Below are 490,512 nucleotides of genomic sequence, written 5' to 3' on the forward strand. Positions count from 1 at the left end.
TCACCACCCCAACTGGTAAAGGCTTTCTTTGCTATTCGAAAACAGATAGCAAAATTGTATTTTATCCACAAGAGTGCAAAGTAATTACATACAAATTTTAACTTCATGTCTTAGGCGGGCTGGTAGATTTTACTTATAAATGATGATTTTGAATCATAAATATTGAATTATTTGATATACCTAACTAAATAAACTAACGTCAGGCCGTCGTTTTCGCACTATTTGATGTATTTAAGTGCGATAAGGGCGCCCCACAGGTGAAATCCAGAAATGTTTATAGGTCATTTTCTCATTTTACGTACCTAATAGTTTTGAAATGTGATCAGGTATATTCTAAAAAAATATACGATTTTCTTGTTACCTTCACCGTGTAATATATCTATGGTTCTTCTTTAGAACGTATTGGTGCGACAGAGCGTTTGTGCGTTTCGTTCACCACACTTTGCCTAGGCCGACACGCTAAGTTCGGAACCCTAATCGAAAAGATATTAAACGCCTAAGTAAATATTAATGTCTATTTCGTTCTTCTCTGAAACCTTTCACTTCTGAGGGCTCTATAAATAGACGGATTAAGGATTTATTTTGTATGGCCTCGTGTACGAAATGTCAGCTGCTATATTTTTTTGTTGTTTATTATGGAAGTAAAATGAAAATCTACTTCTGAGTTTGGCTGTCCCTTCTAAACGAATAAAATCGTTTGCAAATTTAAACGTATGACTCATAAAGTCCAAGTTCCAATATAACAGTAGAGTGATTAGCAACATCTAAAGTACCTAATCTATTCAAGTTTGAATAACTTTCAATAACTAAATTAATACATTTCCTATCTAGATCATGTTAATTGATAGTAATTTTTAATTTTAGTTTTTATAGATGTAATTTAGTGGTTTGCTTTTGAAATACCTATTTGATAAAATATATACAATTTACTAGTCAAGCGAAATGTTTAATTTTTTCATTTATTGTAATCTAAAAACAACTTTGTTTTAAGTTCTGTGAACTGAATTAAAAAATAAAATTATTTACATAATCTCGAGCAGCACCTACGCTACGGTAGGATATACAAACTATGTCAATAATTCAATTTGGGAACCCAGGTAACCTAATTTGCAACTTCATAAATTCTAAGAACGTCTGGACCTCTGGAAATTTTAAAGGTCAAATATTCTATGCGAATTTTCTATTATAATTTCAGTAGCCTGAACACACTGAATTTTAATGTAAAACTAAAGTCGCCGTCAATAGAACTTGTGAACAATGTAAACAAACCTTGTAGTCAAAATGTATTTAATTTCCATTCTAACTCATCAGATACTGGCTAAATCCATGTGTTATTTAATCAATTAATATCACATTATGATCCTCAACATTTAAAATAATAAAATTGTGCTTAAATATTGATATTTTATATAATGGTTTGTTTACATTGTTGACAATTTCTATTGACAGCGATTTTAATACATTTAGTTTAGTTCCTCTTAGCATTCCTTGTTCGTGTCTTAGCTTCTTAGATTTTTCATTCCTTATTTAAATTAAGTAGAGATTTGCAGTCAGAATGTCTTTATGAATGTTATGATTGAAAGATCTTCATGGAGATATTTTTGCTACAAAATTTGGTACCTACAAAGAACACGAACGATACATAAGCAACTGTAACTGTAACACAAATTGAGCGAAGCGCGCGAACGGCCAAAATTATAACATCATTTCCACTCTGGCTCCCGTAGCCAAGAGTATGTACAATATTCTCCGTATCGTGGTTATCTCTCTCTGTTGCTCTTCCGTATTGGAAAAGACGTATATATCTGTATAGACAGATAAAGTCTAAGCTAAAATCGTACCTTGGAACCATGAAATGAAGAACATTTGGTTGACTCTCGGCTAGCCGGAGACAACATTAATATTTGTCAATTTTTAACACATATTAAGTTAAGAATATGGGCCAAATTGTCAAAACTGAGATTTAAAAGTTGTTACACTATGTCGAAAGATGGCAGTCTTATACACTGTGACTACACATTTTACTTTGACAATAATTCTCTATAATTATACTTCGGTCCTCTTTCGTATTTATGTAACAGAGTCAGTTGCGTATTGTTCCTCACAGAGTGTTAACGATTGTACTCTTGGCTACAGGCCCAGTACATCACCAAATCACGAATGCCTAGATGTTAAATATGTGAATACGAAATCTTCAATAAACATTCGGTCCTCATTGAGAATGGCTGATGTCGTTGACATTAAGTATTGATTTATACTTTGGTTTAGGGTTCATTGGGGTAATTTCGAAAGACGTCTAATCTCAAAAGTCACATAAAGATCACCATTATTTCCATCATATCAAGAGTGCCCTTTCGATATTACACAACCATTTCTGTGATTCTAAATTACCTCACTGTACTTAATTTATTTAGTATAAGTAGAAAAATAACAGTTCCGAAGACACATCTCCATTTCCTTTCCCGGAGAATTATGGACACTTGTTTTTTATTTTTTTATTTAAGTCATATAAAATTTAGTAGCTCTCACGGTCAGATAAATGTTTGTCGATATGTTACAAAAAAAAAATCATGAAATAATTTGATTTGCTCCCTAAGTTTTTTAACCAAATCAAATGTGTTCACAACACGACAATAAACCCTGCAACAAGAGCTTCAAACTATCTCAATTACTCAAAGATAATTTTCCACATCGTTAGACCTGAATGTCTCACTTTAGACCCTTTGGTCTAATACGTACGAAAAGGGTATCCAAAGGTGAGCGTCCACACTCCACATATCTGTATCGTACGACATATACCTATATTGTGATACGGCACAGTATTAATAAAGAGTACCTATCGTACATTATGACCACTTCCGCTCCCCACTGAAAGTGCCACCCACCCGCTCTCGGTTACATCACAGTTACCGCCTGTCAAAAACGCGAACAGTCAACCTGTCATATCTCACTCATACAAGCACGGTGCCCGTTCACCTACACGAGCTAGAATGTGTGTTAGGCTACACGCGCGTCTTTCATATATTTGATCGCCATATGTCCGAGGTGTGGATGCGGTGAAGACGAATCAATGAAGACACTTGTGTGACTAATTACTCGCGTGTGACTATTTCGTAGCTAGCTATCTCTATCGCTCTTCCTTATTGGCGCGACAGAGCACGACTAAGTTTCGATCAGCGTCTGGCGTCAACAATGCTATTCGGCAAGGCCGGCTGAAGAGAAAAAGAAGCTGTGACTTTGAGTTTTCTGTACACCAGCAGCGGCTGGTCCATACAAGCCGATTCCCACCGGCTTGCCTAAAATGCATTACTTACTAGTAAAGTACCTACCTAATGTTAAGGCAGGTTTCTTTTTGCTCAGTGTTGCCTAGCATACATTTTCACAAGCCGCCACTGCTGTACACTCAAGCCTTTCTAGAGAAAATTTAAACAGTTATTTTACAATATATTCGCAATGTATTCCCATATCCAAATAGGTACCTATTATAGTTCACTTCAGTTTAGAATTTGTCATGGGATTTAATATTTTAACATACTTAAGAATTTAAAAAGTAGCCCACCCATAACTAGTCTAGGTACTTATTAAAAACTATTGTAGCACAGCCTTGTAAAATACAAATAAGTTCTTACTTATGAAACAACAGTTCCTTCAACTATAATTAGATGTAGCTAAATACGGAATGCCTTGCCCTTAGTATTGGGCACTGAAAGGGCAAAATACCTATTCCAAGAGTATAAACTTAATTTTAAGGGGCCCTTGAGGAAAGGTCGGCGTAAGTACTTAAATCCATTCCTACTGAGCAAATTAAGGGCACGGTCATAAAATATGACCTTGACTTTACTTAATAATATAGATGTGTGTGTTACTGTGATCAAATTGTTTTACAGATCAACTAATTTGATTGAGCATGTATCAATTAAATAAACACGTATTTAATTTTGTTATAAATATTATATTACATTCTTTGACATGGACAGCATATGGCGTCAATGCCATCGCGCTGTCCCTGTCACACAACATTTATAACAGCCAGTGTGGGAGGACCATTAGGTGTAGGTATGTTGTTCTACCAGCATGCCTGACATACGTAATGGGGGGAGATTGAAGGGTTTTTAATGACGGTCGCGCTGTGATGTAAGTACAGAAGACTTCGCCTTGTTCATGATTCTTTTCAATACGAGCATGATGCATGTAACTTCCGGAGATCGACAAAAATCGAAAAGGTAATCACGGTCTTTATCCCAGTCAATATAAGTCTAATGAATCGTGAATCATTCAAAACTCTTTTTGAAAGCCTGAAATCTCTTGAATATTTTGGAGACCAACTTCCACTTTTTTATGAATTATGTCAATCCGTTTCACATCTCTGCAAAGAAGCTAAGTAAAAATTAAACAATATCAATCTACGCTCGCGTATAAGATTATGAAAGGTCGCTTTAGCTGATTTTAAAAGAGATTTGTCTCCAGCAATCTTGGAGGTGACTTTCAATATAGATTTAAGAAAATTTGATTTAAAATTGTATCGATGAACGTTAAAATATTGAAAGGTTCCTTTAGAGTGAAATGGCAAAGTCCTTGTATATTTATTTTCTGACCTCAACCACCGTCAACCAGAAAACCGGCCAAGAGCGTGTCGGACCACGCTCAGTGTAGGGTTCCGTAGTTTTCCGTATTTTTCTCAAAAATTACGGCACCTATCAAGTTCAGAACAATTTTCCTATTTTTCATTTTTTTTAAACATATGGTTCAAAAGTTAGAGGGGCGGGGGGACGCACTTTTTTTTCCTTTAGGAGCGATTATTGCCGAAAATATTAATATTATCAAAAAACGATTTTAGTAAACCCTTATTCATTTTTAAATACCTATCCAACGATATATCACACGTTGGGGTTGGAATAAAAAAAAATCAGCCCCCACTTTACATGTAGGGGGGGTACCCTAATAAAACATGTTTGTACTGTATGCCTACCATCTCCAATTCTCCCTCAATTGCTCAAAGGTTAACTGGAAGAGATCCCTTAAAGGGATAAGTTCGCCTTTGTACTTATAATAAGCTCTTTTTCCTGTGTGTTGTATTATTTTCTGGTACAATAAAGTGTTTTACTACTACTACTACTACTAAAACATTTTTTTCCATTTTTTATTTTTGCACTTTGTTGGCGTGATTGATATACATATTGGTACCAAATTTCAGCTGTCTAGTGCTAACGGTTACTGAGATTATCCGCGGACGGACGGACAGACAGACATGGCGAAACTATAAGGGTTCCTAGTTGACTACGGAACCCTAAAAATAGAATAACCAACAAATAGGAAAGCCTCAGATCACATGTTTGTTGACCTGGACACGGCCTCGGCCGACAATTACATGTGATCTGAGACATTTTTCACTTTACTATATATGTATATGAAAAACACCTTATTTATCACCTCTATAACTGACATATCCCCTATTCTGGCCTCTATTAGTGATATCCTCTGTAAATAGACAAACATTTTATTATGCCTGTCCAACTGATACCCTGAATAAGTGGAATACCTCTTTAAGTGAGATAAATTTTGTCGTCCCTTGAAGTCTCACTTATCCAGGTTTCACTGTATAATAATGATAATAGATTATACAATATGCCTATAGTAGAAGAATAGTAGATTATCTACTATTAAAAAAACTGTCAACACATGCTATTGTGTAGTGATGCAAACCTAAACTTTTCCTGGTATAGTTAACTAACTAAACTATTGATATTGCTCACATTTCAAATATAGGTAATTCCTCTCCAGTAGGTATCATCCTGGACCTCGTTCAGATTCGTACCCAAACCACCGCCAGCATGTACTTGTAGCGCGGCGATAGAATCGCGGAGTGAGCCGCCCCTGGTATTACAAACAAAAATAAAGAAAACGGTCAATCTACACAATTTATAAGTACCTATGTAAATAAGTGGCTGTAGTGGCTCTTATGACCCTTAACACCATTATCCGATGAAGATGCTACTGAAGGGTAACATAATGCGGTAACCGCGAACCGCAAACCTAACCTACCCACTGCTACCTGTAGTAGCACTAGACACGTGGCCATACATTTTGAGGTCACTACAGGAACACTTAGATCAGGTATAAGTACATACGAAAATATAAATGGAGAGTTTATTCTCGTACCATAATTCAAGGTCATATGTCCTCGTTCCAAATATTTACGTGCAACCTTTAGTATTTTGTGAGGTTTCCTGCTTCAACCTTGTCAAAGGTACGCATGTCATCTAGGACGCACTTTGAGATCAAAGAGCCTCGAACCACCCGGGTGGAATTACGAACGGTCTCAGTGGTTACATGAGCATGGACCAGTCAAAGTTTAGAGCAAAACTGTGTAGTCTGACCTTGATAATCATAACTACAATGAAATGCGCTTCAGATTTTCGAAGATATATGTATACTCGTATTCCTCCTCCTCATCGGTTTCGATGACGGCGACCTCAGCAGATTATGAATTATTTTGCCTGTTATGGGTTCTTATTCTCCGAACTTGGTCTTAAAGTCTCTTTTGCAGGCGTTACAATACCAGCCAGTTGCAGGAGTTAGCCAGACGTATTGTAAGTATAACGTAGGAGTTCTTTGGTATTTCTTTTGAAGATACCATGTCGATGTAAAAAGATTGGGATACTCAGATAGGCAAATACTTCGTTGTGTTCGTAAAGTTCCCATTCAGCACTGACAGTATTGGGTCGTACCTACCCTTAGCCCGACTTAGATAAATAAAAGGCATCTCCTCATAGTTACTCGCCAAAAACAAGATAAGGCGTACAAAACTGTTCACCGGCTACAATTAAGTACACCTACTAAGTAGGTATATAATTTTGCCAAGCCAAACACTTGCATAAGTATGTGTGAAACAAGTTACAAATTAAAATAAAGATTAAATGGCTAAACTATGTCGGAATTTCCGTTGCAGTGGAAAGTAAACGTTAGAACAAAGAAAAACCACACCTGCGAATGTGCTTTGCCAGAAATAAAAGCTGTTTCCATACCGACATAATGTGGTACCAACGAATTCCACTGGTTTAAATACAGAGCGACATTCATGGAATTCTGTTAGGTAAATTCGCACAAGCAGACATTAGACATTGCTTGTGTATATATGTGTGAGTGGCGACCGTCTCAAACGGAAAACGCAGGAAAAGAGGCACGGCAAGATGGTCCAACGATGTGGTTAAGATCGCAGAAAGCCGACGGATGTTAGTGGTGGAGACTGGTCTCTGTGGAGATTCTTTTTCGACGTAGTGGAATGCAGTTTCGCATAAGTAATGTGTGCAACTTGCCGTTGTTATGGAGACCCCTTTGGGCTTATGTCCAGTTTGACGACGACTTTCGGCTTAACAGCCGAAGCCGATGAGGTAAATTCCCTTGCAGTAAAAGTGTTAACGTGCTGGGTGACACTTGGTGACGTGGAACAAAGTGCATCGTTTGGATATCAAAACATGTCTCGAATTGGCCTCCGGTGTGTTGAGAATTAATTTAACTTACGAGTACTTACCCAAAGTTCTTAACTCGCCTGCAGCAGGCATGTTTTTGTAACGTTATCCTGGGAAGGATTGCTTTAAAATATCCTGAAGATATAATATACAATGCAATGCTACACTGCCAATTCTAACTGCTCCCGGAGTATCGAGTAAGCGCCGACTGCGCAAACGGTATACGAATAACGGCTAGTATACCGACTCATAGGTCACGTTACGCTGGACGGTCGGCCCCGCCCGCGCTCGTACTACTTGACTTTATTACAGTTTGGTCACTTATTATCAGCTAATACCGGCGAACGCTGTACCCACATATTTAAATATGATTTTATTGCATGTTTTGTTTATATAAATTTTGTATTCATACACTTTGTAAATAATACTTAAGTAAGACTGTTTTGTATTTCTCTAAGTTAAGTGAATGTTATATTCTTTTTGGAGAAAAAATTCTTAAACCATAATATGTCAGTAATTCACGATAATAGCTTACACTAACTTATTCTGTTCACCTACATTTGTCTTCACTAACCTAACATTGGAGACCTAAAGTGTACCTACAAGATCAAAACTTATTTAAGTGGGTTATAACAAAGTAACTAGACTTACGAACGTAGAATCTAGGGATAATACACGTCGAAGTTTGCTAACTTATTTATCGGATAAACTTTTCGCAAAAGTGAAAAGGCAATGGTTAAGAGTAACGGGGAAGAATTCTTGATATTTTAGTCCACATTTTTACTCAATTTGATAATTAGTACACAGTGTGACCGTAGTAACATAGCTAATACACGTTTGACTTTTTTTACAATTTTTTTTTATTTTATTATGAGTGGAAACTTTCATGCAATTTATTAAATGCTTTAAATGTTTTTGCTTTTTTTTGCTGTCTCTCTAGCTATATCGTAAACCTGTAAAAGTTTCGTGTAGGAGGGGCAAGCACCTACTGCTTGCCCTTAGAGTTGATTAAAGACGCCTAGTCTTACAAAGATGACATATAGAAGAGAAATATTGACGACTTCCGCTGTGACGGGGTGGCCTAGGGGTTCATGGCGTTAGCCCAGATTGCTAAAGACGCCGGTCGAATCCGGCCTTCGCGGGATACCCCCATTTGCCAGAATTTCATTTGCCATAATTTTAATTGCCATCCTATTCAACAATCATAATATTGTTTCTCATAACATCTTATGCCATAATCATTGTTTACTATATTAATCTAGTGCCAGAAACTTTGTTTCCCATAAAGTCAGTTTCCATAATGTCATTTGTCAGAATCATCGAAATCCGTAATTACCACATTCCATACCATCATTTTTCATACAAATTAGCATCCAGAAAAGTCAATTTCCATAATGTGCTTTGGCAGAATCGAAAACTACTATAATAGGTACTAGAAGGACTAGAGAATGAAACTGCTATCAGAAAGTAGGTTAGGTTAGGTTAGAACTGTGACCCCCTGGAAAATGAAACTGCTATCAGAAAGTAGGTTAGGTTAGGTTAGAACTGTGAACCTCTGGAAAAGGAAACTGCTTGAAAAGTAGTTTAGGTTAGGTTAGAACTGTGACCCCCCGGAAAATGAAAATACTATCAGACAGTAGGTTAGGTTAGGTTAGAACTGCGACCCCTGGAAAATGAAACTGCTATCAGAAAGTAGGTTAGGTTAGGTTAGAACTGTGACCCCTGGAGAATGAAACTGCTGGAAAAGTAGGTTAGGTTAGGTTAGAACTGTGACCCCTGGAAAATGAAACTGCTATCAGAAAGTAGGTTAGGTTAAGTAATAATATGGGCAACAATTAATATGGCAATAATTGCTTATGGCGTTTGAATATTCTATGAAACCATATTATTGCACTTAATAATATGGCTAACAAATAGTATGGCATTGTATGATTATGGAAGGTAATATTCGGATAAACAACGAGTATGTCATATGATTTTTATGGTAAACAAATCATTCGGGCAAATGAAATTCAGGCAAGTTAGATTCGGGCAAATGAATATTATGTTAAATGACTGTCGGGCAAACAATAGACAACCGGCCTTCGCCACTGGTGGTGTCCGTCATTATATCTTTAATATATAACATCTGCCCGGTTAATTATTTGCCATAATTATTTTACTGGTGCAGAAAGAGAGGCATTAAAACACGACTCACGAGTGTTGTTTTATGAAACGCGCCGAAAGGGTAGTTTCATAATGAGGTAAGACAAGATAATATAAGATCATTTTTAATCCTAAAACGAGGATTATGCGATTTCGCTAGGATCGTCCTCTTTGGTCTTAACTTCTCGCGCTGAATTTTTCATGATCATCCACTCCGTGGAATTTTCGAGTGTTGCTAAGAGTTCATGTTAATCGAGCAAGTTTTAATTGGACTGGAATCGGTCAATTTTAAGAGCTGGGAAAACTATCGGGCGTTATAATATTCTGGATAAGTTTGAACTAAAACTGTGTTACCCTTGAGGAGAATGTTGCCAAATAAATTATAGCACAGTAACTTGTAACCTGCAAGTACAGTCGGCATCAGATATTCATACATATATAACTACATAATTTTAGAACAAACGGGACTTAATCGCGTAAACACTCACATTTATATTTGGCCCGACGTTTCGAACATCACATTATGTTCGTGGTCACGGGTAGACTCAATTATCAGTGCAAATCGTGTTAGTCTAAATCAATATATATAACTACGACATAAATATTAGGGACTTGACCAAAATATTCTAAAATTAAGGGAACAGGTAATTATAATTTCAGTTTACACAAGAAATAATTCTGATCTTGATTATGCTGATATAGCATGATTACCAACAGAAGATCGACACAAAAAGATTGGGAAGTTCTGATCCAGATGCTTCGTGAGCTTAGTCCTTTCACGCAAAGCTTCAATTCAGACGTACCGGTAATCGATCGTGTTCCTTAGCTCTAGATAAAAGAAACCTCACTCGCCAAAAGAAAAGATAAGGCGTACAAAGTAGGTAGTTTAACGTTCAACCATCGAGGCGTGACTTGAGCTAAGCAATAATCCTCATACAAATCGATCCTGCGCTAATAAATAACCCAGATGTTGATAACGAACCCCAAGACAAATGAATCAGTAATTCAATATGGTAGTCGTAAGATTGATTCGGTATTCGCACAGCGCTGAACAGCGGGGCCGGAAAGACATCCGCGAAAATAATGAATTGAGCTGTTACCTGTTGCGAATAGAAACAATTGTAATCGTTTGTTCAGGTACAGGAATTTTAAACGTCTGCTTATATTTCGACAACTCTGTTTTTTGGTAAAGTGCATTCATGCGGTTCTTGAAGAAGCAGGTATTTAGGGTTCTCTACGGTTGGCAAGAGGCAACGCATAAGTGGCTCGTCCCCTGATGTTGGCTATGTCCATGGGCGGCGATGACTGCTTTCATCAGGTGGTTCTTTAGCTCGTTTGCTGTCTACATAATATATCATTAAAAAAATCATATTACAGTGAACTTGTAAGGGCAACATTCAGATTGACTTGGCGTCTATTGGCCGTTTATAGTTATTAATTTACTCATTATAAAACATTTTCAAAAATTCGATAGACTAATATTTATGAAAAGAGGTTGATTATTGCGACATGTAGAGGAGAACATCCGGACATGCAAAAGAAAATTGCGTGAGTTAAACCGTAGACCTCCGTTATCGCTTCGGTCAACGTACACCTCTGCTGTCACTTTTGCAATCAGTTTGCGTAAATCTTCAGTACTATTATTTATTTTTTGTTTCTATTAAGGATTAAAAGACTGCGCTGTTCTAAGCTTAGTCAAGAGTTTCCTTTTAATGTTATTGATATAAACTTTGCGCTTTAACTGTTGCCAGAAACTGTTTATCTGTTTAATAAACGCGTAATTGACTGCCTCCCCGGAATTGAATGCAGAAATACTTCAGAATTTTATTCCGGGTTATCAATCATTATGATCATCCATCTTATTCCTTGAAATGGGTTTGTAATGTTTCTGTTACTCAAACATTCTATGGTAAGAATAGGTAAATTTTTGAGACATTCCTAAATATGCAATACCACAGTAAAATCATAATAATATATGCAGATTGTAAATTAATATTATTCTGTAGTTTTAAATCACACAGGGGTCAAAAAATTCACAATTTTCCCTCGCGATATTATCCTATCTTGTAAGTTGCACAAACGTGTACTCATAATATGACCAAGATTCCATTCATTCAAGGAGCTACTTAATACTCTGCTCTTAACGATTATAGCTAGGATGTACGGCTGGCTAGACAAAGCATCCCAGTCCGGATATTAGTCCGGGCTAAAAGCACATTAGCCATATTGATTGACTCGTTAACTAAACGTCTAAACTAATGCTAGTGCTGACAGATCAACATAGACGATGACGTCAAAAATATACACTAACAGTTGAGTTTCTAGCTACGCATACTAAAAAATCTGAATTCTGAACTCGCTTTTATGCTCAATATTAGTGTAATGTCCGCTGTTTTGTTTACGTAGTCTGTAAATGTGAACTTTACGTCTTTGCTTAGTTTAAAGAGGCAGCCAAGTTAAGATGGGACTGGACTCGTCTGCCGAATGCCGAATGAGTTGTGAGGTGGGAGCCCGAAAACTCGAATCGGGGATCGGGTAGACTCTGCGGGCGATGGTGGGATGAACTGGACTCCTTCTTGAAGGAATGGCCGGACATAGCACTGGATAGAGATCAGCGGAGAAATTGGGGGAGGCCTTTGTCCAGCAGTGAGACACGACAGGCTCCAAATAATAATAATTTAAATAAAAACTTAGGTAGTTATGAATTAATCCCAGAATGGTGTGGTAAATATTTTTGGCTGGTATTTTTGGCCGAACATATTTGGCGCGTTCTCTTGACATCATAAAATATTAATGCATTAAACCCTGCATATAATAAGTACCTATTCAAATTTAACAAATTTAGTTACAATTTGCAAGTGTATTATTTAGTCGTCGGTATTATGCAAATTGGGGGACTTTAGAATGTCCAACGATGTTAACTACGGATTATTCAGGTATTCAGTTAGATTACCTATTGTTTTTGGATTAGAGTCACTAGAGACATACAAATTAGTCGTCGTATTAGTTTATAATTATTTACCTTTATTTATGGACAGCTTATTTCGTTATTATAATTTAAATGTAGTAAAAATAAAAATAAATGAATTTTTCTTAACGCTGCAATTACAGATTATCAGATGAAATAAAAGTGCCATAATACACCGTCTCTTCATCTAGGATACCTATAGTTCTGCAGGTCAGATAGATCTTAGCCTGGCTTTATAAAAGTTGGAATTCCCGTCTAGTTTTTGTGCAGGTTATGCAAAATATACCACTATAAACTAAATCTAATTATTTTAACTACTAGCTTTTACCCGCGGCTTCGCCCGCGTAATAAAAGTATTCATTAAGATTTTCATTTGGATCCTTAGGTTTCTCTGTAGGTATATTTATCTGCGATTATTTCGATTGCACATAATACTTTTGCTTGCAATGATTGTAGAAATATTACACATCGACCACAGCGTAGGTAATTCTATATACGCTGGGGAAACCTTTATAAACATCCCACATAGCCCGTATTTCGACACTATGATCGGTGGGTAAAAAGTACTTTTTTCTATTATCCCTTACAATTTTTTACATTTTGCTTATACTTATCGCAAACGTAATCTTCAAGCAAGCAAACAACGATCATCTTAGAGCACATTGATTGTAAGAGACCGCCGACCGATTATCCGTATCCCTCTAACGATACCCATATTATCCGTATCCGTATCTGTATCCGTATCCGTATCCGTATCGCTAACGCTAACGCTATCGCTATCGCTATCGCTATCGCTAACGCTATCGCTATCGCTATCGCTATCGCTATCCCTATCGCTATCCCTATCGCTATCCCTATCGCTATCCCTATCGCTATCCCTATCCCTATCCTTATCCCTATCCCTATCCTTATCCCTTATCAAGATGTTTAATGATATAACACTTTAAGTTCTCGCGCTTTGTACACATATTTAAAGTCACATACAGGTCGAACGCGATTAATTAACATTATTTTTACCTTTTTTCCCAACGTTTCGGCCAGGTTGCACTGGCCGTGGTCGCGGAAGACTGACGTCCCAGCAAAATGTCACCGGAGATGTAAACAACACAAAACTACCCGATATTAATTTATATAAATGTTCGGGGTAGACAAATAAATATAATCTACCCGCTTTTAGTTAATGTTTATTTCCCACCATGTTTATTTTAAAGGTAAAAATAATGTTAATTAATCGCGTTCGACCTGTATGTGACTTTAAATATATGTTTAATGATTTCTTATGAAGTGCTAAAATATAAAGTTTCATGGTTTTATCTTTTAAAATTAAAAAATCCCATACAAACTTTCAACCTCTTTTTCAACCCCTTCATCCCTTTTTTTCGAAATAAAAAGTAGCCTATGTTCTGTCTCAGGGTCTAAAGATTGTCTGTTCCAAATTTCATCAAAATCGGCTGCGTGGTTTAAGCGGGAAAGCGTAACAGACAGACAGACAGACAGACAGAGTTACTTTCGCATTTATAATATTAGTATGGAGGATAAAACTCCCGTGAGACTCAAACGCATTTAATTTTTTTTTATTTTGTTTTTAATAAGTCTAATTAATCGTTTTTTAGCCAGGTAAAGATAAATCTAGAGGTATCCTAGGCGAAAAGACCAGGTTTTACGGTATAAATTTCAAAAGGGGTGTCAAAATATCTCCAAGTTGGTGTTGAGACCGGCCTAGCACGCACTCAGTGCCACATACTAAGTCGAACTTCACAAGAGGTAGTAACTGGGATGGATGCTGAAGCCACCAGCAATAGACCGGCGACCAATTATAAGAGGATTCAGACCAGCTCCCACACACTGGCTTAACACGAAGAAACGGACACCCCATTTTGGACTATTAAAAACGGTATATATCGGATGGAGTTTAAAAATGTTGATAGCGCGATGTAGAACATCTACCTGCGTGGTGTTTGTCTAGTTTGGGGATAATAGATCGATGGGTCCCCTATTGTGCCCGGTTTTAGGGTTCCGTATCTGGTGGGCACAATGGGAACTGTGCGTTTCGTCTTCCTTGTACGCCTTCACCGCTGCACCGACCGTCCGTTTCGCCTTTTAAAAAGTTTTTTAGAGTAATATTTAAGTTATAAAATTGAGTAGAAGTTTCATGTGACTGCCTACCCCTTTATGGGAATACAGGCTTGGGTATATGTATGTATGTATACATAAAATTGGTAATATATGTATTTAGTTATGCATCTTTCGAATAAATTGAAAAAAAAAAACTATTAAACCATACACTTAAAACGATTACATTGAAAAATATGACAGGTTAATACTAAATAACTAACAAGAGTTAATATTGTCTTCGGTTACCGCGATAGTTACTCAAATTTAGTTACAAATCCCTGCCTTAGAAATCTATATTATTTGTGGTCATGGTTCGTTAAGGCTGCTTTCAAAAAAAACGTCAAAAGAATTTAGTTACAAATACTACCGTTATCCAATAGATTTATTTAATTCTTAGAAATCTTATATTATTTTTTGTGGTTTTGGTTCTAAATTAATTATGAATTTTTCTCTAATGCACGTTTAGAAAAACGCACGTATAGAGCTGAATCAGTCGATCTTATTTGTAAAATTTGGACAATTTTGAATATTAAAACGGGTAAATTTATAATTTGTATATCCTGTACCACAATCATTTCAGACTAGATTTTTATTTTAAGTTTTAGAAAAAGAGTAAACTAGCCTAAGGCGAATTCAATTTTTTTCAGAAATTACCTAAAATTAAGTGACAATTTCTTTGAAAATCTACATCACATCGAAGTAAGTTTTGTACTAAATTAATCTGCAACGTTTACTTAAATTGCTGTTATGCCTAAGTGATTATAAATTGCTATTATTGATTTTTGCCAATTTTTTGAAAACGAGCCTTCACCGGTACAATTATTACCACTTTTGGACATTTTCTCATATTTTGTTAGTGCGATTTCACTATTTTTAACACGAAAGCCCTCTTAATATTCTTGTATGTGGGTAGCTTTTGCACATCTTAATTTTTCCTCAGTCACCCGTTGACCACGAACGCTGTAAAGAGTTCGAAACGTCGGGATGTATTTTAAATTCATTATACGCGATTTAATCGGACCATCGGACAAGATTCCGACTCCCACTTGACCAAGTTTGTTTTATAATATTGCATCGTTGCAACATTAGCAGCCAGAAATAATGTATTTGCAGAAATGATGACTTTGAGAATGTGCGTCATTTTTGGGACTTATCCCACACAAACATTGGGTCAAGACATGGTCAAGACTAGCACTTGAATCTTCATACTGCGGCCACAGTATAAAAAAAGAGTAGGTACTATCGTTGTGCTGCGGCTATTGTCCCGAGTTAAATAAAATAGGTATAACTTATCCCACTTGACCTATGAAATTGAAATCCGCTTGCTCAACTCTTACGCCGTGGCTTGCGTGGGCGACAGTCGCGCGATGGTCGCGCGACGGCGATGCGACGCATACGAAATCAAACCTTATCGATATGGAAGTATGAGACGCGACGGCGACGGTCGCGCGACCGTCGCCCACGCAAGACACGGCGTTAGTCCACAACTCCACATTCTTTCAAAATATTGAATAAAGTAGTCTAAAACTCAAGTATTATGATGAGGTCGAATATCCTAACCTCTAATCCACAATTATTTGCATTTGACAAAGTAGCTTGGTCCTACATATATGGAACACAAAACAGAAAATAAGCCTGCCGTCATAAATACTGCCGTCCTATCACTAAAACCCATCTAACCCACAAATGATAGTTTTGAGATATGGGCAAAAAACATAAAAACCCATATCTCTAGGAAATGTGTCGATTTAGTCCAGATTTCTTTTATTCTTAAATTAAAACTAAATTCACGCTAACATTATTTAAAATCAATTTAATTAAATATTATAATAATAACCGCAAAGACACTAAACAATTTTATACTATAGTATATGCTCTAAAAAAATGCTGTAACCGTTTTTAAGCTATGCAATGACTACTAAAATCGAAATAATTTGTATGCATTCCTAATCTAAAAGCCCGCTATATGACAAACCAGCGACGATTACTAGGTTTTAGCATTGTCATTCTTTTTAAAAGGAGTTTATCATTTTAGCAATGTCCCGTTTACCTGCAGCCTACACTAAGTTTCAAGAGCAATTCAATTTGTTAAATGAATAAAAGACAACTGTATGATATTGTAACCATTTATTTGCATGCATAAAAAACCTCGTTATAAGTTATGTTACAAATTAACATATTTAAACTTAATATAATATTTTAACATTAGTGAAAACTAACATAACATTAATATGAAACAATAAAATTCGCTTTTTACATTGCAACAAATCAATTTGCTATACCGACACGGCGAAAGGTGTCGCTCTTGGATATCCAAAGTTATTCGTATTATTACTGTAATACACTATTAAAATAATGTTTTTATTACCGAGTTATATAAGGTTAAAAACGGTTGACATTGGCAGTTCTTACAAAAAGAAACACGGATTTCATTTATTATTCGCCAAGCAAGTGAAAATAGCAATCTTTATTTATTTTATACTTCAAAAATTCAAAATACATTTAGGATTGTTTGACATAATAATTTTCTCTCTTTCCGCTTGATTCCGTTCTTCTTAAAATTTATTTTTCTTTTTTTGTGCGTTTGGTTTTCGACAGTTGTATTATTAATATTAATATTACGAGTGTAGTGCTCTATATCGACGGTGGTTCTACATCGATAAATGGTTATATGTACTTATGTGTAGGTCAGTCCTCCTTTTCTGTATGTAAAACTTCTGGATTTGAAGGGTCTGAATGAATTGGTACAGCAGAATACTTATATATCATACATCTTTTTTTTTTTTCTTTAAACTAGAATCAATATAGAGATCTTTGTTAACAATTTCTGGTAAAATCAGGTGCATCATTGCTTAAAATTGTATTAACTAGGTTAAATTTAAGTCTGTTTCTCTGTTGTTTGTATGAATTGGAGCGGATAAATCAAGATAAAGCTTCATTTTGGATGATACATATGTTGTCATTTTACAATTTTTACATGCTAGGTATAGAGTTCTTCTTCTTTCGAGTCATCACTTGTAGTTTCAATGCGTCTGCGACGGAATAGTCAAAAACCTTCTTTCTTTATATCAAGATGAGAAGCATTTTACGAATGATTAAAGAAGTAAACGTTGTTCGATTTTGTTACAACGAAGGATAAACCCAAATTCGATGATCGTCAGCAACGGTTTTAGCTTGGACCAGTAAAAAGGAGTTTTAAAATTGATGTATTTTCGTCAGCATTGAAAATTAAAGCAGAAACGTTCGACGTGGCTAAGTTAGGCAAAGAATTCTGAGGTATCAATCTCAAAAATTCTTGAAACAATACACAACGATAGAATGTTCCTTGGTAAAGATCGAGTTGAGCAATCCCCTTCTGTTCTACATTTATTAAACTTACTGCTGGTGTGATGACTTGTGGTCGGTTTTTCGGTATTCATTTTATTCGCAGATCTCTGTTATCGTTTGTATCCTGAAGTTCGTAACAAGCCTAAAAGAAATAACATTAATTAATTTGATTTTTGACTGCATTATTAAATCAGCTTGACGGTAATATAATGTTGCGCAAGTAATCCATACCTACTAAAACATTGTAAGGTAAATAAATGCTTACAAAATGTATGTGGCTATGGCAATGCCTACATAGCAATAGGATGGTACAATGTAATTTCTTGACTTTTTTGTTTACGCTTTATTTGTACACAATAGTTTTAACTGGGCTCTTGATCGAATAACTTATAATTAGGTATTTACTTGTCGCGGCAAACGTGTGATAATACGTTATCAAAACGCAAGTTGTGCTTGAAAAAAACCTTAAAAAAAAGATATTTAACACTTACCTGGTCTTCGGTTTCTAAACATTTTAAGGAGAAAATGTTCATTCACCGGTCACTACAGCCTTCGCACAACCTTCTGCGCGCGAGCCGCTCGGCCGACTGTCGGACTGGCGCAATAACTTTGGAAGGTATACTTTTACAACTAGCGGGGTTTTAGCGTAGCTTTGCTGGTTTTTCCTGTTTCAGTGTAGCATTATGAATATTTTTTAGTAATAAATTCACCGTAAAGCGCAGTAACTAGGTTTTAGTGATGTATTTGTAACCGAAATTACAATGAAAGTCTTTAAATACACGGTTAAAGGACTTTAGCCGTGTTTAAGCGTAGTATTTTATTTAAAAAAGTGAATGTTATAAAATGTAATAACGCAATTAAACGGCTTTAATTGGAATTTATGAAGCTTATGTCAAGTAACGTTGTTATAGTTATGTATCGTGTGATAAAACTATGAAGATAAACAACTGCTAAGCGCTTTAATATAAGTTATAGAAGACAAATGTGGGTTTGCGGTTTTATACTATTGAAAAGGGTTATAAAATAGTGCACTTAGCGAGGTATGTCGACTCTGTATCTCGGTAACTAAAAATGATAAAAATATGATTCCAAGACCAGTCGATGGGGAATTCTTTCCTATTTAAGAATATTTATCCAAATGAAAACTGGTAATATGCAGCTTAGAGGGGTTCTAGTGATAGGACGGCAGAATACAGGTTGCCCGATTAAATATTTCACGCCACCCTTATCTACCGCTGTTGTTATCACAGCCTTTTGTATTCTATTCTACACAATTTCCTCGGTTACTTAATATACTGGGGAAAGAGATTTTCCCGTGTTTCTTTATGTGCTGAATAAATATTAAAGCTACGTGATTTACGCAACAGGTCACTTTTACAAAGTCTTTATTGTATTATTTTTAACCGAATGTTTATGACTGACTGCCTGACTGGGTTATGATTTCCGCAGGTATTCTGTAGCATAGAAGCTATTAAGTTTGATAAATGATTGTGGCCAGAGTATCTTAGAATACATTTACCAACTGTTGAATAGAAGAGAGTTTTATACGAATACGGAAATCTTAGTCAGTTACATTTTTTTTTATTTTCACACTTTTATTTATTGCTTAAGAAAATCAATCTCATTTCCCTGATGAAGAATGCCTGTTAATAAGGCATTTTCAGCCCCTCGTTTTTTTGCAAACATTTTTTGAAATCTTCCGGATTCTGTCGAATATTTAATTAAGGACAGTTTTTGTAATTCCAAGACAGGAACAAATTCCAAAAAAAAAAAACGATTAAGTAAACGTATCAATTTTCAAACTATACGAAATAGCTCAAATCTTTCATAATTATCAATCCCACGTGCTATATATTTGCATAGGTACTTGTTACCTTAGTGCGTTTTCACATTATCCGATCCGATATCGGATCTCGGGCCGATATCCCATACACTACAGGCACCATCTTGGATTTTTCCATTGAAATCCTTCCGACATCCGATTTCGGATTGGATAATGTGAAAACGGACTTACGACCCATATCACAAAATGTTTGTTTGTAGGGTACCGTGAGATCTATTTCATTGCACAATCTTACTCTATACGTAGGTATAGGTACTCGTATTATAGTAAGTTCAGCCAGTCCTTGATTAAACTTTAAACACAAAGTGTACCTCGTTGTGAAATATTACCCCATAACGGTGTTATTGCAGAGATGAGAAATAAAGGTCGTTTATGGCTCGAGCGTCCAGCAGGATAAGCAATGATGCCAGTATCTCGCCAAGAGATAGACTACCTGTCTCACTCTAAGTAGTACAGTTAGAAAAGAACGGGTAGTATATCCCGGGCGAGATACTGTGGCATCTGTCTTGTGCTTGGCCTGCAGGCCGTGTACTTCTTACAGTAGCCGATTAAGCTGACCTTCGGTAGGTCTTATCTCGCTGCAATATAGTATAGTTATTGTAATTTTACTAAGACGTTACGTTGATATAACCAAGCGAAAGCGAGCAAAGAGTTACTACGAAATTTCGCAGCTTGCCTCTCTGATGTTGTCTCATCGTGGGTATTATATCGAAATAGAAAGTAGGTAGATACTTATTTGATTTTTCGCGGTACCTATATTAATGTTCACCTGCACGGGTAGCATGGTCGCGCGATAGACGATAAAATATCAGGCCGTCCCTATCGCACTATTAGTAACGCTTGCGTGGGCGACGGTCGCGCGACGGCGATGCGACGCATATGAAATCAAACCTTATCGATATGGAAGTATGAGACGCGACGGCGACGGTCGCGCGACCGTCGCCTACGCAAGACACGGCGTAAGTGCGATAGGAACGGCCAGATGTTTTATCATTTATCGCGCGACCATAATTGCCTGCCTGGTTAGTATTTTGCCATTGTAACGTGTTGTAACGTGATTAAGGACTAGGAATAATCAAGTTATCATGTAGTAAGTGGTAGAAATGAAACATTCGAAAGCTATACGGGCTGTTATTGTACATATTCATCACTCGCCCGGCTCGCCTTTTCAAGGAAACAGGATTAATTATGTCCTTTATGCTCCTAACAGTCCTAACAACTAAAGTTTTCTAGGTACGGTAAATCATTTTGAATCCTAGGCTATTCTAGGACCCTGCCTTCTTAACTTCGTGCTTCGCGTATTTGCCATAGAAGTCACTTTATTTTTGGTGGCCTACCTACGATTTAAATGGGTTGACTATACCTACTTATATTTTTTTCACAAATCTCTTTGGTAAATAACCCTTGAAACTTACCCGCTCAAAGAAATAGTGTTAAATATATTACGCTGGCGGTTATATGTTGGCGTAAATGGCTACAAATTACAATGTAGTTAAGGCTGAAAAAGACCGTAATAAAAGTAAAATAATTTCGTGTTGTTTTACGACTGTTATTTAGTTTTCTTAAGCCTGGTCAAATTCAACGGAATACGATTCTCTTCTGTTCAAAAACAGTTTTCGCTCTTTAGCTTTTGTTTTGTTATTCTTCATGTTGAATGTAACTTAAGTACAGTCAGATTCAAAGAAAAGTGACTTTTTATAGAAATTTTCATGCCACTCTCTGTGGTTACCTCTCTCTGCATCTGACATTACAATACATATTTATACTTTGAACTCTGTACTTTAGGTACTTAATAAAAACGTAAACAAATATTTTTTTTAAATTTTCGGGTAGTTACAAGATTTGTCGGTTAACCAACCAAATACAAAACCAGGCTGATTTGTTACTGAACGACCTGTCCTTAACCTACTTATTTGGTCGTGTAATGTTTTCATTTACCCTGGCTAATTGGCTCAAGAAGACTTTTGAGGGTAGATTTTCTTTGTTTACATTTATTTAAATATCTATACCGGGTGCCCGGTAATTAATGGACAACCTTTTAACCACCAAGAGGGCACCTTATACTGGTCCAGAAAATCGACATTAAGGTTTAGTAAAATTCGCCTGGTTTTCGAGATTTTCACACTTTTTAAATTTTAATACTACCTAAAATTTTAAAAAGTGTGAAAATCTCGAAAACCAGGCGCTTTTTACTAAACCTTAATGTCGATTTTCTGGACCAGTATAAGGTGCCCTCTTGGTGGTTAAAAGGTTGTCCATTAATTACCGGGCACCCTGTATATACAGAACTGATAGGTACAGTCAACCAATCTGAATCCTAGGCCACTGTAGAACCCTTTCACAGTAAAAGTCAAACTGACTTCTACAGCAAATAAAAGCACGGTGTCTATACGACAGTGTTCTAAGTCGCCTAGGATTCTAATTGGTTGACTGTATCTACTCGTTATTGTGAAGAACTTTATTTTACTACCCATTATTTCTATTTAAATTCATCATCCAGAGTTACGGACAGGGTAGGAGTGAAAAAAATATGAGTTGAGGCTCCGCAGATAACTCAGTTACCCGAGCGCCGACGGCGGAGGTAAATTGAAAATTTCAACTCTGCCATAATTGGGGTAATTTTGTACAAGGGTCAAAAGTATATTCCGATTCGTTTCCTAACGAATCACGCGTTTGTGTTCTGAATAGACAGTAGACAGCTACGTAAATTGTTAGAATTTTACTTAGCTAAAGGCGAAACTTAACTAAACATTTTATCGAAAAAATTCAAACATTAAAAAAAATATATCGATAATATTCACCGGGCTATGATCCCTATCGTAGCTAAGTTTATTGGGTAAATGGGTTAGGCATTTGACCACAATCTTCCCTGATGATAAGTTCCAATTTCCCATGCAGTCCAGGAGGGACATGTTCATCTAAGGTTATTAAACCGCTTCTAGGCCATTTTTTTTAAAGTTGCCCATGTTTTTGTAACATGGATATTTTTTACGCGGAAATCTTGATAGGATAAAAAAATGTCCCAAGACTTCCATACATTTTTTAAACCTTCCATAATCCATTCCGTTACACCGCCATACAAAATATATAAAAAAAAATAGTAACGGAATGGGAAAAAAATTTGGGACACTTTTTCTCCTATTAGGATTGAAAGAGCTCGCGATTATGAGTGGACAGCGCATAAAAATGTCCAAATCCAAAACCTTAAAAAAAAGGCCCTTCAACGCGATTGTTTGAGTCCAGCTTCACGCGCGCAATTTGTCAGGTAGATTGCACGCTTGGCTCCCATTCGTGCACAGCGGTGTCAGCGTCAGCGGTGATACCACCGTCCTGGCATCATTTTGGTGCTTATCAGCCACGTCCTTACTAACTAATATAAAATTCAACGATATACAGTATGTTTATAACCTCCATTAAACGCCACTATAAGTTATCGAGACTAACTTCGGTGGTCCGTAAAAATGTACTTAAAATGTAGGTCTGGTCAACGCCAAATACATAGTTGCCGGATAAAATGCAGTTTAGTAGCCACGGGCTGTAAATACTCTAAATGGACTTTGCTTGTAGTTTACAACTCCCGCGGTGGCTGTGACATTATCGATACGGGTACAGCACTATAAAATATAGGACACTGTTTTCCTAGTAATAGTACCTAGTAGTGAAGATGTGATACAATAACGAGCTACATTGAGCCGAGGCCTAGACGCCGGATGGTGCTTAATTTTCAGTGAAAAACAAGACGTGATCACTGATCATTCGGTAGCGTGTAGTGTGAGTCATCCTTAAAATTACTCCAATAATACCTACTTTCAATAGGTTTTGGATTGTAATAGCTCTGCTGTCTTCACTTTGCTATGTTAAAAACCTTACATCTATCTAAATCTTATACTTTTAAACGAGCAATTCTTGTATATTTATTTATTATACTTTTAAACGAGCAATTCTTGTATATTTATTTATTTATACCGACGATCTCGGAAACCGCTCTAACGATTTCGCTGAAATTTGTTATGTGGGGGTTTTCGGGGGTGAAAAATCGATCTAGCGTAGCCTTAGATCCCGGAAAACGCGAATTTTCGAGTTTTCATGAGTTTTTCTTTCGCGTTAGTAAACGTAAAATATGGTCGTTAATTTCGCCTTGATTCCGCTTAGCTCAGTCGTACGAGGTCGGTCTAATGTACGCAGATAGATCGTAGGTTTCAGGGTTTCGAATCCCGGCCAGAAATTAAGTTTTTGTTTTTTGTCTTTTTTTTTTTTGTTTTTTTAGGTATTTATAAGAGTTTTTTTTATCTAAAGACATGATATATTAAAATAGAACCGAGCGAAGCTCGGTCGCCCAGATATTATTATATAAAAGAAGAAACTGATTGACTGACTGACATATCCACGAGGACCCGCGCGAGGACGCGCAAGGGACGTCGCTTAGGGCGCGTCGCTTGAGGCGCGCGCCGCGTCGCCTGAGGGCGCGTCTTACGTCCTTCCTATACAAAATGTACTGAGGAGATGTTTTTTAAATTACATTCGGGTGGCGCGGCGCTGACGTCCGTTCCGCGTCTCAGGACATGCGTCGCCTGTGTGTGGATGGTCCCTTAGAGATTTTAAACTTGGCACGTAGGTTCCTTATAAGGTGTAGAGGAGCACTTGATTAGTACGCGAGTGAAGCCGCGGGAAAAAGCTAGTCAGATAAATAAATAAAACATAAATTTGCAAAAGTATTCATCGGGTTTCACCATTAAACCCTCGAAATTTGGTATGAAAATGTTTCTGTAAGATTTGTCTCGACCGCAGGTATTAATTTAGAAAAGAATAGATAAACATACGCGTGAGTGAGTTATAAGATCTGATTCATTGTTTAATTTATTCTCACAAATGCCGATTGGAATGGAATTAATGGGGCTGAATATAACTCACTCAGGCGACGAATGAAAACATTAACTATTGAATGACGTCGCATGTGAATGAACTTATCGATCGATTATTGAAACGGACAGTGGATACGAGTTATCAGACATGAAAATAAAAGTATAACTGGGGAAAACGAAGTTCGTAAATTGCGGGCATCTAATCAAACATAAGGTAGGCCTTACAAGCCGCATTTCAGGGGTACTTACAATAAGTATTGGCGCTTTGTCGCGCTGTCTTTCTTATCATTGCTGCGTATTAGTGCGACAGAAATAGTACCGTTTCATTTGCTACGGATTGGCTCATTGGCTTTGTATCCAGATATACCTGACAAGATCGCTCAGAATATCGTTCTAAACTTTTCCTTTTAGATTAGATCTCTTACCGTTTCATCTAATCGATAAATTGTAATTGAACTACTGCCGGCTCTTTAAAAGGAAATGGAACATAAATATAGTCATTGGATACTGAGCTTACAGGAATATCGAAAGAATCAATAAGATCTCTTGAAACGTAAGTCTAAGTAAAGTGGAATGAACATGCTCTTATGTCATTCAATGCTTTAGCATATTGATAACGAAATGTCCTTTTTTATAACAGTTCTTGTATTTCATAACATGAATATTGTATAGTATTTGATTGAATAAAGATTGGTTGGTTAGATTCTGACCAACAATACGCGACCGCAACTCAATTATAGGTTTACCTCTTATCCCTGGCGATTGAGGAAGAAATTGTGCGGTGATTTTACTAGAAAAAGGTAAGTGGAGTTTTTGAACTAGATGTAATTTATTTCCGAAACATGATATCAATAAATGTATTGTGACAAACGGAAACGATCGTAAAATACCTACTTATGTAAATATAGGGTTGAAAATACACCTAAAGTAGGTAGTTAAATAACATAATCAACGCACATTATACACACGCAAATACTTCCCTTGTTTTCAATAACAATGACAAACTAGAAAACCTAACTGTTTCGCTAATTAGTCTAAAAATATGAACAATACTGATTGATCATGGCTGCGTGTTTCAAATTCACGGTCGGGCGGTATCGATGATTAAAAATGAAAATCGGACGCATCGACGCGAAGCCGGACGGAACGGGTCACCCACACAGTGATACTGATACCAAGTTCATATATGTGTGATATTTTTCATCTTGTATAGGGTGTGTATTGTGAGAATGAGAAGTATAGGGTATTGCAAACTTAGGTTGTTAATTCACGACAGCTCCTGGCTGGACTCGGGTTTACAGTTTTTTTATCCCCAAAATTACCTTCACGTTATGGTTTTCATCACAATAGATAAGAAAAGATCCCGACGAATTGAAAACCTCCTTTTTTTGAAGTCGCTTAAAAAGCGAAACAATTATTTAAATATGTCGATCTAGAAAACAGGTTACAGGCATTAAAGGCCAGTTTGATTTAGCCACACTTATTAATCTTTCAAATATAGGTTTAAGTGCTATTAAACTAAATACGTAAATTGTAAACAAAGAAAAATATTAAATTTAGAATGTAAATATGTACTTTAAAAGTAAGATATTGTTTGTGTGTATGTATTTCGTTCTAATGTCTTTCTTGGGCTGCGAATTGCGATCACGTTAAGTTAACCGCGCGCTGCGTAGATATAACATCGGAAACAAAAAAAATATCTTACCATTCTCAATTTCGTTACTACTTTAACCTGTAAGATTCTAAGTGCTTTCACAAACACCTTCATCGATTCTGCATTTACTCTTATATCAACACATTAGACCTAACGTCACTCATGGGAAAGCACAACACTACGGTCGTCACATAGCTAAGAAGCTAACAGGTATTGACATATCCCATTAATCTTCCCAAGTCTTTTGATCCTGCATTAAGTTTCTTATTTTTTTAAAAACACGTGCCTTTTTTCCTGTAAGTCGCTAATCTCGAATAAAGTATGTTAACGTCGACCTTTGATTCCCGTAAGTAAACGTCAGATGAAAAGTTAATCCAATGCGTTTCAGTATAAGTAATTTGTAATCAAATTACGAAAGGACAGATTTCACAGATATAGTAGGATAAGTCGCTTTTTGGGTAGGGATAAACTTCATTTAGATTTTATAATAAATTTTGATTATGATCATAGTTTATTATAATTATTACGAATTCGTAATCCGAAAAAATTGGAATTGATTTTATTAAGTAGGTAGTAAAGTAGTCTGAGAATGAAATTACACGATATTTTACTACATATTAGTAAAATAACACAAGTACCACTATTTTCTATGATGCAAACAAGCAGACGGGGCCCGGCACACAGGAGTAATAAGTGCGTTGCCGGCCATTAAGTTGAGAGTACGTTCTTGAAGGTATTAAACATCGCAAGCTACAGCTCATTTCACAGTATGGAAGTGCGAGGCAGGATTATAATAATTACCTAGCTAGCTACTAATAAAGCACATAACATACAAAAGAGATTTTGCAAAAATTGCACAATTGGGTAATTCCATGTAACAGAGTAATGTAAGTGACCAATTATTTGCATGTTTTTTTATTCATGGTGCTAATTTAAATATCAATATATCTAAGGATTAAAAGTAGGCTTATCTAGAGATAAATTAAGACTTCAATTTGCATCATAAATAAAAAAACATGCAATAAAGTGGTCACTTACATTACAGTTACGTGGAATTGCCCAATTTCAACATAAAATATAGCATAAAATTATTCAAAGAGAACATTTTCAAGTAAACAAAATGGCGCAAAAATAACTCTTCTATTGTTTCTGTCAATTTTGCGAAGTTTTTTTACCGAAATAAGTAAAATTCTGTTTCAAAACCTTCGCTTTCAATGACTTCTGTGATTACTTAAACGTATTTTTACTTGAAGTGTTATTTTAAGCTCTGTCGTAAAACTCCATTTTACAGAGAATTTTATTATACTTATTTCCAAATCTGTTATAAACTTCAGTTGAAAAGTTTTGTAAAGGTATCCTCTAATATACCTTAATTAAAGAATAGTTTACCTTTTAATTTGAAATCTTACTTTTCTTTTAAGCTAATAAGTTCAGAAGCAGTATTTTTATAGGTTCAGATTTACTTTTTATTTTAAGCTGATCTTAGATGTCGTTAAACTCCATTTCGGCTTTATTATGTAGAGCTTACATAAAATTGCATCCATCTATCAAATAAGTAATTTACGCTAAACGAAAATAGTACATTACGATACAAGTGCGGAAAAAACGAAATTCGAAACGAGTGGCGATATTTTTTTTTTAAATCGACACGAGTTACGAATTTCATTTTCGCACGTGTACCTATCGTACGACGTTTTTCAGTACAAATGGTCATCCGAAGTTTCGACCTGACATATAATGAACCACTTCTCATACTTGTGCGTAAAAAAAACACCATCTGTACTGAAAAAAAAAATGTTTCGGTTGCAAAAAAAAAATTTACTTAACATTTCAAAAATATATTGTAACTGAAAAATGTCATCGTGTAAAGTTGAATCTCAATAGGTTTCCTACAGAGGTCTAATAAAAATGCGATTAAAAGCTATCAATACTATTGAAAAACGATCTGGATCAAAGCAAAGGTGTTACTGGCAGTTCAGTTCAAAAGGAAATCGGTATTTGGTAAATCGCCAAGTTTCTACTAACGATGATTGGTGTCAACGTTCTATTTTAAACCTAAAATGGAAACTTATGCGATCTAGTTTAAAGCATTCTTTGGACCACATTTTTGTATTTGAATAATTTGTTTGTCTTGTATTCGTATTAAGACAGGTATGAATTAATGAACTCTAAATAATTGCACAGAAACATTTAGAAAAACAACACGATGCTTCTTTATCAATCAAAAAACGTAATTCACTGGATCTTTGCCTACCCACCAGAGGCTAAAAATAAAAATGCGTTTGTTATGTTATGATTCAGTCTGTTATTTCTTTACAATATACAGAAAAGAACGGCGTTCTATTTTTATTTGAAAGGAGTTAAGATAAAAAAAAAATATTAATGGTTTTTAGAAGCGATTTTTTAGATGCTTATGGACGTAGCTATGAAATATGTAGGTATATGGGATATACATGGGTCTCTGATGTGGCCTAATAGGACACCATCATCATAATCAAGTAAGCAACTCGTCATTTCGCAAATTTTAACACGTTCACTGTCCCGTGACCGTACAGATCATGGCAAGCCCTATTTTATTACAAAGCCGCAAGGTTGACATTAGACGGTTGGGACCGAGATCGTTTTAATAAACTATAACCGACCTGCATCGCGCTATCAAAGTTTTTAAACACGCCAAAACAGATATAACTTCTCAAAATCGCAGTCGGGTGTCCTGTTCTCCCCGGGAAGTCACAAAAAGTGACATGAGATGTGTAAAATGATTGCTTAACCTTTCCGAAATAATTATAACCTGTGCCTTTCTAGCGCCGTTCCAAATTCATTGAGCTGCTGAAAGGCAGATTTCGTGGGTTTGAGGGAGAGGTAAGCGCCATACTATCTCCCTCACTCCTGTGGTCGATGTTCAGTCTACTGTTCTCGCCCTCACCGAAGGAGAGCCAATTTGACACCTTTTTTGTTGAAATGTTAAAGAGTTATTTTTAGAGAATTTTAACGAGCTATTTTTAGAGAGGTTATAAAATGTTACAGACAATTTGTATTTAATTTGTACAGTTTCGCAGGCTATTGTTAGAATATAAGTACCTCAATTATTAGGAAAACTTGGCTCGACTTAAAAGGAAACGACGGGACGAGTTGAGTTGGACGCATTCTGTCTACCTAAAATGGCGTGAAACGCTGATGACAGGGACGAGTGGAGAAAACGAGGGTAGGCGGTTGCCTACGTAGCAGTGGGAATAAATAGACATAAAAAAGTACATATAGAATATTGATTATTAATTAACTATCAAGAGTAACAGGTACCTTTATAGGTACATATATGAATCTTAAGGCACAATCTACCTACCTATTAATTAATCCACCTACACAATTAAATCAGATTTTACGAACAAAAAAGACTTTAAGTTTGTTGTGTAACTAAGTGTTACATCATTGATTCAGTTTATAAAAATGAAGAAAAAATTCAAAAGCCCCATTATAATGGTAGAACATCGTCATTGCTGTCGGGTAAATCACATTTATTTTTGCGCTAAGGTAACGTCACAGCGCCTACGTCTAGCACGGCACGCTCCAGCTGCTCTGCGTCATTGCTATTAAATTGCATCAGGCGTTAATTAATCATGTCGCGCACACGTTTCGCTGTGCTCTAAACTTTCAACCGAATTGCATGCAAACCTAAGATTTCTATAGCCTTTCATAATTAGGTCCCAAATGTAGTTCTGACATGATTTAGATTGGAACAACTTGTTCGTGCGCGTCGGTTTAGGAGTGTTCATATAACGGCACACGACTAAGGTAACTGTACCATATTACGGGAACTTAAGACGTTTCCTACTTTGAGTGAGGATTGAAAAAAAAATGCGAAGTTTCTAGTCGTGTTAACTATTTTATTTTGAGGATAGGTCTTCTACGATCGATTTGAAACACTATTTTGCATCGTAAATTCTAATTTATAGAAATTACCGTTGTTTTACTAAACCCTTAGTTTGCTCATTATTCCGGGATACGATTTTGGTATGGCTTTAATTCCGGGAGTCGTTGTACGTTAATACGGGATATCTTTAAAGTCCACTTTGTTGAAGCATAATGTAAAAAAACGAATTAAAAATATTGTTTACATAAATATATAATGCACATATCGTTTTAATAAATGCTTATACAGAGTGTATTTTTTATAATTGACAATGTTTTGGTGGGCTGGAATGGGACGGCGAAATATGATGTTTTTCGATATAACGACGCTATAACGATTGTATGATATAACGACAGGGTGTTATAAGTTTCACTGTCTGTCTGTCTAAGGCATCGCTTTTGAATGGATGAACCGATTTTGATTAGTTTTTTTTCGTTTGAAAGAGCTGAATTAATCGAGAGTGTTCTTCTTAGCCATGCTTGATGAAATCGGTTTAAATAGGTACTATTTTATATTTATATATATCTATCCTATTATGTATTGTCCTCATGTAAATTTTAGCTTTCTAGTACTGATGATTGAGCTAAATCGTAGACGGACAGACTGACTGACGGACAGACCAATATGCGGTATAAAGATTTTTAGCTAACTAAGGAAGTTTGAAAACATAATGGCCGGGTCTCTGTAACTTATTTTATGAGTTCATATATTTTAATATACTTTATATAAATATACCGGAATAAGATACACTCATATAAAGTCGTGTACTTAATTACGGCAGTCAAAAAAAAGCCTATATTAAAAGACAAACAAGATTTTTTTTCTAAGTATATTGGAAGATTATATAACAATTATACTCAAAACATTGAAATAAATAAACTTGTGCTTTAATTTTACGAAGTAAAACAAATTTAATGTCGATGCCACAGTCCAATGTTTCGCACGTATTACTCAACGAGTATACATTTCGTATTCAATTATGAGATTAAAATCTAAAAAATATATGTACCGTAATTATGTCACTATAATCTGTAATCTTTACTTAATGCATTTACATCAAATATATAAATATACTTAACCACAAATAGTAATAGAACATAAAAACATTACGGACTGTGTTTCCGTTATTCCGTGATACTCCCGCAATTATGTACACCGCGTCAAAATGGTGTACATTATTCCGGGAGCGGGTATTTTAATTAAAATATGTTTTAAATTAACTTGAAAAGATGATATAAATGTCTTTTAATAACTATAAGACAATTATGATACAAATTTAATATCAATTAACTTACCATCATCACAGCAAACCCTTACGAAGTTCCGCTGCCGCGTTAAGCTTATCGTCAAACACGCCCATAGAAACCACTGCGTGTTTGCTACTGACGCGTTTGGAGGTACCTCATGGCTTCAAAAGATAAGATACATATACGAAAATCGACTTTTTCGGTTCTATTTGATCTATAGTTAATTAAATACTGCATTAAATTAAGATTTTACTGATAGTTTCCTCATTTTGCGACAAAAACCAAAGTATCCCGGAATAATGTACCACATTTTACTATCCCGGAATAGTGTACAGATACCTTAAGCGAAACTTTTCTCATTGATTTGAAAACTTTGCGATACGATAGTAAATTATTCTGGGCAACCCTTGGTTATTTGGGTGGTGAACTCGGGATTTATTTTCCACTATACTGCAGGTATATTTAAACATTTTAAAGCAAGGATCACGTTTAGGTACACATAAATGAACATTTGAACACGTATTTCATATACCTACTTACACTATTGCAACTATGCAATGTATTTACATATAGTGTAGACTATAATAAGTCGCATATCATTTTTAAGACTGATATGCTTTCATGCAAATAACAGGGTAATATTTAAAGCGTGATGTCTGGTCGTGATATACATGGGGCCTGTAACCAAGGCGAAGAATTGAACTGTAGGCTATTCTCCTTATACTGATCAACATTTGTTCAGTGACTTTTAAAAATTATGAAGTCTTTAATTTTTTTATTTTTCATACAAAATAAATATTAGCTTCAATGTACGCCATTATTGTTGTCATTGACGTTGTCTGTCACACTTTAGACTTAACAGAATTCGCAATACATTACCTCTTAGAAAAAACTTTCAAGGGTGATAAAAATAAAAATACAAGTTATTTTTAAAAGTCGCCGAATAAATGTTGATCAGTATAAGGAGAATAGCCTAGAGTTCAATTATTCGCCTTTGTTCCCGGCCCGGCCCCACTCTGTATATCAAGCAAGTTGAGGTTTAGCTTCTTCCATGTTTAAAATCATTAAAAGCAATAAATTGATAGGTAGCTAAATGTTAATACATTGCTAATGCATTAGCTCCAAATGTAGGTATTTCGAACCCAAAAGTATTTACCTATCTGACATAATTATAGTCATACCTTAAAGACAACATACACCACGTGCTATACTAATACACCGTGTTTTTTTGTTTTCCGTTAAATTCGACATGTCGTTAGGTTCGTTATCAGGAACCAACCTGTATATCACTTTAGTTAAATTCGCAAAAAAAAATTCATCGTTTTCATACATAATAAATGAATTAATTAGTGTGAGAGACCCTTTAGAATAATATTCAAGTTAGTGTCAAGTGATTGACGGCACATGTCAAAACAAATAACATTGGTTAGTGGTAAAGGCTGTCAAACACGTGTTCAGTAATTATTTTTATTTTTTTAATAACTCGTTAACCGTAAGAGTTAAGACGCTAGTTTCTCAGGGAAATTAATTGTATTTGATCTAAAGAACCATCCCTTAAAGTTAACGGAATTCAATAAAATCAGGGTGTATATGTACCTACGAATAATTGCGAAGCATGTAATGTAACCGCGCTAACACTAAACAAACAAGCTATGCCCACCTGCGTAACACAAACTTTTTGATTTATCCTGGAAACTCCGACATATTTATATTTTAAATACATCCACATTCGAGCTCATTAAGAATCAAAATTCTACGTTCCCACACAGAGCCTCGTTCGCATAAAACTAGGAGTTGGATGCTGAAACTGTACATAATGACATAAGGTATATAGCTCTAATTAGCCCTATCATTAGTTTATTAACGAAGCTATACAAAACAAACTAAATTTTGGACAATAATTTCAACTCGCTGGATTTTTTAACCACAATAATTTTTGGCTACATAAACTAATCTAACTAATGATTATTGATTACAGTCGTCCTAGATATCTTATCCTATTCTACATGAGTGCAAAGTTGTAAAGCACAGTAGCTCATTTTAAAACGAGAGCTTCATTACGTTAGTATGAAAAACCACACTTGCTGTGAACCCTTAATATCTGGGACTATGGTTCGAGCAAAAAGTTATACCATATCATAGTGTACATAACTAAGTAGACACCTAAATCGTCATGGACTGAGGTCCATGATTGTAAAAATATGTAAGTGGAATGTTTATGTTTTAATTCATAAGTAACTTAAGTCCAGGCAGGCAAGCATGGTCACGTGATAAACGATTTAACGTCAGGCCGTCCTTTTCGCACTATTTGTACCGATAGGCACGCACTGATGCGATAAAGTTTATTGAACTAGTGTGCTACGTACACCTACTGATCTATTGATTTAGACTAACACGATTTGCACTCATAATTTTAGATCCGAGATTTTAGACACCTACTGATCTACCGTTCTGCACCGATAATATGGTCGCGCGATAAACATAAAATAAACATCAGGCTGTCCCTATCGCACTTACAAATAGGCCTGGCCAGCCTGGCCTGCTATAATTATTATAGCCGAATGGGATTTCTGCGACGCCAACGCCAGACGCCGATCGAAAGGCCGCTGGCTCTGTCGCGCTAATACCCAAGAGCGATAGAGATAGATAGCTACGAAAGAGATATTATCGTGAGCGTTGGTGCATTCGGCTACGCACACTGATGTTTTATCATTTATCGCGCGACCATGCTTGCCTGCCTGGTAACTCATTTCAGTCATGTCTGGTCTTTTATGCTAATTCATATTACAAATTTTCACGAGAAGTGCCCATCTGTGTCTGAGTCTGTACAATTAGCTAGAGTAAATTTCAAGGTAAAATTGTTACAAGTTGGCACGCGTAAGTTTAGAATTACACACGCAGATATTAAACTTGCTGTGCATATATCATAATATACGCCTGCTCATTTCAATCTCGCGGTGAGCGTAACCATAACCACAGAATATATAATAGCCACATGTAACTCGCCTGAGCAAAGTATAAATATTAAATATATTTTCGAAACGGATCATTTTAGAACTGTCGCAACACTCTCAACCAAAGTTCGAAATATACCTACTCAAACCAAACATTCAATGAAGCCGGCTATAATTTGTTACATACTACATAATTAAAATGCGTTTTAAGATGCAGACGCACTTATACCAAGAGATAACAAGAGATTAACTTATTTCAATTAAGTACTTATTGAAAATTGTATTTAAAAAAAAACATTACTATTGTACTGTTTGTGGTACCTAATAATTTATAATGTATTGACGTGTACCTGTATGTTACCAATAAACTTTATCTTATCTTATCTTATCATTTATCCCGGTTACTTCGTTTTCTTTATACCTGCCACGTCGGTGGCAAACAGGTATACGGCTCGCCTGATGGAAAGCGACCTGAGCCTGATGAAACCTAAATAAATAGGTTACAATTTGTTCGCTGTATCGCTCAAATACACATTAACATTGCCTACCTAGTACCCACCTAAGTATAAAATATTTAACCCTTTCGCTGACAGTGCTCCGCCTGTCGACGTACTGTCACTGAAAACACATATTAACACACGGTGCTGCTCGCCAGTTCTTTTCTTGACTTGACACGCTGCCGCGTGTCTAGATACGGGTACTTATGTCTTTTCTGCGGCAATGGTTCGGCTGTCGACGTAGTGTCAGTGTCAGCGAATGGGCGAAGACGCGATTATATGACGCACTATCCCGGTCTATTAAGTACTCTTAATAGTACCTAAGTATTATTACTAGCCCGGATGCAAAAGAGTTTAGTAATACAGAAATATTTTGTTTATTCTAATAACGTTTACACATGTAGGTATATCACGTCACGTCACAGTAATGAGAATTGTCCGAAAAAATGAGTACTATAATATGAAAAGTGTCCGGGTTTTTAATTTGATTGGAAAATAGGACAAATCCGGGGAAACCCGGACGGATGGCAGCCCTACGTCACAGTAATGAGAATTGTAAAAGTACTATAATATAGTTTAATTTGATTGTAAAATAAAATTGTGTGTGACTTATATTGTAAAAAAAAATACTTAAAAAAATGTTGTCTTAATCACAATAGGCTTGAAGATTTGTTTTTAGTTTATAAGTAGAACTTAGTAGCTTCCTTTGGGCCCGCTTACATCTGGCATGCAGTGTTTAGCAATACCCATCCATAAAAGATAAAATAAAAACCGTCATTTTTTTCCTTTCAGTATCAATGATATTTCTTGTATTTAGATTTAGTTATTGTACAATACTGCCATAAAAATTAAACTAGATTAGTATAAGCATTAAACATTAATGATTTTTGAACTAAAACATTATTTTTGTACAAACAGGAGAACCTCAAAAAAATATGGTCTGACTAGACGAAAACATAATGCATCGGGGCTAGTAAATATATAGGTAAAGGTAAAGGCTTTCAACACTTGTCGAAATTTTTTAATGAATTAAGAAATTTGAAATTGTGAACATTCCAAATTCTCTGGGTCTGGGACGAATACCGGAAAAGGTATACGTAATTATAAATAAACGTCAAAACCGTATCCGTGGATTTGATTACGCGGGGATACTTTTTGATACCTACAACATTTTTAATTGGCAAAATTTATTCGATCGCATTATATTTATTACATTTGGTTTACTATTAAAAAGGAGTCAAAATTTCTACATCAGTGGTGTTGAGTGCTAAGCACATCCCTTTCTCATCAAATAGCAACATGCCCTCCGATGTACGCTCCATACTTCCAAGTACTTCACGCCCTAGCCAATAAGTTATGCAACTGATAACCACAGTTTGCATTTCCAGCGTAGAAACGGACTCCTTCGACCAAAAATAACCCACCCCGTATATATGGATAGAAGTTTTAAAATTTCGAAAGTGCGATGCAGGAATCATAGAGAAAAAAATACTATTTCTGTGACGTCACGGGACCCAGGTAGTTGGGCAAAAAAAGTGCAGTTTGGGTGAAGAATTGAAAAAGCGTACGCACAAACCTATTCGCGCGCACGCGCTGCCCATCTATACAAACACGGTAGACCTTTTTCTATACAGCGATAGAGTATTTAAAAATCATTCACTTTTGTACTTACCGTGTGGCTTAGCGTAGAAACTGCTTGAAATATCTTCTTTAAAGCAAGAGTAAATAGGTATCTTATAGGTAAGCGTGCTCCACCGTAGACAGCATCATCACTTACCAACAGGTGTGTACCTTATTGGACTTATATTGACCGGGATATAGACCGTGATTACTTTTTTGAAAATAACCGTGAATCATTCAAAACTCTCAATGAAGATGAATTTTATGTTGTTAGAATGAAGCCCAGTTGCCCGACCTCTGGATATAACAAATGAAACGACCAATAATTTAAATGACTAACTCTAAGTTTAATTCTAGGTATACTTCATTGTTATGAATTGACATTTATAAATAATTTCAATAACCCCCAAACTAGCCAAAATGGCATAATGAGAATTGTCTCAAACTGAAACAATGGGAACTATTCTATAGATCCATTTAGAGATGTTGACATCAAAAGGTTTAAAGTTTCTATTCACTTTACAAGTTTACACCAAACTTCTGCAAGTTGATTAATTGTAGGTACATTCATCAGGGTATTTAGAGTTACAAATTATGGTAGGCTTTACTCGAAATAAAGTTAAGAGAGTTATATATGTATGGCATAATTATAGAAACTAAATAGAATTTCCACGTCACTTAAAGTTAACTTGCAATTATTGTAAAAGCTGGAACATACCAATAATAATTTTATGATGATGATGAATGTACTTGCCTATGGCGAAATTGTTTTTGTTTCACTTGGAAGCTTTTTTTCATCCGCGCGCCTTGAAACCTTATAACGCTCAAGATTTAACTTTTCGAACAACTCGCTACGTGAGTCGTAATTTTGCAATCTTTCACTTGCTTGGCTTTCAATTGTCTTGAAAACTCGATGAACAAACCAAACTCGGTACGATACAAAAATACGTCTATGGTTATTTACGTAATTTTTTTTTTTTATGAGGAACAGGTAAACCATTTGACCACAATCTCACCTGATGGAAAGTGCCGGTGCAGTCTAGGATGAAGCATGTTTACCCAAAAAATGTCTATTCACTCTTGATTTAAAAAGATCCAAATTATAGTGTGTAGTTTGTATAAAATTTAAAAAATGCAAGCACGATATTTATACTTTATTAAACAAGTAATTTTATTGTTTCAGGTCAATCGTCAAAGGAACCCTCCAGTTTTATAAGTGTATTTTTTAATCATAATATTGCTCAGTGTTGTGTACTGATAAGTGCAAATGTGCAAGTGCCATAGTGAGTTGTTGTCATGTGACGATCTAAAATGTTGAAGATACAAATGCTAGATTCCATCGTCAGCAATGAGGCGGATGAAAACCAAGAGCCGCAGCAAAATGGGTAAGTTTACTATGTCTGTGTGTCTTTTGATTTTTACCATCCGTAATAGGACCCAGTCGCTGACGATGATGTGATGAACATTAGACCAATCGTCGATCGAAACTCAGTCTGGCACTGTCGCGCCACTATACACCCTGTTTTTATTGAATTCCGTCAACTTTAAGGCATGGTTCTTTAGATCAAATACAAATAATTTATCTAAGAAACTAGCGTCTTAACTCTTACGGTTATCGAGTAATTAAAAAAATAAAAATAATTACTGAACACGTGTGTGACAGCCTTTACCACTTCCCAATGTTATTTGTTTTGACATGTGCCGTCAATCACTTGACACTAACTTGAATATTATTCTTAAGGGTCTCTCACACTAATTGTGCAAGACTGCACAAACTTTTTATATTATTTTACCTTTTTATAGTTTATTGTCTATGTTTTTTATATATTCCTTTTGTCTATTTTTGAGTGATTGACTTCATTACATTTTGTTTTCTCAACGATACCAGTGCCTATTATTTAATTTCCTTAAAATTTGGTCTTTCTACCGTAAAGTGAAGTAAGATAAAACAAGATAAGTTAAGTAAATGATAACACGCTCTAAAAGTGCGAAAATGAGTGTAACTCATAAGGGAGACGGTGAGGCCGCCGTGAGGGATACTGCTCCGCCCTTGCAAGGAGGCGAGGGCGCCGCCGCCGCCCCTCCCGGAGCGACGCCGACACCTTCCCGCGTGGCGAGCGCCGTCTCGTCACGCTCCTCTTCTACAATCGTGGCGCGCCAGCTGGAGGCGAGGGCGCAACATGCGCGCCGTCTGGCTGAGATGGAAAAGGAACGAGAGCGGCAGGCCGCGGAGCGCGAGCGCCAAGCGACCGAACGTGCCGCGGAGCGCGAGCGCCAAGTGGCAGAGCGTGCCGCGGAGCGCGAGCGCCATGTTGCCGAGCTCGAGCTGAAAGCCAGTCTCGCCGCCATAGAGGCGGGCGCTAGCCGACGTGGAAGTCATGGCACGCGTAGTCGTGCAAGTGTACAGGAATGGGTAAATAATACGATTCCTAATACCTTTGAACAACATTTATTAAGTGCCAACCCACCTTTCAGGTCTGTCGATGTTGCGGCCCAGCGCGAGCCACTGGGACCGAGAGAGCCGCACGGCATGAGTGCCGCGGCAAATAAAAACTCTCACGAGCAATATTGCCCTGAAGACGGAGGAGTGACTCGCTTAGTAAATTCGCTCGATAAGCTAATAAATAAAGTAAACCAAACGAAGACGGATTTACCTAACTTTGACGGCAAGTCGTACCTGGATTGGTTAGCTTTAAAACGTATCTACGAAAATAAAGCCGATAGTTTTTCTCCTAGTGAAAATTTAGCTCGATTGTCTCGCGCCCTGAAAGGGACGGCGCGCGAGGCCGTGGCGGGCCTGCTGGCGGCGGCGCGCGACCCCGGCGCCGTGGTGGCCGCGCTCGACGCGCGCTTCGGCCGCCCCGAGCTCGTCGTCATGCATGAAGTGGCAGCGGTGCGTAACCTGCCTAAGGTAAGCTACGACGGTAAGGATTTAGTGATTTTTGCAAGCCGTGTGCGTAATTGCGTAGAAGTTATCCGCATGTTAAATAAGGCCGACCATTTACGCTCGCCTGAGCTGTTTCAAGCACTATGGAGCAAACTGCCAGTGCTGCTGCGTCCACGGTGGTTGGATTATGCTCATTCGTGCAATGGCAGCGCTTCTAAAATAGAAATGTTTGCGGATTTCCTCTCGCGCGAGGTTGACTTGCAGTGCAGATTTGGAGGCACTATTGACCAGGCCTCTGCCTTAATCCCCCGGCCGATAGGCAATAGGGATAAAGTCAACAATATTGCTGAAAATAATCATTCCTCTAATAGCATTGAAACTTCTATAAACTCGAATAATATTTCTGATAATAATTGTTCATTATGTCAACAAAAACATGATTTATCGGATTGTGACAAGTTTGTCAAAATGTCAATAAATGATAGGTGGCAATTCATTAAGAAAAATAAAATATGCCATAGGTGTTTGAAAAAAGGTTTCCATAAGAATAAAACTTCATGTATGAAAAAAGTATGTAGCGTAGTAGGTTGTGAAATGCGTCATCATAATTTGTTACACGGGTCTAAATTTGAACGTGTCGTCACCACGCACGTCGACGCCGAGGACAACGACGACGCCGCCGACGACGACTCCGAGGACGACGACGACGAGCAAGTGCCATCGACGTCCGGCGTGAGCGCGCCCGCCGCCTGCGCCGCTACCGGAGCAGCCGCGACTACTCCGCTGCCTGACGACTCGGAACATGACATTCTAACGCATGCCACCTCTTCATCGCCCAAGAAGCCTTCCGCGCGGCCGTTGTTGAAAATTGTCTCTGTCACCGTGTCCGGACCGTCCGGTAGCGTTGACACATTTGCTTTATTAGACGACGGATCGTCAGGAACATACATAGACTCAGAAATATCTTCTCAAATTGGAGCCAAGACGTCTGAAAGGCTTATCCACGTAGATTGCGTACTCGGTTTAGGCAAGGACGTTAAAGTGCAGTATGTCAATTTTAATATACAGGGTCGTCATTCAACTGAAGTTCACTCCATTAAGAAGGCTAGGTCAGTTAATGGTTTAGGCGCCGCGCGTGAGTTTGCGTATCAAGATAGTGTACGCAAATACCCTCATCTAGTAGATATAGCCGACGAGTTTTGCTACGGAGACGTAAAACCAATGCTGATAATAGGTCTTGACAATTGGCATCTCTCTATTCCCACAGACGTGCGCAAAGGAACCAAAACACAACCTGCAGCTATTTTGACTGCCCTTGGCTGGGTTTTGTTTGGTTTCGGTTGCAGTAAGACTAAGCGGGTTGACGTTGTCAACCATATCTCATTAAGTGAACCTGACGTCGAAAGTGATCGTTTTATGTTAGAACAACTTATCAGGGAACAATTTAAGATCGACGCAATCGGTATATCTAAAAAGGAGGCCCGCAATGCTGACGATGAGCGTGCCATACAAGTTTTAGAGAACACTGCTCACCGTCTGCCGAGCGGCCGGTATGAGGTTGGCTTGTTGTGGAAGGCTGATAATCTGGATATTCCCGATAGCTATAAGTTAGCAATGTCCAGATTCGTAAGCTTAGAAAAGAAAATGATTAAAGACCCCTGCTACGCGGAACGTTATCGTCGCAATATTCATGACATGTTATCTAAAGAATACGCTGAACCATGTTCATCACGTACTGGCCCTGGACGTCCTCTTTGGTATCTACCTCATTTTGGTGTGATTAATCCCAATAAACCTAATAAGTTGCGAACGGTGCACGATGCAGCTGCAAAATCTCACGGCGTGTCATTAAACTCTTTGTTATTGACTGGCCCTGATCTTTTGCAACCTTTGCTAGGCATTCTAATGCGTTTTCGTGAGGGCGCCGTCGCTTTAAACGCTGATATCCGTGAAATGTTTCCGCAAGTCAAAATTATTGAAACTGATAGAGACGCGCAAAGATTTTTGTGGCGAGATACCCCCGGTGAACCGATTAGAACATACCGCATGTCATCCATGATTTTTGGCGCCGCGTCGAGTCCATTCACTGCCATACACATAAAAAATAAAAACGCTTTAGAATGGCAGGAAACTTACCCCGACGCGGCTCGAGTAATCATCGACGACCATTATATGGACGATTGCATTACTAGCTTAGACGACGTCAACAAAGCTGCTAGGCTGGCAGCTGATATTTACTCCGTACATGCGCATGCCGGCTTCAAGATGCGCGGCTGGACGTCGAATAATCCTAGTGCGCTTTCGTTGTTGCCTAAAGAGTCTTTGCTAGAGGTATTCTCCTCGCGCCAATAATGGAGACGTTGAATTGGGCCGCCTGTCTACGCCCGTTCGCACGCTGGGCCTTATATGGCAGCCCTTCAATGACCTGATTGGTTTTAATACAGGTGTATAAAAAAGATACGGTGTTACCTGAAAAGTTAACGAAACGAGAGGTTCTAGTACACGTGATGAAAATTTACGATCCGCTTGGGATCCTTGCTCCAATCGTCGTTCGTGGCCGTATTATGTTTCAAGACGCTTGGCGCAAGGGCTTAGACTGGGATCAAGAGCTCTCTCAATGTGACAGCGCCGCGTGGAAGTTATGGTTTCAAGACCTGATCTCCACTTCCAGTTTGCGAATACCACGCCGCTACAACTTGAGCGAGCTCGAGGTAGAGGGATGCGAGTTACATGTGTTTTCGGATGCGAGTGAGTCTGCCTATGCTGCTGTGGCCTATTGGCGCTTTCTATATGTAAATGGTGACGTGAGACTCTCCCTCATCTGTAGTAAAATGCGCGTGTCCCCAATTAAACCTGTCTCCATTCCTCGTTTAGAACTTCAAGGCGCACTAATAGCTGCGCGCCTTGCTACGACAATATGCGAAGCCCATCGGTTGAAGCCAATGAGACGTGTTTTCTGGTGCGACTCAATGACTGCGCTAGGTTGGCTTCGTAGTGATGCGCGTACCCTTAAACCCTTTGTGTCCCACAGAGTTGGTGAGATACTGGAGCTTACAAATATCAGTGAGTGGCGTTGGGTACCGAGTGACCTAAACGTAGCCGATGACGCTACACGCGTCAAACGTTTTGTGCTCTCTCCAGAATCTCGCTGGATCTCAGGGCCTACCTTTCTCCTGTCCTCGTCCTGGCCCGCTGAACCTCAAATTGATGTTAGTGGATTAGGACGTGAAGAGTTTAAAAATGTCATTCATCTGATCAACGAAATTGAGCTGCCCGCACCAATCTCTGCAGATCCATATCGTTTCAGCTCATGGCTGAGAATGGTGCGAGCAACGGCAAAGGCGCATCAATTCATATCGTTATTGCGATTGCGTAGTATGAGAAGACGAGACGCGAACTTCAACCTCCCTCGTCTTGAAGGACACTTATGTACCTTCCATCCACCTTGCACATCCTCTCCTAGTACCGCGAACCCCCCTAATAACCAACCGAGAATAACTGCGAACGATATCCGTCTAGCCGAAACCCATATTTTACGTCAGAGTCAACTTGATTCCTTCAAAGAGGACATTTTGAGAGTGAAGAACGGAGACCCGTTGCCTCGAAGCAGCCGCCTTTTTAAACTATCCCCATTCATAGATAACAATGACCAACTCAGAATGTTCAGTCGTATAGCAGCTGCAACAGGCGTCACTGATGAAGTTAAACGACCCCTGATCTTGGACGGAAAGCACCCAGCAGTACGCCTACTTATAGCAAGATACCACCAAAAGGCTGGCCACGCAAACAAAGAAAAGGTCCTGAACGAACTCCACCAAAGATTTTGGATATTGGGCCTCAGAAATGCTGTCCGATCAGTAACCCACGCATGTCAGTTTTGCAAACTTCACCGCGCCAGAGCATTCACGCCACCAATGGGAGATCTACCGGAGTCCCGATTAGCTCATCATCAAAGACCATTTTCCTTTGTCGGTCTTGACTACTTTGGGCCTGTGCTCGTTTCAGTTGGTCGAAGAAGAGAGAAACGCTACGTTGCTCTATGTACGAGCCTCGTCATCCGCGCTGTACATCTTGAAGTGGTACATAGTTTATCGACAGACGCGGCCATAATATGTCTACGCCGTTTTATTGCTCGTCGAGGCACACCGCAAGAGATCTGGTCAGACCACGGAACAGCCTTTGTTGGGGCAAGCAGGGAGTTACAAGCTCTTTACGGCAACTCAGTTGAAAATTATGCAGCTAATGAATCAATCAATTGGCGTTTCATTCCTCCGGCAGCACCTTTTATGGGCGGAGCATGGGAGCGTTTAATTCGCAGCGTTAAAGAAGCCCTGAAGACAACCCTAAGAGAACAGGCTCCCTCAGATGAAGTTCTGAGCACACTATTGGCGGAGGCTGAAGCCATTGTTAATACACGACCACTCACGCACGTTTCACTTGATTCTGATGCTGACGAAGCGTTGACCCCGTCGCATTTTATACTCACATCTCCGTCTGGGCCCCCTATTCCCGCTACTTTGACCGAAGCCGACCTCTTGAGCAGAAATAAGTGGCGCAGGGCGGTAAGGCTAGCCGACCACTTCTGGCAGCGCTGGGTCAGGGAATACCTTCCCTCCTTATCACCACGGACAGGAGGAGGATCTCCGCCTAATATCGCGATTGGGGACATCGTAATAATTTGTGATTCAAACCTGCCTCGAGGCTCTTGGCCCAAGGGTCGTGTCACCGCCGTATACCCCGGCAGAGACGGGATAATCAGAGTGGCAGATGTCGCCACTGCTGCTGGGGTGTTTCGCAGACCCCTCAAGAAGCTCGCGAAAATACACGTTGCTCTTTAAAAAAGGGGAGAATGTGCAAGACTGCACAAACTTTTTATATTATTTTACCTTTTTATAGTTTATTGTCTATGTTTTTTATATATTCCTTTTGTCTATTTTTGAGTGATTGACTTCATTACATTTTGTTTTCTCAACGATACCAGTGCCTATTATTTAATTTCCTTAAAACTAATTAATTCATTTATTATGTATAAAAACGATAAAAAACATTTTTTTGCGAATTTAACTAAAAGTGTTATAATACAGGATGGTTCCTGATCATGAACCTAACGACATGTCGGATTTAACGGAAAACAAAAAAATAACACGGTGTAGAAGAGCGATAGGAAGAGCTACAGTTAGCTACGATATGCTACTAGGCGTGACTATGAGTATTGTGACGTTGGCTAGATCATAAATAATCAACGTGTATGAACATTATAAATGCCAGCAGCGGTTAGAGACACGGTGTATAATATTAATTGCATTTGCAATGCACCTAACATAGATACTTATATAGATTTCAACCTAATTAATGGACATTGCCATTTAATAAGTACACCACAAACTGATATCATAATTAAAGCTGATTTTAAGATAATTATCTACGCAGTATAATTATCGCTATCAAGGCAGTTAAGAGTGGAGCGGCTAACGGCCTGATTCGAATTTTAAAACACGTCGGAATTACCTATAGATATGATATGGATCGGACATGCCATTTGAAAAAAAAATAGTTTTTAGAGGATTTCGTAAAAAAGGAACCATTATGGTGCGACTGTTCATATGTCATTTAACTATTTAATACTGCATCGGTGATCAACAAGTATCCAGTCCGCCTGACGATCAGCTGCCTGCAACTCTTCTGTGTGTTATATGCACACGTAGTAACAATAACACTCCGTAGTACTTCGCACCCTTATTGAGTTCTGGCAACCTTACTCTCTGCCTGTCAGGAACATAAAACTCGGTCTTCTGCAAAATATTTATTTGTTTCAAGAAAAATAGACAGTACTGACACATCCGATCCGCATCGCATCATGGATGTTTTATATAGTATTAATTTGTATGTTATGTACGAGTATATCGTTGTCTGAGTACCCACAACACAAGCGTTCTTGAGCTTATCGAGGAACGTGAGACTCACTCAATCTGTGTAAGAATGTTCTATTTATTTATTTTATTATCTTGTCAGCAGGGTTAGTGTAGTGCCGCGATAGTATGTCGCCGCAAGATAGACTCTAGTCTAGATTGGCCTATGACCTAGGATTCAGATTAATTGGTTGATTGTACGTACCTACTCCTATAATATTTCTTCTCTTTGAAATCGAAAAGGTTTTAGCTTTTTACATACCGAATAACTTTATTTCGCTAACCATGTGACTATCTTAAAAGAAATCATCTTTTAAGATAATCACATCAAAGATAAGGAATTGTTTCTACCATTCCTTAGAACATTACAAATTTGCATTTTAGTCAAATCAGTACACTTAATATCTTCACGGAGTCCAAAACATTATGCATCAGAACATCAGAAGTCCGAAACTAGACAAATATAGAGAGCGCTTGAGCGCGAGTAAGTACTTGCGCCGGCGCGGCGGACGCGGGTGTGTGCGTGCGCCACGCATAGATTTAGAATTATTAAACTAGATTGTTTAGTTAGGTCAAAAAGTGTGTCCACATGAGAGGTAATTGTTTGGGCTGGTGTCCCTCTCGCACTTGCTGACAATGTCAACATTATTCAGTGACGTCATCACTGTCATAAATTGGGGATACCAGTCAATTTTCAAAGTTACTACTAAATCTACTAACACCCAATTGAAAGTATTTTTTAATTATACAAATCTTTGATTTACTGGCATCAAAATAATTACATTATAATTATTTTCAAATTTTTTGAAATATATTGAAACCCTAGTTTGAATATAACATTAAAATAAAATAAGAAGTTATAAAGTCAGGTAATATACAGATAAAAATACTACTAATATGGGAACCTCATTAACACTGGCAACACGTGCGAGAGGGACACCAGCCCAAACAATGCCCTCTCATGTGGACCGTTTTCGCTAGTCTGATACGATCGACTTTCTGTTTCAGTAATAAGGTTTAATTTCGTATGGCAAAAAATGTGATTGAGCTGTCCCCTGTAAAGGTCTTTGGCGCCACGCGCACGCACACAGGGCCTCTCTGTGGGTTCCACCCCCGTCAGCGCGACGGCAATAAAGACCTAAAAATCTCAAATTTGAATTCGTGCTTCGGTATCGTATCCTCTTAATGCAGTTAGAAGATGTGTCATCTATCTCGCGGCGACATACTCTCGCGGCCATCATGTGCTAGGCCTACTGGAACAGATTATTGAAGTCTATTAAAATTCGAATCTGGCCATATTACGAGGGAAGTCAGTTTAAGATAGTTGAATGGAGGCAATAAATTTGCGAGCTCTATTCAAATGTTGCTTCATTTCGGGCGGAATGGCTACGCAAATTTCAACTGTTTTAATGTTAGACATTGAAAATTACGCTCAAATGCGTTGTTGGTAGAGACTAACTAGGAATAAAATGTAGGTATTTTTTAAGACACATACGGGCCGTACGCGATAAAATAACATTATTACCTGCCTTTTACTTAACGTTTCGGCCAGATTGCACTAGCCGTGGTCGTGGAAGACTGACGTCCCAGCGAAATGTCAATGGAGATGTAAAACATCATCAAACTAAAATGTAGGTACCGAATGTGGGCTATTTGAAGTCATTTAATGCATTTTCAATCATTATGAATAAAAATCTAAACTGTCCTCTTAACATTTAGACATAGGTACAGTACCTGTAGATAATGCTGCAAATATTACTTCAATTTTGGGGAACATCTTGTGAATTTGGCTTTAACGTATTGCTGACGTCCTTCAATGATAAGCAATCATGATGAAAAGCTGTACAGCACTGCCAAGGAGTGGAATTCCTTGCCGGCGGCTATATTTCCGAGCTCATATAATTGATATAACCCGGCAACCTTCAAATCAAGGGTGAACCTGAACAGGCATCTTCTGGGCGAGCTCACTCCATCGTAGGCCACGTCTTTGCCTTTGGCTAGTCTGTGGCCAAGAGTACGCCCATTTATAATAATAATAAAAAATTAAGGTTACCAGCAATACCAGCGTCATTTATTAACTTTTACAGAATTCATGAGAGATTTTTTTTAATTTTTCTCTGTCTCTTCATTATAAATGCTATCAACTGTGAACATTAGTAATTCATACGTAATTATCAGCACCTGAATCTTCTTCAGTTGACAATTCATCGACAATCTGCTAGCAAGAATTTCATTTTGATATGGAATTATAATATGTGTATGAGCTATATTCTTAGCTTAAGGCAACGCTACTCCTGATTACTAATTCTATTTGCAATAGAAGGCATATGATATTACTGGGTGTATTATGTACATTTATGGATTCACTTGATGACAAAGCTTCTCATATCACTGACGAAGAGAATATTAATTGTGCACGTAAGTAGTATATGTATGGTATATTATTTTGCTCGACGGCGGGGACACTGCTGTGCCCCCAGATGTACGTACTTATGGGGTTAATTATCATCAATTTTCTATCAAACTGATAATTTGACTATAGCGACATGATGAAAATTCATCTACCTACTTAAGATATCATACTAGAACCATAAAAAATATCAGTAGTTCTAACAATTTATCTTGAAGAACGTTTATAACCCACGTGACTTATTTATCCTAGTTGACCTTCATGTACCCGATTTTTGTGAAGAATATTATTCGAAGTATACCTACATTATACAAGTAGGTAACAGTAAACTTTCGCCCACAATAACTAATCCAAAAGTAAGCAAGGGCAAGGCCGAACTGATAAAAACGTTAGCCGTCGACAAAGACATAAGAAACCATTAAAGAAATATATTGGCCATTAAACAAAGGCTCGAGGTCCAAAATAGGTAATTAGGTTCCTTGGGGCGCTTAAATATCACTTAGGGAGACAACACCAGTGGAAGTCAAGACACGGAGCAAGGAAAATCTATGAGCGGAGAAGACTAAAACTAAATGTTCAGGCCCACCATGTTATCTAGACTTATTTGATATAATTTCACCATCATTTTCATAGTTTTTATGAGAGCGACTGTTAGGTACCAATTATTCCTTCAAGGTTTCGGAGAAGAACAAAACTAAATGTTTTAACACAGATCTTTTTTAACCAGACCTATTTGATGTCATTTCAGCATAGTCTTCCTTAATCATCTTCATCGGACGAATTAGTTCGAACACACAAGCTTTTATGAAATCGATAGGAACCTGTCTGATCCTTCTCGGCTTCCTCTATCCTCGCAATTCAAATATATGTCATGGTTGAAATTAAGCAACAAGTATGATTGGGCGTAAGTTACTTAAGACTGTGACTAAGCTATATTCCTAGCTCGAGATACAAGACAGTCTCATTTTGAATACTGACAATGCTACAACAAGCTTCTACTGCAGCAACTTTGACAGACTAACCGTCAAAGTTTCTGCAGGCCATCCTACAGCCCTAATACAGCCAGGAACGTAACATTTCCGCTTACTACCATACTGCATACAAACCTAACCTGAATTCACCTACATTCTATTTCCTATCCTATCGATTGCTCGCAAAATAACAGACGTCGCGTCGCCATCGTCGTACAAATAACTTTTTATGGACTAACATTTGTACTATAGTTTTTATAGAAGTCTAGCTGTGTCAGTCGGGCTGAAATAGTCTTGTTTACCAAAGCCTTGTCCTTTTTCTGGAATGTTTGTTGGCATCGGCCTGTTAATTTTGTTAGACTTGGATTTATTGTAATCTTAATGAGAGACTTGTTTACGCCTGTTTCTAATACCTATCAATTTACCTATTCGTTTGTACTAAAGTCGCCACTCGCCATCAATAGCATTTGCGGATATTGTAAACAAACATATTTAGTATTCAAAATGTTTTTAATTTCCATTTTACCTTTTCAAATACTGGCTTTATCCACTGTGTTTTAAGGCAATTTGGAAATAGTGCTAGAATATGGACATTTCATTGAATAGGTGTCAATGTTTACATTGTCAGCAATTTTTATTTACAGCGATTTTATTTACCAGTGAACTGAGTGAACCTATTTGGTAGGTTGCGAGAAAATTGAGTAGGTACTACACTGTATGAAAGGGCGATTTTGCGAGATTCTCCCGCTTTTATCTTAAGACGATACAGGAGGGGTCAATTCTCCATACAAACGCTCTCGCCTATTTCCTCTCTGGTTTTTGAAGATAGAGCAATGATTTTTTGAACACAGATTATTATTATTTTTATCTGTGTCGGACCGTTTTGATTTTTTTCTTATTTTTTTTAAAGATGCTAGAGCCAACGAAAGATTTCCAAAACGGCCTTTTTCATTATGGCGCAAAAAAGGTGTGATACTCAATATTGGAAACTATTAGCCAAAAAAACTAAACGGTTCGACACAGATTATTTCATTGTTATTCAGATTCATAAATTTCGTTCCGATTGATTAAGTTCTGAAGGAGGAAACAGTCGAGAGCGGAACCTCGATTTTAAAGATTTTTTCTCAATATCTTATAACTGAGTTGTTCTTAATGGACATTTATTATTTTTTTCGATAAATCTAGTTAATAACACTAGTATATTTAACTAAAATTCCCAAATTGAAAGGAGCCCCCCTTTCTATTTTAGCATTTTCGCTCCTGTACGGTCTTAATGTACCAATTTCCCGATAGACCGCTCGGTCTGTCCAACCACACAATCGGTGTTAGCAAATATTGCTTCCTGGCTTCCCACACAACACAAAATACTAGCACGGGAGTACAGAAACCAAATAGGCAAACATCATACACGTATGTTTTTCGAACGGTCGGCACATATGTGACGTTATCTGGATAAAGGGACCTTATTGTCGCTGGCGCTTACGTCCCGCGGCGTCGTATTTGTACACCAACATGGCTCATAATGCCGTAAGCGCCATCGACAATAAGGTCCCTTTACCCAGATAATGTCACATATAGATTTACCTCTGTACTTTTAGTAAGCAGGTATTTAAAAGATTGTAATCAAATAATTCGTACATTTTCGGGTAGTTTGTCGGTTAACCAACCAAAAACCAAATGGATATGTCACTGAGGAACCGATTTTCAACCTTCTTATTTGGTAGTGTAATGTTTTAAATTACCCTCAAGTGGCATAAGCAGCCTTTTGAGGATAGATTTTTTTTATTAATTAACTGATAGCAGGTTCACTATTATCTGGCAAAAACTTTTTACGCATATATTTGATTCGTATAATAGTTTTTGGCAGAAGTCAAGTTTGGCAGAAACACCTCACGCAGAATATGCTTTGGCACAAATCATTTCGCAGATTTTGTAATATCGAATCGTCTACCTACATACATAACACTGTTGTCATAATGTTGATGAGCATCATAATAGTCTTCTAGTCGAATAATACATTTGTAGATAATATTTGTGCATAATATTTAGGCGGCATAAAGTTGTAATTTACTATTTGATAGCGAGTTGGCTCGCTTCGCTCGTCGTCGTACTTAACGGTGACTCTGGGGCAGTTTTTCTTTTCTGATAGCGAGTAATAATTCTGCTAATGTAATATTATGCTTTAAGATTATTATGGTACATACAATTATGCTAAACCAAAGTCGACCAAAGTAATAATGTTCTGTAAAACAATATTCTGCGAAATGTATCTTATGTGTGGTAGTAATAATGCCAACTAAGTTTTCTGCAAAATTACCATTCGACCGAAAGTGTTTCAGCGAAACATGTTATGCGAAGTGTGTTTCGGACTAAAATTATTCTGCCAGATGAGAACCCCTGACAGCATAATAGTACATTACGATACAAGTGCGTAAAAAAAGTAAGTTCGAAACGAGTGGCGATAAATTAAAACACGACCAATGGGAGTGTTTTAAATTGACACAAGTTACAAATTTCCTTTTCGCACGAGTGTCGTACGACATTATTCAGTAAAGATGGCCATCCGAAGTTTTGACCTGGCTTATAAAATCAAAATTTTAATTTTGTGGTTAGGTTAGGTATATATTTTAGTGTACCAGCGCTGAGCAAAGGCTTCCCCTTGCTTTTTCCACTCGACTCTTCAGCGTTTTCCCACCATTTTGGGTATAATGCGTCCAAGTCGCCCGCCATCTACATATTATTTGTGTTAGATTTGCTTTATCTAGAAAACCAGTTTTATTATGAAATCCTTCTTGTAACGTAAACACGGTCAACACGGTATTGCTTGTGATCGTAAAATGAATGAAATGACTTACGAGGGCGACGCTCGGCCGCGACGACGCCGGCGACAAAACAAATGCGAAAAACCGTCCAGGGGACGTTACGCTTGCTTGCCAACTAATTGGCAGCTGAAACCAGCGGGCCTAGCAGACACAGAAAGTACAAAAAAGCACGCTCTGGCGCGACTGGCCATATCACGCATAATCATAATAGTAATACAATACTAATACATAATTTAATACAACAAATGCATTACTGACGAAGACTTTAAAAAAAAAATTAAACAAAGTGTCGATACTTTCGTTCTATTTTCAAAATTCTAGTCCTACATCTGTATTACGAGTAGGTAAATCCAAAATACAAAAGAAACAGGTCTGACTTATTAAGTGTACGGCTTACTAAACCAATGAAAGAGGTATGTAGGTATTTACTTTTAACAATTTAATTTACTCTAGTGTGCACGCGTCCCGGTTAAATTCAATACGGTTCCGGGAATGCATCCGGATTTCCGGACGTCCGGATGCGTTAGTGAAGTTACTGTTTTACAATTTGGTCAGTGTACAAATGGACGATCGATGTCGACGTCACACTCAGTGAATACACATGGATATGTCGAGGAAAATTGGTGGAACAAACAACGTACAAACGTATCGGAGGCCAATTTGAATGTATAGTTACTCCATTCCAAATACGAAGGCCCGATAATGCTTGTGGGTGTTTTCCAAAATAAATCTCGAAAATCGAATTTTACGACATCTGGACGTGTTTGGGCCCATTCCTCTTAGAATCACGAGCTGATTCGATCCCGACGATAAAAAAATGTGTCCCAAATTTTCCATACAAAATTCGAGTTTCCAATACGTCACGCTCGTAGTAAGTTCATACTAAAATCGTGACGTAAAGGAAAAAAATGAGGACACATTTTTTTATCATCAGGATTGAATCAGCTCCTGATTCTGAGAAGAATGAGCCCAAACACGTCCTAATATGGTGAAATTCGATTTTCTAGATTTATTTTGGAAAACGGCCTTGTAGCAAAAAGGGCTTATAATGCATTTGTTATCTAATTAGGAGCACTTCAAATTAGCACCCGTCAGTGCAAACAGCATACAACTAAAGCGAAATATAGCGAAACGTAAAATACCACGCTGAAAAAGGGTCTAGCCAGGTATCTTTTGTTAACGCCTAATCACCGTCTAAATGCTATCGGTGCATCGTATTTGAAATGGAATATGACCTACATCAGAATGTATTTGAATCATTTTATTTTAGTAGGTATCTACAAAACATCTGTAACAAAAATCAAAATTTCGGGATCCAACTCTTGACTATCTTAAAAAAATGCAACAAATTTTCCTAAGTATACTTGTAACAAAATAAAATTAGATCGTTCATGAGATAACAAAGACTTAAATTATCTTGTAATATAATAATTATGAGTCTGTAAAGGATACTCGTTGTTCGTTAACAAGCTGTTAAATAACTTATTTCTCTCTCTTGTCACGACACTTCTAATAATGAATTATGACACTGGGTTATTTTTATATGAGATTAAAATTGTACCTACCGCGGCTATCCTTTTTCTTTGAATTTGTAGTAAGGTACAGCTGGGCTTTACTAGTTTCGACTGGGGGCCATTGTAACTAATCCATTTTTTCCATTATTACACTATGATGTTAAGTTATGTATGTATGTGCACTCTTTTTTCTTTGAATTTGTAGTATACCGAAAGCTTGTGTTCAGTAGCATATATTATATTGAGGATGGATTTTCCATACAATGTCCGAGTTTTAAGTCCCAGGTTAAGAATTTCGACGGCCCTCTTCCTTCCGTAAGTTTCGTAACAGTCGACTATGGAGTATTGATTCAAATTTGTGATATGACCGATTGCAACGGGCAACCTATCACTGCAATGTAATATTTGAAGCATTTTCATGTACAGGACAGTTTCATTTAAATTTTACTTGTAGATAAATACAACCGATTAGAAAACGGCATGACAGGAACATATCTGTGCTCATCACACAAATAAATGTACCGGGATTCGAATTTCAGAGCAGTTTCATACCGAGTTTCGACTGAGCCAGACCGGTCGTCAACTCTTTCTACCAAGTTTAAGTCGTTTAAGAATACAGGCGTGCATGTATGTACTTATACCTCTGTATGTATAACATTTTACGCAGCAAGTAATGTCAACTGGTGACCAAGGATCAAGAAGACGCCTTAAGCCTAAGACGTCCTTAATATCGTGTCTATGACAAGCCCTTCAATATTCTTACGATATTAATGCAAATGTATCGACACCTATAGTTTTCCTCCATCAACCGTGACAAAGGTATAAGCTGTCAAAGGCGTCTCGTTACAGCGTCACTTTACCCCCGAAGGTCGTAAGAAAATATCTTGTAGAAAAGAAAATGTATCTTTAAAACGACTAGAGTAAGAGGAGCTCTGTGGTGACGATGATTCTTCGGGAGCGAGCGAATTTCATTTCAGTGTGACCTTATTTAATCTTTGATAAAAATTGTGATCGCAGTAAGTCAATTCTTCAATAGGATAATAAAATGTCGTGCTTCAGTTTTTTTTTGAAGAGGCATCATCTTATCGTTGTTTTAGTCAAATACATTACAGGGTCGTGTTAGGTTTCGTGTAGCAAGAACCGAACCGGGCGTTTGTCATCATAGCGCAATAAAATTCTTAACTTTTTTTTTGGTCACTATTTAATACACATTATTGGCATACAAGCCACGGATGAAAGGTTAAATACAGGTTTACTATCCGACTGCGGCAGAAGAAGGGTAATGTTTCAAGCCTATGTATTATATTTTTTTAGCTTTGCATAACAAGTAATATTATTCATCCTTTTGTAGCCATTCCACTAGGAAAGAATCTTATAAATTTAAATCATCAATACTTTCACTTGCAAAATCGAACAATTACTTAATTTATCTGAAGCAAGGAATCGTCCTTGTCTGAAGTATCGGGTTCCTTTTTCAGCATTCTCTCTTCCTTCCTCATCCCGGCATTCGCCATGACTTGTGAGGGCCTGGGGTTCGCTTTGACAACTAGTCCCAAGATTTGGCGTAGACACTGGTTTTACGAAAGCGACTGCCATCAAGCCATCATATCCTCAAAGTTACCTATAATCAGTATACTTAAATCTGCTCCCATCACTTGTCATGTAAGCGTTTGGATGAAATCTAAGTGTTGAAGGATACCGTCGTTTTCCGTACCTACGTAGTTTGCTGGTAGCAGGTGCTGAGGTCTTGTCAAAGTGGGTGCGTGTAACGAGTTAACTTTGCGTATTTGAAACCGATATGTGGGTTAGTTATCTGTGGCTTTGTTGTTAGGCTCGTCTGGTTTACCTTTTAAAGATAAACTTGCTGAAACAGACTTTTTTCTTAATTTTAGTCGCAGATATTGGCAATTGGCAAATCAGCTTCTTTTTGACTTCAACCACTAATATGTTGAAATGAATTGGTGACGTCACGGGCTCAGTTACTTTATATATTTCTACCTGACTTAGTATGAAATTGGATTTTAACTTCTGTCCAGGCAATCCTCATTGAAATAATTGAGATTTAAATTCAACCACTTGTTGCTGTGGTGCGGGCTTGTGTCTTGATAATAAGTGCAACATTAAAAATGTTCAAACAGAAAGTTAACTCTATTTTTAAGTACAGTAAGAAATGTAACCTAGCTTAAGTACCTTACCCACTTTACCGTCCTTATTGATTGTTTAACTTTTCGGCAAAAGGCTCACCTTACAGTTATATTTTTGAAGTTTACTTTGTTTATTTATTGTTAAATAGGTATAGTTTATTTTCCATGTTTTCCATCACGACTTTTTGATTTATAAAACTTCTCAACTTTCGGAGTTTTAATTAAAAGTTTATAAAAGGGAGGGTATTTTTGTTACCAATTAAAAGTATAGATTTTGTTCGTTATTAATTTTGTTTTCGAAAGTTTCCTTGAGAAGATGAGAAGAAAATTTCTTGCTTCAAATCTTGGAATCTTATTATATGTAGGTATACCCACGCAACGCAAGGACGTATTTTTCAGTAACTTTGTACTTCCAAGGAAATCATTAAAGCTTACACTAGGTTAACTTTCTCATTTTCTAAGTGGTTCAATAAACCGAGTATTTTTTTCTTCAATTTTCTTTTCATACATACTTAGTATATCGACCGGGTTCAATAACCTACTCAAGACACGATTACGATTAAAGACATACCCCTTATTCATAAACGTTCACTAAAATTATCAAGCTGATAAAGTTCGTTTGTCCCTTTCCGACGTATTGGTGTGATAGAAAGACATCGGATCAGATAATATGAAAACGCACTAAGGGGGTTAACATTTGGATAATACCTATGAGCGGGTAGTGACATGTTTACATAAATAAATACAACTTCACAAGGATAAATAACAGTGTTTTCGATTCTCATGTTTAGTTCTCATTCTCATTTTTAAAATAAATAAAACCAGTCGAAACGTTAGTTGTGTTTACATAGGACCGAACGGCCGGGTCTAAGACGTTGTTTCAAATGCTTCACGAATTGCTTAGGTGCCATTAGAAGAAGGGATGGCGAGATAAGAAAAAGATTTGTATTTAGGTTCGCGACGAGTACGAATAGGTAGACCGGTAGAAGGCAATGTTATTAGGTGATGAGTTGGGACTTGGAAGTCGTGGAGCTAAAAAATCTGTTAAACTACGCTTTGGACGGATTTGTTACTTGAGTTAGAGCCAAGAACTCGCGAGTTTTATAAACGATAGAACCCTTTATTTGGGTCCAAAATTACGTTTGTGTTTTTATAAATTACACCAGCAGAGCATGTGTGAACAGTGTGAAGTTAGCATATCAAGTTATTTGAAAATAACTACTTACCAAATGCTGGTGAATGGTCAGTGTTACGTTTTTTTTGTGTCAAGAACTCCTTGTTATCGTGTGACGGAGCTGTGTAAAAATTTTTAATACATTCGGGAACAAATGATATGCTGGAGTGGGAAGTTAGCATATAATGTTGTCAATATCCATAAAAACTATTTTCAGTATAAAAATGCCAGAACTATTGTTATAAAGTATCAGGAACTATTGTGCATGCTAATAGAACTCCAATAAAAACTTGATCTGCTAGACTTTGATATGCCAACTTCACAGACATGCTTCTTACGCTTAATATATAGGTAATGTAATTCTTAAGGGCTATATTTTAGAGTTTCTAAACAGTAGTGTATATTTCATCCTCATTTCAGCCTTCGTATAGCTTGATCATAATATTCCAGAAGGCCTTTTCCGTTTACAATAGTGGTCAAATAATATATGACATGATACCTTAGGATGCGGATTGAATGCAAGAAGTCAACCTGTCACCAAACAAAGTAGCCACAAAGATTCAGAACATTAAATATAGGTAGGCATTACTTACTAACCGAACTATCTCAACTATAACTACAGCAATTTAGCAGCTTTAGATTATAGAGATGAGACCCCAGCGACACTACATCGAAACCACGAAATTCAACACTGGAAAGTTTGAGCGCGATCAAATCCCCGGTTTAGGATGCTAATTCCTTTTGCTTACTAATATATCGATAAAGTCAAACCACTTTAATTCTGACCTCTGGCTGCATATGGTTTTCAGGTAGGTTGGATTATGTTTATTGTGGTACTTGCTTGCACCCTGTTGAGTATAAGTTTAAGTTTTGCGAATTGAGGGTTCAAAATGAATCTCGTTCTTCAGATTAAGCCCGCTTATAAACCTAAACCGAAGACAGTTACAAAAGTATAGTTTACTATTACATATTATGTAAGTATATAGATATTTAAGTAAATAAGAATTGCAATTTAACTGCCCAGTAAAAATATATTGTATTCTAAATACATAAGTAAGGAAGTACACATTTTCTATCAAAATTGTAAGTTAACTTTAGGAACTGGGCTGGACATGTCTGCCGCATGCACCCTGAACGGTGGGCCAAAACGGTTACCGAGTGGGACCCACGGAACACCGTGGAGGGTGCAGGCCGGGGTTCAGGCAGACCGAAAAAGAGATGGCGGGACGACTTGAACGCATTTTATCCAAACTGGCAAAATTACGCACATGACAGGGTTGAGTGGAAGAAGCGAGGGGAGGCCTTTGCCCAGCAGTGGGACACTACAATAGGCTAATAATAAAAAAAAAAAAAAAAAAAAAAAAAAAAAAAAACTTTAGGAAACTGTCTTCAATCGGAAAATTTTGTCGTGGGTACCCATTTGTTAAAATTTGAAGGACTATTGTATTTTATTTACAGAATTGTATTTATGATAAATAAATAAAAAGATACTGGTAAGTGCACTAAAATAGGGTACATTTATCATAGATTTTAAATGTACCGTTCCATAGGTTTCAAACGCAAAAGTTGTATTTCTGTCGTAGTTCTAAAGAACCACTTTTATTACGAACGGATTGCATTTAATAATAACCTAGTTAGTAACTAGATGGCGTAACAATGAACTTGTCCGATTCTCTCTTAATATAAAATATCGATTTATACCTAGTGCAATATGCATGAGGGTAGTTAATTTTTTTGTTTTATTTAAAATATCAATTAATAATGTCGTGTTATTCTCGTGGTTTTTAAAATAATAGTGAACAAAAGAAAACACTCTTTCTTATAAAATATTGAAGGATATGAACGTCATAACATTGTTAGCGTTCCACATCACAAGAATGCACGGCTCATTAAATTGCAGTAAAATATTTGAACACGTGTCTTATTTTCTAAGAAAGTAATTTCTTTGGAACATTAAACACCAATTTTGTTAGTACCTTACAAGTTACAACCTATTAGTCACATAGACATATGTGTGGCCAAAGTTAAACGAATTATTTTTACCTTAGAAATAAAATAAAAATGTATAAGTAATCACAAGTAATAGTAGGGGAGCCTAAGAGGTGTGAAGGGATTTCCTCTGTGGCTACTCAATCGTGACAGATGAAGTTATGACGTATGACTGATATGTAATACTTATAGGTACCTAAGGTAGGTTTAGTGTAGGTAAGATAGGACTAATATGTATACTGTAGTTGCTATACCTACTGTCGTACAGTTCGGATAAACTACAACACCAAAAACAATAGATTGTTGGTAGCATGGAACCTAACCTAATTAAAAACCGGCCAAGAGCGTGTCGGGCCACGCTCAGTGTAGGGTTCCGTAGTTTTCTCAAAAACTACTAAACCTATCAAGTTCAAAACAATTTTCCTAGAAAGTTTTTATAAAGTTCTACTTTTGTGATTTTTTTCATATTTTTTAAACATATTGTTCAAAAGTTAGAGGGAGCCGCACTTTTTTTTCCTTTAGGAGCGATTATTTCCGAAAATATGAATATTATCAAAAGACGATCTTAGTAAACCCTTATTAATTTTTAAATACCTATCCAAAAATATATCACACGTTGGAATCAATGAAAAAAAATATCAGCCCCCACTTTACATGTAGGGAGGGGGGGGGGTACCCTAATAAAACATTTTTTTCCATTTTTTATTTTTGCACTTTGTTGGCGTGAAATTTCAGCTTTCTAGTGCTTACGGTTACTGAGATTATCCGCGGACGGACGGACGGACGGACGGACGGACGGACAGACGGACAGACAGACATGGCGAAACTATAAAGGTTCCTAGTTGACTACGGAACCCTAAAAATGTTAATGTCCATAACCAGATGTACTTAATAATTTTATAAATAAAGTAGGACTGACACGACAAAGTGAAGCCCTAAATATTACCAAAAAAAGCATCCCATCTGCACGCGAAAGTTGCAAAGTTAAACAAACATTGATATAAAGTAATTTCGCCTTCGCCGCAAAAAAAAAAAAAAAATCCCACATCTGGAACGGCACGTGGCAATCAAAGAGCTTCCTTCCGGTGCGATCCCCTCGCAAAACCCTTCGAGACTGTTCTACACACCTAAAGCCACCTTAAGGCACACACATACGTGCGATTTTGCATAACTAAGTACTGGAGGCTTACCGCGAAGACCGAAGTTAGTAAATTGCGGGCATAGACCACCTCAACTAAAGCTCGACCACAGAATATCGCTCGACTAAAAATATATGACTATTGTCAAGTGGGCACAGATTTCTGATGTATGTCTGTTCATATTCTTTGATGAATACTTTTGCATGTTAAATTGTATCTTGTTATTGAATGCATGTTAATTATAAGATGTAATGTTTTTAAAAGAAGTTGCCCGCCGAGTTTCTTGCCGGTCCCATAGTGGATACCCCCCTCCCAACTGAGGGGGGACTGAAATCTTCTCGAGGCTGAGGCGTAGGGTTAGAGCCGGCGTAGCTTTAGCTTTATTTGACGTTCATATGCGCATTGTAATATGCCTACTTGAAAAATAAATATTTCATTTTCATTTTTTTTTTCATTTATGCCTGTTAGAAAATAGTTCTAATGAAATTCCGCAACATAGCGCGTAGTCATAATTTTATTATCACTATTTCTTTACTAGATGGAGCATTCAAGCCAACTCAAAGTCACAACACATATTATGTTCATCCGTAGTAATTTAGTATACTCGTACCACATCTCGCGGACACTGGCGATCAAATATATGAAGACACATCACATTCTAAGCTCGTGTAGATGAAAGCGTATTACCATGCTTGTGTGAGTGAGATATGGCAGGTCGACTGTTGGCGTTTTTGACAGGTGGTGACTGTGAGGTAACCGAGAGGGGTGGGCGGGCGCTTTCAGTGGGGAGCGGGAGTGGCAATACTGTACGATAGTACTCTTTATTATACTGTGCTCGTACCTACTCAACCGCTTGATCCAATTTCAATAACATTTACGTTACTGAGCACTCGTGTAATTTAAGAACATTTATAAAAAAAATTAGTGGTACGGTTGAACCTGGGCTGCTATACTATGTATTATAATAGTGTAAATTTCTGTCCCTGTACATATTATGGGTGACCACGCGCTCTTTGTAAGCTCTTCATAAGCTCTGTGTTTGTGGGCGACCATTTGAGAACCTTGTGTACGCGGTAGGCCCTGAGATATCGACTACGGTCAGAGACAGTAATGCGGCAGCATTCCTATTTGCCCTTAGGTTCACACTTTTGCCAATCATTTTTCAATCTTCTTCCGAATGTTGTAAAGTTGATTTTTTTCTCTGTGTTGACCGAAAATTTGATCAATGATATTGGGACGGAGGTTATAAATGTTATACAGTCACATAAGTGACGTTTTTATTGGTTTCTTATGGCGATGGAGTGCAGGGGCTTTTACTTGTTAGTGACCCATAAAAGTTGGGATAGTAACATCTGGGCATTCTGGGCTTAGGGCCAGTTGCATCAACCACATTTAACAGACACATCATCGTGACGCAGCAGACGACTATGGAACTTCCCATACCTACAATAAAATTTAACGAACGCTTTAACGGTGACAGACGATTTGATGCAACCGGCCCTTAAACACACTTTTATACTGTGAACACTCTGAACTGATGTATGTCTGTCCGATTTCTGAGATCAAGTTTGACATAAATTTTCGTAATTTATCTTAGAAGAGCGGGGATGCGGGCACATTATGATACAGAATGTTGGATATCTCTTCAACCAAAAAACGTCACTTTCTACGATGACTTTTATCGGAATCGAATCGCTGTGACAACTTAAAAGCATTGTTATTTTTTTGTATTTATTGGCTTCATGAACATTTCCTTAATATTTTACATTGTTGAACAATGTATATTTACACTTTACTTCTAATTTACTCAAGCCTTCGCAGTTTGTAGCAATTTGTTAATTAACTAAGGGCTAACTTAATTAACTAAAATAGGTACTAACTTATTTTATTTCCCAAGAAGTGTTTGCAATACGGGCACGCCTTAATTAAATTATTTTTTTGCCTTACAAGAATACTAAAAGAGAATAACAAAGAATTCTTATTCGTAGATTTAGTAAAGGCGGTGTAGATTAGATTTACGTTATTTTATTTCTCCGTAATAAATAAACTCGAGAGAAATTTTATTCGAACGCCATTAGTCTGGAACAATTTCGATTGGTATATACTTATACCTGTTTGACGACTGTACAATATTTGATACTTTTATTTGAAAATAGGACTAATAAGTAAGGAAATACTAAAATTCTTTTTTCACAACACGGCTAAGTCCGATTTTGCTACGTCACCTGTTGTTATGTAGGATTCCTACAGATAGTACGGAACTGCTCGAATGTACCACACCCTTCATTGAGGTCTAGTCTTGCGATTTCTATCGCCCACATTCTCTTATAGTGTCAGAGATCAAGATCCTCTTAGCGTCGCTCAGCCAGCGAAGTATCGAGTCCATTTTTATAAGAAGTTCCCCAACCAGCACTAATTAATAAGAAATTTTCTGTAGGTTATATATACACTTATTTTTTTTTAATTTTCAATATGTTTACCTACATATCTACAGAGTGGGGCCTGTAACAAAGGCGAAGAATTGAACTCTAGGCTATTCTCCTTATACTGATCAACATTTGTTCGGCGACTTTTAAAAACACAAATAACTTGTATTTTGATTTTTATCACCCTTGAAAGCTTTTTCTAAGAGGAAATGTATTGCGAATTCTGTTAAGTCTAAATGTGACAGACAACGTCAATGACACAGATGTCATATATACCATAGATCAAGCAAACGTATCTACTTAGCGTGTCAAATGAACTCAGTGAAATCCACTGAGTTGTCCGTCTTTACTCGCAGCTTGCAGCTTTCGGGCGTCAATTTTTGTAAGTTGAAGTCAACCAAAACATAAAAAATGCCTCGTTACGTGATATTCAATTGCAACAACACAAAAATTATGAACAATCAAGAGCCTGAGACATATTTAAAATTACAGGCAAGAATCAACTTCAGTACAAAATTTGACACGCTCGGCCCCTATACAAATATATGAATTTGTTTCTTCTATCTAAATTAAGTTCTGTGGTCAATGACAACAATAATGGCGTACATTGAAGCTAATATTTATTTTGTATGAAAAATTAAAAATTTAAAGACTTCATAATTTTTAAAAGTCACTGAACAAATGTTGATCAGTATAAGGAGAATAGCCTACAGTTCAATTCTTCGCCTTTGTTACAAGCCCCACTCTGTATATAAGTACGTATGTAAGCGTTTGTGCATTTGACTACGTACCCTGAACAGAGCCTGTGTGTGGTGTAAAACTAATAGTTACGTCTACTTATTATTTGTCGTTATAGACATCGTGTCTATAATAGTTATAAGTCTGTGAAAATAATAGTAACAGTCCAGCCATAAATAAAAGGGCACTGAAACAAAGCTCTATTTGATTTGCAAGCACACGTACCAACCAATCCTAAAGGCCGTTCATGTGTTCCACTTTGCTCCATCATTATGTGTATTAAAATAATAATAATTGTGTATAGTTTTCATTGATACCATTTTAGACAGCCTTTGCATTACCTTCATCCAATAGCCTAGTTCATTTTAGATACTATCAACTTTCAAATAGTCCTCACACCTTCTGCGTCTTCGTGCGTCCTATGACACGGGCAAGGAAGCAATCGCTCGGTGTACCCCTTATTCATGTCAATGTCAAAAAGGCCTCTGCGTGTTGGCTTCGTCTCTGCGCACGCCTTCTTTGGGAGGTAGTCATTATTAAATAATTAAAGCTAACGACTTTGAACTTTGATAACTATAATAGGGAAATGTGATTAATCATTTTCACTTAAAATTTAAAATTTAAAAGGGTTTTCGCCAGTCAGAAATGTTTATAGCGATGAAAAAAATATTAACTAAAACGAAAAACAAAAAATATTTAAAGAAAATGGTCAATGATGTATAAAATTATCTTCGGTGTCCGCAGTAGACCCGCATTCACTAGTCTGTCATGTCTGAGCTTAAAATGTCTATACCTAATATTATATTTTAGTAATGTTAACTCATCCATTTTATTCGTCGCTAGTTGCGTTTTGTTGTTATTGTATTTCCGGTACAACAAGAAACATACCGAATATAAAGGGGAGTTATTGGTATCACAGCAATAAAAAATATTTGGCGCGTAGGTTTTTGCCACCTCGATAAATCCTCGAACGGGACCCATTGTTATCAGATGAGGAGCGTCTATTCAAAAAAGGCTTATTTATCTATGGAAACCATACGAATATAAGCCCTTTTAAAAATACAATCCCCAGTTGTATGGAGTGGCTGTGTTTCGATATTTTCAACAATTTTTTATTCATTGAAAAACGAGTTTACGCGGTTACGATTCCATACGTTGAATAGTTTTTGATTGGTAGAATTTCTCACCTTTGTAATAAAAATTACGGTATAAAGTTACTTACCTTGGGTAAACATAATATAGGTACGTATTTTAGTGTGCAGGTATTTTTGAGACAAAAAAAGTACCTAGTTAAAAATAACTGTTTGAAAAGACAGCGATAATGTTAACTGTAAAGTTCTAATAGTTTATTGAAATGAAAACTACGAAACTACTACTTATAATGAGATTTTGAAATGAAAATATAAAAAAATTGGCAGACCACAGAGTAGTAATAGAACAGAGAGAGTCTCACTGAAGACCGGCTGTGACCCAACAATGGCGGACGTTTTTTTTTTAATTTTATTTTATGGCTTGGTGGCGACCCTTCAAGCCAGCAATGGCAGACGGATTGCGATGTGCATACACGATTTAAAATCGAAATAATTATAATTCAGGTCAAAAGAAAATCAATTCTTCATATTATTATATTTAATTTATCAATAAATAATTATTTTACTTGAAACTTAGAAATATCTTGTTTTTAACATGCAACAATAACATAATAATGACTCAGTACGCCGTGTGCAAACACTATTGAAAAAAAAATACTAGTCACACTCTTGTTTTGCAGTTTGTTGGTTTACGATTATGAACATTACTTAATATTGTGATGTTATACGCATAATAACGTGATAACGTATTAACTTACGCATGAAAAGTTGCTCCGTATTTTTTTTTCTTTTGATTTTTGTCATTTTTACACAGTTTGACAACGCATGAAGGCATATTTTCTTATTTATCTTCAGATGTTTTTGCCACGGGTGCCTCGATCCGACTGACAGGAGATTAGTGGATGAGCTGTCAATGTGGATGATAGAATCACAATTTTTTAGTATTGAGCGTTACGTCCGTATAATATTAGGTCCATGGACTAGACATGTTTTTTTTCGTGTATCCTTCAAATGCTTCTCGATACTGATAGATAGAGCACCCTTACTTAACACTATTTTTCTTAGCAATTGAAGGAACAATAAGCCACACGCGACTGCGCGGCCTAACGACGCCGACAACCCGCCGCTTCCTGCGCCTTATTAAATTAGAAACCGACCAGCCGTGAATCCGGGTTTGTATGTTAGTGCATTGCGTACTAGACTCTTTACTTACTACCCTTAATCTAGTAACGACAATGACTAATCAAGTCTTGGTGTTGGCACCTGTGCCTGCATCTACCTAAATATTATTTGCATTTCAGCCTGGTCGTGCTGAGCGCATCGGCGGGGTTAGGGATTCCCGGGATTGAACTTTTTGCCGCAGATTTTGGTGTTTCGGCAATTCTGTATGGGAATCTAGTAGGGTTTGAAGGCTTCATGTGGTATTTGTGGTAGTGTATTGCGTACTAGACATAGATTTTGCGGCCACACCCTTCGACTTGAAGTCCGCGCTTGCGCTTCTCTGATGGTCTGCACAAGAGATCGCAGGACGCGAACCAAGAACGACTGAAGTGCACATTAACTTGTACAATATTGATGATCATTACGTCGCGACAAGCTACCATCGCTGACAAGCTGATCTAAAACAGTTATTTAAGTACGTGTAGCTTGGACACGCGCGGCAAATGGTATATAGTTCACAGATTCACAGGGGTTGCCCTGCACGGGAAGCATGGTCGCGCGATAGACGATAAAATATCAGGCCGTCCCTATGGCACTTACAAATAGTACGATAGGGACGGCCTGCTATTTTATCGTCTATCGCGCGACCATGCTTCCCGTGCAGGGCAACCCCTGTGAATCTGTGAACTATATACCATTTGCCGCGCGTGTCCAAGCTACACGTACTTAAATAACTGTTTTAGATCAGCTTGTCAGCGATGGTAGCTTGTCGCGACGTAATGATCATCAATATTGTACAAGTTAATGTGCACTTCAGTCGTTCTTGGTTCGCGTCCTGCGATCTCTTGTGCAGACCATCAGAAGCGCAAGCGCGGACTTCAAGTCGAAGGGTGTGGCCGCAAAATCTATGTCTAGTACGCAATACACTACCACAAATACCACATGAAGCCTTCAAACCCTACTAGATTCCCATACAGAATTGCCGAAACACCAAAATCTGCGGCAAAAAGTTCAATCCCGGGAATCCCTAACCCCGCCGATGCGCTCAGCACGACCAGGCTGAAATGCAAATAATATTTAGGTAGATGCAGGCACAGGTGCCAACACCAAGACTTGATTAGTCATTGTCGTTACTAGATTAAGGGTAGTAAGTAAAGAGTCTAGTACGCAATGCACTAACATACAAACCCGGATTCACGGCTGGTCGGTTTCTAATTTAATAAGGCGCAGGAAGCGGCGGGTTGTCGGCGTCGTTAGGCCGCGCAGTCGCGTGTGGCTTATTGTTCCTTCAATTGCTAAGAAAAATAGTGTTAAGTAAGGGTGCTCTATCTATCAGTATCGAGAAGCATTTGAAGGATACACGAAAAAAAACATGTCTAGTCCATGGACCTAATATTATACGGACGTAACGCTCAATACTAAAAAATTGTGATTCTATCATCCACATTGACAGCTCATCCACTAATCTCCTGTCAGTCGGATCGAGGCCACCCGTGGCAAAAACATCTGAAGATAAATAAGAAAATATGCCTTCATGCGTTGTCAAACTGTGTAAAAATGACAAAAATCAAAAGAAAAAAATACGGAGCAACTTTTCATGCGTAAGTTAATACGTTATCACATTATTATGCGTATAACATCACAATATTAAGTAATGTTCATAATCGTAAACCAACAAACTGCAAAACAAGAGTGTGACTAGTTTTTTTTTCAATAGTGTTTGCACACGGCGTACTGAGTCATTATTATGTTATTGTTGCATGTTAAAAACAAGATATTTCTAAGTTTCAAGTAAAATAATTATTTATTGATAAATTAAATATAATAATATGAAGAATTGATTTTCTTTTGACCTGAATTATAATTATTTCGATTTTAAATCGTGTATGCACATCGCAATCCGTCTGCCATTGCTGGCTTGAAGTCGTCTCTTACAATCGCCTAAGACGATCGTTGTTTGCTTGCTTGAAGATTACGTTTGCGATAAGTATAAGCAAAATAAAATAAATAAAGAAAAAAAAAAACGTCCGCCATTGTTGGGTCACAGCCGGTCTTCAGTGAGACTCTCTCTGTTCTATTACTACTCTGTGGTCTGCCAATTTTTTTATATTTTCATTTCAAAATCTCATTATAAGTAGTAGTTTCGTAGTTTTCATTCTAATAAACTATTAGAACTTTACAGCTACCATTATCGTTGTCTTTTCAGACAGTTATTTTTAACTAGGTACTTTTTTTGTCTTAAAAATAGCTGCACACGAAAATATATAGGTACCTATATTATGTTTACCCAAGGTAAGTAATTTTATACCGTAATTTTTATTACAAAGGTGAGAAATTCTACCAATCAAAAACTATCCAACGTATGGAATCGTAACCGCGTAAACTCGTTTTTCAATGAATAAAAAATTGTTGAAAATATCGAAACAGCCACTCCATACAACTGGGGATTGTATTTTAAAAGGGCTTATATTCGTATGGTTTCCATAGATAAATAAGCCTTTTTTGAATAGACGCTCCTCATCTGATAACAATGGGTCCCGTTCGAGGATTTATCGAGGTGGCAAAAACCTACGCGCCAAATATTTTTTATTGCTGTGATACCAATAACTCCCCTTTATATTCGGTATGTTTCTTGTTGTACCGGAAATACAATAACAACAAAACGCAACTAGCGACGAATAAAATGGATGAGTTAACATTACTAAAATATAATATTAGGTATAGACATTTTAAGCTCAGACATGACAGACTAGTGAATGCGGGTCTACTGCGGACACCGAAGATAATTTTATACATCATTGACCATTTTCTTTAAATATTTTTTGTTTTTCGTTTTAGTTAATATTTTTTTCATCGCTATAAACATTTCTGACTGGCGAAAACCCTTTTAAATTTTAAATTTTAAGTGAAAATGATTAATCACATTTCCCTATTATAGTTATCAAAGTTCAAAGTCGTTAGCTTTAATTATTTAATAATGACTACCTCCCAAAGAAGGCGTGCGCAGAGACGAAGCCAACACGCAGAGGCCTTTTTGACATTGACATGAATAAGGGGTACACCGAGCGATTGCTTCCTTGCCCGTGTCATAGGACGCACGAAGACGCAGAAGGTGTGAGGACTATTTGAAAGTTGATAGTATCTAAAATGAACTAGGCTATTGGATGAAGGTAATGCAAAGGCTGTCTAAAATGGTATCAATGAAAACTATACACAATTATTATTATTTTAATACACATAATGATGGAGCAAAGTGGAACACATGAACGGCCTTTAGGATTGGTTGGTACGTGTGCTTGCAAATCAAATAGAGCTTTGTTTCAGTGCCCTTTTATTTATGGCTGGACTGTTACTATTATTTTCACAGACTTATAACTATTATAGACACGATGTCTATAACGACAAATAATAAGTAGACGTAACTATTAGTTTTACACCACACACAGGCTCTGTTCAGGGTACGTAGTCAAATGCACAAACGCTTACATACGTACTTATATACAGAGTGGGGCTTGTAACAAAGGCGAAGAATTGAACTGTAGGCTATTCTCCTTATACTGATCAACATTTGTTCAGTGACTTTTAAAAATTATGAAGTCTTTAAATTTTTAATTTTTCATACAAAATAAATATTAGCTTCAATGTACGCCATTATTGTTGTCATTGACCACAGAACTTAATTTAGATAGAAGAAACAAATTCATATATTTGTATAGGGGCCGAGCGTGTCAAATTTTGTACTGAAGTTGATTCTTGCCTGTAATTTTAAATATGTCTCAGGCTCTTGATTGTTCATAATTTTTGTGTTGTTGCAATTGAATATCACGTAACGAGGCATTTTTTATGTTTTGGTTGACTTCAACTTACAAAAATTGACGCCCGAAAGCTGCAAGCTGCGAGTAAAGACGGACAACTCAGTGGATTTCACTGAGTTCATTTGACACGCTAAGTAGATACGTTTGCTTGATCTATGGTATATATGACATCTGTGTCATTGACGTTGTCTGTCACATTTAGACTTAACAGAATTCGCAATACATTTCCTCTTAGAAAAAGCTTTCAAGGGTGATAAAAATCAAAATACAAGTTATTTGTGTTTTTAAAAGTCGCCGAACAAATGTTGATCAGTATAAGGAGAATAGCCTAGAGTTCAATTCTTCGCCTTTGTTACAGGCCCCACTCTGTAGATATGTAGGTAAACATATTGAAAATTAAAAAAAAATAAGTGTATATATAACCTACAGAAAATTTCTTATTAATTAGTTAACGAAAAAGACCTAAATGGATTAAAAAGTGATTATTTTGTTAATGTGAAACTAAAGGAAGTTTTGTAAATTTCTAAACCAAGTAATAAATCAAGCGTAGTGGCGGTGTTGAGCTTTGGTTGAAAACAACAAATATTGGTCTACCCAAATCAGAAACTATAATGTTATTATATTTTGCCTTGAAAATTACAAAAACAAAGGGTTCACTCGGTGTAAGTAGATTACAGTTTTAGTAAATTGATTTTGTGATACAAAGTTAGTTATATAAGTAGTATAGTATACTACCTAAAATAAACATGACTAAACTATTCTATGTATAATATTGTGAAATGCACTATTTGTGAATTCTATGTCTACAAAAATGAGTTTTAAAATTCTATTAAAAACCTGCATATTTCTTTTGTAAGATATCAAGTTTTTAACTCAATATTTAAAATTACATTCAGATCTCCCCATTCGTAGCTCTACATTTACGCCCATAAAATGCATATTTGCACAAGTTTGCCTATCCGTGGCCCACTATTTGCACATTTCATCCTGCAGTGTGTTTTGTGGTTCATAATAAACACTAGTTAAATTTACACCCTTTGTTTGCTGACGTTTTTGCAACATCACGATGTGGTAACAAGATGCGCCTTTTATGAACTACTAATTCATTTGTTTTTTTTTACCAAAAAAATAGAACGTATTGTTGATAATACTGCTCCTGCCTTCCTGTTTTTGTTGATCATTGTTTAAAAATAATGTGGTGTGAGTTGTAATTGGAGCGACAAACATAAATGGGCTTGGGTATTATTGACTAACTGAAATTACCAAACAATTTAAAATTTCAACTAGCTACAAGTACTGAAAGAAAAAGTGTAATATTTGGAAACTTTGTCAATGTTGTATGTACTTACTAGCTTTTACCCGCAGCTTCGCTCGCGTTAAATTCGAAATTGTGTAATTCTCCATACAAACTTCCCCCCCCATTTTAGGGAAGTGTGGGGTTAGAAAGAAACAAATGACACTCTCCATCGCTTCCACTATCTCCACTTGAAAAAAATCACATCAATTTGTCGCTCCGCCCTGAAAGACGGTCAAACAAACAGACACACAATTTCCCATTTATAATATTAGTATGGATAAGGGCAAAGGAAGACGATGGCGTCGAAAATACAAAATCGTCTAAATAAATTGTACATAAATAATCGGGTTGTAATATGTTCAGGTACGCAATAGCAATTAGCCTGTGGGATGTTAGGCAAGATTGCACGCTAGACTAATCCGCGCTCAATAAATTAATCCCAAGACTTAAAGTGGACATAAACAGTTACGATGTGGTCTTTACTTTGTAATACTTTGAATGTTTTTATTCCCAATGATCCATCTTTCAGTTTATGTAGATTTGATTTCGTATAATTGTATACTTTTGTCGATAGCTACTTTCGAACCTTCAAGAAAAGAGCGAACCTCTCGTACTCTAGTCAGTCTCGTCCCATCTCAAACTTCTTAAAGGCGGACAAAGACTTGAGTCTATGACCCTGTTCGGACTGTTAGCTATATAAAATAGGACTAACACTTTTTTAAAAATTAATAACTTCATAACTTCTCTTACAACAAAATATGAACTGCAATAATTGCTAGCAGCTAGAACTATTCTAGGCAATAAAATCACAGAGTTCTTCAGTGCAAAGCAACTTGCAAACGTGTCACACGATGAGTGTATAGGCTTTTTCCCCGAAATCGTTAATTCCGCGTAGCAAAATTTGCATTCGCATTTTTCCCCATTTTTTTATTTTTCTATGCGCAAGTGCCACTATTCGATTATATCTTCAACGCATTAATTTCTAATCCTTTTTTTGGCTAGTCGTATTTTTATCCGTGCGTTTTATTTTCTAATGCGCATAGTTTCTATACGTTTATTTAACGTATAGAATAAGTTCTCAATTTTATTTTTTCACATGCTATAATAAGGATTTGGTTTTAGGCTTTTGGCCCCGGGACGCTAAAAAGCCAGCCACGAGCGTGTCGGGTCACGCTCAGTAGGGTTCCGTAGTTCAAACATGAGTAACATAAGGACGCGCCGGTCCCGAGTGGCCGAGTCCGCGATGTAGGATAAGAAAGTTTCATGTACAGCGACAGCTATCGGCAAATAAAGTAAACTATTGCGCATGAGGTTAAAGTATGGAAGACGATTTTTATGAGATTTTATTGTGCACGAAATTACAAGCGTATTGTATTTTAAATGTAATATCATCATCATCCTCCTTGCGTTATCATGTCATGGTCATGGTCATGGGAGCCTCCGCTCCGCGAGGGAGGGTCCGCTTTGACATCTAATCCCAAAATTTGGCGTAGGCACTAGTTTTACGAAAGCGACTGCCATCTGACCTGACAACCCGAAGGGTAACTAGGCCTTGTGGGGATTAACTAGACCGTATTGGAATTAGTCCGGTTTCCTCACGATGCTTTCCTTCACCGAAAAACGGCTGACAAATATCAAATGACATTTCGCACATAAGTTCCGAAAAACTCATTGCTACGAGCCGGGGTTCGAACCCGCGACCGCCAGATCGAAAGTCGCATGCTCTTACCGCTAGGCCACCAGCGCTTTTTTTAGTCATTATTTAACTTAACGTAACTTGTTACTGGACAAATAGTGTACCTAACTACATACCTTTAGTTTTGATAAGGTCAGTGTGGGGAAGACCGTCTACCCGGAAAGACCGTCTATTGACTATAACTTTTGTGTTTATATATCTACGCCTCTCACACGTCCGAAGGTATACCAGTTTTTCATCCTCAAGCCATTGGTCTTCAATACATATCCCTAGGACGAACACTAGTTAAAAATAATCTTGATTTGTGTTTCGAACTCGAACATCGAGTTCAACATGGTTCCGCAAAAAAATAAAATAAAATATAAGCAGTCGGAATATTTGTATATTGTATATGTAACGTAGTCATTTAATAACCGTTCTTTCTGACTAGTACCTACTATTAATTTACTCAAAACGCGCTCAATTTCTAGTTTTATGTTCTGAAATATGTAACTTAGAAATTGTGCCTACTCAGAAAGTCCGGCATAAAAGAGAAAGGCAAGACCGTCATATGATAAACAAGGAGTTGCCAACCTTTTTTAGGCTTTATTGGAAATAAGTCGAGTGTAAACGATATCAATATATAAGTACGTTTTTGGCTTATGGTAGTTGTACCGTTTTTGATTTTAACTTCGAAATACAGTTTTGGTAATGATTCGTATGGTGTTACTAAAATCATTTTAAAGTATTAAGTAAAAATAAAATATATGTGACATGGTTGTGAAGAATGATAAGAGGTGAACAGCTTTTTATTATTTTTGTTTAAGTATATGTAGATTGTGCAAAATGCGGCGACAAATATTTCAAAAGAGTTGGTCATTATTTATAAACAGCATTACCCAACAGGGACCATATGGGTACCCTTAAAAACGGTTTTGACCGACTATTTTACGCCTACCCGACCGTTAATTGACATTGCTGACTGTCACTTTGACATAAAAGTCGTCATGGGTGTCATCAAATATGTTTTCGGGGGTGTTGATTTAAAAATTAAACACCACTTTGGAATCTGACATTGCTGACTGTCACTTTGACACAAAAGTGATCATGGGTGTGGTCAAATAGGTTCTCGGGGGTGATGATTCTAAAATTAATAATCAATCTGGAATTTGACATTGCTGACTGTCACTTGACACAAGACATAGACATAGACATTTTATTAATAATATTATAAATATTACACGTTCATGAATAAAATTATTTAACAGCAATTAAATCAAGATTAATACAATTTCAGTCTAATTATAATTTCGAATATTAATTGAAAGATGCATTCATTGATTATATGACAAAAGTCTGGTAGTGACTATAGCAAAACCCAGACGTTGCTAAGAAATGCTACCAAACTAATTCACGTACCTAATATCGTATTACATTTACTTGATAACAAAGTTTCAAAAACAAATAAGTAGTTAGATTTATATGAGCCTGTAATATCGTGACTAAATTGGACCTGAAAAGAAAAGGTTATGAACCCCATCTACGGAACATAATGCCGGTCTTGCCTTATAAATGGAAAAATGCTTTTATGTTTGAAATTTCAATGTTATTTTATTAATTATCTAGCACATTCTGCCCTGTTATTACGTAAAATAACAATGATCATGGTTTTGGAACCTAGTCTCATATGAAATTACGCGACAACAAGCACTAGACGGTCTTCCCGTACTCACCGCGGGGGGACGGTCAACCCGCCGAGCCTTAAAAAATGTGATTTTTATCACTTAAAATTACCTTATTTCGCCAAAATATTAAACAAGCTTTGTAAAATATAAAATTTGCTATCCCATAGGCCCATGCGCATTATGCTAGACTACATTAATTATAGAGTTTTATCCACTCAAACTTTATTTCAAATAAACTATGCCGGTCTTGCCCGCACTGACCTTAATAAATTGAGCGCAGCCCTAATAAGACGTTTTCTTTTCACTTTTTATTTTATTACATTATGGTAAGTATACCTACCAAATTTCAGATTTCTAATGCTTACGGTTACTGAGATTATACGCGGACGGACGGACGGACGCACTTTAACGGAGAGACATAAGAAGGCGAAACTATGTGGGTTCCTAGATAACCACGGAACCCTAAAAATGAGATTATTATTATTTTAAACTTAATTATTATAATATGAAAACTAAAATAAAAACACCAATCAACCAATTATTATTATTGACATTAACCAATCACAAAATAAAAACACTACCTTTTTGTAGCACATTTATTATCCTAATTTTTAAGGACTCTACAAAAATAAAACTTAAATATACGCACTGTGTCTTAAGAATAACAAAAATATATATACTTCTTCATCAAACTGAGCCTAAAGTACGGCTACCGTGAGTTGACAACGTCCTTTCGCTGGCTGCATAATATTAATGATTCGCATAAAATCTGAATAAAAAAAGCTATGAAAAATATTAAACCATCAGATTTCACCTTAACACTCTTTTTTTATTGTATTTAGGTATCTGAGTTTCATATGCGTCTTATACAGGATGGTTCAAACCTTGACGTCAAGATTTTTTTTAGATTTCTCACATCATGGGCGTATATTTATTAGCCGATTTTTGAACTTTTCGAGTGACGAATTTTAAAATTTTGTTTCCTTCAGGAATTTTTGAGTGAAGAAATTAATTTATTTCATAAAACAGTCGAGTTTTTTTTTCTTATTTCTTTTTGCATAATCATCATTTCAAATGATGTATTTACTGAAAAAAAGGCATTTTCACTTTGATGCAAGTCGCTTGAAATAGGTATACGAAATTGAAAGTTTAACGTTCAGAACGTGTCAAATTTACACTTTGTACAATATAACCTCTAGTTTATAATATATACTATAAAGAAATACAACCTCTCAAAGATGTTCGGTAATTTAAAAACCTGCGCTATACCTTAGGCGTTCATAAAAACATGAGGTACCTATATATTATTATATTCGGATAGCCCATGATGTGAGAGATGTAAAAAAAATTGACGACAAGGTTTGGACCAGCCTGTATTAGACCGCAAGAGGAACAGTGCGAGTGTGTTTTCAGCGTTTCCATCTATGGCTATTGTCAACTCATCGTAGTAGTGAACAACGACATACAATACAACATACAATGACATCAGTATTTTAGGAAAGACAGTTGTTTAATGCACATTTGAATGTTTATCGCCCCAACAAGATAATTGTTGACAATTGCTTGTATCTTAGCGTCCATTTCTATATATTTTTGGCACCGTTTTCGATAAACGTGGGATTGCATTGCATTTTGCAATACAATGAAATCTACGACTAAAGCTTCAGCTTTCAGTTGGGAAATAAAATACAGTAAACTGTAGTTTTTATTCATTCTCCCATTAATCTTTTTATGCCAACTTTCTGTTACGTTATTTGTCCTGTGTCGGTGCGAAAAGCAAGAGAGCAAATTTACTGTTTCAATTTTTATCCACTGTGACACCATGTACTCGTTGAACTTTTTTATGTTTGTCACATTCGGAACCTGAGTTGCAACATCAAGCCATCCTTCGTGTATTTTAGTACCGGGTAAATGTGGAAGAGCTGCACATTTTGCTACATATGCATTGCCTTCACGGGTTTCTGTTATTTTTAATTTATCGGCATAGTTGTAGACAGCCTGATTAAAATGAAAATAACATCCAGTTATGGCTGCAGATGGGTATACAACCCTTAGAGCGTTTATTGCCGCAATCTCAAAATCACTTTTAAAAAAGTCTGGCCGAAAATTAGGGATGTTTTGCTTTATAGCGTTAAACATTGCCTCGTACGTTGCCTGCGTTTTATTGGGCAACAACGCGTATATACATGGGACGACTTTGGTATAAACATCATCAGATCCAATATCACCATGTATGCTGTACAGCTGAACATATGGATCGGGAACCATTTTAAATGTGCCATCTACGAAGAAAGTAGTCACATTTTTTATCCACTCTTGGCACTGCGGAGTAGTGAATATTATTATTTCGCCGGTCTGAACACAGAGATAATCTGCGGCTAAATTTTCTGGGATTTTAACGTCACTGCACCATTCAAAGTTTGCTTTGCCTGAGCCATCATGACGTGCTCTATATAGAGCATCTTTTTTGACATGGAATGACGGTAATTTATCCGCGTATTCTGGCGTCATTAAATTTTTCATCTGTTCCATGTAAAGAAGAGGAATAGGACGGTAATCTGTTACAACCTTTTTTTTCAAATCAATGATTTTTTTCTCTACGTCGATACTTTCGAAATCAGGAACGCAGCAATGCACCATTTCGCGGATAATTTTTTCCTTTTTCTCGTCCAGAACCAACTTACCCTTACATAATCCTTTGGTGGAACAAGTCCAGACCGACGTACCCTTTTTATTATTACGTTTCAGATAATGTCGGTATCCGCCTCTAATTAATATATTTTTTTTATGGGTGCTTTCAATGAACTCAAAAGTTTTCTTTTTATTACCATTTGGGTCAGTATTTTCTGTTTCATGATCTGTTTCCATTTTTGTGGATCACGTTAATTAATTTTATTTAACAACGACAGGACTTGGAATTGTCAGTGATTGACTAGTGTCACATCTATCACTTTATATGACAAAAAAGGTTAATGCATTTTCATGTAAGTTTTTATACGCCGGTGCTGGATGATAATAGTACATTACGATACAAGTGCGTAAAAAGGAAGTTCGAAACGAGTGGCGATAAATTAAAACACGACCGAAGGGAGTGTTTTAAATCGACACGAGTTTCGAATTTCCTTTTCGCACGTGTATCGTACGACGTTTTTCAGTACAGATGAGCCTCTGAAGTTTCAACCTGGCATATAATGAACCACTTCTCGAACTAGTGCGTAAAAAAAACACCATCTGTACTGAAAAAGTTTATTAAGGAAGTACTATTTAATAGTGAAATTAAATACAGACTTCGTCACAAATAACAGTAGGGTTAAGGCACCAGTAGTCAGCCTCAAACCGAAATTTCTATTTTCAAAGCCGTCTAGGTTCAAGAATTTAATTAAGTTCATTTAGTTTTTAATTTATTCTGACAGGCGTCCATAGGTTGCAGTGACCGCTTTACATCAGGCGGACCGTATACCTGTTTGCCACCGACGTGGTATAAAAAAAGCTTAAATGTTAGTTAAGTGAAAAAATCTTCGTCATAAGGCACTGGTCCCACCTCGAGCTAGTAAGCCATGAACTATCGGCTCTAAAAACGAACAAAAGATAAGCACTCCCGTGCAAATAAAAGAGACACGGCTATTTTGACAGCTCACCGCTGGGCCAGTAACTATTTAATCGCCGTGTCTTTTTTATTTACACGGGGGTGATTATCTTTTGTTCGTTTTTATAGCCGATAGCTCATAGCTTACTAAGGTAAACGCAGCTATTAACGCCCCGCTTAAGGCAATTTTTCAATCAACCATTATTTTTAAGTACCGTAAAGTTTCGTATTTCGCCTAGGTTTCAAGTTTGGTGACATTTAGTCCATTCTGGCAAAAAAAAACTCAATTTAGTACTCTGAACCTTCAGTATAGTCCTCAAAAGGTTCGAATTTCAATGGTTAACTTTGTAATAAACGGGCTTATAGGTGATAGGCGAAGATTGGGTACAATTCCCTAATTTCGCCTATGGCATGCTTTACCGCTTAGAATAAACATTTCTGTGACTCAAACACGTTAAGTTGTATGTATATCCTTATAGTAGGATAAAATATTATAAACTTTCCCCATATATTTACTATTATGGAGAAAACGTGAAAATGTATTACGTAATGCAATTACGCCAATTGGTCCTGTTACATTGAAGGACCGTAATAATGTATGAAGACATAACAGTAACATAAGATATAGTAAAATTAGAATACATTTTCACCTTTTTCACATGGGGATTTTTTTTTATTTGTGGCTTTTTAGTACATTACCGTAAGTTGATATTTAGGAAACTATTGATACTGAATAAGAATGGAATCGTTTGGCATTAAAATTTATGTGAAAATAAAAAATAAAATTTTTTCATACAAATTGTATGGGATTTTTTTTTCTCGATTTGTGGATTTACTAGCCGGATTTTTTTTGGTTCCATACAAACTTCTGATCCTTGAGAGGAATGGGATCTTTTGGCGTCAAAAAAAAAAAAAGCTTGTGAAAAATGACTTTTTCTCACACCAATCTTCATCAATTTGAAATTGATGGAATGTCTCCTTAGACCGTTTTCGCGTAGCAGCACGGGATCTGGTAGCTGCCCTCACTGACCCGCTATCAAAATATACCCTGTATATCTTTTTAAATTACATATTGTCGAAAATTTGTTTTATTTTTACATATTCACACAGAATGTGTAAAAAATGGTATAACAATAAAATGTAACAAAATCTAACCAACAGTATTTTTTAATTTAGACACTGTTGCTTTTCGATTTTAACTGTCTGATTTCAACTGAAATGACTGACAGATCATTAAATAAGGCTTTTTTAGAAGTATCATTTAGAGTGGTCGCTCCTTCAGAAACTAAAAAAAAATGTTTTTGAAATGTTGACTTAAGTACTTTTTGCAGAAATATTATAGTTGGATACTCAATTTCCTTCCAGGTTATAATTAAGTACTATTTAGTGAACCAACTGAAAACAAGATTGTATAATAAAGTTAAATAATTTTAGAGAAAAGTCATATTTAATGAATTTGGTTTTTTTTTCTGCCGGCTGAATCACCGGGAATTTTTCAACAAAACTTTGCATAGTCGTACTACTAAGTGTAAGTAACTTTAGAAAAAAAAACCAGCTTCTAATCATTAAAATGTATTTTTTCTTCCCTTATCCTGCTACAGCCTTTAACATTACCTGCACTGTATCACTTTATAAAATCAAAATTAAAACACTGACTTAAAAAAAACCTGTGGTTGGTGTGGGACAAACATCTAAAGACTGATCAATACTTTCTGAAGTTAGCAGCAGTTTGTTCGGAGAATCTTGTCACCTACAAAAAATACTCTGTATTTAGCAGTTTTCTGTAAGGCTAGGACTGTAAATATTGTAATTTATGGCAACTTATGTCTAACTCGGCGATGTTAGGTTGCGCAGGCGAAGATACGAAACTTTACGGTATACAGATTGCCCTAAAATATTGTTTTTTTTTTTTATTTTTTATGCTAATTGAATGTTTAAGAAAGATAAGTATTAAGTGACCTGTGCTTAAATCGTAGATTTATATGTAAAAAACATAAAGTTAGAGCGTCGATTGTTACTATTACCGCCCCATAATGGACGTGACGTTATTAACGATTTTTAAGCAGCTATTTCCGACCGTATGTGAGAGAAGGTATTTGTGCTCAGTGTAAGTCATATAAGTATATACTTATCTGTGTAGCTGTTGTAAATAGGTGGCATGGTAACCCATTTACATGCCTACCTATGGATAAATAGAGGTAAATATTGAGATATTTTACAATTACCATTTAATCAATCTATGGTTTTATCTAATTTTGACTTAAATCTGCCAAAAAAATGTTATAATTACAGCCCGAAATATGCAAAAAAGGCTGACCACTGCTGCATGGATGGGCACTGGTGCATTTACCCTACTAATAAAAGTGATACTTGAATTGATTTTGTTCTAGTATGTGGTAACGATATATGGTGGTTTTGACGGTGACGGTGAGATTATGAAGATGGCATGGTGGCAGCATGTGAAAAAATAAAATTGAGAACTTATTCTATACGTTAAATAAACGTATAGAAACTATGCGCATTAGAAAATAAAACGCACGGATAAAAATACGACTAGCCAAAAAAAGGATTAGAAATTAATGCGTTGAAGATATAATCGAATAGTGGCACTTGCGCATAGAAAAATAAAAAAATGGGGAAAAATGCGAATGCAAATTTTGCTACGCGGAATTAACGATTTCGGGGAAAAAGCCTATACACTCCACACGATTACATAAAAATGCAAATATAACTCACCACAACGTTGCCACTCTCAATACAACATTAGCATTTTGGCTTTTTTCATCAGTGCCCCTTTTAACTCCTTGTTTATTCAAACAAACATGCTCATAATACATGAGAATTAATTAATTAAGAGTAACAAATCTGCAAAAGTCTGATAGCGCGCACTTCGCCTTTAACATTTATTTTACTTGCCTAAAGTACAACATAGCCATACCACCATACGATAGTACTCTTTATTATACTGTGGCCATACATACGAGAAACGAGTACCTATACCATTTCTCCTTACGCTATTGCTAAAAAGTCAAATGGCCTGTGAAAATTCAGCATTATCGTAAATAAACTGATCGCATTGTGTCACACAATGAGATCGCAAGAGTGTACAATGGTGAACATTTTGAAATCACACCCTTTGCTCTGAATTAAATGTAATAAATTTTATAGCAAACAGACGCGTGGCGTTCCGGTGTTTTTGAAATGGACCGTGTCAAAGTTTTTAAATGGATTCCGGGAAGTGAGTGTGGAAAAAGTACCCTTTCCGGGTAGTTTGTTAATATTTAATCATGTTTACATGCGTGATTGATGTGACAGTAAAATACAGAAATATTAATAGTGATTAAACTGAAATTTGAAATTAACTTTATCAACGCCTTTTGACAAATTTGATTTATATTATTATTTAATTTGATTAAATTCTTTGAAATTTTTACAATATGTTGTGAGTTAGTGGTATTTCTAAGCAATAAAAGAGCTTTTTGTTCAGCAGTCATGCACAATAGGTCAGAAGTTATTGCGCAATATTAGAATAGTTAACAATTATCTATGAAATACTTAACACTATTACCTAATAACAATTAAACACCACTAAATACAGTTCATAAAATAAAACGAATTGTGTAATAATACTCGTACAGTTACCGGCATATATATGTGATGATTTCTATACCTTGTCACATTAACGTCTTGTTTGAAATGTCATGCGAAATTGTCAAACTATTTAAAGCGACAAGGTACAGAAATCATCACTTACTTATGCCGGTGACTGTAGGTATAACATGCTCCGCTGTATTGTCGTACAGAGTAACTAATTAAAAAATAACAATTTTAAGAAGGTTCACAAAGTTCCCACTGTTTTTGAGCGTCCGTTATATTACAAACATTATCTTTTTAATTTTCACTGCAGTTTTTGCAACGCATTTAAAAGTAAAGAGCCAAAGGGTGAAAAACTTCGTTTTGTTAGTTTTAAATTGTTAAAATAAAGCTGCTGGCAAATTAACAATAACAAACTCCTTCATAATTTAGGGTTATTTTTTCTCACAATCTAAACAAAAGTTAACTGGCTCTTTGTTTAAGACTTCATTTATTTTTCTTTTGACTATGCCGTTAGTGGTTTTCATACAATTAGTAAAGTCGATTGTTAAGTGCTCATAATTAACAGGTCAGTAATTGGTGAAGCCGAAGAGATGTGATTCTTATGCAAATAGGTGGTTTAAGGTGAAGGTGAGAACTTTTGCAATTTAGTTAAGGTGTTTTGTTTGTATAATATTAACATTAGAGAAATTGTAACAATATCATTGTTCTAATAACTATTGTTCGAGTTATTCTAAATTAGGACTACGAGTACATATTATTAAATTGTCACCTCTCTAACTTTTTTTAATCAAGCGGGAAGGTCTTCGAGTTTCATACGTCTCGTCTTGTTTAATTACAGGAAAAAAATGTCGCAGAAAATGTGGGATGGACAAATGGATGCAATGATAAATATCTCGCTCCAGGTTCGATTCCTGTCGGAGAAGTAGGTACTTAAACTTTTTTTATTTTATCTTATACTAGCGACCCGCCCCGGCCTCGCACGGGTACTATACCTGCATGTAAACCTTCCTCTAGAATCACTATCTATTTAAAAAAACCGCATCAAAATCCGTTGCGTAGTTTTATAGATTTAAGCATACAGGGACATAGGGACAGAGAAAGCGACTTTGTTTTATACTATGTAGTGATAGTGATGATGATACATATTTGCAGAGTTATTTTGTTGTTATATATGACGAAATAAAGCAATACAATACAATACAATACAAATCCACTTTATTGCACAACCTCAGAAATGTACATAGGAACACACACATTACAATAAATTTTATTACAGAGGTAAACAACAGGCGGCCTTAAGCAAATGTATTAAATCAAATTATTGTTTATGCTAAGGCAAATGCTTGCTTAAAAATTAATAAAAGTTACCTTACCTACAGCACTTCGCAATTTATTAGCACATTAAACATCACCATTTATTGCTGTAAACAGCCGGCAAAACGAGATGTATTTTTTGTATGGAAATGTAAATTTACAAACACTTTTTAATAAGAAGATGCGCAGGCACATTGTTATGCCAAATGACAAAAATCGGAATGACAATACGTCAAACCCCCCGATTCCGTTTGTTAATGATGTAACGCCAAAATGATGATGAAAATAAATAATAAATCGCTCATATATTCTGTATTAGCATATGAATTCTTTTTGATGAGGGGACAAGGAAATTTTAGGATACAAATACTTTTGACGATAAACAAAATGCCAATCAAATACTTCAGAAACCGATGTTGTGCAATTCAGAGGAAACAAATACTAAAAAGTTTTAAATAAATCTGGTGATACTTTCCCACTATTATGCCACCTACAAAGTTACTTTTGGGAAGTAGGTAAACTTTGCATTAACGAAAATTTTCAAGATTTCTGAAATTGAAGTGGCTAGTTTTCCAAACATGACCCACGGACGGATTTTTGTAATTTCACACTTGTAAAATAAGGGATTAAATAATTGACTGAATAATTTACTATCAGGCTAAATAAATCACATGTTCACTATTGACGAATTTTGTGAAGGCAAGATACTCCCTGGCACTAAGTGTCAGCATTGCGATACAGCGAGAAAATGCCGCCGGGATTCTTGGTAAAAAATGCCTCAAGAGCTTATTTTAGATTTGAACTAATTATTAACTCATATACTTACTTAGTCTTAGTTTCAATGTGTATGTAGGTAAATTACCTAGGTATATACCTACATACATTGTTAAACTGAAATAGCAAAACCGTATAGGTATAGTAAAAAAATGTCGTACCTTAACTGAGATTTATTTAATTAGGTAAGTACATCAAATCAATTAGACGTTGATTTAATTTTTACTATCAAAAGTGTGTGGCTCAGTAGATTTTTACAGTTAAGTTGAAAAGTTCTGAAATATCAAGTGCATAATACAATAAAGCTTCCGCTAAATAATGAAACGCCTCCGCGGCCATGGAAATAATTATATCATACATACATACATACAATCACGCTTGTATCCCATAAAGGGGTAGGCAGAGCACATGAAACTACTAAAGCTTCAGTGCCACTCTTGGCAAAAAGGGGTTATCTGGTTGCAGTGACAGGTTGCCAGCCTCTCTGTAAATTAATACACCTATCAATAAATAATTATATCAGTTATCTGTAAATTAATAACCTCATTTACGTCATCGCGGTCAACGCGATTGCTCATTATTGCACCTGATTGATGATATTCCAATAATTTATCCAACAAATGCAGATATGAGTATGTTAATTTAATATACGTATAAGTTACTCGCCAAATGCAAGTTTGGGGCTTCAATTAAATGATTTTTTTGGTATTTGTCCGCTCTTTGTAATTTATATTTTAAATGCAGGTTTATTCATTAAATTAATGTGATTTTGCGGTACAAAGTAAATGCTGCTTTTGTAGCAAGATGTCGCAGAGAACATACTTATGTGAATATTTAGTTTTTATACGAAACGAAACTTGTGTGTTAATCCCTGAATCTGACCAAAACAAAACAATAGTAAAGAATTCCATGCCCATAAGGGACCGAGAGAAAAGTAATTTTGAGTTTTACTTAGTATTTGTGTTTTTTTTTCGTCGCATTGTTGTACATATTCTGTGGTATTGTCGTAGTGCATCAGTTAAGTATCATCCTTATTTTTTTAAGTAGGTACTAAAATGCCAAATATTTAATTAATAGCGTATATTATTCTGATTATTAGCAATGTGACAGACGGATGGGACGAACGGACATTGACACCAGGGTTCCTTTTGCACCTTTTAGGTACGGAGCCCTAAAAAGATACTCGTACCTTTCGCTATGAGGGGGCACGCGCGTATTGTCATCGCATGATAGATTGCTGTCACATTCAAAGTATTGCCTATAGTTATGTTAATTTTTCTACGTTTGTGATGAATGTCTGGGCGACTCGTCATGTGTTAATGTCAACAAAAAAAAAACGAAATTCCGAGGGGCCGCGGCGCTTGAATTGTCAGTTTGTGTTTTGTTCGTTTAATACTGAAAGTTTTTTTTATAAAATAATGTTTTTGACAAAATCTCAATAATAAAATATATTTGTTAACTTATAATTATCGATAGTTTACAATGACATATTGATTATTTTGACCGTTGAAATACGTATAGCGTTAAATTATAGCTAAGATATTGGCAATTTAATACAATGTTCTATTCTTTTGAGATAAAAAATCATAGATATAACTCTTCTTTATGAAGATTCGTTTCCTGCAATTTTAATTTCAGTGTTATTTTTTAATCCAAGATAGATTAAAAACCTTCGCCTTTACGGTCCGCAGCCATGAAAAGGAAATACGGTTCCAAGTTTACTATTTAACTTTATGACCTAGCAGCCCTCATAATGAAAGGCCCTATTCAATATTGTAATAAACGTAAAAATGGAATCGGTAAATTTTTATCTTTTTTTTAACACCGTCAATTAATTTGCGTATCCACAACAACGTTGAACTCCAAAAAGTCACATTTTAATTAAGGTCGTAAGTGTTATTAATAATTACTCCACATGTGCCCTTTTAATATTAATTTAAAAAATGAACCAGTAAATCTTCACTTATCACATCGCAGAGTATTCAAAATATTGTCGCCATATTTCTCCGCCCAAACGTTACACGCCCGAGCGCAAGCGACGCAGTAGACGGTCGTATTCAAATCCATTTCGACGTGAAACCGAACGAGTCTTCTCTTTCCATCGTGCATAATTCCTAGGAGTGCGAGCGAGAGCAATGATGGAAAGGAAACGACTTGGCTGGAGTTTGGATAGGTCGATGCATTTTGACGCTTTATCAACTTTTTAATAAAGGAAGGGTTGGTGCACAATACACGAATCACGTTACATTTATTTTTTGACAGCATTGTCTGGTATTTGGTCTTTTTCAAACGCAGTGGGCCGGCGTTCGAACTGACACCATTCATGTCATGATTGATGTGACTAATTAATTTTGTCGTACGCGTGTCCCGAACTACTTGAATTTGAAATTAAAAAACTATGTTTTTGTAAAGGATTGCGTCGACAATGGATTGCTTTTTTAAATTTCGATGCGCACACGCTTCGATTTTGATGCAAAATGTTCTGGATAACGTTCATTGTTGTTTACGTCGATTGAGCATCTGCCTTTTAAGTTGTTCAAGAAGATCAACGTTGGATTTACTAGTCTATTAGGGACTTTGTTGAATTTTTTAGTCAGGCAATGATAAAGAAATATAAAAAGTGTTAAAATGCCTTTTGCATATAAGCACAGAATATATAATAGTACAAGTACAGTAGGCTCACTCCTTTGATGTTCACAAAAATTCTAAATTCTTACCTACATTAACAAACGGACCGCACGCGTGCAGACGACATTGAATTCTATTGCGCCGCGCGAAGGTCGTCGCCACTGAATGGGCCGCGAACTCGCGGCCGCCGGCATGTACTTGTAGCGCGGCGAAAGGATCGCGGAGTGAGCCGCCCCTGATATAAGTTTAATAGAATTTTATTTTCATATCATACGTACATATAATCACGCCCTGTATCCCATAAAGGGGTAAGCAGAGCACATGAAACTATTAAAGCTTCACTGCCACTCTTGGCAAATAACGAGTTGAAAGAAAACGAAACCGTGACATTGCAGTCACAGGTTGCCAGCCTCTCGCCTACTACTTTTATTTTCATATCATTACATAAAATCACGCCCTGATATCCCATAAAGGTGCTAAAGCAGAGCACATGAAACTATTAAAGGTACACTGGCCACTCTTGGCAAATAACGAGTTGACGCCAAAGAAAGCGAACGCCGTGACATTGCAGTCTGTCGTTGCCAGCCTCTCGCCTACTACTTTTATATCAAATTACCTAAAATCCAAGCTAGATAAACCAAGGTGCTAAAACTACACATTAGTAGGTACCTGACCTTCCTCGGCGCTAAGGTCAAGGCAGAAGGGCGTCCGAATGAGGGTCGTCTTTTTAGTGCGTTAAGACGACACAATATGTCACCATTTGTGCTACTTCATTTTTGCTTCATTTGTAAAAGAACTGTGACCACACAGCCTCAAAAGAAATATAATTGCTCAAATGGTTTATTTAAGTTTTTTTTACAACTTTACACATCTACATATTTGTATGTGTTCATCAAATTTTCATTTTTCATTCGATTGAGACAATATTTATAAAATTACATGCATCCTAGGTAGATAACTTGATTTGTGGAATTACGAATGAACATACGATCAACACAGAAGGTTGCCATAGGAACTCTGTAATGCATGATAACAACGTTTGAAAGAAAAGTATTAATCAACTATCGTTGACAATTTGTTCGACAATTTCTACCACATATAAATTTTTCAACAAAAGATCGTTTATTATTAAGTTAAACGGTTGATACAAATAAACCAAAATGTTTTACAGTTATTCATTACATTGAATTAATCGTCTTTGCAGCATCCTCTATATCACTGATTAAAAATCATAATCTGTTAAAATTTTAATTGCAAAGTAAATTAAATTAATTTCTCCATCAACAAATAATCATTATCGTGATGAAAAAACTTCGCGACACTCCGCTAAAGCGGCCGAGGTGAAGTTGGAATGAATGATTGCAAAAGTTCGGATGCACTTGGTTCAGGTCCTCAGGTCCGCTGTCGCGAGAGAAAACTCGCGTTTGTAATAAATGTGATAGAACACGGGGCAGAAAGGAGGGTTGTAATTAAAAATTTTAAACATTGGCAAAAGCCAAGAAACCTTAAAAAAACCAGCCAAGAACAAGCTTGTGACTGTATTAGAACTAATAAAAGCTCATTATTTACTTCAGAAATATGCTTTTTTATTACACGCTGAATACCAATGTAAGCTGAATATATGTTCAGTTTTTTAAGGACTACTAAGTTAAAGCTTAGGAAAAGAAATCAACAATGCGTTTTCAAAGTTGCGTATTGTACCTAATATGTACATTCACTCATGCTTTGAATACTAATATATTCTTAATTTCTATATCTTAATTTTCTTCAATGAAATCATCCTTATAATTCAATAAATCCCGGCTGAGTATCCCATAAATATTTAATCGGAAAACATCATTCTCTACGCTCCTACTGCAATTTCAATCCACCTCTCTGTTAAAAGTGATCGTGCGTTTTCATTCATATAAAGTGACTTATTAGCATTTTCGCTCTGATCGTGATTACCATCGTGTCGGCGAATATGAAAGTAGCAATTTTTATACAAAACCGATGTAACATGACATCAAAAGACTATGCATTAACGTGTTCCAAAAATCAACAATATAGGCGTTATTCATAAAAGTATATAATATTTCTTTATGTGTAGGGTGAATCCACGTAAAAGTAACGTGAGTTAAGACTTCATTGCGTGTTTATTTGAACTACAGTAGCAAATTGAAGGATTTATGCATATATCTGGAAAGTAACACTTATTTTAGAGATAAATTATCACTCGAACTTCTCGAACTTGCGTCGTGAATAAATGGAACATGCCATAAAATCCCCTGACAGTGGACACCAAGCAAAATTTCATTCCAGAACTGACTGACAGACCAACGGTGTGTCTACCCGGCAGAAATTAATTCACTAATTTGGAACTACATAGAAATGACAATCTAAAGACCTAGCTGCCTAGCTGTATCTCTGATCGTGATCAGTTTTGTGCCAGCATACTCCGGGTCTTTGATATAAAACTTTCTTTAATAAATCATTTGACCCCACTTGACAAGAAATCTTTGGACCACAATTGGTCCGTCCGGGAATTGAAGCTTCGTGACTTCGGTAAGGCATAGGAATGATATTACATTTACATAAAAGCACTTGCGCGACCGTAATATATGTAATGTACCTAATTTTATGGTGGCATAATGAGCTGTTTTGTGACAATCCTTCCTCGTGTTCATGTGTTAATGAGGATTTCTGTTTATGAATATTTTAAACTGAAAACATGAATAACTAGGTTGAATAACTAAGAGAGAGAAGGTACAGTAAATACATTGAATGTCACTCCAAACCATCAGCAGATCCCAAAGTATCCTAACTGTGGCAGTTCCTCCAGACCTAACGCAGTACAAGAAACTGCAGCCAAATAACACTAGACCCTACTTAAGAATAGGGTCTAGAGTCACTATGGTGCTGTGTTCCTGCCAGTTAACTTCACCTTTATTATACATAAGTATTTGAGTAGAAAATAGAAATAAAGGTCAAAGGACAAAGAACAACAAGATCATTATACTAATGATATCAAATAAATGAGATAATATTTCCAAGTATTGTACACCCCGACGTCGTCATCAGACATATCGGAGCTGCCGAAGTGCTCATAAATATCTGAACACGCCTGTATTGCTAAGGGTTAGATATTTTCGAGCAGCTTGGGCGTTCAGATATATGTGATGGCGATTGTGGGGGCGACCGACGCGTGACTTACATGGTTAGTTACGCTCTGCCTCTGATTTAATTAATGCCAACGACTTTTTCAATATTCTTAATTATTTCCGACGGAAGGAGAAGACATGCGTTAATTACCTCTTGAGAATTTCGTACAATATCTTATGCAATATAATTGTCGTTTTTGTTATAATTAGGAAGAAACGTGCCGTACTGCCGTATCCATGTGGGAGTACGAGTATAAATAAATAAAAATAGTTATAAATCTGATTTCATAAATATCATTCATATCGATTAATACCAGGGGCGGCTCACTTCGCCATTCTATCGCCGCGCTACAAGTACATAAATCACGGAATGAACGTTCGCACTTTCTATATATTGTTACTTTATAAATCATATGATGTCCGCGTTCGAATGGCTAATAATACTTAGTTAAATATCATGAATAAAATAAATACCATAGGACATTCTTACACAGATCTACTACTAATTAAGTCCCACGAAAAAGTTCAATAAGGCTTGCAATGCTGGAACTTCAACAAAAATATATAAATACAGTATATATACCTAGAAAGTACCCAAGACTTGAATATAATAGTATAACATTTTATGTGAGTATTAATTCGTTTTAATCCATAGGTAACCCTATCGCCGGACGCCGCGCACGTGCGGCTCGTTTCTTTGTAAGAATTTTGTAGGTATTTAAAAAGGCGGCATTTCGTAAACATCAAAGCAGTGAGCCTTCTGTACTTGTACTATTATATATTCTGTGTTAATACATCAAACAAATAAAAACATGATAAAACTACTTAAAATCAAAGTAACGACGAACATCGTCGTTTTTTTCGTAGTTTTAAAAGAGTAGTAAAGTGCAAAAAAAAAACTTTATCATGCTCTTTCTTTATTGGACAGCATTTGTGACGTTATCTGGGTAAAGGGACCTTATTGTCGATGGCGCTTACGTTCCGCGGCGTTGTATTTGTACACGAACATCGCTCATAACGCCGTAAGTGCCATCGGCAATAAGGTGCCTTTACCAGATAACGTCACATTTGTTTTAATTATGTTCCATAATACAAGACACAAACGGTGAGGCAGAATCAACTGTAAAACCTATACTGATGAAGTTACTTTATGGAACCACTAAAATCTCTAACTTATGACTAACTAGCTTTTACCCGCGGCTTCGCCCGCGTAATAAAAGTATTCTTATTGAAACGTTTACAAAAAATAAGATTTTCATTTGGATCCGTAGGTTTCTTTGTAGGTACATCTGTCCGCGATTATTTCGATTAAGGTAAAGCGGGGCAATTCTCGACTGGAGGGCCATTGTAACTAATCTATTTGCTGTACGGTCCGGTTTTGGCTGACTGTACCTTACACATATTACTATTGCTTTAAAATAAATTCTTGCAATGATTGTAGAATTGTTACAAAGCGACCACAGCGTAGGTAGTAGGTACGAATATGTATGTATTTTACCTATTTAAATATTTATACTGGGAAACTTCATACAACCCACATAGCCAGTATCTCGACGCTATGGTCGGTAGGGTAGAAAGTACTTCCTTGCATTATCGCTTACAATTTTTTCCATTTTGCTTATACTTATTGCAAACGTAAACATATAAAAGGCAAGCAAACAACGATCTTCTTACAGCACATTGAATGTAATAGTTATTACGGATGCAGGATACTCGCCGATGCCTACTTACTAATACCTTCCCACTGAGCCACCTGCATTTTATCCCCGTCCCCGTCCCCTATTTCTATCCCTATCCCTATCCCTAACCCTATCCCGTTCCGTCCCTGTCCCTGTCCCTGTCCCCTGTCCCTGTCCCTGTCCCTGTCCCTGTCCCTGTCCCTGTCCCTGTCCCTGTCCCTGTCCCTGTCCCTGTCCCTGTCCCTGTCCCTGTCCCTGTCCCTGTCCCTGTCCCTGTCCCTGTCCCTGTCCCTGTCCCTGTCCCTGTCCCTGTCCCTGTCCCTGTCCCTGTCCCTGTCCCTGTCCCTGTCCCTGTCCCTGTCCCTATCCCTATCCCTAACCCTATCCCGTTCCTGTCCCTGTCCTTGCCCCTGTCAAATTATCATGCTAGGAGGTGAACTATAAAAAATCCTTTCTTAGTGCTCCTCTAAGGAACTTCCGTGTTAATTTGAAATCTCTTGAACCAGAAGTAAAGATAAAAACTAAAGCTATACTTATGGCTATTTTGGATATTTTAACCTCATTGCACAACAACAGGGGAGAATATGTTTTTTCCACCTCATTAAATTTTAAAATCGTTGTATTTATCGTGATCAGCGACCCGATAAACCATAAAAACGATACCCATATTGTGCTTTTGACTTTACCCCCTTTGCACCCCTTTAGGGGTCAAATTTCTTTAGAAATCCTCCTGTGAAGTTTCGAATAAAATAGTCAAACTAATCTTGTTTCCCCATACAAACTTTGAACCCCATTTCACCCTTTTAAGAGGAGAATTTAGAAAAATCCTTTCTTAGTGCTCCTCTACGCCATATAAGGAACCTTTGTGCCAAATTTGAAATCTCTAGGACCAACAGTTTCGGCTGTGTGTTGATATGTCAATCAGTCAGTCAATATCTTCTTTTATATATTTAAACCCCATTGCACCACAACAGGGGAGAAGGTATTTCACTTCCGCCTCGTTAGATTTTAAAAACGTTGTGTTTATCGTGATCAGCGACCCGATAAACCATAAAAACGATACCCATATTGATTTTTTGACTTTATCACCCCCTTTTCACCCTTTTAGGGGTTAAATTTTCAAAAAACCTGAAGCACGTAGTCAGCCATATGTCTTAAGGAATCTTCCTGTGAAGTTTCGAATAAAATAGTCAAACTAATCTTGTTTCCCCATACAAACTTTGAACCCCCATTTGACCCCCTTAGGAAGTTAATTTTGGAAAATTCTTTCTTAGTGCTCCTCTACACTATATAAGGAACCTACTTGACAAATTTGACGTCTCTAGGACCAGCGGTTTCGGCTGTGCGTTGATATGTCGGTCAGTCAGTCAATATCCTCTTTTATATATTTTTTTGATATTTAAACCCCATTGCACCACTACAGGGGAGAAGGTATTTCACTTCCGCCTCGTTAGATTTTAAAAACGTTATATTTATCGTGATCAGCGACCCGATAAACCATAAAAACGATACCCATATTGATTTTTTTACTTTATCACCCCCTTTTCACCCTTTTAGGGGTTAAATTTTCAAAAAACCTGAAACACGTATTCAGTCGTATGTCTTAAGGAATCTTCCTGTGAAGTTTCGAATAAATTAGTCAAACTAATCTTGTTTCCCCATACAAACTTTGAACCCCCATTTGACCCCCTTAGGAGGTGAATTTTGGAAAATCCTTTCTTAGTGCTCCTCTACACTATATAGGGAACCTACGTGCCAAATTTGAAATCTCTAGGACCAGCGGTTTCGGCTGTGCGTTGATATGTCAGTCAGTCAGTCAGTCAGTCAGTCAGTCAGTCAGTCAGCTTCTTCTTTTATATATTTAGATGAGTAACCATAGCAATTAGTTTCAAGACCCTAGAATTTTTATTTGATAATAACTTAAAACTATTTTTCTATCCTTTACAATGTGCATACTTTGTTTTGTTCCTGTCAAAATCGATTTATAAGTAAGTATTAGTACCCTGAGCTCCAGGACTAATAGGCACCTACTAACACATTAAGGAGGATTCTTAAGACACCCCATTATTACGTTCTTATTGAAGAAACGTTTCTTTTCGCCTCATTTATCTTAAGAAACAAGGGAACCTTGACTTTATTAGTAGTAGTTATTTATGGCTTTTACTTAATTTAGTTTATTGGTTGGGCGTTATGGTATTCTGCGTTTGAGTGGAACACATGTCGGAAATTGCTTCCTTGAGTCGAAGAAATTAGTTTCTTTTAGCGGAACTAAGTTACTTATGGTGTGATATATTACAAATTTACTATTATTTTTTATATTCCGGGTCGTAGTAAAATGTTACAGATATCTATGTTGCTGAGTCATGGATGTTTTCATAGTATAGTATTTATATATTATACAATATATAGTGTTTTACCCACAACACAAGCGTACTACTTAGTAACCTACTTCTTAAAAGTTTTAAATAATAGTTTTTAGTGCGCATGATGCACTTATTTCTCGAGTTGCTAAAAATATTGCTATAAAACGACTTTTCGCTTATATGTTCATAAAATAAGAATTAATTAATAATTAATGTAAGGTAAAATACCCCATAATGGACGGTGATTCCATTATGGATAAAAAAACACAAATCCTTAAAAATAAGTATCTAAAATTAGTTTCTAAAAACTGACGGCTATGTACCATACCTAAACTAGAGTTGTAGAGCTGTTTCATTTTGAAGTTACAATTAATTCGGTTATTTCTGAAGAATTTGGCGACAAGATAAAATTCACCAGTTTACTGAAAAAAATATCAAGACGAATTCTTAGTAATGTTGCTAAAAGAGTTGAGTTCATGTATAAAATAATAAAAAAATAATACTCTGTGTAAACTTGCGATGCGTTTTACTTACTGCATTAAGCATGAGATAAGGTATAAAACATACTAGTTTGTTGCTCCAAAGATATAAAAAAATGGCGTTATTTTGCGAGTGTCCATTACTGGAACCGAAAAACTGCGTAACTTCTATGATGGACAAGGAAAAATTTACAAAACAAAAATTTACAAGGCATATAAAATTGACTCATTGAGTATCAGTTGGCTTTAAAAGTAAAATTTTAAACTTATTTCACTGTCCATAATGGGGGATCCATTACTGGAGAACTGCCGTCCATAATTGGAGAAAAAACACCTAGTTTTAATTTGCTAACTATGAAGAAACCAATAGGAGTATATATTCTGAAATACGCTTGAAATGTAAAAGAAGGATAGGACATTCAAGATTTAACACGCTTAGCGCTAGAATTTTTACATTTATCAGTGAAATATCAAAAACAGGCGAAAATTTTTCTTAAACTGTCCATGATTGGGTCCGTTACCTTAACAATCCTTTTTTTGTAAAATAAAAATCATTTACTTTGTATTTATTAATTTATTAAGAAATATGAGTAGGTACCAAATCAATTGTGTAAACTAATAATTTAATATTAATTCAACTCATTTGTAGTAAATTAATCCATTTAAACTTACTACTAATCTTGACAAGCATCTAGGCATTCGTTTTTCAAGTTTGACAAGAAATTGTATAATTACAACTCCATGATACCATTCATCCGGTCATTCCGGTCATTCGTTCATTCAGAGTGAACAAGTTTGCGGCAACTTAGATTACGCTTGATATTTATTTGCATTCACTGCAAGGAAGCAGCTGGTATTTAAACGCCAAACTTTTATAAAACGACGTAAGTCGATACGAATTATTTATCAATTTATGATGTTGTTTATTATGCCTGTTCTATAAATAATTGTGAAGGCGTTATTGAACTTAATATAGATGAAGCGATAATGATTACAATGAATAGTGAAATAAATAGAATTTCAAACACTCACTTTTACCAAATGTGGTGAAACATGGCTAAAGAATCTTATATGGAAAACTTACTATAGGTACTCATTTTTAATCATTTACTTTACACCCCATGTGAATCCGGAGCGAGTCGCCAGTCTCCTATAAGGACGAATTTACGACACAATATTTATTGCATTTGAAACATAAGTACCATTTTTCCATGGAAAACCACATACTCGTAATGTAATGTAATCCACTCTGGATGCTAGGACGCAACCTTGCTTCACCCCGCATGAGAAGCACAAATTAATGAACCAAGTGTTGTATAGTGGTGTCAAACCTATAACACTTCAACTAGTTTAAAACAGGCCGCTTAAGCTTTAATTTAATGGGACATTATTATCTCTATTTTAAAATTATGAATGAAAAGATCAAATCAATTAACACCATTAACGTCAGTAACCTTTTAAATATATTGATTAGTAAAAATAATCCATTAAACCATTTCTTATCTGCTCCGTTAAAAGAACTGGACATTTATGTCGATATCAATTAGAACAGAAACCCATTTATTGATAAAGGACCCGTTAATAGTGATTAGATAAACTATCCTGCTGGGAACCATCTGTTCTCAAGGGGTGTCGATTTTGTGAGTTTTGTTATAGATATGGCCCATTACTAAAAAAATAAAAATAAACTTACAAAAATTCCTTTGTAAGCTTTATATTTGCGGAATACGGATCATAATGTAGAAATGTGTTTTTGCAATACCGGTTTACAGCTGGTTGCAAACGCATAAACTACATAAAGTTTGTTTTTATAAGCGCAAAAAAAGGTCAAACACAATAGAGGCTGCTATTGAAGTGGGGCACTCCAGTTACAAATCCATATTTTGTGGGCTCGTGACTTATTTCCCTTTGTCCCTTGTAATAAAAAACATTATAGGATAATATAGATGAGTTGGTTTAATTCTTACGTTTTGTATTTTTTTTCCTTCCGTATCACATTTTTTTAAACAGGTACTTCTATATTCTTTCGTAAACTAAAATTACCCCCTGTAAGTCTACTACTACTGGCCTTAGCGTCTATTTCAGACGATTTATGGTGCAATGTCCGAGAGACATCGCTTTTACGCCCCCCCCCCCCTCCCCCCCTACGTTCTATATCTCGAATATAAATACATATGTATGTAGCTATATATCATTATATTGATGCAGTATATTTCCAAGTAACACCAATAAAAAAGTTGCGTGACAAATAAAACATATGGTACTGTAAGAGGTTTCGCATTCAGAATGAAACCTTTTACAGCAGTCATGGTCGCTGACTGGCAGTCCCTGATTTAAAATTTGGAACAGTATAAGAACGTCAAGGAAAACAGACACTTCAAAGGGGCATTCATATAGAAGCAGCGATTGAGAGTGAACGGTTGTACTTAGCTCCTAAAATATAAAAAAATATTGATTCAAAGCGTTGTTTAAATGTTTGGATGCTCTCCACTGATAGGCCGACTCTCTTACATGGTGGAGGCGCTAGCGTCTGAAAGTTTCCCCTAGTTTCGGTTTCAGAGTTTTCAGACAACGAACCCCGACCTCATAGCGCGAGGAAACACATGCCAAGCGATAAGCCAAACGCGCTTTAAGAAGAAGGAAAACAAAGTGACCATCGTCGCCAATACGAAGAGCTATTCCGGGTGATATATTTCTTATTATCTAATATTCAGTGTCACCCATTCCGTAGTTAAAATATAGCTTTGCAGAATTGACGTAAAAATGGAATGCGAGACATTCAACAGAGCAACGGGCGCTCAAGATTGTGTTATTCAAGAAACTCTACGACTCCTCTTCGGTGACCATGGGCGTCGACGCAAATTGCGTGAACATCAGCTCCATCATACCTATATACTTAATCATACACATATGCAGTAAATCTTCCTAGATATGTAGGTTACATTAGATAGGCAATGTAAATTTAGTTTCAATCTTTTAATTATACATTGTATTGTAGAACTTAGGGAATAATTGTGATTAGTGAACTAAAATGTACATTATTTCAAAGGAAAAACGACTTGTGACAGAAAATGTCATTTGCCTATCCCTAATGTTAAAAAGGATAATTATTTGTAAATAACCACATAGAACTAATTATTTTGGCGCAATATATAACATGTAGAATACTATACATATTATTTATGCAATGTTTATATTATTTATGCATTGTTTATTCTAATGAATAAAAACTATTTGATAGGCTTATTTATTCCATAATGATTTCCTATAGCTACCAATAAGGTTAAGTTATATGAAAATATGTAAACTGTGGAATAAAACACACCCCAAACTGTAAATATTTAATAAATAGATACAATCGTTTAAAGTTATAGAGTAATGTCACAACACCCTTATAATTTCCTGACTACAAAGAACAACGTTCATACACATTTCTTTTACATGTATCAAGACAAGGCCGACTAGATGACCAGTTGATCCAGCTGTTCACGGTGTGGCGAGATGGCTGGCGGTCATATGCAACCCCCACTTCGTCGTCATCACCAACGTGCAGCACACTACAGCTGTAGCAATCTTCATGAGCCGTTCGGGCTCCACTTCACTTCGCAACCGGCGCGGCGGGAAGATTGGCGGCCATGAGAAGCCCCACTTCAACGCCACCGCCAACAAGAATCGGCATCTTCAAAATTTATTATGTTTTTTCATGTGAAATAAACGTTTTGCCTTGTTTTTTTACTTGAAGTTAGGTGAATTTGCTAACAGCTGTCATGTCAATGTCATCTAGTCATGGCCACAGACAATTAGCTGTCAGAAAGTTCAAAATAAAAGGGTTTAGTCGATGGGCAGGGGTTAGGTTTTTGCCATTGGTTTTCCTAACCATAGTCCATATCTGACTAATTTGCGAGGACCTTGGCTATAGTCCAACTATCCAAATTATGGCGGTCTCAACCGTGGACTAGGCAACCACGCAAAGAGCGTTAGATGTTGGCTACCTTGAATGAGGCTGTCACTATTGGGTGTTAGGAGATTTATTTTTTTTTTTTTTTGTGTGTAGGGGGGCCTGGCTTAGGTAGGGCCAACCGGTAGTTAGGGTAGAATAGGATAGGATAGGGTGTAGTATTGTGAACAATGGCTGCTTCTAACATAAGGGGGAGGGATATGTAAGAGGTTTCGCATTCAGAATGAAACCTTTTACAGCAGTCATGGTCGCTGACTGGCAGTCCCTGATTTAAAATTTGGAACAGTATAAGAACGTCAAGGAAAACAGACACTTCAAAGGGGCATTCATATAGAAGCAGCGATTGAGAGTGAACGGTTGTACTTAGCTCCTAAAATATAAAAAAATATTGATTCAAAGCGTTGTTTAAATGTTTGGATGCTCTCCACTGATAGGCCGACTCTCTTACAGTACATGTTGAAACTCGCGTTCAGCAATTAATTGAATTAATTTATTTATTCGTATGGCATGTTTACGAAATAATTTATTACGTCGATATGAATTAACTGTTTTTTTTTAAAGCATTTTTAAACTGAGAGTTTATATTTTTGTGGGTTCTTAAAAGTATTGTTTACTCATAAACTAATCAATACCGTAAGCAAACTTCACAAAGCTCTCATTTTGATACATACATACATACAATCACGCCTGTATCCCATAAAAGAGTAGGCAGAGCACATGAAACTACTAAAGCTTCAGGGCCACTCTTGGCAAATAAGGGGTTAAAAGAAAACGAAACTCATTTTGATAACTTTTCAGAAATTAATTGTTCAGGAAGCCAAGGGATTCTTATCAACAAACGTAATTATTTTCCTCTAAGGCTTAAATCAAATAAGAGAATCATTTTCATGATCTCGTCTTTATTATGAGAATTCTTTGAAATAGCTCCTTGATCAATTATCATTCGCGGTAGAAATTTAAATGGCTTTTGGGTTCCGTTTTGTCAACAAATTATTTCATTAGGTATTTATAAAATCAAGCAAGAGATGAAGTCTAGTCCTCTTTACTAAACTTTATTTTCTAATATAAGACTTCTTTAATACAGTTGCTCAAAAAGTGCCCGTTTTTTGGCTGTTTAGCGTGCGAGAAGTTGTATTTTACGAACTAGTGCGTAAAAAGAAGTATACGTTCCATTTTACGACTACTTACCGAGCTGTTTTCATATTAGTCTAGTCTACTAAGACAGAATAAAACTATAAACATACTATTAAGTTCCTAATATTTAAAACGTTCATTTTCATATGTAATTGTTTACTTTTAGTCATGCTAAACATAATTTATAAAATGGTTTATACTTTGAAAAATCGGTTATAATAAGTCGTGTAAACAGAACATGATTGGAATGAAACGCGATTTCTACTGTCAAAGTAGAGGCGTCTACCATGTTTTAACTTAATGCACGTTCAAAAACCTCAATATGTTACGCGATTTGTCATAATTATTTTACGTTATTTGCAATACGTCGGGGCATAAATGGATCGATTAAATTAAAATGTAGTTGTACATTAAAGAATTGTCCCAAATCGTAAATGTTTATGTTTTTATGGCACCCAATGAAATAAATTATGTTAGATGAATAGCAAACTCGAAAATATGCACGCAAGTTTAAAAGCTTCAAAAATACGCCTTTGAATTGTCAAATAATCCGTCAATGTCCATGGGAAAATTGATAGTTCGGATTGTTTTATTTCGTTGTAGTAGTGTTTTTTCGCAACTATATTAAAAAACGTCGTTCGTCACACGTGCGAGAATGTCATTCTTCTCGCACTTATAACGAAATGTACTATTATTTGATATTCATCATCCTCCTTGCGTTATCCCGACATATGCCACTGCTCGTGAGAGCCTGGGGTCCGCTCTGAGAACTAATCCCAAGATTTGGAGTAGATACTAGTTTTACGAAAGCAAATGCCAGCTGAAATTCCAACCCGCAGGATAACTAGGCCTTTAATTGGGATTACTAGTCCGGTCCTCACGATAGTGACTATACCTATGCTTTCCTTTAACGGAAAGTGACTGGCTAATTTTATGTAATGTTTCATGTAATAACCCTACGATAGAAATATCCCAATTGTTTATAATTAGTCTTAATTTATATTAATTTAATTTTGGCGCGTATCAATAAGCCTCAAACTCGTAATTTTATGCATTTTGATAATTCGCTCCGTTCACCAAAGAGCGAAATGGTGAATGATAATAATATTTATTACACTTACGAGTACGTCACATTCGTTCAGGAATTTAAAATCACATAAGGCATTGTAATTGCCGAGCCCTTGCGGAGAATTGCGTTCCGTCCGTCACCCATATTTTATCGCCAATAAAAATGTCGTTCATTCAATTTGGGCAGCCTATGAAATGAGCTGACAACGCTATAGTTGTAGGTATGTTAAGTATGACGTCACATGTGCAAAATAAAAAAAAATACGATAAATAAATGTAGTTTTAGATTGTTTCGTAATTCTAATGTTATTTTCGGTTTTTGTATTTTATTACATATTTCAATATACCTTCGCAAAACGACACAAAAAGTCAAAAAGAGATTCGCTAAAGTCAAAAAATATACATACCTATAGCTATACTGATTATAAAACGCTTGCTTGTGAAACATCATAGTTCATACAAAGCTTTTTCATATCAAAAGCTTTTTTTGTTATCGTGTTGCGATAGTTCCACGAATTTATTCAAACATTTTTTAAACAATTCACTCAGTGACTAAGTGGGATTTTAGGCACGTGAAATCTACACATTTCCAAATAAAAACATTAAAAACGAACGCTCAAAGGAACCATCATTACGACATCCATGCGAATAGGCCAAAAAAACTTGCCTACTGTATTCCTACTTCCATTGTATCTGGAGTGTCGTTTTATTGCCAAAATTATTGCTCATTTTACGACCTGCACTCGCAATTTTAGGACATAATTTTTATTGCTCGACTATGGCTTAACGATTTTTTTTTGACGTCCATCAATAACTTTTAGCTTTAGACAGTTAATCTGGAGAACGATAAAAAATTATAAAGACGGTTTATTTGATGTTTTGTAATAAGTATGAACTTTTTTGTGCGCATAAAATGTTCATAAAATTTCATACAGAATAAAGAAATTGCAGTAAGATTATTAAATTATGCATTATAATAAAATTTACATGTTTTGATGTATTAACGTTACTTAATATGTTTCTTTTAAACTCGAAAGAATATTTGAATATTTAGGTACCTACGCTTTTATATTCATATTCTGGGATTACAAGTACTTTATATTATGTAAGTAATAAGGTAAGTCCTTGAGTTCTTTTTCACTCTACTCGTCAATTTCGATTAAGGTTAGGGGAAGGGAATGATCGATTCTCGACACAAACGTAATCCTCATTTTCCACCCTGGATATTGTGAAACCTTTTTGTGATTTGTAATTAGAACACTCTGTGATGTTTTTGTAAAGTTTGTATATTCTTATGTTTTATAGTGTCATATATTTTCTTCTCAAATAGAACTGATTGTGATAAATATTATTTCAAGTGACTCCTATTTCACTCTTTTTAAAATGACTTCGGAATATTTTTAGACACACGTTTTATTCAGTTTCAGTGTGATAGTAAAGATTTTAGTGTGATATATAAAAAAAATCACCTAATATTCACAATTATTAAAAAAAACGGAAAAAGTTTAAATAGACGCGATGATACGCGATGAACTATAAATTGCTCGCTTTTTTATTTACACGGGAGCGACTATCTTTTGTTTGTTTCTATCGCTGACAGTTCATCGCTTACTCGCTTTAGTTGAGACCTAGGGGGTTACCATGACGTACTAAAGACGTTCAGTTTAGGTTGAGAGAAAGGGACACAGCTATAGCAGTTACATAGCTCCGTCCACTAATTCTTAACCTAAACTGAACGGCTTTAGCACGTCATGGTAACCCCCCAGTATATTAAAGTCAATATCGTGAAAGGAAAACAGGGACGTTTTTACGAAGAAGCGGCCATCCCCTTCCCTCTTAATATATATCTCATTTGAAATTTCCCAAGTCAATACAAATTTGCATATTTATTAGACCGTCAATTATACGTGCCGGCGTGCTCCTTACGAGAATTAGGTCTACGTTCTAAGTGACAGTTACGTTGTTATCGCCAACGTGATTATTAACGTAGAACGTAAACAAAGTTGTTCGTGACCTGATTGATATTGGAGAAAGGAGGGTTTAAGGGATAGGTTTTTAAGGTATGTAGTTTTTTTTTAATTAGTTGAAACGCATTTTTGTTACAAATCTAGCATTAAGTGCCACTCCTTGAGTCGCAGGCGTTCATAGGTTACGGTGACCGCTTTCCATCAGGCGGACCGTATGCTTATTTGCCACCTATGTATAAAGAAAATTAAGTACCTACGCGGTGTTTAAATTTTGAAATAGATTTAAAAATACAACACAAGATGATTTATAAAATAATTAAGTTAGGTAAGGTAATTTAATGTAGGTACTTAATAACTTACACGATATTTAAGATTAAGTAAATATGATTCGCCACTTAACTTCTTCTTCAACCTAGAGTTTTCACTAAACTATTTAAAAAAAACCTACACAAATACAATCGACTTTAAAACTTGACTTTGATCAAACTTCCTGATAAAAATCATCCCATGAGGTACATTTAATTTAATCGCGATACGGGGGCATTGACCTTACGAACATACATCTTTCTGACAAATTAACTTTAACCTACTCAGCGCAAAATCTACTTTGGTGACTATAAATATAGGGGTCAATTTCAAAATCGTTCTTTTTTTGGTTGAATGGGCAGTTACCCCATTTAATTGCACCCCACGATGTCCTTCACAATGTTTTCACGGTTGGTTGCTTCGATTATGGTAATTTTTATACACATCTTAAATTAACACATACCACGATTAACTATTATATTCACATACTTTATCCCCGTTACATAAGAATCAAATTCAGTTGAGATTCAAATCGATCATGTTCGACTAAGCTGAAATGCGTTGAATTGCTACAAAGAATCTGTAACCATTAGTGAATTTAGATGTTTTAATGAAAGGAAAAGATTTTTGCGTTAGAACTGACCCATTGTTGGATAAAGTAAACATTCGTCGCAGAAAGGATATCCGATTTCGAAAATGGGACAAAAAAGAAGATAAATTAACCCATGTAATGCTAATGTACTTACCCATCGTGTATTTGAAAAGGCGTCTAATGAATTATTACCGGGAAAAGGAGTATAAGGAAATGAATTTAAATGTTTTGTAGGCTGTAATGTACCTAGAAATTAAGTGCGTTTTCGAAGAAGTAAAAAATATTAAGAACATAAAAAATCGGAAAATATACATAGTATAATTTAACCTAAAAAATAATATCAGAATAGAGCAATAAGTATCATTAGTATAATAATAATAACAAAAATCTGATTATATTTATGATATTTAACTAATTCAAAAAAAAGTAAAGGTACTGTTTTACAATATTATGCAACAATATCGTTATTATACTTATCTACAGAGTATAGGTATTTACATTAACATTATTTTGCTATAAATCTCACCTTATCGTATATCCTTTTCGAAAATTGGATTTACATTTATTAGTAACACTATAACTAATTGTTATTCAAACCAAAAGCTCTCGAACTTAAGGATTAATATTTTTTTTTATCAATCTTTACAAAAACGTCTTATGACAAATCCGAAAGCAGGTCTAACATAGTCCTAAAGCAGTAGTAATAAGAATGAAAACAGAATACCTTTACGAAGTAATAAAACGTTTTTAGTTCTAACATTTTATTCAAATGAGTTGCAGTTGCAAATCAACATTGCATTTATTGTACTGTTTCTAGTTATTCCTTTAAATTTATTGTCAAAAATCTTGTAATCCCCTTTCGGTGCATTGTAATGCAACACTACAAAGCTACAACACAATGAATGAGGTGAATTTGAATTTTAATTCCAAATTTGAATGGACCCTCAAAATTAGAAGTAACGGCATGGTCAGCGTAATTTGACACTTCGTTGGTCTATGAAACTAAACTTTACTCTGTGATTTAGAAACGTGTTCTATTTCTATACAATAACTTTAGTCTGTAAATAGCCACGGGTTTTACACACGAGTGGACAATGTAGGTATTTTGAGCGCAGACCCCCGGAAATGCGAAGTTTATCATGACGTGATATTATGCGTATTATCATTGTAAGAAAATCATTCAACCTAACCTAAATCTAACTTGAGAACAAGTTAAATTGTTTTATGAAATAAGGTTTTTTGATTTATTTGTTAAATTGGAATTGAACCAGGGCCTTCAGCTCACGCGGCTGTCGCAGTTATAGCACTAGATCGTCAGGCCACTATCTAGAATGGGTGGTCTAATGACAATGGTAAGTACCTATGTTAGTCGCGAACCTCGGCCCGACTGGGTCTAAGTTCTGATTTCCGGCTCCGCTTTGTGACACAGGTAAATCATTTGACCACAATCTGATCTGATGGAAAGTGCTGATGCAGTCTTGGATGAAGCATGTTTACCCAAAAATGTATATTCACTCTTGACTTAAAAAGATCCAAATGGAAATAGACATGCAGGAACTGAGTTCCACTCCTTAAGCGTTCGCATAATGAAGCTAGATGCAAACCGTTTAGTGTAAGTACAATTTACTTAGATTAGTAGGTATTTACTTATTTCAGTGCGTCAAAATCAGTTAAACTCGAGCATCCTCGTTCGATAGTCACTGTACTTATAAATGTTAAGTAATGATACCGTTTAGCAAGCGATACGCAATGTACTCTCCTGATACTTCCGCAAAACTCCGCTCTCTAATGCACGCTAAAACATTTTTAAATTTAGCTCCAACGCCAACAAAATCTGGAAAGCTTCCGCATTTACCCGGAGTGCATTCAACAATCAACAAGTGACCTTGAAACACTCCCCCTGACATTCAATTCTTCTGACCCAGATTAAAACTCGCAGGAAAACCCATTTAGGAGTCGACTGTTAAGCTTAATGCAAATACTGGGGCAAGGTGAGCGAAATACGGAATTGAAGGAAAGCGTTTTGTACGATTTGAAAATATTTTATTCCTCTCTCGTACCCCACTTCAGCGTCTGGAGATTATTTTTTGTCAGGTACTTATAAAAGCTTTTATTTTCCTTGTTCTTGAATAAAGATGCATACATAGATAACATATATGTACTAATCAATCATTCTGGTTCGGCTGGTTCCCCTCAAGTGGAGATCACTACTATTTCCATATCTTATTTTTCGTTTATTCACTCAGAAATTGACATCTGTTTGATATTATATTTATTTACACGTCCAAAATATTTCATCAAGCGTTACTTTGATACCGACTTATTCGATCTATATTGTAATATTGAGTTAATTTAAGACATAACAATATTAATTAAAATTAGGTTCAGGCCGTAACTGTATTTTTCATCAACAAGGTCTTAAAAAATATATAAGGAATATATGAAGGGGGACCTTCCCATATCGCTGAAACGAAAACTCATGGATATGTGCATTCTTCCGATCCTGACCTACGGCGCCCAGACCTGGTCTTTGACTAATGCTCAAAAGCTCTCCCTCAAGGTTTGCCAGAGCGCGATGGAGCGCAGCATCCTTGGTGTCAAACTGACTGACAGGATTAGAAATTCCATCTTGCGCTCCAAAGCCAAAGTAGCCGACGTAGCCCTGACAACCGCTAAGCTTAAATGGGACTGGGCCGGACACATCTGCCGCATGCCAAACGACCTGTGGGCCAAGAAAAGTACCGAATGGACACCAAACATAGTGCGGCGTATGGCAGACCCCGAAGGAGATGGCGGCACGATCTTGACGTCTTTCGAAAAGATTGGCCGAACATTGCCTTAAACCGAGAAGCGTGGAAGAAAGAGAGGGAGGCCTTTGCCCAGCAGTGGGACATAAGAGGCTAATAAATAAATAATAAATAATAAGGTCTTAAAATATATTTTTTATTGAAGGTAAAAAGGAGAATGTTATAAATTTTATTTCTAAAAAACATATAATTTATTAAACCTTGTTGTCGCAGTAATTAAATTACTACCCAAATTATCATCATTCGAAAGGCTTATATTCTCTCAAAAAGACAACGAGCTCAATGACACCTTTTTATGACCATTTTAAAGAAGTAACATTGTTAACAGGTCATTTAAAAGGAATGTGTCACATTAAAGCAGCGGACAAAGAGCTAAAAGAGCCATTGTAAAAGGCCCTGAATGCTCTTTTCACCTTCTTTTGTGGCTAAGATTGTCAGGAATCTAAAGGTTCAATTAGGACTCAAGGTTTTGTAGCTTTCCTATAGGTTAGAAAATATTAGTTAATGTAGGCATTTTTGAAATTTGAATCAGACAAGAAATGAGTTATTTTTTATACATTTTGGCTGTTAACAATTTTAAGTGTAAATATTTATATTGCGTGCATATATTATGAAGATAATTTTTTTGCCATTATAGGTTAGTAACGTAGTTAGCTTACAATGACAATGGTGATTCCTTCCGGTGGCTACGTCTTCGAGTCTATTGATGAAAATATTAAAACTGATTTTATTTATTATTTTAGGCAAATCACCAAAATCTTAATCAAGAAGAGTAAGACGTGGAATGAAATCTGAATAATATCTCAATATTCACACCACATAATGGTGACAATAGACTTTCTCAGGGGATGAATAAAGGTCGTTGCCCTCTGAAGAATAAGGGTGCACGGCCCGTTGTTTTGGTATTGTTCTCTTTGTTGTTATTGTTAAACACTTGTCTTCGCCTCACCTTGCATTGTGAGACGTTAGAAGCTACAGGGTGTTGGTGTGTTGTAAAACTGGAGCATTGTGCGTATCTCGATTGACTCGAAGTAGAAGTCTCCAGGTTCAGACTTCAATGTCGCGAAGGTCGTTGGTATGTTATAAATAATAATATAATAGTAGGTAGATCGAGAGAGGAGGACCGATATGTGGGATGAAGACAAAGATTAATTCATAAATCTGATAAGAGCCGGAAGACTACAATACTTTTTAGTTAAGTATGTAATTGTTTTGAGTTCGGTGCTACGATGACATAGAATAAAACTATTAAAGTGGATTATATCCTTTCAATAATTATTGATATCTAATACATATACCGATGTTTTAAACTCTTTACTACTTTTTATGACAATGTTTTGACCTTACCAGATGCTAAACTAAAATTATTTAGCTCATTATTAATACTTTGGTGGCAAAGAAGTCTACAATCTGTTTATTAATAAACGGTTATCGTAGCCTATGCTGTAATTGCTGTAACATTTACTCTCGTGGGCATATTTTTCTTTGACAAGTTTATTTTATTGATCTATTAAACGACAATTTTTTTTATCATAAATGACACATCAACGTTTGGTGACGGTGACACCCTGTATATCATTTAACACTGCCTGTGCCTACCCAAACCTGCATCCAAACTAACTAGAGTAATATAATAAAGAGTTAACTGTGTGAATAACAGCATCCCTTTATGCCCCATTGTGGCCTGGGAACTAAGACTGGGTCACTATGTGAGATAAAAACCCATTGTCCATATTGTCCGAGATTCACCCCGCTATGAGAAGCGTGTAAATAAAAAAATGTGTTTATGGTATTTTGTGTAAGAATTTCTTAAGTACTTTGTTTAAATATTCATGGCTTAGTGAGCAGTGACTGGTCTAATAGAACCACAGCTTAATTTTGTAGTTAAACCGTTTTTACATACTGATACTTACGAATCACTCGAATCATATGCAAGTAACTGACGTCATTAAACGTATCTTCTCCTTTTTCCTAATCAGAGCCCGATTTCGAATACAAATTTAAATGGTTCGCCATTATTTTATCTGTGTAAAAATATACATAATTACTTTGAAGTCCTGTCATTACCTACATGTGCATTAAGGTCGTTTATACGTATTTCTTGCACTTAGGTTGTAGGTATTACATCTTTGCTGACTATACCTACTAATTAGATTAGGATATTAATAAGTACAAAGACATTAGAGCAACATTTTTTCTACTGTCTAACTATTACTGACTTGGCAGCGGATTTTTAGTGACTGATTCATGTGATTAATAAATATGAGTAACATTTTAAAAATCCTACGAAATTCGATACTTATTATTTTTTACCCTGTTTTACCATTGGTGATTTCTATCGAAGACCGAAACTTATGAAAATGAAAAATGAAAATGAAAAATTTCTTTTTCAAGTAGGCATATTACAATGCGCATATGAACGTCAAATAAAGCTACGCCGGCTCTAACCCTACGCCTCAGCCTCGAGAAGATTTCAGTCCCCCCTCAGTTGGGTATGTCCTTTGTAGTCAAATCTTTGTGAGGCTTTGTTTTCAAGGCACGTGTAACAAAAAAGTACGTCGACTAGAGAAATTTTACCTTTCATAGGAACCAAGACCGAGAATCCTAAGAATTTATGATTTAAATAGATACTAAAATTGCCCATTCATTCGTAATTGTATGGGGTTTTGCTGAAAAGATAAGAAAAGAAAGGCTTTTCCTTGGAAAAGCTGTAAGTTATAACAGGATGCAAAATTCGTTCAGTAGTTTTTGAGTTTAGCGAACATACAAATTAACAGTCACACATATACTAGACGCGGCGGGGGACTATTAGTAGAGGAGATATAGCCTTGGGGGTCATAATAATTACCACAGAACCGAAGTTTGGTTTTTTTAGTTCTTTGTGTGTGTCTTTTTGACATACTAAAAATATAGTAAAATATATTTATGCAAAATGCGTTTTTTCGACCGCCAAAAGTTGTATGAAAAATTACTATGGAAATAAAATCCTAAAATTTAAAAATCGTCTCTGGTATCAACTTATGGGGAATTAGGCGGCAAATTTTTTTATAGCGTTGATGTTTAGCAAAAATATAAATATTTTTCACTATTTTGGAATTTCAGCAATGTAATTTTTTCATATGTCCCACACCATGGTAAATACGGGTACGATCCGCCTGGTGATTAGCAGTTACGGTAGCCTATGACGCCTGCCAATCTAGAGCCTCCACATGCGCGTTGCTGGCCCTTTAGGGTACCTTTCCACTAGAGATGCGCAACGTGATAGTGTTTGATATCCACCAATCATGTTCACTGTTCACAAAGCGTAGCGCTAGTAGGAACGGGTTCGACTAAGCTGATTGTGGATATCAGAAGCATCCATAACACATCTCTGGTGGAAAGGCACCCTTAACAGTCCTCAGCTAGCTCGCAGGATAACGCGCGTCCGCGGGAGAAAAATCCTCCTATTGGGTAACCGTACGTATTTACCATGAACTTGTATTTTGGTGGGGTTCAATATAAGTATATAAATTGTCGCATCCCATAAAAAAACTGTCGATAAAGCATTATATCGAACACGAGAGAAAACCAAAACCTAATAATCATCGGTTTTTCTAGTCATAAATCTGCGCATCCACACACCCTGGACCCGTATATGGTCGCAAACTGCGGCTTCTTCTTCTTCAACCTAGCGTTTTCCCGGCCTAGCGCCAGGGTCCGCTTTCCTACTCAGTCTTCTCCACTTTGCCCGGTCTTCAGCATACTTAGACGTGAGATTGTTCTCTTGACCGCTCCCACGACGTCCAGCCAGCGCTTCTTTGGGCTACCGGGGCCGCGTGACTTAGAGCCTTGGACAGCGAGATTAAGGCATCTGTTTTCGATGTAGGCTTAGGAGGATTTTTCTCCCGCGGACGCGCGTTATCCTGCGAGCTAGCTGAGGACTGTTAAGGGTGCCTTTCCACCAGAGATGTGTTATGGATGCTTCTGATATCCACAATCAGCTTAGTCGAACCCGTTCCTACTAGCGCTACGCTTTGTGAACAGTGAACATGATTGGTGGATATCAAACACTATCACGTTGCGCTTCTCTAGTGGAAAGGTACCCTAAAGGGCCAGCAACGCGCATGTGGAGGCTCTAGATTGGCAGGCGTCATAGGCTACCGTAACTGCTAATCACCAGGCGGATCGTACCCGTATTTACCATGGTGTGGGACATATGAAAAAAATTACATTGCTGAAATTTATGTTTTAATTACTTCCTTTCATCAAATTTATGATTTTTATCATTTTTTATTTTACCAAAATAGTGAAAAATATTTATATTTTTTCTAAACATCAACGCTATAAAAAAATTTGCCGCCTAATTCCCCATAAGTTAATACCAGAGACGATTTTTAAATTTTAGGATTTTTTTTCCATAGTAATTTTTCATACAACTTTTGGCGGTCGAAAAAACGCATTTTGCATAAATATATTTTACTATATTTTTAGTATGTCAAAAAAACACACACAAAGAACTAAAAAAAACAAACTTGGGTTCTGTGGGAATTATTATGACCCCCCCCATACAAATTCTCATTCCACTCCTCTACTATATGTTTTTTTAATAATAATAAATCAAACTGTAAAAAAACATAAATGTGTACAACAACCTGCACTTCTTACTCTCGCGTGATACAACTTGTTCGAACACTTTTTACACAAACGTTTGCTCATAAACATAAAATCCTAGATTGTATAGGAAAGCCTGTAGCTATTATCAATAGGTTTACCTTACAGCTCAGCCATAACTTCAAATTAAGGCGACACAGGAATGGTGCTGTCACGGCAATCATAAGCATACGTTACCTTTCCCAGAGGGGAGTCAAATGAGCCCATTCTGGCCATTGGTACTAAATTAAATATCGGAACATTTGTGGAATGTAGTTATTAGAACTAATATTCGAAAGAAACTTCAAATGAAATCTGAATAATGATATATTTCGATTTACTGCAACCGTGTAAAAGTGCAACCATATGCGAATGGTGAAATAAATGTACTTAAATGCTTTAGAACCTCAAAAGACCTAAGTACCTCAGAATAACATTAAAACAGCTCATCACGTTGAAAACATCAAAGTGCTCTCTGATAACTCAATAGATGATCACATCGATCACCCTGATTGCCTACCAGAATTTTACATTTGTAAAATTTATATCTGAAAACATTTTTCCAAATCTATTCAACCAATAAAACTCGAGCTGAGAGAGATTGAAGCGATTACAGATCTAATCCGCAATAAAGTCAAGTATGAACTTGACTGTATAAATTTATTCAATTTAAAATACAATTTCGTATTCAAAAACTTCCACTGCAAATTAAATTTCCGAAATGACAAATGGCCGATGCAAATATTTGTTAAAGCGGGTCAGACTTGATGACGCTCTCATCGGAAAGGTTAATCGTAAACAGGATTAAAAAAAACTTGTTACAGAGATAACAATTGAATTGGTGAGATGACCGCGAATCGCGAAAACCGGTCAGAGAATTTCTAATGGCAGCTGGAGAACAATGTTTAATGTTACAACTTGAACTTAAGTAATAACTTGAAAATCGTGTTTTTCGTCTTTTAAATATTCCTTTTTCATTACAGGTAAGATCCCAGTGAATTCCCAGACGATTTCGAGGCGCAGACCTATCATTAAACGGGCAAGTACGGTGTAATCATTAGAGAGATTTCCCAACTGAAAACCCTCTCAACGGTCACTTGAACAATAATTTCTTTGTACGGTTCAAAACGTTAGAAGTTCCATGTGTAGTTAATTATAGGTCAAACTGGACTGTGACCCTTTTTATCACTCAAAATTATAAGGGTCCAAGTACATTTAAGCTTCATACACGGTTACTACTCTACTCCTTTGGGATTTAATTCTGTGGATAAGTAAGGCCTTTTGTAAAGAAATAGCCCAAGTTGTTTAAGTAATATAATACAGAGGACTTCGCCCTTTCTCCAAAGGGAAAGAAACTACGTGTTTTGAAAGTATTTTGCGTTATTACGTGCGTAGAATAATTTTCGGCTTTGATAAAATATTTTTGCTGCTGACATTTATTTGACTTTTATGGATGTTTTTACCAGGCTGATCAGGTGTTAGGTACTTCTTTCCTGTTCCATGTGATCCTGTATATTACCGTCACTTGTGTTCAAGGTACTTGTTTCAGAATGAAAACACTACCAATACTGACCAAACGTAGTTTTCTAAAGGTAGACTGATAGACTCATTGATCGTTGCTAAGTATTCTGTGCGCTATAATGTTCCTTTCCTTACAAGTGAAAGGTCATATCAATCAGCAATATCACCTCATCCACTTGGGTGATAGGTATGACCAAGCCATAGGGTATCATTGATGAAGGCAACGTGTAGTGGACACCCTTGAGGGAAGAATGAGAAATCTTTGAATCGTATTTCAGGTCATATGATGTTGGTGGCTTTAATTAATTTTCATTTATCCAATATTACATTAGCAGAGGGGCAGAATTTAGTATTCGTCCCGAACTGATTTCAGAAGACGTTGTTTTATTGACATCTGACTTTGGAACTGTCAATAAATATAAATTGGATTTATTGCCCATTATAATAAGGTAAGTATTCTAACAGGTCTTTTTGAAGTGTTAGAGTCTCAGGAGCTAATGCTTAATTCAAAACGGTTTTTGAAGACAAGAAGGCGTCCAGTATAGTAAGATCTAAAATTACCTACATTTAGTATGACAATATAGGTTTACTAAAAATCAAAGGGACTCAAGATGTCTAAGAAGGTCTGTGCAAGGTTTGAATCCGGAATCGGCACGTAGCTGCATGTCTGATAACGTGTGAGTCAGAGATGCGTACACGCATAGCAATGTGTAGACTACTGTGCAATGTTGCGACTATTATATTCTGTGTTGTGCACATGTGCAGCTACATATATCGATTATTAATGCCAATTCTGCGCTGGGAGCAGTAGGCCAAACCGGGGCAGAATATTATATATAAGTACTATCAATTTTTTCACTATAGGTATAATGTTTGCCGTATCTCAATCTACCTAAAATTTCGCAGTTCGTAGGCTTTCCCCATTTCTTTCCACAGTTGCTTTCCTCTTGCCTTTTGCATTCAGCCTGGTCCCTATTGGATTGTGTAGTTCTAGTATTTCTTTATTTTTTATATTTTCTAGTTATATGTGTATTTTATTATATTATCAAAAGCTTACTCGTACATATTTTATGGCATGAAAATTATGTTTAATATTACTGAAGCGTTGATGTAACTCCAGGTGGAAGATTGAATTTTTCATACACTAATATAATATTTTAACATATCTGAAATGCATACGGAATAAATTTATGCAGGTCCCACATGTCTTTACAAATGTACTTAATAAAATATTAAAAAAGAGACATTTGAAACAAAATGTACCTACGCAATAGCTAATATGTACTTAATTTATTCTTATAGACTGGAATCCTCCAAAATAAAGGAAAACTACATACAATGTATCAAACATTATTTACAATATTTACATTCAAGTAATTAACCTGCTAAATGTTCGTTCTTAGCATTAGAAACTCATTTGGTTAATAAATTGACTCAATCGACTCCTTCGACGGAATAAAATGTCGTCGACTAAGACCATTATACATTTTTGTGACATTTTTCTTCCAAGCAAGGTAAATGTTAAAGAGGTGTCAAAGCAAGATCGCAGGTCCAATAGGTCCTAGGTAATCCTATTGCCTACGAAGATTGGAATCGCAGGAAAACCAGAATATTAGAAACCTATAAATGTATAAGTGGTTTTATGAGATAGGAGGCAAACAAGCGGACGGATAACCTGGTGGGTGCCTGGTGGTAAGCCGATTCCCGTGCACATTTTACAGACGTGATAGATTAATTTAGACAGCTTGACTATTTGACCAAACCACATTGATATAGGTAGTTTTCCAAATAAACAAATTGTCTTTCAATTCAACCTACACATTTACTATTTAGCCTTTTTTTACGCTTTTCCCTTTGAGTTTCGACTAGACTCTTTGAGAAGTGTAAAATCAAACGTAATATGTACACTAGGTCACTAAAACTTTTACCTATTTGCGGTACATTGAGAATATTGCCAGCAGCCACTCCTAAAACACAGGTGTCTGTACTAGCACAGTGACCCCGTTGTATCACCGCGGGACGTCGCCACCCCTAGCGATTGCCGATAATCACGCCATCTCGGTCCCAATTAGGAGGCTGGCTGATCTTGATAACGCTAGGGCTGCCATCGATGTAATAAATACGATGTTGCGTTAGCTTTTGTTCGGTGAGGTGTAAGTAATAAGGTGTGATGGCGTAATAACGGTTGTTTTAGATTTAAAGGGGCACGGTATTGGGTTATGTATTGTACTCAGTTTAAAGTCTCACCGTTACGTATAAATTGGAGTGACTGATATTTGGGCCATACATAATACTCATAATCTTATTAAAGTGCTAATTTGGCTTTTCATACTTATGAACATGGGAGCATTTACAAAATTTTGGCCGCGCTTTTGTTACGCTGATTGTAATACTGTCATTATTTAAAAGCACAGTTGGTACAACACCAACTCGTTAAATGAAGACATTAAGATGTATCCCTAAAATTCCTATAAATAAATGATGATAATTAAACACAACGTCAAGCGTACACGCTGCGCCATTTAACCTAAAACACATTTTATGGACGAACGATGACGATTCTTCAGCATTAGGCCAAGAATACTGTAATTTATGCTTCTACGTTCAGAGGCGAAATTATCTTTGGAACTTCAGGGCAATAGCAACATTACGCTCCTTGGGATAAAGGTAGAAAATGGTATGGTAGACAGTAGTAAAAACAGCAGAAGAGATTGCGGTCGGTACACGGTGATGCATTTGTTTCGTTCGGAGTCGGAGTGATAAGGGGGCATTAGTATGCGTCGCGAAACGAAGTGAGGAGGCGTGTAGTGCTCAGGTAAGTTGGTCGTGTGTTGTGATTGCGAGGGCGAGTTCATATGGAAGAGCTTCACGGATTCGGCGAGACCATTAGAGAAGACAAGTGTAACATGAACTACAAATCCGTAACAACTGTTTGGTTACAAAAAAGCTGGCTTGCGCGTGAACAGTTTGGAATAGTACCTATCCGTACTTGAGGCGCTTCAAGAATAAGGATATATAAGGTTAAACAAACTTTGCCCCCGAGTGAAACACAAAATTTTTCACCACACCAACACAAAAAAAATACTGACTATAAAACATCAAACTAAATCAAATCCATCAATTTATTCAATATTTAGGATTCAAAATAATTCTACCAGCCAGCTTAAGACATCAAGTTAAAATTTGTATAAAATTACTTTGCACTCTTGTGGATAAAATGCAATTTTGCTATCTGTTTTCGAATAGCAAAGAGAGCCTTTACCAGTTGGTGAAAATATATTTTCCCCTCACTAGCTCAGAAACACGTGTTTTGTCCTTTAATACCAGCGGGTAAAAACGCATTTTATCCACTAGTGGATAAAGTAATTTGACCTTGAATATAGTAATGTTTTCTGCTTTATAATTGATAAAAGTGAGTGAATCTAGTGATGACGATGATTTATCACCTGTGGAACTACTGGACGCGTTTTTTGCGTTGTACTTTCCTCGCTATAGTTTTGGTCAAATAACTATTTAGGCCTTGTTCGAGAAATACAGACAAAATTAAACTTTTTAAGCACAGAACAGTATACGGTAAAAAAACAGCATGACCGAGGGAGCACAGATGTACAAAAACTTACCTAGAGAGAGACTGAGTTTATTTAAGAATACTATTATATTATGGGAATGATAGGTAGTTAAGATTTTTCTTTAGGTAGGACAAGTGCTCAGACGTAAATAATTATAAGAGACAAGTAACAGGACAGAAGTTGGAAAACAGTATTTTTCGTCTATTTTTGTTTTATCTGATATCTGAGGTGCAGTCGAACATATTAGATTAGAAACATTTTTGGCGATTGAAATTGTAGAGAATCTTCGCTACCATTTAGAATGGTATTTAACATTTTAATGGGTACCTTTGCCATTTGGCTATTTGGCGCCATTGCAACGCTATCAATTAAGTGCCCATTGAAACACACGAAACATACTTCATCAGTGAAGCGTCTCATTTGTCTGTCGGTTTGCGGTCTACGTTGATGCTCGAAGCACATTGTTTTGACATGTTGGCAAACACATCTAAACAAAGCAGACGCGTTTTGACAGCTGACAAAAGTTTGCGTAATTTTATGATATTGTTCTTGTTTAATTGTGAGACTTTGTAGAGACAAATTACGCAAGTGCCCGATAGGCTAGTTTCCTATACTTAAATTAAAATATTTTATGCAGTGCACGAAATAAAGCACCACATAATTGGAAGAAAAATATGGACAGTAGTTATTTTTAAACATAATTTCTATTTAATAAGTCAAAAAGAAAGATTTAAAGTAAATGAATTGACCGTGACGTCACTCCTCAGTATTTTATACTAATTCCATACTAGCAAATCGTTTTGACAAGTCATAAAAAGAAGCTGATTTGACTAGTAGGAAACTAGCCTATTATAAGGATTTTATGACATAAACTTTGACTTCATCCATATCCAATGGCGTAATACACGCTGTATATTTTTTACTGTATATACCGTGTTTTTTTTTTGTTTTCCGTTAAATTTCACGTCGTTAGATTCATTATCAGAAACCACCATGTACATCACTTTTAGTTTAATTCGCAAAAATTTTTCATCATTTTCATACATGATAAATGGATTTATTGTGAGAGACCCTTAAGAATAACATTCAACGTAGTGTCAAGTGATTGACGGCACATGTCAAAACAATATCAGCATTAGGAATTGGCAAAGGCTGTCACACACGTGTTCAGTAATTATCTTTAAAGTTCAGTAATTAACTAATTATTTTTTTTAATAACTCGATAGACGTAAGAGTTAAGACGCTAGTTTCTTAGAGAAATTAATTGTATTTGATCTAAAAAAAACCTTCCCTTAAAGTTAACGGAATTCAATACAAACATGGTGCAGAGACTGTAGATATTTTGGTACTAAAAGACACAGTGACAAGATTTTAATTAGCTATAGTAGAACACTGGGAACAAATAGGTGCTCCGCTGAAGTGGACTAGCGGGCAAGGAAGCGAAGACAGAATTCCAGAAATTTCGCAAATCTGTTATGCGATGGTAGTTAGATAGCTTTTGAATCTATGTTTAACTTCAAAAGCATAATCACAATTATTTTTGTTGTCAAAATAACAATGTCTTGCCAAGATATTTCTGGACAACTATAAATACCTACTTGACTGTATCAATAAATTACATGGCTTGAAAAATACATAAAACTTTTTAGCAATACCACAAAAATATTGATACGATTTGAATATCTTATAGATACGTACATATATTTCCTTCAATCAAGTTCAAGCATTCAGCCATTGTGGCTGAGATCGATCAGGAAAACATCCAAGTTCTTAACAATACAAATGTAAAGTAAAACTCATTTGTTTTATAAATAAGAGACCGTACGTTATTCAAATGCGATCTCGCATGGATTGACTCGTATTTCATCGCATGACGGACCTGCGAATACTTTCGATGCTATTGCTCTCGACTCGACGCACGAATGCAACACATGATGCCAAAAGCTATTGGGGTTCCTTGAAGCAATGTTTTAATTAGTGCAGAAATCGTGTATTATAGTGTGTGCTACTGCCATGTGCCTGTGTAAAATTTGAAAGAAATGTGAGAAACTCTTAAAAATATCATAGGCACCCTTGTAGTAAAATTGTAAACGGGACTTAATCACGTATTAATATAGTTTCAAAACTAGGTGTCTATGGGTGGTCTCCTAAATCATTCATCATCCCTACCTAAAAGAAGATTTTAGGAGAGAAGTGTGGGAGGCCGGGACAGTAACCTGCAACTCCTGCAACTCCAAGGAATTGGGCTGAAAGAACGCATGAGCGATCGACAGCCCGCCTGTATCCGGCCAGGCATCCCTACACTACATCTACATCTTACCTACCTACCTAATTTCTTTATATTATAACCTACCCAACTCCTGTATTTGCTATTGGTAGTTTTGGTAAACCATTATTTGGTAGATTTGAACTTGCGAAGAAGACAACGTCATCTAATGTTTCGGTACATGTTTTTTTGGAGTTGAATATTTTTTATGATTATCTATATTTGTTTATAATAGGGTCATATTTACAATACCTATACATTTTACACATAGGTAATATAACTCATATGAGAATTTCGTGTCCGATATTCCAAAATCGTCCAAACCAATCGAACGATTTTAAGACATTCGAACTAAGATAATGAGCTTACTCGTATCGTACCTACAGAATTCTTAGAATCGAACGTTCGATTTACACTTATCAGATTTTTTTCATATTTGAGTCGCGTGAGCATTAAGCAAACAATGAATTTAATTTACAATTCAGACAGGAATCATCATTCTGAAATATCAGGTAAATTAATTTACATACGCTGTTTATACGTTATGAAACGTGAATGTTTTATTAAATTAAATTGACAAAGTTTCATGACAAAGGTTTAATCAAATTTCAGGACTAAATACAAATAATGTTCAGGATTATTTGAGCTTATCTATCATTTGGGAGTGTCTTCTGGTAATTTGAAGCTACCTAATACCTGGTTACTAATACAATACTGATGTTCCAAAAGATTAAAATAGAAAGAAGAGAATCTCACACGGAGAAAAAAGTCTCGTCCATGATACCTGAATAGTGTAATCTGAACGAGAAAATCTAGTAAATTCTGGGACAATTGTTCACATAGTATAAATAACTAAACTAGTCTGTTTAAATGCGTTGAGCTTAGTGAACTAGTTATCTTGTAATTGCTACACATTAAAATAGCGTGTATTACTAGAATATTTAGTAATCATAACACGTGGACCGCACAAATAAATATTTTCTTGCATAGCTTAATAAATGAAATGTGACCTTGACAATATATTCTTGTAAAGGTAATATATACATTACGTATCATAAAATAAAAATATTGTAAGGGTCACACAGTCGAATTGTGTGTATTACTAGATTATTCAGTATTTATAACAAATGGAGTGTCTAAATAAACAAAATAATGTAAACTCCACAAGAAATTCTTGTAAAGGTTATAAAACTTTAGTTAGGCCAATAATAGGTATCGTTAAGAATACAAGTCATCTGATATATATTACATTCTCTTCATTTATGTAAACTTCATTAAATGATTGATAGAACAAGAAAGTTAGTTACAGCAACTGCATTTATGGTACTCTCTAATAAATATACAATTGCGTTAACGTGTTATATTTTTATCGGTACCTATGAATTTGTCTGTGCACTGTATAGACAACTAACATTTCTTGTAAATGTAAAAAAAGGTTTGTTGTCTATACAAGGTGGTTCAGTAGGATTAAAGACCGAGCCACGCCAGATACGTGTACGTAGACGTGTGCGTGGCGTGCGCGCTGTAAAGTACGAATCTTCAAAAGAGATGATACACCGCTAGACACACACGGGAAACACGTCACACAAGCGGTGTAATCTCTAATGAGGATTCGTCATTTACACCGCGTACGCTACGCGCACGTCTACGTACACGTATCTGGCGTGGCTCAGCCTTTAATCCTACTGTACCACCTTGTATAGACAACAAACCTTTTCTTACATTTACAAGAAATGTTAGTTGTCTATACAGTGCACAGACAAATTCATAGGTACCTACCGATAAAAATGCAGGTTGCTAGGACCAGTTCCAAGAGACAGAAGCCTAGAGTTGAAACTGGGATCCGGAAACCTGGGTCACCCAGCATATGGAATGGATGCTATGAGCGGTGAAAATTGGTGAATCTGAAAGTAAATAAAATAATTATATAATTTGTTAAAAAATATATTTCAACGATCCTTAGTGCAAGACTTTGTTCATATATTCGTCAGTGTTAATAGAACCGTCCTTCATTTCGTCCAAAATTTATATTTTGCAGATTTTTTCCACTTTTGTTCCACAGTATGGCATGGGTCACAGGAAACTTGCAACCATTGTAAATCATCTGAAAAAGACATTAAAATTTCTATGAATAAATTTTACAATAAGTAATATTCTACGTCCACTTCAGATATATATAAAGACTGTCCACGATAAAAAGTTTTCATATATAACATGGTAAATCTTTTGATACAATGAGAATTTATAAGCAGCATGTTTGTCAAATAATTTGTAGATATCAAACTACATTATAAAAATACAAACAAATTATAAACTTTAGGTGGCCTATGAATTTTAGCAGTATGTAACTCATGATAACAATATTTTTTTGTACAGTGTCTTCTTGCAGTCTTTAAGTACAACAGTTTTAATGACAAAAATATTTTTTTAATGTTTAATTATAATAGCCAAAATATACCCTATTACATACTGATTTTACGATAGTAATCATTTTTCTGATTGTAATCAGATTAAGAAAGTACTGAGATTTTCTAACTTTGCTGAATTCGACTTTTTGACACTTTTTGGCTCTCCATACAAAAACAACTGTCAGTGCTTGGAGTAGAAAGTCTTCCTGACTCCCAAAAGTCGAAATGAGTTTCAAAAAGTATTTTTTTGTCTGCTAAGATGTCATTCTAATGTGTGTAAAACAGCTTATAAAAATATAAGTATAAAATTGTGCCAGGAAGCGTGTGAAGTTTGTTAAAAAACACTGTACAAGAAATGAAATGCTTGATGGTATACATTCGGCGAAACCTCAGACACACTAAAGCATTATAAGGAATAGCTTTAATTATTATATAGTTTTATGTATACAGATTTATCAAAATATAATATTGCTTCAAAATGTGCATTCAGGAAGAAAGATTTATCATGTTATGTATGACCACTTTTTATCATGGACAGTCCTTATTAGTTCAGTATTTAGATTTTGCCCACGTAATGTCGTATGAATTTGTATGCAATGTAAAATGAATACAACATTAAATGCCTTTTTACTCACCATTCTAATTATCTACTAAGTTCTACATGTACGGTACACATGACTCACCTGCTTTTGCCAACTCTGCCATCTCCCATCCTTGCAAGAGTTTTTGCACCTCTTCATCCATTTCCTAAAATGGAAACTACCAAACGAATGGATAATACGTAGTGAGTACGTTTAACGATAAATAATATAACCTATTGCGATCCGCGTCCACGCGTGATCTCTCATGACACGTAAATGGCCGCCGACCACGCCGCGAGTGCTTTGACATTGCGTTTCGTTACACAAGCAAAACATTTATTTATGCGGACAATATTTTTGTTATAACAATTATTTTTCGGTGTATATTACGAGAATATCATTGTTATTTTTTTACAAGAGGCGCAAAGTAAAATCAACTATACTGCTATAGCATTCACTAAGATATACAATGGTACTTAAACATGGCGTTTCGTTACAAAAACGAAACACATATTTATACTAACTAAATACTTTTTCAACAGAACTATTTGTTCACCAGTATACATTACGAGAATACTATTGTCATTATTTACAAGAGCTGCAAAGTAATACCAACTTGTAAAACAGTCATATCAACTTGTAAGGAGGTTGGTTGATGGAAACAACTTGTCTCTTTGAAGTATGATTTAATACTGGAATATGAGCCTTAACCTACGGAATATATAGAGAGTTACATGAATCATAATATACTTAAGCATCTATACACTACATCTCCCACGGAGGAAAAGAGAAAAAAAAAATTGTACAAGTATTTTTTTTTTCGATCTTATTAGTAATTAATTCACAATCATGTATATATTTTTAATCTATAACTAAGTGCATAGGAATGCATATGTTTAGTTAGAGTTGTATGTTTACAATAATGCAGACATCATAGCTCTGATTACTGATATCTAATTACTAATACATTTACGAGTATGTTCTGTATGAACCACAGTAAACAAATTAACAGACAGTAAGTAAGTACATATTATAATATATTAACAATGTATCATGGGTTTCATGGTTTAAAAAGTTTCGTCCTGTTTTTGTGAATTACATCAATTTTACCATTTTTCATTATTTTTACATTGGGTGAGATATCTTTTAATACAACATATGGTCCTGAATATAAGCTTTGGAGTTTATTACCAGTTTCATTTTTTATTAAAATTTGATCGTTAGGTTTATAAATTATTGGGTTTATATAGGAGTCGTACCTGAGTTTACGCTGTAATTTACTTGATAGTAAATTGTCACGTGTCTCCTGCTGTGTAACTTGTAATCGATACTTTAATTCTTTCGGATAATCGTCGTAGTTATACAGTGGGTCTATGGATGTAACTAAGTTAGATGGTAGATTACACTGTTTACCGTAGACCAATTCGAAAGGGGTGAACTTTGTTTCAGAATGTACTGATGTGTTGTAAGCGAAACTCCAAAATGGAAGCCATTCGCTCCAAGCTTCGGGGTGATTATCGGTCTGTATGCGTAAAAACGCACCTAAGTGTTTGTGGGAATTTTCTAAAGATCCAATTGATTGGTGATGATAAGCTGTAGAGTTAATTTGATTAATCTTTAATATTTTACATACCTCTTTCATCGTTGCGGAAATAAATTCGGTGCCTCTGTCGGTTGCTATGGTGTTCGGTATGCCATGTTGTAGAATGAAATTGTTTACAAAACATTTGGCAACTGCTGTGGAAGTTTTAGAGACAAGAGGATACGCACAAACATATTTAGATAATTCGCATTGTATCGTAAGAATATATGAATTATTATAACTATCCTTATCTAGAGGGCCCACTATATCTAGAAAATTTTTTTCAAACGCGGTATGCGCCGTTGTAGTCACTACCATAGGTTCTTTTATGTGAACCGTATATTTTTGGCGCTGGCATTTTTCACACTTACTTATGAACTGCTTTATATCGCTTTGAAGTCCAGGCCAGTAATAGTACTTTTTGATGTTATTATACATTCTCCTAGTACCCGCGTGGCCACTCGTGGGTAAAAGGTGAAAATCATTGAGTATGACTCTTTTATCGTCCTTGTCGTTTATTCGTTTCACTTTATTCAATATAGTTAGTCGTGGTCCGGACCAGTTTACCATATTTTTTATTTCACTTACTAACTTTTTGACAAATATGTCATTGTTTTCATTTTTAATAAAATAAATCTCATCTACATTAATTTCCTTACAAAAGTCACAAAGTTCTCTCACAAAAGCGGCTCGCGTCAGTTGTGATGGAGATACTTGTTTTATATAAATAGTCTTGTTTTCTTTACTGTAACTTGTTTTACTCTCGCGATTTATTAGTTTCTCTCTTTTTAACTTGTCTATACTTTTTATATCTAAAAATCTCAATTCAACGGAATCTTTCGGTTTGTTATGTGTTGCTACAACTCTTGGTTGATCAGACCTGTCGTCAGTAGAAACCATATCAACCGGAGATACCGCATCCATCCTCCTTCTCTGAGCTCTAGTTATCACGTTGATTACCTGTTCATTCATCTCTTTCAACTCTTCTGACGTAATACGTATCCTGGACAACGCGTCTGCAGCCACATTGTCCTTCCCTTTCACATATTCAACCACGTAATCGTACTCCTCCATTGCTAGTCTGAACTTCAATAACCTACTAGAGGGATCCTTCATATTAAATAAGTACACAAGAGGTTTATGATCCGTACAAATTTTAAATTTACGACCATACAAGTACGGTCTAAAATGCTTAACTGCCCAAACCACAGCGAGTAATTCCTTCTCCACTGTGGGGTATTGTATTTCCGCTTTATTTAAACTTCTACTGGCGTAAGCTACCGGTAATCCATTTGAATTTGATAAAATTGCACCTATTGAAAATTTGGAAGCATCTGTTTGTACGTGAAATTCATTTTTCTCCGAAAAATCAGGATACTGTAAAACTGGAGGTGACGTCATGCAATCTTTAAGACTATCGAATGTTTTTTGACAATTATTATCCCATTGAAACTTTACATTTTTGCGACATAACAAGTTTAAGTAATAAGCTTTTTCAGCAAAATTCGGGATGAATTTTCGGTAATAATTTGCGAAAGCCACGAATCGTTTCACCTCGTCTGTGCTTTTTGGAACTGGATAATTTTTCATAATTTCTATTTTAGATGGATCTGGCAACACTCCGTCACCTGATACGACATGTCCTAAATATAGTAAATCTTTACGCAAAAAGTCGCATTTTTCCGGATTTAATTTTAAATTTACGCTTCTAAGTCTTTCAAAAACATCCTGTAAATTTTTGTTGTGTTCATTTAAATTACGGCCAATCATCTAAGTAAACAAAGCATTTTTGATAAGTTAATCCAGCCATGGCCATTGTCATCATCCGAGAGAATGAATTTGGACTGGTTTTACAACCTTGGGGCATTCTGGTCATTTGCCACCTACCTCCACCGAATGCTGTATATTTTCTACTGTCTGGTTCTAATTCAACGTTGTAATATCCCTGATTTAAGCCCAAATGAGTGAAATAAATACTACCGGATAACGAATCTAATATCTCTGTGATGTTGGGAAGGGGAAATTTGTCGTCTGTAATACAATTATTAAGTTTACGGTAATCTACTACTAATCGCCATTTTTTGTTTCCATTGTTATCCGATTTTTTAGGAACTAATAATATTGGGCTTGACCACTCGCTTCTGCACGGCTCTATAATACCCTGTTCTAACATGTTATCTAATTGTTTTTGTATTTCTCCTTGTTGCGAGTGCGGTAGCCTATATGGTTTGACATACACAGGTTGTACATCCTTTTTCAAAGTAATTTTATGCTTGTATATATTGGTCGTAGTTAACTTGTCCCCTGGTAAATAAAAAATATCACAGTATTTGGCACACAATTTTTCAATAGAAATTTGTTCCTCTTTATTTAAGTGACTAATTTTCAAATGAGAAAACATATTTTTAACCCGTTCTGCATTTTTGTGCGTTTCGCCAAACATACACACATCGTAGTCACTTGCCCTGTGAATAGTTGGATTTAAATGGTTAATAGTCAAATCATTATCAGTGGTATTAAGCAAACGAATAGGTATCTTGCCATTGTTAGGTTTCACTAACGCACTAGCCATAAACAATCCGGGTTGAATCTCGTTCGCACACACCACACATTCCTCTGCCATATTCGTCCGTATATAACGTATAGTTTCCGACCTAGCCGGTACCGTCAAACGGTTGTCATCCTCTATAAATAGCGGTAGTATTATTTTATAATCTAAGCGGTTCCTTAAAGTCAAAGTGTAATTATAGTAGTCTATAGTAGACGTGTACTTTCTAAAAAAGTCATGTCCTAAGATACCGCCAGCCGTACATGGCAAGGAATTAAAAACATAACACTTTTGATTAAGGCTATGCTCTCCATAATTAAGGTTTAAGTAAACATATCCGATAGGTTGGACTTTGCCACCTAGTCCGCTGACTACTACATTATCGTTATGGATTGGAATATTCTGGTTACGTATATACTTATATTTTATAGCGCATATAGTAGAGCCCGTGTCTATTAAAAATTGCGTAGAGATATCGTTATTGTTACCTATAGATAATTCTACATAACTATGTTTCTTGTTACTATTTATTAAAATGTATTCTTTAGTCACGAAAAAATGTATTCTCGCTATTACTCCTGTTATTGTCCGTCATGACATGTACTTGCTGTTGGTTAGGTATCCCATTGTTTCTAATATTTTTGTTATAATAAAATTGGGACCTACCTCTGTTCTGGTGGTAGGGCCTCGTTGGTCCTCTAGTAGCCGCAGGGTGGAAGCCTTGTCCCGTGCCTCGCTGGCGACTACTGGTCCCGTACTGGCCCGATGGTTGGCCGCGGGTCGATGCAGAGTGTGACCTACCACGGTGTCCTCTAGCGTGTGAGGATAATGGGCCTCTGAAATACCTTGGATTATAATTATGGTGACGGGCAATGGTCAACAGTCCTTCACCTGACGTACTCGCACTTGGTGTGGAGCGATCGTAATCAATAGCAGCTTGAACCGCATCTTTTAGTGTAGTGAAATTTCTGGCAGCGATGATAGTACTAAGCCTGCGATTGCGCAGCCCATCCGCAAAGCTCTGAATAGCCTGGCGTTCATTTAAGGGTCGTAGCACCTTATAGTTATCGACATTGTCGCCTGCCTGACACAAAGTAAGATCGACAAACATTTCCGCTAATTGTTTACCATAATCGTCAATAGAAAGTTCATTTTGTTTCAAATTCAAAAGTTGTTTTTGCAAACTTGGCACAGATTTTTTCGGTAAAAGTTCATTTTTCATGTCCGAGAGTAACGCTTCAACACTACTATACTGTGGTAGCAACTTAAGTTTAGCTGAAGGCGATAGTCTACTTTTCAAGACGAAGGTTACCAATTTTGTTTTCGACTCACTATCCAAAAGCGATTGATAATATTCAATACCGTCAATTAAATTTTGTATCTCATTAATATCATCTTTCATAACTGGTAATAGACTCAAAGCCGTTTTTAAGTTAAACTTCTCCATTTCGATTGAATTATTGGACCCGTTATTTTCGTTACACAATTCTATAATCTCCGCATACAATTTGTCAAATTGACTACACAATTCTTTTATAGTTATAAGATCATCTTGCGTTATGCTATCTTTTATTTCTTCTAAGCTATCCAAAAAACTAGTATAATCAGAAAGTACAGTTTGTGCCTCAATTAATTTATTTTTAACAACTGGTCCTTCCCTTCTCTTAGGACCGATTTTAATCAAATATTTTCTTATAGCAGTTAATTGTTCAATTAAAGCTAATAACTCTTCTAACTCATACTAAAACATTATTAAAATTAGAATATCATTCGCCTTAACAATACCTAAACAACACTAATTATAAATCAATTAAGTCTCATGTTACTCACAGTCCGGTGCGGTATGTACATACGAGTACATTCGGTACAGACGATCATATCGCGCACAACACAACACTTTTCACTGCACTATATTCTGGCTGTATTGTTTTATGAAAATAATGTTTGTTTCTAAATGTTGAAATCTGAATTAAACTTCGTTTTCTGATTTGGGCGCTCGGCGAAAAATTGACCTTCTCAATGCGTGTCCACGTATCTCCTCGCGGATCCACCGTTTGTGGCATTTCCGGTACATGTAGTATGCAGCACCCAAGCAAATGATACCAAAAATGCATACCACCACGACGAGCAGACAATTTGTGGTATTTATACTCTTGACCACCTCAGCGTTGTTGCTGGAGCCCCCGGCAGCATTCTGGGCTATAACGACCTCTTCTTTTGTTTGCGAAGATCCCATCTCGCCGTTATGTGTAAAATGATGTAGTACGTCCTTGCAACTACGATAATATTCTATTTAACGTTAACACTTTCGCGCGCGATAGTCATGGCGGCGCGCAACGGACTGCGTCGGCAGGATCGCCATGTAAGGAGGTTGGTTGATGGAAACAACTTGTCTCTTTGAAGTATGATTTAATACTGGAATATGAGCCTTAACCTACGGAATATATAGAGAGTTACATGAATCATAATATACTTAAGCATCTATACACTACAAACTATACTGCGTACTGTGATAGTAACCGCTAAGATTAAGATTGTAAAGATAATTTTTATTTTTTTGGCATTACAAGAAGCTTCTTGTTAATAGAATTATCGTAACCTTTATTCTATTAGTTGTAAATAAAACTAGAGTTCTCGTATATGTAATTCAAACAGAACTGTTTAGTGCATATTAATGTTTGCTTAGTTCTATTGAATTCAAGATATAGTAAACGTAACAATACAGTTGTTTTTATTACGAGATTGTAGTATCAGTTACGATAAATCTATTTTACTAAACGTTCTGGTAGTATTGTTAAAATATTTTTTTTCCGTGCAGAGCAAAAAAATCTCAAATCTGTGAAGAGTATACTTTCAAATGAGTAAATGACACACCTCAGCCTCAATAGAAATAGTAACAGACAACAGGCGGTCTCGCTAGTCGCTATACTCGCTATAAAACGATCTCTTCCAAAGCCAAACCTTGTAAAGATCTCTTGTATCACTAAAGTGACGAAACCCTCAAGTCCCGCCTTCGAAGCCAAAATCGAACCGTCGCCTATGCTCTTTTTTTTATTTTTTTTTATTATAAATCTTCTGACCACAGACTAAACTTCACAAGCTGTGTAGTGTGACTTGACAATCTTGCCATATATATTTGGTAGGTAAGTAGATAGAAAAAAGCGCTGGAGGTGGCAGGTTCGAACCCCGGCTCGTAGTCGTAGGTACCAATGAGTTTTTCGAATATTATCATTTGATATTCGCCAGTCGCTCCGATAAACCGATCGACTACTAGCAATTAATGAAGGTTCGGTGAATGACAACAAGTGTAACACTGTGTACTAGCGTTGAAAATGACATGAAAACACATGAACACACACACACAAACACAGTGTTGTGTTCCTGTCGGTGAGTATGAAACATGATGACTGTCATGTCATTTCATGAAGCGCTGGTAGCCTAGCGGTAAGTACGTGCGACTTTCGTTCCGGAGGTCGCGGGTTCGAAATGTCATTTGATATTTGCCAGTCGCTTTTCGGTGAAGGAAAACACCGTGAGGAAATCGTTCTAATCCCAATAAGGTCTAGTTACCCTTAGGGTTGGAAGGTCAGATGGCAGTCGCTTTCGTAAAACTGGTGCCTACGCCAAATCTTGGGATTAGTTGTCAAAGCGGAACCCAGGCTCCCATGAACCGTGGCAAATGCCGGGATAATGCAAGGAGGAAAATGACTTAAAACACAAATCAAAACAATATTCAAATCATAATTTTGTTCCTAGTTGTACATACATACATACATACATACGATCACGCCTGCATCCCATAAAGGGGTAGGCAGAGCACACGAAACTACCAAAGCTAATATTATATGCCAAGAGTGGCACTGAAGCTTTGGTTCCTAGTTGTATTATTTAAATACACAGGCATGTGCGTTTGTGCGTAATCAGTGAACCGATTATATTATGGGCTCGGGCCCGGACGCTCCATACGTGCCAGGACCTATAGGAAGTATAGGAACGGAAAAGGGATGGGGCAAATTAGTACCCAGGGTGCCTAGGGCACTGCTTATTGCTAAGTTTGTCGCGTCCGGGTTGCGGTTTTAGAACTGTTGACGGTTCGGACCTACCTATCGAAGTATCAGGTACTTGCTTGAAGTACTTACTGCTCATTGGGTCACAGATGTATTGCGAAAAGATTTGCCTTCGTATTGTTACGGAAACGTACGAACGTGTCTTGCTATTTCAGTCAGTCTCAGTCCAAGATATAGGTACGCAACTACGCACATTGACTGAACTATAGCATCACAATTATCACAAATACGAACGTTTCCGGAAAAACGAAGGAAACCCTTTTCGCACTTCATCTGTACTCTGTACCTACTTATTTAGTGCATTTCGGTGTTCGGGTAGGGTAGGGAACTAGGGAAACGAGAGAGAGCGCCTGCCCAATTACTAATGATGACAATTATTATGTGTCTGATACACATCTGATAAGTAAGGGTAAATTACATCTGATTTGAAATGTTGTGAAGCTTATTATTTTCTGTAAGGGTAGGTTGCAGTTGCATATTCAACATAATTTAACAATAACAATCGCTCGTCTATCTGTGAATCGACATACCAAGGTAAACGTCTATTTTTAATAAAGATAAGTTCATTGACCCCGCCCTGTCAATACAATTATTTACAAAGCCTACAGCTACAATCAATTCAATTATCATTATCGCATTCAAATGAATTCATTATGCGTTCCCTTGTCAGTTTTTGATTTGGACGCGCGTTGCATCTTTTGGGACGCGAGCGCAACCGGCGGGGCGCGGATCGACCAATCAGAGCCTCAGTAACGTTTCAACCGCCGTCGAGTGTGCGTGTGTCGGTCGCGGCCCGCGATGTTCGAGCATCGTACGCGCGGACATTCCGAATTTGAATTTCGAATCGATTAGTGACAATGTGAATGTTTGTGGATTGTTTTTTGTCTCTGTATGGTGATAACGGATTTTGATGAATGACGTTTGTTGTGTTTCATCTGTTAATTCGTATTATTTGGATTTCACGACCATGGTGATTGTTGGCGTTTTCAACAGGTATGTTTGTTTTTATTTTGTGTATTTATTTATGCATGTTTTATGTTATGTGTTATTCGTAGTCTTACCTTTGTCTTGCTAAAATTATATAATACTCTATTGAAATAGGGTAGACCTGATTGTTTATGTTAGTTATAAATAAGAAATCAGTAAATACAACAAACATAAACTATCGTGTTTTGTGTTTTTAAAATTAACGTTTTTTGCGTTCTACCTAATTTATCAAACAAGATGTACTTACGACCTAGGCACACCTAGGTTAGCGTAGGAATACGAATTTAGAATAGGTACCTACCTGAATTCATTAAGTTGCACTTGTTCAAAACATAGGGTAAAACACCCAATAATTGGCACATGTAACACTCTTCTCCAGCTGTGAATAAGGTTGAACGTTTATTTACATCGGGGAGGTTTATTTGCATCAGAGGCTTATGTTAATCATATAATTAAAGTCCACATCCCAGTTCCATCCCATCCCATACATATCTGGTTTTGGATAAAAAGATGAAATCGCCTCACTTAGTCATGTTGCTGTAGTTTGACATTTCAGTAATCCTAATCACCGTGCTTTTTCTGGGGTACCGGGGAAATTAGAGGCCAAACTTCATTTTACAATAAACTGAGTATTCTGACCTACGAGTCCTACGACAAGTCGACAACCCTAAAGTGTACCAGAGACAATCAGAAATCTTATGTTAAGTTGTATAGATCCCGCTTAAAAGATTACTTAAATAACATACCTAACTCGCTTTTGGTGGTGGTGGTTGTTGTCAAATAATCAAAAACCCTGACCTGTTGGCAACCCTCAGTGCACCAGATCAGGCAATCACAAATCAGAATTCTTGTGTTAAGTGTAGAGCTCGCTTAAGATTATCTAACAAGATATAACGCATTCTGTACAGCCCATCGGTAATCGTTCCGTCTGATCAGTCCCTGTGGATAACCATGTAATGTGTTACGATTCTGCCCACATAATATACTCGTAGCTAATAAGAAATTGCCTCGTCATATTTTATAAAAACTTTCCTGTCCAAGAAATTAGGTCAGGTTGGATTGTAAACGTACAATTGGATTCGATGTGGGTAGGTAATATTAGGTATATCTATTAATCGAGAGGGATTGCCAGTGCCAGTGATTGACAGTTTCAGTCGCTTAAAACTATTTTAACCCGTTATTCATTACCTAACTTAAAACTGAAACCCTAAAATTACATACCTACCACAGACCTAGATTTAGATAGAAGAAACAAGTTGATCTATTTGTATAGAGGCCGATCGTGTAGATTTTGTATAGTCACTGAAGTTGTTTGCATGCCTCTGATTTTAAATATGTCTCAGGCCTTTGAATGTTCATAATTTTTTATATGGTTGCAATTAAATATCACGTAACGAGGCATTTTCTTTTTTTTTTTTTGTTGACTTTAACTTATAAAAACAGTCCCGAAAGCTGTAACCTGCGAATAAAGACGGACAACTCAGTGGATCTTACTGAGTTCGTTTTGACACGCTAATTAGGTACGTTTACTTGATCTATGGTATACATATATGACATCCGTGATACCTACTTACCGAATTCGTAACAGAACGAAGAATCTGACGGACTAGTCATTGAATATATGGATTTAGTTTTAAAAATTAATACAATCCGTACAATACTTCAGGCAAAGGATGTTTCAATCAGCCAAGGATTTTTGTTGCACAACCAAAATTACCTATGTCAAGAGTCTCGAAACTCGACACTTATAACAAGTGACCCCATTTTTAACCCCCGACGCAATAACGACGGGGTGTTATAAGCTTGACGTGTCTGTCTGTGTGTGTGTCTGTCTATGGCATCGTAGCTCCCGAACGGATGAACCGATTTCTATTCAGTTTGTTTGAAAGCTGAGTTAGTCGGGAGTGTTCTTAGCCATGTTTTATGAAAATCGGTCCACTATGTCGCGGTCGGGGTTTTCAAGATTCAAAAGCCTACTTAAAAATAAATTGATTTATTTTCTAAGTAAATAGACCATAAAATAATCTGGACTCCACCTGCTGTTTTTTGCAGAAAAAAATTGTGAACGTCCTAATAAATTAATTTGGATGCGCCTAATTAGACACTTTTCTTAATTGCTTTGCATGTGACAGTTTAACGGCGAAGTGAATAAATTAATTTGTTTGGAGATACTCTGAAACAGCTTTCTCTTGGCGTAAAGAGCGTAGCCGTGTTTGCATAGAAAATCGGCCCTTTCGCCAAATGTTCACTGTAATTTTTTTTTAAAGAGCTCCTTTGACAAATATTATTTACTGTAAGTTTGAGGTTTCTATCTTTTTTATTTTCTGAGATATGATTTTTTTATTAATTTACATAATATCCATTTTTTTCAACATTGGCTAATGCGATTTACTTGAACTTTTGGGACAATAATATACATGTAATGACTCACATGTTCTAGCAATAATATTTAATAGTGCCGAAAAAATCTTGGCTTAAAGTAGGAAACAAATCTTCAGTATTTTTTTCTCGCTTTTTAGAAAAGCGACACCTATAGTTCTTTGTCAAGTAATTGCTTATATAAAGGCCCGCAAATATATTTTTTTCAAAATAATCCAGGAGGTACTTCATACTAGAAAATGGAATAATAAAGGATACTACCCATACCGCAAACGAGCTACACAGTAAATAGGTGAATTTTAGTCGCAAACCTCTTTATTATTAACAATATTGGTACTGGAAGATTGCATTCATAAAGGTATTACGACTAAAATTCACCTATTTACTGTGTAGCTCGTTTGCGGTATGGGTAGTATCCTTTATTATTCCATTTTCTAGTATGAAGTACCTACTGGATTATTTTGAAAAAAAAATATATGTTGCAGGCCTTTATATAAGCAATTACTTGACAAAGAACTGTAGGTGTCGCTTTTCTAAAAAGCGAGAAAAAAATACTGAAGTTTTGTTTCCTACTTTAAGCCAAGATTTTTTTCGGCACTATTAAATATTATTGCTAGAACATGTGAGTCATTACATGTATATTATTGTCCCAAAAGTTCAAGTGAATCGCATTAGCCAATGTTGAAAAAAATGGATATTATGTAAATTAATAAAAAAATCATATCTCAGAAAATAAAAAAGATAGAAACCTCAAACTTACAGTAAATAATATTTGTCATGAGAGCTCTTTAAAAAAAAATTACAGTGAACATTTGGCGAAAGGGCCGATTTTCTATGCAAACACGGCTACGCTCTTTCTATTGTTTTAAATGTAGGCACCTAACACCAAACCATTCTTTAACTGTTAATGGCAATAATATACCTATTCCTTAGCATTTTCTATTGTTTACCTAACAGACTATACTCACCAAATACCTAGCACAAAAAAAAAATGCAAGTTTATTTGATTTTATGGAAAATTTCTGACACTAATTTAAGTAGGTTACAAACATCTATCACTTAAACGCATCGTGACTATGCAACAAGAGAAAATTAATGACACACCAAGCTGCATTTGCAAGTTCCATCAGTTTCAAATTAAGCACATACGTATACAAGTAATCGATACTTAAATTCCTTACCCCTTTCTTCCCGGTTCCCATGACTAATCGTAATCAACGACTTCCTACCCAAGTACCCACCAATTTGACACGGTAGCTCAGTAACCAACATTTCGTACCACCTGTCAATACGTTCGTGACGAGCACCCATCACTTTCTTCCGTTAAGCAATCGGCATATCGCCGTCACACTTTGCCGCGTACGATAGATACTGTTTTGTTTTTTCTTTCACTTTTTTCATCCGCAAACTCTTCCTCTTTCGAGTAATTTAGAAATGAATAAATCATTATCAATGTAATTAAATGGTAATTACGTATTTACACTTGTATAGGGTTGTTAGTTGGTCAGCAACGTTTTGTTTCCGATTACGCGCGAAATGGAAACTGATCTTTGAATATGCATGTGCACGCATGACGCTGTGCAGCTGCGAACTTCCACAAAGAAGCACACGGTCCGAAAACAGGAACCGACTCGCAAAAACACCAAGCAAATGTAGGCAAAAACATTAACTATGGGTTTTGTCTTCTGAAAAACCATTTTGCACGGGCACGTACCAAAACTTTTTTCTGGTACGTTTTTTGTTAACATGAAATGTGTACTTACATTTTTAACAATGCATGTCAACCACAAAGGCGAATATAAATTTCAGCCATTTACATCATTTTAAATTTGAAACAAAAACATTGGATGTACGCAGAAAGTTAAAGAGTTGGCGGAAGGCCGGGCGAGTTCGATATAGACATTACCACAAATGTTGGAATAAAACGCACAATTCAATGCCATTCCTAGGTTTTCGATTTTGTATAAAACCTTGTCATCTTCAGTATTTGCCATAAGCTTCACTGCCAAAACGTTGCTTGCATGCTTCTTGCATCAAACACCGTCCTAATCTAACTCGCCCCGCTTCACTAGGCTAACACTGCCCTCTGGCTGCCCGTCGAACTAATACCTCAAGACGCATACTTAGAGCATAGTACACCTATATACGCAAACATGAACTCATTCGGCCGACACAAACTGTTTTAGATACTCCGGCACCGTTCCCAACCTTATCAAAATTTCAAGTTAAATGATAAATAAACAATCAGCATGATTGATAGCTCGTTCTGGCACAGAATGTATAAATTTCTGGGTCAATTTCAACTACCTATTTATTTCATATTGCGCTATCTAGTTCCGTTCCTATTTAGTGTAACTATATCTGAGGAAATTTAGAAATTGCGGTTAATAGATAGAGGGATATCCTGGCAAATGGAACGAAATTGCTCCTAATTCAGGCTTATTCATTAGACTACGGATTTGACGCCCGCGGTGCGTTAAGCGGGGCGGCAAGCGGCCACCGCTGTCGTCTAAAACAGCTCCATTCAAGTCTATACATTTTGTTCGTGCCGCTTGGAACTTAGCGGCGCGCGGCCTGGCGACCGGTGCGTCGCTCGGCACTATAGTATGTATAGAATTCTATGGACGCTCACTTATCGCTCCGTTTGCCGTATATCGCGTGCGTTAATTCCACGCCCTTAGGTTACCGTTTTAGCTAGACTTTGAATGGCGTTACTTAATCGCTGTTTAAATTCAATTCGCGTAGCCGATAATCTCTATTGGGTAATTTGCAATTGCTAAATTGATTGTGCTCGAACTAATGTATGGCAATTTATGAGACAGCGGGCATACGGGTTAATTTTACACCTTGTCTAGCATAATACCATTACCATTGCTTATATGTAATTAACCTACCACCTACCGTACCTGTTATTACATATAAGCAATGGGATTCTGTTGGTACTTTCCCATTATGGCATTATTTTAGTAAAAAAATATTTATATATAGATATTTGGCGTCAATTATTGGAACTTTTACCTTATTTTCTTTATTTGCCGATATACCGACACAAAATATTTTTATAAACTACATTTTCTTAAATTATGTAGCTTTTAAATTAATATACTAGGTATCAGAATTAATATACTCTACTGGTGTGGTTAATTACTTAATTAAATACTTACGTGTTTCAAGTTTCTCTGTAATACCGTAGAACGCTGCACTTATTAATCGCGAGTGTAACATCAAAGAATCCTTTAATTAGCGATTTTATTTTAAGGCAGGTTTACACAGGTTCAAATTGAAGTATGTATATGTTTAAATAGTTGGTGGATTGGTGATTGATTTAAGTGACGTAACATATATTTTTTCTATTCTAATAAGAAAATAGCATTTTTGACGTAAATCTAATAGGTAGGTAACTATTAACGGAACCCTAGGAACTAGGTAACTATTAAAAACAGCTGTTTGTGCTATATCAATGAGTTACGAAAATAATTATAAGTTCGGCTGGTGTTTGTTTGCGCTGCGGCAATCGCTTACCATCCTTACTATCATACGATTTATTTGCCTTCTCACGATATTTCTGATTTGCACATACTGGGGCTTCAAATGTTAAATACGCATACTTATAATGTACACACATCTTAACACAAAAGGAGTGCCGCCTCGTTTACATGTTTCCTCTCGAATCTTAAGAGGAAACCAATGTTCCTAAACGTAATTTAGCGTGAAGCAAAAAATGCTTAGCAATGCATTAAAATACCAGCGATTAACATGAAACGGTTCTCAATCGTTAAATATTCTGAATAATTATACAAATTTCGCAATACCTTTAAGTATTGTAAATTTATTGGATGACTCGTTACTAGGGTAAATGTAGCTGTTAAACGTCTACTAATTTCTTCTTAATTTTTAAATATGAGCATCTCGTACCGAGTGCCAATTAATGGGTGTATTACCCTAGTATTTCATAGATAAACTCGACATGACAGGTTCAAAAACAGATAATGTTATTTTTTAAATGTACCTCAATTAAAACAAAAGCACTGACAGAAGTTTCCCATAGTTAAAGCTTAAACTAACTGTATTTTGAATCTAGGCATTCTAAAATGTTTAATCTAATTCTATTAAGATTTAGTTATTAGAACAAGAACAAAAAGGGTATCAAATAACAGATATGTTTTGTTAGAAGGATTTGGGAAACAAGAAATGCTAATGTAATTATGTTGTATAGCAATTATTCACTTGTAACAATTGGTGGTATCATGTGAATATTTTCTTGGTTTGAATGGATAGTTGGATAACAATGACAGTGCTGATCATACTACATACAGTACCTATACCTACATATAGTATAAACGTTGTATCAGAAGAGAACATTGAAAATTTCATATTCGCTGATAATTACATATGCGTAATAAAATAATCATAATAGGCAGGTACGGTAGATGCCTAATATTTTGGCGAGGCGTATTTTGAATGTTTTTTCATGATGATATAAGTATTCTCATCACGTAGCCACAGATGCACAACGGCAGCATGTATAACGGGGAGTGCACCGAGGAATTTTCGGATAAAAATGAATTTTCGTATTCCAGATTACTACGCACTTTTTTGTTTTGTATGAATAGGTACACGTTTGACCACGAAACCACGATCAAGAAAAGAGCGTACACCCATCTGATGGTAAGTGTTTGATGTCCGGCGGAGGTGATCGCTTACCATCAGCGACCCGTCTGCTCGTTTGCTTTAAAAAAAAAAAAAAAAAGAGTCTGGATTGACACCTTTATAAAAATGAATTTTCGTATTCCAGATTATTACCCAACTTCCAACGTTCCAACCCTTCTAGTGTTTCGGGTGTCAACGGGCGGTAGTAATCGCTTACCATGAGGCGACCTGTTTGCTCGTTTAGCTCCAATCTCATTGAAAAGACACAAATTTTGTTAGTTGATTTGATTTTCAAATTAGATTTTCTATAACCTCCCTTTTATATTAATGGTATCTTACTTCAATATCTCAAAGTTACCTGCTGAGAGAAATCAATACCTTACTTTTTTAACCAGTCGGGGTCAGTATGAACAAAAACGTCGAAGAAGCCGACCTACCTACCTGGAAAGGGGGCAGCGAAAGTGAACTCACCCTGCAACTCTCTAGGCTACGGTAAACGTTATTCAAATAGGCTATTGAACGAGTTACTGCAACGTACTATTCTATGCAAAATGATGACCAGATTGAGGAATTGTGATCCGTTTCGTGACAAAAAATATTTCATTCAAGTCCCACTTATACTACCTATAGAATAGCCACTTGATATAATAATTAAAAAAAAAATTGTTATGTATCTTATAAGATACATTGCCAAAAACGTGTTGAAATACTTACTCAATACCATGAAAATGCTAATTAACTAGTCGATAAAATCTTATCCTCCTTATTCATAAACGTTCACACAAGTTATCAAGCCGATAAAGTTCGTTTGTCCCTTTCCGACATATTGGTGTGATAGAAAGGGGGTTAATGTTTAACGACGAAAAAGGTAATAACGGACTATTAGTAGTAGTTCTGATCCAATCTACAGTCTGACCAAAAAAAGTAGAAATTAAACAGTGGTAACATCGTAGTGCCGTCCCGTTTTCTCACACATATTGATATGAAAGATATGACACTACAATGTTGCCACTTTTTAATTTCTACTGTTTTCGGTCAGACTGTATGGGTCTGATCTTTATAATCGATCAATAAAAGTACTCAATTTTAAATTGCGCGCTGATAGGCGAAGGACACGGCTCCATTACTGAGCCAGGTTTCGCCCTATTCGTTTGTCCAATTACGCTGCACCTAACGAGGTAATGGGTTTAGAACTTCATAAATCCAAAAGCGTTCCGTCCATCCGCAATGAATCACCACGTCTTCGCCCACAGGCGCATTTACCTCTCAAACTGCTCTTGATTCACAAGGCTATGCCATTCGACTGCTAACCTTTTTGCCTTAGTTCTAAGGTGCTTACACACGCACAGGTAATCTGCAGGATCGTATTTACTCCGAGGTCGTTCACTGCACCCACTTAAAAGACTTTGATTCATGATCTCTTGATACAGAGACAATATTTGTCGTTTAGAGTTTATTCTTATCGCGAATCGACTATTCAAATTTATTATTAACAATGAGCAAAGAATTTGGCGAACAAAGCACTTTCTTACGCCATTTCATTTTTATTGTTCCATTTCTTCAGATTGAATAAACATCGGATGATTCAATAAGCGCTGCACGTACAATTAAACTCTTGAAAGTATACTTTCTGCATGATCGATCTATACTGCACAATTTTCCGCCGCACATTCTAGGTATGCTTTTGTTAATCATTCACATAGAAATCGGGGACAAGTAGGTCACATTAATGAGTGAAGTCTTATTCATAATGTATCCACTGGGACTCGAACAAGAAAGTCACCTCTGTTCCACTTCGCGAATTGTCACCAATTGGAATTAGCGTAGCCTAGAATCGATGGCACAATAAGAACGCCAGTCGTAGTCACCTTTCCTTATCATCATCATTCGCTTCCTTATTCCAATTATTTGGGGTCGGCGCAGCATGTCTTCGTCCTCCCCACAACTGTATCGCCAATCATCTCATAACTCTTTGCTCTCGGTTCGTATCATCTCTCACAGATTCCATGGAAATCCCTGGAGCAATTCCGCTAATAGTGTACCCCAATTTTATTAAAACGTGTTCTCAGAAATGCGATCATTATAGGCGCCTTATAATGCCGCTACCGAGTTAAAGATGGATAACTAATTCGAAATTAATGGATCCTCCAAATTTCTCCTCTTCGTTTTATTTTGAGCAGTGCAAGAGAAATGGACGATTAACCTTTGAAAATTGCTCGCTTTTATTAGAATTTCACTTTCGACAATTGACACACCACAAAGCGGGTAACTTAGTAGTATATTGACCGCAGAATATTATGGCGACGGAGTTTGACTGTTCGCTTATCCACTTTCATCGGCATACGTAATGAGGGATATTTATTATTTACCGCCAGGTAGCCGAGAGTCGCAACGCAATTGCTACGATACAGCTGCAATGCAGTTGCCAATTTTACCCAGTGCAGTACATTCTTTACGCTCGGTTGATACTTTTGGCATGACGGGCATTGTCCTAAGCCTGAAGCAGCGACGCAACAGATATGAAAAGACAGCTGACGTTGGTGATGTATGGCGGTCAGTCATAGTAGTGGCAATTTCAGGGGTTTAGGGTCGGTAATGTCAGTATTTATTATAATTATGACCATACATGTGTGTCTGTTTGATGTTTGTCCGTCTTTCACGGCAAAACGGAGCGACGAATCGACGTGATTTCTTAGGTGGAGATAGTTGAAGGGATGGAGAGTGACATAGGCTACCATTTGTCTTTCTAACGCGAGCGAAGCCGCGGGCTAAAGCTAGTCAAGCTATATGGCTATATTGTTGCTCGACGGAACATTGGCTCAATATCACAGCAACGCCATTTATATACTAGTGTGGGGTGGAAATTAATGTTGAATTTAATATTTACGCTAGACATATCTAACTAACCTAACCACAAAATTAAAATTTTGAAAGAACCCCCGACATAGTGGATCGATTTTCATGAATCATGGCTAAGAACACTCCCGAAATCAAAATCGGTGGGGTGAAAAAATAGACAGGAATCAATACGTGGCGAAAGCAGCACACCTTTAATGAAGTAAAAAGTCAGATTCTCTAATTGGTCATTAGTTAAACACTAATTGGATTTAATCTATTGCGTGATACGTAAGATAATGGCCGAGACGTCAAGATCATTAACGAATTTTAATGTCTCGTAATGAGTACTAAAATCAGACTGGTGCTAATAATGTTCCAGTCAATGACCTCAGATCTCAATTAGTGTGTTCAGTCGCGATCGGGCAAAAGAAAGCGGACAAGGTCTCTCAAAAATATCATAATTATGCATATATTGTCAAGGAGCATGAGGATATTTTTGAGCACCTCAGCTGCTCCGATATTTCTGGTGGGGACTGTAATATACCGAGTTCCTACGTTTCGGAAATGTTGTCATGTGTGATCATCGATGTAATGTTTTATAGAGGAAATAAGCTGGCAATATTGATAAATTGTGCAAATTACTTCAGAGCAGAGCATAATAAAACACATATGTATCAGTATCACCTAATATACCTTTTAGTGTATAAAAAAATAACTTATTAAAATTTTCTCCTTCACTAGACTACAACACCAATAAAAAAATTGAACGATTAAGACGAATTCACATAAGTTTATCCCGGTTTTCATCTGCAAAGAATAGCACGCGACTGTGTTCAAACTTGACAGGTTCAATGTGCACGTTTACTCAGTTTCACCTTAAGAACAGGTAGTACACTTTCCACGCCATTTAACACATACATCGATGCGCTAACTACAAGATTTATTTTATTGGATAGGCTATATTTACGTATGATTATATAATTATATTTTATATGATTCGTTTACCTCGCGAAGTGATAGATATAAATTTCTAAAGAAACGTATTAAAAAGAATAGTTACGCATTGTTGTGTTTGCTCCTTGTTAAGAAACAAATTGTTACAAGCCAAATTTTTAACATCTATCCATTAACTAATAGTCCCAAGTAACATTTTAGTGCTATAATTTTGGTTTTCGACGCCAAAAGCTACTATAGATGTCGTATAAAGGTTTTCGGCGTGACCGCCTGTCGTATAAAAGCCTCCAGTAACACCTTTTAGCTATATAAGCTTATACCGCTAAAAGGTGTTATTAGGAAGTGATGTAAACGTTTATATCACCATTTTATAGAGCCGCTATAGGCCTGGTCTATAACAGGATCAAATATGACTACTATAGATCTATATTATTGTATAATAGTGTTAGGAATCACTGCTATGCAATCAATTTGCGCTATTAAGGTTCCCGACAAGCCGCTATAGTTGTTGCGTTATACAGCTAAAAGGTGTTATTAGGAAGTGATGTAAACGTTTATATCACCATTTTATAGAGCCGCTATAGGCCTGGTGTATAACAGGATCAAATATGACTACTATAGAACAATATTATTATATAATGGTGTTAGAAATCACTGTTATGCAATCAATTTGCGCTATTAAGGTTCCCGACAAGCCGCTATAGTTGTTGCGTTATACAGCTAAAAGGTGTTATTAGGAAGTGATGTAAACGTTTATATCACCATTTTATAGAGCCGCTATAGGCCTGGTCTATAACAGGATCAAATATGACTACTATATAACAATATTATTATATAATGGTGTTAGAAATCACTGTTATGCAATCAATTTGCGCTATTAAGGTTCCCGACAAGCCGCTATAGTTGTTGCGTTATACAGCTAAAAGGTGTTATTAGGAAGTGATGTAAACGTTTATATCACCATTTTATAGAGCCGCTATAGGCCTGGTGTATAACAGGATCAAATATGACTACTATAGAACAATATTATTATATAATGGTGTTAGAAATCACTGTTATGCAATCAATTTGCGCTATTAAGGTTCCCGACAAGCCGCTATAGTTGTTGTGTTATACAGCTAAAAGGTGTTATTAGGAAGTGATGTAAACGTTTATATCACCATTTTATAGAGCCGCTATAGGCCTGGTGTATAACAGGATCAAATATGACTACTATAGAACAATATTATTATATAATGGTGTTAGAAATCACTGTTATGCAATCAATTTGCGCTATTAAGGTTCCCGACAAGCCGCTATAGTTGTTGCGTTATACAGCTAAAAGGTGTTATTAGGAAGTGATGTAAACGTTTATATCACCATTTTATAGAGCCGCTATAGGCCTGGTGTATAACAGGATCAAATATGACTACTATAGAACAATATTATTATATAATGGTGTTAGAAATCACTGTTATGCAATCAATTTGCGCTATTAAGGTTCCCGACAAGCCGCTATAGTTGTTGTGTTATACAGCTAAAAGGTGTTATTAGGAAGAGATGTAAACGTTTATATCACCATTTTATAGAGCCGCTATAGGCCTGGTCTATAACAGGATCAAATAACCTACTAAAGAACAATATTATTGTATAATAGTGTTAGGAATCACTGTTATGCTATCAATTTGCGCTATTAAGGTTCCCAACAAGCCGCTTATAGTATTTTTAGTAGTCGTATTTTAACAGAAATTAAAACCTAACTATACCACTATTTTGGGATATAGTGGCTTTGGAAAACACTGCTACAGTATTTAACACTGTAGTAGTGATATGAATACCATTATAGAGCTATTTTGCTGTATAATGAAGTTTTCAGGATACGTTTATATAGCTTTGAAAAGCGTTAATAGTCGTTTTCTAATGCCTTTTATATCTCATCGCCGTATACGTCACAATGACTCTTTTATATCACAGAACTGTGGAATAATGGTTTCGGTATCTCTTTTAAAACACAATAGCGTTATAGCTGAGTTTACTATATGTTTTATAAAAAAAAAACTGTTTAGAAGATCTTTCTATAGTAAAACATTGAAAACAAGTATTGTTTTCTATATAAAGAACTTATAAGTTAAACTGGATCATAGTTAAAGTCTCATGCAACCCTAATTGAATCCACAATGGCGGGCTTATGGCAGTGAATGCGTATGATAAGTGACATAGTCGAACTATAAAAGCGTATGTTTTACTTCTTGGATCCATAGTAGAAACTATGGTGCCAATAATTTTATTGTATTAAATTATATTTATTTATTTTATTCAAAACAGGTATAAATCGAGGGCGCACTTAAAATACTCCATTAAACTAATATTCTTTTAACGGTAAAATTTCCATCGCATACCTTTTTGCAGTAATGATGGAATTATACGAAATCCAAATTATTTTGATTGACACTAAACTTCACAAGTTCACACGCCACTTTTCATAAAGTTCCTCGTTTAGAACAGTTTTTGTTAAATATTACACATTAAATTATTTTAGAAATTTCATTCATTCGCATTAAAAGGACGGCAACTGCTATTACAGAACAAAAAACCTGTATAACGGAATCTCAAATGCTACTATAGCATAAATTGATACTATAATAGCGTTACTGTGTCCTCTATGTCAACAAATTAGCACAATAGTCATCATCACATCACCATTATAGACCTTAAACGTCACGGATGATACTGCTATAGCCCTATTATATCACTAAATGGCTGCATAATTGCGCCAAATCGGCTCTACAGTACCAATATAGACTATTTATAGGACCATTTAATGTCATTTAATTTGGTGCTCTCGACCACTATAGGACCAGAAATTGTCACGGATGATACTGCTATAGCCCTATTATATCACTAAATGGCTGCATAATTGCGCCAAATCGGCTCTACAGTACCAATATAGACTATTTATAGGACCATTCAATGTGATTTAATTTGGTGCTCTCGACCACTATAGGACCAGGAATTGTTACTTGGGCATCCGTTCGAGAGCTACTGCCACAGACAGACACACACACACAGACAGACAAACAGACAGACAGACAGACATACACACAGACAGACACGTCAAACTTATAACACTCCTTCGTTTTTGCGTCGGGGGTTAATAATACTGCTCAGCTTAATACTGCTTTGGATGGTTTTAGTTTATTTATGAACACATGGTATACTATCCAACGTTTTAATTTTGCCGGCCAGAGCACACTTGCGATACCTACACGCAAATAGTGAGAGTGAGCCATCTCTTGTAACAATCCGTATATTAGGTACAACGCACACTTGTGCTTTTGACGCAGACTACCCAAGTACTCACTACTCAGGCCTCACAAATTTATATTCTTCTTGACTATATTTTTTCAGATAGCAGAATAAATTCAGAAATTAGATTCCCTTTTTATATTATTCCTATAATACATATTATTTATTAGTCAAGTAATAAAATCATTGTTGGGGTCCGCATTGTGTTCAAGTTTATTTTGTCAGAGATCTGTTGTCAGTCGACGTCTTTGTTGGATGCTTGTTAACTTGGTTTTGCGATAGATAAGATATGCAAGTACATACAAATTTTGGTATTATCTTAAGACAAAGACATAGCTAACTAACTGCTTGTTCAATATGTATTTTGTTTTTATTCTAGACTTTAAAAAAAGGATTGGGTTGGTGCATTAGAACTGCATGTCATCCTTTCTTATAAAAAAATTGTATTGTTAATTAAGTACTAGTAATGATTTTTAAAGCCGTTTCAAAATAGATGATCTTTTTAAAAGCTGCATTTTTGTCCAACCACTTTTTTGTAATCCAAACCCGTAGTTTTCATCTAAATTACAGTGTTAGCTGATACCATTGCCCACACAAATATGAATAATACCAGTTATCCCAGCATTCGAGGGTTATACTTTTGACAATACTTAACGCATTATTTTTATGCATGGGGTATTGATTCGTGTGATTTCATTGTTATGAATTATGAATATTGAATGGCTTAGCCGCTATAATAAATGTGCATTGTTAGATTAGGGTAGGCTGGGTGTGTCCGGTCATCTGGACTCGATAGCTTGTTAGTCGAATGATTTCCTATAGAGAATAAATTGGCCATCATATTCTTGACCGCTTTTGCTCGGAATTGCGTATTCAATGTTATATGAACAATCTAAACATATGTTAATTTGAGTGTAACGCTTATTTTTTTTTTGGACGTGAATAATAGTTGGGTTCGAGTTGATATTTTTTGTGATCTCTTCCATTCTACCTATACAAATTCATTAGCGATGGAAGCATTTTGTTCATTTAGAAATGTTAGATGAGATACAACACAGAATGAAATCTGATGCCGGTAGTCCAGTTCTACTACCGGGAAATCGATATCGTACAATTTATCGATTTCTCATAATAAATGAACCGTAAATTGTAAAATGTCGTGACTACCAATAAATCGAACAAAACGAGTTCTTAAGACTTTATGCTGCGGTCATTTAAGAAGACATTCGTTAACAATCAACAAGACATAATGGGCCCTATAAAAAGTCTTTATTGATAAGATGAATCCGTAACTGTACTTGACGCTGATTTAGAAATCGGATAAATCGAAATTCCTTCGTCTTACGGTATATTCTCGATAATCGGATTGCGATAAATCGTTGTAAAAAATCGGGAGCCGCAGTGAGTCGACTCGATTCGACTCGGGTTGTACTTATGGAAAAAATAGGGGAATGCCCCCGCTAGACGTTCGATTAAACGTCAATCCTTCGATAAGTAGGCACGCGTGGCAACTGGATAATACCATATCTCATCGTGCTCTGCGAATCTCTTGAGTTATGATTTAGAATTCCTATTTTATGACTATCATCAAATCACAGAGATTATAAAACTCTTTCAAGACTAATCTGATTGCTGCTAATACCGCCTTGGATTTATTAAAGGTCGGTGAGGTGACTCTGGTGAAGTACCTATCTAAAAGGAATATACCTATAATTATAGTCTATTAACTTTATTTTTCCCAGTACAAAAATGCTCTAGGAACACCCTTATTTTTAAACAGGTATAAGTGTAATTTATTGTTTATTCAATGCTACAAGTGCTACAACTTTCGAATCACAAATTATCACCGGTACTGGTGCAGTCTCCACTCTCCATATACATATCGACTTCTCGAGTAGGTACGTGATTATAAAGTCCGCCATAATACGCTTTAATTAGTCAAAATGGCCGACAGTAGGTAAATTAAACTAGAATTTACATACCTATCGTGACACTTGGTCGCGCATTGTGAATTGGTGGAACGCGATTGATTGGGATTTAATTATTTAATTGAATTGATAATGATAACTCAATCAATTGAAATCCGTCTTATTTACATTTATAGGGGAAATTAGTCGGTGCTAATTTAATAATGCCGTAATGAATCCTAACAAGGTAGATTTTATGGGTTCAAATTAAGTCGACTTATTACCTATTGTTTGCTGAAGTATGTCTATTCTATAATTAGGTATCAATAGTGCAGGTGATAAATGTATTGGAAATAAAAATTTACAATTAAAAAAAGATATTTATTTACCAACACAGCACGAAATGGAAATGTATAAAAACTTAGTAAGTAAAATTACAGATGTGTGTGCAGTAAAATGGATGAGACTCAGCGAGACAGCTGATTTTCAGTCCCCAACCATCATCATCCTCCTTGCGTTATCCCGGCATTTGCCACTGCTCATGGGAGCCTGGGGTCCGCTTTGACAAATAATCCCAAGATTTGGCGCAGGCACTAGTTTTACGAAAGCGACTGCCGTCTGACCTTCCAACCCGAAGGGTAACTAGGCTTTATTGGAATTAGTCCGGTTTCCTCACGATGTTTTCCTTTACCGAAAAGCGACTGGCAAATATCATATGACATTTCGCACATATAGGTGACAAATTTATTGGAAATAAAAATTTACAATGTAAAGGTGAGGCACATAATGATTAATTATGATTTGGAACAAAATAAGAAGTTTTGTACATCTCTTTTGTAAGTGATAGTGATAAGAAAATGGTCAGAATTCCTTTTGTACGAATACTTTTCTACCCTATGAAAATGTACTCGCAGAATCCAGATGGACAACAATATATATTGAATTACTAATGGGTCCATTCGAAACGTCAACTCTAGCGTGACGAGTTCCGCGTCTAAATATTTTACCGCTTAATTCGAGCACCTTTTCATGTGGAACCCTAAATCTGTCTAACAATTGTTTGTAAAAATCGGAAGCGTATTTGCGGTCATTGAATTAGTATTCGAACAAACATTTTCAAGTAGATTTGTATTGTGGTTTATGAACGCTTCATCGGATTGTTTTGTGGAGTAATCGAATAAAAAACCGTTTTTTATGCGGTTTGCTTAAATAATAGATGTACTTTTAAAAATATACCATAATCATAAATATCTTTGCGAGGGGCTGATATTATTTAAACGGTCGCAAAAAATAGATCGGGTAATATTTGTAAAGGGATTCCATAATAATAGGTATGTTAGTACTTATGTACATCTTCTATCATATCAGTGGTGTAAAAACGTTTTAAACAAATTTAATGTAACATCGAGATAAGAATAATTGTGTAATTCTGTTATCTTATCAAAACGGAAAGGTCAGCACGATTCGCGGTGTCAGGCTTCCGAGTAATAAATAATATCCAAACCAAAATAACTTGATCCCTATGTTTGTATGTATGTGGCGTTCCAAGTTTAAAGGGTCCTATTCTTCTCAAAGGAGGAGCAAAATCCATCAAAAATGCGTCCTTTTTTATTGGGCTTCCTCATGGTCACGGACTAGCCTAGGCGAAGATGTGGATGACGATGGAGCGAGGTCACCCAGAAGGTACCTACCTGTTCACCCTTGATTTGAAGGTTGCTGGGTTATTTGAGCTGGGAAATATAGGCGCCGGCAAGGAATGCCATCACTTCTTGGCAGTGCGCATTATATTGTAGATAGAGAGCAAGGACCATTCTGACCCTGTTTGTGCTGGCTGCTTTAAGATACTTGAGGACTCAAATTTTTCAAAGGATCCTTAACGTTATTAAGATTTATTAAGTTTTAAGATCTGGGGGTTAGATCTTAAAATCCTCATTTTAGAGATGTGGCCGTATAGCAGAGAACCTACATGGTATGGTATGAGGTAGAGATGGGCCGAATATTCGGTAAATATTCGGTATTCGGCATATTCGGCCAGTTTTTCAATGTTCGTATTCGGCCGAATAGTTCGGTTATATTGCCGAATATTTACCGAATAAACAAAGTAAATAATAGCGTAAGCTGTTTCGTAATTCATTGGATAATGACATCCTACGTACGTATTTCAGCATTCTAAGGAACCACCAAAAGGAGTTAAAAATGCGTTGAAATATAAGTACTTACAATAATTAATTATCTATGTAAAAAAGTAAAAATAATGCACAAATTTATATGAGCATTAAGAGCCTTAGTACCCATTACTTACCAATCACTGAAAAGTTTTTAACTCTAAGCCAGGATTTAAAATATGGCGGAACCGAATATTCGGCCGAATGTTCGGTTCGGTAACAGCTGAACCGAAAGTTCGGCCGAATATTCGTATTCGGCAAAGTCCGTATTCGGCCCACCTTTAGTATGAGGGTTAGGTCTACATAAAATGGGAAAATTGAGCTATTTATCTACAATGTTGTGGTACATGAATGATTCCTTGTTTGCAGATTATAGTTTTTAATGTACCTATGTAATTTCAATGTCGTTATGTTAAATAATTCTATATTATTATGTAAAATGTGCTATTATTGAATATGATTGTAGAATTTGTAGATAATAGTTACTATGCTATGCTAACATGAGTTGCTACTATTTTTTCGACCGACAAACATGAAAAAGGGTTTCTGTGTCGTCTTTTATATTGGCTTTAAACCAACGTAAGTACAATCAGCTTCTAAAGTAACGGATCAGAGTACGCATAAAAATGTTTTATATATATTAAGGTACAGCTGCAGCAAAAAGGTGACCCTGGCTGGACCCATCTGCACGCATAGGTGCTAAGTGTAGGTATATTAGGTTAGGTTATCGCTGATTGTACATAATTATGCAAAATAAGTTACAGTTTCAAATTTTTTAACTTCCAAATTTTCATAGTTTTTTTTATATTGAATTGAAATTGAATTGAAATTGAAATTTCTTTCTTTCTTTCTTTGTTTCATCATCTGCTATTGATGTTGACTGTACATGACGATAATTAAAATTCTTGACATTCGCTCAGATCAGTTGATAACAGTAACAGTTTAATTAACAGTTGCAATGTGCATTCCAGTTATATTTATGTTTCAATTTCAGATAACACAGGTTAAAAAATTAAACACACAATTTTATATACAGTTACCGAAACGATATTGTACATGGAATTTAGGTTTAATATTGATCAAATAAAAAAGTATCAGTTTCTTTGGAACTTTTTAAACGGCTATATCGGAGTCTTTAGTAAAGCAGGTTAATGTTTTTATTTGTCTCCAATACTTTGATATTCACGAAGATGGCGTGAAATTTTTTTCATTTCATTTTCTCTTACTTAAGACCTTTGACATTTGGGTTCGCGATATAAGTTAAATATATATTTGCATGAACATAAGGTGATATCTTTAGTCACGAGTTTTAAGACTTTATTTTATTGCACTTGATAACTTAAGGACGTTTAAAAGACATCTTTTAATTATCTCATCTTCTCATCTTCTTCATCTTTGAATTAGTGCATTTCGGGCGTCTAACGACTAAAACGTGGATGTAGCAAGATTGAATTCTGAAAATTTTGTTGCCAAGTTTGTAATGAATGAATATTCAAATTCATAATTAATTTAAACAAGTATATCAATTGCAAAATAGCAATACAGGTAACACGCGCTGATACAAACGCCGACTTTTCGACTTCACCTCTCCCCTCTTTCACTATAGTATCTAATAATATTTTTGCATCTACATACAACTACTAGGTTAATTCAAAAACTTAGGTTTAAAAACAGTAATTAATAAATGCGAGATAGCTATAGAAAGTGAAATAACAGTTATTTTGCACTTACCTACTTAGGAAAATGAGAATCTATGTTAGTATACAATACAAGACACAAAGCACGGCCGGTCTCCATCCTTACTTGGTGGATATTCCACGAATCCGCACGAAGCGCTTTGCTTCTTCTTTTCTTATGCGCACTGCCAAGGAGTGGAATTCCTTGCCGGCGGCTATATTTCCGAGCTCATATAACCCGGCAACCTTCAAATCAAGAGTGAACAGGCATCTTCTGGGCGAGCTCACTCCATCATAGGCCACGTCTTTGCCTTTGGCTAGTCTGTGGTCAAGAGTAAGCCCATTTATAATTTAAAAAAAAAATTATGATAAACAAAAAAAAATCTTAGTCCTTATTTCAGTTATGTTTAGACAAATATCTCGTCACCGTATAACTTACTGATTTCGATTCACAATTTACCAAGTCACCGGTGAACTGAAGGTTTTGGTGTATTTTATCTATTAAGCATAGTTGCATAACGCGATCCTGCATTGAAAGGTACCAGGCTACCATGATTAGTGAGGAGATAGAACTTGATTCAGCAGCATAATGCGTAGTTGGCAATGTATCCGTCAAGAATCGCCAGCCCACCTGACCATTTGACCCGGCTAATCGCAGAGCCGAGTCTGGAGACGATGGGAACGGGAATGTTAGTATATGTTATACAGTTGGAGGTGCATAGGAGTGATAGGAGTTTTAAAAATACCATGGTCTGAACATTTCATATTTTTGAGTAGGTACTACTTTTTATTTTTGGTTTGAAAGAACTCAATATTAAAAGATACACGTATTTTTTTATTTTTATATTTTATGACTACTTCGAGCAGAAAGAGCGTAAGTTACAAACGTCAAGATTGTCAAGAATCAACTAAATGACGTCACATGTGTTGTTTCAATACACCTAAGAAAACGACAAAATCAATCCTGAAAAAAAGTTAACTGTCAGCTTAAACAGTCTGAGATGTCCTCCGAGTGTCAAGTGTCACTGTCAATAAATATTGAATAACTATACGAGTCATAGACTAAGCCATGAAATTCTATTAACTTTGCTACGAACGGTGATAACTGATAAGTGTCACTGTCAAAGTCAAGTGACATCCCAACCGGTAGATTTTTTGGTTATAGTGGCAGCTCTGAATCAGCTATGTGACGTCACTTCCTCTTTAAACTATATTTAAGATTTTTTACTAAAAATACGGGAAAAAAATATTTTTGTGATTTATAGGCGTATATCTCGAAATGGTTTTCGATTTAGTGACATTGAAAATTTTGAAACGTTGTGTTGTCATTGTCAATTAAGTTATTTCGAAAACTCTGTCTGATAGGTAATGTGTAAATAAAAAAATACATTTATTGTTTTCTCCTAGTGTACAAGTTGTACAACTATTTTTTTTTATATAGTCCTTCACAGCCAAAAGCTTAAAGCGTATTACTACACAAGGATTTATTATTACCACAACTAATTTCCTTTCAAATAAATTATTCTGGAATATAAATTTCAACTGAGTCGGAAGAAATAATTCAAGGTGTACTTGGACAAGAAGCGTTATTGTTCATTGAATGTAACAATTAAAATCTTCAATAGCTTTTTTAATTGGTAATATTTATAACTTAGTTTAATACCCTGTAAAACTTGTTAACAGCTGACAGATAATGGAGAATACAAATGAAGGAAATAATCATTGTAAATATGAACTTCACTTTTAAGGTCTCTTTAAATAAGTATTTATTATTGTCTCGCATCACAAGCGGTTTTGCGTTTGTTATACGTTACGGTTCATATAAAATTAAACGGTTTCACGGTTTTTGTTTGAATATCACTTACTTTCATCATCGTATTCATATCACCTATAGACATTGTACCAGACAAGTGGAAAGCCTCCGCCAGACATAAAGCGTTTTGATAGCGTAGCGTTAGCGGAGTGCAATGATAGCGGTGCGCCTGACGCCGCAATCCGCTCGTAATCCGCGCTTGTTCGTTCCCGCCGGACCGCTGGGCGCAACGCCAGCGTTTGTCCGGCGCACCGCTATCATTGCGATCCGCTAAGTGACCGGCCACACCAGAGCGTCGCGTGTCTCGGGGCGCGCAACGGGCGTCCGCGCCACGCCGCTTCAGTGTAATTCAAAAAACGCCTCCTCAGTACATTTTGTATAGGAAAGACGTAAGACGCGCCCCAGGTGGCGTGGCGGCGGGGCGCGCGCCGCGCGCTTGGCGGCGCGCCTTACGTCCTTCCTATACAAAATGTACTGAGGAGACGCTTTTTGAATTACACTCAGGTGGCGTGGCGCGGACGCCCTTTGCGCGCCCCGAGACACGCGACGCATAAGTGGGAACGCTGCCTAACGCTCCGCCGTTCTCAAAACGCGCATGTGTGGCCGAGCTTTAATGTTCAGAGCTCAGCATATGAAGATAACACTTCGTCAATCACATACACATTTCACACCAAAATAATTTAAAGTGAAATTTCTAATGCGACTTCCAACTGAGAGTGGATTTTTGAAAAACACATTACGAAGTTTTATATCTTCCGATATTTTTTCTATGAAACTAATCTAACTCATCAAAATTTTACTTGATATATGCGTTTGAAAATTTTTATTCCATCTTCATATCTTTGACTTTGAACCTTGTAATTTTTTTTAAATATTACTAATTACAATGTAATTAGATACCTATTCGAAATTACAATTTTTCGTTATATTATCACTATCCAATCATGTATCTTACCCGACTGTTTTACGACCTAACATATATTTTTACGACCTTTATGAGTTGATCTTGTGGCTTTACATAGTACGAGATAAGGGCACAATGCGGCAGCGTGGGTGCCAGACGGAACTGGGGGAACCTTGACTGTATGTAATACATAGTCGTATAATGGTTGTATTAGGGGGAGTAGATTGGTTTGTGTGTTCACTAATTTACGGGATAATTTTATGATGCGCTTTATTAGAATAGATTTAGCTAGCTTGAAATACTTAAAATTAGTTTTTGTATAAGTATTTTTTTATTCGTATATCTAATAATAGCTTTCTGCTACGGCACTTTGTCAATGTATAAGTGTTACCCAGTCAATGAGAAATATGAGAATTAATAAGTAATGCCTTGGCCTAGCGGTAAAACCGTGCAACTTTCATTTCAATCCCCAAGAGTTCGATCCCCGGCTCGTACAAATGAGTTTTTCGCTTTTCAGTGAAGGAAAACATCGTGATGGAAACTGACTGATCCCAATAAGGCCTAGTTACCTTGCAGGTTGGAAGGTCAGATGGCAGTCGCTATCGTAAAACTAGTGCCTACGACAAATCTTGGGATTAGTTGTCAAAAGCGGACCTCAAGCTCCCATGCAGCCGTAAAAAATGCCGGGATAACGCAAGGAGGATGGTGAATCACATCATCATTAATGTTTCTAAAAGCCTACGAAAATCTAAATTTAGAAGGATTTTTTTTCAAATGGCTAAAAGGAATCATGCTACAATTGATTCTAATTCCGAATTCAGAAAGGTTCGGAGAACGGCGTATTATTTCATTAAAATTTTACATTGTATTTTCCTGGAGGAATGTGAATTTCGAATACGCTTTGATTCCTTCCGTATTGTGAGGATGAGCGTTTCACATTCCAATACTTAAAGAACGATTGTCACTGAAAGCAGCCAGGTTTTGGCACGTCGAGTATTCCTTCTCCAAAACAAGCACAATAGCAAAGCTATAACTCCTATAACCGTGGCAAACTCGCATCTTACTTTCTCTTCGTTCAAAACTAAACTCTTAAACTAAAGCTTAGGGATCGAATGAGTAACAACGTTAAGCAAGTACGAGTTCGCTAAGGTTACCGCTAAGAACGATTCGTGCAACTTTGTATGCAATGCATTTCCTGTGTCAAAGGGGTCAATTCGAGGCGCGAAAATCAAAACTATAGCCGAATCGTTCCTTCTTCTTCTACCGATCTTGTTACATTGTAGAGCGAAAAGGACGAAAATGATAGACCTATGGATGTTATCTTTTTGACAGTTAGTTAGCAAGACATGCGCGATTTATTGTTATGTTATGGGCAAGACACGCCCTGCGCCATCGTGTTTCGTTTTATGTGACAACTTGACAAGTCACATTCTTGTGCCACGGACAGAACTCATAATTATAACTTACTAATAATCATTTTAATTGAGAATATCTACAATTCAAAGAGATTTAGACATTTCTAAGAAAGATATTCGTAAATTTAAAAGAGTTTCCTATACCGTGATGTTATTATTCATATTAAAGGCGCATAATAAGTATGTGCTCAAATATCATACTAATTTTGGTACTTGGTGTTTGAACTAAGGCCGTTTTCACATTATCCGATCCGATATCGGATGTCAGAAGGATTTCAATAGAAAATATCCAAGATGGCGCCTGTAATGTATGGGATATCGGTCCGACATCCGATATCGGATCGGATAATGTGAAAACGCACTAATGGTATGTAATAAATAATAGGTGTCGCCACTGAATTCATTACAGCTTAATTTAGAGTCGATTTGAATATTCTGGATTCAGGGACCTTACTAAAAGCTTTCAGTTTAATGGGAATGCTGTTAGTAATTTAAATACTTCATGGAATGCACACCTGTGTCTGTTCTGATCTTCATTATAGGTACTCTAGTCTCGATGCTCTTTTGAAAAAACCGGCCAAGTGCGAGTCGGGCTCGCGCACAAAGGGTTCCGTAGCAGCAAATATAATAACCTATCTCAAAAACTATAAGAGATACTTTGATCAAACCAAAAATCGTTGAAAGAGTTAATTAGCATGCATCACCTCTATTTTTTTTAGAATTTTATACCCCGTAGTTATAAAAATAGAGGGGGGGGGACATACTTTTTACGACTTTGAGAGCTGATATCTCAAAAACCGTTCACTTTAAGAAAAATGTTTTTTAGAAAACTTTATATCATTTTAAAAGACCTTTCCATTGATACCCCACACGGGTATGTACATCGAAAAAAAAATTTTCATCCCTCAGTTACATGTATGGGGGGCCCCACCCCCAATTCTTTTTTTTACTATTTAGTGTCATAATTTTGTAGCGGTTCATACAACACATATTCCCATCAAATTTCATCACTGTAGTACTTATAGTTTCCGAGTAAATCGGCTGTGACAGACGGACAGACGGACAGACGGACAGACGGACAGACGGACATGACGAAACTATAAGGGTTCCGTTTTTGCCATTTTGGCTACGGAACCCTAAAAATAGGTACTAAGTCATACTTAATTTGACTATGAGACCAATCTCGATAGCGAAAAAGCTAAACATTTCTCCGACAGAAAATTTCTAGTTCCGCTAACCAAAATGTAAGAACAGCAAATTTAACGATTTTGGGGTTGGTCCCAAAGTAAAAGTTGCTTAGTATGAGTATATAGGTGACTGTGAGTAACATTATAGTAGTTATTAGTCTAAATATTGTTAATGAGTTTCATTGTTTAGATTCTATTAATATGTTTATCTTACTTTTAGTAGCAAGTGTAACTGGTATACTGTAACCGTTCTTGTGAATAAATAATAATAAATAAATAAATTATGAACGAACGGTAGAAGCCGGCATGATGATGCACGATAATCAAAATATGACATAATGTTACATGAAAATCAGAGATACCAACGTATCTATGTTTTTGCCACATAGTGCCAATCGCTTATATTTTCCCACACTCTTGGCACATGCCTCATAGAACATGTCCAGCAAATCCAAGTGCAACCCCATAATCAGATGCATCTATTTAGTAGGTACTTATTACCGTAATGCCATAAGAAGTTATGGTCGATTAGATCCGGAAGAAGTTAAGCAGTTTTGCAATTTCACAGTGAGCCTACGCACCTAATCGATGTGATGTGAATAATCGATCGTTTATAATCGCTTTATGAATCGATTTTATTTCATTGCCCGGTGAGTCGATGTTTACAAATATGGTTCGGCGTGTTTGGGTGGAAGGAAATGGGAATTAACCGGGAACCAAATCTTGGCAATTTTACTACTTCACATTTATACATAGGTAATTGAATAGATACATAAATGACACCCAGTGAATTCCTGTCACATAAAAATGCTTAAGAACCAAGGTCTTTAGGGCCCTATGTCACATCATAATAATATCGAAACTTTAACGGATTGTTTAATCAAAATCTCCCTCTTCACATTCAAAATTTAAAATACCTACTTATGAGCTATGTAGGTATGTAGACCGCGATGCTGCCGTCCTATCACTAGAACCCCTCTAAGCTGCATATTACCAGTTTTCATTTGGATAAATATTCTTAAATAGGAAAGAATTCCCCATCGACTGGTCTTGGAATCATATTTTTATCATTTTTAGTTACCGAGATACAGAGTCGACATACCTCGCTAAGTGCACTATTTTATAACCCTTTTCAATAGTATAAAACCGCAAACCCACATTTGTCTTCTATAACTTATATTAAAGCGCTTAGCAGTTGTTTATCTTCATAGTTTTATCACACGATACATAACTATAACAACGTTACTTGACATAAGCTTCATAAATTCCCATTAAAGCCGTTTAATTGCGTTATTACATTTTATAACATTCACTTTTTTAAATAAAATACTACGCTTAAACACGGCTAAAGTCCTTTAACCGTATATTTAAAGACTTTCATTGTAATTTCGGTTACAAATACATCACTAAAACCTAGTTACTGCGCTTTACGGTGAATTTATTACTAAAAAATATTCATAATGCCACACTGAAACAGGACAAACCAGCAAAGCTACGCTAAAACCCCGCTAGTTGTAAAAGTATACCTTCCAAAGTTATTGCGCCAGTCCGACAGTCGGCCAAGCGGCTCGCGCGCAGAAGGTTGTGCGAAGGCTGTAGTGACCGGTGAATGAACATTTTCTCCTTAAAATGTTAAGAAACCGAAGACCAGGTAAGTGTTAAATATCTTTTTTTTAAGGTTTTTTCAAGCACAACTTGCGTTTTGCTAACGTATTATCACACGTTTGCCGCGACAAGTAAATACCTAACTCATAAGTTATTCGATCAAGAGCCCAGTTAAAACTATTGTGTACAAATAAAGCGTAAACAAAAAAGTCAAGAAATTACATTGTACCATCCTATTGCTATGTAGGCATTGCCATAGCCACATACATTTTGTAAGCATTTATTTACCTTACAATGTTTTAGTACCTATGTAGGTATGGATTACTTGCGCAACATTATATTACCGTCAAGCTGATTTAATAATGCAGTCTAAAATCAGATTAATTAATGTTATTTCTTTTAGGCTTGTTACGAACTTCATGATACAAACGATAACAGAGATCTGCGAATAAAATGAATACCGAAAAACCGACCACAAGTCATCACACCAGCAGTAAGTTTGATAAATGTAGAACAGAAGGGGATTGCTCAACTCGATCTTTACCAAGGAACATTCTATCGTTGTGTATTGTTTAAAGAATTTTTGAGATTGGTACCTCAGAATTCTTTGCCTAACTTAGCCACGTCGAACATTTCTGCTTTAATTTTCAATGCTGACGAAAATACATCAATTTTAAAACTCCCTTTTACTGGTCCAAGCTAAAACCGTTGCTGACGATCATCGAATTTGGGTTTATCCTTCGTTGTTACAAAATCGAACAACGTTTACTTCTTTAATCATTCGTAAAATGCTTCTCATCTTGATATAAGGAAAGAAGATTTTTGACTATTCCGTCGCAGACGCATTGAAACTACAAGTGATGACTCGAAAGAAGAAGAACTCTATACCTAGCATGTAAAAATTGTAAAATGACAACATATGTATCATCCAAAATGAAGCTTTATCTTGATTTATCCGCTCCAATTCATACAAACAACAGAGAAACAGACTTAAATTTAACCTAGTTAATACAATTTTAAGCAATGATGCATCTGATTTTACCAGAAATTGTTAACAAAGATCTCTATATTGATTCTAGTTTAAAGAAAAAAAAAAGATGTATGATATATATAAGTATTCTGCTGTACCAATTCATTCAGACCCTTCAAATCCAGAAGTTTTACATACAGAAAAGGAGGACTGACCTACACATAAGTACATATAACCATTTATCGATGTAGAACCACCGTCGATATAGAGCACTACACTCGTAATATTAATATTAATAATACAACTGTCGAAAACCAAACGCACAAAAAAAGAAAAATAAATTTTAAGAAGAACGGAATTAAGCGGAAAGAGAAAATTATTATGTCAAACAATCCTAAATGTATTTTGAATTTTTGAAGTATAAAATAAATAAAGATTGCTATTTTCACTTGCTTGGCGAATAATAAATGAAATCCGTGTTTCTTTTTGTAAGAACTGCCAATGTCAACCGTTTTTAACCTTATATAACTCGGTAATAAAAACATTATTTGAATAGTGTATTATAGTAATAATACGAATAACTTTGGATATCCAAGAGCGACACCTTTCGCCGTGTCGGTATAGCAAATTGATTTGTTGCAATGTAAAAAGCGAATTTTATTGTTTCATATTAATGTTATGTTAGTTTTCACTAATGTTAGAATATTATATTAAGTTTAAATTAGGGATGTACCGACTAGTGATTTAGCCGACTAGGCCGACTACCGACTAGTCGGCGCTTGGGTGGCCGATTAGTCGGCCGACTAGTCGGCTAGTCGGCCAGAACATAATTATCGACTAATTTCACCAGAATTTTTGAAATGTCATTTTTTGGGTTCTATCGCGCTTTTCATATTCTGTTCAGGTTCAAATTTCTATGATAATAGTTATACACGTTTTCCAATTTTTAGTTTAAAATAGATAGTGGTCCTGCCTATGAAACCGATAGTCTTAGGTAGGTTATTAATTACTGTGATGATTACAGATATTTGTTCTTTTGACTAACAAGGGCATAACGAATACGTACATAATGCGACCATAAATCATCCTATAATTTATTTTTGTACTATTTTCCTATCATTTATCAAGTGCCGACTAATCGGCCTTTTTTGCCGACTAGTCGCCGACTAATCGCCGACTACAAATGTGGCCGGATAGTCGGCTTTCCCGACTAGTCGGCGACTAGTCGGTACATCCCTAGTTTAAATATGTTAATTTGTAACATAACTTATAACGAGGTTTTTTATGCATGCAAATAAATGGTTACAATATCATACAGTTGTCTTTTATTCATTTAACAAATTGAATTGCTCTTGAAACTTAGTGCAGGTACTGCAGGTAAACGGGACATTGCTAAAATGATAAACTCCTTTTAAAAAGAATGACAATGCTAAAACCTAGTAATCGTCGCTGGTTTGTCATATAGCGGGCTTTTAGATTAGGAATGCATACAAATTATTTCGATGTTAGTAGTCATTGCATAGCTTAAAAACGGTTACAGCATTTTTTTAGAGCATATACGATAGTATAAAATTGTTTAGTGTCTTTGCGGTTATTAAGCTATGTTTTTAGATTATTATGCAATGCTCAGTTACGATTACTATAAACACGTAAATTTACTTTGCCGTTATTAAGCCATGTTTTATGTATTATTCAATCCTAAAAAACGGCTAAAGTATACTTAACCGTGTTTTAACAGTAAAATCATACATATTTTAGGAATTATTTGCATAACTTAAACACAAAATGGCGAATTTCTAATAAATTAAACAATATTTAATTAAATTGATTTTAAATAATGTTAGCGTGAATTTAGTTTTAATTTAAGAATAAAAGAAATCTGGACTAAATCGACACATTTCCTAGAGATATGGGTTTTTATGTTTTTTGCCCATATCTCAAAACTATCATTTGTGGGTTAGATGGGTTTTAGTGATAGGACGGCAGGATGCACGACTGATGAACAAAATCCAAATAAGATTAATTACAGAGTTCAAATTATACAAGTCGAATTTGACAACGGTGAACCATTATGGACGTTTTTTGCGATGTTTATTTACGGATCGGAGAAAGACATAGGTATCCGAGATCATCGCGCTACGATCGACGCGTGGGGTAACCTTTCCAAGTAACATTCTTATCGCTTTTCCCATTTAATACTTGTAAAAACAACATTACCAATAAGGAGAGAATTAGAGAATAGAGTGTTTCCATGTCGTAACTCACTAGGATTATCGTCAAATGACAAACATGCATACAAAGGCCCGTTTTGTCATATGTCAGAGTTCTCCGTTATTTCGTGACCTGGGACTGTAGTTGACGTGCCGGAGGTGAGGCTACAATGTATTACATTATTATATTTCTAGTGCATTTCTCGCTTGGGTTTACAAACTGGGTCGCATGTAGTATTTCTGAGATTTTCTTGACACTACGCAAACAGATTTTTCTTCATTTATTTATTTATTTATACAAGGAATTCCAACAGCTATGAATGATACAATATTTACCTACATTTAGACACATATATTTTATATGTTGGTCTTAGATCATTCTCTATTATCCTATCTTCGGTCATAGTAATTTATTTGACGTGGGCAGTTCAAAAAAGTAGTTGCAGGTAAATTTACAAACTTACATACATACATACAATCACGCCTGTATCCCATGAAGGGGTAGGCAAAGCACATGAAACTACTCAAGTTTCAATGCCACTCTTGGCAAATAACCACAATTTAACCCATATCCCACAGTCGCCTTCTACGACACCCACGGGAAGAAAGGGGGTGGTGAAATTCTTAACCCGTCACCACACGGGCAAATACGGGTAGGTAAATTTACAGTGTCGTAATAAAATAATGAGTTGAGTAGCGTCTCTTCAAAAGGGCTTATTTGTGTATTATTTTCATAGAAAAATAACCCTTTTTGATAAGACACTCCTTAGTTTCCACTTTCGCTCAAGTCAGAATCAATGTGTTTAAGATATCCCAACACTGCTAAGAATTTTTGATCTTTTGTGGACATATTGAAACAGTTATTATTAAATCAAAAGCGTTTTTTTTTAATGAAATTCGTTGAAACGTTTGTGAACATATTGAGGTTCTAGCTTGAGTGATTTGTTTACATACAATAAACAAATAATGGCAAGCTTATTTTTTCCGGTTGACCTGTTTCCTCGATCCCTTTTGTCCGATCGTGATTGGAACATGGTAAACAAAATCTTTCCAATTATTTTGACTTCGGACTGTTTACGAATAGTTATATAAAGCTTGAGGTCGCCAGAGTAAGGGTCAGCCAGGGTCATTCTAATAAATACAATGTCTTAGAATTGTAACCTTTTAAGTGCCAATTGGAGTAGCTAAGAACAAAGTTATATAAGTTAAAATTTGTTTATAAAGTTGCATAGTAAGGTCCCGTCCCATCGTCGTGTTAATAATATATCAGCGAAAATTAGTGATGAAGCGAGATATTAGAAGATTTAGAAGTAATGATGGTCGATAATATAGCGGTCTACACTTACCTGTCACCTGTTGATTTTGATTTTTGAACGCTACTGAACGAGCCGACTCAAGCGACGGACTGAAATGACAGAAAAACCAGTCAGTCGACCGAAACTCGAACAAATTGAACATAAAATTGAACTGAATCTTCTTAGTTTTCAAATTCCCAGCAATTTGAAAGAAATCTAATAGATCTTTTATAGATCCACATGAGATGACGCTTCTGGTTAAACAAATGTCATCCTGACTGATCATATCTGTAACAAATCCAGATCGATTTCCTAATCTGATATTACCATCTACGCCTACTTGTCTCACGACTATTATAATAGGGTTAGTTTACTCTAAGAGTACTTTATATGGGAAACTGGAATAAAATAATAGATGACACTTAAAAATTCAAATTGTTCTGAAGTGAACACGGTTCGGAGCATTGTAAAGAGTTAATACGATGGGAAAACTCGAAAGGAATCCACTTTATAGACGGTGCCCTGGCTTTGGTTTCTAAGCAGAGAATTTCTTTAAACAATTGGTTATTCTCATTATTCAGATTCGGGGCTAGCATAAGTAAGTAGACTTAGGACTATACCTTAGTTTATTCTAAAACATGTATCCTGATAAAAACTTTTCTTAGCATTCGTTTCTTTCTTTTATTTGTAAAATTTTATGGAAAAAAAGAAGAACACTTTATAAAAGCTTTTCCGATACCGTGCGTCAAACTTATTTTACCTGAAATTTGGATGAAAATAGTTCGAATTATGGCTGATAGCTACTTCTCCCTCGAAGCGTGATATAACCCAATTTCGACCTAAGCCGTTGGCAAAATGTGTTGTGTTTGTAATACGTGTAGATATACCATCGTCCCACACCTGAGGTTGAGCGATGACGGCCGTGTAAGGAAACTTGCAATGTTAGTAGCTCCATTTGTACTCCATTAGATAATACTAATAAGCAATATTTTTTGTGCCACGACGCCGTAAAAGGCTATGATTGTGTTTTATTGCTAAGTGCTCAATTATATGACTATAGTTCATTAAGAGAATGCTACCTGGCTTCGCTTCCATACAAAGCGATATCTAGATTTTTGTAAAAACAAGTGTAAAAACAACAGCTTTGCTTGTGATGGTTGTTATGCAAAAATCCATTTGTTTCTAATTATAATATTCATAAAATATAATTTGCTCTTATAAACAAGGAAGTCTGTAAAACATACATGTAAGTCCATAAGCAATTAGTATAGATAATTCGCCGTTTATCCATATTTGGCACCTATAGTTTTAGAACCGGTCCCTTGGTTGGCGCCGTTCCGCATCGTGTTATGATCTAAATCAAAATTTACATATAATTGTCTTTGTATGCGCTAAACGATTAGCCCACGCGGTTCGCCGAGGACTTATAAATCTTGTAATGGCATTGATGTCGAGCAACTTGTGAAATTATAAATTGTAGCTAAATTTATATAGATATCGTGTCATTCATGCTGAAGACGCGCGTCTTGACTCGCGATGTCATGTTACCAAGGTTGGATTCTACTGATCTTTGATGGGTTGAACCATATATAGGATTTAGGTCTCTAATGCCTGAAAATTTTCTAACATTGTGCAATTAATTTCACGCCAATCGGATACATACCTGGCCTATACGGCCAAATTGGAACTTTAAGATAGGTATGTCATTAGCTCTTGATTCGAAATTAGTCGAATATAATGTGTTAAAATTGGCGAATTTGTTTGAAGTAATGTCATTTTCGACACTACTGTCCCATCCATACCTACCGTAATTATAATTAAGACGATACAGGAGGGGTCCATTCTCCACAAAAACGCTCTCGACTATTTCCTCCCTGGTTTTTGAAGATAGAGATAGAGCAATGATTATTTCAACACAGATTATTATTATTTTTATCTATGTCGGACCGTTTTTTTTTTGTTATTCTTATTTTTAAAGACGCTAGAACCCATCAAAAATTTCCAAAGATGGCCTTATTGATTATGGCGCAAAAAAAGGTGTGGTATTCAAAATTGGTAACAATTAGCCAAAAAAACTAAACGGCCCGACACAGATTATTTTATTGTTATTCAGATTCTCAAATTGGGTTGTTACGATTGATTAAGTTTTGTGAAGGAGGAAACAGTCGAGAACTTCGATTTTAAAGATTTTTTTCGCAATATCTTTTAACTGAGTTGTTCTGAATGGACAATTTTTTTTTCAATAAATCTAGTTAATAACACTAGTATATTTAACTAAAATTCCCAAATTGAAAGGGGTGCTCCTTTCCATTTTAGCATTTTCGCTCCTGTAGCGTCTTAAAGGAAATATTTTACATAAGTATTTTAAAGTTCCGATCGAGCCGTATATCGTCACTAAACATAATAAAAGTAGGGAATAGCTCTTATAACTTGCACTAGTTATAGGTAGGTCTTTTTAAAATAAATTTTCTTCGAAACCGTAACGAGCTCTTGGTTTTTTATTATGCTTCCAAATTTTATAATAACGTTGCGGTCTCTTTTATAACATCAAAGTTTTCGCTTAAATAAATTTTCCTCGGCCGTTTATTATTTAGCCTGAGTTTTTGCAAAAGTTATTTAAAACACGAATTTAAACTTTCAAAGCCATAATTGTTGACTCATTAATGAGATGATTTGCTTTAGTTGTCATTTTTTGTGCAGTGTCACCACGACATATGCACACCACGTGTCAAACGATACAAAATAACATTAGCATTTTATGTGTGTGTTCAAACTATTCATATGCAAGGCTTATATTGTAAGCTACAGTACTTCTTACAAGTAGTTAAATTTCTTAGATTAAAACATTATATATGTTGGTGCATGATGTTGATTTTACTGTTCTTGGCGGCCATTTGTATCAGGTGTGGAATTGGAGTAAATAAAAGATCATAATTGAATCAAATACTTACTATTTATTATCACTGTGTTTTATAAACACTTAACTCACTAATTACAAATATTACAGTTATGGTTTTCGGCAATTTATATAATTCGAAGTTTACTTGAATATCTCGTGAACTCCTTTGCAAAGCAAGTCTATCAAAGAGCTGTCAAAAGCCGTCAGCAGTGCCGCTCGGCCAATCAGTGTGTCGCGCAATGCGACCGGATTAGTCGACGTAGCATCTGCTTGATTTGCCAGGTTCGGTCCAAACAGAACATTTAATATTTTAAAACTATTATCGATAATGTAGAAATTAATGCCAATATTACGTTGTAAATTATATAAAGCTAACATATATGTCTGGCAACCTGTCACATTTTGGTCTTCTTTCAACCCCTTAATTGTCAAGAGTGCCACTGAAGCTTGAGCTGTTTTATGCGTTCTGCTCCTGCCTACTACCCCGTTTCGGAATACAGGCGTGAGTTTATGTGTATGTGTGTCTTCAAAACAGTTGCCAAGCCTATCTAGAAACCTAAGACAAAAAAAACTGAAAGACTAATGTTTATCCAGGCAGTACTAATCGTTGCAAAACAAATTGTACCTGCAATCAAAAGTAGATTAACGGGAAGGTAATAGCTCCTACATAACGCCCGGAGCCTGGTTCGATCCAGGTGGACTGCATTTGTTAGGTTACCTAGTGTTGTTCGTAGCATCTAGGACACTTGGTAGCAATAACTATTTTCACCTTGTAATATGATATGATTCTGTAAAAGAAAAACAAATCATCTCATGATGTTTGTGTAACTTGGCGGGTGTTATCGGTAAATTGTTGATCTGATTTGCGTCGTTTTACTTACAGTTTTTTTATTTTTCCTTCAAGCTACAACTGCCACAACACTGGGCTTGAGAAATATGTAATTATATTAACTGTAGTGCAATGACCTTTTTACTTGGTATTCAGCTTAACTTTAAAAGATTCAAGTCATTCAACTAACAAATAAACGTTTGTATAAAGTTTTTCTCTTTGCATAATAAAGACAGCATATAATAACATTATAAGTAATAATGTAATTAGTACACACATTTAATCAGAGACCATATTCTCAAATCCGCAACGCAGGCTTCGTCAACTGAATACAAAATCCGTTATTAGCTACAAGCTTCGTCAAAAAGTAAGACAATGGAAAATCCGCAACATGCATCGTCAATAAACTAAACCTAAAAGTACATACTTAAAAAAAAAACACACACACACACACACACACACACCTACAACTCAAAAACACCCTGCAAGTCGCCACCAACAGGCAGCGTGCCCAAAAGGCTGGCCGCATTGCCTCGCTGAATGGCGATGCTTATGCTTATTATAAGTAATTAAAAAAGCGCTGGTGGCCTACCGGTAAGAGCGTGCGACTTTCAATCCGGAGGTACCAATGAGTTTTTCGGAACTTATGTGCGAAATGTCATTTGATATTTGCCAGTCGCTTTTCGGTGAAGGAAAACATCGTGAGGAAACCGGACTAATTCCAATAAGGCCTAGTTACCCTTCGGGTTGGAAGGTCAGATGGCAGTCGCTTTCGTAAAACTAGTGCCTACGCCAAATCTTGGGATTAGTTGTCAAAGCGGACCCCAGGCTCCCATGAGCCGTGGCAAATGCCGGGATAACACAAGGACAACATTATTCAACGTGCGTGTACGTCACAACATTTCAACATCCTTGTGGGTAGACAGCTGAAAAACCTGCTTCACATGTGTAAAAGTTACGTGTCGGACTTCAAAGGAACACGCTGAGCATTTTCGAGCAGCCACTGAGCAAGATAAGACGGGGGATTTTGTTGCACGCTGTCACATATTTCTGCTCTGACCTTTCTTGACTTTAGAACATTGTGTTTCTTTAGAGTATTGTCACATTGTCCGATCGGATGTCGGGTCAGACGCGCCGCGGAGTTTACAAAAGTGTAGCAAAAGTAACCTGCGGAGTATTCTCGATCTATGATCTTGCTCTCTCATTTATTTATTTATTTATAACACTTAAATGCTCTTGCTCTCTTATGCTGTAAAATGACATTGTGTTTCTTGAAGCGGCTTGAAACCAAAACAAAATTGTCGGAGCAACAGCTGACATGTCCTCCGATTCTGCTGAAATTATTGAATTGACTGTGCGATCAGATCTTATGTCCACAGGACAGGCAAGACAGATAGAGTACCCTGTATCGTATATGTGAGTCCCTCATTTTTAGGTTAGGATTCTGATTTTTTAAATGAATTTATGTACGTAAAAAAAATGTTAAAGTGTTTTGGCGTTTTCCTTCCGCGGCTTTTCTTCAGCAAAGTACGCTCACTTTTATATCACGTTATTAGGAAGACTGTTAGGTATTATGTTAAAAGCCTGATTAAGTCTGAATGAAAGTTACTAGAATAGCCAGGAATTATAAAAGGTTTCTTTAGAATTATTAAATGAAGTATAACAGAGTTAGGTATTGGAGGTTTTATTTTCTTTACCTACTTATTTAGATTTACATTGTTTTATCATCAGCCATAAGAAACTCATTGCGTATATGTTTCAGTATGGATAGCTATAGGTATTTGCTCAGAAAAACTTTAAGAAATAAATGGGTACTTTATTTACATTTCTTTTTTTCCATTTTTGAAAAAAAAAAAAGCTATTCGAATTACTTTAGCCTTTTCAAACCTAGTAGTTAAAAAATTGTCCAATGGGGTAACAAAAGAGGAAAGTAAAAAAATGTTTTTGGACTTTTTGTCTCCCAGTGAGATTGAAAGTACTCGTGATTCTGAGTACAATTGACCTAAAATTCCCTAAAACAATAAAAAAAAATTATTGGCAAAAAAAAAGAAATGCTCATTTAGCATTCGATTTCCAACCGGTCCAATCAGAATTTTTGAATACGAAATTTTAGTTTTTTTTTTATGGGCTTTTTTATAGGCCACAGACTAGTCGAAGGCAAAGACGTGGCCTACGATGTGTGCTCGCCCAGAAGATGCCTGTTCACCCTAGATTTAAAGGTTGCCGAGTTATATGAGCTCGAAAATACAGCGAAATGCAAAGTTTAGTATTTTTACTTTTTTTATTTAGCTATTAAGGACCAACAATTACACCGTGACTACCGTGAGTTTAGTGTTCCTACCGTTACATCCCTAGACCAGGTAATAGATTAGATGTCCGGGCTTAGTTGGATTTATCGACACAGAAATCCTATGGCAACAGTAAGTTTCTGTTAAGTGCGATCCTCGCTAGAAGACGTATGTTTCTTTGTTATTGCGCTAGTAGGATTACCGGCTTATGTATGTGTGTTTTCAGAAAAATGCTAGGTTTAACATATTTCAGGTGGTAACGTTAATTGTAGCCTTTAAAGTGTGGCTTTTTAAATGATACTTCTAGCAAGCTAGAGCTGAACCCTCACATGTCGTGAATAATAGTTTTCCGTCGTATTTTCTCGGAAACATTCGTGGTGCTAGTCGGTCAACGTTAGTAACTTCTTGTACCTACTAACTATGGGACCATCCACACTTATAAGACGCATGTCTTGCGGCGCGCAACGGACGTCTCCGCCACGCCGCCTGAATGTAATTCAAAAAACGTCTCCTCAGTACGCCGCCTGGGGCGCGTCTTACGTCCTTCCGATACAAAATGTACTGAGGAGACGTTTTTTGAATTACATTCAGGCGGCGTGGCCGAGACGTCCGTTGCGCGCCGCGAGACGCGCGACGCCTAAGTGGGGACGCTGCCTAAAATATGTGCATTACACGTTCATGAATTTCCGTGAAAATACGAAAGAAAAACATTGCTCCCCGTATTTGTAGTGTTGTACACCTACTTAGGTTTTCAGAGCCCAAGGAGTGTGCGATGTGTTCAAGTGGGCAACGCGCATTTAACGCGTCTGCAGTTGCAGGTTTTTTGAGTCTACAGTGACTGCTTACCAGCATGCGAGCGTCGTTTTCTCTTCTAAATTCAAGATTATTGTTTATTTACTAATATTGGTCGGTTAACATGCTATAAGAACTAAACGAAAGTCCAAAAAACACAAATAAACAAACATGGTTCACAGTGGGCTATAAAATTAACATAACAGGCTTATAATTCTCTCTCTACGTCCCTTTTGTATATAAAAAAGCCTCACAGTGTAATTTAAGAGGTCTGATTAATAGTAATTAAGAATTATGGACGTCATTTAAAAAACCAGATTTGCTATGGTTATTAATTGCTTACATCTGTAACATTCTAACTTATGCCAGTTGTGAATTTATTATATCTAAAAATAGGCATGAACTACTTAATGCATGTATATATCGGTGGTCCGACAGGTCGTGATATACCGATGTCGTGAAACGTGAAAATAATTTTATTATTCGTTAAGCCGATGGAGCCCCGCGCGCGGGGCTTCCTGGGCAGTTTGATTTTGGGGTATAGTTTTGAAGCAACCTTACGGACCTGTCCTCCTCAGTCCTAGTGCACAGATAATATTAGTATTTTTCGTACTATTACGTATGTTTAAAAAATATGAAAAAAATGTATATATAGGAAAATTGTTTTGAACTTGATAAGTTTATTAACGGAACCCTAAAGGTTCAAAATTTATTATAAACTTTTATTAACAAAAGGTTCCACATTTAAAAATGCTTATTACGGGTTAGGTAGTGTTTATGTATTGGTGTTGCTACCTATCCTAAATTATTACACTATGGCATTTACAACCTGCCTGATATTAGACTGGGCGCCTGATATACGAAGAGATGTCATACCGGATTGTGGTTTACTAAATATGGTAGTCAACTAGTCACCTTATCTGTCATCACAGATTAAGCTCACTAAAAAACTTGAGCAAAAACTTGTATTTGACTTTGGGCTTGTCAACAGATTTGCGAATTAATATGACATGAGTTGCTTTGAAACATAAGTGTTCAGGTTTCAAATAATATTATGTAGATATGATTTGCGTAATTTGCGCAGAGGGGATCGTGTGTCTTAGTAACATAAAAGAATTAGTGACGCTTTGTTGTTCATCGATTTTAGCTTTAAATGTATAATTATGTAAATTGATATTTTCTTGCCAAAAACAAAACAATAGATAATTATCTACTGTCTAGTCTCCACATACTTTTTAATGCCTGTTTTTGTCGATTTTTGCAATTCCAATGTATTATACGTACCTAGTAAACGATCGAAAATGTAGATCGTGATTTTTAAGAATCCTTGATTACTTTGAGTTTGTCGATAGACGTCAGCACGCGGAAAAATAGACTTCGCAAAAGGAAGAAAAAAACATTGTTACATTAGCCAAATAAAATAATTATTTTTTTAATACAGTTGCTCAAAAAGTGCCCGTTTTTTGGCTGTTTAGCGTGCGAGAAGTTGTATTTTACGAACTAGTGCGTAAAAAGTACAAGTACGTTCCATTTAACGACTACTTAATGAGCTATTTTCATATTAGTCTAGTTTACTAAGACAGAATAAAACTAAAAACATACTATTAAGTGATTAATATTTAAAACGTTAATATTTCATATGTAATTGTTTACTTTTAGTCATGCTAAACATAGTTTTTAAAATGGTTTAAACTTTGAAAAATCAGTCATAATGAGTCGTGTAAACAGAACATGATTGGAACGAAACGCGCCTTCTACTGTCAAAGTAGAGGCGTCTACCATGTTTTAACTTAATGCACGTGCAAAAATCTCAATATGTTACGAGATTTGTCATAATTATTTTACATTATTTGCAATACATCGGGGCATAAATGGATCGATTAAAGTAAAATGTAGTTGTACATTAACGAATCGTCCCAAATTGTAAATGTTTATGTTTTTATGGCACCCAATGAAATAAATTATGTTAGATGAATAGCAAACTCGAAAATATGCTCGCAAGTTTAAAAGCTTCAAAAATACGCCTTTGAGTTGTCAAATAATCCGTCAATGTCCATGGGAAAATTGATAGTTCGGATTGTTTTATTTCGTTGTAGTGGTTGTAGTAGTGTTTTTTCGCAACTGTATTAAAAAACGTCGTTCGTCACACGTGCGAGAATGTCATTCTTCACTCGTCCCGAGATTTGCCACTCGCGTGCCGCTCGTGGCAAAATATCTCGGGACTCGTGAAATAATGACATACTTCTCGCACTTATAACGAAATGTACTATTTTAGTATGAGTTCTCTGAATTTGGGCATATTGAATTACTGGTATTTCATTTTCCTAGAAATCTGTAAGTCTGCTAGTAACCTTTAGAACTTGGGTACTTTTCAGTAAAACGCTTAGATTTTACAATCATCAACGGGAATGAAAATGAAAAATGAAATGAAAATGAAAATGAAAATGAAATATTTATTTTTCAAGTAGGCATATTACAATGCGCATATGAACGTCAAATAAAGCTACGCCGGCTCTAACCCTACGCCTCAGCCTCGAGAAGATTTCAGTCCCCCCTCAGTTGGGAGGGGGGTATCCACTATGGGACCGGCAAGAAACTCGGCGGGCAACTTCTTTTCAAAACATTACATCTTATAATTAACATGCATTAAATAACAACATACAATTTAACATGCAAAAGTATTCATCAAAGAATATGAACAGACTAGGTACTCTATGGAAATCAATTTCAATAAATTATATTATTGCTTAATAATACGTCGTTCCTCTTCAGAGAAAACATATCAAATTGTCATAGAAGAAAAAGATAATATGAATCTCAATATCATTAAATATGTAATTTACCTACACAACATAAAATATAAAATATTTGATGTGCTTTCTTATCTGAACTGTGTCCTCTATACATAATACAATTATTTTAATTGCTATTCGTTTTTTGTAGTTTCTGGTTCGGGCCATGCATGTTTGTCTGTCAAATAGTCCTCGACTCTGTAATAAGCCTTTAACATCAATGATTTTTTTAAGTAGTTCTTAAGAGCTGGGAGGGGTAATCTCAAAGCAGTGTCAGGTAACTTATTATAAAAATGAATGCATTGCCCAACAAATGACTTCTGTACTTTACGGACACGAAACTTCTTTATGGCAAGCTTATTTTTGTTTCTAGTGTTATAATTATGGATATCAGAATTCTTAGTGAAACAGTCTAAATTCTTAACAACATAAATTATACTATCATAAATGTATTGGGAAGCTACAGTTAAGATATTAATTTCTTTGAAGAGTTCTCTTACTGATTCACGTGTTCCTAAGTTGTAAATAGAACGAATGGCTCTCTTTTGTAATACAAAGATAGTCTGTATGTCAGCTGCTTTGCCCCAAACCAGAATACCGTATGACATTACACTGTGAAAATAACTATGATACACTAGGCGAGCTGTCTCAACATTAGTCAGTTGCCTGATTCTCCTAACGGCGTATGCGGCTGAACTTAATTTGCTTGCTAGTTTCTTTATATGAGGACTCCATTGTAGATTTTTGTCCAATGTTAAACCAAGAAACAGTGTTGTATCTACCATCTCTAAGCATTCATCATTCAAAAGTATTTTTGTATCGATTGGTTTAACATTCGGCAGAGAAAATCGAATACATTTGGTTTTCTTAGAATTAAGTAGTAAATTGTTGACAGTAAACCACTGCAGTACATCAGCTAACGTGCTATTAATTACATTGTAATCCGTAGATTTTCGGTCAACATTAAAAAGCAGTGATGTATCATCAGCAAAAAGTACTATTTCACAAAAGTTTTTCACTATACATGGCAAATCATTTATATAAACCAAAAACAGGAATGGACCTAAAATTGAGCCTTGTGGCACTCCTAATTGGACTACAGTCCCGCTAGAGCGAGTTTTGTTAACAACTACTGTTTGTGTTCTATTGCAACAAAACGTTGTACAGTAGCAATATTGTCCATTTAATTCACAAAAATCATATACAAACTTAAAGATAAAAGACCCAGCGTTTATAATAAGTATCATTAAAGCATATTAAGCCAACCAAAAATAAATAAAAAATAAAAACGTCCGGAAGAGGTCGCGTGTTTCTTGACTTGTTTTTTTTACCAAATTTTCAGATGTTACAAGGAACCACGCGAAACTGCGTCAGCAAAGTACTTTAAGTAATATTGCAATTTATTCAGTATGAAACGAGCTTTCAAACCATGCATATGCATAGTAAGAAATATCTGTCAATAAAGTTTTTATCACTTAAAACCTTTGTGACAGAACTTTAGAACTGACTAAGTATATTTGATGACTACCGAAAACTTAGTACATTTGCGGACAGTAACATCAATTTTGTAGGAATTCGTTGACAATCAATTAATCGCAGAATAGCGTGGAAATTCGTAATGATATCCATCGCGCTGTTTACCACGTGTAATGCTCTCAACAATGAAATGAGCCCATTACTGCCTGTTGGCAGTGTTGGCGCTTTAAGTGGCGTTCTAGCTTCGTAATTAATTTCCACTTGAAATATTCATAACCATGAAATTCCATGTCAAACTGAATATTAATCGAGCAATTACTCCCAAGCAGTATAACTATATTTCACACTTCTCTTAATGAGCAAAGCCATCGAAACGTCAGAATTCTAATTTTATCGGTCGTAAAATGGCGGTGGAGTGTTAGAAATTTTACAGCTGTTTAAGGAAATGTTGGTGTGGTGTTAATTCTATTTTCCTTCTATTGCACGGACTTGTATTGTTTATGGGGGGTTATTCTGGTAATTGGATTTATTATTTTGTAACTTGGGGCACTTGAAACCTTCGCGTTTCCCGTCCTTGACCATTTTCCTTAAGTTCGCGTCCACTTTCATCAGGCGCCCTAGATTTAGGTTGAGTTAAGTATATTAGTGTCTGTTTTAGTCCTTGACTGTTACGCAAAATAGTGTATGCAGGAACGCATAGATAGACATCGTGCATCGCATGTATTTGTTCTAGCATCATAGTTAGCAATTTTCTTCCCTAATTTCAGGGCATTATATTTTTAATTGGATAAAGTTTTAATAGCATTTTGTTTTCATAGTTTCTATATACCTTCGCCAGCAGGGCTAGAATATGATTATTGATTATATCGCCGCGACATAGATCACATGACTTTTTCTAATTATATTAATGACACATTATATCTCGCGGTGCGATAGTCTCGCCTATCATATATGTAGCTGTACCGTGCAAGCGCTACCAAGTATATCAGTGTAAGTTTTTTTATAGGTTAATGGTTTTTTGTCTCACGGTTAAGATCGGGGCTCGTGCTTTACTCTCTATTCATATTTAGAACCGGCGGGTCGACTTTCACAGGAAGCTTGGATGACATAAAACAGTGATCTTGTTTTCTTGATACTTTGTGACATACATATTGTGCCGTACCTTTTTATTTCGATTAATTATCAGTATCAAGGTTAAGTATCCGATGCAGTTAGTTACGGTGAACTTACAATTTATGGAATTATCATGGTCGCGTTTTTTTATAGTATTTGTCGGCTTGATTTTACCAAATTGGGATAATGACTCAATCGGAATTCGAGTTGAATATACTCTGTTCTGTTAGAGTAATTATTTATTAATGCCTTATTTTGATTTATCTTACTGTCATTTATGATGAAAGTATTAAAGAATATCAATTGACTAATAGTAGTCACTGGGTTTCCGCCATGTTGGAATGTTATAAAAATGGCGGACAAGCAGTGACGGGGGCCAGTTCGAGTACAGACGAGTAGTAGTGAAGAAGTCTTGAATTATTTATTGTAAATTGGTTGTTAATATGTTTGTTATAAGTGAATAAAGTAAATGTGATGGTACAAGTAATAGTTTTCATCATCAACCTGGTAATATCCCCAACAGTTCAGAAGTTGGACGAAACAAAAATCGATAAGATTTTTGCCACGCCGCACAAGTGTAAGGTTTTTTTTTTTAGTCAAAATAATGTAACGGATTTATTTAACGAAACGTGCATTTAAATTGCTTTGGTAAGTGAGACATGTATTATATTTATTTCTTAAAATTAAACTTCATGTTCTGAAACTGGTTTGATAATCTACCCTCATGGCAGTATAAATTGATGAACTCTCATTATTGTTTTATTTAAAAGATGACTTACTTTTGTACCTAAAAATCTTTTTACAAAAGGTGTGTAACATTACATTGCCCATTAGTTATTGAAACACATAAATCTGATAACTATATGACTAGTATATTCTGGATACACAATAAGCGCCGTCATATGATACGTCATTCAGTTTGTGACAGTAAAATTTCATAAATTAATTGGCATAAGGAAATCGTGGAATTATGAGTAAAGTAAATTTGTATCTTATCAATAGAAATAAAGTTCTGATTAAACGACTGCTTTATTTAACGATGCCTCGAGTTGTTAAACACAAGCCATTTTATGTTGTTTCCGAAAAGTGGTGTAATTTATTCCAACGAGGCAATTGTCCTGCTGTTGTATTCTGTTATTATAATATAATTATACATATTCGAGCTTATCAAGTTATACAGATCAGATAAACAATTAAACATTCATGCTGAATGAAATACGCTGTGTAAAATATGTTCTCATAAAGTACTTCAATAATTTAATCCCTCGTGTCCGGTAACACAAGATTGGTAAAAATTATGTATACTTATGAAAAGTTGATCTCAATTCAAACTGAGAATTATAATGCAGTTCTTAATTTTGATATTTAATGCTTTAAGTACGATTTTGAACAAAAACGATTCCTGTTCATTTGCAAATACATATTTAATAGTGAATTTAACATATTATATTAACCGTTAAAATTGAAGTTGTGCAATTGTGGGTAGTTTAATTCTGTTAAGTACTGAATTTAAATAAACAACTTTGATAATAAGGTTGCCAATCCCTGGTATGAATAATGGAGAGTAAGTTGTATCTCTAATCATCTTCAGATATTTTATGATAACTCGTTATAAAAATGTTTAGCGTTTTAAAGTTTTAAAACTCAACGAATTGTAATGTGTTGTTTTTCAACGTTTTATTTCACGAATTGGACTGATTGATCTCATTTTGATTGTTGACGGTATGCTACCACATTTATGAATACTATTTTATAATGGCCAGTGATGGCAGAATTATTTAATCAAAGTAACGTATAAAACAAAATTCTTCGCATTTTACCATGGTGATCATGAGTGATAATTCGATGGGAAATCGAAAAATTACATCTATGGTGTGAATAAATATCATTAAGACATGTTTCAGACTATTAGTAAATAAAGTAATATCTGTTTGCTTCTTAAGAATAACGATTCAATCTTGATATGCTTATATATTATGGTGCATGTGACATGACATGGGTGATGGTCACATGTAGTCATATGTAGAGTCATATGTAGAGTCATATGTAGAGTCATATGTAGAGTCATATGTAGAGTCATATGTAGAGTCATATGTAGAGTCATATGTAGAGTCATATGTAGTCATATGTAGAGTCATATGTAGAGTCAGTCATATGTAGAGTCAGTCATATGTAGAGTCAGTCATATGTAGAGTCAGTCATATGTAGAGTCAGTCATATGTAGAGTCAGTCATATGTAGAGTCAGTCATATGTAGAGTCAGTCATATGTAGAGTCAGTCATATGTAGAGTCAGTCATATGTAGAGTCAGTCATATGTAGAGTCAGTCATATGTAGAGTCAGTCATATGTAGAGTCAGTCATATGTAGAGTCAGTCATATGTAGAGCCAGTCATATGTAGAGTCAGTCATATGTAGAGTCAGTCATATGTAGAGTCAGTCATATGTAGCAGGGATGTAACGGATGTGGTTTTAACGGAACCGGAAGCGGAAGCGGAAGTTTTGAATTTAATTTAACGGAAGCAGAAGCGGAACCGGAACCAGAAGCGGAAGTTATAGATGTTAAAAACGAAATGAAAAAATACCACATAGGTATAACATAAACCAAAACTAATTAAATTACCTAGAACTTTTAGGTGTTTACTGTTCAGCCTGTAATCAGCAGTTTGTAATCAGCCTTTAGGCCCACTTAGGTTTTAAAAACGAAAAGAAAAGTTACCTGATATTTTATCTTAAGTATATCATTCATTACAATCCAAAAATTTAAATCACCTTGAACTTTAAGATTGTTTGTTGTTTAGGTAATCACTAAAAATCACATAAGAATCCTTTTAAACCTTTATTATGCCGTAAAAGGTTTTAGAAACGAAAAGAAAACTTACTCGTAGGTAGTATAATACAATCCAAAACTAACCAGTAAAAATTATATGTGTAATTGTTAGGACACAATTAAATTTTTAAATTAAATGGAGTGATTGTAAAAGAAGTAAACTGTATTTAATAAACAAATCTAAGGGGAGCTTCTAAGGGGATCGTAGATAAGCCCTGCACCACTGAATAGTTGTTCACTCGCTACTAACTAGGTGGACAGGACAAATATTGGCGCGCAATGGAATGAAGCGATTAATGTTTAGTATCGCAGCACGTGGCAAGCGGAGAGATGAGCGAATGATAGGTATAGAGTCTATACCTATCATTCTATACTATAGACCTGTTGGTCTTTGATGTACGCCACTCATGTCCCACCGTCGCGCTAGGTTCCGACATCCGTTATAACTTCCGTTTGAAAAATAACAGAACCGGAACAGAAGCGGATGTGTAAAACAAAACGGAAGTTCCGCAGTAACGGAAGCAGAAGCAGAACTCCGTTACATCCCTGATATGTAGGTCATAGAGTCATATGTACGCGTAAACTCGAGTATTTTGGCCCCAGTATAAAATAATGACTTGAGCCAGGGTATTGCACAATGAATCGTATCTTGTGGAATAAATGGTTGACGCACGCGGATGGACGTGCGGGATTTAGAGCGCGTGGATGAACGTGCGAGATTTAAAGCGCGTGGATGAACGTGCGAGATTCAAAGCGCGTGGATATACGTGCATAACATTTAAGCACGTTGATGAACGTGAAAGACTTTCATTTCAACCTTTATAAATACATGAAACATGAATATAAAAGTACAACATAAATGACTGTGCCTTAATATCAGAATGTATATTATTTGCGACTTTTGATTGGATAAAGCAGTACAGCAATAATTACATATTTATCTTTTGGCTACGTGTAATACGTGTATCCAGTTCTTTACATGTTTTATAGTCTTAGGTGATCAAGAATAAAGTAACAAAAAAAGAGACTTTATTGATAACATATAAAACTTATTACCTAGCAGGTTTAGCTCGTAAAATATTAAAAGTGAAGTACTTAAACTTTGTATCGGTTATGAAGAGACCTATTAGATTTAAAATAAAATCGTTACTAACGACTAGTTTCCCTTTCATAGATAAAAGAAATAAATTGAAAATGTGCAATTTGAAATCTAGAGAGCAAACATTAATAATCTTTTGTCTTTAAATTCGCGATAGCTCTTCATGAAAAGAAAATATATACTTGCTTTATGTGTGAATAGATCTTTTGATAATTAAATGAATTGCTTACCACTTGCGGCTTGTAATCAGCGCGAATAAAGATACGTCGGATATCGTATTTGGTTTTTCATACGACACGGTATTTATAAAAAAAAGAGATTATGTATATAATGTCTGACGGGTGTCGCTATTGTTGACCTGTAACCTAAATAGTATATGTACAAAGAGTTTTTCTATTTCGGCATACTATTGCATCAATCTTAGCTAGTACCTAAAATAATAATAATAATAACAGGATAAAAAAAAATAATAATAAGGACCTACACCGTAGTCGTGTACTTGCGATTAGTCTTAAATGGTTGCGTAATATAATATGTTTACGTTACAAATGGTAAATATTAACTAGGCGCGATATTTTATTGACAGGTCATTTGAGTATTTAAAGATTCTGTAAATGTGTATGATATATACATCTGAAAAATCTTGAATATAATTACTCAGTATATATAAACAGTAGATATATTAATAGGCGATGACAATAATTTAATTAATCATAACGACTATCGATACATTATGACTTATTGAATTGATTACCGAACCATAATCGTTTTACCATAATTTCGAAGACAGTCGAAATTATGTTCCTAAAGAAAGTGTTGCAAGTTTCAGATCAAGGACCGAGGAGCGTCCAGGTGAAAGGGCCAGGGTCTGGTATTCGTTTACCACCCAGGAGTGCCCAGGTGAGAGGGTCGGGGTGTAGATTCACTTCCGACCCAGGAGTGCCCAGGTGAGAGGGTCAGGGTAAAGATACCTCTGTTTCGATCGTCCACCGTGGGTCCTCATACGCTGGCATGGTATGCGAGCTTGCGTCTGGCGGCGCAATGTCCGGCGTCCGTGATGAGCAGCATCGGCAGCACTATCCAGGCTGACAGAGCTTGGGTGGCCCATGATGCTGTTGCAGCGGACGGGTACATCATGTTGCCAAAGCCCGTGGCGGCACGGGAATTTCATTCAATCGTGTGATGAGGTGGTGATGTCATAAAACCGTGTAAATGTGTTCTTTTTGCTTGTTTCGCGAGTGAAGTGTGAAGTGAAGTGTTGCATTGTTTACTTAAATATGTTTATAACTTGTGAAATTAATTTAATTATCATAATTTAATTAGATGTAATGAATTCAATTGGATGTAATGAATTTAATTAGATGTAATTAATTTAATTGTATCGAAGTTAATGTTATTCATATATTTATTTTTCACGGGCCTATATTTCTTGATAAGATTTATGGAAATATTTAAAAATCCATTTTATAGGATATCGTAATTATGGGGTAAAGGTATCGGTATGAAGTGAAGTGATGTTTTGTGTTTCTATTGTTTAAGAATTATTTCAAATGCATATTATACTACACTTTTATAATCTTTTTCTTGTATAAACTGATATTGTCTTTCTTTTGAATTATTTCACATTAAGTTTTGGCGAAGGGTCTCGCCTCGAACAGGATGGCCGAGCTGTTAGAGTAATTATTTATTAATGCCTTATTTTGATTTATCTTACTGTCATTTATGATGAAAGTATTAAAGAATATCAATTGACTAATAGTAGTCACTGGGTTTCCGCCATGTTGGAATGTTATAAAAATGGCGGACAAGCAGTGACGGGGGCCAGTTCGAGTACAGACGAGTAGTAGTGAAGAAGTCTTGAATTATTTATTGTAAATTGGTTGTTAATATGTTTGTTATAAGTGAATAAAGTAAATGTGATGGTACAAGTAATAGTTTTCATCATCAACCTGGTAATATCCCCAACAGTTCTTGTTCGGCGAAAAACCTTATATAAATGTCAATCACTGCAACTAACATTGATTTCAAAATACTCTTTCTATGCTTGAAAAACATTGCTCTCTTGTTTTATTTCTGCTCGACGATTTCGAAAACATCCTTCCGTCAAAACTTTAAATGTATGCAGAATAGTTTCAACAGAGGATTTTACTACAGAAATGCGCAATAGAAAATTTCCAGCGTGGAGTTGCAGTGGTGTGGCGAAAGGATTAAAACGTCTGTTCATATATTTGTGCCTCTACTTACCCTTCTTGCTCGTCTTTTAGATTCTTGAGGTTTTCTTTAACTTTGTACTTTTGCGTTGTCCGTGGCATTTGTTCTACTTTCCACTTAATAAATGGTTCGGTGCGCCAGTTTTAAATTAGAACGGTTGATTTAATATGTCTTTTCTGCGTGCACTTTTTAATTATTTCAATGGGACGATGTGTAGGCCCTATCCATTTATACTTTTTAACGGATGCTAGTTGATACGCTGTTACTTTTGCCCAATTATTTTTGAAAAATATTTTGAACGACGAAAGAGTGTTGATACCATTTTTAATACATTAATCGATAGCGTCATCGTTACGGAAAAAGACATTCATTGTATGGAGAAAGTGAAGAGCGCCTCCAAAAAGTTATATATGTAGGTATGTACTAAAATTTGCATACACGGTGAAATAAAAAAGGACCGTTTAAACTGCAAAGTGACTTGTGGGGAGTGATGAACAAGATTTACTATGGGACTAATGCTGAGATCGCAAAAAATGTTGGTTGTTTCATACTTCGTTTGTCACGATGCCGCTCATTACTATGGAACAACCAATTTTTTCTTTCGCGATTTCAACATTGGTCCCATAATAAAAGTTGTTCATTATGACCTCAAAAGTCACAATGTAAAGTTTGTACAGTCCTTTTTATTTCATCCTGTATATTTTCCGTGACATTTATGCTATCAAGTAACATATTCTAAAACACCAAAAAAAAAAACCGGCCAAGAACGTCTCGGGCCACGCTCAGTGTAGGGTTCCATAGTTTTCCGTATTTTTCTCAAAAACTGCTGAACCTATCAAGTTCAAAACAATTTTCCTAGAAAAGTCTTTATAAAGTTCTACTTTTGTGATTTTTTTCATATTTTTAAACATATTGTTCAAAAGTTAGAGGGGGGGACACTTTTTTTCCTTTAGGAGCGATTATTTCCGAAAATATTAATTTTATCAAAAAACGGTTATAGTAAACCCTTATTCCTTTTTAACCGACTTCAAAAAAGGAGGAGGTTTTCAATTCGACTGAATGTTTTTTTTTTTTTGTATGTATGTTCCTCGATATCTCCGAGAATTGTGGACCGATTTTCAAAATTTTTTTTAAATACCTATCCAACAATATATCACACGTTGGGGTTGGAATGACAAAAATAATCACCCCCCACTTTACGTGTAGGGGGGGTACCCTAATAAAACATTTTTTCTCACTTTTTATTTCACCACTTTGTCGGCTTGATTGATATACATATTGGTACCAAATTTCAGCTTTTTAGTGCTAACGGTCACTGAGATTATCCGCGGACGGACGGACAGACAGACATGGCGAAACTATAAGGGTTCCTAGCAGGGATGTAACGGATGTGGTTTTAACGGAACCGGAAGCGGAAGCGGAAGTTTTGAATTTAATTTAACGGAAGCAGAAGCGGAACCGGAACCAGAAGCGGAAGTTATAGATGTTAAAAACGAAATGAAAAAATACCACATAGGTATAACATAAACCAAAACTAATTAAATTACCTAGAACTTTTAGGTGTTTACTGTTCAGCCTGTAATCAGCAGTTTGTAATCAGCCTTTAGGCCCACTTAGGTTTTAAAAACGAAAAGAAAAGTTACCTGATATTTTATCTTAAGTATATCATTCATTACAATCCAAAAATTTAAATCACCTTGAACTTTAAGATTGTTTGTTGTTTAGGTAATCACTAAAAATCACATAAGAATCCTTTTAAACCTTTATTATGCCGTAAAAGGTTTTAGAAACGAAAAGAAAACTTACTCGTAGGTAGTATAATACAATCCAAAACTAACCAGTAAAAATTATATGTGTAATTGTTAGGACACAATTAAATTTTTAAATTAAATGGAGTGATTGTAAAAGAAGTAAACTGTATTTAATAAACAAATCTAAGGGGAGCTTCTAAGGGGATCGTAGATAAGCCCTGCACCACTGAATAGTTGTTCACTCGCTACTAACTAGGTGGACAGGACAAATATTGGCGCGCAATGGAATGAAGCGATTAATGTTTAGTATCGCAGCACGTGGCAAGCGGAGAGATGAGCGAATGATAGGTATAGAGTCTATACCTATCATTCTATACTATAGACCTGTTGGTCTTTGATGTACGCCACTCATGTCCCACCGTCGCGCTAGGTTCCGACATCCGTTATAACTTCCGTTTGAAAAATAACAGAACCGGAACAGAAGCGGATGTGTAAAACAAAACGGAAGTTCCGCAGTAACGGAAGCAGAAGCAGAACTCCGTTACATCCCTGGTTCCTAGTTGACTACGGAACCCTAAAAACTTGTGGTTTAGATCTCTTTCCTTAGACTCTCTTTTTATGGCCATAGGGTGGCAGTTTAGAAGAGCATTCCTACGCGTTAGTCTTGAGTGTCTTGACACGCGACATTAAAAAAAAAAAACAATTACCGCAGTCAGCGATGTCAGCATAATTGCTTGTCTAATCACACGTTTTTAGTTGATGATTGATCGGTATTTTCGGTACTCTTTGTAAGGCAAAACCGGTTTTAATTTGGCAATTGGAACACAGATAATTTCGTCTAGACCAAGACTAGGCTACTCAGACTACTAGATTTACAATATTCAGGACACGTGGGTGTCGTTTGCCTTTACCTGACAGTGATAATAGAGACAATTGAGTAATAAAGACTTAGAAAGTCATTGATGGTATTGTTTTAGGTATGGCGATATATTATATTGGTACGGCTATAGCACGCGGTATACATATTTTGCAAAGCGCCATAAGATCATAATTATTTTTAAAATCGGGACTTAATCGCGTATAACTACATATTAAACTGACCTCCAACGTTTCAAGGACGGCGTTGTCCCCGTGGTCTCGTGGTCTTCTCCGAGACCACGGGGACAACGCCGTCCTTGAAACGTTGGAGGTCAGTTTAATATGTAGTTATACGCGATTAAGTCCCGATTTTAAAAATAATTATGTGTAATAATCGTGAAAATTTAAATCAGTGTTTTGCCATAAGATCAGTTTAACCGATCAGCTTTTGATCAAGTTAGAAACTTAGATAATTTTACCCCTCCTCCAAAAGCATTGTATTCTTTCTTATCTCTTTATTATCTTTGATTATCATACCTTCTCATCCCCATCATAGGCCATAATATACTTATTTTACCGGCAGGTTAGGAACCGCTGATTTAGATGAGATACGTATAATTTTGAGAGCAGATATTTTTAGAATATTTGAATGCGTAAATGTCATCTGTATGACAAAGGTGTCTAAATAAATAGTCTATAGGTACATTGTTCGATACTAGTCTCTGTATAAAGCTAATACACTTCCCACTTAAATTCTAAATTAGCCTATAAAAGCTACAAGTAACGTTTTTGACAAATGATCTCCATTGTCCAAGTAATCAAAGTTTAACGTATTGGAAAATTACCTATTAGTCAAAATTACCTGTCTAAATACCAATAATATTATGACTTGTTGAGTTGAATAAATCACCAACAATTTATGTATATTTAATGATACCTTATCGTTTCTTGAGAATAAGTATAGAGTTTAAGTGGCTACAATTTTGCGGCAAATACTAAACTGTAAATAAATTTACATATTACCTAAACCGCGTCTAACCTAGAAACCTATTACTTAAATCTATTGTCATTGATTTCTGCGGGTGGCATATCTGGGTGTCGTAAAATTGAACCAACATGGTTGCCTAGAATATTCAAATATCAGATATTTCTCAAGGAGAGTTTTGATTTTGTATTGAAATGTAGGAGCAATTTCTGCGTATTGATAAAAAGAATCAATCATAGCTGTTTTTACCAAGAAAACAAGTCAAATAAAAACACTTCATAAACACTCATAATTCTCATTTAGTTCGTATAACAAATATTTCGTCGCAAATCTGATTCACCTTTCCAGAATCTAGGCTTTTCAAATGATAGAACGATCTTCTTTTGATATCTCGATTTCTCCTGATATTACAATTACCGGATAAAAAAATGCCTCAGCTGATCAGAAGATCACTTAGAAAAAAATAGTGTATGAAGCATAAGGAACCTTCTGTGCTGGAAAACACAAACCCGGAGGCGTATAAAACCAAGTAGACCGATCTGAATTACTTATCGCCAAAGGCCGATTATCAGTGAAACCTGCGTGCGCGTCGGTCGGTGAGTAATTGCACCAATGAAACCTAATAAATACATACTACTCTCACATACAAAGCTCACGCCTGTATTACCAAAAGGGGTAAGTAGAGCACATGAAACTGCTCAAGTCTCAGTGTCACTCTTATGTACCAATTATTTAACCGGTTGAAAGAAACTGAAATTGTCATATTGCAGTGATCGATTGTCAGCTCATCACACACACCACGGCTGAACCCAAATCCAAAGTCGAATTCTACGATGCCCACAGGAGAAAAGGTGGTAGAATTCCCAGCCTGTCACTATACTGGCAGTAAATACATCTAATGTGCTCTCTACTGACATAAGCGCTGTTAACCCAGCGGTAGTATCACAGTTATAATTAATTTATTAGCAGAAAACAGGTTAAATTAACTTGCGATGCTTACATTTTATGAGGTTAAACATGCGAGATTAATTTATTGATCAAATCACGTCGTAAAATTTACCACTCAAACTGTTATGTTTGTTTAGTCTTCAATTTCATTACAGTTTTTATTATGACTTTGATCTTGATCTTTGATCATTTTTCTCTATAATTATGTATGTTAAAGCTCGTGATGACAGCATCGCGATCATCCAACCTTGCATCAAAAACTTGTTTTTAAATAAAATACTCGTAGAGTACCTACTTAAAACTTTTCTACATTCTAAAGTTTATTCGTTACTGTGTTTATTTATACCCACGTCTTCACACATTCTGATCGCCACGTCATTATCAATATCAGGCCTTTATTACTCTGAGCTAGCCCTGATTAGGTCTGTCCAGCGTGCTCGCTTGCCTGCTTTGTCTTCTTCGTGATGCGACAGACAGTCAATAAAAGTCGCTACCTTTTCAGTCAGATTGAAATCATCGCCACAAGAAGAAGAAACATACTTAGACCTCTCTATTATTAGGACTTCCACCACATGTCCCGGTCCTGAGCTAATCTCATCCAAAAGTCTTCCAAATGTTGTCTACCCACGACCTAATATGTTTAGAATTAGCAAAGTATTTTCAATTACGTTCTTTAAAACATCTTATAAAATAAACGAGAGCAGAAGCGGCCATTAACTGAGTACATAATTTAACGCTTGAAAGTGTAGTAGTGTATTTAGCTAGGGTTGTCCTCAAAGGACATTTTATACTTAAACTGCATGGTAAATTAACCAGTGCTCATTCTACTGAATGTGTGCGCTTAGTACATTGCAACTGAAAAATGTTTTACGCCCTAAAAGGTCCATTTTTTACATATCGATTTGCCACAACTGCCACAACCACAAGAGTTTGTCTAAAAATAGTAACGTAAAAAATACACAAAATAAAATAGTTGCTGTATTTATTTTGGAACCAGAACCGTGGTTCGACGCGAAACTAAATTTTAAGCCGATGTTTGTCCAACATTTGCATCAGCAATGTTTGTTGTGCAAAGTTTGCGAGTGCTTGTTGGGGAGCTTGCACAAAATGCGCTTTATGAAATATGCAACGTGCTCTGAGAAGCTTTTAATGAGTCTTCGATATAGGTGTAGTAATTAGAAAAGCTTTTGCGGAGAGTCCTCTTACCGAGTTTGCCTTTCGTAATAAATTGGGGAAACTTTGTTAGGTTTATTTATTTTTACTTACAAACTTTTAGAAACATGTTTGGTTAAAATAACAAGATATTTCAAACTAACCTCGTCCATCATGTGTTGCACTTGTGTGAGTATGAGAGCTAAACTCATTTTGTTACTTAAACCGTTTAATGATGCTGCGATGTGTCAGGGTCGGCCAAACGCACCTATCTTCCAAGGAGCCACATGCGACATCGTCATATCTTAGAATCACTATGATTTTATATTCTTTATATAATCCTTGGTCAAATGAATGACCCGCTTGACCCGTCTGTTTAATGCAGCGACATCCATCACTTGTCGTTGTGGTTTAATTTGATCGAATAGGGCTCATGATCGTTCTTAAAAAAGGAGTTTTTGTAGATGTCTTTTCACAAGCAAATACCCGTGGGTTTGATCGAGTAGTGTCCTCGGTGTCTCGTCTACTTAATACCATGTCATTTGTTACTCTTAATCTTCGTTATGGTTCTTCGGACCTTGATGGTCCTTGTTATGTCATTTTAGACCACATAGTTTTTAAACAAAGACATCTTTGTATGTCCAGTTACTTTTTATCATCTGTTTTCGTCTTATATTATGATCTTGTACACGTACAGTCAACCAATTGGAACCCTAGGCCACTGTAGAACTATGTCATAGTGAAGTTATAAATCAGATTGTAAGAAATCTCTTACCGCTTGTCATTTTGACATGGTTGTACAGTGGCCTAGGGTTCCAATTGGTTGACTGTACATATCTAGATAATAGGTTGATCACTCATCTCGTCTATGTTTAGTACTTTAACTTAATTTGCCTAGTTGTAAAACTTTTATTATTTGTGATCAATCTTCTACTTCACGACATATTTATAGCTTATAAACTGCCATTGACAGTGTTTAGTGTTCAAGTGAGACCTTAATCTTATAATAAGACGTTGCTGCAAGACTGTTATTAACTTGTGCTATTTGATTCTACTATTAATCATTATTTTTCTGTTAGTTCATTGCGTTATGTGTGGGTGTGATCACTTTGATCGATAACTTAGTCCGGCTTATAGTTTCTATATTGCAACAACATCTGAAGTCACCATATTGTTCTTTACTTTAAAGTTCTTTTAGAACTGACTGATGCTTTTGATTGAGACGTCGAAATTCGACATTGCAACACGAACAATAGCGAATGTTTGGACCATAATAATGCCTTACGGCATTTATTATGTAAATACTGCATGTTAAATGCCTTTACGTAATTGCAAAGAAATTTTAGACAAAGAGTTAGAAAGTTGTAAAGGGATACATTGTAGTTAAAATTATGACGGAAAATTACAAAGTGTACGCAACAAATGTCCGCGTACAAATATATTGAGACACTAATGTACTTTTTAGTGCCATTAGTTCTGATTTGCATAAACATATTTTTACAGCAAGTACTTATACTCACAAAGTTTTAGCTGGTACTTAGCTTTGACGTAGCATATTTCCTCTCACGATAAGATTTTATGTCACCAAAGTTTCACGAACAAACTCTGCGAATTGCGTGTGAACGTCGCTAAAGTTTAGCTTTAGCTGCACATGCATGCTCCCGGTTTTACGCCGTGTTTATGACACGCGGCGTACGTGTGAACAAGTTTCTCGCAGACGGTTGTATTTTACTGCTAGTTATACTGAGATAAGCAAAAGCTACAGTAAATCCTTCTGTAGCTTTTAGAATAGGTAATGATGGAGTCACCTAATGTTCTTTGTATTGGCAGGGGTTGACGAAATTTTAATATTAAACTTTCTTTTAAGTACTTATTGTAATAAGAGTTTTGAATGATTCACGGTTATTTTCATTAGACTTATATTGACCGGGATATAGACCGTGATTACCTTTTTGATTTTTGTCGAGCTCCCGATATTTCGACGCAGTTGCATGCATCATGATCACGGAAAAACTGACGAAGGCGGAAGTTTTTCCGTGATCATGATGCATGCAACTGCGTCGAAATATCGGGAGCTCGACAAAAATCAAAAAGGTAATCACGGTCTATATCCCGGTCAATATAAGTACTTATTGTAATTCTTACTGTCCAATCTATTGATATAATTTGCAATGATATTTCGCAAAAAGTAGGATATTAAACATATTCGTCCACAATTAATCACTGTCATCAGTCGCATTTTATTTTCTTAATCTGAACAAAGGTATCAAAAAGACGTTAAACATTAATGCTTAATCATAAAAGTGTCAAAAACATTTGTGTGTTCTTACTTACGCTTATTAATTAAATTGGAAAGCTGTCCTTGAGATGTCAAGATTTCAATTCGAAACTCAATTTAAAATCTGAATATTTCTGCCAGTTATTTGAAAACAATATAAAAATGACAATTATTTTAAAAATATAACTGTAGTAAAAAGAAAACGGTGTTCTCAAGATTATGATGAAGCCTCGCGTAGTTTTCTATGCCTTTTGTCGGAGAGCCCATAAAACGCCTCATGGCTATCTCGGAGAAAATTGTGTTTCCGTGAGCCGGCCACTTCATCGTCTCTTATTCAATTTAATCCTAAGAGATTAGGTAAAGTTTAGACTGACAATGCATCTCCCACGTTTTCAATTATCTTTTTGTTTATGGTAACGGTGAGGTTTAAGTGCCACTCGTTCGCATACTCAGATTCGTGTGTTAGCGGTATCTATATCATCACAATAACAGACATCCAAATTGCTTTCAACATTTGCCTCTCGATGTTTTGGAGCTTCTGTTATGTTTGCAACGGTATCTAACACATTGTTAGCTTATATCTCATCTCATTTTAGAATCTCTTCTTTTTTTATAATGCTCCTGTAGAAATGTTCTACCATTTTTAGGTGGTCTGCTCACAATAATTGTATTACTTTTTTATCTCACGAACATAAGATCTAGATGATAAGCTGACTTCCGTTGACCGCTCTATGTTAATTTTGGCTCATTATCTATGTTTTATGATTGTTACTTGCATCAGATTTGAATACAAATTTCAACATTTAGAGATAACATTTTATTATTCGTTTGAACCGTCGCCACCTTCAATGATCTGAATTTTAAGATCTGTATGCGATATCGGCTCTTAATTGAGATTAGGTATATTTAAATTAGAATTTAATTGGCGTATTGAACTAGCAAAGCTGCTCTAGTTATTTATGAAAGAAATACTAAGAAAGTCTATTGAAACCCGAGATGGAAAGTTAATTATTACGAACCTACTTTGAGGTATATAATTTCGTTGTAACAGCATTGATTTGACGAGGGCCTGATAAGTTTCGTACTTCGATATCGACTATTGTTTTGTAATGAAAAGTACCGTTGGGAAGTAATATGGGCCGTGGGTACGGACGATAACTGGACTGGTGATAATTCGATCTGCGAGTATAAAATCAATAATTTTCTTTTACTGACCAATCGGTCATCCGTTACTAAAGATAACCGTTTACAACTGATTATTCAGCGTAACATGAATAAATACCAATTCGGTTTTTCCTCCGAATATCTTTCGTCACAATTTTCTAGTAACTCAATGAAAACAGTGGAGAGCTAAATGGAACAGTAATTTGCATGTGTACAAATGCTTTACTTATTATTAAAAAAAAATATTTTTGTGCTTAGTGAAGTAGGTTTTTGGCGGTTTCAGGTCTATTTTTTAAATTCCTTCCCCAACGTCAACATTAGTTTCAAACGTCTTCTTTAAAATCAATTGCCAATATCGCCATTGACAATCAAGTTGCTTCGTATCGTAAATACATGACTGATTGAAGCGATCACATTATTTTGATTGAAGGTAAAATTATGTCATTGGAATGAATGAATGTTTTTTTTTTACGATTTTCAATCTGACCAAATAGCAAAAACAATTTCAATTGAAGGTAAAATTATGTCATTGGAATGAATGTTTATGTTTTTTTTTTACGATTTTCAATCTGGCCAAATAGCTAAAACAATTTCAAAGTTAACAGTCATTAAATTACAATCACGAGTGGAAATCTCAGGGACGTGTAAATAGAAACAAATGCGTGTTGAAGCAGATTTCCCTCGTTATAATAAATGGCATATAAAAATTAAATATATTTTAAAATGATACCTTATTACAAGGAAATTCGTTGGTTTTACAGTTTATTACTAACCGCTTGCATGACTAACATAATATTTCGTATTCTCGCTTGCTGTTAGTTAGTTTCCAATCTTCCTGTCGTGTAGTCCTGTCTGTATATACCTTCAACCTTCTTTCTCTTCATTATAGGAGCCGCAGTGGACCGAAGAAATTTCCAAAGTCATAAAGAGGATTTTACTTTGATTTTTAGTCGAAAAGTTGAAGTGACTGTGAGGGGATCGCCGAATGAAGTCGAAAGTGGGAAAAAAGTACTTGCCCACGGGCGGGCAGAAGGAATCATATGTGTTAGTCACGGCGAGAAGGAGATATATGAAGAAATTAATGTACGTACTTCTTTGACTATCTATTGCATGCACCTTTTGAACCTTTATACTTGTATCGTGTTCCGCAGTAACTTATTTTACTTAGTAGATACTTGGTCATCGTTTTCCGACGTCTATGCTTGGTTAGATTTGTGTAAAACTTATCCTTTAGAGTTATTTCGGTCTTTGCACCTATACTGGAACGGTAGGAATTTATTTATTAGCCAAACTGGGTAATTTTTTAGCTGGCCGAATCCAATTCCTGGTTGAAAAAAAATCTCTAGATAGAACGTTGTTTTTAACAAACCGACCTACCTAAAATACTGGTCCTATACAAAATTACTGGTACTATATTATTATATACAAAATTACCTGGTAAAACCTCATGATACCTCGTATGATTGAGCATTCCCTGTGCTTCTAACAAAGATATATGGCAAGAGACATTTATCCCTTTACTTACTCAACAGATTTTTCTTTACTTATTTCGTAATAAGATTTAGGTATGTCCTTGTTCTATTCGGTTTTTATTTTATAAACAGGGAAAAGTGAGCTATATTTATAGAAAAATCACATAAAAAAAAAGATACATACCTACTAGTTATATGGTCGCGTAAGTCCTTAAATGTATAATATCTGGGCGACCGAGCTTCGCTCGGTTCTATTTTAATATATCACGTCTTTAGATAAAAAAAAAACTCTTATAAATACAAAAACAAAAAAAGACAAAAAACAAAAACTTAATTTCTGGCCGGGATTCGAAACCCTGACACCTACGATCTATCTGCGTACATTAGACCGACCTCGTGCGACTGAGCTACGCGGAATCGATGCGCGCGCGGCGAAATTAAGGACCATATTTTACGTTTACAAATGCGAAAGAAAAACTCATGAAAACTCGAAAATTCGCGTTTTCCGGGATCTAAGGCTACGCTAGATCGATTTTTCACCCCGAAAACCCCCACAAAACAAATTTCAGCGAAATCGTTAGAGCGGTTTCCGAGATCGTCGGTATATATAAATAAATAAATAAATAAATAAATAAATAAATAAATATACAAGAATTGCTCGTTTAATAGTATAAGATAACTGTACCTGTACTATGTATAGACTAAACTTATTCTGCAATAAATGCTTAGTGCGTACTTATTTCAATTAAAAAAGAAGATTTGCACAGGTTAATGAATGTTTAGTTTAGATATAGGTACTCCAGACCAATTTATATTCTTGTTTTAAATATCTAATAACTGAAGCTTAATTAATGCCATGCCAATTAATTTACCTCATAAGCATAGCTTTAATAATGTTTACTTTGTTATACAGGATAATGTAGGTTGTAGGTAATATAATAAGACATAATTATTAATTATTTACTAACACAACAGGTCCAACAGGATATTTACTTTAGTGAATAATATTATGTTATAGATAAATAAAATTATTAACGTAAAATATATCTTCATTAGCGTCAGTAACGACTTTACCTGTTGTCAGATGTGTTCAACAACAAAGATTAATATTATGTACTGTTTTGTAGCGTCGACATAATTTTGCGGTTGAGACTATTAATTGTAAATGCATTTTTCCTTTAAACAATTTGTACACAAGTGTGACTTTGTCATTGCTATTTCAGTGACCATTCGGACCGATTCTAAGATCAAATGCTTAAGCTTGTTAAAGTGGCTTTACAGTACAGAAGGTATCATCTGAAATCCCAAATATGTGCAAATGAAGCATAGAACGCCAACACCACATTATTATGGGCCAAGGCCAAGAGCTGCCAGACCTTCCTAATTTTCTGAAGAATGAAACTTTGGAATAATCTAGAGTTATTATCGACGTGTACTTCGGCCCTACGGCCATTTCTCTTTAACGACCGGTCTGGCCTAGCGCGTAGTGACCCTGCCTGCTACGCCGCGGTCCCGGGTTCGAATCCGGTAAGGGCCATTTGTTCTCGGATGTTTTCTATGTATATAAGTATTTGTATATTATATATATTAACAAATATACCGTGGGACTCGGTCAATCTGTAAGAATGTCCTGTAATATTTATTTATTTATTTATTATTATTATTATATTTCTCGGCCAAAAGGTTAACAATATTACACTTAACTTTCATTAATTACATATTAAATACCCACAGACACTGATTTTTAATGTGTGTTTGAGAAAAAAAGATCCCGACGAATTGAGAACCTCCTCCTTTTTTTGAAATGCTGTACAAACCTCATTTGCTCAAGTTACGGTCGGCAAACAAATCGGCGTCTACATTATCCCAAAGTTTCGTCCTTGAGAAAATTAGGAATCTGGCAGCTCTGGACTTTTGCTCTATTATAACGGTAGCCGCATTACGTCTTAACATAAGACCTATTGTATTTCCCGTACAGCTTGATCAACAGAACTGTACCAACCGTATTTCAACTGATTATCGTTTTGCTACAGCACAATAGTAACATTACAATGGAGCTAATAAATCATCTGTATCCAAAATCGATTCTATTTCTCTGGCGTAAGATAGAAACTTGTAGTGGAGATTGTAAAAGTTAGCTACCGTTATTGTGAGATGTCTAATCATGACGGATGATTCCTGGTTGTTTGTAGATCGTATGATGCTAGTACCTGTCGACCTGTTTGCTGTCTTGTTAGTCAATAGCTTAAGGTGTAGTAGGTTATGAAAACGGATAAAAAATATATAGCGCATTTTTTATCGTATAACAACTGCCGTACATTTAATTAGTCATCTTGAGGCGTTTCTCGGGGGCTTTTATCAATTTGAATGCCAAGATTTTGACTTTCGCTCGATACAATAAAAATCACTTACGTGCGATGAGTTTAGAGATGGAGAAAGAAAACGAACTCACTGCACCTTAACCACATGCTGGAGCGTTCCAGGTTTATCTTTAGTAAGATCTGTTAGATTACTAGTATCATGTAACTCCGTATAGACAGCTACAGTCTTAAGAAAAAAACGTACCTCAGGACCATATAGGAAAAGGTACGGTGACCTAGATGGCGATACACCTTTGGGGGACGCTCGGCTAGATGGCGCTAATATTAATATTTGACATTTTAACACATATCAAGCTAAGAATAAACAAGCAATCAGGCTCTTTTAAAAGCAAGTTGGTCATTTGCAAACATTCGAGATAAATAAATAAATATAGGCCAAATGGTCAAAACTGAGGTTCAAAAGTTTTAAGCCTGTGTCGAGAGATGGCTGTCTATGCACTGTGATTACACATTTTACTTTGACAGTAACTCTCTATAATACTTAATCCTCTTTGCTAGTATCTATTAATAATACAGTGCCCCTAAAGATTTTCGATGATTATTGAAATCCAACTGATCACAATAGGTCTGTACTGTAGGTACTGTATTTTGTTATAAATATGATTTGAATTAAAAGGTCAAAATTCGCTTGCTTATTTTATAGCACCAAAGATGTGCTTATACTTAATTTATTTCTATTTTTTTTACTGTGTTTAACAAAAACTACACTTTAATTTCAACATCAAACTAGAAATATAATAAGTATAAGTAGGATGAACGATGAGAAAAAGTTTATGAGCTCCTGGCAAAATGAACTAAATAAAAATATTATAAAATGTTTATGATATTTCATGCTTCAGGCCAAATTATTAGTAAATTATGACACCACCTTTGGTAGCTCATGACCAAGGTAATTGCGGCTTTTAAGAGCCTTGGGCATCAATTATAGTACATTTTATACTACTTTCATAGATCTTGGCCGTGAAAGCATTAATAATACCTATGATACCATTGATTGATACTTTGTTGTTGATAAATCTGTAAGTAATTTTAAAAATATGTTTTCATTAAACTAATTCCTTACCGTAGGCGATGAGTCTTCGTGTTTTTGTTTGCATATTTAAAGCATACCATCAAATGGGAAAATTTTAATATTAATAATCATGCAGAAATTTTTGTACAGCGCTAGAAAAAAACTATTATTTCTAAGGCTTGGAAAATGACAGACTTATGAACGTATAATCGCATTTAATTCTATTATTAGAAGTGTTATAACACCTTTAATTTAGCCCTATAACGATAAATAATTACGATTAAATACAGGTCATAGGAAACTATCAATTAGCAATGTGCTATGAAATGGCAACGCGCGCGTGGGCTTCTTGCCACCTGCGATTATACGCGATTATTCACGATTATACGCGGTCATAATCGAATAATACAAGGTGTTTGGTGGATGGTTATTACACATTCTTTGTACGTGTGACCGATTATTGTTTTTATGTAATCCATCTAACTGGCACCCTTTTGCACAAAATATAGTATATTATATAACGGTAACGTTATGAAGGCTATAAAAGTTGAGTACCGCGGTTAGGTCACGAGGCTTGCCGAGTGGCCTAAGTAAGGTACGAGACTTTTATAAGCCTTCATAATGTTACGATTGTATACTATACTTTTTCTACGACAGCCAAATAAATACCTATTCGAGAATAATAAAATGGGTTGCTTACCTACTTCATATAATGAATGGGAATATTTGTGTGTATCTTAACTATTATATTCTGTCCACAATGTTGATGGCGAGAACTTGTTGCACAATTCTTCAAAATATGCCAACAACGCGGTTTCAGAGAAAGTTGAAACATTTATTTGCAATTTCCATTTCAAAACAATCATAACATTTTTGGTGCGCTTTATCCGACTTTTCAGGTAACGAATTGTCAGTTACTTTTGATCGCCATAGCCTTGATTTCTTCGGAAGTACATAGTTCACCAGAATCACTTATAATTAACTTAAGTTTTTGCACAATAACGTCGAATTAAAATAAACTACACAACTCTAAAATACTTAGTTCAAAAAATTTCGTCAAAAGTTTACAAATGTCAAACATGCCATAGACAAGAGAAATAGAAAATAAGCCGGTTTTCAATTACGAAAAATGTGGTTGCGTTCAAGAATATTTAAATGTCGAATGTAAAATTATTTGATAAACTTATGATTTTTACCTTTGTTTTGCAATATCTTATATGTAAAACGCATTTCAGTTTATTTTTTCATCTTGATTTAAATTATGAACCTTAACATCATATTATTTATTAAAAGTTACAAATGAAAACATACCTGATAAATTGGAAGTTGTGTTTTAAAAAAAAATTAACAGAACTCCTATATTCATATGATAACTGCTAAGCAGTAATCATATGAACCTATAGACAAATAGACTTTCTTATCGTTACTCAAATGAACTTAATTTGGATACCGCTGACAATAATCTAATGGGCAGATTTGAGTGCTGGAGTAGAAAAAAATACTTTTTTAATTGCGTTTGTGAATGATGTGTTGCATAATTGATTGGAAGTTTATTGCATTAGGTACCTATGTGGTTGTGGGGTTATATAAAAACATGGTATGTAACCGATAAGCGATTTACAGTCTAACTCAGTGGTCATTTGTTGTAGTTAACATAATTTTGTTCCCAAATTATTAGGATACTAGCTTTTACCCGCGGCTTCGCCCGCGTAATAAAAGTATTCATTAAGATTTTCATTTGGATCCTTAGGTTTCTCTGGTATATTTATCTGCGATTATTTCGATTGCACATAATACTTTTGCTTGCAATGATTGTAGAAATATTACACATCGACCACAGCGTAGGTAATTCTATATACGCTGGGGAAACCTTTATAAACATCCCACATAGCCCGTATTTCGACACTATATGATCATTTTTATATTAAAGGAAAAAATGGAAAAATTTACGCTTCCGGCGGGACTTGAACCCGCACCATTTTTGCAATCCGTGCAATGCTCTTACCAATTGAGCTACGGAAGCCACTATATGATCGGTGGGTAAAAAGTACTTTTTTCTATTATCCCTTACAATTTTTTACATTTTGCTTATACTTATCGCAAACGTAATCTTCAAGCAAGCAAACAACGATCGTCTTAGAGCACTTTGATTGTAAGAGACCGCCGACCGATTATCCGTATCCCTCTAACGATACCCATATTATCCGTATCCGTATCCGTTTCCGTATCCGTATCCCTATCTCTATCCCTATCGTTATCGCTATCGCTAACGCTATGGCTATCGCTATCCCTATCGCTATCCCTATCCCTTATCAAGATAACACTAAGTTCTCGCGCTTTGTACACATATTTAAAGTCACATACAGGTGGAAAGCGATTAATTAACATTATTTTTACCTTTTTTCCCAACGTTTCGGCCAGGTTGCACTGGCCGTGGTCGCGGAAGACTGACGTCCCAGCAAAATGTCACCGGAGATGTAAACAACACAAAACTACCCGATATTAATTTATATAAATGTTCGGGGTATACAAATAAATATAATCTACCCGCATGTAATTATTTACGACATCACATTAGAAACCTCAAAAATAACAGTACTTCTCCACTATTTAATGGATGTTATTATACATATAAACCTTCCTCTTGAATCACTCTATCTATTAAAAAAAACCGCATCAAAATCCGTTGCGTAGTTTCAAAGATTTAAGCATACAAAGGGACATAGGGACATAGGGACAGAAAAAGTGACTTTGTTTTATACTATGTAGTGAAGTGATGATAATAAGTGTTGATAAGTGTGTTTCCACCCTTAACGTCCAGTGTTTTTAAATTACCACTTTTCACAATTTCGTAGTCCAAATTCTGATACTAAAGTTTATACTTAGTTTAGATATATTAATAATTATATTTATTTTATATATGTGTTTTGTAACAACATAGAAAACATAAAATAAGATTTAGGTACTTAGCAAAACATATTTTAAAACTACGAGTAGGTACCATGTTCTCTTTTCCTAAAAAAAAATCAGCAAATTTGCGCATTAATAAAAGTCTATTTTCCAAGCATAAGTTTTTACTTTTTCCCCTAATGAATGCTTGAAAAATACCTCAGCCTTTTCACTGAATAAGCCGAGCCTTTGAGCACGGACACTAGTTTGTTTTAGATATTTTATGTTGCCTTACCTTGGCGAATCGTTTGAATTTCCGAATGAGTACCGTAGACAACTGTTATTGTTTGTTCCTTTTTAGGGTTCCGTAGTCAACTAGGAACCCTTATAGTTTCGCCATGTCTGTCTGTCCGTCCGTCCGTCCGTCCGTCCGTCCGTCCGTCCGCGGATAATCTCAGTAACGGTTAGCACTAGAAAGCTGAAATTTGGTACCAATATGTATATCAATCACGCCAACAAAGTGCAAAAATAAAAAATGGAAAAAAATGTTTTATTAGGGTACCCCCCCTACATGTAAAGTGGGGGCTGATGTTTTTTTTTCATTCCAACCCCAACGTGTGATATATTGTTGGATAGGTATTTAAAAATGAATAAGGGTTAACTAAGATCGTTTTTTTGATCAATATTAATATTTTCGGAAATAATCGCTCTTAAAGGAAAAAAAGTGCGTCCCCCCCCTCTAACTTTTGAACCATATGTTTAAAAAATATGAAAAAAATTACAAAAGTAGAACTTTATAAATACTTTCTAGGAAAATTGTTTTGATTTTGATAGGTTAAGTAGTTTTCGAGAAAAATACGGAAAACTACGGAACCCTACACTGAGCGTGGCCCGACACGCTCTTGGCCGTTTTTATTGCAATTAAAATTGCGTTCTAGTTTTCTTAACCACACGAGTAGATGCTCATTTATTTGAAACTAGCTTTTGTCCGTGGCTTCGCTCGCGTTAGAAAGAGACAAAAAGTAGCCTATGTCACTCTCCGTCCCTTCAACCATCTCCACTTAAAAAATCACGTCAATTGGTTTGCCGTGAAATACGGATAAACAAACAGACGCACACACTTTCCCATTTATAATATTATAGTATATAGTATAGTATATGGATTATAAACACATGACATGACTATGAAAACTCATAATCTGACCTATCAAATAGTTTATTTGTCAGACTTTATTTCGGTATTTTTTTTTTACAAAATACTGAAATGAATCATAATTATACATCATTTATATTTTTTAAAAAAATAGTAATACTTTTCACTGGGTCGGCAACGCGCATGTGACACCCCTTGAGTTGCAGGCGTCCATAGTTTACGGTGACCGCTTTCCAACAGGCGGACCGTAAACCTGTTTACCACCGACATGGTATAAAGAAAAGAGAATGCTAAGGCTAGGACCCTAGGAGCTTATGCTTCTCCAAATATGGATGATATGATTTGCTGTAATTCTTATAAATTTCGTAGTTCGTACTGTTCCATCGGTTTCATATGTAAAATATTACTCGTTCCCTACCGCTCATATTTGTCATCTTCTTATTTAATACCATGTCATGTGGTGTCTAACTATTTACTTTTCCTCAATGGTCTCTCATTAGCTCTGACAACCGTTACCACTTTCTTACGGGTTTTCATACAAAATGCTATGTCAAATAGGGTATAATAAAGAGGGCTTGTTCCTGTGTTCTGCCATTAATTCAGTCGTGAGGCTTCCACTTCGTGGTCATCTTTACCCACAGTTCACTATAAATTACTGTTTTATTATTATTATAGGCGCACGAACACCGTTACTGCTTTCCGTCAATATTTATAGCCGTTTTAAATATTTGCAAAGTGATTTAATATGGGGTAATAAAATCGTGATTAGATAATTTCACGTTCACAATTATTGTAAATTAATTTTCAGATATGTTTATGTTGGATATGCATTAAAAGGCTAAATGAGGAAGCAAAGTGACGTTTAATCACGCAAGTTGGTGATTTGCGCATTTCTTTTTCACATAAATCTTGGCCTTAATTGCAACACACACTGCGCTTCGCACGTAGTACGTACCTACAGCGGTTGCCATGGTGACATCTGTCCTAAACTTGTAGTGTAATCGCCAAATATTGCAAACATATTTTAGAACGTATACATCACCTCACACACCTGTGAATCGCATTAACGTGAAATATTTTTCAATCCGAAATCCAGGGCAAACTACTTTTCCTCGGAATTTTCTTCAAAAGGCAATGGTGCATCTCATAAGGTATGTGTACGGTCACATTTTATAACTCGATGAATTTTCAAATTTAATACTAGCGAACAGGGTTCAAAATGATAGCAGTAAATGTGTCACAATACAAATTCTTGAAGGAACTTTCTTGCGTACTCTAGTCAACTTCACAATCGCTTACGATTCATAAGCGTTTCGTAGCTAGCTCTCCCTATCGCTCTTCTGTAGTGGCGTGACAGATTCAGACTGCACTGAGAAAAAATACAACCAGTTTTCATGTTCGTTCAACAAGTTTTTTGAGTTAAAATAGAGTCCTATCTTTTATGGTTCAAAGTTAACAAGATTGCATGTCATTTTAATATTTAATTTAGGGTTAAAAAATTTGAATTGGCAAGTCGATTTTATCTTAAAAAATATTTCTTGACACATATTTTTTACCTGCTTATACGTTCGTCCCTCAAACGGATAAACCGCAACAAGTTCGAACTTGAAAAATTCAAAATTTGCGGTAGGTCTTCTGTAGTGGCCTGACAGAGTGTGCGTTTCGCCCCGTAGCGTCAACGATAGTCATTGTCACCTCGGCTAGGCCGACTGCTAAGCACGCAGAAATAGTTTGTAACATAGGTGTTGTAAATAACTAAATAGTGTAAGTTGACATGAGTGCAATTATGGTGAAGATAGTTTGTTAATAATTAATAGTGTTCGAACTATTCAAGACGCTCTCAAGTTCAAGATCACACAGATACTTCGCTGTTCTTGCGAGTTTAGCGCGCAATAATATTTCGTATGAATTTCGTTACTCATGTACAATATTTGTACTGATTGATACTGATTTTAATATTATATTATAATATTAAAATCAGTTGTGGTTGCAGGAAATGTCCGTAGTACTATATAATATAGGCATTATACATTATGTTTTCCAAATTATATTAAAATGTAGCAACGTGGATCTTTTGAATACGGTTAAAGATTATTTATTCCCATAAGAATTGAAATGAATATCTTACTACTTAACTTAATTCTAGTTCAACGTGGTTATTCCTTAAATAACAATTCAATATTTAATAATATGCTTATATGTACATATTTGAACCCTTTGGGCACATTATAAAATATAATTTAAATCCGGATACCTCTATGTATACCTTATTAATACCAAATTACAAAATTCCCCATTTAAATAATAATTACTCGTACTAGGTACATAGAATAAGCCCGTAAATTACTGACGCGAAATATTTACATTCAGTAAAGTAGGGGCTAGGAGCACGCAATGTCACTAGGAAGTACCAGCTGTAACCTTTGATCTCTGAGCTGGAGATGTTTTTCGCCACACAGCCTTAACGTATTTAAATTACCTCGCTAATTACAATTACGGAACCTTTCTATTTTAATTACACGTGGGGAGTTTAGATTCGAACCTTTGACAGTAATTTGAGAATAACACAATCAAGAGGTATGTGTTGGTAAATATCAGGAAAGAGCGATAAAAAGTCAGATACCCTGCCCAGTGGATTAGTAACCCTGCTTGCTAAGCCGCTGGTCTTAGTGGCAACCCACACTCCGTGTCTCAGGATATGCGTCGCTTGTGTGTGGATGGTCCCTTAGGTTCGAATCCCGGTAAGGGCATTATAATTACAAGTACAGTTATTATTACTTCCTGAGTTAAGAATGTATGTTTTCTATACTAGTATATTGAAGTATTTATTTCTATGCAGCTTGTTGTTATGATGTACATATTTTTAACCCACGACGCAAAAACGGGGTGTTATAAGTTTGACGTGTCTGTATGTCTGTCTGTGTGTGTGTCTGTCTGTGGCGTCGTAGCTCCCGAACGAATGAACCGATTTAGATTTAGTTTTTTTTTTTTGTCTGAAAACTGAGTTAGTCGGGAGTGTTATGTTTCATGAAAATCGGTCTACTATGTCGCGGTCGGGGGTTTTTCAAAATTTTAATTTTGTGGTTAGGTTATCGCCACAAACTTTCTTGATCTTACCGTGAGGAGTCAATGTGTGTTTAAGATCCTGTGTGATGTGATCCTGATCCTGTCTTGTGTAGGAATTGTGGAAAATGGAAATATGCAAAGTGTATTTAGAAGAGACGAAGTAGTCTTCGGTGTTTTGCCTACTTTTAATGTTTTAACGGACGCTCGCTCTTAGAAGCTTTTTTGTATGCTGTTTGGCTCAGCACTTACAAAAGATGGTGTTATAAATATCTGAACGACTGGCCTTAGGCTCAAAATGGCGGTTCTATTAGACTAGCTTTTGCTTCGATGTAAAAGAAAAAGCTGAAAAAGCCACAAGTTTACTTAGGTGTTGGACCAAAATGTTTCCGATATTATAAATTTACTTTATATATGTTTTCAACGTTTGATAATTTGTAGTTTATAATAGGCAAGAGAGGAAAATCCAGAATCTATAATATATTTAGCTTTCGCTGGTAAAATCACCCGCGTCACAATTTAGGTAGACAAACAGTGTACCTAATAATACCTATGTATTAATAATTGTAATTATCCTTATTTTTATTGATAAAAATACAATATAACACATTATAATATATTAAAATATAAGGATAAAGTGTATAATATGTAAGCTGACAAATTTCCCAGCCACAAGACGCGCAATTTCCTGCCCTAAGCAGAAATAGCACACCCTAGTTACTCATGTATTTAAATTTTGTTTTTAGTAATAAACCGTTTGAGGGCGCACTTTCTCCATACAATGAATATAATTTTCAAAGACGTTGACTTTAGTTTAGAGCTAGTCGTGGTAGTGGCAGTAAAGTCCATTAAAGAGATAAAGTTAGTGTGTTCCCCCCTGAACCTGAACCCGGCGCTCCTGACATTTCAACAGGTCTCGAAAAGAATTTCTGAAGAATAGCCACGACTTGCACCTTGCCCTCTAGGAGCCTATTCGAATCTGACATATTTGTTATATTTTAATCATTTCCTTAGTTCGATATTAATAATTTTCTTAGTTCGATCATAGAGGATCGAGTATTATAGAGAGGTACTGTCGAAGTAAAATGTGTAATCACAGTGCATAGACTGCCATCTCTTGACACAGGCTTAGAACTTTTGAACCTCAGTTTTGACAATTTGGCCCATATTCTTAGCTTGATATGTGTTAAAATGCCAAATATTAATATATTAGCGCCATCTAGCTGAGCGTACCCCAAAGGTGTAATGCCATCTAGGCCACCGTACCTTTTTCTGTATGGTACTGAGGTACGTTTTTTTCTTAGACTTTATCTGTCTATACGGAGTTATATATGTCTTTGGTTCGATAGTAATTTTATTATGTTATTTAGTTGCAGTGTGTTTCGTGCTTGTACTGGCGCTGGCGAGACGCACGAAAACGAAATTATTTGATTTAAACATACGTGATATTCCTAATGCTGAGTTAGAACGGATCTATACCTTCTTGCTATTATAAAGGTAAATGATAGATACGAGTAGAATGGACTACGTGCTGCAAATCAGTAGGTAATGTAGGTATATTAATGCATCAGAGTTTTACTTTTGTTACAATGCGTTTGTACACCCGATGGATTAACTGTAAGTTTTTATAATAAGAAGCTAGGACCTAATTATTGTACTGAACTACACTACTACTTATGATTCCGGTTTTTTTTACCAAAATAATATCTCAAGACGTCCGGAAACTTTACCTCTAGAGAATATGAGAGAAAACTAGGGCACCAGAACTAAGTAACTAATTTCGAATGCAATGTACTTTCTATAAAATTTAATAATTAAGCTTCCAGCCCTGACAATACGCCGGTAAATTGGTCTCGAGTGGAACTTAACCGCTGTCGCAAAACTTGGGAACTGTTGGGAACTCCGCTCAGCCGGCTACCTGTCGGTGCCTGGTGGCACCACATACAATACAGAAGTAACAGTATGATCAGAAAATAAGGCCATTTAATCAATCTTCTCCTGCTTTTCTTATAAAGACTCAATTGAAACTTAACCGCTGTCGCAAAACTTGGGAACTGTTGGGCACTCCGCTCAGCCGGCTACCTGTTGACGCCTAGTGGCACCACATTCGACATCGTGGTCATTAGGTCATTACTAAGATCATTATTTGCCTGCCCTTATCCCTTTCAATTGGGGTCGGCGCAGCATGTCTTCCGCTTCCATACCTCCCTTTCGTCCGTCATCTCATCATTCACTTCATGGTCATTAGTGCATTAAATACTAAGATAATCCTCATTAATTGAGAATCGTTTTCACTTTCTCCTGCTTGTTTTTTAAAGTCAGTGGAACAACTGCGGTCGTAAAACTTGGGATTTGTCGGAGACCGCCCAAGTGACGCCCAACCTATCTGTAGTTGCCGAATGCCATTACATTCAATTCATATTCATATATGTAACAGTATCATCAATTCGTCATTGCTACGATTCACTCAGTGATTATTTTTGATTATGTTTCCCAGATTCTGTTATTAAGTGTCCACTTCTCCAGTGAAATTTCGCTGTCACAAACCTGGGGAACTCCGCTCAGCAGGCTGCCTATTGGTGCCAAGTGGCACCATATTAAATCCACCTGCCAGTTTCTAAAACGTTCTGATGGTTTCAATCAAACAGTACTGTATTTAATCTGGTTACTGTGTGTTTTTGGCAGAGCTCTCGGTTCAACGATCACTAATTTACTGCAGCGAGCTTGCCCAGCGTCCAGATAATTTAAAATGTACACTTTGAGTACGTATTAAAATGTAATGCCGGACCTTTTTCTGTCCTTGTGATCCTTCGCTTAAAACTTGGTCGTTTCTGGAAAACTTATTTAAATTATTCTAAATAGTCAGTGATTTACTATAAGTATCGTTCATGTTGAGTAAGGTCGTTTAAATTTAAACAACTTAAATTTAAATGACGAAAGTTAATTATTAATACGACTAATACAACGACAAGAAAATCGTTTTTGCCCAGAACGTGCAAGTTGTGGAATGAGCTCCCTTGTGCTATGATATGGGGTTCTTGAAGAAGCAGGTATTTAGGGTTCTCAAGGGTCGGCAACGCATAAGTGGCTCCCCCGATGTAGCTTTTGTCCATGGGCGGCGATGACTGCTTCCCATCAGGCACTCGTCTGCTCGTTTGCTGCCTATTTCATAAAAAAAGATAGAAATTATTTACCTATATCACTGATATCATCATGGGATAAATTGATTCAAACGATTCAAGGTTCAAGTTTTGTTTATCTACAGCATAGTAAATATTTAAGTTCATTGCCCTCTGCTTGATAATTTTGGACTCCAAATTTGTCACTGAAATACAAATTTAAGTTTACTTAATTTAGCTTTATTATAATCCCAGGTGTCCCAATCGCCAACTTCCAAAATTAGCGGCATCCCCTTTAGAATCAAAGTTATATTATGTTAGATGTTGTACCTACTCGGATCTCCGAAATAAACAATCGTTTAAGGTGAATACTGAATAAGTGAATACATAACTTCATATGACGTAATATTTCTCTTAAGATCTGCACTTTACTGGACATCGTGACTCATTGTCAAAAATAAATCTCTTGACAATGTACATTGAGCTGCGAAATCGCATTGAGAAACTATGAATGAATTTAGATAACAAGATACTGTATACCTATTTAACAAGATATATCCCTACTCTTTCAGTATACTTTTTGGCTTTTTACGTAGCATTTTTTATTATATTTTTTCCAAAATGGTTAATGATAAGTAGAATTGGTTCATGAGAAATATTCTTAGATTTCTTGGATACACGACAAGAAAAGAACCACATAATGTAGATATAATAGAGTTTGTATTAACAAACAAAATACAATTAATTTTAAAGTGGACTTTGGCACAGTAACTTTGGGTTCATTGCACGAATGCACGGTTGCATGCATTTTTAATACACAAGGTATTTTTGTAACATTGTGCCTGCTTTTTTAAACGAATTTTCTTTTCTCCATGTAACTGTGAACTAGGGTAACTCAATAAATAGTTTAACTGATAATACTACGAAGACTTCGAATAACAATTATGCAGGACTCTCGTAATTTCAATTATGTATGCCACATACGTCTCTGTGTGATTACGCATGAATTACACTACAATTGGTATGATTCAATTTGTGAGCTAAATTATATTATACTGGATTTAGGTAAATGTAGGTTTGACGTCACCGTTCATATTGAGCGACTCCGGATAAATGAGTCATCTAAATTAAGTTTTCTCTTACTAACCTTGACTCATCCATAAAACACCTAGTCACCTATCTTATTTATGAAGCGGACTTTCTCCAATATTTTGTTTGGCTTCAGTACTTTTAAAAGTTTCCGTCTATCCAAATTTTAAATAGCATAAAATCGGTAGAGCGTCAGTTCGCAGCTGACCTTTAGCCCTAGAAAATAAAAACACTGTGGTTTTTTTAATTCAGTACAATGAGAATATGGGTGTAACAGATAAAATATTATATTATATCCGACAGGAAGAAAAAAACATTCCAAAATCAAACCGTGAAATTCGTGCATGAACGCTTGTTGCGTTTGTGTACGTCAAAACGCTTTTATCCACAAATTGATATGACATAACGTCACTCACATAGCCACACATGTCATCGCTGAGTTATTTCACTTATTTTCATTCACATCATTTGGTAAATCGATCATAGAGTCTACTTGAAATCGAAAATTGTAAGTGCCTGTACGACTATCAGTCTTGTGTAAATTGAGTGACAGAGATGGATCTATGTGAAATTCAAATTTGGAACGTAACGTAAGTTCGCTTGCCGCTTTTTTGACGTGATGCATCAGAAATTGTGCCGCGGTTGTTCAGGCTAATTATTAACGCCAGAAATCAGAATGCTATTTGAATCATTTTATACCTACTCGAATAGTAATCAATCATTTAATTTGCTTGTACTTTCCGTACATGTTTTGGTCCAGACGAGACGTATTACTTACCACATAACATGGATTCAAATATCATTCTCATGTCTGTGTGCATTATAATGAGCCTGGTTGTTTTTATGCTAGTCTTATGCACTGACTTACGGAGACATTTAAATTTAAAAATATGTTTAGCTATAGCTTGTTGAATATAGAGTAATGTCAAAGGGCAGGGCTACATCTTTATTCAATGTCTTTTACTTTTTTTTAACCGACTTCAAAAAAGGAGGAGGTTCTCAATTCGACTGAATGTTTTTTTTTGTATGTATGTTACTCGATATCTCCGAGAATCGTGGACCGATTTTCAAATTTTTTTTTTTGATCGAACCGGTATAACCCCGAGATGGTCCCATTGGCACCAAGTCAGGGTCTGATGATGGGATCCTGGAGAAATCGAGGGAACTCTTCAAATGTTATAGGCACATGTAATGTTTTTAGTCTATTTTTCAAAGGTACACCAGTATTTACGTCTGATGGTAATAATTTTATGTGGCTGAGCTGATGATGGAAGGTCAACTCCTCAATGGTTAGGAGTTAAAGGATAATTCTTTCACTACTGTACATGTATTCGGACTGATACATATAATATCACTAGGAACCACTAAAAATCAACAAATAAATAAACTTTTTAACAAAAAATAAAACCGCCTTCAAAAATAAGCGCGTTACAAAACACGGAGAAACTAAAAAGCCAAAAATAATAAACCTTTCAATTCAGATTTCTTATCGTATTGCAATAAGCTAAACATCCAAATTATAAACAAATCAATTATTTTTGGAGTCGGTACCAGCCTGTGTATGGTTGGGTGGGGCAAACAGGCAATAGCAAGGCGACGAATAGGTCTGGTACCGACTACAAAAATAATTGATTTGTTTATAATTTGGATGTTTAGCTTATTGCAATACGATAAGAAATCTGAATTGAAAGGTTTATTATTATTGGCTTTTTAGTTTCTCCGTGTTTTGTAACGCGCTTATTTTTGAAGGCGGTTTTATATTAGTACCGTGTTCGTGGATGTATTTGTTAAAAGCGATAATCGTATATTGAGTAAACATTTTCATTCATCGGTTTAAATCACTAATGTCATTATGTTCGTTCAAAATACCCGAGTCACTAAAGTCAAATAATCTCTCTCGAGTAAACTTCGTCATGTTACACTTGCATTTATTTATAGATAAACTTTCGTTTTTGTTGGATGGCATAATACATATTAATATATTATGAATAATCAATGATGAAACATGAATCTTTTGACCTTGATCGTCTAGGTGAAAATGATACGAAAGTATTACGATGACGTGAGAGTCATCAGTGGAACTACCTAGCCATATCATAGGTATATGTGAGCTATATCATAGTTTTTAAGCGTTAAATTGGCAACCTGGCAGTTATTTCGAGTGACTGCCGTCGTTGCGAGTAATTATTAACTACTTACCCTGTTATTACCCAACAAAGGAATATTTTCCATTTAAACGTGGCTCGACGTTAAACGCGAAATTGCCTTTGTAATTATACTGGTTTTTTATTTGCACTTGATTATACAGACACATACGTAAACTTACTCCTGTATTTCCAAAAGGGGTAGGCAGAGCATATGAAACGGCTCAAGTTTCAGGGCCACTCAGCTGTTAAGGGGTTGAAATAAAACTAAACGATATTGCAGTGGTAGGCTATACCCACCCAAGACACATAATTATATCATACACCCAAGAATTGAACCCATGCGGCATGCCATATCTTAAAGTCAATTTCATTTTAACTATTAAATAGATTTATCAAAAAAAAATGTCCATTAAGAACAACTCAGTTAAAAGATGTTACAAGAAAAACCTTTAAAATCGAGGTTCCGCACTCGACTGTTTCCTCCTTCAAAACTAAATCAATCGTAACGAAATAAAGAATCTATGTCGTATACCGTTATTTTTTTTTGGCTAATTGTTTTTTTTTTTATGAAATAGGCAGCAAACGAGCAGACGAGCCGCCTGATGGTAAGCAGTCATCGCCGCCCATGGACATAAGCAACATCAGGGGAGCCACTTATGCGTTGCCGACCTTTGAGAACCCTAAATACCACCAATCTGAATACCATACCTTTTTTTACGCCATAATCAATAACGCCGTTTTTACATAAAAATATGCCAACCATGCAATTAAATGTAAACTTTAATTCATTTACTTTTGTGATATTGCTACCTTCGTTTTGCTTTTACTTTATTATAATTTCAGTAACATTATTTTAACTTATTATCTACTCGTCTAAATGTTATTTTACTCTATACTTCTACCCAAGACATATTTATTGGGATATGGAACTCCGTATAGACAGATAAAGTCTAAGAAAAAAACGTACCTCAAAACCACACAGAAAAAGGTACGGTGGCCTAAATGGCGATACACGTTTGGGGGACGCTCGGCTAGATGGCGCTAATATTAATATTTGACATTTTAACACATATCAAGCTAAGAATATGGGCCAAATTGTCAAAACTGAGGTTCAAAAGTTTTAAGCTTGTGTCGAGAGATGGCAGTCTATGCACTGTGATTACACATTTTACTTTGACAGTAACTCTCTATAATACTCGATCCTCTTTGCTTCTACTTAATTATACCTCAGACATTTGCATAATCATACTTGTACCAACATTTTTTTATACTTCGTCTTGTACCTATGTCATTATAAATATATCGAGATCTCATATCGCCAAGATCGACCAATAATTAGATTTCATCGTAATTAAATTTTGCTTATGATTGCTCTTCGTAAAAGTTTTTGCAATCAACTTTGAATAGAGTTACCTTGATTTTTAGGGTTCCGTAGTCAACTAGGAACCCTTATAGTTTCGCCATGTCTGTCTGTCCGTCCGTCCGTCCGTCCGCGGATAATCTCAGTAACCGTTAGCACTAGAAAGCTGAAATTTGGTACCAATATGTAAATCAATCACGCCAACAAAGTGCAAAAATAAAAAATGGAAAGAAATGTTTTATTAGGGTACCCCCCCTACATGTAAAGTGGGGGCTGATATTTTTTTTCAATCCAACCCCAACGTGTGATATATTGTTGGATAGGTATCTAAAAATGAATAAGGGTTTACTAAGATCGTTTTTTGATAATATTAATATTTTCGGAAATAATCGCTCTTAAAGGAAAAAAAAGTGCGTCCCCCCCCTCTAACTTTTGAACCATATGTTTAAAAAATATGAAAAAAATCACAAAAGTAGAACTTTATAAATACTTTCTAGGAAAATTTTTTTGAACTTGATAGGTTTAGTAGTTTTTTAGAAAAATACGGAAAACTACGGAACCCTACACTGAGCGTGGCCCGACACGCTCTTGGCCGGTTTTTCTATCGTGAGATCAATGTTCTCTTAATTATAGTATGGCCCCTTTAAGGTGCTTTAAGTTATTGTACTCTGTATTTTAAATGGTTGGGGTCACTATTTTAGACCTTTAACACTTTCGCTACCAAGAACCCGACTGTCGGGCACACCGCTCGTAGAAGCGTAGCCGATTACATGGGTTTCCCCGTATGTAGCGAAAATGTCGTAGCGCCGCGTAGAGCCCGGTTTCGAAAGTGTTGAGTTTCGGCTAAGAAGTGATAATCTTTGCGATTTCTTTAAAGCAAGTAGTAGTTTTTGATTTTTTTTAACCCCCGATGCAAAAACGACGGGGTGTTATAAGTTTTACGTGTCTGTCTGTCTGTCTGTGTGTGTGTGTCTGTCTGTGGCATCGTAGCTCCCGAACGGATGAACCGATTTAGAAAAAAATTGTTTTTGTTTGAAAGCTGAGTTAGTCGGGAGTGTTCTTAGCCATGTTTCATGAAAATCGGTCTACTATGTCGCGGTCGGGGGCTTTTTTAATTTTTTTTTAAACCTAAATAATGCTGACATCAAGCCCTAATACGGGTCTGCGTTGTCGTAAAATTCCAGATTTCACTCCTGACAGTCCTGACTCAAACATAGCTTGCCAATGCAATACAGTTTCTACTACCACAGCCTAAGATCCAGGTCGTAGATCTTTATCCAGAAGCAAAATATCTTTAGTCAACATACTTTGCATATGCTTTTAACCCTTTTTATTTTACCTAAAAACTAGGAAGCGAGTCTTTGTTGTGATTCACACGTTCGCCAGACACTTTTTAAAAGGCTTTTGTAGCGCGTCAAGTGCGACTGTCACTGTCATACTGTACATACAAAATGTCAAATGTAAACATGGCTTAAGTATGCACATGCGTCCTTTTAGTAGTAGGACTGTAGTGATACGCATACGCACGGTAATGTTAGTGCGTTTTAAGTGTTCCTTTTGTTTTTTGTTTTTTTCTTTTATGCATGATTTACTACTATGTATATTACGCATACTACATGTTCCTGTCTGAGAGCATTTTCGTTCCGGTTATTTCCTACGCAAGATACACGCTCTTGTTAAGAGGATACGGTAGCGAAAATGCTAAAATGGAAAGGAGCCCCCCTTTAAACTTGGGAATTTTAGTTAAATATACAAGTGTTATTAACTAGATTTATCGAAAAAAAATTGTCCATTAAGAACCACTCAGTCAAAAGATATTTCAAAAAAATCTTTAAAATCGAGGTTCCGCTCTCGACTCTTTCCTCCTTCAAAACTTAATCAATCGGAACGAAATTTGAGAATCTGAATAACAATGAAATAATCTATGTCGGACCGTTTAGATTTTTTGGTTAATTGTTACCAATCTTGAGTATCACACCTCTTTTTGCGCCACAATGAAAAAGGCAGTTTTTGGAAATTTTTGATTGGCTCTAGAGTCTTTAAAAAGCAGAATATCAAAAAAATCAAAACGATCCGACACAGATAAAAATAATAACAATCTGTGTTGAAAAAATCATTGCTCTATCTTCAAAAACCAGGGAGGAAATAGTCGAGAGCGTTTGTATGGAGAATTGACCCCTACCGTATCGTCTTAACGTTCTCATTGGAACAGTAAGCGGAATTTATTGAATCCATGCCAGTTTCATATTGAAAAATGACAAATCAGGCTTAATTTTAAAGACCCTTTCAGATTTAAATTATTGTGACCAATCGTTTATCGTTCTGCTGTCTTATATAAATGTCATGCTCTTGCGCCGCATCCCAAGGATCCAGTTGCGGGATCGATGTCGGTCACGCGCACGCGCACGCCTGTCATCTGACGCCGGCCTTCCAACGGCATAGCAGAACATGTTCTTCCGAGCTAAAAGTCTTAAGTCTTAAGAGGAAATAACTGATATTTCATGAGAAAATGTTTTATTGTTTTTAATTTGTAGTGTTTTACTGTTCGTTTGGGTCTTATGGAATCATTTTAAACCCTGGCGTCCACTTACGCGGAATCGAGCCGCATGGAATCGACTCCTCCATACATTTTCTATGAACGGTGAATTCGATTGGAACCTTCGCCAATGGACGCAGTTTCATAATAAATGCAAAAGGCGAATTAATGAAATGAAATCTTTGTTGTATGAAATTTATACAAAAACTTAGTACCTAACTACTAAAAGATATATTGTATGATGATTGATGAATCTCTGAATAGTCTGAATGTCAGTATAAATTATTAAATTGCGTGAAATGGGGTCAGATTACAGGTGTTACATATACATGCAAAAAGTTCTCCTTTCTTAAAGTAGGTTATACGAAACGCTTCTTGTTTAAGGGAGAAGTAAAGTTTTACACATTAATTTTGGAACAATGAAAGTAATTATTCCCGGTTTATATTTGTCAGACATCCCCATGTCTGTGTTTTTAGGGTTCCGTAGCCAAAATGGCAAAAACGGAACCCTTATAGTTTCGTCATGTCCGTCTGTCCGTCTGTCCGTCTGTCCGTCTGTCCGTCTGTCACAGCCGATTTACTCGGAAACTATAAGTACTACAGTGATGAAATTTGATGGGAATATGTGTTGTATGAACCGCTACAAAATTATGACACTAAATAGTAAAAAAGAATTGGGGTGGGGCCCCCATACATGTAACTGAGGGATGAAAATTTTTTTTTCGATGTACATACCCGTGTGGGGTATCAATGGAAAGGTCTTTTAAAATGATATAAAGTTTTCTAAAAAACATTTTTCTTAAAGTGAACGGTTTTTGAGATATCAGCTCTCAAAGTCGTAAAAAGTATGTCCCCCCCCTCTATTTTTATAACTACGGGGTATAAAATTCTAAAAAAAATAGAGGTGATGCATGCTAATTAACTCTTTCAACGATTTTTGGTTTGATCAAAGTATCTCTTATAGTTTTTGAGATAGGTTGATTTAACTGTAATTTTGGCAGGTGTATAAATTGACATAATAAGTTTATTATATTTGCTGCTACGGAACCCTTTGTGCGCGAGCCCGACTCGCACTTGGCCGGTTTTTGTACTTTCAGAGTATCTTTTTGTTCTCCGAAGCGGATGCCATATGTGAGCCAGTATCATTACCCGGACAAATGTACGCGGGGGTTGCTCTGACATGTTTTATCGTGAGAAACTGCTTTACTTCTGCCAAAGTTTGATTAGCTATTAAAATGTTTATATGGGTAGGAAGGAACTTGGTTGCTTAGTTTCAGAAAGGTTGGGAACGGCATCAATTATTCAGAGGGTTTTGTTTCGAGTTTTTGTAGATTTTATTGGCAGTTCTTAATAAGTTAAATAACCCTTTTTCAATTCAGCTACTGGTTCGAAGGTATCCTATTAGGTTTCCACGAGAATATAGATGTGTGGTCGTTTATCAAACTATTTAAGAAGACGATCATCTCATTCATGAGATTGAACAAACAGCTCAGCACTCAAAAAATCTGCAACAAGTATTTTATTTATGCTACGTCGGATGCAAACAAGCATACGGTCCGCCTGATGGAAAGCGGTCACCGTAACCTATTAGAAACTTTGCTGTTCATATATTGTAACGTTTAACATTTCTAGAAATTTAACTGGTCAGTAAGTACACTATTTTTAGGGTTCCGTAGCCAAAATGGCAAAAACGGAACCCTTATAGTTTCGTCATGTCCGTCTGTCCGTCTGTCCGTCTGTCCGTCTGTCCGTCTGTCACAGCCGATTTACTCGGAAACTATAAGTACTACAGTGATGAAATTTGATGGGAATATGTGTTGTATGAACCGCTACAAAATTATGACACTAAATAGTAAAAAAAAGAATTGGGGGTGGGGCCCCCATACATGTAACTGAGGGATGAAAATTTTTTTTCGATGTACATACCCGTGTGGGGTATCAATGGAAAGGTCTTTTAAAATGATATAAAGTTTTCTAAAAAACATTTTTCTTAAAGTGAAACTTGGCCGGTTTTTTTTGTGAAGTTTCCGTTACGTGGTTATCTAAATACTTACAACGAATTCATTAGCGGTAAACCTGTTTCAAATATTCGAGCAACGTTTAAGTACTCGACTATCGCACTAATTTAAATCTCGTTTTTCTCAAAAATTATTAAACCTCTCACCACTCTCTAATGCGGTTAATGTCACACGAAACTTAAGTCCATTAGTGCAGCGACCTATCCCAATGCGCCCGCGCAGGCGCGCATCGACCGATAAGATAATTCTCCGAAAGACAGAATGCTTGATGTAAACAACTTTATCTCTGTACAATGTAGCTTATAATCCTTTAAGACTGGTCAAACTTTAACAGTAATGCGTCAAGTTTATTATGTGTAGGTGTATACTGTGTTAGAATGTGACGTTTTATGTCTTAAAGGTCCAAGATTCTAGTGCAATAAGGGCATTTTAATTCAAAATGACAACAGGAACTATTTTGTCGAAGCGACGAGCGAGTAAGCGAGAGAGGAAAGTGAGCGATTTACAGTTCATCGCTCGGCGACGAACTATAATGCCGTGGCTTGCGTGGGCGACGGTCGCGCGATGGTCGCGCGACGGCGATGCGACGCATACGAAGTCAAACCTTATCGATATGGAAGTAGACGATGCGATGAGACGCGACGGCGACGGTCGCGCGACCGTCGCCCACGCAAGACACTGCGTAACTCGCTCGCGCTATCGTCGCGTCTTAGGGACCATCCACACTCATAAGACGCATGTCCCGGGGCGCGCAACGGACGTCTCCGCCACGCCGCCTGAATGTAATTAAAAAAACGTCTCCTCAGTACATTTTGTATAGGAAGAACGTAAGACGCGCCCCAGGCGGCGTGGCGGTGGCGTGGCGCGCGCCGCGCCGCCTGGGGGCGCGTCTTACGACGTTTTTTGAATTACATTCAGGCGGCGTGGCGGAGACGTCCGTTGCGCGCCCCGAGACACGCGACGTTTAAGTGGGAACTGTAGGCCTAGCACATGATGGCCGCGAGAGTATGTCGCCGCGAGATAGATCACACGTCTTCTTCTAACTGTATTAATAACATAAGGACGGGTGGTCTATCTCGCCGCGACATACTCTCAAGGCAATCATGTGCTAACCCTGCTGGGAACGCTGCCTTATTTACACGAGAGCGACTATCTTTATTCTTTTCTATCGCCGATAGCTTACTCGCATTTGGTGTGACCAGTGCCTAAGGCATGGATAGTACAAATGGTCTCGAACTCGTTAAAACGTCAGAACGTTTAGTACTTGTAATGATACGGCGGAGGACTAATAGTAGGACATTAAGGGTGATGGGTTCTGCCCTAGGCTCTGTACTTGGAAATCTTGGAATACGGGGATAGATCTGACGAAGTTGTTCGCAGACACATTTCTGTAGAACTGGATTTTCGAGTAGGTTTCTTATTATTTCTTTATAGTATGATTTGTATACACGTTAAACTTTCGTGGGACATCTTTAATTAGTTAATTAATCTACGGTTGTACTCACGTTATTATATCACTATTGCTGCGACATGTTTCGGACCAATTTTGGAGGTATATAGGCAGGCATAAGGCTATGAGGAGTATCTATATTTTATATTTACCAATAAAGTCTGTATATCTGTATAATAACGTGAGTAGACAACCGTAGATTCAGGTAATTAGAAGTAAGGTTTGTTATTAGAACTGTGAGGTCAGAAGACAGTACGGCTGCCAGTTTGTTACAGCAGCACCATCAGGGGTCATGTCATGACTGTGTCAGACTGTGTGTTAGTGGTGGGCAATTCCTACAGAGCTGAACTTTACTCCCGACGCATAACATTAATTGCTAATCCGTGCATTATTTTCATTTGTATATGTTATGGACCAAGTGATTAATAAGGGCATTATGTATAATGCCCGGGCATTATGAATAATGCCTAGCTGTATTGGGCAAAGTGATTAATCATTGTCTAGACGCCATTTTTTATCACATTGCCCGGTCATTATGATAATGCTACGTGATCGTTGGGCAAATTGATAATAAGTTTAGCGTGTGCTGATGGTATCTTTTTTTATACCGTATTATGTGAAAATATTGTAGTCTAAACGGACGCAAGTATCTTAACCAAAAATGATTAACCCACTAAAACTTACATGGTTTTTTTTTCCACGCTCCTACGATTTCTTTATCGCTTCGGTAATTTGTATTAATAATTAAATCCTAACAAGATTTCACGGTGTTTGACTAAGATGTAGCACCACTAATCATGATTAAAGGGCGTTTAATAAGATGGCCACGCTTTCTCATTGTGAGTAGTATTGTAGTTGTCCCTACCAAGAGGATTATTGGTATTCAAAAGAAATAGATAAGCTAAGTTTGACAAATATTGATGGGTTATGAAAGGTTATGAAAAACATACACAAGTTTTATAGTAAATGCGTAGGTACGTTATATATAGATAATTTCTCATTGGTCACAAATTCAAGAAAGTTCTGTTCTAACTATACGATGGCGAAGTGCGTTCATTTGCTCCTAGATTCATAAAACCCATGTGTGATCCACGATAACTAGGGTTTGCAAGATCCGCCGATTTTTCGGATCCGGATATTTCGGATCTTAAGATTTGCCGGATCCGGATATCCGGATATTTCGGATAAAACGGATCCGTGTTGAAAAGGTCACTTTTTATAAGGGTTTCGTCAAATCAAAGCTGCTGTTACTGAAATAAAATAATTTAAACTCACAAAACGACATAAATATAGTCTATTATTGCTTCATTCACTTTTTAGACGAACTTTTAACATACAATTGTGTCGTTTAACTTCAAACTCGCGTAAATCGATTCGGTTTTAAGGATGATTATACAAAAAAGCAGAATGGATTTACTCGAGTTCGAAGTTAAGCGACACAATTAATATCACTCCCATTGTACAGTACAGCATATAACATTAAACAGTAGGCCAATATTTTTGTTTAACATACATAAGCTAATGCAGGGTAATTTAGTGTTGTTCACTAATACTTCCGTTTTACTGAGGCGTCTATCCGTAACCACAGCCAATAAATACATCCATGCGAAATTGCAGATATATATATTATTTTTTTTATACTACGTCGGTGGCAAACAAGTATACGGTCCGCCTGATGTAAAGCGGTCACCGTAACCTATGGACGCCTGCAACTCAAACAGTGTCACATGCGCGTTGCCACCCCATTAGAAACTTGTACACTCCCTTTTGCTGTGTTAAGTACACAGCAAAAAGGAGTGTACAAGTTCCAAGGAGGGTTCGGGTTGCCGACGACTCAAAGGACAATAGACGGAACAAGTTAGTTCCGTAAGTCCTCCCGTCATCAGCACACCGCACCCTCGTTGAGCTCGTTGAGCACAGATATAGGAAAAAAGGTAAAATAATATAATTTTATTGCATTACACGTATTAGACCTGTAATAGTACATTACATCAGAGGCCGGGAAAATGAGGATTTCCGGTCAAGTGGGTATATACGGCCGAGCGAGCGTGCGAGCGAGGCCGGATAGGGATGCGAGGCCGGATAGGGATACGAGGCCGGGAATCCGTTTTCACGCCGAGGCATGTATAGTGCTTTTCTCAAACATACAATGAAATAAAAAAAAAATTCTCTAACGGACAATATTTTATAAAAAAAAGTTACTTGGCAGGCCTAGGCCTGAAAAATAATATGAAATCCCTTTACAGTCCTCTCGAGTTGTTGCGCCCAAAAAGCGATACTTCCCAGCCCATTTTAAGGAACGTAAAGACAATATTTCATTGCATGTTTGAGAAAAATATGTTACACATATTTACTTATCATGTACCATTTTCAATTGTTTTTCTGAGCTTATGTGCGAAATGTCATTTGATATTTGCCAGTCGCTTTTCAGTGAAGCTCTAAGGCTGGCAGCGCACCTCCAATCCTTCTGGTGTTTTGGGTGTCCATAAGCGGGAGCGATCGCTTACCATCAGGCGATCTGTCTGCTAGTTTGCCTCCCATCTTATTAAATACAAAAAAAAATGGATCTGGATTCAGCTTATAATTAAAATAATTACGTATATAATTATATTAATTACTTCCATGATCTCTAATTCATCATTAATCTTAAAAACATCCATGGCAATCGTTTCTGCTTTATAGAAAATTAATAACTTATCGTTATTCCTGCGGGATGCATCCAGTTAGAAACGAAAGCAGTTTTAAAAACAATGATTTACTGTTCATTTTATTTAGTTTGTTAACATATAGTTTTACGGATTCATCGCATGGCGTAATGTACCAAACCTAACCTAGCTTGATATTCTGGAGTATTTGAATTAAATAAATGTGAATAAACATTTTAGGCGACAAAATACAGGAAATAATTCATCAATTTCATACGAAAATTCTTTCTGGCGTGGATAGATACCCATATTTAACGGATCCGTATTATCCGTTTTATCCGGATCCTATGAGACCTCGGATCCGGATCTCAAATTCAACGGATATCCGGATAATACGGATATCCGGATATCCGGATCTCAAACCCTAACGATAACTTATGATAGCCTACCCGCGGCCCTAAATTAGTATAGGATTTGGTATGCAGTTCTGGACTAATTGGGGATTCTAACCCAGTCCACTATTTTAGGAAAGCTAAACTGTATTAGGCCTGAAATCAGGGCACCAGTTCGTTAGTAGGCTTAAATCAGCATTTTCAAACGAACGAATGCAGGAAATACTGGGGACGCTATTGCTATGTCTTGTATGGGAACCCTGCATTTTATGATTAAGCACTGAGACTTGGCACAGTTGTTCATTGGGTGGCCCTGAGTAGATAAAGATCGGGAGGCATCGAGAGCCCCCCTTAATTTAGGAGGGAGTAGGGGGGGAAGGCTGGCGCCTCCGCGCTTCCTTTGAAACCATATTTCTCTATAACTATACAAAATAGGGCATGCGATATATCATTTTCGGATAAATGAAGGACGAGGAATTCATTTTTGGAACAAAAAAAATGTATTTTAGAATAAAAATACGAAATAAAATGGGAAAATCTGAAAACGATTTTTTTTTTATACATATTATTGCACATTTTATGAAAACTGTAATGGTTTTTTCTAAATAAAAAATATGATTTAATAGCTACATTTATCTAGTTTTAGAAAATGTATAATTTGTTATAGAAATATATTATACGACGAGTGATAAAAAATAATTTACATCGCCCGATAGGGTGATTTGAATGCTCATTTCAATAAGTTTTGTCAATGATTTCAGGTATAATCACTATTTTTAACACACGAAAGCCGTTATCATTGTATTTTATGGCTATTTTAGTGATTAATGTACTTAAAATAAAAAAAATACAAAAAAAAATGTGATAACTTTTTTATAACATTATCCTATTTTGTTCTTTCTATACAATATATATTTAAAAGCAATAAATATGAATGAAAAGCCACATTTATGTAATTTATAAAAATATATAGTTTGTTACATAAATATATTACGAAACGCGAGATAAAAAATAATGAAAGTGACGTGGCAGGGCGATCTTGATGTACGGTACGGGTCAGCTTGTATGATTCGATGAGGTGAGGTAAAGGTACTCAAAGCTCTCAAAAAGTGTAGTTATTTATACTTCAAATTATACAACATACTCCTATATAGTCTGAATTTAACTATTTATATTACATGAAATGATCAATTGATATGATAGGTCAGATATATACATCTGATCTTAATACATCTTGTGAAATAGTAGTTATCTATATGATTTGCCTAATTTATGGATAATTCTTACTTGACATATTTATTATTCCAGATCTGCGTCCTGTACTTTGGTTAACGAGTGCCGAAAATAGTTATTAACCAAAAAAGACCGCCAAATTAACAGCATTTCACCGACAAAAGCTGCCTTGCACCATTTTTGTAAGGGTTATAGGTATATCAAGTATTTATGGGGTCAACTAAACCCAATTCAAAATTTGCCATTATTTGCGACTTGTGGCTGGACGAAAGTCTGTAACAATTAGTATTTGGGAGCCTACTTGCCCGCAACGTTGCCTGTTGCTGCAGAAACGTGCCTCGAAATTGTCGGATGCAGGTGTAAAAAACAGTGCCGCGTAAGGTGCAATCGTAAAAAAAGACTTTTTAAATTAAATGTTCGGAGCTGATGTGCTTATGCAGTGGATGTTGTGATATATACATAATTAAATTCAGACTATTCATGTTGTTTTATTTGAATAACTCAAAATAGCTACACTTTTTGAGAGCCTTGAGTACTAGCCCCGATACACATGTTTTCGTCTAGTCAGACCATTTTTTGAGGTTCTCCTTCGTACAAAAGCAATGTCTTAGTTCAAAAATCATTAATATTTAATGCTAATACGAATCTAGTTTATTTTTTATGGCACTATTGCGCAATAACTAACTATCATTGATACTGAAAGGAAGAATATGACGATTTTTATTTTATCTTTTATGGATGGGTAAAACCGATTTAATTTAAGGAGGCCCAAAGGAAGTAACTAAATTCTGCTAGTAAACTAAAAAATCTTCAAGCCTATGCATGCAGAACTGCTTCAGGAGAGGAGAACGTGATTAAGACATTTTTTTTTGCAATATAAGTCACATGCAATTTTATTTTACAATTAAAATAAACTATATTATAGGACTTTTACAATTTTCTGTACTGGGTCGTGATATACCTACATGTGTAAACGTTATTAGAATAAGTATATTTCTGTATTACTAGACGAACTCCACTGCATAGCGGGTAGTAAGTACCTTTACCTCACCTCATCGAATAATGCAAGCTGACCCGTACATTAAAATTTTCATTTTCATTATTTTTTATCTCGCGTTTCGTAATATATTTATATAACAAACTATATATTTTTATAAACTGCATAAATGTGGCTTTTTATTGATATTTATTGCTTTTAGATATATATTGTGTGGAAAGAACAAAATAGGATAATGTTAAAAAAAATTATCACATTTTTAATATTTTTTAAAATTTTTGTATTTTTTTTTATTTTAAGTACATTAATCACTAAAATAGCCATAAACTACAATGATTACGGCTTTCGTGTGTTAAAAATAGTGATTATACCTGAAATCATTGACAAAACTTATTGAAATGAGCATTCAAATCACCCTATCGGGCGATGTAAATTATTTTTTATCACTCGTCGTATAATATATTTCTATAACAAATTATACATTTTCTAAAACTAGATAAATGTAGCTATTAAATAATATTTTTTATTAAGAAAAAACCATTACAGTTTTCATAAAATGTGCAATAATACGTATAAAAAAAAAAATCTCGTTTTCAGATTTTCCCATTTTATTTTGTATTTTTATTCTAAAATACATTTTTTTTGTTCCAAAAATGAATTCCTCGTCCTTCATTTATCCGAAAATGATATATCGCATGCCCTATTTTGTATAGTTTTAGAGAAATATGGTTTCAAAGGAAGCGCGGCGGCGCCAGCCTTCCCCCCCTCTTCCCTCCTAAATTAAGGGGGGCTCTCAATGCCTCCCGATCTTTATCTACTCAGGGTCACCCAAGGAACAACCTGTGCCAAGTCTCAGTGCTTAATCATAAAATGCAGAGTGTTGTGCAATAGCGTCCCCAGTAAAATTTAAAAACTGAAGTGAAAGAGCGAGCTGAATCGACTCATTGAGATTCAAAATTAAATTATTTTTTGTGCAGCATCTAAAAATATGGACGTGATATTTCATCGTCACCTAAAAGAAAACAAACAATCAAAGCAGTTAAGTATTATAACTAGTGAGGCTTTGACTCAATTTGTTTGAAATACTTATAAGGATTGAATCTAAAATTAGAAATGAAAATTTTATAGACTAATTTTATAACTGTATTATAAAACATTTTATGAGTTACAATCTCGATCATGGTAGTAAAGCAGAAGATAAAGATAACTTTCTTTTTGATCAGAAGTGTTGATTCAAAACAAAATATACTCGGTAAAAATTTGATCATATAGCGTACTAATGTTTTACCTCTTTTGTATGTAAGTAAAAATAATATGCTGAGATGAGGCCATTTCTTTGGCACTTTATTTTTTTATGTTTGTCGTAAACATTAAAATTGATTGACTGTGTGCTTACGAACAAACCATATTCTATTCAATAGATATGTACATGCAGTAGAAAAACAAAACGGCTGTTGGGAATCACTATGAGCATTAAGCCACGTTTTACGTATCAGAAAATGCTCGTTACTTTGAAAATGTGTTCACAAGTTACTGTATTTCTTCCACAAAATTCGACTCGAAACCAAACGGCCACAAAAATAGCCTAATAGTATTGACACAAATTAATGAAATGCTTCGAACAATAGCCTCAAATTCGCCATTCCCGTTTCCGCACAAATATTTGGCGTCCTTGTCCTATTTCGCGGCGGTCCTTTATCCCAGTATAGTTGATATAGGACAGTGGGCGAGGGCAATAAAATATTCAGCGTTGCACGCTATTGCAATTTCGCAAGCGACATCTGGCCGCTGAATCATGACATGACGGACAATAACGAATCGCCCACATACGAGCGATTGTTTTATGCGATGAACGCGTGCGATCAACTGAATGTAGGGAAAATGGCATAACGCTGCGGTACGCGCATTTTCTTTTTTTTTTACGAATTTCATGTTCTTTTCGCCTCTTGCGTCTTTGTACTCTTTGTCTTTGAAGTCCACTTTGAATTTAAATGTGGATACTGAGATCTAGTTCGACAATAATACAAAGTAACCGTTAACTCTTCTCTTATAAGTATTGTAAGATGCAACGCACGCAAATATTATGTTCGATGCTTTTTCATTACCTATTGAAGCTTCTGCCATCATACTTTTAATAAAAACATGAAAACAGCTTTCATGAATTCTCCAAATCCCTAACTTTTTTGGAATTGTGCAAAGAAATATGGTAATGCCATTGAAAGTCCTTTCTAAGTTATCGTGTGCCTCGAAAATTCTTTTTTGCTACATTTTTTTTTTGCTACAGCCAATTTTGCTACATGTCATCATTGACGTCAGACCGTCTCTCGTAGAAATGTTAATGCAAGGTCAGTAGAAATAAAATAAGCCTACCTACGGATTATAAAAGGATTTGGTTTTATTTAGACCTAACGTAATTTAGCCGTATATGCTTTTAGGGCTTATCTGCCAGTCATGTCATGACCGATATTTGTGTTCACTCAACAATACACGACATGATAGCTTGTAGCCCCTGAGATTATCATAATTGAAACACAACAAACAGGCTCAGTAACATCTGCTATCAAATTTACTAGCAATCACAAAGGAATCCCTCCGACACAAGCAAATTAACCTTATCCGTAAAACAAACAGACCTTGATTGAGTAAATTGAGTTGCTGAATACCGGTTTGAGGAACAATTTGGTTCCCCCTTTAATTCGAAAACCTATTAAACATGGTCATAGCGTTTAGGGCTGAGGGACTAAAGAATGGTCAGTTAATTGACTCATAAATCACAGCACGAGCTATTATTTGAGTTCTTATTTTAGTAGAAGAAGGGTGTATGTATCTATGAAGCTTATATTCATATCTGACCTTATTCAATTTTCGTTTTTACAAAAAAAAAAAATGTTTTATTGCGGCCAGCTCTTAGGAGCTTTGTGACCCAAGCTCTTATAGCACTAAAGTCTCTTTTCCAGAAGCACGTCACAAATGTGCAAATTTCATGCATCTAGTGTTTGGTCAATAGGGTCACGCGTTTTTGTTTACAATTTCCATAGCTCTCTCGAGTTGAAAACCGGTTTTTTATGTTTTGTTTATTATAACCCATTGAGTTTTTGATTTCGTAAAATATTTCCATCTCATGCTGTTAAATGGCGCAATTGGAGTATTGTTCGACTTGATAAACGCGTGCCGATTGTTTATTACTTTGACTCTGATTTTTTTTTTATAAATGGAGTCCCTAGCCGTAAATTTTTGGACAAAATACATAAGTTAACGAACCCAATCATGGACAGTTTAAGAAAAAATTTCGCCTGTTTTTGATATTTCACTGATAAATGTACAAATTCTACCGCTAAGCGTGTTAAATCTTGAATGTCCTATCCTTCTTTTACATTTCAAGCCTATTGCAGAATAGATACTCCTATTGGTTTCTTCATAGTCAACAAATTAAAACTAGGTGTTTTTTCTCCAATTATGGACGGCAGTTCTCCAGTAATGGATCCCCCATTATGGACAGTGAAATAAGTTTAAAATTTTACTTTTAAAGCCAACTGATACCGAATAAGTCAATTTCATGTACCATAAATAAAATTAGTTTGGGTTATTTTAACATAGGATTGTTTCTTGTAAATTTTGGTTTTGTAAATTGTTCCTTGTCCATCATAGGAGGTACGCAGTTTTTCGGTTCCAGTAATGGACACTCGCAAAATAAGGCTATTTCTTTATATCTTTGGAGCAACAAACTAGTATGATTTATACCTTATCTCACGCTTAATGCAGTAAGTAAAACTCATTCAAGTTTTCAACGAGTATTATTTTTTTATTATTTTATACATGAACTCAACTCTCTTAGCAACATTACTAAGAATTCGTCTTGATATTTTTTTCAGTAAACTGGTGAATTTTACTTTGCCGCCAAATCCTTCAGAAATAACCGATTTAATTGAAACTTCAAAATTAAACAGCTCCACAACTCTAGTTTATGGTACATTGCCGTCACTTTTTAGAAACTAATTTTAGATACTTATTTTTAAGGATTTGTGTTTTTTTGTCCATAATGGCATCACCGTCCATTATGGGGTATTTCACCTTAGATAGGAATCGTTATGGAATTTATCCGTATTAGATGCATTTTATCAACTGCGGGTAGGTTCTTTACTAAAACTAGTGGTCAATACAATACGACTAGATTGACATTTCTATCGCTGATTGATATGGGGACGTCTTTATTCTCTCCTTTTTAGTTCACGTAGTAGATAGAATATGTTATACGTTCTGCGATTGTCGACTGGAAAAAAAAAACTTGACACGTCGCAAATGTCCCAATCAGCAGCACTGCAGCATCGGAAAAAAAATAATATCTTCACAACTCTTTTAGGAAAAGAAATATAAAAGTTCCATCTGGACTTGTGCAGTTGTCCAGTAACGAGGCCTATTGTGCTTCTTAAGGTCTTTACGGCTGAGATCTATTCGCAAAACACTTTTTTACTTATTTATAAAGGAAAGTTCTAGTATAATGTGACCCTTGGATTTGTACCAACTACAGGGTATCGGGTTTCTGGTTTTATATAGGTAGTGTAAAGTATTATGAAGCGATGTATTGAAAACAAAAAACTAGGAGGAAATATTTATCGAGAGGTAGTGACTTATGCAGGTACATTGTGCCGCTGTCAACTTTGAATGTAAGGAAACAAAATTGTATATTTCATATATCAGTCTATTTATATGAAAGGTATCTCATTTAACTCGTTTAGTTTTTACCGTTTGAGACATTTTACCATTCACTTAGTAGAGAAAATATATTTTTTTAAACTACGAATTTAGGTTAAAACACAAGTTAACAAATATTTGTTTTATGTACATATTATATGATTAATTATAAATTATTTATTAGTCCCATTTCCCATTGTCCTTGGGAAGGAAATGTATTTATCGATATAAATACATTTCCTTATATCAGTTGATGGGCCATAAAGTGCCCATTACAATTTTTATGCAATTATGTAATTTTAATCAGCATTTTTCCAACGACTAGATGAACAAAGTTTTACTAGTTTCATTTGTGGAGATTTTATGTTGCCATCTAGCGACAAAATTGTAAACTACCAACTCACCGTGACTATAGCGCCACCTATTGACACTTTTGCGTACTGCGTGGTGGTACGCTGACGTAACATAACAATCCTGACTAACGGGTTCCTCTACTTGCCGACAGGCGGCAGCACGTGGCGGCGCCATGGAGCTCAACGACGACAGGGGGCGCTCGCGCTCAACACGAGCTATTCGAACTGCTAGAGCGGGTGCAATGTTCGCGTTTGGACGACCAGAGGGCGGTGCTGCCGCCGTACTTTTCTCAGGTAAGTGGTATCGTGATTGTAATGAATTGGATAGAAATATTTTTGATAATGATATTATTTCCAATCTATGAATTGACTTCGTTGTTATTATTAGATACCTGAACAAGTGAGCAGTAATCGCTACCTTGTTTACTGAACTTACTATTTCCTCTTATAATATATTTTTAATTTTTTATTAGTAACACTAAGTTTTCGCGTTTTGTACACATTTTTTAAAGACACACACGGGTCATAAAAATTTCTTTTTCCCCTCACTAGCTCGGAAACACGTGTTTTGTCCTTTAATACCAGCGGGTAAAAACGCATTTTATCCACTAGTGGGTAAAGTAATTTGACCTTGAATAAAGTCAAATTAACTGCTTTAAAATTGATAAAAGAAGGTGAATCTAGTAATAAAGATGATTTACCACCTGTGGAACTACTGGAAGCAGTGATAAACGCATTTTTTGCGTTGTAGTTTCCTCGCTGTAGTGAGGGGAAAAGTTTTGTGTTACACACGGGTGCAAATGTATTCTTCTCGTGTATTAAAAAACTCGCAAGTTCAGGATTCTATTCTCGAACCGCTCGCTTCGCTCGTGGTTCAACTATAGAATCCTTTCCCTTGCTCGTTTTTCAATTCCACACTCGGCGTTAAAATACAACTTTGCCCCCTTGTATAACAAATAACTATTATCGCGTTCGACTCGTGTGTGTCTTTAAAAAATATATTTTTATTTTTTTAACATGAATACTTCCTGTACAAGAAACAAGTACTCGTAAACTAATAGCTGTCAGGACTCCCGATTGTAATACTGGGTCAGTATCGTCTAGATTTTAATTTGCCTATATTGAGGTGGGTTCATCTCATTGACTCAATTCTAACTCCGACTGACTACTAGACCACATCGTCATAAAATTAACTAATATGTACCTGCAAGACTTATTTACTATTAAGCTTGGTGTTTTTGTACCCATATTTTTTTTAATCGCCCATTCTTTTCAGTTACCGCGACAGTTATCAGTATCATCATTAAACAACTATTCGTATAATTATTCGTATAATTTACTTATTCGTAAAATAAAATGAGTGAAAGAACATAAATAATCACCTTATAGCTGGTAATAATTACCTAAGTTTCCAGACGGGAAGAATGTCATGCAGTCACTCAATGAAGTGAGTTCTCCCCAAGGATAAGCAATATACCTTTAGACAAGAACGATATAATACGGGACTGACAAAGCCCATACAAAAAAGCGTACCTACCCCTGAAAAGTATGGGCTTTTAGGCTTAAAACTAGATGGCGCTGTTTCGTAGCCTGGAAGTGTATTTTTGCGTGTTTTTTATAAGAACAAATGAAATTTTTCTTTATTTTAATATCACGATATCATGTCAATACACATTTTGAAAAAAAATAATAATTTGTTGGCATCGTCAATGTAGTTATGATAGTATTTAATAGGTGGCGCTGAAAAATGAAGGTACGATTCTTAATACGAAGATTGTAAATCCTATATAAATAATCCTTGGTTTAGGTAAGTACCTATTGCCAGAATGTTGCGTCAGGCCTTTGAGAATAAGAATACATATCGAACTTTAAACGGAAGGTGACTTACAACTAGGGAACAAATCAAATTATTTTATTGAATATTCAAATTATTTTTTTATTTTATTCGGGCGGGTGGTCTAGTGGTGAGGACGTTAGCCGCGTAAGCTGAAGACCCGGGTTCGATTCCCGGCTCGGCCGCCAGTGGGCCCTGTCGTTTTTTTTTTCTTTCGTGTATGATATCTATTTAAATTTGGAAGGTGACTTTTCAATCTTCCCAAAAATGAAAGGACCAGACAATAAACACAAAGTTTCGCAATTTATAACTTACTCATTTCTATATATGTACATACTTTCAAACGATTTCAAGGGTCACCAACCACGAAGTTCGTTAACACTGAAGACAAGTGCGGATGCGGGGTGGCAAGCCAAGCATGGCGTTACGGTTGGGGGCTACCTGTCCGAAATTGCTTTTTTAGAACGACTTTTGGTGCATTCTTATGCATTTTCTAGAGCTGAATTTACACCCAGATTGAAAATAGTATGAATGAAACTGGTTACTATTATTAATAAGATAAAGCCTGACCAAAAATAATAATAATATGAGCATTGTCAAGAGGCCGCTGTTAATCACATGTGTGTTGACAGACATAAAAAATAGTTTTCTTGAAATTACGCAACATGGATCGCAATCATACACCTTGTTTTTTTTGTTTTCCGTTAAATTTCGACACGTAGCTAGGTTCATTACCAGGAACCTTCCTGTATATCACTTTTAGTTAAATTTTTCATCATTTTCATACATAATAAATGAATTTATTAGTGTGAGGTCTCTCCTTAAGAATAACATTCAAGTTAGTTTCAAGTGATTGACGGCACATGTCAAAACAAATAACATTAGGAATTGGTAAAGGCTGTCACAGACGGGTTCAGTAATTATTTTTATTTTTTTTAATAACTCGATAACCGTAAGAGTTGAGACGCTAGTTTCTTAGAGAAATTAATTGTATTATGATCTAAAGAACCTTCCCTTCAAGGAATTCAATAAAGTAAGGGTGTATATTTCTGATCAGGCTATGGGTATATTTATTAATTACGATACTAATATATCGACTGATGTAAAACAGAGGCCAACAATAATTCATTTTGTTTCAATACGTTCTGTTTCTAAAACAACCCGCTTGGGGCTCTTCTCAAAATCCCATACCAAAGAGTTACGGCATGTCGATTTAAAATGAAATTTACACCAAAAGTACACATTAAAAACCGGCCAAGAGCGTGTCGGGCCACGCTCAGTGTAGGGTTCCGTAGTTTTCCGTATTTTTCTCAAAAACTACTGAACCTATCAAGTTCAAAATAATTTTCCTAGAAAGTCTTTATAAAGTTCTACTTTTGTGATTTTTTTCATATTTTTTAAACATATGGTTCAAAAGTTAGAGGGGGGGGACGCACTTTTTTTTCCTTTAGGAGCGATTATTTCCGAAAATATTAATATTATCAAAAATCGATCTCAGTAAACCCTTATTGATTTTTAAATACCTATCCAACAATATATCACATGTTGAGGTTGGAATGAAAAAAAATATCAGCCCCCACTTTACATGTAGGGGGGGTACCCTAATAAAACATTTTTTTCCATTTTTTATTTTTGCACTTTGTTGGCGTGATTGATATACATTTACGTACCAAATTTCAGCTTTCTAGTGCTAACGGTTACTGAGATTATCCGCGGACGGACGGACGGACGGACAAACAGACATGGCGAAACTATAAGGGTTCCTAGTTGACTACGGAACCCTAAAAACTATCCATGTACCTATAGTAAAAATAATGCCTTCAAATACATAAACAATTACAAAAGTTTCAAGGTAATTTAGTACCTAAGTAGGCCTCCTAAGTTTGAAAGGTGCGCTGAGCTCGTTGTATTATTTAGTAGTCCTAGAATATTCAGATCCCTTTGAAATTCTATTGTTCTGTCTGTAATAAGACGACTTCAAGAAATTACATCTACAAAGCCTTCTGAAGATAAGCTAGGTATTTTAATTTTCATTCGATGCTTTTCTCGTCGTAGCTTTCCCGGTTCTATGTCAGTTTTACTTATCTACATAAATTCCTCTCTTGAGAGGTAAATATATTATATATTTAAAACTCTAAACTTACTCCTTCTATTACTAATCAACTCAATTACTGAATTTATTTACATTTTCTACTTAAGTAACTATTTGTTTGGTATCTCATATATTTCATATAATTATTTATTATATTTTTTTTTATTCTCTTTCCAATTAACAGTCTACTAACCTATTATCTATTAGTACAAAAAATAATTGTAAAACGTAGAATGTTTTACCAAAAATATTACAAAGGTTGAATTTTAAAACTCAAGAAAACAGTCTCTAAAAAATATTGCATAACTTTATGCATTTTATTATCCAACGCGGTAAGAACTGTAACAACTACTTAAACTTTTAACGAAGTAGTTTTACAATACTGAACTCAACCCTGGTTTTTATTGCTATGGCGAGATGCACCAGTGACCTTTTTTGTAATTGTATTTATAATCGTATTTAAATATTGAATGTGCTTAAAATCTGTTCCTTATGTGATGTTGCGATTATGGTTTTGACATTCATACCCAATTTTACAATTACTAGAGGCGAGGTTCGCCTTTTTGTTTTTGTTTAATTTAATTATCTGTGTTTATAACAAAATTATCCTCGAGAAAAGCTATTTAGCGTAATCTTCTGTTGCGTATCACTTTTTAATATTATTGAATCTGAATACATTACATTAACATCACTGTCCTTGCTTAATCGATTAAATCGATTTTATTATAACGCAACCACATAAAAAAGGTAGGATAACGTAATTATCACATTATACATTCATATAATCACGCCTGTATCCCATAAAGGGGTGGGCAGAGCACATGAACTACTAAGTTTCAGTGCCACTCTTGGCAAAAAGGGGTTGAAAGAAATCCAAATTGTGAGATTGCAGTGACAGGTTGCCAGCTTCTTAAGTTCTTACCTATTAATCACATAATAATTATACTATAGTAGTTTGTTATGTTTATGTACGTACAATATGTACTTAATTTAATTTTCTTGATGACAAATTCCACTTACTCGTATTGTCTTGCACGATACAGTAAAAATGTGGCGTTCCATTACAGAAGCGCCCTTGCTTCAAGAATAAACAAGAAGCTTTTTATCTGCATTTCCAGCATCGATTTTCTTTATTGCGCTTGAATCATAACATAAGATCATCATAACATTCATAAAATAACCCTTCCGTGATGTTAATACTAAATATACTAATATTCCCACTGAAATCACTTAGCTTTGCCGTTCGATCTTAATGACGAAAACTTAAGATGCTACAGAAGCGAAAATGCTAAAATGGAAAGGACCCCCCCCCTTCAATATGAGAATTTTAGAATTTAGTTAAGTATACTAGTGTTATTAACTAGATTTATCGAAAAAAAATTGTACATTCAGAACAACTCAGTTAAAATATATTGAGAAAAAACTTACAATCGAGGTTCCGCTCTCGACTGTTTCCTCCTTCAAAACTTAATCGATCGTAACATAATTTGAGAATCTAAATAACAATGAAATAATTTGTGTCGGACCGTTAAGTTTTTTTTTTTGGCTAATTGTTACCAATTTTGAATACCATTTTTTGCGCCATAATCAATAAGGCCGTTTTTGGAATTTTTTGATGGGATCTAGTCTTTAAAAATAAGAATACCAAAAAAAATCAAAACGGTCCGACACAGATAAAAATAATAATAATCTGTGTTGAAAAAATCATTGTTCTGTCTTCAAAAACCAGGGAGGAAATAGTCGAGAGCGTTTGTATGGAGAATTGACCCCTCCCGTATCGTCTTAAACTTGATTTCTTACATAGTTTTAAATGCGTTTTTCCTAGTTTGCTACATCCCAGAATATGTAGAAAATTCTTACTAAACTTTTCAGTTTATGGATTGTAGCTAGAAAACGGTCCGATATCTCGTTTTAAATGGATCATCATACATGATCATCATAGTCGTGTTTCATGCAAGGCAACATTAGAAACATTCGCCACCCGATCTTTGTGGTCGCATAAAGAGATACGGCCTCCAAATAGAGGTTAGGTCAATAAGCCCGGTTCACAACTCTGTAATGATACTAAAATACCTATAATGTAACAAGTATAGCCATTGAAGCTTTATGTATATAGCTGCAGAGTTACTAATGCCTTGACATGACGATCGACACGTGTCGTGATTTCGATTGCCTCTTTTTATGATCGTTTATTACCTAGGGCATGTAATTAATTTGTGTGATCTAGTGCTTAATTAAAAAAAGCTTCATTTTCCTGTTTTATTTCGTCTGCCTGTGGAAACCTGTGGGTTTTTATAGGTATGTTGACTATTCATATATAACTATTAATAATATTTTTTTATGAATGTTTTCCTAAATACATAAAGAAATAAGAACATTAGTAGGTATTAAACAACAATAATTATATTTTAGAAATAGTGAAACCAACTATCTCGTGCATGAGTGTATGCTTGTTTGTATGTTGTGTGAGTTTTTTTGAAATACATACATAACTAACAAAGCTTAGTAAAGCATCAATGCAAGGATTTCCATTAAAGCAATGCAAAAAAAATTGCAAAATCCACAATTTCCGCAAGACCCATATTTTTAACCGCCGCCTCAACTCAAATCTCTCAGGGAAGGTGGTTCTCAATTCGTCTGTATGGTTTTTTTTTATGTTTGTTCCACGATAACTCCGTCGTTACTGGACCGATTTTGAAAAAAAAAATATTGAATGTATATGCATGCAGATTGTTCCCATTTTTCTCAGGACCCAGTTCTGATGATAGGATCCTGGAGAAATCGAGGGAACTCCTCAAATCTGAAAGGCACACATATGGTGATTTTTGTGTTTTTTAAGGAACAGCATGCATTTACGTACGAAGCAGTGCCATTTGGTGCAGTGGAACTGCTGATGATGGTCAGAACGGAACTCCTCAAATCTGAACGGCTCGCTTATAGTGACTTTGGTATTTTTATAAGAACAGCATGCACTTACGTCCAGAACAGTGACATTTGTTGCAGTGGAACTGCTGATGATGGTCAGAACCGAACTCCTCAAATCTGAACCGCACACTTATAGTGGCTTTGGTATTTTTATAAGAACAGCATGCACTTACGTCCAGAACAGTGACATTTGGTGCAGTGGAACTGCTGATGATGGTCAGAACCAAACTCCTCAAATCTGAACGGCACACTTATAGTGACTTTGGTATTTTTATAAGAACAGTATGCACTTACGTCCAGAACAGTGACATTTGGTGCAGTGGAACTGCTGATGAAGATCAGAACGGAACTCCTTAAATCTGAACGGCACACTTATAGTGACTTTGGTATTTTTATAAGAATAGCATGCATTTAAGTTCAGAACAGTGACATTTATTTAGTTATGTTTTATAAGAATATTGAGTTTTCAAGTCAAATTTTGTCAGGCTTCAATTTCTTATAATCGGATTCATGAGGAATTGAGGAAACTCCTCAAACCTTAACGGTATACGTATATTCATTTGTGTTGCCATTAAATAGTTAAAGCATTAAAAGCAGTTTAAAAAAATACCTACACATTTCTACATAATCCAACATTCGCAAGTAGCTTTCACAAGAACCCCAAAGGCGGCGGTTTTTTTTCTTAAAAACTATTTCTAACGCATATAAGTATTCACATACAGCTACCTCTCTTTCTAACGCATATTCACATAGTACCGCAGTAATTTATAACAATGGTTACCACACGTATCTAATAAATCTTAGTTTTGTCCATGAATTATCTCTTGGCAGCAATTTAGGGCTTATCTGATTTAAAAAAGTTGAGCCGACTAGTTCGCCCTAGACGTGTGCCAAATACAAAATGAATTAAGCTTGGTGAGGGCATTGTTTATTTTAAATACCTCGTATCTTTATAATTTTTTGTATTGGTAAATTGACTTTATTGTGTACTGGTCAAGACGGATTTTACAACGTTGAGGGACAGTTAATTATGAAATTTATAAACTGACCAGCAAGAATGCTTGAGATAATTTGGTCGTGTTAAAGTAACTGGGCACTTTTGGATTGTGAATGAATTTTACTGAGCCACTGAGAATTTCCTATTTTGCGCAATGTACTGTAAATTTCCGTATAACTAACTACAGTGAGCTATAATATTTCACCACAGTGACACTTGACACTGACATTGACTCTTTACATTGACAATTATGTGCCATTTTACGAGTATGGGTTGATAAGTAACGTTGTTACCTACTCGGCGTCAATATTTCCTTATTGAACAGGCAATGAACGGCGAAATGTCACTGTTGGGCGACAATTGTCATTATTGTGAAATACGCCACATGATGTTTTGGTAATGGCAAAGATGTATAAAATCAGAAGAACTGCATGCTTGAGCATGAGCAATATGGTAAGACTGAAACTACCCCGCACAGAACAATAAAAAACAGAAATAAAAAAAAAAAAAAAGGAAAAAAAAACGCACCAAAAATCAAATATTGCCGAGGCCTTGTACCAGTTGGAGTCGGCACGTCTGTAAAGTCCCTTATAGTTTTTTTTTAATGGCCAAATACCTAGATGTTATGTCACAAATGTCAGTGACTGGAAATTAAAAAAGAAGACTTTGCCGGCCTAGGCCTTCAATGTTTGTATGAAATTCCATTATCGACCTCTTGTCCTAGCCGCACCTGAAACGTCATACTTCGCGGTCAAGTCACATAACGTCAATATTTTTTACCATGTTTGAGAAAAATAAGTTTAGCGCGATCAAACAGAGAGACACAGACGGGGCTTTGGTTCATAATATGCACTGAATCTACATACAGGTTGGGATAGGTCCCGGACTATGCACGCGCGCAAACGTGACTGATTGGGCGCCGCGGTGCGGGATGCAATTTTGCATACTCAAGATCACGTCCCACTAGTGATTAATGTGTTCCGGGTTATCGATAGTAATAAGGAGTTACTTTGGGAAACTTTGCTAGGAACCTACAGCGCTGTATGTATAATTTCTATATCTTGTAGGTGCCGTTAATATTGGGCATCATTCGAACCCCAAATCTCATCTCGATCTAATACTAGTATTTTAGTATAAATCCCGCGCTACACTGCAAATGATGTCAATTCAATATTAAATCCAATCATTACAATACAATACTTATTTTCTCGCAAGAACGAAATGACGCCTCCGGATTGGCGATAGGCTCTTGTTTATGTAACAAAGATATGAGACCAGTGGCGTACGCAAGTAGAACATTGAACAAAGCCGAGTTAAATTATCCGACTATTCAAAAAGAGTTATTAGCTGTGATATGGAGCGTCAAGTACTTTAGACCATATTTGTACGGAAGAAGTTTTACCATTATGACCATAAACCTTTATTGTATTTATTGGAAAGCGTCCACCCGTTTAATTAAATTCAGATTGCAACTCGAACAATATAACTACAAAGTTGTTTACATTAAGGGCAAAGATAACGTCGTCGCAGACGCAATCACTTCGGATGAGTTAAAGAGTATAGGAGAACAAGTTTTAGTTACAACTAGAGCGCAAAGCAAAAAGCTTTACAACAAAAAGATCGGGAAATACCGCGGATCTTAATATATCCAATGATTCGGGGCCTGATCAACCTCAAATTTCGGAAATATTAAGAAAACCGAGTAATTCTGTTGAGTTACAATTTATAAAAAATATAGAATTAGACAAGTTACGACAAAGAGGTGGTAACTACGGAACAGGAATGTTTTTCGTATGTTGAGGCAAAGTCAATTATATACATAAACCTTAGTTAGCACTATACGCGAGTCGAATAAACTGAGTGTTTTTTGTAATAAATTAAATATAAATGAGATATTTGTCATTAAGACAGTTAACGTTATTTTTAAAGAATCTCAGTGAAGAAATAATGAATAATAATCAGTGGTCCGGACCACGCATTAGCATTCTCAGAAATGTTAAAAGGATAATTGACGAAAAAGAAACATATTGCTATTGGAACCTACGACAGCGCAAAAGTAAATATTTTTGTATGTATAATTTCTACGAAATACGAAATGAAATTGTAAGCACTTGAGCACGTAAGTAGTAAAAATTACAAAGTATTTACAACCGTCTTACTGCTTTTTTATCGATACCTCCTTAAAAAATAGTTAAACCCTCATTAACACGTCAACACCTAACAGTACCAATCATGGAATGCAGTGATACTGTACTCTTTGACAAAAGCCATTGACAATAAAAATTGAATGAACACGAGGTCGTACGCTATCGGTCGCATCGCGTAAATTACATCATCACTGCATTGCTTATTATGCAATTGCTGGTGCCAAATTTTGGTAGCGTGACGGCATCTGTAGTGAAAAAAAAAGCACAATTTTTAATTAGGAGAACACGACGACGAAGCCTGTTGCGGATATCATCATTGGTTTGGTTGTGACGAAGCATGGTGCTGATTGCATTTGTGGCCACCTGACGGAGCCTGCGTTGCGGATGACAAATGTGATTAGTGGTATTGTTTTTTTTAAATTTAAGATTGTCTGTGTAATGTGTTTTGTAGTATTTGAATGAAATAAATGAATTAGGAGAATATATTTAGACAATATTGTTATAAGAAAGACATGTGGAAGAGCGGTTTTGACTTTCATTTCACGAATTACTGATTATTATCACATAGGTATAATGGAGCAAACTATGGCCGAAATCAGGATTTGTAACACGACACGAGCACTGGAAATTGGCGTCCACTGTAAGGGACCGATGATCTATGATCTCATTGAAGATTGTAAAACTACTCTCGATAACTCTGCAAATAAAGAATAAATGGGGTATGAGTACTGTTTGTTTACTGAATTCGTTGCCATTGCTTCGCCTAATATTGATGAGATGAGGGAAGACGACTCAACATCATCAGTGAGGCACTGAGGCAGAAAAGAGATTTGGATTAAGTAGAAACAATAAATAATGCTATTCGTTGACTACCGCATTTCCTCTCGTTTCCGTCAGGAAAGTAACTTTAGAAGTCTTTCCTCAAATACTAATGGTGAAGCACCATGGAATGAGACAAAACACTTTCCACACATCACGTAATGAACAACATAAACATATTCTTTGGATCCGTCGCGAAGTTTTCAGCCGGCTTAAGTATGACATCAAAAAGAATCGCGAATGCACCTCACTAGCGCAGTCATTACGTAGGCGGTGCATCGCTTATGCAACTGCAGCCTCATTTGGCGGTAATGCAGGGGTGGGTTCAGTTTCGGTTCTAACATTACGAGGGTTAGATGTTCGGGAACCGTGTTGCCATTACACATGTTAACAATTTAGATACTTTTCTTAGACTAGATTTTAAAAGCTTGTAACTTTTGTACGTGACAATTATGTAGAAGGAAGAATCGGTTTTTAAAGTGCCTTTGTATAGTTTCATACCTAAAATTAATAACTGGGTTTTATCTATGATCACTCTTGCGTCTGCCTGTATATCAATTTACACAGTAATTTTTGGAATTAGGAATATAGTGAGCTATTGGCAAAACAATGTTTAGTTTTTTATTCTAAAGTTTAGTTTAGTTTTTTATTCTAAAAGTACACATCTAATTAAGGTCAGGTGGGGTAAGGGGGACTATGGGGGAAGGGAAACACTGATCGGTAACTCTGAATTCATAGACTGTAGCTGGGTCATTTGGTGGTCGGTAAGGTACTACCTAGGATTTAGTTCCGAAACAAAAACAAAAATAGCGCTAGCTCTAAGGAGTGTGCGTCCTTAACAAAAACAAAAAATCAGTTGTCGTGCTACAAGACCACGAGTTGGACGAGTATTATTTGTGTAGTGATTTGGGTAGCAAAAAGTCATGTCCGAAGACTTTTGATATCTGTAAATATTCCTTTATATGTTTAATGTTCATGTCTGGTATTGAATTTGAGAATTTGAGAAAACTATGCTGTAAATATGAAAATTCAACGTGATTCATAACACAACCTACAAATGACATACCGGGGTAACGGGAACTACCATAGCCGGGGTAAGTGGAACATATGTTTCCTTTTCCCGATTTCAGGGGTCATGAACATTTTCAGAGACACATATTCTATACGTACAGAAATTTTGTATTGATCCAAGCTTCAGTATTTTAAATACGAATAATTACTAATAATTAATAGTCGTTTTTTAATTTGCAATACTGAAATTTGAATATTCGAAAAAAACTTGTAAAAAAATCTTTAAAAACAATTATAATTTTTAGTTAACCACCCCTGTCTCAAGCCCATATGTTCCCCTTACCCCGAATTTCAATTTATGTAAATATTTTCTGTTTTAAACTATATGTCAAAGAACCAAAGTCTCCATTTGATTGGTGATGTTTTTTTTAATTTACATTGCCGGTATAATCCACACTAGCAGCAATACTTTAAGATTTTAGCGAAGTGTTTCCCTTACCCCAAAACTCGGGAAAGGGAAACGGCAGGACCAGCCTAAACATTTTATAAATTTCCAGCTACATGCAATAAAGCTAGTTTGAAAATTAATTTCGCCCTAGAAAGCAGACTTAAAGAAGCATACTTTGTGTCGGTCAAGATGAATATACGACATTAAATAAAGTGATTAGAGCTCGATGTAAAATATAAAAAATGAAGTATGTTTCCCTTACCCCACCTGACCTTATATAATGAAAAACGCAAACTTCAAAAAACTTGAGCGTCTACTTAAGCGTGAATAATTGTTGAGTAAACCATATTCCTAATGATAATGACACACTACAATCTACAAGGAAATGTAAAATAATACATGCTGTACATATTCGATCATTATTATTTATGTATTCCGTTACCTTTGAAATCCCGTGTAATAAAACACAATTCAAATGTATTTATTACCTTTATAAATTTCCGCAAAAGAAATATTTCAGCTATATTGCCCATTCTCAAAATCGGCAATCTACCTGACCTTCGCAATTGCTATTGAAACTTGGAGATATTTTATAGAAAGAGGAAAAGAGGAAAGGTCGGTAAGTTGTTATCTCGGGAGATTTGATAAGGTCTCATTCGTTATGTCAATACATATGGGCACCGGTTTCGTAATGAGCCCTAACGATCAAGTTCATGTTACAAATTAGATAATCTTGTTATGAAGTCAAACTTTAAAAATGTTTAGAATAAAGACATGTGTATTGGCTCTGCGATAAGCGTTATACTTTGTCAAAATAATGCAGAATTAAGAAAAAGACAATACACATAGAACTTTACGTCAAATATTTGTCAACTTAATATAGTAACATAAAGATCACAGGTACAGTCAACAGCAGAAGTCGCTAAGGAGACGAGGTGTTCAAAAATTTTGATGATCTTGACTTCTTGATTTTGAACACCTTGCTCAGCGATTCTGCTTCTGACTGTACAAGTGTACACAGTTCTCTGTTGAATGGAAAGTAAAAAAAAGAAAAACTGTTTTTTTTCTTCACAATGCGATACTCGCGATTCACTCAAATAAGAAAGGCGTGATAAATACCTAAGGTCAAAGAAATGATCTCTATCGAAAATGTTTTTGACCCCTCTTAGTTTTATGCTCTTTCTAGAAGTTTTATTGATTACTGCAAATAATAAATTAGCTATACATCTAGCTCAAAACTTGCTAAAATGGTTTTCATGTTCATAGTTTTACTCATAACAACTAATAAAATAACTACCATTAGTTAAGCCTTTCTTCAGAAACTTTATAATTAATGTCTTTACCATTGTTAACTATTTCTTTCTTCGCTCAAGAATCTTTGGAAACTAATCCATAGATCTCATTAAGTTTTAATTGTGGCGCTAAGCAAACAACTGCTGGCTATTTAATTGTAAAAAGAATCTCTTTTAATGTCGACGTGGGTGGTTAAAGTTCATTTATTAACAATACTTAAGACACACACACAGTCCAACACACCAATCAAATATCGCAGTGTTCGCAACTCGCATGCGGGTTCTCGCACCGTGTAAATAGGCCTTTACGCTCAAAGTAATAAAACTCATTTGTAAAACGAGTGTAAACATTGCAAAGCAATATCTTTATATCGAAAATATTACATTTGATTATCGATCGTGATATTCGTGATTAAAATCGTGCCTTGTTACTATCTGAGGGGAGGGCAATGAACTTATCTTATCAGTCAAAGTCCTATTTATTAATGTTATTGTTTATGTATAAGTACACAATACAATCTTGAACATGTGGCGTCATTCTGATTCATAAGTTGTTTGATAGAAATGAATTGATATCACGATTTCTAATAGATACATCCGTCATGTTTTTCTTTTTTGACGTTTCAAGATTCTTTTAAGGTATATTTGGGTAATTCTGAATCATTTTGGAACGCTGATCATTCCGGAAATTAACCAAAAGCTGTAGTTTCAAAGTCATTATTCGGAATTACCCGACTGGACGTAAACAATTCTGATCTTAATGATAATGACAATGACAATATCTATCGGTTTTTTTCCATTTCCGATTTTTGCTAAATGTTTACGCCGTGTCTTGCGTGGGCGACGGTCGCGCGACCGTCGCCGTCGCGTCTCATCGCGTCGTCTACTTCCATATCGATAAGGTTTGTTTTCGTATGCGTCGCATCGCCGTCGCGCGACCATCGCGCGACCGTCGCCCACGCAAGCCACGGCGTTAAACAACCGGGGAAAATATTCACGGAAATACTTTAATAAACTCTCAAGTGGCAAAAGATAATGTCATAATTTTAAACGCGGTCGCAAAATTCCAGATAAAAATACCCTTTGCCTTCTCGGATTATACAGGGGTCACCCTGAATATACCTTACCTAATACACATATCATTAACCCTTAAATGGTAAAATGTACCTAGTGGTACAAGGTATATTTGCAAGGGTATGGGACTTAGAATTTGAACAAGTGCGGGTAAACTGTAGATTTGCGAGTGCACGACCTCCCACATGAAAGCGAGTGATGTTTACCGACAAAAGTTCTTTTTTGTGTACGCTCATTGTAATTTGATAATAAATTGGGACCCGTATTTAGTTTGGACGGCGCCCTGCTGAGTCGAACTTTGAGATTGGTTTTCGACAGTTATACATAGGGTACTACTGTATGTATAGTTCATAATTTAGCTAGGTAGTTGTGACATCTAAGCCCAATGAATCTTCAGATGGATATAACGAAAGTCCGTATACATTTTTTTTTTGACGTTTGGAAGGTAACTGCTGCTGAAATTACTGTTGCGCGGCAACAGTAATTTCAGCAGCAGTAACATGATTTAATCAGGTATATATTGACAGATACGCCGGCATCATCACCATTGCAGCAGTAATGTCGCACACAGGTCACAGCAGTTATGCAGATGAAGTGTTATCCAATTGTCACCCACGTGCCAGAAACTCTATTAGAGTGTGTCAAGATGCGTAAAAATTTTAGAACTCGATGAGACCATTCAGCGATGTCACAAGTCTTGATTATAACATATTGAATCATCCCTGTTGTTTGGCTGAAGCGACACGGATATGCAATTTGCGGCGTTTGTTTGAGGTTGCACAACTGCGATGTTTGTATATTGGTACATGTCATTTGGGTCGCTCATTAAGGGCTCAATGTGTTTCGGCTTTGTTTTGGACGCTTTTTCTGTCCTGGGAACTATTGTTGTTCATCGTAGCGCTCTTTTTTTTTTAAAGTCGCATATATCAGAACGAAGACAATATTATTGAATTTGTTACGTGTGTGTATATTGGGATTTTTTGAACGCTGCGCTATGGTTGTTCGTCAAATTGTCTTAAATGACTTTACGGATTGTACCGTTTGTGGTTAGGGTGTCTATAAATTCGTCTCAGTTAATGTTGGAGTTACCTTTATCTAACACTGTCAATTTTAATCTTTAAGCCTTTACGGCAGTAAATTTCTTTAAAGCAGTATTTTTCCTGACTTTATGGGACAGGCTTAGGGTTGAAAGAAATTTGTGTAGGTACTCGAAATCAATGCATATTTTATATAAAACAGCTTGTAGTCGCAAGGTTAATAAATTTAAATTTTTCAATCTTAATCAAATAATACTGTAAGAATTACAAATCTTGTTAAAAAAGTGTTAATTTACTAAATATCTGCGCAAATTTTGCTACTCCCGGCTATCAATACCCGATCCTTTTACTCCAAACCGCATCCTTCCTTAATCTTTGCAATCTTCGGGTTCTCGAATTTTCTACGAATTCCCCAATATCCTATCCTTCGGCTTCGGAAGCAGCTGCGCTCAAGGCCACCTGTGCATTGTCCTGTGGGAAGAGCAGAGTGCCGGTATTCTCCGGTGCTATGCCGATAGCTAGCGAGCTATCGCTTATAGCGACCAGTGCTATGTGGACTTGGGTACAGTCAGGCAAAACTATAAATTATTTGACATTATTTTGTTCTGGGTAACATAACAAACTTCTAAGAATGGTCTGTTCGGTGTGGTGTATGTGTATCTATAGATATATATGTCATGTATCATCCATGTATTGAGAAGTCTGTAAGTTGAGTTTGAACAATAAACACATGTAATCGAGCTTCGTATTTTATTGTTATTCCGCCAACCGTACATTGCCAGGATCTGAAAGTTAATATACAGTTTGTGATCCTGTGTGATGTGAAGGTTGTGAAGACGTGCTTGAAACCTTAAAACATTTTTAGTTTTTTACCTAATGTTAAAGAGCGTGGCCCTTCTTTGTATCTTATGAAACACCATTCTTTATTAGCAAAAGGAATTACAGGTCAGGAATTTAAGGTCCTTCGGTTTTCGGGTTAAAATGGACACTAACTTGTCTTACAGATTTAGTTGTAGTCTCACATGCTCTAAACTTCGAAGGCCCTTGTTCAATCTTTGACAGGACTTTAAACTGATTCCGAACCTGTCTAGAAGCCATTGTACTGGTTCCGCTGAGGCAAGCTCGACAAGGGCTAGCAATATAAGAGACGATCAGAAAGACAGTAACTTTATATTAAATTGGAACACTCCTAATGCCTTTTTCTTTCAAACTGTACCGATATGGTTGGGTGGAGCCGGATGTTCCCACGATGCACTACGCCTCTGCATTTGGTACAGTGTTCGCGAAATTGTATGGTAGACATTGTCCTTTCTTTGTAATGTATTGCAAATAATCCTAATTATGGGTGATGACTTCACCGTCTGTCAAAAGTGGTTCTAGCAGTTTTTTATTTCCTTCAATAGACGTCAAGATATTAAATTTTCTTACATAGGTAAATACGGGCAAAATATTGTCTACTATTAGAAATTGTCCTAATAATGATATCAGTAGTATTCAGTCCAGCCTGCGGTCATAATTTTACCTCTGAAAACCGTATCTGGGACGCAGCCTTAGTAAGTTAAATAAGGAGAACTTAATGAATATAATTTTATTTTAGTTTTTTAAAAAGTAGGAAAAAAATTGGCATGCAGGTGTGCATATTGTAGAATGCCTATGGGTTTCATAGGAAACCTCATAATAAACAATGCATGTGTCATCTATAACTGCAGTATAGTCCCATATCAGGACAACGTTTTTACTCGATGTTTCCTTTCCATGACGTAACTTGTTGACACCGTGTTTCCGAGGATGATAATAATTGTGAATGACCTTTGACATTTTCCTAGGTTTATACTAGAATTGTCTACTAGGCATTCCCAAAGAAACACGACAATTACTATTTACTAAAGTATTAACTTCTTTAGGCGAGACGATTGTCGTAGGTGGGTGGTTCCCTGGTGGGTGGTCCTGTAGAACAACAAAGTGGTTTTTAATGTGTTTGGCAAATTAGTGTTCTTTAACCACGTTATGCATGAATTTAAAGTCTTTTGAATGAAGAAATTCAATGCTATCAAAGGAGATATGTATTGAGGAAATCGTCAATGACACCAGTTATTTGCCTGACCAAAATTTATTATCTTATCAATGTCAATAATTCCCATTTACAGTTAAATTACATGCATTTATACTTAAAAGTATCTTAGCTTTCTTGCTATCTATATATGCTAAGTACCTATGTAAATTATACTGACCAAGATTAAAGGAAACGAAAGTGCTTAAATTGAATTACTTATCTTGAATTAACACCATTGAAAAACCCAATTTCAATCTTATCGGCATTCCCGACATTTCATTATTAACATAATTATTTTCTTGTCGGTTAGCTACCATTCAACTGGTATCAATCTTGCTCTGACAATGGAATCGCACTAGAAACGGTTGGAAAAACTTTTTTGTTGTCTTCTCCATCAGTTACATTCACCTGTCTTGTAACCATTGCTTCTGTTTGTGAACGCTGCAACGTACACTTGTCCTTATCTGCCTCGTATCAAGATAGAGGCGAAGAAAGGGACAAGAGGTCGGTGTTCCAAGCATGGAAGCATGTGGCACGCGACGCGCCTCCACTGCATTCGGTTTCCGAACGTAGGCCGGCGTAGACGTTGCGTCGTTCTCGATTTTCGCGCTGCGATCGTGTTTTGATTACTCCGATCTCTTCACAGCTATCTAAATTATAACAGAAATTTTCTCAGCTGAATAAATAAAGTGTATTGACTGTGTTAAAAAGTGCTAGAAAGTTTTTGAACTGTTTGAGAATAAGTGTGAATTAAGTCTTAAAGATTACCCGTGTTGACGTTTTCGTGAATATCTCGGAACGAAAGAAATTTGTCTAACCTACATTGACGGAGCGACGCCGGTGCTAAGTGAAAGTTTAAAAACTATGCTGTTTTTCTGCAGTCATAGTTGGATTTAACAAAAGCCATTTAGAACCGCCTTTTGTCGCACAAACGGTTGTTGAGAAGAATTTCTTTTAAGGACTGAAAAATAATTGGAAAAGTTCCGGTACACTTATGGGAAAATTCGCAGCTGTGTGACCCGAAAACTGTAATAAAAATAAACGATTCCGCAAGATTTATCTTCAGGTTGGAGTTCGATATCTTAGGATGATTAATAACTTGTATGACGAGGGATTTGCGAGGATGGTTTTTGGCCGTTGAACGTTTTTGGTGTTGAGAAGTTTTTTGGTGTTCTTTATGAGGGAAAGGCGGTCTTTTCCGATAAGCAGCGACGTGGCGTTGAAGAGTGATAAGAATGGAACAGGGAAAGGGTTGGTGGTGAACTCTGTGATCTGTGGTGTGGTGGATGAACTGTCCAACGGGAGGAGCAGGCGTGGCTCGTGGGTGCGGCACGCAGTCATGGGAGTGCTGCGGTGGAAGGATTTGACAGGCGTCAGGACCAGCACGCCAACTGAACCAAAAGAGGTGGGTACATTACTTGCTAAAGATGTATGTCAGGTAAAGTTTACCTGACAGCAACTTGAAACAGTGAGTTACTGCTTTACTTTGGTCACTGCTGCAGTTTCTACTAGTTTAGTTGTTTAAATGATGACGTGCATGACTTGATTAGACTTGTAGAAGTTTCTGCATTAGAGACTGGCAGTGCGTCGCTCTTAGGATATACTCGTACATAAAAGCAAGCACAAGACATAGAGAATGATAAGTATTTGATTAGTACCTCCCATAATAATTATAACGCTGTACCTAATAGCTGTCTGTCTACCGCGGCGGATATGAGAGGCTCGACCAATCAATAGTAAAAAGGCAACGCTGGGTATATTCGCCAACTTATTATTCACGAGTTCGTTGCATTACCCGAATATGTCACACGATATCATTCCGGTTACCGGACGTCAATGCGTCATTACGTCATTGATGATCTTATCATTAAGTGGGGTAGACGCTAAGACGCTGTAATGAATCAGAGGTAGTAAACATAGATCCTTGATTGTGCGCGTGCGGTGTTTACCAACACTAATGATAGAGGCCGGTGTATGATTGACAGGGGCGCAGAACCATATTTTTCTTAAACAGCTCGTGATTTGACTTAAAGATTTTGGTACTCGAACAGTTATAGAATATTTTATGATTCATCCACTTTGAGATAAGTTTTGATGTTTCGGCTTATCAAATATTATTCACGAAAACCTTAGGTACTTATTTCAAATTACGGAATATGAGAATGGAGATTGGAATGTCTTTGCCCAACAGAAGATTTTTTTTTGGCTTCTGAAACAAAAAAAAATGATTATGACATATTTCGTGCTCAGTTCCGATCCGAGTTAAGTCTTCGTTGCGACATCGGAGTCGCGAAAGTGTACGACCCTGAATCTTATGAATCACATTGTGTACGGAGAAAACTCTCGTCATGTCGCTAACTTATTCACACGTTAGAAAACCTGAATTTCGCGTAACGGATAGCGTACCTTTATAGATAATGATAACTATTATTATTTGAACATATAACAGAGCGTGTCGGGCCACGCTCAGTGTAGGGTTCCGTAGTTTTCCGTATTTTTCTCAAAAACTACTGAACCTATCAAGTTCAAAACAATTTTCCTAGAAAGTCTTTATAAAGTTCTACTTTTGTGATTTTTTTCATATTTTTTAAACATATGGTTCAAAAGTTAGAGGGGGGACGCATTTTTTTCCTTTAGGAGCGATTATTTCCGAAAATATTAATATTATCAAAAAACGACCTTAGCAAACCCTTATTCATTTTTAAATACCTATCCAACAATATATCATACGTTGGGGTTGGAATGAAAAAAAATATCAGCCCCCACTTTACATGTAGGGGGGGTACCCTAATAAAACATTTTTTTTTAATTTTTATTTTTTCACTTTGTTGGCGTGATTGATATACATATTGGTACTAAATTTCAGCTTTCTAGTGCTAACGGTTACTGAGATTATCCGCGGACGGACGGACGGACGGACGGACGGACGGACGGACAGACAGACATGGCGAAACTATAAGGGTTCCTAGTTGACTACGGAACCCTAAAAACGACGAGTGGGCGGGTGGTCTAGTGGTAAAGACGTTAGCCGCGTAAGCTGAAGACCCGGGTTCGATTCCCGGCTCGGCCACCAGTGGGCCTTGTCGTTTTTTTTTTCTTTCGTGCATGATATCTCAATTTCAATTCAATCAATCAATTTTAATTCAATTTCAATTTATAGAGGTATTCTGATTTTTATAACAGGTTAAGAATTTGATATCGATTCGATTTGTCACGATTAATTGCAAAAAGTATGATGAAAAGGTACAAAAATTATATTTAATTAGGTATTTTAGAGCGCACATTACACACAGGAACTTATTCTGATGTCAATTTTCTAAGTTATAAACAACACCATACTAAACCTTTTCAATTTTTTAATATGTTAATACCATTTTCATTTAGTATAAATAAAAACGAACTGCATTCATATAGCTCATAACTCAAAAGTTTTCACATTACTGTTTTAGATTCAATAAAAATTCCCACTTTCGATTATTCCGATGCTCGTTCCGCAGACCCCAATTCTTACTCTTAACGAAATTGAAATCTTAATCCTTACAAGAAAAGTCCCGAAAGCGATATAAGCAAAATTAGTACATTACGATACAAGTGCGTAAAAAAGGAAGTTCGAAACGAGTGGCGATAAATTAAAACACGACCGAAGGGAGTGTTTTAAATCAACACGAGTTGCAAATTTCCTTTTCGCACGTGTATCGTACGACGTTTTTCAGTACAGATGAACTTCCGAAGTTTCGACCTGTTATATAATGAATCACTTCTCGCACTAGTGCGTAAAAAAAACACCATCTGTACTGAAATAGTACATAACGATACAAGTGCGTAAAAAAGGAAGTTCGAAACGAGTGGCGATAAATTAAAACACGAGATGAGCCTCTGAAGTTCCGACCTGGCATATAATGAACCACTTCTCGAACTAGTGCGTAAAAAAACGACCATCTGTACTGAAAAATACATTTTCTCAAACATGGTATGAAATATTGATGTTATGTGCCTTATAATTGGCAGCGAAGTATGACGTTGCAGGTGCGGCTAGGACGATTGATAGATAATGGAATTTCATACAAACCTTGCAGGCCAAGGCCGGCAAAGTCTTCTTTTTAGGGTTCCGTAGTCAACTAGGAACCCTTATAGTTTCGCCATGTCTGTCTGTCCGTCCGTCCGTCCGTCCGTCCGTCCGTCCGCGGATAATCTCAGTAACCGTTAGCATTAGAAAGCTGAAATTTGGTACCAATATGTATATCAATCACGCCAACAAAGTGCAAAAATAAAAAATGGAAGAAAATGTTTTATTAGGGTACTCCCCCTACATGTAAAGTGGGGGCTGACTTTTTTTTTCATACCAACCCCAGCGTGTGATATATTGTTGGATAGGTATTTAAAAATGAATAAGGGTTTACTAAGATCATTTTTTGACAATATTTATATTTTCGGAAATAATCGCTCCTAAAGGAAAAAAAAGTGCGTCCCCCCCCCTCTAACTTTTGAACCATATGTTTAAAAAATATGAAAAAAATCACAAAAGTAGAACTTTATAAAGACTTTCTAGGAAAATTGTTTTAAACTTGATAGCTTCAGTAGTTTTTGAGAAAAATACGGAAAACTACGGAACCCTACACTGAGCGTGGCCCGACACGCTCTTGGCCGGTTTTCTTTGTATATGACATTTATTTAATGTTTATGTCAAAATTATGTTTATCTTCTCATCATGATCGTCAAAAATTACATAATAGATTCCAAATAAAAATAATTCAATATCAAATCCAATCATTACAATACAATACTTATTTTCTCGCAAGAACGAAATGAAATTGTAAGCACTTGAGCACGTAAGTAGTAAAAATTACAAAGTATTTACAACCGTCTTACTGCTTTTTTATCGATACCTCCTTAAAAAATAGTTAAACCCTAAAGCGTGGCCCGACACGCTCTTGGCCGTTTTTTAATTTCCAAACACAGATAATTGTGACATAACATCCAGGTATTTAGCCAATTAAAAAAAAACTATAAGGGGCTTTATAGACGTGCCGACTGCAACTGGTACGGGCCCTAGACAATATTTGATTTTAAGTACGTTTTCATACAAAAAAAATTTTTTTCGTTTTTTTTTTTAATTTTTTTTTAACTTTTTGTTTTTTTATAAGCGTATACGGGGCATCAAAGGGGAACGAAAATTCGATTATTTTTGCGCTACGACGCACCGTTTAGGAGATACAGCCATCCAAAGTTACTATTTTCAGTAGACTTTATTTATTTCATACCATGTTTGAGAAAAGCACTATACATACCTCGGCGGGAAATGGGGTTGCTCGCCTCAGACCTATCCGGCCTCGCTTCGCTCGGCCGTCTATATGTCTTCGGCCGGCAACCCCTTTGTCCCGGTTTCTGAGATACCTAATAGCTTTTTTTTGGGAGAATGGTGACAGTGGTGGTGCCCTCACTTTGTAAGCTTTTGAAAACTAGCATTGTTTGACATATTCATAAGATAACGTGTATTTGTGATAATCAGCGCCACTACTCATATTGCCAATAATACATTGTGCAACAAGGGGAGGAAGTTGAATATTAGTAACGAGAGTAAGTTAAATCGCGACGGCTTGCCGGAGCGATTTAAAGACTCGAGTAAGTAATATTTATACTCCCCGAGTTACACACAATGTTTTTCATCACACTCTCAATGTAAAAAATATGTAAGTAGATGTAAAAAAGTTAAGTACGGTACAAGAAATTTCATTACTCACTTGGGAGAACGATTTTTCTATAACTCACGCTCCGCCTGCGTGCAATAGCACATTTAAAGTGCGGGTGTGATAAAAAGGAATTTTATCTAACATAATACAAATCAATTTTATACAGCTTTCTACCAAGATGTATTAATTAGACCATAATAACGGTACTTACCGTACCCGTTCTCACATAACGTAAAATAATGAATAAATGTAGTAGATTACCGAATTACCTGTATTCTATAACAGTTACTGGGCACTCATTGGTACAGGTTGGATAACAATTACATGATGTAGTTTCTACTATTAATGAGTTAATTACAGCGGTGTTTACAAATTCATTAAGTTGGTAAGCCAATTTCATTTACATAAATACATGATTATTTATTGATATTTTTCTTCCCTATATATTTTTCCTAAAATTGTGTCTGTCTAATGACATAACATTCAGTTAAATTTGAAATTCAGTTATTTAAGCTATATGCTTGCTTCTTTTTATAAAATACGTTATAATGAAATTATAAACGTTTGGTAGGTTTTACAAGCCCGTTAAACACTTTATTTTAAATATTAAATTCAATTAAATAATAATATTAATACATCCTGTTTACATTGGTGCTTTATGATAATGAAATATTAATTATTTCATTACATTACTTGTTACCGATGTCTACAGTTCAAGGCTTAAGACGGTTATGAATCTTGAAAAACAATATACACATTTAACATAATGTTACCGTAATTTAGATGTCAATGTGACTTTTAAACAATACCTGCCTAGTATCTACTGCGTACGCTAAAATAGAACGGTCGTCAGAATATTTTTTAGATGCCTATTTATGGTATCCCCATGGTATGGTATCGATTTTCGACTATTATCGATGAAATAAAAATATGTGAAACGTTGTCTATACTATTTGATTAAATGTTTGTAGGCAGTGCTATAGTAACCCATCTATTTATAATATTTTAAAAAGATAAATATAAAATATGTAGTCATGATTTGGCACCGATTCTACTTAACCAGGTAAAAACCTCGTCAACGGCTGACGCATTGATTGTTGTTACAAGGTCAAAATCATATGATAATACCAGCATTATGTCTCGTTGACCCCTCGCGTGCGAAGATTCGCTGATGAAATCAAAAAATTAAAACCAATCATGCAACTCGAGATAAAATCTATGTAATAAAAACAGATAATTGTCCTAAGAGATAGCAGGTTACTTTCAGACGACGCGACGGTGACATAATACGGTTTCGTTCTGATTGAATCTTTATCTAACAAGTTATCTATGCGTTGATGATATTAAAGGTATGCGTTATCGAACTTACGGAAATAATCAAGTTGCATCAATTCATTGAATAAACTACTTGAAATAGTAATTATAGTGACAAAATAGGCGCCACCTACACATATCTGTCTGATTTTACTAATAATATTAACTTATCTATTAGGAGAAAGTTTATCTTAATGAACAAATTATGTCTAGTAAGTTTTAGGCAATAACGCTTTTCACTTAATATCTGCTTAGTCTTATCTTATTGCTTAACAGAATATCATCATTGATAAATTTACTCGCTTTTCAAATCAGTTTCAATAAATTACATCGTAAACCTTATCGCAATTACTTACTAGAGTACTGTGCTGAATCCACTTGTATAACAACAAAAGGTCCTATCCACCTTTGAGCCTCATAGTAACATACGACGTTTTGCTGCCGAGTGTGCTGACTTCTCAGTTTCACGCGGCCATATATCTTTGTTCCCAGATTTATTGCCCGTGGACAGCACATTAACCCATTAAAGAGCCGACAACTTCGCAGAATCTGCTTTATTTATATTGTCACTGTCGTTACTGTATTGTGTAATCACTGTTTCCATCTTGTTCCTTTGGCTTCTGTATTCAAATAAATATTTACTTTTTGGGCCGCGCGCAGTGCACCGCATAATTCGGGTTATGCCTGACTGTTTTAAGTATGAGAGCGCCCATGACCAACCTTGGACATTACGACGTATCATTGTCATTACATTCGTAAATGATGCAAAACATTAGAATAATAGAAAAATACTATAACTAACGACATGTCATAATATGTTTGCGCGTTCTTGCCATTCGCCGCTGAAATCATCGGTAAATTTAGACACTAAATTAGGGTGAAACCACGTCTAAATATATAAGTTTTGCATGATTAAATATTCATTTAGAAACACGTTATGCCTGATGACTTTAAAAAGTCAAATACGTTATGATAAAGTTTTTACATTCAGTCTAACAAGCAGTCGAATTTGTGATATTTGATATCTTAGTGACTGACCGCAAGGCCTTTTTACACTTATTCGACCTTAAGATTGCCAAACATCACACAGACGGATTTTTCGAACATCTAATACCGAATATATTCAAATGAATCAGTTCTTTGCATCCGTTCTATAGCTGTCATAATAAAAACCGATTTGTATTGAAGATCAAGGATACGTATTAACAGTACCTTCACACATGATGCGGGTTATAGGAACTCGTACGAGGTTCATCTTTATCATGATTTCCCCCTGATCTTGACTTCTAACAGTTTATTTAGTTCCTGTACTTGTGTCACGTCCCTTCTAAAATTAGATTAAGTATTGTATACTTATATACTTAGTCATACTTTTACTTTTAATACATTGCTGATTAGGTAATAGGTTTGGGAGCATTTCATTGTCAATCCTGTTCTAATAACTCATTATATTGTGTGTTAAGACTTTTTTTCAGCATTTACAACTTTTTTCTGCACAATGCTTTAGATACAGATCCTCATACACCAGCAAATTTTCAGGAAACTCGCGTTTGTGTGGGACAACGGTAGACTTTTTCATGGAATGCTCCTTTAGCGTCTGTTGAAGAACTTTCTTGTCTCGGAGTAGGTAGTCATCAAAATAAAAAATCGTAGTTATTTGAATAACAAGTATTTATACCGCATTACGTTATTGGCAGTTTGCTAACTGGGTCGATCGATGCACTTCAATTTCGCCGACGCAGTGTAAGTATGCAAGTTGGCATATTGACAAGTATCCGCGGCATGCTAGTGTCAGCGCGGTCGGTGACTTCGCCGCGTTTTCGTTTTGTCTTTTAGGGTCGGCGCACACGCATAGGTAGTAAACGCTATGATTTGACATACATGTGCCGCAGTCTTTCTCTTACTTTGTAATATTTTATTGATGTCCTGATGTCCATTATTGAGGGTCCTTATTGCCTTCCTTCAGGCTTTCACACCCTGTATTTATTGATGTACTTGTTGCTTTTAAAGCTGACAATTTTCAAGATGAAATTGCAGAAATACCCAAATTTGTGCCGTTACCTGGGTAAAGGGACCTTATTGTCGGTGGCGCTTACGTCACGCGACTTCGTATTTGTATACGAACATCGTTCATAACGCCGTAAGCGCCATCGACAATAAGGTAGCAGATAACGTCACATTTATCTACAATTTCATTTTTGCATACGTGGGTACAGCAGCCAAAGTGGCACTGAAATATTTCGACAGCTTTCACTCCGTCAGCGTCTCAATCCTTAGTCCTAACATTTTGAGGAATAATATTATGTTTTAATGTCAAGGTCCTACTAGTTAGTACTACATTCAACGATTTGGGTGCTGCGTTAACTGTACACCTATTATCAGTACCTATTTAAAGATGCTGTATAATAATGAATGAAGTGTTGTAACACTTGCAAGGAATTCCGTTTAATGTGCGAGAAGATGTTTAGCAGAAGAGTTATGTGACCAGCCGGCTCACGCGTGCCCAATAAGAATTGGGCCATGTTTTACAACAGCACAAATAATATACATAATACATACTTTAGTAAATAAATAGTCTGTGTGTACAATCACGCCTGTATCCCATAAAGGGGTAAGCAGAGCACATGAACTACTCAAGTTTCAGTGCCACTTTTGGCAAAAAGGGATTGAAAGAAAACGAAATTGTGACATTGCAGTGACAGGTTGCCAGCCTCTCGCCTACGCCACAATTTAACCCATATCCCACAGTCGACTTCTACGACACCCACGGGAAGAAAGGGTGAAAGGGATGCGGACAAAGTGCCACAAATATGTATACAATATTCTTTGTATTATATTTAGCTATATTTAATACTCTTGACTGTAGACATTGTATATCTTTTATGGGTATACAATAGATAGATAGACCCTCGGATAAACAGTACCTAATTATCTGTCACTGACAATTCTAGTACCGCTAGGGATGACAGGAATAATCTTGTGAAATATTTTAAGTAGGTTAGTATTATTTTAACGATATAAATAGCACTTTTGCGAGTACATAATTTAATCGGTATTGTGTCACTGATCACCGGTAATTAAACCTATTAAATTGATTGTGTGTACTTATTTTACTAATAAATAATCTTATGTTTCTTGAGTATTTATATAGGAATAGCTTTTGCCCGCGGCTTCGCTCGCGTTAGAAAGAGACAAAATGTAGCCTATGTCACTCTCCATTCCTTCAACTATCTCGACATAAAAAATCACATCAGAGCATTGCACGGATTGCAAAAATGGTGCGGGTTCAAGTCCCGCCGGAAGCGTAAATTTTTCAATTTTTTCCTTTAATATAAAAATGTATAAAAAATCACGTCAATTCGTCGCTCCGTTTTGCCGTGAAAGACAGAAAAACTAACAGACACACACACTTTCCCATTTATAATATTAGTATGGATTAACAATTAAATATTAGAGAGAAGGACTCAAATATCTTAATAAAGGAAAAAAAATCATGATCACTTGACCATAAAATTATGACGAAGTCAACCCGTTTTTATTTCTATAATTGTCTTATTACCTGAATTACTGTACAATTAGCTACTTATCGCAAAAAGTTAATCATCACAATGATTATCTTCACGTAATCATTCTCCTTCACACTTCACGAGCGCAGCCTTTTTAGGGTTCCGTACCAAAAAGGTACAAAAGAAACCCTTATGGTGCGACTCTGTCTGTCTGTCTGTCTGTCTATCTATCTGTTTTTTTAATGATTTAAGTACTTACCTACTTTATCTTATTATTGTAACTTCCCCTTAAGGTAGACCACTAAACCGTAACACATTATGGTCAATTGGTCACTTTCGATGATGTTTAAAACGTTTATGCAAACGCAACCGTAGACTTAAATGAAGTCTTTTCAAAAGGGCTTAACTATATGTCTTACAATTCCATATAAACATAAGCCCTTTTGAAAATACACTCCTCATTTAAGGTTATGCATGAAAAAAGCTTATGTTTGTAATAAATTCTTAGAGATATAAGCCCTTTTGGAAATACCCTTCAAATGTAACATAACAGCGCTGTCAGAAGTGATGAATGTTAACTGTAACACCACAAAATTACTCATAATGTGGGCTTTGGTAATGTAACTGTTACGAGTTTGAGTAATAACGAGTACATCGAAAAGTATAAGGGCCAGTTGCACCAACCACAGTTAACACATCAACGTCACGTGGCAGATGTCTACAGAAATTCCCATACAAAAAAATGCGAATGATGAATTCGCTATCGGTTTGGACTACTTTTAAAAAAACTTGTATCTTCGTCTGCCAATGAAAAGAAATTTGTAGTAAGTATCTATGGAATGCATATAGACTTACTGCGTTTTAACTTTGAGGAACAGCGTGAGATACGAGATTTTTTAAAAGTAGTGACGAAATTATGATTTCCCCAAATTCAATAGTAGCATGGTAGTTACGCTACTAAATTTTAAGATGTATTATCATATTTGGCCATCTATGTAGACTTGGAATCGTTTAAGAACGTCCTTACCACGATATCTTTAAGAGAATTCCGCTAGTGAGGCCCGGATTCTTAGTTAGCATTTGTTAGTTTATATTTGTGATTAACATCAATTTATTTGATGTGTAATGCTTATAAGTAAATCATGAAGCATGCATACCTTTAATGAAGGTTTTTACAAAATATAAATATTCAAAACCGAATTTAAAATCCTTTTCTGAATACTTTGTACAGAATGAAAGCACTTTAAATGTGAATTGTCGCGAATGAAGTTCCATCCTTACTCCGGAAAAGTGGAACGAATTCATTTCTACGCATTGACTTATATATTACTTCGTAAGGACATGGCAAACTGGCACCAAAAATGGCTTCTTTATCAATAACACCGCTGTGTACAACGAAAGCGAGCCAAACGCGCATGCGACATCACACGCGTGGTACGAATTCGTCAACCGACGCGTTGTAGCGTTCCACCAAGGAAGCGTCAAAATCAAATGCTCAATCGGCATTATATGAATTACTTTATCCTTACCTTATCCTATTGAAATCTTTGTTTCTACGCTTGTAGAACACAGCCCCACTGTGACACTCGTGATTGGGCGAAATGGGAACTTTACCACAAACCGTTCTTTTAAAAGGTTTTGTTTATCTCGTGTCACTTAACGGTAACTTAATGGTGTTTTAAAACTGACCTACCGATTTCTCACAGCAATACGTTTAAAAATGATGTCACACGTAAGTATACCTACCTAAAATAGTACATTACGATAAAAGTGCGGAAAAGAGGAAGTTCGGAACGAGTGGCGATAAATTAAAACACACTTACGAAGTTTTATATCAGGTTCATAATATGGTCCTTTGTAGTTTCGACATATGCACTATAAAGTACTATTTCGCGGACTTTTGTGATAAGCTATGTACAATAAAATTATTTCACACAAAATGAGATGAAGTAAGGAAATGGGGAAAAAATGAAACTTTTTAACACTCATTCCGCAAATGGCGGCCAGGCGCGAATGCTTTTTGTTTTATGAATTAAAAACAATAACTCTTCCGAAGATTAACTTTCCATTTCAGTATAATGTTAATGCATTTTGAATGTGTATTAATCCTTATTTACCTATATAAATCTTACAAATGTGGCTTTCTATTCAGAAGGGTCTGTATGATTCAAGCACGTTTTCATTTTAAAACGTCAATAGTAATTCAGTACCTCTTACGAGTATTTCAGGACCCTTTAGGCATGTAACGCCACAAATAGTCTCAGTAAATCCTGGTTCGGTGGTTACCGTACTTATTTCCATTTAATTGACCTGAAGACAACATGCATGTCCAGCTTTAGTATGCAGCGCACGCTGTACTCTGAAAGCGTGCTCTGATATTCTCAGTCACGAATTTCGTGCTCACACTGTCATGTAAAGGTATTACAAGACAACTTAGCATTGCATCAGCGTATTTGTTTCAAACGGATGTTATCACATTGATATGCAAAACGTCTATCTTGTCTTCGATTTTATAATCGACATCATCGCATTTCATCCAGAGTCCATATGGTCTGGATATATCATTTTACACCTAATAGATAGCATGAAGTTGAGTGGAGGCCCCAGTGAGTGGAACCAGGAGGCCCAAAAGTGGGACGCTATGTAATCTGTATCGTTTTCATTTAGAATACGGGCAAATAAAACTTTTTCTGGTAAAGTAGCTTTTAAGGCGAGATGATCTGTCAAACTAACCAATCCAAGGGGGTGAGGTGCGCGGCGTCCGGGCAGCCCCGCCCGCGCGGCTCTGTTCGCTTGTCGCACACGGGAACTCGAATTCGCGCGGCAGCATGACACAGACGGATCGCAGTACAATGATCGCCGTATTTTAACTGGGCTTCTTAGTTTTTTCATGAAATAGGAGGCATATGAGCAGCTGTATCGCCTGGTGGTAAACGATCACCGCCTTATTTTCTTTATTAGGTTTCATCATTTGTGTAAGTAATACTAATGATTTATAGTTACAGTGTGTTTGGTCAGCGTTGTCGGAGCTTTTAAGGACGTACCTAAACTACAATCAATTTTATCGATTTTTTCGGGTTCTCCAACTGCCATCGTCGAAACTTCTTAGTAATCGCACTTAGCTACAGATCGACAGGGTGAAATAAAAATGACCATTCAAACTTTGCATAGTGACTTTTGAGGTCATTATGAACAACTTTTATTAAGGGTCCAATGCTGAAACCACGAAAAAAAATTGGATGTTCCATAGAAATGAGCTGTATAATGACAGTCGAAATGTATAAAAAAGATATTTTTTTGCGTTTTCAGCATTAGTCCCATAGTAAATAGGAGCACAATTTGAAAATTACGAGTTACAACTATTTACCTGCAAAGATAATACTGTGTAGAGAATTTTATGGAAATATACCTACTTCTCCTAAACATCATAACTGTAGCTTTTACGGTTTTCCTGAATATATAAAAAAACTGAAAATGAATATATGAAAAACTGAAGGGAGGAGGGGAAAGATTAACATCTCGGCGAGTTTTCTACTTCATGTAGAAGTTTTTCTTATAAACATATTGTTAACAGAACACAGTAACCGTCATTCAGCTTCTTTGACCATAGACTTTATGTAAAAAGTTTATTAATGTCATGTCACTGTTGTTTAAAAATACACATTTTTGTCAGTCGTGAATAAATAACGCTTTTTCATTTTCATATTGAAAGCTTTTAAGCTGTATACATGCCAAAGATTCGAATTTTATTCTTGTTGTTTATGAACCTACTAATAGCAGGTTACTTACTTGTATATATTGATGATCATCATTCAAACATGATGAAATCACATCCAGTCACTGATGAAATCTATGCTATTTATATTTTAATATATGAATAAAATCAAAAGTATGAAAGTTATGCAATTAAAACTTTGTCTATTTAATAAAGTTGCTATTTATATCATATCCTGACAATTATATTTATCTGGTTTAAACCAGACCCAAAATTCGAGGATTCAGAAGAACGACAAAATGCTTCAAGAAAACAGCTTTTCTCTTCGCTTGACTCGTGTTGGCGGGGGCACTACCGCCACCACCGTACCTCCAAATAAAATACAACCCAGCACAAGATAAAGTATCAATACCATTCTATGCCTACCTTGAATTCTCAAGTATATTCATATCAAGTATCATCTGTTGTCAAAGGAGTCAGACAGCTTGTTGAAGGATTCATATAATCTTGCAAATTAGTCAAATATCTGTAAATATAAAGTACCGTAATCATACCCACCAAATAAAAAAAAATGTCCAGCCTTATCAATGTATGATTATGGACTTTCATCAAAATTTATTGAGAAGTTAAAATACTGAAATCTTTTAACTATTGTGGAAAAATGGCGATAGTAGTCAAACAAAATTTCTGTCAGGCTGGCCACATGTTTGGCATAGACACAGAAAATTTATAGACGGAGGGTAGCACGATCTAATTAACCTTATACCAAATTTTGAAAGACAGAAATACCTACCCTACCTGATCTTCAATCAGTACTGTACCTACCGCCGTCTTTTCTTTCTAACAACTCAATATTTTTATGAAAATTATACGTAAGTTTCTTCACTAACTGGACATCAGTCATATATTTTCCAAGTGGAAAAGTTGTGCTGTAATGACGTCACAGACGCGTCATCTAGGGGTTTCTAAAATCTATGATGTTTAGATATCGTAAATGTCACTTGATAACATCGTATGAAAATGAAATACTTACGAGTATATATAAATTATCATTTTCCTCCCTTTTCACAGTCTTTGATTAGAATTTTCTTTATTTATTTGTTTTCTAGCACGCAATTATTTTTTCTGCCTCCTCAAAGCTTTGTTCCCCATTGTTTCAATGACACGTGACCACGCGGAGAAAACTGACACAGGTCCATCCTCTGAGAGCGCCGCCGCGCGACTGAAGAGGCCATAAGTGCCATCGAAAATGTTTTCGATTTCAAATTTTTTTCAAAAAAGTTTTTTTTTTTGCAAAAACAGGATTAGTAACAGGTCTTAAAATTGGGTTCATAGTTGTTCCATCTTTCCTTTGCGGATTTGGTAGTATTTGGTAAATATTATATTATTTTAATGATGCTACCGGCACAAACTCATCAGATTCGTCTAGATAATCTTATTACCTATATATTGAAGTAAAAAATAAGTCAAAAAAGTTTTTATCCTAGCTATGGGAACGATTTATTGTTAAAAGAAGAGGTAACTTTGGAGTCATTTTCTATCGAGCGAAGTTGTAACATTCATGTTGTTCAACTCCATAACATACTAACCAGATCCTGAAATTTAACATATATCGTTTTCAGATTTTTCCATTGCGTTTTCCTATGTTTTTAACGGCTTCAAAAAACGAGTGCGCGCAGCGTCTACGGAAATATATCGCCTTAACAGACTTCGTGCTATCGATTTTGACTCATCGTCACTTAATACTACCATTCTGTTCGCGCTTTAGTTTCGAATTGTAGGACCGCTAACCGACGAATGAGGTTTATATTTTACTAAATGTGTTTTTAAATCAATATGAATTTACATTGCCTTCCTCCACTCTTGGAGCATTAGGTCTGTGATTAGGTGCAACTTGAAAGTTCTCGAGAAGATTGTAAAATTGAAATTTGGGTAACATTCAAAAACAAATTGATTTTACTGAACTCTTACGTCGTTCCGTTTTTTCGTCATCTGTCACATAAAAAAACCTAAGTATTCATCTAAAGAATCTGCCATTTGCCATGAGCCAACAATCTATTGACACTGACATCTGAAAGTTTAGAATGGTGTTTGAACTTAGGAATCGCTCGGAGTGAAATTTTAAACTAAAAGCAATACAAGTTTTAGATCTCCAATTCACTCTTTGTACTGTCACAAAGCGACGCTCTCCGTGGGTATTAGACAACTTTTGACGCTCCCTGATTGTTGCCAAAGTTTCCCTTCGGGGATAACTTCGGAAATGCTCGGACGAAATGTAGGCAATTAGGAAGAATTTGTTTTTACGATTTGTACTAGTCCACTTGAGGTGGAAAGATAGGGATTATAAATTTTAATGGTTTAAATATTGGTTGATGAATGTTCTTTGTCATCGTCATCATTCGCTTTCCCTTATCACAGTCACTTGGGGTCGGCGCACTATGTCTTCCTCTTCCATACATATCTATCACCCGTCATCTCATCATTAACATGTTTTAGTTTAGTTTCATATCATCTCTCACACACTCCATCTACCTTTTCTCCTCGGTTTTCCTCTCCCGTTACTTCTTCCACATTCATTCGTAATACCTAACTCGTTACGTGACTTTCATCCCTTCGCATCACACGTCTATACCATGCTAGTCCATTCGCTCTTGCTTTTTCTACTATCGGTCTAACTTTCAGGCTTCCTCTGATATGATATGATAGATGATCTATGTAATGGTTGTATTATATATCGCCTGATTCATTCCAACACAAGCCTACTTGCTCTTACCTCGGGCGGGGCTTAGCCAATTGATATAACAATAATTATCCTTAGAATACAAATTAGTCAATTTATTTGAACTAAGTACCTACATAATTTAAAGTGGAAAGAATGAACACATACATTTAACCTTTAAAATATGTTTTTTCAATTGCATGTTTGATTCAGATTTTAACATTGAATTCAACTGTAATATAACTGTCATCATGATGCGTAAAAACAATACAAAACAGGCTATTATAATGGACAAATTGAATGAGAATTCACTACCATATTAACGTTACGCAAAATTGTTAACAGTTATGTAATGGTAAAACAAGCCTTTGGGAATATAATTGGTTCCAATTAAAAATTCAGCCGTTGTTTTATTATTTTTGCACAATACGCGGTGCAATGTTTGTTTTGAACGGATTGCTTGCGGCGACACTGCATGATATTCGTATTCTATTTTTTTAAACGCACCCAATTAGTGTTCATATTTTATTCGGGAGCTATCGGTTGTCAATTTTACTTAATGTCAATGAATGCAGGTACTTCATGAACGTGTCACCTGCAACTTCTGGTGCTCTTACACGGGCAACACAATTCCAAGCAATTTACATACCTACCATTGCCTCGTTTGCTCCATAGTTAGTTGGTGCGTATGGAACAAACGCGGCAATGGTAAGTATTAATTAGCGGCTTGGAATTGTATTGTCCTTGTAAGAGCACCATTATCGCTTTACCAATAAGATCGTCAGCTATTTTGTGCGGCCTTCGTTGTGTAATAATTTCTGCTGGCGACTGTACAATGTTATAGTGACTAAAGTATTTCATCAAGGGCCCACAGATTAGGTAATAAAGTAGTTCGTCGAACGATAACAGTCTGTCAGTTAAGGCTCATTTAGACGGCGCACGAACTCGCCTGAGTCGCCTGCGACTTCAGTTCGATTACGGTTACATACAAATTCAGCACACAAATCAAATACTGCATGTGTAAATGGGCCCTTATTCGCCACTATTACCTTCTGAGAATTGCTGATATTGTCTAGCGAATTGGTAATCTGTAGAGCCCTTTACAATATCAAATACCTATAGATATACCTATTAGGTCGAACATTTTTTTCTTAGCCAGTAGCCCTTTTTACAGTTTTTACCCAGTAGCAAGAAACGATGCAATGTAGTAAGTATTTAATAGCTTTGAAACATGCTACGTAATGAACATTTTAACGCTAGAAAGCATAACGTAATTGAGTTATTTCTTTATCCATTAAAAGGACGATTAATATCGCATTATATAAAATTATTCCCAATACTTCATTAGAAACATTTTTTTGTCTGCAGTAACTCATAATCAAATTAAAAAATAACGTTAGTAGGTAGGTAGGTGCATAAGTATTTAATTTTAACCTAATTGGAGCCTTGGGTTTTGGAGGCATTATCCATATACTAATATTACTTATAAATGGGAAAGTGTGTGTGTCTGTTTGTTTGACCATCTTTCACGGCAGAAACGGAGCGACGATTGTTTTAAGTGGAGGTAGTTGAAGGGATGGAGAGTGACATAGGCTACTTTTTATCTCTTCCTAACCCCCCCACTTTTTCATGGAGTATATTTGACGAAGCCGCGCGCAAAAGCTAGTTGGTTATATTTTCATTCATAATATTTGACATGACTTTTCTAAAATTATTTATCACATACCTACTACTCACTTTTATTTGTGTCGTCATAGTATTGCTAGTTTATATTATTTAGTATGCATTGTTCTGATGTTGGTATGTTTCCTCATGAAGTTTTTCTTGCCCGCAGAATATTGTAAAAGCGTTTTCACACCGGCCATTACTGTCGCACATCAACACCGGTACACGCCAGCACACTTTCCAATGTGAAACTAAAGTGCTTTTTATTCTTACTCACTATCTTAGTCATGCACAACTAATTACGGAATACGCTAATGACGATGTGTTGTGAAAACTATCGTGGGATAGTAAAAATTATCTTTTCAATCCATCTTATACAGTACACACACATGGTCACTTGTATAAACAATCATAATGCAAGCAAAGGAATCCGTGGAATGGTAATGAATCCACATCTCTATAGATTATTCTAGACAAATAGGTATTATCAGCTGCAAAAGTGCATGGTGAATTTATCAATGAATTCATTCATAATTTCACCATGGACTTTTGCTGCTGATAGTACCTAATAATTTCTTCTTCTGAAAACACTTAGTTTCGACTTATACAATGAGAAGTAGGTTTCTTCTGAATTAACAACTCGTAAATTTGTGGTTTTTTGTGATATATTGAGTACGTTTCCGGCAACGACATTGCCTGAAATCGCGCTTATCTTGGCGCTTAAGGCGCGTCTCCATACATAAAATTACCGTTTGCTTTTAAACTGCTCAGATAAAGCTAGAGATTATATGCCATAACCTTTAATATGAGAGACTTTTCCGTCCATTCCAACACAGAAACAGAAACTCTTTATGAAGTTTAATTAATTATTTTATATGAAATTCTGAAACGATCGTCCTAATACATAGTGCGCTAATGCGCTTTATGCATAAGAACCCTTCGAAATTAGTTTTTTGTCTGAAATACACACCCACACACTAAAGAAAAATCGATCAAGCCCACTGGTGGCAAAGCGTACTTTTTTCTATTAGAAATCATTGAGTTTTCATGATGAATTGCTGGTTTTTAATTTAGACAGTGGTATAATAATTAGATTTTTATATCTTTCATACTATCTTCTCTCCTCTAAGTAATTTGGTTATTCTCCATTTGATGAAGCCATTTCTAAACCCACCACATACATTAGAATGGGGATCGATACACATTCGATCCGCTATTAGAGTTAATAAGTAATTCAGGCGTTCATTACCATTTGTACGACGAAGTTTGAATATACATGACATGTATTAGTTAATTGTATTTGAAGCGCTGGTGGCCTAGCGGCAAGTACGTGCGACTTTCGTTCCGGAGGTCGCGGGTTCGAACCCCGGCTCGCACCAATGAGTTTTACGGAATTTATGTGCGAAATGTCATTTGATATTTACCAGGCGCTTTTCGGTGAAGGAAAACATCGCGAGGAAACCGGACTAATTCCAATAAGGACTAGTTTACCCTTCGGGTTGGAAGCTCAGATGGCAGTCGCTTTCGTAAAAACTAGTGCCTACGCCAAATCATAGGATTAGTTGTTAAAGCGGAGGCTCCCAATGAGCCGTGGCAAATGCCGGGATAACGCAAGGAGGATGATGTATTAGTTAATTGTCTTTATCCAGTATCAAACATGTATGAAGTAATGAATAAATGTTTTAGGTTCTGAAAATACTAGGGAATTAAGCTGTACCAAAAAAAATACGGATTTTCAAGACTGAGAAGTTGGGGCCTCAAATTTTTTTGATAAGGTAAAATACCCCATAATGGACGGTGATGCCATTATGGACAAAAAAACACAAATCCTTAAAAATAAGTATCTAAAATACGTTTCTAAAAACTGACGGCTATGTACCATAAACTAGAGTTGTAGAGCTGTTTAATTTTGAAGTTTCAATTAATTCGGTTATTTCTGAAGGATTTGGAGACAAGATAAAATTCACCAGTTTACTGAAAAAAATATCAAGACGAATTCTTAGTAATATTGCTAAGAGAGATGAGTTCATGTATAAAATAATAAAAAAATAACGCACGGTGTAATCTTGAATGCGTTTTACTTACTGCATTAAGCATGAGATAAGGTATAAAACATACTAGTTTGTTGCTCCAAAGATATAAAGAAATGATGTTATTTTGCAAGTGTCCATTTCTGGACCCGAAAAACTGCCTACCTCCTATGATGGACAAGGAACAATTTAGAAAACCAAAATTTACAAGAAACAATCCTATGTTAAAATAACCCAAACTAATTGTATTTATGGTGTATAAAATTGACTCATTGCGTATCAGTTGGCTTTAAAAGTAAAATTTTAAACTTATTTCACTGTCCATAATGGGGGATCCATTACTGGAGAACTGCCGTCCATAATTGGAGAAAAAACACCTAGTTTTAATTTGTTAACTATGAAGAAACCAATAGGAATATCTATTCTGCAATACGCTTGAAATGTAGAAGAAGGATAGGACATTCAAGATTTAACACGATTGGCGGTAGAATTTTTACATTTGTCAGTGAAATATCAAAAACTGGCGAATTTTTTCTTTAAACTGTCCATGATTGGGTTCGTCACCTTACAGATTTTTTTGCCATAACGCTATTTGCCGATATCACCGGGTGATATTTAACACCGACTGTTAAAACTACCCCTATCCCCTTTAGTTCTACATATGATCGGTTAGACGTCGGATACCACGACGGATGCACTTGCCTAGTCAGCTAATGCTAATAAAACCGCTAGGGTGCGCACCGGTGCGTGGCGGGGAAGAAATCAGGGCGAAATGTCGGCTATAACGACAAAAAGTGGCGGTAAAAATGCACTTGCTCTTTCGAAATAGGTGGGAACTAAGCGTAGGACTCAATGCGGTTTAGTTTTATTGCTTTTATTTGCAAATCTGATCACTAAAGGTTATCCAGTGGGATATTACATTGGTTGGGATTGGTTTAAGTACCTAACCCGTTCCCATGGATTTATATCTTTGGTCCTTTGGATATTGAAAATAACAAGAGCATATATGTACAAACAATGTGGACGAAATATTATTCATTAGTAAGAATAGTATTTAGAATATGATTTATTTTATTTGTAAGTAGGTATATGTAGCTACTTATTTCGTCGATATTGCATGCTTATTATGAGGAATGCCTGCAGACTTCTAGTGAAATATTTTAATGCATACGAGTTTAGACAACGCATCGTTTCCCCAAAATATGTATAATATTTAGTCCCGTAAAAAAACGGCTATAATATAATACCAACTTCAAAGTAACAAAAACAAATTTAATAAAACAAGCGTCGAGGAACACTTTCCCTATCCATCACGACACGATGGAAGCCTGCGCAATGTTTACTCAAACTTTGGAGTAGTCTATTTACATGCTCCTAAAATATTGTTTATTTTAGAAAATGCACTTGGAGAGATTATAAAAAGTTTGAAAGTGCTCTTTTGGTCGTGTTATAAAATTTATAGGATAACCTGTAAAGATATACGGGGCTAGCACATAATAGACTTGTCCTTATGTCATAAATACAATTTAAAAACCGGCCAAGAGCGTGTCGGGCCACGCTCAGTGTAGGGTTCCGTAGTTTTCCTTATTTTTCTCAAAAACTACTAAACCTATCAAGTTCAAAACAATTTTCCTAGAAAGTCTTTATAAAGTTCTACTATTGTGATTTTTTTCATAATTTTTAAATATATGGTTCAAAAGTTAGAGGGGGGGGGGACGCACTTTTTTTCCTTTAGGAGCGATTATTTCCGAAAATATTAATATTATCAAAAAACGATCATAGTAAACCCTTATTCATTTTTAAATACCTATCCAACAATATATCACACGTTGGGGTTGGAATTAAAAAAAATATCAGCCCCCACTTTACATGTAGGGGGGGTACCCTAATAAAACATTTTTTTCCATTTTTTATTTTTGCACTTTGTTGGCGTGACTGATATACATATTAGTACCAAATTTCAGCTTTCTAGTGCTAACGGTTACTGAGATTATCCGCGGACGGACGGACGGACGGACTTGACAGACATTATAAGGGTTCTAGTTGATACGGAACCCTAACAATTTCGGAAAAAAAGACGTGTGATTTATTTTACGGTGAGATACTTTCGCGCCAATGTGCTAGACCTGCTGGGGACTATACACCGTGGGCCTGAAAACCCGAAAGATTTTAACAGTGTATTCCTGATCACATTTAGACACTATAATATCATATACACTTTTCTGGATATCGATAAAACGCATGTGTATTTAATCTTTAATTGGAAATCTGTTCATATAACTGCCCTACTATTTGTTTTTTAGAATGTGTACAGAATTATATCTACCTGGTGGGTCAATCCGCGGCAAGAGTAACGTGAGTCACGATTTTACGGCATGTTCCATTTATTCACGACGCAAGTTCAAATGATAATCTCTCTCTAAATAAGTGTTACTTTTCCGATATATGCATAGATCCATTCACTTGCAGCTGTAGTTCAAATAAACACTCGATGAAGCCGTGACTCACGTTACTTTTACGTGGATTCACCCTGATAGTGATGTAAGAATATTTGAATCCGTTAATTTAACGCCATAACTGTACGCTTTTTATTATGTGAATATATAAGTTTACGATGAGAACTGTATACAATTACATTATCTAACTTAGTTATTATTTATTTTGTTACAGGTAATAATGAATTCTTGCTCGACATACTCGTATCTACTGGCAGTTACACAAGGTACATGACGTTTTCTTTATTTGCCTAAAAACATTTTCTTACCTTATTGCGGTAAAATATTAAGTGGTACGGCAATTTAGTAAATGAGAAATAGTTTAAAATAATAACGTTTAGCCTATTTTCGAAGAAATGTTTTGCTAGAAAACTGAAACTGAATAATTTGAGTAATTTAATAATTTACCGTAACACGGTCACAACAGCACGCAAACTCACGTGCTACCGTCTTCCATAATTCTGTACGAAACCACGTCAAGATATTTCTAAGTAAGTAATTTTAGGGTAAGTAATACGAGATATAAGAACGTATCGTATATTACTTATAACATATACGCTCACTTTGTATAAGCTTGTTCAGCATAACGTTCACTGGACATAATGCTCAGAATCGATAATAGCAAATCATCTAATTTCGAAGTGAATAATGTTTATTCTCTATAATATCAGTGTATATAAAGACTAATGTATATAACGTTCGGGATACCTAATATTTATATCATATATTAATCAATTATTCTAACATCAAAAGGTGTAATGTTGTTAATATCTAAGATCTATGTTTATAACGTTTAGGATATCTAATATTAATAACATATATTTTTCAATTAATCTAACATCAAAAGGCGTAATGTTCATTCTGTGTCTAAGATTTGAAATGCATAATAACCTAACCTAACCCACTTTCTTAGCAACAGTTTTGTGTGGGGGTCGCAGTTCTAACCTAACCTAAACCTACTTTCTTAGCAACAATTTTGTGTGGGGGTCACAGTTCTAACCTAACCTAAACCTACTTTCTTAGCAAGAGTTTTGTGTGGGGGTCGCAGTTCTAACCTAACCTAACCTAACCAAAACCTACTTTCTTAGCAACAGATTTGTGTGGGGGTCGCAGTTCTAACCTAACCTAAACCTACTTTCTTAGCTACAGTTTTGTGTGGGGGTCGCAGTTCTAACCTAACCTAAACCTACTTTCTTAGCAACAGTTTTGTGTGGGGGTCGCAGTTCTATCCTAACCTAAACCTACTTTCTTAGCAACAGTTTTGTGTGGGGGTCGCAGTTCTAACCTAACCTAAACCTACTTTCTTAGCAACAGTTTTGTGTGGGGGTCGCAGTTCTAACCTAACCTAAACCTACTTACTTAGCAACAGTTTTGTGTGGGGGTCAGAGTTCTAACCTAACCTAAACCAACTTTCTTAGCAACAGTTTTGTGTGGGGGTCGCAGTTCTAACCTAACCAAAACCTACTTTCGTAGCAACAGTTTTGTGTGGGGGTCGCAGTTCTAACCTAACCTAAACCTACTTTCGTAGCAACAGTTTTGTGTGGGGGTCGCAGTTCTAACCTAACATAAACCTACTTTCTTAGAAAGAGTTTTGTGTGGGGGTCGCAGTTCTAACATAACCTAAACCTACTTTCTTAGCAACAGTTTTGTGTGGGGGTCGCAGTTCTAACCTAACCTAAACCTACTTTCTTAGCAACAGTTTTGTGTGGGGGTCGCAGTTCTAACCTAACCTAAACCTACTTTCTTAGCAACAGTTAAATGTTATATATGGAGAACGGTATGGTATATTAACTGATATTATTTATGGTGGACGGTATACTTAGTGTATGGTATATAAACTGAAATTACCTAATGTAAACGTTATATTAAGAAATTTTATGCATGGTGAACGGTATACGTAGTGTATGGTATATAAACTGAAATTAAGTAATGTAAACGTTATATTAAAAAACGTTATGTAAAACTAATATTATTGCAATTCAGCGTTATTTCTTACAAAAGTATTGATGTTGGTGTTATATCTAACGTTCAGTATTGCTGCTGAATGTTAGTAACATGAAATTATATATATTACCGTTATATCTCGTGGGACGCACCCGTAATTTTATAATATCTATAGTGTTCATTTATATTATAATCGAAATTGTAAAAACCTTTCTTTACGGTTCCTGATATTTGGTATTATTTTCTTTACACGGAGCTGCGCTAAGTTAGAAAATATATAATTTAATATGCGTCTATGACAGATTATTTAAGCAGCATCCTTACGACACGCGTTCGTGGCTGTATATCCCAATTTGAGAGAGGATTAAGAAAATAGACACTAAATATTAAATTGCAATAAGTACCTAAATATGTAAGTCATTATATATCCTAAATAAATAAATATTATTCTTACATGGATCATGATTCTCTTGAGCTTAAATGAAGTGCAAATGGTAGTTTAAATCAAAAAAATTATATTAGGTATACCGATTTGAGTGGCGTTATCCAAAGCCATATGAAATTAAGTTTTTATTTATTACATATAACATAAAATGCGATATCTCTTCGCCCATGAAAAACTCACTGAACCTGAAATTATTATTTTCTCTTACACGAAAATGAAAAAGCCAAATCACGCAACTCATTAATCCTTATCATTTCATACGTTGTAAACGCGTGTATAAAAAATGACTGCCGTAGCCGAATGGCATTTCTGCGACGCGAAACGAAAACGAAACGCCGCGAAAGGTAGTCTGGCTCTGTCGCGCCAGTACGCCAGAGCGATAGAGATAGATATCTACGAGCGTTTCGTTTCGTGAGCGTTTGTGCCATTCGGCTACGAACCCTGTAATAATGTTTCGATTATAAAAGCACGTGTTTTTTGAACCTACATGTACATTGTAGTCAAATGTATGTAAGAAGTTCGTGAACGAACTCACGCGAGCTAGGTGAAGGTCACTTTATGTCAGAAATTAAACTAGGTTTTATGTCTTACTTGATCCTGAGCTCGTAATTGATGATAATCTTGCTGTGCAAAGGCTTAAATTTATTGCTTTATGTGCTTACAATATTCGTGTACCAGTGGATTAATTAGATGTAGTTTAAACATACAGTTATCTGTATCGTTGACATAGGTACCTACCGAATTATATTGTGTCATTGACAGAGACGCGTGCCTTAGTGCCCTAACCTAACTTTCATAGTTTAGATTTGTCGAATTCGCGCGTCTTTGTCAATGGCAGGATCTAGATCGCTGTCATATCAATTCTCAAAATTATACCTAACTGGAATAAGACCAACACTTTACTAACCAGTAGTGCAAAGAAAACTCTAATGGGATTAGCCCACTCACCTAGATTTGCTACAACTTCTTTTTATTGTTTCTTCAATACTTCGATATCTTAGTCTCACTAATATTTACCTCTCCTACTCGTACTGGCACTATTGTTATGTACGTCTTCCTCAATTTGAATTATGTTTTTTGAAAACTTTTCTCAGTGTCTGCTAGCTATCGTCGTATTTTACAATCATGATTACCAGTTGGCAAAGCAAGGAGTCAAATGTCAGTACATTAATTTCATTGAGACTAATGATCTGTCATAGTAGAAAGATAATTTATTATTCGTTGGCATTGAACTGACCGACGTAGAAAGTAACCTGTCACCGCAAGAACAATCGTTTTGTGTCAGTCAGTGTAGGTGCAAAACGACCTTTTACAACCGTGCATTTTACTTTCTTTAAGGATTTCACGATTTTCACGAACCCTTTCCTCCCGTGAGTCTCGTAGAAGTCGACTGTCACTGCAATAACACGATTTTGTTTTCTTTCACCCGCTACAGTAACACTGAAATTTGAGCATTTTCAAGTGCTCTGCCTACACATTTTATGGATACAGTCATGTTTATGTATGTACCTACAATTTCACTTTTACAAAGGGCTTAAAAGAGCGATAAATAAATTTTGCTAAAAGGGCTCATTCCCGGCGGGCCGACATTGTTTCGATGCTTTACGGTGACAGTCTTAATTCTACGGGCGCTTGTGTAGGTACAATCCGGCTATAACTTACGGAGTCAGGTGAAACACATAACATATATATAATGTTAATTAACGGTGTGTCAATATTTTGTCCAATTTGTAAATTTTATCATGAATGTATTTTATTATTTATACTCAAAGTAGTCCCATCGGTAGCTAATTTATTATTGTTAGCACCTATTTGACTTGTAGGGCCTTCCCTATTTGCTGTATCGAATATCAAACCATATTCGCATGTATCCATTTTTTTATAAGTCACACAATACCCTACCTTCATGAAAGTTTCGGTATTATAATAAAAATATCTCTTCAAGTTGCGCCTGTCTGGTCCAAAAATGTCTTTATCCCATTATAATAATCGAGATGCTTGAAAGTCATCGTCATCGAAGTCGAGGTTTAAAGGTGACGATGATCCGATCAGACGCTCGAGCTCGCGATAAACGTGTTACATTTTCTAAGTTTTCACTCGGTATTATGTACAGAGACGTTAAAGCGAAAGTGCGGATTATTAGAAAGTAGACTAAAGTATAGCTATCGTATCTAAAGCTCGGATAATGACGAGTAATGGTCAAGTTTATACCGAACTTACGCGAGATTGTGAATGAAAGTGAACGCATGATTCACATTTAATTGTTCGGAAGTTATTACGGCGAATTTCGTGATGACAAACATCGAGGTGATTATGTCTTTAGATTACACAAGACAGACATGAATGATCAAATTTGACACAGATTACATGGGTAAGACACTAAATTGCAACAAAATATTTACTCGAGTTATATTCAGTAAACAGGCTTTACTTATCTTATCTGAAATATTTTTAAATCGTTTTATTGGAATCATTTTCCTGAAAGGATGGTTCTGCGTTCCTGCAGGCTAGTCCTTTTGTCTTTCGGTAGACAAAGACATTCACTGAAGCATTGCATATTTTGCACGGGTTGCGCGTATCTCACAGAACACAAAAGAACTGAGACATAATTTTGTTTTAGGTTTATTGTATTAGGTTTATGTATACCTGAATTTCGATACAGCAAACATATTTCTTCAATACCCCAAAAATAATAATGACCCAAAAATATAATTCGTATCTAGTCTATCAAAGGACTATAGAGTAGATATTGCAGATGTTCAAGTTCAGACACCACCTTTATAACTGTAGTTTTATTATGATACCATCTATGGTTACGTAGTAGATGAGTGTTCAAGCGTGACATAAGACATGGATATCAATGACTAACTGTAATGATAATGTATCTTTACAGTAATCGCGAAATGTTATCAAGATGTTGGTCGGCAGATATGCTCTGTTTATAATATCTCCGTCTTACTAGTGCCTTGTCAATGTAGTTTATCTATGTTTCGACTGATTTAATTTGTAAGGACGAACAACTTATAGAACTCCTCCAATCTTTCTTACATGTATTCATCTTGATCAAGCATAAACTAAACATTGAGATGTTCCATCCAATTCTTTTAGTTGGCCGGACGCGTGTCCCTTATAAATATGTATAAGACAAGCAAGATGTGAAGTCAGGCAGACGCCGCGATTTGTTTGGTATAACAGCTGACCCTTGTCAGCAAATGGCGTCCCAGGAATTATAGATGGCGCTCAGTTCAATTTTTCTACACATCAGGCTTGTACCCAAACATAAATTCAGAGACCCTAGTTAGGTCTCTGGAGGTGTGTTTACGAAAGGCGAGAAGCTTATTAATATTTATGAGGTAAGACAAAAGAAGGAACTGAGCTGCGGTCTAGCTATTTATAGGCGTTGTGACAGTTTGGAAAACCCGAGGGATTGAATTGTTGAAATATTACAGGAAAATTCAAATACAGCTTAGCACTCATTAACAAAACCTACGTTGTTAAAACTAATATTATTGTCCTGTAACCTGGCGCTTTTTTTGTGTAAAAACTCTAAGAACGAGTAGTTGCTCAATCATACTAAATTGTATAAAATACTTAAGATAGATACATATTTTGATGAGATACGATTGAAAAACCTGGATGTTTATCAGACTTCAAATTAAACAAACAGATGTTTCCTTATTTGAAATTACAAATAAAGGCTTAGAACTGAAGACGGACTCAGTTTTAATCAAGTTGATTATGCAATTCGCCTGACTTGAAATGGAATATTAATCTTGTTTTTAAATCAGGTCAGATCAAAATACTGACCTATATATGAGGATCGATCATTACCGTAAACGCTGAATCCTCTCGAATTCCCTTCCTTATTTATATGTAAGGTCTAAAAATTAGAGAAGCACCTCACGCACGCCGGTGTAATATTTCAGGGGTCAGGACACGGGCGTAAACATGGCACGATATTGAGGTGATGTCTGCCAAGACTAGTGGGGATTCATTTGGGAGACATGTAATATTTAACCTATAGGTATCAACTAGTTCATGAAGATGGTTAATATCGTCGGAGATTTATAGTTTGTACAAGCATGTGGTACATTTATGTGTAAAGTAATAATGCCCTTTATAAATATTATGTCGACCTAAGTAAATCTGTAGATGTACGAACAAATGGTAAAGTCAAGAGATAGCAATTGTCAAACTGCTAGAGGTCAGGGTAAGTGTTGTGAGTACAATGACTTGAAATTGCAGACAAGCGTGAAAATCGTGTTATTGAATTGGGTATCGCTCTTACCGAGATTATTGAAGCAGAACTTATTGTGAAGCAATCTCCGAGCATGGTTAGGCATCTAGAAAATTAAGGTGAAATAAAAATCTTCTTAGACAATAATTCTTTCAAACCTCTTGCCTGCGACTTATTTAAAGCAGCTTTATAATTCGAGTCGAGAAGAATAGCTTAGTTTTCTTACGGCAACTTTTCCGATACAATTAAAAAAGTAATAAAACATGCTCAGACGTTGGACAAAGAGTGCGGTTGAGCGATCGCTAATACCATTCCCTCCTGTCTCCGTTTTACCGGAACTGTAAAGAACATAAGTGCATCGCAGCCAACTTCACGGCCATAAGGGCTTCCGCTCGGCAAACTTTTCAATCGGACCACTTTGCCGAGGAGCAACTTTATCCTTTGAGTCTTTGTACTCGCCCCTATTTTGGTAACCAAATTCAACGAAACATAGCATGGTTTTACAAACAAAGCTTTGACCCGCTGGACCAATATTTGTTATTGTATAACTTTAATAAGACTTTTTCTACTCGTCGACTTTAATCTGTCAATTAGGACACCACAGACTAAACTATATGTGCCGACTTTTCAGTGTTGGATTGTCTTTGACACTTAGTCAACTATAATATTTCATTACACTTCGTAAAAGTTCTATACTAATTTGCGATACCTGGCAATTTTTTCTGCATCTGAAACACATTTTTTTTAATCTATCGCGTTATCGACCAATCAGAGACGGTTATTACAAAAAATTGGTTGCTAGGTAATTCGATGTTGATACAACGGTGAACGACGCTATTAACATTAATTTTAACTTGAATGATGATACTTTTCGTCCATTGATGATGAAAATGATGACTCATAGAAAAAGTATTGTATACAATAGTGATATAATTAAGCTTTTCACTCTCGTACCGTACTATTAGGCCACTCAGCAAGCTTCGTATTATATCACGATTGTATAAAATACTATTGTATCTGTTTGCATAACTATCACTTTTTTGTACAGGATATTTCGCTACGTTAAATATGAGTATGTACCTACTCTGAAGGGTGGATTGGATATGTAGGTCACATTGAATAATCTTTACTATGGGGCCAAAGACTTGCTGTTTCATAGAAAACGTGAGAATAAAATTTTTGAAACATTTCTGCCGTTTAAACCGTTTTACAAATAAAATATTTCTACCATTTTGTCATGAAACTTTCCATCAATGTAATTTTGATTTCCTCACATAATTAAATCTGGCTTTTGATTTAATAATCCTTCAAGGATTAAACTTGTAAGAGGTGTGAAATTTCGGAAACTCTGTTAGCCACGAAACTCCCATATGGATGTTGCTAATATAATATTCAGCGAGCTACCTCTACCTCAAGTTCGATCTATTACTCAGAAACCTGTGGGGACTGTAATTTAGGTGAAAATAATGAAACGGTGTAACTTTCGGAATAATGTTTTATTCAAAGATCATTTATAAACGTTTTCCGTGAATCTACGAATATTGCTTTTTGATGAAGTAACATGCTTGTTATGACAATTTGTATATGATCCATATTTCAAAATCAAAAATCGAGGTCATTGGCATTATACAAACCGTTGGTGTTCAATGTTTACTCTCAGTTCAAATATAGGTTAGCAGCCATGAATCGCGCCCCTGTTTACACATACTGCAAATATTTTCCGGCTACAAATTTTCGTCCTCAACAAAACACTTAAGTTTATTTTTTGCCCTCACTCGGGCACTCTCCGGGAGGTCATTCCGCGTTACTCTGTTGTTTTTTAACGCAGAACATTAGTCTTTTGTTTCAAATAACCTCGTGGTCTCGGACTTTTCCCCTATTCATTAACTTTCCTTGCGGAGACAAGTGGAAATCCGTGTGTAGACTTTGCTTTGCTTTTAAATTCGAGCCGGCTTTCGACATTCGAGCAATTTTGAGCTTTGTACCAATATCATTATGTTCTGTTTGAATTTCTTTCCAATTTTTTACTTAATCCCTTTATTTTAGTGAGGTGTCGGGAATGTTTAGATTGGAGAGATAATGAGTGTAGGGTTCCTTTTCTTATTTCGTTTATATAAACTCATTTAGATTAGTGGGATATTTCTAAAGTTTGCTTTATAGTTGTTTATGCTGCGTTATTTAAAACGACCCAATTTCTGTGTTTCTAAATATCAGATTTCTCACTGTTCTGTTGGTGCTTATTGCATTTTGCACGATAGTGCTGTTTCTGTTTTTATAAAAAATACTAAAATACTGAACAAATACAACTTAACAGTACTAAATTCAGAAATGTTTAATCCAGTTACTTGGGTAATTTTAGTGAACTCCTTCAAAACGCAAAAAAGCCTTCAGTAGTTAAATTCTTATGTAAATTCAGCTTCTTGACACAGTAGTTCAGCAATAAATATGTAAATTTCCTGTTATCATCACCTCTTTTCCTGTTGGTATTTGGTTTGGCGCTTGACGAGCGAGCATGCTGTTTTCAGCCCATCATTTCCCTTTGACAAACCGACCTGAACACACGTATGGCTGTATTATTTTTATTGATAACAACAGTGTAGTGCATTGATAAGGTAGTGATGGTGGTTGTTTGAGCGGACCGGACGTTTTCGCGCTAAAATGGAGGTGAATTATCCGCGAAGGCAATCCTTGCCGACGATTGTGGAGGGTATTATGAAGAAGTTGCATAAGAAGAAAAGGAATTCAACTACTTCGTCTGCTGATTCTCCTATTTCACCTCCTTCATCAGGAAGTTCTGGTTCTAAAGAAGATGTAAGTTCTTTATTAGTATTTTATTTTTCCGTAATTGTTTGCGATTCCTTTATTATTTTAGATGAATGGAAAAGTGTGATAGTTAGTACTAGTAGTAGCAGTGAAATGACGCGCAAAAACAGTGTCCGCGCGCCCTTGAAATTGATCGAATCTTATCTGTGGACTAACTGATTACGCCATTTATTTTGGTAGGGATTTAGTGGTCCGGTCGGACAATCCTTCCGTTCAGATTATTCCTTATTCCAATATTGACATGTGTCCGTACCTTTTTACGTAAGTCTCATTTTAGTAAATATAGGTAATCGGTATGTTCTCTTATACAATAGCCAAAAGATTCATCTGTTGCTTACTTTTGGGTATATTACAATAAAATTTTCTGACCATATAAACTAAACTCTAATAAAATGTTCACACTACACATCTTCTTATTGGATAAACAACGGATATGAAGTAGATTATTCGTTTTTATTCATGCTATTTGGAAACTTGGAAAGTGAATGCTATTTAATTTACGCAGACTAATGTAAATATATCTAAATGGAATTATGTCAACTCGCATGCGATTTCCATTACATTGCGGTATTTGATTGGTGTCCTGAATTCTCAAATCAACAGTCCGCAATGTAACTAAAATCGAATGGGCCCTAAGGATAAGACTTTAATTTTACACGAGGAGCTTAATTTCAGTGTCGCGTGGCATCTACGAAGGTAACAATTTAGGGTTGACGACGCGTTTTCTTCAAATAACGAATACCTCCGGTGAAATGTAGGTACGAATTTTTTTAATAAGTTCGTGAGAACCCTGTTGGAACCGGTTACAATTACGTGCCTTATCGCTTCTTGAGTGCATTTTTATGGCTATGTAATTAACGCGTATCGTAGTTAGGTGTGAAATGCTCAATTTTACTTACTAGTGAAAATACTAGTATTTTCTTTTAGACTAAGATGTTTGAAAGTGTCAAACTTTCGCGCTTTAAAGCATTATAATATGATTTTTCACCATTAAAAAAATTAAAGGCATTTTTTTTTATTGTTTATTTTTGTTTTATTATTGTTTTGGTGTAGACAATATATTTATGTAAGTGTGTAAATACTTGTAGAATAGGTACCAAATGTTTCCATAAATTCTTTACTTATTACATCCGTAATATAAATGTACAAATTTGACGTCAATGAAACTGACCGCATTTGGAAATAAACCGTTTTACATTAACTACATATTTGTACCTCAGGAAATACCCTCACCCACCTAATATATGTTCACCATGTCTTATTGTATTCCATGCCGCATTCATATTAATATAATAACTATACAGCTAACTAGTTTTACTGTCCCAGTATTCTAAGCTACTTGTAATTCACGTATTCAACAGTCAGTGTCAACTTTTAAATTTCAATAGTTCTAATTCTAACGCGCCATATAGTTATTAGTAGAATTCTTCTGAATCCACCATATGTACAGTTCATCTCATTTTTTTTTCCTTACTCGGTGTCAGTAGATCTTTTCATCCAAGTCTGAGGGCCTACCACGAAAGTTCTTATAGCCAGCATCTGTCCCGCCCACACCTACTACAGCTTAAACGGAGTAAAGAAACATTTATATCATCGGTAGGCCCACCATTTTCAATAGGCATTTGTAGTAGATAGTACAAAGGTGTGATCGATAAGAGCTGACAAAACGGGGAGTTCATCGCGCTGATATGGTTCAAGTGGCACAAGGTTTGACCTTCGTTTTATACGATAAAAGGGACTTTCTTTCCCGTTTATGGCATTCGTTATTGTGCTAGTTAGTATACTACTAATGTGGGTAAAAATGTCGGTAATCTATAGACAATTGAGGAGGTCTTTCAAAAGGACTTATTTTATATGTCAACAAGGTTTATTTCTCTAGACAGACATAGATAAAAATAACCTCTATTGACTTATAGAAATAAGTCCATTTGCAGGGATAATATAAAAGCAAGTAACAATCGTTTTTTTTTTTTCATTTCTTTCACACTTTTCTAATTCATGTATCTTGTGTTGTTGCGTAGGTGTTCAAATTGCACAGTAAGCATTAAAAGTAGGCGTACAAATTTAAAACAACAAATGTTATTCAGCACTCCAATCAAATACCGCCATGTACTGAAACTCGCATGCGAGTTCTCGCACCGTGTAAATGGACCCTAAGCGTCCTTTATGCTCGAATATGCATAAATGTCGATTATATTTTATTAGTGGGTCTTATTTGTGTATTCAAAAGCTGATTTCGCACAACACGACCATATGGCCGGCCAAAAGGTGTGTTTTGTATTTGGTTGCCATAACGACAGTTGCGCGCAGGTGTTTCGACAGCTGTTCTTGTCCAACTGACGGCCAAAATTGTAAAAATTGTGTGCGTGCGCTGCCAATGTATGACGAGTACACTACCTGTCTCTTTCTACACTTGTATAAATGTATAGCCATTTCTACCTGTCGCGTTCTAGCACAACTTGCTTTCTCGTGCGCAAGTCAAAAAGTCAAAATATATCTACATCTAGCGCAACTTCACTGACAATTGCTGGCAAATCTCTATTGTTTGGAAAGGATTTAACAAGACTTTTAAAAATACTTGCTACTGAACACATATTTGTGACTGCAGTTGTAGGTGCATAACAAAAATAATGATTATATAAGTGAATGTGTTTACTAGTCAATAAAAGGCTAAGTTTACGACGCAATTTAATCCACATTTATACTTTTTAAAAATAATAACATAATATTTAGCTTTTAGTGGGTCGCAATGGCTTAATGATGTTTTGACTTAATTAATAATTATTTGTCGATAACTCAGTCTCGCAGATTTTACCTTATTTATTCCAGAAAATACATGATTTGTTTATTATGGAATCCGGTAACAATTGCGGTATATAAAATATAACGTTTCTAGGGTTATACTCGTATGTGACGTTTTTAAGACAAAATAGAATATTTTCACTTATTTCAACGATGTGGTAAGTTTGCTTGAAGATGCCACATAGTTTGTTTCGTGAAGTATGTATTCTGACATTGCTGACCTCAAGTCAATACGAGTACTAAATAATGAATTTATTTTCTGTATGGAATTATTTCTCGATTTCATTAAGTGACAACCGTCCCACCTGTCCGTTCTTACTTCATTCAATTATCCAATCATATTGGCCTATTGCTGGCTAAATTGGCCTTTATGATAATGACATATATAATAGGCCAGCCAAAGGCCAAACTGTTGTCTGTCCATTATTCACGATAGTGAACCAATTTGAAAATCAATATCTGTCTGACAATCATATTTCATAGCACAATTACTCGGCTTTGTTTTTGAGTTTTACTGTTTGGTTATGCTTAACGCAACATAATAATACTTAAATAAATGTTTTATGAAAGCTTCCAGAAGTAACATGAAATATTACCTTAAAATTAAGTCAAATAGCAACACCACATTTTTCATTAGACATGTTATTAATAATAACTTAACTAAAAGCTTTTTCCATAATATAGGTAATCACACGACTGTTTAACGGTGTTTTAGAGACGACTAAATATTTTTTGGAGCGTTAGCTAATACAAATGTTTATGAAATGATCTCTTTAGAACATGAATAGTTTTTTGTTATACGGATTTAACATTACTTTGCGTTTCAGGAATGTTCAGAAAACAGAGACAAATGTTTTTTTTTTTTTTTTTATGGGATAGGAGGCAAACGAGCAGACAGGTCGCCTTTAATACGTTCTGACAAATCTACTTCTATTGATTGTGGACAAAAAAGTAAAAATTAAAATCAAATCAGGAATCCTGTGACATCGTTCAACAGTTAACACCTTAACATTCTAATCCCTGCAGTAACGTTATTGACATCGCGTGCGTAACGGTCCTAATAACGGCCTAAAAATGAAGATGAGTTAGTGCTGATAATTGTGTCTCGTACTCAAAATTGGCCGTTATTGTTGATATTTTTAACATTAAACAAATATACCTAACACTAAGTACTTACTCGATTTATAATAAAATTTAAAATGTAGTTACATCAATCAACAGTTAACACCTTAATATATTAGTGTCAATAACTCTTTGTAGTAACGTTATTGACATCGCGTGCGTATACGCTCATAACGACCTAAAAACGAAGATCCATTCGTGTCGATAATTGTGTCTCGGACTCAAAATTGGCCGTTTTTGTTGATCTTTTTAACATTTAATGGCTTTGATCGTAAGATATCTATTGTTTGTTTTAGTTATGACGTGAGAAACGCGAGTGTTAACGCTTGGTTCTCGCTTAACGTTATTTTTACTGCCTATCAAAGTTCGTAACTGTGGAGTTTAAATACTTTGTTATGCTTAATTGCATGAAGTGTGCAGTTTATATGTTGGAAACTGGGTAAATGAAATCTAAAAGCTCTTCTGAATACTTAATCGGCTAGTAAACACTAAACACTCGCTACTATTCAAGATTAAGAGAGGTGTTTTATTTACAGTGGTAACTCATGCCTCAGTTTTCTTATATGGTAGTAACGCTTTCCTAAAAAATAAGTATAATATTCTAATTTTAATTGATATGTATAGTTATAGAGGTATATAGCATTACAATTAATAAATAAATATCATTTAAAACTAATCCATTCATATTTCGTCATCAGAAATGCAAGCTATATGCAACAGGAATATTAACAAGTTTGTACAGGTATGTCAGATGAATTTACTACTTTATATTTACTTTCTGCCCTAGTTACAATAAAAAATCTCCATATAACGAACATTACAAGTTTTCTAGCTCATCTAATACCTCACACCACGAGCCTGACTTGAACAAGTAGCAAATTAGGCCACCATTACAATCAACACGTCCTAATCGACATGCAAATTGACGTATGGTAATCAAACCCTTATTACAATCAACCACAAGCGTCGAAGACATTAATGGACGTATTAATGCAACAATGCACCAGGAACTTGGCTAACCATTGTTCGACACCACACATGACGAATCACGCATAGAGGACATTATCTATTATAGTAATATTAATCAGCCTGCTATTTGTTTTTAATCAGATTGATGTTACAGCCTCACAACATGGTTTACACATTTTTTATTAAGGCCACAGTTCAATATAAATAGCTATAGTAGAAAATAAAGAATCTCTTCCATGATACGTTATTTCGTTGATATGAAGATAATCTCACAGTGACACTTTGCAAATAGGTTGGCTAAAAAAATAGTACACACAGTAATTATACTATGTGATCTTACCACAGTGACACTTTGTAAAAATTCTCTGTTGTTGATCTGTATTTGTTGTGTCTTTTATGTAAAATGAATAAAAATACATTTCTATTTCTATTAGTTTTCCTTCCATGCAACCATCATATCACAACTAAATAACGTAGGAGCGTAGAAATATCTTATTATAGGCCACTAGAAAACGATAAAGCTGCCAGGAATAACGTTATTTCATACTTCAGAGTCACCGTTTCTAGAGTTGTACCAACACATCAGGGTTATACCAACCTCTTAATGAACCATCAAATTTAGAGGTTTAATAATAGGTTACTGCTTAATACTAAAACAATGGCCACTTATTTCATGACCACAAAGATAAAACCACGACCTTAACTTGATTGTTCTCACATTCTTAACACAATACCATGGCAATACTCAAGCTCATCAATAGGTTAGTTTTTGCCTGGGAATCTAACCGTTACATTACAATGGATGGCGAAACCTTGATGAAGCTTAGTGTTTGGTGTCATTGAAACGTGCTACATACTTGGCTTAAGCATCATCATCATCATCATTTCAGCCATTAATCGCCCACTGCTGAGCATAGGCCTCCCTTCGTGTACGCCACTTATCCCGGTTCTGGGCTAATCTCATCCAGAAGTGGCTTAAGCATAAATAGACATGCTACGGACAGTTATTAAATAAGTAATACTCGCTAAAAACGCCTAAATTTGACTCTCAAAAATTAATGGCCTCTCCAAATCACGGGGGATACCGCCCAAGTGACACATATAGGTGAGGTTGCCCATTTCATACAATATTTTTTGAAATGGGAACCGTCTTTAATGTGTTACTTAGGTACGGGGTGTTGCAGCACTATCACTGAGGAATTTTTCATTGATTGTTTGCTTTGACAGCAACAATATTAACATAAAAGAACTCAAATTATTTTTACATACACTGCTCAAAGGAAGGCCCTAATCCCAAACAGGTGACGTCAATACATTTTGCCGTTTCACGATGCATACAATTCTTGCCAGTTAATTAAATCCTGCAGTACCGTTCTGCGTGTAACGTTGATAATTTTAATAAGCACCCGCTGATTAACGGGTACTCATGTTATTACAAAATCACCACAATATTCCACTGATTGGTCTGATTAGTTCATTGGCACTGGCAGCCAGTGGAACCAATTTGCTTGGTTAATGAAAGAGTGGCGCGAAATCAGTTCAGTGTTATGTAGCTTGATCAGAAATATTTTATAATAGGTAAAGTTGGTAGAAGATTTTCAGTCTAAACTACTGACACTCACTTTGTTTTTTTACTTGTAAAAAAGGACTAATTATACAGAGTGGGGCCTGTAACAAAGGCGAAGAATTGAACGGTAGGCTATTCTCCTTATACTGATCAACATTTGTTCAGTGACTTTTAAAAATTATGAAGTCTTTAACTTTTTAATTTTTCATACAAAATAAATATTAGCTTCAATGTACGCCATTATTGTTGTCATTGACGTTGTCTGTCACAGTTGTCACACTTTAGACTCAACAGAATTCGCAATACATTACCTCTTAGAAAAAACTTTCAAGGGTGATAAAAATCAAAATACAAGTTATTTTTAAAAGTCGCTGAACAAATGTTGATCAGTATAAGGAGAATAGCCTAGAGTTCAATTATTCGCCTTTGTTACAGGCCCCACTCTGTATTTTTCAGTCCAAATGGCTTCACTAATATTAATAAACGCTTTGTTAGATCCCTCTTTGCGGAGGTACAAGTACACACAAACAATACTTCTGAATGAAATCCTGTATCTGACGTTTTTGCAGATAAACTTATTGAATTCTCTAAATTCGCGTTAGCAAAGAATGGTTCATAGAAATGTTCACTTTAAGTTTCAGTGGCATATCAGCAAATCAGTCGTGAATAAATCTGTCTAGAGATATCTGTACAGCAGCGAGATAAGTCGAAGATATTCTGATATATTCAGACGCGGCTTACATCTCCGCTGCACCGAAGGCGCTTTTCGAAACGAGAATCGACTTTGCTGGCCCTGAGGGCTTAGCCGAAATGACAATCGTTGACACTACGTGGCGATTGAAATGCAGTCTGGCTCCGTGGCCACTACAAGAGCGATAGGGAGGGCTAGCTTGCAAAGCGTAAACGATTGTGGTGTTGCCTAGGTACCCTGTACGGCTTATGCCAATTCGTGTTCCTTTAAGGGAGAAAATAAAACGGTATATGCAGTTTTATGATGTAGGGGAATACGGAATCAGTCTGGAGCCAGTAATACGGGCTTGAACCGTACTAAGGTTATACGGCTTTCATTTATGGCCGCATGGCGTGACGTGTGTTTGTGTAACATGTAACCTTTGAATTTGCTGTGACATCATAAGACTCTGAATACTGCGGTTTGAAATAAATGTTCCTAGAACCTATCAAATTGTCAATTGAAGACATTTTAAGAGCGGATTTCAAGGTTCATATCATGTTCCAAAACGGTGATCTGCCTATATAGATACATATCTTTAGTAACAATAACAAAGTTAAAGCGACAAATAAAAATTGGACCGTCTTCAACGCTAAGGGTTTTTCTAGCTGCTTTCATGACTAATACATACAGACATTCATGACATACAGAAAATGAGTATTATACAATTGTAAAGAACAAAATTTAAAACACGTACCATAGCCTCAGAACAGTCATTACTTCACCCTCAGGCAAAATCATCGAATTAATATGCACTATTTATATTCGAAACTTGCTCTGCTTGTATTCTGTTAGGTATGCAGACAAATCTATTAATTTACAAACAAACGCTCCTCAATTAACAACATGTAATTAACATCTTCCACTCTCGTTAGCTTCAGTTTACGATTGAATCCACAAATTCGGTGAGTCAAATCGTGAATCACGGGTTCCCTTACTAATGGACCAGATCGTTCGGTTTGATAAAATTCAAACCCTGATGAAATGATCCTGCGGTAAAATTACTGATTCGTTCGCTACTGTTCTTTGCTGGGTAAGTTTTTATCAGCTTATCTATCATCCAAACTTAAGTGGTATTCTGTTAAATAGTTTATTTGACTGTTTTCTTGTTGGTTGTTTAGTAGGTGAGTAGGTATTTTTGTGTAAGTTCTAGCCAAAAATTCTATTTTGTAGACCACATCAAGATTTGCGAATAAGCTGTCAAAGCGATCCTATGGGAAGCGGTTGTGATTAAAATTAAATACGATACGACATATTTAGTAAAAAAAAAAATTCTAATTGAGATCATAGTGGAAGAGTTCAAATCACGAAATCAGGCACAGTCGCGACCAACTCACTGGCTGCTGACTCATAGATGTCTTTTTGTATCAATGCCAACATTGAAACCAAAACAATACATTTTGCACCCATCCCATCACTTTACATACCCTATTACCATTGCTTTAAGAAGCGGACTGGAGTGGCAAATTGTTTCTCAGTACTAGTAATGTAATCGTCTTGCATTCAGAATAATCGCATGTTGTAACCGCTTTAGACAGGCGTGAACGTTGTGTGTAAATAGAATATGCAATGAAACGTGCAGTGCACGTTTAGGGTTCGTTGGTACGGAAACCTTGAGGATTAGATGCAGGCGGCCCAATCGGCACAGTTTACAACATTATGCTAAATAGTTGTCAACTTGGCAAATTAGGACCTCAAGTTCTTACACTTATACCAAATGTTAGCATCCTCTCTAAACGCACTATTAAAACATAAAGGGTAGTTGAAGATTGAATATAGAAAAGTGGCGGTAGATGTGCGCAGGGCGGCCATTAGGCGATTGACGAAGAACTCGAGGGAAATAGGATAGACAATTGTATCAGATGTACTTATAAATCAGATTATCAAGAATACAAAGTACTGTTTCAAAGGCGTTCGTCTTATTTATCCGAGGACTCCTCACAGTCAGAAGTGGTAAGAACGACGGAAAAACCCCACAGGTATGATGATTTCTTTTACATAATTATGTTGTACTTTGCATGATGTTGCATCACTCCCGTTTAAATGTTAATTTGCTTAGTCTATGCAAAATACAATTAACTACAAGTGTATGAAACCTTATTGAAAGCAAACAACGTTTAGACGATGAAAAAAGAAAACAAGTGAATGATGCATCCCAAATTATTTCCAGTAAAAATCAATGACATTATTTGGAATTTTGATAAAAATCGGCAAAAAGTAGTTTGTCTTTGACTGTCACATTAACTAGTCTTTTTGTGCGAAGGGGATGCAAGTAAATGAAACATATATCTAAGTATTGAAGTTTTAAGAATGAGATAAATGGTCATACGTTTACTTATTGTTACAAAATATCATTTTGATAACACATTGGTAAACTGTCAAATAGACAAGTATGTATTGTATACTAAAACTTTGCCAAAATATGTCAGTACAGATCGTAAAATAAATTATATAATATTCACCAAAAACATTTGTCGAAATTTGAACTTTCTAGCGTTAGTAACAAAGTCCCTATTTGATTAATTGTTTTTTTACTACATCACGGTCACGGGATTATTTCAAATGTTTATTGAGTACGCATTAACCGATGGACATCGCTATCGCGAGTCTGGAATCTGGAATTTGGATATACTAGCGATAGTAATAAAGTCGCGAATCGATTGATCACTATGTGTTGATAGTGACTGAGTTTCTGCATCACTATTTTTATTTACAATCTTACTAATGGATGGTCTCATTCGCGAAGGTGCGTGATGTGGGTCGTAATGACTGTTAGAGGTTAAATTTGACAAATCTGCGCGACATTGCGAATGACACCACCTGTATACAATGTAAACTATTTCAATAGAAAAATTAAAATGCCCAAGGAGATTTATATCAATTAATAAACAGGATTTCATTACCTACTTATTATCATTAATTTTAGAAATTAAATTGAAATAATGATGAAATTTAAAACATTTAAGCTAATCTGAATTCTTTATTTTCTGCCAACACAAATTTGCATGGGTAAAACGGTGTGTACCTACTTTGACATGTTGTTTATTAATTTAAAATAAAGCAAAATTTTAAAAAGATCGTTTGAAGAGTAACATTGTGTTTTGTTCAAACTGTCATTGTGTCTTTGTCATCGGGTATACATGTTAAAATATTTACACATATACATATTATATGTATTTATGGATGATACTAGCTGGCTAACAAAACGATCAAGCGGGAACTTTACCACGTTTCCGGACACATGACATTTATAGTCCGCGAATGTGTTAATGTAATAAATAGGTATAGGTTTTGTTTATCACGACCCCTGACTTTAGGTTTCCATAATTATTTTTTTGCTAGAGATAAGTTTATAAAAAATAATTATATAGAACAGTACTGGGCCTTCCTACGTTACATGGATTAATTCACAATAGCTAATGAGTTTTTTTTTATTTTCTTTCCTTGTCTCTTCCTACTAATACCTCGTATACCTTCGTAATTCAATAATGTCGGAATGATTATTACATCAATCAAAATAAAATGTAATGTACTATGGTTGGGTTTTACACAAATAATTCGATTATTCAGTTTCTGCTAACCAATATTTGACATTATGTCTTCGGATAACGAGTCACGATACACACCGCCGCCGCCTCGGAGTACCAAGCTACTCAACCGAGCTTCACGTAGTCTCAATCGTCATGAAAGTTACAAGGCTCGACGGCGCTCCGTCACCAAAACGAATAAGAGACAGAAGGCGCGTACCACGTATAGGAGTCGCTCTCGGCAGCGCCGTAGGTCGCCTTCGCGTTCCGACAAAAGTACGAGTAGAAGCAATTCTAGCAGCAGTGGCGGTAGTTCGAGTACTCGAATAACCTTGCAACGCAGCCGCCGTACTCAGAGTTCTCGAAAGAAACGTCATCGTGACCAGTCATCAGATACGAACAGTGACAGTACGTATCGATCCGTACATCGTGGTAGAAAACGACGCCGTTATGATTCAATATCAGCTGATTCTTCTTCGCAAAGTTCGTTCAAGAACTACCGTGATCGACCTCGAAATCGCATTCGTCGTCACGGGAAACGAAGACGGTATCGTTCTGAATCTGCGGCTAGCCGAGACAATATCCTAAACAAATTTATAAAGGTGTTGGCAAATAAAGGAAATAACTTCGAAGGGGCTCACAACGTTATTCCGCAATTTGATCCAGATACACATACTCAGACTGCAACAGACTGGGTCCGAAAAGTCAATGAAACGGCAAGGATATACGGCTGGACCGAGAGACAGATAATTTACCATGCAATACCTAAGTTAGCTGGCAACGCTAAGCAATGGTATCAGGGGAGGCGTACGGTAGATCTAAGTTGGAAAGAATGGCAGAAGAAAATAATACGAACATTCCCTGATGACCGCAATTATGCAGACCGTCTCAACGAAATGCTGCTTAGGAGAAGTAAAAGGGACGAGTCATTGGAGGAGTACTTCCATGACAAAGCGAGACTAGTGAAAATGTGTGGTCTTAAAGGTCGAAATGCCGTTGACTGCATAATCAATGGCATATTCGACCATAACATTCGACTTAATGCTCAAGGGTCAAACTTTAAAAGGACAGCACAGTTGCTTAGATACTTACGCCGTATATCCAAAAGAAATAACGCTGATGTTAAAAGAGATAATAAGCCCTCTAAAAATGAGTTACAACATGACCGTGATCGTGGAATGAGTCGCAAAAACTATTCTAATTCTTATGGAGTACAGGGCACGCGTGAACGAACGGCGAATAATACCTTAATTTGCTTTAATTGCAGCGAGCCTGGCCATACGGCTCGTAAATGCTTAAAACCTATTAAGCGTTGTGGGAAATGTTCGCGTCTTGGCCACGATACAAATCGTTGTACTGAGGGTCAATATCATGTTAAATCCACACAGTCAACCGAAAAGCCGAGCAATGAAAGTGGCTCAGCTCAAACGGTGCTACGAATAACTAGCACTGGGAACGCAGATAGTAAGTATTATAAGACAATAACTATTAATAATGTGCCATGTTCGGCCTATATAGATTTCGGTAGTCAGTGCACGCTTGTTAAAGAATCGATAGCTAGACAGTTAGGGTTAATATTAAATAAGACACAACTTCCCCTTATTAAAGGTTTTGCTGATGGGAGTGTTATGCCACAAGGTAGGGTGATAGTTAATATAAAGATAGATACCATAGACGCTGACGTTGAGGCCTTAGTTGTTGCAGACCAGTTGCTTAAAACCGATACGCTTATCGGGCAAACATTAACAGAATTACCGACGGTAGTGGTACATAAAACAAGTGAAAAATTAACATTTTATTGCGATCATTCAGATGTAGATCGGACAAGTGTAATAATTACCGAAAACGTCAACGTTATAGGACTGACCGATATTAGTGTTCATACAGATGACGAGTATACTGGCTTGCTATTCATTCCGGGAAGCGTATGTTTAAAACCAGACAACGAATACATTTTATTACAAGGAATTTATCAATTTCTAAAGGGCAAGGGCCGTTGTATGTTAATGAACCCAACTTCTAAGACTGTTTCTTTGCCTAAGCTTAAATTAATCGGACGTGCGGTTAAACTAGATAATAAACATGTTTATGTTCCTGAGTTTGATCAAAAATGTGTTAACAATATTAATGTTGAGACTAGAAGTGAACATCATGGTACCAATGATAATTCACTAAAGGAACCAATTACGCTAGAAATGTTAAATATTGGACCTAATGTATCAAGTGAGCATAAACACCGTCTCCTTGAGTTACTAAATAATTTTAGGGATTGTTTTGCTTTTAATATGAAAGAGTTAGGCCTCACTACTATTACGGAAATGACTCTTAAGCTCAATGATAGTATACCCGTCACGTATAGACCATATAGATTACCGTATAGCGAACGTGCAAAGGTAAGGGAAATGGTGGGAGAATTGTTGGCAAACAACATCATACGTGAGTCTCAGTCCCCGTACGCTAGTCCTATCGTATTAGTGCGCAAGAAGAATAACGACTACAGACTTTGCGTTGATTATAGAGCGTTAAATAAGAAGACCATAAAGGACAGCTACCCTATGCCAGTCATAGATGACCAACTAGACCGGCTTAGTGGGAAATCCTTCTTCACCAGTTTAGACTTGGCATCTGGGTACTATCAGATACCAGTGGCGGAAGAGTCTCGTTATATAACGGCATTTGTGACACCTGACGGCCATTACGAGTATACAAGAATGCCGTTTGGGCTCGTAAATGCGCCAGCCGTGTTTCAGAGCATGATAAACAAGGCACTAGGGTCCAAACGTTTTGAGCTGGCCATCCCCTACTTAGATGATCTACTATCGACAGGCAGTACGATAGAAGAAGCGTTTAGTAAATTGGGACAGATATTGGAGCTCTTGCGTGAGGCTAAGTTAACACTTAATCTCAAGAAATGTCACTTCTTCCAATCAGAGATAGATTATCTGGGTTACGAAATAACAAAAGCGGGACTTAAACCAGGCAGTAAGAAAATACAGGCAGTCGCAGAGTTTCCTAAGCCAGACAATGTTCATCAAGTCCGACAGTTTGTCGGCCTTGCTAGTTACTTCAGGCGTTTTGTGCATAATTTTGCTTCGATTGCACAACCCCTAACTAAGCTAACGAAGTCAGGAGTAGTTTGGGAATGGGGCCAAGATCAGGAGAATGCATTCCAAGAGGTAAAGTCTAAGCTGATTTCTAGACCATTACTGGCATTGTATGACCCGGAATATATAACCGAGGTTCATTGTGATGCCAGTAAGCTGGGTGTAGGTGGGATCCTTCTACAAAGGCCAGACGAAGAATCTCCTCTCAGACCGGTCGCCTACTTCAGCAGGCAAACAACTCGTGAGGAAAGCGTTTGGCACTCCTACGAGTTGGAAACCATGGCAGTTGTGTTATCTCTCAAAAAGTTCCGAATTTATTTGATCGGATTGGAATTTAAGGTGATTACCGACTGTAATGCCATACGGACAACATTGACCAAAAGAGATTTGATTCCTAAGATAGCGAGGTGGTGGTTGCTTCTGCAGGAATACAATTTTACAATTGAATATAGACCAGGACACAAAATGCAACACGTCGATGCCTTAAGCCGGAATCCAGTGTTACCACCGGAAAACCAAGACGAAGTAGAAATCCAGAACATTACCACGAATGATTGGCTACACACAGTGCAGATGACAGACCCACGTGTTAAACACATAAAAAGTATTTTAGAAACTAGCCAGGATGATGTTAAGGATATTACAACCAATTATGTACTCCGGGACAATAAAGTTTATCGGCGGGTAGGTACAAAATTAAAATGGGTCGTCCCAAATTCTGCCCGCTGGAAGATATGCCAATTAAATCATGACGAGGCAGGTCACTTTGCCTTCGACAAGACACTTGAAAAAATACAAGCCGACTATTGGTTCCCCAAGATGAACCGTTTCATCAAGAAATATGTTAATGCATGCATTAACTGTGCGTATAACAAAGAACTAGGTGGTAAAAAATCTGGCTACCTACATCCGATCCCCAAAGTTAACGCTGTATTTCATACGGTTCATATGGACCATCTTGGACCTTTTATTAAAAGCAAAAGGGGAAATTGCTACATACTCGGTGTTATCGATGGGTTTACCAAGTACATTTTTGTCAAGGCTGTAAAGAATACAAAATCAAAAACCACCATAAAAGTATTGGATGACATATTCTCATCATTCTGTAGACCAAAAATTATTATATCAGATCAGGGTTCCAGCTTCACTTCGAAAGAGTTTAAAACCTATATTGAATCTATTGGAACTAAACATATTTTGAACGCTGTCGCGACACCACGGGCTAATGGGCAGATCGAGAGATATAACCGGACGATACTAAACTCTCTCTCATCCATGAACCACGGCCTGGATGAGAAGGACTGGGATTTACACGTAAATAAGCTGCAGTGGAGTTTGAATAACACCATCAATAAAAGTACAGGGAAATCGCCTGCTGAAATTATGTTTGGACAAAGAACTACAAGCCAGAGTGAAGGTATTCTGAAAGGAGCTTTAGAAACAGACGAACAGATGTCAGATACAGAAAGACAAGAAATGAGGGAGAAAGTACAGAAGAGGGTAGAGGAAGGACAAGCGAGAATGAAGGAATACTACGATAAAGACAGGGCCATGACGAAACAATTTAAAGAGGGTGATTTAATAATGATACCTAACCATAATCCTGAAAAGGGGAAAAGCAAAAAGTTGGCACCTAAATTTCGAGGACCATTTAGAGTAACATCTGTCTTGGAAAACGATAGATATGAGATATCAAGTATACCGGGTCACGCTCAAAAACGGTATAAGAATGTGTACTCAGCAGATCAACTAAAACCATGGGTTTCAATTTGTCTATCACCAATTGCTAGCGAGCTTAGTGACAATTCAGAAACAGATTCAAATGAAGAATAAGTTGTTTTTAAGGAAGTTGTAGAGCGTTGTTTTTCGGCATTTTAACCTTAACGTCTGCGTTTATGGATCTTAATATTATTTTACATTGTTTTAGACAGTTTAAGAAATCGGACTGCCTATTTGTTCTCTTGCTGTTTATAATTGTAGTGTTAATTATTGATTGATGTAATAATCTGACTTTATGACAGCTCCCTATTCCTGTTCTAACAGTTGCAGCATAGATATAAGAAACGTTGGCTGTCCCCGGGCAATCGGAGAGTTGTCGGGACGCACATGGGAGCGTGGGTGTCGCTGAGTAATCGGAGTTTGCTCAGGTCTCCTAAGAAGTTATGGCCGTCGCTGGGTAGTCGGAAATTACCCAGGACGAGCAAGGAACTCGGGCCGTCGCTGGGTAGTCGGAAATTACCCAGGACGAGTGCAGAAGTGTGGCCGTCGCTGGGTAGTCGGAAATTACCCAGGACGATCGCTGAATAGTCAGAAACTACTTACAATAGTTCTTACAAGAAACAGAGATGATTAATGAAGACTGGCTCTCGGGTGGCTTAAGAAGATTTACAGTTCTGATTCTTTGGATGGTTGAATATATGATAATGAGTATAATGAACAATATGTTTATTGAATTATTTGTGATTTAAGTGATAATATAAATTAGTGTAACTTAATAGCAAATATTATACGATTGAATCCCAGTTTAAGTCAGCTTCAATGTTATTTTGCTCATAATAATAAATGTCTTTTATCTTTTCACATTAAGTAAAAGAAAAATGTTAAATTATTACATTAATACTTTGTTGCATTATGATTGGTTCATATATTAAACGTGTAATTATTTACCTATCTTGAAATTCCAAATCATATCTTTAAATAAGAAAGTATCCTTATATTGTTGTTTAAAAAAAAAAAAAATATGTTGTTTTTTTTTGCGTATAATTGTGTATGTTAATTACATTCATTTAGGTATGGGGCCATACCTTAAGCATTTAGAATGGCCGAGCTATGTCGGAACGAGGACATTCCGATTGCAGAATGGCCGACTGTTAGCATCCTCTCTAAACGCACTATTAAAACATAAAGGGTAGTTGAAGATTGAATATAGAAAAGTGGCGGTAGATGTGCGCAGGGCGGCCATTAGGCGATTGACGAAGAACTCGAGGGAAATAGGATAGACAATTGTATCAGATGTACTTATAAATCAGATTATCAAGAATACAAAGTACTGTTTCAAAGGCGTTCGTCTTATTTATCCGAGGACTCCTCACACAAAGACGATCAAGTATTAGTAGAGAGTTACTGTCAAAGTAAAATATGTAATCACAGTGCATAGACTGCCATCTCTCGACAAGAGCTTAAAACTTTTAAACCTCAATTTTGACAATTTGGCCCATATTCTTAGCTTGATATGTGTTAAAATGTCAAATATTAATATTAGCGCCATCTAGCCGAGCGTCCCCCAAAGGTGTGCTGCCATCTAGGCCACCGTACCTTTTTCTATATGGTTCTGAGGTAAATTTTTTCTTAGACTGTAGCTGTCTATACGGAGTTACATATGTCTTTGCTTATACTATGACTGTAAATAGTTTTGATGAGCTGCAGAATGTTTTTTACATGCCTTGTAACATACAGTTTGTTCTTAGTCGGATTTTAAAAGTCGTGTAAATAATGGATAGGGTCCCATACATTTTACGACTCTAACTAGAATAATTATTATATAAACCATGACGTTATTTAACTCCCTTTTGCGTGTATATGTATGATATAATAAACATACATATGTACATATGATGCGGTAACGTTGGAAGCATTTTCCCTTGTTACATTAGTGTATGCCAATGCCATATCTATCAATGTTACGGTATGTTATTTATTAGTTTTTTCTATGCGTTTATGTGCAACTGCCAGGCCCGTTATACAATTAGCTACTTAGATTGTGATGAGCAGAATGCAAAAGAGCTCGTGTAGTAGGTATGTTTGTCTTTAATAATCCTAAACCTGAGTGGCATTGGTGTGAATAAGTTATTAGAACTAATTTGACGTGACACGGAAGTAATGTACCTATTAGGACTAATTTGACAAGACACGTATAGTTATAATAATACAACTACAATAGGGTAAATGTACATACAACTAGTACAAACGACAAAGCGTTACCTTAATTATAATTGCTTGTTTACGCTAACGTGCGGGACGAACGCAAAATAAATTAAGTTGCAAACTTAATGTTCCGCGTTAAACCGTAAATAACTTTGTATAGGGCGGGTTGTTACACATTCTGTAATTACTTGTTGTATAAAGCTATAACTATTTACTTTAACATACAAACAATGCTTTTACATTATGTTACTGTATAAAACTATGATATATTGGTGGACCCGACAACCTTCAAATCAAGAGTGAATCTGAACAGACATCTTCTGGGCGAGCACACTCCATCGTAGGCCACGTCCTCGCCTTTGGCTAGTCTGTGGCCAAAATACAAAAATGGACCATTCTCTATGAATATGACAGCCCAGTGTGAGAGCACCATTAGGTTACTTTGCAGACTATTGAGATTACGTACAACTCAGCACACAAATGGTGGTGTAAATGGGCCCTTAGACTGCTGACACAATTTTTGAGGATGACCGTTAATATCTACTTGACATATTCTTGACGTATTGTTAAAAGAAAACAATACGTCAAGACTAAGACTAAGAATATGTCAAGTAGATTGTAGTAGACTCTTAAATATATCGTGTTAGGTGATTTACAAAATATGTACTCGTATAATAAAAATAAGGACGGAACCCACCACCTTTAAAGAATCTTCATTTTTTTTTCTACTGTTTTTACAGCGATGCAATTTGCCGCCGTATCCGCTGTTCCTATTGAATATCAATAGACTTTCCAAGTATCTTGAGGTTTTAAGTGTCTTTAGGAATAACATTTTGTTATTGCCTCTTAAAATTTCACGTGATGTGGTTATATGAATAATCTGTAACCTTTTGCATAGGTTAGGCAGTTTGCAACAGTTATGATAAAATTGTTAAGTTGTTTTGACGACCGGTCTGGCCTAGCGCGTAGTGACCCTGCCTGCTACGTCGCGGTCCCGGGTTCGAATCCCGGTAAGGGCATTTATTTGTGTGATGAGCACAGATATTTGTTCCTGAGTCATGGATATTTTCTATGTATACACCGTGTTTCACTTAACACTAAAAACCTGAAAACCGTTTGGTCAGAATCGAGAGTAGAATCGATTAAGCTATATCTTGATGGGGGTAATATTTTTTGTTTTAATTTGTATAATTAGTTATTGTTTATGTGCCCATTCTACAAATTCGTAATACAACATTGTGCATATCATATTGCTAGAGGTTGTATACCTTTTTCAGTATTTAGGGGTATTAATACTGGCTGGTTACTTGGACGATTATTTTTTCCGCTACGAGTTTGACGTTGTGCGTCACTTTAATTTTAAAGTTTATCATAAGTCATAACAAATTGAACTCTTACCTAATTACAACCTTGTCATTTTGAATTTTAGGTTTAAATTTGCTTACTGCGTCACCTGTCCAATTTGAAGTTTAGGTACTGTGACACAGTTTAACGTGCTTTACAGTGACATAGCTGTCTATTGATAAACCTTATGTCGTTGCAGTAACATACACAATTAATCAGTTTTAAGGTTTACGATGGTAGCTAGCAATTTGTTTTATTGAGTGTAGAGTTAAAAGTCGAGTAGAGCTGCACAGAAAATTAAATATTCAATTTAAAAAAATAATAATCATCAAATTAAAAAATGAATATTCTAGATACGTTTAAAAAAATAAAAATCAGTTGGGGTGTCTGAGGTTTTGAGTGATACCGGAAACACGGTGTATAAGTATTGTCTGAGTACCCACAACACAAGCCTTCTTGAGCTTACCGTGGGACTCGGTCAATCTGTGTAAGAATGTCCTGTAATATTTATTTATTTAAAATACAAATACATATCGCACACCTCCATACAGAAACTAAAACAATGAACACAGAAGATGAATAAAAGGTAAAACAAAAGGCGATGTTATCGCTAAAAAGCGATTTCTACCAAGCGTTAATATAGACAAAGTACACTATAGTACATACTTTAATATTTGCATTTACAAAATATGTAGAAAAGGTTAAGAAGGTTAAGGAATTCGTTTATTCTATTAAACATTGTCATAATTTTCTGGGTCGAGACGATCGTCTACCCAAGTTTGACCCAGAAATGTAACTTATTGTCAATGTCAGAAAATGGGGCATATTATACAATATGTGACCCAGATATTTTACCCCTAAGAAAATCAACTCAAAATATTACGATATAGGTATGTACGTTTCTAACTTGACATATTTGAGTGTGCCAAACAGATATTTCTGATCCATATTATCTACTCGTAGAGATAATCTCTAACATATGTTAAACTTAAAAAGTACAAATTGAGCCCATGTTTTCTAGCAAATTGTACCTGTTTCCATACAAAGTACACAAAGTCGCTGACCTTAGGTTAGCATTTGTTCCCTTTACGATTGACATTTATTCTCTGCACAATAGACAACCTTGAGACAAGCCGTAAGTTGGTTATGGTTACGAATTACGTCACGACCAATAGGGTTGAATCATGCGTGAGAAATTACTAGATCTAATTAAGTAGTATTTAAAATTCCTTATTGTTAACTCGACCTTTTCACACACATGGTAGAAGAGTATCCACCCACTGGGTGCATTGCATATATACTATCTTCCTGGTATTTTATTAGAAATATCTGGGCAACCGAGCTTCGCTCGGTTCTGTTTCGTATCCTTGACATGTGTCGCCATCTAGTTCAAAAATGAATAGTACCTACATCGAGCGAAAGAATTCTCAGCCTTAACAACACAACTACTCCACACGAGATGGCGCGCATTTCGCCACAAAAACTCAAATAGTGTATTTTCTATTCGTTTTAGCCTTGACCTGTGTCGCCATCTAGTGTTTGCAATAAATAGTACTTACATCGACCGAAAGAATTCTGTCTTAAGAACAGTACAACTACTGCACACGAGATGGCGCGCGAAGAAAAACGCATGAAAACTCGAAAATTCGCGTTTTCTGGGACCTAAGGATAAGTTAGACCGATTTTTCACCCCCAAAAACCCCCACATAACAAATTTCAGCGAAATCGTTAGAGCGGTTTCCGAGATCGTCAGTGTAAATAAATATATATATAAATAAATAAATATACAAGAATTGCTCGTTTAAAAGTATAAGATTTTTATACAAAAAGGAAAATGGTGTGGGCATTTGATGCAAAGGGTGGCAAGAAAGGGAGAGGAAACCGAAGAAAAGGTGGATGGACTGTGTGAGAGATGATATGAAACAAACAAGCGCGGATCCAGCTTCATATGCTCAGGGGGGGGGGGGGGTTACGTGATAAAGGTCCAGGCCCTAGGGGTCACGTGGTCTATTTGTATGGCCAACCTAGGCTCCAGGGGGGTCATGACCCCATGATCCCCCCCCTGGATCCGCGCATGGAAACAAAAGCAAGTGAATGATGAGATGACGGTCGATATAGAGAAGTATGGAAGTGGAAGACGGTTAAAAGCAGGCGAATGATGATGATTAAAAGGAAAGCCCTTTGGTCGACTATTAAGCAGATCATAGCTGGTTATTTTCGTTATCAGATCGTTCAGAATTCTAAAGTGTTTCCGGAACTTTTTCGCAGGAAAATCTTAAAATATCCAGTAACATCGGTTTGATTTATTTGAGCTGTCACGTTATTTAGTTTTTCATTTAATCTTTACCTTTTGATCTAAGATTTTCGTTACTAAAATGTTATTTTAAGTATTATGATGTAAATGAATAGTTTAACGAGATCATCAGTATACAAAAAGTTAATACCACTTAGTTATCATTTTAAATTAAAAATTTGTAGGATATGTCCATATATAACGCCACTACTGTAGGCCTAGCATAAGACGGACGGACTCTAAATTACAGTTTTCCTGAGATAAGCTATTTTTAACTATCGGTATTTCAATGAGAGGTGTCAAGTCTATCTCGCGGACAAGGTATTGTCGCGTCCCGTCTGGGCCAGCCCTATAGGTAACTACGTGAATTCGCATAATAAAGCATCTAACAAGCTACTAACGAGACACTAAGTATGTAGGTATTTGTGTAGGTATTATAGACCCGTCTCTAGTAAAACCCAGAAATTATATGTTTTGTCTGTTGCCAATCCGTTTGGTAGTTGGGCCGTGTGCCAAGTTGGTGCTTGTAAAATTGTAGTTGGGTCAAAAGTTGTGTAGATGTTTTCGGCGTGTTAAGGCTGATTTAGACGGCGCGAGTTCGCATGCGATTTTAGCTACATTGCGGACTGTCGACGTTTCAAACAATTCAAATACCGCAATGTAATGAATCTCGCATGCGAGTTTCCGCACCGTGTAAATAGGCCCTGTCTGGCGTCAATTCTATAATATCTCATGTAAATGTGATAACTAATAAATTGAATTAGTGGGAGGGAAATGAACTAAATAGAAACATTACATTATTTATTTCAAGCGTTCTGGGAAATGGGCACTTGATCAAATTCCTGAAACTTCGCCAAGATACTTCGTCTAGTTAATAATTATTTGCTATCTTATATTACTGAGAAAATTAGAATGAACTATAACTTATTTATTGAGTTTCTCTTTAGTTGTTTAGTAGAGAAGAGTGTAGAGGCTAATCCTACTTGAGCTATAACTATTTATTATGTAGAGGAAGTTAAGATATTTATGAGGCCACTCGGATCCGTTACTTTTGTTGGTTAATGTACTCATTTTATAATATATGTTGCTTCACTCGTTTAGCCATTATGCTTGGACATCGCCAAGTTAATAAAATTAAAAAGCAATTTTTATGCACTTTTGCAGACGGGATACTTTTTTCAGTTCATGAGGATCAACAACGAAAAAGCTTGAAATACCTATTCCTATGTATATGTACCCCAGCAGCTTTAGCAAATGATTGTCGCGAAATTATCTCGACGCGACATAGAACACACGTCTTCTAATTGTATTAATGACATAACCCTCTTTGGAACTTGTACACTCTTTTTTCTGTGTACTTAACACAGCAAAGGGGGAGTTTACAAGTTTCTAATTGGTTAGCAACGCGCGTGACACTCCTTGAGTTGCAGGCATACATAGGTGACCGTTTTCCATCAGGCGGACCGAAATAAGCTTGTTTGCCGCCGATGTAGTATAAAAAAAAATAAGGAGGGGTATTCTATGTCGCGGCGAGATAATCTCGCGCCAATCATGTGATAGCCATGCAAACATTAACATTATCCACAGAAAATAATGTAAGTATAATATGTTTATGGTTAAACTTATGTATTTAGGTATAATCCCTTAAGAGCGTTATAACATTTCGGCGTCGGGCGAATTTAGGTATTTTACCCGCCGCGCGAGCCCAATATGCCGACCCTTTCTAGCACGTCTTATCACTCGCTCGCACTACAATAATGGACAAAACAATCTTGATCCTTTCTATGGAATTTTGATAACAACCACAATCTACTATCTCGATATAAACTTTTGGTTTCTAATAAACATTATTTTGTACGAAAATACGAGAATATAGCGCGAAATAATATCAATTATGTTAAAATTTATTTAAAAAATTAAAGTAATAATTATAAAAGTAGATCCCATCCCAAATATTTGCTTTTGTTATATGATAAGTATTAGAGTAAAGTATATATTAATATGATGATAAAATAAGACAAATACAATTCTAATTACTTCAAGGTGGTGCTCAGGGTCTGATGATGGAGCCAGATGGTGGTCACCAATACCAATGAACAATATGACTATACAACTTCGTGGTTTACATGTCATTCTAGCATTTTCACTTTCACATTTCAAGTGCATATACAACGAGTATAGGTTTTCGGGTGTGCTGATTTAAAAATTAATGACCGATTTGGAATCTGACATTGCTGACTGTCACTTTGACACAAAAGTCGTCATGGGTGTCGTAAAATAGGTTTTAGGGGGTGCTGATTCCAAAATTAATGACCAATGTGGAATCTGACATTGCTGACTGTCACTTTGACACAAAAGTCGTCATGGCTGTCGTCAAATAGGTTTGCGGGGGTGCTGATTCCAAAATTACTGAACAATGTGGAATCTGACATTGCTGACTGTCATTTTGTCACAAAAGTCGTCATGGGTGTCGTAAAATTGGTTTTAGGGGGTGCTGATTCCAAAATTAATGACCAATGTGGAATCTGACATTGCTGACTGTCACTTTGACACAAAAGTCGTCATGGGTGTCGTCAAATAGGTTTGCGGGGGTGCTGATTCCAAAATTAATGAACAATGTGGAATCTGACATTGCTGACTATCACTTTGACACAAAAGTCGTCATGGGTGTCGTAAAATAGGTTTTAGGGGGTGCTGATTCCAAAATTAATGACCAATGTGGAATCTGACATTGCTGACTGTCACTTTGACACAAAAGTCGTCATGGGTGTCGTCAAATAGGTTTGCGGGGGTGCTGATTCCAAAATTAATGAACAATGTGGAGTCTGACATTGCTGACTGTCACTTTGACACAAAAGTCGTCATGGGTGTCGTAAAATTGGTTTTAGGGGGTGCTGATTCCAAAATTAATGACCAATGTGGAATCTGACATTGCTGACTGTCACTTTGACACAAAAGTCGTCATGGGTGTCGTCAAATAGGTTTGCGGGGGTGCTGATTCCAAAATTAATGAACAATGTGGAATCTGACATTGCTGCCTGTCACTTTGACACAAAAGTCGTCATGGGTGTCGTAAAATAGGTTTTAGGGGGTGCTGATTCCAAAATTAATGACCAATGTGGAATCTGACATTGCTGACTGTCACTTTGACACAAAAGTCGTCATGGGTGTCGTCAAATAGGTTTGCGGGGGTGCTGATTCCAAAATTAATGAACAATGTGGAATCTGACATTGCTGACTGTCACTTTGACACAAAAGTCGTCATGGGTGTCGTAAAATTGGTTTTAGGGGGTGCTGATTCCAAAATTAATGACCAATGTGGAATCTAACATTGCTGACTGTCACTTTGACACAAAAGTCGTCATGGGTGTCGTCAAATAGGTTTGCGGGGGTGCTGATTCCAAAATTAATGAACAATGTGGAATCTGACATTGCTGACTGTCACTTTGACACAAAAGTCGTCATGGGTGTCGTAGAATTGGTTATAGGGGGTGCTGATTCCAAAATTAATGACCAATGTGGAATCTAACATTGCTGACTGCCACTTTGACACAAAAGTCATCATGGGTGTCGTAAAATAGGTTTTAGGGGTGCTGATTCCAAAAATAATGACCAATGTGGAATCTAACATTGCTGACTGTCACTTTGACACAAAAGTCATCATGGGTGTCGTCAAATAGGTTTCCGGAGGTGCTGATTTGAAAATTAATGACCGATTTGGAATCTTGACATTGCTGACTGTCACTTTGACACAAAAGTCGTCATGGGTGTCGTCAAAAAGGTTTCCGGGGTGCTGATTCCAAAATTAACGACTATTTTGGAATCTCACAGTGCTAATTGTCATTTTGACACAAAAGGAATCATGGGTGTAGTCAAATAGTTTTTAGGGGGTACTGATTCCAAAATTAATGAAATGATTTAAAAAGTAATGACCGATTTGGAACCTGACATTTCACAGTACCCCTGGAAACCTATTTGACGACACCCATAACGACTTTTATGTCAAAGTGACAGTCAGCAATGTCAGATTCCAAATTGATCATTAATATTGAGATTAGTACCCATGAAAACCTATTTGAAGACACCCATGATCACTTTTGTGTCAAAGTGACAGTCAACAGTGTCAGATTCCAAATTGGTCATTAGTTTTCAAACACCTCCAGATACCTATTTGACGACACCCATGACGACTTTTGTGTCAAAGTGACAGTCAGCAATGTCAGATTCCAAATTGGTCACTAATTTTGGAATCAGCACCCCTAAAACCTATTTTACGACACCCATGACGACTTTTGTGTCAAAGTGACAGTCAGCAATGTCAGATTGAACATTGGTCATTAATTTTGGAATCAGCACCCCTAAAACCTATTTTACGACACCCATGACGACTTTTGTGTCAGAGTGACAGTCAGCAATGTCAGATTGAACATTGGTCATTAATTTTGGAATCAGCACCCCCTAAAACCTATTTTACGACACCCATGACGACTTTTGTGTCAAAGTGACAGTCAGCAATGTCAGATTCCACATTGGTCATTAATTTTGGAATCAGCACCCCTAAAACCTATTTTACGACACCCATGACGACTTTTGTGTCAAAGTGACAGTCAGCAATGTCAGATTGAACATTGGTCATTAATTTTGGAATCAGCACCCCCTAAAACCTATTTTACGACACCCATGACGACTTTTGTGTCAAAGTGACAGTCAGCAATGTCAGATTCCACATTGGCCATTAATTTTGGAATCAGCACCTCCTAAAACCTATTTTACGACACCCATGACGACTTTTGTGTCAAAGTGACAGTCAGCAATGTCAGATTCCACATTGGTCATTAATTTTGGAATCAGCACCCCCTAAAACCAATTTTACGACACCCATGACGACTTTTGTGTCAAAGTGACAGTCAGCAATGTCAGATTCCAAATTGGTCATTCATTTTGTAATCAGCACCCCCTAAAACCTATTTTACGACACCCATGACGACTTTTGTGTCAGGGTGACAGTCAGCAATGTCAGATTGAACATTGGTCATTAATTTTGGAATCAGCACCCCTAAAACCTATTTTACGACACCCATGACGACTTTTGTGTCAAAGTGACAGTCAGCAATGTCAGATTCCACATTGGTCATTAATTTTGGAATCAGCACCCCTAAAACCTATTTTACGACACCCATGATGACTTTTGTGTCAAAGTGACAGTCAGCAATCTGAGGTACTACATATTCGTAATCTGAAAGTAATCAAGTCAATAATTTCAGTTATTTTGAATCGACTATGATTCCGAATTATTGGTAATAGTAATTATTGTATAGATGATTAGTGATTCCTTTACATGTAATGGTAATTTACCGTTTCACTTGATTACATTACAAGTAATCTGACACCCAGTAGTGTCAGATTACAAAGTAAAATCAAGTAATCGTGTAATCCGGAATCGATTACGATTTCCCCATCTCTGGGTTTAGTTATATGGTTCATTGGTACTGGTGACCACCATCTGGCTCCATCATCAGACCCTGAGTACCACCTCTTGTCAAAGGTCTTGTTGAGACGAACCCAACGAGCCTAAACACGAAGTCGTTTACTTACATGGTTCACTGGTACTGGTGACCACCTTCTGGCTCCATCATCAGATCCCGAGTACCATCTTGATGTGTCTTATCATCTTGACCGTATTGTAATTTTCACATTTTTATCATCACAACGTTGTAATACTTTAACATTCAAACATAACAAAGTATTACAAAAGCAAATATTTACGGATCTAGGATCAAATTCGTTGGTCGCTGTTTACACACACACACAATGCGAGGATAGCCCGTGTAGAAACAAGGCGTCCGACCCACACAACAATAAATATTCTCGACGTTTGCGATGAAAACTCGGAGACCAAAGCGACATACGTCTTACCTGCTCGAGCTCCGGCGCGGCACTGAAATCGCAGGCGTCCGTCGCCGGTAAAACAGCGACAGGAAGGCTAGTTTTCAAAAAATTGTCAAAAAACCATGATAAAATATTATGACGACAAATGGATAACAGCAGTTTAAACACATTGTGCAGATTATTTATATACTAAAATAACTTCGATAACATGTAGATTTTCGGAGAAATGATCACTTGTTTCGATGTATTTTCAAGACAAAATTGAGTTCGTTTTACTTTCAATTTCTCAATTTCAAAGAATTAAATGATAAATATTGTTTAATGGGCCTTAAGTACAAGATATTTGGAACTTAAATTTACCTCATTTATGAGAGTGATCTTATCAAATTGTACATAATAAGAGCTCCGAATTCTGTGCTTCACGCGGTTTTTCCTAAACGAGCATCAGAAAAACAATCATTACTAATTGAAAAAGCTTTTTTTTTCATATATTTTTTATTTAACCGACAGTTAATAAGATGTTCTAACTGAAACAAGTACTTTCACTGTCTTTTAGTATGAGTAAAGTGTACAATTTTGTCGATAAATATTGTGCATTTTACAATATATCGCCTTTTTTTGTCATAGCGCTCTTATAACACTGGTGTCCACTGCACTGGAATTAGAACCGATCGTTGATCCAAAGTTTACGTTCCAAGAACTCTGTTTTCGACGCTATCTAGCCTGGTTTGTAAATAATGGGGATATTAGGTACCGCACCTGTTAATACACTGCTGTGTGTGAAAAGGCGACCTTGTCTAGTTTTTATAAGAAATACTTCGCTTACAGTTGGAACTAATTGCATAACGTACGAGCTGATACATATACAGTTAAAGCGTATAGATTTCATTTTATACTTTATAATACATATATTAATAATAACAGACTGACATTGAATTTAGTCCTTCACGGCATGCTCATACAATTTTAATATTATCAATGATTATTAACAGGTCTTTGAAATGCATATACTTAGTCTGCGCTTCAGGAAAACATGTATTATGTATAAGTACATTATATATACTGTTTTCCTGTAGTTTGTTATATACCGTTTAAAAATACAAAAGTTTTCAAATGTTTTGATTTTATCTAATCTAAAAATTTAAATATACTTTATACGTTTCAAGTTGACTGGCGCTCTGAATATATTTTGTTCCTCCGGTATTGCTATGTATCTTTTAATTCGCTTAATATTTATATTTTTAATAAAATAAGTGAGCATCATACTTATTTTGTTATCCTTTAATTAATATTACAGTTCCAGGAAAACCATATTGTTATAACCATTCGAGCAAAACAATTGATAATGTCCTGTTAATCGACTATTCCGTGTTTGAACATCCTACTGGTCGCTATTCTTGAAATTATCCTCTATGAAACTTATTTAAAGCAAAATTACCATATACATTGAACTACGTAATTTCAAGCAACCACGTAGTTATTGACATAATACTTGTAATACAAAAACTGCGAGTGAGAATGCGCAAGATTCAGTGACGTGACAACTGTCGAGCGAATGCTATGTCCGTGTCGAAATTTAATATTTTAGGTTTCTTATTTTAGTGTTGTGAAATTTTGTGATATGATATGATTGTGTGAATACTTATGGAAGCTCAGGAATTAATCGTGTTTCAAGATTTTAGTGTAAGTTTAATCCACTATAATAACTTTAGAATTAAAGTTGAAATTTTTACATTTACATGTGTTGTTTTCATAACTCTGACACATGACATGAATGTTGCTAAAAAAAACTAGTGCCTTCATCGCATTGTTTAAAAAGTGTGGGACGAAAACAACGCATGACGTGTCTTTTTCCTCTCGATGTAGGTAATTTCGTCTTTAAAAAGAGAATACTAACATGCAAATAAATATGACGCTCAGTGCTTTTTCGATTACAGACATTTGCACAGTCAAATCGACTTGATGAGAAGACCTGTCCTCTAAAATGGAACGTTTTGTAACTTGTGTACCAACTCGATTTTCCAGTACCTACAAATGTGTCTGTCATTAGAGCCGATCAGACGATCCTAATTCTATTTTCCAGCAAAATCGTAAAAACTGCTATTTCCTCGCTAAGCCAAACTGCCTATCTAGAGCAAATGTCATAAAACTTCCGTGCCGTACAAAGACTTTTAAGTTTATTTTCGTAACTGCATCCTATGGATCGATCGGTCGAGACTACGCTAAAAATATAGGCCTTTCGTGACCCAGTAAAGACGATCGGAATATTCTATTTTCTTCGTATACTATAATCCAATGAAGACGATGTAATCCAATCAGAATCAATAATCAAGGTGCACGTACACAATTTTATGCTTTTATTTATTTATCGTTTTGGTGCTTGTTTTGCTCTTGCAAGATTTTCTCCATTGTTTTAGTTGTGGGAACGCCAAAAACATACTCTTGTTAAATAGTACCTTATGATCGCTTAATCGAAAGTACACAATCACGCAGATTATCTTAATCTCTGTGTGATACAGTGGTTTTTACTCAATTTATAATAAAGAAACTGCGCGTGAAATTTGCTTTCTTGTGGCATAAACTTTCCAATGCATTTATTGTGTGTGCGCTATTATGCAAGGCGATCATTTTGATTATAAGAGTTTTGCATATAATGAAGTTGTTAATGTAACAATCTGATCGCTGTGTATAGAAAGTTTTGTGGGCGTTTTAGTCGTACTCATAATAGGTGTTTTCTTATACATGCATTGTATAATTCGTCCATATTAGTCTGTATGTATAAAACGATTCTAATCCGAAAATATTTAAACGTATCGTTAGTTTCTAAGATAATTACTTTATTTCCTTAATGAAGTGTCATTAATTAAGTATAGGGACACTTCAATCCTATAGCCATCGCGGTTTTTGCCTCGCGGCCGAATCAATTGAAAAAATGATATATAAGCATTGAACGGATTAGAAATTGTGGGAAATCTAATCATTTGGAATTCCCCTTTGTATTTATTAACCGCGAATAACGTCGTACTAATCGGTTCTCTGTAAACGAGACGGTCAACAAAAGATTGACATCACGCGATGGCCACTCGAGCGCATTTCACATAGCACAATAGCTATGATAATAAAGAAATTATAATTACTGCGGCTAGGTTACCTAACAGGGCCTGTAGCCAAGAGAACAATCATTGACGCTCCGTGACGAACTATACGCAACTAGCTCTGTTGTTCCAATACGGAAGAGTGATTGAAACAGATATAACTATCATACGTACTATGGTGCGTGTTACATCTTTGACATGCACCCAGGGAGCATAGCTAAGTGTCAATGGTTAACAAAACGAAAGCAATATTGTCGAGCTTGTATGGAAGAATGATAGAGAGAGACAAAATCATTCGTTATCGTAGGTTAACTTCCTTATTCATAAACGTTCTCTAAAGTTATGAAGCCGATAAAGTTCGTTTGTCCCTATCCATCACACCAATATGTCGGAAAGGGACAAACGAACTTTATCGGCTTGATAACTTTAGTGAACGTTTATGAACAAGGGCTGTGTTTTCGCACCTTAGCTAGACAGGTAGGTTTCATTATGAATAAAGTATTCATGGATATCACTTTCAGTACTTAACAACTCTTAAGAGTACTTATGAATTTTGATTTAGACTTCTATTTGGCAAGGCTTCTAAATAACTTCAGACACGTACTTAATATCTTGAATTTTTACTAAAATGTGATATTCGAATATCATCTCTTTGACGAAATATATGTATCATCTTATATGTGTATTTTACTTTGATATAATATAACCCTTCTTACTTTGATATAAATATGACTTGTACGTGTAAGTGTGATTTTCATTAAGTTTCTGAGTTTTTGATCATGAAATATTTATTTTAATATCAAATATTTTCAACGTCGACTTGTCATGATTTTTTCATCTATTTACCGTCTTGTTACTTTTTATATTTATTTTTATGAACATATTTTTTATGAAGTATGTAAGACCATAGGGTCTTAAAACCAAGTCATTAACCGTCATATAGGCTGAATCGCACATTTCTCTATAACCAACTCGCGACAACATTTCCATCGCCATCATTTAGATGGCTGGCAGTCCTCAACTGTGCGTTTCTCCAGAAACTTCCTGCCCCGCACAGCTAAACTGTGGAATGAATTGTCGCCTGCTTTATTTCCGGACCGATACGACCTTCAAATCTTCAAGAGAAGAGCGTACACCCATCTTAAAGGCCGGCAACGCACCTCCAACACCTCTGGTGTTTCGGGTGTCCATGGGCGCGGTGATCGCTTACCATCAGGCGACCTGTCTGCTCGTTTGCCTCCTATACCATAAAAAAAAACCTTTTAATATCATGCGTGTGCGCGTGTCTTCGTGAATGAAACGTTTTATAAGGTCGCACGTTATGTTTTTTCTTGAAACGTGGGACCATATTGTTTAAGATCTACGGTGAAACTGTATGAACAATGACGATGTGCATTGTGATAATCAGTGAAATTTGATGCACTGACAAGAGAAAAAGTCCCTTCGTGTCATAATGAGGTACAAACATACAAGATGTTAGTATTGTTAAAATAAAAGAATAAATGAGAAATTAACAAAAACGAGCGTGTTCTCGACTTCTCGTACATCTACAGATAATTAAAAAACATACCATACATTTAAGTACAATAAATTCGGTCTTGTTCACACATGTTCTACCCCAGTCGAGATTTTAATCTCGACTGGGGGGCAATTGTAACTAGTCTATTTTTTCCATTATTACACTATGATGTTGAGTTCTACGTATATCCACTGAACACGCCTACCTTATATAACCGGTGGACACTCTATTTAATAATGCAAACATTGTAAATCATGGAAGAAATGGACCAGTTACATTTGCCCCCAAGTCGAGATTTACCCCGCTGTACCTTATCTAATATGATATGAATGAATTGAATGACCGCTACCTACATTGGTATTCAATAATTTTTAAATACTGGTAGAGATGTCAAGATGACTTGGACTCATTCTACCTGGGATGGCAGGTTTACACAAACAACAGGGTTGAGTGGAAGAAGCGAGGAGAGGCCATTGCCCAGCAGTGGGACGTTAAATCAGTCTAAAAAAAAGGGTTTAAAATCAAAATGCACGTTCGAATTGACCTATTTATAAGTACCTTGATAGAGATCTTCAACAAATTAGATGTTTCGAAGCGTTCCAATGTAAAAGAGAATTCAAGCGCAAGAAATTCCCTACAGACCCGTTCTATTCATGGTATTTAGCCAACGTCACAATCACTAACGCTTCGTAAGCGTATCGTAGCTAGCTATCCCTATCGCTCTTCTGCAGTGGCGCGAGCCAGGTTGCGTTTCGATCGCCGCGTAGCGTCAACGATTATAATTACCTGGGTGGCTAGCCGAATGGCACAATCGCTCACGAAACGCTCACGAAACGAAGCGCTAGTAGATATCTATCTCTATCGCGCTTGCGTATTGGCGCGACAGAGCCAGCGGCGTATCGCTTTCGTTTGGCGTCGGAGAAATGCCATTCGGCTACGGGGCCTGGGCCTCTTGGCTAAAGGCCCAGGAATCGTAGAAGGCAACTGAAGTTACCTTAGCTGTGCAGGTATTAAGGTAATTGGGACACGTCAATTAACTATATGCTTTATTCCTTTGACCTACAAACTCAAGGTTTGTTCCTGGATTCTGTAACCATTGTATGAAACATGCATAGGTATAACGCCTTGTAAATTCTTTGCTAAACAATATTTTTAAAGTTCAACTACTAAAGGTAAAAGTATCAGTGCTCGACAGTGTACTAGTAGATGGCAATGTCAATCTCTTTAAGTCATTGACAATAAATGTGACAGATTAGAAGTTAGAAGGGTGTCTATTGGGCATAGCGTCTTGAGTTTTACCTTACTGCACCAAGTAATATTTCTCTTAAAATTATGTTCAAATCCAAAATTTCGAAAGTACCTACTTGCCATTACTAACTTTGCGCGTCACTTAAATAATATAAGCGCTGTTTTTTGTCAGTTTGTTTTTTAATTACTCTTGTTTGACTTTCACTTGTTACGAATTAAAACTTAAGAACAAACAGTAACGTTGCAATTCAATCGACTCCATTAAACTAATCCACGTAACACTCTACGTGTTTCTCCCGTCGATTAGTGTAATTATTTGTAGCATTCCATGCCCAAAGGGTCCATATACTTCTCGTGGAATTAGCGCATTTTACACTTGAAGCTTAGGGACACTTTTGTGATAGAAAGGCACGTTATATCCCAACTTTGATTAAATAGAGTACCGACGTAATCAAGTCCCAATCAGGGCCGAATTCATTAGCGTTATCTGGAGTGAGGCTCAAACAGCGTCGGGTGTAAAAATGACACGTTCTTTCGGTGTTGACGTGTTGATTGTCACGTATGGGTAGTGCCATTCGCGATGTCGCGTGCCTTTACTCGTTTTTTCATATTGATAGGCTGGATTTGACAAATCTGCGCGTCTTCGTCAATGACCCAAACAATCTACATTGTTTCGGTTGATCCATAATTCCATTCAGAAATGTAAACGAGTTTAACCCTTTTTTACAAGGGAATAAAATAGCGAATTACACTGGATTTGGGAGTGCATTTTGACGCATATCGACGTAGTTGTGACAAGTATGACAAGTGTCGCGATGCTCAGATAACAAGTTCATAACGAGTTAATTTCCGTGTCAGTCATATACAATATTGCGTGTTTGTGTAAAGCTTTTGAAATGTATTTCGATTCAGTATTTATCTATTTTAGTTCTCAATTCAAACGAACGACTTCTGCAACGCAATATAATACTTTCAGTTTTGATGAGAAAATATTTCAAATTCTTGCAGACAAACGCACACATGATTAAAACTTGTACAAAACTTTCGTAATGCTGATTATTTTCTTGAACATTAAAAATAATTTCAAGTGGCTCATTCGGAGGCGAGACAATTTTAAACATTAACGTTTTCTAGTTCAATCCAAAACCTATTAGGTTTATAATTCTACATAAGGGCATTTTCAGAATTTGGGACACCCCAATTAGCGTAAGTCGTTAACAAAAATGAACTCGCTGTCAGTTTTGTGACGACAATTAAGCATAAAATCTGTTAAAAGTTTACTTTTTTCACGTTCTGAATGTCGCTTAAAGTTTATGTAATTAACACAAAAACAATATTTTTATAGAAATTTTATGCTTAATTTTATATATCGTCACAAACCTGACAGTGAGTTAATTTTTGTTAACAACTTACGCTAATTGGGGGTCCCAAATTCTGAAAATGCTCATAAGTTTGCTATCATCAAGTCTGAATACTCTGAATGCAGTCGGGTGAAACTGCTCTCGTTCGAGTAGTTTAACTGAACGACGCGATTCATTCCTATCGGTGAGTGAATGAACGGTTTAGACTGCATTCTGATTTGCAGCTGTTTCCGGGTTCAATCCATTAAATATAGCGACAATATATTTAGGCGACTTTACGAGCGATATTATTGGTCACCCCAAATATCTTAGGTATTTCATTAAATTCTTTCGTTACCAAAATCCCTGAACTCTTTCAAGGAAATCATAAACTATTAACTTCCCTATAAAACTATTTCCAGCAATGTTCGCATCGAGGTTAATTTTACAATATCAAACCAGTTTATTTTAGTACAGTTTGTAAGTGCCCGTGTGGTGACGGGTTAAGAATTTCACCACCCCCTTTCTTCCCGTGGGTGTTGTAGAAGGCGACTGTGGGATATGGGTTAAATTGTGGCGTAGGCGAGAGGCTGGCAACCTGTCACTGCAATGTCACAGTTTCGTTTTCTTTCAACCCCTTATTTTCCAAGAGTGGCACTGAAATCTGAGTAGTTTCATGTGCTCTGCCTACCCCTTCATGGGACACAGGCGTGATTGTATGTATGTATGTATGTAGTACGTAAATTCGTTATGTTACTTCAAGTTTGTCGCAAAAGGGGTGAAAAATAAATTATGGTTTATTCGCGCCAGCATTTTTCCGCGCTGAATGTTCAGGCTTGCGGGCGACCTTAATGAATGCTCTCGTGTGCCTATGCATTTCGAATGCTATAATTACACTACCTCGTATGTCCTTTTGTGATGTTCTCGTAAAAACAACCTTAAAGCTTCGGACATACCGTTCAGTTAAAACGGCTGCGTAACGTTTTTTTTAAGAGTTTCAGTAAGTCCGCAATAGCTATGCTTTCGTATTTACCTGTGTCACCGAACATTTTTACGTCTTTAAAGTTGGCAGCACTCGTAAAATACTGCTTACTTCTGATTTGTTTACAGTTTTTTTAAAGACCTGTAATGTAAAATAGTTTTTTGTACGCGGGTGTTTTTTGTTAATTCCTTTTAGTAGTGGCTTCTATGAAATAATACTGACATTTATGCGTTTTAAGAAAAATATGTTTTATGGGCATTTTCAGAATTTAGGACCCCCCAATTAGCGAACGTTGTTAACAAAAATTAACTCACTGTCAGTTTTGTGACGATAATTAAGCATGAAATTTCAATAAAAATATTGTTTTTGTGTTAATTACATAAACTTTAAGCAATAATCTATATTCAGAATGTGAAAAAAGTAAATTTCTTGACAGATTTTATGCTTAACTGTCGTCACAAAACTGACAGAAAGTTAATTTTTGTTAACAACTTTTGATAATTGGGGGGGCCAAATTCTGAAAATGCCCTTATAAAACTGAATCAGAACTCACTCACTTTTTCTAAACATAAACCCCTTATAAACGTTTAAAAATTGTCCCTTAGTTACAATAAGATTACCGGGAATTAATGAAAGATTCTTTCCAAGACCAAGCTATATCTTATTTACCGCACGGCCGAATATAAGCCGGCTTACTCCAAAGCCTGCTAAGATTTTCCTATTTTCTCGTCTCCAGGTGCAGCCTTGGAAATAGAAAAGTTTTATTTCATTTTTCTGGGGCCGAGTCCGCCGATATAGTTAAGCGTAGGTTCAAGTTTTAGAATGAAGCGGGGCTGATTTCTATTACGATCAACTACATCTAAAACCGAAATGAATTTGTCAACTTTTCTAATCTCTAATTTTATTACACTTTGATTGAAATTATTATTTTATGATTAGCTGTCAATTTCAGATTGATAAATCTTTTTCAGATTTCTTAAAGAAATAAAGTTTCGATCAAATTCTACATATTATTTGGATAAATAATGCTCTATAATGTGAAATGTGAGTGTCAAAACGATAACTCACCATCTTTCGTAGCTAATAATAAATAGGTTATGTTAATTTGTGTTTTATTATTGGTTTGTTGTTGTTCTTTCATTTCGTTCATTTACCTCAACCATTCGATCTAATACTAACACGATCTTTTTATTGGCTTAAATCTTCTACACTTTTCTCTGTTTTCCTATGTCTTGAACTCGCCTGAAAGTTATTTGTATGAACTATAATGAGAACAGCCATGTCTGCCGCGTTATGGTTATCATTATCAATGTTTGCTTGCATTGCAAGATATTGCCCGTTTAAACTTAGATCAGATAACATAGTTTCACACTTTCGTAACAAAGGCTTTGTTTGGTTTACGTATTTGTTGAACTTTTGAATTCTACTGTTGTTGTGTTCCAAGCATTTATGAGTGTCTTGGTGACAATATTTTCATTTCAAATTTGAGTTCAGAGTTTTTGGGAACTTTGATTGTTTGTAAAATGTTTTGTGATAATGATAAACACATTAGTTCTATGTGCTTCGTAATGTTGTAGGGGTATATTATTTATGACGTTTGTAATATCTTTCAAATTGTATTTTAAAGTTGTCTTCATCAGAAAAAAATTGCGTTAGCTTCAAATGTGTGTGTGTGTGTGTGTGTGTGTGTGTGTGTGAGTGTGTGCTTGTTCAAGTAGTTTTATTTATTTAGAACTTGATGAGCTCTTTCCTTTTATTTAGACGACGTGCAAATCGCATGCGTTTTAGTTACATTGCGGGCTGTTAAGCTTACAATTCAGCACACCAAAAGCCGCAATGTAATAAAAACTAACTTGCGAGTTCTCGCACCATGTATATGGGCCTTTAACCAGCCCAATACTACTCAAATCGTAGTCCCCCGGCCATGTTTACATGCACTATGCGGACGTTAATTTTAATTCAACTCTGTTTGTCCGGTTTGGCACAACATCGCCATTTTATTTCGGATGTGACGTGATGTGAATTCTTTATGGCATCCACTTCAAGCACAAAAGGAATAAGAGTCGTTTGTCGTCATAAATGGCGTTACATTATCTAATTTCACTTTCATTGACGGTTTTCAATAATGGATAATGGTTACTTTCGCTATGTAAATTTTTGCATAATACTAAAGTTTTTGGGACTCATGATTTTCCCTTTAAAATTATGTTCTTAGTTTTGCTTTAGATACGACCGAATCATTAATTGTCTTCTGCCTATTACATTATTTATATTTTAGTAAAATTCTAGACTTTGTATACATATGTGAAAAGTATTCTATGTTTAACACTTTTTTTATCAACCTTGAAGTAATTAATCAGGATCACAATTTCAATATTCGTCAACGATCAAAACAAACTTTAAGCAAACAAGCAAATCACAACAAATTGGCAACCCTATCCGTGTTTTATTTGGCATAATTGCCAGCCCTTGTTATCTAAATGGCGGATCCGATTTGCCTTCGCCGTTTTCAATGCCCACAATCGATTGTTTAGCGACTAGCGATTACTGAGATAGCCATGCGATTGGTGTCGACCCTTTATTGTCAGTCGGTTGAAACGATGTTACAAATAAGAAATCGGCCCACATACTATAACGGTCTTACAAAGGGTTGCAATATTATGTGGTGGTAAATTTCTGAGTTAAATTTTTAGTTCTTAAACAGATCCGTAAAACTTTTTTTCAGAACGCATAAATTTCTAGTTGGTTGTTAAAATCTTCTTCTTCCTACCCTTATCTCACGTTATATGGAGTAGGTACAACTTGTCTTGCTCTTTCATTCTCCTTTATATTTCGTAATCTCAACACTCACTTCTTACTTGAAAGTAAGAAAAGTTGAGAAATCTCATTATCCTCTTTCACACAATCCATCCATCGCTGTTTGGGTTTACCGCTCCCTCTCCATCCATTGGATTTAAAATCTAATGGTGTATTTTTGGCTTTTACTTATAAATAATGTCATTTCATAACCCTTAAATACATAAGATACATAACGGACTGTATTTTATTTATTAGATAAGTGAACATTGTAACACACTCGTAAACCTTTGGCCAACGCCTACCACAAACTAATTACGCTAATCACTTACAATACATTTGTATTAAGAATGAAGTACTAATATGATTGCAAAATTCTCCAATACCAAATTTTCTTCTGTTAATTAAGACCTTCCTGCACATGAGGGCTACTTAATCATCAGTGGGTATTAGTGTTGTCTAAGATTAAGTTTCTCATGCATTTAGTTACTATCGCGCAATTGATCTTACAAAATCGGACAAACTACTCAAAACTTTTCATGATTGAGTGTTATTTATTCTGGTTTCTTAATATTGACCTGAAAATTTAAAACAGTCTTTTGAAATATAGTCTCCTAATTTTCTACAAAATTGCTTCATAAAGCTCTCATCGGCACCTGTGCAGGACGTTCCAAGATTTTTCCGAATATGTTAAATCTATTTTCTTGGCGAGAACAGGCTTTTGAACGGATTCCAAATACAGTCTACTGAATACGATGTTTATTGTCCTATCCTGAAACTGAATATATTACAGGTTTTATTCCATTTTTAGGGTTCCGTAGTCAACTAGGAACCCTTATAGTTTCGCCATGTCTGTCTGTCTCCGTCCGTCGTCGTCCGTCCGTCCGTCCGTCCGTCCGTTCGTCGTCCGTCCGTCCGTCCGTCCGTCCGCGGATAATCTCAGTAACCGTTAGCACTAGAAAGCTGAAATTTGGTACCAATATGTATATCAATCACGCCAACAAAGTGCAAAAATAAAAAATGGAAAAATAAGTTTTATTAGGGTACCCCCCTACATGTAAAGTGAAGGCTGATATTTTTTTTCATTCCAACCCCAACGTGTGATATATTGTTGGATAGGTATTTTAAAATGAATAAGGGTTTACTAAGATCTTTTTTTGATAATATTAATACTTTCGGAAATAATCGCTCCTAAAGGAAAAAAAGTGCGTCCCCCCCTCTTTTTTGAACCATATGGATAAAAAATATGAAAAAAATCACAAAGTAAAAACTTTATAAAGACTTTCTAGGAAAATTTTGAACTTGATAGGTTTAGTAGTTTTTGAGAAAAATACGGAAAACTACGGAACCCTACACTGAGCGTGGCCCGACACGCTCTTGGACGGTTTTTGGCTTAAGATGGGAAAATGTTCTATATCCTCTATTCTCTCCTGTATCTCGTCGTTCATCATAAATAAGGATTCGCGTAAACAACTTTACCCAGTTTTTGATGAATGTTATTAATTGCCTTCATATTAATTTAAGTTTACGGATCAATCTATTTCTTTTACTCATACATTATTCTTCTCTTGACTTGTGAATCATCAAAATTCTTTTGGCGTCGTTCTACTATAACTTTCTGATCCTTTATCGTAGGTAAAATAATACAGGCTCATAGTGTTACAGGCATTCCAGTGTAGATTATTCTGTCCAAAAATAAGTTGTTATTTTTCAGAAGTGGTTAATATTACCCGCATTTTATCCCCTTTTTATATCCAGTGCAATATAGTAAACCTAAAGATTTTTTTCACTTATCTTCAAACAGAAATGCCGCGAACGCGTTTTAGGTGTTTTATAGTACCAATATCTCTCCAGATAAGCTCCCCCAACACCTTTATTTTCTTCGATTCATTCATGTCGTGGCATAAATTAGGTAACGATAAAGGTTCAGGGAGAAATAACCTTTTCCTTAGATTTTCTACTTGAAAGGGTGAACTGCACAGAATATTTTGAAGTTGAGATTATAATCATAATTTTCTTTGTGCTCTTAGATTTTCACAGTTTTGCAACATTTTATTTCTGGACCTTAAAATTTAATAATGTGTTAGAAAAAAACGATATCTAATGTATTTGATGTAAGCATGTACACCTAATCTTTGGCCGTGATGAGATACAACTCATTCAGAAACTTATTGATCTACTGTGTTTAATTTTTTAGTAAACTAATCTTGCCAGTAGTATTAAGTGATGGTATATCCTGCAGTTATAGTTACAGAATATTTGTAGTGAGATCTGTGATGATACGTCACAGATAAATTAACATTTAAACTGGCTGGTTTTAAACCTCGAGTCCCAGTCTGCGGTTCCGCATAATCCGGATAGATTCGCCGCCGTCCGCGGATTTAAAATGCTTTATTGTGTCCATCAAAATTATTCATTGCACTAGTTACTTTTGTATTCTTTGAAATTTTGTTGCAGTCATGATAGTTTTTATAGTTTTATTTCTTTAGGATATGGTCTACTTATTTTTATGCTGTGCGACTCCTGATTTCAGCGTCAATGTTTGTAAGATGCTAACAATGTTTCTTTGTAGTAAGTCTTTGTGACTTTTTAAGCAGCCGATGTCGTTTATACACGGTGCCCATGAGGAAAGGGAAATATTTTAACATCATATTCCTGACCATATTAGAAGTTAAAAATGCTAATTAATGTTTGCTAAATTCGGCTTTATTTTAGAGATATTGCCATTTTTGTGTAAAAAAGTTGTAAGTAAATCACCAGTACAAAACACCTTTATGATTGCGACGTTGCCAGACTGACACTTCTAAATTGACTGCATAAGTCAAACCCAGTTGGATAATGTCATTGTTGACTTGTCAGCCCTAAAAATGTTTATTTTATCCCTAAATACGGAACATCAGTAAATAATTTAGAATAGAACAGTTTACGAATTAATTGTTGTAGTTGAAGTAATGTTGCAATGCAATTTCCCGCAAGCCAACAACAACTTTTGAGTTGTGAATCGTTAGTTCGTAAATACGAATTTAGGTACTAGTACCTAAACGTGGAAAGCCACATACCTTTCATTTAAATGAAAATGATATTTGTTTCAGAGATAGAATGCCTTTTTCCATTACGGATATGGTAGTAAAATGTGCTAATGTATGTCGTTTCAAGTTCTTTTTTTGTAGTTATGTATTGAGTTTTATTAAAAGTTTACGCTCATTATTATGTATCTCATTTAGCCCATTAATTAACGTACACAATATCTGAAGTATTCATTTATTTAAAAAGTCTACCTACCTGAAATTCAATTTACAATTACAACTTAAATATTATTCAATTTAAATCGTACAATACAAACTAGTACTATCACTATTTCCAATACACTTTTTAAGAATAATTTTAATTGCAAATCCTTGATGGCTGTCTAGGATCCGTCCTCCCACCTGGAACAGCTAAATGCTCAAGTCACGATGTTGCCGGATAGAACATGCATGATAGAGCTTATTTCACTCGACCACAACACATCGTTTCAGTAAACTTCCGTTATTGCAGGCTGACCGTCTGAACGAGATAGAACCCTCTTGTTCTTAATATTAATCGGTGACTCTTTAAGAGCTTCATGTAGGTATGTACTTCGTAAAACTAATATTGCCGCATTTTAAAAAACTTAAAATATTGACTGTGCCTTGCCTATACATCTTGGTTCTCCTATCAGGGCTTGTCAAAAAGTTGGAGGAAACTGAAAGTGATTTTGACAGAGAATTGAGATTTGCAACGAGAAGAAAAGACCTTAAAAATAGTTTAGTGCCTAAATTAAAAATTGTGCAACATTCAGCAAGCTACCAGGCAGTTCATCTTTTTAACAAACTACCAATTGAGTTTAAGCAGATCTCTGATTGTAAACTGTTCAAGCGCAAGTTAAAGGCTTTTCTAGTAGAAAAATGTTATTACTCAATTAATGATTTTCTAAATGACATGTTTTAATTGGTTTGTGATAATTACTTATTTATTTTATTTATGTTTTCTTTGGTAATTGTATACAATGTAAATAACGTGGTTATAGATTGTTACGTCTGTTTTATTTTTACTTTTATTGCTATAGTTATGGACATTTAGTGTAGTAAATACTAGTAGGATGAATATTTTTGTAGTAGTTTTAGTATTGTGTTGTATGTAATTATTATATGCATGAATGAATATTCGACACAATGTTTATTGTTAAGAATAAATAAATAAAATATTATTCGTTTAAAAGTCCATTTCTGATAAATCCAGGTTCATTGCAAAAATAAACAACAACACTGACGTTTAAAGTCATTCTGAATGTTGAATGACATGGTTACATGCCAAAGTTATGTTTATCTTCTCATCATGATCGTCAAAAATTAAAAATTTTAAGTGGCCATTCATTTATTGCATCTAAAGAGTATCTATGATGGCGAAACTCTTGTAAACTGTTTGTTGAGTAGTAGGATTCTCTTTGGTGGTCTTAGGAAGCGAGAAAGACATATTTCGTATTCGTGTATTTGTGAAACCAACCTCTTTCTTATTTAATATTTAGCGTGTTGCGGTTATTAACAAAGAAGGATTAGACCTCGCTTTGAATAATCTATGACCAAAAAAGTCTTCATGACATTGCCTCTTGTAAAAATAAAAGAGATAGCAACAACAAACGTTGCCAGCTCGCCCTAAGGCACTGTTATACTGGAGAATCAAAAGTTATGTATTTATTATGTAAAAAAATTTTACAAAATTAAAAAGCAAAATTCGACCTATGTTTATATAACATTTATTACTCCTTATGACCCCAGAAATGCGTGGTTTAATTTTTTTCCCTTTCCTCATGGGCACCCTGTAGAAGACCATTATCCTTGTGAACAAAGGTGCGCAGTCAATCTTTTCAAGACTGCTTATTTTTGTACGGATTTCAAAAATAACTTATTATACCGTTTTAAAAAGTTTTCATAATTATGTTTCAAAGTTTCTATAATGTTGTTTATCATTTGTTTTGTGTTCAGAAGGTGTAGCATACTGGGATTTTTCGGACACAATTTTTCGAGTTCCATTTTAATTTAAGTTAGATTTTATGTAGTGTCAAAATTTGTTAATTAGTGCCATAAACTAATGTTCCAATTCATTTGTTGCAGGTATTTTTCACGTGCCACGAGACGGTGAAAGAGGTAACGTTAAGGAGGAACCAAATTTCAAAATTATCATAAAAGGCTCGTTGAATTTGCAACGACCGTTGAAATTTAAATGGAATTGTAGATTTTACTCGCTCCCGAAGTCGCAGCTTGCACAAGTTAAATATATTAAACAAATTTTAGTACACTAAAAGACCCAAATTTACTTCTGTGAAATATTCTCTATTTGTAAGTCGTGTGAAATATTCTCTATTTGTAAATTGTAAAATGTAATGTGCAGGTGACGCCGCTTTTAATAATATTTATGACATGTAACTTGTAGGCATAAATCTACTTACCTAATACCTAAATAAGTATGTCACTTAAAGAATATTTGAATAAACTAATTCATTACGTGTCTTTAGTTTCAGGATATTTTAATGAATCTGAATCTAATAATATTGAATAAGCGTCACAAATGTTGTTCTAAAAATTTACAAAATAAAGAGCCGTTTATAAGAGCAAAGATAAAGGGTATAATCAACGCACATTTCTATTTCACCCTTAAGATTTCCTGCAGGCAGTACAGAGCCAAAAATATGTATACGCTTTTCGCCCTATTCCCAAAGGAATATGATGAAAAGAGTGCACATAATTATGACGCCGGCGCGGCGTCACGTTATCTCTTTATACAAGCACAGCGGGGGCGTGATATTGCGGCAAAAACGGCGCCGATTTTTATTCCTATTTTATTCGTTCATTCATTTCGACTCGCTTTCCCATTCATTTGAAGGACGTTTGTTTTAGACTTTTGAGTACATGGGAAATATGAGCGTGTAATATGAGTAAATAAGGTTTACTTCTAATATTTTACTGATGCTTTAATACGCATCGCTACTTGTTCAACAACAAATTTCCATAAGTTCCATACTCGATACGGTTAACTTACAGCTTGTACTTGTTATAAGTTCCTATTTAATATGCTTTCCTTATGAATTTATTTATGAAAGTGATAAAAAGACATAAGAAATTATAAACCAATAAGTTATAAACCAAGTTAATTAACCTAAATCTAAAAATAGCCTAAATTATAACTAAAATAAAAATTCCCCCTTCGGCAATGTTCCGTAGATGCTGGCAGCAGCTGCTACCTCGCTGAATTGCAACGCTTATGCGCTGAGCGAGGAAGCTGCCAGCTCTACGGTCCCCAGTGGCATCAATATTTTTTTCAGACAGCGCCCCTGAAGATTCTTGGCTCTTGGACCCCTTTAATATTCTTAGGTATAACTACTTATTATTTATTTAAAATGTGTTAAGTAACTTATTATCAAACTAACTCGGTATGGACCAATATGTTCATAAAGTATAATAGAATACGTCTGCGTGTGGCACCACAAAATGGTCGTATATACCTATGTTTAAATACAGTCCCCACTTTGGTTTTTTGTCACACCCAATACAGCCATAGGCGCCACTTTACCGGTCCCATTTTCAATTTCTAACAAGACACCATCCCGCTTCTACGAATTCCATAAAAACTGTCCCGATCAATCAAGGCCGCGCTATTGTTCTACAACGCATTGTGACGCACTTCCTCGACTTGTGCTACTAGCCTGATATTAACCTTTCCCTTCTAAAAGCTATTTTATTAAAGGTCGCGGTATAAGAAGCCAAACTTAGTCTAATCGATGATAGGTGTGAATTTTGTGCGATTGGAACCGAAAATTTCGAGCGTTTTTGCGCTGATAGCAATGACATGACAGCCGAAATTACATAATTATTGTAACCAAAAAATCAATTGTTCTCTCGTAGAAAAAATATCGTATAATAATCGTAAATGTTTTGAAATTTTAGGTTTCTCTTTTTGAATTTTTATTCACAAAGAATACTCAATACCATATAAATATGTATGTACTCCCTTTGAACTTAGATATTTCGAGAAAAGTAACTCCTTTCCATGGTCCTTGTTGATTTGACTATCAAAACAAACACGCTACTATGTTATTATAGGTTACATCATCACTGTTTGATAAGTCTATTATTCGAGTTTACTTCCAATTATTAGTCAGATACTAAGAAAAACTTATTATCGTACTTAAATATGATTCCCACTAGACATTTGTTGCAATTGAGGCCACTGACATGAAATTAAGATCTCGCGCGCGACTCCAATACATCTTGCGCGACTTTAAGTATGGACAGGAGGGCTAGCACATGATTGACGCTAGAGTATCTTGCCGCGGATAGACTACCCGTACTTATATCATTATTTCATTAATACAATTAGAAGAGGATGTGTGATCTATATCGCAGCGACAGATACTCTCGCGGCAATCATGTGTTAACCCAGGCGGCGCGCGAGACGCAAGTCATGCAAGACGGTCAGGACTAATCCATTCAAAAACCTAATAGTCCGTTGCTTCTGGAAAGTTATGTATGAAAATGTTGGCATAATTAATGGAAGATTTTTTTTGATTGGGATATGTACATACCAGGCCGAAGTTATTTTTCATCAACCCTCCCCATCCCTCCCCCCTCTGCGTCACCCCTCTTCCCCCCCTTAAATAGCCGAAAATGCGGTTTTTCGCGATTTCTGACAAAACCGTTGTAGATACAGAAAAAACGTGTAGGAAAAAAGTAATCCTTGATAAATTTACTACAAATCGTTCATTGACACTTTGGTTCTAGCACTTATAGGTTTCGCGTGATCCATCACGAAAGTTGGTCCTTTGCTGCAATTTTCTTTAGTGAATGTTAAGTTTTCTCTCAAATTGCTTACGAAATCTGTTTGATATTACTAAAATATTATAAACTGAAAATGAATTTCAGGGGGAAAAATCACCATGGGTGGGACTTGAACTCACGGCTACTGGATTGATACTCCAGGGCTCTACCAACAGCTACCAAAAGCTCATCCTCAGTCATAGATATACTATATAGATCAATGGTACTCCTAGCGACTACTACCGTGAAAATATTACGTCTTAAATAGTTACTGGAATTCCACGACAAATTGGAAATTCCACCCATGGTAGTGATTTTTCCCCCTTAATTTTATTTAAGTCATGAGTTACAACAATATTTTAGTTATATCAAATAAATTTCGACGATTTCGTATGCATTTTGGGTGAAAACTTAACATTCACTAAAGAAAATTGCACCAAAGGACCTACTTTCGTGACGGATCACGCGAAAACTATAAGTTCTAGAACCAAAGTGTTAATGAATGATTTGTAGTAAATTTATTAAGGATTACTTCGTTGCTACGCGCTTTTTCTGTATCTTCAACAGTTTTGTCAGAAATCGAGAAAAACCGCATTTTCGGCACTTTAAGGGAGGGTAGAGGGGTGACGCAGAGGAGGGAGGAGTGGGGAGGGTTGATGAAAAATAACTTCGGTCTATAACGTACATATTTCAATTAAAAAAAACCTTCCATTAATTATGCCGTAATTTTAGCTAATTTCCCCCTACTATAAAGGACATTGCGTTCCATTAGGCTCCCCGCAGAGCTGAGGGCCCAGTAAATCGCGGGTCTGCAGCCAGCCTAATGAGGTCATAAATAAACTAGTTAGGCGAAACACAGTTTGACCCTGCTGACCTAAATCCGCGGACTGCATAATTGCACTATCATGTGGGTAAGTTACGCAATTTAGGTATAATGGAGTTTGCTTTGACTATAATAGAGAATTAAACGTATTAAAACAAGCTTACAATGATGACGTCTTCCGCTATTATAATGAACATTATTATGACTAAATAAGATTGTAAAGGTAGTCTTTTGCGAAAATATAAGTATGGTTTTGCGTGCCCAAAAATGTTGAAGTAACGTGACTTTCTTTTGTAACCATACTTTTGTCCATAATATTACTTAAATCTCTTTTTACTGGCAGCAGGATGCGTCGATTTCCGTTTTGTTAACTAACTTTTGATTTGAAGTAAAAAGTTAGTGATTAAGGCTTCTGATTTCAGCACCGAAATCCTTAGTATTTTTTTTTTGTTCATGACATTTATTAGAATTTAATACCGTATCTTTCTTTAACTATTACTAGCTAAGATATTTACATTTAAGTTTCGCACTGTTTTTTTCTTCTATGCCACTGCCGTATGAGTTGAAATACCATCACAATTTAAATAAACATTCACGTACAAACCATATATATTATTATGAAACTTCGCAGCGCCTATGGCGCTTCTAGTTTAAAATTGGTATTTGAAAGCCTAAAGTTCGCTCCAGCTCGAAACTTGAGAGCTCGATAACGTCGTCAATTAGTGCGGTGCTCGAGAAAAGCCTGAGTTGGCCCGAGTTCTCACGTGCTCGAGCCTCGAGATCGAGCAACTTAATATTTGCGCTGTTAACCCTACGACGTGTGTGCGTTAAGTTCTAGCGTTGAATTTGTAATCTTGATGTGGAAATTCAAGGGCCCATTTAGCTGGCGCGCGAACTTGCTAGCGATTTTATATACTTATATTGGCGTTACATCCAAATTAGACGGCTGATCAAATGCCGTATATACTGAAACTCGCTTGCGAGATGTCGTACTGTCTAAATCATATGTGTATTGTATACGCACGAGTGTATGAGCATCTTAGCGCATTATTAATGCATTTGGCGCGGTTCAGTAGCTCTTCTGATAGGATGAATCTATGTGCTAAATATAACATGTAATCGGCATATAACTATGTTATATATCATTATGTAATTGTATAATTACCATAATTATATTCTGTGTAGGTATCATTCACGACTTCAGGAGTTACTTGTCTTGTCCTTGTGGTCACATTAAACACTAACCCCCTTTTTCATAAACGTACTCTAAAGTTTTTAAAGTTCGTTTGTCCCTTTCCGACGTATTGGTGTGATAGAAAGGGACAAACGAATTTTATCGGCTTGATAACTTTAGGGTACGTTTATGAATAAGGGGGTAATTATTGTGGGTTTTTAAATTTAAATTATAAACGTGTGTTTTTGTCCGCGACGAAACGAATGCTCTTTCCAACTAATGTCTTCAACTGAAAAAACTGCATCATTAACATAAAAAATTCAAGAAAACCGTGGGAACATTTAAAAGTTTTCCTTAATAGCTTAGATTTAAAGGCAATAAATAAGGCAGCACTGTTTGGGCGGCGCTGGGCGGGCGGGGTCGATGAACTCGCTAATAACTTCCGGTTACCTGCGAACGAGTCGTTAGCCTAGACTAGTGCTGCCACTGTTCAGGGGAATATTATGATCGGGTACATCAAATAATACGTAGTATAGGAAAATGTTGTTTTTAAATTTTAGGAAATAATATTTTTTTTTCACAGACATGCCATATTCATGTTAAAATAAATGTTTGACGGCCGGTCTGGCGTAGTTGGTAGTGACCCTGCCTGCTAAGCCGCGGTCCCGAGTTCGAATCCCGGTAAGGGCGTTTATTTGTGTGATGAACACAGATATTGGATGGATGTTTTCTATGTATATAAGTATGTATTTATCTATATAAGTATGTATTTATATCGTCGCCTAGCACCCATAGTACAAGCTTTGCTTAGTTTGGGGCTAGGTTGATCTGTGTAAGGTGTTCCCCAATATTTATTTATTTATTTATATTTATGTCAGCCAAAACTTTTATGCGCCAGTCTACTCCATATTGATCGTATAGGTAGGTAGACCGGATTATTAATATTAACCGCATGTATTGTTCTTTAAGTGTTTGAATATCATCAAGCGAAACTATACTTTTCACTGTCTTTCTAAAACATAAAAACGTTTTCATAATAAAAAATGTCATTTCGTTTCTCCATCTTATTAACTGTAATATTTATGAAACTTTCTTCAAATATTCTATGCTTATTCCAACTTTCATAAGGTACTAATTCGTCTGCCGAACAGCGTAGACGGGCGTTTCTCGCCGGTAACCTGATAATCTGTAGACGGCGACATTCTGCGGCACCTTCCGGTTGTAATTTAAAAACCATCGTAATTTATTGAGTTTAGGGTTACTAACTGAGTAGACATATCTTCCCTGCCTAGCCAATGTGACGATCGTTGACGCGACGTGGCGATCGAAGCGCAGTCTGTCTCTGTCGCGCCACTACAGAAGAGCGATAGTAGCTATCTACGATACGCTTACGAAACGTAAGAGATTGTCACTTTAGCTAGATTAGCTAGATACCTTGAGTACTAAATTAGATGTCTAAGGGTGAGAAGTACGTAACGCCTCGGAAGGATATTTGGTTATTTTATTCTGAATTTATATTTAGGGAATCTTGATTCGTTCTGTTTGTTTTATTGTTTTTTAGTACCTTATTTCATTGTAAACACGGGTATCTATTTACGTTTTTGATTTGACTTATGAGGCTTTTTGTCGCGATAACGTGTAGGTCAAAATGTGCCTACTTAATAGATTTAAGGCTCCTTGGGGCCAAGCTTAAGAAGGACATACGATGGTAGAACTACGAATTTATATATTTCCATTTTTAGGGTTCCGTAGTCAACTAAATAGGAACCCTTATAGTTTTGCCATGTCTGTCTGTCCGTCCGTCCGTCCGCGGATAATCTCAGTGACCGTTAGCACTAGAAAGCTGAAATTTGGTACCAATATGTATATCAATCACGCGGACAAAGTAGTAAAATAAAAAGTGGAAAAAAATGTTTTGACACTGATTTTTTTCTCATTGCAACCCCAACGTGTGATATATTGTTCGATAGGTACTTATTTAAAAATGAATAAGGGTTTACTGAAATCGTTTTTTTTATAATAGGAATTATAGTTTATGTCTGTCTGTCCGTCCGTCCGTCCGTCCGTCCGTTTCGGAAATAATCGCTACCAATATGTATATCTAAAGGCAAAAATAAAAAAGGAAAAAAAGTTTTTTGGTACCCCCCCCATGTAATGTGGGGGTTGATCCTCTGAGGTATTTTGAACCATATGTTTAAAGGAAAAAAAAAAATATGAAAAAAATTAAAAAAGTAGAACTTTATAAAGACTTTCTAGGAAAATTGTTTTGAACTTGATAGGTTCAGTAGTTTTTGAGAAAAATACGGAAAACTACGGAACCCTACACTGAGCGTGGGACACGACACGCTTTTGAAATAATCGCCTAAAGGAAAAAAAAGTTTTTTCACTTTTGGTTACGTTTCTGCTGCAGACTATATTGACTGTATCTTTTACTAACCCATTCGTGATCCTCATTCCCCATCCGAAGCTCAAAGCCCCATTGTCTCTTGAGTCTTGTCAAAACTCTTTGTAACCCCAACCTGTCGAATTTTTGCAAACAGCCTCCGGGCCAGCTTTGATACTGATATTATGTAAGAAGTTGGCTTTGAAGTATTGTCAAGAGTTCAAAAGCCAAACAGTTGACGGAAAATTGAAATTTTATAGACATATTGTGAAACTTGGGTAAAGGGAAGAGACTTCAATCAGTTTATCGTGTTTTCTAAAACAGGTTTGTCTAGACAGTTGTTAACAACATTGCTGGATAGGTATTTAGTTTTTTAAAGAAAATCAAGCAAAATGTTTCATAATTACTTTTGTCACGCTTTGGATTCCTCTTGCAAATTAGTACCAACTTCTTGCAAATAATTTCATTCACAACACCTATACATTCCTTTGGTTTGATTACCCATCAGTTTTATAGGTATTTTTCGTGTAAGTTATTATTTTACTTTTCTACTTTACTCTAAAGGTTTAGGTGATTTAACTACCTACATGAACGGATCCGCGGCATGAAGTCATAAACCCAAAGTACCCAAAGGTTGTCTGGAAGAGATCGCTCTTAAGCGATAAGACCGCCTGTTGTTACCTCTGTTTAATTTGTTTTTGTTTCTTGTGCATTACTTGTGAACTATGTGAGGTGTGCAATAAAGAGTATTGTATTGTATTGTAAACCTGTTCACATATTAATATGTGTACAAAACGTGAGTTACATCGGTACGTAATTCCCCACTATCGTACCGTCTCCTTAGCATTTTCAAAAGCACTAAACTACTAGACTTAGGTAAGCGTCACTTAGGAGTTAATCTTTATGCACCGCTACCCATATTAGCCAGTCAGAAGACGCCGTTCCGTCTCGATGAATAATCGAGAGCTTAATGAAACTGCTCTAAACGTGTTCCTTAAACTCCATTGAGAACAGTTGCCTTCACGTTGCATTCCAATTTTACAAATGAGTCTTTCCAAGTTAGAAGGTACCTTAAAAGCAGCCGGCGCTTACGTCGCGTAGCACCGCATTTGTATTAGAGCGTCATTCATAATAGCGTAAGCGACAACTGCCATAACCTTTACCTGTCGAACGTCACAAATTTTCTCAATCTGACACCACTCTCTTCTCATCTCTCTTGCAGTCACATACAAGTACGAGCGAGATGGATTCCGACTATTCCGAGTAATGTCATATTGAAATAGGATTGATATGAATTTGTAAGTTTGAATGACGCTTCTGGGTACACTTGCATAATGAATCGGGCCTCGGATGGAACCTATTGTTGGGAATGAAAACGTACGGAATGGTATTCAGTAGTACATACTTTTATATAATTTCACTTTTATTTCTGTTTTATTCGATTTTCAATAGTAATAGAATTCGATCTAAAGCCACAAAATCAAATCAAATACACACTCTCACTTAAAAAAACTATTTAAAAATCAAACAAAGTATTTAGGTACGCTACTATCACAGGATTTATATAATTATGAAGTTTACAATAAAAAAATATGTGAAATCATTTGTGTTCTGTCAACTCTAAAAATGTCGAGATACCTCCAGCAAATTCCCAGCAATTTTCAAATGACATTTCAAAATTAGAAAGCTGCATATTTTACTGGACTCGTGAGACTATTTATTCTTTATTCGCATGTTTCGTTTAGAAATAATAAGCATAATAGACGCAGCCATTAGAGCATGGCGTAAACATGGAACAATCCCATGCATTTGCATGTCTTGAGCCGTGTGTCTCTGATCCAATCCCACGGCCTAGATGTACCCACCCGCAATCCGTTCTGTTGATCAAAACCTGGTAAATGACATGCGAAGTTTGTTGTTTAATATAGTTTTTTTTTATATGGCCGGCTCGACACAAAAGAGGTAAAGCAGTGGTGTGATCGAAATTGAAACACCTACGGCGTGTAACTGTACTAACTGTACTCTCACTATTTAAGCATTATCAGCAGCTGTGAATTTTGTAGATTACGCTGTCAATATGTTTATAGGTGTTTATAAATATACTCCTTATTCTTAGAATTTTTGTCGAATTATTATATTAAAATATGCCTCTGCATGGTCCTTAGTGTCCTTACTATTACCGTTTGAACTTTTGCTTACTCAAAACTGGTTTACAAAACTTTTACAATGTTTTTTCGATGAATTACACAAATAACAATAACTTGTTATATTGATCTTAGTTTTTGTCATTTTCCAGGTTTTGATAAGGCGGAATCTGCCGTTCGATCCCAATACTTGCTCGCCCCGAGCAATGCAGAATTATTTCCACTCTGTACACGCAATCTTAGTCATTATCCCGCTTGGCTTAAAGATCAGATCTAAGTACGTGAAGCGTAGAACTGCGCTTCCTGCTGTTGAATGAAGAGAAAATACTATATTTTAGATTTAAACGGTTTAAGTTTATGTCTGACGCAGTATGAGATTTAACTTTAAATAACTAGTTTCGATGTCAAAGTTTGGTTACTTTCGCTTGTGCATTCAACTTCTTTAAACTAATAGGACTCATAGAATTAAAAGCACTCAAGTAACTTATTAACCTTTGCGGAAAAACTTAAGTTATGTGAATATGAATAATTTTCCAACAGATTAACTCGTCTTACACAATAATTGCACCACATTAAATAATATATGATAAATTACGGTTATTAAAGAAGCAGGTAACAAAAACCATGGGAACAATTCAGCCTATTAGGGTTTAGAAATTTGAAATGTAAATGAGTTGGGCGAACGGCGATTCCACACTACTGTGAAAAGCATTTGTTTCTCACGCAAACGCCTCTGGCACTCGAAGCCAATTTGTATGGTCGATTCCGAAGCAAAATCGGAGCATCAATATAATAATGTCCAGTTTTAGTACAAACGGCAATGTCAGATACTACGTTTTGGTTATATGGTGTGGAACGGCACCAATAGAATAATGTCTAATGTTACTAAAGTTGGATATGTCAGATACGTCGTTTTAGTTGTTGTGAATGTGGAAATGCAGCGCGTAAAAGCGTGCGATTGTGAGAATTTTGACAAATCGACAGCATTATGCGCACGGGCAGCAGTTTAAGTTTTGCGATTAAGTGCATTAAGTAAATATTCATGTTTTGCTACTTGTGCAATTTGCATGTCCGTGAAATCCAGTGTGTAAATGCATACTTTTTACTTACGCAGGTATTTTAATTTATTTATGCCGCACGACTTTCGACTCGATTAACTTGAAATTTGACAATTTGCGTGCATTTGCGAAAATATACAGCGGTTGATTACAAAATGCTTTGAATTTTAAATACACTTATTTAATTTAAGCTTAACAAATAGCGACATTTCCAACAGACAGCCTACATGCTAAGAGAGAAAGCACGCGCCGGTATTTAAAATACTTAACGCTAATGTTCTTGGTTTCTATTGTCTTCGGAATTTCTCTTTTCCATCGGCTTTATTTTATATAAATACCGAAATTAGAAACTAGGTCTCTAGACAAAACAATTCAATTAAGTTTTACTGCCAGACTCTATTATAGCTGTTAAATTGCGGGATGGAAACCAGACAATATTGGATTTTTGATTTAGTCTGTTAGTTTTAGATTGGTTTTCAACAATTTCAGCGGCAGATTGATGTCGGGCGATTGCCACGCTTTGATTTTTTACCATCAATTTCCATTGGAAATTGAATCGCTTGATAATACTCTCAAATCCATAGAAAAGCTTTTCAAAACATCAAAAGAATTTTCATGAAAGAAGAACAAGGCACGAATGAAATTAGGTCATTAATGTGTATTTCCTCGTTCAAGATCATCCTCCTCTTGTGGAATTTTCGAAAACAGTTACACGAGATTCTGGAAAAGGTTTCGCTTCGTAATAACCTCCATGGTTTTACAAAAGGTAAACCCTCTAAGCAGAAATGTTTTTAAGAACATTCAGGCAAATTTTCCTGTCATTATTTCGCATGTTTGTTTATAATTAGTTCTGACATGTTACGTCATGCAATGAACCACTTTCGAGACACGTCTACGGGCGAATCTGGCTTTATTCAAAAAGTTCACGACCGTGAATGAGGGTGCGCACAAAGCGGGCTCCGGGATTGCATCATTGTGCTGCACAAAAATGCAGCGGTGCTAATTCCGCATGCACCGTGCTCCTCGTAAATACCATTATGAATGTAGGAAAGCCTAGGGATGTGCGATTTACTATGCCCGAGTTAAAAATGTACGTATGCTAGAAGAAGATGGCGGTTTTAAATATGTTGTTTGTAATAGTAGAAGCATTTTATAGGAAGATAAACACCTTTTAAGAGATAGAAAGCAAACGACTAGACTGGTCGCCTGGTCGTAAGCGATCTCTGCTGCCCGACACTTGAAACACCAGAGGTATTATTTAGAAGCATTGTCGTTTATCCTCTTAAATTGAACAGAGAAACATTTGTCTTCTTCTTTATAATGTTATCATGACATTTTGAATCTGCTCGTGAGAGCCAGTAACTATTACGCTTTGGCAAAATAGTATAGAAACAGTTGTTAATCTCTTAAAAGGCGAACCTGACAGGTGCCCATTTATAATTCATTATTTTTAAAGGCGTTTAATACTATCTACAAACACATTATTATGCACGATTAACATAATGTGTACAAAATGCTCGCAAAGAAACAGCCGCAGCAACAGGTTGTCGACGACAGATACAGTTATGTGACACACATTGTTGACCGAGTAGATGAGATCTTTTAAATTCTTTTAGTAGCGAAATGTTACGTTTACATTACATTGTGTTACAATTTCGTGTATGTAATATTCATTATCTTTTCTATGATACACTCTCTTACAATATTGGTTTGATTTTTTATTTGCCTTAGAATTGAGTGTTCAAAAGACGCGCGTAAACAGAAAGGAAAAGTGACGAGCTCGTCGAAACCATTATGTATGTAGGGACACATAACCCACTTATTAGCTAGTAAGTAACAAGCGTTCACAGAAAATGCAATAGTCTGAAACTACCCTTACTATTGTTCATTCTCTTATTTTTAGATGAGACGATAACTCACTATGCATAGTGTGCAAGTGTGCATCAACCACATCAGCTAGCGGATGCTGGACGCTAAAGGCCTAATACAAAGTACTAAATACTTACTCGTAATAGGTACTTAAGACGATACGATACAGGTCAATTCTCCACACAAACGCTCTCGACTATTTCCTCCCTGGTTTTTGAAAAGCAATGATTTTTTCAACACAGATTATTATTATTTTTATCTGTGTCGGACCGTTTTGATTTTTTTGCTATTTTTATTTTAAAAGACGCTAGAGCCAATCAAAAATTTTCTAAAAACGGCCTTTTTCAATATGGGTCAAAAACAGGTGTGATACTCGTACTCAAGATCGGTAACAATTAGCCAAAAAATCTAAACGGTCCGACACAGATTATTTCATTGTTATTCAGATCCTCAAATTTCGTTCTGTTTAAATAAGTTTTGAAGGATTCCTCCTGGAGGAGGACAGTCGAGAGCGGAACCTCGATTTTAAAGATTTTTTCGCAATATCTTTTAACTGAGTTGTTCTTAATGGACATTTTTTTTTTCGATAAATCTTGTTAATAACACTAGTATATTTAACTGAAATTCCCAAATTGAAAGGGGGACTCCTTTCTATTTTAGCATTTTCGCTCCCGTAGCGTCTTAACTTAACTAATGTTACTGCATAAATACCTATCGTATTCAGTTACCTGCCTTCACTGTTTTACTTTCGCAATACTATTTAAATACAACCTTAGCTTGCATCTTTTATAAATTCGATAACTACAAGTAGCTCATGCGACGTCTTACAAATTTCATGCACATTATGCAAACGAATGCGGCCTACGCAAGGCAGATGCTCATACCGCTTGAATGCAGCACGGTTGCAACACAGTTTTGTTTTTAGCCTTATGCAACAAATGTGCATATCGTGATAAAGGGGATAATGGGAGCATGTGAGAACTTAAACGCGGTTGATTGTGATCTGAATAAGTTTTTCATTTCTTTTTAATGCAAGCCTTTTGAACATTTTTGTTGGAATTTGTTGGCGGAGAATTGGAACACTTTTTGTTTTTAGGTTTCTAAAGCTTAATAAACGAAATTTTGATGAAATTCAAATCGGTTTACTAGTCGTTCTTTGGAGCTAGAAATAAAGTATTGAATGATTTCATTTCCCTGGAACTAATTTAAAGAACTCCTTGAAACGACGCAATTAATGAAAACTCGTTGAATTTAATCAATCGTTTAGAAATTCGTAATTTGTGAAGTCAGGTTTTTAAATTTGATTTGATCTTTTTACACAAAAATATTTAGAATAAATACTTACTCCACGTATACGGGAAAGCGACCATCTTGAATATACCAGGCCCCGTAGCCGAATGGCATTTCCGCGACGGAAGCGAAAACGAAACGCCGCGAAAGGTAGTCTAGTCTGGCTCTGTCGCGCCAATACGCAAGAGCGATATAGAGATAGATACCTACGTCGTGAGCGTTTGTGCCATTCGGCTACTAGACCAGGAAAAATAGCTTGACCTGGACATAATTCGATAACCGTAATTTTCTTTTTCTGTCGTATAAAGTATCATTAGTGATAGTTAAAATACAAATTATTAATCAAATTAGGGTTCTGATTCAATTTAAAAAAAAATAAAAACGAACTTTGAATATTTTTTGATTTTATAACTAAAGTATTAAATGTAATCCGGAAAAAGTGCTTGTATTATGTCGTGACACCTGCATTTCATATAAAAACATCTAATTTTTATAAATAATTCATACAGAACTATCATTTATAAAGAAGGTTTAGTAAGTTACACATTTTCAGGCGTATATCGCTAGAAAATATTGTTAACCGTAATCCTGCAATTTATTATGAATATAGTATTACGTGTGTTGATAAATTATTAAAACTTATACCAATACTTTTGGCGCTTGTTCAAAATCTTAAATATTGATAATTTTAGGAAAGGAAAAATACCTAACTAAATTGAAAGATGGTAAATTTTGCCGTTAATATATTCTTAGTACTATACGAAATCAATTAAACAACAAATATGTAAGATTCATTACTTAATTGATATTTTTCTTACTTGCGCTTTAATATGAACGTTATTACCTGCAGAATAAGGTCGTGCACAGAGTAGGTATAGCTAGTATAGTAGTAGCGGGAACGGGTGGCGAGTCGTCGACACGTGTTTCGCTCGGCGATATCAAGGGCGCCGCGTTTTCAAAACGCTTCGATAACAAATATTTCACCGTCCAGTATAAGAGAGCTCCCTTATTACAAGTGACAAAAGTCATACAAATCAATTAGTCCGATAGGTCACGTTAAACTGGTCAAGTCGTTAGCTCAATAATAGTACCTATCGAGCTTGACGAGATGCTTGGATCACAACAACGTAATATGTATGAAAGCTTGCGGCGCTTAAGACTGTATTCTTTCGAGTCGTGTGTAACGTATTTTGGCGAGGCAAATTTGAAGCACAGTGCGTGTCTGTCTCACTCACTCTTACGGTAAACCTAATGAACTGTTTCACTTTCAGAGGATTTTTGAAGTAATTTGGGTAATGTGACATTGTCGCGGTGAGGTCTTTCCGGTACAAATTTATCGGTGGATCTTTTCGGATTTGTGGACGATGAGCCGATGCGATGTCGCTTCATTTTGAAGTGTCGACTCTCGCGAGGGAGTTCTTAGAGGACCGCGAGGAGCGCGTGTGACTATTGAGTTTTTGAATGATTTGAAGTTTGTGAATGATTTTATTTTGTGTGTATTTGTGTGGGCATGAGGTGTTTGTGTTGCGAGAGTCAAATCAATAATATGAGTGGTACAAATTTTATTAGGGGGCCTCATGTGTGAGAAACTCAACACTCGAATGCTGCGTAACAAAGCGAGCCGAAATCGCCTAATCGGAAGTGTCCGACTTGGTATCGACTAATCTATACACGTTGTAACATGAGAAACCAGAAATCAAAACCTGGTTTCTGGTATCTGGTACCCGGTAACCGGTAACCGGTAACCGGTATCCGGTATCCGGTATCCGGTAACCGGTATCCGGTAACCGGCATCCGGTAACCGGTATCCGGTAACCGGTATCCGTTAACCGTTAACCGGTAACCGGTGACAGGTCTCCGGTATTCGGTGACCGGTAACCGGTAACCAGTAACCAATGACCGTTAACCGGTATACGGTAAACGGTGACCGGTAACCGGTAGACGGTAACCGGTATCCGGTAAACGGTAGTCAGTAACCGGTAACCAGTATCCGATATACGGTATCCGATATCCGGTTTCCCGTGTTCGGTTTCCCGTTTCTGGTTTGGTTTTGGTTTTGGTTTTAGTTTTAGTTCTGTTAGTTTAAACAAAAAAACAAAACTGAAAACGAAAACGGAAACCGAAACGGGAATGGAAACGAAAACCGAAATCGAAACCGACACCGAAACCTACACCAAAACCGACACCGAAACCAAGACCAAAACCGAAACCGAAAAAAATATTTAAGTTCCTAGAAGTAAAGAGTGACAGAGATAGCACTATAATCATTTAAGTTCCTGGTAGTAAAGAGTGACAGAGATAGCACTCATGTTAGTCAAACTCGTGGTATGTGCACTTCCCGCACACAGTAAAGAGTGACAGAGATAGCACTATAATCATTTAAGTTCCTGGTAGTAAAGAGTGACAGAGATAGCACTGTAATAATAAAATTTATGTTCCTGGTAGTAAAGAGTGACAGAGATAGCACTATCATAATTAAAGTTCCTGGTAGTAAAGAGTGCTAGAGATAGCACTCATGTTAGTCAAACTCGTGGTATGTGCACTTCCCGCACACAGTAAAGAGTGACAGAGATAGCACTATAATAATTTAAGGTCCTGGTAGTAAAGAGTGACAGAGATAGCACTATAACAATTTAAGTTCCTGATAGTAAAGAGTGACAGAGAATAGAGATAGCACTATAATAATTTAAGTTCCTGGTAGTAAAGAGTGACAGAGATAGCATTTTTGTTATTTAAATTTCTGTTAGTAAAGAGTGACAGAGATAGCACTATTGTTATTTAAATTTCTGTTAGTAAAGACGTAAAGAGTGACAGAGATATCACTCACGTTGGTCAAAGACGTGGTTTATGGACTACTATTTGGACCCCCCAATGTCACGCTTTTTTAATCCTTTAACATGGATTGTCACATTTAGTATGACGTAATATATGAATGACGCCTAAAGATTGAGAGAGACAGCAATATTGTTCTTCAAATTCGTGGTAGTGAGAACAGGGTGCGTAGCCGAATGGCACAAACGCTCACGAAACGAAACGCTAGTAGATATCTATCTCTATCGCTCTTGCGTATTGGCGCAACAGAGCCAGACTGCGTTTCGTTTTCGTTTCGCGTCGGAGAAATGGCATTCGGCTACGGGGCCTGAACAGAGACAGCACTATGTATCGCGCGGCCGCCGACTACGCAAGTCACCGCGTAATTATAATAACCGTTCGGCTCCTTTTTAGATCGTGTACAGTCAACAACACAGCTGGCAAGACAAAGTGCCAAAAATATGTATAGAGTATTTTATTTCCTGTACAAGTGTTGGTACTTGGTACATTAAGGTGTGTGTATACATATATTTGGCACTTTATCTGTATTCACAGCTGAGTTGCTGACTGTACCAATAACGATCAACTATGAACTTTTGTGGTTTGTTTTAAATAGTTCTATGCAGATATAGATTAGAATACCTATTCTATCGGTACTTTTTGTATAGGTTATTAAATAACTGGACAAAATAATTATAATCAGTGCCGGCGTACTCCGCGATCACGATTCTTTCGCCGAGCTACAAGGCCTTGATATATAGGATGTATTATTTTATCAGCAACAAAAATATGTGATGATATTGAATTAAGGCAAAACAAGACATATAAACGCTCTCCATTATTTCCTCCCTGGTTTATGAAGCTAGAACAATGATTTTTAACACATACGAAATTCGTACACTGAAATAAAGTGATGATACTATAAATATACTCGACATTCAAAGTCGATAATCTAGTGACGTGAGAAGTTATTGATATAACAGAATTTTGCACAAAATAGGCTCACCCTTTGATGTTGAAAATGCCGCCACTCTATAAAACAAACAGACCGCACACGAGCAGCCGACATTAAATTCTATTGCACGGCGCGAAGGTCGAAAGCCGCGCTCGCACCTGGGCGTAGGTAGCGAGATCGGGTGCACGTGCGCTTACTTTTAAAATCGCCGACACGCAGGTGTCGCCGTTCGCCCTCTCTTTTCATTTATGTTTCTGTTTCAATCGGTTAGCCGTTTGCCGGCCGGCAATAAAGGTTGTTTTTTTAACCGACTTCAAAAAAAGTAGGAGGTTCTCAATTCGACTGAATGTTTTTTAGGGTTCCGTAGTCAACTAGAAATCCTTATAGTTTCCCCTTGTCTGTCTGTCTGTCTGTCCGTCCGTCCGCGGATAATCTCAGTAACCGTAAGCACTAGAAAGCTGAAATTTGGTACCAATGTATCAATCACGCCAACAAAGTGCAAAAATAAAAAACCGGCCAAGAGCGTGTCGGGCCACGCTCAGTGTAGGGTTCCGTAGTTTTCCGTATTTTTCTCAAAAACTACTGAACCTATTAAGATCAAAACAATTTTCCTAGAAAGTCTTTATAAAGTTCTACTTTTGTGATTTTTTTCATATTTTTTAAACATATGGTTCAAAAGTTAGAGGGGGGGGGACGCACTTTTTTTTCCTTTAGGAGCGATTATTTCCGAAAATATTAATATTATCAAAAAACGATCTTAGTAAACCCTTATTCATTTTTGAATACCTATCCCATAATATATCACACGTTGGGGTTGAAATGAAAAAAAATATCAGCCCCCACTTTACATGTAGGGGGAGTACCCTAATAAAACATTTTTTTCCGTTTTTTATTTTTGCACTTTGTCGGCGTGATTGATATACATATTGGTACCAAATTTCAGCTTTCTAGTGCTAACGGTTACTGAGATTATCCGCGGACGGACGGACGGACGGACAGACAGACATGGCGAAACTATAAGGGTTCCTAGTTGACTACGGAACCCTAAAAATGGAAAAAAATGTTTTATTAGGGTACCCCCCCTACATGTAAAGTGGGGGCTGATTTTTTTTTTCATTCCAACCCCAACGTATGATATATTGTTGGATAGGTATTTAAAAATGAATAAGGGTTTACTTTTACTAAGATCGTTTTTAGGGTTCCGTAGTCAACTAGGAACCCTTATAGTTTCGCCATGTCCGTCTGTCCGTCCGTCCGTCCGTCCGTCCGTCCGTCCGTCCGTCCGTCCGCGGATAATCTCAGTAACCGTTAGCACTAGAACGCTGAAATTTGGTACCAATATGTATATCAATCACGCCAACAAAGTGCAAAAATAAAAAATGGAAAAAAATGTTTTATTAGGGTACCCCCCCTACATGTAAAGTGGGGGCTGATATTTTTTTTCATTCTAACCCCAACATGTGATATATTGTTGGATAGGTATTTAAAAATGAATAAGGGTTTACCAAGATCGTTTTTTGATAATATTAATATTTTCGGAAATAATCGCTCCTAAAGAAAAAAAAAAGTGCGTCCCCCCCCTCTAACTTTTGAACCATATGTTTAAAAAATATGAAAAAAATCACAAAAGTAGAATAAAGACTTTCTAGGAAAATTGTTTTGAACTTGATAGGTTCAGTAGTTTTTGAGAAAAATACTGAAAACTACGGAACCCTATACTGAGCGTGGCCCGACACGCTCTTGGCCGGTTTTTGATCATATTAATATTTTCGGAAATAATCGCTCCTAAAGGAAAAAAAGTGCGTCCCCCCCCTCTATATTTTGAACCTTATGTTTAAAAAAATATGAAAAAAGATCAAAAAAGTAGAACTTTATAAAGACTTTCTAGGAAAATTGTTTTGAGAAAAATACGGAAAACTACGGAACCCTACACTGAGTGTGGACCGACACGCTCTTGGCCGGTTTTTTTTGTATGTATGTTACTCGATATCTCCGAGAATCGTGGACCGATTTTCAAATTATTTTTTTTAATCGAACGGGTATAACCCCGAGATGGTCCTATTGGCACCAAGTCGGGGTCTGATGATGGGATCTTGGAGAAATCGAGGGAACTCTTCAAATGTTATAGGCACATGTAATGTTTTTAGTGTATTTTTAATAGGTACACCAATATTTACGATTGATGGTAAAAATTTTAATGTCGCTGAGCTGATGATGGAAGGTCAACTCCTCAATGGTTAGGAGTTAAAGGATAATTCTTTCACTACTGTACGTATATAATATCAATAGGAACCACTAAAATCAATAAATAAATAAATTTTTCTTTAATATAAAACCGCCTTCAAAAATAAGCGCGTTACAAAACACGGAGAAACTAAAACGCAAAAAATAATAAACCTTTGAATTCAGATTTCTTTTCGTATTGCAATAATCTAAACATCCAAATTATAAACAAATCAATTATTTTTGGAGTCGGGGCCAGCCTGGGTATGGTTGGGTGGGGCAAACAGGCATGAGGGATAAGAAATCTGAATTCAAAGGTTTATTATTTGCATTTTTATTTGACATTTTATAAACTGTACGAAAAAGATCCGGATATTCATGCAACTTTTCCATGGTTTCGAAATATCTGTAATGTTCGGATAATTTTCGCATAGGGTGAACCCAATATCTCCTGTGCCTCTGCATATTGAGAATTTGCAGCAAGGCAAACGCATCTTCATCATCGGACGAGGAAGACGTTTCCGCAACGAAATCAGCCTGTATAATGACGCATCGAGCCGTGTTTTCACCTCTTGTGTGTAATTTAGATTGCGTCCCCGCCCCGTCCGCGCCTCGTCCTCGCCACGCCCGCGCCACGCCACGTCCGTTGTGTTTATTTTAGACGTAAGACGCGCCCCCAGGCGGCGCGGCGCGCGCCACACCGCCGCCACGCCGCCTGGGGCGCGTCTTACGTCCTTCCTATACAAAATGTACTGAGGAGACGATTTTTGAATTACACTCAGGTGGCGTGGCGCGGACGTCCGTTGCGCGCCCCGAGACACGCGACGCTCTGGTGTGGCCGGTACCTTACGTCCCTAACCTATTAAACGATCCGCCGCGGTGACGCGGCCGGTGCGCGGCGCGCTCTCCCAGGCCCGCGCCCCGCGCGCTCCCCCCGCCCCGCGACAGCCGCTCTACGACAACTTTGCACCCTTTTAAATTACTGACATTTACAGTTTCTTAAGCGCGACCTTCACAGTATTAATTTTGATAAAATCATGATTATAGTACACAAAAACCTGGTCTTAAGCAAAAAAATCTCAGTTACAATTTATACCTACTGAGAAATTCATGTTTATTTAAGCGTTAAAAATATATGTTTAAGATCGGTGTTAAATGTCTATATATACTTAATACAATGCAAATTGATATATATATCATGGTCACCATTTTTACCTACCTAGATATTCACATTAAATGAAAACGGTAAAAAAAGTACACAATCAGATTTATTGTCTGTGTAATATCGCTAATAACTGATCGCATCTGAGTGCACCACAAAGTTAATCTAACAAAGTTTTCGGTTAACTATTTTGCTGTTAGCGAAAAGTGGGATAATGTACTTTATCTCATGATTTTTATAAGATATGAATACGATCGTATTTTTTTTTATCTATGTACATAATTACTATTTGATGCTTAATAATAATACCCAATAAAATATCAAAAAGGACGAGTTATTGAATTATGTCCAGGGTACCTTACTTTTACTCCACTATACGCACTCTGGGTATTTAGCCTACGTCGCAAGTCGCAACTGCTTGGGCTTAAATAGTGAAACGCTTTAAAAGCACAATTACTCGAAAAACAAGTGGACTAACTCTTGGCTAGAGAGTCTAAAAACCCAGGTTTTTAGACCTATTCTACTAAGTCAGCGAATGGCAATGGTGCAGAGAAAGTACGCGCACGCAATAAATGATGCGTCTAATTCGGCCACGTCCGCGTACAATGTGGTACAAAACGTGGTAATTAGGAAATAATAACCACTGAGAGCAAACGTGTGTTGCTCGGCTCCATTCAACGCATAATCAGGTTGATGGCACGAGCTAATCAAGGCGTAATATGCAATTATGAGATTGTTGGGTTTGTAGACAAGAAATTGCACTTGTTATGAAATGGTCCATAAAATTAGTTAAAAGAGTAACTGTAAGGGCGTTATCACATTTGGCGAGTTGTCAGCGAGGCGAGTGCTCAGCGATTTCGCTGAGTGTGACTAGTATTTTCGAGCGAGTTTGTCTTGCGCTTTCGTTACGCGAAGATGTTGCGTATTCGCTGGGCCCTGGTCGCAAACTCGCCAAATGTGATAGCACAAGTGTATTCATTCTTACCGTGTCTTATCATGTAAATATTGTAAGTAAACAGACATAACGTCACGTTGTCATTCCAACATACAATACGATTCAAAGACAATCGTAACGTCAAAGGGTAAGTTCGTTCTTTCGTTACTGAATTTATGAATATCTCATTAGAAATTATTGTTGTCAGTAAGTGTTTAGTTGATTTCAATACTGTGCAAATTTCTTTACATTTCTAGTTATGTAGTTCCAGATAAAATTGTGACTGTCTTCAAGTGTTTTTTTTTATACGATTACAGTTTAAACCATCATTCAAACGGATAAGTGCGACCTAAATAATTACCCCATCTTTTAATGAACTGCTATATCTATTATCTATACATATACTGAAGTATTTACACCGTAAAACAACGAGATATTATAACTAAGCAGGTACGTAATACCTACTGGGCGATTGAAGCTGATACTAGGGGGTTACCGTCGACGTTATGAATTAATAAACCCAGAACGATATAGTATCTTGCCAGCATTACTGTAATATGAAGTCTAGCTAAAGCATTCCACGTTGTATCAACTTATGTACTGGTAATGTATTTCGGTGATAAGGTGTTAAATTCGCCTCTGTGGTTGCAAACGTTTGGTAAGGTAGGTACTCGAGTCTTTAGCCCGCCTAGCCGAAGTGAAAATCGTCGACGCTACGAAGCGATAGAAATTCAACCTATCTCTATCCCGCCTCTTCAAAAGAGCGATAGGGAGAGCTAAATAGTTATGGATATGCTTCCGAAGTGGAAGCGTTGTGACGTTGGCTAGGTAGTCTAGGTACCCAGGCCACAATCGATGTAGAAGCTTCCCTGATTATGCATTCACTCGACACGATATTGCACTTGTACCATGAGTTAGTTTGAAATCTGATTAAATGAGTTCCAGGGTGTTTTAATTAATTCAATGTGACATATATGTCTTATTAAAAACAGGCCGCTGGTACCTATATTTTGCTCAATATGTAGGTTTCCGAACAAAGTTTTGGATTATCCAAGAATGTTCAGAAGTTCTGAAATTCATCAAAACAAGCCAAGGATTCCCTTCGGTTTTGAAGTCGCACTTCGGAGTTACACGGCTACCTCCTTTTAATATTTAATCACTCCGCCGAAACCCCATGCTATCCATATGGTGCCTTTGTTTTGAAGTTTCGTAAGCGTTCACTGATCTGGCCCCGTAGCCGAATGGCATTTCTCCGACGCCAAACGAAAGCGATACGCCGCTGGCTCTGTCGCGCCAATACGCAAGCGCGATAGAGATAGATATCTACTAGCGCTTCGTTTCGTGAGCGTTTCGTGAGCGATTGTGCCATTCGGCTAGCCACCCTGGCTGCGTAGAAAAGATGCCAATCGCTTACGCTTTGCTGCGAGCTGCGAACGATACTCAAATCTTTCTAAGCGATAGCTTTTCCGTATTAGGCCTGCCTTACTCAGTCTGATTTAGATCAATCTGAGCACGGAGTTACGGAAGTAATTGGAAAATTTAGCTATTATCCAGATACATTCTGATTTTTTCAGACTATGAATTCCTCAGATTGATCTGAATTCCCTAAACTTATGATTTTTTTTATTCAGATTGATTTGTTAAATCTGTATAAGGCTTTGTGCGTGCGACAGTTGCGTATTAGTTGCCGCGAAATATTGGCGATTGATTACTTATCTTCAGACTTGTAGTCAAGAGCATAATGTCACACCACTACCACAGTGTAATAAAGACTACTACTATCGTACAGTATGGTACTCCCGCTCCTCGCTGAAAGTGCCGCCCACCCCCTCTCGGTTACCTCCTGTTACCGCCTGTCAAAAACGCGAACAGTCGACCTGTTCATATTTCACTCATACAAGCATAGTACGCGTTCACCTACACGAGCTTAGACTGTGTGCTAGGAACGCGCCTCTCATATATTTGATCGCTAGTGTCCGAGCTGGAAGGATAGAAAGAGATCTACGATACATTACGGAGCATCAACAACTGTGTGCTCTTGTTTACGGGCCCTGATAGCATTCGAGCAGAGATTCGTAGAAAACAAACAAACAAAGAAGATCACACGGTACGTTGCGCTAAGGATACACTGACGCAAGTGCGTAATGCGAACGCATTTGTGTTGCGCAATTCGTTCAAGACCTTTCATGGGAATTGTATAAGCAATTTGATTTTGACACCGACTAGTTTAAGTTTAGATAACGTTTTTGCATTAGGGTGAACTGCCATTGTGCCTTCAGTGGTTATCATGTTTGTGTCTTTGTCATTTGTCATGCAATATGTCACTTTTCAATTTACATGCTTGTTAGAACTTTATGACATGTTTGTTGGACTTGTTGGAATGACAGGTATGGTGACAAATGATAGAAAGTCGTTCATGTTAGCTCTACAGGAGGCGTATTCTGATCTGTCAGTTACATAAGTGACAGTACTGGTTTAAAAAAATAGGCTAGTTTCCTACTAGTTAGTAAATCAGCTTCTTTTTAAGAACTGTCAAAACGATTTGCTAATACGGAATTACTATGAAATACTGAGGAGTGACGTCACGGTCAATTTATTTACTTTATATTGTTAGAGTAAAAACACCAGGTCACCACTATTAATTATACAGTTTATTAAACGGAATCTCAAAATACAAGTTCAATGACGAGCTATCTTCAAGTGACGCTCTGAGTCCGTCTGCCGCCATTTTTGACAGCGATGCCTAGGGATGGGGACCAGCGACTAGTGATGTCCTTACATTCGCCCATTCTGACCTTGACCTTTCGTCCCGAAGGTCTCTGCTATCCATGCTGCTACTGATGACTGCCGCAGTCAACGCAGCCGAAGCAGGCCGCGCCTCCAACTGGTGGCGGTAGACTTCATCTGTTCATTTGTTCTTTTCTTTTCTGCAAAGTGAACAAGAACTTTGTATACTCCAGCTATACACTCAGGCCCTGGTCCTTTGAAGTGATTAACTCGAGAACCGTTGGAAACGGCCGGTGTAGTTTAAGACTAACTTACACCAAGATATGTAATTGGCCTCATTTTATAGTCGAATCATAGTAATGACATAACTAAACTCAAGATTGCATGACCAGACTAGCCTAGTACAAGTAAGTCAGGTCATTATTTAACAAATCCACAGCCAGTAAGGCTTTAAAACTATTAAGGTGCGATGGTACGAAAAGTACATGTTTTACCGCCATGATCGATACTATATATTAGTCAAATTAATTATGTAAAATAGATGACATCTAGCGGCGGGCAGGTAATTACTGGTGTACAAAACACCATCTAATATTTGCTTGTAAATAACTTCACCCATCAATACATTTCATTTATTTTCAGGCAAGTATTATGCCATTTATGCCTTAAGTTAAGACTTACGTGAGCGGTGCATTCCAACTAACCAACCGCTCAATATAATAATGATGATTGACGTCGTTTAAATAGCAAATACATGGAACAAACTCACAGTTGGCTTCGTCACTGTAGGCTGTGAAGCTCCCCACATGCGCAAGAAGGCGTACAACTCGTGAGAGGTTAACATGACACACCCTATGCGTGATCATAGCCACCTTCCAACACAGCACAAGCTCTTGTTAAGAAGCTCTGTAACATACATGGGAAATACTAAGTTCCTTAATGTAACGAGAGCGTGATAATTTTTCCTTGGAACTAAGCCAGTAGGTGATAGAATCAGTACAACACAACTGTCGTTCAAGTAACATGATAAGGTTACGAGAAATTAATTTACAATTGGCATAGTAGGTGCTCTCAATTACAGATCCGGCTTACATAGCCGTTAAATAATTTAGTAATAAACAATGACAATCAAGACATTACAAAATATTGTCATGTATTTTTTTTTTTTTTTTTTTTAATATATATTAAGCAGAATACATGGCTGTTCCTTGGCAGGACCTTTAACAACCGCTGATTATTTTTTTCTATCAACATGATAAAATTAATAAATGGTAATAATCAATGTGTACTAGCCACCAATTTTGCTATAAGACAACACACATTACCATATCAAATCTTCATACGAAAGCCACGGTGATACGGCTTCTTTCGTGGCTGTCAGCGCAACGACCGCAGAAGTTGGCCCTTCATGACAAGGTTGTCGCGCAGCCTGTAGCATGCATTCGTTCAGCTAGGCATTCCGAACAGTTGCTCTCTCCGCTCTATTGGAAACCGTAATTTCACCAGCGACCTCTGGAAAGTATGCATGTAAGTGACCCTTTCAAGGTAACCTTGAGATCATTACTCTTTAAGGTCATAAAACATGCTTTTGACAAACAAGGTCTCAAGCTAACCTCTTAAGGATATACCTCTTAAGGACTATATAACACATGATGGCATCTCTGAAGACCTTCATCACAAATAACAGAAGCAGAACAATCCTCTTAAGGATAGACTATATAGCACATGATGGCGTCTGTAAGACCTACATCACAAATAACAGAAGCAGAACAATCCTCTTAAGGATAGACTATATAGCACATGATGGCGTCTGTAAGACCTACATCACAAATAACAGAAGCAGACCAATCCTCTTAAGGATAGTCTATATAACACATGATGGCGTCTGTAAGACCTACATCACAGATAACAGAACAGAACTAGCCTCGTAAGGGTAGTCTATATAACATATGATGGCGTCTGTGAAGACCTACATCACAAATAACAAAAACAGAACAATCCTCTTAAGGAAAGTCTATGTAACACATGATGGCGTCTATGAAGACCTACATCACAAATAACAAAAACAGACCAATCCTCTTAAGGATAGTCTATATAACACATGATGGCGGCTGTAAAGACCTACATCACAAATAACAGAAAGAGACCAATCCTCTTAAGGATAGTCTATATAACACATGATGGCGTCTCTAAAGACCTACATCACAAATAACAGAAACAGACCAATCCTCTTAAGGATAGTCTATATAACACATGATGGCGTCTGTAAAGACCTACATCACAAATAACAAAAACAGACCAATCCTCTTAAGGATAGTCTATATAACACATGATGGCGTCTGTAAAGACCTACATCACAAATAACAGAAAGAGACCAATCCTCTTAAGGATAGTCTATATAACACATGATGGCGTCTCTAAAGACCTACATCACAAATAACAGAAACAGACCAATCCTCTTAAGGATAGTCTATATAACACATGATGGCGTCTGTAAAGACCTACATCACAAATAACAAAAACAGACCAATCCTCTTAAGGATAGTCTATATAACACATGATGGCGTCTGTAAAGACCTACATCACAAATAACAGAAACAGACCAATCCTCTTAAGGATAGTCTATATAACACATGATGGCGTCTGTAAAGACCTACATCACAAATAACAAAAACAGACCAATCCTCTTAAGGATAGTCTATATAACACATGATGGCGTCTGTAAAGACCTACACCACAAATAACAAAAACAGACCAATCCTCTTAAGGATAGTCTATATAACACATGATGGCGTCTGTAAAGACCTACATCACAAATAACAAAAACAGACCAATCCTCTTAAGGATAGTCTATATAACACATGATGGCGTCTGTAAAGACCTACATCACAATAATAGGTCTTATGCACATGGTCCGCCTCCTTAGGCCTGCATTGCATAAACAGAACTACTTAAGAAACAATAATCAAAGTGCTAAATGTATAGCAGACATTAAAGTAATCATTATAATTATGACTCACACTTTAAGTGACGGAAATCACTTCATTTGTGGATATCACATTAATTACACTACCATGGATACCACAAGATTCAGGTACAATGTGCTTATCAGGAAACCCTGTGAACAGAATATATTATTAACATCATGTAAAGGCAACACAACTCGGTTCTTAATCCGGCGTGTATATATGCAATGGAAACTCAGTTCTTAATCTGAAAGTAATAAGACAAGCACAACTCGGTTCTTAATCTGAGACTAATAAGACAAAACACAACTCGGTTCTTAATCCGGCGTGCATATATGTAATGACAACTCAGTTCTTAATCTGAGACTAATAAGACAAAACACAACTCGGTTCTCAATCCGGTGTGCATATATGTAATGACAACTCAGTTCTTAATCTGAGACCAATAAGACAAAACACAACTCGGTTCTCAATCCGGCGTGCATATATGTAATGACAACTCAGTTCTTAATCTGAGACCAATAAGACAAAACACAACTCGGTTCTTAATCCGGCGTGCATATATGTAATGACAACTCAGTTCTTAATCTGAGACTAATAAGACAAAATACAACTCGGTTCTCAATCCGGCGTGCATATATGTAATGACAACTCAGTTCTTAATCTGAGACTAATAAGACAAAACACAACTCGGTTCTCAATCCGGCGTGCATATATGTAATGACAACTCAGTTCTTAATCTGAGACCAATAAGACAAAACACAACTCGGTTCTTAATCCGGCGTGCATATATGTAATGACAACTCAGTTCTTAATCTGAGACTAATAAGACAAAACACAACTCGGTTCTCAATCCGGCGTGCATATATGTAATGACAACTCAGTTCTTAACCTGAGACCAATAAGACAAAACACAACTCGGTTCTTAATCCGGCGTGCATATATGTAATGACAACTCAGTTCTTAATCTGAGACTAATAAGACAAAACACAACTCGGTTCTCAATCCGGCGTGCATATATGTAATGACAACTCAGTTCTTAATCTGAGACTAATAAGACAAAACACAACTCGGTTCTCAATCCGGCGTGCATATATGTAATGACAACTCAGTTCTTAATCTGAGACCAATAAGACAAAACACAACTCGGTTCTTAATCCGGCGTGCATATATGTAATGACAACTCAGTTCTTAATCTGAGACTAATAAGACAAAACACAACTCGGTTCTCAATCCGGCGTGCATATATGTAATGACAACTCAGTTCTTAATCTGAGACCAATAAGACAAAACACAACTCGGTTCTTAATCCGGCGTGCATATATGTAATGACAACTCAGTTCTTAATCTGAGACTAATAAGACAAAACACAACTCGGTTCTCAATCCGGCGTGCAACTTGTCTTATTTTTCCCGTGCCCCTAAGGTAACACGCTTACTATATATACCATTATTGAAACACATTCCAGTCAAGCAAGAATAATCATATGGCACTTGGCTTGACTTATCGAGGTTTCACTACATTCAAATAATGTAATATTTTATCTATCATTGTTCACTTACCAAATGGTTCTTGACAAAGGTATTTATATATCATCATCAGGCATGGTGCATAAGCTTAATAATTAAACCATCAAGCTTGCCAGACACACTAGAGAGGTGCTCCAGCTGTAGGTATATGTGCAATTTAAAGCACAACATTATCCATATAGCTGCCACCTGCACAACTACATAATTTTGTTAGTTGTGTTAATACTATGCATATGCAAGAATACTTAGTACAGGTGATTGAGTTTTTATAACAAAATATCATTATTTTTGATTCTTGCAAAAGTCACAAAACATGTAAAATATATATATTCTTGTGAAATCAAGAAGCAATAGAAGTGTACAGTTATTTTTTTTTATATTTCAAGGAACAGAACATATTAAAAGTAGACAATACTTGTCAACTTCAAACGTTACCTGTTTGTCATGCTTCGGTTTAGAAACATTCCTTCGCAGTGAAGGGTTAAAAAAATTAGAAGCTCCAATTAAGTTTTTTTTACCTCAGATTATTGCACATCTGTTAAAAACTTAACTGATTGGCATGTTTCAAGCCCAATTCCAAATCAAACTGATTTGTTGTAACAGACAAGTATAGCATGTAGACCGTTAAAGTCCATCAGGTCTATAAATATCAAAATCTCTTACCATTAGCTATGACAAATTTTACCAGTGTCATAAATAGTTCAATAGATATCCAGTTTGGTGTTTCCAGCTTTTAGCAAGATTTAACCTCAGGAACTTCTGGAATCATGCCTTACCAATGCAAGTATTTTCAACTTATGGTCAATATTCACCAGGTTACTGGCAGGCAACTACTGTAATCAATAAATTAATCTGGAAAGGAATGTAATTAAGGAACAAATTATATCACTGATAATGCATTAAATGGACACTGGACTATGTCATGATAATAAATGTTCCAAATGTCTATCTAGGTAATATATTTGTCTTTGGTTCAATTTAGAACATGATTACATTGATTACATTTCTTGTCAAAAATGTTTGCAATGCTAAACCAGCATTATTATAAACAAAACAGCATCAACAATACACTATACTTCAGTGCTATGCCCTTAATTTTAACACACATTATGGTTTTAACAAGATGCATAATTAACCTCATCAAAATATTATTATTATTTTATCAACATTTTTGATGAATTTGTGCCATGTAATATAGCAACATGTTTCCTCATTTAGAAAAATGCAAGATCATACAGAGTTTATATGCATAAGAATGTCACTAAGACAGATTTCAAAATACAGTCCCCGGTAAAGTGACAAAACTTATAGTAACAAAAGAGTTGTCAAAGTTTTCTTATGCTTATTTACTCATCCATTATACTAACCTGTAGTGAATTTAAAATGTATTTACTGTCAGCATACTTACATAAGCCAGATGCAATGGCACAATATTATTGAGTAGGATAAATACCTTATTCCATGTCATTCCGGACAAACTTATTTTTAATATGACAAATAGGGCAAGATAATGATCATCTCTCTTTGTAGATCATAAAACCCATAAAGTCACATGTTATAAGGAATCATTTAGGTGTAATTTAGATCTAAGTACTTGTATCTTATACTCTGTTTCACTGTGACAATTGTCAATATATCACAAGTAGGTTCAATATGTATTATGTATTCTGAAACATATCTGGAAGCACAAAAACACAACACACAAGTGAGCTAATGATTATTCATTACTGCAGCCCCTCTATATATACTGGTAATACTCTTTGCCCGGAGCATTATGTGAATGACAACTTGGATGTGGTTAGAATAGAATAGAATAGAATAGAATAGAATAAACGTTTATTCGTGAACACAGGTAAGACAAAATACACATAATAACAACAAGACAGAAAGGAATGAAGTGCCACGAAATGGCCTCATCTCAGCGTGTTGCTGGTGACTAGCATCTCACCGTCCATGACTTACTGTGGTACTTATTGTGATACATTTTGTGAGTATATAAAAGTATTTAGTATCTTCAACATGTACATAACTAAGTTGATCTGAAAGAAAGAAACACAACACAGGCTACTATAGTGGATGTTGATAATTTCAGCCCCAGAGCACTGTGTTTGGATCACTTTTACTTCCGATTTCACACTCATTATGATAAATTATTACTCCAAAGTGTGAATATCTCGTAAACTGCAATGAATCTGAAAGACAACACAAGACACGCCAGCACACTAGGCATGTTCTATCTCTTTGTTGGCACAATTACGGACAGGTATTTGATCATAGCCTTTGCCTTTTACACTTTTAACTGTAGTATATGGTGCTAGTGTCTTTACTCGTCGAATCAGATCGACTGGTGTTAATTAAATACTGTTGGATGACAATGAATGGTTACGAGCGCGGCGCGAGAATGATGACATTGTCAATTTCGGACAAATTTCATAGTACGGGCGTATATGGGTACTTAATATCGCGCTTCTGAAACTGTTAGAGTAAAAACACCAGGTCACCACTATTAATTATACAGTTTATTAAACGGAATCTCAAAATACAAGTTCAATGACGAGCTATCTTCAAGTGACGCTCTGAGTCCGTCTGCCGCCATTTTTGACAGCGATGCCTAGGGATGGGGACCAGCGACTAGTGATGTCCTTACAATATCTTTCTCTTTGACTTATTAAAATAGAAATTATGTTTAAACATAACTACACAGATAGAAAATATCTCTTCAACCAAAGAAACCTATTTGAACCAAGAGATATCCAGTTTCCCATATCAGGAAGATTTTAATTACTTGATATAAAACATAAAATGTCTCGATGTTTATTACTTGCACTAACCATTTTATATCTTAACATGATTAGCAAAACAATCTTTTTTTAAAAACTTAATCATTTATTCCAAGAGCGTAAACGTTTTGTTCAGTGATAATTATTACTCAGAAGCAAATCAGCAAGTTCTTAAAAACAAGTATAATATTTCTTGGTTCTAAGTAATAAAATTGTTGTATTAAGAGTTATGACGGTTTTCGGTTAAGAGTTATGCATAATTAAAGTAAAAGTTAATGTTTCTTGGGGTGAAACAATTAGTTACTTACACCAAATATATACATTTTTCATTTTAAAAGTTCTGACGGTATTAGATGAAGATTTACATGTTTGAAGTTAGATTTAATGTTTCTTGGGGTGAAACAGTAAGTATCTTAAACCAAATATACTTACTTCTTGGATGTAATTTATCTTATTTCATTTAAAATATATAATTTCTTGAAATGAAATTTTATATTTCTTAGATTGAGTAAATAATGTTTGTAGCGGGGGTGCGCGCGGGGAGAGAAGGGAAAGCCGAAATGACGTGAGAGGTGTGTATTATGTTCAATAACCCGTACGTTACAAGCTTATAACTCAGAACGAAGACGAGTTCCCCAGCCAGTTAGAGAGAGAGAGAGAACTGGAGCGGAAGCACGTTTAGGATAGTCCTCAATAATAGCGCGTAGTTCCCAGAGGGAAGCAGGGGGCTATTATGTCGGAATTTGTATTCCTATGATTCGATACATATCAAGTTCCAACCGGCGAGCCTAACCAAATCGGGAAAAATCTTAACACCGCGATGTACGAATTCTATGGGCTGGGGTCAGCGCCATCTAGCAGGTTTTTTGGTAACTAAACCGGTGTCGCCGCTCGGCGCGCGAACTAAATCTTGAAGCAAAACTTTATTATTTTTCGATCTAAACGTGTTGATTCTCAAATGGAACTTGTAGGCATTAAATCAAGAATTTGTGATATGAAGCCAAGAATGTTATAAATCTTGACCTAAGTCCGTGTTGATTTTTTATTTAAAACCTGCTCGAATTATGAATGAAGTCTATAAGCATCAAACCAAGAATTATTATAATCAAGCCAAGATTGTTCTAAATCTTGAAGTAAAACCTTGATATTTTTTGATTTGAACTTGTTGATTCTCAAATGGAGCTTGTAGACATTAAATCAAGAATTTGTGACACAAAGCCAAGAACTTAATAAATCTTGACATAAATCTGTGTTTATTTTTGTTTTAAGTTATTCTGGAACTTTGAATGGAGTTGCAAAGCATCAAATCAAGAACTATTAAAATCAAGCCAAGATTGAACTAAATCTTGACGTAAAACCGTGTATTTTTTTTATTTAAACTTTTATGTCTTGACTGTAGAACGTAAAAGTTAAAATAAGAAATTATGATTTCCTATTAAAAACGCAGAATTCTTGTAGTTAAATTGTGGTGAATCTTCTTTTAACAGGTTTTTATTTTTGCTTTGATAAAGGTTACTTGAACCAAAGACGTTTTTTAAGAACTAACATATTCATACTAAAATGGTGTAATATTTTGTTGCAAATAAATACTTCTTTGATTCAAATCTGTCCTATTTGTACCAAATGTATATAAAGTTACGACTGAACAATTTTGATTCTTCTTTGAAAAAGGAATATCCCTGAATTATATTATTATAAGATTATGAAGAATTATATTATTCCTTTTAAATAACAGTGTTTGAGAGAGTTTTCCGTCTTAAATTAAAATATCTTTTCTATCTGTGTACAGTCCATATGTTTCTTCTAATTATGTGGTGCTATTTCATGCACTGCATAAAATATTTTATTTTAATTATAGGAAACTATTAGCCTATTACGTGGTTGGCCAATGCTTACAAAACATACGAATATTCAATTCTAGAGTTTTCGATTGATTGACTTTTCAGTTGGTGACAGAACCACATTTAAAAGTTTCACAATTCGAGATGAATACGCGAAAAGTCAACATTTTTAGAAAAAAAAAATTTTTTTTTTGAAAAGGCATTTGTCAGACGCTTTACGCAATTTAGCGTTCGTATTAAAACCAAACACTATCAATAGGCTAGTTTCCTACTAGTCAAATCAGCTTCTTTTTAAGAACTGTCAAAACGATTTGCTAATATGGAATTACTATGAAATACTGAGGAGTGACGTCACGGTCAATTCATTTACTTTATATGTTTCTCTTTGACTTATTAAATATAAATTATGTTTAAACATAACTACTGTCCATATTTTTCTTCTAATTAGGTGGTGCTTTATTTTGTGCACTGCATAAAATATTTTATATTAACTATAGGAAACTAGCCTATTAATAGTGCATTAAGAACACTCGTTACACTTAGCGTGAATTTATATTTAGTAGGTAGGTACATTAGTTGTGTACACAGTTACACACATTACTGCATTCCTTAGGAGTCGTAAATTAAATGGCGCCCGGCAAGCGTGGGCGCATTGTAAGTGACATTTTAGACATTATCTAATTTGCCTAGATCTTTTTGGTAATAAACCTAATAATTTTGTGCGGCTGTTCGTCCGGTGTAGAATGTAATGTTACATCGTTTTTTAATATATATTATCGTGTAATATTACACACGGTCTGCTAGCCAGTTCTGTTACGTGTCTAGATATCAAGCTAAGTATTAGGATTGGAAGGGTTTTTGAGAGACCCTCTGGTACGCCAACTTGGCCTGATCAAAAAAGAACTGTATTTTTAATGAACTCTTACTTCAAAACATCGCGGTCCCATTGAAACTAAATGGTACTCACTGGTATTTGTATAATTATGTAAATGTAATTCCTAATTAAAACCAATAGCCCGTAACTACATACATAGTCGATATTTCATGCATCCGCTTGCGTGCTTCCCTCAATTTCAGTGACGTTTTTAACTTCAACTTGGCCTTGCTTGCCACTCATAGTTATTAAATACAGCAGTACCAACTAATATACTATAAGCTAAGAAAACTGAAACATATTTACGCAGTCAGTTTAATGTGTAGGTTTCTTTCTTCTCTATTATTAATATAGTATATATTTATGTACCTAAGAAGGTGACCATAATATAACTAATAACACTTTCGACGCCGAGTCAAACATGGACGTGCCAGCGTGAGTCAAGTCATCCAAGTGCAAAACTGAACTTTATCCACATCCACATAAGTTTATTATGTCGCTCTGTGGTCTGTGACGGATTAATCCGTCGTGACTTGCGATTTGGATATATGCGTCGTTGGTGTCGAAAAGCTTAAAGTTAGGGCTCTGTAGAGTCTGTAGGTACTGGTACTGGTATACCACACACACCTCGTTGAATTTCGATATCATCTTGAGGAGGAGTGGCTCCAGCTAACAGAATAGAACATATTTTCACGTCAGCGCCGAACAATAGACAATTTCCTCCTAACTACTAATTAGCCCAGTTTGTAAACAATGCGTTTTTGTTAATAATAACACACCGAGATAAAACGCATTACAATATTTGTACAGGATCAAGTATTTGGAAATTTAATAAATGATCTGTTAAGTTTTGAAACAATGGTTGTAATAATAAAGAATCTTACGCTGAGAACGAATATTTCATTGTAGATTTGTTTGATAAGCAAGTGAAACAGTTCTAGTGTATCCTTCAATATAAATATTTTACATTATTGCGAGTTGGAAGGTCAGACGGCAGTCGCTTTCGTAAAACTGGTGCCTACGCCAAATCTTGGGATTAGTTGTCAAAGCTGACCCCGCGCTCTCATGAGCCATGGAGAATGCCGGGATAACGCAAGGAGGTATGAAATAATATGTAGTAGTAGATATATTTTGTTTTTTTTTGTGTAAGTTTTTCAGTTGTTTTCGATTGCTAAATCAATATAATTTCTTTCTCCTTCCATTTTTTCATGTGTCGGTTTGTTCGATCGACTAGTAAAAAACGCCATTAAGCATTAAGTCCGCCATTTGTACATTCTTTTTCAAGAAAGTTTCAATAAATAAATAAAGTAAACAGTGATACCGAAGAATTTAAAAAGAGAGCAAGCTGATTAAGGTTGCAACGCTCATTTAACGGTCCGATAAACGCAATCACGGCGGGATCTAGGAGAAGCGAGTTCGTATTTACAACACCTTTGGAAATAACACTTCAATCGCATCCGACGCTGAGCTATAATTTCCAGTCAGATATTAAGGAAGACACGTATAATTATTATGAATATAAATAAAACGAATAAACGTATGAAGGAAAGAGCATGAATTTCCAAAATATAACATGAAACTAACTAGTTGCAGTGACACTCTTAGCAATAGGGAATAAAGCATCATATAATTATAAGAAAAACATGGACAGAAGTTATTTTTAAATCCAATTTCTATTTATTAAATCAGGTAGAAACATATAACTGAGTTGGCCGTGACGTCACTCAATTCGATTTCATATAAATTCCATATTAGCAAATCGTTTAAATTCGTTTTGAGAGTTCTTAAAAAGAAGCTGATTTGACTAGGAGGCAAGTAGACATTGTGATATTATTACTGTGAGCTATGGGTACCCTGTCTATTGCCCACACCACAGTTGAACCTATATCCTGTAGGTTACTACGACACCCACGGTAGAAAAAGCAAAAAATTCTTAACCATACGGAGCATATTAAAAGAAGTCTGTTAAAAAGACGTTGATGCCAAGCTATGTTTCAAATACTATTTATTTATACCAGATATTGATTGATCGTCTTAGTCCTAAACTGTCGAGCAAGCCGTGTACTTATAAGTATAATTATTACGCACCAAAAATAAATTTTCTTTTTTTTTATCTCTTTCATCACTGGAAAAACCGGCCAGTATTGAGTAGAATAACATTTCCCCGACAAAACGCGAAGATAATCCTAATTTGAAGACAAACAAACGAGCTAAGATAAATCCGGAGCGTTGCTTCAAAAGCTCGCTTTACTGTCTTTGTTGCTGAAATAAATGTTACAATTCAAAGTAAAAGTCGCTGCCGACTTGCCGAAAATTCAGAGCAGATTCAGAGTTAGGTAATCTAAAATCCTTCTAAAACCGTTAATTTGAAATATAAAGAAATCGTGTGCCCGGTCCGGTTATTAACTTATCTCGTCGTAGGTAAAGCCTGACCAGATATATACACCGTGTTTTTATTGAATTCCGTTAATTTCGGCATATAGTTAGATCCATTATAGGAAACAGAATGGCATAATGGCATGTTCAATTTGTATTTTTTTTCTAGAAAACACATCCATTCTGCGATCGACGTTAACTTCAATTGCTGTTGAGAAACGGGCTTTACAATTAACTCACACTAAGTAAGTGTCAAAACTATGACATTTCAATCGCATATCGAACACACAACTGTTTCTTAACAGCAATTGATGTAACATCTGTCGCAGCTGCATGGTATTTTTCAGAAAAAAGTTACGAATTTAAAAAAAAACTAACTACTTATGCTATTTTGTTATGGGGAAGTTAACGGAATTCAATAAAAACAGTGTATCGACTACGCACATGAGATTAACATCGTCCTCTTGACAATGCTCATATTGCTCTTACGTGTTATGTGTCATTCCTGGGGCCCGTTTCTCGAAAGGTTGTATTACAAGTGCGCGAACTGTCAAATCGTATGGGTTTCCATAGAAACACACTTGTAATACAAGGCTTGTACCTTTCGAGAAACGGGCCACAGGTCAGACTTTTTTGCATGTGTTACAATGGAACTGTCTGTACTGTGTATTATCAGCATTTTATTGCTTGTTTTGATTTAGTTTTTCAAATAATAAAACGAAAATTTACTTTAAATTAGAGATGTTGTAATGTAATCAAAATCATTTCGTGATTGGGTGCAGGAATATTTAAAACTTAATAATACAAACAAAATTACACTTAAAAAGAGGTCACGGAAAAGTTGTCAGTGACTGACATTATCAGCAACCAGTAAACGTTTTCACTGTACCTTATGCTAATAATGCCCTTTCAACAACCTCACCTAGTTTCAGGACAAAACCGAAGGTTTACTCGCGTGCCAACAATTCGTGGTGCCAACCGATGACAGATGAAAGCGACTTTTGTTTGAGTTCGTTTCAATGCTTTGCGACTTCATTTGCATGTCTTTTGACAGCATGAGTTTATTAAATGCTGTTCTGTCATAGAAGCGAACAAAAAACATAGAGACGAAACAATTTAACTTTTAATCAGAATTTAAATAACCTTATGGCATCCTGTACACTCTCATGAAGCGCACCATAATTATACAGACAGATATAGCTACTCTCTTCGATATTCAATGAGTACCGTAGTACCGCTTTTTCTCCCAAAAGCTCAATATTTTTATGAAATACGAATGTTTACGAATGTTACAGCTGGCTATCAGTCATATCGTCACTACTTTTAAAAATCTCGTATCTAACGCTGTTCCTCAAAGTTAAAACGCAGTAAGTCTATATGCATTCCATACATACTTACTACAATTTTCTTTTCATTGACAGACGAAGATACAAGTTTTTTTTAAAGTAGTGACGATATATTGCCGGGTTTCTACAATCTATGCTATTCTCTATATTGGTTTAGGAAGTACCCTCGAATTTTAACCGCTTTCAAACTTTCTGAATTAGTTGCGACCTTTTTGGGATCATTGCCATTTGTTTGGTGTCGTAATTATTTCGTTCTATTTGTGGCCAGTGTTTCCTTGTTTGTAATCTAGTTTACATGATATGTAAATGGTTTTACAACAAATAAAGACATGTATATATCATTGTTTCATTCATCCATAGGCAATATTATTGTTTGCAGAATTTAAATAGTCGTAATTAAAAAAAATTGTAAAAAGTATGTTGGCAATATCTACATAGTAGTTTATACATAAATTATTATTATTTACTAACCTAAACTCGAGATTTTGAATTTTTGTACTTGTACAACTGAATTACGTAGTCTTTCAGGGCGTTGTAAATGCAGTGACATACGCGTCTTTACATCCAGATAAAGCTTATCTCTTATCCCATATTGTTTGTAAGCAGATAATGCTGTTACAATACAGTTTTCAGGGCTAAAGTGTACCTACATACGTAGCGGGTGTTTAAGCTATTAATCTTCATTTTGTCTCGCATATACGAGTATCTTATGTTGGCTTTGTACATGGATCTGGAGACTATTATTTTTTTTTATATTTTTTTTTATTTTTTTTATTTATTTATTTGGGAAACATACAGCACATAATAATACATTAAGGTAAACAAACATAGTTAACTCATGAGCCAAAACAGTTTCCACTTATAGCTATTACAGAATTCTTTGCTCCGAAAAATAATACAAGTAAAATAAAAATAAAAAGTTGACTTCAACAAGCAGGAATAAATAGTGTAGATAAATGTTGATAGATATTGTTGTTGTTGCTTTGTACATAGGTCCTCCATGGGATCCTTCCACGCTTTTCTATCTTGAACCACTGCCTTGGCTCGTTACAAGATCTGTTTACCCTTTGCGAACACTAGGCGTTTTATCACGCTATATTTGGCAAATAAGAGCAAACAAGGGTTTTACCACTTCGTACAACCTGGCTGGTATTCAACTGAGTTCTGCCATAACGTCACACAGGACGCTACCGAAAAACATAATTTATATTTAAAAACGGAATCAGAAATACGCTTGATAGTGCAATATGACCGCGGCGCAGCACATCGATGCAATTTACTTTCCATCACAAACTAATCACCGGTGCAACGTAGACTTCTTCCTCCCCTCCCCACCCATTCGATAGCTTGCCAAATGTTTGCTACAATAATCGAACTATTTCATGATTTCTATAATTTCACAAAATCAAAATCCAAATATCGATTCGATTAAATATTTAAAAAGAGCAAATCATAATTGTGAAATCAAATTTTATTTACCAAAGCTAAATATAAATCTTTTTGAATTGACTCGATAAATTCGAAAACCATTCATCCGGTACATCGTAATTTCGCTTTGATGTGACCATTCATTTTCCGATATTTATTTAAAAACGGCCGATGCTTTGTGTAAACGTTACATTGTAATAATAAACTGAGAATAGATATCCGTCGGGCCAAATATACATTTCCTGAAATTCTCGTGCTGTGTGCATCCATGTGCATTAAGAGACATCAGTAATGGATCATTATTTTGAATAGGATACTGTATGGATAAGTTCAAACGTATGCAAATTTAAACTGCCTTGGTGTGCATATGAGCAAGGTTATTTAATAACGTAACCACAAAATTAGAATTTTGAAAAAAACCCCGACAGATAGGGACCGATTTTCATGAAACATGGCTAAGAACACTCCCGACTAACTCAGTTTTCAAACAAGAAAAACTAAATCCAAATCGGTTCATCCGTTCGGGAGCTACGATGCCACAGACAGACAAACAGACAGACAGACACGTCAAACTTAAAACACCCCGTCGTTTTTGCGTCGGGGGTTGAAAACCAATTGTGATTACCGCATGATAGCGACCATACCTAGTCGGATTATAATACACAATATACACATAGGAAATCAAATTTTCGTTCTGAAATAAATTCATAATGTGACATAAATTTTATTTCAGAACGAAAATTTAATTTCCTATTTAAGTTAAAAAGTGCAATTATAAAGCTCTCTTTACACTTTTGTTGAAAATAAAAAGAAATTGTTTCGCAAAACCAGCTTGAGCTTTCATCTAAATCAAATTTCAAATCAAATTAAGAATCTAAAGTTTGCCTTAACCGTTCATCCAAGCAACTGGCACTAATTCCACCTAATTGCAAATGGAAGTGTTTGCTCGATAAATGTTTCCTTTCTGGAAGCATGTGAAAAGAGGTGGAAACGCTAAGGTATTTGAACTTTGACGTCAATAGTTTTTCACGCGCTTTTTGGGATATTTTCGTGACATTTGTGCTTGATGTTATTAACAAGAGTCTTTGATACGTTTCCCAATATCGTACGTAAATTACTACGTAAACCCAAAGATTACACACAGTTTCTAGTGATGTTAACGCTATCGAGTTGCATGGAAGCATGTAAAAACGAAAAGGTATTAATTAGAGCATCAATAATTATTTACTCGTAAGTTACTACGTGACATTTGTATTTTCTTTAAAGATTCTATTGATCCTCTCAGTCTTACCATTCTAATGAGGACGCGGCAAAATAATTTCATGTCGCTTACAGCGGCCATTAAAAGTTGTGGTGTCTTGACGACCCGTTAATGCGAGAGGCGTGTTGCCTGTATTTATAGAACCGTGGTTTGACGGATCGATTTGATTGCTTGTGTTTTCAAAAATGAGGGGGTTATGCTTTAATTAGAATTTCTAAGACAAACTAATTGAGGGATTTGTTTCGGCAGCTGAATGTGGTTTTGTATTAACCGTCGGATGCCGGTGTATATTTTTAGTTAATAAACAATCATTCGGCGCTTCATCCCTTTAGTATGTTATCGTTTTCTTCTTCTTTTTTCCAACCCTAACGTGTGATATATTGTTGGATAGGTATTTAAAAATGAATAAGGGTTTGCTAAGATCGTTTTTAGGGTTCCGTAGCCAAAATGGCAAAAACGGAACCCTTATAGTTTCGTCATGTCCGTCTGTCCGTCTGTCCGTCTGTCCGTCTGTCCGTCTGTCACAGCCGATTTACTCGGAAACTATAAGTACTACAGTGATGAAATTTGATGGGAATATGTGTTGTATGAACCGCTACAAAATTATGACACTAAATAGTAAAAAAAAGAATTGGGGGTGGGGCCCCCATACATGTAACTGAGGGATGAAAATTTTTTTTTCGATGTACATACCCGTGTGGGGTATCAATGGAAAGGTCTTTTAAAATGATATAAAGTTTTCTAAAAAACATTTTTCTTAAAGTGAACGGTTTTTGAGATATCAGCTCTCAAAGTCGTAAAAAGTATGTCCCCCCCTCTATTTTTATAACTACGGGGTATAAAATTCTAAAAATTTTTTAATACGAGTATGTCAGTGAATATTTTCTTGCCAGCCAGCACGTACTAAAAATTACCTACTGCGTTTTGTTTTTCGCTAACAAAGCAATGTTGATTTTATTTCCTGTATTTAAAGACCGACTAAGCAGTGGAATCAGATTAATGCTGTACGCACAAGTATTACAGAAGCCGCACAAAACAACTGACACTCGATAGGTGTTTAAAATCCTGCTTTAAGGGCCCTTTACACAACGCGCGAGAACTAGCATGCGATTTTAGGTAGGTACCTATATTGCGGACTATGCATTGCATAGTAGTATGCAAGCCAAGCACGCACGAATTCTCGCACAGTGTAAATGGGCCTTTACGGATGTGTGTAATTCGTAATGATTTAAGTAATCAGTTTTGCGTAACCTCAATTTATAGCTTGTTTCAATATGCTTATATTTGAATTAATGAATATTTTAAAGAACGTATTTGGCTACTGAAATTAGACTTTTATGAGTTAGCGGTTTATTGATAAACATAAGCTAGCGTAATATTAAATCATAAGTAGGTAATAATATCATTTGTAGGGCAAATTCAGAATTCGATTTACGAGACGTGTATGTAATTGCTATAAATATCAGACACAATTATTTAATCCATACTAATATTATAAATGGGAAAGTGTGTGTGTCTGTTTGTTTGTCCGTCTTTCACGGAAAAAAAAAAAATTAAGTGGAGATAATATATGTAGTTGAAGGAATGGAAAGTGACATAGGCTACTTTTTGTCTCTTTATAACGCGAGCGAAGCCGGGCAAAAGCTAGTATAGAATAATATTTATTTAAAACTAAACTTGTACGTAGAAGTTTTATATTATAACCATAATTTGGTTGTAGTGTAAAAAAAAGTTATCAAAGCTACGACTATATGAAGTTACAGAAGTTTGACAAGCTTCTGTATAAATTAGTTTTATGTCATCATTATGATGCAGTGATCAAAGACTCATAGTTTTAATTCAAACATATTATAGCTTTCAAAAGTTTATCAGGGCAGAACGAACTAGTCTTTCCCAGGGATTAGTTTTTATAACGGTGTGATATTTCCGCTCAGAACGGTGTCGCGTTTGAAACCTATCGAGCTTCTTTTCATAGACCGATGAATACCACCCCACTGCGAAATAGACGGGAAATATACCGTTATAACTGGCCGTTACGGCCTACCTAAATACACGTACCAAGAATCGATCACTGTCCTATTTGATTCTTTGAACTCTCGACAATTTTCCGTAAAACATCGATTGTCATTCGAACCGTTGAAAAGTTCTTTCAACTCTATCGATCCGGAATCAATCGATCCATTTCCTCCGTAATGAAAATGTATTGCTTTTAAAACATTTTTAGATTAACTTCCAATGTTTACGAGGTTTATGTTTACGTGAGATATTTGATTTCAGTGGTTCAGCGGGAGGGGTAAACATGCCTCTAACATCTGATTAATTTGATCAAAGTTAAAACGGCTTGAGCGTTTTCGACGGCACTTGTTTCGCCGCGCTGTCAACAGCCCGACTAATGCTTCCGTCGGATTCCAATTTTGAACTTTTGATGGTGTTTATGGGTGCGCTAAATTTATCGATTTATGGAAGTCAATATAGCACTCGATTCAAGCTATAGTTACCTATCGAGTTCATTTACTCCACCTGTTCTTTTGCCCACTGAAGCGGGAAATGACTCGAAAATTTGAAACAATTTTGTGGGCCGAGTGATAAAAATTGATTTTGTTTTCGAATTACGTGAATGAAACTGCGACGTATTTCAATTTACTCGTGGCTTCGCGATCGTTTTGAACGCTATCGAATGGTTGTATCCAATTCTCGCACAAATTGAAGTATGGCGGCAGTTTCGCGGTAGTTTTCAATGGCCCGGTACAGTTAGAATGAAAAGCAACAATGGTGGGGTCCCACGGTTTGAGGTCAACGGACGATGCGCCGTCACGGTTACTTGCGTCGCCGACTGTACTTTGAGATTAGAATTATTGCTTCCTTCCAACGAGACGCTGGAACAATGTGAGACTCGCGTTACGATTTATTCAGTCGATAGCTGCATGTGATTCACACTCGCAGCTTAAGCAAAACGAGGCACCTTTTTACAAAATGTGCGAAGAATAATGGCTCTAGTCAGTATTTATTTCGTGAACTTTGTTTTAGTTTAAGGACGCTAAGTAATATGTATTTTCACTCGCTTGTAGGTCTATAAGCCAACGAAAATTCGACACATAATTCCCAAAGCCTTCCGAACTTGCAAGTTCTAAATCGTATTTTCTACTTCCCCAGGTGTCGCGGATCGAGAACCGCCGCACCGTGTCGCTCGGCGACCGGCTGCCGTACGGCGCGGACCCGCGCGTGCCGCCGGCGCACGGTACGGTCGCGCCAGCTTCACCCGGCGCGGCGGCGGCGCAGAGGAAGGTCGCGCTCGCATGTCAGGCCAGCAGGAGACTGCTGGAGGACACGCTCGCTAAACCTGGTAAGCAGTCTTTTGTTTTCGTCGCTTAGCAACCAGCTTGACGTACGATACCGTCGGCCAGTGCTGCGGCCAGCAGTATACTGCTGGAGGACACGCCCGCTAAACCTGGTAAGGTGAGCAGTGTTCTGTTTTCGTCGCTTAGCAACCGGCTGCCGAACGGTGCAATCTTGCGCCTCGGCGGCACAGCGGAAGGCTGCCATCGCTTGTCAGGCCAGCAGGAGGTTGCTACATGACATGCTCGCTCGCTAAACCTGGTAACCAGTATTTTGTTTTCGTTGCTTAGCAACGGTCTACCGAACGGCTCAGGTGTTTACTATTCATCATTTCATCTCAGTTCTCTCAATGCTTGATGATACTCTCTCTTTTAACGTAGTTCTCGCAATCGTATCTACCCTTTCTCAAATTTTATGTTAAATTAAAAAAACATGCACTTCAAAACATAAAAAGCAAACATAATTAACAATATTAACATCCTCTTAACTAACTCATAATTACAACAAGAAGTCTCGTATTAAAATTCTTTGAAAACTTATTACATATAAAAAGATCCTTGATCCAGGTAAGGCCATTATTTTGAGAAGGGAGTAAGTCTTGCAGATATAACTTAGAAGTCACCCTTTTTAATATAAACTAAGACATTTGGCTACTAATGGAATTCCGAGTAAAACGTGGTAAAACGCTTGTTATGAGATATTGCTCTCATTTCGCAATTCTCTCGTGAGAGATTTTGTCGGAGTCCGAGCAAATGAAGAAAATGTTCAGCTGTTGTTATACAAAGAATTTGTTCTTTAAACATTTTCGGAGAGTTATTTTGAACACTATAACCATTTAATTTTGTATAAAAAATGTGCGCTTTTATATTTTAAAGGCTGCATAACAATATATTTTATTTATATATTGCCTTTACGTTTTTGAAGTATCCAATAAGTGTAATTTTTTTGATATTAAACATACATTGTATGTTTTATTCTAGATATAGCCGTATAAGCCGGAAATTACTGATGTAAGTACTATTATTTATATATTTTTGAACTCACTTTTATTCTAGATATAGAAGCCAATTACAGGAACTCACGCGCACTATATTTTATATACTTTATTTGTAATAAATCCAGTTACAAAACGAGCTGTCTATATACTATTAAATAACTCAATATCCTTAGTAAATATAAAATATTACAAGATTTCCGTGGTAAATCAACCTCGCTCAAAACTGTAGGTATAATTACAGTAAGCAACAGGTAGATGACTAATCTCAGAGTCAAGGCTGACTGAGATACGAACTCGAAGTTTTTGTTAGACAAATTACTGGTACGTTTGTGTAGTCTTTGTTATTACTAAAAGGTATTTTAAAACTCAATGTAAGCAAAGTGATCATGATGCATGCAACTGCTTCGAAATATCGGAAGCTCGACAAAAATCAAAGAGGTAATCACGGTCTATATACCGGTCAATATAAGTCTAATGAAAATATCCGTGATTAATTCAAAACTCTTAGCTAAAGTAGTTCTGATACGAGGTTTTTTAAGTGGAGCTACTAACAAAATATAAAATGCCTTAAATAAAAATCCAGCCCCGTTTATTAAATATTAAATTAACATGATATCACTAGATTGATCTACAAGAGAATAATTATGATAAGAATCATTTATTTCAACTTTTAACGAATAACTGCCCGGGTATGACGTACACTATTTGAATAAAGATGAGACCTAATTAAAATTCATGGAATAAACGTCCAGAGTAAAGCGCCGAAATAATGAAATAACTATATACCTGCCGACCGTACCTGTCCCAAAAGGCTAATTTATATACAAGTTCTAATTTTTACCTCTAATTTCATTAAACATTTTGGCGCTTGATAAGAGTGTCAAGACCACTATAAGATATCGCGCCGGCTATAAATTGTGAAATATTGATATTGAACTCATAAGTTACGTATTTTATGATGATATGACAAATCGTAACTGTAATTCACTCAGTCATAGTTCAAGTGTTACCTATTAAGTTTGTTTGGTGTAGCATCACAGAGTTGAACAAACTTAATATATCTAAATATAGGATACCAATGCGTTCTTCGAGTTATTTTCACTCGCCGCAAAAAGAATCCGACGCCAAAGATGAAAACAAATCTCTAGAGCCATTGCCACCGTCAGAGACAAAGTAAATGGTAATTTAGTAGCTGTTTGAAAAGAACTAGTCCCAAGCCAGCCACGCTAGTTAGCTGATTAAAACATTAATTTAATTAAGAGCATATCTTGGGAAATCATGGTGTGGTTTTGCTCTCGAATTCGAGCTGGCTCCACCACTGATAGCCGGGACATGCATGGCTAAGTTTTAACTCTAGTCTCTACAAACGCTCCTCAATAAGCCCGGTACTAGCAGCCCGCCTTAGTGCGTTTTCACATTATCCGATCCGATATCGGATGTCGGAAGGATTTCAAAGGCAAAAATCCAAGACGGCGCCTTAAATGTACGGGATATCGGTCCTACTTCCGATATCGGATCGGATAATGTGAAAACGCACTTAATCCGCGCGCGCGCGCAGCCCTTCATAAGCCACCGCGCGGCCGGCGCTCGCTCATCCCAGTCGTCCTCAAAACGTCGACGTAAGACCGCCCCACAAGGATGGGGCGCGACCAGATACAGCCCTCACAGCGCCCAGCGCGGAAGGGGCTACTCACACCCCAGCAGGGGTGTTGAACGACATTACAGCAGCGCTCGCTCAGATTGTTTCGCGCAACGATCCGATCACATTGTAGCTGACTTGACGATCAAAGCATCACGACCGCCCGGTATTGCTTTGATGGGATAAATTCATAAATAAAATTCCTAACTATCTTCCGTCTCTACTTCGATGGGAGCTCCGTTAGTGCATGCTCCCGAGCATACACCACAGACACTGGAGCAGGCAATTCCTGCTTTTCGGCAGCCGCATCGCACCCCACACCCAGTCTTGCATCGGCAAAATATAGTTTTGAGAATGGAGTCAGGTGCCACTGGGTCGTTGGTTGTCACTGGCTTACAAATATTTTTGTATTTAACGTACAATTTATTTACCACCTACTGAATGGGGATGAACTAGAAGAGGCGATGGCATATTAAAGCCAGTGACAACCAACGACCCAGTGGCACCTGACTCCATTCTCAAAACTATATTTTGCCGATGCAAGACTGGGTGTGGGGTGCGATGCGGCTGCCGAAAAGCAGGAATTGCCTGCTCCAGTATATGTGGTGTATGCTCGGGAGCATGCACTAACGGAGCTCCCATCGAAGTAGAGACGGAAGATAGTTAGGAATTTTATTTATGAATTTATCCCATCAAAGCAATACTGGGCGGTCGTTATGCTTTGCTCGTCAAGTCAGCTACAATGTGATCGGATCGCTGCGCGAGACAAACTGAGCGAGCGCTGCTGTAATGTCGTTCAACACCCCTGCTGGGGTGTGAGTAGCCCCTTCCGCGCTGGGCGCTGTGAGGGCTGTATCTGGTCGCGCCCCATCCTTGTGGGGCGGTCTTACGTCGACGTTTTGAGGACGACTGGGATGAGCGAGCGCCGGCCGCGCGGTGGCTTATAAAGGGCTGCGCGCGCGCACGGGTTAAGTGCGTTTTCACATTATCCGATCCGATATCGGAAGTAGGACCGATATCCCGTACATTTAAGGCGCCGTCTTGGATTTTTGCCTTTGAAATCCTTCCGACATCCGATATCGGATCGGATAATGTGAAAACGCACTAAGGCGGGCTGCTAGTACCGGGCTTATTGAGGAGCGCTTATAGCTCATACTTTTACTACGCGCGTTGGTTTCTTTTTACGTTGCATTATAACACGTTTATGTGAAATCGTTTTTGAGTTAGAATTACATTCAGCTTATTTGATGCAGTTGAAACTGTATTTTAGAATAAACTTAGGTGCACTATAGAGCAGGGGGAATTCAATTTAAAAATGGGCCGCTTAGGAGCGTGCGGGCGAATACAATGCTTTTGAGATGTCTAAGCATTTAAGAATGGCCGGAACAAATGCAGACGTTTGTCTTGTTTTGTTTGAGTGTCTTGCTGTTTGTTTATATACCTATCTACCTCTTGCATCACGCAAGGCTAGACTAAAGCTTAGACGAAGTAAATGCATATTTTATTTTGTTTTCTTTCAATCCTTGCTTGCCCCTCTCGCGTTCCGCCATTTTTTTTTCGTACGCGTATCCGCCTTGGGGACTACGAACGCTTTAAACTACTTACTTATGAAGTTATGACATGTTACCTAAATACACTTCTTTTGCATTCTAAACCTAAACTTATAAACGTTGTTATCCTGTGTATCTAAAAATAATAATTTATATAAGCTGCTACTTTGTAAACATCGCTCAAACTTGATATAACCTAAGCAATGTTATGGTTCCACCCTAATACATAATCCCTACATCACGTCCAAGCTGAACAATGGCTTCATCATACAAAATAACAAACATTTAGCTTTAGAAACTCCTGCTCCGTCTATGCACCCCCTTTATGAAAGTGGACATCGAACAATGGCTGGGATGGACCATTATGGAGCCTGTAAAAATATCCTGTACAATGAGACTGTTTGAGTCCCGTCTAGTTTTTACATACCTACCTTGTTTCACGTACGCGTGTTTTGAAAAATTAATCTGCTTTAATGTCCTGATTCTTACCGGCTTTCTTGATCAGGGTAAAGAGAAAAAGAGATCGAAATAATTGCATGCAGTTTGTTCGGTACTTTTCGTACACATTAAGCTCAAATGATATCAGAGTATACTATCCATATCCTCCTGACAACCCGCTTCATACTCATAAACATTTTAACTTCTTGTAACATTTAAAGAAAGTAAAATTAAAGTGGAACTAAAGTGAAATTTAAGCTGGCAAATTTTGAAATATAGGAGGATGTATACTTTTGAACACAAAACTTATGACTTTGATTAGAAAAGTAACGTTCACTTACGCCGACAATAAATAAATAAATAAATATTTAGGACCTTACACAGATTGACTGAGTCCCACGTTAAGCTCAAGATGGCTTGTGTTGCAGGCACTCAGACAACGATATATATTAATAATAAATAAATATAATAAATATAATAATAAAATTTACAACTTTCTGAGACGATGTCGTTCAGATCTATCTCTGAATCAGAAACCTATAAGTACCTTGGTATGTCACAGTCGTTGGGTATTGAGGATGTTGGCATTAGACGGTCGGTGAAGGAGCGCTTTTTCAGTCGGCTCACAAAAGTCCTTAACAGTCTTTTGTCAGGAGGCAACAAAGTGCGCGCCTTTAACGCCTGGGTAATGCCTCTACTCACATACTCCTTTGGCATACTACGGTGGACCCAGACTGAGCTGGACGCCCTGGATCGGAGGGTCCGCTCACTGCTTACCACACACCGTATGTTACACCCACGCTCGTCTGTTATGAGATTGTACATCCCACGGAAGTGCGGAGGTCGAGGTTTCCTAAACGCCAAAGATCTCCACAACCGTGAGGTGTACAATCTCAGGAATTACTTCCTTAACAACGAGTGCGGGATGCATCGTGATGTGGTGGCAGTGGACGGAAACCTCACGCCGCTCTCCTTGGCGAAACAGAACTGGCGCAAACCTGTGGTACTAAGTACTGCGGACCGCAAGGCGGTATGGGAGAGCAAGCAGCTACACGGGCGGTTCTACAAGGCCCTCACGGGACCCGATGTAGATCTGCTCGCATCGGTGAACTGGTTACGATTCGGGGACCTCTTCGGAGAAACCGAGGGTTTTGCCTGTGCAATTGCGGACGAAGTTATGATGACGAACAACTACCGGAAATATATCCTGAAGGACGGTACGGTCGACATTTGTCGGGCATGCCGCCGTCCCGGAGAGTCACTCAGGCATATCATTTCCGGTTGTTCTCATCTTGCTAACGGCGAGTACTTGCACAGACATAATCTCGTAGCCAGGATTATTCACCAGCAACTTGCTCTTCAATATGGCCTTGTGGACCGCGAAGTACCGTACTACAAGTACTTACCTGCGCCGGTTCTCGAAAATGGTCGTGCCACGCTCTATTGGGATCGATCTATTATCACTGACAGGACTATTATAGCCAATAAGCCTGACATTGTGATAATAGATCGACTGCAACGCCGGGCAGTGCTCGTTGACATCACCATCCCCCATGATGAGAATCTCGTGAAAGCCGAGAAGGACAAGTCCAGTAAGTACCTAGACTTGGCTCACGAGATAACCGCCATGTGGGATGTTGAATCAACGATCATTGTTCCGATAGTCGTTTCAGCGAACGGTCTCATAGCGAAGAGTCTCGACCAACATCTTAAGAGACTCTCGCTAGATGGCTGGATCAAGGGCCAGATGCAGAAGGCGGTGATCTTGGACACAGCGCGGATAGTCCGACGGTTCCTCTCTGCAGCCCTAACCACCGGCAGCTTGGGCCCTGCCCCGCTGCTGGCGGCACCCTAGGTTAGGTTTTTTATAATGTGTTTATATATTTTGTATTGTTTTGTATGTGGTTTTGTATTTTACTTTTATAATCATATTATAAAACCTAGCCTAAGAATTAAAATGAATAAAGAGGAATAAATAATAATAAAACAATTTTATTTCGGATAAAAATCCATAGCTGTTAGTAACATGTACATTTAACTTATAAAATAGTGTTAGTGGAATTACAGACTAATTATTAAACCTAGATATTTATTTTTTTTCTACAACGTGGAGTTTTATCCAGTGCTTGCTTATTATATAATATACAAATACTTATATACATGGAAAACATCCATAACTCAGGAACATAACACAACACAGATATCTGTGCTGATCACACAAATAAATGCCCTTACCGGGATTCGAACCCGGGACCGCGGCGTAGCAGGCAGGGTCACTACGCGCTAGGCGAGACCGGCGGTACTACTAATAGGTATGTAATTACGAATTCGGCCTTCGTTTTATACAATAGAACCTATAATGTTTATATCATCGATTTGCTTCTTCAAAAAAGACACAGTGGCAATGGCAACCTTGGTTAAAGAACTTGGTTTGTTTTCTGACGTTTGCGCCTACAATGTGTAAAGATGCAAAAAACTGGCCATCGTGACTTCCTCGTTGAAAATAAGGATCTTTTTACTTTAAAACCTAACACGTATTTTGTGAGCATTTGCTGCATTTGTATCTTTATTATTGGTAGGAAAAAATATTCCTTAAGTCATTATGCAACTTGACTTCTACTCTATACGTCTATATGTCGTTAATGCTGATGGATTAGGGCCTAATTACTACAGACGGTCTTCTTTGGCTATTTATAGACTACCTAAGTTTTGTAAATAAGTACCTACACGTGTATGGAGTATGATTATTTATTGATTAATAGTTCGTTATTAATCCGCCATTAAGGTTCGCTAGTATCTATCTGTATTTTCTTAATTATAACAATTACGAGTATCCTGTATATATTACTATATTATCGACTTATACTAAATGTACTAAATGTTGGTAACAAAATAGGACCACTTAAAATTTGCTGACGTGGCTATGTATAATTTTTTTTAAGAACTGCTGAATTCACACAATTAGATCATCTCGCACACATTAAAGAACGTTACCCACTCGAAATCATTGCTATAGGGTTCGTGGTGTAATTGAACTAATAGAGATAGTTACAATAGCGCTACCTCGAAATGGTTCTCAAGTTTTGAAGAAAGCAAACTAACCAATCTCATCACTCTCCAGGAACCCCACCGACGATAGTCCAGCCTCCCAATGGAGGGTACTGGGTGGACGGCGTCGACGAGACGCCGGATGAGGACCACGAGCCGCGCTCGCAGCCCGGGACTCCACGGCAGGCTGGTCGCCGACACAACATCGACACAGATGACATCGCGAAGTATTACAGACGATTCTTCTTAGGCAAGGTAAGCATATGTGTCTTCATTTCTGTCTCTTAAGTAGAGACGAGTGGAAATATAGGCGGTGAGGACAATTCGTAATGTTGAACTCGCCACAATATCGCCAAGTAAACTGCAGGCTACGCTCGCTCGGCAGCAAAATGTCAATAATCATTATGTTCTTTGGTACTAGAATTTGGCTTTTAAATTGGATGTACCTTAATACTTTAGAATATAATAATAAGCTCTTGGAAGCTTGGGCGTGCTAAGACTTAGCACGAATAACATCCCAACATTGTCAAAGAATGGAATCTTCCTTAATGGTCTTTTGTCACGCTGCTTCTTTTCAATTGGACAGTGTTATGGAATAAGCGATCAAGCGACAGTTAGTTGAAATCGAGAAAATGAGCTAGAAAGATTTGAAATTTGAATCAGTTGTTGTAAGTTCATTTATAAAGCAAAAAAGTTAATTTTGACATTGAACCTATAAAAGTGTTCATAATTTAAATAGAAAAAAAAAAACACCATACCTATTCTAGTTTCGAAGTTATTAACGTTTTTCCGCTTGATTCTTTATTGAACTAATACTGCGATGAGGTTAATTTATTTCGCCGTAGCGTACTATGAGACATATTTTGTCGCTTGATTCTTTAATGCAAATTGTTAGAAGTAAAGTGAATACTGGAATAAAATAAAATTCCATATATTTGAGTAAATAGTGCTATTGTAAATAAATCAACAACAATGTTTTCCTCCACAATGATTAGGACTAATCCGTCTAACAATTTAGTTTTGTTGTGCAATCAACTTTTTTTAATAAATGTCAAAAAAATCAGCATATATGGCAAAATTGGTAACTAATAATAATTCATTAGTACTAGCCAGGATTACACACATAAGATATTATTATGATATAACAAAACCGCTTGATACTTAGTTCTCATTAAGCGAAATATCCTGCAATTTCAAATATGTAACAACGAATTAAACGACACCATTAGGGCGGTTAAATCGATATTGCGTTTATAAATCATCAAAACTTTAAACCAAAACGAATTAATAACATCTTTATGGCGTTTAACTCGATTTTGCGATTTAGAATATACGCTTATTTTAATTTGTAAAAGTAAATTTGGCGTTCAATTCGTTTTTACGTAACGACTTAGTACACAGGGCCATACAAATTTTAACGTGTCGCTTGATTCTACCCCTTAAAATAAGGCTGTAAGCATAATTTTTCAACAAAGAAATAGTCAATACTATAGATTATCACATTTATATCCGAACTGCATTCATAACTTTTTTTTCGGATTTTGGCGCTTAGTTCGCTATTCCATAACACCGTCCAATTTGCTTTGCGCAACAATGTACGGTATGACCAAATTCGTATTAGCGAAGTCTGATAACGTTTGAAGCGCTATGGAATGTGAGAAATAAGTAAAAAATATCAAAACATCGTGCGTCAAATCACGTTTCAGAAAAGGTTCAATCTTTTGACAAAACGCCGCAATTGCATCAGATAAAGAGTACGGAAAATCACGATTTAATTGCTTTCGTGACTAACAGCGCGCACTTTCTTCGAGTGGTCAGGCGGGAATAAAAAGACGCATTACGAAACGGGTACCCAGCCAGGTTATGATGGCACTGGTTATGTTTGCGCGTTGATGCCGTGTGACGTTCAAGATAATTTGGTAGTGTTTTACGCGGACCATCTGCCTTGACATTTGCGCGCCAAGCAGTCTGCGGGGAGCAAATAAAACAGACTGTTGCCAACTGTACGCCATGCCAAGTTCGAGGAAGCTTTTTTGGCTTCGCGTTATGTAGTATTTCATAATTGAGGGCAAAACACGGAAACAATGTGGTAATACTTGTGCGGAAGAACCAATGTAATGCTTACGCGAAAGGAAATAAATCAGTAGATATCAGTAGGTAGTATTATACTTTTATTTGTTTTTGTGATAATTGTAGCTTCGCACGAACAGAAAGTAATCAAACCGTAAATCTACGTTAACGGATTATTCAGAATGCTCGTTGAATGGGATAGTTAGGTAAGTAATCGTTAAGAAAAGGATTATCAAATTACCTACAGCTTTTGTTTTGTAATCAACTGGAAATCAATACTTTGTTAATTACAATTAGCACGGAAAGGACTATTGTAGAATGATGTCCTTTATCCAGTTTTCCTTGACATTAAATTGTCATCAATGCCGTTTAAATGATAGACTTGCAGTAAAAGTGGACTTAAGACTAGCTTCAAACTAATTTTGAAATTCTTAGGTATGTTTGGCAAAACACAAGAGACACATTTGTCTTTTAAAACATGAATTTTATATCGTGCAAAGTCTGGTAAGTTAAGTACTTGTATCTTATTTATAAAAGTTTAGTCCATTTTTAAAGTTCAGTTTAGTAAGCATACCTTTTTGCGTGTAAATAATACAGAACCCAAGAGACACTGGCAGTTAGCATTAAGGGGTCAATGTCGTTTCGTCAATGTCAGTGTGTCAGTCTGATCGGCGTATTCCCAGGGGCACCCTCCATGTTGTTAGTACATAATAGTGTCTAGGTAGTTTAGGTACTGACGCTTTAACGCCCAATAATATAAAAGCATCTAATTTGATGTGACAAAGTGTGAGAGAGAGAGAGCACATTAGAAACGCCATCTTTTTGCAGAAGTTTTCTGATTTCTAGAAAATAGAAAAATAATTACGGTGACATATCGTCACTACTTTTAAAAAATCTCCTCGCTGTTCCTCAAAGTTAAAACGCAGTAAGTCTATATGCATTCCATACATACTTACTACAATTTTCTTTTCATTGACAGACAAAGATACAAGTTTTTTTAAAAGTAGTGACGATATTTCGCAATTTCAATAAAAATTCTACATAGAATATTTACGCTGTTTGCCATACATTATAATTATTTGGAACTTATACATAGAATGATAGAACCCACGCTTAAACTTTTAAGGCAAAATTCTAACCAATACTTCAAGAATAAAATGTCAAACGAAGGTCGAAGGTCAGTTCAAAGTGTAACTTAGGAACTCGAAAAATCGCACCGTCTGATCATCTGTTTCAGTACTAACGGATCCAGCTCATATACAATTCAGTTTTCAATTTCCTCTGAATACTACTAAGACGTGTTCTAAGTTATGTTCACTTTTCTAAGTTTATGTGTTCTAAGTAATGTATGCAATTTCTTATTACGCTAAAGCGTCTCCATTCTCATTAAGTTGCCTTGATATATTTGGCTGTTATTTGTATTGCTCTAGTTGATATGTTAGGACTAAGTTTATATTGTTGAGAATTGTTTTACATTAAGGTGCAGCGGGGCAAATATCGACTGGGGGCAAATGTAACTGGTCCATTTTTTCCATGATTTACAATGTTTGCATTATTAAATAGATTGTACACCGGTTATTTATGGTAGGCGTGTTCAGTGGATACATGTAGAACTTAACATCATAGCGTAATAATGGAAAAAATGGATCAGTTACATATGCCCCCAAGTCGAGATTTGCCCCGCTGTACCTTAATATCTTTTGTAAGATTGAACAGTTTCAATTCAAAATAAGAAATTAAACTTAGGTCGTGGGAGTTTATGGTTCCAACTTTTATTTCCCATTATTATTAATAAAGGTCTGGGCTTTGCTGGTTTATATATGTTTTCGCCTAAAATTACGTGCTTCGATGCTACCGTAATGCACCTTACATCAATGTAATCAGTATCAAAGAGGATCGAGTATTAAAGAGAGTTACTGTCGAAGTAAAATGTGTAATTACAGTCCTCAGACTCCATCCATCTCTTGACACACACTTCAAACTATTGAACCTCAGTTTTGACAATTTGGCCCATATTCTTAGCTTGATATGTGTTAAAATGTCAAATATTAATATTAGCGCCATCTAGCTGAGCGTATACCCCAAAGGTGTAATTCCATCTAGGACACCGTACCTTTTTCTGTATGGTACTGAGATACGTTTTTTTCTTAGACTTTATCTGTCTATACGGAGTTATATATGTCTTTGTCAGTATGAATTGATATTAATTAGTGCATACTCGTGCTCCTTATAAGTTCCTGCGACCTGTCACGTCTATAGTTTCCTTATAAGCCAGGGCCTTGTGTCAAAGGTCTACTAGTACCAGTGCCATATATCACTGCTCCAGATTTATCGGTTCTGTATGTCTTAGTTCAATTAATTGAATGCGATAGTCGTGTTTGCTATGTGTGCCCTTATTGATTGATTCTACACTTGGTCTTAAACTTGTTTAGTACCTGTGTACAGTCATCATAGGTACTAAACAAGTTTAAGACCAAGTAGACCCCCTTACATACAAATTTTGTGTACAGTCATCATACAAATTTGTATGTAAGGGGGTCTACTTTTCTCTGCAGCTGACTGTAATACATAAGAAGAAATCATGAGTCGATATAATGAAATAATCACCTGGACGCATTTGCACTTTTCTCGATGTGTCATATTCATGCACTTCTAATAAACCAAGAGTTGGAGCCCGTATATTTGTTTCCGATTTTTCTTGATTTGTCCTATCGTCACTACTTTAAAAAAAACTTGTATCTACTTCTGTCAATGAAAAGAAAAGTGTAATAAGTATGTTTGGAATGCATATAGACTTACTGCGTTTTAACTTTGAGGAGCAGTGTAAGATACGAGATTTTTTTCAAAGTAGTGATGCTATGTAAATAAAAGTATGAAAACGTGTAGTGATTTTATAATAGATTCCGACGTTTATAACTCGAGTCTTATAAATGAATTCTCCTATGTATGTACGTTTTTCTGAGACTTTATTTACAATTTCCATAGTCACTATTGGCGCTAACAGACCCGGCGTCTGCGGAACAACTTCCTTGGCCAAACATTATGCATCGGCACGAAGTTTACAATGTGCATGCAGATACCTACACTTTAAGCAAAGGTTGTCTGGTAGAGATCGCTCTTTAGCGATAAGACCGCCTGTTGTCTGCCTCTATTTATAATCATTTGTTTTGTCTCCACTGTATCTTTTGCTGAGGTGTGCCAATAAAGAGTATTCTATCTATCTATAATAAAGAGTACTATCGTACAGTATGGCCACTCCCGCTCCCCGCTGAAAGTGCCGCCAACCCCCTCTCGGTTACCTCACAGTTATTGCCTGTCAAAAACGCGAACAGTCGACCTGTCATATTTCACTTATAATATAAGTATAGTACGCGTTCACCTGCACGAGCTTAGACTGTGTGCTAGGAACGCGCCTTTTCATATATTTAATCGCCAGTGTCCGAGGTGTGCTTTAAGTACGATGTTACGAAACATTTTGAAACGTATTTTATTGTATTTTGCTTACCAGTAATTAATTACTTACTAGCTATATGCCAAAATGACGATGTATTTTATAGTATTTAGTGGGAAGTTGGTTAAGACCGGGAAACTTGGACAAAAAGGTGGGACATTAAATTAACGTAAATAAATTATTTTTTACTGTTCATTACTAATTTTACCAGCTACATGACGAAAATGTCTATTTAATAGGATTTAGTGGGAGATGAATTAAGACCGTGATTCGTAGAAAAATAGGTGCTTTATGCTTGTTCTAGGTATTCTAACCTTATTAATATCATATTGAATAGCCACAAAATTAAAATTTTGAAAAAACCCTTGACTGCGACATACTAGTAGTTTTCATGAAACATGGCTAAGAACACTCCCGACTAACTGAGCTTTCAGACAAAAAAAAACTAAATCTAAATCGGTTCATCCGTTCGGGAGCTACGATGCCACAGACAGACACACACAGACAGACAAACAGACAGACAGACATACAGACAGACAGACAGACAGACGGACAGACAGACACGTCAAACTTAGTAACTTAGTCGTTTTTGCGTCAGGGGTTAAAAAGTCATATACTTACACTATAACGAACCGATAAAATGGTACCATGTTTACTAGCTATTATATTTACTATCTATTTGGAATGACACGAAAAAAACAGAAAAAGTAAGGCATCGGTCGTGGGTATGGGAAAGTTCACACGTGTTTGGTTGAACGATGTCGTTATAAAGCTTAGATTACATTATTCACGTCTTATTGCGTACTCTTACCCGCAAAGAACGTTACCGCCGTGTGTTTTATATGAAATACAGTCATATTTACTAAACATAGCCGTTTTTTCTTTGAAATAAGGATCAGTAATAATCTGGTAAGTGTTGAAAGTTCATACATACAAATAAAGAGCTGTATAGTGTATATTTCATTCGGTAATGCCTAACGGTATCGCATAGGCGGCGCCTAAGTATACTTATGGTCTTTCCTTATTAGGTAATGGGTTTATTTTGAGCTTTATGCGGTTTCCTTTATTGCTATGGGCAAGGTTAATGTACGTTTGATATGTAATAAAATGGCACTAAATGAAACGAAGTAATAGTAATTATTTGATGCTGCCCTTCCATTATACTTCCAAGTTGTAGTATTGCTTTAGTATTCCATAATAACTTTCTGAACATGACTTTAATTTTATAGTATTATATAATTAAATTCAAATTATAAAAAAAAAGAAATTCTACTTAATTTTACTAATAGTAATCCAATAAAGTTAGCAAACAGGGTAAATAAATCGTACGATGGCGTCATACGATAGATCATAATTATTTAATTGGTTTGTGTCTGTAACAATTGCACGCTTCCATGCAACTTTGATGCTCTCTAGTTTAAACTAAGAACCCGTTCCATCATGCTATTATTCGAATATATATTGGGTTGGTAAGAAAGTAATGAGCGATCGATTGAATTCCACATAAAATTTTTGAGAGAGTTCTAGAATCTTCTATGGTCGAAAGTATATAAAGGGCGAGTCGCACAGTTTCTCGTCAGTCATTCACTAGCTGTCGCCGAGCTAATATATGGAAGAAAATGGACGAATTAAAAGTGCATGTAAAGCATTGCTTACTATATGAATTTCAGTCTGGCCATTCAGCCGCCGAAGCAGTGCGTAATATATGTCAGCGTGTTGCTCCTGAAGTTGTGTCTGAGGCCACGGCGAAACGATGGTTCCAGCGGTTTCGTAGTGGCGACTTTTCATTATCAGATCAACCTAAGTCTGGTCGACCGGTGAAGATTGATGTAGCCAAATTAAAAACCTTAATTGAAGGAGATCCGAGGCTAACGAGTCGTACTCTTGCTACCGAGTTAGGCTGCTCTCATGTCACCATAGAAACACATTTACACGAGTTGGGAAAAACTACAAATACAGTGTTTGGATACCGCACGAACTTGATAGAGATCAACTAAACCGCCGTGCCGATATCTGCATACAACTTCTGTCTTTTCGCCGCACATTCAACTGGTTGGACCATCTTATCACTGGAAATGAAAAATGGGTCTTATATATAAATCACACACGCAAACGTTAGTGGCTAGCTCCAAACGAAAAAGGAATAGAGGCACCAAAAACAGAGCCTCACCCGAAAAAAGTTATGCTGTCCGTTTGGTGGGATATTCATGGTATTATTCACTGGGAACTCCTACCAAGTGGAATGACTGTTACCGCATCAGTATACTGTAATCAGCTTGAAAATTTAAACCAAAAAATCTGCCAGAATCGTCCACAGCATGCTAAAGTTTTTTTCTTACACGACAATGCTCGCCCACACATTGCAAAAGTGACTCGGCTAAAGCTATTGGAGCTAGGTTGGAAAGTGATACCTCATCCACCGTACTCTCCAGACTTGGCACCTACGGATTACGCATTGTTCAGATCGCTAAGCAATGCCTTGAATGAAAAAAAGTTCGATGATCAAGCCCATCTACGACAGTACATAGCTGAGTTTTTTGAATCTAAACCTAAGAACTTCTTCGCCGATGCTATTCATTCTTTACCAGAACGATGGAGACAAGTAGTAGATAACGAAGGCCGTTATATTTTTGATAAATGATTAAAATAATAAATTAAATAAAAATTACAATATTGGTTATGATTCGCTCATTACTTTCTTACCAACCCAATAGATCGAAATTGATTGTACGGAGTGAATATTAATAATGCAAGGCAGACTGAAATATCTGCTGCGAATCACAACCGGCTCCTATTTCCCTCGAGGCTCAGCCGTGTGTCCGCTGCCTTATGAGTTGCGTATTCCAAATGGCTTCGCGAACGTATACGAGTCGAAATCTTTGTCTATCCATTGTTGGGGCTCCTTGATATTAGTAATTATGCGTAGTCAAAGAGCGCTTTTATACTGGTTTTTTCAAGCTATCAAATTATTCGTGCGCGGCAGGCGTTCTGAATTACTCTCTCAAGCTGACATTGTACCGACTTCGCTAAGACAATGTACAATGCATTGAAGACAGTGTGAATATTAAAGCTTTCATTTTATACGACATCAGATGAAATGAAAGAGATATGCAAATAAAATTATAGAAGAAAGCTTTTTAATTTTTTCTCATGAAATTTTGTGGTATAAGTTAAAAAAGTCCTTAGTCATTACTCAAACCATTTGTAGCGTGACTTAACGTACGAAAGTGTTTAGTGGGTATAACAACACCGATAAATTAATTAAACCAAAACTCACCAATTAAAACGCACCAAGCACCTGGCAAGGGTCGAACTACACTCATTAAATAAAATAAAATACACAGTGGGAAAAATTGTGCCCACCAACGCGGAACGGGCTCCATACTGCCTGAAACTTCTCTCCGTGTAGATTGGCCCGATTACTACAGTCGTTCCAATACTAAAATGCGTTATATTCAGAATCAAATGCAGACGAAAATCAATCATAATTCAACGGAGCTGTATTGAAAAACAAGCGAACGTATAATTACTTTTTCCTTTTTATGCTCCTATGTGGAACATATCGAGTTATTTGAAACCTCGCGTGAGTACTATGCTTTATCGCGTATATGCATCTTTGCATTTTTTTAAGGATATTAAAAATATTTACCACTCTTTGCACAATCTGATATAAAGAGATACACTTTTTATCTAAATTGAACGTCATAATGTCATTGAACTTTTAATTAGGTATACGTAAGAAAAGATCATGCCCATGCATTGTTTTGTCATAATTGCACCATATACATACACATTGGTATATTATGTAAATGAACACTCATTCGACCATAAGGAAATAATTATATAATTCGTTACTTCGTGCTCTGAAGTTATCTACGCGTGAAGATAAATTCTTATACATTTTGAAGGTATCATAGTAAGTACACATTGTAAAGATTGATACTTAGCAATAACTCAAAATATATGAGAGTACCTTACATCAAAAGCTCATAAATATCGCTCTCATAAGCACCAAGATAAGATCCAAAATGGTTAACGTCACCGAAAATGCGTATTTACATAAAATATTACGACCGTTTCGTGCCAACCCTGGAGGTCGATGGGTCATAGCGGTGAGGAGTTAGGCTAGATGAATGCAACCGATCGCTAAGCCGAGATAACTGGGGGTCATAGAGGAAATAAGTAAGGGAAGAGTTGTAACTCCATACATCAGTAAATGCGAGTTATTTGTAGTGACATCTATCGTCATTCACTCGTCAATCACGCGCCAACTAGCGTAAATTATCAGGGTGGCTAGCCGAATGGCACATCCGCTCACGAAACGCTCACGAAACGAAGCGCTAGTAGATATCTATCTTTATCGCGCTTGCGTATTGGCGCGACAGAGCCAGCGGCGTATCGCTTTCGTTTGGCGTCGGAGAAATGCCATTCGGCTACGGGGCCAGTACTGCTACTTGTCAATAGACGTCACGACGAACAAAAAGTCTATTGCTCAACAATTTTTAGCTAATATTATTAATCAGTACTTTGCTTTCAATTACTTCAGCTTATAATATAAGCTGTAAACTGTTTTAATATTACATTTTTGGCAAACGCAACACTGTCGGCACCTAGTGTCGAGTAGCAGTACTGATAATTTACGCTAGTTGGCGCGTGATTAACGAGTGAATGACGATAGATGTCACTACAAATAACTCGCATTTACTGATGTATGGAGTTACAACTCTTCCCTTACTTATTCCTCTATGCTGGGGGTTGACGTGCAAATACATTAGGGTTGGCACGTAAGGGATTTCGGACGTTGTCAATTTGTTACCTTGAATGGGGGATTTTCATTACCGCTCTACGGTGTAAAATGACCGTTAGATTTTATAGCTAAAGTATCAGATTACCTTTAACGGCTTAGCATAAAATACTAAAAAATCGTGAATTTCAAGCCTATCTTAAGCAATCTGTACAAGAAAAAAATACAAAAACTGATGTTTGTCGAGTGTTATTTTTGAGACCAGCGCCCTATAAAGGGTTCAATTACAATTTGTTGTGAAAATATTACAACATAATCAAGCGAAACGTGATTATGAAGCGAAATTTTAAAAAACAAAGACTTGAGCTCACAGCCATCGACATCTTACGAAACAACTTAGATTAATTTCGCTTCGCACTTCACAATTAATTTCAAAAGTGAAATTATAATAACATCAATCATTGCACCAATTTCATTTTTCAATTCGCGCAGATTAAATCTCTTGACGCAGCCGCAACTGACAAAAGAGAAATGGGGGCAATAAGCAAATGCCTTCTTTCATAACGCGGAATTGGTTCGAGGTCTTCGAGGACAATTCGTTGCAGAGATGATGGGCCCTCTAGGTGCCGCACCGGCTCACGGGGCTATTCGAATGTGTATCCAACCGATACTATACGCTGTACTTTAAGGTACTTACAAGAACGTTTGTTTACAACCTTTGTCATTACAAAACCCAGTAGATCTGTCACTGAGCGACTTGTCTTTAACCTTCTCTTTTGGTCGTGTACCTAATGTTTTCAGTTATCTCATGAGGCTTAAGCAGCTTTTTAAGGGTAGATTTTTTTAACCCCCGATGAAAAAACGACGGGGTGTTATAAGTTTGACGTGTCTGTCTGTCTGTCTATCTGTCTGTTTGGCTGTTTTTCCTGTCTGTCTATCTGTGGCATCGTAGCTCCGAATGGATGAACCGATTTAAAGATTTTAGTTTTTTTTTATTGAAAGCTGAGTTAGTCGGGAGTGTTCTTAGCCATTTTTCATGAAAATCGGTCCACTATGTCGAGGTCGGGGGGGTATTTTCAAAATTTTAATTTTGTGGTTAGGTAAATAATTATTATTTAAATACCTAAAGATACAGCCTTCAGATTTATAGAATCACTAGCTTTTACCCGCGGCTTCGCTCACGTTAGAAAGAGACAAAAAGTAGCCTATGTCACTTTCCATCCTTTCAAGTATCTCCATTTAAAAAATCACTTCAATTCGTCGCTCCGTTTTGCCGTGAAAGACGGACAAACAAACAGACACACACACTTTCCCATTTATAATATTAGTATGGATATCAGTGAGCTGTGTCATTCGCGCAAGCATCTCAACTATGGTACCTAATACTTCAGCCTTACCACGTACCGGATGTCACTGACATATTCGGAAATGTGTTCATAACTTACTTTCTGCTGCTTTCAATATTATTCTAATATCGCTTTGATGTTAGTACAAGTTCGAATTGGCTTGTAAGGGGACTCGAACAAATAAATTGAAGGCCGATTTAATAGCCAGTATGGAGATTTCTCTTCAGAGGAATGTAAAAACACAATGGTGTAGACAATGGGGCATTTTATTCTACATCAATCTCTTTAATTTAAGAATATGAAAATAAATTGAAAAACGTAGAGATCCTCATTTATTTTATGTCGCTTTTTTAATATAGGGTGTTTATTTAGTAAGTAATGCGCGAAGAGATACTTATAAATTCTTATAAAGAGTAATTGGTTATATAACACACAATTACTCAATTTTACACATATACTCACGCCGTTAATTTTTGCAGGTGACTTAATGAACAATACGTATAAAAAGTAAAACATTGGGCGTAAATTTATCAGAAATGATCCTCTTCTTACCCTAAGGATCACTTATGTAGAGGTATAATTTAATAGTCTGTGAACAATAACAACATTAATTAATGACATGGATTATCCCTATAGGGTATACTCGTAAGTAATAACGATTATTTGAAGAGTTTCGTCGGGTCGAATGACCCAAGTTGTTTCGCCGAAACTTTGTCACTAATCTACAAATTTATGGGTTTAATGATCACTGTGATCTTAGTATAATCGTTATAATTACTTACTTACCTCGCCTAATTTTTTACACTTTTTGTCGTTCTTTTGTCGTCTTTTGTTGTTCTATGGTAACTCCACTTTACACTGAGAGAAAATACAACCAGTTTTCATGTTCGTTCAACAAGTTTTTTGGTTAAAATAGCGCCTACGTACTCTTTGGTTCAAACAACAAGCTACTTGTCATTTGAATCGGCAATATATTTGAATCAACAAGTCGATTTTATAAAAACAACCTGACACATATTGTTTTAAACATACGTTTGGCTGATTCAAACGGATAAACCGCAACAAGTCGAACTTGTTAAATTCACAATGCAAATTTCTCTCAGTGTAAGTAAGTGCATATTTTTTTTTTTTTTTTTAGTTTATTCAGAAACCAAACAGTCACATAAACACATTACATATTGGCAATACAAAAATGTACTGCAAAAAAAAAGAAAAACAATAACAAAAGACCTGGAGGTTCATAATTGTAAACCAAATAAAGTTCACTAAATGAATATAAGAAAACAACATAACGTAACGTAATACAAGAAAATTAAACTGCATACAACATAAACATAAACCTAAAGTAATTATGTTATTAAAACAACTTACGTTTAACAATAGTTTTTAGAATAGCCAACGAATTTTGGAAACAATCAACATCAAAAAGGTGTTTATTATAGTAGCTAGGAGCTCGTCTGAAAAAGGTATGTCTAGAATAGTTCTTGACACAAAAACTGATGTGAAACAGCGATCGAGGGCGCAAGGGCTGACGCGGACAACTAAAAGTAACTCGATTTAGCAGATTAGAGCAATTAATACTACCTTTAAGAAGTTTGAACAAAAACATGACATCTAAATAAATTCTACGGTCAGAAAGGGAAGGTACACCAAAATGTTTCGCTGACAAGGTGGAATTAGCAAAATAGTTTCCGGTTCTGTAACTCAAAGATTTTAGGAAAATTTTTTGTATCCTCTCTAAACGGTCAATATGTACTTGTACTTATAATTATTTGTATTATGTAACGACGCTTGGTAAAATGGTTATTTTATCAAAACAAAAGCACGCACATTTTCCTTTATTAAACTGTAATGTGCCATAAAACAGGATGTATCAGTTACTTACTGGATCAATGTTGACACCATCATGTCATTTATCCCATGACATATTTCTAATCGGACCATTTATCATCATAAAGATATATGTTCCGTAAATACAATCTGCAGCCGACGCGGTGAATAGAGAAATTTTCACTCAACCAACTTGCAAAAAATCACTCAATCGCTCAGATTCTATCACAGATGACGTCATCCATCAGTGAGTTCGAAAAGGGGCATTAACCCCTCGTCCCTTCAATTACCATTACCATCTTTAGCTTTCAATTTGCCGTTTTGTGGTAAAGATGAAAAAGGAGCAAGAGAAGATTCTAAAATGGGTAAATAGACTGAAGTGATAATGGGAGGCAATTTTTGTGTCGTCATCCGACGTAATGAACTGAAATGCTCTAAGTAACCTTTCAGAACAAATGTACGTATCTTACTTAGGCAGTTACTTTGTAGTTTTAGACTATGGTCTAAAAAATAGGTGCACTAAAATTGATGAGACTACTTACGGCTAGCTTTTATACTCGGCAGTTTGGGCAAATGATCGAAAATTGGTACTGAAAATAAGTATAAGAACGTTTATGGTTGTAATTAAGCGAGTGCATGACTGACGCCCCAGTGAGCATGAGGCACCGTTGCTTGAAAATGAAAATGATATTTTTTCTCACCAAGACGCAATACAAAATTGTTGCGTTTATTTAGGCGCACTTTGAATATACCAGATTTATGAGCCCCACACTGACAATAGGCATTTCCTAAGTGCAATAATGGTTTCCTGGCAGCACACCCAACCCGAGGAAGTGGACTGCAATTATTAGAGATTGCGACACATCGCATATGCCGATCACGTACGCGTCTTAAGGATCTGGCTTTGCTTTGGCTTCGGATTCAGTCTAAAGACTTGAGAATTCCTTGATGTTGAGTAAATAAAGTTCGACTTGGACACAATTTGGTGCCGTGACCAGGATTGTTAAAGTGTTGTACCTTTGAACTAAAGTGATTTACTGGTGGATATAAAACAAATCGTTACATGGTTACCAGTTGTCTACCTATATGTTTATTGAGTACCTATAGCACTTACTTACATAATATTAAGTTATTTTATAAATTGCTTATAAGTACCTACTTACTTACCTATATTATTGACATGTAAAATGTTGTGTTTTATTAATTTAAAAAAAGTTTAGTTTGATAGTCATAATAAAAGTTTCGTAAGTAAATTGAGTAAGAGCGTAAGGTTTTAAGCATTTTAGTTTTTTAGTTGGTAAATATGTACTTTAAATTGTTTATTTCTATAAATAATGTTAAAGATGCTGAAAACCCCTCCGTAATGACCCTTATCGCAAATAAAAACATTGTGTTTAAAGGTTTATAAAAGAGAGGGTGCACACAATACACAATTGGTATCCTGTAGCATATTATCAAAAAGTAGTGTTTGGGAAAATAACTCCTTTCATGAAATCGGTTATAGCACTTTCTTAATTTATAACCAGTTACGCTGCTAAAATTTACGATGTCCGATCGTCATCACAACATTAAATCACAGTTGCATAATATATATCTGTTTAGTAAACATGCTTGTTACTTTGTGTCGTAACGAGGTGTAACGCGTTACTGATTGGCGTTACCCGTTATTACCATAAACCTTCATGATTTAAGTTATCAGAGCACAGCGGGCACAGTTATTTGTTGTCGTTGAACTTTTATTATGCATTTGAGTTGGCTTTAACGGAAAAAAGTTTCTTTATGTAGATACTATTTTGTGTAGATACTATGCTATGTTACAAAAAAAAACTTAGTTCAAAAAGTGCGCTTTTGAGGCGTTCTCTAATACCAGTCAACTTTAGAGTAAAGCGGAACAGATAAAATATTGTTATTAAAAATATGTTATTATTGTAATAACAATAATTAGAAAGTAAGTATTATAAGGAAGAAGATCTTTGCCCAGCAGCGGGACACACACCAAAGCTAAAAAAAAAAGTTACAGTACTGTATTTTGGTCATTATCTAGCTAAAGGTAAAGGCGTTATATCACTAACATTCATTTTTTTATTAAATAGAAATCTCAATGATTAGGAAAGTTAAATTTATCAAAATACATTTACATCCATAATGCTCCACAAATAACCCATTTCAAGTTGACGTCACTACGTCTAGCTCTAACCAGTGATTCCAGTGAATGATCTCATTCTCAATAAAATGGCCTGATTCATACCGTAATGACATCGCTTTAATCAACTTAAGTGTTAACTACTGCCGTCACAGATTTTTGATGGAAACCTTACTAGGTCAGCTTTATGTCATTTCACCTACATACCTAATTGTTAAATTGACCTTCACTGGTTTGTGTACGTTATGGGATTGACCTATAAAGTTACAGGTTACTTGCCCTAGATGGGCTAGATGACTAAATGGAAAATGTCAACAAATATGCGTGGAAACGGGCTACGGGCTACCAGTGGCGGCTGGTGAAAATTTCTGCTAGGCAACACCAAAGCAAAAATAAACCAACCTTAACATTAGGTACTTTACTAGTAATCAATTTTAGGCAAGCCGGTGGGAATCGGCTTGTATGGACCAGCCGCTGCTGCGGGCTACAGCCATATTGAGTTGTGCCTATAGTATACAAGAATGATGTGGAATGTAACTTCGAGTGTGTGTTTCCCGACGAGTATAGGTACTAAACAAATACGTGAATTTATCTATGAATGAACCACACTGGAGAGTGAATGTGAGGCTCATACTGAACATGAACAACTTTTACTATGTATTAATACGGGTCAAATAAAAATCTTCTGTCTTGTATCGGCGAATCTCAATGTCAATGTCTATGGAACATGTCAGGGTTAGCTTCTATAGGTACCTACTCGAAGATTTTCAGTTTCGTCTGCATTGACTCCTCAGGAGTATGGTCAGGGGTAACATAAACACCCCACATACGTATAATATGCCTACAAATTAGGACTTGTAGGCAACGTACTTGATGACGACTATATTGTAAGGCAGTCTATCAAATAAGTCCATTAGCGAATCAAATGGCGTCCAGTCATTTTTGCCGCTATAAATAATTATGGTCTATTATATCCCGTTTTATAGACATTTAGGCGTGTCTGACGGACATTATACGGTCGTTTGACAGTAAATATTGACTTCTGTTATTTACATTACTAATTAGGCCGATATTTCTGTTGTACATGTTATCAAGTGTTCTGGGTTGTGACCTTCATTTTAGCTTCGGTCATGCGTTAGGTAATACATATTATGAGAATAGAGTTGGTGTGTTTTGTATGTTATTAGTATAAAAGTAAGTACCTAAATTAGCGTTTGTTGTTTTATTGCTTATTAGACTTCTTAGGCACGTGTAAGAAATTTGATCTAAATAATAATAAGGTCAATAGTAGGCATGTATTATACCATAACATTGAGAATGAGAACGTAATTGTCTTTAAACAATATAAATCAAAATTATATTTTGTTTGTTGGTAAGATGTGGTTAAATTACATGTGTTCTTACTAAGGGTTCTAATTATTTTTACAATCAATGAAGTGAGTACTTGTAACCCTATAACACAAGCCAGGGGAAATTGAAGACATAGCTGCAATATGAGACGATAATACGTATACCATAACCTGTCTATCAACTGTGGTCAATAATTGTTGAAAATTAGTACTAACACAATTACACATGTCACAATTAATAATATCTACCTTTACTTGTAGTCAAAACATTTTTCTCTCAACGTTTTTTTAATGACAGGCGAAGCGAAGTTTAAAGTCGTTGAGTGTGACGATGTTTTATATTTGCTTCGTTGAATTCGTTCCTTTAGTTTCTCTACCGAGATGTTTCGTTTTAAATTTTAGGTCCACCTTGATAGTTTGACTTTAAACATATCAGCGATACAATTTTATTTTTAGCCGATCGTGGGTTGATACAAAATGTAATTATTTAAGTATGTTTCTGTACAATTCTTTAGGACGATCTCGAAATTCTAAAACAACACCGTATGAGAAATTGCAATGTAGGTGTAAACTGAATCACCTAAATCGTTTCAGGTAATATGGGATACCTGTAATAGTGAATATGAAAAGTAGTAGAAATTCCATGATTAACTTTTGTTTTTGTATTTTTGTTACAGGAGCACATAAACTTGGTCGGCACAGACGAGAACTTGGGGCCAGTCGTGATGTCCCTCAAGAACGAACACATGGCGGGTCACGACCACACCAGGATACTCCTCAGACTACGCACAGAGACCATGCACGGACTCATACCCACCACTAGTAAGTTTACATACATGCATATTGTGCATAAACTTACGCCTGTATCCCCTAAAGAGTTTGCAGAGCTTATGAAACTGTTGAAGTTTCAGTGCACCTTTTAGCAACAGCCTTTTACATAGTCACAGAACGTAGGCGTAGGGTGTTAAGGAAGATTCTGGGACCCGTTAAAAGAGACGATGGCAGTTGGAGGATCCGCAAAAATGCCGAAATTGAAAAACTGGTAGCCGAGCCAAATATATTAATAGGTGCAACCAAAGCACATCTTCTCTTCGATGATTTTGAATCGTTTGTCAAAGCGGCCACAAATTGTGCAAGCAGCGGTGCAGAAAGTTGTGTGAAAAAAAAACAATAAAGCAACTCGCAGAACAACAGGAATACTCTGAATGTAGGTACGCTTACTTATATTTATAACAATTCGAATGTGTTATTCAGATCCCTGTAAATAAGGACTTGTTTAAAAGTTTTATTGTCTCTCAAGGAAGTTGCTCCAAATGAACGACCGCCGTAGGCTAAGGAAAATCCCAACCGGAAAATCCATAAGCAATTTTAAAACGGGCTTTGTTTTCAGGATCAGCAGCAATGCCATCGCCTTTAAAAATGGCGAAGATGCTTAACGACCAAGTGAACGTCGACAACTTCATGGCGGTGATGTGTCTCAACGCGTCATCGCTGATCTCAACATACGACGAACACGTACTGGTCGCGACATTCAAGTTCGGAGTACTGTACCAGAAGTATGGACAGACGACGGAGGAAGAACTCTTCGGGAACAATGAGACGTCGCCCGCGTTCGACGAGTTTCTAGAAATGCTCGGGCAGAGGATCAAGTTGAAAGACCATAAAGGTACGCAAAGCTGCGTTTTCACTTCGTTCGCTCGTGCACCGATAAAGGTATAGAAGTCAAGTGTTTTATCTGCGCACTAACGAACGAATGCTCGCTCAGAACTGTTCAGAACACCGCAGTTTTAGGAATTGCACATCATTGGTGAATTTCTATAATAATATGTACTTGGTACTCAGGTGGCTATTTTACTTGTCATGGTTTACGATAGATGTCGTTAGGATGCCGTCCTAAAATCACATATGACGTAGCTCTAATGGCAGAACATTGACAGAACATTAGACTGGCTACTGGCTAGTGATCCTGTGGTAGTGAGTTTTGCGACTTAATTTTATTCTGAGAGGCATAAATAGGTATTTGTTTTTACAAGGGGGCAAAGTAGTTGTTTAACCGCACGTGCCAATCTTGATACCTGAGCAAGCGAAAGATTCCAATATTGAACCGCGAGCGTATGGAGTGGTTCAAAAGTGGAATCTTGAGCGTTGCGAGGGTATCAAGGCAAGAAGGTTAAACAAACTTTGCCACCAAGTGAAACACAAAATTTTATACCACACCAACACGAACAAAATACTGACTATAAAACATCAAAATAAATCAAATCCATCAATTTATTCAATATTTATGATTCAAAATCATCATTTATAAGTAAAATCTAGCAGTCAGATTAAGACATGGAGTTAAAATTTGTATGAAATTACTTTGCCCCCTTGTGGATAAAATGCAATTTTGCTATCTGTTTTCGAATAGCAAAGAAAGTCTTTACCAGCTGGTGTGGTGAAAAGTACATTACAGCTGTCCGATAAAGTTTAAGCGTTTTTCTGGGTACGCAGAGATCGCTAATGGGGATGGTAATTACACGAGTTCTTGTAATAGTGGAATATAAAAGTTTTAGTTGGTGAATAATTACGAGTGATTAAAAGTACGAAGGTGACTTTTTATTAATGGTCGACTTATCTCGAAGCGGTATTACGCTTCTACTTTTATAACTCTAAGTATCCCTTGATGATTAGAATACTTACAAATTTCTTGAACTTTATTACGAGGAAAAATATGACTTTGGTCTAGATTTACTTACAATCTCAATTCTAGTTGCAAAATCGACTTTCCTTTGTGTTTTCTAGTTTAGGTTTTAGAAATAAAAATAACGACGACATCATTTCTAAGACATCCTGTCATCTGTTTTGTGTGTAAACTGTTCTGAGTATTTTTTATTTATGTAGGAATCTAGTCTCCAATCCGCATTGGGCTAGCGTGGGGATTATAGCTCGATTCTCTCATGCGTGAGAGGAGGCCTGTGCCCAGCAGTGGGGTATAGGCTCAATTATTATTATGTAGAAATCTTACCCAATTTTTTTTACACAGGCTACCGAGGCGGTCTTGACATCCAAAACGGCCACACTGGCACCGAAGCGGTTTACGAGCGATTCTTCGACCGCGAGATTATGTTCCACGTCGCTCCCCTCCTACCGCACACGGCTGGCGACGCGCAACAGCTGCAGAGGAAGAGACACGTCGGAAACGATATCGTGGCGATTGTGTTCCAGGTAAGCCTTTCTTCACTTTATGAAGTCCTGGTACAAGTAGCATCAGTGGCATCTTGTTGCTGTAAATTTGGGCAAGAAGATGGAGTAAGATGGGTATATTGAAGACAAGAGCATGTTCTACGTTGCTCCCCTCCTACCGCACACGGCTGGCGACGCTCAGTAGCAGTTACAGAGGAAGAGGCACGTTGGAAACGACATCATGGCGATTGTGTTCCAGGTGAGCCTTCCTCATTTTATGAAGTCCTGGTACAGGTAGCATCAGTAGAATCTTGTTGCTGTCAATTATTGGCAAGGAACTGGAGAGAGATGGGTATATTGACGGCGGGATTATGTTCCACGTCGCTCCCCTCCTGCCGCACACGGCTGGTGACGTGCAACAGCTGCAGAAGAAGAGACACGTCGGAAACGATATCGTGGCGATTGTGTTCCAGGTAAGCCTTCTTCACTTTATGAAGTCCTGGTACAATTAGCATCAGTAGAAAGTCTCTTAAAAATGTATGTTATTCGATACAGATATGACGTAAGTCAGCTCAATAGTGATAACTAATTCTAGCATAGAAATCTGTAGCTGACTATACATGTGATGGTGTATTTATTTATCAATGATGGTTAAACTAGCTTGTTCATAATGTGAAATTATAAAAGGAAGTCTAGTAAGCTAGCGTCCACGCTATCAGTTCAATCAAACCAGTAATTATTATCACTATCTCACTTGTTTAACGATAACGATAATATCGTTCCAGGAAAAGGCAACTCCGTTCACGCCAGACATGATCGCGTCCCATTTCCTGCACGCCTTCATCGTCGTCACGCCCGTGGAGACTAACGGCGGGGAGACCAGGTAAATACCCTCACTCTGAAAAACAGTCTAGAGCTAAGGCCGAAAGTCCACTATCATAATATGTTTATCATAGAAATACGAGTATGATCATAGGCAACATGCCGTCCTTTTTCATCACGTTGGAGAAAAAGGGAGGCATACAGACCTATGATCATATTTTTATGATAATCATATGATAGTGGACTTCCGACCTAAGACAGGCTTAAATAAGTATTAATTATCTTATCATCAATAAAAACTGACATTTCGAGTCATATCATATGAGTAGGTATATTCTATTGTGTTGATCTTGCGTGTAATGCGCCGTGAACCGAGTATTATCCAAAAATATACATTAAGAAAAACTAAGACGTATTTAGGTTCGCCCTTTTCTATATTTATGACTAAACTTTTCGGTTCTTCAGGTTTCGGAGTGCCATAAAAATGAAGGCACGAACATTTTGCATATACCTACACTTATTTTGTATCTACTAATAATGTTATTGCCCGACCCTTCCCATGAAAAGTTTAACTTCCATCCATGCTTCAAAATTTTTTTCCGTACATGTCGTTCACCCCAAAAGTTAAACATGTACATCATGTATCTTCTCGGAATCATCCCTCAACTTTTGTTTGCACGAAATTCAATTACGAACAATACTAATAACAAGTCTCTTGATCTCCATTGTTATTATTTTCTAATAGCTTCGCATTAAATATCTTTCCATTTCACTTGTTGGAAGTTTCTTATTCTTGTTACGATACATTTGTCCTTCTCAAGCGACTTGTTTAACATAAAGTTTGCGTTGCGTCGGAACAACGCAACAGACATTATTTGCATGAAGAAGTCGTGAAAATGGCTTGGAAAAGGGGAATGGAAATTTTCCCTTGTAATTTATATGCAAACGAATCATTCTGTTGTAATTAGAAAGCTTTTTACCTAAGGTATAACATGGTGTATTAGTAGCATTTCCAGATTTTATGATTAAAAAAAAAATGTTGCCCCAAACAGAGCAAAGTTGGGGACACCTTACGCAGATCAACTTAGCCCCAAACAGAGCAAAGCTTGTACTATGGGGCTAAGCGACGATATTACATACTTAAATAGATAAATTCATACTTATATGTACATTGAAAACAACCATGACTCAGGAACAAATATATCTGTGGTCATCACACAAATAAATGCCCTTTACGGGATTCCAACCCAGGACCGCGGCTTAGCAGGCAGGGTCACTACCGACTGAGCCAGACCGGTCGTAAATGATGACGGATTTGAGGCAACGCAATTTTATGAGGAAATGAGAAAAGCCTTTTCAGATGTTGCCGGGTAACTCGTTACCGGATCTCAAGTGTTGTTATAAAAGTTTCTCATGTTTACGGAAAAATGTACGCGAAATGTTAGCGTCTAAATGTTATTTGAGTAAAAATGTAAGCCGTGACTACCGCGAATTTGTATGGTATGTTTCTGTGTCAAATTAGTAGCGGTTGTCTTCCGTTATTTGTTACATTGTATTTGCAAAGGACACTAATAGTATTAGACTAACTTGTCATTGACACTTAGTATTGACACTTATGTGATTATTTAGGTGCCTCATTATAATTTTATTGATAACAATAGGTACCATAGTTAGTTATAATTTCACTAGTAATACATATGACCATGACAAACTCTCAAAGAATTCTATTAGGGTTTGATGAAATAAAACAGACTCTAAAAAAAAAACTATCTTTTTGATAATCCTCATACAGTTGCTCTTATCCCGATTAAGATAGATTATGTTAGTATTACGCCATGACTGTGATCTCAGTATTTAGGGAGGATGAATTGCGTTGCTATTATTCGTTTTAGTCAATACGTAACATTTCCTTTTCTACTTCCAGGTACAAGGTGGCCGTCACCGCTCGTGGGGACGTACCATTTTTCGGGCCGACTCTCCCCCAGCCTGCGTACTTCCGCAAGGGGCGCGAGTTCAAAGAGTTCCTCCTTACCAAGCTCATAAACGCCGAGAACGCGTGTTACAAAGCCGAGAAATTCGCTCAACTCGAGCTAAGAACGCGAGCGTCGCTACTGCAGAATTTGGCTGATGAGCTGAAGAGCAAAACGGTGGAGTTCCTTGGTACGGGGGCGCGGATGGAGCCCGGGGCGGTGTCTCCACAGCCGGAGGGTACGCCAAGGCAGGAGGGGCCCAGTACGAGGTTTATTGATACTGTGAAGAAGGCGTTCATATCGAAAGTCAGGTACGTAGAAAAAGCATCAAAATTGAGTCGCTTAAATCCACAGTCAGATAAATTAGGGGAATTTGACAGTCAGATTTATATGCATTTTATTTTGGAATTTAAGTTACATGATAGAGTAGTGATCTCTTACCTCTGGAGTGGACTTATCAGAGTTTAAAATTTAGCCACTCAGTCTTACTTATAGGTTGATTTAAGAAAATACAACAAATATTTGTCTATGACGATTAGTGTTTAAAACATCAATAACGGCTAATTTGAATGCCAAAATATATCTACTGAAGATGAAATAACCACGACTCTCAAATAATACTCAGGCGGCAAGGCTTATTCTCTCGGTCTGAGTTATTTCAAATAAACAACAACGAATTTTACGAGTTTTCGATTACATCTGTACTTATTTCGTGGTTTCCCTTGATTGAATGCGCAACTGATTGCCTCAAAGTTAGCTTTGTTTCTAGAAACTTTCCAGACTATTAAGCAACCAAATAAGCTTGTTGTACACTTACAGTTACTTATAACTTTTTTATCGTTACAGATCACCGAGCGTAGACACGAATCTCTCCGGCGACAGTAGCAAGAATGTTCTGAACAAGAAAATGAGCAGTATGCAGGATACACCCACCCCTAATGTAAGTTTACGTGACTGCTACATAATCAAATCCATTAAATTAAAATACGAGTGTAGGTTTATGAAACGAATGAACGGAGTTTCATAAAAGGATAACTACTAAACTACTTTTATAGATCCGTGTGGGAACCGGACTAATTTCAATAAGGCCTAGTTACCCTTTGGGGTTGGAAGGTCAGATGACAGTGACTTTCGTAAAACTGGTACCTACGCCAAAATCTTTGGGATTGTTGTCACAGCGGGCCCCAGGCTCTCATGAGCCGTAGCGAATGCCGGAATAACGCAATGAGAATGATGATGACCTTTACTCGCATTCCAATGCTATTAAAAGTCATCCAAACTAAAACTTAAAATCACCATATTGCTTCTTTCATTACAGAGCGGCCGTTCCAAAACGTCAGTAGCGTCATCCTCAGCGAGTGCGGTCTCAGTCCGATCGGCCGGCGGCTCCGACGCCTCCAGTCCCGACGTGACGTCACGCGCCGCCGGCCCGCGGCCGCCCATGCACGACCACAGCGACGACTCGAGCTTGAACTCCGTGGACTTGGACCCTCTTGGTGAGTTATGCGCTCCTGGTACTTTTTGTCAGGAGTCAGCTGGTTTTTTTTGTGAAAGCGCAAGATAGAGCTAATTCGTTTAAAATGACGATCAAAATAAGAAGGTAGTTGTTACATTTTTAGTAACCATTATTTTAAATTAAGAATTAAATTATTAGAGGGCTAACATTTGGTCCATACAAAGTCGCATTGCTCCAATGTTCAGCGCCATCTTTCGAAAGATATTCTGACCGAGTTTTAAATAAAATCCTGTTTCAAAATAACTCAACTTGCATTCAAATAACGCTTCGAGAACCGTCACTAAAAAAAAACCAGAAGTCTTGGCGTCTAAAGAAATGAATGCCTGTGTTAGTGACGCCATCTATTGGAGGAACGCGATTTTGTATAGACATTGTTAGTTATCTTGTTTTTCCTCCATGTTGAAAGTAATAAAATGGTAAGTAAAACTCCCTTTGCTATAAATCATAGCTTACCATCACAAACCTGAAGTCACATTAATTCATTAGAGTTTAATAGTAATTATTGGAGATTTGGCGTGTTTTGTGATTGAATTGAAGTTTTTCCTCAATTAGACGACAAGGACTGGCTGAGTTGTGGTAAAAGTGCAACAGGTTAGTCCTGTAGACGACGTAGATATCGTAGAGTAGTGACTGTTGTCCACAAGCATGATTGTAGTACATTGCAAAAAAAATAAAACTCGTAGTGAAACTTTATCTGCTTTTAAAGTTTAAGAAAACTGCATGATTAGAAATTATTTCTAGGGTATTCTACCAACGTGAAATTTTGTTTTACTTGGTCTTTATATTTTAGTGTTAAACACAAACATAACTTCTGTAAAATACAATTTTGAGAATGATATTCAGTCGATGTTGGTGATGCTAATGTGTCATAAAGTTACGCAATGTGTAAGACTTTAGTGTCAATGTTACCTGTTATAGCGCCTTTTCCAAAGCTGTATGATAAAAAAATATTAACTAACCTAACCACAATATTAAAATTTTGAAAAAACCGCCGACCGCGACGTAGTAGACCGATTTTCATGAAACATGGCTAAGAACACTGCCGACTAACTCAGCTTTCAGACAAAAAAATCTAAATCGGTTCGTCCGTTCGGGAGCTACGACACACTTACACACAGACAGACAGACAGACAGATTTGCGTCGTCGAGAAGTTTTTGCGTCGCCGGAAATGAAAAAATGTGATGCAAATTTTATGGTTTCCCCTTTCCTGGGGGGTTACCATGACGTGCTAAAGCCGTTCAGTTTAGGTTGAGAGAGAGGGACGGAGCTATGTAACTGCTATAGCTGTGTCCCTTTCTCTCAACCTAAACTGAACGTCTTTAGTACGTCATGGTAACCCCCTGATGTCTATTCGGAACAATCGCTGTTGAAACTTTCACTCTATTTAGTTCAATAGATTTTTTTTCTGCGACACATTAAGTTGGTATCGAAAGTGGCTAAATTAATTTCCGATTACCTACAGGTGGCGTGTACGTAGACAGCGACACAGGCCTAGAGTCCATGTCATCAGCGGAAGCGGGCGCGAATCCGCGCGGAGAACCGCCCGCCGCTCCGCGCGCTGATGCGGAACTGCTGAGACAAGAGGTCTGCAAGCTCAAGAACGATAAGCTGGATCTGTTGAAGCAGAATATTGTAAGTTTGTTACTTGGACTAGTCATAGCATAGTCAAGATCGTCAGTAGAAGTAAGAATTCGCCAGAACCGCCCGATGCTCCGCGCAGATGCGGAATTGCTGAAACAGGAGTTCCGCAAACTCAAAAACGATAAACTGGATCTGATGAAGCAGAAAATTATGTCTTCTGGAATTCGTTACACTCTGAGTCTATGTTATCAGCGGAGGTGGACGCAACCTACCGAGATTTCAATTTTTATTTTACTGTTTTTGAAGTAACTCTAAGGGCCGGTTGCATCAAACCGTCTGTCACTGTTAAAGCGTTCGTTAATCTTTATTGTATGGGAAGTTCCATAGACGTCTGCTGGGTGACGATGATGCGTCTGTCAAATGTGGTTGATGCAACTGGCCCTAAGTTTAGTAGTTTTAGTTTGTAGTTTTATTTAAGGATTATTGATTTTTTTGTCTACTCAACATCCCAGTTTTGTATTTTCCCAAAAATATTTTGCAATGTTTTGAGGAAAAAATATTGCAAAGGTTATGACAGATGGCGCCACCTTATTAGTCCATTGCACAGATAAAGAATTTCATGCGTGAGAGCGAAAAGAAGATATTTTTTTCTCTCCTTCACATATAAATGACAGTGACATACCTAGACACTTGCACAGGCGCCGCCTGGCGGGATAAAATGTCAGTGTGCCTCCTCATTACCTAGGTACCTTTGCTACGCTATCGCAAGCTCAGTCAAATCGTTTAAGCTACAATATTATGTGTCCAAAAATGTATAATCCCATTTCTTCTTTTTCCAGAGCTGGCAGAACGAAATAAAATGCCTACGCGAGAAAGAGATGACGCTACAAGCGAAGCTGGACGCCGCCGCGCGCGAGCTGAGACGGCTGCGCGACCAGCAGGGCACCATCATCCCCAACCCATCCACGCACGACTCCACCGCCTAAGCAACGAATATGCACCCTATAATTTACGGAATACGAAACGTGGCGATTGCAAATTGTAACTTTGTTTTGCTTTACCAACTTAATTTTGCGGCTGGTGAAATTTTACCCAGATACAAAAGCTGCGAGGTTTTGAGTTTGTCATCCGCAAAATAAGTTGGCAATGAAGATCGAACGGCTTTGTTTTACATGCAGTACCAACTTATTTTTGCGGCTAATAAAGTTATAACCAGTAACAAATACTGTGAGGTTTTGCGTTTGTCATCAGCAAAATTAAGTTGGCAGAAGGATAGCATTAGTTTAAAGCAGTTTTTAAATGTCTTGATGGGCTTCATTAAACTCAATGTGTAGTTGATGTGTCTTGCAGGATAGATTCTATACCTACTTGCTCTCTAGGACGAATTATATCTCGAAAATAGATATAATGACTGTCTTAAATGGATCTTAATGTGAATTTAGGTATACATTTACCTAATTTTCTTGTGCAATATCATTTCTGCTGCAATATAGTACTTATACAAACACCATGCTCTTGCTATCCATACATGCGAGTACCGACTGGTATTTAAATATTTTTTGAACCGTTAGGTTTAAAAAATATTTATGATTCTGGTCGGTATTCGTAAAATTCTAGATATACGTATTTAAAACATGGCTATATGTCGTTTGATATATAATATACAGCACGTATTGTAAGGTTTCTATGACTAATTTAGAGAGAATATGATTCTAATCTTTTATATGTTGTTATACCAGAACTGTCTATGCGATCTTATTTCCAAGGTTCGGTCGTACGTATATTTTGTATCGACTTTCGACCTCTGCACGGGAAGCTGGTCGATTTAAATGTCCCTATCGCACTTACAAATAGATAGGGACGCTTTTGTCTAAATGTTGTGATAAAGTAGTTTATTTCGGTCGTTTAATCTAATGTAAACTTTCTGGTTTTGGAGAAAAATGTAGTTTATTTGTATGCACACCGAAAAGAATCTCATTAAAAACGTATAACTTACAAATCAAACAAAATGAATGTGTATTTTACATAAGGAACGCATATACTTCGCACTTATACTTCACTACCATTGATGCTATAATTCTTTTGAATATGTATTTTGTATTCAAAAAGTCCTGCATTAGATGCGAGGTACAACTAAGTTCATAAATAATTGTATCATTTGATTGCTTTGTCTAAAAAAATGTGGTAAAAAATGTTTGCCACGATTATATTCTTGACTGTACCCAAACTGTATGTAACGTGCATAGTGCCCTTAATCTTTTCAACGTGTATATATTTTATACATAGGTATATAGAATACAAAATGTATTCCCTTTACGAATTACTTTACGCGCAAAAAATATATTTACACGTTAGCGAAAATATTCTATAGAGAAATTGAGTATTCATTTATGTCTGTTGTAGCGTATGCCTTCCAACGATTTTCGTTAGTGACGAAATAGATAAATGTAATGCAATTTCGGAGTCATTTGAATGTTTTTAAAAGCTAATTTTATAGGAACTACCACACCGACGCTTAAGATCGTGACTACTTTGAAAAAATAAAAATGAAACGCGCGTCTGAATGAAACTCAACACAACATTGGACATGACTGTTATAGCATACGCGTAGCCTTTTGTTTCCCTTGGCCCATCATAGATGACGTCATTAACAATCAGTGAACGGGATATGATAGTAGGTACTATATTTTTTTTAAACTAGTGACGATGTTACGGTGTGGAGGCTCCTTTATTTTAATATGTTGCGTATATATCTGAGAATTTTTGATTAGATTCACCAAAAGTTTGTCTTAAATAGCAGGTAAATCATGCCTTTATCACTAGAAAGCCTATTTATTCATGATGGTGCGTTAGTAACACTATTATAAAGTATAATAGATACGAATGATTTGTTAGTAAACGTCATAAAACCCAGTTTGTCCGTATTTGCATATTCAGCATAGTGCAATGTTAATTTCTAAACTTATTTCTATTAGATTAGTTCTTTGTACTTTAAGTTAACCAGTTATTGTACATATTTAGGAACTGGACCACTACTGATACAGTATTTTCTTAATTTATGCTTGATAGACATAAGTATCGTTTCGAATGTCTTTGAGTTAATTATGTTTTGTTGATTATCATTAATATTTTATACCAAAGTTAACATTCCCCACTAAATAGTATAGATTATTATTTTGTATAATTATTGCTTTTATAAATGATACAGCAGTATTCTTTATGTTAAATAATTTAACCGACGGAGCACGCTAACAATAATTTTCTGAGTTTACATTAAAGTTAGTTTAATTAAGTATGGTGGCTCTTTCCTGAATGAATGCACACAAATCTGCATTTTTTAATTATTTTAACATCTATATCGCCATATACTTAAGGCCAGAGCACATTGGCAGCATGTGCGTTTCAGCTGCGTACGCACACGTCTCGCAAACGATGCAACATCTCTCATCAGCACCCATGTATTACAACGACCGCGCGCTCGTCTACGCACCCGCAGCCGATGTGCACAAACCTTTAATGTAATCTTTTGATATTTTTGTTTGATTGTTGATTATAAAAGTGATTGACAAATGTTGATTCGTCTTCTGACTACTGTCGTTAATAAACCAAATATCGCGAGTGTGGAGAGTTAGAAGAAATAGTTTAATATTAAGAGATACTATTGAATTATATGAATAGTTAATACTAAATATTAAATTGTTGTTTTATTCCCTACCATTATAAGTTGTGGAAACCAAGAATACTTAAAAACCCTGATAATAATTATGTATATTTTTGAGGAATTGGAAAATTCCTTTTAAAAAATATTGAATACCCTAAAAATATTTGTCTAGTGAGTTAGAACGAGCTTTTTTTATTAATTCCAAATTTGTACTCCAAATACAGTTTCCTACAGATGTAGTCCGAAAAGGGTTCGTATTTGTCATGCTAGTTCAGTCAATGTCATCATGTACTGAGACTGACTGAAATAGCTTGACACGTTGTACGTTTCCGTAACAATACGAAGGCAACTCTTTTCACACATCTATACGAGTAGATTTTGAAGATATTTGTTTAAAATATTTTAGACTTGACGCCATCTAGGTGTGATTATTGGAATCAGCAACATATTTGAAACACCAAGCCGCGACAACAACAAACAGCGTACTTCACAGATTGTCTTGATATTTATATTGACAAATCATAGATGGCGCTAAAATTAAATAGCAAAAGTTAGTTGTATGTCTGCTAGATGGCGCTTATATAACCGAATGTGGCTTCCAGTCGAGAACGTAACAGCAGGGTAGATTGAATAATAAATATTATAACTGATCCATTTTTTCCATTATTACACTATAATGTTAAGTTCTACATGTACACACTGAACACGCCTACCATATACAACCGGTGGACACTCTATTTAATAATGCAAACACGTAAACACATGGAAAAAATGGACCACTTATATTTGCCCCAAAGTCGAGATTTGCCCCGCTGTACCTTATATACAGAGAAGCTACCTTGCAAAATTAATGCAAACACAATGAAACCGCTCTAGTCTTCACTTAACTTTGGACTAGTAATCCCAGTAGGGATTGAAACACATTTGTTCAAATTGATAAGTTTGGATCAACCCTTCTCACATAATAGATTCATGAATGTGAAAGCTTTGTCAGTCATGTATTATGGCACTATCACTCACTCGATGCAAACATTGATTATGTATCACATGTTACACCGATCACCGATTTGATACTGATACTGCTGATACGAAGTAGGTTGGTATGTCAGTATCAACAATGACGTTTTTGGCTGGAAGAATGTCATGTTACGATAATCGCTCGAATCACCAGGGTTAGCACATGATTGCCGCGAGACTATGTCTACCCGTCCTTATGTCATTAATACAGTTAGAAGAGGACGTCTCATCTATCTCGAGGCGACATACTCTCGCGGCAATCATGTGCTTGGCCTACATACCGCCAGAAAATCAGTGGAACCTGGAGATATATCAGCAGATACCTTTAAACGAGTAACTTTAGTAAGGTGCATTGGGGTAATTTCGAATCACAGAAATGCTCGGGTAATTTTGAAAGGGAAATCTTGATATGATAGAAATAGTGGTGATTTTAAAAGTGACTTCTATGGCCAATAATGTACAGTCAACCAATTGGAACCCTAGGCCACTCTACAACTATGTCAAACTGACAAACAGTAAGAGATTTCTTACAATCTGATTTTTAACGTCACTATGACATAGTTCTACAGTGGCCTAGGGTTCCAATTGGTTGACCATACGGTGTCAATAAGACAGGGTTCTAGAGTGGCCTATGGATTTAAATTGGTTGACCGTTAGGGTATGCAAAAACCGGTTAACTTAAAAAACCGGTTAATAACCGAGACTTTTCCTTCAAAACCGGTTAACCGGGTATTAACCGGTTTTGAGGATTTTTAGTAAATGGCCGTACTACGCAATAATTACCATTACCTTTAAGAATTCTGATGTTGATGATATCGTAGCAGGTATTATTTGCACGATGAAGATCATTTTATCCAGTTTTTAGAAATTTGGTAAATGCGGAAATTGCTAAAAAAGGCTTGTGTGGTTTGAATGTGATTCGTCAGTTTTGCGTTTTCTAGGCATGTCGCGAAGGTCTACAGCTCCCAGAGCCCCTAGTAATACAAGCAATTGATGTAAGAAAACCAAGATCTCCATTTTACCTTTCTTTTAAAAAATATAGTTTGAAATATACGGTAGACTCCGGTTACAACGACACTCAAGGGACCGCTGATATTACGTCGTACTAACCGGATGTCGTACAAAACGAATTTCATTTCTTTTAATTAAAAGTAATATTTGGGTGAATCAACTTTTTCTTGCTTTTTGCAAGAATTACCCTTACTTATTATTAGGTCTACTTTTGTGATTTTTAACCTTACCATCGTGAATAAAGATCCTTATTTCACGTATACCAATTAGGGAAAAATTTAAAAACGATTCATTTTTAATTAAAACAATATGTGACCCAGTGGAAGAGACACTTTTTCATACAAAACTGAGGGACAGCTATGTCCACTGGGTCACTGCTCGAAACAAAGTTATAAAATAGGAAATCCTATAATTACATGTTGTATTGCGTAGCTAGTATATTTGTCTTTAATATAATAAGTATACATTAATTAGACTAAATCCCAATTAAATTTTCTGACCACATGTAGTCGAAGTATGCGAAATTTTGCTGGCAAAGAAAAGTCGATTCACCCATTTACATCTCTATTACTAAAACATTTCAATCAATAGGTTTATTTACAGGGTATTATTATCATAGTATTAATACCTTATTTTATTGTGACTTGTTTAGTTAGAAAAGTCCTTTTTAGTATGCGTGCTTGCTCATCATTTGTTCTATTTAGCTTATAAGATTAGACCCGAGGCGAACAAATTGTTAAAATTTTAAAAGCAATACTTCAAAAAGTTACATGGCCACAATGTAATCTTGCTACTTGTTGTAGGAAGACAGGGGGCCGTGCTCGGGTGGAAGTAGCTTTGTTTCCTCAATTTACTAGTAAAACTAAAAACGTTGTCGCTGGTCGTTGCAACCGGACTTGACGGACGGATTCTGTGTAAAATGTATCGTAAGAAGCGGCTGGTCGTTAAAATCGGAGTCGTAATAAACGGATGTACTTTCATACTATCACATACGAAAACCAAATAAATACCTGTGCTTATGTCGTTGTAAGAGGTTGGACGTTAGGTCTATGCGGAGTCGTAATATACTAACCGGACTCTACTGTATTGTATAAAATGTATAATTGAGTAGACTCGGGACTAATTTTTAAAGTAAAATCATTACAGATAATAATGTTGTCAATGAAAAGTAATGAATAAATCTTTATTATTACAAAACATTAAATAATTACGTATTTTTGAACCTTTTAATGCCTAATTTTCCAAATTTTGAGAAATAATAACAGTTTCGGTTATTAACCGGTTAGAGACTATAAAAACCGGTTTTTAACAGAGGCCAAAAAGTCTCCGTTAACCGGTTTTTCGGTTAACCGGTTAACCGGTTTGCACACCCTATTGACCGTACATCCAATATAAATGTGGGCTTTAAAAACTGATGTAAATTCTAACCAGGCCTTAAAGAAAGGCAAAGCTAATCTAATTCAAACTTATTTATTTAAAAATGCTAAAGCGTTCCGCAGGGAGCGTAGGTTGTTTGGATTGTGGGTTGGATTGCTCTCCGTGCCACTAATTAAATGTAGCTCTTTACGTAATTCAATGGATGTTTTCTTCTCAGACTGAATACAGCTTGGAAACAGAAAACACATTCACATTTTTTTCATTGCAGTTACGGCGTAGCATCATCTTTGCTAGCTTCACAATTTAGTTACTTACGTCACTCTCGTGAATAACTCGCATTAAATATTTTAAAATAGTTAGGTACGTATTATTGTCATAATTTAATGGAAAATTATTTTAAAACCGAAATAAATTACAGATTTGAAAGAACGGACCAGCATAGCTAATCTGTAATCGCGGCAGATGCCTGTACTGTAACCTCTCGGCCACCTAGGTCACCAACACAAAGTTGCTTAGGTCGAAATGATCTCCCATATTTTTTCAATCATTAATCATTACATTACATTACATTACATCACTACATAGTATAAAACAAAGTCGCTTTCTCTCTCCCTATGTCCCTATGTATGCTTAAATCTTTAAAACTACGCAACGGATTTTGATGCGGTTTTTTTTAATAGATAGAGTGATTGTAGAGGAAGGTTTACATGTAGGTATAGTACCCGTGCGAAGCCGGGGCGGGTCGCTAGTAACTTTTAAATTATAATATTTATTTTATTTTATTCATTATTCATTATTGGAAGCCTGTTATTTCCCACTGCTGGGCAAAGGCCTCCCCCACATTTTCCATTCTTCCCGATCTTGGGCAATTTCGGCCCAATTATTGAGGCAGCAATCTAAGTCGTCTCGCCATCGTCGGCGGGGTCTGCCAGGGGGTTTTATTAATACATAAAAAAATATTATTATTCTCTTTATTCATTTCAATTCTCAGGCTAGGCTTTTTTATAATATGATTATAAAAGTAAAATACAAAACCACATACAAAACAATACAAAATATATAAACACATAATAAAAAACCTAACCTAGGGTGCCGCCAGCAGCGGGGCAGGGCCCAAGCTGCCGGTGGTTAGGGCTGCAGAGAGAGGAACCGTCGGACTATCCGCGCCGTGTCCAAGATCACCGCCTTCTGCATCTGGCCCTTGATCCAGCCATCTAGCGAGAGTCTCTTAAGATGTTGGTCGAGACTCTTCGCTATGAGACCGTTCGCTGTAACGACTATCGGAACAATGATCGTCGAATCAACATCCCACATGGCGGTTATCTCGTGAGCCAACTTACATTTACAGAGAATCCAGGCATGCAAGGTATGGGTTACAAACACTTAAAACTAACATTAAGCTTATAACTAAAATCAATTAATATTAATAGATGTGGGAGTGGATCCGACTCGAGGTAGCGGGCTGCAGTGGCTAGGACCTTAAGAAAAAAAAGGTTATTAATTATAGGTACATAAAATTATCTTTAAATAAAATTAAAGTAAATAAATCTAAAATTAAACTTAAAATAATAATTAAACTAAACAAATCTAAAATTAAAATTAAACTAAAAAAAATCTAAAACCGACCCCTGCCCTGTGGCATAGTACCGATAACCACAAAATTAAAATTTTGAAAAAACCCCCGACCGCGACATAGTGGACCGATTTTCATGAAACATGGCTAAGAACACTCCCGACTAACTCAGCTTTCAAATAAAAAAAACTAAATCGAAATCGGTTCACCCGTTCGGGAGCTACGGTGCCACAGACAGACACACACACAGACAAACAGACAGACAGGCAGACAGACAGACAGACAGACAGACAGACAGACAGACAGACAGACAGACACGTCAAACTTATAACACCCCGTCGTTTTTGCGTCGGGGGTTAAAAAACGCTACGTAATGAATACGTAAAATAATGTTTCCTTCTCATTAATAAAATCTCTCATAAACCGAACCTGAAACTGTAATATTAATATATATAATAATAAAATGGATAAGCATAATGACCGCGGAAACCCTTTCTCGTCGTTTCCCTTTTTAAAAGCCGCATTCCTTTACGTATTGCGGAGAGTATTCCGATAAATGGGGGTCTTTTATCTTTTCGTCCCAGTTTTGGTTATTTTTAGAATACGACATTATTTATTAGTTACATTATATAAACATGTTTTTACATTTTGTGCAAGTAGAGGTTCACATGAGAATGTTAGAATTAGAATAAACGGCTGCAAGATTACGGACATCTATACTTATTAGTTCTAAAACCATTCTTTTTTTTTATGGGGAGAAAAGCTTCTTATGTTGACAGAAACAATTGTTTTTTTTTAACCCCCGACGCAAAAACGAAGGGGTGTTATAAGTTTGACGTGTCTGTCTGTGTGTTTGTCTGTCTGTCTGTTTGTCTGTCTGACTGTGTGTGTGTCTGTCTGTGGCATCGTAGCTCCCGAACGGAAGAACCGATTTAGATTTAGCTTATTTTGTCCGAAAGCTGAGTTAGTCGGGAGTGTTCTTAGCCATGTTTCATGAAAATCGGTCCACTATGTCGTGGTGGAGGGTTTTTTCAAAATTTTAATTTTGAGGTTACGTTATGAAATGTTGATATTGAGTGACTGTTATGTATGATATTAATATCGTTACCTATTAATCCTATTCATTAATACTATTCATCAAAACCTAATTCTGTGGGCCTAGTGAAAAAGGGTATAACTCAAATTGACTCGGTGAAAAAGGTCACAAGTCCGAGAAGTCCGAGATGGGACTTGTGCCCTTTTTCACCGAGTCAATTTGAGTTATACCCTTTTTCACTAGGCCCACAGAATTATACCACAGACTAACGTCTAGAGATAATAACGTTTGAAAGGGCTTGAAATTGCTCAGATTCAATTAATAATAACTAACCTTGTTTTAGATTCTGTATAACGAGATTTATAAACAAAATTTAGATTGAAGCTTAATAGGTTGCCTATCTTACCATAAAGTAGAAATATTTCAAGCTATGGCTAAAAGTTACTCTCGTTCGGTTTAAGATTATTACCCCACCATGATGTTGATAACATTGAAGTAAAATTTCATTTGTATATAAGATACAATTTCATCATCATCTGTTCATGTGTCATTCATCTGTTTTTTTTTAAATCACTGACCGAATATAGTTCGGATAAAGAGTAAAGCCTACCACTGTTTTTCTTGCTGACATTACGTTACACCCCGTGTGCTACTCTGCGGCGGCGCCACCTTAATGAAATTCAACTAATTATATATGTTAAAATGATGTACGTAAGACGTACAGTATGTACGTGTCATGTTATGACTGTACCTATAGCGGGAAATGAAATAATGGGCTTTTATTGTGGCGTCGCTAGGGAGCATGCTCTGCAGCGGCGCCACTCAGTTCTCATAGATAGAAATTACATCATCTACTTTTTTCTTATGGAAATTGATGTACCAATGCTTTTTATTATGTACGTATTGAAAAAATCTCTATAACTTAGTAAATTTACCGCATAACAAAGCCGGCGGTGCTCTAGTACAAGTTTCCACGTGTGTTCTGATGCCGTTTTGGAACGACCACCAGCCGACCTCTTTATGTTTCGAATTTTTTTTTCAAACTTATCTACATTTTGCTGCTTTTAGTGATCCGTCAACGTGTAACCAGAGTGACACGCAACTAACCGCTCACATTAGAATATATATGAAAATTGTTAGTTACTTTTAGTTACAAAATTACATTTACAGTACCTACTAGGGTTGTTCCGAAAGTTGTTAGCTGCTCAGGCTCTATTGGTATAAGTATATTGATTTAAACTAACACGATTTGCACTCATAAGTTTAGAACTAAACGGGACATAATCGCAAAAACACTTAGATTTATATTTGCCTCTACTGGGATAATATTTCAATAATCATATCCAAAATAAATTATGAAACTAATGCGAATAATTAGTTTATTATATGGATTTTACTAAAAGCTATAAGCTTTCGGAACAGCCCTCCTCGTATAACATACATAATTACTAGTATAAAACTACTTTGCCAGTACACAAACACATATACATAGCTAGTTTTGCGTACTAGGTAAGTACATAGTTTGCTTGTCCATTTCAAAACTATAAAGAGCCATGTATACTAAATAGTTATTTGTTTTACAAGGGGGCAAAGTTGTTGTTTAACCGCACGAAAGCGAAAGATTCCAATATTGAACCGCGAGCGTAGCGAGTGGTTCAAAAAGTGGAATCTTGAGCGTTGCGAGGGTTTCAAGGCACGAAGGTTAAACAAACTTTGCTGCCGAGTGAAACACAAAATTTTTTACCACACCAACACGAACAAAATACTGACTATAAAACATCAAACTAAATCAAATCCATCAATCTATTCAATATTTATGATTCAAAATCATAATTCATAGGTAAATTCTACCAGCCAGCTTAAGACATCAAGTTAAAATTTGTATGAAATTACTTTGCACTCTTGTGGATAAAATGCGATTTTGCTATCTGTTTTCGAATAGCAAAGTACGCCTTTACCAGTTGGTGTGGTGAAAATAGCTTTGTGCGATATAAGTGCGAAGTAGTAATGTGAAACGAGTGGTAAGAGTAAACTAAAACACAATTAAACATTGTTTTAAATCGACACGAGTTGCTAATTCCTTCTTTTCCACACTTGTATCGTTATGTAGGCACCTAAATAAGGTATATTTTGACCAGGGCTCGGATACCGGTTAAATTTTGAAACCGTTATCATGTACCTACTTGCGGACAAACCTTTAAATTTCGATTTCGCTCGAAATACCGCTATTTTTAAACCGGTTTTTAGAAGAACTCTTTCATAAAGGTTTCGTTCGATTAACCAGTTTCGAACAAAATAAACCGGTTTATTCCGCAGCATGATAGGTAATACTGTTCTAACCAAATAAAACACTCGCTACGTGAACTTAGGTATTTAGGTGCGTCTCGCCGCTTGCCGAATATACCGGTTGATTTCGGTTAAAATTAAGTTCTCATAACGTTCGCGTTCTTTAAAAAGTTGATTGATTGATTGATTACGACTACGCACCATGTTGCAAAATTTCATTAGAACTATATATTTTCTCTGAACTGCACTTACAAATAGTGCGATAGGGACGGCCTGCTATTTTATCATCTATCGCGCGACCATGCTTCCCGTGCTGAACTGTCACCGCATACATCAAAATAACAGCGACATTTTGACAATAGTCATAACCATACTATACTATACTACTTACTACTATATTATAAATTAGAAAGTGTGTGTCTGCTTGTTTGTCCGTCTTTCACTGCAAAACAGAGTGACATATTGACGTGTTTTTTTAAGTTGAGATAGTTGAAGGGATGGAGAGTGACATATGCTACTTTTTGTCTCTTTCTAATGCGAGCGAAGCCGCGGGGAAAAGCTAGTAGTCATAATATATTTCTAGTCAAGTCACTGTCCATTACAAAAAGATGGCCTCGAAAAATCCTGAAATAAATTTGACACTACCTTTGCCGATATTAATTTTATTACAAGCTATAAACGCAAAGGTTATACTTTACAGTACTGAGTGAGGATTTACAATTTATAGGTTTTTTTACGAGGGGCAGGTACGAGCGGACCGCCGTAAAACACGTTTGGAAATAAAAGCTGAGTCTTCAATGTACTGATAACTGCTCCTGTAACCTTTGAAAAGTTACCATCACGGGAAGCATGGTCGCGCGATAGACGATAAAATAACAGGCCGTCCCTATCGTACTATTTGTAAGTACGATAGGGACGGCCTGATATTTTATCGTCTATCGCGCGACCATGCTTCCCGTGCATGTTTTTAGTTGAGTGACGCCGTGTCCTGCGTGGGCGACGGTCTGTCTCCCGTCGCGTCTCATGCTTCCATATTAATAAGGTTTGATTTCGTATGCGTCGCATCGCCGTCGCGCGACCATCGCGCGACCGTCGCCCACGCAAGCCACGGAGTGAGATGTGAATAACCTAACCACAAAATTAAAATTTTGAAAACCGACTCGATTTTCATGAAACCTAAGAACACTCCCGACTAACTCAGCTTTCAGACAAAAAAAAACTTAATGTAAATCGGTTCATCCGTTCGGGAGTTACGATGCCACAGACAGGCACACAGACAGACAAATAGACAGACAGACAGATATACAGACAGACAGACACGACAAACTTGTAACATTGTCGTTTTTAACACGCTTTTATTAGGTCGTCGGGCGGTCGGGGTGGTGTAGCGGTCGAACACGTCAGCCGCGTTAGCTGGAGACCCGGGTTCGATTCCCGGCTTCGCCACCAGTGGGCTTGATTGCTTTTTCTTTAGTGTATGGTATCTATTTCAGTTTATAGGCTTTGATGATATTTCATATAATCGTCATCATCCCATGTAGACGATGTCTTGATTAGTATTTTTTTATTAAATGAAAAAATGGAAAAATGTACGCTTCCGGCGGGACGAACCCGCATTTGAAATATTTGGAATCGTTTTAGGCGTTTCCTTTTCGCACGTGTATCGTACGACGTTTTTCAGTACAGATGGCCCTCCGAAGTTTCGACCTGGCATATAATGAAACTTCTCGAACGTTCTCGAACTAGTGCGTAAAAAAAACACCATGGTCATGGTACAGATGGTGGTTTTTTACGCACTAGTTCGAGAAGTGGTTCATTATTATGCCAGGTCGAAACTTCGGAGGCTCATCTGTACTGAAAAACGTCGTACGATACACGTGCGAAAAGGAAATTCGTAACTCGTCGTCGTCGTCGTCGTTCGTTCGTTATCGCCACTCGTTTCGAACTTCCTTTTTTACGCACTTGTATCGTAATGTACTATTCTATCGTTTTGTTTTGATTTTATTTACGACTAAAATTGTAAACTCTAGAGTCCAGAAGATTCCAAGCTTGGCATTTATCAGATTTCACCTGTCCAATTACGTGTGTAACGGAAATAGAAAATGGTTGCCGATGTGACAGACATCAAAGACTGAAAGCCTTTTATTATGTTATGTGATAAATAGATAAGTGTGTGTGTCTGTTTGTTTGTCCGTCTTTCACGGCTAGAGATGTGCAAATTGCGGAAACTTTCCAAAAAAATCTTAAATTTCTTGAAAAATTCACGAAATTTTCACGAAAAATAAAGGGAATTTAAATTTATGAAATAGAAAGTTTCCATCCATACAATTGTCCATACAAAGTATGGAAAGTTTCCGAAGTTTTCCTATGTGAAAATTTCAGGATTTTGGAAACTTTCCGTCGGCACATCAGTATTGACGGCAATACGGAGCCACGAGTCGACGTGATTTTTTAAGTGGAGATACTTAAAGGGATGGAGAGTGACATAGGCTATTTTTTGTCTCTTTCTAACCACCGAATTTCCTAAAATGGGGGGTGGAAATTTGTATGGAGCATTCCGCGATTTCCAAATTTAACGCGAGCGAAGCCGCGGGCAAAAGCTAGTAAGGATATAATTTCATTAACAATAATATTATGGAGACAGCAAGAAAAAGATGCAGATATTTGCCACTCACTTTGCCACTCACTCTTACTTATAGTTGCGTCTCAATACTTGCAGCAATAACTTGCACTACTTGCAGGTCTAAACCCAGCTGTAGAATGAATTGGTAACAGTACATTTTGACATTCGTGTTTGTTTCATTTTGACATTCGTGTTTTTTAGAAAAGGAAAAAGAAATAAGTAAAGCCAGCAACAAAAATCTATACAGCCAAAGTGCCAAAGATATGTATACAGAACTTTATTGCCTGTACATTAAGACGATACAGGGGGGTCAATTTTCCATACAAACGCTCTCGACTATTTCCTCCCTGGTTTTTGAAGATACGGCAATGATTTTTTCAACACAGATTATTATTATTTTTATCTGTGTCGGATTAGATTTTTTTGATATTATTATTTTTAAAGACGCTAGAGCCTATCAAAAATTTCCAAAAACGGCCTTATTGATTATGGCGCAAAAAAAGGTGTAGTATTCAAAATTGATAATAATTAGCCAAAAGAACTAAACGGCCCGATACAGATAATTTCATTGTTATTCAAATTCTCAAGTTTCGTTACGATTGATTAAGTTTTGAAGGAGGAAACAGTCGAGAGCGGAACCTAATATCTTTTAACTGAGTTGTTCTGAATGGACAATTTTTTTTCGATAAATCTAGTTAATAACACTAGTATATTTTAGACGCCTACAACACTTGGAGTTTAAAAAGTAGCCTTAAAAAGAGATTCTTAAACATTAAGTTCGTATCGTCGAATACCAATATGTTATAAAAGCTTCATCTAACGGCTCTTAAATCCTCTCGGGACCCACGTCTTAGCCTAATAGACTTCAGAACGAGTAAGAACAACTAAAAGGCTGACAAATTCCGAGATTTCGAACAGCACTTAACGTTACAGATTTACGACGTCCATACGAAAGGAAAATCTCTAAATAATTACAAAAGCTTAATGGTCCACGAATGACGTTACATCGAATTACTTGAATAAACTTTTACGGTGCGTGAAACAACTTGTAACTGGTAGTTAAGCCACTGTTTAGTCGAAGAGTGATTACTCTTAAATGTCACCCGTAAACCCAAATTTTATTTCTAAATTGGGCGAGTTTTTGGCTCATTTATCGTCCAAAGGTAGTAAGTATAAACCGAATCTTGTTTGAGTATCATCGGTAAACAGAAAAATGTTGCAAATTTCAACTTTCTGACCTTAAAGTATTACCTTATTTCAAAAACATTTCACATGAGACGATGTTTTCGTAGTGTACGGTAATAACGGTCGCGTATCTACTGCATTTTAAACTGCGATAACGATGTTTTCAAATTTCGAACGGGTAGCTCGTTAAATATCCCAACGGTTTTCTAATATCTCGGGACCGTGACCGGCCTTTCAGCAAAACATTCTCTGAATGAACCGGATATCTGTCATAAACTAAGCAAGAAGTGGGATTAGGGGTTGGTCATTTATCATTCAGCGTTTGTTATGATAACGTTTATTGATGATCTAGCACAACCTCTTGAGTATATGTGATTTTCCGTTTCTAAAGGGCCCAAACACACACATTGTGTAAGATCCTGTCCATCCGAAATTTAAACTGAATTCTGAATAAATGACCCTTTCTATCTGCAAATGGGGCATAAGAGACCTTTGGACTTGGAAAGCCACATTATGAATGGTTCTTTTTATTACTCTTTCAGTAATATTAATATATTTGAGTGCGTTGATTAGAGAAGAATAAATAATATAGAAATTGTATTTAGTCGCCAGCGACACTTGCCGTGGACTGGTGTGGAGTAAATAAGACAGACTGAGGATCTTTTACTATGAAACCTGCTCCGAAATTACGAAAAACTTGCTTTCGTACATTTCTGCTATCTGACTTGCCTTTTTCTTTGAAAAAGTTTTTTTGCTCGCGACTTAAGGCTTGATTCTTCAGAAAGTAAAAGTTTATTAGGTACGACTTTATGGCCCCTCAAATCATTGCATAGTATAGTCGTAGAAGATGACAAAAAAACACAATGTATTTACCTAAAAATCTGCTCAACCTGTCAATCTAACCTAATACAAAATGCAGAGAAAAGAAATCTTGCTCACTTGTTCACTTTGCAATTCAATCATATGGAAAGGGGATACCTTAGCACCGTCTGCGATATGTGATTTCATGCATGAGAAAATACGATGTATGCTTGTGTGCATGCACAAGCGAATCTGTGATATTCTATAATAGCACTAGGTAGGTACTGAAACCACTGTCAGATCTGAAAGCGACATGTTCGTGGTTAACAGAGACATTATAGTATACAAGATACTGATTTAAGTACAATAGTAATAAAGCAATTTCATAGACGTCCGACATCGACACAGAATTTGAGAATTTCATAGGTATGCGTTGGGGTAATTTCGAAGAACAGAAATGCTCGGGTAATTTCGAAAGGGGAATCTTGATATGATGGTGGTTTTTATGTGACTTTCGAAATTACCCCAATGCACCCTACGGTATACCAATTTGAAACCTAGGCCACTCTTAGAACCCTGTCTTATTGACACTGTGTTGTTTTTAACTCCCGACGCAAAAACGACAGGGTTTTATAAGTTTGACGTGTCTGTCTGTCTGTTTGTCTGCCTGTCTGTCTGTCTGTCTGTCTGTAAGAGTGTCTGTCAGTGGCATCGTAGCTCCCGAACGGATGAACCGATTTAGATTTAGTTTTTTTGTTTGAAAGCTGAGTTACGCGGGAGTATTCTTAGCCATGTTTAATGAAAATTGGTCCATTAGTCGGGGTTTTTTTTTCAAAATTTTAATTTGTGGTTAGGTTATTGTAATAAAGGTCACTTCGACGTTTACTGGGAAAAACAAACATACTTAAAATAGGTACCTAGTAAGAGTTTTCCGTCAGCGTCGAATAGGGTTGATAACTCGGCCCAATCCTAATCTGTTTAGTTCTAAGGTAACATCCTTACGAGTACATACGTTCACGGCAGATATTAATATTGCATTGTTTTGATAAAAGAAGAAGCGCTTGAGAGAGAGAGATAATATAGTATGCGTTTCATTGTCCAAGCGCAAACAAATGTAATCTTGTCTACGTCCTCTGCGCAGAATATCGAATTAATCCAGTGAAATTAATGTAGGTAAGCCTAAGGTCTCCTATTTTAGGCTAAAGGCGACGTCTGACTTCAGCGTCAATGTTTACTTTTGAGAAGACTATGACAATATTTTTATTTTCTCTACAGGTAAGCATTGTCTCCAAAAATTGGCCATTTTTTTTAAAGTCCACCCCACTTTTTTTTACATGGCTATTTTTTACGCGATTCATATTCAGAACCGCGAGGTCTTTCGATCCTGATAGGAGAAAAAAATTGTCCCAAGATTTCCATACCTTCCATTCCGTTACCGCCATACAAAATGGATGAAAAAATGGTAACGGAATTGGACAAAAACCATGGGACACTTTTTTTCTCCTATTAGGATTGAAGGAGCTCGTAATTCTGAGTGAGTGAGTGACCAACAAAAAAATACAACTTTTCCAAATCCAAAAAAAAGTAGCCTAATTTACTTTGCTTGGTTTGATTACAGTTTTAGCAATAGTACATTACATCAGAGGCCGGGAAAATGAGGAAAAATACGGCCGAGCGAGCGTGCGAGCACAAATGGTGTTTATAAATAGGTTACTCTAGCCTAATTTACTTTGCTTGTCTTTACAGTTTGCCCAAAAAGCGATTACAGCCCATTTTAAGGAACGTAAAGACAATATTTCATTGCATGTTTGAGAAAAACGCTTTTTGTAAAGAATCCTCTGTTCTGCGAGTGATAAAAATCAGCAAACGTTGTTGTCCGACTTGAAACGATTATCACCTTGGTTACGCTCTCTCCACAGAATATCGGAGACATTCGATGAAATTAATGAAGGTAATTTACTTAGCTCATGCCGTTGGCAATTTCTACATATAACCAAAGACATATATAACTCCGTACCTAGACAGATAAAGTCTAAGAAAAAAACGTACCTCAGTACCATACAGAAAAAGGTACGGTGGCCTAGATGGCATTACACATTTGGGGTACACTCTGCTAGATGGCGCTAATATTAATATTTGACATTTTAACACATATCAAGCTAAGAATATGGACCAAATTGTCAAAACTGAGGTTCAAAGTTTTAAGCCTGTGTCAAGAGATGGCAGTCTATGCACTGTGATTACACATTTTACTTCGACAGTAACTCTCTATAATACTCGATCCTCTTTGATATAACCTACCACATACTTACTAGTAATTACACTCTGTATACCATTTTCGCGTCAGCAAGGAAACAAGTAAAGGGCATTTTCGCGAGAACAATCACAAAAAAAAATCTAAGGTAGGTACATTTTATGTTTTTCCTACTCAGAATTACGAGCCCTTATGATCTAGGACAAAAAACAAGAGACAAAAAAATGTTCCCAAATTTTTCTGTTATTTCACATACTTACTTTCCACTTTGTAACCGCTGTACAAAGTATTTGAAAAATGGTAACGAAGTGGGTAAAGGGACGATTTTTTTTACCTAGTAGGATCGAAAGGGTTCGTGAGTCTGAGTGAAAAACGTTTTTACCTATAGAAAAGAAAGGTTTTGAATCTTTTTTCGCGAAAATGCCCTAAAACTATATTTTCAGTACAGATGGTGTTTTTTTTACGCACTAGTGCGAGAAGTGGTTCATTATATGGCAGGTTGAAACTTCGGAGGTCCATCTGTACTGAAAAACGTCGTTCGATACACGTGCGAAAAGGAAATTCGTAACTCGTGTCGATTTAAAACACTCCCTTCGGTCGTGTTTTAATTTATCGCCACTCGTTTCGAACTTCCTCTTTTCGCACTTGTATCGAAATTTACTATTTAAACACACCTTCGCTACGGCAATTATCATAGTTAAGAACGGAATTTAACCATACCTGCATCATGCCGGATCGAGCGTGTTGTTACTTAAAAACCTGCATCAATTCTGCTATGCCCCAGCTCAGAAAATTCATCCTGTGAAATTATTGTAGATAATTTTATTCTACACTAGCTTTTGCCCGCGGCTTCGCTCGCGTTAAATTTGAAAATGGCGGAATGCTCCACCTACAAACTTCCACTCCCCATTTTACGGAAGCGGGAAATTAGAAAGAGACAAAAAGTAGCCTATGTCACTCTCGATCCCTTCAATAATTTCCGCTTAAAAAATCACGACAATACGTCGCTCCGTTTTGCCGTGAAAGACGGACAAACCAACAGACACACATACTTTACCATTTATAATATTAGTATGGATATGGATATAAACATAATTACACTCTATACAGGGTGGGGCCTGTAACAAAAGCAAAAAATCAAACTGTAGGCTACACTCCTTAAACTGACCAACATTAGTTCAGTGACTTTTAAAAATTATGAAGTCTTTAAATTTTTAATTTTTCATACAAAATAAATATTAGCTTCAATGTACGCCATTATTGTTGTCATTGACGTTGTCTGTCACACTTTAGACTTAACAGAATTCGCAATACATTACCTCTTAGAAAAAACTTTCAAGGGTGATAAAATTCAAAATACAAGTTATTTTTAAAAGTCGCTGAACAAATGTTGATCAGTATAAGGAGAATAGCCTACAGTTAAATTTTTTGCTTTTGTTACAGGCCCCACTCTATATATACTTACCTATATACATACTTAGTTTACTTCAGCAAAACTTTTTGGCGACAAGTGCGACGCGGGATCATATAAACGTAAATGCGTTCCCAGAGGTCCCACTAAAGGGACCAAGTAAAGGTCTGCGCTGAGGGCCGGCAGGATAAATTCGCAGTAACGCCCCGGGACCTATAGAGGGTAATGTATGCATTCGCTTTTAGAAAAAAAAACGGAAAAGGCTGCGAGCACTTTCGCATTATTACTGTGTTTGCTTTTGGTTCTAAAGGCACAGGCCTTTCACCCTAGGGTTAACCCACCATTTTATATGGAATTTGATAGATGACAGCCCACTAACCCTGAGTTAAGTGGTTGGTGCAAGTGGGCCTTAATGAAAGAAATTAGGTAAGTACTTATCAGAAAAAATAATGTAGTTAATACTTTTTTTTAATGAAATTAAGGCCGTTATACCGCAATGGAAAGAACAAAAGGAATCCTCTAAAGTGTATTGACTATTGTGTAAATGACACGTAAATAGGTATCCTTCATATTTTAACCTAGAATTTGCCTACAATCCATTTTCAGGGATTTATGTTCGGGTACAAAAATAATGTTTGTTTTTAACCCGGGTAAAAGTTTTGCAATAACAGTTTATCAAAATAAATGCCCGTTACACGTTTTTGTACCCAAAATAAACAGTGTTTTTATTTTTTCGATGAGTTTTAAACAAATCCGTTTCTAAAGTCGTAATCTAAACAACGTTTATTTACAATTATAATCTCATTAATTCTAATTAGACTTAACTGTAAAATATTGTCTTTATTCTTTTTTAGTTACCTATATTTCGTGAGCTTTGTGGCCTTATTTTTTAGCATTGCATATTTGCATAATATACTTTCGTAAGTATTATTTATGTTTTTATTCCACTCATGAATTTACAGGTGTGATAAGCAACACGCATTTAACGTGGTTTACAGAAAGCTCTCAGATTAATTTCCATAGTTCTGCAAAAGAGCAAACCAATAAACCGACGCAAACTCAACACAATTTTCTTAGAAAGCTTGCCCAAGAAACCTCCACTTCACAACGTAACTTTAATTGGAACCGCGTTAATGGCTAGTTTATTGAAATCCGATGTCGCAGAATCAAGTCACGAGCCAGCTCTTAATTATCGAACCGACTGCGGTGCAGTTTTCCTCACTTTATAAAGACTGATTCAGAAACATCAGTTTTTCGTTGTAACTTTGTTAGGGGCAGTATTCATTACTCCATGCGGTTTAGCATAAATTGAATTCTCGCGTGCGATTCTTTACTTCATCGCGAGCGAATGAGCATGTGTTAGACCGCCATGTGTGTGCGTTCATCCAATAACGAGCCATGTGGGCTGCAGGGTCTGCCATCACATGGCCTAAATCGGAAACATAAAACAATATTGACACTACTGCCATCATTCGACCACGAAATCATCTGTCAAAACCTCAAAATTGACCCTTATAACCTTTTGGTAATCATTACAAAAAACTCGACTTTGGAATCATTCTGTAAATTTATCACTTATATAACTTTAATAAACTCAAAAAATTCAACGGTACATAACTCATTATCATTCATTTATTTATCATTACATTATTCTACAAATTTCATTAATACAAACAGATTATCTATGCATACGGGGAAAAAAGAACTGATTTATTGAATTCAGCCGCCCGTATCATTCGCGGGGACTGGACTCGGAAGTCACAGATTATTAAAAAAAAAAACTACCATCATTAGCCATTTTGTGGGCTACATCGTAATAGCATAGCCTGTCACATTTACGCCACAGAATAGTATAGGTAGGTACGAGTAAGTGCCCCACGCCAATAATTTGACGGCTGAGAATGTGCTATTAATATTTTATACCATGCACGAAATAAAACTTCAGATAATTATGAGAAAACATGCAGGACAGCAGTTATTTTTCAATCCAATTTCTACTTAATAAGTCAGGTAGAAATATATAAAGTAACTGAGTTGACCGTGACGTCACTCAATTCAATTTCATATAAATTCCATATTAGCAAGTCGTTCAAATTCGTTTTCACAGTTCTTAAAAAGAAGCTGATTTGACTAGGTGGCAAGTAGCCTATTGATCAAGTAACCAACATGCAATAATTATTAAGTATGTTCGTTATATGTGTTTTCGTATTTTGTATAAAAGAAGTTACATATTAAATAAAACAAGTTCCTCGTGCTTTTACTGTTTACGTCTGGTCTGTAATACATGTATGAGTAATTACAAGCTTTTGACATTATCACAAAATGATAGACGCCGAAGTCAAGTAACTTCGCAATCAATAACAATAGTTCTACGCTGAAGTCAAGTAACTTATCAATAAATATCAATATTTCTACGCTGAAGTCAAGTAACTTCGCAATCAATATCAATATTTAAACTCTGAAGCCATCTAATATGAATTCCAAGTATCTTTCGCAAGATACTCGATTTCAAGATAGAAATAGGGTAGATACTTGACTTTAGCGTAGAATACCCTGTTAAAAAAAGATACTTGAATTTTTCAAAGTTCTGTATTTTGAAAAATATACATTATAAAAATTTCAAAAAAATACTGAAAGATGTATTTTGAAAAAATGAATCGAATGATGTAAAAAACCATTTTTTGGAAAAAATTGAGATACTTGATTTCTGCGTAGGGCAGCCGAAAGAGCAGAGCGTCCTTTTCGCCGCGTCAATTAAAAAAAATGTAAGTATTTTTTATTATATATCTATCTAACTATTGAAAAGCGGGATTGTAAACATAATTAGCTGTAAGAATCTTTTGTTATTAGCATATTTATTTTACTTAAGGAAAATAATTTTATACTGACGCGAATATTACCTACTGACTAATGTGACCTGAAAGTTCCATCAGAACGCGCTGACCCATATCTGTAAACCACGTAGCATGAGATCATACACGTGCGGACATAACCTTTAATATCACTAAGAAAATGGTTTTCTAAATTTCGTTAAACTGACGTGGATGCAAGATTTTTTATAGATATTTAGACTAATTTGATATTTTTCCCCTAAGGTAGGATTTTTAAGGTAGGTACATCCACGATCGATTTTTAAAACACGCTTTTGGAAATATTGGGATTAGTTGTCAGAACGGACCCCAGGCTCCCATGAGTTGTAGTTAATGCCGGGATACCGCAAGGAGGATGAAGACAAATTAGCTAAGCTATAGTTATAAATCAATGAAATCGACGGAATTCCCACGCCACGCCCACGCACAGTTTTTTTTATTTCACTCTCAGTTTAGGTTTTTATTTCATTAAAACCTTAAACTTTTGAAGGTACTTAGTAATTTACAAGTCAAGCAGCATAACAATTTCTACGAGTATAAAATATCTAAATATCCCTTCGGCTACAATATCTACATATCGGTGGGTATCTGATGTTCGAGTAAAGAAATACAGCCATGTTATTGTTTTTAGTTATAAAAAATATAAAACAATGAAACAAATTACTAAATTAAACAGAAAGTTTATTCTCATAGCTATTTTGGATTTAAAATAATAACGCAAAATGTTGAGTGATGTCTTAGGTATTGTAAAAATATTTACAAAACATTTTGTTATTTCATTATGGGGATGTTCACGAAAAATTGGGAAATTTTCGTGAGAGATGAGCGTAGACGACAATAAGGTCGCATTTTTTGCTCGAGATTAGATCATATAACATGTTATTATTACACGTACGCTCTGAATATGAAAGAAAAGAAGGGGATAATTAATCGAAAATGTGCTAAAAGTTGACATTTTTGTATAACTATAACAGATTGTGGTGAAACTAATATGTCGTTTAATAGTTATTTATGTTACTGGTGCATAATGACACGCATTAAAATACAAGTTTTTTTAAGAAACTCGCCAAAAGCGTAACTTTGCAGGTAAAGCAACTCTCAATTATAACTGAACTTAATTTGTGCTCATTTCCCGCTCCGCACAAAAAGTGTGACGTTGGAGAATAACTTCTCACTTATCATCATTTTCTTCCATCTTTCATGTTACTTGGGCGCGTAGACAAGTCGCCACGCCCCGTAAAATGTCGTATTATCTACTTAACCCGTCGATAGGGACAATAAATGACTATGATGACTCTTGGTTTCTCTAAGAACAAATTAAATTATTTTCATAGAAAATATTTTAACTTGTATTTTTAAGTAGTAACACTACTATTATGTTATAAACATTAAATAAATGTCATATACAAAGAAAAAGTGACCAAGGCCTCCAGTGCTCCGAGCTGGAATCGAACCAGCGTACTCCGCTTACCGGGCGAATGCCTGAACCACTCGGCCATCGGTGCACGAAGGCAAGGGTCGAAATTTCCAATGCCTTTGTCTAGACGCGAGACGTGGGACACTCTAGGCACAGTATAATAAAGAGTACTATAGGCTCATATAGTTAAATAAATAAAGTGTTACCCTAGTTGATGATTTTTGCATCGCCTTGTTCAAGTATTTTAACCGCTGTAGCCGTGTAGCCCGGTGTGGATTTTTGACAAGGCCTCTTGAAAACGGCGGCATGGTACGTAGTCGAATGGCACAAACGCTCACGAAACGAAACGCTCGCAGATATCTATCTCTATCGCTCTTGCATATTGGCGCGACAGAGCCAGACTACCTTTCGCGGCGTTTCGTTTTCGTTTCGCGTCGCAGAAATGACATTCGGCCACGGCACTTGTATGTATGTAAACACCACAGAACTTAATTTAGATAGAAGAAACAAATTCATATATTTGTATAGGGGCCGAGCGTGTCAAATTTTGTACTGAAGTTGATTCTTGCCTGTAATTTTAAATATGTCTCAGGCTCTTGATTGTTCATAATTTTTGTGTTGTTGCAATTGAATATCACGTAACGAGGCATTTTTTATGTTTTGGTTGACTTCAACTTACAAAAATTGACGCCCGAAAGCTGCAAGCTGCGATTAAAGACGGACAACTCAGTGGATTTCACTGAGTTCATTTGACACGCTAAGTAGATACGTTTGCTTGATCTATGGTATATATGACATCTGTGGTAAACACTTTATTGTACATAACTTGTATCGGTACTTACGGCAAATGTTGCTTATTTTGAATTGAGAACGTTTAAGAATTTTCAATGTCCCTAAATCGAAAACCATTTCGCCTCTCCAGATATACGCCTCTAGATCACAAAAATATATTTTTTAATATTTTTTTTCCATATCTTTAGTAAAAAATTGTTAAAAATAGTTTAAAGGGGAAGTCACGTAGTTGATTCAGACTATTCAGAGCTACCACTATAACCAAAAAAATCTTCCGGGATGTCACTTGAGTTTGACTGCGACACTTATCACCGCTCGTAGTATGGAGATTAGAGGTAAGGAGCGAAAGTATCAGAAGTGCACATATAAAACCATAGATAGATAGCGCTGCAATTGTAGGTACACGTCATTTTTCGACTGTTCTACTTTGACAGATTTCTTTCCTTATACTTCTACATTCCATAGCTCGTAGTTATTCCTTATTTGTTGACAGTGAGTGACACATGACAGTCAGACATCTCGGATTGTTTAAGCTGACTGATAAAACATTTTTTAGGAATTATTTTGTCGTTTTCTTAGGTGTATGAAACAACACATGTGACGTCATTAAGTTGCGTCTTGACGTTTGTAACTTACGCTCTTTCTGCTCGTAGTAATAAAAAGGGATTTTTGCATTAAAAAAAGCAGTTTTTTTGAAAAATAGAAAAATATGTATCTCTTTTATTATTGAGTTTTTTCAAACCGAACAATAAAAAGTAGTACTCAAAAATATGAAATTAAATACTTGTCTACGCGCCTGGCTCTGTCCGTTCATATTACGAGTCGGGGAAACAATATCCTAGTGTGTTATTCTTTAGTTCGCCATTTCCGTGACTTATATGACATGTCTTTTGTCTTCGGAGTGCTAAGTTATGTGAGTAACCTACATTTCTTTCTGGCGAGTATTTTGTTTTGTGATTTTCGTGACACCTGTGCGCGTGTGCGCGCGTACAAGATACCCATCGTTCACTTTCATTTATTGAAAAAGTTGATGAAAAAAAGTATTTCATGACAAAAAATCTTTTAATATTCGTTTTAAAAAAATTCTCCTCGAAAAGCAAGCAAATGGTATTCCATTCGGGTACTTGGTTGCAGATTTCCGGATATGATTTGGTGGGAACAACGATAGTCTTAGGAGGCTTGCAATCGGTCCACACGTGTGAAGTTACCTGCTACTTTACACCATACACATTTAACATTTACATCATTCAGAAAACAACTCATGATATGCACATAACACTTACACTATACACTATACTTTTGTTTACGATTTAACGTTGGCAATAAAACTTAAATATAATTATACTCTGATGTGACCTAGGTTCCGGCAGAAAATCAGTGCTTTGGTCGAAAGAGCGAAGCGTATCACTGAGCCGAGACCCTTTTGTCCTGCTGCAACGCACACAGTTGTATTCTGTACTTTTATTTTTTATTATTGTTTGTTTGTTTTTTTTTCTGTCTTTTATTCATTTTATTGCTGTCTCTTTTTATTATGTTGCGATTAATTTGTGTGTCTCCTTTAATCTGTATATTGTGTGTGTTTGCAGTTTGCCAAATAAATGATTTATCTATCTATCTATTTTGTCATTGTACTCGTATTTGAGTGGTTGAGTGGGGAGGAACGCTGCACGGGTAGCATGATCGCGCGATAGACGATAAAATATCAGGCCGTCCCTATCGCACTATTAGTAAGTGCGATAGGGACGGCCAGACGTTTTATCATTTATCGCGCGACCATAATTGCCTGCCTGGTAGCCTAGCGGTAAGTATGTGTGACTTTCCTTCCGGAGGTCGCGGGTTCGAGCCCCGGCTCGCACCAATGAGTTTTTCGGAATTTATGTGCGAAATGTCATTTGATATTTGCCAGTCGCTTTTCGGTGAAGGAAAACATCGTGAGGAAACCGGACTAATTCCAATAAGGTCTAATAGTTTACCCTTCGGGTTGGAAGGTCAGATGGCAGTCGCTTTCGTAAAAACTAGTGCCTACGCCAAATCTTGGGATTAGTTGTCAAAGCGGACCCCAGGCTCCCATGAGCCGTGGCAAAAATGCCGGGATAACGCAAGGAGGGTGATGACTCGTATTTGAGTAGTTTATTTAGTTACTTGTATAAATTTATTTATTTTGCATTACGGGGGGTCGCTGTGGATCTTTACCAAGACGTTTTAAACATGACTGTGGCGGACTGGCGGTGTTTACGTTGAAATTTTAGCTTTTCTTTTTGATCATGTGTAACAAAGCGTCCTTTACATTCCATTATGTTATGTTGCTTTACATTTGATTTGAATCTTAAAGAGTGAGCTTGAATTATAAAAAGTGAGAAAAATAACATTTAACTTATTCAAAGTTAATAGTCGACATAGGTTACGGCCATTTCCCAAAGGCAGAATTTTATTTGTACTAAGTACTTACTTTATTAGTTAGTTATTCTGAGAACATTCCTTAGCGGGAATTCACATAATGACTAAACATGCGCGGAAAGGCAAGTATACTTAAATAAACAAGCTCCCTTTGCTGACGTAATTAATTTATTAGGGTTCCGCACTAAAAAGGTTTTTTATACCATGTCGGTGGCAAACAGGTTAACGGTCTGCTTGATGGAAAGCGGTCACCGTAACCAATGGCAACTCAAGGGGTGTCATATGCGCGTTGCCGACCAATTAGAAACTAACAAAAGGAACCCTTATGGTGCGAATCTGTCCGTCTGTCTGTCACATTTTGTTATTCTTTTTAAACTTTTGAGAGGCCACGCAATGGCGTCACCGAAACATCGGGTTCTGGCCCCGTAGCCGAATGGCATTTCTGCGACGCGAAACGAAAACGAAACGCCGCGAAAGGTAGTCTGGCTCTGTCGCGCCAATATGCAAGAGCGATAGAGATAGATATCTACGAGCGTTTCGTTTCGTGAGCGTTTATGCCATTTGGCTACTTACCCTGGTCAAATCAATCGATGATTATCAGCGCAACGTTAGCACAACTGTACTGCAACGACCTTTTCCCTAGACCAGGTGTCAACGCTCGGGAGATGCTAATCCTGGACCCTCTAAAAGGAAGCGTCTATTGTCGTCTAGTCAATTCTATGGCTGATTAAGTAAAGGTTGGTCTGAGCTGCTACTCGAAGCAACGTTAGCACCACTGTATTGCGACGACATTTCCGTAGCGCTAATTAGATGCCGAATCTCGGAGACATTTAGCCTACGATTTTTTAAGACCCACTCCACTCTAGCATAATATCTTTTGGCATCTATGTAGTCAACTGTGTGAGTGCTGTTCGACGCAACTTCGTAGTGACATATTTTGTACCACTGACTTAACTCCGCCGCCCAAAAGACGCAGAGTGGGTGGGTCTTTACTGTCACGCAAAAGACACAACAAACTTGCAAGGTACTCAAAGGGTACCTGAGGCAGGTATAATCGTAGCGAGAACTAATTAAAACTTTGTTTCAACCCCGTATTGCTCTTCCTCCATACATACAAAAGCTATATAGGTTTGTACATGTACAGTTATGTTATTATTAGAACACGGAACTTTATAAGAGAACGTGACTGTAATATTTGCTCACGACTTGCTGTAATCCAATTTCGTTTGGATTTCATTTGGAGTTTGCAAAAGAAAAACAAATCATACTGTACACGTTGGTTCCTTGAGAGGAAGGTTTCTTATTTAGTTAAACGAATAGCTTGTGTTTCATGAGTTTACTGAATGAGAATTTTTCATTTCATGCACGAAAATGAAACATTTTAACATTATCATGCATTTCCGACAATATATCATATTTTTTTCTTACTATATTGTTACCTACATTGCACAATGTAGATAACTTAAGAAAATAAGTAAAGCACTTTTTTACTTAAAATATTTACCTTTGTGCAAACGGACAATACTAGTTGATTTCACAGATTAATCTCAGAATTCCAAACCTGTAACGGCTGTAGCTCCTGTCTTCATTTCGCATCTCCCACGCTTCAATCTGATAGCTACGTCAAAACAAAATACAGATCTGACATTCCCTTTCTCCCATTTTGCTATTTTATTTATCTATTAGGGTGGTCAACATTTGTATGGAGGAAAAATAAATATGATTAATCCTTTCTCCACATGGTTCCCTTTATTCTATTATGAATTAGTTAGTCTATGTACCAAATTTTAACCCATTTGCTAATTATTTACTGATGGTCGCTCAAGATAGATTTAAAACTTGATCTCATAGAATAAATAAAAACCGAAATTAAACATTGCAAACTACCCGGTTCATGTTTTATTTAGCTCTAACGAAACAGGAAAAAAATATAAATAAACCATTTAAATACTCCCATGTAAGATTTTTTATTTCGTCAAGTTCATTTCATACATTTTAGTATAGCATTATTGCTTTATTTTGAGCGACCTCTAAGCAATGTCTGATTGTTCTTAAAATTGGTTGATATAATTTTGATAAGTTTTCAAGCAGCAATAACCATATGGTGTTCAAACAATTAAAAGAAGTTTTTTTGGACAACCCTAATTATCTATAGCCACAACGCCACAATCGCTAGTCTTCGTATACGTATAGCTATCTCTTTCTATCGCTCTTATGTAGTGGCGCCACGGAGCAGCGTTTCAATCGCCATGTAGCGTCAATGATTGACGATTTGGCTGGGCCGGCTGTAATCACCTCGGATGTCCGAGATCCGACCCCAATTTGAAATTCTACCGCCAAATAGCAGGTGGATACTTACACATCGATTTGGGATTTTGTATTTGTAGTTTCATGTTTTATTTAAAAGGTTTCGAAGGTTACTTCAGTGTTGTTGGTAATATTTATTTGGCACTTCACTGTGACTTCAGAAAATACATAAGTCCTGCCATTCATCATGAACGCACGTCTTAACTCGTATTGCCTACTATCTGACTGACTTCCATCATGTACGACACGATTTATATTTGTATCTGTATAGCCTCTGCAGGTAAATATGCATTTATTTAGTCAATGTATAAACCGAACTTAAATATAAACTTAATTTCATATCCATGTACTAAATAATCAATTTTAATTTTAATTATAGAATTTTCTTAGCTCGAGGCTAAATATAGCAACAAACATTTAGTTTACGCAGGAGAAACCAAATTTTTGAGCAGTAATATTCCTTTGAAACACATACTGTTATAATGAGTACTTGTCTGATGTGTCTTGATTGTATAAAAAACTCAAACATGCTACTATACGCCGAAGACACTAAAATATTCAAAGTTGTTAAAAATACGGACGATTGCACTATTTTGCAGAATGACCTTAATAATTTTCAGTCTTTTTGTACCTCAAAATAAGTTATTTCTAAATTTAGACAGACTACGTTATTAGTTTCAGGAAGCGTACTTCCATAGACTTTAAGTACAAACTTTGCAATAAAGAGCTAACTCGTGTTAATCAGGGTCGTGACCTCGGTGTAATTATGGACCTACCCACCCTAACTTACCTTCGTACCTCACATAGATAGCATAGTAGCTAAATCTTTTAAGCTGTAATGTTGGGTTTTATACTTCGAATAGGAAAGCCATTTAGTAAACTGTCTACCTATAAAGTTTTATTTAATAGCTATGCCAGTAGCAGGTTAGAATTTGCCAGCGCCGTTTGGGATCCGCTTTATAAAATACACAGCGACAAAATTGAGAAGCTGCAGAGAAAATTTGTGAAAGCGGTTGAGTTTCGCATTAATCACAAATACATTGATTATGCAACTTCCTTAAAAGGTCAAAATTCCACTTTATTTTGTTCTCGTCGAGATCGTATTAATGTTTTGATCCTCTACAAAATTTTTAACAACATTATTGATGCCCCTTCATTATTGCAGACACTTTCTTTTCGAGTACCCCGGCGTTGTGTGCGAGGTTGTAGGAAAAAACCCCTCTTTCATATATCTCGTAGTCGTACTTCTTATTCTAAAAACGGTTTCATTAGGAGAGCATCCAGGCTTTATGATAAAAAATTCCAGGAGTTAGACATTTTTCACGAAACACTAGGTAGCTTCAAACGATTATATTTACAATGTATTCAATAGACATACTATTTGTATTAGATATTTTCATTTGTATTACTTAGTGATGTACCTATACCGATACCACTCAAACACCAGTAAACAATATATTGAATGTTATAACACTTTTCTCTGATAATGTTTAGGTTAAGATAGTTGAATTAAGGAAACTGTTTAATACTTTACACTGTAACAATTGTCACAATATGAGACTGTTTGTTTCTTAAGAAATAAAATAAAATAAAAATTGTCTGGTTTGCTTGAATCTAATCTATCAACGAAACCTATTTTCTAATTAGCTTCCACCTGTCATCAGTAATTTGTCAAATTGCTAGTAATCCAGCGTAGAGTGCTGTTTATTAGGTTGTGTAATGTAGTGTTGCAAATGACTGGTAATTTAAACACCAGTACACAGTGTACTCTTTATTTAGGCTCAGCTTGGGTTAAATGCCTAAATGTTGTACAGTCAACACCAATAGTAAGGTATAGGATCAAATCTCGACTGGGGGCAATTGTAACTGATCTATTTTTTTCAATATTACATTACGATATTGAGTTCTACATGTATCCACTGAACACGCCTACCATATATAACCGGTGAACACTCTATTTAATAATGCAAACATTGTACAACATGGAAAAAATGGACCAGTTACATTTGCCCCCTAGTCGGGATTTGCCCCGCTGTACCTTACATGACATTTTCATTACGGTCATCTTATCTAAATGTGATTAATGAGATGTCCTATCATCCCTTTTCATATTGGCGTTGGTTTTAGGGACACCCGTTATAGACTCACCTCTCGTTTAGTTCAGCGATTACAGAATAGCACTTAGTTACTTCTGAAGCGATATGCTTAAAAGCTTCCGTCTAGATTTTTATAGGTACAAGTTGTAGAATGTATTGCATTAAATGTCACTCTGCACGCCTTTTTTCAAACAAAACTCCACGCTGACCATATATTACCTGTCTGCTGTTACATGTCAGTGTCAATGTCCATTACGAGTAAAACGAAAGCTGTATAAAATACGTATGTTTCTGTAGAAAAGTAATCAATTTGTGAAATACAGCTCGTTGTTTCACGTGAAAAATCGAACAATAGGTAAGCCTGTTTTTGACAAAAATAGAACAATAGAACATTAATGAAACGTTGTTTTCAAAATTATTTTGTTGTAGAAATGACATGAACGCAATATACATAATTATATCATATAATTGTATAATCAATATTAGACGCTGTGCCGAAAAAGAATGAGTCATGGTCATGGAATAGATTTCTTTAGATTTCTTTGTTGGTAAATTTATAACAAAATTTATATTAATACCAATATATATTGTAACTTTCATCTTTCCGCACACATAAATGGGCGCTCATCCACACACCTTGCAACCTAAATGGTCGCGTACCGTGCGGTTTCAGAGGAATTTCCTCCCGCGGACGCTCCGGCTGTGGAATGAGCTCCCGCCGAGGTATTCCCGATGAGCTACAGTATGGGGTTCTTCAAAAAAGGAGTGTACAAATTTCTATCGGGTCGGCAACGCGCATGTGACACCCCTTGAGTTGCAGGCGTCCATAGGTTACGGTAACCGCTTTCCATCAGGCGGACCGTATACCTGTTTTCCACCGACGTGGTATAAAAAAAAATAAAAAAAAAAACATTCTACAGGTGTATTACAGAAACGCAACTTGAAGAAGAAAATGAAGGCACGGAAAGAAAAATCGCGTCGCTACTGGCGTTGCCGGAGCAGTTAAAACATGCATTTGCTGACACTTTCCTGAGGTAAGTGCATCATTATTATTTAATGGGTATGTTTACCTCTGTAACTCTGAAGTCATGTGACACGTTATACGTTATGCGGCTCCTCTGAGTCATTTTAGTTTGCAAAATAGTACATTTCGTTATAAGTGAGTGAAGAATGACATTCTCGCACGTGTGACGAACGACGTTTTTTAATACAGTTGCGAAAAAACACTACTACAACGAAATAAAACAGTAAATAATCCGAACTCCCAATTTTCGCAGTGACATTGACGCATTTTTTGACAATTCAAGCTTTGAAGCTTTTAAACTTGCGTTCATATTTTCGATTTTGCTATCCATCCAACACAATTTATTTATTTCATTGTGTGCCATAAAAAACGTGTGATATATTGTTGGATAGGTGTTAAACAGGGTTTACGATTTAGGACGATTGTTTAATATATACCTATATTTTAATTCAATCGACCATTTATGCCTCGAAGGATTGCAAATAACATAAAATTATTATGACAAATCGCGTAACATATTAAGGTTTTTGAACGTGCTTGCATTAAGTTGGTAACATTGGTAAGACGCCACTACTTTAAATGACAGACGACGCGTTTCGTTACATTTCACTTTCTGTTTACACGACTCATTATGAGCCATTTTTCAAAGTATAAACAATTTTATAAATTATGTTTAGTATGACTAAAAATAAACAATTACATATGAAATATCAATGTTTTAAACATTAATCACTTAATAGTATGTTTATAGTTTTATTCCGTCTTAGTAAAATATACTAATATTAAAACAGCTCGGTAAGTAGTCGTAAAATGGAACACATACTTTTTACGCACTAGTGCGTAAAATACAACTCGCACGCTAAACAGCCAAAAAACGGGCACTTTTTGAGCGACTGTATTAAAAAGAATATTGTTTATTGATAATGGCTTGCATAAGCCCTGGGGTCTTTGGTTATAATTCCAATGCAATAGAGACCTTATATATAACAAAACTGTTTCAAAAATAAACCAGTCAGACGTACTGTTGGTATTATTATGTCTCAAATACGATATGAATGATATCTCCTAGGGACTATCAATCGATGCGTGATGCGTCATTTACTAAGTAAATACTATCTACTTTATTACTGAAAGTCTTGTCCTTAAAAGTTATTTGTTCAAGTCGGTCTCTTCAACAATGAGATATGAGATTGTCATGTTACCTGTCTGCAGAGTAAGCAGTTTAGTTATTTTGTGACATTTTTCTTGATTTGCTGCTTCTGCCTCAAGTTATTGAACTTCATTGCTCATTTTCCAAGACATTGTAACAAAAAAGTAACGTACCTTACTGTGTCTCATGACATGCGAAAGGGCAGCATACGCTTAATGTACTCGTTTGGCTTCGGCTTCGCCAACGCCAATTGTTCCGTGATGAAAAAACATTGTCACGTCTACTGCTTTTTTTTTAAATACTACGTCGGTGGCAAACAGGCATACGGTCCGCCTGATGGAAAGCGGTCACCGTAGCCTATATAGACGCCTGCAACTCTAGGTTTGTCACATGGGTGTTGCGCCAACCTATTAGAAACTTGTACACTTCCCTTTGCTGTGTTAAGTACACATCAAAAAGGAAGTGTACAAGTTCTAAGCAGGGGTTCGGGTTACCGACGACTCAAAGACCGAAGACTGCTTACCGAATATAGGTTTGCACAAAACCACCAAGTTTCATAACTACAAATAATATCTACGCAACATTCGTAATATCAAAATATGATATTAATTATTATATAGTAGCAATTAGTGGCACGACTCCCACATTAAAATAGAGATAAGCAAAAGGAATAGGTTATGAAGTTTTGCTGTTGACGAGGCAAATATGAGCTTTGCCTTTACATTTATTTGCCTTTGCGGTAATCATATGTTGCGGTTTAACGCGAAATATAACAGATTCACTAAATATCACTTGAACTGTATGTTATATTCTAGTATGAATTGACCTTGTGCAAGGGCGGTTCCAGGGTGAAAGAGGGGGAGAGTGTAATTTCTTTTTTCACTAGGGCCCGGGTTGGGCCCAGAATTTGACCATGCATGCGCTAAAAATTTGCATAATTTGACTACTTTACCCTCTGATTACAGTCCTGGATCCACCATTGACTTCCTGGTAGATCCACACTAATATTATAAATGGGAAAGTGTGTGTCTGTTTGTTTGTCCGTCTTTCACGGCAAAACGGAGCTACGAATTGTCGTGATTTTTGAAGTGGAGATAGTTGAAGGGATGGAGAGTGACATAGGCTATTTGTCTCTTTCTAACCTCTCACTTCCTTGCAACAGTTTGTATGGAGTATTCCACAATTTTCAAATGTAACGCGAGCGAAGCCGCGGGCAAAAGCTAGTAGGTATTTCATAATGAAAACGCGTTTGCAATCTAACGAGGGTGCGGTGAGCTGATGACGGGAGGACTTACGGAACTAACTTGTTCCGTCTATTGTCCTTTGAGTCGTCGGCAACCCGAAAACTTGTACACTCCTTTTTCTGTGTACTTGCTGCTAATGGGGTGGCAACGCGCATGTGACACTGTTTGAGTTGCAGGCGTCCATAGGTTACGGTGACCGCTTTACATCAGGCGGACCGTATACTTGTTTGCCACCGACGTAGTATAAAAAAAAACACACTTAAAAAAAGTCTTTGCTGCGGTGGCGTCGTTGATCGGGTCGCCACCTTCCCGAATAAAGGTTGAGGGAGGCGATGGCTGAGATACGCGTCATACTCGTGAACGGGTGCCGTCTGTGAAGACCGGTCTGTTTAAGCTTACTGGGGCTGTTATAACTTAGTAACTTTAATTCTAATTTTTATTAAATTAGGACACTTTGTTCGGTTGTCGTTTGTTTCCTTTCTTTTAGTGAATATTTTAAATATATGATTTTGACTCTTGGAGACCATATACATCTCTAAGGAGAATTAGATTAAGTAGGTATACATTTTATCTTTAGTTGTGACATTTAGAGTCATTTGCACCTCTAAAGTAATTTTAGACTTTTTTTTGTATTTGTACTTTTTATATTTAGTGTAGTTCTTGGTTGTAATTCGACATTTAGAGACCTTCTACATCTCTAATTAATTCTATAGAGTTAACTTTAGTTAGAACTTAGAATTAGTATATAATAGTATCAATTGTAATTTCAATTCAATTTTAAATATTTTCTAAATATGTACATGTGACGTGTAAAAGTGCCCCTGTGGCCTATTTGCTGAATAAATTATTTTAATTTTTTTTCTTTTTGATAGGCGCTATATAAATCGACCTTTTCACAGCGAATAGTTCAAGTTCAGAAACATTTTTGCAAGCCAACATGCCAAATATATATATAAACGTCTCTGAGACAATGACAATAAGGCCGTGTATAGGTATATAAATAGGTATAAACATATAGTCTTCGACTTACGACGTGTTTCTGAAATTCCATACTTACCTACGGATATACTTTTAACATGCCAAACTTCTCTGTTTGTAAATTTACATACCGGCAGCCTTCTATCACGGATTTAGCTTACATTTGAACTCTGTAGCGCCTGTAGCGATGCAAAATCATTTCGCAGAGATTCCGTCCGTCACGTCACGTCCTGTCGGCCTAGCCAAAGTGACAATCCTTGACGCTTTGACGCTACGTGGCGATCGAAATGTAGTCTGGCTCTGTCGCACTACAGAAGAGCAACAGGGACAACTAGCTGCGATGCGATTACGAAGCGTATGCGATTCTGGCATTCGCTAGGAACGAGGGCTAATTCCATGCAAATGATTACCTGTCGCCACCCGTGATGAAGGCTCGTTCACACAGGGCGAGTAAAGGCGTAAGTAGGATTAATTTCTAATTTTCTACCTGAGTTTCTGTTCCCACTGGCGATGGATTTCCCTGCGATTAAATTTCTACTTGAATACCTTTCGCAATCCATGATTGGTATTCTATTTAGTAAGCGGATAAGCGATGAGGATTCAACTGAATAATTTAATTGTGAGTGAGTTTACAGTTTACGCATCATTATTAATGTTATCATTGCGTCATGTTCGTGAAATATTATCCATACTAATATTATAAATGGGAAAATGTGTGTTTCTGTTTGTTTGTCCGTCTTTCACGGCAAAACGGAGCGACGAATTGACTTAATTTTTAAAGTGGAGGTAGTTGAAGGGATGGAGAGTGACATAGGCTACTTTTTGTCTCTTTCTAACGCGAGCGAAGCAGCGGGCAATAGCTAGTAATACATAATTAAGATCTCTTCCAGTCGTTTCGTAAGTAATGGTGCCGTTCCGATTCAGTGAGCAACATTTTTTTTAAATCATAGCGCTTTTATAGATGCCAATATGTCTTGCCTACCTTAAAGGCCTTTCTCTAAATCTGAATCCTTTTACGGCTTATTTTTATCAATGAACACTCGTTGATTATTTCTTGATTAATATAATAAGATTGTCAAAAAGTCTCGAAAAACGCCTTGAATTTCACTAGAGTTAGGAAATTTAACAACTGTTTATACATTATATTTATTACATCTTTGTATTTTCCACCAAAATCAGTTAAGATACAGCGGGGCAACTCTCGACTGGGGGGCAACTGTAGTAATCCATTTTTTGTTTCATTATTACACTATGATGTTGAGTTCTACATGTATCCACTGAACACGCTTACCATACATAACCGGTGGACACTCTATAATAAAGCAAGCATCGTAAAACATGGAAAAAATGGACCAGTTACATTTGCCCCCCAGTCGGGATTTGTCCCGCTTTACCTTATACTTATAAAAATATTTCTAATAGCGTGTTTTGACATAGACAAAGAATCGTTGAAAGGGTATTGTTCATACTGGTTAAATTAAAAACCGGCCAAGAGCGTGTCGGGCCACGCTCAGTGTAGGGTTCCGTAGTTTTCCGTATTTTTCTCAAAAACTACTGAACCTATCAAGTTCAAAACAATTTTCCTAGAAAGTCCTTATAAAGTTCTACTTTTGTGAGTTTTTTCATATTTTTTAAACATATGGTTCAAAAGTTAGAGGGGGGGGGGACGCACTTTTTTTTCCTTTAGGAGCGATTATTTCTGAAAATATTAATATTATCAAAAAAAAATCTTAGTAAACCCTTATTCATTTTTAAATACCTATCCAACAATATATCACACGTTGGGGTTGGAATGAAAAAAAATATCAGCCCCCACTTTACATGTAGGGGGGGGTACCCTAATCAAACATTTTTTTCCATTTTTTATTTTTGCACTTTGTTGGCGTGATTGATATACATATTGGTACCAAATTTCAGCTTTCTAGTGCTAACGGTTACTGAGATTATCCGCGGACGGACGGACGGACGGACGGACGGACGGACGGACGGACAGACAGACATGGCGAAACTATAAGGGTTCCTAGTTGACTACGGAACCCTAAAAATAATGCAAAAGACATTGGAAAACAGAACATAAACTTCAAGTCAGTACTTATTCGCTTGATATGCAACAAGCATTCTATCCCTATGAGGCCAATATTGCAAATGACAGCTCAAATGATCGAAGTATCCATTTTTATTTACATAAATGCGGTATTTCATTGCATTATTTTATTAAAATGTTCATTGTCATTTACAGACTTTACAGTGAATTTGCGAGTACCTATAGTTTTATGTCACGCTCAATGGTGGATGGATGGGAGCAATTTGAACTTTAAAATAAGAATAAGATGAATAATTTATTAATTGCCTCAAAAACTTAAAAGTAACCTTACATGCTGAGTACAGTACATTTGAAATACTAAATGTCACTTAACTAGAACAAGTAATATAAATATTGGCAATAGGTTCCAATCTCAGCATGTGCCAAGCCGAGGGCCTAGCGCTGGTTTTCAGACTGGACCTTCGAGATCGATCGGTCGCACGATAACAAATTAACGTGCTGATAGGCTTAAATTACATAATACATGATATTGATATTATAAATTAAATATTTAAATAAATATAAGAAAATAGAGCAAACGCAAACGCAAATGGAAGTCAACATGCCTGTAGTATAATTTAATTTATTCGTATTTATTTCATTTGGAGATGTCTGATGCTTAATTGTAACATTTCATTAGCCCATGTCTGTCCGGTGTATGAATTGACAAACCAAACCATGTTTTTTTGTCGTTTTAGTCGATAAGGAAAACGTCACGTCACGGAAAATTACATTGTATGGAGAAAGTGAACAGCGTGCAGCACGTTCAGACGGTTACTTATTAGAACCAAAAGTTACATACATTTCCGTGATGTTTACGCTATCAATAGTATTTTGAAACTTCAAAAAGTCATGGTGGATAACTCTGCGTAATTACAAATATCAAACAGTACCCAGCATATACAGGGTATATACCTAACATGGCGAATCTCTTAAAGGTGGTGAGTATATGGAACATAAGAAATGTAATCAGGTAACTTTTAACTTTTACTTAATTGAATTCTGCTTTTTGAATATATAAAAAATATAAACGATAATTCAGAATGGATTCCCAATTTTGTAACGCAAACAATTGAAATATTTTTTTTATCAATATAAAATAATTCGGTCCGCAATGTAACGCAAACACACTCTCGTTAAATGTTCGGTTGTCATTGAATGTCATTGCAACCACGTTTGCAGTAAATTGCTGCTGGGAATTTTTTCAAAAATTTATTATGGGGTGAAAATCAAGAGTAACTCAAAAACACCTCTCAATGATAACATTAAACTAAATGATATTACGTTTACACGCTGTATAATAAGCGTAGCGTCTTACTTGATATCATGTTTTTATTACGCTCAAAAGCAATTATACCGGGTGACATTGTCCGAAAACTTTCATGTAATGTTATCATATATCAAATTTTACAAAACCACATGAACAGTTAGAATTGTGTCCCTAAAATGCTCTAAAATATAATTGCCGTGGCTAAGTATACCTTATTGCCTGTTTTGTATTTGGTGACATTTAAAAATGTTTGTTATTTCAGCAAATTTCAGCTATTAAACCCACATGTTTGTGTGCTAAAACAATTTTTATTTATTTAGATGGTACCTAATAGTACATTACTACGATACAAGCGCGAAAAAAGTGAGAGTGAGGGGTATCGTGCGACGTTTTTCAGTACACATGGCCCTCCGAAATTTCGACCTGACAAATAATGAACCACTTCTCGCACTAGTGCGTAAAAAAAACACCATTTGTACTGAAAAAAATACATGAATACTTTATTTTCAGTTCTCGATTCAGCTTGTTAATTTATTTTATTAGTATACAAATGCAATAAAGAAGAAGTTCGAAACAAATAATTATTATTTAAATTCTACGTAATAGTACATTACGATACAAGTGCGTAAAAAAGGAAGTTCGAAACGAGTGGCGATAAATTAAAACACGACCGAAGGGAGTGTTTTAAATCGACACGAGTTTTTAAATCGACACGAGCTATCTGAAGTTTCGACCTGGCATATAATGAACCACTTCTTGCACTAGTTTCGCACGTGTATCGTACGACGTCGTGTTTTAATTTTTCAGTACAGATGAGCAGTACAGATGAGCCTCGGAAGTTTCGACCTGGCATATAATGAACCACTTCTCGAACTAGTGCGTAAAAAAACACCATCTGTACTGAAAAAGTTTTTTTTAATTTGTAAAGAAAAATTATTGCTATATAAAGTTAAAAATACACGGTGAAACATGCTTCATAGAGATAGGTTACAGAAAACAATGTATTTAAAAGATAACTAGCTAGACAGCTTCACTGCTCGGTAGTTACAGGCAGGAGAACTGTTTGAATGTCATGTAAATAAAATCTTACCTATACGCGTTATAAAACTACAGTTCTTATCTGAATATGTACCAAGAAGTTCGAAACAAATAATAATTATTTAAATCCTACGTAAAAGTTCTTACCTAATGTCCTCCTATAGAAACCATCGTTAAGAGATTTGCCCGTGTTAGATTTACACACTGTATACAATATCAGACCCTGCCAAATAACGTATTAATAGAAACCCTTCGGATTCGCCTAACTGAATATAAACCTCACGTAATATTTACCTGCCATCGGATGTTCGTTATGTTTGTAGGGCGGTTACTTTGACATTTCTTGGAATTTCTGTATATACCTACGAGTATGTACTTACGTTCTCGATGTGTTATGTTTTGCTTGTTCATTTTTATGTACAAGGCATGGAATATGTCGAAATTGTATAACAAAATTAGCTGAACATCAAGTCCAGTATTATCTACTGCAGTTTTTAGTCGGTTTTATAGGGCATTTTCAGTAACTCGACAACAGTTTTGCCTATTTTGCATGACAATACGAGGTAGCATTTCTCTAGTCACTCCAGCTCCTCTACGAAACTAAGCAGTATTTTTGGGTTGCTTAATAATTCTTTAAGTGTGTTCAGCGTATCTACGTACTTGTTCTAGATACGAGTAGGTATACTAGGTACTAGGTAGGTACTTAACTATACTAGCAAATAAACAAGTAGGTATATTTGCCAGTATAGTTAAGTGTGGACGCGCAAGTGACTGTGACTTTGTTTATATAGGCACCCAGCTTTTAAATCTACAAAAATACTATTTTTAGGCCTATTATTTAAAGACCTGTATTTATTAAATCTATTTTTATAACCATTCCAATTTTAACTATTAATAACTTTGCTTAAAGTCAGAAGGAACATAAAATTACTCTCAGACTTTTTATAAATTCCATCATTTGAAATGAAATATCATTTACATTTTTTCATTCCTTTGCTATGACAAATATTAAAATACAAAGTGTTAAATATTCTCTTCTAATCATAAACAAACACAAATTCTCTCATTCTGAGTTCAAGAACCACTTTGTATATTTTTCAGTAAGTACATTATTTATGGAAAATTCGAGTGGCAAAATTTAATTTGAAGTTGTAACCCGTTCATTAATTGCCTTGGCTCGAGATCAATTCGTCCACATTGCTATTTCGTCACCTTCCTATCTTGTCCACGCTTCTTTACGGTCCAGATTGATAAGTTGTGCACACTTTTCTAAGTGGTGAACAGTGTTTACAGCAGGCATTTCTTTAGGAAATATAACTGAAAAATATAGAAAATATCTTATTTAGAGATTCTAGACGATAATTCCCCATGAGTCATGGGTTAAAAATTGTACCCCTCATCCTCATCCGTGGATGTCGTAGAAATTAATATTTTATATTACCTACTCATCAACCCATATGATCCATTGAAATCGTACATTCAGCCTTGCATCAAATGAGGTAGTTCTAATTGGTGTTTCATATTGTTGTATATGCAATAGTGATGCGACATCTAAGTTTTCCACCTCGAAAGCCAATGGGGTCATTATTAAATACACGAAAACCTTAAAAAATTTCAGCATTTGTGATTTTTTTCAACAAAGTACCCACGGTACGGCAAAAGTCACTATACACAATTTAAAGTAGACACAATTTGTAATTAAATGAGACTAATTTGGTCTTGGTACGCCAAATAGTTTCGAAGATTCGGCTTCTCAAAGGTTCGCAATATGAAGTAGGGTTAGTTAGTGAAATAAGGTAGTTAACGATAAATGAACTAGACTGGACCTTCGAATCCACAGCACTCCTTTAGGAGAAAGCTTACCGAGGTAATATGTCTCTGTCAACTGATCAGGAAGGTCAAAATCATCATCTGATGGTGGATCATCAACGAGTAGTTTACCAACATTGGTACACACCAGACCTGGTACATTACCGCAAAATTGTCCACTGCAGTAGGTGCAAACAGCTGAGCTGTTGACACTTACTTTCTCGCAACCAGGACTGCTGGTACAACCTTCTTTGTAAGTACAGAGAATTGTTCATTTTAAGCAGAACCTGAGGAGTTGGTGGTTCCAGCTTCGGTTGAGAAATGAAGCCTTGTGGACTCCGTAAGAATTCATCTTCAGTATGGATTAAAAAAGATTATACACCTCCGAACAGCTCCAACTACTTTTCCCTTTTGTCGAAATTGTGCAAAACTTTGAATGGCTGTATCTTAGTAAATATATTGCTTACCAAGACAAAATTATATTCATAATAACGATAATTTAGTAGACATCAAATTGTTCATAGCCACTTTTGCCGTTCAAAAAGTTTTTGGTGGTAAAATTTAACAAAAGTCAGAAAAAGTCATAAAATTTTACGGATTTTCATGAATTTAATTATGACCCCATGGGCTTTCGAGGTGGAAAACTTGGATTTGACATTACTATTTCATCTCTAATAACATATAATACAAATTAGAACTACCTCATTTGATGCAAGGCGACACCCCTTAATTGATACGATTTCAATGGATCAATAGGTGTCACTGTAAATTAGTTTCCTTTGAACCCCTTAATTACTAACAGTGATACTGAGACTTGACTTATTTTATGTGCTCTGCCTACCCCTGTTGAGAATGCAGGCGTGAGCGTGACTTTAAATAAGTATGTGGTCAAATGGGAATGTGAATGATCTGGAACTGTGATCAAAATTACATCAATGACAAAATAGTGACGAAACAGGATTGTGAGCGAAACGTTTCCAAACCAATGTCTTTCATTTTCCAATCCTGAGAGTACTGTTTCAGAGCTTTGATATAAACGCATTTGTCTTTGGATCCTTTGCCATTTGTAACAGGCAAACAAATTATCTTGCAAATTATCTATGGATCGATTTGTAAAATCGGTTTTGTAACGATTCATTGCTTAAATCGGACTCTCGAGGAGCGTTTCGCTATACAGTATATTCCTCAATATTTTGATAAGAATAAATGTTGAGGGACTTGTGGGTTTATCTAAGAGGTCTTCTCTCTTCCTTCTCTCATCTTCATCGATAAGATTTTTTGTTTTGTGTTTATTGCGCACTTTTAAACTATGAGAGGTGTGCAATAAAGAATTAAAATAAACAAATACGTACGTTCGAATTTCCCTTTCAGTATATCTACGGCTAAAGAGTCACTCAGTTAACAAAAAATGCACATTCCTACTTCACGTTTACACTATGGAATAACGTTTTTAAATTACAAATTCATTGTAAAATCTCGGTTGAATATTCACATTTTTTATACGCTGCCGGCGTGTCCCTTGTGTTTTCCCAAACACCATATCACATTCACTTTAGGAACCCGCCAGGTGGGCGCTCTGTTCGTAGTCGCTTTTTGCAAGAACGGGAATTGATGTTATCTACTACGTTCGTACCGCGTAGTACATGCTAGCACAGTAGCAAATTTGATTAATGCATCTATTCATGGGTGGGTTCATTTAATGTAGATATTGCCAAAAATAATTGGAATGCTAAGTTAATCAATTTGCTGGCCTTTGCATATTTATTGTTAATTTATTGAAAAGCCGTCTACCCAGAAACCATTTACTGAGAATGGACTTTTTGTAATATGAGATTTTCTGTATAAAGTTTGCATTACTAATGGCCAGAACGACCTTTTACCAACTTAATGAATGCGTGGGTTAAACAAATCTATGCCCACAGTTAGGACAAGATTTATTGTATCTACGTGGTCAGATCCCTCAATAGCTCTGTTGATACTGAATGGTAATGAGGTCCGGCTATTTCGCCTAAAAGAAGAAAAATAATGCGTGTTATCCAAGAGCTGGATATAAATAAATTAATAGTTTAAAAAACACTATAAAACACGCTTTTATAAATGCACGTAAAAGCCAAAAATAAATTATGGATCGTTCAAGTTGTCTCTATTTGTGAGCTGAAGTTTAAAAACTATGTGCTTTTAATTATAATATTTGATTGTAAAAGCGTGGGGCGCTGGAACAGGAAAGACTTTTTGTATAACTTGCTGATAAATCAAATTATGCTATGTTACGGGAAGGAGGTTACATAGACTGACGCGCTAACTGGAGTTGCAGCATCACTAGTAGGTTCTACATTAAACAGTCAAATCAATTAAAAGTCAGTGTTCAAAGTAGGTACCAGTTTGTCGAACTCAGACAAAATATGCGCTAGTAGCGAGGAGAGTCGACAGTCACCGACACTTAGAACGCCGCTTTTTTCCGGTAATCAAAGTACAAATGGGGAAAGTGTCTACAGTGACAGGATGCAGAGTTCTTGTTCGTGGACGAGATATCTTTGGTTCTCTTTGGTAACCCTTAGGCGGCATATGTAAACGTTATGTTCTTATGCAACTTCATTCGCCAGGAAGTTCAGATTAGTATTTGTTTACAAGAAAGTCTTTCCTGTTCCAGCGCCCCACGCTTTTACAATCAAATATTATAATTAAAAGCACATAGTTTTTAAACTTCAGCTCACAAATAGAGACAACTTGAACGATCCATAATTTATTTTTGGCTTTTACGTGCATTTATAAAAGCGTGTTTTATAGTGTTTTTTAAACTATTAATTTATTTTATACTTTTTAGTCATTAATAATGAAATACTTTTAACATTTATACATAAATTTATTTCAAGTAGGCGGATTTTACATGCCATTTGTGGCTTAACGTGTACTTATTGCTAATTGCTACTTAATAATAACTAGCGGCTACCTTCTTATTACGGTATTATCATAAAAATGTTTATACCTAGTAAGTTATCCGTAAAAGATAGACAATATAGACATGTGCCATCGCGGACTTTTTGAAGACATTAGAGAGACATACTTTCGCCATACATTGTTTTGAAGCTCTCAGCTAGTGGGATTTTGTTTGACTCGATTAGAAAATATTGTCACATTTCAACTAATTCAAACAAAATTTAAGTATTTCTTTTTTGCCGAGCCCCCCTTTATTTGCTCTTAAGGGTCACAGGAAAACCATTACCCAACTTATTTTAAATACAACGTTGATCTTTATTTTATGCGGAGGCTTCGCCCCCCGAGCCCCCTTTGTTTGCTCTTAAAGGTCACAAGAAAACGCTAACCCAACTTATTCTAAATACTACGTTGATCTTTATTTCATGCGGGGGGCTTGGCCCCCCGAGCCCCCCTTTGTTTGCTCTGAAAGGTCACAAGAAAACCCTAAACCAACTTATTTTAAATACAACGTTGATCTTTCTTTCATGCGGGGGCTTCGCCCCCGAGCCCCCCCTTTGTTTGCTCTTAAAGATCACAAGAAAACGCTAACCCAACTTATTTTAAAGACAACGTTGATGTTTCTTTTATGCGGGGGCTTCGCCCCCGAGCCCCCCTTTGTTTGCTCTTTAAGATCACAAGAAAACGCTAACCCAACTTATCTTAAATACTACGTTGATCTTTCTTTCATGCGGGGGCTTCGCCCCCCGAGCCCCCCTTTGTTTGCTCTTAAAGGTCACAAGAAAACGCTAACCCAACTTATTCTAAATACTACGTTGATCTTTCTTTCATGCGGGGGGCTTCGCCCCCCGAGCCCCCCTTTTCTTTACCCTTAAGGATCACAAGAAAACCTTAACCCAACTTATTCTAAATACTACGTTGTTCTTTCTTTCATGCGGGGGGCTTCGCCCCCGAGCCCCCTTTGCTTGCTCTGAAAGGTCACAAGAAAACGCTAACCCAACTTATTTTAAATACTACGTTAATCTTTCTTTTATGCGGGGGCTTCGCCCCCGAGCCCCCTTTTCGTTACTCTTAAGGGTAATAGGAAAACCCTAATCCAACTTATTTAAAATACAACGTTTATCTTTCTTTTATGCGGGGGGCTTCGCCCCCCCGGACCCCCCTTTGTTTGCTCTTAAAGGTCACAAGAAAACGCTAACCCAACTTATCTTAAATACTACGTTGATCTTTCTTTCATGCGGGGGCTTCGCCCCCGAGCCCCCCTTTGTTTACTCTTAAAGGTCACAAGAAAACGCTAACCCAACTTATTCTAAATACTAGGTTGATCTTTCTTTCATGCGGGGGGCTTGACCCCCCGAGTCCCCCTTTGTTTGCTCTGAAAGGTCACAAGAAAACCCTAAACCAACTTATTTTAAATACAACGTTGATCTTTCTTTCATGCGGGGGCTTCGCCCCCCGAGCCCCCCTTTATTTGCTCTTAAAGGTCACAAGAAAACGCTAACCCAACTTATTTTAAATACAACGTTGATCTTTCTTTTATGCGGGGGGCTTCGCCCCCCGAGCCCCCCTTTGTTTGCTCTTAAAGGTCACAAGAAAACGCTAACCCAACTTATTTTAAAAACTACGTTAATCTTTCTTTTATGCGGGGGCTTCGCCCCCGAGCCCCCTTTTCGTTACTCTTAAGGGTAACAAGAAAACCCTAACCCAACTTATTTTAAATACAACGTTTACCTTTCTTTTATGCGGGGGCTTCGCCCCCGAGCCCCCTTTCTTTACCCTTAAGGATCACAAGAAAACCTTAACCCAACTTATTCTAAATACTACGTTGTTCTTTCTTTCATGCGGGGGCTTCGCCCCCGAGCCCCCTTTGTTTGCTCTGAAAGGTCACAAGAAAACGCTAACCCAACTTATTTTAAATACTACGTTTATCTTTCTTTTATGCCCGGCTTCGCCCCCCGAGCCCCCCTTTGTTTGCTCTTAAAGGTCACAAGAAAACGCTAACCCAACTTATCTTAAATACTACGTTGATCTTTCTTTCATGCGGGGGGCTTGGCCCCCCGAGCCCCCCTTTGTTTGCTCTTAAAGGTCACAAGAAAATGCTAACCCAACTTATCTTAAATACTACGTTGATCTTTCTTTCATGCGGGGGCTTCGCCCCCCGAGCCCCCCTTTGTTTACTCTTAAAGGTCACAAGAAAACGCTAACCCAACTTATTCTAAATACTACGTTGATCTTTCTTTCATGCGGGGGGCTTGACCCCCCGAGTCCCCCTTTGTTTGCTCTGAAAGGTCATAAGAAAACCCTAAACCAACTTATTTTAAACACAACGTTGATCTTTCTTGCATGCGGGGGGCTTCGCCCCCCGAGCCCCCCTTTGTTTGCTCTTAAAGGTCACAAGAAAACGCTAACCCAACTTATTTTAAATACAACGTTGATCTTTTTTTATGCGGGGGCTTCGCCCCCGAGCCCCCTTTGTTTGCTCTTAAAGGTCACAAGAAAACGCTAACCCAACTTATTTTAAAAACTACGTTAATCTTTCTTTTAAGCGGGGGCTTCGCCCCCGAGCCCCTTTTCGTTACTCTTAAGGGTAACAAGAAAACCCTAACCCAACTTATTTTAAATACAACGTTTACCTTTCTTTTATGCGGGGGGCTTCGCCCCCCGAGCCCCCCTTTTCTTTACCCTTAAGGATCACAAGAAAACCTTAACCGAACTTATTCTAAATACTACGTTGTTCTTTCTTTCATGCGGTGGGCTTCGCCCCCCGAGCCCCCCTTTGTTTGCTCTGAAAGGTCACAAGAAAACGCTAACCCAACTTATTTTAAATACTACGTTAATCTTTCTTTTATGCGGGGGCTTCGCCCCCCGAGCCCCCCTTTTCGTTACTCTTAAGGGTAACAAGACAACCCTAACCCAACTTATTTTAAATACAACGATTATCTTTCTTTTATGCGGGGGGCTTTGCCCCCCGAGCCCCCCTTTTCTTTACCCTTAAGGATCACAAGAAAACCTTAACCCAACTTATTCTAAATACTACGTTGTTCTTTCTTTCATGCGGTGGGCTTCGCCCCCCGAGCCCCCCTTTGTTTGCTCTGAAAGGTCACAAGAAAACGCTAACCCAACTTATTTTAAATACTACGTTAATCTTTCTTTTATGCGGGGGGCTTCGCCCCCCGAGCCCCTCTTTTCGTTACTCTTAAGGGTAACAGGAAAACCCCAACCCAACTTAATTTAAATACAACGTTTATCTTTCTTTTATGCGGGGGCTTCGCCCCCCGAGCCCCCCTTTGTTTGCTCTTAAAGGTCACAAGAAAACGCTAACCCAACTTATCTTAAATACTACGTTGATCTTTCTTTCATGCGGGGGACTTCGCCCCCCGAGCCTACCTTTGTTTGCTATTAAAGGTCACAAGAAAACGCTAACCCAACTTATTCTAAATACTACGTTGATCTTTCTTTCATGCGGGGGGCTTGACCCCCCGAGCCCCCTTTGTTTGCTCTAAAAGGTCACAAGAAAACCCTAAACCAACTTATTTTAAATACAACGTTGATCTTTCTTTCATGCGGGGGCTTCGCCCCCCGAGCCCCCCTTTGTTTGCTCTGAAAGGTCACAAGAAAACGCTAACCCAACTTATTTTAAATACTACGTTAATCTTTCTTTTATGCGAGGGGCTTCGCCCCCCGAGCCCCCCTTTTCGTTACGTTACTCTTAAGGGTAACAAGAAAACCCTAACCCAACTTATTTTAAATACAACGTTTATCTTTCTTTTAGCTTTTTTTCGAGCCCCCCTTTGTTTGCTCTTAAAGGTCACAAGAAAACGCTAACCCAACTTATCTGAAATACTACGTTGATCTTTCTTTCATGCGGGGGCTTCGCCCCCCGAGCCCCCCTTTGTTTGCTCTTAAAGGTCACAAGAAAACGCTAACCCAACTTATTCTAAATACTACGTTGATCTTTCTTTCATGCGGGGGCTTCGCCCCCCGAGCCCCCTTTTCTTTACTCTTAAGGATCACAAGAAAACCTTAACCCAACTTATTTTAAATACAACGTTGATCTTTCTTTTATGCGGGGGCTTGGCCCCCGAGCCCCCCTTTGTTTGCTCTGAAAGGTCACAAGAAAACGCTAACCCAACTTATTTTAAATACTACGTTGATCTTTCTTTCATGCTTCCCCCCTCGAGCCCCCCCCCCCCCCCCCGGCCCCCTTTTTCTGTTCATATCGTCCGGAACCATCATCAGGCCTTGAAACCTAATCGTAGTCATAGTTCATTACAAGGCTTTTCTAAGAAGCCCAAAAACAGCTATGATACGATGTTCCATCATGTAGTTCCAGTTCATATCTTCCGGCTCCATCATCAGACTTTGAAACCTAATCGTAGTCAAAGTTCATTACAAGACTTTTCTAAGAACCCCAAAAACAGCTATGATACGATGTTCCATCATGTAGTTCCAGTTCATATCTTCCGGCTCCATCATCAGACCCTGAAACCTAATTGTAGTCAAAGTTCATTACAAGACTTTCCTAAGAAGCCCAAAAACCGCTATGATACGATGTTCCATCATGTAGTTCCAGTTCATATCTTCCGGCTCCATCATCAGACCTTGAAACCTAGTCGTAGTCAAAGTTCATTACAAGACTTTTCTAAGAAACCCAAAAACAGCTATGATACGATGTTCCATCATGTAGTTCCAGTTCATATCTTTCGGCTTCATCATCAGACCTTGAAACCTAATTGTAGTCAAAGTTCATTACAAGACTTTTCTAAGAAACCCAAAAACGGCTATGATACGATGTTCCATCATGTAGTTCCAGTCAGGGCCGGATTAAGGGTAGAGCGAGTGGAGCGGCCGCTCTAGGCGCCGAATGGTAAGGGGGGCGCCAAAATCGTCATTACGTGGGCGCACACATAGCCTAAATTGGTGAGAGGAACCGGGATCGAATTTTATTTAGCTGTTTAAAGTCTAGATTTGTGATTCTGATTATCTGAAAAGTTGCACCACAATGCCAAAATGTATAACATTCATAAGGTGGGAGCTGTTGCTAGGGCGCCGTGAAAGATGAATCTAATAGCTCATGACGAACCACATTGTTGCGAGGCTGAGCGACAAAGACAAAGTTACGTCGCTATCCAAATGACATGACCGACAATCCAAAGCGGAGTCCCTCTTAAAGCCAGTCGGCGCAAAAAGTCTCAGAGAGGCGCAATTTTGTATGAATCAAAGGAGCGTAAGCGTCATAATGAACGAACTTCTAATCACTAGGAAACCGACACAATCATGGTTAACCACCGATGCCCATTATGGCATCCCGACGCTGACTACCGAGTTACTGTGGCCTAATTAACTCTTAGTGTTATAAAAATTAAACTGATGACGAGATAAAAGGCCTAGAAGTCGGGAACGTAAGCACACTGAAGTCTAAATTCCCCAAAATATGCCAAAGGCCGAACAACATGAGAGCATAATTAACCTATTTAATTCCAAGCTCTGCAGTTTTGCAGTTGAAGTTGAACATCTCGAATTTCCAATGTCTGTCCAAGTTGGCCTTTGCCGCGATTTGCTTTTGTCTCCCATGTCTTGCCTTGGCCTTGAGATGAATCTCAATTCCGACTGTTATCAGTTTCGCAGGAAAGCTTTAGCCTCGCGTAGGTACGTGTGCCTATGAAAGACAGGGGCTTATGTAGACCCCCCCATCAATAATAGAAAAAAATTTCGCGCTCGCTTCGCTCGCGATAATATAACTACTTGTTTTTATTTATTAAATGTTTGTGAGGTGTCAGACGGACAAAGCGAATCTATAACGATGGCGTTTTGGGTTTGGACCCCAAAAAAGTTTAAACAAGGGGGCGCCAAAACTGTATCTCGCTCTACCCTGATCGAGTGCGCGGGCCGGCGCTGGTTCCAGTTCATATCTTCCGACTCCATCATCAGATCAGCTCAACAGTACCATATTATTGTATTGTCATCGGAACTACATATAGCTGCCAATTTTCATTACGCTACGACTCCTGGAAGATGGTTAAATTAGCCTCCGCAGATTCCATTACATAGTTAGTTACATACACGACGACCTAATAAAAGCGTGTTAAAAATAAACTTCTCTTATACTTCGGTTGAAATATGTAAAAATATGATAACGCCCGAAATCGCGAAGGGATTAGAGGTGAAACTCACGTATCGATAACTGATGTCGTCACACTGAAAAAATGTCTTGGTTAAATTTACGAATTTTTTATTGGTTGATTGCAATTTCGTAAAATTTAGTGTAATTTTAGTTAATATTACAAAACCTGCAAGATTGAAGCTACGAAACTAACTTATGTTGATGTCGTAAACAAGTACTTTTGTAGATTTTAGATGCAAATATGTTAAATTTACCAAACTGTAACAGTATATTTTACAAAACTTCTTGTTTAGTAAATTTTACAAAATCTCCTTTTAGTTTTTGTAAATACAACACGTTATCCATACCAAACTGTATTAATAAAATTTACAAAACTATACGTTTAGTAAACAATACAACATTTCCTTGTAGATATTAGCAAACACAATTTGTTAAACTTACCAAACTGTGTAAGTATAATATACAACACTATTACTTTAGTAAAAACTTCAGCAAAACAGTTACTTACACTTACCAAACTGTATAAGTAAATTTTGCAAAACATTGAGTTAAGTCAATAATACTAAATCTGTTATTACATTTAACTAAATCCCACAGTTGATTTTAAGAAAGTGCTAAGTTCATTTTTATCTTTGCTTTAGTTAAAAAAACAAATACATTTTTTATTAAATCTGACGAAACTGTAAACACGATTATACGAAAATTTCGTGGAGTAAAGAGTATAATTTACAAACATTCATGATTAATTTTAAGTCCATAACTTTAGCAAATATAACTAAATATTTCAGTACATTTTACGCAACTACAAAGTCAATTTCACAAAAGCTACATTGTAAAAATAACATAATTTACAAAACATAATGCTTACATTTTAAAGCCTTTACTTTAGTAAACAGAACTAAACACTTTTTTCAATTTAACGAAATTTCAAAGTTGATTTCATGCAACTGCGATGTTGATTTTACAAAACAATCACGTTTAATTTTACAATCTTTACTATAGTAATTCTAAATATTTTCTTTATTAAATTTAACGAAGCCGCAAAGTTCATTTTACAAAAGGTACACCGCAATAAGAGCAGAAGCGACGAAACATTCTCGATAAATTTAACAACCTTTACTTTAGTAAATGTAACTAAACCTGTTATTATTTTTACGCAACTGCAAAGTTAATTTTACGTATATATACTTTACGTGTATATACTTTACGACCTTTACCTTAGTGAACAGAACAAAAATTTATTTTACGAAAGCTGTATCACAATAATTACAATAAGTATAATTTACGAAATAGTCACGATCAATTTTACAACTTTTTAATTCAGTAAATGTAACTAAGCCTATTATTAGATTTTACGCAACTGCAAAGTTGATTTTACAAAAGTTGCATAGTGAAAAGCGTATTATTTACAAAAAAAGATAAGTTTAATTTTACAACGTTTACTTTAGTGATCAGAACCAAACCTTTTTTGGGATTTATCGAAATTGCAAAGTTGATTGTACGCAACTGCGAAGTTGATTTTACAAAAGTTACATAGTGAAAAGCGTATAACTTACAAAACAATCAGGTTTAATTTTACAATCTTTACTTTAGTTATTCTAAATATTTTCTTTATTAAATTTTACGAAGCTGCAAAGTGAATTTTACAAAAGTTACATAAGAGTATAATCCACGAAACGTTCTCGATCAATTTTACTACCTTTACTTTAAGTGTAACAAAACCTGTTATTATTTTTACGCAACTGCAAAGCCAATTTTACGAAAGTTACATCGTGAATATAACATACGTGATTGACGGATGTTTTATCCCCGAACATATTTTAAAGTGATAAAATTGGAAGCATGATACGCCGGGGTGACTTAAAACGAACACCTTAAAGTTATCTCCTTTCATATAAATATAATACCGGCCAAGAGCGTGTCGGGCCACGCTCAGCGTAGGGTTCCGTAGTTTTCCGTATTTTTCTCAAAAACTACTGAACCTTCCCAGTTCAAAACAATTTTCCTAGAAAGTCTTTATAAAGTTCTACTTTTGTGTTTTTTTTTTCATATTTTTGAAACATATGGTTCAAAAGTTAGAGGGGGGACACTTTTTTTCCTTTAGGAGCGATTATTTCCGAAAATATTAATATTATCAAAAAATGATTTTAGTAAACCCTTACTCATTTTTAAATACATATCTAACAATATATCACACGTTGGGGTTGGGATGAAAAAAAAATCAATCCCCACTTTACATGTAGGGGGGGTACCCTAACAAAACATTTTTTCCACTTTTTATTTTTCCATTTTGTCGGCGTCATTGATATACATATTAGTACCAAATTTCAGCTTTCTAAGTGTTAACGGTTACTGAGATTATCCGCGGACGGACGGACGGACGGACAGACAGACATGGCGAAACTATAAGGGTTCCTAGTTGACTACGGAACCCTAAAAAAGGAATTACTGAAGTCGGATCACGGGTGCCTTTGTAGGTAGGTACTCACTGATCACATTTTTGACTGACTGATTTTTTTTTATATTAAAAAATCGTCATCATTATCATGAAAATAATCATCATCATCAGGTTCACTTTATGAAAGTGCTAGTTTTCGAGAGAAACTACTCGAGTTACTTAAGAAAACGCCGGTATCACCATACATTGTGCCTTTAAAATTTGAGGAGTTCCCTCAACTCTTCATGGATCCCATCATAAGAACAGCTCCAGATTAATATGGGACCACCTTGGAGGTAGCTCCTTTCAAACAATTCGGAGTAATCAGTTAACATAGATAAAATTAACCCGAATATATAACCTCCTTCTTCTTTAATTTCAGTAAAGAATAATAATAATAATATTAGTAAAGAAATCGGTTAGAAAGTAAGTCAGTTTAAAGACTTTCGTGTTTTTGTTTTACTTACATATTAATATTGTAAAATTACAATTATTTACCAAACTAAACTATTAAAAACAACCCAACCTCCTATGTACCTATATGACTATTTTACAGCTTTGTGCATGAGTGAGAGGGCGAGATATGTAAACAAGCGTGCGCGCACGGGATAATGCGTATGTCCCTCTCGCTCGCCCCTTTCACCTGCACCTGCAGTGTTGCCAGACACCCCACTTTTTCATTTTTTTCAATGCGATTTTGTTATTGGTCCGCTATCCACGTTAAGCTAATTCGAATCCGTTTTTTAGGGTTCCGTAGTCAACTAGAAACCTAAAACCGAAATAAATTACATATATGAAAGAAAAAGTGACCAAGTCGTCTGGTGCCTGAGGCTGGAACCACCAGAGGACTTGGTCACTTTTTCTTTTTTAATTTATATACATAGTAGTGTGACTACTTTAAGACAGCACAAGTTGAAATATTTTCAATAGATTATAATTTAACTTGTGTTCATTAGAACTAGAAACCTTTATAGTTTCGCCATGTCTGTCTGTCCGTCTGTCCGTTCGTCCGTCCATCCGTCCGTCCGCGGATAATATCAGTAACCGTTAGCACTAGAAAGCTGAAATTTGGTACTAATATGTATATCAATCACGCCGTCAAAGTGGTAAAATAAAAAGTGGAAAAAATGTTTTGTTAGGGTACCCCCTACATGTAAAGTGGGGAATGATTATTTTTTTTCATTCCAACCCCAACCTGTGATAATATATTGTTGGATAATTATAAAAATTACTACGGGCTTACTAAAATCGTTTTTTTGATAATATTAATGTTTTCGGAAATAATCGCTCCTAAAGGAGAAAAAAAATGTGTGTAGGCGGGAGGATGGCAACCTGTAATTACAATGTCACAATTTCTTTTCCTTACAACCCATTAATTGCCAAAAGTGGCACTGAAACTTGAGTAGTTTCATGTGCTCTGCCTACCCCTTTATGGGATACAGGCGTGATTGTATGTATCTATGCAACTGTGTGACACTACATATTCGCTAACGTCTTTACAACGAAGGCCGGCAACAAACAGTCTTAAAAATTCATAATCTTATAAAAGATTTCTATGCAAATTGACACTGACGGATCTGTCAGTGTCAGTTTGAACTGTCAGTTAGCATACAATTTTTTTTTAAGATTATGAATTTTTAAGACTGTCTGTTGCCGGCCGAAGTCAGGGTTGAAAAGGCCGGTGAGTTAATGGATCGGAGACTATGGAGTATGGAACTGACGAATCAGGCCCCGTAGCCGAATGGCATTTCTCCGACGCCAAACGAAAACGAAACGCCGCGCCATTTAGTCTGGCTCTGTCGCGCCAATACGCGAGAGCGATAGAGATAGATATCTACTAGCGTTTCGTTTCGTGAGCGTTTCGTGAGTTTTTGTGCCATTCGGCTACGCACCCCGGGGTTACGCCGTGGCTTGCGTGGACGACGGTCGCGCGACGGCGATGCGACGCCACAAAATCAAACCTTCGATATCTATGGAAGTAGGCGATGCGACGGCGACGGTCGCGCGACCCACGCAAGACACGGCGTTTGGAGTCCAAACAATGCCACCCGCGGAACCTCCTTCTGGCTATTTTTGGAAAAATGTCAGTCGGGTTGTAGCTTTATATTATATAGATAGATAGCACACTCACTTGAACTTGACAGCTGTTGCAAATTTAAACTCATAACCTACTGTTTTCAGTAGGTAATGTTAACATAACAGTTCCGTTTATTTCTGTTGGTTGGTAATGTTGCACGGGAAGCATGGTCACGCGATAGACGATAAAATATCAAGCCGTCCCTATCGCACTTACAAATAGTGCGATAGGGACGGCCTGCTATTTTATCACTTATCGCGCGACCATATTTGCCTGCCTGGTCATTGCCTATGATATTTGAACGCATTATATAGCGTTTATGGTATTTGGGTAGATAAAATATTTTTTTTAAGTATATGCGTTACCAATGGATATATATGTTTATAGTCTAAAAATATATATATTATAAGTATTTTATTTCATCCCTTTTGAAGTCGGGTATCTTTTTTTATTAAAAAGTTTTTATTCACTTATTTAAATAATCGATTAATGTTTATTGGAATTTATTATGATTTTTCTACGGGTTTTCAACATTGGGTATTCTATAAATCCGAATCCTTATTTAAAAATCACCGCGTTTCAGAAGTGCAGCTCCCGCTTTTTGCATTACGGCACCTGGCATCACTGTGTAGGCCGTCGCCGTCGCCGACGCCGACAGGACAGCACTTGCTCGTAACAGTCGTGACTGACGCTCGTTCGATCCGGCCGCCATTACCGCCGTTGTTAAATTACATGTTGGCTTATTCCGTTTTAGTGTGGTGTTGTAATTTGATTGAATTTAGTGTCGAAAATGGCAGAAGCCGCTGAAGTGTGCAGCGAAGAAGAAGACAACAGGATTATAGGATTAAATTATCTAAATGAATGGGGTTTATCTCCAACCACTATACAACGTTTCGCGGGTGTGTTTTTTAAAATAATTATTGCATCATTATTCCCTACTTATCTAATTATGTATCTAATTGTGTGATCAATGTATGTATTGTAGGCACTAGTAAGTATGTGATTTCTCTTTTATAATGCTTGGATCCTATTGAGTTTTAATATTACGTAATTTAAAAATGTACGAATTCCAGAACGAACTTTAGTAAGGACTAAACTTGTTTGTTCGCACTTGGTCTTATCTAAGAATTAGACAACTTACGACTAATCATATTTTTAAAAATTATGTTTGTAGAGACACAAACATGCGGCGGTTACAAAACAAAATACTTAATTCTACAAAATCAACAAAAGTAATTCTTAGGTACATGTTACCAAACTGTCACTTTTAGCAAACTAAAATGGCGTCTCTTGTTAACCCCCGACGCAAAAACGACGGGGTGTTATAAGTTTGACGTGTCTGTCTGTCTGTCTGTCTGTCTGTTTGTCTGTGTGTGTGTCTGTCTGTGGCACCGTAGCTCCCGAACGGGTGAACCGATTTCGATTTAGTTTTTTTGTTTGAAAGCTGAGTTAGTCGGGAGTGTTCTTAGCCATGTTTCTTGAAAATCGGTCCACCATGTCGCGGTCGGGGGTTTTTCAAAATTTTAATTTTGTGGTTATTTTTAGATAATGACATTGGTTTCACGTTAATGGAAGAGATTCAGGACGCTGAATTAAAGGAATTAGTGCCAAATTTAAAAGAAAGGATTTTATTCAAGAAAGGGCTCCAAAAAATACGTGGGATTATTCATGTAAGTATTTACCTAGCTGATTATTATGTTCTCGTGCTGAAATTATTTTTTCAGTAGAGATGGTGTTTTTTTTTTTACACACTAGTGCGAGAAGTGCTTCATTTCTTGTTAGGTCGAAACTTCGGAGGGCCATCTGTACTGAAAAACGTCGTACGATACACGTGCGAAAAGGAACTTCCTTTTTTCGCACTCGTATCGTAATGTACTTGTGTGTTGTTGTATCGTGTTCTTCTACATGACTAATGGAAATGGTGGTGGAATGCATAATATGCCCAAATGATTTGAGGATCTTTTTGCAGCATCATGGTTGAAAGGTGCTTGGAGATTCTAAACTCTCTCAAAATGGACTTGTTAGTTCTATGGTATTTACAAATATAATATTTAAACAAACACCCATTTATTGTATCATAGTTGTTGGCGTTCTGTAGAGACGACCGGTCTGGTGTAGTTGCTAGTGGTCTAAACTGATGGTCCTGGTTTCCAATCCCGATAAGGGCATTTATTTACATGTGTGATGAACACGGATATTTGTTCCTGTCATGGATGTTATTTATGTACATATTCATAATTCATCATTCAATTATGTATGTATTTCTACCTATAATTATAAGTATGTTTGTCGTCGCCTGGCATACTCCTGGCACGCTTAGTTTGGGGCTGCATTGATCTGTGTAAAGTGTCTCCATAATATTTATTATTTATTATTTCTGCCTACCATAATGGGATTCAGGCACTTTGTTTTGTATTATCTTGTAAAAAAATTACCATTTGTTTTTCCAGGAAACTGCGTCTGAAGATACAGCTTCAATAAGCGATGAGTTGGTTTCACCGAGCTCGCCGTCAAGCACCATTAGCTCCGGAATAAGTGAATGGGGCACAGAGAAATCTCATGTAAGTTTTTATGCATTTTAATTACGTCGAGAATAGTTTTATTCCTGCATCTAATTATTTTATTTTATTTCTCTATTAGGAACAAATTGATTTGAAAGATATTCTGAAAAATACAAGTTTTGGCGAACTGTGTCTTGCATCTCCAGACAAGCCCCTCGATAATGCAGCAAGGAACCAAATAGTTCGAATCATTGTAGAATATCACATCAAACACTACAAAAGAATGACCAGTCAAGATTTTGACACATTGTCCAATCAAATAGTAAAGCTGTTTCCTTCAGAATACAAGGTTCAAATAAGTATTAATTTTCGCAAAATAGTAGTAGTAGTGACATAGTAGGTAGAAGTCGCGTCGTATTCAGGGTTCGAGGATATACACTACACAGTGTTTTTTTTTTTAAGTAGGACAGTATGGGGAAATCGGAAACCATAGAAGATACAGAGAAACTGTCTATTAAGGAAACACTTAATGACAAAACCCCTTCCTTTTGTAATAATAAAGATTAAAAAAAAAAAGTATTATTTGAACGTGACATTTGAATTTGGAACGTTTTATTTAATATCAAAAGGATTTAATTTAAGAATTAAGGACCTCCATGTTACCACCGCGTTGTTTAGTTGACCAAAACTTTGACTATACCTACTCCAAAATTGTTTTCACAAAAAAATACCTAATGTTTCCTTAGACAGTTTCCCTGTATCTTCTATAGTTTCCGATTTCCCCATACTGTTCCACGTTACAAAAAAACACTCTGTATATCAATAGATATACATCAAGCTGGGTTCGACGATATATCAAAGATTTTGTGTTTTTGTTGATTTTGCCTGTTAATAGAAGAAGATTGCCCGTGTGGTAACGGGTTAAGAATTTTCAACACCCCTTTTCTTCCCGTGGGTGTCTTGGAAATCGACTGTGGGATATGGGTTAAATTGTAGCGTATTTTCGAACCCTGGTCGTATTAGTATGTAGTTATATTAGTGGTAGTTGTAGTAGTAGTAACAACAGGCGGTCTTTTCTCTAAAAAGTGAGTAGTAGTTCTCCGAGAGCACGGGGACAACGCCGTCCCTGAAACGTTGGAGGTCAGTTTAATATGTAGTCAGTTATACGCTATTAAGTCCCCATTAAAAATAATTACACAAATAAATGAGTTTTTACTTTATAATATATATAGGGATGTTAATATATTAGATGATTTGTTTATGTTTCAAATATGTAGTTAATTTGATAAATTTTATAGCCATTTGAAATAATTTTACACTTTTTTTTTCCGTCGTGGCTGAATGCCGATGGATCTGTACCTTTGATGCCTAATCTGTCAAAAAATTACAATATAGCGGAAGAATGTTTAAAATGTCACCGTATTTAAGAATTATTTTGCTTAAATTTAAGTATTTACTTTGCAAGAGTGTTAAAAACTTTGTGTAAATCCCGGGCGGTAAAAGGATTGCAAACTTGAGCCATTAAAGCATATAGGCTCGCTTTAGCAGTCGTCCTTTCCTTTTCGCCCTTAATAAACAATCTAATGAAACAGACAAATTACAGGAGACATATTACATCCCCAGTCGGAGAGTAGGAGAAAAAACATATATTCCTGCACAAGCGAAACTACCTACTCGCTACCGTAATCAGATAAGAGTACTAAGGAAAGCTGGAGTAAAACCACTACCCACCAGCAGTGACAACAGTTCCGATACCAACGATGATAACATTCCAGGTAGGCATACTGATGACATTTGATGTGTGTATTCATAGAGGTTTTATGTCATGGTTCTTTTATTTATTGTATACTATTATTATTTATTGATCATGGGAGCCTGGGGTCCGCTTTGACAACTAATCCCAATATTTGGCGTAGACACGAGTTTTACGAAAGCGACTGCCATTTGACCTTCCAACCCGATGGGTAACTAGACTTCATTGGGATTAGTCCCGTTTATCCTCACGATGTTTTTCTTCACCGAAAAGCGACTGGCAAACATCAAATGACATTTCGCACATAAGTTCCGAAAATCTCATTAGTAGAAGACGGGGATCGAACCCGCGACCTCCGGATTGAAAGTCGCATGCTCTTACCACTAGGCTACCAGAGCTTTTATTATTTATTGTTCATGTGGGTAATTTTTCATAACCAGGTTCCAGTGCTGCTGGTATTTCACCAGAAGTGGCCGAGGAATACAAGTTGTGGTTGAAATTTAACAAAGAACCATGGACAGACATTTTGGATAAGTGGAACCAGACGAGAAAATACAGACTGGCATATATTGCTGAAGAAAGATATACAATCCTCGATATCCTTACAGAATGGCCTAGCCTTAAAATGAGCCTAGGATATAAATTGGTATGTTTTTTTTGTATTATACTGGATTCAGCGGTATTCAAATTAACCATTTCAGTACTTATTACGATTACGTAAAAGTAAACTTTAAAAATATTTGTTGCTGTTTTTAAGTCATTAATTTATAATAAAATATGGTAGTAATATTTTATTTCGGTTAATTGGACAGTACTTAATCATATGTATAAGACAGACTTTAAAATAAAAAAGGGTCAAGTAGCCTATACGTCATCGATATGTATTTGGATTCACATGCGTCATATGGCTTTCAGGTTGAAGCAGATTTTGACGCTATGCATCCACATTGCGAACTTAATTTGTTTAAAAAATGGCCATTATTTATGGCAAAAGCAAGACCCATATTGAAAAATCTTAAATCACCTGATGTCAATTTACTGGATGAAGAACTTGAAGAAGGTAAGTTATTTATGTGGGAGTGATTATCTTTTGTTCGTTTTTATAGCCGACAGCTCATAGTTTACTAGCTCGCGGTGGGACCAGTGCCTTAAGTAATAATAGTTTTATGTATAACGATTTCTAGCATATTTATTATCAGCTATAGCGTTTTATCAGCTATATACCCTCTGCAACAAAGCCCCAAAATAGTTTAGTTTACGTTTCATTATGTACAGTCAGCTGCAGAGAAAAGTAGACACCCTTGCATACAAATTTGTAACTTTATTTTGGGCTTCATTGCAGAGGGTATGGCTGATAAAACATACAAATTTGTATGCAAGGGGGTCTACTTTTCTCTGCAGCGGACTGTACGTACATGTGTATTTAAGTATGTTGTACGTCTGTACTTGGGTGTTTATAGATGCCTACTTTTTTTATAGACACATACGTGTATATCTCACAACTGCTTGTCTTTGCCCATATGTATATAAGTACTTATAATCTTCATAAGTAATTTATAATTATTCTTTGTTTCATTTAGATGCCAGAGACTACATTTTCTTCAAATTAATGTCGTACAAGATGCCGCCTACGGTTAAAGTGCCAATAAAAGAAAATGGAAAAAAACGATTTTACAAACCCAGCATTGTGGAGTCGCAGAATTCATTTATTTTACACGTTACGGTGAGTACTGTATTAAGAGTAAATAAGTTATCCGGGATGGGTTCAGATCGGGTCGCATATAATTTATTGTTATAATATATATATCTTCTACGTTTTATTCCAAAAATTTGTTTTGATTTCTTATGTGTCATTCAAAACTTATTAGAAGTTTACATTTGCAAAATATAGGCTTACAAGTTACCATGTACAGAACGGCGCATGCGCCGCCGATCCGCTTTGAAAACGCTCGCGATCTTCTCTCTGGTTAGAACTGTAATTACCTATCATGCTATGGAATAAACCGGTTTATTCTGTTCTAAACCGATTAATCGAACGAAACCTTTATGAAAGCGCTCCCTTAAAAACGGTTTGAAAATTTAACCGGTATCTGAGCCCTGCCGCCACCATTGTGCTCCGCTAACGCTTCGCTCTCAAAACGCGCTAGTGTGGCCGAGCTTTAAAGTAGTAAAAAACATCAGCACCGAACGTCATCTCTAAGAATCGCCCACAGTATAATGTTTTTGTTGCAGAACCAGAGTGAAATTAAAACCAAACTGGAGCAATACCAGAAAATGCATCTAGCCAGAGGAACCACTTTCCAACCGCTGGTGATTGTTGTCGGACCAACGAGCAGGGACTTGCAACATTTCTACGTAGCAGTTGAATCAGTTCTCTACAAGGTAGACCAACTGCTAAAAGCTGTCGATGTGTGCTTTAAATTATTTAATACTGTAAATTTGCAGTACCCACTAGAATGTTTAAGTGTATGGCAATTCATACAACGTTTTTTCTATGACTTTCAAAACAAAAATGACAAGAAGATCTCCTGTGTCTATTGTTTCATATCGGATCTGATGTAACTGAGTAGGTATCTTTCAAAAACTAAAGAAATTCTTGTGGTTTGGGATAGTAGTCTAGTGACGATGTTTATTTGTTTCAAGTGTTTGTTTGAAACAGCAAACCATCAAGATCTTATTCACCATTTGAAATTTAGTCACGATCTATATGATAACTCGATTTATCGATGTGCACAATCGAATTGTTTCAGAGAATTTCAATGTTTACGTTCCTTTCGTCGTCATATAATTAGTCATAATGTCTCGGACCGGAACATATCTTCAGAATTTAACCCGCCACTTAACTTTAACACTGAGAACGTTATAGATAATACTCCGGATACGTGTAGCGTTAATGTATGCTGTAGTAGTCTGCAACCCACATCTGAAAGTTTAATTAATAAAGAAGAAAGTTTACGGAAGTCTACTGCAGCATTTGCATTATCGTTGTATAGCAATCCTTATTTAAATCGTAAATGCGCTAGGAAAATTATGGACGACGTTTCAGAACTAGTAACTGGTGTCATTGGAACTATATTGTCTGAATTCTCACCTAATGACCAAACATCGAATAAAAACATAGTTGAAGCAATTTCCCATTCTTTTGACGGCTTGGATACTGAAAGCCAAGTCATTAAATATCTTTCTGACCTTAATATTTATGTACCTCCAAAAAAATTTACAATTAATGAAAATGTAACTGTAAATACAGGAAATTCTACGATAATGCTAAGACCTAAGTCGGAAACTGGAGCGATCGTACCTTTAGGAGCAGTTTTAAAAAAATATTCCAACTTCCAAATTTTCTTAAATTCAGCACTTCTAGTATTCCTGACACCCAATCTATATCAAATTTTATTCAAGGTAATATCTGGAAACAAAAAATGGTCGGAAAAATGGATGAAAAGAGCTTATACATTCCATATTTTCTCTATTTTGATGATTTCGAATGCAATAACCCCCTCGGTAGTCATGCTGGAATCCATTCTATTGCTGCTACCTATTACACATTTCCAACGTTGTCAGCAGATCATGCCTCACTATTAGAAAATATATTTGTTGCAATGTTACATAAATCGTCTTGCAAAAGTCATGGAAATGCTGCAATTTATTACGAACTTATAAGGGAGTTGAAGAGTTTAGAACAAGACGGCATAGATTTAGAAACCAGTGAAGGTAATATTAAAGTATATTTTATACTAGGGATGATTATTGGGGATAATTTAGGACTAAACACTGTTCTGGGCTTTGCTAAATCATTTTCTAGTAACTATTATTGTAGAATATGTAAGGCTCATAAAAATATAATGGGAAAACAATGTAAGCAAGATGACGGTTTAATGCGAAACCAACACAATTATAGCACTGATGTCGAAATCAACAATGTTACAATGACAGGTATAAGTGAACAGTGTGTATTTAATGATATTAGCAGTTTTCATGTTGTTGATAATTTATGTGTTGACATTATGCACGATATATTTGAAGGCGTTTGTCATTATGATCTGACTCACATTATTCTGTATTTTACAGAAAGCATAACATTGTTCACTTTAGTCAACTTGAATAATAGGTTACAATTATTTGACTACGGACCTAGTGAGCTAAATGATAGATGTGGAATAATAAAACATGAACATTTAATGAAAAGCAAATTTAATATGTCTGCATCTGAAATGATGTTCTTTGTACATATATTTCCTTTGTTGGTGGGAGACTTAATACCTGAAGATGACAAAGTATGGCAATTTTTTCTTACACTGCTAGAAATTATTGACATTTTACTTTGTAGGGATATCGATAATTGCACACTATTGTATTTAGAAACCTTAATAAGTGAACATCACGAAAGTTATGTCAAACTATTTCACGACAACTTAAAACCGAAGCACCATTTTATGGTACATTATCCGCATGTCATAAAGCAAGTAGGACCTTTAAGACTAACATGGTGTATGCGATTCGAAGCCAAACACAAACAATTGAAAAGAACGGCATCTCTTATAACGTCTAGGAAAAATTTGCCATTGACTTTATTAATAAAAGAACAATTGACTCTTGCTCACAGACTTTACACTGGAAAAGGATGTGAAACAAGAATCGAGTTGGGTACTAGGACATCTGACACACTGAATAGTATTTATGAATATATTAAAGATGATATAATTTCTGACGATGTCAATTTAGCAAATGCTTTTAATTGGGTTTATTATAACGGTATAAAATATGTACCAGGAATGATTCTAATAATTTCTAATAGGACATGCTACAATTTTTTAAAGATAAAATTTATTTGCGTTTCCCTATCAAGTAAAAGCATTTATTTTCTAACAGAACAAATTGATTACATCGGATTCAATTATCACTTGCAAGCACACCATCTACATCAACGAGAAACTGGTTTATATAAACTAATTATGCCACAAGATCTGATTTACGCACCAACTCATTGTCATATTATGTCTAATGGAGACTCTTACTGCAGAATCAAATATATTTAGTGTCAAAATCTTTACGGGCAATTTTTTTATACTGATTGATGTAATATTCTACTGTTCACCAAAATTTGTAGTTTTCAGCAATTCTTTTAAATTAATTTGTTCCTAATAGTGAAATAAAAAAAAAGATTAATAAGGACTAAAACTATTCTAAGAAGCATAAAAACTTACACGATATTTATCTATGCATCAGTCGCTCACTCCAGAGATAATGGCCAGGGAGCGAAACTTTGGTGCCGATAACAGACGAATGACGTCAAGCTAAAAAATATAGTCAATAGTGTTTATATGTTTTCCCGTGTGGTGACGGGTTAAGAATTTCACCACCCCCTTTCTTCCCGTGGGTATCGTAAAAGTCGATTGAGGGATATGGGTTAAATTGTGGCGTAGGTAAGAGGCTGGCAACCTGTCACCGCAATGTCACAATTTCGTTTTCATTCAACCCCTTATTTGCCAAGAGTGGCACTGAAACTTGAGTAGTTTCATGTGCTCGATACGTAGCCTTTATGTTTTTATGTATGTAGACTATGGATACCTGATTATGTCTAGTCTAGTTTGATTAAAAAGATGTAATATTATGTTAAAATTTTAAGCGTCCTGCATACTTCGTATCGTAATCCAACGAAACTGTGTTTTTTTCATTTACTTGAGGAATGCATCATCAGATGCAGTGACTGACGTCAGAATGACTGCCCACATTTATTATTATTCTATATACTATGATTGACTACCCATTTGCTACATACATAAAATATTTTTTTCCAGATTTTTTAAAGCAAAAAATATAATTTTGTAAGCAAAATGTTTTACACATGTACGTACATATAGTTGAAACATAAACTAAACTTTCTTTCAAACGAAGCCCGTTGCAATCGTTGCAGCCAGATAAAAAATTAGCCAAATGCTTATCTTATTACCGGCAGCAATAAATGCCAGTCTATAGGTATTTTCTGGTCTGGTTCCACTTATCCAAAATGTCAATCCATGGTTCTTTGTTAACTTTCAACCACAACTAATATTCCTCGGCCACTTCTGGTGAAATATCATTATCAGATCCTGGTTATGAAAAATTACCCACATGATCAATAAATAATACAGTTTAATACTTAGCTGATTACTAGGGTGTTGCTTATTTTATCGATTTTAAAATGTTCTATGTCTCACCCCTAAAAATGTTCTCTGCCACTAAAAAACGTGTATTTTTTTTTTTTCAATTTTTTCCGTTGGATACCTTCGTCGCTACCACACACTGAAAATTTTGATACCTCATACAAAATAGCCGGGTCCACACCGGCCGCACGCCTTGCGAGGCAGTGCCTTGCGCGCAAAACGTCTGTGCTCATGCGAGCACGTTTGCCTCTCCTTTAAATTAGCTCGCCAAGATGGCGGCCCTCGGTCAGCTGTCAAATATTTCTGCACGAGAGCACATATTTATTGCCGTAAATCGTGAACGATTTACTATTCTTTTTTTTTCCTTATTCAAAAGGTCGCCGTCTTGCCAAACAAATTTGCTCGGGCGAGGCAAACGTGCGCGCATGAGCACGGATGTTTTGCGCGCGAGGCGTGCGGCCAGTGCGAACCCGGCTATATGTTGTATGAAGAATCAAAATTTTCGATATGTGGTAGCGACCCCTAAAATATAACGGAAAATTAAAAAAAAAATACAATGATTTTTTAGTAGCAGAGAAAAATTTGAGGGGGTGAGACGTAAAACATTTTAACTCTTATGAAATAAGCAACACCCTACTGATTACGGTAGCGGTAGGTATTAGTTTCGCTTGTGCATGTGCAGGAACAAAATTATGATTTTTCTCCTACTTTCCGACTGAGGATGTAATATTTCTTCTGTATTTTATCATGTAAATAAATGTTAACACAAAGTTGAAAACAAACAAAGTAATGAAAATAGTTAATTTCAATACCGCTGAATCCAGTATGAGTAGTACAAAGCATACTAATATATATCCTATGCTCATTTTAAGACTAGACCATTACGTAAGGATATCGAGGATTGTATTTTTTTCTTCAGCAATAAATGCCAGTCTGTATTTTCAGGTCTGGTTCCACTTATCAAAGTAAATAGTTGCATAAATTAAAAAAACTACTGCTATGTAGGACCAACGAGCAGGGACTTGCAACATAGTCCCTGCTCGTTGGTCCGACAGCAATCACCAGCGGTTGGAAAGTGGTTCCTCTGGCTAGATGCATTTTCTGGTATTGCTCCAGTTTGGTTTTAATTTCACTCTGGTTCTGCAACAAAAATATTATTCTGTGCGCGATTCTTAGAGATGACGCGCGCGATTTTTGAGAGCGCAGCGTCCTACTTTCCAACTGGGGATGTAATATCCTGTATTTTATCATGTAAACGAAAAACTCATTGGTAGGAGCCGGGGATCGAACCCGCGACCTCCGGATTGAAAGTCACATGCTCTTACCACTAGGCTACCAGAGCTTTTATTGTCGCCAGAAGAGGCCGAGGAATATAAGTTGTGGTTGAAATTTAACAAAGAACCATGGACAGACATTTTAGATAAGTGGAACCAGACAAGAAAATACAGACTGGCATATATTGCTGAAGAAAAAAATATAACTTATATATATGTCACCGTAAAATTGTAAAAACCGTTAGTTTATAATTTCATGTGGTTTATATTTCTTGTGGTTTAATATTTAGTTTTGGAAAAAAGTCGTTAGTTTAATTAAATAATTAAAAAGTGACTAGTATGTATGTACAATCTTAAACAATTAAAATATAAAAATTAAAACTAAAGTACCTTAAAATATTTAAATTAAACTAAATTAAACTATATCAATTAATAAAAAAGACCTCCGTGAGCTGTACCGGGTGCAAAGGTGCCCATCAAACTTGCCGCATTGCCACGTTGGATGGCAATATACAATAGGGTGGAGCGTGCTTGTATGGAGAAAATTAAAAATTAGAAATTCATAACGGAATAGGTATCGAAAGTTGTGGAAAAAATTGTAGATTATATTTCTGGTATCAAATTTAAAATTATGTACTACTTTTAGCCCTCTACCAGCCGTAAAGGCAAAAAAAAAAGGTAAAATTAACAAATAAATTAAATATGTCCGATGTCAATTTTTATTTTTTATTATTAATTTATGATATAAAAAAACCTGTTATTAAGTGAATTTAACCATAATAATGTTTAAATTTATTAAACAATAGTAAATAATGATAATTCAATATTTCATTTTTAACTCAATAATCACGTTATCATGCGAAACACGATAAACGAAGTAACAAGTACAATTTATTTTTTGGGTTGTCTTTTATATGAAAGGACAAGGATATAAATAAATTGGTTTGGGTTTTTGCGTTTTTCTTGATTTTTTCTACTTTTACATGATAACCAAAAGTGACATTTTAGGCGTTAATTGGGCAATTTAAGCATACTTTGAAGCGTTATAACCAAAAAATTTGGTTGGACTGATATGTTGTTCAATGTACTATGAGTTTATTTTGATTGATAGCTTTTCTGTCACATGCTTAGAATATTTTTTTAAGCACGAGTTATATATAAATAGGATTTTTTGGAAAATTCCAAGTTTATAGTAAATTTAGGTCTCAGAAAAAAAATGTTTTAACGTAAAAAAAACTGAAATTAAAATCATTTCTGACACCAAAGGTGGTGTTTAATATATAAATGTAAAAAAATATGTAAAATTAAAAAAAATATTTTTTACTAAATTATACTAAATTAATGGTAGAGGGCCAAAATATAAAAAGTATATTTATCTCATAATCTGCATAAAATTACGCATTAGTGGTATTCAATTGCATATTTCCAAAATTTTTAAATTCGCTCCACCCTAATATACAACCTCTGCACCAGGTACGAGCCCGCACGAGCATGGGAGGTCGTTAGTTTATAATCTAACTAGTAAGATTATGAACTGACGAAATATTGTGATCCGTAACGTTCACAATTTAACGGATCCTTTTTCGTTATTAGATTATACTCTGACGTAGTGAAACCGTCAAATTGTAAACTGTCACATGCGTCAGGAGCTAGCGCTCTGAATTGTCAGTTTATTGTTAGATCGTTCCGTGCCCATAGAGTACTTAACATAAAATAAATAAACACTACAATCACAGATGTCAATTAGTAGTAGTATAGGTACATTACACTTCTTTTGTTTTGATTCATCGACACTCGTTTCCAACTTCCTCTTTTTCGCACTTGTATTATTCGTTTTTCAGAACCTACATATGGCCCTTTAAAATTTGTTGTGATTGTGGTGTCTGTTTATGTTAAGTACTTTATGGGCACAGAACGATCTAACAATAAACACCATTCAGAGCGCTAGCTTCTGACGCATATGACAGTTTACAATTTGACGGTTTCACTACGTCAGATTATAATCGAACGAAAAATAATCCGTTAGATTGTGAACGTTACGATTCACAATAACTCGTCAGTTCCTAATCTTACTAGTTAGATTATAAACTAACGACTTTTTGCTAAAACTGAATATTAAACCGCAAGAAATATACAAATTAAACTGCCACATAACAAGCAAAATAACTGACAATTTTGTTTCTTTGGCAAGTTCGACCGTTTCCTTAAACATCTTTATATCATTTATATCTAATTTTGACGATAAAAGTTTAATTAAGGTTTTTGATTGATATCTGTGATTGCAGTATTTGCAGTGTCTATTGTGTCACTCTGTGGCCAACTGTGAACGATCTACTATAACACGTTCCGACGCCATGACAGTTTACAATTTGACGGGTTCGCTTCGTTAGATTATAATCTAACGTAAAAATAATCCGTCAACTTGTGAACTGTACGTTACGGTTCACAATATTTCGTTAGTTTATAATCTCGCTAGTGAAAACTAACCGTTTTTACAATTTTACGGTGACATATACACTTCAACCACAACTTATATACACTTAGGTGTAAAAGTGTCCCAATGTTACTATCTTAATCAAATGTAAATAATTAAAAGATACTTAAAATATTTCTGAAATAGCTATATAGTGGTACTGTTCATGGTTTAATTATCTTCCCAACAGACTGCCAAGTTATCTACATATGTAGATATTTTGACATAAAAACATTAAAATTTTACCCTTTTTATTTTTCGCCCCATTTGAAAAATATGTCTCACAGTCAATTGCAATACAATGATAAAAAATTTACAATTCAGTTATAATTAAACACTTAAAATCATGTCACGATTTTAAAGTAGGTACATAGTTGCATAAATAAAGTTAGGTAAAAAAGCGAACGGAGCAAAACGAGCGAAGAACTAGCCATTGGTACACTATTTCATTGAATCGGAATTCTGTAATAACATCAAACCATAAATATAATTAAAACTATTGCTATACCGATTTCAAAGAGGATAAAATTCCCTATCTTAAAAAGTATTGCAATTGACTGTGAGATATAACAGTTATTTACATGATAACTACTGGAGAAATTTTACATCCCCAGTCGGAAAGTAGAAGAAAAAAACATATATTCCTGCACATGCACAAGCGAAAGGAACCACTTTCCAACCGCTGGTGATTGCTGTCGCGTGATACTCTGCAGCTGGACCACCTCGCTTTATTGTGCTCAGATCACAGTGGTGGAATGTAGGTACCCCCGATGTAGCTTTTACACCTCGACGGAAATTACATGTACCTCTGTATTTTGCAAGAAATATGTGTTTAAAAGGGGTCCGGCTGCGGAGTAGTACTCCCCAGCCGGACCACGTCTATACCCGCTGATATCACTGACTTCATGATATAATTTAACTATCACATGACTGTACAGTCGACTACAAAGAGATGAATCCACTTTTTCACCTTATTACAATGCAATAAGGTGAAAAAATAGATACATCCCTTTGTAGTCGTCTGTACCTGTTGTGTACCTTTGAATAAGTTGTTTATTTCTATTAAAAGTGGTCATATAAATTATTGTTAAATTATAAATGTCTTGAATTTAGTGATATCAGCGGGTACAGACGTGGTCTGGCTGGGGAGTACTACTCTGCAGCCGGATCCCTTTTAAACACATATTTCCGGCAAACTACAGAGGTACATGTAATTTCCGACGAGGTACAAAAGGTACATCAGGGGTACATTCCACCATTGTGATTTGAGCACAATAAAGCGAGGTGGTCCGGCTGCAGAGTATCACGCATAGCTGTAGGACCAACGAGCAGTGACTTGCAACATTTCTACGTAGCAGTTAAATCAGTTCTCTACAAGATAGACTAACTGGGTGAATCAACTTTTCTTTGCCAGCAAAATTACGCATACTTCGACTACATGTGGTCAGAAAATTTAATTTGTATTTAGTGTAATTAGTTTATACTTATTATATTAAAAACAGATATACAAGCTATGCAATACATCAAGTTTTTATAGGATTTGCTATTTTATTACTTTATTTCGAGCAGTGACCCAGTGGACATAGCTGTCCCTCACTTTTGTATGAAAAGTGTCTCTTCCACTGGGTCACATATAGATTTAATTGTAAATTTTTTTTTTAATTATTCCCTTAATGTAAAATAAAAATAAGGATCTTTATTCACGATGGCCAGGTTAAAACTCACAAAAGTAGAGCTAATAATAAGTATGGGCAATTCTTGCAAAAAGCAAGAAAAAGTTGATTCACCCAACTGCTAAAAGCTGTCTATGTGTGCTTTAAATTATTTAACGCTATAAATGAATAGTTATTTACATGATAATTACTGTAGAAATATTACATCCCCAGTCGGAAAGTAGAAGAAAAAACATATATTCTTGCACATGCACAAGCGAAAGGAACCACTTTCCAACCGCTGGTGATTGCTGTCGCGTGATACTCTGCAGCTGGACCACCTCGCTTTATTGTGCTCAGATCACAGTGGTGGAATGTAGGTACCCCCGATGTAGCTTTTACACCTCGACGGAAATTACATGTAGGTACCTCTGTATTTTGCTAGAAATATGTGTTTAAAAGGGGTCCGGCTGCGGAGTAGTACTCCCCAGCCGGACCACGTCTATACCCGCTGATATCACTGACTTCATGGTATAATTTAACTATCGCATGACTGTACAGTCGACTACAAAGAGATGAATCCACTTTTTCACTTTATTACAATGCAATAAGGTGAAAACATAGATACATCCGTTCCCTTTGTAGTCGACTAAACCTGTTGTTTACCTTTGAATAAGTTGTTTATTTCTATTAAAAGTGGTCTTATAAATTAGTGTTAAATTATAAATGTCTTGAATTTAGTAATATCAGCGGGTACAGACGTGGTCTGGCTGGGGAGTACTACTCTGCAGCCAGATCCCTTTTAAACACATATTTCCGGCAAACTACAGAGGTACATGTAATTTCCGACGAGGTACAAAAGGTACAACAGGGGTACATTCCACCATTGTGATTTGAGCACAATAAAGCGAGGTGGTCCGGCTGCAGAGTATCACGCATAGCTGTAGGACCAACGAGCAGGGACTTGCAACATTTCTAAGTAGCAGTTGAATCAGTTCTCTACAAGGTAGACCAACTGCTGCTAAAAGCTGTCGATGTGTACTTTAAATTATTTAACGCTATAAATGTATAATACTTACTAGAATGTTTAAGTGTATGGCAATTCATACAACGTTTTCTATGACTTGCACAACAAAAATGACAGGAAGATATCTTCTGTGTATAAAGGTTATTGAAAATAAACAAAGTAATGAATCCAGTATGAGTAGTACAAAGCATACTAATATATATCCTATGCTCATTTTAAGGTTAGACCATTCTGTAAGGATATCCTGTCTTGTATTTTTCTTCAAAAATAAATGCCAGTCTGTATTTTCAGGTCTGGTTCCACTTATCCGAAATGTCAATCCATGGTTATTTGTTAAATATCAAACACAACTTATATACACTTAGGAGCAAAAGTGTCCCAATGTTACTATCTCAATCAAATGTAAATAATTAAAAGATACTTAAAATATTTCTGAAATACCTATAGTAGTAGTACTGCTCATGATTTAATTATCTTCCAAACAGACTGACAAGTTATCTATATCTACATTATAATAGAGATTGTAGTAGATATTTTGACACAAAAACATTAAAATGTTACCCTTTTTATTTTTCGCCCCTATTGAAAGATAATTAAATCATGAAAACTACTACTATAAGTATTTCAGCAATATTTTAAGTATATTTTAATTGTTGTAAACTGTATTATTTATTGATCATGTGGGTAATTTTACTTAACCAGGTTCCAGTATACTAATATTTCACCAGAAGAGGTTGAAGAATACACTTAGGTGCAAAAGTGTTCCAATGTTACTAATATCTCTGGTTCCACTTATCCAAAATGTCAATCCATGATTCTTTGTTAAATTTCAACCACAACTAATATTCCTCGGCCCTTTCTGGTGAACTAGATGTCAATCCATGGTTATTTGTTAAATATCAACCACAACTTATATACACTTAGGTGCAAAAGTGTCCCAATGTTACTATCTCAATCAAATGTAAATAATTAAAAGATACTTAAAATATTTCTGAAATACCTATAGTAGTACCTACTGCTTATGATTTAATTATCTTCCAAACAGACTGACAAGTTATCTACATTATAATAGAGATTGTAGTAGATATTTTGACACAAAAACATTAAAATGTTACTCTTTTTATTTTTCGCCCCATTTGAAAAATCTATGTCTCATAGTCAATTGCAATACAATGACAAAAAAAATTACAATTCAGTTATAATTAAACAAATCATGTCACGATTTTAAAGTAGGTACATAGTTGCGTAAATAAAGTTAGTTAAAAAAGCGAACGGAGCAAAACGAGCGAAGAACTAGCCATTGGTACACTATTGCATTGATATCTACGACAATTTCTATTATATGTACTCAGATGATAACTTGTCAGTCTGTTTGAACGATAATTAAATTTAATCATGAACAATACTACTATAAGTATTCCAGCAATATTTTAGGTATATTTCAATTGTTGTAAACTGTATTATTTTTTGATCATGTGGGTAATTTTACTTAATCAGGTTCCAGTATACTGTTGCACCAGAAGAGGTTGAAGAATACACTTAGGTGCAAAAGTGTCCCAATGTAACTATCTCTGGTTCCACTTATCCAAAATGTCAATCCATGGTTCTTTGTTAAATTTCAACCACAACTAATATTCCTCGGCCTCTTCTGGTGAAATATCAGTTTTCGTTTCGCGTCGTAAAAATGCCATTCGGTTACGGCGCCTGGAATGTTATCGGAACTGTTGTTATATGTACATAAATTCGAGGGTTTACTGGTGAAACCCGATAAGTTGAGCAAACAGGTTTTTGAAATTCGAACTATGTGCAATTTTCACAATGATGTTATTTCAAGGACAAATTATTTGTGTCCGTCAGGATCGCGTGAACGATGTCTGAATCGTCACAAAATTTGCACCAAATAACTGTACCCAAACTGTACTAAACTGTACCTATAGCGAAAAAAACTGTACCTCAAGCAATCACGCATTAAATAGATAGCTACATGGACACGCTATTCTGACGTCAGGTTGGCGCGCATAGCCGTGTATCGCCCCAACGTGTGGGAACTATGTTCTGTATCATATATCAATAAACTGTACCTAAACTGTACTTCATAAAACTGCCAAAAATAATATTTAAATCACACGTGATATCGGTCAAATCAACGACAAAAAAATTTACTGCTCATTATGTTATTATGTATGTTTTGCCTATCAATTTGCAACAGGCGCTTGTTTTCTCGTAATACATGCAATAAATGCACATTATAGATTATTATTATTAGTTTATTGATATATGATACAGAACATAGTTCCCACACGTTGGGGCGATACACGGCTATGCGCGCCAACCTGACGTCAGAATGGCGTGTCCATGTAGCTATTTATTTAATGCGTGATTGCTTGAGGTACAGTTTTTTTCGCTATAGGTACAGTTTAGGTACAGTTATTTGGTGCAAATTTTGTGACGATTCAGACATCGTTCACGCGATCCTGACGGACACAATTATTTCGATCTATCGGGTTTCACCAGTAAACCCTGCTCCTGAATTGTAAGCGGTTTACGTTACCTATGACAATCGATTGCTATTTATTTACTAGAGTTTGCATTTAAGGTGGAATGTCCCGGGTTCAGTTTCAATAGATGGCACCACTTTTTAATTTAATACGTGATGCGCAATCTGTTAATAAATATAGAATTATTGAGACGAGAACGGAATAATTATCTAAGTAGACAAAGTTGAACAGGTTAAAAATAGGACGATAATTGTATGAAAATGAAAACTTATTTTTCACATGCTATGTTTTATGTCAATCGATTCCAAATCTATCCAGTATATTTGTATCCTGGGGGTCAACTTACGGTGCTCCCATATTGGTTGTTATGATGTTTATAATGTTTTATAACACTGTGTAACAAGGACAACGTAACGTAATGTCAATGCCATCGCGCTGTCCCTGTCAGTGTCACACAATGTTATATAACATTTATAACAGCCAATGTGGGAGTACCGTAACTGACAGCGATTTAACTTTCTGTTAACAACTGACGCTAATTGATGAAATCAGAATAAGTGTTAATTTTTATGAAAATTGTATGATAAAACATTTCCTTGATTTGTGGCTGTTTTTGGCTTCATAGAAACTTAGATCCTGGATAGGAATGGGATCGACTGGCATCAAACAACCACCACTTTCGCGTGTAGGCACGGGATATCTGTATAAGGGACCATCCACACTCATGAGTTGCGGTGTCTCCGCCACGCCGCCTGAATGTAATTTAAAAAACGTCTCCTCAGTAGGTACATTCTGTATAGGAAGGACGTAAGTTGCGGCGGGCGGGGCGCTGCAACTCCGCCGCGCCGCCTGGAGGAATTACATTCAGGCGTCGTGGCGCAACTCCGCCGCAACTCATTGAGTGTGGATGGTCCCTAAGACAGACAAAAGCCCACTCTGTATAAGTTGTATATGTTGAGTTCCTCGCGGGCGCGGCATCATCGAAAGTCATGGGTAACAACTACCGGTTTGTCATAAATTAGTTAAAACACTTACTCATAAGTTAGAGATATTTTCTCATTTTCGTTATAAGTAATTAAAAATTAAAAGGTAAACAAAAGATGATTATTTTAAAAATTAAATAAATATTTTTTAGACTCAACTTGTTTTTTATTTTATCGTTCACCCTGTTATTACAGATGTGATAAACCCATTTATTATTTATGTTGTTGTGTATATGTAACTGTGCATAATTTTAGACATTTATAACTAGATATTTATGTTACCACGCAGTTTCATATTCAGGTTACAAAACAATAATGTTTTAAACGCAAATTATGCACAGTTACACGATAACACGACTCAAAATTAATTATTTGTTGCTATACATGTGAGACCTAGATGTGTGCCAATTTACTGTATGTCTATTTTATAAATTTTAACTAAATGGCTTTGTTATGTTTTGGTAGGTACCTATATTGTACAATGTGGTGAACTGGATCAAGAAGCTTTTTGATTCAGCTTAGGATTATATTGTAATGATGATAAGTTTTGTTCCTGTTTTTGCAATTGCTTTATAGTAGGTAAAGGTATTATGTTTATTTTTTTATTAACTGCACGACAGCGATAGTTTAGCGTTTTCGCATAATTTATCGTAATTAATTTTGTACGATTATGTAAACTAAGTTTGTAGTTTCTACTATGCTACTTGCAATTTACCAAATATCTCTAATAAATTGTATTGAACGGCTTTTGAGAATTTTAATAGATTACTTGAGCATAATATATATTAGTTTGGTGTAACAAAATCATGCTTCGTAATTTGTACGCAAGTAAACTATTAAAATACACAAAAGCCGTTTAGTAAAACTTATTAAAGATATTTGGTAAATTGCACCTAAGGAGGGTAGTAGAAACTACAAAGTTAGTTTAGTAATTCGTACAAAATTAATTGCAATCAAATATACGAAAGCGCTTTTGTAAGTAACCTATTAAATTCCACAAAAGCCGTTTAGTAAAATTTATTAAAGATATTTAGTACATTGCACCAAAGTAAAGTAGTTAAAATTACAAAATTCCTTTAGTAAATCGTACAAAATCACTTGTGTAAAATATGCAAAAGTTAAGTAGTATATATTACTAGAGTTGTTAAGTAGAATTAACTTAAGTTACTTTCGTAACCTATACATTCCTTAGTTTAGTAATATCTACAAAAGTTCAGTGCGTTATACATACGAAAGAAACTTAGTAATTATTACAAAAGTATATTACTTGATTCTACTAAACAAGTTTAGTGATATCTACAAACGTTCAGCGCATCATACACATGAAAGAAATTTAGTCATTATTGCAAAAGTATATTACTTGATTCCACAAAAGAAGTTTAGTGATATCTACGAAAGTTCAGTACGCTAAACATAATAAACAAATTTAGTAACTATTACAAAAGTCAATTACTTAATTCAACTACAGGCGTTTAGTGATATTTACCAAAGTTCAGTGGTAATACAGACTAAAGAAATCGGTAACTATTATGAAAGCAAATTAATTGATTCCACGCAAGACGTTTAGTTGTATCTATCAAAATTATACGTCATACATTTTTTTAAATTGAGTTATTTTTACGAAAGTTAATTCGTATATGCTACGAAATTAATTTAACGAAAAACATAAAATCTTTTATCAAATTATGAAATCAATTTCGTTAATGACACAATATAAAGTTCGTAAAATTGACTAAATATTTCTGTTAAATGTACTAAATTGGCGTGACTCCACAAATGATTAGTTATACCAAACTACTTTTGTGAAGTCCTTCACGAAATTAGTTTTGTATATTCCATTTACTAAACTAGTTTTGTAAAAAGCCGACCAAAGTATGTTTGGTAAATTTGACAATATTTGTGTGTAGGTCCTAAATCAACACATAAATTTCGTAAAAATTTCGTAAAATCAACGAAACTATTTTTTCAGTGCACTTTAACCACACCTATTCCGTATTTCTTTTTTAGATTCCTGTATAACATGTACAGTAAATAATGCACATCGGCTTTTCGTTTTCGTAGAGCGTTGTCTCTTTCTTGCTTATGTGACGTTAATTGTCTCTTTCCAATTAATAAAGACCGATGTGCATTCCGAACGTGTCTAGTCCGAAGTTTAAGTTACGACAAATATTAGATATGGATTATATATAATGTCAGTCTCAAAGGTGACGTTTTTGTTTGATAAATTGTCATTTTTGATACTGACTTATTCAATCCATATTGTATGTAGACCGAATATTTATAGTCATGTAGGTGTATCTTAAACATTGAATCGAGCCATAATGCACTGAAGGCATCAACATCACACCTCAAATAACAATTTATTATCCTACGTTCGTTTTTAGTTTTCCTTCAACCTCTTATTTGTTAAGAGAGGCACTGAAACATGTTTTACGTGTTTTGCCTACCCTTTCCTTATACCAGCACACCATATACTGTGCTTACATCATGTATCTGAAACTTGGTCATGTTATATCGTCGTTTCGTCGTGGCACCAACGCGGATGCTTGACGCCATGATTGGCATGTTGATTGATATGCAACGGCTGTCGTGTGACGTGTTGCCCCAAGCGTTGATGCCTTGTTATTACTACGTTGACAGATCGCGAAGTCAAGCGAATTCAGTTATGAACTTATGACTGATATACGTACCTGCTTACTTAACTTATCTGTCATGTAATCATGATTTTCTGACTTTTTAGCGTATGTTCGATGGCGTAAACGTCACGGTTTTGTTTCTAGTCAGTAACCGTTTGGGTGCACCTCCTTTACTTTTAATCGCTTTGAATATTTTGTCGTACGAAAGTTGTACGTAGATTTGTCTTGTCTATCAAACTTTGACGAAATGAGCCAGATATTGTTTGTCTTATAAACATCGGACTCTGGCGGTTAAAGGGTTAGTAGTTGCCAACGAGCCGTTAAAATCAATGTCACCAACGCGCTCCGAGATCGCAACATCATTGCCGAATCGTTATGTGGTTGGCTTGATAAGCGTTGGGTGGCGAATTGCAACGTGGGTCTCAAATACTACGTCACATTTTGCAGCGTGGCATCGAATCGGTGACGTAAATCACTAGTTTACGTCACTCATCGCCATTACGTCGCCGTGACATAAAGTGCTTCAGAGAACTGAAATAGGTTGAATTGAAATCGTACTCGTGAGCAATTTTTGAAAATTTACCTGCTACTGTTAATGTACTTAATTATGTCGATGCTTTGAGATTGAAATGTTTTTAAAACCCTGTTATGTATTGTACCACAAAAACTTGCAAATTGTGAAAATGAATGCGCGCCTCACGAATATCAACACCCCGTATAAAATTCGCGGTGCGTGATAAGCCGCACAAAGTAAAGTACAGTAAAATATGCGTAATTGTCGTAATTTTTTCCACCTCTTTGTATACGAAATCTAATAATTTTTTTATAAATAAAATTTTGAATTTAGTTTTATCAATTTCGCTGATTTAGCCGAAAGAGGAATTATAAAAAAAAACTTTCTTGTGCTCATTGATCCGTTCCCGACAGTCTATCATTATTGTTACAGCGAATTTCACGGATGATGTTAAATAAAAAAAAGTATGGTATATGTTGCCTAAACCAGTCGTTTTTTCAGTGTATCTTATGTAGTTTGTGAACTGACCCTTGTAATGTTTAAGGCATCGTTACAAGGGTCACAGTCCATGACAGTTCCGTTATCTTGCTCGGACCCTTGTTCGGATTCGGATAAGAACCGTTGTTGGTTGGTTTGGTCGGTTAGGCAAAAATAACAACAAAATAAATACAACGAAAAATCATTTTAGGGACATTGAAGTACAAATGTGCACACTGAACAAAACACAATTGTTTTTTTATCGTAACACGTATCAATATCATATACTTACAAATATCATGATACGTTCGTGAGTTTCATATATTTATAGAGATACGGATAAGAAATTGATGTGATCTAAGTACAGACAACTGCAATAATGCGTTTCACAACGAAGTCCGGATCACACACGATCTTTTTTTTATATAATAGGGTCTTGCGGCCTTGCAAGAGTAATAATTGCAAGTGGATGTACAGTCAACCATTTGGAACCCTAGGCCGCTGAAGAACTATGTCATAGTGACGTTATAGATCAGATTGTAATAAATCTCTTACTGCTTGTCAGTTTGACATAGTTAGTGGCCTAGGGCACAGTATAATAAAAAGTACTATTGTACAGTATGGCCACTCCCGCTCCCCGCTGAAAGTGCCGCCCACCCCCTCTCGGTTACCTCACAGTTACCGCCTGTCAAAAACGCGAACAGTCGACCTATCATATGTCACTCATACAAGCATAGTACTCGTTCACGTACACGAGCTTAGACTGTGTGCTAGGAACGCGCCTCTTTCATATATTTGATCGCCAGTGTCCGAGGTGTGCCTAGGGTTCCAATTGGTTGACTGTACCTCAACAATCTGACATAAATAGAATAATTTAGTCGATTAACACGACATTTTTGTAGGTACTTTTCGACTCCTTTTGTATATGCCTAAATTGTGTTTGTATTTTTCTACCGAAATAATCCTTTGGTTATTTTCCAACAACCTACTCGGATCAGATTACGTTCACGTTTGGAAATGTTAACACGTTTCCATCAAAATTACGGATAAATGCCAATTTTATGTCATCTCGAATTCAAACATTAAAAAATGTTGATTTAGTTATACCTACAAATACGAATATTTTGTAAGCAAACTTTGAATGTATAATATTCATTAAGAGATCGGACAACTTAAAAGCATTGGCTATAATCATCCAGGAGAGAATAATCTCATACTCGAATGCCGAAGGCCGAATAAAGTGGTGAAGATTTTGTAAGACTAGGTCCGGAAAAGTGCTAGGATTAATAAAAAGACTGCTTCTAAACTGTTTGGTTGAACAGACAAAGCAAAGCAAATAAAATACAATTATTTATTTTAAAATGATGACACTTTGTTCCTACAACTGTACTTATATTAATGTTAACGATGGAGTTAAAAAAAGTAGTGCATGGAGTCCTTCCTTGCGGAAGAAGAAACTAAGTAATGTGGAAATAAAAAAAGGAAAGGGTCTTTCAAAATCCGAGTTAGCAACACTGAGCGTTTAACGTTTAACGCTGTCTATTTGTTTATTTATTACAGTACATCCACATCATATGTATTACATCTTACACAATTGTTTTAATAGCTTAAAGTTCTCAGTCTGATACAAAATGACAATTAAGGAGTACATAGCACTCTCCAAGTATGAATCTGGGAACGAGACCATAAAAAATAGGTATATTAAAATCTAAAGCTAATAAATAATACTACTAGTATGTAAAGCATGTGTCATTGAAAGTCGCATTAGAAGTTTCAGTTCAAAAACGTGCTGTAATAAATTCAATGCATATTCATTATATCTAATTTGTAGTCATTATCTTTACAATTACCAATGCAAATGTTGTTAAATCTTCCTCTTAATTTACATACATAATGAAGAGCTAAACGGGTCTACTCTCAATAGGACACGTTTTATCCTAATTACTTCGTATAGGTAAGTACAGAGCCCCTACCATAAGTATTATAATTCATTACTCCACAGATATAAAAAGGAAGGAGATCGGACAAGCCGTCCGATTTGTATTGAATACTCTTGTCGCAAGTTCTTGAACTCACACACACTAGTAGATGAACGCTCCTATTGGGCTATTGCGCGCATCATTTCCATTTCTGTGTGTATTCGAAAGACCAGCGAGTCGTGTCATCTCATCACGCACGCACACAACGATAACTGTATGCTCAATGAGCTATCAACTGCGACACGTCAACAATGAACACAATTCTCACAAATACTGTTTTTCCTCGTAGGAGATTACTCAGAAATCTCAGACTCGATAGTTCTCTCTGTCCCACCATAAAATAAGGGTTCCTTTTGTACCTTTTTAGTACGGAACCCTAAAAAGACATCCCTACCGTTCCATTACGAGTATGTCACGTTTCAGTAAGATTTTTTCACGCGCATGATGTCGTGGAAACTACAATAACCATAACATTTTTTGATACATCTTTTTATCACCAGGATTCCCAGGATTTATTTATTTATTTAATCTTTATTGCACAAAAGAAAAATCTTACAGTACAAAAAGGCGGACTTAATGCTTTATGGCATTCTCTACCAGTCAACCTCGAGGCTAAGCAGAGATACTGTGAGCGGTGCTACAATTTCAACAGTAAAAGGAAATAAAAGAAAGCATACTAAATAAACTATAAACATAAGTACACATATAATCTACAAATACATATACATACATATAACTATACACACACACACACACACACACACACACACACACACACACACACACACACACACACACACACACACACACACACACACACACACACACACACATATATATATATACATACACGTATACACATACACACACATATATATATATATATATATATCATACGAAACATGTGAAACTAAGAGTTTTTCATTCTGCTAGCAAAGAGAGCTCGTAAGGATTTTTTGAAAGATTGAGGATTGGACCTGCCAGTTCAGATTCTGAGTAGAACGACCCAAAACACACCAAGATCTGTAAGAATCAGATTTTCTACAACGTTTATGTGGCAAATGTAAGTGGTCCATTTTTTCCATGTTTTACAATGTTTGCATTATTAAATAGAGCATCCACCGGTTATGCCGGCGTGTTCAGTGGATACATGTAGAACTCAACATCATAGTGTAATAATGGAAAAAATTGATTAGTTAGAATTGCCCCCCCCCCCCCCCCCCAGCCGATATTTGCCCCGCTGTACCTTAAATGAAAATGCTCACTAACTAGAAACATACATGTTCCTTTATATTTACATTAGTATTATTAAACGTGAAAATTCTCTGGTAGAGGTTTAGGTGAGTACAGTACTGCCTTAATTACTCCCATTCTAGGATTTCACTGAACCGCTTAGGCTTTTCAGCGAATTGCATGACCCGGATTGCATAGGGGTTTGAACCTGAAATACTGTAGTGGATTAAACAGAATAATCCTTCCATGTTTTCACGGAGGATCCCGTTAATAAGTTGTAATAGGCAAAGCAACTTAAAATGCTGAAAGTTATAGGTACTTATTATACTTAATTATACTTTGATAATTATTAAATAAAATATACATATTACATAAAAACCTCTCTTCTTCTCTCTTCGTCTTCTTCCCTTCGACTTAACCCTTTATCTTCAGCGTAGCGAAAAAAAAACATAGATTATGTAATATTTATCGATATCACTGTATAAATTTTAAAAAGTCTGTAGTTTACCGTCCAGCGTACTGATAAAGAGTCAGTAAGGCCCTTTAGCCTGTAGCGATTATTTATTTATTCATTTAAACCTTATTGCACAGTAAAAATTAAACGAAAGGCGAACTTACACGTATACCAGAAGGTAGAGTATGCCAGCTAACCTTTCGGCCAAACAGAGATCAATAGCTGCAGGAAATATCTTTAAATAAAGGGGGTGGGTAGTTCGCTGCCATAGCGATAACATATCGAAAATGGTGCTCTGCAATTTAAATTTGATTTCTAAGTGATTAAGAATAATTTCGGGTCGCGATTGTTTGTGTCTCGAGTTTAAAGACTATACAACGTATTAAACAATAATATTCGTAACCGTTTGTCAAGAAAAGTGAAATAAATAACAATCCGTAATTTGATCATCAGTGACTGACTGTGTAAATTAAGTCGTACCTCCAACATTTTAACATTTCAAAATATAAACAGCAGCTAGAGACTTTATTATTCGTCGTCTACGTCACGCACGGCTGTGGTCCTGTGGTGTGAAGGCCTGACAGTGCATAGTGAACCTAGCGTGGACGGACGTTCGAACCCCAGCTAAGGAGCAAAATAATATTTTTTGTTTTTTGTTTTTATTTTGGTTTTTTTGACTTTTTTAATCAATTTTTTTTTTTTTTTTTTGGACATTATTCTCAATAAAAAAAAAAAAGAAACATGGTGGTCATAGTATGCGAACATTGCAAAGGCAACATAAGCGTAACTCAGAAACGAATTAAATGTACGAACATCGCCTGCAATCATATATATCACTCTGATTGCGTTAATTTCGATGCGACGACCTCAAGAACTATATGGAAATGTTCATCTTGTGTACCCAAGGACAAAAAGGGAGATAACCAGGGCGGGCGATTGAGCAAGTCGGGCACACCAACTCAAATGCCCTCAACGCCGGACAACCTTAGAGAAGATACGCCGGACCCCCTTAAAGACATGCTGGAAGAACTCAAATCATTCCGAGCAGAGGTCAGGGCGGAACTAAATGAGCACACTGAATCATTCAAGAGACTTGAGGCTAGCTTTGCTTCCATGAAGAACAACATTCACGATTTACAAGAGAAGGTGACTGCGTTGGAGGCAAAAACTGAAAGAATCGACATAATTGAAAGGCAGTTAAGCGACCTCGTAAACAAAAACGAACACCTAGAATTTGAACTTAATCTAAGAGATCAAAGAGAACGTAAACACAACTTGGAAATAACAGGGATCCCACAAACGCCCAACGAGGATGTAGTCTCTGTGGTCGACAGGGTAGCGGACATAATTGGAGTACCCATCGCAGCCGACGACATAGAATGGGTTCACCGAGTTAAGTCTTCAGTTGGGTCGACAGAGGACGCTGTGACACCGTCAAGCTCTGCGGCGTTACCGGCAACTAACTTTGCGGGCGTTGTGGCGGCTCCGAAGGGCCCCGCTCGTATTATATTGCGTTTTCGACAGTTGCAAACTAAAATCAACTTTATGACAGCTGAGAAAGAACTTAGGCGCAAAAACAAAGGCACTGGGATCACTACAGCGGCAATGGGCTTTCCTGGTGAGCCACGTAGAGTCTACTTGGCTGATAATTTGACACCTGCAAACCGCCAACTACGACGTCTAGCAAAGGAAAAAGCAAACGAGAACAACTATAAATATGTATGGGTCCAAGATTGTAGAATCTTAGTTCGTAAAACCGAAAAATCTAAAATCATTCACATAGGTTCGGTTAGTGACTTAAACCATCTCTAGGTGTTTGACGTTGTAATATATAAAAATGGTTGTTAAAAATGTTAACTTAAGAATATCGTTATTAAATGCTAGATCATTAAGTACCGGTAAAGACGAGCTTCTCGAAACAATAAGATTGAAAACACCAGGCATTGTTGCTATTACCGAAACCTGGCTAAACGAATCATCTGACTTGAAATACTTTCAAATTCCTGGTTACCGGTTTATACACAAAGCTCGCAATTCAGGCCAGAGAGGAGGAGGTGTTGGTGCATATATTCGTAGTGATTTAACTTGCAAAAAAGTAAAAGTTCCAGAATCGAGTCTTGAGCAGCTGTGGCTTGAAGTAAAAATCAGAAAAATTAAAATGTGCATTGGTATAGTGTATCGTCCACCTAACTCAAATGTAAACTCATTCATTGAGAACTTATGTGACACTTTAGGAGACATTGGCCCAGTATATGATGATCTGTTTATGGTCGGCGATATCAATATAGACTTACTCTGTGAACATAGTAATAACAAGTCTGATTTTAATGATATGTTGATGGAGCACGGCCTGCACCAAGTGGTTAATGAACCAACTCGTATATCTGCCAGTAGCCGCACTCTTATAGATGTAATTTGCTGTAGTGTACAGATTAAAGCTAAACAAGTTGATGTTTACCACAATGACTGTCTAAGTGATCATGGTTTTGTAACAGCTGATTTTCTTATAAAAATCCCGAAGCCTCCTCTCCGAATTATAACATATCGACCTTTTGATCAATTTGACCTAGACACTTACGAAACTGCTTCTTCCATGACACCTTGGGAGTGGGTTTTAAATTGCAAAAACAATGTCGACTCGGCAGTAGACTGTTTTACATTCCTGATTCTACAATTATTCGATCATTTTGTGCCATGTCGTACTAAAACTTTTAAGCAACCACCCGCACCCTGGATAACTGATAGTATAAGGGCTTTACGACGTGACAGAGATAAAGCTTGCTCTTTGGCCAAGCAGACAGGTGATAGCGATCATGTTAAAACTTACAAAACATATCGCAATTTAGTTAATAACATCACGCGTTCCGAAAAGCATAATTATTTTACTCAAAAAGTTAATAATTGCTCTAAGAACAGCCGTAAGATGTGGGGGGAAATAAGGAAATCTTTAGGTACTAATACACAGAGCGCTCTGCCGTCCCATTTATGCGATCCTGCTGAAATAAATAAATCTTTTATTGAATCAGTCCCACAAATATGTAAAAATCCAGCACTGGCTCCTGCGTATTGTAATGCAAGGTACTCAGATTCTGTTTTCGGTTTCAAAGAACTATCACCGGATAGGGTAAATAACATTATTAATACAATAAATTCAAACGCCATGGGTACGGATGGCATATCAATGAAAATGATAAAGCTCACCCTGCCATATTCTCTGCAAGCAATAACGCACATAATAAACATATCTCTTAAAACAGGATATTTCCCACTGTCATGGCGTACAGCCTTAATCAAGCCCATACCCAAAAAAGAACCTGTAGAAACATTAAAAGACCTAAGACCAATTGGATTACTTCCGGCTTTATCTAAGATATTAGAAAAAGCGGTCTGTCAGCAACTGACATCGTACTTAGAAATTAATAATATTATACCACAAGGCCAATCGGGTTTTAGAAAAGGCCATAGTACTACCACAGCTCTCTTACACATTGTTGATGAGATATTAACGGCGTCCGACGAAAATAAAGCATCATTTTTAGTTCTGCTTGACTACAGCCGTGCTTTTGATTGCCTAGATTCAGACATCCTTTTGGCTAAATTAAAATATTTCGGTTGTGACGAAACAGCTTGTTCATGGTTTAGTTATTACTTTCAAGATAGGAAGCAACTCGTAGAGTGTACAAATGATTTGGGGATAACAAACCGATCCGAACCGTTGGCAGTGTCAAAAGGCGTAGTTCAAGGCTCAATGTTAGGTCCAATATTATATTCAATTTATACCGCTGATTTACTACAAACCACTGAATTCGGACTTGCACATATGTATGCGGACGACACACAGATCATCATGTGCGCAAGTCCTAATAACACAGAAATAGATAATGCTGTAAAAAAGCTTAATCATGACCTAGAGTCAATTCGCGTCTGGTCAGAAAATCATGGCCTTAAGCTGAACGCGCAAAAATGTACATACGTTGTACTAGGCACAAAAAATCAAATTAATACAGTACATCGCAATAAACCTTCGGTTACGATTAATGGGGAATTATTAGAGGAATCACTTATTGTACGGAACCTAGGACTTTATTTTGATGGAAACTTAAAATTTGAAGAACATGTTAAAAAGAAAACCTCAAAATGCTACGGAGCGCTAAAAACACTCTACAAAATTCGACCTTATCTAAAAACAGCTGTGAGAGTAAAATTGATGGATTCTTTAGTTCTTTCTAACCTAGATTACTGTGATCTTGTATACGGTCCATGTCTCTATAAAAAAACCGAAATAAAAATACAGCGGGTGCAAAACTGTTGTTTGCGCTATTGTTATAATATTGACAAAAGGTCGCATATAACTCCTTACTTAAATACATATAATATACTCAACATGATCAACCGACGCAAACTTAAACTTGCAACACTAATGTTTAATATTAAGTACAGTGGCCAGCCAAAATATTTATACGACAAATTGTTATGGCGATCAAATGAGAGCAGAACCGGTTCGATAGGCGTTCCACGCATTCACCGATTGATTTTATTTAAGGGCAGTTTTCGTTTTGCAGCATCTAAGTGCTGGAATGATCTACCTCCTCCTATAAAGAAAACCAAATCCCAGTTTTTGTTTAAAAAAATGTGTAAAAGCTGGCTTCTATCACAACAGAAGGCATCGTGTAACTGGTCGCCAGTTAAGTTAGCAGGTGCACGATGAATTTTGTCTGATAAATAAGTAGTTTTGTCAACCTTTACTTAGTGCTAATTTATTCTGTTTTGCTCTTTAAACCTTTTATTCAAATTCAAAATATAAAAAAAAAATAATCTCTGTATCCCTTTCGCCCTGTAATTATTAAGTACTTCCATCGCCTTGGCAGCGATCTATTCGCCGGGTTAGCTAGTAAGCTAGTTATTTAGTTAAGTATTAGATTTAAGCTTATTGGTTGGGGACTGAAAATCAGCGGTCTCGCTGAGTCTCATCCATTTTACTGCACACACATCTGTAATTTTACTTACTAAGTTTTTATAAGTCCTTACATGTCCATTTTGTGCTGTGTTGGTAAATAAATATCTTTTTATTTATTTATTTATTTATTTATTTAAATGTAGCAATGGAACATATATATGGATGCATTATGTACGATTTTAATTGTTTTTGTGGTGACATGAAACCCCCGGTACGCATATTTTACCCACAAATAGTACGTTTTTCGGTTCAAATAACATTGGGGAATCGAGATCAAACAGATTGATGGACATTTCATTACTTTTCTGATCAGCAAAGAGCGATATACTCGTATATGACGTATATGATTGAAAGCACTTACCGTTAATACAATCGTTTTGTACTGGAAAACTGCGAATATTCCGGTGTTAACATACGAGCTACGGCGTGATTCGAACTTGAACTAAAAAACTTCACTTTTGATACTTATTGACTTTTGATACTTGACCATGAGCAGTTTGGTAAAAAATTAAAAACTTTTTTGTTGAGGGGGTGCTTCTACAGAATCGACGAGATCTTTTTCGGAACATTGAGCGAATTTTTATTTTTATTTTTTTGTGTTGTCTTAGCTGTAGTATTATTAGTTATAAGGTGTAATAAATTGTGTAAGTATAGTTGTGTAATTACTTATATTTAAGGTTCTGTACATATATAATTTAAGTTTTGTTATAATGATTTTCAAACACAATGCTTGTATTGTTTATGAATAAATCAAATCTGAAATCTGAATCTGACTGATATTTAGAGCTAATATGTCACTTAGGTATCTTAACGTTTTCTAAAATCGGGCCGACGGATGCTATTAATTTTATTAATTAGTTTTAAATTTTACAGGATATATGTATCTGGGTAATTCCATGTAACAGAGTAATGTAAGTGACCAATGATTTGAATGTTTTTTTATTCATGGTGCTAATTTAAATATCAATATATCTAAGGATTAAAAGTAGGCTTATCTAGAGATAAGTTAAGACTTCAATTTGCATCATAAATAAAAAAACATGCAATGAAGTGGTCACTTACATTACAGTTAAGTGGAACTGCCCCTCTTATCTGTCAGTAATGCCAAAAGTGTCAAAGCTTCATTAAGAAACGAACCTCTACTTTTTTTAAATATCTACTTATGAAGCAAAATGCCTTAGGCTTAATGATCAACTTACCTTTTTAGGACTAATACATACAACTGTAATACATACATTTATGTATTTAGGTCTACGTATTGTATTCATTTTTAGAGTAGGAATGTATATTATGTGTAAAGATATTTTGATAGTACTTTGTATACATGCCGATGCACTTTAGTTGTGTTTGTGTACCACCTATTTACCTCTCTCAGTTATTCTGTTTAGCTGAAAGAGATCCCTTAAAGGGATAAGCTCGCCTTTGTACATAACCGTTATAATTATTCACTGTACATGTAATTTGTTCTTAAAGTGTTTACTACTACTACAACTCAAGTATGTGTAAATTTAATTTCAACCTTTTTGTACTAAAGTAAGACGTAAATATATCTCAGACGTTGTCAATATTAACACAATCCACCCGTAAACACTGTTCAGCCGAGTGGTCTTTTATGGTGTCGCTGGGACATACTCAGCTGAGCACGATGCGATATTACTTTCCAATCACTATTATCCTGGGGTATTTTCTTTTACATTTTCTGCTACCTAAGTAAAGAGATATTAATGTCAGTAGGTATCGATGGAAGTCCTTGGTTTAGTAAAGTTGATTAACCTGAGGAGTTTTGAATGATTCACGGTTATTTTCATTAGACTTATATTGACCGGGATATAGACCGTGATTACCTTTTTGGTTTTTGTCGGGAGCTCGGTCAATATAAGGAGGGATACATAATTGTTAAAATTAATACTAAATGCTCATTATGTATCATTTTAAGATTTTTTTACTGGTAATTGTCTGTAAAATTGATAACAAAAATTGGAATAAAAAAGAAAAAAAATAAAAAGTGTCTTCTTACTTGCATTCATAAGTATAATATAATATTTTATGCATTTATAATCTTATAAATTAATTTATTCAATTATTATTTTTAGGCACCTATTTACATAACTATTAAATCTAAAATTAAACTTAAAATAAAATGAAAAATTAAAATGAAACTAAATAAATCTATAATTAAAATTAAACTAAAATAAATCTAAAAACGGCCCCTGTGGCATAGTACTGAAATCTAATCCAATCTTATTCCTCATTACAAGGAAACATAGATAAGTACTTACAAATAACTGATAAAATTCTTACGCCACCACATGTTAGTTGTTAAAAACAAAAAATAAAATATTCCACAAAATCGTTTGAGGCAGAGTTCGTCAGGTTTCAATTTTATTAAAGTTTCACCGAGTTTTCTGGAGTTCCTGAAACAAACTTTTGAAATGTTGTTTGTTCTGTTTAAATAGTGTCCGAAAACGAAGTTGAATGGAAACAAGTTTAGTAAGTCAAACAAAATATAATGAAAGTTACAATTATACAATACAAACCATAGAAAGGAATTTATTTTTACCGCAGGAAATATTTTAAAAAACTTGGCTTTTTATTCTAACAATGCTTAAGACAAACTCGTTCTGTTCCAGAGTTTTGTGGGACTATATGTTAGATATAAGTTTGTCACTGTATTTTAATAACAATAAATAAATAATAAAATAAAATGACATTTTTCCTCCTATTGGCTTAGACATGGTTAAAATCTTACGGGTTCCTCATATGACACCGTGTAAAACAATTACCATGATTATTATTATCGTATGGCTTTATTAAACATATTGATTTTTCTTTTCATACAAAGATAGCTAATTACCATGATTGGCTCTGCCTTTGCCGTCTACGTTACGCAATGTAGGTACAAAGAGCCAATTTGCATTGATGCAAGCTGGGAAGTTTCGTCTCAAAGAGAATATTATGGCCACCATGTAAACTGAGGTTCCTTTCGGTCTCACGAGGCAGAGTTAACGAGCTCCTGTTACGAGGAATAATTTCGTGGCCAATGGTGAACCAGTGATAGGTTTATTTACATTATATAAGATACTTATTTCTGCAGCCCCTTCCCCTAAAGCTGATATAAATATAGTTTTAGCCTTTTTTCGGGATTGTGGTCGAGGGTATGAATCTTGTATTCTGGCGATTCCGCACGTATAATTATAAAACCCTTCAGGAGCTTAATTCCCATAACTTGTAGGAACCCTAAGCATTACCTTACTAAATAATTGGCCCTGTAGGCAAAGTCTAATGATTTTTGCTTACGTGTCTTCTATTTTATTTTTAACCCCCGACGCAAAAACGACGGGGTGTTATACGTTTGACGTGTCTGTTTGTCTGTCTGTCTGTGTGTGTGTCTGTCTGTGGCATCGTAGCTCCCGAACGGATGAACCGATTTAGATTTAGTTTTATTTGTTTGAAAGCTGAGTTAGTCGGGAGTGTTCTTAGCCATGTTTCATGAAAATCGGTCCACTATTTCGCGGTCCGGGTTTTTTTTTTTAATTTTAATGTTGTGGTTATGTTATACTTTGATGTAGCGTCAAATAAATGTTTTCTATTCTACTCTAAATACTTAGGTATGTTCAGCGACGATGACAGCCAAATCATTCTTGTCGTCCAAATAAACCCGGGGGATGAAATTGATAGATATTCTTAAATAAAACAACACATTTTCGCCAATTTGGCGTAACATCATTTATTCTTTTGCAATTTTGCTTGAAATTATAAAGATACTACGTAATATATAATAATATTATATTATATGTGTATATTTCACGATAATTAACATATAGTTCTCTATTACTTTCGATGGGTCCTACTATATATTTTGGAAACACATTAACACATTTATTAAATACTCAATTATAATCTGAGCTTTATCTAATATCTAATATACATTTAACTTAATTATTGGATATAAATACGATTAAAGGAGGCGTATGCTGATTGCAATAACAAACATATTATGTTTAGGTAAAATCAACCAATTCTAGGCCACCTACAACCATGTCAAAATGACAAGCAGTAAGAGATTTCTTTCAATCGGATTTATAACGTCACTATGATATAGTTCCACAGTGGCCTAGGGTTCCAATTGGCTGACTGAGAATTGAGAATTTGAACCGGATCTGTCAGTATAAAAAAGTGACAATTCTGACTCCATTATAACAATCAGTACACGCTTCAAGGACAATTATTCATAAATACCTACACAATTAACATATTAGACTTATATTGACCGGGATATAGACCGTGATTACCTTTTTGATTTTTGTCGAGCTCCCGATATTTCGACGCAGTTGCATGCATCATGATCACGGAAAGTCTAATGAAAATAACCGTGAATCATTCAAAAAACTCCAATTAACATATATTGTTAAGTATAGGTCAGTTCCTAGTTTCACAATATGTACGGAAACGATGAGATGACATCTGACGATAATATAATCAAATGGCATCTCATTATTATGATATGACCACATTAGATCGCAGTAGAAATGTTTAGTGCTGAATCTTTGCTTATTTTATGATAGATATGTAAGAATCAATATGGCATCCCTCTATTTTTCATTTAAAATTTTTAAATATAGCCTGTCAACCAAATTTTGGCAGTAGCAATGTACATCAAACTAAAGTATGGCATCCCTATGAAACGAACAAAAACCAGCAATGTACGTCGAACAGCCACAGATATTTTTTTTTTCAAGGGGCTCCCTCCTTCCTTACGAATTAGATAATGTATTAAAAAGGGACGGATATGTGCTAGTCATTTCTCTTTTTGGTAGGTTGGAGATTTCCACAGATAAGATACAAATGACACGCGAATTTCCACCGATTTTCAAAACTATTAGTGTTGCTAGCCCGCGATTTTTCAAATTTGCCGCTTTTTTCTAGTGACAAGATTTGGTTGACGGTCTATAGTATCTTAACAGATGTATGACCCATCGGAGTAAATTTTTATATCACATTATGTAGACGATAAATTAATTTTGATTTATTTAATAAAATATTTCTTTGGCGTAGTTTAAGTACCTATACATATTTTTTGCATATTTATAAAGCTACGAATAAAAATACTTAGACAATAAAATTGTAGACATGACAAGACATTAGTGTATACTTGTAATATAACTACTGGTGTTTATTTTATTAATATTGGTAATGTTAATTTAAACAGGATTATAAAAATATGAGAAATTTAGCTTAAATTATGACACATATTATTTACACAAAATGATATTAAAATGATTATAATTGATTAATTTACACTGTGATGATAGTGAAATATGTAAAAAAATGGCACGAAGCTTACAAATCGAGACATGTGTACTAAAATTGTACACCAAGCTAGGTAAACTTCATCTTATTCGACTGAAAAGTTTAGAAAGTAATAATGAAGTGCTACAGTATAAGTTTTTGATTGATCTATTCATAATGCAGTATTGAAAAAAAAACTTTTAAACATGCAATTTTTATGTCGGTAACTGTAAGTAATTTAGTTATCCGAATCGCAACTTAAAACATTATTTTAGTCAGGCATTACTATAAAATATATAGATACGTACAAAAACCATATTAAAACCATAAGAAGGTAAAAATTTAACTATCTAACTTTCACCCCGAAAGCGAAAAAATTGGGCAGTGCCTGTTAATTGATGTAAAGATTTTGTTCAAATTGAAAATTTGCTTTTTTGTTTTATCAGGCGCTATCGGAATTACTGAATCCACACAGACGACGTAGCAAAAGCTAGTGAAGTATGAAACTGATAATACCCCGGTATGGTGTAAACTAAAAGCATTTTCACGTATCAAAGTGCCACATGGCACAGGAATATTTTCCAATAACCAATTTTAGTTGCAGATGCGCCCCGTGCTCTATATTCAAATTTCGAACGTGTTCACAGGTGACAGAGCTGAACATGATATAGTATAATACTTATGTCGGGTATGTGCATTACTAGTCGATCTGGCAGTACATTAACATGCTGATGACTTAAATTAAAATTGATTTAAGTAAGACACAAAATCTTTACAATTGAATATTTAGTCCATCCAGTATAAGTTACAACTTAAACATACATTTTACATTAGGTTACTATAGATAGATATAAATTTAAATCTCCATTCGTTCTCAGTTGTTCAATCGAAACTGATGGAACTCAAATTAGTAAGTTAAAGTTTCAATAATAATGAGATCACGTTTTATTTGTTTTCCTTGTGGCGTATTCATATTTCTAATATTATTCTGGCTAAGGAAAGTTCAACACCAAATAATAAAAAGACGTGACATGTTTTGTTAACGAACTCACCCCAAATATGTATATTTGTATAAGTACCTACCATCTCCTCGTGGGTATACATGAGATATTTTTGTAGATCCTGTCGTAAGTAGGTAAGTACGTAACAAAAATGGTTCGTTCACATTATTTGTGTGTTGTATTAAACTCCATTTTATAACCCTGAACAATAATAAATATTTCAGATATATGAATACGCCGAGTATTTGGCCGAGTCGTTAATTTTATTAATAAGCAGGTGCCATAGTTTGATCTGTATAATATAACTTGAGTT

At 36.2% G+C, this 490,512-nt stretch overlaps 3 protein-coding genes, 1 long non-coding RNA gene and 1 other non-coding gene across 14 annotated transcripts; 3 read left to right on the plus strand and 2 right to left on the minus strand.

Moving 5' to 3' along the window:
* Window positions 1–37,836: 37,836 nt before the first annotated feature.
* LOC125231467 (rap1 GTPase-activating protein 1) lies at window positions 37,837–396,871 on the plus strand. Of its 8 annotated transcripts, XM_048136938.1 has the most exons (15): window positions 128,794–129,014; window positions 188,614–188,807; window positions 223,878–224,019; window positions 361,228–361,417; window positions 369,156–369,337; window positions 386,693–386,837; window positions 387,406–387,681; window positions 389,041–389,222; window positions 389,966–390,063; window positions 391,927–392,283; window positions 392,819–392,912; window positions 393,291–393,468; window positions 394,041–394,079; window positions 394,952–395,121; window positions 395,910–396,871. In XM_048136938.1, the coding sequence occupies exons 2-15, from the start codon at window positions 188,710–188,712 to the stop codon at window positions 396,054–396,056; spliced, it is 2,298 nt and encodes a 765-aa protein (XP_047992895.1). In that variant the 5' UTR covers window positions 128,794–129,014; window positions 188,614–188,709; the 3' UTR covers window positions 396,057–396,871. The 8 variants fall into 8 exon arrangements, with proteins under 8 accessions (XP_047992900.1, XP_047992895.1, XP_047992901.1 ...); XM_048136943.1 differs by lacking the exons at window positions 128,794–129,014; window positions 188,614–188,807 and adding an exon at window positions 37,837–37,996; XM_048136944.1 differs by lacking the exon at window positions 394,041–394,079.
* On the minus strand, window positions 342,443–347,268 carry LOC125231468. Of its 3 annotated transcripts, none has more exons than XR_007177618.1 (3): window positions 346,832–347,268; window positions 344,694–344,791; window positions 342,443–343,185 (listed from the first exon to the last, which is right to left on the minus strand). It is a non-coding gene; the product is annotated as an uncharacterized LOC125231468 (long non-coding RNA). The 3 variants fall into 3 exon arrangements; XR_007177619.1 differs by lacking the exon at window positions 346,832–347,268 and adding an exon at window positions 346,202–346,319; XR_007177617.1 differs by lacking the exon at window positions 346,832–347,268 and having other exon boundaries at window positions 344,694–344,920.
* Window positions 396,872–419,608: 22,737 nt separating the features above from the next.
* Window positions 419,609–419,680, minus strand: Trnat-ggu. The gene has a single exon. It is a non-coding gene; the product is annotated as a tRNA-Thr (tRNA).
* Window positions 419,681–452,142: 32,462 nt separating this feature from the next.
* Window positions 452,143–459,183, plus strand: LOC125231336. The gene is made up of 8 exons (XM_048136780.1): window positions 452,143–452,251; window positions 452,898–453,022; window positions 453,803–453,913; window positions 455,457–455,628; window positions 456,047–456,252; window positions 456,522–456,666; window positions 457,187–457,329; window positions 457,839–459,183. The coding sequence occupies exons 1-8, from the start codon at window positions 452,143–452,145 to the stop codon at window positions 458,166–458,168; spliced, it is 1,341 nt and encodes a 446-aa protein (XP_047992737.1). The 3' UTR covers window positions 458,169–459,183.
* Window positions 459,184–479,693: 20,510 nt separating this feature from the next.
* LOC125231337 lies at window positions 479,694–480,764 on the plus strand. Its single transcript, XM_048136781.1, has one exon. The coding sequence runs from the start codon at window positions 479,694–479,696 to the stop codon at window positions 480,762–480,764; it is 1,071 nt and encodes a 356-aa protein (XP_047992738.1).
* The last annotated feature ends 9,748 nt before the right edge of the window (window positions 480,765–490,512 follow it).

Source organism: Leguminivora glycinivorella, chromosome 11, assembly GCF_023078275.1.
Source record: "Leguminivora glycinivorella isolate SPB_JAAS2020 chromosome 11, LegGlyc_1.1, whole genome shotgun sequence".
Classification (NCBI taxonomy): Eukaryota; Metazoa; Arthropoda; class Insecta; order Lepidoptera; family Tortricidae; genus Leguminivora; species Leguminivora glycinivorella.

Excerpts from the sequence above, each read along its gene's own strand:
- LOC125231337 (XM_048136781.1), top strand. The coding sequence starts at position 479,694 with ATGGTGGTCATAGTATGCGAACATTGCAAAGGCAACATAAGCGTAACT.
- LOC125231467 (XM_048136938.1), top strand. The coding sequence starts at position 188,710 with ATGAAGTCGAAAGTGGGAAAAAAGTACTTGCCCACGGGCGGGCAGAAG. Across the intron at positions 188,808-223,877 it reads AGATATATGAAGAAATTAAT|GCGGCAGCACGTGGCGGCGC; the intron begins GTACGTACTTCT and ends ACTTGCCGACAG. Across the intron at positions 386,838-387,405 it reads CGGACTCATACCCACCACTA|GATCAGCAGCAATGCCATCG; the intron begins GTAAGTTTACAT and ends CTTTGTTTTCAG.
- LOC125231336 (XM_048136780.1), top strand. The coding sequence starts at position 452,143 with ATGGCAGAAGCCGCTGAAGTGTGCAGCGAAGAAGAAGACAACAGGATT. Across the intron at positions 453,023-453,802 it reads AAATACGTGGGATTATTCAT|GAAACTGCGTCTGAAGATAC; the intron begins GTAAGTATTTAC and ends TTGTTTTTCCAG. Across the intron at positions 456,667-457,186 it reads GGATGAAGAACTTGAAGAAG|ATGCCAGAGACTACATTTTC; the intron begins GTAAGTTATTTA and ends TGTTTCATTTAG.